This window comes from Atheta coriaria, unplaced genomic scaffold (assembly GCF_025399875.1).
Source record: "Atheta coriaria isolate IRGN ID8LTWV9N9 unplaced genomic scaffold, Caltech_Dcor_3.1 hic_scaffold_11_pilon, whole genome shotgun sequence".
Taxonomy (NCBI): domain Eukaryota; kingdom Metazoa; phylum Arthropoda; class Insecta; order Coleoptera; family Staphylinidae; genus Dalotia; species Dalotia coriaria.
Genome location: NW_027045453.1, coordinates 60,728 through 534,516, shown reverse-complemented (window position 1 = coordinate 534,516; position 473,789 = coordinate 60,728). Strand labels below are relative to the sequence as shown.

Here is a 473,789-nt window from a genome sequence, read left to right as displayed (position 1 = left end):
GTCTATTTGAATCCTCCGGATATGCCGATATTGTTCCCAAAAGTAAACAAAAAATGCCGAAAACCTAAAACAAACATTCAAATAAATTCAATTTGCAATTTTTTTAGTAATGTCACCTTCATGTTTAATTTTTAATTAGTTTTCAAAAAATTCACCCACGCGAGAAAAATACGCGACTATAAAAGGTACAAACGCTAGTGTAAACACTCTTGTTATCAGTGTAATTTATTGTGTTTGATTGTTTTACTTGCGAGTGGAAAGTACGTAGGTATACGTAAATTGCTTAGTTGGCTTACATATTCATGACTTTCGCCGTTGGTCCGTGTTTTATTATTTCTAATGTAAACAAATACTGACGTAATTAAGTTTGATTTATTGAGGTTTGCAAAGAAATATAAAAATTAAAAACAATGGAATCATAAAATAAATACTTGATTTTTGTTCATCCATCATCATCATTTTATAAGATTTCAAATTTTGTTCCAAAAAACACCCAATATTTTGTGTACCAATAAAATATTTTTTTATACCTTAGTTTAAGAGACCATTTACAAAATGTTGCTATTTCTGCACTTTACGCCACCTTAAAATGCTTTTAAAACCTTAACATTTTTGCAAAAATTAATGCAAATGGACTAAAAAACGTACTGTATTTTGTCAACTATTTTACATTATTTGAATAATCATATTTCCAATTAAAAGTTGCTATACACCTTCTAAACCCTTTGAACGTACGCAAAAATGTTCTTCAAAAATTGACATTTTTCAAAATTAAATGAGGTACTCAAAAAAGTGAATTAATTCACAAGATACAGGGCTGTTTTAAAATTTTTGCAAAAATTACCATTTTTAAAGAGCATTTCAGGGCACCTTCGAGAGGTTTAGATTGTTGAAAGAGCATGTAACGTGTAGAACGTCTTTGAAATAAGAATATTTCGGTGAGATACTCAAAATACTCAAATATAGAATATGGCTGAAATGATACACATATGGTAAAGTGGTTCATGTGCCATAAAAGTGAAAAACTCAAAATGTTCACATGTTATTTACATTACCGGATACTGAACGTTTTCTACATCAAATCTTAAAATTTAAAAAAAATATTTATTTTTAATGGATATTACAGCGCCTTTTAAATTGTTTCGAGGGTTGAAAGTGTATGCGTAAAGTAAAGAACTTCCAAAGGGCAACAATGGCAGTAAGAAACTTGAAATAATTAATATAGAATAAGTATATGGTTATAGAAGATGGAAGGGATAACTAAGGATATTTACAATATAACGATGAGAACTGGAAAAGTAATAAAATAAGTAAATTTGAGTTCTGTGTTTATTTATAATTTTGAATTATACTTACTAGTACGTATCTAACGGTTATAATCAATGTTTAGCCACACAAAATCTACACTAGTATAACAACTAGAAATAAATATTTATAGTTTACTATGCTGAATAATTACCGTTAATAATTAAAATTAGTATTACATGGTACAAGTACATAAAATTGTCACTTAAACGTTGATTTAAGAGGTAATTGATTAATTATCTAACTGAATACTTATGTACAAACCGTCAGGATAAATGAGTACATGTGTTGAGCTGTGCACGAGAGATCAAACAATGTTGGTCGCAATAAACCGCTATATGGAAGCATATGGCAGTATTCTGAGTATTATCGCTTAAGTTTTGACTGTACCGCAGCTGCCGAGGCTGAAACTTGTATTTAAGAATCCTCGTCACTGTCATAACGTTCCACGGCTTCGTAGACAATGGAGAATCCTTTGAGGCAGTACGTATCGTCACTTTTGAATCGGATGAGGAGTGTCTCCTGCACTGATATAATATCAGCTGGTTTCTAAAATAAAGATTATTACAGAATATGACCGATTGTAGTTTGCTCTATGTAATACTTACATTATTTCCACAAAATCTCCCCGATGACATACCACTAGCATCTGGTCCATTAAACACTTCTAAATAATCATACCCACAATGTTCTTCATACTCCAAATCAAATTCGAGAAAATTAATATAAACATTATGGTTGGGAGGTGCCTCGATGGTCCAGTCACAGTCTGAGTATTCATCATAAGTAGCGCTTCCATATCTTGAGTGTGAGTAGACGTGATTCCTAGTAGTAGTGGCGCTCAAATGACCCCCACATACTGTTGAGTGTGTTGCAAGAAATCCGCCACGTTGAACACTCTGATCAGATTTAAACACCATATACATCTGGTTGCCTGTGGCAACAATAGGATGTGGTAGCTTTGATCCGCAGAATCTTCCTAAAGTATTTGCTTCAGGAGAATCCCCGTCGTAGAAAACAATGTGATCGTAGGAGCACTCCTGATGGGGTTCCATTTCAAACCTGAAGAACTGAATTTTAATACGGTGCCCGGGGGTAGTACTAAATTTCCAAACACAGTCTTTTCGAGAAGGATAAAAATCTGGATAGTTGGGAGAAGTTATATTTCCGTAATGATTGGTAACTTCATATTTGCATCCGCCTTCCTTGCAGTCTTTTTTATTTTCATGAAGAACAAACCCGTTGTGACAGCCGCATTGATAGGAGCCCAAAGTGTTGATGCAATCGTGTTGGCATCCGCCATTGTTAATTGCACATTCATCCATGTCAGCTGAGAAAACAGCAGCAAACCCTCTTTTTTGAACACTTGAATCACTATTAAAAGTTATTCGTAATGTATTACTCTCGGAAGTAATAAGTGGTGGTTTAGTAGGACCACAAAATGGTCCATGGTTTCTATTTTTGCTAAGAACATCCACTCGATCATAATCACATTGTTGTTGTTGCAATTCATTTCCTTCGAGATCAAAAGATGTGAAATTCAAAGTAATACGGTATTGGGGAGGTGCCACTATTTCCCAGGTGCATGATTTATTTGCTGGATATAGATCGGGAAATGAAGGAGAAGTGATAGTTCCGTTAACAATTTGGTAAACCCCTCCACAAGCATCTGTAATAACAAAATACATTAAATCTAGATTTATATCATGCCAATATAACAAACCTTCGCAGTTTTTCCCATCGGAATGTAACTCATATCCAATTCTGCATGCACACACATAAGACCCTAAAGTGTTTACACATTCTTGTGCGCACCCATGCTCAGTACCACTACATTCATCATATTCCTTGATAAACGTTGCTGAGAATCCAGCCTTTTGTACAGATCCGTCCGAAACAAACTTTACCAAAAGATGGTTGCTGGTAGACCTTATATCAGGTGGTATCTTGTTCCCACAAAACACACCGATAACAGGACTGTCCATTGTTAATCCATCACGCACTTCTACGTAGTCATAAACACAATTATCATGGTTTTCAATTTCAAAACTTTGAAATTTCATAGCAACTTGATAATTTTCAGGAACTGTCAACTTCCAGACGCATTCTTTGTTAGGTTGATAGTCTTCGGGGTAATTAGGAGATTCTAGGTGACCACCTGATTCCAAATCAAGTTCACCTCTACAAACAGCTAAAACGGAACAAGTTTTAATTGATTTTAAGTCAAGATTTGAAATTATTACCCTCGTAATGTGCAGCAAATCCACGTTGACTGGTGGGTTCCTTAGTTACATACGTGACCAACATTCTACTACCTGTAGAAATAATAGGCTCGTTTATTTTACCACTACCGCAGTATTTTCCGAGGATTGGCGATTTATGCCAATATCCATCACGTATTTCAATATAGTCCTCTGAGCAGTTAGCAGATTTTGGAATGTCAAGATCAGTAATATTCAGAACAATTCTTTCCCCGTGGGTGGCAGTAATTCGCCATTCACATTTCTCTTCGTGAAAACTAAGCATATTGTTAAAATTTGGAGAATTGAAGTGTGCGGCGTTTGCTTGGAATGTTTGACCGCACTCTACAAATTGTTTTATTATTATCATGTATTTTATAACAAATAAATACGTACTTGGACATTTATAGAGCAAATTAGTCTGATCGATATCGCCTTGTGAGAGCCGCAGGCGTTGACCGATTTCGGGCCGCTTCCGGCCTGGCACATCAATCGGCTGGATGGTGTCCAAATAAGTCCCCTTCGAGAACGTGTTCCGTGCGTAGTGCATAATCGAATCGTAATCGTATGTCAGCCCCAACGAGTTGACCTCATCCGAACTCAGTTTGTTGAAGTTGTAATCCTGGCCTGCAACGTGCCAAAGGTACATTATATGACATCAAACCGGACGTGTCTAAGTCAAAACCGCTCCGGATTAAGAATAAAAGTTGATTCTTACCATTCATTATGTGTGTGCGAATGATATTCACGTGCATGTCCCGGTCAGGTCGCGTGTGCTCGTGCCAGAAACCCACCACGTGCCCAAGCTCGTGAACGACAATACCGAATTTGTCACAGTTCTTCCCAATGCTGATGGCTTGTGGACCATTGCCTCGCTTACCTACAAACGAGCAACATCCGCACGGGCGTTCAGTAAACATAATAAAGTTGGGATGGTCATCAGGTGACCTCTCAACAAACTTCACGCAGGTGGAGTTTTCCCAGTGACGCATAGCCTGCTTAAAAAGGGCCTTGTGTGCACCACTAAAGTTAGCATCAATTTCATACGGGATCACACCGTAATCCCACACACGTTCTTTACGCGCAGTTGCAGCCCTTGTGGTACGTCTATGAGGTGCGTATTTTTTTGGTTTTAAGTCAAACATTGGTTCAAATTCATGAACGGGTCTAGGATCTTCACTTAACATAGGATCATCGGAAGTTTCAGAACTAGAAGAGGTTTGTGAACCACGTCGACGTTTCTTGTGCTTTCGACGACGCCTTCTCGAAATACCTCCATCATGGGAAGGAAATTCAGTTAGGGCTTTGGTGTTTTACCATCTTTGGCATTCTCAGTAGCATATTGAAACACTATTCGGCCATTACTGTTTTGATTAAGTTCTTGGGGAGTAGGTTTTTTAAGAATGTCTTTTTTGGTTTTTGTATCAGTATTGGAATTGACCAGTAAAGATGGGTCATTGTAACTTGGTAATATTGTGGGTATATTCTGTTGCTGCTGCTGCTGGTGGGCAATTTTGGTTTTGCGACGCACCAGGTCAGAAAGACCTTCCTCTTCAATTTGCAATCCATCAAGAACGTCTTGTTTGAAGGAATTAACTTGTTTTTGATAGTCTTGGGGTTTAGAAGTTGGTGTATCGGGAATTGCAATATCTCCCAAGAAACCACCTACAAATACAAGGATTTTTGTTAATAAATATCATCCATCAAAAAGTATAAATTATACTAAATGCAGAACTGTAAGATTCGAAGTGTTTGAAGAATCACTCGATACTCATCCGATTCCCCGCCGCTGCCGTTTGAAGTGGGCACTTTGTTAAGCCCCCTTTACTCTACACTCCCCATCAAATTGCAAGAGTAGAGCAACCGTTTCTCGCGCCGTCATCATCATTAGATTTTAATCAATAGACTCCTTTTGTTATTTCGCAACACAACGCTAATGAGGCCAAAAGCCCGCGAGAAAAATCATAGACCCCGTGCATCGTTGCTGTGCGCAATTCGTGACAACACAAAATTTCGATAATTTTGTAAAACATGACCGTCCTTGATCTGTGCACAGCCACCAGAGCCACCGCTAGTTAGGCCGCTGATAGTCGCTGCTGATAAGCGCGTTGAAACATTGAATCCGCGGCCATCCCTCGAGCGCGTCCCGGCTATCAGTGTTGTTATTGAATGCTGTTATCTCGGCGAGCGCGCAGACTTTATACAAGCTGCGCATACGCGCGGACGCATGCCCGATAAGTTTCGATAGGCGATAGCAAGCGTCAACTTGTCTACTAGAAGCGTCGCTGGTGCAATTTCTGTAGTTATCTGCCGGACGCTTTGTCCCATGGCGTGCGCTTCAACGTTTCATGAATGATCGGACCCAATTAATTCTCACTCGCCCGCCGCACGCAACTATTGCCGACGCCGCCGCGCTGTCGAGATGATGATAATGATGACGACGATGCGTGACATCTGGGCGCGCATTGTCTATCGCTTTGGCTTAATTTGATCCAGCTGCTACTAGATTTGTTTACTACAGCGCGCGCCTTCATACCAAATGACGTTCGAGTCAATAATTCTACGAAATCATTAACTCGCTGTAATTAAGAGATTGGCTAATTTATGTTATATACCACTATCGCGGTTATTAAATTCGCTTTCAGTTGCGTTTTTGTTTCGCAACAAGAATTGCTTGTATACAATATTCATAACTGCGACCTCGGCCCCGCTGTTTTTAGTAAAATATAATTCATTTTTATTTTCTCGTTCAAGACCTAGTCTGTATCGATTTTATCAATAATATTCGCAATTTTATTGAGAAATGAGAAATGCTAATAATACACTTTAACGCCATCTCGTATTCAGTTATTTAACTATAATTATTATTGAATATTTATACCAATTTAGATCGTTTATTTAACACCCTTTAAGAACAAAATTTTGTCAAATAGACATTATGCTATTTAGAGCAAAGACAAATCCAATAAATTATTGATAATCAAAATCGGTCGAGTCGTTCTTGAGTTATAAATGTTGTAACTAATTTGACATTGTTTTTTTTTTACATATAGATTTATTAATATTGGTAAAATACTAGTGCTTTTTTTTGTTCATCCTATAAAAATCATTTGATTACATTTCTATCAATTTGCCGCACAGCGTAGACTTGTTCAAGAAGCCAATAGGCAATGAATCAATCAATCACCGAAAGCAAAGTTAAGCTCCTCGACGTTTTATAGACATTAATCTGTCGCGCCCCGCCCCAGGGTGCTTGTCTTGTCAACCGGCCGCCGCCACTTTCTCACGGGGCGCTCGCAAATTCGTTTAAAATTAGATCCGATTTCGACGAAATGGAAACGTCAGACCACGTCAAGTGTGATCGACAAATTGAAAATTCCTCACTTGCGCACGAAAATTCGCCTTCAATTATACTCCGCTCTTTGCAATAACTCGTGCAATAAAAAAAATCTCATCAGACTTTACGAAATAAAACTTCTTGTAGTCTCGTAAGGCCACTCAAACGACGTCTTATTTATCTCGTTTCAGCGACCGAAATCGTATACTTATAAACAAGATTAATTCGTAAACTTTAAACGAATCGCTTTGTGCGACGATTCGATTCTCAGGCATTGTTCACCATCGTCTTCGGGAGCGTTACTGTAGTAACAAACTCGCTGGCACACTCGATAAGTCATCCGAGCATGGGCGCCTCGCGTCTTTGTGCGCCAACTCGGTGTGTTTAATTAAAGTCCTCTTTGTATCACCGCGCTCGTAGACGGAATATGCCACGATTTATCTAGCCGCTGCACCGGCTCCCGAGTGGGAGCCACGGAAACATTTTCGACTATTCACGCAAACTGCGGATGTTCAAACTTACAATGCAGGGACGGAATACAAACATTTGATAAATATCATTATAACTTGTTACTTTCAAGAAAGTTACAAATTTTATTGGGTCGCCTAAATTTATTCGAATATTACACATTTTATCGTAACATAAACAAGTGTGATAAACATGTTTTCCATTCAATATTCGGCAGATTAATAAATTATCAACTAAATATAAACATAGAGAGTAAAACCTAAATTTCTTTATATATTTTTATTTATATTTACCTGCTTTGCACGGATCCAGATCTAAATCATTACTGCTCTTCGGCGGAAAATTCATATGCAGCAGTTCATCAGCGGAAAACTTAAATTTCGGGATATCCTCCTCGTCGAAGCAGGCAACGCCTACAACCAGCAGCATGCTGGAGAGTAGCACGCGCCACCGCAGCGCGTTGAACATTTTTTGCGTTTTTGTGCACGTGGATGCGATCGCACATTACACGCGCATTTTCGATTCGCGCGCAGGACAAAGCATCACTAGTATTAGCGTGTTAGACGAGACTTATTGATGTATTGTTATTGTTATTGTCGATGTTTGTGTTAAGTTATAGTCACGCACATTGCACTACATCTCGTACCATTAAATAAAATTAAAATAGTTTCAAAAAGATCACTTGTAGTTAAACTTCTTAAACTGTATTTATTTTAATTTTGATTGATTATCATAGATTTGATTACATGTTTTATGATTTTTATTTTCGACTTTCGAACTTAATTGAAGCACTTTTGGATAATACGCGGACGTAAAGCTTTCGCCCTGCAGGCGCTCGTGGTGCTTTTGGCTTCGGCTCGTCATGGAGACACACTGAACGAGCGCTCGCAGGCGGCAAGCGATCCACTGGCTGCGCTGGATGTGCGCGTATCAGCGGGACAGCAGGATGCTGCAGCGGGCGCTTATCGTGTCCACTCTGTGCCACGATTTGAATATGCATGGATGTGCGGAGAACACACGCGACAGCCGGCGATGAGCGAGCTCGCGCATTCCGCCCGAAATGCTCGTTACGATTTTGTTTCGTCTATTTCGTACGCTGCGCGCCGTAGCGAGTGTAATGTTCGTAATGTTCATTGCGAGGGATCACCACCAGCAGCCCCCTGCACGATGGAAGGGGCATGTGAGGGCGAGAGGATATGAATTGGCTTGTTCGGTCAGTGTGGTCAAAAGCGGAAACGAATTTAAACGAACATTCAAACGATTCCATTTGCTGATGTAATTATCTTTTTCTGATACATAAAATATATCAAACTCTGGTTTATTCTCTGAAAGTGTTTAATTGGCATCTGATGGAATTGCAATTTAACATATTTTGTTGCATCTTAAATCAGAAAACTTTTTAAAAGTAGATTAAAATTTAAATTAAAATCTATATAGTTATAGTTAATGTAGAGTAAAGAAAAAATATAAATGTTTGTTTTGCAAATAATATATAATATGATTTTAATTGAAACACAAATATTTACAAAGTGATATTTCAGGTATTAAAATACAATATTTAACTTAGGATTCAATGTCACTTGTTTCACTATAATACCATTCAAGTGTTTGACATCTGATAAGATAAATAATCTATTAAATAACAATTTATTTATTATCCCAGACAATATTTCTTCACTGTTAGTATAGAATGTATAGATTATCTCGCGTTAATCATGATTTATTAGCAAAATTTGAGACTAATCTCAGTGTCGGTTGCATAAAAGGTTTAAAAATACAAAAAATAAAATCAGATATTTCATAGAAATTGAGACTAATGCGCAATTATTTTCTTTTTTTCACTAACATCTGGAAAAGTAGCGTTCGCATAAATCCATGTCAATTTTGTATTAAGCTTGCGCACCTATATGAAAAAGCTTGGCAAATTTTAGTCGGAAATGTCGGCTGTTTGCTTCGTGGCAATTCATTTGCGACCATTATAAGCCGGATGGCCGAAAAGCCAGCCGGGGGCGAAAACAACTGCGAGAACGGATTTATTCGCGGTGGTGCAGGTACGTCGTGTTTGGTTGCCGGGTGATAATTACAGCATGGTCGTTAAAGCGTAATAACGCTCATGGTCGATGCTGAATGCTAGATGAGAGGCTGCAGACAAACATGGCGAAACATGAAATACATTTGCAAATAGCGGCGTGAAAACAAGCGATAGTACGCTAAAGGGGTGGCGGGCAAGTGTGAGAGGGCTTAACCACGTGCTAGTCGCCACCGAAATTACGTTTTATGATTGCCAATTGGTTAAAATTAACTGGAATGCATAATAAACTTTTCAAGTGGGGAATATCAAATGTAATTATCTTGTTTTCATCATAATTGTTAAAATAATATGTCGTTGTTTTATTTTTAAATTAATCAATCATTTAAAGTCTTCTTTTTCGACGAATAATACACATACATATATAATTGTTCCGTGAAATGTTAAAAATTGAGAATTTCAAGTGTAATTATCTTGTTTTAATCATAATTGCTAAAATAATATATTGTTGTTTTATTTTTTAATTAATCAATCACTTATAGTCTTTTTTTCGACGAATAATACACATATAGAATTGTTCCGTGAAAAGTTAAAAATGGCCTTCATTTATTTGATTAAATGGCCATAAAATCTAACTTTGTTACACTATGATTCATTTAGTTAGTTCCGTCATTTATGGTCCTTATTAAACGAAAATGAGTAATTGTGTACTTATATCGCAACTTATGTTTTATTTGTTTTACGGCGCCACGTGTCATTTCTTCTAATTCCTCATTTTTTTCAGTTTAAAGTCTACTAAACATTTAGAATTTCCAAATATCCTGTAAATTCACTCGTATTGTCTTTAACTTTGTACCTCTACTATTTGTGAGTATGATGAATTGTAAAATGGAATCAATAAAGATGATATCATTTTGCTAAAACAATAAAACGAACTGAAAACAACTCCTTATCAATTTACCTGAGTGGGTATGATAAGAGTTGCATATATAAACCCGGCGAGAGCGCAAATTCTATGCCAATTGTAGAATTGTGTATTTGCATATTTTTTACTGTTGCACGTAATTACTATAAACAATCATGTCTTTTAACAACGAGTGCCTGCAAGCTCACAATGAGTACCGAGCTAAACATGGTGTGCCGCCCTTGAAGTACAATGCCCAATTATCAGTGGACGCTACCCGTTTTGCCCAGCAGTTACTCCGGGAAGGAGCACTTCGCAGCAGCAACGTCAGTGATCTTGGCGAAAATATATACTCTGTGCGGTCCACGGATCCGAATTATACGATCAGTGGAGAAGCAGCGGTAAATCACTGGTACAACAAAGAGTCAGAACATGACTACTCTTGTGAACCACCGGAGAACAACCCAACTGGTAACTTCACTCAAGTTGTCTGGAAAGACAGTCGGGAGTTGGCTATTGGTTTGGCACAAGAGGGTGGAAGAGTCATCGTTGTTACCAGGTACTCGCCACCAGGAAATGTAAGGGGGCAATTCTGTGCAAATGTTCTACCACCGATGTCAAGTGGTATTCGAAGACAGGTCTGTCCTCAAGGACCACCCCAACCAACTTGCGTAAGACCTTCTGCCGCGTCAACTCCTAGATCTAACGGCGCATCTTCCTCTGGAAACTTTAACCGTGACTGTTTGAACCAACATAATATGTACAGGGCTAAGCATGGAGTACCTGCTTTACAACTAGATGATCAACTTTGCAGGTACAGTCAAGAGTGGGCTGAGGAGTTAGCAAGGCGTGGTGTGATGCAACACCGGAGTCAGAATACCTACGGAGAAAACATCTTTTCTGCTTGGTCATCTGATCCTAACTATACGGTAGAAGGTGGTAAGGCTGTTGATTCATGGTACGATGAAATTCAGTTCTATACTTTTGGTCAAGAACCCAGGGATTTAAAAGCTGGTCACTTTACCCAAGTGGTTTGGAGGCTTAGTGAAAAGTTAGGAGTTGGCATTGCCAAAAAGAATGGTCATATTTATGTCGTGTGTAATTATTCTCCACCTGGTAATTACGTTGGGAACTACACTCCGAACGTGCCTGCACCATTGTAATTGTTAATATAACATTTTATTTGCATTTATTGTATTATCTTTTATAACGAATATACGTAGTATGTATTAATTATAAATGTTAAAAATTTTCAATAATGTATTTAAAAAAATGGTATACTTCTGTCAAAATGATAATAATAATTATATTTGAATATTAATAAATTCAAATATCAACTACGTTCAATAAAGTTTAATACAAGAATTTAATGCAAATAAGTGCATCTTACCGCCATCTCGATTAAAAATTGCACAACTATGGTTAGAGAATTAATCATTATTCATACTTTTATTTTACATTTTTTAAATGGTTGTTTGTTACTAATATTAAAGTTGTCCAAAAAAAAGTATCTCAAAATTATAATAAAAATTATATCGTTGTTAAGTTTAAATAAAAAAGCAATAACTTAGACAACCAATCTTACTTCAAAGTGTCAAAGTGGAAAACGGTTTCAAACTGTTGTGTTTTTGTGATTAACATTCCCAGTTGTTCCTCAAAGACTCTGTCTTATTTTTAATTGCAGCAACATAGTGACAGAGGAAAGATGGAATTAACACAAGATTTAATTGCTATTCAAAATATAATTGGTGAATGTGAGCGTCAAGTCGGAACATTGGCAGAAATTAAACACAAAGGAGGTGTGTATTTTATAACCTATAATTGAATGTTTTCGTTATTTTCTTAAATACAATTCATTAATAAGTTATTATTTTAAGGAAACGAATCAAAAATTGAATTGGTTGTCAACAAGATCAAGCAGTTCTTACTTTCCAAAAGCTACATAACAGATCCACCCAATCTTCACATGAGAAATAATGCTTCACTTGAAAAAATCATCTTGTTTTTGATTTTAAACACAAAACTAAATGATGATACCCTTGCAAATATTAAGGAATACAGCCATCTTATAAACATCATGCCAAAATGTTCCAAGTTTCTGTTAATTAACATAGCAATTGAAACAGAGTTGATAGATATTTATGGTAAAGTTGCTATAAAATTGCCTTTGCAAATTGTGTCTGAACTCTTTGAAGCTGCTAATGATACTTTCATAAATGGGCATGGTGGAAAGACACTCAAAAATGTTAATATTATTGTCAGTACCCTAATTGAGAAAGTGAATTCAACTGATATTCAAGATAATCATGTATGCTACTGCATTATTCATGTTATTAAACAATTCTTATTAACTTTTCATTTCTAGGTGTTTGATAATATCAGAAATATTAATAATATAATTGTTAAACTATTGATGTACCTTAGTGTGCATCCTTCAATCAGTTTAACAAATGCGACAGACACTGAAAGAGATTTACACATAGGATACACACTTCATAAATTATTTAAGATGTTGCTGCTTGTGAATGAAGTGCACATGGGATGTGGAAAAATTGTAGATGCCTTGGTTATGACAACTTCAATTGTGATGAAACAAGTTACAGTTAATGTCTTCTGTACTTGGGCAGAGGTAAGTCTTAAAATTTACAAAATATTTAAAGTGTTAACAATATATTTTAAAATGATACTTGGGCATAATTTTTAAAAATAATTGCAGATTGAAGAAGATGACTTGCCATTTCAGTATGCTATTGGCACAGAAGCTTACAGAGTAGTCGAGAAATATGCGAAAGTCAAACCTGCTGCCGAACTAATTTCGCTCCTAACTTGCATGGCGAAGAAACCGAAATCGTTATCAGAAATCATCTCAGGTGCATCTGTCACCTCAATAGTGAATCATATCAACGACGCCGATGAACATCAGCGTCGGTGGTTTGCTGCTCTTGTGCGTAAAAGCGATATCTTCGACATTCCCACAAGCCGCGAGTGTTTGCAGCGCTGGAGTGCGCTGTGTACTCTGGACGAGGTGCTCTCTATTTTAGAATTAGCCATGTCCAAGGACGAATCATGCAAACGCCTCGCTATCAAATGCGCTGCGCATTTGTCTGTGCCAAACTTATCGACTTTGATCGCGAGGTCGTTCTGGATCGATCAACCTTGGAAAACTTACATTGAACTGACCTCCGTTCAGCCCCAACTCACTCTTCTGCTGAATAAAATGCAAAATGGATGTAACGAGGAATTAATTCGAAATATTCAACTTTTACTGCTTGAAAATCCACAGGAAGTAATTGAGATTCTCTTTAGGGAGTGTATTAAAAACAGAAGTCTATGTTAAATGGCTAGAAGATGTTTTCAGGGCAATTAAAAATGTGATCAGTATGAATTTCATTCCATTAATGAAGTTGGAGCAGATTATTAAAACTTTGGATGAGTTGAAGGAGAATGAGCAGAGCAGTATCACACAATTAATGCATATGTTGATTAGGACAGAGTGTACTGAAGTGAATCATTTGTTTACATATGTTTTTAAGCCATTGATTTTGTCTGCTCAGGATAATAATGAAAATTTGGATGTTATTCTGCAAATACTAAAGGTTTGTAGTAAATTTTCGCTAAAAGTACGCCAAACTAAATCAAAAGAAATGATTTTAGTCACTTCCAGTTGAGTCCTTGAATGAGACACACAAAGAAGAGCTGGCAATTGAATTGATAAACAACTTGGAAAAACACCGTGTAAAGTATTCAGATTTTTGTGCACGGAAAATTGGCATTTGTACATCCAGTACTTCACTTTTAACTCAAATAAGTGGATCATTTGAAGGTGATTTGTTTAAAACGAATGGAAAGTGTTTAAATAAAACTGTTGTAATAATTTGTTTCAGATATGAATGAGGTTCACAAATCTGAACTTAACAAACTGAACAGTTACTACCTCACATTGACTGGGGCAAATTCATATCAAAGTCTTCTTAATTATGTATTTCCAAATTTTGTAATTGATTCGTATGGCCAGCAAATTAGCAAGCTACTTAAGGTAAGAACTTGATTTTTCTAAGTTTCATTTTGTGAAATTCTGATCGTGCCTAGATGTTGTCACGTTGTGTGACACAAGAATGGTTGCAAATTACAGAAGAGGTTGCGACGACCCTAGGAATGCAAAAAGCAGCTGAGTCCCTAACTGATGTTCTTATATTGATCTGCGAAGTTACCAACACGCAAGGTGCTGATAACAAACCTGTCTTCACCGCACTATCGTATTATTTATCGAATTATGGAATCTGTATACAGGTAAGACCTTTAATTAGATTAATCTGTTATCGTCTAATATCCGATCTTGTAGAAAATGCGCGAGAAAGATATCTCCCTACAATTCGAAGCGGAGACTGTAAAAAATATTTGCCGTTTGATTAAGATGCTTCCGCAGGATATAAAGTATCAAGAGGGTGTGAATTTGATTAATTTATTCTCCGAGAAAGCATTGCAGAGCTTATCCAAGGACAGGCAATTTGTCGCTGCTCTTGTTGCGCTCGGCAATGATAAGTTAAGTCAAATAATAGCCAACAAGATGTTGGAAATCAAAAAGCAGTGAAGCATTACCTTTTTATTTTTATATTTCTCATAAGAATATAAAAAATCAAAAACATTTTCTGTTGAATTGGTGCATTGTTGGCTTGTTTATAACCCTACAACAGCCCTAAGACTTTTTCCCGCATGCATCAACTCAAACGCCTCGTTGATCTTCTCCAACGGCATGTTATGCGTGATGAAATCGTCTAGTGGTAATTTCCCAGCCAAGAAGTCCTCGACAAGTTGCGGCACTCCATCGATACTCTTGTATCCGCCGAAAGCGGTTCCCTTCCACACTCTCCCAGTGACTAACTGGAAAGGCATGGTGGATATCTCATGACCAGCAGGAGCTACCCCAATGATAGTAGATACTCCCCAGCCCTTGTGGCAGGCCTCCAACGCAGCCCGCATTGTTTTCACATTGCCGACACACTCGAATGTGTAGTCTAAGCCACCGTCGGTCAATTCGACCAATACCTGTTGGATTGGTTTCTCATGGTCTGCGGGATTGACGAATTCCGTCACGCCGAACTTTTTGGCGACTTCGAATTTTGCGGGGTTCAGATCAACGCCGATGATTCGACTGGCACCAGCAGCTTTGCATCCCAAAGCCACTGCAAGACCGACCGCTCCAAGACCCCAAATCGCGCAAGTCGAACCTTTCTCAACTTTGGCTGTATTCAAAGCAGCACCATACCCAGTGGGCACACCACATCCCAGGAGGCACACCTTCTCAAAGGGGGCTTTATCATTGATCTTGCAAACGGAAATATCAGAAACCACTGTATATTGGGTGAAGGTGGAGCAGCCCATAAAGGAGTGAACTGGTTTGCCTTTGCATGTGAAACGAGTAGTACCATCAGGCATAACGCCTTTTCCTTGGGTAATGCGAATTTTCTGACACAGATTGGTTTTGGGAGATTTGCAGAACTTGCATTCTTTGCATTGGGGAACATATAGTGGGATTACCCTGTCACCTATTAAGTTATGATTCCTTATGTAAGAAATATATCAAATTGCTTTTCAGGGATCTACCTCTCATGTGCATGGATATATAACCTAGTACTAAACAGAATAATTACCTGGTTTAACGTTTGTTACACCTTCACCAATACTTTCAACAATACCAGCAGCTTCATGACCCAAAATAACTGGAAAGACGCCCTCAGAATCATGGCCCTCTTTAGTGTAAGCATCAGTATGACACACTGCAGTGTTGATGATCTTTATTCTGACTTCATGGGCCTTTGGTGGAGCAACTTCAACATCTTCAATTTTGAGTTCTTCCTTGGGGCCCCAGCATACAGCTGCTTTACATGAAATTGGCTGCAGAGATAATTTTCTATAGAGATAACAGAAATATGCATGGACATCAACTTACTTTCCCTTGTGTGTCAGACATTCTCTTTGATTAGCTACAACACAATCTTAGAGAAATTAAAGTCACGAATCTAGTGGGGACGTTCTAGATCTACGTAGGAATAAAAATGTAGTGGCAATATGTATTAAAAACGTTAGAGAGCAAAGTTCAAGTCGCCGGTCCATTAAATAATCTAACCTTGAATTCGTGTCAGATGGAAGAAGACAAATTATTCAAATAAGATATTTTGTTTATTTGGATTCATCTGCATGATTTAAAATTTGAATCTTTGACCATAAAATTGTCGTATGTTAACCATGTCAGACATTTTAATTTTTTAAGTACATATATAGCAAAACAGTAAGACAATTTCTAAATCACGCAGTTTTAATTCAGGTTTCCCTTATCAGTACAGTTTTTCTAGGTGCTTTACATGAATAAAACATTAACATTTTTGAAGAGAAAAACCTAGAATTTGAAAAGAATAAGGGATGAAAGTTTGTGTATGAATTAGTTGTTTAAAATGAACCAAGATGGCGCCATCATACACTTATTAGCCTTAAAATCTTAGAAATATCCTGAATCCGAATTTAATTTATTACTTTCTTTGGTGAATACGTAATCCATGTTATTTTTTATAAATATAAAAATATTTATTGATTAAAATTACAACGTGATTTTTTGGATTTACAGGTTTTTTTGTTGAGTTTAACATGTTTCGCCCAGAGGGCATCTTCATAAACTCTCGAATTTAATTTATATATATATGCAGCGTATTCAACACAATCACAAACTTATTACACCTCTAATCGCATTCATTAGTAAATTACAGCAGTGCAAAGCTTGGATAGATGTCCAATTACTTTATAAATCGTAAAACAAAGCCAAATTAGTCGTTATTCGTATGCATCATACATTATTATTTTATTTTACCATCTATTATTCTTATTATTGTACACCACTCTAGCACCCATGTTTCTGGTTCTTTTCATCATCTTCAATGTCCTCTTCTACCTTTTCATTCATTCCAGTACCGACTTCCCCATATTTTCTTTCCCAAAGCAATCGATGTTTCTGCTTCATATAACATTTAGTAACATTGTGATACCCACCAAGATCTCCATACTTTGTGAACCAATTTGTACTAGCCTCTTCGTATTCTTTTAAAAGATGGTCACATCTTTCCAAGTGCTGAGGTGTTTCATACATGACGCAGTTTTCAAAACGCTGCCTTAAAATTCTAATAATTTCCGAATCAACAAGGCGATCCCTCTTGTATTGATAATTAGCTTCCGAGAAACATACTAGATCATCTTCGTAGCATTCATCAATTGTAGGCACGCGTGGAAACTTCTGATGATACCATGCATATTCTTTCCGATCAGGTGTCACAAAAGTATCGTGAAGTATCTCCACCGGCTTGTTCAAGGTACAACTGACGACACAAAAAAATTTTTCGAAGTAGTTTTTCTTTCTTTCTTGAGGTTTTATTGGTGGTTCTGGTGTTTCATCAAATTCAGTCATTTTATTTGAATTATATTATTATTATATTTGTTTGATCGACGTTTGTATTTTATTTCGTGTTGCTATTGTTTCAAACGGTGTTGTAGTAGCAGCCATGAACCTAATAAAAGTTAAAAACCATTCCGACTTTTATCGTAAAGTGTGCTTAAAATACATATAATCCACATTAATGCTATAACTTTAACGTTGGACTTGCTGCTTCCCCACAATAAACACAAGTTTTCGTGCTTTTGATAGCGAATGTGACAATAATAAATTAGTAACGCGTATTGCATTGCGTAGTTCAACCCTCGAAGTGCCTTCTCGAAAGATTCGATGCGCTCTCGCAACTTTTGAGAGGGTCCTCGTTTTGTAACTGCAAGCAAACTACACAATATAAACTTCTGTATATACCACTTGGAAACTATTTGTGTATCGACAACCAAATAAATATCCAAATACTACGTGGCGGCATCACAATCTGTTTGGTGTCGCTCCTCCATTCAAACATTTCATTCATGCGAGTATCTGCTTTGTTCAATTTGTGTGACCCACTCGTGACCACCTTGAAGAGACGCCCATTCCTAAAAATTATTCAATATTAGAAAAAAATAGAAGCGGACTTCTTTTGGAGTCAGTTCGTAGTCTGGAGTTGGTAGTCTAGGGTGGTAGTCAGTTTTAGGCGTTTTAGACACTCATCGAATTGTGTAATCCATACTTCTCGCATGATTTGTATTCGAGTGCGGCGCGTGTAATTCGCTTAGATACTAATTTGACGATTCCACAACATTGCCTCACGAACGTAACAATACCGATTCACCGACAATGGGCCCTCGACTGTGCGGCGCCCTTGGTGGGCTTTGGTGTCTTGCGCATCATATTTTATTTTATTACCTTTTTACGCATTTCTCGTGCGTGCTTCGCGCACAATTTTCTGCTAATTATACGCGTGGATGACTCGAACGAGCATCGATACGTTGAGTGCCAGGTGCGCGTTTGGTTTCACGTTCTTTTCCCTTTTTTGCCCCAAAAGCACACAACGGTCAGTTTTAGCGGTTCCCTGTTTGCGCAGCGCACGAACCGAACAATGCCGCCATCGGTGAATGGATGCTCTTTTATTGGCTTGTTAAGCGATTTTACAGGGAGGATATACTCACTCGTTTTTGGAGGTGCAGTGAATTTTGGGCATATTAACGTGAACCATTTCGTACGTGCAACCAAAAGCGGGAGCTAATTTGCAAAGTGAAGAGAAGCAAATACTGTCTATTCAGCATCTGCAAATGAAAATGTAGGTACACAAAAAACATTCAGATCTAAGTAATTACTTAAAAATGTTTAGCAAATACATCAAAAGGGCCAAAACTATATCAATCAATATTTATCAATAATTATTATCAGAAATTCAATCCGCTCTGCACACCATGTAAACAAATATTGGGGTAGGTTATAATCCGCTTAGAAATAGGGTAATTTTCTCCGAAATTGCTCGCAAATCCAAATATATTCACGTAGATTTACGCTTGGATGTCATTTTTGATCAAAAATATGAAAAGCCTTCATTGCTGCAAGCGTTCGACATCACCGAAGTTGTGGGCATAATGCGCCGTTCATTGTTTGATTTTAATCCGATTTGAGTTTCCATCGCGTTGCATTGCGTCGGTTTTTACCTATTTCGGCATTTTCAGCCATGGTACTGAAAGGTTTTGTGTGTCAACACGCGCACGATGTCACATTAGATTAAGATTAATCGCTCAAATGGATATTGAATTAATAGGGTTCAATAATATTCCAGATTTTTGGAAAAATAAGCGCCCTTTTATGCTCTCATAATATGTGCGTAATTATCGGATTATTTTATTAAGCACTAGACAAAAGCAGGATTTATTAGAGTTATTTTATTTTGGTGTACTTAGAAATATATAATTTTAAATATTTCATTAAATTTTGCGAAAAATTACAAGTTTTAATTTATTCCCACGATTTATTGACGTATCAAAACGCAATAACTAACAATTTTCGATTAAACTCTTCAACACTTATCCATTCAAAAGACAATTTATACTTGACACGTGTTTGGAGTGTTGAAAATTCATGTGAAGCACTTAATTGCACCATTGCACATAAAACTGCACGCATTGGTTGCATCGGGCGTTAATAATAAAATAACGCGACGCGGTGGTGAACGCACAGTGACTTTTCGGAACGATGTGACGAATTGCAAGCACGAGGCGCAACATTACAGAGAATGATGAGCGTGCGCGGGCGGTGAACAGGAAATGAAGTCGCGTGCCGGCTTGTGGCGGTTTTCCAGTGCGCCGCACGCAGCTTACAATTAGGCGTTTATTAGGCGTTTGTTTAGCCACCCTCTGAAGATGAACCACATCAGGAAGTTACAAGCAAAAACTTGTATCAATAGATGTGTTAAATGGCTTTGAGTGCCTCGTGAGGGGGTGTTATGACAGTTTAAGCCGTTATTTAGTTATGCTTGATTTTATTCTCATAACTAGAAAATATTTGAATTGTTATTACATAAGAAACATAATTTTTAACATAAAATAGAATTTATATAGAACACCTTCAAATAAATTGCTGTAGGTTCATAACTCTCTAATTGAGAAATTGGAAAACGAATAGAACTGTAGCAAATCACACATTCCATATTCTGTACAAATTTATTCACGCTTCTATTCATAGAGATGACATTTGCACGAGAAAATTAGAAATTCACCTAAGCCGAGAATGGAAATCCAAGTATAATAATAATAAGTATTGCGCGCGAAACGTACTCGTGTTTATGCACAAATAATGTAATTTCAGTCAAAACAAATTTCGATCAATTTGATTTACAGCCGCTATTCGTCACGATGAGGCATCCAGCCAGCGATGCATTGAATCGCCCAGAAATACTTCACCCACTCACACTGCGAGGGTGCAGAACGCACGCCGGGAATTTCAATATGGTTAATTTCGACGATTGGATTGCGGCCCGTCGTGGCTGCGGAATTATCATGACAATAAAGTTTCGAGTGGACGAGTGTCATCTGCCGCTGCCGTCGCACTTGAAAACGACTCGGGTTGATGTAATTTGCGGCGGGCGAATGAAAGAAACTAGATAAAAGTGCAATTCATCGCGGTTATCGCTTTCATTGCATGTTTTTTCATTCACTTTCGTGCGTTTCGGGTAGTGTTTGGTTTGTTGTGGAAGAATGAAGGACCGGGTGACTGCAGCAATGACATAATGAAATGGATAACACGGTTCTAATTCGATACGCTCGCAATTTGTCAGAATTAAATGGAATTCACCAGCGTTGCGAATTGTACGAGGTAGCGTAATGTTATTAACCAAACCTTGGAATTGAATTTTATTTCGTTTTAAACAAATCGCTGCGAGTTATTTTGTTTTAAATTCGTGAAATCAATTCACACATTATAATATTTTACATTTTATTTTAACAAAAAAGTATTATATTTCCAATCGGAAATAGCACAAAATGGTATTTCTTGAATTATTAAATGAAATAATTCTATCACAGTAATTTTTCTAATCTATATTTTTATTATGTCACTGCAAGGGACAACTTGGTTCATAATATCTATTATTGTTTTTACAGGCCAGACAGCAAATACCCAAGGAACCATCCCAAAACAGTGAATTAGCCCGGGCACAAATTATTTTCTCTTTTTCGGGTTCTTCATTACAAAAAAAAAATGAAGTATTGGAGTAAATAAATATAAAAGAAATTAATAAACCTACCTTTGGTAAGTGCTGGTATAAATACAACAAGAATAAAAACAAGTAACGTACAACACAAGAACATGTTCTAGTATAACGTTTATTCCAAAGTCTCTAAAGTTAGGCTTAAATGTAGGTAAACCGTTCGACGCGAAAAGCGTGTTATTGATGTTTTGTTTTATCTTTTTATATATTTGGGGCGCTGTTCAATAGTTATTACATATAGATAGAAGTACTTACTAATAATTTTAAATATTGACGTCATAAACAATTTATTCAAATGAAAACATATTAATTATTAGCATAATAATCAAGATCAAACAGAAGAAAATAGATAGGTAAGTAGGTACATACGAGGAGCTGATGCAATATTTAACTTTTAATAATTTCTAAAAATCTCAAAAATGCACTAAATGTGAAATTGAATTGTTACAAATCGTCAAAAATATCCCATTTTGCTTATACTAAAAATATACTAAAATATTTATTAATACTTACTTAATATCTTACTTACTTAGATAGGTATGTATTTGGAATATTTTAGTCAAATTTAGTCAATTGTGAAAAAAATATAAAATGTGAAACATCTACGTGAATAATTTTCCATTCACTGGCTAATTCCCCAGTTACTTTTTTTATTTCCATTTGAACTAGGCAGTATTCACAAAACAAATATTTTTTCCAAATCAAAGTTTTTGATGCACATAAATACAATTTTAACAATTTGTGTCTTAATTTTAAATATTATTAATTTAATTAACTTGTTTTTGCCATATTTAATATCTTGTATTGTATTCATTTATAATATTCAAAGTGCCGCTTCAATTAGTTTGTTAACCACATTACAAAAGCTTCACATATTGTACCTCTTCAACTCCATCAACAGTCGGACTCAAAACTGAAAACTGAAAACTTCACTCCAATAATAGCATTAAAGGATGATGCCATTGTTGCCCCGATGCACCCGCCACAGAACGCCGACATCGAACAAAACACTAAACGTAACAAGAAGCGACATTGCAGACAATACGCCTCGCAGTTCACAATTAAATATTTTCATTTCGAATGCGTTGCGTTACGTTTTATTTCGCATCACCATAAAGTTGCCCCTCGCCAAGACTCCAAGCAGAACATGCCGACTTGGGGAAGGGTTATGCTACTATTTTTAGTCTGCAAACGCTTTTGAATTTGCCCGAGTGCGTTTAGATGAAAAAGTTGGATAACTTGCTTTGATACTATTTTCCGGTGCGAACAATATGTTCGTAATTGGGCACAACTCGCGTCTGATGTAACAATTGGTTATTATTGTGATTACCTATATGTACACCTACATATGAGGGGCTTGTATGACAAGGTCTGGCGTTGCACAAGCCAATTGTACTTTGATAAGAGATAATCTAGTTGGATCGGAAAAGTGGGATGTTTGTAAACTGACACATAACAAGCCAATTATAACGAGATTTTATATAAAATTTATTTTTCACCTGTACAATGAAAAATATTTTATAGAGTTTGTTACAACAATATGTTTTTAAAGAGGACTCAAATTTTACTGTTGTTAATCTTTTAAATTATGACCAAGAGACCAAGATTAAAACTGCTCGTCGTTTTTAAAATCCTTAAGCAAACACCACCCAATTAAGAGCAATAAATGCGACCCATCAGAAACCATTCAACCGTCTGGTATCGCATACAGTATCACACACTGTTTGCTCCTTGTTCATTCATCAATTCATTCATTGTACGCTCATTGTGCACGCAACTAAACCCACTACGAAAATAAGTATGAGGAGTAGCGAAACGATCGACAAATACGTTTGCTGCGCGTTAGTTTTTGGGGTAGTTTTGTTTGAGGAAGAGGCCAATGTTTGCCGAGCACTATATCATTCAGATCCACCAACCCCGCATCCCGAGGGTTGTCGGTTGCTCGGTGATCGAACAAAAAACCATACTTAGGCGACAAAAGATGAAAGAGAACCAACTTGGTGGGTACAATTAGGGTATAAAAGAAGGTGGAGTTTGGTAAGTGGAGGATACACCCCATAGGCATCCCTAAACTATCCCTACCATTTTAAAACCAGGGATATATAAAGGGTACCTACACTTTTTGCAAGTCAGTCATACCAGATACTTTAAACTGTTAACATAGAAATCATACAAGAGTGAAAATTGTGTTGTGTTAAACAATGAACATGTCGCGTTCGTTCTTCGTCGATTCATTGATCAACAATCCGCCTAAGGAATACATCATGCCATCACCTCTGGGTGATCCACGACCAATGTTGCCATATCCCCCGAGTTACATCAGTTCTTATTTGTTTTCCTTGAGTTTGGCTCAACAACAAGCTCAAGCGCATCAATTTGGAGGAATGTTGAAACAACCCATCCGACCAGTGCCTTCACTACCCAACTTACCAATGATGCCTTCACAATCAGCACCTCAACATACAAGAAACTTAAACTCGTTGAAACGCCCAGCTTCGTCACCTATGTTTGATGATAATCATCATATGACTATGATCAACACCAAGAATCCTAGACTAAGTTTTGATAGTCAAATTGGATTGCATAGTCCGTCTAGCAGTCCACAGAATAGTCCACGAGGTCATGCAATGCCATCACCTCCGCTGACTAGTAGGGAATCTACTCCAACACCACCATCACCTCCGCCTTCTAAAACATCATCAACGGCTGATGATAAAGATTCTTCTAAAAGAATCCGCACTGCGTTTACCTCTAAACAACTCCTGGAGTTGGAAAGAGAGTTTTCTGCGAATATGTACTTGTCTCGTCTCCGACGGATCGAAATCGCTACGTGTTTGCGACTTTCGGAAAAGCAAGTGAAGATTTGGTTCCAGAACCGTCGCGTCAAGTACAAGAAAGAGGATCTCCCGGCTGCAAATGGAAGCAGTGGTCAGTCACCGAATAAGTGCTGTTGTTTGAGGACGTGTTCCTCGTCCAGGAAGCCGAAAAATAGTACTTCGTCTTCTTGTGATGGAGACGAAGATCATATTGATGTCACCAATCTGGATGATCATGAACACAACGAAAATAATGTTTTTTAAAACATTAATAGCTACTTAGAAAAACAAAATATGTATATTTATGTAGGTATAAATATCTTTAAATTTGTAAATTTTGCGTGATGAAATTGAAAATATTGTATGTATATATTTTGATACCAAAGCTTAATAATTATTAAATAAATATTTGATTATAAAAATACATTATTATTTTTTATTACATTTTTTTGAATACAAGAAAAAATTGTGCTTTAACCGTTTTCGCAGATTTCCATAAAACTTTGCAAACGATTTTACTACCCGTTTTACTTGAATTCAATTTTTGGTCAAGGTTGTACTTTTTCCACTATGTGACTTTCCGAGTGATTTATCCTTGTGTGTTTTTCACATGTGAACGAGAAGAACGCACCCAATTTTCATCCCATTCCTTTTCTTCATCGTGTCGTGCCCGAAGGGCGCCACTTCATAAAATTCGAATAAAATAAAACTTTTCACGTTACTTCCCAAGTTACTTAACCAACTCAGGGGACGCGAGCGATGCGAGGGAAAAGTGCCAACACTCGCAACCAAAATGCGAATAAATATCCAGAGCTAGAGAAAAAATATCTAGAACGCGATAAGCGTTGATAAAATAAGTAAAATTGAATAAAACAATTTATATTCTTGTCTTTTTTGGCACCAAATTTTATATTGTAGGTATCAATTGGTTAATATCTAAGTATCTAGGTATCTATCTAAGTAGGTACAAACGTGGTAAAAAACATTTATATCCGGGAAAAAGAAGCAAAAATTTTGTGTTAGATTTTGCTACTTATTTTTCAAAAAAAAAATATTATAATTTATAGATCCTTTATTTTATTGAATTAATTTTGAGTACCTGAATATAATACAAATACTACATATTGAATAGTTCTTCATGTGGTTTTTCATGTCACATCCTGTCATCGTGTCAATCATCTTCAATTTTTGATGGGTGGTTAAGTGCTGCTACAATTTGAACAACTGTTTAGTGGTTATCGACTCATCTTAGATATTTTACCCCAATGCATATTGAATATTTACTCTGAACAAACCCAACAATCAATAAAAATAGCTCATTTGAACATGTGAGTGTTTTTAATTTACCTAACAGTTGCTTTACATAGCAATTAAATTATTCTAAAAATAACTTATATCGTAGAAAAACTTGTTTGATACTTTTTTGAGAAATCGTTTGGTAGTTTTATAGGCTGAATAAAGAATAAACGACGCCGAAATGTCTGCCACAAGCACTCTTCACACAGACACAAAGTCTAGCCAGATTCCACGATTCCCAAAAAGCATTTAAAAGCTATTTGTACGACTCGAACTTAATTGTGCTGGCAGAGAATGAATGAAGCTCCGAATCACCGAATGAATGCGAACGCATTTTCCGTGTTCGGTGCGAGCTTTGACATGCACGAACACAATGAGAATTTATTGTCATGCAATGCACTTGTATTCCACCTTCATTCACCCGAGGGTTGTAGGTGCTTGTAGGTGTAACCAAATGAGATCTAAAAGGTGTCATTCATTCATCTCGCCGCGTACAAAGCGGCACAGGTAGACGAGAAGATGCGTCGATTGTGGCGCGAAGTCGTAGTAATATATCCCCTACGCTTAAATCGTCCGAGCTTTTCGATTCGGTTTGGTTTCATTCATCTTCACGGATTTCTTAAATACTTTTTAGGCTTCTTTGTGCGCGCTTCTCATTCATATGTTCACATTCAACAATCACGACGTTGACTTGACCAGAGTCAACGTATTGAAATCGGTGTTTCATTCACGATTTGTACTTCATTCACACTTGCTGTAAAATTAAAGAAAAAAACGTGCAAACGAGCGATTTGTTAAAATGTTAAAAGGTCGAACAATGTTGTAGCGATGAATTCACTGCGTGAGTTTCGAACGAACCGAGCGGATAATAATGGGGCAAGTCAAGTATTTCCAATTATTAGTATTATTAGGAAGTACAACTGAGTATGGTTGGTACGAGTACTTTCTTTCCGTAAGTCTGGTACTCTACCGACTTCAAAGAATGCAAGAAACTGGAGTATTGTGTAGACAAGTGCAGGCAAGAAAATTTATGCTTTAAATTGTGATTTAAAGTGTGTTTGCTTCTGGAAATGTGAAATTTTTGATTTTTGTTTGGAATGAATGAATATAGATTTTCCCTAGCTTGTTAAAGGCATGTAATTAAACGAACTTTATTTTTCGATTTTAACTTGTCAATTCATTAAATGCACTTATAATTAATGTTTGCACTTAAAAATACAGAACTGAACTTAAAAATAAATATTTGCACTTTGAAAAATGAATTCCACTTGAATGAAATGCTTTCCACTATGAAATTAATACTTTGCACTTATAAAACTTGCAGTATTAAGTACGTGCCGTACTCTGAGCCGGCCCCTTCTATCACCCCCCCCACCGCCCCTCAAATAATACCAAACAAGGTAGCCTACCTAACCACCACCCCCGACCACCCCAACCCCCCCACAAATAATACCAAACAAGGTAGCCTACCTAACCACCACCCCCCAACCCCCGACCGCCCCAAAAATAATACCAAACAAGGTAGCTTACCTTACCACCACCCCCAACTCCCCGACCACCCCTCACCACTACCCCCGACCGCCCCACAAATAATACCAAACAAGGTAGCCTACCTAACCACCACCCCCAACCCCCGACCGCCCCACAAATAATACCTAACAAGGTACCCTACCTAACCACCACAAATTATAAAGTTTCAATTTAAAAGTTGATTCAAAGCAAATTTAAGCTTAAACCTGAAAATATAAGTGCATTGTATTAAAATATAAGTTATACAATCTATAGTGCATAATATGAATTTCTTAGTGCGAAGTATGAAAACTTAAGTGCGGCTGTTCAAGTGGATTGTATTTTAACTAAAGTGCATTTAATATATCCCCTTGTTAAATATAGAAATGCGTAGGTGAATAGTATGCAAATATATCAATAGTTTGGCTGGAGTAATCCTGATCGTAGAAATTTCCCACCAAACTTTGGAGTACTCATTTGTTGTTGTTGACTAGAATAAGTTCTTAATATAGGAGAAATGTAGGTAAGCTACTTATACAAGGCATTAGAAAGGTGAATTTATAATACCTAGGAATATTATTATCAAACACTAATTTAATTAGTAAAGTTATGGATTAGAGTCTATTAGCTATTTTCCTACATACCTACAGCCTACATTGCGATGGATAAAAATGTTAAAAATGTGCGCTTTTCTATATAATATACACTTTAATGACAAAAAAATTATAGTTTGCTTAATTTTTATAGAAAATTTTTGCATTAAAGAATTTTCAAGTGCGTCGGCGTTTCGCACACAGTAAAAACCTTTCTACTATTGAGATTACACAATAAAAACTGCACAATTATTCTACTAACAACACGAGACCAAAGATGAAAATAGATAATATCAAATGTACAGAAAGTAAAGAAAGCCATCTGAGCTGAATTGCATTTGACAAATGGCTTCTGAAGAGTTGAAGAGCAACCAACAGGGCAATTTTATTACTTAACTTTTGGTTCCCATGTTTGTCGGCAAACAGGTTAAAGAATGGCAAAGGGTTCCGACGAATACATCTCATGTCAAAGAAAAATACCGACAATTCACATATTTACTATTTTTCATTTTATAAAATAACATTTATACATACCAGTATAATACACAGTTTAATTATATATTATGTAATCTAACACGTTGCAATGCATACAACGTGTTATGATTATGTGTCGTTCATTACTGAGTCCTTAATAACACAACATGAAGTGTTCGCCTCGTGAAACATTATTGCTAGCTATGTTTACGTAGACCTTAATATGAAAGGTTGTAAGGGCCGAAATGGTGAAAGCAAGCATTGTGAGTTTGTTTACCAATTTGCGTTCAAGTCTGCGGAAGCATGTTTTCACACAAAAATTAAATGTTTAATGTTAATATGTGTTTTCTACCCTGTTGAAAATCGAACACATTTTGTGTTTGCCAAAATGTTAAATAATTTACAATTTTTTTTCGTAAAGTTAAAATATTTTCTGAGAGAAATTGCGATACCTACACGCAACTGACAAAATAGTTATCGATGAAAAGGGGAAACTTCATGCTGACCTAGTTTCCCGTCGTGTGCGCCAAAGGTCGTTGTCTTAATATATCTCATCTAATCGAATTATTATTGCACGACGCGACATGCCACGGAAAGTCGAGCACATGCAATAAATTAGATTGCGTGGTAGAATGAATCTAAAACTAATCTAAACATTAAATAAAAGGGAAAGGTTAATATAAAATTAACTAATAACATTATATTATACTTAACAAATTTTACGCATTTACGTAAAGTGCACATTTGGTTGCTTTTTTTATTAGATCTGCTTATTGGTCGTTTTTATATCCATCACATTACAGCTCTCATTTCTTGCTCATTTATGTGTCTCGAGAAGAAATTACTTCCTACTTCATGAGGCATATCGTGCGGTCGGCTGGGTTTACACACTTAAAAGCTTGCGGAAATCGATGGAGATTTCCCGAGAGAACGCGCGAGCCGACCAGCGCACAGTTTAATTGTCGGCAATTTCTGCGGTCTATTAGTGTAATTAGCTTGAACTTTAAACTTCTTGTTGAAATAAGAAAAAAAGTTTGAAACAACATATTTACATATTAATTACAAGGAAAGAATATACAAGATGTTACTTATTATAATTTTTAATTGGGTTTAGAATAATATCTTTTAGGTCCCCACTTTAAAATTATTAATTAGGATAAGTTAATTAAGTTTAATACCACATTACTAATTTAAAAAACGTAAGAAATTTTTCTAAAACGCTAAAAATTTTAATTTTTGTCGGTTTTCATTAAAAAAATGAATATAAATTCTTAGTAAAACACTTAATTGTTTCTCCAAAGGCTTCAATATCATCACTTCCTTTGCACTTTTATATTTATAACCTTTTTGTCTGGTTAAAATCAATTTCAAGTTGAGTTTGTTGCGCACTGATGAGTTTTCCAGTGGGTATCGTTCGCAAAGACGCAATTAAATGTCACATGCATGCGCCGAGTCGATTTCAACTTGATTACCGCCCTTATTGACTCTCTTTGCCGCTTTGATTCACTTTGTTTCCACGCACAAAGCTCGAAATAATATCAGAGTCGCCTGCCAACATAAATACACAACGGCATTAAGGTATAAGCGCAAATTTCAAAACCAAAATACAATATATAAACGAAGTATTACATTGTATGCATCGAAGCATGAAACAACGACTGCATCGATTTTTAATGTCATTGTGTTGGCTTTGTGTCACCTTTAAGGGTTGTTGCCCACTTGATCATTAACCATGGTTCATATACATATTCATATGTTGAATAGCCAACGTATTCAAAGATGTTTACATATGAGTATTTGTGTAATAATTGATTTAACCAAATGACAAATTATTCTTGAGCTTTTGCCCCTTCGTGTACATCAAGGGAAAGTCCTGAGGGATGTTTTTGTCGTAATGCGTTGAGTGTTGAGTGTGCTGGTCGTGGTTTTATTTCAACCCGACGAACCGTTAAAGGGATCGCCTCGAAAGCTCGTTTCGGCGTTTTTAGGGCTTCAGTCCTTCGGATCGATGATTGACAGGTACTTAAGTGACATTTTGTGATGTGATTGTGAGAGAATTAGAGGCCGAGTGCTTTCACAACTATGAGAACACAATCATATAAACATTTCAAACATTTTATGCAATCTTTTTAGTTTTTTTGTGTGTAAATAATTAGATTTTTACATTGTTCAGCAGAAAGGTTACCAGGAAATTGGATTTCTCGTGTTTGCTTGGATGCAAATTAAAACATTAATAGCCTTTTAGCTTCGAATCCCAGCAAAAGCTAAAACATCAAAGTTGAAACAACTGGAATTTGCCTGCGGGGTTGAAAAGCCCGACTGAATTAGTATCAACTCTATACGAATAAACGAGCAAAATACGCCCGAGATAAATCATTTCGATGGACAATTAGCGATAACACAACGTGGAATTTACATATAGTCGACTATAAACACGTTTACATTGATGCAAATTCAAAAATAAAACATTGTACAATTATTTCGATGTAGTATAATCCTTGTCGACTCAATTGATTTAATTATATTAAATCATTATTGTTGTTAACAATGTAAAAAATATTTAAACAAAAAATGTATTTTATATTTATGTAGATATGAATAAATTGACACTTGTAAGGGGGTTTGCGGTAGTGACATGAAGCAGCTGCCTCTTTCGTGTCTCATTAAAATATAAAAACGCATGTTTTGGGGTGCCTCTTGAACCCAAGTTTCAAATTTATGACGACCACTTTTTGAGTGTCTTTTTTCAAGGATCCCCGAACCGGAGGGCTTGCCTTCGCCACCAATTAGTCGCGTCACCTATTCACCAACTAAACGCTACACAATCGCATGAATGGCGCAATAAAAATATTACTTTCTGAGGTGTGAGCTGTGAATTAAAAGAAAATAGACACTCATGAGTGGATTCGAGTTGAGTTGATCAAACACCCTTTGTTCAATTGTACAATTGTACAATTACATGTGTTGTGTTACAATGTAGGTTCTTGTGACATTTGCATGTGACACTGCTTTAATTACACCTCGAGGGTATTTAACACCTCATAATTCACTCCAAGCGGAGATAAATTTTGACAGAAAGGAATAATTTTCACATAAATTTTATACATGCAACATACTTGCATCATTTACGCACATTAATAGTTTTTTAATCACAATAATAATACTTCATGAGTATCACTCATTAAAATCATTTGATCATGATAATCATAAAAAATTAAGGGATAAACTTTTTTGAAGGAGATTGAACTCAAAAGATCTAAATCATGCTTTGTATTTAATGTCAGCAATTAAACACGTTTAATGACAATGAGAACGACGATGACGATAAATGTTACACAGGATGATGATGGTGTTTGTGTTAGCACAACTCCTGTTATTGCCCCTCTGGGGGTGTGCGGACGCGACGCACCCTTTGCATTCAGACTTTGACTGACTGTAAATTCGAAATGTTAAACGCTACGCGGACACGCAACGTACGCGCTTTCATTGAAACCCTCGGGAATTACTATTTCAACATCTAGACAGGATCGATTCGGGCGTTCAAAGCCTATGCGGCAAGTGATCAAATGTTATTCAGAGTGTGTTTATATCGGACCAGACGGACTGCGTTCATGTCATCAGATTGTGATATTGATAAGGATTTAAACGTTATTGAATTACAAGGTTTAAACGGACTCAACTGAATGGCATCATAAATGTCACATCATGGATCATAAAGTTTGAATCATATCTAGATGAAACAGATGACTTTATAAACAGTCATAATTAAATATTGAGCATTATTATTTAAATTATTTTTACCTATTTAATCAAAAGACAAGTTTGTTAAATATTGAATATAAATTATTCGTTGTAATCATTTTTATTCGCGAAAAATAGCATTTTTTTTATTGCGCGTAGAGAACTTTGAAACTACAAAACGATTGAATATCCCTTTACAGGCAACAGAACAGTAATTCCAGGTATTGGATTCAGATTCAGCTAGTATCATTTTGCAAAGTTCGGTAAATTCCTATTTTGCAGGCAATACTTTTTTGTCATCAATCATGATTCCAATGATTCCAAGAATATAAATAAAATAATGACAAACAAATAAAACTAATAATTAAATGCTGTATTTTATTTGATTTTTGTTTTGACTACATTTTTATTTAAATTACATAATTTACTGTAATAAAATAAAACGGAATATTTTTATTAATAACGGCTGCACATTGAAAAAATATTATAGTTCCAGCCAAACTCAATTCAAATACAATATTTTATTCCAGGTACGGATATTGAATTTAAAGTACCCGATTTTTTTTTATTAACATGGGTTTGCAGTTTGAACCTTTTATTTTATTAAATTTTGACTCTATAAAATAAATTTTTTACCTTCAAGTTAGCCACATTTATTTCTTGATTTGCCTGAAATATTTCTGCGGAAAAATTATTTATTGTTTCAATTATCGTCTAGTTTTTGACTTGAGATTCTGGCCACGTATCAAAAGGTCTTCTATCAAACGGTATATTACGACACATAGCCATTGAAATATTTTCAATTTAGGGAAGAAAAATAGGCAAGTAGTAAAAAATACAGTTATATAAAAAAATAAAATAAATATGCAAAACTCGTGACATAAAATAAGTGCACTGTGCATTTTTGAAAGTTATGTAATTTAAAATTACATAAAATTACTAATTTTATTATTGAATTCAGTACAAAAGGGATGGTGTGATATTCAGTGTTTATTGCAAAAAGTTTACTTGTCAGAGAACTGTCCAAATTTCAAGATAGAACAAATAACATTCCGAAACTACGAAAACAAGCAGAAAGCACAATGACAATAGGAGTTTTTGGCACGAAAAACTATGCTAACAGTGCTAGTAATAAAGAAAACCAGTTGGTCTCATAAACTTGGAAACATTCCATCGCATAGTTTAAAAATTCCGCGACACTTTTGGCACGGTTCCAAAACAGAAAAGTGCATATAAATGCAAAATAAAAAATTATACTTCACTAGTTTTTATTCATTGTAATCAAAATAATTCATAACGGTTTTTACCAACAACAGCAATTTATTATGGTTTGTTAGTATACATCACATCAAACATAATATCATTAAAATATTCAGTATTATGTTGTGCATGCTGTAGAAAAATATTTATAGGCGTTTCCTGAAATTACGTTCAATCATTTCCATCTCAAGAGGTCGATTATGCAGCACCTCGATGTTTTTTTCGATGAACACGAGTTCTTTATGAATAAAACCATTTGGTTAATATTAGCCTGAATACAGAATCGTGCCGAGCTTGCGCAAACAAATGTTGACAAATCACCTAAATCACCAGAACACCACTACTGGTCATCTGCTGGCAACGATAATATGCTTTCGGAATCATCGAGCATGAAATTGCTGCTCGAAGTGCCGAAACACCTTGAGTATCACCTTTAACACCTTTGCAATAACAATTTTAAGGTAATAATTTTTTTTCCAACACGTGTTATCATTGTGACGCATTCAACTGTGCTAAGAATCAGTATAAAAACTTTCGAAATTTTCCCAAATTTGATTTTTTAAAGGTGTTTTAAATCGTTGAATGTGTTGGAATGTTGTTTAAGAAAGTTTAAGCAGCTAATGAAGCGTCAAATTTCTTTGGTGTTTGATCGGGCGGACTAAACGCTTGCCTAAATGTCAATGCCTAAAGTCAGAAGTCTTCGATTTGAATTTGCACAAAAGTCGCCCAAACGCGCCAATGAATGATCACTCAAAGTCCTCTATTGTAGTTTTGTGTGTTGAGTGTTACTCGAGTGGAAAACATGTAAAGTCCATTGAAGAGCAGCACAAACAGCGTCTGTTGTGGAGGTGTGTTAGGTATTTATCGCCGAATGGTGACAATAACGAGCGCTCGAAATTCATTCATGGCGGACTTCATTGAGGATACGAAACAGTGAGATTCCAAGTTACCGAAATTTGTACGATCTATAGTAATCTTTGAGGAGATGGTGATAAATCGTTTCGTTTGTGTACGAACTGATACCGACTTTAAGCATGCTAAGAGGGGTCACTTAGAGGCTACAAAGTTGTTTATTGTCATGAGATTCTGCTATTTTATACAATTTTAATTATTTTTATGATATCGATTTGAATTTCTTTGATTTCACAAACAAATTATATATTTATTGCGATAAACATCTGTCTATATTTTTTATATTATATTGGCTATTTTCACAATAATTTACGGCGAAATCAAAGCTCTCGTTAATGCATGCATAAAATTTGCACACATTAAATTCACACATTTTCACATTGCACCTTTTTCAGATTTGCCTCGTTAGCAAATTTCCATTTGCTCTGCGAATGCAAATCACATCTGGCCCGTTCATGATTATTAATGATCCTTAATTGATCTGTCACTTTTTTATTAATACTTTTTTTTTATATTTTCTTACAAAACGTGATGTAAAAACATGTTAAAAACACAACTTTTGCACACTAGTGCATAATATTATAAATATAAACACTAAAATGTAATAGAACGCTAACCCTTGATAAACTAACATATGCTTACCCAACGTGGAATAAAACTAGGGTGGAGGTTTTTTCTTTCTCATCTGCTCTTTCACGAAACTAGTTTTAGCTCTGTCTTGTACAACGTTGCGAATAGACTGGCTATGTGCTACCCTTGACGACGCACGAATGCAGGTCTAATAGATTAATCCACCCCAATATTGCCGATATTACACCACTTTATTACATCATTAATTACATAAATTATCTCCCTCGAGAGGAAAGGGCGAGCGGCCGTCACGTCACGTCAACAATCACGGAGGGTGGCTGCATTCGCATTCGTTTTTTTCTTCTATTTATTTAAGCTTAAAATGGGGAAACATTGAAATTGAATGTTTTCAGATGGGGAATAAATCTTTGCGGCGCGTTTTGAATACTTGAGATTTCTGCGTTACATTCGTAGCTTTTACTTCGAATTACATGAAAAAAATAGTTAGAATAAAGGAGAAGATTGATGAATGGCTTTTTTTGAAATGAGCAAGATGGAAAAACCGCAAAAACGCGGAAACAAAGGAAAAACTAAGATGGTTTGGGAGTTATGGAGGGGGAACAAGTGATTTTTGGCTTGGTTTGAACGATCCAGTTAAGATTCGACTTCCGACCCACAAGATCAGGGTGAAACCGCTGATATTAAATGTTCGATTAAAAGATTCTGCTTTTATTTGCTACATCTACGACTTGGACTATATTTTTAAGTAATATAATACTACTTTTGCAAAGTGACATCAAATTTTTCAAATTTTTTCATTTCAAATTTTTGTAGTGAAAATAATTATATTAGTTTCTTTTAATTTATTTGATGATGTCGTTACATATAATTTATTACATTATTTATTACATATTTTCTAATACCCACAGCGTAGCTCCACACATCAAGTCAAGATTTGATTAAAATTCAAGAAGCGTCGAACGGTTGCACGTACAACAAGCGTTGGGAGCTCATCGTGACTTATACTTTGCTTCGACCGGCCGAAAGATCCCGTTCAATAAAAGATGCCGAATCAGTTAAGATTCTAGACTTCTCGATTGCACGCAGCGATAAAACGATTCTCAAAATTCCAATCGAACGCAACTATCCAATTCATCTTTTTTTCTTCTGAAGCGGCCACATTGACATTGCAATCGACATCCACTTCAACGTCAACCCTTTTGACATCCTGCCTTGTCGGAAAAATGAGTGATGCAAAGATGTAGATTTTGTCTGCACAATGTGCCGAATTTAAATTCATTGTATAGCGACAATAATAACGATAAATCGATCAGTTGATTCTTATCAGGATGACATGACCAAAATTTTGAATTAAAGGTTTCAACGTATTTGATTATAAGCGTAATAAATCATCACGGAACTAGTAATGATGAGATAATGCCGAATTGCATTTGAATATTGAATAAATGCATAAATCCTACTGATAAACCACACAAATTATTAATTTATCCATTCATGAATCATGTCCTATCTCACTATTGCACTAATTGATTATTGGTAGTGATTGAACAATAGAGTATGATTGAAAATATTTTTGATTTTTGATAAGTTTATTAGTAAACTGCTTATTTTAAAAATTATGAAAAATTCAAATGATTTATGAATCATAAATTAAGTGCATATACTTAAAGTGTAAAAATCTTTAATACTTATTATTATTTTACATCCATATTTTACATTCTGCAGCACGCTAGTGGTTTTTATGAAGCTTTGTTCTGGCACGTGTTTGCATCGTCAATTAGCGCCTTCTTTCAACGCGAGATTCTTGGCACAATTAAAAGTTTTTAATGTGCCGCCGTCATTGACTGGCCGCTTGTTAATTCAACGCTCGTTAGTGCAGATCATTACGAAAGTAATGAAACTTACGTTTGGATTATGTCACTTTACTTTCGTTAATATTGTATTCCTTTTTAACAACATGACAGGAACTAAAACAATAAATTATATAAGATATTAATTAATACATTAATTGAAACATTTCTGCTGAATTGTAATTCAAAATTTGGGAATGAATATAAAGTGAAGAGTCATCCGTGTTCAATTAAACAGCAATCGTTAAAATTAACGCTTTTAGCGACCATCGAGAGTAGTAAGTGGAAAATAGTCATATCATGATACTCCACATGACCTCGCACTTTTAACCCTCCAAGTGATCATCATTTACATTACGCTTTCATTCGGAAAATTCGAAATTTACATTTTAACAGAACCATGAATGCTTTAAAATTACACCACTAAAACACGTTATAATTCATTTATTTCATGAATAAATTTAATTCTGCTTTAACAATTAATGAAAATCAAAGTCTGAATGTATGAGGCAATCTGTTGCCAGCGGTGTAATAATGTAATTGTGTAATTACCCAATTTAACCCCCCTACGCGTATGTTATGACAGTCCTATTGTGATGACCTTCTGCTTATGTCAGTAACCATCACCGGCGTTCGGCCAACAAGTCTTTGTTTGTTTTCCGTCCAGCAGGAAGCGCACGTGCTTCTTGTTAGCTGGTCGCGTGTCTCTCCGGGATCCGCTCTCGTTCACAAGTTGAGAATTAGTCGGGTTGTGCTCGTCCTAGTTTGAGTGGGACGCCACTTGCATACGTGTGGTGTTTCCCACACACGGAGTATACACGCGTGTCCGTACTTTTCATCCTCATTCACATTACTCATACTCAATGGTAGTAAGTACTGATCTTTGGTTAGAAGCTTAAAAAGCCGGAAGCAATTTTATCCTAATGCATCATCGTTTAGAGATGGGAACTATTTGGATTTTTATTTCTTTGCAAAAAGATGAGAATATTGATTTGGCACCTTGTGTTTTATATTTCACTTTTTGCTCTACAGCATTGCAGTATTGATTTTTCTAGGTCAAAGTAAAAATATTCGTTTACTACATTTTTGAAATACACTGTCCACAATATTAAAATTTGTTGTCCGAAATTCTAGGCAACTAAATTGATACCTATATTGATTTCTCCACTAATGTACCCATAATATTCGGAATAGTTTGTAATAGCATATTGATTTAAATTGTGTGGTATACTGTAATTCGGTATGGTTCGGTCCAATTCGGTTTGCGTTAAACAGTGATGGTGGCGGCTGCGGAATGGAATTACTGCGGTAATGAACTTTGCTGGCAGTCCTGCCAACGCCACGGGAGGATGTGTTCTAATGTTGCATTGATTACTGGCTCCAACTTCGTTAATCTAACAGACCGACACCACAATATGTGATTATTACGCTAAAATGTGTCAAAATGTGTGTCAAGCATTTCACACTTCGGCAAATTCAATATTATTATTGCATGCTGCCCGTTTCCGATATCAAAGGATTTATGTAATATACGTAAATAAATTGTATCATTTTTAATCCTTACTTTCACTAATTAATTAAAGTGGGTTAATTAAAATGTCTTGACTGATTTGAATGGATTCTTTTTTGCGATGTCTTCAAGCGCTTTTAATTAAAATTAGTGAATTGTGTGATTTTCACTTGCACCAAATTGAGGCGTGAGTGGAGTGGACGAGGCGCGACAGATGCGGCGTGTCAGGTTTTTATTAATTCACATTTGCCTCGTTTCGATCGTTCCGCACCGAAACGAAACGAAATTTGCTGCCAGCGTTAACCAGGCAGCATCCTGAATTCTAACGGCGACACATCCAGACATTAACAAGCATTCCAACTTGCGGCGCATAACGTGCAATACGAATGCAAGCATTTTGAGGAGGACGAATTTCTGACACGGCGTTGCATGCCCTTCAACATAGCTTTCATGCCATTTATATTAACACATCGGAGCGCTTTTTATTCGGCATTTATTTCTTTTGATACGATACTAAAACGCGTCTAGTTTAATAAGCTGTAATGGGGTAGTGAGGGTGGACTTTAATATTGTCACCCTTGGCGGGCACCATGCGGAACTAATTCAGGGCTTGGGTGTACAAAAGCACCGCATCTATGTACACAGCAGCATAAAAAATCACGTGTCGCATCATGTCATCAGTTAAAGTTTTACACATGCATATATACCAAGTGTTTTAACAAGTTTTTTCTTCTTAAGATTCTTATTATTAAGTTAGTACTGAAGTGTATTGAAGTTGAAAACTCGTTGATTGTCATTCCAACAAACAATAGAAGGCAAGAAAGTATGTCTGCTGCTGGAATTTTGCAATATACTTCAAACAATCGGCGTTGGAAGCAATTATCGGGCGGATGTCCGGCTCAATCAATATTTCAATAAAAGATAGAAAATGGAAGCATTCCAGTGATCTATTTATATATATTCTATGATTTGGAAAAATATGTATCTGAATTATTTTTTATGTTTTACAGAAAATATAGAAATTTAAATTCTCATTTAATTAATTACCTACTTATATCTATAGATTTATGAAAAATTAGTACTGGTATAGTTGGGTCTAGTTTAATTTCTTTTTACATTCTGTATATTGTACTTTGGCAGGCCTAATCCAATTGGAATTTTTAATCATACAGGACACAAGCTAAAAGTGCATGCGTTTACACTGCTTCAAATGAAATGCGAAGCAAAAAAGACGAATTCGTCGCGGAGTATTAGTGCAATGGCAGTATATTCACTCTCGACCCTTTTTCAAACATACAATCGCAATGAAATGACTAATTCTGAATTAATTCTGAAAAAATTATATTAGCATTACCGTCAAATCCAACTATTCTATGTTTCGTGACGCTGGTCATGAATTCTTTATTTTTTTATAACTCTGAAAAGATTAGTTTTATTTTTTGTTTATTTCTCTCACGCATGTGTGTTTTACGTGTTTTTCTATCTGTTGTGTAATTACTATTATTAATTCTTTGTTGTATTTCTACTTAATACCGCATTCAATGCGGATTCATTCAAAATGCTTGGTGCCGAGGGTCTCTTTGCGTTCTTTATCCAATGGTTTTTCTGTTTTCTCTCTTTGAATAACAGCTTGAGGTGGTAGTAGTCGGTGTACTTGCGTCCCTCGTTTTTAACTGTGGTAGTGTCATCATGTCGTTGCGTTGTTTCGTCGTTTGTTTTGCGGCGTTTTTGCGGCCGCCAGATCAAACAACCTCTCAGAATCCTAGCCGGGAGAGGACACGATGTGGTGAATGAGTATAATGCTTGTAATGCGTGTAATGCTGACGCTTGTGCGAAATCTGTGTCAGGAATTAAAGAAAACCTCGTGCGACAACCTTCAACCGGCGATGGAGGACATGAAAGGGGATAAGCTACTAATCTTGTTTTATGCTGTAGGTTCAAATATTTATCGTTGGCATTCTCGTCTTTTTTAAACAACAAATTTATGCAATTAAATATAAAACTATCTTAAAATAAGTATAGTTATGTAAGCAAGATATAATATTTTTGTTTATAGTTAGTTTTGAGGTATGATATTATCAGTTTATAGGCACAAGTGAAAATGATTGTTGACGGGGGGTAAATACCACAATTTGGAGCAGTCGCAGCTTGCGGTGGCAGTATGGTCCTGGATTAAACAGAAAGCCAGATGAAAGCAGATGGTTTTGACACAACATAGGTTTGACTGCGTTGGGTTGCATATTTTCGAATGTAATGGCAAAATTTTCATTCATAAATTTAATAATATGAAAAAAATAAGATTTTAGTGAGAATGTGAATGACTGCTAGGAGTGTTAGATGCATTTTGCAACCAAATTACTCTACGTGTAGATTAAACACAACCTAGCGAATAATTTACCGATAATTCAGATAAGAAATACGGAAATATGAATGACTAACTTATAACCGATATTTATCCAGTTATAAATGAAATATTTCACGGTTTATATCATGTTATCGTTTAGCTTTATATATGTGTTGCATATTACTCAGCAAAACAATATGTAAATATATAGGGGATATATTATATGCACTTTAGTTTAAATACAACCCACTTGAACGGCAGCACTTTAGTTTTCATAGTTTGCACTAAGAAATTCATACTATGCACTATAGATTGTATAACTTATATTTTAATACACTGAACTTATATATTCAGGTTTAAGCTTAAAGCTTTGAATCAACTTTTTAAATTGAAACTTTATAAATGGTTAGGTAGGCTACCTTGTTTGGTATTATTTGTGGGGCGGTCGGGGGTAGTGGTGAGGGGGTGGTCGGGGAGGTGGGTGGTGGTTAGGTAGGCTGCCTTGTTTGGTATTATTTGTGGGGCGGTGGGGGTGGGGGTGATAGAAGGGGCCGGTTAAGAGTACGGCACGTACTTAATACTACCCTGCAAGTTTTATAAGTGCAAAGTATGAATTTCATAGTGGAAAGCATTTTATTCAAGTGGAATTCATTTTTCAAAGTGCAAATATTTATTTTTAAGTTCTGTTCTGTATTTTTAAGTGCAAACATTAATTATAAGTGCATTTAATGTATTTACAAGTTGAAAATCGAAAAAATAAAGTTCGTTAAATTACATGCCAAATATAAAAATATGCATAGTTATTCAAGGAATTTAAATAAATAATGTGAAAATTAGGGAATAAAGCCGCCAAAAATTGTTTGAAAAATGTAGTTCTTTATGATGTTTCTAACGGTTGTCACTTTTGCATTGCTGGTTGGTTTATTACTAGCCTAGTGATGATATTATTGAACCCAATGCGGCAATTGATGGTATTATTACACCAATTGAACATAATCCAGATGAAGAACAATCTGGTAGGTATACACTTTAAATAATAATAATTTAATTTAATAAATTTCTATTGCCAGAAGAATTATTGCAGGACCAGCCGCAAAACGCGGCCAATTTCCATCACAGGCATTTATTTCAATCCTGGCTTGGGTAAAAGCCAGCAACACCTCTAGCTCTCAAGTTTGTGGTGGATCTATAATCAGTCCAACATTTTTAACTGCAGCGCATTGCCTTTACAAGTAACTGAAGTCATGCGGAATGCAAAAGAAATTAACCAAACAACGCGTTTAGCTATACTGTGTTTACAAGGGGTGTTAGTGGCAGGAATGAATGCCAGGTATGTTATATTTTTCACTGAAAAGCAGAAAATTAATTAGTTTGTTTGTATTAAAAAATTAGGGTGACATTGGTGGTCCAATGGTCCAATATGGCGACAATGGGGTGGCTACTCTAGTCGGCATTGTTAGTTTCGTGAATTCTCTTGGTTGCTAAGCGGGCCGTCCTGCTAGTAAAAAAAAAGGAATTTTTGATAATAGTTTTTTTTTCTATTTCTACTTTTAAAGCGCCTGTGTTTCCAAGGTTTTTAGACACAAAAAGTGGTAATTTAAACACGGACGGTCAAGGCCGTGACTAAAACACTTTAGTCATGAGCTTTAATCTCGGAATGGAATTTTTGTCTGTGCATTTGTCTGCTGTGCCCAAGACCGCATGCAATGCCATGCGCCTGCCAAAACATATCAATAATAAAATTATATTGTAATACATTGCAGATTTAATATGGAAATAAATGGAATATCATGTTATTACATAATTTATCATTATTCTATCATGAAAGAAAAATATTGTTGTAGTACAAATCTTATACTTTTTGATTCGGCATTGTTTGAAGCGCGTTAATAAATAAAGGATCTTGAAATAATATTTAATACATGCTAATAAAACAGCAATTAAAAACACACATTATTAAATAAATTTCAGCTCGAACGAGCAACTCAAGGACCTCGTTATCGCTCTTAACAAACGTGCGTACACTGTTTGATAACCGATTGTGCAAACAATTATTAAACGTTCTGTTTGACTTCAAACAAAATTCAACCCTAATAACGACTTATCCTCTCGTTCGTTTCTTCATCAGACTTTCTTCCCCACTCCGAGCTATTTCGTTTTATTAGCACTAAACGTACATCAACTTTTTGCTACCACAATTGGATTTGAACGTTACACTCTAAACTTCTTCTTCTTCTTCTTCTTCTTCTGTCTTCTTAATAGGCATGTCTGCCTGTTCTCTTAAGTCTCTCTCTCTAAACTATTGCGTTGAAATAAACTTGGGATCAAATTGTCGTAATAGTGTAGCGCTCGTATCTCGCCGGGCCGTAAATCTGTTTCGATTAAAAGTTGCGAGCGTCGCTTTAGTTTAATTTCGTGCTTGACGTAAGCGCCGAGCATTTGCATGCGTAGTGCTTCGCAGGAAAATAATAATTATTGTTCGTGGGCTTACGCTTGTCGCGAATGAAAAGGACTTTCAATGCCATTTGAATCCGTAGGACGACTAGGGTAATTACTATTCGGGCAGAAAAGCTATGGGCTAGGTATGAGGAAGGTTTCGCTAACAATGTTAAATGTAACATTTCGTATTTGAATTAATTCGAGAACATTCAATTACTTCGAGTTTAAAGTGATATCAAATGTATCAAAATTGAATAACATTTAAATGAATATAGTTGTATATAGTTTCCGCTTCTTTGTTAGAAAGTAGATTATGTTATACACATTTATGTAAATTTGTTGTAAGCAAATTTAAATGTAAATATAACCAGAAAGGTCATTTTCTCAGTGCGAGGTAATTATCAAAGCTAATATTAGTACTCAGTTGAAAGAAGAAGTCAAAAGTTGTCGTTGGATTTGCTTCAGACGATGCAGAAACGTTTATGGCACACAGTAATCAGAGAATGTCATTCCCGAAATACAAACTACACAAAATCATCAAAAATTTGCTAATTACCAAAGATAACAGTGAATAAATATATTTTAATTTTTTGCTGCTTATAGCAAAATTCAATATTTTAAATGATTGAAAGTATTTATTACGCTTTTTTCTATAATGTCTTACTTATCTATACTTAAGCATAACAGTAATTGTCGTCGATTGAGAATAACTGTATACGTTCCCATTACTTTTTACACCCAACGCATAAAAAATAACGATTCTTCATTTTAATTACACATTTAAATTCGATCAACACCGAGAGCCGTGTCGCGCCGCCGTAAGATAAAACAACGTCCATGAAAATGAGATACGAACGAACGCTTGAGATTGTTTGCGCACATCGCCTCGGTTTCGTATTACCATTTCGTGACGAGAGCGATTTTGCGCCAGAACATCGAAGTGAACACAGCAATCGCTATCGACGTGAGCATCACATGCAGAAGACCGTGAAAATCCGCACGTTTTTATGTTTCCCATTTGCTGCCAACTGCCATGATTGTTTTTGTCCTGTGTCTCGGGTTTCAATCCGTCCAATCCAATCGACGATTAATTAATCAAACAAAGCAATGAAAACAAACAAGTAAAAAAACACACCGCCCAGGCAATATTTAAATCAATCTAATTTTAAATATGTCACTGTTTAACGTAAGCAAATTATACTTTTTAGTTTAGCTACGTGGTATAAAATACAAGTTTGTTTTAATTAATTTGTCCAGTCGAGTTTGGCGCGTGTAACACTGAAAATTGTGTCGGAATTGTTAATATACGAGATGAATGTATAAATACTGCATTGTATTAGATTGCTGGCTGTCGCACAATTAATTATGAAAATATAATTTCGACAAACGTACACGAACTGTGCAAAGTTTGAATACGTTTTCATTAGTCAAAATTCAGACAAATTAAGGTCACTCTACTTTAAATTATTGTGTGGTGTAGATATTTATTATATTTATGTTAAATATCTCCAGATGTATCACACAGTTCATGATACAAGATATCCACGTACCTCTATTCAACCTGGTCTAGTTGCATGGATGCTGCAATCAATGTACGAGAAAACCACGTAGGCAGCGTCAGAAGGGATGAGCACACGAGTAAAGCACCCTTTTGCCATTGGCACATCGTTGCCACCATGTTTGCTCTGCGTGGTAAATGGAAAACGTTGGCGATGTTTGCATCCATCGCGCTCGCCGTTTCACTGTTTGCTGTGCAGATCGCATCTTCATTCTTCATATCTAGTCGGGTAATAATCACACAATTGGAGTACCCACAACAAATCCGGTTACAATATCTACAATCAAACTTTGTCAAACACAATTAAATACAATAAATACAATGATGAATGATATACGGTACGATAAAATACAATAAACTTGTAGAAATTGCTAAAAAGTGCAATGAAGCGGAATGGATTGCAAGGTTATATTGTATTCAACAAAGAAAATCAAGATTGAATTCATTCAGTTGCAATAACATTCAAAACATTTGTTTTAATCAAAAATAACTGAAAAAGATTTTATTTACTTATACCAAAATTTTTTGTCTGGGATGATGGAAACATTTTATACCTGATTATCTCCTCCTGAATAACAGCATAAAAATTATAGCCGGAAGTCAAATATGAATTCATTTTGTCGGGATGGAAATCAAGTGCAAACGCGATGTAAACGTTTTGTTAAGTTACATCGGACAAGACAATAATTTTTATTATGTTTGCACACCGACTTAACCATACCCGCCGGGTTTGATAAAATAATAATCACATCCTTTGTACTCAGGCTAAATGCATAACTGGTAATAACTTCATACTATATAATAAAATATGGTACGATAGTGCTGCACGCTGTTCTATATGAAAAGCAAATAGAGGCAATATTAGTTACAAGTTACATAATCGACCCCTCAAGGGCAATTCGGGGCAAGTTGCAATCTATTGTGCTGCAGACTTCCTGATGCTGAAATATTTGTTTGAATTATGTATTAACGTTAACAATATTTCGGTTGCATTGGGAGGTTTCGCATTTTAAGCTTTGATTAATAATAAGTGTGCATAACTGAGTAAACATAATTTCTATGACTACCAAAAATTGATATTTCAGTGTATTTCGATTATACCTGCATATTACTGTTGCAAGCCGTGCAAATGTAGGTATGTTTGAAATGTAGTTAACCCGTTTTTGATGGATGCACACAGCCTGTAGCGTTGAAACGTACGCACGACGCGAGGAAAACAAATTAACTGCACGTGAACATTGAACATGTCAGGATGATGAGTTTTGCGCCGTGTTGCCGAATGTGAGCTAATTAGATTTAATTTAACATGAAAATATTTTGTGAAATGATGCATTTCATAAACCAATAAAAATGTGCTGATGATTATTTTATCATTGCCCGATTTCGAAAAATCAAATTAATATTCTTTCGTTCTATTCTTATACCAAACCTAATCCGACAGAATTCGTATTTTGCCCGCTGGCCTTTCGGTCATGTTGCATCAGCAACATCCACGAATATCATCCTATAGGATGATATAGGTAATAATCAATTTTGAGCTCATAGAGTTTGTAGAGTTTCCCTGATTCATGACAACGTGAGCAACTGAAATGACTAAAACGAAGAGAAAACCATTCCCACATGACCCACGTAAACTTTGAAGGCCTCAGTGGATCAGATAGCAATATCACCTTTGACATACACCTAATGCAGAGATAAACTAATTATTCTTGGTAAAACACCAATGGCACGCCAGAATTGATCATGGATTAGGAAAAAATGAATAAGAAAACTTTTTATATTTATTTTTAAGGATAATAGATTCAGCAACAAGTGCTATTGAGGATACATGTTGAAAACACATAATTTAATTAAAACGGATGTTTATCGTCTCTCAATCTTCATGTTTTTTGTTGCTTCAAACTCGCTGACGTTATTATTAGTAGCAAGAAAAATGTGCGATTAAAAAATTAATGGAAACCTGTCCCGGCATTCCCTATCCTCCATCTCTATTTTTCCTCCGTCTCTATATCTTCCTTTTTTCATGTAGTTTTTGAAGAAAAAACCGTATGCGAGTAATTTCTCTCTAGCGTTTTTCCTGGAACAACTTTCGCTTGACGATCTAATCTTGGTTGTAAGCGGCTCAAGCGGGGCTTCTTTTTCTCATATTAAGCTGCGAAAAGGTGGCGAAGTCAAGAGCTTTATAAATTACAGGCGGTTTTCATTAGTGCTCGCCCGCTCGCCCTAAATTCCCGTGGTGGATACCGAAATTTACATTGACGAGAGAATTTTATTAATCAGCTCTCATGAAATATACATTACAGCTTTTCTATAGGAAAATATGAATATTAAGTTACTTTTTAAAAAGTTACCTAATTAGAAAACTAAATTTAATCAGTAAACAATACGGATTGTTGAATATTCGGTGCATTAATAGATCATGAGCTATTCAGTTGTTTTGCTCTTCATGCAAAGCCAGTAATTATATCAATTGACCCACGCTGTCATAACAATTAGTGAATACGCGTCAGAAGCCTAAACAAACAAATAGCATCAGTCAATCAAATACCAAATATCGAAATTTCGACTGCCTGCCTGGGATAATTGAGTCAACGTAATTAAGCCTCATGGAAATATCTGAGTAGTAAAATTGAATTGCCTAGTTAGTTTGGTTCACACTTTCATAAAACCCGATTCATTTATGGCTAGAATTTCAATTCAACTAGCTTTATGTTTGTTCAGTCATTTCTATAAGTTTGTTATTTGTCTCCTTCTCGTTTCATATTTATCTTGTTCGGGAATTTCATTAGAATAGCTGTTGTTGTCACGGCGGGTGTTGTAAGGACGAATAGAATGCACCAATTTGATGCTACTTAAGTACTTTTCTTCGACACTCACTTACTCGGCATCGTTGGAAACAGTGCGAGCCAATTTAAGCTTCGGCAACGAGGCGAAACAATGAACGAAGAGAAACCGCGAGATTCGGTCATTAAACATCCTGAAAAGTTCGCAAACGTTGCGAAAGTTGCTCCATTACGGATTTATTTTATTGTTGCAATTTAACAACGAGTGGCAAACAGCACTTTGAGGATCTACGCAGTGGCACTCTTGAAAATTATATATGGTAAAACGGAAACATATCATACCACAATACCACAAATTGAAACTGATAAAATCGAACAAATTTTATTTTATATTAATATTTTTTATTTGGTTTACTTCGCATAGTTCACATAGAATTACAACGTCACATGAACATAACATACACACACGTTTGGCAGACACCAAATATTTATTCACGTGATGGTTGATAAATATTTCGAGCCTGCATTTTATAAAAATAAATCGCAAACATAAATTATTCATCATAAGTAATCACAACAGTAAAAACACGTCTCTATATACGATTTTTTTAGAGTAATACTAAAAGTGTTCTTAGATAAATATTTTTAGTAATAAAGAATGATATAGTCCTTTATGATTAACAACCCAATTCATTATACATATAATAAATAGTTTGTATGTAAAATTGATGAGACATGTTTCACTCAAATATTATCACAGCGTCAAGAGAGAAAAGATTTAGAAATAGTAAAATTAATTTTATCTAGTTACTTTAGTTGAAGAACATATTAAAATAATTAACAGATATTACAATAATTCATTTAGTTTACTTTTTACTTTTCTTTCCGTAAACTTTTTTGATTTTCATTTATATTTTGCTTACATATTTTATTACATATTTTTATAGATATATTTTATACTTATTTGACTAACTTTTACTCATATTTTGACTTGGTTTGTCAAAAATAAGCATTATTATTTTATGCAAACCTTGTTGGTTGAATCATTTACATATTACAAATATATTGTACATTTCCTTGTATAGTTTTATAGAATTCTACTAAAATTTACATTGTTTAACTTTTAAGAAGTGATAAAGTTACAAAAGAAAAAGTAAATTCAAAATTAATAAATTTTTATGTTTATAGTTGTTTTTCTAAAGAAATTAAAGTTAAATTATATATGATTTATGCAAATCACATTTTTCACTATTATAAATAGATTACTTTATGATTTCAAACAAACAAATAAATGGTGCCCATAAACCAGCTATCCAGCAGCTAATAGTAGTTAAAAGCAAAAAATATTATTTTATTTTGAATCTATATATTCAATATATCATTTAGTAGTTATTCAACTCCAATCGCTATCAATTAGCATGATCTATGAATAAAGTTAGAAGAAGCACATTTGTATACAATGCAATCCAAAAAAACAACGTATATCTACCTCGTATAACTTAATAAATATATTTAATTTATACTTATGATATGTTGTTAGTAAATTTTTCTATATCTGAATTCGTTGCATTAATAAAAACTGCAAAATTGATTTTTTTGCTATTATAAAAATAACAATGAATGAATGCTTTAGGTGGTGTTAAGATATCCGAAAAGAAAATCTTTGAGCGTCTAACATGCAAGTTTACTCGGTCAAAACGAATAACTTTTTTGAGGAAACCGTGCCGACAATGGCAAGGACTTTGTCCTGAAACCACGTCGGATCGATATATTCGTGGCTATGAAAGTTTTCTCGTTAAAATTTGTTTTGTCCCGGCATGGCTGGCGGACTGCTTTACTTTTTCCTTTTGATAAAATACCTACAGAAAAAATCTGATTCGGCAAAATCATAAATCTGTTTAAATTCAACTCAATATAATAGTTATATAGCGATATGAATACCAACATATCATTTTAAATATAGATTTTCAATTCTCGTTAGTATTATATTAGTTTATTTATAAGTTATGACACTCGATAGAATACCTTGTTACAAATGGTTCATTTGCATATAAAAATTTCCAGTTTTCATATAATTTTTATACATACTCCATTTCAAATTTGTATAATAAATTCTTTTGCATAAATTTCACTCTTCTGCGTTTATTTATCAATTTATATAGTTTAGCGATATATTATATGCTCAGTGAGTGTGTAAGTTAATAGATATACTTGTATGGATGTGTTGCGTCACTTTGCGGAGCATGATAGCAAATATTTTACGAGTAAATTCACACACGTTTAAACAATTACCATATCGATTAGACGTTCATTTTTAGTACTTTAGTTTTGTTTGTTTGTTTTAAAGCTGGACCGCGCGCGCCGTTCGATAAATATACATTCCTTCACAATGGCATTTGACTTCACTCTAGAGCTACCGAACGCTAGATGGCGTTACACGCAAAACAAAATTGAATCACACACTATCTGTTGTTCAATAATTCCGGTGAGTCAAATGCACGGTGAAGTGTTATCGAGCGACATTTGTTACCTAATAAATTAAATAACGACGTTAAAACCACGTTGATACCGAAAATCTTACACGAATTGACATAAAATACGATTTGATAATTATGTCTCTATACAAGTCTTAAAATAAGTAATGAAAACGTAAAAATCCTCTCGAAAAAACTGCGAAAGTTTAGTGCGCGTCAAATCGCATTAAAATTAATTAAATTCCCACGTTCCTATGTCTTTTTGGTTTTCCCTTCTTTTGTTTGCCTAGTTTTCCACTCGGCGGTCCAATTCTGTCGTTTTATTTCTGAATCTGCGCTTGCTTCCCCGCATATTAATTACTCGCAGTCCTTCTCGCTCTACCGAATTAAATATGTTTAAGTTGGGGACTCTGGTTTGCTCAATGCAAAATGCGATATTTGTCTTTTCATTTTAACTACCGCCGCAGTGGACCGAAAGAATATTTGAATAGTTAAACAAATTGCGCGCCGCTAGGATAAATTATAAGTTGGGAATTGAGTTCTGCGATTATTAATGGAACTTTTATGCAAATTGCATTTAATTCGCGGTTGTTTGCAAGTCAAGTGTTGGCAATCATTAGAGATGAAAAGAATGCAAATCACAAACCGACAGAAACTTTAATTTACCACATCGAAATTAATCCTAAATAGTTGTTCAGCAGCTGAAGACAATAATTTAGCTTACGTTTTATGTTACTGTCTTTTAAGCTCTGGTTATATGCAAGTAACACGTATACAATAAACAACACACAATAAATATACAAATTTAACGCGTTTTAATGTCAATTACAGCATTTTTGTATTAGTTCTACATTATTGTATCCTTCACACTTTGGTTATTTATTTGGTTCATAGAAACCATTTAAAAGTTTAAGCGTTATGTGTTAAAATCTTCAAGACTATAGCTTTAATTCATTTAGCGGAATTTGAAGTTTGCTTTTTCAGCCACTGTAATTGACAAATTTTTCGACATCTGAAGAAACAAGTTGGAATTAAAGCAAAGTTTCAAGCAAGTATGCAATTAGGTATGTACAGTACATTTACATTGACGCAGTGCAATCAATAATGCATTTTAAAGTATTTAAAAGTTTTTGCTTGATCGCGTTGTTAGTATTTAATGCTGGTCTCAATATAAAACGTCAAATTGGAAGTACCTCGTCAGACTTTTCAAATCTAGCCAGAAGCTAGTTGTAGCGCATTTGTCTCCTCACCTGGTTCAATGATATCCTCTCGGCATATCCCACAACTCGAAGTTCTCCGGTAGACTGCTATCGCTAGCACCTTGGGTTTTCTCATAGCGCATTCGCTATTTGTATGAGCCGGCAGGTCCGAGCCATGGGCAGCCAAACGCTTGACATCCGGCGAGGATAATTACCAGCAAAACAACCACGCCGGCAATCGCGTAAATTATGAACAGATGCACAATAGCGAAGACGTAGAGAGTACGATGGCACCAACGATTTGGTTCGAAGAGTGTGGGAGCGTAGTCGGGCCACTTGATGCGAAGAATCCAGTAGTTACCCAGAGCGAACCATACGAGAAGGAAGATGGTTAGCGCAAGGGATAGGATACGGGATCCTATGTTGGAGCTGTTTGTGGCTCCCGCTGCGGCTAGCCGACGAGTGTACAGTTGGTCCCAGAGAATCCACGCCATCTTTAAACATCCCACCGTACCACCTACCAACATGTAGATGGGGATGTATTGTTCGCGGGGACAATCACGCAGGAATTGTGCTCCTGAAAATCAAAAATTTGAAATATTTAGTATAATAATTTATAAAGTAAACGTATTTATTTATTTATTTTGCTCAGAACTCATCTGGAATAATCAATTTTCAGTCTAGAAACAGATAAGATCATTATTTAATTAAATTTCCTTTAATTGAACATATCTTCAATTATTTCAAATCAATTTTTGATTGACATTCGTTTTCAGATATGAAATTACAACAAAGATTGACGCTTGGTAATAAAAAAAATAAATAACTAGATTTGATTAATTTTGATTTTAATACATATTATTATGCGAATATGATAATATCCGCTATAATCTACTAGTTGAAAATCAAGAATGCTGAATGTGAATAAAAATGCCAAAAGTGTTTTGTATTCATGCGCGCCCTCGCGAAATATTGCATATTCAACGGCCGTTGTCGCGCCCGTGCATCAAGCTTCGGACGCGTGAATGCATAAAACATAAAACAGCAAACAGAAAATGTAAAACAGAAAGCTGAAAACGGAAAACGGAAAGAAGCAAAACCCATCCACGTAGATGGTGCTCGTGTTCCAACGCTTCCCTCAAGAGGAATTGTCCAATTTTATATTGTGGCGCATGCAAATGCAATCTTTTAATCCGTCAAATCAAAAAACAGCGAAAACAATGTTCCGTTCTGAAAATAATAACCATAATCAAAACACAAACAAACCGCACCACATAAAACATGTCAAAATAAAACGGAAATATTTATTTCGTGTTTTATTTTATATCTTTGCTATCATTTTGATTATTATTGCTTTTCAAGTTGAAAGTTTGTACATGATAATTCAGTTCGTCGATCATTACCACTGTAAACTATCACGGTTATTTTTATATATCCTTTTGGCAGCATTGGAATGCTTTTAAACATATTTTCTGCCAGTGAAAAATTGGATCCTTTATAAAATCCCTTAAAATTTATAATAAAACATTAATTTAAAATTTTAAAATAAAAATAAAACAAATACTTTTCTAAAAGGACAAGCAACTGGATATATTTTTAATCTCTGTGCTATTCCGGTATATATTTCATTAATGAATCGTTTTATAGGAGTACAACCATTTGATTCTTTTCCGGTGTAAAAAGAAACGTAGTTTTTTCCATCCGTGGAAGCAGCAAATATGTAGGTAATCTAAAGTGTGATGTTATAAATTATGATCGCACATTGGAAAAGACCTACTGGTTTTGCAGGATAATCCGTAACTGTACTGTTTATCACAATTTCGGTGAAAAGATTGTCTTGCACTGTACCATAAAATGTGCAGGGCGTTCTTTTGCATCACAATCACCAAAATCTTTGAATTGAATATTGGAATTTGCATTTCTTATTATATAAAAATAATAAAATTATCTAAAAGTTAAAAGTTATTTTATCATTGTATATTTAATCATGTGTGTATAAATACCATAAATGTGGTGAGTTTTAAAAATTTCTCCATGGTGTAAACAATAGTGGAACAACAATAAAGGCCGAATGAAATAATATGTATGGGCATAGTCATAATTTTTTAACTGTGTTTAATTTGCTGAATTGTTTTTAAACATTAGTCCAATCTAAAGCATTAATCAAGATTTAGAAAAATGACAATTTAATGATATTTTAATGTATACCTATATGAATTTGAAAAAAACCTTGTTGTTGTATATTTTTATCATCATATTTTGTTTTGTGTTTTGCGCAATAAGTTTGCTTGCATTTATACGAGTGTAAAATCTAGATTTATGTTCAAATCAGAAATGCGCATGGAAGCCGTGAGGTGCAAATTACGCTGACTTGGAGGAATCTCTTATTTCTCATTAGTCGTCCTCTCGGTATGAATGCAGTTCGTTGCAATTTGGCATGACAGCACTCGACAATGTCGACAATGAGCACTACGGTCCAACGCTTCGAGAACTTGCATCCGGAACAGCAAACATCCTGAATATTAATGTGATGAAATACCTTCAATTGCCAAAAAACAGTCAACAGAAAACGTAGCAGGAAATCAAAATGTAAATTTTTGATACTCAACAATGCTACGTTTTTGGCAAAACACGTTTTAATTTGTTTGAACTTGAACTTTCACCCTCAACCAGACGACCGAGTTGCCGCCGCACAAAAAAAACATAATGCCAAAGCGAATGGAATTTCATATCTAAACGCGTCACTTTTCAAATGAAAACCGCACAAAAACCGCACGTGTCGATGCCGACGATTATTAAAACCGCAGCCTGCGAGGCTATTTCAGTTCTGGTTGCTTTCAAGCTTTTGATGAATATTGAGAGAAACATTCCAAAATTCAATTTGTCAGCAACTTTTACCCCCAACAGACCCTAAAATAATAATCCCTTTATAATTTTCTAAAAATTAATAATAAAATTAATTCTATTGTCCAGAAAATAATTTGTTATTAAAACTATGCTTGTAATTTATGCATTTGTAGATAAATTACGTATAATAATTCATTTTTGGAAGAAAAATCAACAATTTTAATCTAAATTAATAAGAAATTTAACTCCAATCTAGTCATGTTTCATAATCATTATATCCCCAGTGTAATTTATTTAACCAAGGCGAAAACTGCGTGTTATGGGGTACTAATGAATCTCGCACACAAAAATAAATCTCGTAAAGTGAGAATTTCTCCGCGAATGCTACCGGAATGAATGATTGTTTAATGGTTTGATATTTTAAGTCGAGCGTTTTATCGCATGGTTAAACCCACTGCACGATTTCCTAACTACGTGGATGTAGATAAAGGAAAACGCAGGCGACGGCGACGTTATCGGACCCCGGCGCGATAAACGAGCACGCCATTCGGCAACTACTCGCTTTAGTTCCACCAACCAACCAACGAACCAATGTAAAACAGCTTTTTGAATCAAAGGTAAAAGTAAGGCGTACTGCGTATTTATAGTACTCACCCATGATAAGCATTAGCAATGGCAGAGTTGATAAGAAGACCAGTACCACGGTAACCACAACTGAAACCACAACACATCACGTAACCATGAGTTTTGGATTTTGTGCTACTCTAGTGATTTTAATACCTGTTTTGTTGAAAATCTGCAGTGCTTTGAAGATGAAGTCGCATGTATCGTTGGCTTCCAAATTGGCGTCTTTGAGCTGATACGCCACTGATCCGTAGGTTGTTAGGGTGAGTCCGATTCCAAGACCAGCTTCGCCGTCACCATAATTCTTTTCCGAAAACAAACGTTTTTGTTCATCACCAGACACCTGCACAGACCCAGAGAAAGAAAGCGGGCACGCGGAAAAATACTAATCAGTCCTGGTCATCTGATCATCGTGTGAGTGGCATGATCAATGTTCGGTCATAGATGAACATGCATCGAACGTCAGACTGATTTCTTTCACGCACAATAAGAAGAACAAGAAAGCACAAGAAAACATTTATCAGCACATTTAACACCAACAACAACACGAGATTAAATTTAATGATTAAACACGTGTAAATTGATAATCAATAACTTATAAAGTTAGTTCTAATGTAGTAGTTGTGTACTAGTACACGTAGGTGTTTGATGCGGTGGGAAGATCAATAATGCGAATTAAATTCAAAGCCGACACGAGCATTTTGACGTGCCGGAACGAAGGGGAATGTTTTTGTACGTAACGGGCATGTCAAGTGTGGGAAGCTCTCATGGAAATTGTTTGATTCGATGCGGTGTTGTTCGGGCTAAGTGTGTTCCGTTGTTTGCACGGCAAGACGCCGCTTGCAGCGAACGCAAATTGCGCGAAATCCGGTGCGTTTGCAAGCGATTTATGTGTGTATAAGCGCGCAGCGAAGCAACTAAGGATAAATTTATTTTCAGGGAAGCGCACAATTGATTTTTCGATGCGCAGTTTAGGAACAGGCTCCAAGGGAAGTAGATAGTTAGATTTTCTTGGAAACTCAATCTGTGAACTACGGCGCTAACAAACTATAAATATATTTATATAATACCTAGTATAATATCTAAATATACATCAATTACAACAGAAAGGTTTTGCAAGAATGTAGAGTAAAGTGAAGTGCTTTTATAGGCATTTTATAAAAGACGCAAGGAAAAGATAATTACCTGACTAACCGAGCTGCTCGCTCTCCGTGAACCGCTTTCGTTGCATGTGGTTTGGCTCTGGTTGTACCCTTGATTGAGGTTCCCTCGAGAGGACCTGTAAGGAGAAGCGCTGCGTCCTTTTTGTCCTAAATTGAAAAACGTATGCATAATTAATAGTATTATTTCATTTTAGAGGTAATCTTGTTATAACTTACCATAATCAGTACTATATCTCCTTGGATATTTAGAGGGTGGGTCTTGAAAGGTCAAGGTCAAACTCCCCCTTGGACTCCTGTCATTTCTATCGAGCATATCGTTGGATCTGTCAAATTTATTGTTTTTGTTCAGGCTGCTCAATGGTTCTCTATGATTTCGGCCGTCGCCTGCAATACTGCCTCTTGGACTGCGATCGATGTACTCGTTGGCAATGGACCCTCTTGGGCTTGTTCTGTCTGTTCTATCCCGATCAACAGCTATACTCCCACGTGGACTTCTATTTCCATCTGGTACTATACTATGCCGGGGACTCCTGTTCATGTTTACAATTTCATCGGGACTACCAGATCCCCAATTCATCTGGTCTTCGTTTAACCTGGAGTTTCTTGCCTCTCTTGTGCCATCTGGCAGTAGACTGTTTCTTGGACTCCGGTTAAAATCCAAATTCAATCTTGACCCATTTCCATCTGGCACTAGACTATGCCTCGGACTTCGACTCATTGACGTTTGATCTGGAACTAGACTATGTCTTGGACTTTTTGACACCTCAGGCACAAGACTGTTCCTAGGACTGCGATTGTAGTGTCCATCGGGAACTAGACTATTTCTGGGGCTGCGAGAATAGTCACCCGGCACTAGGGAATGTCTAGGACTTCGTGAACTATCTGGGACCAAGCTGTTTCGTGGAGAGTGGCTGCGCGCAATAGGCACGTCAATGTCTTCGGTTGAGGAATTGCTGCGAGATTCTAGGGATATATCGGGAATGATAGAATGCCGCGGGCTTCGACTCATCATTTCTGGAGCAAGCATGTGACGCTGGATGCGTTCGCTGTCTACTGGGGAAACGGCGATACTTGCTCTGCGCCCTGGGCTCACTGCTGGAGAGGTCGGAACACGGGTCGAGCGAACCGGCTGTGGAGACGATCCGCCACTGCGCGAAGCGCGTCTTCGACGGGAAGGACTTCTAGCTATCATTGTGAATGTGCAAACTGCAGACGATTTTTATATTCGTTGGTTCATCTGAAAAGAAAAAGAAAATTACTGTCATTGTATAAGTTACTGTCAAGCAATTTATGGTATACTAAAATCTAATTCTTATATAAAATATAATGTTTCCTTGTGTGAGCATAAGGCACATTCTAACAAATTCTATCCATATGGTTGAACATTTCTTCCACTTTACGCGCACAAATCGCCAAATTGCAGAGCAAATCGAAAGCGATTACATGTTAAAGTAGCGGGAGAGCCAGCATGTAAGATGCTGAAAAAGTTTTCGCGAAGAGAGAGCGTCATGGAAATTCGCCAAGGCTTACAGAAGCAGTCGGAAGCACTTTATAAGTAGTTGTGATTCCAGAATACCAGTCTGAGAGAAGTCGTGCGAAATAAGCTTCGATTCTGCGATTTTCCCGTTTGCGCTCGTGCGCGTTTTATACTTTTATGCAACCAAAGAAAGAAAAACGGTGTACAAATGAAATGTATATTTAAAGAGTAAGTGCCCGTCATTCGCAATTGAAAATTTCTATAGTTTCCATTGAATTTCCCTATAAATAAATAATTCGAACTTTTTGAACATGTATGAATTCCAAGTTAAATGTTCGATTATATTTCGTTTTTAAAAGTTGAATAAAACATATTTATTTGTAGAATACGCTTCATTACATTATATAATATAATACTAGGGTTTCATTATATTGGAACTCGTGACACAGCTTTAGTTGGATTTTAAGAGTGTTCATGAAAGCTTACCCAACCTAATTTATTCAAGCGTGACACGCAATAAAACTTCAATCTCGTTTTCAATCCCTCTCGGTCGGCTGCAGACGTGCTTTGAATATCAGCAGCATGGTTTATGCTTACCGTGCCGTGTGTGTAAATATCTGACCGGAAACGTCAAAAACAACACGGCCACGACGCAATCTTTGCGAGACCGCAAGCGCCGTCTATGGTGTGCACTTCACAAGTGCGTCGTGTTTCAGCGTGTCGAAGCTTTAATTAAACGTCGACTCACAACCTGCAAGTGCACCGCAACTCTTAAACCCTGCTTCAGACTCCTAAGAGAGGAGAATGCGAAGTAGTGGTGCACTCACCAACAAACGGTCTGTAAAGGACAACATGAAAATGGAAAATTCCAGTAGGTGATGTTCGACCGCATTTAGATGCGATGCGTGCGTAAGCAACTTGAAGCTAAACACAAATAGGATAACGTTATTGGTGCGTGGTCCATGTCAAACAAAACCGCTCAATTAAGCGAGCAGGGGGCAATTAAGTCTGCCAACACCGACACCAATACATTATTTACCGATGAAAACTTAGTTGGCTAGAGATCCTCTCGTGACTTAGGTGGGGCTATCGACCGGTGCTCCGCCACCGCCTGCGATCGAGTTACGCATTACTATTATGCGTGGTTATTAAAGGCTTTCCCAAGAAGCTCTCTATTGAAACCTCAGCAAGGGAATACATTTAATCAACTATTAATAACCCACCGTCAGTTTGGTGAGTGACACCCGATGATCCCAACTACTCCCATGTGGCTGATAGCTATATGGGTTTATCTATGTATCATAATGTTAATAACAAAATATTTGTTTATTTTAGTTAAGATACAGGTTTAAATTATTGGATTCATTGATGCATTTATAGTTAATTAACAAGTTTGTCACTGAGTAGATTTTGGGCTTTTGTTGCTTGTTGGACAGCTCGGAAGCTTTGTTCGCCTTTAAGTTAAAGGGTGAAGATTAACGTCGAATGCTCATCGAACGTTGCTTGCAGAACCTGCAATCGCGACAAACTCGACACCCCATTAGCAGACTGGGAAGGATGAGTGGTTCATGGGGCGCAAGTTTGGGAGCCTCTTAAGCGCCTCGAGCACGCTAGGTCTTATCGACAGGACGCACAAAGGCCGGAGAGATTTTGCGCCTCGCAGATTTCGAAAGCAAAAGGACAGTGACGACGGAAAGCACGAAGTTAAGCTTCAAGCTACTATAGATGCACGTAATTTTTGACTTTAAAAGCGGATAATTATTCAGGTGATACTGAATTTAATTTTTTTTATTCATTTTAAAAAAAGTTTATGTTGGGATTTTTGTTATTTATTTTTTCTTTCTAGATTTCAAAAAGTACTATGCAATGAAAAATAAAAACACTTCCTCTCTTCCTGCTACGACTGTTCACACAAACACATTTACTTTACTGCGAAATAAAAAAAAAAACAGCAAGAATACGCCCAAGAACACTAAAAGAAAAGAAAATGGAATAATAATTTTATGAAAAGCCTGGCGCTGCTACTTAACCTTGCACGTAGAGTTTGGTGACTTCCAAGCTTTGCAAACTCATCGCCAAAAGAGTTCTTTAAGTTTTAACCCTTTTCATAAATTTTTATTAGCAGTATGCTTTTATAAACCCGCCGACGGGCACGACCAAGACTATTTCTTTTCATTTCCGGCTCACCACACGAAAAGCGTGCCACAACGCAAAAAGAACCGCAAAAAACCAAGTATTTTATTTTCCGGATAATTGCAATGGCACATAGTTAAGGAATAAAATCTGAAAACTGTTTTCAGAATGTTTTCCTTTCGCAGGAAACCGAGTAAATTGGAGGATTGGAGTTTAATAACTTGATGCATACTTTTCTATTCGCAACGTGAATAATAACGGAGTGTAACTTCCTTCCGTTATAAAATTACTTTCGAGTTGAGTGATAAATAAACCCTAATAATTTTTGTTTCGTTTTTGGCTTTTTATTAGTTTGTTGTTGTTTGAGGAGAAGTCGGTCACGCAAGCACAGCACGAAACTGTTCAGACTTTTTGCTTCTAACTGAATCTATTGATTGCAAGATACATTTTTTCAGTATGTTGAATATCGTAGGCGGGAATCTTGTGTTTTCCTTTGTTCTGAGAAAGTTTTCTCTCGACGTGACTTTTCATGTGGACATCATAAACAAGATGTTCTTATTTTTCTCTTATCTTAGCAAGCAACGACGTAGTAAGAAGCATTATATATTTTTGAGAGGCATCTGTCTGATAACAAGGAATCTTTTGCATATTTTGTGTATTTATTCTCTTTTAAAAAAGTATAAATTCTTGTCGTTGTTGAATCTACAAAACGGTCAGCTGCGTTAGCAAAAATAAATTTAAAGCTTAATTTGTTACTATTTTTAAATGTTTGTTTTTATTTTCTGACATTTTCTGTATTTTCAGCTTTCATGTTTTATTTATGTTAAGTTATTGACAGTTGCATGTTTTGAATGCAAGCAAATCCACTGTAATAGTAAAATAAGAAGATCGAACTGTAAAATCCTAGTACGCAGAAAATAATCTAAAAATAAAAGGATAAAAAACTCTTCAATTTGCATTAACTTTCAACCTTTTCCGATGCTCACATAAATATCTAATACGCTTAAAAGTATTTACTTTGTCAAGGTAAATAAAAATTAGTCCTAGTTGGATTTGCTTTTCCTCGGCAAACAGCACTCAATCGACAAGTTTTGCTACCTTTGCCATCTTCGCTATCCGCTCACCTCATCAGCATTTATCCGCGTCTAGAATTTAATAACTTTGCAACGTGCAGCAGCAGCTTAATATAAATCATTTTATGCAAATGAATGCTTAGTCTTGTTGATCATTAAGGTTCGGTTTACTTTGCTGTGGGTGGGAACCTCACGTTCGGAGAGGCGAGACATTCGCTGCGCAAACATGTCGCGTTTTAACACTATCTAGAAGATCATAATGAACATAAATAACTTGCGAAACAAAACATTGAGATGGCGGTGTATCTGGGGATAAAAGCACTATAAGCCTAAGCAAACTAAATTAAACAATGCTAAAGATAATTGATTGTTGCTCTTCGTGGGAAACAGATTTGATCTTTGGAAATGATAGGAAAAAATAAGAATAGAAAAAAAAACAAGAAAAAAAGGAAATTTTTAAAGTTAAACTTTAAGTATTTTAACTTAATATATATGAAAAAAAAAGGGTTTAAAAAAATAAAATGTTTAAATTCATAATTCTCTACAAAAATTCCTTCACAATAATTTTTGTTTCATATTCTTTGTATATCTGTATTGTATAATAGAAATGGTTGAATGTACTTATCAATTTTTGCCAATCGATTCGGCAATTACAAAGATAATTACGATTTCCATTGTTTATGAATATTACATTCACATAGTGACACCATACTTCGACGCCATCTACATGGAAATACTTTACCCATGGTTCTGAAAGCTTTCCAATAACACCAATAAATCCATCATTTAGCTGCACAAAGAGTACGCTACGAATACAAAACCGAATAAATTATTCAAACCATCCGCCTGAAAACTTTTCCTCGGTATCAAACTGACGTCGAAATTGCATTTCAGAACATCGTTAAAGCATTTTTGAAGATCAAATTACGAGCGCATGATCAAAACTAATAAAGTTTGTATTCGCGTATGGAAAATACTTGTAATAAAAATGGTTTGAAATATTTATCATCGACATGAAGATGACACAATGATTGATCGCGAACTTGGCTGCTTGCATACACGCTACAGAGAGCACACATTCGTGTTTATCGACAGCCCGTCGAAGACTGTAAGGAAGCGGGGCAAACAAGAAGCAAACAGCACAAATAAGAGCAAAGCTACTGCGATGTTGTAAAAATGAGAGGGTTGGATAGCAGTAATCAATCTTTAGGTTTTGTCTGCATTTTTACGGAGCATTTCCGAGGGGGCAACAAAGCTATTATTACAACACTGATCGTGTTACAGGTGACTATTTATAGTTTCAGATATTAAGGTTTATAAGGAGATAAATTGGGATATTACTCCAATAACGCCAGACAAAATATTTCATCAAAAATGTCTTATGAAATAAATCCTAGTTCAAGTGTTCGAAAAATCAATTAATTGATTTTGTAAAGTTTTCAAACTTGGATTTCAGCAGTTAGAAACGTTTCCAATCCTATCGTACAAACGAGAAAATTAATTTTACACTTCATTAATTTCCTTATCTTTTTCCGTCCACTGTAAAATAGAATTCATTTCGTTTTCATTTTCCTCAACATTTCCACGAAAGATCCACGAAATATTTTCTTACTTAACATTCCAATGTTAAATTTTACCTTTCTACCTGCTAAATATTAATTAAGCCGTCGACGTTTTCGCCGTTTATCATATTTCTACTTCATTTCGTCTGTTTGTGCACTTAATTTCTTCAAATGAGACTCGAGTATGACTGAAATTGCGCAGATGGCTCGAGAAGCAAATATCTTGGTCCTTCTACTGGCCCTTTAACGATTCGAACTGTAATATCTCTAAGTAGAATTTGATGTGCGCTTCAATGTAAACGACTACATTACGAGAGTTGGTCCAGAGCAAGCAGCTGGAATAAGCAGCAGCTTTGGCGAAAACGTAAACATAGTTTGGTTGTTGTTCGCGTATGCAAATAATTGACAAATTTGCGCAGACGTTGTGAACTTTCATAGAGGAAAATGCTGTCGCATATTATTTGAAGGTGTACACTCGACGTTTTTGTAATAGTTTACGCACGCATCGAATTGTTACGTAAACTTGCTGTCGGATGAGACAGCAGGCGGCGGCGTGTCGCTCCGTTTGGCAATTTGCAAAGGTGTCTTGGCAAACTTTCTGCTATCTGTGAAGAAAGTTGCCCATGCGGAAAACTCAACGTGTCAATCTCGAATTGGTTGAATGGTGTCAAGTCACGTGCAAATTTTCATATTACGAAACTGTTTATATAATCGGAAATATAATATCTCACCAATTAATCTCTGCCTATTTTTAACAACTGAAAATTGCATGAAATTGGCATATTTTTGAAGATATCTACTTTAAACTATAAAAATGTAACGCTCTGTATAATCCACGTTCAAGTTCTCAATGTTCTAACGTGAACTCTTGCACAAAACTCTTTACAAAATAGTTCTGAGCGTCGAGTACACAAGCTTCTACCCCAACTTCGCTGAGGTGAAATCGCATACAAAAGATAAACATGCTGCACGTCAGGTTGGCCAACATATCCTCGCGCTTTCCGGCGCAGGACGTCTTCCGCTCGGGTCTGGTTTCTTTACTACTTACCTGAGGTGCGTGCGCCTCGCACACATATACATTATTTATGCTTGGGACTATTTGTATCGGTTGTCCCGTAAGGAACACGCGAAAGGAAACGAAGTATCGATTGGTTCACTGGGCACCTCCACCATTGGAGCAAGCAAGCAACTAAAAACTTAGCAATAAGATAACGAGGACCAGAAGTAAAGTTGAAAAGTAATAAATTAAAGTGTAAATTGAAAAAGAAATTTCCGTAATCAAATATAAATAATTAAGTTCCAGTGTTGGTACTATTATTTAACGTTATGATTAATTCTTCATCCGTGACTTTCATGGTCGATTACTTTTAGTTTGACGTTAATTTTAGACACGTTGGTAAACAAGATCTAAACTTATTAATCTTATTGCGCAACGCCCGCAAATATATCGCAAAATACGGGCAATTCGAGGTTTCTGCTTGTGCACATTAAAGAAAACGCGATTACAATTTTCCATTTTGAACTCGCATTACTCCGCATCCGCACACTCGAGTGACAGCCCGCGTTATTTCCTTTCACACATATTTCACGTTTCCGGTGCACGCCGAACGCAAACGGAACATGTCGCAACCGAAATTGTTTTCTGTATCTCTTCGTCGCGTCGCGTTCATTTTCACGTTTGCACGCGCTTGTGTTCTCTTTTACATTAGCAGCGTGGGACCACACCGGCAGTCGTTTGCTATGTACGTATTTATTTGCTGATGCGAACTGATGGTTATGAGAAACAGTCGTAATTCGCTTCGGTTGGTTATGTGAGCGATTCGACGCTTAGTGAGATGGATGCTTTACCCATAAATTTTATTTTAAGCTCGGGTACTGTTTACATTAAAGCAAATTCTGTTAATTGGATTAATTACTTACATCATTAAAATTGTGTATTTACCACAGAGCGAAATGAAGGTAAGTTAGTGTTTTTGTTGTTTTCTTGACGGTTTTAATGAATTAGCTTGAATCAAATTAATGTGTACAGTTCTAGATTCCAAGTACACTTGTTTTGCATTATGATAATCAAGGACATGTGTATTCCATTAAAATTCAACGTCACGCTCCGCTGAAGATGTCGTCTGCTTCGAGGATACTATAATTTACCACAACTCAACTTGACTCAACTTATCTCAACACTTAAAGCATCCTTTTCTTTTCACAGACGTATTTTGCATTTCACATTCCGACTAATTATTCTTTGCATTATTTTATCGCTTAACAGTTGCACAGTTGTGAACTGGGCCGCTCATTAATTATCCTAGTCTTTCCTTAATCTTCTTATTAAAACACTTTAACATGTGAAGAAATATGTTAATTTGGAAGAGACTTCTACCTAAGAACATGCGAGTTGTCTAACATTTGTACGTTTCTGGAGTACGTAGTTCTAGAATATGTGAACAATTTGGTGCTATACATTAGTTTATACGTGTTGTACACGTAAACTTGCTTGCAACTTGCGAACGTGGAATGCATTCGCAATTTGTCTGCATCATCGATTTTTCAAGTTGCTCAAGACTTTGCGTTTAATTAAAACTTAATGTACTTTGGTTAAATTAGTGGTTGATGTAAGTAACAATAAATTCTATTACACTTTTAAAACAAAGAATCCTGATAATAGAATTAGAAGATTTAAGTCCTGATAAATTGAAATTTGAATAAATGTTAAATAATACAAATGGGTGAACATAAAAGTTACGCAAATACAATTCAATTAAATTAAACTATAACTGAGATAAGAAATAAGCGATTTTTTATTAGCGAATAAAATAAAACTGAAAAATTGTTGTTAATTTCAACATTTTGCGATTATTGTTATGCTATTATGTGTAATGCAGGTTTTATGGCCGAGCACTTAAAGTACTTTTCAGCGCACTTTATGCCCAGGACTTTAAACAAGTTTATGGATATTTATAGTGCTCACAGGAACACTGGCGTTTTGACTGTAGCCGTTGGTCGTACGTAAAACGTTTTCTGTTTGGGTGTTGTTGGTGTTTTTTATTGTTATTATTCGCTTTTGTTTGTTTTCTTTTATGGCCACTACAACGCTTGCATAAAATTCGACTTTTTGACCATTTGAAACAAAAAGTTGAGTGTTACTGAAAATAGAAAACTTAATACACTTTTTTAAACTAATAATTCAATTTGCAACAAATATTGATTAATATCTTCTTTTTAAATTATTTAATAATTCCTCTAAACTTTAGTTTCCGGAAACCTTCATACCATATAAATTTATTTGTTTGGCGTAGGCGTTGCACTTTTACCTATTTATGGACCTACGTTCAACCAACGCGCAATTACCTTCAAAAAACGCTAAATGTCAAGGCCGTCCACACCTCCACCAGAAAACAGCTCAATTACTCGTATATCCAACGTAAACTTGGACTCGGCTAACAAACATACGCGTTGCATCTACATAAAAAAGAATTGATTTTTCTCAGGCGCGACGATGCAGAAAAATGTAACGTAAACTTGGACATGTTTGCCGCTACTAAAGTTGTCTCATTTATCAGACGCGAACCGTGTCGTGAAGCAGCATGACATTAGCATTATTACACCTTCCACCCTCTAACGGTCGCGTTTTTTCTGTCATCATCCTCCAGGGCCCGAGAGTTTTATTAATAAAATTTTGTGTGAAACGTAACACGGCTTGAATAAAAAAACGCAAACATGCAAAAAATCTTTTTGCGTTATTGGTGTTGTTGGGCGAAGAAATTTAATATGCGACTTCATAAATTCGTGTACCTAGCGCACGCGAGTGCGAACAAATTGCTTACAAATTCCCATTCATATTTCTTCTTTTTGTGTATTTTTTGTGGGTTTGGTTGATTTTTTCTGTTGTCATGAGCAAACGTTAAAAAGCTCCTGCATCCGCTTTTTCTATTGTTTTTTATTTCGTAAAAAAAAACGTCAAAAAACCTAGTTTGCAAACGAATAACGAACAAGAAAAGAAAAAAGTGCAACAACGAGCGTGACACACAATGGAGCGAAAAGAATTTTTGTACTCTACGGAATCAATAATTAATTAGTCCCGCTGTGCCAAGTTTCCAGCAAACTGATCCTGACAGGACTAATGAAATATTTCACAAATTTAACCAAAACTCATTAATTTTTCAAAGTTTTAAAGAATTCATATTAAAAACTTAGGGTCATTTAACCATACTTAGAATTGTTTAAAAAAATTTCAACAAAAAATTAGTTCTATGAAGTTCTTCAAATCAAAAAAATCTTTTAATAGCCGTTTTCAATTAAATTTATTAAGTGTGTTATAAAGTGGGTGAAAAATTTTATAATTTGGATATTTAGTAAATGGAATATTTCTAATTTTTATTTTTTATTATATTTTTCACTTTCCTTGCTTTCTTCCAGTTAACACTCCGCTCGAAGTGTTACATAATGAGGTCAGGTAGTTCGAGCTAACGTGCGATATCCATCGAAAATAACGAGTTATTGATTACCATACCACATCGTGTTTATATGCGTTCTTTACCCAAAGCATACACGAATCGGACCACCTAGCGTCGTCGTTGAATGAGAAAATCACGTAACAGAGTTATCGCAAGTTACCTCAAGTTACCGTCAGCAATCTTTACATTACTTTGGCAGGAAATAACCTTATGCTTGTATAGTATGTTTTGTTGCTCTAGCAAAAATAAAAAGTTTCTGAGTTTATTTTGTTTTGGAAATACACACAGGTAAACAGTTATGTGGAGGTGCCGGGCATTTAAAGCTTAGGATAAAACAGAAAATATGGACATTTAAACATTAATGTTAAAATGGTGACAAAAGGAAACGACTTGCATTTCTGAAAGCAACAACGTCAAAACTGATCAAAAAATGTCCTTGACAATATGCTCATAAATTCAACGCAATCCGGGTCCAACAACCTAATCATCTGTGTGCCTTCGTATATTGTTCGTCATTTATTTGTATTTTTATGCGGGGAGATAAACGCCGGAAGCGCACAGCGGCAATCAAATCATTTTATGGCATCAAGCGGCCGTAAAACAAGGATTACGCTTTCCGGCCGCTTTAATCCGTTATTATTACGTTATAATATTATTGCGCGTTGTTGTGGTCTCTGATTTTTAGTGCTTTTCCTAATGTGATTTGAAGTCAAACTAGAAATTGTATTTTATTATTGTCATCAAATAAATATATTTTTTCCAATTAATTGAGAAAAGTCAACAATATACAGTTTTGACGTTATTTTCAATTCCTAACTGAAATTAATTTGTTCTTGACAAATGTAATTAATAGTAAACAATTCGTTTTTGACGTACAGTGTAAACTGATAATGTGAAGGATGGAATACACCGCACATATTCAATAAATCCAGGTAATAAATTAATCAAATGAATCGGTAGCGCAGAAGAGCGCTCCCAATCGTCGTTTTGCTCCAACAACTCATTATATTAATGGACTTGCCTGCCGTGTGCAGATATCAACAGTTTGGGATGCGGGCATCGAATTATAACAATAAATACCTTCATTTATGCATGATGTTTATTAATTTCAACGTACCAAAAAACTTTATAGTTGAATTTAAAATAGATGTAGGTATATTTATAAACAACAATTTTTAAAAATTTATTATTTTTAGCATGAAAACTTATTCTGAATAATTATTATTTTCTATTTTGTGAATTAATTCTACGTTTTGTGATATCCTATAATTTTCACTCCGGCTGAGTGCGACAAATTGGAATAAATGGGTTTTCCCTGTTGATTTTCACCATTAATCAAGTCAAATCCTTCTTGGTGCAACGAGAAAATATATCTTGAAATAAATGACACATTATATAAATCTTTTTAAAATATACTTATTACATTCAAAACATTTCTCATTTTTTATTTTACTTGTGATTAATATAGTGAAATGTATAATCATTTATTTAAATAATAAACTATTTAAAGATAAATTGTGCAAATTTGCAGTAACGCAATGAAAGCATTAACCATTTACCAAGTAAAAAAGAAGCAAAAACACTAGATACTATCTCTGCATGCAATAGATGTTACTGAATGGTGGTAGATCCCGGATGTTCATAAATGATAAAAAGAAGATAGAACAAGAAGCACCAACCAAATGCATACTGTAAACGTGAGCGGGTAGAATTTGCGCGTAACGGCGGCTGCATCCATAAAAGATAAAAAACGCAAGCCCAGGAAACCCCAATCGCCCGACTGCCACGAGCAACTAAAGTGGCCAGCGCATCCAACAAAGTGTATTTTTCTTGGAGTTAAGTTGAGTTTGGTCGAGAAAAACAGCGAGAGGAGTTTTTTTGTGACTAGCGTTGAATGCTGTGCGGTTTTATGGTCGCATCATTATTTAAAACACTTGGTTGGATAATGATGGCGGCAAGAGGCACGTCATTAATCACATAGTTTATGTAGGTTTGTACAGAGACATTTTAGACGCGCGAAACCAAAACTAAATTGGATTTGCAAACAACAGAAAATTGAAAATTTCAAAACTTTTTAAGCTGAAAATAAATGATTTCTAAAATTTGATTTATTTTTTGATAGTCGGGTTTTTTTCAACTGATTTATCATTTTTTATATTTTACAAAAAATACAATTTTGTTTATCTTCAAACATTTTTTTGTACGTTTTCTATCGATTTGTTGTATTTGGTTGGCAAATACTTGGGCCAAAGGTCGGACAACGTATATATCTCTATAATCGAACAATTTGTCCGTCCGTCGGAATTACCCCAAGCACGAAAGCGCGCCGAACGACCGCAACCACCGCGCCGCCGGCATTCGCCTAAATCGCCAGTCGCCTCCACCCGGAATGGTAACAGAAGCCAAAAACTATCCATCTATTCATTCCATAGAAGTCGCTGGATCGAGCGCCAAACTCAAGACGAAAGACACTCCGGATAAGGGATTGAAATTGTTGGCACGCTATTAGTTCATGGGCGGGTTGGCTCGCCAAACTCAAATAGACAAAATTTATTTTATCTTTTAACATAACCAAGTGATATGTCTAGGTTGGGCGTACTATAAATCATAGTAATATACTTTTATACGTACATTTATTATTGACTTACGTAACAAAAGAATGAAAATCCTGTGTTTTACAATAAAAATTTAATACGAACACAATAGGAAATATTAAAACAAAAGGCTTTTTATTTTATTTTGATGGCATTAAAAATTTGTGGTATAAATGTGCAAATATTTTATGATTAAAAGTGGCTTATCCCAAAACATAATGCTAATAAAAATATATTTTTTGAAGTATTATACCCACATCTGTAAAACTCCATGCCCTTTGGCGCATATAAAAGTACAATGAAACGGGAGACGCAAAAAAAGTGTGAAACGTCTAATCCGTCGCCATTCGTGGCGTTTTGTCTGAGTCGCATCGCTTCGGGCGGAGAGGCTTGAATTTGCGGGCAAGCGCTTCAGCAGAGAGCAAATGTAATAAAAACATGATAAGAAATGATGAAATATGAAAACAACGGTGGCTGTAAAATCGTAAAACCGAAATAAAATGACAGGATTTCGAAATAAAAATCAATCTTTTTGGCTCAAAAAATGAGAGAATAAATCCACTTACAAAACGGAAATTGACATAATATTAAAATATTTAATAATATGGGGCTCCAATAAAATTTTTCAATATTTTACTCTTTTTTTTCAAGCGGTTAAAATAAAAATTGCATGCTCATAACTAATCTTCTTTACGAACGTAACTTAAAAACCTTCCGGATATAAATTTCCAACCCCAACTAAGATTGCGATAGCACCTCGGATAGAAAAGCTGAGATCTATTGAAACACTCCCTGGAGACCGATAAAGCCAGATTTTCACGCTCTAGCTTCAACATCGACAACGCCAAGCGCATCTTCCATAATTCTTTGTTCGCAAATTTCTTCCCATTCCCCTTTTGCATTTCTAAACAAACATCTCTTTATTTTTCCGGTGATTTTTGGCCTCAAATGTATTTTTATTAAACGGGCCGCTAACAACGCGGAGGAGGTAAATTCAATGTTATAACGATGTTTTTTTATCTTCAACGATCTTTCGGGCGCTGTATTTTCCGTGCTACGTGACAAATTCGAAACGAGTTCACGTGTGGATGAGCACAACGACGACATAATTTCCGGGCATCTCATACATATTTAGTAAAGCACATTGAGAATGTATTAAGAACTAGATACGAAAAAGAAAATTTCGTTGGATATGTGCGATCGGGTCGACGAAAACAAAGATGACTTTATTTTTAGCCTACACAACAGAAAATTTGCATCGCTGGCTGTTAATTAAGTAAGAAACTTTTAATTTCATTGTAGCAGTAGAAAAATATTAATTTAAAGTTTTGACACCTTTTTAATTAATGTAATAACAAATAAATGACTAACAAGACGCGGTATAAAAGTAGAACATTTTGATTATAGAAATAACGCAATAAATAAATTTAAGTGTTATTGATTCTCTATATTCAGTACTGCATTAGTATGAATATTTAAGAAGGAAAAATACGTTCAAATCGATATTCACCTGCGAGTACAGAGTGAAAGTTGTCCCATGTTAGTTCATACACTTTGCAAACTCCGCACGATTACACGCACAATTTGTTTAAACTCGGAACACACATTTCACATGAAGACATCTTCTAACTTAGACTAAAGTTTTATTAAGACAGTTTTCAAATGGGGTTTTGATTCCTCTCTGTTATACACATTTACTTAGGTAACTAAACTTCTTGATACAAACTAAACTTGATTATTGAATTTACCACTATTTGAATACATAGTTTCTACGATTGAAATTGTATCGAGGTTTTTGTTTGTATGTCGTAAATTATTAAACTAATCTATTTACAAAGTTCGTTTGTAAATGATTGCGTCCATATGGTCGCGCACGGTTAATATGCTCACAATAATGTGATCGCTTTCACGGCCGAGTTGACGTCCGTCGCAGGCGTCGTTTGTTGCCGTCGCCGCCGCCGGTGTTAGCGAGCGCGTGCCGTCCGTCGAGTGGCGTGGCGTCGAGCGCGTGCGATTGCATCGAGGCGACGTGCGGGACTGGCATGAGACTAACCCTGCCGCCGGCGGCGTCCTTGCCGCCACCAGCCAACAATTCCACCGCCGCCGGCGCCCGACGTTGTCACCTGACGCTCGCTATTCGCCGTTTGTCGCTGCCATCAGACAGACAGCGGGACGCCTTGCACTTTAACATAATTTATTTTCATAAAAAATAAGCACACATGATGAAATATTTAACAAGTAAACACAAATACACAATAGGTACATCTTTTAAATGTATTTTTTATTAAATTACATTTACTTTACTCACATCATATTCGAGTATATGTGTCAGTGTAGTCAGATAATATTAACGTATATACCAGTTTAATTATTACGTTCTGTATTAGAACCGATGGAGAAATTAATAATTTAGTGCATAACGATTTTCTGGTATCCTAGCTAACTAAAAACTACTTTAATTAAAGTTGCAACTCTAAAATTCTTTTCAAAGTTTTGTATTAGATGCAGTTTTTCTTGTTCATGTGTATCTTTTTTAGTTTCTAGTTTCTGAGTTAATTCTTAAGTGTTGCCATTAGTCTTATTAAGTAAAAGGTTGTGCAAATAATGTAATTAAATAGCCCTCTTCACAATGATGTTATTAATTCTTAATTACCGTAACTGGCATTTAATGAATTGTGAGGAGCCTCCAACAAACTGTTATTATTATTATTATTATTATTAATTAGGTATATTTTTATTAATATCATTGTTGATGGTCACTATCAAAATAATTTTATTAATGGCATAATCACCATAAAAATAAAAAGTTAATTGCTCTATGCCAAAAGGCATGTATTGCTTGAGTATTTTTTTTTTTGTTAAGTGACGGAGTCGAGATTGCAGAATTTCGTTGCAAAATTCCTAAACTAGAATTTATTTGCAAAATGTTCAACATTTCTTTGCACCTGAATATCACATGCTGTATTAAATTCGCCTTATGCACATTGTCGTAGTCAAGGAAATCGAAATAAAGTTATTCACATAGTTTATAATCTCATTCACAGCAAATTCTAACTGCGCCACCTATGGTCAATTGATCGAAACTAGAGTTTAAGTTACAATAGCCGCGTATCGACAACGCGTCGATGTATACTTTTAATCGCAAATAACTTTTACAGGAATGTTTTTATGGAAAAAACCAAAGAGATCTTTTTTGTAGAGGGTAAAATTTTGCATTAGAATATGTCTTTGTCGAAGCTGTAGGTTCATTTACTTTGGAGATAAAAAATTAAATGTAAAACGTCAGGAAATCCCATGTTATTTAAATGGAAAAAGTATCATGATTCCGGCACGGTTTAAATTGAGAATTAAGAGCTAATTTACGTTTGATCATTTATTTTAGAGCAAAAACTAAAACTTCAGAGGGCGGCAACAAAAAAAAAATCAATGTGGGAAATAACGGACACCCTAGTATACAGTTTTATACGCTTTTGGATATTTCAAGCAAAGTATTCATGAAAAATTCCAGTAAAACTTTACAAAAAGTTAAGTAAACACTTACTGTACGCTATACCCTCACAATATCGTTGTAAAAACGATATATTACTAAATATTTTTTACAATAACTTTCTATTTTACATTGTTCATAGCTCTATACTTGAGGGGTTAAAACGGTACATATGCTATAATAAATAGTTTTCTATAAAAACATACGCAAACATTCAGAGTAAAGGGTGTTAACGTCATCCCCTATATTACTTTTACCAGAGGGCTACAGATGGCGGTATTCAGTGTTTATAGAATTCTTCTGCGTTTCCACAAACAGAATCAATAATATGTAGGTATGCTTCACAATGTTTCCTAGCCCTTATTTTGAAGAAAAAGTTCAACTAGTATTCACTAGGCATATTTCTCTTAGTAATGTTGAATAGGAATTTTAGACACATAATATTCATGAAATGCTAATGTTATCTAAGCAATAATAGTTTTAAAAATTTAAATCTATTCTTAATATTTATTTTTTCTAAATATTCTAATAAATGAGTAGTATATTTTACGAATATATTTTGTTAAGAAAACAAAATATTATTACGATTCAATGTAAGTTAATTATTTAATTTGTAACGAAATACTTTTATTGCATTTACAATTTACATGTATATATTAGCTTTTCAAAGCATTACACGTACACTTTAAGCACAGCCTCAATTTACCTGGGGAAAAACGGTAGCCCATTTTGTTCCAAATTTGCCTGCCTAATGTGTCTCTCGAACACTCGACCGCTTAGTGTTTTTGCGGCAGCGCTTAATGCAAAACAACATTCATCATCTATTTGTCAGACGCGGAGCTTATTGTGAAATACGACGAGGGTTTCCTAGCACCTGATTCGCGCACATATCTCATAACTTTGAGTGCGAGCGAGTTTATCTCTTTCGTCCCGAACCCTGGAGGACATTAGGACCCAGTGCATTTTTCTCCATAGCATCCCGTGCAAGTTGTGGACGCACGCGAGCTAAATCTAGAAAAATCCTTAAATCTGTTACCGGACACACGCGAATACCACGAGAACATAAAAACATAGAAATATAACACAAGGCGCAGGCCACACAGGACGATTTATGCTCCAAAGAGGTCTTTATCCTTTTGTGTTTTTCTTTCCGGGATGGATCACCAAAGGATCAAGTGTGGCTCACTTGAGGAGATAAAGAAACAAGTGTTTTGCAAAAATTCTGTTAGAGATTTATGCAGCATAACAAAAAAGACATTTATATTCTTGTTAATATATGCATAACCGCACTTTTAATAAATATATTTAATTACTTTCTGTCACGAGTTGTTACTTTTGCGAAACGCGCTTTAATATTGTTTATTGTTTTGTTCATGAAACGTAATCACCTTTTACTACAAAATATTAATTTTCGACCTGAGCCACGTTGAATAATTTGATAAATGCACAAATTCGATTCCAAAAATGCGCACGGCCGCTCGTTGATTGAATATTGCAGCGTGCCAACCGATTAATTATTTCCGCTAAATTCGCAGCACAGTACGCGGAATTATTAACTCCAGCTTTACGTGTAGTTAATTTACGAACGCACCCGCGTCATTCTGTCATGGTTGCAACCAAATATTGAGCTTGCATCCGCTGCTAATTAGGTGCTTTTAAAAAAAAAGATAAAATTAAAATCACCTTCGGTAATATCATTTCCGTCAATTGTTCTGAATTGATTAATAAGCTAAATTAAAAAGTTATTTCCAAAGAAGAAATTATATTATACTTCTACATTTTAAAGAAGTAAAAAAAGTTCTTCAATTACAATATTGAATAATCATAATTGGATCTTCAGCCATGTCCATCAGTGAAAATGCCACACATACGAGTAGTTGAAAATCACGATTGTGACAAATTGCAAACGGCAAACTAAATTATGAAAACTTAATTTTAAATTTGAAATTCAAAATGCTCGCATGCATTTTCAGCGCAACCCTTTCGTCCTACGCTTATTTACCGCCCGCGCATAGCGTGCTAGCTCTCTTCGGCGCATTGGTGTCCCCTCGTCGTCGCATCAATTTAAATACTCTAGCAGGCACGCGCGTTTGTCGTTTGATTTGCTTGATACGTTGATACCCTTGGCAATTAATGCTGCCTGGATGTGGACGGGGATGCTAGCGTACGTGTAATAAAGCGCAGCGCGCCAATCGGAACAGCGTCGCGCTCGTTCCGCGCTCTAAATTAAACAACGCCTAATTTTGGCGCGTCTCTTTCCATCCGGAGGGCGCTAAATTAAGTTTTAAATTTTTAAAAATCCAATTTTAATGTTTTGATTATTATCGTTCACTAAAAAACGAAAGTGCGCGTTGGAAATATGCGTTGATGTGTTTTTACAAAATAAATTTGCTTTATGTGGAACGCAAAAGTTGTAGCACAAAAATAAATTCTAAAATTAAATAATAAACGTTGACAGGTTTATTTTTAAACTAATTTTTACAACAGTTTTTTTTATTTGTATAATACAGTTTATAATTATTTCTAAAAATAACTACTGTGTATGTTTGATTCACATTTACATAATTTAATATTAAGCTTGATTTATCATCCATAAGTAACACATTTTGTTAACGTTTAATATTAAACACCACAGAACTGAGCTAAAACTTTGCCACGCACCATGCATTAAACACAATTAATAATAAACTAAATCGAATAAGCGAGAGTTCGCCCTCGGTGGAGTGCGCGAGACGGAAATGCTTTCAGCGATGCTTTCAGCCATTCGTTTTTTCATCGCGACGCTGAGAACAAAATTAAATCTGGCGCAGCAAGAATTTTCACCGGCCGGCAAACGGGCATCAAGAGCATGATGAACTAATTTATTAATTCACTTCTAAAGCATTTTTACCTGCGCATATACAGAGTAAAAATTGAAATATGCATTATACGTAACATAATAAACATCATCTATAGCATATAAAAATATTCATAAATAAAACTAACATATTACATAAAAATTATTCTTCTTTTATTTACTTTGTATTTTAAACAAAAATTTAAAACACTTTGTAGGTTAATTCGTTTTCAATTCGAAGAAAATTAAAACGTTATTGATTAATTAAAATTTAAGTGCGTTCGAAGAACCATTTCAACTGTTGGGTGATTGGATGTTAGAGTGGTGTTGAATATTGTAAGGTAACCCGACAGCAAATTGTTGTGCACCAACCTTTTATAAAACGTAGTTGCGTAGTTTATATGCATTGTGCGAAAATATTAATGGAAATATTTTCTATGCAATTTTATGAATAACTCCTGGAAAATATTACGAAATGATGTGTTATATTGCAAAACATGATAAAACAGGTGCAGAATAATTAACAGATGATCTGATTTCACATACCACACCATTCAATATGTGTTTTAATTTGTATTTGTTTCTGTGCAATAATAAATAAATTATTCTTAAATGTTTATAACATCTAAAAATAATACGATTCGTAACTCAATTACTCAAATATTAATTCAGATTGGTGGCGTTTTTAATTAATTGAATTATTCCTGGCGCTTTTACAAGCGGTGCAATATTTTACTTTGATGCAGAAAGTCGTGGCAAAGTAATGTGATTACGTGTTGCCTGAAAAAAGTTGGTTTCATAGTTATTAATATAATATTTTTTAATTAAATTACCTCTGACCTACTAGTTTTATATAACCTCAATTTAAATCTACGCTATTTGGTTTGTCGTATGAAAAGTTGGTATTGGAAAGTTGAACCTCAAGCTCAAGACGTTATCTTGGTTGAAACCTGCTAGCATCAAAGTGAAAATTGGAAATCCGATTATGTGTCATTGTTCGGCAATGTTGCCTGCTCAAAGCAATTATGTCGTGAATCAATTTCTAGAATATACGTACCAATATGAATGCACTTTAGGTAAAGTGTGGGATATTGCACTCATGTAGCTTCGACAAAACAGTTACAAGGACTCATGCGGGCTGCGAAAGATTAATCCATGCTTGGCCGTAATTTATTGATGAATCAGATAATCACTGAAGAGGTGAACCAATGAAGCAAATGAAAATAATTATCCCTTAGTTTCCTTCGAAGGTGTGTAAATTGCGCCGGGTTGACTGTGCCAACTTGGCAATTTTCATCCTTGTTTCTCATTGAAGACCGGAGGGTTCTGGAGCTGATATTTCTTTACTTTGTGGCGTAAAATAGACACGCTTCGTTTGCTCAATCCGGCTTGGAGGAATCGAGGGATAACAGATTGCTAGATCGGCACTTCGATCTTTACTGCTAGTCTTGTAAGGAGTTTAAAATTTTCTTCTTTCAAGGACGTTGTATTACAATCATTAATTACCTTGTTCTGGGAAGCTACAAAGTATAGCAAATGAAATATAAATTCTTTTGTATTTTTGTTACTGCGTATTTTCGTCTAGAGTCAATTCTATTCTGTGTTCTAGTGTAAATTAATTAGTGAAATATTCTCAAATCGTATGTCATAATCAAAAGTATAAAAGTAATTTATTTGCATTTTTTATCTCAAGTTTACACTAATCGGCACTAATAAATTTTTTCTAGATTTTTTTTAAATTTAAAAATTTATTGTACAATAATTGAAACTAAAATAAATTAAATTAAAATTAAATTTAAAAAAATTAAATTAGATGCACAATGTTTGTGTTATTTATATTTGAATCTATGTGTATTATAAAGTTGATTTTAAGTTTTGGTGGTGAATAAATTGATTTCTAAGCTACATATTTTGGCGGTAGTGGTAATATTTCCTTTTATTATATTTAATACATTTCCTAAAAACATTTTTAAAGTTATTTTTTTTATTGTAGTGTGAAATTGTTGACGTTGGTAGCCAGAAACGCAAACTCACAGAATGTTCAATTAGCATGATTAATTCGACGTAAGCCGGTTGACACACAATGCGACCCTTACATCTCCGACCGCGTCACAAAATAACCCCTTACAATATGTTTTGTCATTCTAAATTTTTCCATTGTTCTTGTTTTCCTTTGTTGAACTCTAGCAGTTTTTACCGCAAAATTTACATTTGCACGTGCTTTCGGTGTTTATCCTCACAATTCTCTATTTAGTGCGCTTTGTGAGCTTTTCTCGCCGATCTACCGCTTCGTTCACTGACATATATCAATTAGCAAAAGGGGGAAATGCCACCCGCCGCCTCTGCGGCTGGATAGATGCTGTTCGCCATTCTCTCGCGCACGGAAGCGGCATAGGTGAGCGGCGGCGGTGCCGGTGGTTCGGATCGATATCGTCTCACATTGTTTGTATAGCCGTCATGCGGTGGGCCCGGTATTGTGTTATTAGAATATAGTGGATCGGTTGGATGGTGGATTGTTTGGTGCCTGCGGGGTGCGCGGTGGCAAGGCATTCGGGGGAGATATCTCCGACTAGCCAGACTAGCGATGGCGCCGGGGATGGCGCGCTCATCGTCACCACATAGGTAAAATAGGTGAGTTTCATATTTATACAGGTTGATAAAGATAACAACATTAATTTCAATTTACTCAACATAATATTCTTATCTATAAGTACACTCAAACCCAAGTGTAACAAAAATATTTACGTTTTATTGAAATTAACCGTTAAAGTGTGATCGTCTATCGATTTGCATATAATGAAAGTGTAGATTAGTTTGACCAACAACCCTTAATATCGCATAAACCTTGCGTTAATCGAAAACCCTCGGCGTGAATCACTTTCCAAAACTTTAGATATATAGATTAAGAATTGCGTAATGGTGTTCAAAGTCCCCAAAACCCAGGAGACTGCGTCTCAAGTTTCAAAGGCCACCGGAAGTTGATTGGATTGTTTATTAATTAAATTTGTTGCTTAGAACAATGATTGATAAACTAAGTGTGGGCTTGGAATGGAAGTGCTTCACATCGACATGAAAAACTGTCAGCGTCGCGCAGGTAGCGATAGCGATTATTATTTGATTAATCGATAATTAATTTGCAGTGATTTATTATCTCTGGAAACTGAACGGCACGCAGTAGATCGGTGGAATGCGCAACATTTTATGATAAATCAAATTTTACTCATTAATCACACCAAAAACCCTTCCAAGCTGGTTTTAATCAAGTGATGGACATCAAGATTTTATACTTATAAGATATTATAATAATAAATCAACTGGTTTTTATTTTTTAGCACTGGGAATGTGTATTTGCTTTGTTTTATTGATTTGAGACGCATGAGATGACGTTAATTGTGCATTCATCAACTGAATATGTATCACATTTCACTTTCTTCAGCTACAAAGATAAACCTCTTGCACGTGCCCCGCGCTGCCACCCGCCTCGTGAAATTCAAAAGCGGTCGACGCTCAGACGTCAAAACGCGTTTCGTCCGCCTGGCGGCGCTCGCATTGTCATCACCGCCATTCGGAAATATCCGCGCCTATCTCGTCCGCTTCACCGACATTTCGACACAATGCCTTCTCCGCCGGTTGCCGCCGCCACTATCGCCGCAAGTGGAACGCGCGCGCGAGTAGTGGCAAAATAAAACGCCGCGGAAGGCGCGCGTCGCTGATAATTTCTGACGCGGCGACTTCATACACTCAGCGGCAGCAGTTGCCGTCGTCGCCGAAAGGCAGAAATGGTATAATGAAGATGTCCCGCCACGACTGTCATCATCGTATGCGGCACAAACAAATGCATACTTGTATGTGAGTAGATGTATTCATGCGAAGCAGAAAGAAATCAAGCGGAATCACTGAAAGTTAGAAAATCAGCGTTGTTGCCAAAGAAATGGGGAGATGAAAGTTGAGGAGTTTCTTTTTTGTTTGCTTGAAATCTGGGTTGCAAAGATAGGGCATGTCTCGCTTGTTGGACAAACATTGACAGAAGGCAGGAGTTCGATCGTTCACTCATCTTGACTTTCTATTATCATAAAAATAACAAATCAACTCCAAATATGATTCAATCAAAGCACTCAAAGAAACTCTAGCGTTTTTAAACAGGTAATTTAAGTTTGGCTCAAGGCAACATTGAAACTCTTTATCGATTTAAACTTAAACTAATCAAGTCGGGCAGCGAAAATCCAATATTTGCCATTGACGTTTTAACTAAATTGTTAACAACTCAGCAACTCTGTAAAACTTACTTCATTTCACAAATTTCTGAAAATTCCATAATTACAAAAACTTTCCCTCTTGCCGTTCCTACTTTGCGTTTATCCGCGCTTTATTTTTGAATTGCATTTTTAATGTTTTCAGCGATGATGATGACGTGCTCGCTTTTTGCGAACTTCCGAGTTGCTCGTGCGCGCAGTTTATTTATGCCACATCGATAAAATGTTATTCGACGCAGGTAGTCGTGCACTCGACGCGCTCCCGATGTTCGAACAACTCTTTGGTCTTTTCGCTCAAAGCGGCAGCAACCGGGGATGAACATCAGAGCGACGCGTCGTGTGTGCCCGCCGAAGCGTTCACACGATAGAGTACGCTTGTTTAGCCACCCCAAAACGCTCGCGCATGTACACACATATTCCAACCCTCCCACATCCCACATACGCGCACGCATAAATGTAGCACATATGCTTACACTTTTGTCACTTTGGTTTCGGTTCCTTTTTTTCGGGTGCTTCCGAGAGCGACCACTCTATTTATATAATATGGTTATGCCCTTAAATAGCTCAAGATTTTGAGAAAAATAGAGTTGTCACTATTTTGGATTAAATTTATAAATGGCTTTCAATTATGTTTTAGAACAGAATTTTAAATGTTTATAATTTTAGGCATTGTAAAATTTATCTTAAACTGTATGGTTGATTAAACAAACAACACTATTGAGGATTAGAAGCACTCCACCGGCATAAGGCATTTAATGAGAATAGCTGGAATATTGGAGATCGGATTGTTTCCCAGATGCGCTACCACCTCAACCATTACACATACATCGAATGCAGGTAAGTCCTGTTCTATCCTGCAGCTGAGCATGGACCTTGCCACACCGGACACCAACTACTGGCCCACGATGCATTTACCAGGCAACTCCATCCGGAATCTCTGTTTGTTTCCGGATCATGTGTATACGAGCTTTCAGTTTTACCTGTGTACACGTAACCTGTTCATGTGCGGGATGGTTCGGTCCAATGCAGTGCTAACTTGTTTAATCAGTATTGATTAGACATCAGCCGACTATGTCAATACCTGCTGGCTAACACTGGGCAATGCATGCACTGCCAAATAAAATTCGGGCAACGACTTTTCGATATTATAGATGATATCCATGATTATTATTCAAAATATTTGTAATAATTGATTTGTTTAGCTTGAGATGAAGGTAAACAAGATTGAATATGTGAGTTTGCGGTGTGGGTATGGCGTCGTTGATAAAATCGAGGATTTTGCAGCAGTTAGTTTGGTTTGGCAGTGGAGCGGAATTGGTTCGGCTGGTTCGGTAGAGTTTTGGGTCGATGGAAGTTGCTGTCCGTTACAGACGCTCTGCCCACTCGCTTGATTGGCAGGTATAAAATTAAACGGTACAAATTATGAATACGGGATGACAATGCGAGGACAAAAAATTTAAATTACAACCTGAACATCAATCTCATTAAATTTTTTTTTTTAATAAAATGAGAAGTCTTAATTTTCTCATGTTCTATTTTAATATAGCATATATTATATTATTTGTAATTTGATATTTTTTGAAATACCTATTTTATATTTGATTGCATTTTGGAATGGGTTTGAGTTGGTTGTTTGCATGATTGCATCACAAAATTAATTTGACGCGTTGACAGGCAAGTATTATCTAGATGTGAATTTTTCAAAGTCTATAAAAATAGCAGAGAAGGCCGGCCGACAGAGCCGCAATTCGGTTGAAATAATGGAGGCGTAATGCATTCACAGGACCGCGCGTAAAATTGTATAGAAAACAATTGTGAACAAAACATTTTGTTCCAGCGAGCGGGTTTGCGATGTAGGTATGAACATTATGATGATAATCACAATGAGATGGCATTCATACGTCCAAAAATTAAACTGCATATTCACCGGAATGCAAATGCAACCACTATCACGATTTCACAAACATGTCATGTATTAAAATACTAAACATGGCAAAAAGTTGAACAAAAAGTAAGGAAGCAAGTGGGCCCGCCTCCACAATTTTCATGTTTCCGGATTTGCCTGCTACTGAAGATGCTTTAATTCTTGCTGACGTTTTGTCTGACAGATTTTAAAATGTTGCACGTAGGACTCACGTCTCGTCGCACTCTGCGCACCTTTCTTTCGAGTGGAGATGAAAGTTGCGAGGAGGTATGTTGTTCGTACTTATTTCGAAAGGCGTCCCGCTGCCGCCAATGGTTAGCAAACGTCGACTGGCGAGCGGAGGGTGCCCAAAAAGCTTTTAAATTTCAGAATTTTCGCAGACAGCTTGACAAGGTTGGGTCGGGCATAACTGCTCGTCTGGATTACGTCTACTGTCGCATGGCAGCGCAGCGACGGTGCCGAGCTGCATCGACGTCGCAAGCGCATAATTATAATAATCACAGACGTGACGTGCAACACGCCAAATTTGATAAGAAAATCTGCTCGTCGAGATAATATGCCCAGAGTGCTCCTGATTTAGTACCTACCACTACTCGGAAAAAGACTTATGAAGGAAATTGCTGTGGAATTCTACTTTGTATCAAAATGCTAAAGGTTTATTCAGTTTTATCTATTTGCTTGGTGGTCAGTTAGGGATTTATAACTGTTAACAAAAGTATTATTTCATTTATCTTTTAAAGACTTGTTAGTAAAATATTCATGTTCTATGCTATTATTTTTATTATTAGAGTGGAAATTTAATTAAATATAAAATAAGAGGTATATAAATTTTAAAAAAATTAAAATTTTCTATTTATTAGATTTTAAAATTCGTCATAAATGTTTATTTTCCTAGACAGTCAAACATAAAATATTATTAAAAAAAACAAGATTTTTGGGCTAAATTATATTTTATGTGAAGATATAATAAAACAGTCATAATAATAAATCAAGCTTTTTGCCAATTAGTTGGACAAATCGCAATAAAACTCTTTCATTCCAAATGTTGCTTTTTATTTCGACGCGTTCGCTTTCGTTTCTCGCGGAGCGCCCCCGTTTTCGGTGCCTTTTTCGTTCGTTTATTTTATGATTGCACGAGCAGTAAAACGTTTTACGACTCCTTGCGTCCTACAAACGTCCTGCGCTTATCAAATGCGCGCCCGGACCGAATCAACTGATTGCTAATTCCGTCATGCCGTCATGCCTTCGACGCTTTATACTTTTTATTATACTTTCCCATGCACTCTCGCTGGCGGCTTCAGAGGCAAAGCAGGTGTAAATGTAATGTGGTCACAAAGTCGTACCGATAAGGACGGTGATAAATTTAGAGGTGCTTAAAGGCGACGACAAGGTGTTGATCGGACCTTTCTTAGTCCAAATGTCCTAAAGTCGAAAACACCGAAAAGACAAGAGAACAAAAAAAGATATGAAATGAAATATCAGATTTCATATCAAGAAACTAATAATGGTCTGGTTAGATTTATCGTAGATTTATGTCGGAAATTAATTTATTTTGTTGATTTCTGCGATATTTTCTTAGTAGAAATAATAAAATAGGAATTTATCTCACAAGATATTTTTGTGAGCAGAAATAAAAAAATGTTTTTATTCTATTTTGTGTTAACATGTGTAAAAACACTGCTTGAGTTAGTCTGGAATATGTTTTACTTCTCTACACTTTGTTTCACTTCTAAAGTCGGGAATTCAAAGGAAATATTGACTCGCCACCCATTTTAATTTTCAATATTTGAATATTTACCCAACGAACGTGCAAACGTAGAAATACGCTCGCACAAATAGCACCAACACGGCCACACGCTGAAATTTTAAGATTAAACGCCTGCGCAATATGTGCGCCTGCCGAGAATATTATGTTGAACAAACAACGGCGCAATCTAATACGCCGCGACGCCGCTTCGGAGGTATAATAATCTAATTGAAAAGTGCTCGCGCTATCTTGCAACTAATGTTCCATTACGAGCGAGCCTCGCGCAAACTTTGTGCCCGTTGTTGTCTGCCTAGCCGACATGATGCACCACAAGTTGTCCTCGAGTGAGGGAGTCGCAAAGCGCTAAAGCAGAGCTGTGCAAAGGTTGCGCGTGGGCTGTTTTCCCTAAACGCCCTAAACAAATGCACGCGTTAGAATTACAACAGACTAGACGTGGTGAAATGTTAGTTTTAACCTAATTTTATGGCTTCAGCCGCAAATTGCATCAATTACAGGAATTGCATTTGCACTAATATGGCCTGATTAAGTTTGCTAAATGCGTTCGAGAACAGAAGAGCGCAAATACATTACACAGCATATTGCATCACAATATGGTTATCAACTATCTGAATAACTTTTTTGGTATCAAAGTCAAGCACCAACCTTACCTATAATATAGTAAAACAAGTCGTCAACAACTGTGCTTTCAGATAAAATTTTACCAAATTTAATGGAGTGCTTTTAGCATAATACTATTATTATATAAGCTAACTTTGATGGATTATGAAGCAAATAAATTTATAATGATGAAATGAAGTTTGTAACATACATTAACTTCTCTTTTTTAGCGACCATGCAGTTTTAGAGTGCCTACTTTTAAAATTTTCCCTGATTTATTCGCACATACCATTTTTTAAAATATAATATTACATATTGGTATATTCGAAATTAAAATAATTGAATAAAGTAATGAAATAAATATGAGGGAAAGTTGCTAATCCCACGCATGTCAATATACACTATATGCCAATTATGCGTAATTTTAGTATGATATTGTTTTAATTGGCATCCTCGACACGTGATACTTGCGAAGTAATGGCAAAATTAATAAATTAATATTGACATGACTTTAATACACAATGCGAAACTATACGCATATTCCTACAAAATAATTTATAATCAAAGTGGTGTTATTCAAAAAATTTATTTTATGTTTTATAAATCTATAAATTAAAATATTTGTTTGTTATTTATTAAAAAAATAAAAAGTATATGTTGCGTAATTTATTTGGTGGTTTAAACAAAGTGTATAGTATTTACATAAATTAGTAATGCAATAATCGTAAGATAAATTGAAGCAAACACGCGCATTCATTTCTCAAACATAGAAATTAATTAAATTAAGTTTACTGTAATTGTTCTTTACCATCTTGTATAAATACTGTTTTGCCTTGTATAGTACAATTAGTTCCAATTTCAGTTTTCAAAAAATTACATACAAAAAAAAATGAAATACGCTAACATTTTAGACATTAGTTTTTTCTCATTGGGCATCAATCGACAACGTCCTCATGACAACCCAAAAATCGCAAATGCTATCTGCATTTTCTGGCTTATAGCCGCGGTTTTTTATTGCACGCTATCAACAATGTTGTTGTTTCATCTAAATGGTGATGTTGATCTACTTGCGAAAACTATGGAAGGCATGACAACATTCTTGCAGGTTAAATTATAAACCAAAACAAAATGAACAAAATAATTATTTTTACATTTACAGATGTTTATTAAATCAACACCACTATTATTACATCGCAAACGTTTTTTGAAACTCTACGAGCAACACAAAACATTTTGGAATCCCGATTTATTTCCTGAAACATTACAGAAGAAACTGGAGGTGACATATAAAACATCCTACTACGTTTCTCACATATTTCGCGCATCCGTGTACTTCACGATGTCTCTGTTTTACATACAACCAATTTTCAAAGAAGGTGAATTGTTGATTACATGCTACGTACCTGACTATACACACGCATACGCCGTGATCCTCGCATTTCAATATGTCTACGCGTTTGCTTTTGCTTCGTTTGTCTGCGGTTTTGACATCTTATACGTTGCGTATGCTGCACATCTTGTGGTTCAGCTACAGATAATCAACTATGTTTTGGAACATCTTGACATTAACGATCCAAAATACCTATCAAAGTTTAGAAAGTGTATGGAGCATCATAAATTTATACTTAGGTATTATCATCTTTTAATTTTCATATAATTTACGTTTTGATTAAATTATATTTCAGTTTCACAGCTGAGATGCTGAGTATTCTAAGTATTCCACTTTTGGGTCAGTACATCTTGTCAATATATTTGAGCTGTATGGAATTGTATCTTTTTGCTGACAGTCTTGGAAGCCCTGAGCGATTTATTCTAAGTGTTTTCTACGTATTGTGCCTATATGTACAATTTGCATTGTATTGCTTTCCAGCTACCGAATATACCGCAGAGGTTTTTTTTAACAGATCTTGTTATTAGGGTATAAAACACTAATTTATAAAACACTGATCATTTTAGGCCGAACGGTTAGCGACGGCTATTTACAGTAGTTCTTGGTACAACGGACCTGTGTCACTTCAGAAAAATGTTGGATTTGTCATTCAGCGTGCCCAAAAAGAATTCAAGTTTATGGCAGCTGGACTAGCTGAAATTAATTGCGAAGCTTTTGTTGTCGTGAGTAGTATTTCTGTTTCACAAGTTTTATTTAACAATAATTATATTTATAGGTGTTTAAAACATCACTTTCGTTTTACACTCTAATGCGACAAATGAAAGAAAACGTTGATGGATGAAGGTGCAATTATTCATGAGTAGTAAATTAGATTCTTGAGCAAAAATTCAATAGCATATTTTATTTTTTTTTAAATTTCAGTTTTTGGTGAGAATTTTAGAGCACTTAGGAATTACAATTGAACAACAACAAAAACATGATAAAAAGTCTCTTAAACTACAACATAACCGTTACAAGCATATTTAAATATTTTAAATATTATAAAAATTATCAGATTTTACTGAGCCTTTTACGGCATTCTCTAGGGCCAAAATTTGCCAAAAAAAGAAAATGCACTTAAAAAGTAATCTAGTGTTATTTGTATCAATATATGAAATAAATTCGAAATATTTATTTATATTTAATATAGTGCCTAAAATTATTATTATGTTTTAAAAATTAAATTTTCAACTATGTGAACTTTATTCATGATTTGGACGTCAATTTTATTTGTACAAACAAAGGAAAACAAAGCACAATATTTAAATTTTATTACCAATCGCGAGGTTTCAATATTATTTGAATGTTTTGTTCAATACAACTACACATTTTTATTAATTTGCTTTCGGCCAACCAAAAATCAAAATCACGAGTTTACATGTTTAGTTATTATTAGCAAATAGTCTAGGTTATAAAATAATAAATGTTAGGGTGTAATTTTGGTTATGTCAACTTTGTAATATTAATTTTGTTATTGTTATTCCAGTTTAATATACCGAGAATAACTTTATAAATGTCCAATAAACCCATATTTGATTATACCTACTCTTACTGGTATGGTGCTTATCGCGCCATCGAGCATACCGTGATCGTGTTGGGGTAAATAATAGTGTTAAAGACACTGACGTTGTCGGCATGCTAATGAAGCGTCTCCGTCGGCGGCGCGTACCGTCCCAGAGTTATCCTGCGAACGAATCGTTAAACTCCTATTTAACGACTGACTCACCGACACACTCGAGAATACTTTGCCATTTTGGTATACATTACACGTGTACGCATTAAATACACCTTTATAGGACGAACCCGTAGCGCAAATCTGCGTCCTGCTGGAAGAAAGGATGCTTAATTGATACACACGTCTGTTTAATACGCTCGCGTGTGTGTGCTGTATGTGTGTGTGTGCTAAACCATCTGGAAACACGCGAAAGAAAGATGTGTTGGAAGGGCTGCGATGATAAAAGCTGCCCGGGTAGTTAGCGCAAAGCGGTAGTTAAATCAGCAGCGACAAAACAAGGACAACGACGGTTTTAACTACGCCTCGAAGAGATTTCGGGGCGCAACGGTTTGTTTAATTAAAATTAAGGCAATGTCAATTAAATATGTTTTCAGGCAACGATGATCGAATACAGAACGCAGCATATAACTCAACGCAGAATACATAACAATGCAAACAAGGATTACTACTTAATCAGGTACATGTAACTAAAAATCTATTATTGTAGTTTTATTTTTATTTTTTGTAATTTAATTGAATCACAAAATATTTTAATATACCTAAATAAATGATATTTTTTTAATCAACAGAGAATTGTTTCTGATATTTGTTTTTTTTTATACTAAATATTTTTCATTTCTTAAAAGTACTTTCATTGTACTACTCCAGTAAAGATATAACAGATCCTCGTCGCTTGACAGTTCGGCCCACTTGAGTTTGTATCAAAGCACTTCTAAATATTTAATATATTTTTATTGAAAATTTAAACAATTTACTTTCGTTGCTTGACACGCTTACGCTACTCACATTCGTTTGGTTATCGCGTTGTTTTGCCTCGTACATTATTACATCAAATTCATACTGCAACTTACGTCAGCTCGTGTGTTTTGAAGAAAAATGTAGCAACGCACATATCTTATAAATCGCGGCGAAAAACTCGTGCGCGAGCTTGTAAAAAGTTAATATTTTAACAAAAATGTCTCATTATTGGATAATGTCGCTTTGAAAGAGGTTCAGCGTGACGTGCTTTCAAATTGATCCGACATCTATCTCCATTTTCTTTTAATGTAAAGTTATGGATTTTGACATATTTTCTTTCACATTATTTTTATCATGCAACTTTAATACTTATATTTAACAAAGTATAAGTAAATTTGGTAATATTTAAGCGAAAAGAAAAATACTTGTTGAAATAATGGTTTATAAAGAGAAAAGTCTATAAAAACTTAGAAAAGGTCTGACAAATGGTTTTCCCTGATCTCAATCACATTGACCGTAGTTTAAATATTGATCTGTTTAACCCGCGTTTCATTCTAGAAGATTTTTTCAATCAAGAAAGTGCTGTCTGATGTAGTATTTACTAAATTGCTATTTACGCAATTATCTCTATAATCTATATGTTCATCGTCGGCGGACACGTCACTCTACAATCAAAGCGACAAACAAAAGAATAAAAATATTTTGATTTGATTGAATGTTACGTAAGTCCAATAGAGCCGACAATATTGGAGTAGGTACCTAACTGTCAAAGTGCAAAGTAAACAGTTGCGTTATCACCGCCAGCGATAAAAACGCCAGTTAATTAAAGCAGAAGTGTGTATTTATAGTCGGCTGATGTTGATTTTAGTTTAGTTCACTTTTTGGCAGGTATTTGCGTTTGTGATCTTTAATACTTATATATTTTTCAAATATATCAACATGTCGATCGTCGCTGGTAAATACGAATTCACCAAACAAGAAAACGGCAAGGATTTCTATGCCGGTGTTGGAGGTAAATATACAAGTAATAATTATATTCATTCAGATTAAATTTAATTTTTGTGGTTTTGGTGTAGTTTCGGCTGAATTTGCTGAGAAATCAGAGACCACCCCATGCACTCTTGAGGTGATTGTTGCGGGTTCCAAGGTTACCTTGAACACCCACTACACCGGTAAGGTGAACACTGTCGAATGCCAGATGGGACAAGAGTTCAAGGACAAAATGCCAAATGGCTTGGAACTTGATGTGAGTTATTCAAAATATAATTTTAGAGTATCTATTGCATGCTGAAATAATTGGTGTTTTCAGAGCACTCCTTCAATTGATGGTAATAAACTTATTATCAAGTCCAACAAGGATGGTAACTACATTGGTGAACGCGTTTATGAATTCACCGGTAGCGAAGTTATTGTTGTATGTATAATTAATTTATGTTTATTCCATAGTTTACTCATTAATATTTATATATTTCAGAGTATCTCTTCCGTAATGACTCCTGCTGTATGCAAACGTTTTTACAAGAAGTGAAAATAATGGTCTAGTGTTTAATTTTTTATATCACTGGCATAAAATGATTTTAAGTAAATAAATAATAATAAGTAAAGTTTACTTTTGACTTGCGTTTATATATTGATTGTGTGCATTAAATAATAATATAAAAAAGTGAAAACATAAATTACCAGATTTAAGTATAATACTTAAACATACCTCAAATCTGGAAGTGTTAGAAAACACTTACTGAAGTTTCTTGAGTCTTCTAAACTTTCTTCTGTTGTTATGCGTTTTTGGAGCTTCTGATAGCATATAGTTTACTTAAAACTTTGTATCCACAACGCATACAAAACTTTATTATCTTGTTTTAAATATAAAATTGATTAATTAAATAAATATTACTTGTTTTAATAGGTATTACACTCAGAAAGTATTTGGATATTGGTAAATCCAGAAATATTCTTGTATTCCTCAGTGAGTAAAATTTTTAACAATTTTTTAAATTTTTGAATATAATTGCGTATCACGGTCACCTTAAAACTTAACAAGGTTACCTTCATCATAAAATAATTCATGTCATGTGACTCAATAAAAGTACAGACGAACTTTTAAGAACGTGTTATCTAATATCAATGCCCTGCACTTTAGTCAGGTACAGTTTGAGTAAATATACTAATATCTTCAATTTAATCAGTTTATTTTGCATATTTATTTATTATCTGAAATAAATCTACTAAATCCATTACTTATCTTGCATTAACATTGCAATTTAGTTGCATTAATTACAATTAAACATAAACACATTAAAAATTAAGTTGGTTAGCAGATATTTGATATTAAATCAGACGTTTATAATAACGAACTGCTTTGAGCGGTGTAAAATGAGGAACCAGAATTGTCTACAATAAATAATATTTAAAAGTTATTCATTATAATCAATTATTTTTTAAATATACTTACAACTGTCAAACCCTCTTTACTAAACTCCAAATCACGTCCACCATAATCTTCTCCATTGAATGTAGATTTAATTCTCAAAATATTCCCATCCAAAGTTGCTACACTCTACAAAAACAAAAAACTCACAATAAATAATTATAAAAAACACGTAATAACATAATAATTATAGACCTAGTATTCTCAATAGATTTCTAAATTCCTTTAGGGAATTATCTTGATGGAAAATTTTACTTATATAGTAGCGCGAAAACTTTGCAACCTAACAAATTTAACAAACTTTGCACGAACTTCTAAATCTATTATTAATATCATTTCTCTATGGATATGCTCATAACCATATAGCAGAATATAGAAAATACGTATTTAAAGCAATTACCTGAAAAACATTTCCTGTAGGTACTTCATCCAAGAATGGTACACCTAACTTGAAAACAGTTTGAATTGTTTTATTGGGCAAAGTGTGAGTCAGTTCGTAAACCCCGGACTTTCCATGTTGAACTATATCAATTTGAGCTTGTAGATTAGCTATTGATTTAGCTTCTGGGACTAAATAAACATAACCAAATAAATAACTAAATAAAGAAATATATAAATAATAAAATATTGAGTGTAAATAACGTACCAGTTGTTTTAAAAAACGCGTCACAATTTTCACTCTTGTAATATTCATATCGACCAGCAATGTCAAACATTTTATTTAAAACAAAACAAAATGGAAGTAAAAATTACTGCAATTTTATTAAGTGGTTGCAGGTTGGCATAATAAAATTTAAAAAATACATGTATTTATATACAGTCACAATGATTATACATTTGTTATCAGCACAAATCAAGTGTGCAGACGGGCGACGTGCAAGTACAAAAATAAATCCGTTGTTACCTCACCTGTTATCACTGATAACGCTACTTACCTACAATAAAAATATTCGTAAAAAGTGATGCACTTTGTTTAATAAATAAAAATTTAAAATTTGTGGCTACAATTTACAAAAGTTTAAAAAACGTTGTTTTGTATTTCACAAACTATAACCCGGAAAATGTCATCAGTAAGCTGAAAACTGTTGCCGTGCATATAATTGCACTGTTGCGTTGCATGGTAGCAAAGTGAAAAAGAACAATTGAGATAGGGATGCAATGATAACCCCGGCGACTAGGTCCTAAATCATGCAATAATGATGCGTACACGGTTTTGCTTTCAGTTGGGGCGAACTGGCCGTTCGTAGACCGAGAGAGTCAAGTTTTGACAACGCAAAAAGACCAACTCATACAGTACATGACCATAATAGCCACAATAAACTATAAATATGCTCATAATCATTCATCAATTCTAATTTTATGATATAAATATTGATATGTAATTTGGTTTGAACAATGACCAGAATACTTAGTTGTTTCGGATATATATAGCATGCGATTTGTTCTGGCAATGTTGGTAAATTGTTGAGTAATGACCGGCAATTAACAGCATACAACATGTGCCACGAATCGTCTGAGTCTTCAACATTTCTTGCTCCTTCTCGGACTGTTTTCTTTTCTCCGTAGCACAAATGTAATTATTTCACTGAATTCTTGCTTTTGCAGGGTTGGATTCAAAAAATACAATTTTTTATACCCAATTCAAGTTTGCTTCGGTATACTGCAATGGAGTTTAAATGGATTACCCATTTGAATTTGACTACTCTCGAATTGCTTATAAAAGAGGTAATTCACATCCTCCGGTTAGAGTTGCCTCTGCGCCGAAAGGAGCGGTCCGGCGAAGCGAAGCGTGATGCAGAGTCCTTCGTCCTTCGCCGGCCGCACGCGATGCTCCCGCTTGGCTGCCGCCGTCTGTTCGATTAGAAGCCGGCCGTGCCTGCGCCCATCATCATCATGGTTCACCGGTGCGGCGCGCGAGCGAAAAGGAGATACACAGCTCACTTGTCAAAGCCCACCCCCATCGACCGCCTCGCAACCATCCTGCGCACCAGAGTAGTACTTCTCGCTCGTGTCGACGATGTGGCCAAACATGCGGAAAACGCGTCGCCCAGCATTAAAACCCACATTTTATCATCACTAACCTGATATAACCGCATCAGTGAAATTTTTGAGTTTTACCTTTTTCCTACTAGTTTACAAAATCAATTTCGTAAATAATTTATCGCTTTAAATTTCTTAGCATCGATTCTTGGTGGTTCTTCGCAATCGTGAGACACATAATAGCGTATAATGGCATTGTTTTACTTGGAACGTTCGTGTGCAAGCGAGCTCTTTTGTTTGAAACTTGTGGGGCGTCTTGAGGGAGGCAAGAGACGTCTTCTGCGTCGTCCTTTGAGACGTGAGCATGTTCGTGCGTTCGCTAACAACTTTGCAAAGTTGTGCGCGCACGCGACCTCCACACTAGTGTTATTAAGTATATTAAGTTCTCCCGAATTTGTTCCTTAATATAATTTGGATTTATGGTGGAAACTCGTTAGCGTGAGTGGACATTCCTCGTGTTTTTGTTTTTCTAATTATTGATTTATCGAGTTTCTCCGCAGAGATAAAAAATTTAATCTAAAAAGGTTAAAATGAAATTATGTTATCGACGATTTGTATATTTTGTTTTATATGAAACATATGCAAACGGGTTAAAATGCTTAGTTGGGTTTTAAGGGGTGAGTTTTGCAAGAGATTAGCAAGGCGTAAGCGATCGGCGTCCGCTCGAACAATCAAAGTTCCAGCACTCGTTCGAGGTTATTCGGTTATAATTATCGAGCCGGATCAGTGAACAATAAAGATTCACCCCTACGAGCAACACCCTCGACAATCCCCGACGATGTCGTTTGCATAACAGTCACTTTCACAGTTTACACTGTCGTTCCCCATCATGAGCATCAAACAAACTAGAGTTATTTATAGTTTCGGTTATGGATTTTAGATTCTATTAATAATTTACAGAAAAATTATAAATTTGCTTAAGTATATCTACTATTTGAATATGGATATTGTTGGATTTAGTTATTATTTAAAAATTGGAGTATTAGTGCAAATTTTATGAGATTGTATTTTGCGGAAACTATAATATTGTTACAACTAATAACCAATGCGGCCTGCCAGGCGACTGCTGATAATTGAATAACAATAATGTTTGCGTTTGTATTAGTTGAAACAACAACCGAGTAATTGAAGCGACGCCGGTGCATTGCAAATTATGTTTTGGTTTGCGTTTATCAATTAAAAATGGAAAACTTATGTTTTATTAAACATTAATTTTAGTTATAAAATTAAAAACTAATTATTAATGATTCAAATCATTAAAAAAAAGTTTTTTCTGAACTATAAAAACACCGCTGGTTAAAATTGTATACGACAGGCATTGGAGGAAGGTAGGACATACAGGGTGTTTGTCATAGGAAGCTTTGCCAATTGTAGAAAATGTCGTCATGTAGAAAATGATGTCGTTACGGATCTTTTTAAATCCAATACAATAATAATTATTTCCAAATCTCTCATTTTGTTCGAAAGATACAGAGTGTTTTCTGCCACAAATTTTACAGATTTGTTACTTTTCAAATCTTCTCTTTTGCAATTGCTTGTTCCGGAGTAAAACCCCAAGGTGTGAAACCCGCATTTATGGATTTATATACAAATTGTAAACATCACTTTAGTAGATGTTTGCTACCGGATGACGAACTTTGGTAACACATGCTGTAGTGAATGTATTGCATTTGGTTGCATACTGTAGTACCTTGCTCGGTGCACACAAATAAATGTTTGCCTTCTAACTCCCAAATTCACTACCGTGGAAATGGTAATGTTGCAACATGATTTCTATACGTGCATTATATAGTACACACAATAGCGGCATATTATTGATAATTATACGAGTACACCACAAGCAGTTTGCGTGTTCTCCATGTCGCAATTTTGGTCGGCTCCATAATTAATTAACAAATTTATTTTTTGTTGTGTTTTTTGAAGCAAAAAATATAGAAAATATAGAAAAATATAAAATGTTTAATACATTTTTTGATTTTTTTTATTAGACTTGTTTTAAAGAAAAACATATTTTTAATATACTAAGTTATTATATAACATTTTCTATTTTATTATTAAGGTTTTATTATATAGTTCATGGTAGTTATAAAATAGAAGTGAATATGTTTCCTTTAGAGGTTTTTTTGATGTACCTTGATGTTCTACTTGTTTTTGCATCCCCCCACCGACACATATTGCGTGAGTGTATGCACGCGTTATGAAAATAGCGAGCGAGCGTGCGCGCAGCATCCGAGCGGCGGCGTGGCGGTTGGCGGCGTCGCGACGCCGCGTCAGTCCACACTGGGCATAGCGTTCAAACGGTTCGTCGTCCGGCACCGCGCGCACGCTCGCACACACACACCTTTTAATATTCTCACCCATCCTCACTTAATTGCCCAGTCTTGTCTCTGTATAACAAACAACCAAACAAAAAATTATACCAGATAAATATTCCAACTGTAAACACTCACCGCAGTACATCAACAACAACAAACCGCGCACGCTGCGAAAGTTTGTCAAACTTTCAACTTTAGCTCAACTTTAACCAGTTATCACTTATTTATTCAATTACAACAAATTAAACCCAATTAAAACATCACGTGTGCTTGAATCTGATTCGCGTTCGATTTGGGAAGTGATTTAAAGTGAAATAAAAAAGTACCCGAGTGATTCGGACTTTATTCCACGAGAAAGTCAGCATATCTAAATCGTCGTCAAGCGCAGACTTCAGCGAGACGAAAAACCCGGCGGTCCTCTGATTGCATGGTAAGTGCAAGCATAAATTCGCGCTTATTAAAAATACCGTCATATCACTGTCTGACAAAGAACATAGGGGTAAAACACGACCTGGCGCCGCGTAGAAAGTGAAATATGGAGACAAAACGCCGGGAAGCGAGTGAAAATAGAGCGCAATAATGAGGCACACATTCAACGCGAGCAGCGGGCCGCACACATTCGCAATCGTGCATTCAAGACAAACCTGCGAATCTTTTCTGCTATCGCGCTGCTGGCGTGTTTGCCACATGGAGTTCTCGCGGATATTTTCCGCGTGCGCCACTCGCGACGCGCACAAAGGCAAGAGGACTTTTTGCGTCGTTTTTCCCTCGTTTCCCGGCTGCCGTCGCGTCTATTATGCCTGCGAGCACTGGAGTTTTTCTCGCGGCGCGTTACGGGTAAAAAAGGCCGCCGTCGGTAAAGCTGGAGTTTGAATCATAGCTGGAGTTGAATTCAAAGTTGCTTTGGAAACTCACAGAGTGTGAGTTTATTAGGATAAGTATGAATAGGGGTAGAAATTTTCTACGGGAAATATTTTTCAATATATTTTGTCAATTATTTTCGAAAAAAAGTAATTTGAGCAAAAAATGCAATGTCTATTAACAATGTGAAAAACTAGTTTGATTATTTATTGTTTTACGCTTCGGCGAATCGCACAGCGTCCCACGCAAATGAAAGTCATTAGTTATAACAAGCTAGTTACAGGTTTTTCACCGAATATTCCCTTCTATTTTGTATAGCGAGAATTTTGGGTTCTCTTTTATTTTTATTTTTGATGAGTTTGAATCTAAAATTTGAAAACTAAAAATGCAATGCGTTTTAATTTAAAATTTTCCATATAAATTCTTATTATTATATCATTTTATCAAGAAAGTAAGAAAGAAAAAAGATAAAATCTTTGTGGAAACGAAAACGGCGTTTTGGAGTAAACAAATGAATATTGGCGAAATGATTTGTTTGCCAACATAGTAAACAAACAATTTATTTTCATTTGTTTGGAATGCGGAGATGTGTGTACAAATTGCGAAGACAATGAATGCACCGCATTCACCGCCCCGTTTTCGTTTGCTTTCCATATATCTCCGCACATGTTTTATATCTGTGCACACAGCCGACGCTTTTCCGCAATCGGTGGAGGTCGAATGGCAATTGTTCGGATTTAATTAAATCCGAGTGATTCTGGTTCGATTGCACTGCGAGTTTTGATTTAAAATGGTGTTCGCATTTGATCAAAAATCAACTTTTCACCCAGCGCAACGCACAAAGGAAATGCTTTGTGTAAGTTTTCAACAACAAAAAATTGGTTGCGTGGTTGCGATGAAAAAGCAAGTTGTGATTAAATTTCACCAATGTATTTTTTTGCTTCTAAATTTTCTTCATCACATTTTAATGCAAAATGAAAACGCTCGTCATTTATCAACGCTTTTTGTGACGTTCTTTCATTTTCCATTTTCCGCTTTGCGTTTATAAATTTAAATAAAATCCAGTACGCTACGTGTTTGCTTATTGCATCATATTTAATAACATTAGATTACATAGAGAAAAAAGGAACACACCGGGTGTATTTATTTTATTTCGTTTTCTATGATTGTGTTTACTGCTTGTCGCTTCTTTAATTTCCTGCGAAAAATTGACTCAATGTAAATGTGAGTTGGGTGTGCGCAAGCTTTTTTCGGTTCCTGTTTTTTATGTGGTGACGTTGCTTCGTAAAGGTACCCCTTAAATGTACAAGCTTTTGGGTGGATTTCTTCCGTTCGGCGGCGGCAGAGGCGGCGTGAAAGTCGTTTTTTATGAGTACAGGTGCCACCAACAGATTTGCGGTCGACGTGTCGAAATAGGAAAAATAAGAGGAAAAGCACAAAACGTAGCGCGGCAAAAAGAACGAAATTAAATTTTTAGGATTTGCAAAAAATACATGCACGTGGCAGGAGGCGCCAAACGGTAAACAAAGCGTTAAAGCAAAAAAAGCCTGCCAGTAACAAATATTTGACATTTTTTTGATGAAACTAACGTGGGCGGAAAACAATTCGAAGCAAATAAATATTGGATTGTATTTTTAAATGAATTAGCATACATTTGTTGCGGGGAGGTTTTTTAGAGATACAAAGTTCACACATACCCACGCTCACGTATACCAAACGCACGCAGCCATAATCAATTTGTTGTTGAATGCTGTGCCGAATTAGTGCGGTTTGCGTCCATTTGCGATAATTGAATTCAGCCGCCGCCGAACGCAGGATTCTTTCGCCCTTGCAAGCCAAAGCGCTTAAAAGGAAACTTTTCATACATAACGCGCAGTAACGACCAGGCGGCGCACTTTGAGAAGGGTATAAATTTTGGAGCCAAACATCAAAACAAACCAAATAAATAAAACCTGTTTCAATAAAATTAAAGCAAAATATAGTATATTCCACATTTCTAAACACAATTTTAAATCTCAATTAAAAGAAAAATTATTTTCATTTTATAAAAATAATCGATAAAATAACCGAAAATAACCAAGAAGTCGTGAATCTCAATGCGGTGCTCTCGAATGTCAGCACCGGTGGAAAGTTAATAGGATCGACCTTGTTAACTACCCTAGTAATGCAAATGCGACGGTGATACTCCCTTCGTTATCTTTTGAATTTTCAGCGCGCGGCGTCTTTTCCGACGGCGCGTGGCAAAGCAGCGGAAAATTGTGGCACTCATACCAAAATTAGAAACTTAAGAAAACTTTGCGTATTCGTTGCTTGGACCCAGCTTTAGAACATAAGTTTTCTGCTAAAGATGAAGGAGTGTGCATGGAGGACCAGTTTCCACGAAAATCTTGTTTCGTTGAGGGTTGATTTTAAGTAGCTCTTGGAAGAGCTTCGTTAAAATACATTATTCTACAAAATGATAATTGATTGGTTACGAAATTTAAAATCCAGTGAATATTTCCATTTTTTGGCATTATTAAAATAATATACATAATGTATATTAAAATAGGTATCAACTATTTCGTTATTAAGAAAACTCAATTTATAAAATTCATTTTTTAGTTTGTTTTAAAAATGTTGTTTAATTCAAACTGTAAATTGTGTGGTAAGCAAATACAAACAAAAACAAATAAAACTGTCACAGTTTGTTGTTTTATTATATTGTCCTTTCATCGAGATTAAGCTTTGGTCTTTATTGTGTCGAATATTGTAGGCAAAGCTCTTGATCGACTACTTATTAGCCGACTTGTAAGTGGCATCCACTTCATTTTACGATTTCGTTCGCTTTCTTTATTTCTATTTTATTGAATTGCTTCGAAGTACCTAGTAAGAAAAACGCGGCGCGCGATGCAGGAAAGCGGCGTTTAAATCGATTCAAATAAGTCCAAATAAAACCCGTAGACGGAAATAAAACAGTGGAAGGATTACGGCATAAAAAACGTAGAAAACCAGCGCGGGAAGACGGGAATAATAGGCGTAAACGGGGCGAACGGGCATCAGCGTCAACGTTGAGGGGAAAATAAGCAGGGATTTAATGTTTTTCGCAGCATTGAATTTTTGACTTTTGGGACGTAAAAGAAAAGGAAAAACGCATAAACGCACAATAGAAATAAAAAAAATAAACAGGGAAAAAACATAAACATAAACATAGAACGTAAAAAATTCCCTATGAACAAAGGAATCCGATGGAAAACTGAAAATAGGAGGGTATCAAGGGAACATAAATCAGATTTCTACCAATGTTTTAAAATCATATCATAGTGCCCGTCATAATGAATAAAAATCCAGTAAATAAAAAACGACTATAACTCAGTATTTTATTATTATATTCCACAAGAAAAAAATCAGCATTATAAAATTTTGTTTCAAACCTTTTTCACTATTATCCTAATGTATCAACTTGTCTTCTCCTGCGAGATGTAACATCTGCTAGTCGTTTCCTTTCGATCGAACGCATTTTTCAATCTTGCGTCTGTCTGCTCACAAGAACAAGCCCCCCACGTCTCTCGTCTCGCTAACGCCTCAGGAAAACAACCACAATAAACCTGTGCGTTCGAACCGAGAGTTGAAACCACCGCCGCCGACTTCCTCGCTCGATGAAGCATGAAAATAATATTCAACTCTTCCTTCCTGCCTTTTACCACCACCATCACCGCATCCACCCGCTGCTCGACTCGCTACAAGTGTTACGCTTTTATTGAATCGCAAACATGTGGAAACATGCGCGTGCATTTCCCAAACACGACCGAATACGGCGCGCAAACATCAACCGAAATTACCGTAATCACCAGACCAGCCAATGTGTAATCGACAGTCAGTGATTTTAATAATTACATGTTCACTCGGCCAGTAATTGCCTCTTTATGTATCTAATTAATTAGTGCCGGCCAGATACTGTCAGATGAATCAGTGCGGTGTGCAAATTAGTGTAGGATGTTGAAAATGTTGCGATTTATTTCTCGAAAGCACATTGCGCGACATCTCGACTTCCCCGAATGTGGAAATGTCGATTTCGGGTAATTACCAGTCGGGAAGGCAACCGTCGGAATTAAATTTATGCAAAGGATGCAGAATTTACTTAATAGTTAGTGTTTTGGGACGATACGTTGTTCGGTTGACCATAATCCAGGAGCAAAACTGGTCAAACAGTCGTTATCCTTAAATAGAATCATGTCAGAGATGGGTTATTGATTTGAGCTCAAGTTGCTTTAAACTTAAATTAACTAGTTTAGAATCTACAAGTTCAATTTAATTCCCAGTATGGGATGTGCTCATGAAACATTAGAAGATTATTTTATTTCGTTATAAGTTAAACTTAATTTGTGGCTAATTAGAGCGTGATACTTGTTTGTTTTCTTTCTTTAATAATTTAGCAATTTCTGTTTAATTTACTGCCAGAAAAAAAAAAGCCAATTAACATTTCGGGTATTTTTTATTTTAAGTCTAAGAAGAAGATATTGCAATGAAAAAAAGATTTGCCTGCGTTAAGGACGAATAAAAGAATAGCATAATTGCCACAAGTATTGTATTTTTCACCAGAAACTCTCAGTGCAATTAGGGTCAGAATGGAATAAAAAAAGAAATTGTACGCAGATGTAAAGTAAGCTTATGGAGTTGCATGAATAACAACTGTATTATAAGGGAATAAAAAGCTTAACGAGAATAAAAACAGGGTGAATTGTAGAGAACCCAAATAGATTACAATTAAGTACATACAAAACGTTTCACGTGATTGTAATCTAAAAAAATCAATATTTAACTACATTAGTTTTATGTCAGGCATTTATTTAGTTGACTTACTTAGCACTCTAGTGCTTTAACTCAAGTTGTGTCAACACAAAGAGACTCATAATAGCTCGTGTGGCAGTCCCATGACGTTAGATATTATATCCCTACTCAAATGTCAACCACCAGATGTCCCTGTGCAAACATAGAAAGCTATTCCAGAAAAAACGAAGAATTAACCATCACTGTTTCCAACAATCGCTTGTGCAGTAATGGAAAGTACAGCAAAGTGCACTACGCGTTAATGTGTCTCAGTGACTATTATTAAATTACTATAATTAGGTCGACTCGTGACTCGCAAAACTTCCAAGCGGTTCCAAACGTTGAGATAGTGGATGGATTTCTAATTAATCCATTGGCACTCTCACAGACAAAAAACACCATAAATTTAATTACACCAAGGCGTGTTTGTTACAGAATTAAATTGTGTTATTTGAGTCATCTTAGCAATTTGTATTTGAGGTATTTTCAATTAGGTTTTTTCGAGGGTATTACATTGAGTGTAGCGTGTTGAGAATGCAGTTTATGGCGTGAAATCGTCCACCGTATTGGATCGTCGCGAACAATTCTATTTTCGTTCGGTGAAACTGGCATATCTCGCATGCATATTTGCATATTTGCATCCGGCGCAGCATCCCACTCGAGCTATGTCTATTTAAAGGACGTAATCGCGTCTTCGCAAGAAAGAACTCGCGGTATGTCGCTCCGGCGACGTACATAATCATTTAATCTCCATGCTGACAAAGCAAGTCGACTGTTTTTATTGTTTAATTGTTCTACATTTCACTGGTAATTATCCGTGAAATGTCGATTTATGCTTTGAAACTTTTGATGTAATTTTAAAGGTTTTTTTTTTAGTTTTATGTTTTGTAACATCCATTGTGATATAATTTTATTATGATTGAATAGCATTACAAAAAGTTTAGCCGCCACTAGTAAATGTATGAATAAAAGCGATAAAAAAAGTATTAAAAATGAATTTCACATAAAAATATAAAAATAAAACGTTAATGTGAGTAATAAAACTTATGGACCACACCTGATTCTTTATACTTTCAGTTTTTTTTTCTTCATTTGTCTCAGTTTGTGAGTTTGATCGTAAAAATAAATGCCAATTCGACACTAATTCTATGATTTGATTTTTATATTCATTTTTGATTTTCTGAATAAAATTCAAATATTATTATCATAATTTTATTTTATTTTATTTTTAAATATATATTCCGATTTATTTAATAATTTAAAAGCTTTACAATATATTTCTTTGTTCGAATTTAATTTGACTTAGTAAGCGTAGGTTAATACGTTTATATTTTTGGTTGGCAAATTTTCAGATTTTGTTCTGTGAGTACGCGCTGCTTAGGCAAATACGAACCCACAAAGCGGTTTTCTCATATTTTACGAATTGATAAAAGCATGAAAAAGTCTTTGTTTTGGACAAATGAATGCGAATTCGAAAGCAGTGCAGGTACTTTCATTCAGTACGATGTAAAAATTAAATAAAAAGCGAGCAGAGTAATCTGAATGAACAGAAATAAAATGCGTACCAAATAAATATATTTTGCATTTTTATTTTTAAAATTCTTATAAATATTTATACACAAAAATCACATTTTTACAAAATTTTATTTCGTAATCTTTACATTGTTTAGTTTGAAATATTCTTGCATCGGTTTCATTTTTGCTGATATTTTATTGGTTCACATTTTTTATTTTATCGACTTTTTCACTTTTTGTTCACTTGCTCGTAGTTTATAGTTTTCACACTGAAAGTGTGCGAACCGCCTGAGGGATAACCAGAAAATAAAAATAAAATAAACAAGCCAGAAACAAAGAACAAGAAAAGGCAAACCATTAAAACTTTTTAAAGGTTTATTAAACTTATAAATACTATGCTCACATTATACTAGACTAGGAAATATTTTAGCTATTAGCAAAAATTAAAATTAAAGACTCTGAAGTATTTAAAACTTAGTTAATTTAATTTGTACCTTCAGTGATTTAGGAATGTGTGTATCCTGCAGCTGTTGCAGCATCTCACGCCGGTGTAATGCATCGGAAAATTCGAATTCGCATACATCATCCAGACGCTTTGGTCTCCCCGAATCGTGTCATAGATTTACTTTTGGCATCGTTTGTGACACTACAAAGTCGACAAACATCGAGATAAGCTACAAATAATAGTTTCTTCGTCATTTATTTGGCCGAGATTCAATTTGTATAGATTTTTATGTCTGGAACTTGCTAGTAATATATAAACATATTAAATTAATGCAAATACGAGATTTCCATTCAATTTTTGTAATAATATTAATGGATTTCTCGAGCATAAATAATGTAATGGCTTAATCAATAGATTAATGTGTTTTCACACAATTTCCTCGCAACAATCCATCTAATTCTTTCTTTGTTGGCATTTTGTGTGTGTTTATTGTTTTACTCGCGCTTCATGTTTGCTCCCTTTTGGTTTTATTTAGTCTTTTGTGCTCCGTTTTGTGTTCCTTCACAACATGAGTTCTTCATGCAATCACATATATTATTCCAGCTTCGCGTTAAGAAATTGTTTCCTTACTGCTTTCTCACCGCGCTGCGCTGTTTTGTTCAGTATTCTGAGCGGATTCTCATGTTCGCGCATTGTGGTTTTCGACGTCTTCCCTTCCGCACAAGCTCTAAACATTGTGTTTTTGTGTGACGTAGTTTTTACCTCTGTAAGTCCTTCCCGGAAGAGAAGGTTGTCGAGGGCAGGATATATTACTATCTGCTTGCGCCGAAGAGAACAACATCAATTCGACGTTTTCGATTTCCAGCAAGGCGAAGAGATCACTTTTTCTTTTGCCTTTTTTGCAGAACGTAAAAAACGTTTTGCAGTTGTAAGTTGTACTACGTTTATTTGAAGGAGTACACTATTTATTTCACTTCATTTTTGAATGGGAGCAATATTTAATTGCTTATAAATTATTATATAAAATATTGAAACAATTGAATCTTAACATAAGTCGAGAGGGAAACATTTTTGATTTTTTAATTTAATATTTTCAATTTTGATATATTGTTATATAGTTAATATGAGAAATACCTAAAGAACAATATAAATAAATCACATATTATCAGTTAATCTGCTTTGAGCATTCCAAAGATACTCGCATGATACATTTAAACTATTTCGATAATTTAAAGCCACAAATATTCCAGTAACTCAAGTATATTATTGAATTCCAAACAAAACTTTCTCATAAAATTCAAAACACATAACAATTATTTCTAATAGCCAACCATTTTATAGGAATAAAAATAAAATGTGTTTTTTACAACCTAATAAACCCAATTTTACTTTTCCATTCTAAATATTCATTGAGTAACTATATAAATTTAATACTTTAAGACTTTTTGCTTAATTTTCTTAAAAAAATTAATCTTTGGTAAATTGCATCCAGGCGTGGCAAGCACGTGGTGGCTCGGTTTCGCCGGATATCTGAATTGAGGCGTACGTTTCACGTAAAACCCTAATTGTTATTCTGGCGGCGGCGGCGACGGCGGGAACGGAGACGGCGTTGGCGCTTGGGAATCGCATCGATTCCAGCATGCCTCTCGACGTGATGCACAAACCAACAAACCAGACATTAACTGACTCTAAACATACAGTAGCCACATTCCTGAAAACACAAATAAAAATATAAGGGTTGTAAAGTTATGTGGGGTAGAATAAGTATGTTTTATATGGCAATATAAAAATTTTAAGTTTTCCGCGTTATTTAACTCTGGAAAAACACGATATTAATTTTTTGTTACAATAATATAACAACAGTGCACTCAAAAATTCAAAAAAATATGTAATTTGTTTATTTGTATCAATTAGAAACCTAAATATAATTTATGTATCGTGAAAATTGTAATTTGCTATTTTCTTATTCACCTCATGACTACTTAACTACTTGTGCCCAAGGTTACACACATATAACACGCGCGACATTATCGAGTGACATCACCATCGTCGACGCCATTATTTTCCACGGCGACAGACTCAACGTTCTAATAGTTTTTTTCTTCCCTGGCGGTTTCTAGCTTCCTGCTGTTCTGTCATCCGGTGTGTTTACTTCCGACGGTTGGCGTCACCAAGCCGAGATTTATTGCCACCCATTCTTGAAAATTATAGAAAAATTAATAAAACATTAAAAATACCGCAAAATGAAACGCATCACGAGCGAAAGAAACCAGTTTTAATTTGAATTGTTTGGTTTGTTTCTGAACTTGCAAAGGACTAGCTCCTTCTGAGGCGCGTCGCTAGAGATTTGCGACAAACATGCAAACTTAACCGAACGCGCAAACAAAAGATGAAATCTCGCTCGTTTTGAAATTGAAACTGAAATGAGAAATTGAAACTCGCAATCTATTCAACGCGCCTGCAGACGCAATCTCCTCTGTCGACTGGAGACGGCAGAAGCCGGGAGGAGATGTCAGTAGAAGGGGGCGGCAAAGTTGTTAGTGCATGCGGCTGCAGTTACGATCAGCATAACATTTCAAAACACAAATAAGAAAATTTAATATTTGCTTTTATGAGATTTTATTAAACATTCAAACAATCGAACTGTTTATAGACGCGCCTGTAATTTTAAAGGACCCACAGCTAGGATCTAAACTTCTGGATGTCATTTTAAATTGCGCAAGACGTTCACTCCTTTTGTTTCTAACACCGAGTTTCCCTCTAGCACCCTAGAGTTGCACCATTGTTGCCGCCTTGCGCCGCCTGTCGCCCTGAAGTGTAAACTGTCTGCATCCTCTTTTCGAGGATAATTGTAACTGTCATAATATTAATAACGTAAGTTTGCGAGGTCTGCGACGGGTTTTGGTCGTTCTTGTTAAAACCAGGAACGAGGACGTTGTTTTATCGCACGCTGGCAATCCAGCTCGTTATCCTCACAGAAGTCCTCGAGGAGAAAACAATAGTAGCTTTAATGACAACACTGAATACATCAGGATAAACACAGCTACGAGGTTATGCGCGAAAACTTGCAGCTGAAGCTCGTTCATCAAAGAGTAGTTTAATTAACATTAAAATTACAGTTGAAAAGGATTCGAGCAACTCAAAATTTAAGCATTTACAGACTTAAGAATATTTGTGCAGTTATGAAAGCAATGTTATTTGGTACGTACGACGAAAATTAGATTGAAACTTTTGTTGCATTCTGGTTTAACTAAAAAGAATAAACAAGCGTAATTTAATAACGTCGCACCTAAATGGAAACTTCCTTAAAATTATGCAAGCTTGAGTGACGTTCACATTTTTTATACTTCGGTTTTGTTTATTCTTATTTCCGGCTTTTTCTTTATAGAGTATTCAATTCCTGTTTGGTGCTTATAAAATCTTCGAAGAGACTTAGTTGAAAGTAATTAGTTCAAACTTGAAACTTTCGCAAAGAAAAACAAAACTTTTCGTAATTAAAAAATCACAACAGGGCATTCTCAACAAAGCATGAAGAAAAGAAAAACAAAAAACGCACGACAGACGTCGGTTACGGGAACAAACAGGAGTAACAAAGTTTGATGAATAATGACAACTTTTGCACCCTGGAGGCGCATAAAAATATTAATTAACTCAACGACATTCTAATCTTGATGACAATAAACGGCGTTTCAAGAAAAGAATATGACCTATACAAAGAAAACAAAGACTTATAGCTTTAGTAAAATAACAAAAGAACAAAGCAGAATTGAATTACACGGACCGCAATATAATAAATTAGAATTATAATTTTTATTCTTTTTAATGCAAAGGTTTTTAACACGGTATATATATATATATATATATATATATATATATATATATATATATATATATATATAATTCATTTTGTGAAGTTAAATAAAGTTAAATGACATTTTTGATTTTAAAAGTAAGCGCCACACTTTCAAAAGTTTGTCATTTGCGACTGGAAGTCGTAGATTGGCTGCTGGATAAAGTTACGGAAAGTTTAATAACTTCATTAAGAAGAAAAACATTGGATGTTATTATGCAATAGCAAGTATCACCGGTCTTCACGAGATAATTAATTAAAACCACCATAAAAAATTTAATCGGTGTGAAATTAAAAAGAAGTTCACTGTTTAATTATTATTATTTTTTATTGTAGTAATTATTATATCTGTTGTAAACAAAAAATAAAAAATAATTTTATAGCACCATCGATAAAAATATTGCCCGTGGGTATTGCTTTTCGCCTATTTTTGCTGAAGTTTCAGAGGCCCAAACGAAATTTGGCACATCCTCACTTGTTCACGAGCGGATATTACAATCTGATAAATATCTCGAGGGCGTGCGTGCGTACATTTCGCTGCTTTCATCAACGAACAACAGACGAAAACAACATTTCCACGAGAAATATAATTTTCCGCAATTTACTTGATTTTTATTCGATTCGTTGATGTTTAAATTTACAGTTCAATTGTATTTTTAATTGATTGCATAATTTCCCACATTTTATGCAATACAAAACACAAAAATGCTTTTAAAAATGTAAATATATTTTTTTATTATTTTTATAATGAAAGAAACAAATTTAATATCAAATATTTGTGTTGAATTTAATTTGAAATAAAAAGTTAGTTGTGTTGTGAAGTTTATTATGCATGTAAATATCCATTTATGACATTTCACGTCGCAAAAAACTCAATTCCGCGCGGTCGAAATTGAAATCGCAATAAAATCAAATGTCACTGCGTTTCATTGCGATTCATTTTCACCCCGATGTCGGCAAGAAATCAATAGCAGGGGCAGTTTGTTACACGCACACCGTGCAAACTTTGATAGACAGTTAAATATGAAAATTGCATTCAGCGCCCGGGGAGTACAATACGCCGCTCTCCCTAGCCTGTCAATAGTTGCGATACATCCGACAGTGACCATGTCCCAACAATGATCCTGCGTGCGGAACAACTCAATCGTCGTGGTATCATGCTCGCCAACTGATGTGTGCTTGAAGCTGTACCCACATTACGGTATTTGATGCGAAGTTGGATATCATGTACACGGTATAAATGGCCTCAAAATGTCTGTCGAAAGGTATTTACTTCAAAATGCCATTCGACATGAATATTTTTTTTTGCTAGACTTTTAGGAAAATAATTTGAATCGGTTTTCGAAAATACTTAAAACGTCGATCTTAAACTTCAGAAAGTAATATTAAGTTATTGATCATAAAACTTTAAATCCATGATTCCTGCCTTTGGATTATTACGCGAATATCCATATTCTTCAGATTTGTATCCAGCATATTCTCTATGACCCAATCCATCATTTTTCTTCCTCGAAACCCTCTTCAAAAAACATCAGTAATTCCAATTCTACAGAGAGGTCATATTCATCTTAGTCTTCTTCGCTGCTTGCATCTTTTGCTTTGCAAACAATTTTTTCCATACTTTGGCAACTTTGTCAGTGTCTAAATTTCGTATCTGTTTCCGATATGATTTCCTCATCGCTTTCCTTCCGGCCGCCTAACTCGCTTTATTTCGACATTACGCAGTTAGGAACGTCGAGATTCGCCTCTAACCAAGTTAAATTGAATTTAAAACTTTCCCATTCATTCATCCGCACAGCGAACCATCTATCTAAACATTCATTGCGCTGGCGTGCATGGAAAGTAAGAAAAATCGCCCGAATCGAAGCTTTGGGAAACACCGCTTTCAGGATGTGCGTTCATACATCATCGGCTAAGCCTGCTTGATGCCTGAGTCTATAAGCGAGAAAATATGACAAGCCCAAAACGGATAAACAAGTTTTTTATAAATTCACTGAAAATTTATCTAAAATATTCGTGTTTCTGAAATTGATACAGCCACAAATACAAGAAAATGCAATTTTATTTCATTTTTGCTTTTCATGTTGCACATTTTTGTTTCGGCATCTGTCTTCCCAAAGTCCTTGGAGTTTTCTGCGTTTTTTGAATCCTTCAAGCCTCCTGAGTTCTGTACAAAACCCTACATACAATTGTACTCCCACACCCAAGTGAAAAACCACCCAAAAATAAAGTCCTAAAAAACAACAACAACAAAGAAATCAACTAAGGAACTAAGAAAGACAGACCCTAACAGAGAACCGAAAAGGAGTTTTTCATGTCACAGTGTGATTATAACTGACGTCCCAAGACACGTTCTGGAAGAGAGAATGGAAAACACGAAAATGTTGATTGATGAAGGCGAGGTTTACATTTTATGTTGTGCAAAATTGTGTGTATTCATTTTGTTTAAGTTATGTCCAAAAATAAACTTAATAGGTTGTTGAATACATGGGGCAAAGTTTACAAGAAGACTTGCCAGTTGTATAGTCGTGCTTCTGCGAAACTGTCAACAAAAAAGACGATTTGGAGTGGTACTAATGTCCGGACTCCGAACTCTCGAGTGGGGATTGAACGTTAATGCGCACAAAAACGAACACAAGTTGCTAAAAACTTGAAATGCAATTTAAGCACTACACATGAAAAAATTACATTTATTTACTGTTACATTCGAAACAAAACAATATTATTTGATTTAAATTTAAAGTATGCAATGATTTTATTGCAAAACAATCAAATAAAAATTTTAAAAATCTCTAATTATTTTATATTTGTGTTTCAGGTGAGTGTCCACTTAAATTCAAGTTTACCATCGGATTTACCTATCCAAAACAGGTAATTTGCTACTTATAGTTGCTCACTTCTATTCGCTGCCAACTTTGGTGTGCGAGCTTTCACGAATATTGCGATTATGTGGAATCGAAGCAAACGATGGGAACGCGGCAGCAATGGTACCTAAGCGTGCAACGTGAAACTTATTTCTAAAAGAGCTAAGTTTGAACAACTCGGAGCGAAATCGGAGTGCCGCGCTTCGACTTTTGTGTACTTGCCTATTGTGCGCGCGAACCAACCATTTACTAATACATTTCAAGAGAGTGGAAAATACCTTACATGCACCAACTTTCCCAATCGAAATGTAGCAAGTACTAAAAATATTGATTCAACTTAGTAATAATTTCTTTAAAATCATTCAATGAATTGGAAAATCTGCAAACAAATTATTCAATATGAAAAAAAAATTAAAAATTTATTTATGATAAAAGTGTACTCAAGTATTCCACGTAATGTAGACTTGGCTTTTCATAATTTTCTGTGTTTTCAATGCTCTCAGCGCTTTCACCATACTTTCCAAACTCAGCTAAATGGAAAGCCAGTCCTTTGAAAAGCTTACATTACATTTGATTTTATAATGCTAGGTAGAAAATCTGCACGTACGTCAGTGCACATTAAAAATCCACGGATAAATTTTCCACATTCGTTTGATAACCAACATTAAACCCACATAGAAACACGTATTCTATGAGTCAGAAATAAACAATACTCGCCCATGTTTCATATTTGCTTTGATATTTGTTATCACAATGTTATAGTGGATAATCCCTCTTTAACGCGACATGACATTTTCGGCTTCACAATATATATCATGCGTCGTTACGAAGGTGTAATCCAATGATGGTTTCGATTGACTGGCCTACGTCCACGCACGTTGTCAAGCGCATTTATTTTCATCCTGAATGCGCGTGTCGTCGAATTGAATCAATTAGCAGACACCAACGCACCAGCGCAACCTGCAACTAGATATCATGTAATTTTTAAGCTCAACTAATTAGGTTTTCAATGTCCGCAATGAAACTTAATTTAATTTTTATGTCCGCCGCACGATTAATTGAACGTGTTTACCACGTGCCACTTTAGACAGTCGCTGGAGAATGAGCTGATTGGAATGGTAGTTTCTGCCTAATCGAATCTAAGCACGCGCTCACAGTTTGCATGCACATATCGTGCGACACATTCTCCACCATCGAGGTTTCGCATTTCACGTTCGATTTGCCAGCGCGTGCAAGCCTTCAGCTGAATGGATTCCTGATTTTGACAATGATTTGATTAACCACTCTCAGATTTGCAGATCCTTCAGTTTTCACTGAAATCACAGCTGCAATTTTAGAACTTTGGAGAGTATCAGTGCAATTTGATTAGATCTATTTATTGGAAGATGTCATTAGTAATCAATGGATTACTTCCTCATCAATTGCTATCTATTGCTATGTTTTAATAGGAAATGAAGACAATGTTTCAAATTAGGAAAATATTACCTTAAAATAAGCTGCAATCAGACTTTAATGATTATTTTATTGTAAACTTAAGAAAATGGTTCTCTCTACGTCTAATTAGGTACTTATAGTAGTAGATATAAGTACTACTACTACTAATTCCCCTTCAAATTTAATAATTCAAATAGGTTACATTATAATTCTCCTCCTTTCACGAATACCTAAGATGCTTTCTATTTAATTGTATTGCTTCGTCAATTAGACCCAGTTAAATTCATGCAATTAAATTGCTTATTCTTCAAATAATATTAGCCATCAATAATGATCAAAATACAATAATTATAAACATATCCTAGAGCCTTCAATATATTAATTTAGAGTTAATCTCGAAAATTCAATTTAAGATTGATTTTGACAAAGCTAAAATGCTAAGCGAAACCCATCAACTTCTAACCAAGGCATGGTTTATGTAAGGTTTCTAAAGATTATATGCGTTGTATGCGTTCCAAAGACATTCAAGTGTTCTTGATTCACAGATCCGCTTCTATTCGCAGTGCAATGTGAGGTTAGATTTTACCGCTTCCCTCTTTCGGTCGGTGTGTGCTGTGTGGAGAGCGACGGAAGGATACTGTTTGTTTGGGATCGTTGGTCCTTTCCCCTTCGGTGTTATTAACACATGTAGGACTTGCATCATGCTTAGCAAAGGCATTAGAACCTATTAGTAGAATTATCAGATCGTGAAATAATATTTCTAAAATGCATACTTTCTGAATATAGATTATACTGTAACATAAATGTTGTATTGCGTATTATTTTCTTCAAAACTACAATTTCTTCATGTTCTTTGTAAAACCTTTGTTTAGAAAATAAATGTTGTTTTACAATCTTTGAGAAGCTGTAAAATAAGCTCTTCTCTTGGTTCTAATACAGTTTATTATTCATACTTTGTGGGTTCTACGAGAATAAAAATATGCAACCATTTGTATTTGTTGTATGTTTGGTTAAATTATAAATTCCAAGCAAATATATTACATAAGGTCAATATTGAGCGCTGAATTAGTTCGCCCATGGATGAAACTTGACCAAACTTTGAGGCAAAAGTGGGAAACCAGGCAGCCTGAGCGTGATGAAGAGTGCGGGGGCAAACAATCAGCGGCAGAATTTGTTTGAGTTTGTCTTGGAACGGTGGGCAACTTTTGTATAATTAATGCGAATTAAAGCGAATTAAAGCAAATTAATGCAAAGTTCCAGCACATATCTACGGCGCGGCGACGTAAAGTCCTGAAGTGTGATCCTGAACATGAGATCGGATATAAATTACAGATTTTGCATCTACCTATAGCGATAATGTTTAAATTAGAGACATAAAATATAAATTACTGTGTTACTATCTTTATATCTCTATATAAAACAAAGTCGTGTTAATTACAGCATTTATAACTCTTAAGCGATAGAACAAATTTTGATGATTTATGATTTGTTGGATTTGTCTTCGCCCAGAATAACAGTATAATTATTAAAATATAAAAATTTATGATTAAAAGAGTGTTAAATAAAATATGATGATAAAATAAGAATGAAAATTGAGTCCCAATCATAATTATAGATAAATAATTGAATCCGAGATGGCGCTAGGGTGCATTAATAGCATTTCTCATTTCTTTAAAATAAAATTACGGATCATATTGATGGTATCGACACATACTAAGTCTTAATTAAAAAAGTTACAAATAATTAATTACATTTTATACTAAAAACGATTGGATTGGAATTAAGGTGGATATTTAAAGTATTTCAAAAAATAATTTTTTTATTTCATTTTTAAAAATGTTTTAAAATTACCTGGCAAGTAAGTACTTAAACTAAGTTGACGTTTATCCCACACACAACATAAACCTACGCCTCAGCGGATCTATAAGAAGGTGAAAGTTTGCAATTTTCAGTCGTCTTCTCAGCGTTTCGCTTGTCTTAATACCGCCTTCAACGTCTAGAAAGCCGCTTAGCAAACTCCACTGGCAGTCGTGGTGGCATAGCGCCTTGGCGCCATTCGGCGGTTACTTTCAAACATCAGTTCACTTATATACAAACTTTTAAACAAATCCGGCGCGCTACCTGCCTTGCCCCGCGAGCGAGCGTAAACAGCAAGGAGAACAATGCCATCTGAACATATTGCTTTGCCGCCTCCGGTCTTTCGGTTTTGCTGGAATCCGAGATCACGTCGGGCGTGTTGCGGATGCGTAGACTGGAAGGCAAAAGGTGGGAAAACGTCAAACTTTGCGTTATTGATGTGGGGCAGATGTATTGCCACTTTGCAGAACCGCTCGCAGGTATACCCGCGGCCTTCCAGAAGTAACGTTCTTTCAAGATTTCAGTGCTCAAGAACCTCAAACTTAATCGTTACACCTGCCAGTTGCAAGAACCAGATCAAACAAATTCACGCAGTTTTAACACCCGAACGAAATAAAGCTTTAAAATAACTGTAATCAAAATACTTAAATTGAGTCAAACACAAATATTTATTACGTTTGGTGTTATATTATAAAATGCAAGAGATAGAGATTTATTTGCTCGACTTTTGAGTTGGTACAGATTTGAAAGTTTCTAAGAACATGTGGAATCTTGTGTATGCGTCCCCCTAACATGTGGCAGCATTCAACTTCCCGGCGTCTCGCTTCCCCGCCCCACGGCTGCCTCTCGCCGCCGCCCAGCGCGTTGTTGTGCACGACGCGAGCGCGGGGTGCATTCATGCGGAAGTCGCTCGCAGTCGAGAGTATCATCGGACTCGCATAAATCAATAATCTGCCGACTGGCGGCTGGCTGCTGGCGGTTGACGTGTGTTGCACCCTCACTTCAAAAGCGCAAGCGAGACAGCATACATATTTCATCGTAATCACGAGGGTGGTTACTAAACGCACTCTGCTAAAATTGCTCAAATGTTATAGTTTTGAAAAAAAAAGGCTTCCATACAAGAATTTCATAATAATTGGATTTTATTTTTACCGTTGTTTTCTTCGTAATCCTCGAGTTTAATTTGAAATAATCCGAAATGAAATTAACGAAATGCGTTGCCGGGATTTTCTCACTCTATTAAATGCTTAATCAACAGAATCACAAAGTTAAATTGATTTTAATTAGATCTACGAGGCGCGGACCGAGCGGGACAACGCTGCTGCCGCCACCTAACTCACTTTTCCATTTCCACGCGCTTTTCGCCCACACCCATTCTGATTCGGATTCGAAAACTGATTTGTTGTGAAAGACTCGTACCGCAAATCATTGCTCATATTGATATTTTGACAGTTTGCTATTTTATTTTTCTGCCAAGGGCAAACAAACTTTAATTGGAAAATATCACAACGTTGCATTCATTATAATATAATATAATATTATATTATATTATTAATACTAGAATATAATATTATTATTTATTATTGTAAATTTTGTTTTTTGGCAATATTTGCCATACAAATTACAATAAATTGCAGAAAAATATTTGTACCGTCGATTTGATGAAAATTATTGAGTGCAAACGAGTGAAAAACAAAGTCTGTGATGGTTGAGCACAGAGGTCGCGTCCTGAATAAATATCATGCAAATATAATGCGTCCCGGCACGGCGGTCCTTAGTCGTGCCGACTCTTGACAAACCAGGAAATGTGCGACCGATGAAGCACACGCTAAGGACGAGGAACAGAAAAAAGAAAAAAACACACGCCCGCCGCCGCCAAAAAGAGGAAAATTGCAAAGGAATTTTAATGAAGGCACTTTTAACGTTTTTCTTTTGATTTTCCGCTCGCCGCGAGCAACGCGCAAATAATTTACCTGCGCTCGACGGACCCACTGAATTCCGAACTATTTGCCAGTCGGTTGAAGAAATGCGAGCAGGAAATTGGCAGACGGGACAAATATGCTAGAAAACTTCTCGAAAAAAAAAACACGACGCTGGAAAATTGGTTATGTGTATAAAGAGCTCTCTATGGTTTCATAAAATGAAAAATTCCACAAATGTGAACGAAAGGTATTCATAATACATTTATAGCACTACCTGTAACAGATACCTAAGAATTTTAAAACATAAATTGGTTGAATTCTAGGAAGATCATTACAATTTCTTTCTAAAGTGTAATTTTGTCTCCACGGGTTGAAATTCCACTCGCTCTTCTCGTCTACTCTCCACATTTTCCACTTTCAGTCGCAGAGCGACTCAGGGGCGGCGAACATGGGGTGTTGCTATGACGCGCTATGCCAAAGGGCGACTTTCACCCGTTCACAATAAAACTCAATGGTAACTCGTCCTCTCAACCCCGCACGTCGGTAAAACCGATCGTAAAATATTTACGAACATTTTTGTCATTTGGGCCAATGAGAGATTGGATCCTTTATTATTATATAAAACCACGGCGTATGTTATTAATTATTCGAACCTGCCGTTTCAAATTCTGAATCAGTGTTGATCCCGGGTTATTTTAATTATTTAAAATATTTTGGATCAGGAATAACCTCAGTTATTTTGAGAATATTCAATTAAAATCTCTGATTGCAAAGAAATCTAATTAAATTCGAAAACGAAATAATTTCTTTTTGAAGCAAATTTTTGTTTCTCTCGCTTTTCAATTACGTAAATGCTTTCACAGCCCTCAGGTGCATTAAATAATAAAGACGTAATAAATAACACTGGAAAACAGCATGTCTGTTGCATGAGATTTTTTACATGAATCTGGATAGTTTTTCCACGCTGATTTCGAAAATATATGCTGTATTTATGTAGCAGCTCTAGTTTTGGAGTTATGAAGTGACAGGGTTTTTCATTGAAAATGCATATAGTTTAAGTTTAAAAAAATTATTAGATTAATTATTCTGAATGAAATTTCCTTTTTTTGGATTTTCTAGAGTGAGATGTATTATGAGTACTATTTTGAATGCTCCAAGAATAATCAGCCATCATATGTTCATTTCAGTATCCCTGATACCTCGCCTCCATAGTGCAAACATCCTGGTGGAAGCGCTCTCCTTGTTCTTCGCTTAGGTCACCGAGATTTTCAGGAAAATGGTCTAGATGGCTGTGAAGGTAGTGAAGCTTGATACTCATGTTGCATCCAAGCAGCTGGAAGTGTATCAGCAACTGTTCAACGTGCTGAATGTAGCCGTCAGACTTCCTATTGCCCAAAAAATTGCTCACTACCCAAACAAACTCTTTCCATGCACATTTCTCGACAGCTGACATATGGTTGACGAAATTTTTATCATCTATCAACTTCCTGATTTGTGGGCCATCGAAAATACCTCCTTTGATTTTCTCACTACTCAATTTTGGAAACACTTTTACAATGTATTTGAAACATTCGCCATCTTTGTTAAGAGCTGTATCTCACTAACTAGAGCTGCTACAAAAAATCTAAGGGTAGATTTGAAATCAGCGCACCCAAATTAATAAACAGCAGTAGAAAAACTTCATGCAACAAAAAAAAAGTTTTATTTTGTTGCCCTGTGTAATTGATAACAAGTGGATACATAATGCAGGAGCAGGGGCGGGTCAAAGTTTCATTTCGGAAGGAAAACACCGAGCTTGGTAATGTATCCGCAAAGTCATCCCGGACGGGGTGACAACCGACATCAACATGGCTACGTGTCGACTCGGGCGTGAAGACCTGCATTAACCATTGAGTCAAACCCTAGTCAATTCCAGCTGCAAGGAAAAGATCTTAAATTATTAACAAGCATCAAAAATATCCAAAAATAGTTCATTTGCAAAATCTAAAAATACCACTTGTAAAAACTTTTGTTTTATTTTATTAACAAGATACCAAAAGAGCAGCACTAAAAAAATGTTTAGAAAAAACATAACCTATGTTGAAGGAAAAATAAATCCTTCGAATGTAAATTTATGATTCATTGATTTTAGATCACTCGCTGATTACTCACACGTATTTCACGGATATTACTGATGCTTGGCGATGTTCATCACTGGCTGGGCGCAGTAAAAGCAAATTTATTTTAAGTGACGCGATTTACGATTGCCACGATCCACGATTGGAAACGCTCCTTGGCGTGCACGTACGCACATTGAGTTTTCTTTAATTATCTCGACGCTCCATCGCACGGGCGCGTCGCAAAATGCTTTAGTTTTAAAAGCACATCATAAATTAGTTTACGACGACTGCGTCGCGACGCGCCATCGACATCAGCCGCATCGCCCTTGGCGTGTCGAAACTGAAGCAAAAGTCACTCTGACGGTTTGAAGCCACTGAAGTGTCAGTGATGGCACATTAATTATTCGTTAATTAATTTTGTCCCTGCTACCTTTACACTGAAATAATAATAATAGTATTAAAAATAACGTTTTAAAATGTTAACATAATAATGATGGTAATTTTGTTGAATTTTCGCCGGTGTTCTGTTTCGACGGATGTTTAAAGGTAGTTTGTGGCTTAGCATCGCGCCCAGGGCGAGGAATTAACAGGGCTTGACCCTTGTCGTCCTGTTATCCAAGTTGTCATTGTCGTCCGCGTCATCCCGCAACGAGGTGGATCAAAACATTACAATGTATATTTATCTACATGTCAAATGAATAATTTAATTTTAATAGAAACATCATTTGTTATATTTTTTGATTACGTAAAGTTTACGCTATTTATTTATATGTTACATAAGATTCACAATACATTGCGTTTGATAGGTAGATAACTATATTCTCTCCCTGTTTATGACAACCCATTTCTGTTAGTGTATCGAATGCTGCGCTTTCTGGATTCATTGTTGTGTTGGCGTTTCGTGCTTTCAATTCGCGATTGTACTTCGAATTCAGTTATTACACGACTGCATTCTATTGAAATGTTGGCATACAAATAAACAACATATTAAGTAAAAAATAATATTATAAATAGAATACTGAAAATTTTATTAAACATGTATTATCGGGTTGATATCGGAATAATATTTTAATACGTTTTTCGTTAATTATTTGTTTGGGCATGAAAAACTATTCATTTTAAATGCTGCGCTGACAGCTTTGAATAATCACTCATCGTTTACTCTTTGCCGCACAGGTGAACAGTGAGCTGTTTCGTTTCCATCGGCAAATAAACAAATTACCCGCATGATAAATGGCCAAACATCAGCAACGCCGCATGACAAACACTACGCGCACTCTTTTGTTACGTCATTCTTGTATAATTAATCGCAGTTTAATCCCAACTACATGCCTTAATTTTTCATAAAATTATTTCATGGCACAAAACACGTAAGTGCAGTTTGATAAATTCGTGCAGTTTTATATTTTTCATGATTAAAACTTTAAAATTTATAAATGTTTTCCTCCATCAGCAAAACGTGCTGATGACAATGCATTCAACTAGCACAAAACGCTCATTATCGTCTTTTATTCGTGGTGTAATGCTGGTGATTTTATAATTTTAAATTTTGCCTATCGTAATAATTCTGTGGTTAATTCCTAAAGGACCAAACGAAACAAGATCATAAACATGCTTGTTGCTCCAATGCATTATTTAGGATCCAATAAAACCGAAATAAATCGAGCTGGCACTCAGGTACGTGCCCACATTACGGTGTGCTCCCTTTCCTTGACTTCCTTGGCTGGGAATACTGGTCCTGTCGCCTTGGTGCCTTATGACGCCGTAAATATGGCATTTAATTTAAGCGGGCGCACCGTTAACAACCGCCATGAATATTTCACACCGTCTTATTCTGCACGACCGCGCACGCACGCCGGAGAGATCCTTGCGGTCCCCGCCGCATAGTGCCACCTCTGGAGGTGCAAACAGGACGGGGACGAGGACGGGATGAGGGATGAATGAAGGGTTTGCGTTCAGAACTTGTAACACTATTATGTTTGAGCTTGGGGCGTTAAGCGTCGGATGTTATCCGAGGTGCGTGCATGCGTGAGGCCTGAAAACGTGATAAGGATAATGCGATATGAGGTGATATAATATTATATAATGAGGTGTTTCATTATGATACCGCACTAAATTTATTTCATTAAAATTATTTGTGCATGTTTCCTTAATTTCTCATCAAAATTCAAGAATAACAGAATTACATTATGCAAATGTACACGAGTAAATTAAATTTAATATAAAAGATTTAATTTAATGTATAACAATATTGTTTACGACAATATTAAGCTTATATTAAACTGAAACAACGAAATTATAGTTGTATCTCTTTGTTGACAAAATATAAAACGGTTTTTACTTAATTATAATGATTTACAATTCGAAAACATTAAAAAACATTCAATTAAAACACCGTAATTATTTTTTCATTATGCATTATCATCATAAATCCATTTTTATCTTCATTTTGCTCCCCTGTTTTTTTTCGTTGTTCATTTTTGTAAGCCAAGAAGGAAACAGGATATCTTCGAGATTGGCGTAGTATTTTTCGGCCATGTTCGATTGCACGTGGCCCTCCTGCGCCACCAACGCTTCCCAAGTAATTTATGTTCAAGGTGAATTTATAATGATCCTTTCTTATGATGAGTGGGGTGGGCGCACACGGAAGGAGGAGGCTCGGAAAATTGGAAAGCCTGCGCTGCTACTAAAAGGTACATGGCATTATTATTAGTAATATATCATTTCGGATAATGGCACGGAGGCAGGAAAAGATACGAGCGTGCGCCGCGTGCCTCCAAGTTGCATCCTGCTTGGAAGGAAGGAAAGTAGCGCGGAGGCGGCGTGGGAAGGTGCGCGCCTAGCGGCGGCACAATTAGTACGGAGGCACATGAGTAGGAATACAATTTCAGCATTTGTGATGAATGGCTGACGATAATTAACCGCGGTACAGAGACAATGACTAAAGCAGAATGCTAGTTTATGCGCGAAATATAAAATTTTCATAGAAAATCTTGAGTAATTTATATTCTACGAAACAAAGGTGAAGTTTATTAATGAGCTTATAATTTAATTAATATGCGGTAATACTGAGTATTCTAGATAACAAAGAAAAAATTCAAATATTTAACTTTTTTATATTTGATTTTATACTTCTGAGTTCATAGGCTAAATCTAAGGGTAAAATTTAACAATAAACAGAAGTTTAAATTTTTTTTTACTTTCTTATCTCCCCCAATTTCGTTTCAAAAACGATTTGGCTGTAAGCATGAAGCGTCTGGATAGAGAAATTAGATTAAGTCCGAAATTGACTTCAAATAGCCCTGAATTAGCATAAAATCGTTTAAAAACGGATTATGACTCTTTAATACAACCCACCTTTCCTTTAACAAACTTTTTATTCACCCCCAAGTTTTAAAACACTAAAATGTTTGATTTTTAAAATTATCCAGAAACGAAGAATTAAACTAAACCAGTTTTGTATATATTTTCCAAGAAATTTTTACGGTTATTATGTCTTTTTGTATATCGAGTTCCTTCTCTGAAGTAAGAAATGAATAACCAGAGGTAATCGAGCATTAAAGTGTCAACGCGATACCGCCGCGTTTTGAAAAGTGGCCAAAGTTTAAAAATGATGCAAATTGAAACGCCGAAAGCGAGTTAAGGAAATCGACTTCGAAAAAAGTCGAATACGTCGACAAGCACGCGTTTTTCGCTGGTGGAAAAGTTACAGTTTCGTAAACGAGTTTGTGGAAACTTCCCGGTGGTTTTTAAAACCATCTGCAAACCGCTGAAGACGTGACAACATAAAATATTTAAACACACATCACGTTAAATTTATGAAAGGTCAACAAATAATTCAAAATTTTAAATATTTAAATCTAGTTACAGAGAATTTTCTTCAGTTCACATTATTTAAAATATCAAAGACAATTTTAATTAAATTTTATTAATAAATGATAAAAATACAAAGAATAATTAAATAAAATTATAATTTTATTGCGGTTCCACAAGGTCATGACGCACCTATTGTTGCGCATCGTATAAATATTCCATTAACACATATTAACAACAAATACTTTGATTCGCGATAACAAAACACATATTATAATGTTTATTAAAACTTTATAGCGTATAGTAATCGGTAATGAACTTTATTTATATTTATTTACTCGCATAGGAATAATAGAAAGGATTAACGCATTAAAACGCATGTATTGTTGCTAATGTTAATGTAAATTTTTTTAAAACCTATAATACCTATTCAAGCTATTAATGTTATTCTATCTTTAGAATTGTGATTGTCTATTGATTTAACACTTTGATAAGATAATTTATCACATAAATTATAGCAATAAAAAAAGATATTCTCCTACCGACAAATCAATTTAATTAATTTTTATTGTCTGCTAATGAAGCTGAGATGAGATTGATTGTCGTGAAGTAAAAATTCTCATAAATGAAAAAAAAAATCGAAAGGTGAAACGTCGTGTCACGACATATACATAAAGACGACGTGTTTATTCATTCGTAATTAACTTATTCCATGTTCTTCATCACGATTATCAGATAGCGAGATTGTTGCGTAACAATGAAAATATCAAAGGAAATTATTATGCAAAGGCAAATTCGTTGGAATAAGTTTTGAACGATTCTGTTGTGAATTTACTTAACGTTACTTATTAAGTTCAAGGTTATTTACTTTTAACTTATAACAAGTTTGTGATAGTTTAAGAAGTTAAAATTAGCATAAATGCTCAAATTACATTTAACATCAACACTCGTCAATGCAGACTTAAATAAATTAAATAGTTTCAATACCTTCCTTAAAAAGACACAAAAAACTTGAAGTTTCAAATGCAACTTGATACTTTTTACAAGTTATTTTAATAAATTATGCTTTTAAATACTTGGTGAATTGTCTGCGAGTAGGTAAGTAAAAAAGAAGTTGTTTAAATGTTAATAATACTAATTATAAAGGCACGCCGAAGACGTGCGCACGTAAGAAACCTACTGACATTTTACTTTCTCGTCGTCGCATCGCAAGACGATAAAATTTTATTTTTTATTTTCATATTTACTTGCATCTCGGCGATGCTGGCAGCAATTTACATCATAAACAGTACTTAGACGATTGGAACTGAGAGCGCATAATGTGTTCAAACGTATAACGGGATGCTGCGCGTGTGTTGGAATAACATACGTTCTTAATCGATACTTCAACGGTCTTCTGAGAACCTTTGATGTGACGAATTGAGAGAAATGCATGTCCTGGAGAAATTATATGGCATCACACAATAATATAATTATTTTTGAGAAGTAAATAAAGTGTTTAGCACAATTTTCATCCAAATATTTACTTTCAGAAAAACATCCAATTCAACCGTATTAATGTTTTTCGAGCTGATAAAATCGATGAATTCAGTTTTCGCAGCCATTCATGTGCTGAACTACTTGTAAACCCACATCGTAGGTGAAGACCGTAAAGTGTCATCCCATCCAATCCATTCGGACGGACATGAGGAGGACACGCGGACGCGACAGCACAATGCTTCTCAATCGCTTCAAACATTTATAGTCCGTCGCGGTTCGCCCAGCGCGAAGCATTAAAGTGTGCGCCTGAGTGCGGCCCAACACGCGCGCGTTTCACGAATCTAATATCGGAATAAAACTAGTCGAGTATAAAAGAATCCATACAATTCATCGGAATACACGCAGGTTTCAACAAGCACGCATTGATATTGCTAATCTCTATCGATTTAGGTACGTAATATCCAAAAACGCGAACGCAAGTGAAACGAAATATCATCGGGTCATCGCAAGTCAGGCGAAAATTTAGCCGAGCGCGATAATTGAGAGAGAAATTTCTGCAAACACTTGTGCGAACTTTAAATAATTGAATATTTCCATCCGGGCAAATGAAAGAAAAATATTTTTGAAATTATTGTGTATTCATTAGAAAAAATTGAATAATTTATGGAAAATTTTAATTTCATTCCTTACAAAACAGGTAAATATTAATTCCATTAAATATTTTAACTTTAAAGGCAATTATTTGCAAAATACAAGTGTGAAAAGATATGTTTTATATTATTCCGAATAGTTACATTAACATAACCTAAAAAAACAAATAAAATTCAACGAAATTTTTCATTAAAACAGTAAAATAATACGTTATATGCAAATAAATAAATTATTCTTGGAAATAAAATTAACCTATTCACACCAAAACTGCGAGAAAAACTTCCACTTTAAAAAATAATAAAACGAAAGAATGTCCAAGCGCCAAGAATTCATTTCCAAAGTGGAAAGTTCAAATTTCCTAGCGTAAGCGATACTCCGGAACGTCTTGGCACGAGCTCGCGACGATAAAATTGATAATAAATTTAAAGATGTAATAATAGTCGGTTAGTAGCCAAACGGCAGGGTTCGCCAAGCGTGCGGCATGCGGTGCGCTATTCCCGGAAGACCGCTTTTCCGCCCTCGCCTCTTTCCGACACTCGTCTTGGGTCGCGTACTTTTTCGTTGCCGAGGGCGAGCGTTGTTCTTTTCGCAGGTCGGTGCGAGCATGACTTAATAATAACCGATGTCTTTATGCGCGCCGCACTCATTTCCACCACACATTTTCAATTTTATCTCTTCTTATATTTAACACGAATGGTATATGCTGTTGAAATTTTTTCTTCAAATTGCATTCGAAATTAATCATTTTAATATTTTATTTGGCTAATTTTATCCAACTTCAAAGAGTCTCTGCTTTATGAAACATGATCATTGACAAGATACATTTTCATCAACTAGTTGGACTTGTGTTATTAGTTTGTATTAGTTTCCATGATGTTAGCGCGTCGTATGTAAGCCGATCGCATTACCTAATTGGTCCCAGAAACTCCTCTATCTCTCTAAACTGGCCCACATGTAGTGGTGAAAGTCCTGACTGTGTAGTACATTTCAAGGATCAGGCAACTCGCACAAAGCCTAATACCTAACGCAATATAAACCGTAAGTCTCAAGAGGATCAAGTAAGTTCAAACAATCTTTGTTTTATAAGAAAAATGTGAAACTGAATAAAAAGGATAACACTCATAAAATAACCTCCGAGATTTGTTTCATAGTTGAGTGTTTTATGTGCAGTTTAAACGGTTATTTATTTAATTAAAAATTAAATTATAGCTTATCGTTTATTATCCCATTTGAAATAAAAAAAAATAACGACTGTTAGCTTGTTTTGAATCGTACTCCTTGTGCAAACAAACCAGTCGTAAAGCTGAATCATAATTAAAATGCAAGAAATTTTCATTAAAAGTGTCACTAAAGCAGTGAATCCAGCGGATTGGCGTACGGATGAAATTTCGTCCTGCTGGCGACGTGAGTGCAGCGCATGCTTTTGCGGGGGTGGTAAACACACGAGCGTGTTTTACGACCTGGTGTCGCGAGCGAGCTTGGCGCGCTCTTACAGTGCGATAATAAAAGTGATAAAAGAGAAATAAACGCTGCAACGCGACGGAATTTATTGCAAATTTTCACTCCGCGTTTCTCCAGCGCATCGTTTTTAGCTCCGGCGTGCCAAAAGGCCAACGAATAAGGGCGATGCATGAGGATAAAAGTTGAAAGTTGAAAGCTACAAGCTGAATGCTAAGAAGTGGAATGCATAGTCATCTACTTCAATACTAAAAAATAGTAATGCTGTAATTAAAAATGTTAATTACGTGCAAATAATATATGAAATGACACCGTAGCTCGTAATAAAACAGTGAATATAAAACGTCGCACTCACATTCCGCAGTATAATCATATCAAATGGAAAAGATGCTTCTAATTCCCTCTGCTCTTGCTTTACCTAATAATTTTAACTGAGTGCTAGGCTGGTGATAACAGAGGTGATAACAAAGGTAATCTCAACTTCAGCTCAGTGTGCTAGCCAAGTATCCAAACCGACAGTTAGTAATTAGCAATTTCCCTAATTAAACACTTTGCTGTTGTCACACGGCTGCGTTATGGGGTACGTTTACAACATCATGCGTTCTCGTTGACTTAATGCACCAATTAACTATTTACGCACACATTAAATCAAATTAAACAGAATATTTGATTGTCTTTAAAAACGTTTTCTATGTTTATTAATAGTATATTATGTATCAAGTAGTTAAATGGGAGTTTTTCCTACAGAATTTATTGATATATTAACATTTTTTAAAGTTTTTGTTGAAATTTTGTGATTATTTGAAAACAAATTTTTCTTCCTTGTCCAAATTATCGTGATGTATAGGTGCCTTGAGTAAATGTGGAGTGGATCGATGTTAATTACATCAGTGTCAATACATTTGACGGCTCGATGTCCGGAAATTATATTACTCTAGGAGTGTCCTCTCCACTTCGATGCCGGCGTTCACTTTACGCTCGATTTTCCTTCACTTTGCCCGCTTCTTGCTCGGCGCTCTTGGCTGATATCTATTTAGCCAACTTTGTCAACTCAAGAAATTCTTTCACGCAGTTTGCCATTACTTTTTTCTATGCGCAGCATCAAAGACTTTAAGCAAGCAAATAAATTACAAAAAAAGGAAAAGAAAAACGTTTCTAAAAGTATTGACTACTGTTACAATGAAATCTATTATCAAATATAATCATGTTGATTAAATTTCAACAAACTGCGTTTCTCATAAAACTAATCGGTTTTTTCTTTGTTTCAGGTAAGCATTTTGATGATAGCGTGTGATGAAATGAACGGATTCAATGAACCAATGAATTCGAGGGATGAAAACGATGCGCGTCGAGCGCGGAGGAAATTGAAATGTCAGTCAGAGATTAAGTAAGTGTGAGCGAGCGTTTTATGGTGCGTGAAAATTCGAGCCGGCGAACATGATGAACATGATCGCAGAGAGCCGGACCGATAGCGCGCGGGCTGTCCCGAGAACCCATGAAACAGATAATGCAAGTGTCATTCACAAAGTGACCAATGAAAACATGTACGCATGCGGGGGCGAACAAAAAACGCACAAAAACAATGCGCGGCCAGCCTAAAGAAACAATTGTCCACATTTGCCAAATGGGAACAAAGAAAATAAATGGCTTTGAATGACTTGTGAAAGAGTCTTTGTTTTAAAAGCTAATAAGTTAATTCCGAACATTTAATACTCTATTATATATCCGACTAGCTTTTATCCGCGACTCAGACTTTGTTGTTTTTTGTAAAAATGTAATTAATTTTTACTTTCTTGTTCAAGACTATAGTTTGTATCGGTTCCATCAATAACATTCGCAATTTTATTTGAAAGAAATAACAATTTCAAATAATGCCCTTTAACGCCATCTCGTTTTCAAATCGTGAACTATAACAATGCTTGCATTTGTACCTATATCAATTTTCAACTCAAATTTATCACTCTTTACATTATAATTTTTGATATTTTAATAGTTATTCTGCCATTCGACGTAGAAACAAATCCAACAAATTATAGATGATCAAGCTATGTCCAGCTGTACTTGAGTTATAAATGCAGTAACTAACGCGACTTTGTTTTATAATATAAACATAAAGACAACAAACAAAATAACAATCCAAAATAAGCGTTTATTATTAATTCAAATATTTATTATGTCGTAGATTGTGTTTATTGTGAAAAACTGACAACCATGAGTATTTATATTCATATATTCACGTTTTTTTACATTATGTGAAATTTCGATGTTCCAGCAAAAATATTTATTTTATTTTATTCAAATTTTTAACCCCGCACCCATATAAACATAAAAAATACAATGTAAATGTATAATTTGACAATGATAAAACATACTGTTGTACATTTCGATTATTTTCACATGCAAACTCTGCTCATATCTTCGTATGTAATCGAAAGCGTGTTTTATGTTCGCCGCGGGCCTAATTCAATAATAACCTTAGGCAAATAGAAACGAAAGGAAAGAAGAAATCATTGAAACTAGGTAACATGTAACTTATAAGGTTTGAAGTTCACTGAGGTTCGAGCACATTAATACGTTCTTCTTTATTCTTGAGTAATAATAAAATAAAATACACACTGTGACTACAAATTATTGTTTTGTATTTGAAAGTTTCTTTGTTAAGAGTTAAAGTATTAAAAACATATAAAGGAAAATTAATTTAACTTAAATATTAAAAAATATAGGAACAAATAAAAACGATTACATTTTATCTACCGTATAAAGTACTCGTAATGTTATAAAGTTAGATTATTTATGAACCTGTACGCTTCTAAATGAAGAGATTAAATCACTTTAACACATTTATGGTCAGTTATAAAAATATTGGTTAGTCATTCCAATAAATTCTTGCGGGCATCTAGCAAAAAAAAAAAACTCCTAGCTGTAAAATTTCTTTTTTTTTGTATCTACAAACACAAATTTTATATTTGTCTGCAAAACAAAAAGCGAACACAATTTTGAGCAAACAAGAAGAACGGCGTAACGATTGTACGCCATTGAAGTAGGTCATTTTCACGATAACAATAACACCTGCTCGCTGCGCAGGCAAATAAATAAACAGTGCGTTTCCAGTGAATTATTGAAAACTCTATTAGGCTTTTGTGCGTTCGCGAAAATTCATTCCGCTCTTGCTTTCGTGGCTCCCGCCGGCGATTATGAATTCTGCGTGTTTCAAATTGAATAGCAAACAAGCAAAAACGGCGCAGGTTCAAAATTTCAATTTTAAACGAAATCCCATTTGAGTATGTGATTTTAGTATTGTTACCAAAACAATTCGTCCGTTTGCAATATTCAAATAGTAAATTTTCGCAAAAAACTAATCAATTAGTAAAATTTAGCTCGAAATTTTCGGCAGTAAAAAGTTTGGCTTTGAAAATTGTTTAAATTTCATTTGAAACGTGTCAAAATTAATACACTTTCAAAGTTACCGGCAGCGCATTAAACATTCATCCGACGTGTACTCGTCACGACGCGCCACCCCCGGTTAGGCGTTCTCATTACGAATTATCCTGCGGGCGTTCCGCTCCTGCTTAGTGCCAGTTTTACGTTATAAATAATAAACGCGGAACTCTCCCAAACTTGACAAATGATTGACGCCTCGTTTCTCTTCCTCGACATCCCTCTCTTTGTTTCAACAAGAATCACAATAGAAAAAAACCAGATAGAATTTCAACTCGATATTTATAACGATAGAGTCGTAGTTGGGTTTAGTTTCATGTAGTGTTTCACATCGCTCATAAACTTGTGCGGTAGCACGCGTACGTGAGTCCTGCACATCGCCATTAAATCAGTCTAATGGACGTTAGATTCAATTATAAAATTCAGCGCCAGCTGCTGCCCGAGTCTCCGCCACGCTGCCGACGCCAGCCTCCCTAGTTAATTGCTAATTAACCTCGTAATAGTTTTCGCATTTCGCCGTTTCGGAGATTTCTCCGTCTTGATTATCCTACATGTGCATGTTGTAATGGTCATGCCAACCGAACATTTCCATTCAAACGACTACTGGCATAAAATAATGATGATCGTAATTTACATTGTAATCCTAGTTTTAGAACGAAATATTAATATTACTAAATTTGGTCCGAATGTTTTCAAATAATTCATTTTATATTTTAGAGGTTTTCACATTCTTGCACTTAGTAATTCATTCGGGAGATTATGAATTTTATTCATAGGTAAATCCTCTTTTTCCGCGCGCTTTAAAATTCAATTTCGTTCATTTACACGTGGATTTATCGCCTCGCCGCCGGAATATTAAAGCCTTCGTCTCTGCTTTTATCCACACTCCTTCTTGATAGATGCACGCGCATACAATCTCGTTGTTGCACATTGAGACTCGTGCAGGTTCTCCAGAATAAAACGCCACAAATGAAAACCGCCGAAACGTGCAGTTTATTTTTTGTGAATATACTCGTAGTGATGTAATTCGTAGGTGTTGAGCTCAAATCCTTCCGATCGACGTCTGGCTTAGGCGTGCCGGAACAGATGGCAGGAATTGCGAATAGGATTATGGGTGCAAATTTTTTGTCATGTGATTTTAAGTGTGGAGAAATGTGCATGCTTAACAATCATTTCAATCTATTCAATTTTTGATAGAGCAAATAATTAGAACATATTGTTATTTAATTTCCATGAATTTGTACATTTTCCCGCCAAAATTACTGAACAAATTTTGATTAAACTTTAAAATATTATAGCTTGTTCATCAAAATGAAAGTAGACTATTTTTTACTCTCATTTTTGCTCTAAAATCTAAAATTTATCAAAATTAAATCCGTGGTTTCGTTAAAACAAAAACAGATAAATTTACTTTCACATTTTTAATTTGACTATGAATAGAATAGATGGATATCAACAAATATGCATAATTAATGGGTTTTTAAAAGTTATTTTATTAGATTTAGTGTAATACTCAAAATAATTGATGCTTTTAGTCCGCTGCCTGTAACTCTGCAATTTCATAGACATATTAATCATTTCATCTACATATTCCCAACTGCAATAATCCATAGATTAATCACGAATAATCGAAATGCAAAGCGCGTTCCGCGCATTTTAATGAATTGTTAATCGTTCATAATGCGCACTGCGTGGGTAATCATCTTTCAATTTGGCTAATCACATAGTCACCTCAAAAAGCTAATCTAAAATGTAACTAAGTTTAATCAAATATATTTATTTATTGACAATTTTGATGATCAGTATCTGCAATACTTGCATGAATTATACATTTCATTTATAAACATCAACTATATCAATACCATTAATACTTTCGCAATTATTTTTATTTGTTTAACCTGATATTGCATTGACAGCAAAAACCATATGCAAATTAACTTTTTTGCTTTAAATTAAAATTAATTTCCATTTGCGCAACTTTTCGGTATTTAGGCTTCGATAGTTTTGCTGTTGGCGGGCGCCCAAACGAATTACATAATTAAATGTGCTCGTCATTGAATGTATGCTCCAATAATAAATTGATAGTTCCATAAATTTAATTTTTAATATACATTAATATGATGCTTGTTTCGATGATATTTGATCATGGATTGGACAAAACCCATTTAATTTGCCTTTTTCAATTAAGCGTTTTAATAAATTGGTTTAAAATAAATTTGGCGAATAATTTTTGACAATTTTCATAATATTCAAAGCATAATAATAATAAATAATCTAATTGTTGGGAAATAAAAACTTTTATAATGAGTTAAGGCTAAAAAATGTACATAAATAACATTTTTTAAAGAATCTAAAACAATATTCCATGTGACATGTTATTTTCCATTCACAAAGCATGAAAAAAGTGGATTTTTTGGTGGCAGAAATAAACAGTTTGTGATGTATCTAATTTAGAAACACACAAAATGTTTACATCACAATAATAAGTAATTTTGTATGTGTGAGTGTATATAAAATTTCAATAACAAAGTAGAAAACAACAAAATTCTGAAATAAAATTCAAAGTGAATAACCGAAACAAATAAAGACGATAGCAGTATAGCATTGCGCCATATAAACATTTCTCTTTCTCTTTACCTGTGCTCGCATTTATATACTGAAAATACAAAGTGCAGCTGAAATACAAGAATATTTCTCATGCTCTCGTTGCCGTGCTGCGTTACATTACGTATGAATATTTTATTACAATCGATGCCGCCCGCCTCTCTGCCATTTTCCAGTCGGGCGCCGAAAAAGCGTTCCGGAACAACACAACCAAACAGTTTGCTCGACAAACAACAATATTTCTTCATACATGCCTGATATCCTTATTTGCGTCGCGCAGGGCGCTATGTCAGAACGAATCAAAATAAACATTTCCAAATGTCGCTATGCCCTATAACACAGTAACGAACATTTTGATATGTGCGCACATTTCGAGGTGACGCCCTCATCCATCTTGAAATGTCCTTTTCGCAGGGAAATTGCGTGGAAAGTTGAAATAGCACAAAGTTTACTATGTAAATTGTCTTGGAACGGCGTCGAAAAAAAGTTTCGCAAATAATTTAAATTTAAAAGGATCTTTTAGTGAGGAATGTGAAGATTTAACAGATAAAGTGATGCTGTGTAGGTAACTCATGTGAAAGTCATGAATTAACGCGAGTTACGCATGCGAACGTCGCGTAATTTCCACCTGAATGCTTCAGACGTTGAGATTGGTAGTCAATCTTCCCTTTTCGCGTGGAACGAACAGGGACAATTGGGGAAAGTGAAACCTGGGCGAGGACCCAGAAAGTTATCTAATATGCAGATTGCGTCAACAGTCAACAATGCCGAAGATCAGGCGGATGCGAGACCTTCAAGGTTGTTTAAGGAAGGTGTCTCAGGAAGCAATTGGGATGGAGATTTAGCGTTAAATTGTTAAGTTACTCCTTTTACCAAAGCAAAAAATAGAAAATTTATTTGAAATTATATGAATACGTGTAGGTGCCATTTATATAACTTTAACTAAAAATACATAATCCGTCTTTAGTAGTCATACCAGGAAAATAGAATTTTCTTAAGAAAATTGTAAGTTTAACAACGTTGTGGCGTTCTCATAAAGCCAAACGGCACCCCACTAAATTCCGCGCCTCGTAAATTAAAAAATTCCCTTCCGTTTGCACGGCGTTTCACATTTTTTCCTCGTTATTCTTCCTTATTGTGTCGGTTGCGGGCTTGAAAAATGAAAATCTTAAACGGTTCGGAGGCCGCGTCCACCCAGCTTCTTGGAGCAATTATGCCCTAAACGGTTTACTTAAACCTCGCTAAATACGAAAAGCACAACGTTGGAAAAAATACGAAATCTTCTCCGAAATAAGAAAGCAACGCACGCCGGAAAAATCCGCAAGGTGTGGTAGGTATCAAGCGTGGAAACAAACGAAGATTAAATTAGCACCTGGCCTTAGTGCTAATGTCCTTCGCTTTCGTTCCAACTTGCAACGTGAACAATTTTTATAAATTCTTACAAAAAGCACGTAAAAATATAAAATAAAAATAAAATTGCATTGATTTTCTTATTGCCGTAATCAAGATAATTACGAATTAACTTTTAATTAATCAAATTTGTAAAAGAAATCAAAAATTAATTCTGCTACACTTTTCTTTCAAAGGCTACTGAATAAAACAGACGAGAGAAAGCAGAAACTCATTTTTTCAATTAATTAATTTTTAATCATCTGCCTCTAAAGCAGGGCGATAAACGAAAAACAGCGTTGCTCTGCTTCGGGGATGTTCCATTGCGAGCAGACTGAACAAAAGGGAGGAATCCTTGCGCATCGCACGCGATGCTTTTGCTCGAATATCAAGTATAAAATATGAATTACTTGATGCCGCTTCGAGTTTCGTGTTTCGTGTATCACGTTTGCTGTTTTCGCATTTTGTGATAATGTTACTCCTCTTTTGCTTGTCTCGTACGTTCCGCAATTTAATTAAATTAAATTACCGTAACGAGTAACGATTTTATTAGATTCTTATGTTTTCCAACGGTAGCTTTACTCTTTGTATTTAAGATCAATTAAATAAATTGTGTATATAGAAGGTATCTTGTTGCTTTTTTGGTATACTTTTGGCATTGGTGTAATCGTTGTGAAGTTCGCAATCTCTGCGCCTCTTCCCTGTCCGTTTGACTTGTCCTTTCGATCTGAGCAAGATATTCTTCCTCTTTCGGCTATGTTTGTATAGGACGGGAGGCATTGAGCCGGCTTTCAAAGAGAAGATCGCCATCGCGCCGTCGAAAATTGAATCCAAATAACAATTTTTGGCATCCGCGTGCGCGTGGCGGAACGACAAAAGACTGAATCTGTCGTTCGGGCTCTCTTCGCGAGGCTTACCGTTTACGTTGTCCGATTTGCTGTCGCATTAGAGGCTAAAACATCTCTAGCAAAACCAGGAAAAATCGAACGAAAAGAAAATGTATTGACATGGTTCTTAAACGTACAGAATGTCAAAAATACTTTTTATACAAAAAAGAAACAATATTAAACAAATAAGAGGAATATCTTTACAAAATTTAGAATTTTTTGTAATTATAACTTAAGGTGTAAATATTTAATTAAAAATAATTTAAACTTGTAACAATGAAAACTTTTAATTGTGAACACATGGTATCGTGTTTAGTTACACGGCAGATGATTTCGCCATCGACAGTAGAAACGTAGAATTCACTAGAGATGGGTGAACTGGTGAAATGGCTGAAATGGAAGCGTTTATATCAGGATTGTAGGCTTTTCCCCAGTGGGGTGCAAGATCGCCGAGAGATTGAGACGAATACTCGAGCGCTCAAATAAGAATGAAAATGCGAACAAGGGAATAACAGATCTTCGAGAAGCTTCTCGAGTCGCACCAAGAGAGTAGATGAAAAAAACGTCTTGCTAGTCGAATAATGTTGTTCGAAGTCCTACGCCACTTTGATTCCTATTTTCTTATTCCCATTGAGGCGTCGCAAAATGAATACGAAGTAATTGAAACGAGAGTATAGGGAAGATGTCAATGAAAATAATGTTGATAGTGTCACACAATTTCAAAGCATTATTTCTCATTAATTGTTAAATCTCGCACAGATTAAAACAGTGCTTTTGGTTACTAAATGGTAAATAAATGTCGTTATCCACTGCTTTATTTTCAATTTTCGTACAGCGCGTGTGTAGGCACTGCCTGTGTTCATTTTTTTGACCCCGCAGGAGTAGAAAAAGAAGGAAATCACGTTACGTGCATGTGCGCCGCATTGAAAAACGATCAGCACGCGCTGTTTTTTCAGCATTTTTGCGTTTTTCAGCGAGCGAAGTGGTTCCAGTTGGTCGCCGCGGTGAAAAATGTGAAGCACTTATGTCCCGCCTGCAAACGCGGCCGCAGGACATTCTGGACCAGCAGGAGGTACACGCCTGTGTCAGCAGACACAGCAAAACGATAAAACAACCGCAAAGAAAAAAATTAATATAAATGGACTTTGGCTATTTTAAATTGAAACGTTTCACTCAAAATCTAAATCAAACATTGCTTGAATTATATTGAATGATATTTAGCAAATATATTGCATTATTGTGCGTAGATTAAACTACGGTAACATATAGTAGATGCAAAACCGAGTAATGGACGAGCGAGCAGCGCCCCCGATTTAATTTTCAATTTAATTGCATAACGCCCCCGCTCGACAACGGGCTGGCTGGCATACGCTTCCAATGCTTCGGTCACGCATAGGTAGCATCGCCTAACAACCACTCATCGTTGATATCGATATTTCAATAGGTGTAGTTTCTATTAAATACTATATTTATCCGAGGGGTGCTCGTGCGAAGCGGTCCGTGCGCTGCACAGAGTGACAATGAAGCATTGTGGGACGGGGAGAAGGGACGCGTTTTCAATCAATTCCATCGTCGGCACGATTTACATCCATCGTAAATGTCCTTTCAAAAATTAAATTGAATCCTCTCTGGTTGCTGCTGTCCAGTGAGAGGTTATGGCAGCGTATGTCTCCTGCTACTCACCAGAGAGTATTTGAGGTTTACAAGTTATTTTGGCTATATATAAACCATGTTGGATTAGTTACAGCACTTATAACTCAAGAACAACATGACAAATTTTCATGATCTATTATTTGTTGGATATGACACAGCCTTGAATAGCAGAATAATAATTGAAATATTGAAAGTTGTTGTTTAAAGGGTGTTAAATAAAGAATGCAAGATATTCAATCATAGTTGTAGTTACATCATTGATTCCGAGATGGCGCCAAATGGCATTATTAACATTTCTTATTTCTTTTAAACAAAATAGTGAATCATATTCATAAAATCGACACATTCTAGATTGAAAAATTATTCCTCGAAATTGTTTTATAATGGTATTACAACAGTAACCACCAACTTTCCTTACATGTTTCTGAATATACATTTAATATTTGCTTTCAATTTGACATGAATAACATTTAATTGCCATTGTTAGCCACACAGTTATAAACAAATTAGTGTGTTGTTGATTTTCCAAGGCACCAGTTGTAGCTGATGTTGTTAGACTCATGTAATGTAATGACTTTGTAAACATTTCACATGCGCACGAATGCTCTTTCTGCAACGTAGTGTTCGTAAACCGGACGCAATTCGATTTCCGACGCTTTTCCGGCTTTTCGCACGAGCTCTTACATCCGATAGCACATCATTAAACGCATTCGCGAACAAGATAAACAATGTTTGCGCACGGTCAAATCCGAAATGTTTAACACGGCGCTCAGCAGTTTGATGCGCGGTACGGGTGAACGGGTGGCTAATCGGATTCTTGAAATTGAAGTCAAATTGTCACCCAATCGATGAGTTTTTGCCCGCTTTTTGTTTGGTATTTGTTTGCTTGTTTAACGTTCGGTGCTCACTCCAGTGGCACGCGACACTTCGCCGTGCAGCCAAGTGAGTATAATTAGATTTACCAATTATCCTCGCGCCCGGCGTGCTCCAAGCGCACGTTGAGTCCTGGAAAATGTGCTGGAAACTTGTGAACGTATGCGGGGATAAATGCTATCGACGGTTCACACCAACGGGATTATAATATAATGCACCTATTGTTTTTCATTCATATAAACTTAAATACTACTCATAAACAAACAATTGCTGGTTTATTTAAATAGCTTTATTGTGGGGTGAAGTAATTGCGCATTGGTGTTTTTAAGGTGACCTTAAAACAATAGGTATTCAGTTTAAATAAGTAAAACTGTTTTGGATTAACTAGTATTTTATGATAAACTATTATTTAATTGATAACAAGATATCATGTTTGCTGTTTGTTTGATATTAGATTATTAAATAACAAATAAAATTTGAAAACGTTGATAAAAGTTGTGCGGGCAGGTGTATGTTGGGTTGCCTCCGCAATGGGGCAAAAATAGTGCGCCTCGCGCAACTCGCGCGCACGTAATGGCCGCCGGTGAAGCGCGCGACGCTTGGTCGATGCTCTGAGAACGCGAGCAGGCCACGACATTGTCAAATGCGGCAAGCACGTGCACACATTCGGCATTGCTAAGGTAGCGTCCGTTTGCTATTTTGTTTTATTTTTACACCTGGACCACCCCCCACGTAAGTAAAGCGTGCATCGCTATTTATTAACGTCTGAAATGTGTGAAAAGCGGTTGCAATCGTTACAGTCGCGGTTGGCGGTGAAGGCGATAGTACAACGCTTTGTTGAAAATGTGCAAAGCAGCAATCACAATCACGTCGCTGCGCTCCAAGCACGTTGACCTATGAATTAAGTACTATGCACGCTCGCAAACTGTTTCTATAGAGTTTGTTGCTATTGCAAGCTTCACATGTTTTGCTAACATTTACTGAATCATAGTGATTCATTTGTTTTGTTGCATGAGATTGCTTTTTAGAGCATTCATTCATTCCCTTGTCTTGTGTGTTGCAGATCTGAACCCAACTGCTTCAAATCCACAGTAACCAAAATACAACCAGACCACTTCATCTCTTTCATCAGTTCAACTAATCAGTAAACATGGATATGGAAAGCAAGATGAGCGATGATCCTAATGTCACACTCACAATCCGGCTTATTATGCAGGGAAAGGTGAGTCTTACTTGCTATGCTGCAGGTCAGAATGTAACTGATAGTTATATATATCCCATGAGGAGCTACACCTATTTATGCTCACTAGATTTTATTTGGGAATTGAAATTGTCACAGTAGGAACTAATTAGTCAACACTTTAAAGTGTTTTCCTGTGAATCTAAAATCTACATGAAATATTTTTAGACATTTAATATGCTCAACATTCAATAGTGATTATTGTGATTTCATTTGAATGGATTAGTTGTCAGGTTCCCTTATATTCAGTTTGTCTGACTGCTAGATAAAAAGAAATATGCATATTGATTTTTTTACTTTCTTATGCTGGCAAGAAGACTTAGATTGCAGTTGTATGCACTGAATCCTTAGCAATGTTCAGTGGTATTACATGCCAACAGTTATAATTAGTCTTAGTTTCTCTATCTCCTTTTCTTCCGTGAGTTGTTTGAGCAAAGGATGCAGCAGGTCAGGTCAATCATCTATTTATATCAATTAATCAAGGCTTTGAGACACAAAGCTAATTACATTTTATTGAGTTTGTTAATTTTGAAATGGTAATTTTCCTTTTCATTCTGCATATGATTGCTTCACTGATAAGAGTGTGTTGACTTACGGTATTTTTAAATTTCAGGAAGTGGGAAGTATTATTGGTAAAAAAGGTGAAATTGTCAAACGATTCCGAGAAGAAGTAAGTTTCATTTATTTTCATAAATTGCAATATCTCGTTACTAATAAAACGTTTTAGTCTGGAGCGAAAATCAACATATCTGATGGTTCATGTCCTGAGCGCATTGTCACAGTCACCGGCTCCACAAATGCAATTTTCAAAGCATTCACACTCATCTGCAAAAAGTTTGAAGAGGTAAGTCGAGTTTTAAATTATTAAATTATCTTATGTACTAATACTTGTTTGTTATGGAACAGTGGTGCTCCCAATTTCAAGACCTGAATTCCGGCACTGGAAGCGTTAGCAGCGGCGGTGGTGTACCGCGACCACCAATCACCCTGCGTCTAATTGTCCCCGCAAGTCAGTGTGGTTCGTTAATCGGCAAGGGCGGCTCCAAGATTAAGGAGATCCGTGAGGTCACTGGTGTCTCTATTCAGGTAGCGTCCGATATGCTGCCCAACTCTACCGAGCGCGCTGTCACCATTTCCGGCACCGGTGAGGCTATCACTCAGTGCATCTATCACATTTGCAACGTGATGCTTGAGGTAAGTGTTTATTGTTGTACATGTATAGATTATAAATATTGATGATATGCTCTTTGTAGTCGCCACCAAAAGGTGCCACGATCCCCTATCGCCCGAAGCCGCAAGTCGGCGGGCCAGTGATCCTTGCCGGCGGTCAGGCGTACACCATCCAGGGCAACTACGCCGTGCCGGCGCACACAGACGTAAGTAGCGCGTTTCCGCCCTTGCCCCTCGGCCATCCGCTCGCCGGCGCCGTAGCGCCATTGATGCCGCTCGAGCCGCTCAAGAACGGACACTTGCAGGCCGCCCTAGGGCCCGCGCATCTTATGCCAGATGTAAGTTGATCGTATTGGTGACCCCTCTCGCCCTCTCTTATTCTCAATCTCTCATCTCAAAACCATTCTCAACCACCCCCCATAAACAAAAACGCAGCTCAACCAAGACCCAGGTTCTACCAATCAAACCAAGCTCTAGTCGAGGGTAGTTGTCATGTAACAAATAGCGCACCAACTTCCAACAAACCAAAGCTGAATTAAATCGTATTGTTTAGAAATTAAACGATTCCAACATTGTGATTACCCTAAGTAAACAGTTTGTAGTACGTCATGTGCATGTGACCCTTTTGGTTTTATCTTTTTAGATTATTGGCAAATTGGCAAGCCTAAAATGAACACTGTAAATTTTAATTGAAACTAACTCTCTTCACTGCTAGAATACAATGTTAATTTTCATTTGCTTGTACTTTGACATTGACTCAAACAAGGTGCATGATTCTTTAAAGCCAGACTTTGAACAACCATCTTGATACAACTTGTTTAACTTAAGCTGCATTTTAATTCGAGGGCACCAATTACGACAACCGCTGATAAGCCGAGGGGTTAAAGGAATATTTATATTTACATACATATTCAAGTTTTTATTTTTGATTATTTTAAAGTGGATGAATGTTCTATTATTATTGTTGCGATTTGATATCAATCAAGATTCAAATCAGACATTTGCGAATTTGTTTCAAACTTTATTTGAATGTGTTCCACTATGTGTGTTGTGATCTCAATGTTTAACGTTTAGTTATGCTCTAGTTTGGACAACATCACAAGGATGTGTCTGTATAATTTGCTAATTTGTTGCAGATGAGTGGTATTGGTAAAAATCCACTCGCAGGTTTGGCCGCTTTGGGCCTAGGTGGTCTGGCACCCACAAACACCGGAGGTTTGAACCCAGCCGGTAATAAAATCTCCGCTTAGGCATACCAGGATTCTCGCTAAACTTGTAATTTATTGGTTTTAGCATTGGCAGCGCTTGCAGGATCACAGTTACGGACATCAAACTCACGCAATCAACAGAACTCCAACCAGCAGACACACGAGATGACCGTTCCTAACGAATTGATCGGTTGTGTCATCGGCAAGGGTGGTACTAAGATCGCTGAAATACGACAAATTTCCGGCGCGATGATTCGCATCTCAAACTGCGATGACCGGGAGAGTGGTGTAACCGAACGCACGATTACCATTTCTGGAAATCCTGACAGTGTGGCACTGGCACAGTACTTGATCAACATGAGGTAAGTGAGATATAGAAACCTAGAAAATCGTACGAAATCCTAAAAAGCCGGCATCAAACCAATCGCGGTCGAAATGGAAGTGTTTCTGTGGCCGCTTCGTGATAAATACTGTGATATTAATTATAACTGTTTCGTTTAGTTTTGAACGAATTTAAGTTTTAAGTCACGCGTCTATTTGCTTTAATCTTTTCGTTAAGTTTTAATATTTTTGATGATGAATCACGACGATGGGTGTAGATATATTTTGTAGGGGATACTGGTGAGGGTGTGAATATAAATATGACATGAACAGTGCAAATATAGAAAGTGACATCATTTGATGTGTTCTTGACATAATTTTGTGTCCCATCCGAAACTGGATGCTTGTTCAAACACCTTCTCGCATCATCGGCTTCCTAATTTTGCTCAACATCAAACAAATCAATAACACATCATTTGTGCCCTCAAAATCAAATCACGATCCAATTAATACTAAATTTCATTCAATCCAAGTTTGTTTGTATTAATTTTGACTTCCTCTACTGCACCGACCGATTTTTTTCGCTTTATTTTAACCGAGCGAGAGGAGAGAGAAAAAAGACAATCAACGATTGCGTATATTACATTTGTTCCTTTTATGTGTTGTTCCTTCCTCCACAGTGTTGAGCTGCAGAAAGCTAACCTTGAGGCCCAAAACTCCCCGAATACTGGCGCATCCAGCCAAGCATCCGCCTCCCCCCTGGCCAGTGCAATTCCTCTCGCCCAGCTGCTGGCGAAGCCGGGCGCCCTCAACGCGCTGACCAGCCTGAGCGCGCTCGGCGGACTCACCGAGCTGCTCGGCGCGCAGACTGGTGGCTCGCCGCCAGTGCAAACCACCGGAGTGCATCGCAGCCACAAGAGCGGCTACGCGCCGCGGCTGAGCTCGTCAGGGGGAGCCTCGGAGAATTCCAAATTGAAGAGCGAGCGCAATAAGTTCAGTCCGTATTAGTAGCGAGAGTATCGAGGATTTGCTCCGGACGACGCTAAATGCCCGACGACAGCAAAGCCGCCGCCGCCGAAAACCAAAAAAATACGCTAGCGGAGCGCGCGCTTAGAATTTACGTTTTATTTTTACAGTTTTCACTTACATTATACACCTGGACACAAGCACGACAACATATTGTCAGAACAATTTAGGTACATAACGAGCATTATGCGGAGACAAAACGGAAGGTTTAAGTTGTTTTAGAAAGCTGAGAATGATTACAGTGGAGGGGGCGAGTGGATCATTGATAAGCGTCGTCGCCCAATTTAGAGATATTTTTATATAATTTTTGCTTTTTTCTATGAAAAATTACCAAAAATACGAGGAGACAAACAACCAAATTTACAAACCGTGGGACGAATAAGTAGACTGTAAGTGGCAGGGAGAGAATCGTTTAAAACAGGAGTAGCTCTTCACAAGCGAAATTTATTACAATAAGTACGATAAATATATTCTATAGACATTTGTTTAGTACCAAAAAGTTATGATATGCTGTGTAATATGGTAAACGTTAAGGTAAAGCTTTTGCTAAGTGATTGACAAGACACGGCTTAACGAAGACGTGAATATAAACAACAGATACGATTGGAATATGCGCTGCAGGGTAGTTTATTTTTTGATTACGTGTAACTGTTAGAGAAGATAAACATGATAAAAAGTAAATATGTTAAGTTATAACGTTAAACATTAGGTACGACAGTAATGCGCAAGATTTTGCCATAATATTTTATAATATTTGTAATTTCACTGCACTTAGTCGAGTTTGTTCAATCAATTTTGTAGTCTCAGCATCCTAGCACTAGTTTTCGACTTTTAACATATCAATAACACTCTTGAACGATTCGTTCATGACAAAAGATTTGATAACGTTTTCATTAGTTTCTTAAGCGAGTGCTTATTTAGCTTTCCTTCGTTTTAATTGTAAAATCAGTCGCTGGTGATGATGAGTAGTGTCGTTTACAACGAACACTCAATCACCGATATGCCTTTTTTGTTTGAAATATTTAATTACAAAAAAAACCTGTTTTAGTTTGTGCTCAATTTTTTATTATTTTATCTTTGGATTATTAATATTTGTCAATGTATAATGAATATAAATATTAATGAAATTTATGAAATACATTACAATAATCTGTGTAAAGGCACTTTGTTTTTCTGTACGTTCACACACAACACTACACACACTATTTGGTTTAATTTAGGTGGCATAGTAAAGCGGGCTTCCGTGCGTACGTTCCATGTGATTTTTCCCAAATCTGACGCTTTTTACTCTTAAGCCTTCGACCAAATTACAAAACACTGTCCAAAAATTATCAACCAAGACCAACATCACCATCACATCAACCAAATCAAAAAATATATTTAAACCATCAACGGAAACGCAAAATCCCGGTAAGACAAAACCAATTCCATAATAATCCCCCCAAAAATGAAAATTTTAAGCTCTGGATCAACCATGAAAAACGCAATGTTTTTGGTGGTTTTCAGAAGTTACCTATTTTGCAGTCTCTATCCCGTTCAAGATTGAAGTTTGGAAGCAGAACATACAATGCATGCTTTTGTTTATTTGTCAACTTGTCTCGATGCTAATTTTGAATGTCTGCTTTAGGATATCGATGGAGACGGCCGGTCTGCCCATGCCTGGTTACCACTACATCGCGCCGAATCATATCGTGAAGGCGCCGATACATTAACTGATGTGTCAACGGGATGTTGCCGTCGGGGAGCCGCGCGTGTTCCTGCCGCCGATGTCGCCGCCGCCACCGCCGCCCCAGTACTATCTGCAACCACATCCGATACATCCGCACGCGCCGCACCACAACGAGCCTCCAGAGCTCGTCTGGTACCGTCATCCCCACATCTACTAATCATCACCACCGCTATATACCCTCTGGATATCTATTACGCTGGACGAAAGTTCACGCAATCATTTTCTTTTGAGACGATTGCCGAATCTTAGCAATGCCGAATTTTGAAAGAAACGCAAGTCTAGTCAATCTAAAATTATTGACAATATTTGTTGAAGCGAGCTCAATAGCTCGAAACGAAGCAAACAAGCGCTGAAACATACAAAATAAATACGCAAAATGGGAACAAGCCAAAGATATTTGTTAAGTATCTTTATTATTCATTAATTTACTGAGATGATTCTCGAAACGTGTAAGCATTGAAACAAAGTTTCATACTGCGAAAATGAAAACGATCATAATCGGCATCATGAAATGTTGCCCAGTGTGCGAATATCGGCTCACTGCAAGTACATTTTAAAATAAAACGTGTGTGATTACATTAGTACTTAATAAGAATTATTTATTTGTAAGTATTGTTAGGCTACGATTATAATATGAACTGTGCATCTGGCTGAAAGAGGCTGCAAGGAGGTTTTGAACAGAGGGAGCCGAATTTGATCGATTCTAGTCAACGTTAGGGCTTAGCCCGTCACTGAAAATTACAAATTAAAGCTGTTTAAGCAGCGGAGAGGAGAGAAATTTAAGAATTATGAATACATGTCACGTTTGACGAAGATTAAATGTTGTTAATGGATATTATTTACTACACTATGAAAAATGGACCAAAATTACTAACAATTAACAAAATGGCACAACGCTGGCTTGCGTTGTTTGGCGACAAGACGATTGAAATCTTTAGGAATTTATCATTGTTTTAATCATGACATTGATGAAAGTGGAAGTGGGAATGAATTATTTGTTGTTTCAAGTTTGATTTGCCATCCGCGTAAGCGACAGTTGGCATTTTTTGTGCAATTTTAGGCTGTGCATAATGTATATACATAAATATTTGATTTTTTTTAATCGAGCAAACAAAGCAAGAAAAGTTGCCAAAGTAACATTGAAATAAGTAATTTTTGATGAATTTACGAAGTTTAATTTAGTGATTAGTTGTATTCCAGCAAGAAATTTCTTCCAAAAATCAAGTAACTTTTGTGCCAAACTTTTCATTCTTCCTGCGTTTCGCATTTTCGCCCATTCTTCCACTCCACGAGTGCAAAACACATTTCAATTCTTAGCCAGTTTGCAATGTATGAATAAATATGAAACGTGTGGGCATTTCGTGCTTTCCTTGCCGTCTGCAGGGCGAGCGTGTTAACAATAAAAAAGACATTAATTTGTAATCAAAGTACAAACTATGACGACGTTAGCGTTAATTTTATGTATCGATGTAACACTTATTCTACGTGTAGACGTTATCGTTCTTAGGCAATAATAATGCACTTTCTGCACTGGTATTACTATGTATGGAAGTGTTTGGTCATTCTCAAAGACAATTAATTGAAGGCAATAATTACAGTTGCAAGAGATGTCTGATAATCGTGAATGTTGCGAGTTAGGATAGCACGAAATCGCCACCTGATAGCTCAACTTGGTTCGTACCAAAAAGGGCAATATTTTGATATTCAGACAATTAGCGGAACGATGTTAATTAGCGACAGCATGGCTAAATAAGCACGTACAGGTAGTTCCTGCTTAGTGGTCGTTAAACGGGAACGGACCTTGTACTCACTTTAACCGTAGACGTCGTATTCGATTGTACTATAATTATAATAATAGTTAGTTATCTTGTTATCATATCATAGCGGGGCGAATAAGGGACAGACGGATGAATTCAGATTTTGCAACCCGAATCTTCAACATTTGACTATAAATGGGGACAATCTATTGTTATCCCTTTGTGTTATAAATATCATTAATTACTTAAAAATCGGAAATAATCGTCAGTGTTTTAATCATTATCACAATTGTATAGACACTAGGATGTCACGCTTAGTGATACAAATTTGATGATTACTGAACAAAGAAGAAAAAAACGCTGAAAATTACAAAAAAAAAAATGATGATTTTGTGCCAAAGTTGATAATTTTTAACGTTAACGTTCAAACTGGTAGCGAATAGGAAGCATTTGCTTTTATGTGTAGTTTTCGCCACAATGGAGAGAAGTAAAATTAAATGTTGCGTACTTTTAAGCAAGAGCGAAAATCAGCAATCAATCGGACGAACTTGAGCAATGAACACTGTTCTCGAATGCAACGTTTTCTGGAGGCGAAGATTGTAATGTAAGCGATAATGTATTTGATAATTCAATACTACATATGAATATGAATAATAATTAGAGATACGTTTGTTGTAATAAAACAAAACAAAAGAGAAACAAAAAAAATATAAGAAACAAATACGATATTATATATAAAAATGAAAATATATTTTCAATTTTTGTATTAAATTTCGTCGTCGAATGAAAGGCGATTAATAACAAAACATAAGATATCTATGAAACAAACGTCTAAGAGATGCTGTGACTGAATTACCAATTCAACCACTCACCAACCACCACATTTAATAACCGCATATTCAAATACTTCTGAAAGTTACACCTTTACAAAGTATTATTCTATCGAAGCAAACAAAGAGTATCAATATATTGATATATCAAGTCTTTATATATCTTATATGTAAATGTTGAAGAGAAAACTGATGCAATGCAAAGATAACAAAGCGGATGCGAGAGAACAAATTATATACAAATTCCACATGATAAAAACCCTGATCAACCAGAAAACTATTAATGTTAATGTATTTTAATCGTGTCGAAGATGAACGACGCGACAGAGCAGATTCTATTCAATCACAATCACTGAGAACAAGCTGCAGGAAGCAGAACAAGTTGTGGTATGAGAAATGTATCAATTCATAGCCTTTATCTAAACAGGGTCTTATTATTATAAGTGAAACAAAAGTAACAAACTGATAACGAAACCGAGTAAGAAATGTTTAAAATGGCAAAGAATAACTTGAAATGCAATGTGAAACAAACACAGTGAGTAAATTCTAACGTTTTTAGCATTATTAGCTTTAAATTTGTATTAAACATTTGTTGTTCATGACTTTATTGAGGAATTAGCTTATATTGTAAAAGTTCAGGGTATTTTTTCACTTGATTACAATTCTTAAATTAATGATTGTGAAACTTTTTAAGTACGTACATACATACATACATACATATATAGGTAGCTCCAGTTTTACCTGAATTTTTTCATTCGTTTTAATGAAGTAAAGTGATCGCAAAAATATTGTAACAATAACGTTTATTAATTAATGTTCACGCAAATATTACAAATTATGCAAGTTAGCTGCTTTTATGCTTGGAATTAACGCTACGACTCTCTTCGATGCGAATTATTTAGCAGTAGATCAAACGAGAGAGGAAAAGCTTTAACTTTGAACCGGACCATTGTCTGTGTCTGGTATTCGTGCGAACATTTAAGCGATTTATGCCAAGCGCTTTGTCTAGGCGATTCGCTTAGCGGATTCGCACGCTGTAGCGCCAAAAGTAAAGACTTGCAAAACGGTCATATCGTGTTACATATCGATGGAGTCGTACAACCAAAAATCAATTCCAGCAGGCACCTTTTCTGTAGTCGACCACGTCGAACACACGTTTTCGAATTAAACTGTTACACACCGTACGCCACACTCACGTTAGGACTATTTTCGATTCGATGTCAATGGAAATTGTTAACGCGTAAGTTTATCCAATTGGTTTGTCGATTGAGATCTTCGAGGACTTCGTTGATGTTCAACTGATTATTGCTCAAAAATATCCGACGATTTCAAACAAATTTGGGCGTTGAATCTAAATGTCCACATATCTGGTGTCACCTTTTGTCGACCCACAATCACCTGTTGATTTAGTTGGTCTTTCTAGATGCTAAAGAAGGAGAACTCAAGCATAATGAGGCAATAAGATAACTTATTCAAGAGTAGTTCGCGAAAGTCATCTTTGAAGCGCAGTTTTCCATTGCACTCGTGTCTAATATCTAAAATAACTCACACATCTTTCTTGATAACACGTTTTAATCAGAATCTCATTCAAAATGCAGTTATAATTGATGCTGTAATAAACATTTAAATACATATTGACAAAAATGAAACAAACGCAAATCGATATGATGTTTAGTAAATTATACATAATATAAAATATATGATATACATATTTAGATACATAAGATGTTTTGTTTGTTCTTTTGGTTATAAATAAATAAAGTGTGAATATTAATCGGTGACTTTTGCTTAATGTATATAAATCTTCTATCTCTTGTCGCACAGAAGAAATGTGGCTTTTCCTTAATGGCAATTGGAACCAATTTAAAGTTTGTATTTATTATCACCGATATTTCATAATAAATCGCTCGTAAAGTGGCTGCTTTGACAACTTTTGTCCCTTTTCGCAGTAGCAGTCATCTTTTCATCTTGAGTTTACCACATTCCTGCACTTTTGCTTGCACTTTCTTGAAATTCTTCCCACATTTTTCCATAAAAATAATCACACCGTGATGCATATTATTGCAAAACTTCGTACCGCGTAACAAATCAAAGTTTTATTAGTTTATTCGGCATTCAACTGCATCGCAAAGAAAAATGTTCCAACTTCAAGATGAGCAGTCGGTGCGAAGAAGACAAATTACGGCTATTAAAAATCGCCCAACTTTTCAATTAGGCCATTAATTACGGCGAGTTTTACTCGGTGTAACCGTTCGTTAATCCACGCCTTTGAAAACCACTCGCGAGTATCAAACCGTAATTTTTTTGGTGGTTGAAATTTTGAAGAAAAGCGCGTTTAAGAAGTTGGAAAAGTGCACCCCCAGAGCGCGGGATCACGAAGGCGACAAAAGGCGCATTGTTGTGGGCGGAAAAGGCATGCTGACGGTGACTGATGATGGCGGCGAGCGGCGGCAACTTGTTCTTCAATGGAATTATACGCGCATACGTTAGCCGTCCGCCTCGACGAGCATAGAAAACATAGAAAAGTTGAGATATTCGGCAGATGGATGGATTGCTGCCGCTGTGCGAATAGATGGATAGCGGCAAGATGAGATGGATCTTCGATGGGGTTGTGAAGTTGTAAATGAGCTTGCTTCTAAAAAGAGAATTCGGCAATGCATAAAAAAGAAATTTTAAAATTAAAAGATTGTATTCCTGATTTTATTGCCTTTCAGATGTTTAACATCAATTTTTAGATTTCTATAATTTGCGTATGTGGTGTGTAATAAAATATAGGATTAATAACCCAGCGAAAAATGACTCGGCGCGCATTTTCCATACTCGAATCTGTTGATGAAACAGATTAAAGACAATAAAATTTCATTTGTAATAACAGAAATTCCGCAAAGCATGTTCCATGATTTTTATCTGGACTATAAATCGGAGCAAACGGATGCGCTTTGCCACGCGCTGATCCTGGTTTTCTCCTATCCGCACCACACCTCCGCTTGCCATCCATAAAGTTCTTACGACTTCGGACGGTTTACAGTTGTGTGGTCCTCTCTTCCAGGACCCCGCGTAATAGAAATATAGTAATAGATGTGAGTGGCCGCATATACCGCACCATGAGGGTAGAAGTGAGCAATTTGTGTTGCCTGTCGACTTCTGCCGAAGTAGTTTTCATTTCTTACATATGATAAAATGCACTTAAAACGCAAGCAATATTTCCAACTTTCTGCTGTTACCAAAGTTTAGAGGCGACCGCTTTACCTATTTGTTTTACAATCGTTAACAAGTTTCATTGCGTCCGTAGCTGGTCAATAAAATTTCTTCTGAATTTTTCATTCACATCTTGTAAGTAAAAAAAATCTGTAAAATTGTTCAATTGAAAGTTAAAATAAACTAATAACACTATAGAATAGAAAAGCTTTTATTAATGCTCTTTTAAAATTATTTTTCACTAAGTTGCACCAAATATTCCCAGCAGAAGGCTTTAAGTGAAATGTGTTCTTCCAGGGCTACTTAATATTCAATTACCTTGGTCGTTAATGGAGATAAATAAATACCGAATACATTATTATGCTCAGTATCCAATTCTTAATTAAATAATATTTTAAAAATTTCAAATAGAACATGTGCTTAAAACATTTTCCGACACGACTTTTTCGGAAACTAATAGTTAAAGAAGAACTTTCATTTTGTTCATGCCGTGATAAGTATCTCTAAAAGGGCAATTTTTTTTAAATTTTTGAGATCAATTAAAAACCACTCGAAATCAGTCAAGGAGTTACAATTGACTATTTTTTCAGTCCAAAATTATTTTTTACGCTAGGAGAAAATGAAAAACGAGAATCGATATAGTACTTTTCAATAGCTTCGGAAAGTAGGTGGTAAAATAAAAACGGATCAAGTAAAACCACATCTAGGATTTTCACTAAACTTTCTAAACTGATTTAAAACAATGCCTGGCATTCAGTAAACCAAATTTGATGGCAATATCTTAATTTGATTTCAAGATATTGACCCTTTTCATTTATTACATAATTGTTAAAAACTGAAATTTTTAAAGTGCTATATAATGTATAATTCTACCCTAAATACGAACCTGAAAACCATTTTCTTCTATTTTTAATCGTTTGTAAGAAAAGTGCTAAAAAACTGTATTGTAGGTTTTCTCAATCAATTCATGGACAATAAATTAAAATTTGAAATTTGTACTTTTTCTTGTAGAAGAAGGGAGATACTGTAATTGTCAATCTTTCACCTTAGTAATTTTTTGCTTTAACTTCACATATATGAGCCCAATTGACAATTTAAATCAGCTTAACCAATAGTTCTCATCTGGCTACATACGAGTATTGTTATTACACTTTTCAAACCCGCAATAACAGGCGCCCACACCTAAAAGAATTATCGTAATAAGCCATATAAAAACTAACTCCAATATCAAATAATTCTTGAACAATTTTAATGAATTCTTGGTATTGTGCAGTTGGCATTGTCACCTGAACTTTCTAAAGCAACTTTTTTTTTGAACTCGTAGACAGTGGGTAAAAAAAGTAATTTTTAATTTGCACGTTGAAAAGTTTGCATTTCAAGACACGAAGAGGAAAAGTTTTTCTCATCATTCGCGTGCTTATGAAATGTGTGCGGTTGAATATTAAAGTTTGACTTGGACTCTTCATGATACCTGAGAATCTAATATTTCTATTTGACAAGAGCAGAAAAAATAAATGTAGTTGTTAATTAAGTCACAGAAATAATAATTAGATGGCATTCGTCAAATTCCTGAAAAAAAAATTGCATGGGATGTTGAAGGATAAAGAAAACCCGAAATATAGATAGGCCAGCGGCTATTTGTTTATTTTACTCAAAAATCACATTTCATCGCTTGTGTTGCATATATATTTATACATTATACATAATATCGTACATTAATTTATATGTACACATAAGGATCGTAAATAAATAATGCAACGCTGTTAACAACAATACGCAAGAGCTGAAAAAACCATGCGAGAAGAAGCACACGTCCATTTTATTTATACAGGTAAACATACATTTTCCAAGATTCGCATTTCCCCTTCACTTTCGTTATTTTCGATTTTTTAAAGTATTAGAAAGAAATTTATGGCAATGCATTCAAAAATATTCGCCCACAACAACTTCCAATTTCAACGTATATTCCTGAGTAATTATATTCATGGACGATTTTCATTGACTTAAAATCGAAATAAAATTGAAACCATTTAAAATTCGCATTAACAACGTAACCGAGTACATTTTCGGTTTGGTTTCCCATTGGATTACATCATTATATCATAACAATTGACATGTAGCGGGTTTTCACATCATTTTCTAGTAACATGATAACAATCATTATTAGCGATAAAGTGGTACGATTTCCAAAACAAAATTTCAAACTAAGGAATACACTATGTCACACAAAGGATAAAAGAAATAAAAAAACGAAACTAAATAGACAATGGTTCATTATTTCAATCATTAACAAAAATCATCAATTACATAATTACAATATTAATTAATAGAGCTATACATTCTATACATATCGTTAATGTGCATTACGTCGTTTTACCCGTCGTTTTTTTAATCGACCAGGTAACAAAAATGAAAACCAATCGATCAGCTCTGCACAAAGAAGTCGCTAGCTTAATTACTTAATCATACGCGTAATTACAATCGCCATCGATTGTCGACAACATTATTAAAAATATAAAAACAACATAAATAAAAATCGGGAAGAGACGTTTCGCCGCCCCCGTGCACGCAGAGGTAATCGCAATCAATTGCCAATTGGCTTAATTAATAATTCAACATGTTTATTTCTTTACAGGTGTACATTCATCCTAAAATTTTCCAGCATCATATATAATATATAATTTACATTTAAAGTTATAGTGTACAGTTAATTTCTTGCGCATGTGTGTTTTGTGTGTGAGTGTGTGGGTATGTACTGAGTTGCATGTGCGTATGTTGCAGTTTTGACTTACAAAGAAACATGTAAACAATTCAGAAGTCAAAGGTCGTAAATCACATGCGGTTTTAGGTACGTATCCATTGTTTGCTCAGCTACATCGTCGTAATAATGTTTATAATGTTCTATTATTTTTACAAATACAACTAGGCGGTCCACATACCAAATGACGCTGGTTGCGCCATCTGTCGTGCAATAGACGTGAAATAACTTGATGACCAGTACCGTAATGACAAGAATGTTTGTTTTCTTCAACATAATCATATAAAATGAAATAAACGAAAATTTGTATCAACTAAAAAACGAAATTAATAAAAAAACAAAAACATTCTTAGGCAAAATGAAGTTATGACGAATTAAGAACTAAATTCTACGTGTTTTCATACAAGTAAAAACTTAAACTAATTTAAATCTTAATATGGTACAACAATTTTTACAAGTTACTTATGCAAAGAAAAATTAAGTGAATTTATAAATATGTTTTAAATTATGTATGCAACTATAGAAAAATGAACTTATCGCTTTCGCAGCACGTTTATTAACTAAATTATAATTGAAAATTAACAAAATATGGTCGAAGCACCCGAAATTCATGACTAAAACCCTCTCCTTACCATGTTTCGCATTACGCATAAATATTACTTCTATCTCTTCTATGTCTATTTACAATAAATTTTCAATAAATCTTTGCAAGTTTAAACTTACTTTCATTCTTGTCGGTTCATAATTGTTTTGTTTCAGGTCAAACTAAATTTTAAATTGACTTCCTATTCGGTAAATTTGAGTAACTTTAATAAATTGACACGTTTTGAGCTTTTGTTTTCATTAATGGTTCCAAAATCGTGAATTGAGAAATTTATTAAATAAATGGCACCGTATCTCCTGCTGAACGTAAATTTACAATTATTTATAGTTTATGTACAGTCGTCGACTTCACAACAATAGAATTGTTTCATTATCTACTCTTAAAAAATTTAAAATTAATTTCAATATACGTTACACGTAATCTCATCGTCATCGTTCAAACTTAAGAATGCAAAACCACATAGAAAAAAAAAATCCAAATTTCTTTTAGGATACATTTTCGCAGACTTTGCAACCGTTTGAACGCAAATTCATTCATAAACATCGATTTGAAAACATCACAGCACATACAAAGCAATATGTGAATATTGTGTTCAACTTCTGTTTTCTGATTTAGTTTTTCCTTCCAATCGAAACGTATTGGTAATAAAAGCCGGATGGCAAACATCCGTAAAATTGACACTCTATAGGTTAATTAGTTTACGTGGGACGTAGCAGTATAATTGTAGATAGTTTTAATATATCTGTACAAACAATTAATTAATGAGCGTAGTTTTTTTAGTTTGTAGTTATAGTATCTTCTCTTTTACATATTTTACTTCAACTTTTTAAACACGAGATCATTGTTTTAATCTATCTTTACTATATTGTTATAGTGTGCAATGTTTTTCATGTTTGCGCATACGCATGCTGGATTCTGGTATTCCGTGTGCAGTGAGACTGGCACGCATTTTTAAACATATCAAAACTTTGTAATTTGCTTAAATTTCACAAAAGTCCGCACATTTTTCCTGCAGGATTCACTGACTGATCATGACGACAATTAGAAGAACACGCTGTGTATGTGTGTAAATAAATACCCGATAGACGTGTTGCTATTTCAAAATGGCCATTTGTTGAGGAACCAATCTGGAACAAGAAAGAAATTTAATAGAATTATATCATACAAAAACAATATCAAAGTTTGAAATAAAATAAAAGTCTCGTACTAAAATACCGTAACAAAAGGTTCCTATTTTCTAAAAGCAATGAAGCGGCATTCAAAAATTTGTCTTAAACAACCTTGCAAAGTCAAAACTAATCTACTAAAATCCGAATCACAAGAAAGCGAAGCATTTCTTATCCCCTTTTCATGTTATTACATGGGCGGGTGACATAACTACTTAGGTAACTTTTCGGGGGTGGCAACAAGGGGGCGGTAGAAAACTATCCGACCTCACCGTTAGCCGAGAGTTTTACGATGTCGGACTCTAAATGCCTGCTTAAAACTTGGCGATGCCTCGCGCGGTGATCGAAGGACGCGCCACCCTTCGACGCCGCCATCGCCTCCGCCGCCGCCGTCGGTGATGCTCATATATAAAACTTTTTCATATTCGCGGATTCGCATAAAAGCTTTCCTGCTAGACTAAGCATATTATCTTAATCGATTGGCGTCCTGCAGGACGACCGGTATATGACACAGAAAGACACACACTGAGGGCAGCGACGGTGGTAGCGCGCAGTTACGTACGCATACGTAACGAAACTATTTTCCCTCAGCGAGTGGAAGACGGCAAAAAACGGCAGCAGGGAAAAAAGCGACCGTTTGCGTTAACGTCGTCGTTTGCAGCCCCCGAACGTCTTCGCGTCCCGACGTGATCGTGTATCGTCGTTTTGACATCAGAAAAGAGCAATGCGGGAGAAAGCTATTTGTGGCCTACATAAATATTGGACACCGGAGTCGGTTACATTTTTAATCTCGGTAGTAGTTCGTCGAGGCAGTGCGCCCACCCCCGGCGCCTGCCGTTCCCACTTCTTCTGGCTAACATGTGTGACGACATGCACGACTTACGTATTTCTGCAATTTTTTGCCTCGTATCTGTATTTGTCTTGCCGAAACTCGAAGAAACCTTCCGCAAATTTTCATACGAATGTTCTGGCAAGGAAACAGGTAACTGAAAGTTATAATATCGCCTTGTTCCACCAACATTATGAACCCGTTTTTATTGCATGTCCTGCGACTTGTATACCTTAACCAATTTGAGGGAATTTCAAAAATATGAACATTATTTCGTATTTTTAAGAAAAAATTAAAAGTTTATAATTAACACAGGAAATATTTCGGCAATATCGTAGGATATGACCAGTTTTTTCTCTGTCCAGAAGGTATATAAAAGTGTACTTTTCGGAGGGATAGAAAAGAGGAAAGCGACGCTAACGGCGGTCTGGCCGATTGCCCGAAGAGCTTTCACTTACGCTGCGTTTTCCCCCTCACCCCCCTCGCGCCCTCCTCGCCCTTTGCACGGCGCCACCGAGCCGGTTGGCGCCACACCGACACGACGCCCCCCGCGCGCCCGCCGCCACCGCTCCGCTCGGCAGCAAGCAGCCAGGAGCCGTCGGAAGGCAGGATGCGCGCCGCGCTAACAGTAACCGCCCGTGCTTTTTACAGCTAGACGTCGAGACTGACTGACTGTTACTTTACTCGGCGGCGGTGGCAGCGGCGGCCACCCCGGACCGGACCATTATTGCCTACAGTTATCTTAAGAAGCCACAATAAAACTGTCGTTTAAAAAGTAAGGCTCGTCATTAATACGAATCGAGCGAGTGTATCAATTTACGAGCGCGCCGCACTGCCTCCGCCCTATCTTCCAACATGCAGAATTAGGTAGATGAGTGGCCGCTGATAAAACCAGAGCGAGCCAAGGAAGCAATTCAGGACAGATCGAAGAAATAAAGGCAATCAAGTCTTGAACGTCTTGTAACATGACTTGCAGGCAAAGGAAACTTTTAATCTACTTTCACATCAGAAATCGGGTTTCCTTTCAAATTTCTCAACACAACTTTGACCAAAGGTTTAATAGGCCAACGTTTTCTCAAAAGGATCAATTATTAATTTGACTGAGTACTACGCTACACCCGCACGTGTTTTTCAAAACAACTCATTAATGGCTAATTTTCACTCTCGTTTGCGTTTACGTTTTCACTTTTCAGTTTAGTCAAAACATCCGATCGGTCCTCATTATACTTCCAACTTTTCGTGTTTGGGGATTTTCAGTACAAGGTGAAAGTTCGTCGTCCCTTAGTCCTTAGACCTTTAACAAGCCATCCCCAAGAGGCACAAAAGCATGTGAAAACGCGAAAAGTTATAATTACATTTATATAAAAGTAGGTATAGTTATTCGATGAATGTAATAAGTTGAATTAAAATTTTTGATTTGAACATTTCACCATATTAGGTTACAGTAAAAATTCATTTGAAATGTAAGTCCTAAAACACTTAGCATTGAATGAAATTATGAGTGATGACCATGTCGACCAGCGTCGAGCTGGTCGGGGGTGCGATGTTGGCTCGTCATGCCCCCGATATATCTCAATCAACGGTGTACGCCCGCACACAGCACGCACGTCTCTATATATCAATTTATCTGTCTTTCCTGTCTTTCCGCGTTTCCGATCCCGATCTGGCCGGCGTTACTCCATTCCCGCGCGCCGCCTCCTCGCACCACCTCGCATAGGTTTTTACAGCCCTCCGACATTAATCTCTGTGAGTGCTCGGCAACGACCTTCGCGCTTTATAAACTTTTCCGAATATTTCCTACCCCGCGAGTTCGATAACGTGCATTATGTAAATTATATTACACACGCCCGCCCCAACTTGCCGCCCCCGAGATATGAAGACGTCGCGATATGAAGTCGAGATAGCCGCGAACGAGTTGCGACTGCCGCGCCACTATATTCAAATTTCGGCAACGAGACTATCTTTGTCACCCCGACGCCGACCGCCGCCAACCTACGCTTCCCCCCCCATCCACGATATATTCAAATTTCTCGTGGACCGCCTGCTCTTGCACTGCTTTAAACCGCCCGGATCGAACAAAAAGCAGTAAAAAAACGCAATAGTTTGCGAAAGTACGCCGGCAGAATAAATCTCCCCTCTGCGCGCATTAATATTTTCATGTTGAACGAATACGAGTTTAGATTTTTATTCGAGTGCGCGCAATAAATTGAAAACGAGCGGAGATTTCCACCACTCCGTCCGTCACATCTCATCATATTTCATTTCTTCGTACGCTCGCTGAGCGTACCTCCTCAATGCGAATGAAAACTTATCGAAGGTCGATAAAATTCGTCTCCACATCCGGCAATCGCATCGCATTTGTATTATGTCTTCATTTGTCTCAAGAGCCAATCTTTCCCGAATTACACATAAGTCATAACTTTCTAAGCGTATTTGCAATATGTGCGCGCCGAAATACAGCAGCAAGTTTTCAGTTCGTGAGCTTTTCAAGCCAGAACGTTGAACTCTTTTTTGGTCGGGTTGGTTTTAAATCTTGTTAACTTTTTTCTGTTTTGCGCATCGGGGTGGAACGCAATAAAGTGGCAGCGCCCAAATCCGTCTAATGCCTGGCGCGTAATTAATGAACGGCCAATAAAGAGTTTGACAATAAAGAGCGCTCTGGAAAAGTGCAAGTAATGAATTGTGCAGCGGAAAAAACTGCACTAGCGAGTTAGGAGCGCAAAGGGACATCAACCAGCAAGCTTCAAACGGCTCTAGAGGAACAAATCCAGGCAATAAATTGCCGATTTAACGATTTAAATGTTGTCAAAATCGCCAGCTTGCAAACTTCAATTTTGAAAGTATTGACACAAAAAGTAAAATAAATAATTATATGAGAAAAAAAAAACGCTGCGAAAAAGTACTGTAAATTAATATAAGCGGAATACAAATCTGAAACAATAATTCTTGCATATACTAAAAGGAAACACATAACGAGACGTGATGTAAGATTGCGTATCGAATAACTAACAACTTCCCCGGCATTTGCCCTCTTGATTTTCTTTTCCGTTCATTCTACTCGTACTTTTTAATACACCTCGAGGCGGATGAAAATCGAAGAAATGAAATGATTTTAACACCTTGCTTGCGCTTGAGAGCGAATAAAGCCGTCAGGAGTGAATCACAACTTGGTAGTCGAAATTCCTTTCATTCCACAGCGCGCCTCGCCGCACGTTTTCACCCCATCGAATTTCCCGACACGGAGTGGAGCGCACGTTGCCCCAGAGTTGTACACGATACAACGTTCGCCGAACGTGTACAACTGTCGGGGTTGCTCAGAAGCAACAAGTTTCAGTTTCGGAGGGTCGACGCGCAGGGTTGAGGGTTGTCTCGAGCGCGCCCGCCGTCCGACCGCAATCCGCACGAAAACCGACGCTGTGTTAAACATTGTTTACCCGCAGGAGTAAAACTGAGCTTAATTTTTTGGCAAACGCGAAAAAGAAAGTGAAAACTCAATGTACGAAATTCAATTTGGTGATGATTTGCATCTACTTGTATCTGCGAATCAAAAATTGTAATTTTTTCCTTTGAATGATAAGAAATTATGTAAATTCGTTATGAAATAATGTTATTTACTACTTCAGATTGAATTTAAAATCATTATTTCGTTTTATTTTAGTATCTACAGATGAGATAACATTTTTACACAAGATATTGATTTTTTTGCAAGAAAAACATTTTAAAAATACTCCATTATCTTCGTCCTCTGCGTTGGTAAATCCCTGTGAAGCAGCAAAGATGCACACATTATTTCTCATCCGCGCGCATAAAAACTTTTAATATAAATGATGCAGCAGCTCTCGTTGGGGAAGCGGAAGGGCTGTAACAATACAGCACTGCTCCTTGCATCCTTTCTGAGAAGGCTGCTTATTTTTCCGTCCGGCGTTTCTGCCCAGTCATTATCGGCAAAGCCATAAGTATCGGAAGCATATGAAATGTGCTTTCCGCTCCCCCAACCCCACGGCTGTTGAAAGATGCTTTGCGTTTTGTAAAATCTTAATCGATCGAACACTCCTTCATCTCGGGATGAGGGTGCATTGAGGCCGAAAACGTAACGCTAACGCCATCAGACGCAACCGCGTGGGCGGCGTTCATTCATTTTGCGGTCGGCTCATGTTTAATTTATAATCGTTTGACATCGCTTTTGAGTGATTATGCGCCGCGGCAGACGCAAGCCAAATGTGCGCCATTTTCCGGTGTAACCGAGTGTAAAAATGAAAATTAACAACCTGTTTACACTTGCCAGTGTAAGAATATAATTAATTCATGCCTTTACTATTAATTAATTTGTCTCAGGCTTCTTGTCAGTGTTGGAAGTTGTAGAAAATGGTTAGAGTGAAGAAAATCTTAAGTGTAAAGCGTTTTCCGTCTGTCCGATTAAGGAGAAAAAAAAGAAAACGCGCCCGAAGTTAAAAATGTACCGTCTTAAGTGCTGCCCAACGTACACTCATTTATTTAATTCCTCTGCCATATAAAAACTGAGAATAGTTAGTTTGATTTCCCGATCTCCAAATGCTATAAGCACAGAAATTTTTAAAAGCATTTCGTTTACCGCATTCGAAAGATAATTTAATATTCCTTTTATAAATGTACGTTTTATCAGAATCGAATTATTAGTTTCTGACTTATGATAATTTATCCCAACGCAAAAACTTTGCTGCCGCTGTTGAAAATCGAGCAAAACAAATTCGAGTCCAACTTAACGCAAGTTTTTACGAAGCGTAAAGGTGCATCCCCCCATCCACTCTTGATTTAATATGTGGCAAATTAATTCAAAAGTTTCGCCCGCTTTAATTCCGACTCTTACTTTCGTTTTCCTTTCTTCTGCGCAGCTAATAACGTTGCGCTGATGTGACAGTTGACTCGCGAACTTTTTATAACGCCGCATGTCCGTTCCGCCGCCACCCCGTCGACGACTTCTTAATGTAATCAAATTTGCCGCGGGACTACCGAGTGCGTTCAGTTTTATCTCGGCGGCGAGCGCGCGCAAATTGAATATAAAATTTAAAGAGCTGACAATTTCGGGCCGGCGCCGCGATGACGAGTTGATAAGTTGACAAGCGTCGAGGGAGGGCGCGACCCAAGACGCCGCCGCCGACGAGCGTCGAGGCGACGCATAATTGAGCCGTAAAATTGCCAGTCACAACTACTACCACCCCCGCGGGAATTATTAAATTTTGACGCGGACGATTTACGATGCATGCCCAACGAAAGAAGCACATCAAAATTAGACAAACTTAAGGGTGACACGCTACAAGTTAACTGGGTCCTACCTTAGATCCTCCAGTGGTCCTAATGTTAGTGCACCCAGGAGGGTGTCGTCACCGTGGTGGAGTACGCCGGTGGTGCCCCCGCAGGCGGAGCGTTGTTCACCTCCTGTTGCAGCGGCATGTTTTGATGGTTGGCGTTGCTGAAGTTGAAGTCGAGCGTACCCTCCATGCGCAACTCGTGCTTGATGACCTCGTCAACGTTGCATTCGAAGCCGCCAGGCAGGGACTCAATATTGATGTTCAGATCGTCCAGTAGTTGCTGGTTGTTGAGCGCGCCCATCAGTTGGCCCATCATTGTTGATGGCATACCGCTGACCGGCTGCGGTGTAAGTGGTGGACTGCTTGAAGGTGGTCGTGGCATTGCCGTCCTACCCATCATGTATTGACCTCCAAGAGGGTCCGGAGATGGTTCCGACTGAGGGTACGATGGGGACATACCAGTCGGAGACATTTGCTAACCAAAACAAAAACATAAATCAATATCTGCCGGATTAGGAGGTCCCAAATTAACTTACCTCAACTTTACATTGGTTTGTCAAGCCACATGCGCAGTTCTGGATGCGATGGACGGGGCACTGCGGAGTTATCCCATAAGGTGTGTTCTGGTGTATGCTATTCATGTCCGCGTGACTGTACGAATCGTACGGAGCCGAATACGGCGGCGGAGGTTGTTGTGGTGTCTGGCCGTTCATGAATCTATAAGAAACATCAACCATAAAAACCTAAACTCGATCAAGTCACGTATAAACCCATAAAAGCAATCCAAATCCCAGGTTAGTGAACAGCCAACATCCAAAGACACCTCATGATATATATTAATATGAAAAATGAACAAGTAACATGAGCATGAAAAACGGTCAAGGCTGGTTGTCTGGCAGGTTGTGATGTAAACGGATCAAGACAAAAACAGATCAGGTCAATGGGTGCGACAGCCGGATCAAAGTGTCCAGAGTATGTGCTCACCCCATGTAGCCGGTCTCCGCCGGATGCAATTTCATGCCCTGCTCGAAGTTGCCGGCAAGCTGGTCGGGAGAATAGTTCCCACCACTGAGCTCAGAGCTGTAGCTGGAATTCTGAAATTGCGATGCGCTCCAATCGGGTTCCATACCCAAAGCTGGGATCGGCGATAAACGTCCTACCGACGATGCGGTCGACGATGCGCGCGGTCTAAAGTCCGGACTCAGTTGGAATCCAACACTAATAAAAACGTTGTATAAAAATATTTCAAATCAATTCTAGTTCTACTTTGAATCAGGAATTTCACCAGTAAACCTACCTGTGAATAGGTGAATCAGGGAAGAGATCCAATCCTTCGGATACCGAGGAACTGGGACTCGGAGTGGCATCTGCCATTCCATTTCTAAGAGCCTCCACCTTCTTCTTGACTCTCCCGCGTCTCTTCTCGAATTTACCAGCCTCCATAGAAGCGGCTCGCCGCCGCACGGATTTGCCTGGTTTCGCGTCTGGATTGATCATCCACCAGGAGGATTTGCCAGTGCCCTCGTTCTGCACGCGCATGAAACGATTGTGCAGGCTGAGATTATGCCTGATGGAATTCTGCAACCAAAGGAAAAAGATTCACTCAGCGTTCGATACGAAAATTATGCAAAGTATCAGACATTTGGAGCGGGTCCCGCGCGAGCCCAGGAAGCGTTTATGGCCCACCTGCGACCATTAGGTTGGTCGCGCGGTGATTTATGCGCCCGCTGCTAACGAGAGCGGGTGCCTATTTTAGTGGCGCCTTTGCCAGACCAACCCCAGACTAGACTACACAAGACTCTCGACTCTCAGCCCAGGAAAGGTAGGAGGTGGATCTAGCAAAGAGGTGATATATGAGCAGGAGATGTGGCGCCTTCGCCGGCGGCGCCTGCGGATCGAATCTTTTTCCCTTGCCCTCGAGTGCCGAAGTGGGAGATTCAAATCGCGCGAGGCCAAAGCTATAAAAAACCGTAACGACCGAGACATCGACGCGTCTCGGCCGCGAGTTCGCAACTATGTCACGCCTAAATGTCCTTTGAAATTCATGGCAACTTAAAACGTCCGCGAGAATAAAGGAAACACTAAGAAAAAACGAGTTTTTCGGCTGAGTTTTAACGACGTTTAAGAGTTTTCCGGTCATTTGGTCCCATCTACCCACCCCTAAGCAGTTGACCACGCAGTAGATTTTTATCATTCTCAGTCGCCCATAGTCCTTTTGTGCTGCATATATCTATACACAGATACAAACTCCCACAAGTATGACGGAATGTTACAATTCTGAAGTTAGAATAGAATGGGTTTTGGCTTTGCCGAAGAAATCGTTGCGGAGGCGTCGCGACGCCAGGTAGACTACACCCGTCGCCACCAACACACTGCAACCTCCCGGCGCCGTGCGTTTCACATACGATTATGCATACGACTTCCTTGCATCCGCCCGTTCGCCTCGCACCGATGCAAAGAGGGGCAAAAGGAAGAAAACTAAAATTTCAATCTTGGTCCAAGATGCGAATTAACTTTCAACTTCGAAGCGAAATCAAACCGAAACTTGCATTTTTATGAGCTCCCCCACCTTCGGATCGTAATTCACCGGAACTCCTTTAGTGACACCGCGGTGGTCTAGGAGTGCAAAACTTTGCAGGAATCGGAAATATGAATTTCAGCGAAAAATTTCAATCGCACGCAATAAAACGAGGTGATAATAACAATTCAACGGAAATTCCATAGGGTCCTTGCGGACTCTAAAATACCGGTTGCCTTGAGTCCTGAGAAAATCATTCAGAAGAAGAAGCCAATACGACTTGCCGAGTTTTATATTGTCGTGCGCAACGATGCAATAAATAGAAATCTCCCTGAGATGTGAGCGGTTTGATGTAGCAATCAAAAATTTATATTAGTTTAGGAACTTACTGACTTCCGACTGAATATTACGACATGCTGGATGTTAGCATATTTAGTACTGATAACTCTTTATCAACCTAGTGGCAGAAATCTCGTCGGCCCTATTAAAATTTTATTTTAACTACAAACTCGCATCAAATAACATCTGAATAGGACCAACGGGCACTATTGATAGTAATTCGATTGTAACGCAAAACATGCACCCAAAAAAATTCCAACAAAAAACGGCGAGGAGTGTAAATATTAGTGCTGTGAGCACAATAAAAATCGCATTAAACCGAGGGGCATAAAAACTATTCAAACCAAAAAAACAACAAAAAATTGCACAAAAAAATTGTGCCCCTAAGGGTGGCGCACAAAATTTAATTTGCTTCAAAAATTGAAACAAATACGATCGTATTCCTCATCAAAACCAGTCTAATGCCTTTGTTTTCGTAATAAATTTTCACAGAATTCTACGTTTACCTTTATAAATAGAATTTCATGTAATTTTGAGTAAATTTAGTTAAATGCAGAACTAGGCTTATTCATTAAAACTAATTGGGAACAAAAAACACAGGAATTAAAATTGGTCGGAATTCAATGATATTCGTAGAAGCTTACTTCTAACAAAGTACTGGTTAGCAAAACGTTACGTTTCATAGAAATTTAGCAATTATATTAAATCCGAATTGTACGAAAATTACGGCAGCTTGTGAACTTGACGAAGTACTTAAACAGTTAACTTACTCGTTCACTTGCTGAGATCGCTCATTTTCAAGACTGATGTAATCGGTCTCGAGTGTACCCCACAGCGAGGACGACACGGGAAGACGCTAATAAAAGTCCTCGATCTCGTCCTCCAGCGCCCTCGCGCTGAACTGCGCTGACATAAATACGTTATTAGGCTTTTTATGACGGCAGCATCGCGTTGCGTAGGTAAATGCGCTGCATGTGTCGCGCGGCACGAAACACTAAATACTAAATAGTTGATGAAATCGACTATTTTATAAAGTCGTCCTGGCGGCAAACGAAATGACTTCAAAGTAATCGTCGGGGCGAATTATTCACGCAACCGTTTGATGTTCGACGGCACATTTCACAAAAAACAGATGAAATAAATCGAGGAGGCGCGGATTGCGAGAATCCTCATGATATTTAATTTCGTACTTAGCAATTATTTCATTTCCCTACTTGTGAATTTATTTCATACAACGGAAATTCAATTTTCAGTAATTTTGACATAAAAAATACCTGATAAACTGATGTAATATTCGCTAAAAATGAATGCAGAATGTAATACCGAATGGCTTTTGACACTACAATGTAATCGTTATCGTGATCCGGGGAAATCAAAAACTCCTCACAAATCCAACGAACGCACATAGGAGTGGTCACGAAAGATCCGTGGCTCAAAGCACGGGAACAGGTAATCGCTCACCTGTAATCTACATAAATATTCTCATTCGGCTGCGAGCGTCGCGAGCGCTTTATCTATAATTCAAGATGTTTGCATCGACTCGACGCGGCTTACTCAATGATCCGATCACGACGGCTTGAGCTGGGCGAAAAAGCGACCAACAAGGCGTTGTTAATTTTTAATTTATTCAGAGGGGCGGAATGATGGCGCGTGCCGTACAGCCAAACTAGGTAATCATAAATGATAAAACTAACTCTTTTCAAATCTTATTTGTGATTCATACTATTTATTAAATTACGAATTTATCAATATGCGAGAAATTTTTATTGAGTGCTAGTTAGGCACTTTGCGCATCATGTATTTTCCACATTTTGGTTCAAATTCGCGGCGTTCACGTTAGTTGGCTCGCCGGTCGACAATTCCCCGCTCGTAATGCACTTCGAAGGGCGGCAGCAATTCCATAATGACAATACGGCTTTCAGATAATAGGATTAATCCATTAGATTGATAATAGGGGTTGTTTAGCGACGCCGACGCAGCCGACGAGCACGAGCAGCGCACCATTTGAATGTGGGCTCGGTTCTTTTCACGTCGACAGGAGGCAACACACGAGGAAACACAATAGAGAGTCCTTCACAGGCAGGATCAACCAACTGAAGATATCCTTCTAGATTTGTTTTTTATTTTTAATCAAATCAATGCTTACGTTTTATATTCGTATCAAAGCGTAGGTCGACAATTTTCGAATAAAAATGCATACATTCCGGGTGCAACGATCGTTTAGTTCTTTTTTTATTAGTTACAATTAAATCGTGCGACGGGTACCTAAGTTTTGAGCGCAAATGCGCGTCACTTACACTTTACTATTTAACCCTGCCCAATTGAACTCAATTGTACGCTGCAGCGAGTGCAATGTATGACGCGCTCTGCGAGTGCATAAGTTTATTATATATGCGCCCGATTATATATTCAGTTATTACGCATGCATTACGCATTTACTACGCAGTTGGAATTCTCGCATCTCGTTGCCAGCGATCAAATTAAACGAGTTAGCGATGTGGAAACGACGTGAAATGTTTTGAAACGCGTTTGTTTTAAACGATGATTGAGGCTAAATTATTTGGGATACGTTCACACTCTTTACGATATATCCAAAATTTATGAATAAACTTAGTATTTTTACCAATATCATATACTAAAACAATTTATGATATATTGGTATGAAATATGTGCGTTTTATATGTATAAAAAAGGTTCTCCTAACCCTAAAAGTCACACGTACCTCAAGATGTAGTATCTATATTTGTTTTGACTTTTACGACTTTTTTGTAATATCCTTATTATTCACTTACTATACAAGAATGAATGTACCTGGGTATTACCTGTTCCTTCGGGAATTTCCTTGAATGATATAAAAATATAAAATGTCAATAAAAAATATAGGTAGAAATAGCGTTATAAGTATTTTGAACAGTAATTGAAGATTGATAAACGTAGATATGATAAAAATAACCTCGAAATAATATCCAAATAGCTCCAAATTTTACATATTATCACTAAAAACTCAATCAAATTATGTTTTTAAAGGATAATCAGAATTAGTTGCTACCTGTCAATATTTTCCAGTAGCATATAAGCTCTTTTGCGGCCCGTATCAATTGCAAACAGCTTCAAATCTCGTTTCATCCGGGAGTGCTCAGCAAGGACAATAATTTATAATTTCAACGAGGACGTTAGCGACTCGCGACATCCACGCCCGGCCTGCTTCCGCCATAAATCATGCGGTCGCGACGAAAAAAATCCCCACTCGCATAAATGTATAATATTCGGTTAAATGGTGCGTTATCGAATGCCCCCGCCGCGAGAAGCAACGCGAAAAAGTCGCTAACGTCCTCCGGAGTAGTTTTCCTCGCAGATTTTTCCCATTTTTTCACCCTCCTCGTTGGATAATAATGTGTATTCTTTATTCGACGCAATAAATTTAAGATATAGCATTATAAACTTGCAATTATGATCGAAAAAGACATTCGGATGAGTATCTCTCTAGAAACGGACTGTAACTCACCTTGGTTGTCCTAATTTTCCTCAAAATTCAAACAAAACTATAGTATAGAAAAATGCAAAATAGTTTTATTTGGTCTGGAAACTTCTGATGAGTTTGCCTTGTTGATTTTAAATTAAAATTGAATATTTAATTTTCCATATTGGAATGCAAAGTAGAGAGTATAAAAAATGCACTTCAATAATTACATTGAACCATAATATTCTGAAATACATTTTGTTAGTGTTAATAAGGTTTTGTAACATTTGGAATATATTTTCCGCTCTTAGTGTGAGTATTAAAATTTCAATGTTGCAATTTAATTTTAATTAATTATTTGCAAATTTCCATGTCAGGTTGCAAGCAGTGGTAAATTTTAATCATGCGCCTGATAAGTGGCTGAAATTATGTAATATAGATTAATGAATAATTCGGTTTTTGACGTTTCTTGGTTCGAGGAGTCGTCGACTTCTTGAGCGCCCGGTGATTAATTTCCACACGCGCGCGCGGGATTAAGAGAGATCAAGCCGCCGCAGCAGCACGACGGGTGCTGGCGGTCGGGGGCAGGCGCCCGCCCCGACTCGCAGGCGCCGCCGCCGCCACCGTCGCCGACGCTCGCACCTACGCCCCCGCCTGCCTGCCGCCACGCCGTCGCACCTTTTTGGCATGTGTGCGGCCGCCGCGAATCCTGCGGGCGCCAAACCGCCCCCAACCGCCTCCCAGCGCCTCCACCTCCGTCGGCGCGCGCTTTGTAACTATCAATCGTGTCGGAAATTTATCGCCGCTTTTTCCTCCCTTCTTCACCCCACATACCTACATCTTGAACATGCGTGATTCACATCGAGGTTACCTCATGGCTACATTTTTTTGGGACAAATCCAAAATTTTCATGTTACGAAAAAGCTTTGCGTACCAATTATAGATAAAACCGGTAATATAATATATTTATGTGCTAGAATTCCAAGAAAATAGTAGACTACGCATTTTCTGCCAGTCTGATATTACCTACTATGTTACGCGAATGCTAGACTATCGAGCGTCTCCTCTGAAATGAATGAATTCCCTTCATCCCCTGGTAGTGTGCTTCAAGTGGGGAGAATGCAAGAAATGCAAGAAACTGAAAGCGAAGTGAATTAATTCTATCCAGCGCACAACCACCCTCATAGTAGTTTTCCCTGCGTCATGTCTGCCATGTTTCAATTTCATCCCTTACAGATTAAAATTCCGGCACAATTTTGTGGATTTGCGTTGTGGAAATTTAGAAATGAGTGAATATGTTGCTTCTTGAAGGCCCGATTAGTGCCATTAGGGATTAATTGCGAGACGCAAGTCGGTCGTAAAAATAATGAACGATAAAAAGCCCGAGCAGATAGCGATCATTTATATCGCTTTAATCTCTCGTCACGACGTCGGGCGCGTCGTTTCGCAGCGTCACGACGCCCGCCGCTTCCGACAAGCGTCATTAGTGCCTTGTAAAAACCACCGAACACAACTAGCAAATCTATCAAAACCCAAAACTGCGACATATGAACACACAGCTTAGCAATACACTCGACATAATAATAAAGCCGCAACTTATTAGACCTGGTAATATTAATTATTTTTAAATTTAAACTTTATCGCCGAGTTGTAAAAATTGTTATCGAATAGGTACTTCACATCGATTTTTTTACTAGTGTCTTTGTAGGACAAGTGTATTGTATGAGTGATGAGGTCGTATCGTATCGGTCGGCACTTGACAGTTGCCACCAGAGAACAGGCCGCACCCCCGCGCATTCACCACATCCGCAGCGATGTCCACTGCGCTCACCACCACATTAACCGAAACATTAATGTAACGACGATCAATTACGAACTGCTGCGCATACCGCACCGCCACTACCGATTATTACATTTATTACAGAAATGACAACTAATAGATCAGAGTGAATGATTACCTTCAATGCGCATTATTAAATAAAATTTTACATAAAATTATAGGCAAGGCAGGCTTATTTTATAACTGATAATATAAAAACCCATTGTTAATTAAAAAAAAACTTAGAATAACGAATTGGGTTAAGAAATTTCAGTGTTAAATTATATTTCCAGGGATCTGATATGATTAAAGGTTTACTTACAAATTGTGAATCAATAAAAAAAATTAAAACATCCAATACGTCTAATTTCATATGGCATTGATAAATGCAATAAAGAGATAACTTTTTATCGTTTGAAATATTAAATATTAAAATAATTTTTTCAAGTTATGATGCTAAATATGTCATTAACAGACTGCCAACGAATAAACTAAAATACCCTGTTGGAAGATACAATGCCAGCGGGTTAATTGAATTATGTTCAAACGAGCGTAAAATTACATTTTTTGTCCTTCACCAGAAGTTCAAAGGACAGGCAAAGTATGTACCTGTCTTATACGGCTCCTCATTATCATAAATGTCTATCGCATGGCTTTTAAGAAATCCACTTGTAATATCAGTGGACTAGCTCATAACGTTGGTAAGTCTTTGCATGGAGTGTCCTTGCTATCCTTAAAGATATGGGCTTTGCCGGACTAAGCAGGACATCACTTCGAACGTTTTTGGTAATTCGTAGATATTCGTAGATACACTTGGCTGTTCCTAGATATTCCGGAATGTTTATTGGCCAATCGGGGCGATTGCAATATCGATAGCCATGGCGATCGCAAGTGGCGTGCATGTGTGTTGAAGTGCTCGGCGGCAATAAGACAAAGCGACGACTGTGAGTCGATTTACGGAGACCTCCCGAATGGTCCTGCAAAAGTCCGTAACGATCGGCCATACGCATAAACCATATCGGAATCGGTCGCGATATGGAGAAAAGTTTCGCCTAATGTCGAAGGGCGATCTAATCGCGAGTGCCGCTTTTATTTTATTTCTGTTATTCGAAAGAGTATGCGATAAATGACTGACCAACGCAGGACCAAGCAAAAAGAGCCAATCATCACAAAAATCACAAATTTAATTACAAACATATTCTAGAAAAGATTAAAATTTTATTGAGAATGTCGGCGCTAAAGTCTAATTAACTTGTAAAATTTACTTATGAAAATATTAAATTCCAATTAGAACATTCATTGCTAATCGTCGCAATCAACGTTATTACTTAATGAAAAGCAAAGGAAAAGGAAACTTTTCCCTCGTAACATTGTATAATGGAAGGCAGCGAGAGTAATAGGAGCATTATTCTTCGCTGAACGTTTCTTCGACTCACGACTCAGTAACAAACTTGTTTCGTTTCGCAGCTCGTCTTCGCGGCACTAATAAAATCAAAAGTTTCCCATTTACATAAATCCTTCGTGCGCTCTCGCTTGCGCGTTGTAATTTCTAATTCTCACCCTTTGGCGTGTATTCTTTTGCCCTGTCGCGGCAAGGCTTCGACGAGGCGAAAGTTTATTTGCTTTCGGGGGAGTCTTCCGTGCAACTTAACACGCGTAACGCGTGTTCCGAGTTTTATTAATCTCATAATTGTTTTAATCGTTTTATGTGTTTGCAATTTTGAAATGACTTCTAGAAGTTGGCCTTTGGAACTTTTGAACAAGCGCGTAACAAACTGTATTTAATTGCTAGTGGAATAGTCGTGTTGGAGTAAAACTAAAACTAAAAACGGAAATTTAATTTTTAAGATGTAAGTTTTGACGGTTTGACTAAGAAATTCTCAATTAATTCGTCGCAACTTTCTCTTATGGCGCCTGTTTTGGTATAATATATTCAAAGAAAGTTCCGCTTAAGAGTACGAACGACTTAAGCAATCAATACATTTGAATTTATTTTCCAATCAAAAATCACATTCTAATTGCATCATACCGAGATATGTATGAACTTCATAATTGTTGAAATTTATCGTATACATTATATTTTATCCAAAAATTCTAAATATAAATTATTGTAAATAATTTCGATATATATTGTTAAAATTCAAAACTCAGAGCTTCACGATATAATTATTATTAAACGTTATGAAACATTTATGATCGCTTGCGATTTAAAAGAGTAAAATTAAATATGATTATTGAAATGTGTGCATTAAAGTTTGAAACACAAGTAATTATGTCAATTAAAATGCTTGCAATAAAAGCGGAATGCAAATCGCGCGCTAGTGGTGTAATTAAAAGTGCGTAATCGTCATAATTATCGCAGTTTATGTGCTCATCACTGACCGAATCGCAACGACGTACACGCGCACGTTCAGGAGGGCATAATTGCACAAAAATCGACTGCATGCGCGCTGCGAATTAATGAGGCTACAATTAATTAATAGAAAAACATAAAAATATTAATTAAAAGATATGTATCATTTTTTTTTCAATTTCTAGAACTGTCTGTATGGCGTCGATGGAAGTATTGAATCGACTTCACTTTATTAAGTGGCTCGTCAATGGGCATTAGTTATCTACGCGTATATGCCGTTAAGTGTATTGACTGATAAAGATATAGGAAGATATGGAAGTGGCCTGCTTCGGGCTGTACGATAATTAGAATTATTCGACAGACGTCCCGGCTGATAATGATAACCGAGTGCAAAGTAACGTTAATAATATATAAGCCAAATGGTGAATATTAATGCACGAACACTGTTCATCGGCTACCGCATCAAATATGTATGAAAATCATTACGTAATTGTCTGAATACAGCCGTCTACAAAACTTTGTCATTTTTTTAGAAACATGCAACCTGGCAAATAGGACAAAGTGATATTAATTAAAATATTTATATTATTTTTTAATAAACAATTAATTATTAAAGAATAATTTCGTAAAATATTTTTTTTGTTGATTTAGTAACCAAAATATTATTCAAAACCGCGAATATTTCGAATGTAAATTGAATATTTAAATAAGATTAATGTAATTTAATAAACTTATTAGAAATATTAATTTAATGTTAACAATTAAGTGAAATCGCTTCATGATTTTAGATAGAAAGTTAGACGGAACTAACTTATATACAAACATATTGATTTCAACAATATTCAAAATATAACATTATTGCTTGTTACCAACATTCCTTCCCTTCCTTAAGTTTTTTTTTCTTTTGAAAAGTTGCAATATGTATATAGGTATATTCACAATATGAAAGTTTAAAATAAATTGCTATGCTTTTATATCTTCACTAACAAAGTTGGAATAAATCTTCCTCAATCATTATCTTCTCAAGTAGGTTTACAACAAGAAGAACATGTATATTTTCTTCTATACATATGTTTGACATGTTTATCCTCTCAGAAATATAAATTTTCACGCTTTGTCGAAGGAGCGCAGGAGCGCAAAGGTGAAAACTTTTAGGTCGACACGACGGAATGATCCATTAAGGAGCGCCGAAACTATCCAAAAGCCGGTAAGATATTGCCGGGAGGTGGCCACCCGCCTGGCGCCGCGCTAACGGTGCCGCCGTCGCCACCGCCACGAACGCAGGACCTGGCGGGATCGGCAAGAGCCCCCTTACTGCATGTGGAGGCGCCGGGCTTTTATTGGCGCCTCCCAAAAAACACTTACAAAATTTGATCCAATGAACACACTCGCATCGGAAAAAAAAGTTTTATAAAACGTATTCATTATAAAAATGTAATAAAAAAATAAGTAGGTAGAAGAATTTCCAAGAATAGGTTTTTATTAGTATTAATACGAGCGCATAATAAGTAAGTTGTATAATTTTGTAATTTAATTGAAATTACAGTACTCGTGTCGCGTATTCTGTTCAGTTCTTGCGGCCGGAGAAAATGAAAAGAAAAAAATTACGATACGTGTCCAGAATACGTAACCAACCCAGCGCAGCTCATTTCTATGCTGCGTCATATCGCATATTATTGCATACTGTTGCTGCATATTGCATTACGCGCCGCCGGTGACAAACCGCAATTCGTACTAAATTCTGATTGCGCAGGAGCGCAGGTGAACCACTGAACTTGTTCCGAGTGTACCGACACAAACCACGAAACATGCACTGCGATAACCAAAAAAGTCAACAAACTATTTCATACACAATCTTTGCAAGAATTACGCAAATCAAATAGAAAAATAACTATTTTTTAAATCGTAATTATTCGCAAAGCAAAGATAAGATTTATTCAGGCACGAGAGATATGGAACATTGTGGAGATGATAATTCAAGCGTCACATTTGCACGTGACGGGAACGCCGTTGAAGACATTCGCGAGGCTGGATGATGAGTTGATGTGGTCGAACGCGTCTTACGCAATCGTCAACCCCCGCTGCCGGTATGCTAATATCGGCGCGATTTTCAGATGAGTAATCCGCAGTTTAGCGGGCTGACAAGTCAAAGAGCTTCGTGTACTTTGTGAGCGCATCTTTATCACGTGTAGTTGGCGCGTGGATAATTTACGATCACCGCAGAATAATCAGGATAATTCATTCATGTGTTAAACAGTTACGACGTCTACTTTTGATTCAATTTTAATACTTTTAATCGCACATCCCTAGAAAATAAAACGTTTGTATGATTAGTTAATTTTGTTCGGTAAATAGTTCAAATTATTACTTAATTTTGTTTGAATAAAAAAAATAAAAATTTAAGTTTTTAACCTGAATATTAGATTCCATGTATTCTTTCAGGATATAAAAATGCTATTGAGTTTCCTGGCGAACCACGACTATGATTGCTTGATTTAATTACGATTTTATTCCTGCTAACATTGCTAAACAATTGTGTGTCACGACAGCAGCCTCAGCTCTGATCAAACGCTCAACGTTTTTGTGTAATTGCGTTTTTTGTGTCGTTTATTGCCGAGTTTCGTACGATCGGCACGTCGCGGCAGGTGGTTCAAGGCCGGTCGGTTCGTGCGTGACCTACGTCAAGGAGAAGGACCTAGCGTTTTCGTCGTGTTCATCATTTTCATCCTGGCTCACGTCCCACGTCATATTAAAGCAACATGATTGTTTAAACACGTTTCAAAACAAAGCAATTTTATTCAATCTGATTTGAATATTTCGCCGCTGAATATATTTCAACTCCACCTTTATAAGAGATGAGAGATATTGAAAGGCAAATGTTAGGTTTTTAGAAGAATAAAATTATTTAAAATTACATTTTTGAAACGCGTTTTTTTTTTGTTAACGTCAAGAATAGTAATGCTTCACGAGGATGGATCCTTGTGGATCTGGAGGATCCTCACGGATCCTTATGGCTTTTCTCCTCGTTTCTTCTCGTGGCAGATTGTACGCTCGTCCTGTCCGTCATTAATCACCGGGCGGCCAGCCATCGCCCCCGATTGTGCGAAGATCGATTAGGCGGACGCTGCCGCCACCCGAGTTATTAATTATTTTCCGAGCGCTGCCTTCCACTCGGCTCGCCCGAAAATCAGCCTCTTAAGACGAGCGGGCGGACGGAAAGAGTAAGTAAGCATCCTGCGATGCTTCGTGGAAAAAAATGAAAAGAACTATTATTTCCCGTTTGCCCGCCGCCCCCGCACCTCTCAGACTGCACGAGAAAGACTTTACGCTTGTTACTTGCGCTGGGGAGGGCAAAAAGGACGAGGTGTAAATTACAATACGATGGTGATGATGAGAGGAAAGAATGATGGAAATCAATTTTCGCTGTGCATTCTTTTCCGCTTCGCTTTTCGTGGGGAAAAGATGAAAAGCATACAATATCCACGCTTCGTGCTACACAATCACCGCTTTTCCCCAGGAACCAGCGCAGAGGGCGCATTATTGTTATTACATTGCAAATTTCCGCGAGCTTTTGTGAATTTATGAATTACTTGCTGGTGGAGAATAAAATTGCAAAAAATGTAAGTAGCTGGAGAGGAATCAATCCGAACCAAAGACGCCGTGACACGCCGATTAATTAATGATTTTTAAGAGAAGCAATATAAAAATTGTCGCGGAAGACTTATGAGGAAAAAAAAGATTGATGTTCAAAATATGATTATGAAGCAACGTTCAAAATTTAATTTAAGTCAACGTGTGGGATTTATTCGCAAACTGCGTCGTGGATTTTTTTTAGCTTTAACCCGACCCAAACGTAATAACATTTGGGAATGGTCAAGGTTAAACGACTGTTAAATTTACAGACATTTCGCTACTAACACACTTGAGTCCAGCCAGACCGAAATCAACTTGAATTCGCCATATCGCTGTCAAGTCCACATTAGTCGACATTAACGCGCATCAACTCCAAACAACTAGAGTTAAGTCGCACTGCGCAGGATAGGTCCGGGTCGAGATCGAAATTGCGCGCGCGCGCTCGCATCATGGTTATTAACACCGACGGCCGAAAGCAAAAGCAACGCGAGGGCGGCTCCCAAAAAAAAATCCGACCAGCATTCGTCACTCGATAGCCTTGACACTGGCGTGCAATACAATATGATAATTAGTCGACTCTCGACTGGCGCATTCCAAAATGCAACATTTTCTTAGCTTAAATCATCATTGCTTAAAGTTGCACGATCGTATCGCAATAGATAAGTTTAATTCAGCGTAATTTCTGCTTATAATTGATTGTATCGCCCAGTGAGTAGTACTATAATGAAATATTTTTATCGTCGCCAATTAAGGAGACCCCGATTTCGTCAGTCATCAGACGGGATGTCTGTTCAGCTCGCCGGCGAGACGCAAACGAGACTTTTATTGCGTTTCGCCACTCGTTTGCTTTCCTGTCCGCTATCCGATTACCAAACTCGCTTTTCTGCATTTTCATGCTCCACATTCAAATGTTTCATATCATTCCTATCTAAGTAGCTACGTGCAACATCTAATCCATCTAATTCTGTTTACTAAATCTGTTGAATATTAATTCTAAATGCCCAAAAGAGGAACCAACACTTACCTACCTCTACTTAAAAGTTGGCTTATAAATAAAAATAAAAAAATAAAACTCGCCAAAACCGCCTCGCATCGAAACGCAAGATTAGATAAGTTAGTGCGCATTTACGGATTGGGACAGGTTTATACGATGGATCGCTTTTTTCGTTTTACGGCCACGACGGGTCCACCTTTTCGGGGCCTCGCAGCGAAATTCGGCAGGCGGCGGGCGTGCGGCACAGCCGTTTCGCGAATTGCGCGCGACGAGGAGCGCGCCGTCACGAGCGGTCACTTTCATTCAAGGTCGAAATTGTTTGGTTTATTTTTACCCTCTGCGACTAGACTGGCGCGCCGACGCCCGACCTACGACAACCGAAAATCTCGTGCTCCAGCCGGCAGTATTTGAGGCGCAATAAAAGGTGACTTAAGTATCAACAGTGCGGTGATAAACAGAGCTAATGATAAAATTCATTTGATTTTCTGCGTGCATTTCGCCCATTTGAAAATTAACTATTTATTATTATCTCTCATTATTAGTCAGATAAAAAAAAATGCAATTAAGAGCGGATATCACCATCGCAGTGACATGATATGACGAAAACAGAGAATTGTTCGACGTCTAGCCGTCGAAAACGTGGAGAGTATGTGGTTTGAATGGCATTGCACATCTGTTAACATGTCTACCTGTTGGGAGGAGTCTACAGTCTAGCCGAAATGGGCGCGATTTGTTTACCATCCAACATACGCCAACTCACCTGAAACAATGAATATTAATAATTAATAATATAATGAAAATTGTTACATATTACACTATTAATCATGTATTTTACATTTTAAGTTCCACAAAAAAAAACAATTCTAATTTTAAATTGTATATTAATAGACTGGAAAAATCAATGAAGAAAAATGTGGAAAATTAGTTGAATTTGTATAGGAACGGTTTAAAACTACGTAGGCAAATAAACAATTTCGTGACAAGCAAATTTACACAACTCGACGCCATTACCAGCGTTCGAGCCCTTGAGCCTCGCATTATCAACATTATCACCGGTATCGCCCGGATAGATCAGTTGACTCTCCGCAGGGAACATGCATGTTCGCCGGACGGCGCCTCGTGTTGATAATTAACAGCGCACAATCGAGTTTGAGTTTCGAGGTAAATCATGCACACAATGCCGTAGCACGCCACGTGCCAGCGGATTATCCATGTCGTTGTTAATTATTTATAATAATCACTGAATTGTGTGATATGAATAATATTACTCTACTTTTCAATACATTTTATAACCTAGTATTTGTCAATCATTTGGCATCAAAGAGAATGTTAAAAATAAATGCGTGTTAATTTTGACACTTTGCTAACAAGCAAAATTTTGACACAGTCGCAACAAATGTTGAGTTACTTGGCTCGGCTATCAAAAATAACAAATTTACACTCCTTACGCGCTTGTCTCATCAGATATATATTGATCATGAATAAATGATGCGATACATTGAAATCGCGCGATATTTATAAACAAATACAAACAGACGAAGAGGCCAAATTGAAACACTACCGATGCACATCATCTTTCGTATTTAAATACGCGTAAAGGAAGAGTAAACTAAACAAAGCAGACGTAGACGTCGCCGGAAGGCGTCAAGCAACGAATTTACATAAGAAAACTCAAAATATAAAGAGAGAAGCTGGAAACAAATTCAGCACATTCTGCAAATTCAACAAGCCCACGGAAATTGGCAAACGAGCCACTGGGAAAACCCCGCTTGCAAAAGAACCAAACAAACGCCTTGCTCGTTTCTACTCGGATATATAAATAACATTATTTATTAATTTGTTTTATAATTACGTTCAATTTTGCAGCGCGTAGTATTTAGCAACGCGCATAAAGAAACATATTTACAAAATCCTGCGAACTGCACATGCGCAGCATTAGTACAAACTTATACCTATTTAATTTCTCGCATGCGTAGTTTAACGGTAGTCGTGACATTTATTAAATTAACAACAATTTCTTCATTTTTATGAAACATTCCAGGCAGACATGTGTATATTCGTACTTGAAATACCTTCATAAGGCCTCACTAAGGTCACAATTGCAGAATATGTTAATAAAATATGAAATAAAATATCATAATGCGTATATGCAGGTATCTAATTGTTTACAAACTGCAAAACTTGTAATTGTACATTGTTCCACGCAAAATTTAGTCAGCTCAGGGAAATTTCAGGACTTGTCAGTTCCGCGATGAGTTAATTCGTACTAATCGCAAAACTAATTAAACTATCACGCAGTGATATCACATTCTGAAATGCTGTGTCAAGTACGCTGAAAACAATGAAAGCTAAACATACGAATATCAACCAATGTTACCAATTTATACGAAAATTGTTTTAAGGGTATAAAAATACTTGATAACTCAGCAAATTTCATAATAAATCAATTAAAATTAATATTTTATTAGATAATTATAATTATATATTATTAATACGTATTCATAAATGTGACTCCAATTTCCGCTACCGGAGTGTCTCATTCCTTTGATTTTGTCGATTATAAATTAGACTTCCACTTTTTTGAGAACACATTAACTCATGATCGATTTATATAGGTATACGGCTTTATTGTATACCTGCGAAAGAAACTCCCGATGTTTGGCTCTTGAGGCCGGCAGTTACGTCAGCAATGCGAGCGCAATAAATCAAAATCGGAGTGTAATAAATTTATAGAATTATGTTGCATGCGTAGTGAATATGTAACACATGTCTGCGTTGCGATTGCGACGTTTATGGACATGTGTTTTCATAGTTTTTCTAATTTTTCTATAGTTCTCAGGGTTTTTGTAGTGTGTTCACGTTTTCCAACCAGCGTGGACACATTTTCGTCATTGTTTATCCTCCGAGTATTATAAATAAATTCATTTTATGACCCAAAATTTAAAAAAACTTATCGAATAAGACGTGATTTCTCATGATAAAAGCTAATTTTTTTTGCAAAATTATTTCTATACTTTATTGTATATGCAACAACATTATATTTTTAATTATGAAAAACCTATTATTAAGCCACTTAGTTAGGAAGTTGCGATAATGAAAAATAAAATTTTGTTAAAATTATCCACATTCCAAACATAATTCATACCAACTAGAACACCAAAGAACTTTTTTTTTCAATACGATGACGTGTATATTGCAAAATATCCGTTAAAATATAAGATAGACTGTCGTCTAATATTTGGATATTTCGCAGGCACGTGTGAATAATCTGCCAACTTGCGTGACATCAAATAATTAATAGAACGCATTTCGCGCACACCCGTAGCACCTATTTTCATATTAGCGTAATACGTTTTGATTAACACCCTACTGATTGATTGATTCGTGTTTGCAACACATTGTATATACGACACATCCCCCGAAGGTATTTTAATTGGACTACAATATGACTATAATTAAATCATGAACTAATATAAATTAAAACCAACCGAAATAATGGCTTTAATTCACGTTTAAATAAGTGTAGACATTACAAATCCATACCTGCACATTGAACTTCTTCAATACACATGATAACACATTAATTACCGACGTGCAGGTATTTATTACGAATTTATTAATGAACGAGCGTTGTTTCACAGTTCGTCGAGCCAATAATTCAAATCGACTTAACTAAGTGAACAATTTATATTGCGACGAGTTGCGAGCTGCGTTCGTGCGTCGATACGCCAAATTTAAATGTCAGCGTAATTTTATTAACAATCCGCACACGAAACTAGAATAATTCATGTGCGTTGTCGATGATGGATGCACATAGGTTCTGATTATTCACCAGCGACGCTTTGTTTCAATCCGTCGTTCGCCGTTCACATTCGATAGCATTAATAGGAATTCATTAAGATTTACACCTGGAAATTTATCATGCGGCGCGTGAAAAGTTGATCTCCGGATTTTGTTCGTCACTCAGTGGAAATTTACGACTGAATACGTCTCGTAATTTAATCTGGTCCGAAATTTTGTCGAAAACTCGAAATTCATTTCGTTGTAGCGTTTCCATAGAACACAGTAATAAAAATGATTGTCAATCACAAATCAGTTTACAGTCGACAAAATTGAACTCGTAGAAAATTTCTGACTTTCATGTCGAAATTTCCGGTTAAAACTAATTGGCACATCGCATAAAATGCCGCTTTTCAAAAGCTGCTTTGGCGGCTTCTTCGAAATGATTGGTACCTTTAGCACGGACAAAAAGACAGCCGAAATGTATTACTGGGGCACAAAGTCACATACGCAACAATATCTGCCAACAACCGAAGACGAACTTGAGACCAACATTCAGAATGATTCCCTCCAGAAAACCTCATCAAATATGCTATAGCAACTACATATGCGTGCTGCCCTTATTTAAATTAATTTGGTAATTTTGTGAATAAATATATACTTATTCAAATGATGATATAAATCTCTTAAATGCGCATGCGTGCTAGCGCAGACATAATGTTCACCTTCGATTAGAATTAGTGTTCTGCAAGTGGGCGCTTAATTGCCCGAAAAAATTACGGCCTTTCCTTCTCATTATAGACGATTATGTGCGAGCCTAGCGCGGCATTGCTTCATAATTAAATGAATATAATGCGTGCACAAAGTGAATTTTAAGATGAATAAAAAAACGCTTAAAATGCTTGGAGCGTGAAAAAAGTATAAGTAATGTGACGAGTCGATGTGAAACGACGGGGCCATGACCAGAAAATTTAAATTAAATTCAAGATTATGCGGTTCTTGCTAAATTTTGATAATTTTGGAATTTTTCAGCGTGCAGTCACATTCAACAGGTTCCCCTCTAGCTCACGAGCACGTAGCACATCAAACAACCACACTCGTAATTGACTATAACTATGTTCGAGGCGGTTCGAGAGTAAGAGGGCGGCTGCCGGTGGCGGCGCGTGTACGAAGGACCTGAAGGAGAGAACTCGAGAAGCGAGAACATGGAAAGCTCACTTTAAGCCGGACGGATCGCGTGCTAACGGTCCGTAGCGAGACGGCGCACGTGCGATGTGATACAGTTAGTTGTCGAGGGAAGTTCGTGAAGGTGTTATACTACCTGGTTTACGACACTATTCTTACAGGGTATTAAAAAGTTCCCTTTAGATCAAAGTATAACATTTTTATAAAAAAGAAAAATTTAAAAAAGGTAACTTCTTTACTTTTATATATTTTTAATCATCTTTGAACTTGGATATCTAGTAATAAATTAACAAAATATGATGACAACAGGTATTAATTAAAATATTCTAGTGGTGTTTGGGGACGCAGGTGCGCAAGGACGCACGCCGTCTGCGGCATGCACATTCCACGCAAGAATCGAATGATAGAGAGCGATAAATAATCCGCGAAGCGGAATCGCGCCGGCAATCGATTGCGCCACAGCGCGCCGCCGATGCCACCGCCAATGCCGCCGCTAAACGTTCGCAAAAAGCGCAGCAGTGCCGCGCGCAACAAGTCGGTCGCGAGCGCACTTGTGCAATTGCAATGCCGCCGCAATCGGTATTCGCATAAACTCGCATGAATTTCATTATCATATTAAAATGCGCGTGCAGGCGAGGTGGAACATAGCAAGCATTGTTGCGGCTAACAATTTCATTTAAATTTAATACATTTTAAACTGCAACGTAATAATAACGTAGGTAATAATAATATATTTGCTTATTTAGTATTATATAAATATCTTTAATACTTGACATGATACATGACGTAATAATACCTGTACGAGTCCAAAATGCAAGCGAAAGATAAATCTTGTTCATCCTTCAATGCGGCCGATTAAAATTCAACATCTTCGCATTTTCGCGGCGATTCCGTGCTGATCTCTTAAGCGTATTACGCGATTACGTCGGAGTCTTTGTTCCGCCTGTCGCGTCGCGCCTTCGATGCCGATCTCCCTCGCCGCACCATAATTGGAACATGCCTTGATTAATATAATTACGCGCCTTCGCTCCGAGCTCACCCGCGAACTAATAATGTCGTCAACCGGATTACGCACTCGCGCAGACGACGGCAGACATCCATCCATACAAAATGTGAAGTAATTTGTAATAACAGTCATCAGATTCTGGCACCGATGGAAAAATTAGGCAACAAGCAAGGCAACGCATATACGAGACGAACGTGCGTCCTTAGAGTGGGCCAAAGGTCACGCAACCACACATACACGCTCACTTTACCAACTAACTATTCAAGCGCGTTTTCGACGAGATCAAGGCGACTTGAATCAACCATCCAAAACAAATTCGAATTCATACGCGTATGTACTTCGTTTAAATAAGGCGACAAGAGACGTGGACACGTTGAGTATACTCTATTTTGTAATTTTGATATTACCACGCACTTTTACTTAAACATTGCTCGCGATATTAACCATCAAACGCAATAGTATTGTTGTGTAGAGATCAATGCGTGCGATAAGTCGTTGATCAAACCAAATCAAGGCTTCATGCTGGCTTTGCTATTAACTATCAAAAACTATTAGTGATGAAAAGAATGAAAGGCAAAAGTGTGTGTGGCGTTTAAACGAGGATTGAGCAATCGAATAACTCAGTGCTAATTAAACGATAGATTATCATCGATTACAGGTGTATGAATTTGAATCGTAAATTAAATTTTTAATAGCTATAAATGATAAATATATCTCGCTAGGTAGCGCTATTTATTTTTATATAACTGAATTTATCATTCTCGGTGATGTGGTATTAATATGCATCCAACTCCGACTCAGCCCAGATGCCGCATAATGTCCATTTGAAACTAATTTCAATGCATCGAATTTCTATCACTGTGTCGCTAGACTGCGCTTAGCATTATGAATTAATTCTGACGAAACGCATGAAGCAGACCAATGCAAAACCGACTGAAGCCGCAGATGCGTCGCATAGCTAAACAACTAAATAACCGAAACGCATTGATAGGATTTACAATTAGCAAGTTGGAACGCATTGTCAGCGTCGGTGCGTTCGGCTGAAACGCATCCCCGAAAGCGAAGGGTTGCCAGCCGCTAACTCGATGCCTCCTTTGTGCTGCTTTCTGCATAATTCCCAAGCGCATGCATTTCTGATTTTTCGTGCAGCGTTTGCACGTTTTTGGGTAGTTTTCTGAATTTTTACGGAGCGCATTTGAATGGCGAGTGAGAATAATGTGAATTATGTGAATAATGGATTAGGACATGTGCTGGCCGCATGCCTGACCTGGGGTTGCAGCAGCAAAGAGGTAAAGTTGGGCGAGCGTGGGAGTCGAGTGCGAAACACCGCAAAAGGGCGCAAAAGAGCGCAAAGGGTTCGGCTTTTGTTGGCCATTGTCCGGGCGCACAACCACGCCCGCGGAGTAGATTACGCACGATATGCCGCTGTATGAGTGTGAAGTAAAAAGGAATGCTCGTCATAATCGCAGATGCGTGTCGGATATGCCTGATGGACTTGGACCTACGATGCGAGTGCGCTTACAGCGTACTTTTCTCACTAAGCTAAGTGCCCAGATTTTAAAAGGAATCACATTTGCATTGTACTTTCCACGTATTTTCCATGTTTTACCTGAAATAAAGCGCAAGAGAATTAAACGCAGAGGCGAAATTTAATAATGAATTAAATCGATGCAGATAATTATTGATATTTATGAATAGACAAATCTGTTAATATTCAAAATTAAATTAATTTTCTAGGAATTGTTAAAAAATGCGGAAATAATTCGTCACACTCGTACCGCTTTTTTTTCTGATTTCCAGGAAGTAGAAAAATGTAACTATACAACAATTTCATATATTATTCAATCGATTCAAAGTCAGTCCGGTGGTAGTCAAGTTCAATGAGAACAAAATCATACTCGTTGATGGTTTAATACTTGTCGTAACACACTCCTAATTGTAGTTTCTCATTTACCACACGTGCGCACATCATCGCTGAATGGCAAATTGCACACAATGCGAAATCTCCGATTCCGCGCTCTCTCACAGCAGACAGCTATGTAGGGGAGACTGGGTACGGTTGTGACAATTTGTGTTTGATTACCAATAGTTTTGTTAATTTACCAGTTAGATCGTAGAAAAGTAACTTTTATGGTAATTTGTACATTTATCTATACAAGAATACTAAAATGTTGGCCCTAAATACGACGTATAACTAATAAGATAAATTTAAAAATAAAAGTCAAATTGTCACAACCGGCCACACACCAAGGACGGTTGTGACAGTGGTTGGGTGCGGTTGTGACATGCAAAAACATACACTAAAATGGCCATTCTCTTGGCAAAAATCTAGTGCATTAATATGAATGTGAGAGGAATGATTATCCAGCAATAGAAAAACTTGATGTGTTAGAGAAGCATTCGAGAATTTCTTAAAATGTTCGAGAAATGTTCAGAATGAGACATCCTGCATCCAACCTGAAGGATTTACAGTTCCAATTGATCCCACCGGTCCATCTCTAACAAAATGATCATGATACCGTACTCACGGGAATACAAAAAAGCAAAAAAACTGCAAAAAAGCATCTAGAAGCAAAAAAGAACAACTATAGTAATGTCACAACCGTACCCACAAAATTTGTCACAACCGTACCCGAACCTCTTTTCGAAAACAAAATTCGCCATGACTTTGTCGAATAATCTACGTAAAAGCAAATGCTTATAAATAACTACCAATGTTCAATTTAAAAGAAACAAAAAACAGAAGTAATCTATCTGTATACAAACAACAATAATTATTAAGTGAAGCCGTACAAAAATATTTACTTTTGACTGTCAAAAAGCAATGTGGGCTCCTAGTTACGTTAACGTCGCGCAATGACTGATGCAATACTAGGGAAAGGGTTCAAATTTGCACCCCGCTTCTTTATCCTCTTGCACCCTCCCCCGTATGACGTATAGTTTCGTTATTATGACGACTGTCACTACCGTACCCTGGCACAACCGTACCCAGTCTCCCCTATACATATTATATACATACACACACAGACAAATATGGTGTGAGTTTGTACCAAGCGACGATGTAGAATAATGTAATCGCAATAGTCACATGCCGACCAACACGCGAGCGCGCCGTCCGCCTCAAGGTTGGCTGGCTTCCTAGCTTCCTATAATCACGCCGAAGCGATTATGATCATAATTAAAAGCGAGTACCAGCACACATAACTCCCAATACATCACCGTATTCACGCGCGTTCACACGGTAGCCAGTCGGAGTGATTATCAACCGATAGGAACACTCATGGTTCGTCATAACGCGCACAGGAAAATCATGTCAGCCACGTAATATGTAAATCAATTTTAATATTTTCCTGTCCAAGTTGAATCAAAATCGACTTGTCGGCCGGATGTGATTCGAATAAGTTGCGGCCGGTTTGCAAAAAGTGTTCGTAATCACGAAATTATGTAATAAATTGTATTAAAAAATTATGCCAAAGTGTGGCGTTGAAAAATTATGCAAAATTAAAAATACATTTCGTTCACGTAATTACGCCGCAGATAATGACAAGCCGTGTGTATTATAATGTGTGGCGTGTCTCGTTCGCTATCAATGAGTTTATTATTAATAATAAATGAAAGAATTCGAATTATTGCCGGCGTGTGCAAAGTGAAATTGGCATAATTGACACTGCAAAGTCATTTATCATCGCAGCGACATTACTATCTATCTATAAATTACAATTTATAATTTCGCAATCATCAATAGCTACTAATAATCATCATAAAAACTCAAAACTTCAACAAAATCACTCACCTAAATTAATTTATATTATAATAGAATATACCGCGCATTGTCGACATTTTTTGTTAGATCACCTATTTATAAGGAATTCTATTTATATTGATAGACATAAATCAAATACCAACGCGTCAGGCGATAACAAAAAAATGAAAAGCCTTAGAATGTATTAAAACATGAACGCAGAGCGTTTACAACGAATTATTGCTAACAAATGTCGAGTATGTCGCCGTCAAGAGTTAAGTAAGCGTAACTCGACTTATTACCTTTAATCACAATCCATCATGAATTTTATTAGCGGTGTTAGATCGAATAATAAATTATCGGACAGAAATTTATGACGATTTTTTCTACGCTTCGATATTACTTATATAAACTGCATTCAAATAAAGTGGAGTGATATTAAGTGGAGTTAAGTCATTTGCAATCCGATAAGATAATAAACATTAAGTTTTACGGCTCTTGTGATTGAATTACAATCAGCAATTAATTTTGCGCCATTTGATTTCTGTCACAAAGGAATTTTAGAAGTAACATTGCAACGTTTTTAGCTTAAGTCAACTACGATACCCGAATTTTGGAATAATTAAAGGTTGTAAATGTAGATGTAGATGTCAGCCGAAGAAGACGTCCTTGTCGATCTTTTTAAAACTTTGTTTCACGCCTTCATTTTAAACAAGTAGTTTGTTTAGTTAAAATTGTGGTTGGACTCTTGAAATCTTGAATAATGTCCACATTGTTATTTTCCGTCATTATATTTAGCACATAGTGCACATTTTCCGTTTTTGAATGTTGATTGTGTATGAAATAATTGAGTCGAGCCGTAGTTTCGATATCATTTAAATATTCTCCATCGCAAGCAATAACAAAAATTTTAGAATTCCAAATATTTCAAACTATGAGTTATATTCCACCCATCATAAATATGGTATTTAAACTCTAACTCTAGTCATTAATTGGGGTTTATTGTAAAACTTTTGTTTGTGAATTAGTAGAACTATAGTTTTGCACTATGTTAATGCATTCTCAAAGACAGAAATGGTACCTAATAGTAGTCGTGTAGAAGGAGCAATAAACTTTCATTAAGCTGATTTACTACTAATCATAAATTACTCACCGAAAACGAAGAAAAAACAAAAAAATAAATTATAAAGTACAAATAATGCAGAGAAATATTTTTAAACGTTCAAAACAGATCCTACGTAACGGAATACTAAAATACTGCAAATACAAGCAGAAATTTCTCGAATAAAAATCCGTATAAATTCACAAATGGATTATCGAGCATTTCACAAATTCTAAATAATTAACCACACCAATGCACAAAGGGCTATACTAAATTTAACAGTTATAGTTTCAACCATCGATTATTAAAATTTGCTGTGCTCGAAAATCTTTTTTGTTTTGAGGTTTTAAAGTAATTGAATTGGTCTTACCAACTGATTGAATTGTGAAAAATCAAAACCGCAACTGTTTCCGAACTATTGATAATCATAAGTAATCGAATCAATAAAAATGACAATAAATTTAAATTGGAGCATTGATTTCATTTCGTCTCTCCCGAATAAAACGATACAAGTATAATGTAGGTCACACACAGAACCAATAAAACACAAATAAAATCGTAAGTGTGTCGCCAATGAACACGAGCAACAAGCCAGGCATTGTACTTAACCGAATTCGTCACTGCAATATTCCCCGCTTGATAATTGTCGGCCCACCGCCGCACGGAGAGTTGATAACGAGGCAAATCGAATGCTGTAACAAATCTGATTGGGACCGCTGCATGTGAGCAAGCGTGCGTCGCGAATGCAAAAATAGGCGAACAAGAGAAGCACGCCGTGCACTCGAATTTAGGTCAGCGTTGCGCACATAGTCCTTCGATTTGGGTTATAATCGACTCGCGCGAATTTAAACCACGCACTTTTCTTTATTGTTCATAACGGCCGCATCATAACATCACGAAACACAAAGAAATAAAAGCAAAAAATTGAACTTGCGTCGAAATTAAAAGGCCTCCTTTTATGCTGCTCGACCGCGCAAAATCAAATGCGCAATTTCAAGCAGCGTATTCAGTACGAGAACATATTCTCCGAGCATTGCACAATATTACTAACTTCTTAGAATGATGACACAACAGGTGAAACAACGATTCAAGCGGAAATTCACCTTCCTTCGTGAATGCAGAACAAAAAAAAAACAGGATCAAAGGACGATCATTACAAAACAACCCCCGAGAGACACCGAAAATCTGAACAATGAAAAACACGTGCTATACTTCGAGGTATTAATAACACCTCTCAGCTTTCGACGTTGGAAAATTGGAAGATTAGAAAATGGAAGTATTGAAAATTTGCAAAATTGCTTTCCTCCTTTTTATCATCGCGGGAGGTTCAAAGTTTGAATGGAAACAGTCTACAGCACGGGCATCCATGTCAAGAGTAACTTAATTACCCTCCAACGAAGCTGGCCTTTTTGGGGGGTGAAACTCAGACGCCAGGCGGAGATTTGTGCACACATGCAGAGTGCGTGTGTCGGTGATGTTTCATTCTGTGAACTCTCCCCAAAGGGCCAACGTAGTACGCGCACAGTAGAGCAACAAGTGTCACGGTTGTAAGCGAGGGCAGAGACAGGACAAAATTTTATCCTTGGGACACCGCACAATATATGTCCAGTATAAAGGGTTTTTGATACTACTTTAAAATCGGGCTAATACATTTATCATATCAATTGACTGCACAAAAAAAGTAAATATCAAAATCTTTTTTTCTCTTGAAGGTTATTTTAATATCAAAATATTTTAAGATAATATTCAGAAAAAAATGAGTTCATGTGAAGCTTTGCAGGACAAAATCGTAGCGTATGGTTGCCATGCAACCGGACGACGCGCCGGGCGGCATCTCCAAGGATACCTGGCGCCAGCGCCCGCCGACGTCGGAAGCAATTTGCCAGATGCGGGGCCTTCGCATACGCACAATGACGACGCTGCTCCTGCCGCCGCCAATGCTGCGCGCCCCTCGACAGTACACCAACGCCGCCACATCGAAGTGAAAATGCGAAATTAATACATTAGCTCAAAAACGCCCGCCGAGCACTCAGGCCGAAAGACTAAACACGAAGATGATATTAAATCACGAACGCAACGATTAATTAAGCACCACTTGGTTTCAGCTTCGAATCAAAATAAATTACGAAGAAATTAGAAAAGGTTTTTTTCCGTAAGCCTGGTTAATTTCAACTTTTAAATAAAGTCAATTTAAGCACATTAAAAATGGTTTTCGTATACGTACTTTGTAAGCACTTTGTAAGTACTTAATAGATCTTGATACGTTTGAAGTTCCACTGGGAAAGAAACATGAAAAAAGGATTATAAAAAATATTCTCAAAGCCGTGTAAACAGGTGAAAAATCCGCCTCAAACATAAAAGAAACTCAAAAAGATAAAGTTAGAATAAAATAATGACAGAAAAAAATACCGATCCAAAACTGGCGCAACTACAAAAATATCAACATTACAAGATGTAAATCGCACTCGCATGAAGAGCACAAGTCACCGCCAGCGAGTAAAATTGTGCAGCAGAAGGAAGAGGAAAGAGAAACTCGGTAAAAGATTGGCGTAACATATCGTCGCGACATTCGAATCTGTGTGTCTTCGCATGAGTTTTCCGTGTTTTCCACGCACACATATTGCCCCAGCTTCAGATCGCGAAGACGACTCGGAATGAAAAGATTTGTAAGACAGGTAGAAAGTGGGAGAGCGCGAGCGGCGAATGCTTATCGCATCGGACGGAGATTTCCGGCCCGGACGCCGGCGCCAGCCCGACGTAATGGATCGTCCCGGAGCAACCCCCAGAAGCACATAATCCGATTTCACCATCTCCGCGCACACGCGAAAAAGAAACACCGAGGGAGCGCGCATCGAGTTCGTTGCTTTTTGAGAAAACTTTTAGAATCACACGACGCAAAAAAGTTTAATGCGTTCTTAAAACACCCTCAAACAACGAACAAAGGCGAAATGTATGTATTTCAAAATGATGAATAAATAACACGAGGGGGAGCTATTTATATATAGGTTCCAAGTAGTACCTACTAAATAGAATCTGGTTTGGGACGGCAATCGGTGGAAATCCGATCGCGTTAATTAACTACTGAACGTGCCTGGGATTAACAGCAGCAGTTCATTTTCGGATTGTTAATTAGCGCGCAGTGCGGAGAGCCATGAAGGACGCGGGACGAGCCCGTAGCGTTGGGGGCGAGGACGCGCTTAAGCCCCGCAAATGCGAGCACATTGTAACGCCATTAGTATTACATTATCGCAATCGGCGCACTCTGGAATTCGACAAAGTCGACAAGGCGTTGTGTAATCCTCCGACGAGTCGTTCTAATCCAGCGAATCGCCCTGATCGGATTACCAGTGCATCTTGTTAAAGACAATTAACTTTCAAATTCGGACACGATGATAATTTAACAGAAATTTCAACCGGAGAGATTAGTTTTAGACGTAGAAATTGGATAATATTACCTCAATAATTTTGATTTTAAAAAAATGCTCAATTATTAATGAATACGTAATAGCTCCTAACTGTTAATAACATAAATGAATATGCATAAATTATAATTATTTGACTGTAGTCTTCGCGCTGCGGTCGACAGGCTACGTCTCCGACCTTGCCGGCCTAGCAGACCGAATCGGCGGCACGGCTGAGCGCACGACCTCACTTTACCACCTTACTCAGTCACCTTTCTGAATCCGAATTCCGAATGAGAGTCAGAGTGCTCGTTCAAGTCTCGCTCATTTTCACTCGCGGCGCTACCTAAAAACCTCATAAATTTCGTAACATTTCGACTCGGACCGAGCAAAATCGATGTTTTAATGTCAGAACATATAAAAATACAACAAAATACCCAAAAAGTAAGTTTCTTTAAGTTGAATTGAGACCGAGCCAAAACCTACTGCTAATAATATTATTATCATCATCGACTGTACAATGAATTATGCCACATTTTAGTGGTGCAGTTGGAACAGGACGTACGAATAGACAAGCAGTCGATATTTGTGTGATAGCACTTTCCGATTGCTTTTTTCGCTTTGCGGCGCGGACAAAACTGGATTCCTATGACTTATCGCAGTTGGTAGAAAAAAAAACGAAGCGTTTAGAAAGTGTTCCTCTGATGGCCACGGCAAACGACGACTTCTTCCGTTCGCGCAAGTTTGGAAACAAACTTTTATTTCTTCATTTTCATTATTTGGCTTTGCACTCCGGGTTATACGCGAGGAATGATGAATCGCTCCATGAGAGAGCCTAGTAGTACTAAAACTTGACTTAATAATACTTATTTAATTAAGTGAGTTGCGAGTTGTTTTCTGCAGGGTGGCCAGCAAAAATACCCCCGGCTTTTTTTCAAGTTTACGTAAAAAATATGACTTGCAAAACATTTGGTCACCCTGTTGAACACTAAAAAAGTAGCACAAGAGCTGAGCCGGAAAGAAATGAACTCCAGAATTCTTTTGTGATGCATTTCTGTGTCAATAAACAGAGCCGCTCGAAGGGGAAGTCTAATGCGCAAATTTAATATTTTCCAGTTTCAAATTGCAATGAACAAATTATTTACATCGTAATATACAGAAAAATGCTCCAAATATAGATATGTACATATTCATTATAGTTTAATAACTTGGTTGTAATGTCACAAATTATAACTTCTATCAAAAATATAGTAAAGTTATAGTTTGTAACATTTGATAACGTTTATTTCTGCAACACAATAAAATATCATCGCAATGGAGTCTTACGACGTGTGTGTGACATGCAATCCAAGATTTAAGTCGACACATCACAAATTGAAAACGATTCCGCAGCGTACTCGGGGCTTTTCGTGAGGGCGCTTGAATTTCAAGGAAAGATGATGCTTTCATGCTTCGGAACAATCTCTACGTGTACATGAAGAAAATTGAAAAAAAGATCAATGTGTCAACGACCTCCGTAAATAATTTCTAATAATAATAATCTACATAAATAAAAATTAAGCATAATTAGATATTAATTTAATTGAATAAATTATCATGTCAGTTTTGAAGCATGTGGAATTAAAAAGTTCTAAATTCAATCAAGTTTGACATGCAGCGCGGAATTTAGTAGATGAGGATGACATTTCTCATCGGCTCGCATCGAAGCCGAATTAGCACTAATGCCATTTGATGCGTGCGCGTCCCAAACTACGAATTATTATTTCAGTTTCGAGTCGCGTACTTCAACTACAGATTTTACGCACGATCGACTGTGGATGCATTCGTTGGTTCGTTCGGGCGCGAGCACGAATGAATGGCACGCATTTTGTCAGCTTCGACCGAAGTTAGATAATGATCTGCGCGCGTCCGATTTCCATCAATGCCGCCGCCGCCGTCCGGCGGGGATGGCGGGAGCGGCCAGGACGCACTTTGTGGTCGCGTCGCGTCGCGCTGACAGCGCCGATAACGGACTGTTGCCACACATGCAAAGTATGTGAAGAGTAGAGGGAATCCACGCTGCGCTGACCATCGCTGATGATTCAGGGGGCGGGCGGGTGGTCAGCACGTCCGAGTCCGGGAAAAGCGCCTCTCGACGAAAGGACTAATTAAACGCGCGCGTTAACCACCCTCTCCCGATCGACTAGTCGCGCGGAGCGAAGACCTAATTGACAGTTTGATTACATCCCTCGTTTCAAAAGCCACTGAGCATCATCTATCAATATTGGTGGACCGCATGCTGATTTTTATTCGCATCCAAAATACTCGTATACCAACAGAAAACGTTAATTCAAAAACAGAAAACTTTTTCGGCAACTTATGTAAATCACAATATGCGGTATTTAAAGCAAATACCAAATAGAAATCCATTTGTCTCGTGCCTGATTTTTCACAGTTAGAATACAAGGGCCGTTCTAATTGCACTTAATTTTATTTGTTCAACAAAGCTCGAAGCGACGGTCGCCGGTGGAGTTGGACACAGTAAATATTTAAACGGCTTGATTTACGACGTATTAATCAATTGGTAGTGTCTGCAACCTGCTTAGCTATGCTCGAGCAATCGACATAAGTAGTTCTGCGGGGACGAGCCACTTTATTTCGTGTTAGACAACACTAAACCGCCCTAAAAAGATTTAAGGGTGAAATTTACTCGCGTGTTTACCGTTGTTGACAAAGTGCCCCGAGAGGATTAATAATAAATGCGCATTGTGTATTCACCGCAGACGAAAACCAGCACGTAAGAAATTACACGAATTAATCGTACTTAGGACATTTCTAACCAGAAGAAATCGTTTACGTGTCGGATTATTGTGAATTGTAAACTTTGAATGTTGCTAAAGCAGTTGGAAAGCAATAAAAGTCAATGTTAGGCAATGCCACACATAAAAGTGCAGTCAATGTCCGCGACTTGCGGGCCGGTTGTTTGGCGCAGATAGACAGGCGCGCAATTTTTTAATATTTGTTATTGACATTATTCGTTATTGTATAGTCTGCGTCTGGGCGCGCGGGCGAACGACACCGAAACACCGCAGACAAGCAGCGAGGGTTTCGCAATGCACCGTCTACGATTTTTTCAGTCAAAGTTTTTTCAACTTTTTCTATGAGGCAACTGTCCGAACGACACAACAACTTAATCCACAATTTGCATCTCAGAACACAAGATTTTTGACGGGTCACGTAGCTTATTAAGACATATTTAATATATTTATCGCCTACATATTAAATTGAAACCAGTTTATGAAATGTTCAACACTACCCTAACCAATGTTAAGTTAAAAATATAATACCTATAGCTATACAATGATGAAAACAAAAACATAGTGCCAAGATAATACACGCAGTTATTAATATATGTTGTTGTTTAATACGTATTATTAATTCTGTAATATAACTGATAGATAAAAGAAGTACGAGTGGTGCTCACACAGACCACTTTTTTATTGTTGTTATTTTGTTGCTAGCAATCACTGTACGCGCCGAAAAACGAGAGCGTAGACGAGTCGAGGTCGCGCGCACGTTTTCGCACGAGCCGTGAAATTCGCGCGTATTGCACTAGGTCAGTATCGCAAAATAAACAAACAAAAACAAACCAGCACGCAGTAATAACAACGCTCCGTGTGCCAAAACTATCTCATATTACCAGTAAGTACAATTTGACATACACACATCACAAAGTTCAAAATCTAAGTCATGGACTCAACACGTGGCATTTGATTCAGAGTATTTTCTCCAAGCTACTTAAACCCAGACACAAAATGTTAGAGAAACGCTGCGGCATGTCTAGAACAGTTAATTTCCGATCTGATTATGCAAATGATAACATGTTCGTTCGTCGGCACATGCCTAACCATACGCTGGCTGTGAGTCTTGAGCTCGTTAAATTGCATTTTTTACACTTGTCATCTTGATGAGCGCGCAAAGGTACAGGTTGGACGAGTTTGGTGCGTTTTGCTCGTTGGCGTAATTAGATGCGCATCGGCAATTAGGCAAGTGCACTTAAGATATCATTATTATCGCGCAGAAATCTGGGAGATTATTGGAATATTTCACGTTTTATGTTTGACATAAAACTTTCAGTCTTTAATGTCAAAGGAAATTACGGATAAATTGACTGATAATCAATTAATAATAATTTGACGTTTTTAAATGCAAAAAAAAACAACACGTTTTGTTAATTTTCATTCTTAGAATCTGATCGCAAAATGTACCTAACGATCATGATAGATAATCCTGCGGGTGGCTCAGTAGGTCTGTAGGCCATGTCGCGTGTGCCGCGGGTTGGTCGCAGGCAAATATTATTTGTTTACGTCTCGCAGGATGAGAGCAGGCTGGGCGGTTTCGTAAACAATCTCCAGTGCGGCGGAGACACGTTCACGCAAACAGCGCGCCGCGATAACGACGCAAAACATTGCGGAACGTGGAAAAGACGACCGGCGGCGGCGCTAAAAATACCATGCGGTTCGCCGCCACACTAGCCTGTCGTCCGTGGCGATGTGTAGGTGGTGAGATAATATGCAAGCGCGGTAAAAATACATTCACATGATGACCATAAATTTAGCAAGTGTATTGTCATCAACAAAACTCCAATTAAGAATCAAAAAATAGATTTTTTATTTACTTTCATAAAAAATTAGATCAAATTTATTAATTTGAACATATAAATTGAATAACAACCCGCAAAATTAAATATTTCTTGAATTAATTTTAGAGGAAGTTTGCAATGCGTAATTTTAAACATCTTCCTCCGATTTGGCACGCGTCGTGAACTGCTATTGATACGTCCAGAATCCAGCATCCAGCAGCAAAAGCAGTGCACTTAGTTGAGTTAAGTGTTTACACACCTAGGCCGGAATTTATTAATAGCAGAATGAAAATAAACGCCGACATCAGAAATGTCTGGAATTTCGAAACTCCAAAGATCACATAATTAAAGAACTTTAGCTACAGCAACATCCAACAGTTTAAACTTATACCATCAAGGCATTATAGAAATATCGTAAAATAACAGTGGTGTAACATAAATGTCAACTAAAAATATTGATTAAACGTTAATTTCGAATTTCTACGCGATTCGTCTTTCGTTTCATTCGTCATGGAAACACCGTGCGCCCCTTTACAAATGCTCGCAAGTTCTAACGAGTCTTTTACCGGAAAATAACGGCCACTGTCACATCGGTTTGTTGACGACCAGTGAATCACGTCTAGAAACATAAGACTCGCGTGCGAAAAGTAATGTTTTGATGGTTTTGCACGCGTTCGCGCTCGTCGCGTTCAGCGGCGGCGACGAGGGGTGGCGTTGTCAGGTCCACCCACCTGTTGCCCGGGGCCTTATAAATGACCTTCTGTTTTCCCACGACGTAGAACGCCCAAGCACTCACACGCCTGCACCCTCGACACGCTTTCCTCGTGTCCGACAGTAAGCGAACACGCGTGAGACCCACGTCCTCCGCACTTACCGTTTTGTCCTAAGATTATGATTGTGGTGGTTCATTATTGTTACTTGGTACATACCTGAAACACAACAAAAGAAAAAAATAATTAATATTGTCGAACCATTTTTGGGCCGCGAATTAATATATTTGGCAGGCGCGTGAGCTGCGAGCAAGGCCGGGAAAGACCGGGTGGGTTTCCATTAATTTAATGAGAAAATGGCCCGCAGGGCGTCGCGCTGAAAAGTGGAAATCACACCGTGTTATATTTTTTGGCGTAGATATATCATTTAAAACCAGTGCCCGCTCAAAAACGTAATTAAAATCAAAGCTCAAATTACATGCATTGTTTTATACCTGAATTTATACTTCAGTCATAGAATGTATCTTGCAACATTTCTAGTTATTCGAATCTGGTCATAATTTCCGATCACATGTTAAAGCGCTAAATAAAATCGCAAGTTCGTGTGATTCATGTTCGTAAGAATGTTTTTGACACCAGTCCAAAATGCGTTTCATTCTACGATTTTACAACGACGTAATAAGCATGATAAAACTGCGCGTGATTCTCGGAAATCCGTACCATTTATCCATTCACCCAGTTGAGATTCAGTAAGTATATACGCAAAATTTCTCATAACCAGTTCGTCCTTGAATGTTTAATTCGTTACCCACAGCAACAATATAAACAAAAATATGCTGTTATCAAGTGCTGCTGACAAACTTCATATTTTAATATCGTAAATCCGCCCTGAAATGCACTATTTCTCGCCGCTGTCGCAGTAAAATGTATTTTCTCCAAGGTTTCGTTTCTTTTTCCGAAGCCCGACGCGGCCGGAACGTGCGCAACGTCAGTTTTGCGAGTAAACATTGCACACTGTTATTGTCACATCGCTGATTTTTCCTATTTTCGCGCTGCCAGCCTCACGATCGGGCGGATTTTATTCATCAATTCATTCATTCCTGGCTCGTACGCTACGCGTCGATTTTTCTACGGCCGCGTGCGCCAACGATAGGCATAATGCATTAATAACCGATCAAATTATGCATGGCGTCGGATTTTAATTTATTCACGAACGCGCGCGTTTTTCCGCGTACGTTTCATTACGCGCCGAGATAAATATGCGCCGCGTATGTGAACCGCGAGTGATGAAAGAGCGCTGCGATGCTAGCGGTGGCGCGCCGCGGTTTCGAATTTATTTGAATAAATAATTAAGCAAAATGGTGGATACCACGTGAAACTGGTTTCGCGCTCGACCATCGTCAGCAAGCGTTTTTTCGATGGAATTTATCACCGTTCCATACATCTACTTGAGTATGTCAAAAATGACTTAGTTTTATTTTAATATTTTAAATCAAATTCTTTATGAGACTAAATTTAGTCTCACTTTTGTAACACTTTATTGTATACTAGACTTTATCCACAGAATGATAAAAGCATCAATAATCTGCAAATGATGGACATTATTTTGCTGTACTGAACAAAATGATTGGTAACTTATAATAATCATAAAATCGAAATGCAATCAATTGATTTGAATATGCTCGCATGAAACAAAACTTTGTTTTATGCATAAAGTAGTTTTAAACTAATCTAGAGTGCCTAGTCAGCTACCATAAAGTAATTTTCAATAAGTGCCACTTCTTAATCTTCATTTGTCTTCTTTTTAGCGCTGTGTCCCTTATACACCCCCAAAGTATAATTTAATAACAATTCCCGTGATCGATTGTGCTTAAACGCCACATTGTTGTTGCGTTTTTTTGTGCGCGAGCATAAAATGCACTCGGGTCGCGTTTGATTGACGGCGAAAGACACGTTTGTGACTCGCCTGTTTGAATTAATAAATAGCGAAATGTCGTGTCGGACGGACACCGATAAGTCCTTGGCAGCGCGCTTTTCACACTTTCCACACATTTTCCGCGTTGCAACACGCGGCGCGTGCAAGTGTTTACAGCGTTTAGAACGTTGTGCGTTTACGGTAATTGTGCATACGTTAATAGTAAATGAATGTAGGCATTACAATGTGCATTGTCCAGCAGCGTAGTAAAATATGAAAACCTAATTGACGCTACAATAAAAATGCATTTCGACCAGATTCGTGTCGTGTTCGAAAAAAAGGTACAACCAACACTACGCGATGGGAAATCGTATAATGCTGAAGCAAGGCAAAAAATAGCGACGCAGAAAAGTTTCCGTTTGTGAAGATGGAAGCGAGGTGGTCATGACAACCCCCGTGTTATAGGGCTACTCAGAATTTCACAGCGCACACATAACGTGGGAATAATATACATATCTAACTTTATCATAACTAGAAAAGATAAAAATACGTATCTGCTATTCCGATAAATGTGTGCGGTTATGAAATCTAAGCGATTAACTAAAACCAGGTTTGAAGACCTTAGAATTAGCGTGAGATTGCAATTGTTTTGCCATTGTCCGACCGGAAGTTCGGTTTCACGTTCGGCCGCAAATTTGATGTCCGTCCACCTTATCTCTCAGAGAGACATACATTTGATAAAGATAAGTTCCGACTGGCGAAACCGCAACTAATGTTTACGCCAAACCACCACCACTATTTCGGGCAGTGTCGAAAAACATGCGCTGAAAAATCTCATGACTGTTCCATGATTCGGCAGCAAGTGGCTGATGAAATCTTGAAATTTCTTAATAATAATTTTTCCACTCGTGCCCCGATTTCGTTCGAATTTCGATAGCGTTATTTATGCCCGTTTCTCCTTCGATAAGCTATCGAAGCCGTTGGGTAGCTCCGACCGCCACGGGGTTATCGAGGATCTCCGAGTGTCAATTGTGTAATTCGATGCGTCGTGTTTGCGTCTCTCGCGGCGCGGCATAAACAAACACTACACACGCGACTCGCGATGCAGTCGAAATAAGTTGTAAGGACCGAAATGTCTAACGAGAGCTTCCTAGGTTACTGACTTTATATAAAAAATATTTGATAAACGCTCCTCTCACAACTGCATATTTTCCGGACAAAGTAAAGTCCCTGGAGTTTATTACAAGCTGAAATTTTTCGCATTCCACTCTGTCATCATTTTACACGTTTTTATAAAGCGGGATTATTAGAAAATTGTTTTCATATTAATAAAAATAAAAATGTCCACATGTGAGATCTCATTCATCAAGGGCGAGGAGGAAAAAATTAATAAATTCCAGGTGTTGTTTTTAGCGTGGGATCAAAATTGAAAAAAATCCCAAGAATGTCGTGTAACTTTATTGAAGAAATTTATGGACACACATTTTGCATACAAATTTCAAAATTCTTCAATTTCGTGCGCTATTTGTGTGAAAATGCTGACGCGGCAGCTGCAGAGTTGCATCCACAAAAACAAATCACCAAAGTAAACATTTGTAAAAAGTTGTCATCGCATAGCCGGGTTGTATCGATGTGAATTAGTTAATTGAATGAAAATATGTATTTTAATTTCGGCCACGAAAAAAAGTGCCGATGAACATGCGCGCAGCAGGCAGTATGAGAGCACCGCTCAAGTTCGGTTCTCTGCAGGCCGGCAGGCTTTTTATCCTTGACATAATTCCGGGAGCGCCATATGTGTACGCATGAATGCACACGACGCACGTCGCACGCACCGAATTTTATTTTCAATGTTTCAATTCCAATGCAGTCGCAACAAAACGCGCGCCGCATGCAATCACTAAACTAATAATATTTTCAATAACTTAAATAATTAACTACGGCACTAATATAGAAATGTCATGTTGTATGTTAGCATATTTTATTTTATGAAATGCATTTCGCTCCAATTGTGAAAATGATCAATTTGTTTCTGTTTGCGCAGAAAGCACGTGGACGTGATGTTTTTAAGGTCACGCGGCCGCATCGAGAAAAAAATCGTGTTTCAATTCGAACATCTTCTTCATCAACTTGGTCACAGTTTAAAGAGTAGAGACGCATCGATGGACTTCTTTTTCTTACATTCTCAGATTTGGATTCTCAGATACCGCTACGACAAAGATTCGATCCGCCGATCCGCATTGACCATTGACATAATTCTCGGCCGACGCGAGAGAGAAATACCACTTCTTCGGCGCGGAGAAACGCAGGCGGTGAAACGACCTTGCAACGTATCTCGCGCGCAACTAATGACGTCACGCTTGAGGTGAATTCCATCCAGTAACAACAACATTGAACTCAAAAACGTTTTAGGGTTATACAATCGTTAGAAATATTTTAAACGTAATTTTATATTAATTAAACCGTTTTGCCATGTTCCTGGTCTTAAGAAACGAAAATCTACAAGGAATACAGAATCTAAATTTGATTAGAATACTTGTGATAATAAACAAACGGACGCGTAGCTTACTAAGGCGTAGCAAGGACGACTCGCGTAAATCCTAACAATCCGGGTTTATTTTCACATCCGATATCGATGCAGTTCTATTTCTCAAATGCTCAAGGATTTTCGCACAAAAATTCCATGACTCTCCATCAAAGCCGCAATAAATAGCCAACATTTTACGAGCGGCCAATTAATATAACTCGCCAGTTTATGTGGAAATTAATATTATGATTAGCTTGCTAGTTGAAATTCCAATTTCATTCAGACATAAATCCCAGCATGTAAATTGAAATATCATTCATGTTTGCATGTCCGACGCAGCTTGACGTGCCACTTGCATGCGCACTCTACACCTGAGAACGCATAACCTAAGTTGAGTCTGATTTATGTTTGACGAAAGTGCGCGTGCGCATTAGACTTAGCTTAGCGCGGCGCGCAATTTGAGCGGAAAGGTTAAACACGACGTCCCTGAATGCCGCGCCGAAGAAAAATCAGCACGTGGAGCGCGAATATTCGATTCGCAGGAATTTAACTCGCTGCCAGAGACTTTTATGTCTAACTGCAATGTTATTATACGATAAATTTGTATGCGAATGGTGTAATTGTCGTAAACGTTCTCTCGCTATTAATAACTGTAATTATTGTAAAACGATAGAGAAAAAAAGAAGTAAAGATGAATTTTAAAATATTGATTTAATTAAAATCGATAAAAATTTAAAGAAAACCCAGCAAAATACGGATGTTCTCACTGTGAACTTTATTTATCATGTAAAAGTGTCAACTTACATATGCTTAAATTAATTGATAAATAATCAGTACTATTAAGATTACATATTCGATGTGATGTTTAAATTTTAAGCTAAATTCCCAATCGAAAATCCTTCACGCGACGTGGCCAAACCAAACACCGCGTGCTAAAATATACACAGAGATGACCTTGCGCGAAAACGTTACCGTGCGCGCGCACTTATATCTAAGTCTAAATATTACTTCCTCATCCTTGAAAGTTCGACGGCGTGAATTCGAAGGAGAAACCGAATAAAATTCAAAAATTGAATATGCACATATTTAAAGCAGAAGAAAACCAGAAAATATGATAACAGTTTTCAATATTTATGGATATTTTGTTGAATTGCGATGCGGCAAGCTTTGTTTACAAACAAACATGACTACGAAAGTCCACTGACCAAAAAACCACAATCATCTCAGGCTAAATCTGGATATTTCGCATACAAGGTGTTCGTGGTTGTGGCGCTCTATTAATCAACCACAAACAAGACTCGACCTGACTTAAGTCAAATCAAGTTTATCTGATTGGCACGTATGAGCTCGGTACACATGGCACATCCACGCGAATTCATTTATTAAAGCTTTGTACGATTCGCTAATGTCGGCGAGTTGAAATTACGGGCGAGCCCGCATGCGTGCGGTGTGCTGAGCTATGTGGTAGACGACATTGAAGTTACTTAATAATAGATAGTGCGCGCCGCGTGCGAATACGCTCGAGTACGTTTATAAACCGGTTGCGTAATGTGCGCAAACTTATTTCCTACTTCTTGCCCGCCGCGCACGCGGCGTTTATTTACTAATATCGCGTATGCGGCGAAATTTCCGCGAGTCGCAAGTCTACCATTTTAAAAACAACGATGTGCAAATATCACCAACCATCATTTAAATATCAAATTACTATCAAATTTAACTTTATTAATATTTGTGAATATTTTAACAAAAATATAAACAAAAATAAAATGCCATTACCTTCCCCAATAATTCATCTTTACTTTATCTTGATAATAAATTATTAATAATAACTGATGAACTAAATTATATGATAGATTGTTAGCAATAACGAAATTATGCTATAGCTTGCACTCTGCAGGCGTGTATCTTTCTCACAATTACCTCACTCATAAATTATCGCGCCCGCTTAGTGTGCCGACACAAATGCATACACACATGCGCAGTATTAGCGTGCGATATGATATAATCATAATCATAATGCGCGCCGTTGAGGGCGTTATCAATGTGTACACTAGTGCATTTTAATTTGTCCGCACGTGTGCAAAAAAACACAACGTACGTGTGTGGCGTTCGCGCGCGTGCGCGCATTGCTTACTGCGGCGGATTTCGAGCGGTGTAAGTAAGAATAAATTGCGTCGTTGAAAGGCGCAAGTGAAATGGAGGCGTCGCGACCGAAAACCATCGACTCGATTCAATTTATTAAACATTATCGACACACTCGAAACTAAGTGTACTAACTGTGCTAACCGTGACTGTTTTAAGATTGAACGGCGTAGTCATAGACGCGCGCGCGGCAACGCGGCGCTATGCAAATATTTCGAAGGCCTCTCCGGCGCGCTGCGTAAATATACACCGCCTGATAATAATAAACGCAGTGAGTTAGCTGTGGCACATTTTGAATTTGCGCGCTTTTCACGCGCGTGGACACGATGAATGAACCGAGGTGCAACGCGTGCATTATTTCAGGAGCACGTTTCGGTGACAAGTTGGGGCCACACATTGCTAATGCTCATTAGGTACGTGCAATGCGCTAAGTAAAGGAAATTTCAAGGTGGGTAATTTTCCGAGTGATTTTTAAACTTGTAAAAGTTAAAACATCATATTTTAAAATAAATAATAGAACAAAAAGTTTCTTGAGGTAGTAAATAATGTTTACCCTCTTATTTTCATTACTTTCAGTGCAATCATCGTCCAAAGTGTGTCCATATTGTATTTCACAGCAGCCGGATTAGTATTCCACGTTTGGGCAAGAACTATGCGCGATTTGCGTTTCTATCACGCTCGTCGAGCATCGAATATTTCGAATAATTCATGGCTAGATTACGTAAAGCGTATGTGCACGCGCGTACGCGCCGCCACCGCTCTCGGCGCGCGTTTTATTCACTCGTTCGGTTCGTCGGTTCGCCGAGTGCATTAATATCACAACGCGGCACACACGCACACATCGCCAACGATATTATAAGACCTTGAAGCGCCTCGTGGTTTTATATTATAATTTTTTTATTTCGTGTGCTGCGATTTTTTAGAGCGCGCCCGCCGCGCAATTAACACGCGATCCCGACGACTGCGAGTGTCACTTTGCGGCCTGCCAAAAACTTCAACAGTGACAATTTAGTTATCAAAAACGTTTTGATATCTCTTTGACTCGGGTAAGTCAATGATCGAAGCATAAAGGTGCAAAAAATCACGCGCGGAAGAACCTTGAAGCGTGGAGCGGGCTCGACGTAGACTTAAGTCGAAATTACGAAACTCGTGCGTACACACTTTGCCCGGCTCAGTAAACTTTGGCAAGGCAACAAAATTGCCGATAATTACATGCACTCACGCAATTAACATTAATTTATGCTGGACACAATCATACGAAGCAGATACGCACTTTGTACAGGAGCATAAAATTCTTTCATATTTTCAAATGAATAGTGTAAATGTTAAGTATAAGTATACTTAGGTAAGTTGTGTGTTAAAAATCGCTTCGTTTTGTAGCTTATTATTTCGAAGGAATCGTGAATCGGCGGCGGGCGGCGGCGTTGTCTAAGTGTGGTGGCGTTAAAAGTGAAACGCGTCACCGTGCCCTCAATCCGGCCCGCGGCCCGCCTAATTATAAACGCGGCGCTCGCGATGCATTCCGCATTCACGCCGGCCGTGTGGCAATCGGTAATTTTGCGGCGCAGTTGCAACGCGAGCATTAAATTCTCGCCTTAGGAATGGTCCAAAATGCATCTGAACTTAAATTTTTCAGAAATAGCACTAAATTACACCATACTCGTAAGTAGTTTAATTAGTAAGTATCTACGCTTAAATAAATAGCTCTACACACCTAACCTGAAACCAAAACTTAATCGCAGACAATACTAACTTTAACTTTAAAGTCCTTTAAAGCCAGATTCTGATGAGATTCGCCAGATATATATCAATAATATTATGAAAATTTAATAAATATTAATCATCTAAACATTCCTCAAAAAATACACGATTACTACACGCGACAATAAACCACCGACACTTTTAAAAATTGCGATCAATCAAAAAAGATTGTGTTATTGCGATATGATACTCAAATCGTAAATTGATAATAATTAATACGCAATACTATTTATTATTAATATCACTCACATGAAAATCATGACCTGATGCATTCGCATTCATTTTGCAACGTCCTTTACCTTGAGAACAACGTTAAAACGAAAAAATGTGCCATGCTAACAATAGAACTGATCAAAATCAATTGGAAAATACCGGTTCGATATAGCAATTCGCTATAATTTTATTGTGCACTTACTATCGATAAGCCAGCCATGAGCATCGTTGAGATAGCGCGATTTTCATAATCCGCCGGAAATTTTACTTTAACACACTTTTTTATTTCATTTTATTATGGCACCTCGCATACGCGCGCTGTCAATGAGTGCTAATGTTCTCAAACCAAAACGAACGTAATCTAATCGCAACCTACACGGGTCGTACCTGCTCTTATACATACTTATCATGTGAGGGCGTGTGTTATCATCATAATATTTTAGTATTTATATCTGTAAGTTGTGTAAAGGCTAGACTTTTCATAAAATCTTAAATTCAGTTATCAATTGTAGCATATTGAATTGAAAACTCATATTAATTAATGCGTATATAAGTTTATATGCTCGTAATGAATGAAAAATGTTTGAATTTCAATAAAGCGCTATCGGCTTCGATTAATAGCGATTACGAGCGATGCCGGAGAGGGATATTATAAATGAAGGTCGTATCGATATTGCGTTTTAATTTGCCATACTGACACTAGGCGTACGTGCACACCACATCATCTGTGCAACAATAAATATAAGTAATTTTTAAAGCAGATGATAACAATGATAAAATTCCACAATCATAGGTTCAAAGATAACTATGTTCTAAAAATTAAAACCAACTAATAAACTGTTGTTTACCTTTATAAACAATCAATTATTAAAATAATTCATTTAATATTTCTAAGTGTGATTAAAAAATATTGAATATAGATGAACTAATTTAAGCGCTTATTTATTGACACACTATTCCCATCCATTCGGTATATTCCTACGTGTGAATGTTTATCAAAAACACGCACGGAATATTTCTCGATACGGTCGCGTCGCACTCATTGATAACACTGTTTACCAATTGCGTCATCGAGAAGGTTGCGCCGCGCTGTTTACTGATCAAATTCGACGCGCGCGCTGCATTCGGATGCGGTGCGTGCAAGACGATTTTCGGAAATTTTGAATAATTGCTAATCAAGCATTTCAATTTCCTCACGGCGCAAAGGTGGTGACTAAACGCAATGACAGTGTGTGCAGCGTCAGTGCGTCGTCTTGCGATTACATGTATTACAGGCGCGCACCGAGCACGTAACGAGCCTCGCGCCTTGTTAATTAATTGACGTTGAACTCGACGGCAGCGAACAATGGCGCGATGTCTTCGAAAGTGCGCGACGGTCAAGTTTCAAGGGTAAATGGTGTTGCATAAGATGCACTCAAGATTTGTTGAACACTTTTTATTTACTCAAATCGCTAAAACAAGAATAGACTATAGATCCTAAATTAGTTGAATCAAAAGCAGAAGAAAATAGTTCTCATTTATTAAGTGAATATAAATGGAGCGATTACAGGTGGAGGTAATAGTATGTAATTAGAACTGTCTCTTTAGTTCAGAATATAAAAAGAATCGAAACAATAACATATGGTAAAAGAGTCTAAAATAGTCTTACAGTCACCAATAATAAGTATAAATACTAATTCTATAAAAATGGGAAATCCTGCAAGATAATTGACTAAACATGTAAAATCTATCAATTTGTGGTTCTCAGGTGGTATAACATATAGTTTATTTGTAATTTCTGCAAATTTAATACTTCTTACTATAATAAAACACAACATTTTTATGTGTTTCTCAAACATTGTCACTATTCTTGCTAATATTGAAGCAAAAACTATATTTTGTTCATCAATAACTTTAAATTTTAACTAATTACTCCGCTCTAAACAACAGGGAAGTACAAAAGAGGATATGCATGTCAAAAAACATATTTTACATTGATAACACGTGTAAAATATGCAGTCTGGAACAAACACATATCAAAGGAATGATTTACACAAAAATAATTTAATAGTCTTGTTATGCACCAAATGTGCATATAACAATAGTCTAGCAAAATGTTTGTTTATACAACAAAATATTGACATTTTTTACCTTATATATAACCTTTTTTCATTTCTATTTGAAGTATTTTAAATAGATTGATTTTGAAAGCTCATAAATCAATACAGATATTTTAAAAGTATTAAACTTTTATTAAGTATTTACCTAATTGATAAAACGTGTTGTTTACACTTCCAACTCAAAAATCATAAAACTTTGCACACTTTTTTAAATAATTGAGTCTGATTAAATGTTACGTTTCCCGATTGGCTTAAATCATAATTATGTTCCACGTGCACTTAATTTGTATGCTTGTAGCTACTTAGTAACAATGGTATCAAGTCGGTCAGGAATCGTACTTAGATGCGTGCGCAACCATGACCTATGAATGCGACGCGCCAAAATGTTCAAGTGCGACCATAGTCAGACCCGAGTGTGACTCATTGCCTATATGCAATTGCGCAATCAAACCGAATGAAAAAATAATAATTTTGATCGAAAAAAATCCTGATTCTCCCTGCGAAATAATATGTGCAAAACACTTTTAATTTTTATATTGCGTCGTATACCGTGAGTGCGCAAAGGCTGACGCAGTTGCTGTAGAAAGTAATAAACAAGTCGGTCAGTAATTGCAACATTTTAATACGGTTTTCATTCAGTGTCGTCGAGTTCACGCACAATAACAACTAGCGTACATGAAAAAAAAACATAATAAATTCCATGTTACTGAATGAAACACGTGTTTCAATTTTTGCAAAGCGAAAAACTTGATGGAATGTTCTTGTCATTATAAAATCCACTAGAACTTGTTTTTTTACGCGGTAACAATGCGTTTTGAATTTTAATGACAACAAGCAAATCGTTAAGGGTGTGTATTTTTCTTGTTTTAATTGTGTACCACAAACAAATCGAAATATTTTCGCCGAATTTTTGTAGTTTGATAAGCGCGCAAGTGACAAAAACGCTACTACACTAATACAATTGTGGCGTAGTAGCTGCGGTATTTCCAACTCCCAAAACAGCACGTTTGTTTATTTACATCTCGGTGTCGTTTTCGCACCTCCTCCTCGGCCGAATCTAGCCACTAGGAAGTCCAATTTTATCTCGCTCATCTATATATGCGCACCGTGATATCCAACGGCGTAATACCGCAGCACAAATGAATTTAACCAAAATTTTAACTAGTACGTACCTTCCATCCAGCTGAGCTGTTACTATCACCCTTATCCTTGAAGTAAGGAACATTCTGCACCATCCACTCATAGATCTGCGAGAGGGTGAGCCGCTTGTCTGGCGAGGAAGTGATCGCCTGTGTGATGAGGTCCGCATAGCTCAGATTGCCCCATGCGTTCCGACGACTCGAGTTCTTCTTAGCGGCGGCAGCGGCGGCCGCCGACGTGGGCGCGCCGCACGGGCCCGCAATCGGCAACCCGCCGGCGCACTTGTTGCCCGCCTCGCCGTCCGGCTCCACGTAATTCTCGGGTCGCGGCTGTGGCCACGTGTTCGAACGCGCGCGCGCTTGCGGCTCGAAACCGCCGTCCAATTCCGCGAGCGGTTCCATGATCGACATGTTCATCTTCTGCACCGACCACTCTTCGTATCCGCTATCCATGGATACCACGCTTGAGTCACTGTTCGCACACAGCACGCGCAAATTAGCACCAAATATCACCGGGGGCGGCGGCGTGTACGAATTCACATCCAATAATAAGTTTCACTTTTGCGCAAAGTTTCAATTCAAAAAGTTGTTGCAGTTCAAAAAGTCATCGTATCCGTCTCGCGTTGCACACATGCGGTTCCTGGCAGTCGGCAGAGTCCACTCGCTCTGCTGTCGTCGACGTCAGTTCGGTTCGACGGTGATAAGACGGCAAAGTTCAGACGATAGCGCGGACGCGCGACTTGCGGCTGTGATCGCTGATGTTTTCGATGCTCGGCGAGCGCATATCACGCTCATCACTAAGTATACATACACTTGATGCGCGCACTAAATATCGTCAGCTATAGAAAAAGTGTCCAAATCCTTTTTGTTCAGAGCACACAGCGCGAATTTTAACTTCGTTGACAGCGCTAGAGAAACACGTCGAAATGAGTTTGATAACACGCGTTCGACTTCTGCGACGTTTGCGACGTGCGCTCGCGTTACGTGAGTAGCTCGCTGCGAGTTCTCGCTGTGCGGACGGCAGCGCGCTGACTATTGCGAGGCAGCGCGCGGCGAGTGCGTTGGAGGACGCGCGCGAGAGTGGTGGCCCCCTGCGCGCCCCCGCCCGCACCGCACGGATCCTATCCGCGCGTATTACTTATCGCGGCCGAGTCTCGGTGCGATGTTGCTACTTGGCGCCACGCATTCACTGGTGGCTTCGTAATTGTAGCACGCATCGCACGCACGTGACAGCGCCGGCCATGCGAGGCGCGTTAATTACTACCACCTATTAATTCTATCAAGTCGTCCGAAAAATGGACGCGAGCGAACGAACCAACATATAATCCTAATGCAGCACAAGTTAATTTGAATATTATCACAGAATCATAGTAAGTATAGTGTCACCTTGAAATATATTCAAATATTTAATTCCCAAAGTAACATTTAGGATTAAATATTGTAATAATTATAAATACTTGAGTCTAAAACTAGTTTTTAAATAGTCATTTTTGAAAAAAATTAAAATTGCAACTCTTTGAAAGTTTTGGTCATTGTGTTGAGTTTACAAATGTGTTCGGCCCATTTCATCTTGGTAAGACGTTTTGCATGTAACATTGTGTCGCCGTAGAGCCCCGCCTGCTTGAGTCCGCCACCCGCTGCGCGTACTTCCACCCCGGCTACCTGCCAGCATCCGCGCTACACATAAATACTGCCAAAAAGTAGGTAACAAACGCGGTAGTTTCGCCATAAAAGAGGTAAAAAGATGCAAAAGTTAATCTAACGCTCCGCACATATTCCCATCTTTGCGACGCCACGTCGGCGGCAGCAGCGGCGGCTATTTAGATAAAATACTTGAAACAAGCGCGCGAAGAAGCGCGCGCGTTGCGAATTCCGGTAATGGGTTCGCCCGCAATACGTCTTCATTTATGTCCGAAATTGAAATAAAGTTATAGAGCAAGTTCGGGATAGTCGACCTGCTAGGGGTGCGAATGGGAGGCGGCGGATGCTAGCGCTGGCGTTTTCGAACTTTCTTTATGTACTCGCCACCGCCGCCGCCAGAAAGATGCCATAACTGCCGACGACGGTGCGTCGCTCTGCCTCGGTGTCGTTACAGGAACGGAAAACGACTTAGGGTGGGTCTTATTGGATTATCGCGATCTGTCGAAATTGAACGGTTATCTAATCCAACTACAATCAATTCATAAACTCAATCAAATATTTTAGAAATATTTTTGCCACTTTTGTACGTATTTTCTAGATTCACGCTTTTTTAATGCAATATCCTAACTCATTTCAACCCTAATCAAAAATACATTGGTGTATTATTCTATTCTATGCTAGTGTGGTGCGTGGCCTTCGAAGACAAGGGCCTTTTCTCTTTCCTTTAGCCGTGGTGCAAGATTTATCGTCCGAAAATTAACCGCGCAGATCTCGCGTGCTTCGCGGGGGCGGCATGAAAAACCAGGCGGTCAGTAAGTCAGCAAGCACCTAATTGCATATGATATATCGTCCGGTCCACTCCGCCGGCGACTACAACTCCAATCCGAAGATATCCCCGAAAGAAGTGAGGGCGAAGAAAGTAAGTGGCTTTTAGTCCATCGCTCGACAATGAAACGTGTCGGAGATTTATGAGGAGAATCCCTGTTATTGTTTTATTTATCGTCGGCCTAGGAATGTGGACTTTCCGTCGTTATGTGTCGCGTGATTTATTTGCGAAACTGCTGATTATTCTGTGAACTATGATTAGTGCGACTGAAAAAAATTGAACAGACAAAAATAAATTTTAGATATTTTGTAATACTTCGATGTAACAAGAAACATCGCAATACTTACAGGAGTTGGAGGGGCAGCAAAAAAAAGAACGCTTGCGTAACGATGGCGCGTCGACGATAAACTGCCGAACAAATCGCTTAATTCATTAGCACAAAAACCTAATCCATAAAATAAATCCACTTAAGCATAACTCACACTAACATACGCGAGAAAACGCGGGGGCGGCGAGCGTGTTGTGCGCCGTGCGCCGGACCGGCCGACGTGGCGCTGATTTATCGCCGCCGGTATTCAATTTACGGGCCAATTTGTGTCGAGTAGATTTAGCGATCGGATCCGCGCGCCGCATCTCCGAAAGAGTTCGCAGTTCGCGCGCGTTTCGGGGGTGGCGGCGCTAATAGCTTTCACGACCGTGCTAAGGGGGTTAACACATCGTGTGAAGCCGAGCACTTGAAGCCGACCAATCTTGCCGATTGCCTCGGACGACACGGCGGGTCGTTCTTTGCCGCCGCCAGCCGCCGCCAACACGGCCAGTAACGTTTACGCTACACTTTTAATTCGATTTAGTGTTTTGCAGCGCAACGACTCTGTTGAGCGGCTGGTAATGAACGGCTTCCAACGGTGGAAACGGAAAAAGAACCTATAAGTGAACCATCGGAAGCGGCAATTAATTCAAGCTGTTAATAGGTGTTAGGCTGTAAAAAAAGAATTCCAGTCAAAATACAAATGAATGTGTTGACAACGTATTCTATTTTTGTTTTTAAAAAATTTTATTGAAGAGTTTTAATAAAAAATGAAAACGTGTTAATGATTTTTTCTTAATCAACATGCGGAAACTTATTTTCCATGCCATCGTCGAATAAAATATTAACCACCAATACATTATCCTGTTTTTCATTATCATTAGTATCCTCATTTTCACTTTGCTCGAACCACCGAAAACTTTCCAGAACATAAAAACACATTCAATTCTATTACCTTTATTATTTCTTTTCAAGTTACTTTCCCTAATTCACATTGCTTCCCTGCTTTCATACTTCGCTAGTTTAGTTTGCCTTTTAAGCAACAGTATCATTAACACTGACTAACTTTTAGGGCGTCCATTCAACATCAAATCAATCCCGGCAGAATTATGACTACTTTTAGTCGCGTTCCTTAACTTGCTTTAGTTTCAGGATAGTTTGAAAGCAGTAAATTACGAATTCATATCAAATGCAACGCATAACTGGCATACAATGTGCTACAATTATATTTTATTGATATGATACTATGACTTCTTGATTTTACTACAATGATATAATCAATAAAAACAACTATAAACTCCAAAGCGTGTGGAGAAGTGTAATAAAAAATTCGACGCATTAAATTATTAAGTATACGGCAATTATACCAGTAGAACTCGCAAAAATTCAGGATATAATCACGCAATATACTACTTTTGAGAAGTTTACGGAGGTAGGTAATTTTATAGTGTTTATCGCGAGGCGAAATTTTGAAATGAAATCGGTAACATACAATATCATTTTATAAAGTTTGTGTCATTGTTGCACATGCTATTAAAATTTCAATAATAAATCTTAAAACAAAATTTTATTGTGATTCATTAATATTCATATAAGTAAACCGAATCAAAGTAACGACCCAAAGGAATCATTTTATCGTCGATAGAAAGGATAAACCTTACGGGTTTCACTGAAACTTTTACTAGTCTGCGGCATGTTTCGCCACACTGTTGCATGATCAAGCAGATGAATATTCATCATTTTAGTAGGATTTGATCTTGCAGCGCCATCTAACAAAACAGGACAAACATTCAACTTACCGACACAGTTTTCTCTTATTGAGAAATATATCAATGTTAAATTTCGATTCTTGGTTTTAATTTGGTTTAGATCAACGACGTAATAATGTAATTAAACTAACACCAACAAAGATAACAAAGAACAAAACCTGAATAAAGAACAACTTGTCAGTAAACCACGTTTTCCTGTCTCGAATTCGAAAGCATTTCATCTTAGCCAGATATAAAAATGCCACCCCAAACTGAGACAAATCCGAAATCAGAAAACCTAAATCTCGCAATACCTGAAAGTTTTTTGTAACAGCAAATTAGATTTAAGTTGTAGATAAAATACTTACCCTGTGCAAACTTCCTTTAGCCAAAATAACGTTCACGAAAAAATTATCTACCCCGGAAACACATATGTGTACTACGCTAATTGCCATTATCAATAGTAATTTAAATGGTCGTAATTGCTTATTCCTATTTATAAGATTCAGCACAATTGAAGTGGAAATAATCTCTGTGATAGTGAAGTAAAGCTGATGGTCCCATTGTTCGTAAAAGTGATCGTTGATGTAATTTATATACACCCACAAGGAATAATAGTGTGGGTATAAAGATGTAAAAAATAAAAGGAGCATAGAAAATCGGACACGGCCCGTCACGATCATTTCCGTGATGTACTTCATGCATTCATACAAGACGATAACACCGGTGAGCAGAAGAAGCCATATTTTCATCATATCAAAGGTGGAATTGAAATAAAACGTTTTGTATTTGCTGATACTGTTTTCGTACGGACCTAATAAATACAAAACAAATTATTACAATGCGAATAAGCATATTTATGCTTTATATTACCTTTAAAAACGGTATCCCAGCATTCGCAAGTACAACTAGCCTTATCCACTGGAAAGTGGTATTTTCCCCATAATTTCCACATAAGGAATATGTGAACCACTGGTATGGCAAACGCCACTAGGTAAGCGACTAATGAGGTGAATATTTGTAATCTCATTTTGTCTTTTTAATTAATCTATCACAGGAATTAACTTAAACCATACTAGAAACTAAACGATTTGCTTCGAAACTGTTGCTAGACGCTCTGGCGAACACCTAGGAAATGCAACTTTTGCTAGTATTAATAGAAAATAGTAATTTTAGATGGCTAGGAGTTTTAAATACATCCAAGCCCAGTAATGCTAATGTGGTTTTCATGTAGGCAACCCAAATTACTTGCGTATGAACATCATATTTAATATAATAGCTTTACAATTAAACTACAAACTTATGTTTAAGTTCTCAACATAAATTGGCCTAGAGTTAATTGAATAGACTCAGGCTCCTTTGCACTGGAACCTTTAATAACCTTCACAGGTGGTAATTTTCGCAGTTTACGTCCATGTCTCCCACCCTTTCGTTGCCATAAACCCGATCGGGGCCTATTTCCCAATTCCCTATTTTTCTGTGCAGACCCAATAGGTGTGGAACCATGCTCTACATTTCCAATCCTACCCACAGTGCACATGCACTCTTGTGGCAAGGAAAATTCCTTTTTACTAGGCATTTTGATGACCACGTGATTATTTGGCGCTTTCCTCAAAATGGTGGCAAATGTTCCAGCTGCATGCACCAAGAATCCACCTAAACCTACATATTTCTCAATATTGTGTATTTTGGTACCAAGAGGAAGAGCTCCCAAGGGGTATGCATCACCTTCATTTGGCCTTACTAAAATATAAAAATATAGAATAAAGAGACAAATAAAACAGACATATTGTTAACAATGATATAAAAAATTTACCTGGAATTCTAGGTATGTGCATGGATGTTTTGATAATATCACCAGCTTTCATGTTTTCAGTTGCTAAAATATATTTGAGTTGATCTCCAACTGCAACTAAGGCAACATTTGCAGTAATGATTGCCATCCTTGATGATTTTATCACTCTCTCATCCTGTGGTGGACCTTCTTTTGGACCTTCTCTTCCATTGAATCCAATGATATTTGTGTTTAATGCCACCACCAATTCCTTTCACTGCTAATCGGCCTGTCACTGGATCTCTACCAGCCAAATTGGTAGTGTCCAAGGGCTTAACTGTATAATCTTCAGGAAAGTGAATGATTCGACGATATGCAATACCTGTACCAATTTCTGGTTTCACTACATACTTGTAGTTTCTGTATGAATTTGTAAAAACTGGTGTAACTGATGAGCTTCTAATGCATAAGCGTGATAACGCTGTTGATAAAGATGCCATTCTTATTACTTAAGGTGTAAGAATTAAAGAATTAAATCACTCGCGTAAAACATTACTTTCAGGTTATGTCAGCTGCGTTTGTGAACGCGCGCACGGCACGATGTAGGTATACCAAGTGTATATTTAGGAACGATGTTTTAATTTAGAGATTTAGTGCGGAACTGGTTTTATTCTGTAGATATATTGTACAACTTGTTATTGTCAATTTAATGTGTGTTATTATTCGATTCTGCAAAGCTATATTGGAGTTAATGTTGAATAATGTTACATATGAAAGCTTGTTCATTCTGCCCTTCATCGCAATGGCAATATAATGTAACTTTGCAAATGCTATAATTTGATTGTAACATTTAATGTAAGGGCTACACTGACTTCTAAAAGAATTAAATTGAAAGTTATCATTTTGTTAAGTATTTGACGTACTAAATATTAAAGATAATGCCTGTGATGAATACGATTATTAAACAGTTTTAAATTATAAGTAATTACATTTTAAGTGTGTGACACAATTAAACCTTAAATACAAGACCTGCCACAAGTTTTGAACTAATTGATGAAATCTTAATAAGCGTTGCGTGCAATTATCCATGAAATTGTAGACTTGCTAGTTTATTTCAAGTCAATTGAATAATTCGAATATAAAATTTGACCAAGTACTTGTGGTAATTAAATTAAAAATCTTAGTGTGGCGGTCTTCCTTGGATACATTACATTTTCAGCAAAGCCGTCATTTTATTATACAAATACACCATAAGGTGGACAATGCAAATAGTAAAATTCGTGGATTTTGATGCTGGCGCCAAATCTTCAATAGGTCTCGCAAAAAGTTAAACCTAGGACAGTGTTAAAAACCAATTGGGTATTCCAAAAATAAAATATTACATTACATAAATTTGGCAGAACCCCGAGAACACCCCGAGATCCTGAAGATGTTTGTTCTTATGGCTTGTGAAATCTTCTGTAGAATCCTCTGTTAAGTAACCATTTCTTCAGACACCGTAATCCAAATAAAAACCACGATTAATGCAATGTTGTAAAGTTTAATTGTGGAATTTTCGGAAAATACTTAATTTAGAAGGTGGATTTTCATCGCTAGATGGAAAACGATAGGAAATTTGAAAGAACTATTGAAATCGCAAAATCGGTTCCCGAGATAAAGCCGAATTTTCATAGAAATTATGAAAAAAATCATAAAATTAACAGTAATCAAATTGTATTATATATATCACTTTACTTAGGGTAAGTGAAACATGGAATTTAGTAATAAAGTTAATACACATATTCACACATACTAAAACGTGTAGTGTGCAACAACCCGCGTACAGTGCAAGATCTGAACGCCATAACTTGTAACATTGATATTGATAAACGCGTAGAGACAAAAACGACAACAATTCTATTGTGTGTACCTAGTAATTTCACAATATTGAAATCTCCTCAAATGCGTACATACAAAAGACTATAAAATCCGATTACGAGACCCTTATATGGAAATAATGAATTATGAAAAATAAATTAGTAGTATTAATTCAATGCTAAACTTACCAGTGGAACGATGACGAACTGCAACTGATGTTTCATGCAGTTTTCAGCAAACACATGGCATACATTGTAATGACTGAACAAATTCAATTTTTCAAAAAACTTACATTATCCTTAAAAATACATGAGGTACAAATTCAAATAATTAAACAAAGTAGTGTAGATATTTCGATGTATATTTTTTTGTACACTGACTTACAAACATTGTGTATGTGTATTACATATTAATTTCTTGTTCAACATTGAAAATGATCACACATTTATTAATATTAATATTATTTTTTGTTATTTTTAATATATCATAATATAATATAATCAATAAACAATAACGTCCCGCTATGAGATAAGTGAGAACACCATCATCATACTGACCGTTTACAAATCCAAAGTAAAACGAACGTAATCTTTGCCTTCTAACTTTACTCTTCTTGCTTGCTTTTTTGATCTTTTACATTGAGTTAAAATTATGTACATAGGACATTGTATAATGACCCATACAGATATTATCCTTCAAGGTTTTTCGTATTCTTTCTTATCATTGCTCTCATTCCGCGAACCTATCAATATAATGTAATCGTTAATTATTATAAAAACACACACAAAAATGTTACCATTATCACAATATCGTTTCCTGAACAGCACCAATGTTCATTTCATTATCAGTTTCAGTGTTAAGTTATAGTAATTTATTAGTTCTGCTGAGCAAGTTAATGCTGATTACCCATTCCAATTAATCATGTTCCGAACTATTCAAAAGGGTAATGTAAAATGAGTAAAGTCAAACTTATTGTCACTAGCGGAAAAATTGAATTTAATTATGGTTTTCGTTCACAACAGTGAGTAAGAAGTCGGACACCTAATACGATTACTATTACAGTACAGAGTAGATTAACATTTTTTTTCTTTGGGAAAAGTTTCGTCAAAACCGCTAGAGTGTATATTTGAAAAACACAAATCTAGTGCGTCCAACATTTCGCTTGAAAACTACTTTCTTAAATCGTTACACATTCACATTAATATCAAAAATTATCAAAATATCATTAATATCACAATTGCATTGAAAATCTGAAGTATTTACAAAGAAAACAAAGAAAATTTCAATCAAACGCTTAATAATATTACAACAGACCGTAACAAATCATAAAATTATTATAAACATGTGTACAATTCAAAACAAATATAAAATAAATAACACAGATGAACAGATAATAATTATACCTCAAATGTTAGAGCTTATAACAATATTTGTTGGTAGAAATAGAATAATACATATTCTTGTCAATCTAATTTAAAATAAACAGAATAATTACTTTCTGTTTTGTCTTTGTGTCAACATAAGAAGCTCACACATTTAGGGCACAACAAAAGTTTGAAATTGTTAATTGTGTCATGTCATCATCAATATTAAACTACAACGGTATTTAGATCCAGAAACAAATCGAAAAAGTGCTTACATTTATAGTTCTTAGATATTATATTAATAATAAGAGACACCGAAGAACGACACTTAGACATTTTGTTCGCATAAAATATTATAGGTTGAATTTTGTTCGAGAATTTCAACAGACAAAAAGCACCCTCATGTGCTTCGAAGGTGTAAATAATCTGTGTAAGTTTGATTAAGTCTATGCCCCTCCTATCTCATTAATTTACAGACGATACAATCATATTATTTCTTTGAAAATGTTTAAACCACAATTAATTGACAACATTGACCAAACTGCCAAGTTAAATAGACATTAAGTGAAATACTTTTAAAGTTTTACACAAATTTTACACCGTCAAATCAATCAGAAAACGCAAAATTTACAAGATTATTGAGAAATGATTATTATGCCTTAATAATTCGTTTCAGTCCCACAGTTTCCAACTACAAACATGTAAATTGCATAACATTTCATTAACCATTATTTCATTATTTGCACAATTTTTACTACTCGCATAACTTCTCTGTAACAGCACAACAATATCACCACGCATTGCATTTCGCGTTATTTTCACCGCAATCGTTTGCCATCTTCCTCATCTGCTTACATAACTACGTGTAGAGTTATTCAAAATCGAATCAATGTTTATTAATAATCGAATTACATACAATTAACTCTGGGCAAAAATATATATTCTCTCCATTTGACTCCGCTTTACATTCAATAGTTTTCATTATTATTTTCTCGGTAATAAATATATTATTATCATAGTAATTTCCCTTACAGCATAAATTTCATTGCGCCTATACGTGTACGATTTCGTTTGTTTTTTCGTGTCGTTTTAAGTGTCTACAACACGTTTCGTTCGAACACCTTTTCGCAATGTTAATGTTAAATCTGGTTTAGCATGTATATCAATTTGTTAAATAGTAGGAACATGAATCCATAAATATATCTGTTTAAAATATGTACACGTTTAATAATCATAGATTTTAAAATGGATCGAATGTTGTCTCGGGGCCTTCGCATGGATGGATGATCCCATAATATTTCTCATTATAGATATATCGTAATGCATATCGAATAGTTTACGGAGAGAACAATTTGAACAACAATACACCTATGTCGTCTTTACTTGTTTATACATTAATAATTGGACAATTTCTCGTGTGTTTTAAAATTTGTTTTGAGTTTAGTTGAACGTTCTGGAAGGAATTAATGTTATCCGCAGGGAATTTTCATTTTGTTGGACTCGCTTGTCGATCGTTTATTTGTGTTAATGTTCATGAATGTGTGTATCACTAAAAAGGCACGTCATATGAAGAAGAATTACAATTATATAAAAACTATCCGTTCGTTTTATGACTCATCGTCTAGATGTCACCCATTTTGTATTCGGTTCTCACTTTAACATTCCTTAATACTAGCTTGTTTAAACGAAGAAAAATATAAACTGTGTGATATTATGCTTATCTCTTATCTCTACTACAAACTGGCAATCAATCGAAGGTTAAATCAATATAAAAACCCAGCACACTCGAAGAAGAAGTTCCTACTGTAAAATCAGTCTTTGTATGCCCCGTTTCAAATATATTTGAGAAAATATCACACGTCGTTAATCTAAATTCGCTCCTGGCCATCACAATGCGCGTCACTGACCTAATCTAACAATATGTAAATCAGTCTCACTCACAACCGCACCGTTTTCGTTTGCTTTAACTAAAATCAGTCCGTGAAAAGCAATCTTATCTCGCGCTATCGTATAATATCACACAGTAGAATTAAAAGTCGCTCCCTACAAACACTGTGAGCGAGTGGTACTAATTTAATAAAAAAATATGCAAAACTATAATATTGTTAGTCGGTAATCTCAAACGCCTAATCCTAAACACTTATATAATGAATTACCAAATTGCTCTTTTCGAAATGTGTGAATATTTCTGAATTGACTCCCATTTTATTCGAGGGTCGAGCGATTGCATCCGAAACATGAATTGTTTTGTATTGTTTTCAGTGTTTTTTTTTGCTTGCATAAATTAAACTATGTAATAACTAAAAAGATTGATAACAATAGTTTGATTTTAGGTTTAAAACTTGTTCTATGGCAAATATTGAGGTACATATGATTGTTGGAGCCTTGAGGCTAGCTTTAGTGTTAAAATTAAGAAGATTCATCCTCTTGATTTAGTCAAAACTCAATGATCTTCAACATTTCTTTGTTTTTCTTTTGACTAAATCAAGACGACAATATCCCTTAAGTTTTGTATAATATATAAATTTGTTCTTGCGTTACTGTAATTATTACTATTTCAACGGTTGTATAATATGCTGTATTTGTATAAATCAACAATAACAAATCCTGCTGTTAAACTATTGTTAGTTGGTTAGTCTGGTAGAAGTCTGGTTAGTATTCTGTACATAAAAATTCTGTATAAAAAATAATTCAATCCTATGTTTAATGTTAATATTTCTATTGCGCCCGATTAAAATTAATTCCTGTCGCGGCAGCAACGCAGTTCGATGTCGCTTAGCATTGATCAGTTTATTGCAGGTGTAATTGAGGTGTAATTCAAAGCGCCATAAACTTAGATTCATGACAGTTGAGTTTGTTTGTGTTGAGGTAAAAGTACGTTTGGCACGGCATTGAATCATAATAAATATTGTTTGATTTGAGTTAAACGTTAATCATTAATAATTTAATTAATTATTTGTTCGATGGTTCGGAATATCGACGGCGTAATTATTCGGACGCTCATTTTCTTCCTGTGTTCGTTTTTTTTGTTATCAATCGCTCAAGAAGGCATCGAGTATGCTTACACTTACACTTAGAAAATATATTCGATATTTAATAAGCTGACAATTTCGACGTATTTTTTGTCGACGACTCGTTGTAAGTACGTATCACATGCCTCGTTTCATTTCAATTGTCTTCATGTTTTACGGTTGCTCGTGAAATGACTAGCAGGAATATTAATTGTCACTGGTTTTTACATCTCTGAATTAATATTGTTTACAGCGAAAACATTTACGTCTGATGGATGTAATTATAATAAGTTAGTGGGCTTGCATGCCTGGATGCGTATTGTTTTCTCTTGTGTATTCGTTTTAATTTCGTCAATTTGTTCGTTTTGTTAAAATTGTATTGCTTGGTAACTCACTATGCAATATCAGTTTCACATTAGTAAAATATCAAAACTAAATACGTAATAATATGTATCTACTTCGTAATGTATAAGTATACTCGTCTTATATCGATAAAAAATTTCTGGCACATTTATGGTACCAAAAATATTAATAAAATTAATCGTACGTGTATAACAGAAGTCGTTAAAAAAAGTCTTGACTGAGATTCAAATATGTGAAACAGATATTTATAATATTTTCTGTTTGATTACATTTCTTGTTCGTTTTTGTTTTGTTTACTGTTTCTTGTTACATTGTTTACTTGTGTTTTATTAATCACAGCCGAAATTAGTTTTAATTGCGTTAAATTTCCCAATTTTGCCAACCCCAATTAGTTTTTGTTAGTTATTAATTCGAAAAAGGACGGAAACAAGTAGAATATTTATACTCAACATACAAACCGTCCCCAAAACGTGTTTATAAATTTTCGGCGGATTTGCGTTCTGGAAAAATCCTTGATGAATTAATCAAATGGCATCAAATGAATGGTAGTCGTTTCGGGGCCCTTTATTCACTTAAAGGGCCCTATATCAGCGAGGCGTGTTGATGTGCGTCGTCAGATGCTTGGACAGATAATCAGCCCTGGCAAAGCATTTGCCACACATGTCGCAATGATAGGGACGCTCGCCAGTGTGAATGCGCAGGTGGCGAGTAAGGTCGGACTTGCCTCCGAAAGCTCTCCCACAGAAGAGACACACAAAGGGACGTTCGCCGGTGTGTTTACGCACATGGAGTTTGAGATTCTCCTTGGAGCGTACGCACTTACCGCAGAAAGGGCAAGCGAAACGACGCTCTCGTTGACGTTCGGCCGCATCGGCGCGGAGGAAGCTCAAAATGGACGCTTCTTGAGCAGAGCGGAAGGCTTCCGAAGAGCTGGCGGGCAGAGTTGAAAGAGAGAACGAGTCGATGGTATCATCCTGTTCAGCTTCCCCTTCTGCATCAGCTTCATTCTCAGCTGGTTCAGAAGGTTCGGCAATTTCATCAGACATGGTCTCCTGCTTGATGACCACCTCTACATCTACGTCCACTTCATGGGCGGTATCTTGATCTTCGACGGGAAGAGTTTCGTTGGACGATGACACCTGGTCACTGCTGTTTTCTACCATGGGCGGCATGATATCTCGTATAATCGTTGAATCCAACACATTGGTTCTCTCCCTGTGGGTATTCTCCCTCTCCCTTTCTAAAGCACCCATAGCTTCAGAACTTTTTCCATGAAGACGTTCCAAAGCGTGATTCAAACGATGCTTCTTGAATGACTTCAAGTACCGGAATTGCATGCCGCAGACATCGCAAGAAAACAATTTATCTGCAGGGAGCCTAGCACGATGATTTTGTTCGCGGTGCTTAACGTAAGCTGAGCGGTACCGATAGCTTTGTCCACACTGTTCGCAGACGAAGGGTTTGTCAATCGAGGTCAGGGAGCCAATGTGTTGGAGGGCGGTGTGCTGCTCGAGAAGCCAGATTGACGGAAAAGCCGCCATGCAAGCGGTGCAGCGAAACATCTCTTCGCCGATCAGTGCAGGATGCATTAGGCCTACTTCAAGCAGGGAGGTAGCCAAAGAAGCGTATGGCAGACCAAATGGGGTTGAGGAGCGCGAAGAATGAGCCGAAGCCGGACGATCCAAACATGGAGAACTGAAACACCTTTCAACTTCGACTACCGACATCTGAAACATGAAATTTAAAAATTAGTTCAATCGGTGCCACATTTCCTACGAAAATAAGTTAAGGTCATTCGTAAAATATAATTAGTATAATTTTTCATCAGGTTTTATTTGTCAAAATCTTATTTTTATACAACTATGATATGCATTTTGTTTAAAAACAATAAGCATAATGTTTTGCAGTTTCTCGTCGTTACAAATTCAGGGTTTCAGTAATCCATGGCAAACAATAAATACAACAAATATTCATAGAATCTCGTCTACTTCTCCGCACACATCCTCAATTCTCTATAAACATGTAACACTTCCTCCAGACAAAACTTAATCATTTGAACATAAATTTACAACACCGTGCCAGTGAATCATTGATTATAAATTATTATTTTCTTTTCAATTACAGCTTCAACTAATGATACAAGCGACGAACTCGAAAGGGATCTCCATTATACATGCGTGTATTCAATAATTGTATTCTCATTCGTGAGAGCAGAACCATAACGAAAATTAGTTTCTTGCAACAATTGAATATGAAAAGTTCTCGTGCAATAAACGTTAATATTGTTAATAGAGGGTAACTATGCATCTGATCTCCAACATCTTCACTAACAGCAGGAATCCTAATCGAGCGTCCTCTCCGTAATCCTGCACTGAAAGCTACTACAAGATTGCCTACGTTTTCGCTCAACTAAGTAAGATCATAATCGTTTTTTTATAATCATTGCAGACTTAAACTTAATCTGTTTAATCAGCTTTTTATGTTTAATGTCCTTATGTTCAGAGTCGGTACTTATCATTTAGCTTTATTGGTTTATTAATACATTTATATTGCTATCGTTTGCTTGTTTGTTGCTTGATTTGTGTCAATCATCGTGTGGTAAGATATCGTCGTTATATTACCGGTTTAATTCAATAATTAACAGGAACTGTAGATGAATAAATATATCGCTTGCTTGAAAGAAGGACTTGACATCTACAACCAAACTATCAGTTAAATTAATGAGAATCTTTATTGTTATGTAACCTCTAGAAAACATAAATTCGTATAAACAAAACAAACGTATACTTTGTATGCAGGTAATAAAAGTGTTGTCGCGTATCATTAAACAAATTCATAGTATCAATTAAACATAACCTCGATCGAGTGCTAGAACTTCACCTTTGAATTACTTTAACTTAGTTGATGATGCGTCGTAAAATACTACAGGAACATGGGAGTTTAAACTTAATCGTTAACGATACTAGTTCATCAAGTCGTCCTTTCACAAAACATCAGCCGGCTTAAATCGCAACGAATGTTTAGTCAAAATCGGTAGTTGGCACTCAATCATATCGTAATTAATAGATCATTAATCGATCGTTAGATCATTACAGACGTAATTAATTGCTACACGTACGTGCTGCGCCTGTAAATCATACATTTCCGCGTTCCCGCTTTATTCGCTATTGTAACATGGAAAACATAAAAATTACCGGTTTCTCGGTCGCTCTGCGTCTCGGCGTGTGTTTGCTAATTGCATTATGCATCATGCGTTACCAGTTCTATAGGTCAGATCAAATCAAAGAACGCAACCGTTTTGAGTGATTAAACCATTGAGGCGATTGAAATACGTCGTGTGCACGTTACTTAATGGCGTTTTCATAAAAAAAGGATGCAGGTAAATGTCGTCGGCATATCAAAGGCGATTAATTCATGCAAGTATACGTGTGTGTATACAAAACGGTAATCGTAACATTCGACATTTGTTTCTATATTCTTATTTGTATATAAGTATTGTATCAATTATTGCATTATTGTTACCCGGTTCGGTTTCTGTGGAATTATGTGTGAGTGCATTTGCAGGTAGAAAAACTTTATATCGGCGGCGCTACTAGAATATATTCGTCAGTATACTATTATCACGTTGAGTCTGCTTAACAATACTGTATCTATCGAGTCGGTGTGAGCAAATCGGTTTGGTATTATTGTATTACTTACATGTAAGGAGTTACTGTTTTAATCATCAGGGGGTTTTCATAAGCAACGTGCGCACGACATAAATCCGAACACCTCAAAGTGACTTTATAAACATTTTATCCATCAATTGATCTTGCAAAACAAAACGTATTATTGTATTTAAAAATTCTGGATTTCTATTGAATATATGTATTGATATTGGAAGTGAGTGGCCCTGAGCTACCATGTCCGTTTACTACTAATCAACACTGATAACAAAAAATACAACAATTTCCTTTGATACTAAACACAAATTCATTCGCAAAAAGTACTATTATGTGCAATATTAAATCATGCTTTGTTTCATTTTTTTAAATTTTGTCGTGGTTATTTATATTTCGAATCAATTTTGTTCATTTGCAAGAGAACACGAGTCATCATCGGTCCTTTGGCACAAAATAAATTTTTCCTAACGCAATTTTGAGCAAACAATAGATTATATTTTTCCAATTGGTAATTTGAAACACGTTCGTGTTCATCACAGACTTATACAGACTTCATCTGCATCTTTTATTTATGTCTAATTGAGAAAATCTACAATGCCAATTTTAAATTGTTCACAGTTTTTGTATCGCCTAATGTAAATTTTAGTTAACAAATATCAAATAGCCAATTGGTTTAATAATTCGAATTCGAAAGGCAGCTTTTTCAGTCAAATAGTTCTTAAAATCCATAGTATCATTATACATCTCTATGAGATATAATATTTTCTGCTCCTTAAAGTGTTTTAAAAATATGTACAATTGCGCAAACATTATTCGCTCCGCTAAACATCCTTCATTTTCTCCATTCTCACTAACACTGCCTTTGCACATTTTGGAATTTTACACGCGAATTAAATTTTAGAGTAACTCGCAATTACTTGATACGACTGCGTCGCAATTATTTTAAAATTTCACAATAAATTTGACAGGTTCAGCACCTTTTCATCGTTTTTGTAGTCTGTGAGAGATAGAACTTTATCGCCAATTATTTTCGCTAGTGTGATGACTCGTAATGTTTAGTGTTTTAACACTAATCTTAATATTTCTCAGATGACAATCGTCCATACATGTGTTTTGGTAGTCTTGTAAAACAGACTTGTTCCTCAAATTATAAAAGTCTTATCGAGAGGCACTCCGGTTGCTGCATTTAATATTCAGTAAGTAATATTTTCTCATATTTTACTTACAGGTAGAGCTATGTGATTCCAATTCTTAGTATTTTTACAAACGAAAAAGCAACTTATTACTTTCGCAAACTAATTGATGCATTGATCTATGTGAACCTTTAAAATTTACGATTTCTATTTCATATCATCGAGTGTTCTTCGACTTTACAATATGTACACAATTATTTTTCATCGTTTCGTTCTGCATTTGTTGTGTGATTGACAATATTTTGTTTTTCGATTATTTTTTTACACCTCGTTTGAAAATTGTCAATTGCCATTTGTTATTGGGCGCGCATTTATTTACTTCACTCATCATCTTCTCATATGTATTAATAGTTGTATATAATATATAATATAATAATATATTCTCTCTATAAAAATATTATAAATATACTCTCTCACGTATATATTAAGTATAGGAAACAAAAAGTATAGTTATCGAATATATAATATATAATTCTTACACGACTACCAAGTGGTGGTGGTGGTGATGGTGGATTTAGTGTGTGTGTGTCTTGTATTTCCGAATAACATTCGTTTATCTCAACAGATGAACATTTACGTTTTAAATTTATTCTTGACCGGCGGATGTGTAAACGTGTTTATTACAAGTCTATGGTGCTGATAATAGATATCATCATTATTATATATTAATATATATCACTAGCGTTTAATTAGTAAATAATTATTCATCTTAATATGTAGTAATATGTATATGTTTGTTATCAGTATCGGTTCGAGAATGACGCGCGTGTGATTTCAAAGATTTACTAGAAGATTTGCTTTGCTCTGCAGTGATTTCATCGTGATATATGCATTATGTAATATTCTAGATACGCTTGCTTTTTTGTGTGGTAGGTATAAACTTTTATAAGAACTTTATAATCTCTCGCCTCGCAGTTCGCTTCATTTCTTTATTATTAATTATTGCTATAATTTGCTTTGTCGTGGGATTTATATTAGTATGCAGACGATAAAAAAACAAACAAGTCGTACTTAAAAATTCTCTCTAATCATAGACAATTAAACATAAAAACTTAAGAAAAACATAAACAGAAACAAGAACAAAAGAACAAGAAACAAGATATATATCAACTCGACGGATTCGCATCAAATGATTACATGTGTGTCAACCTGCTGTGAATAATACTGCCCGACATGTTGTTTGACGCGCGTTAAATTAAGAACTGAAATCTACCCTCCAATTGGAATGCATAGATGCGCTCGAATCTAAAGATATTGTAAACATATATTAAACTACCGGCGTGTGTAATCAGCTATCATCAGGTGGGTTGAATTAGTACTCATAGTCATAGTCAAAGAGTGCACGTATTTAGAGTCGCGTCGTCTGCTAAACAAATCGAATCGAATCAAATCAATCAGCCTCGCAAAGACTTCTCAAGCATCGAAAATCGACTGAAAACTTCTTCTCTCACTTCATTCGCACCATCGTTTGCCATCGCAATTTTCTGCCTAAATAAAACACTTACTTAACATCTCTGTCTCTCTGTTAACATCTTACGGCATTATCAATTATTACTATAGTTCATTAATGTTTATAATATTCAATAAGTTAATTAAGGTTCTATCACAGCTCTTACAAATGTTTCTCTTAAATATTTGTGTTTGCTTCATCAATTTAACTCTTCTGCACTGAATTCTATAACGTTTTTTTTTTCTTACTTGTTGTTTACTTGTTTATACATGTTTATTCTGCGTGTTGGGGTGAGTGGGTGTGTGTTTTGCCTACTGGTTACATATTCATACATACGCAGCGTGTGTGATTGTGTTGAGATTATTTTCAAACTCGGGCTAATCGAGTCTTGAGTGTTGCACGTTTATTAATTCATAGCTGCCGCAAAGAGGGTAATACACATAAGTGTAGTGTAACGATCAAAACCGCTCAGAAGCCAAATTATGTATAAAGAACTAATTAATTATTTAAAAACAGAAAGCGGAATAATGATTTAATACGAAGTCGATTATGTATTTGAATGCTGATTATTATTTTGCGGAAGAAGAGATGAAAATAAAAATGTCGCAATTTTAAAACAATGATTAAGAATTCAAATTTAACGCCGGGTTGTTTTGATATCTATACTACACTTATGTTTGTGATTGCTAACGCGATTTATGTCTAATTATTTATTTGTGAGCAGAAAAATCATCAAAACGCATCTTCCATCAATCAACTATAATTTACTACTCAATTTTTTACCACTTCAAGATCAATTTTCATGATTTTTCTTCATATGATTTCATTCATTACTCTTCCCTATCATGAACACTATAAAAATGTATTTATTGTTTGTTGTGGAATAAAATTAACCGGTGTGTATGCTTTCTCAGTTTTCCGTATGTATAATTAGCTAATATTTTACACAAAGCCCTCAAAACTACGTTTCAAAGCGTCATTATAATTCAATTTATGTCAACGTGTTTGTCCCGCCGGCGCAGCGCTAGGCGCGTGCTCCCATCCATTGTATTGATAACGAAAACGAAGCTCCGTAATCATCATTGTTTTATATATAATATATAATAACATTATATGTATATTATCATCACGATCATCAGTCTAAGGAACTATAAATGTGTTGTATAATTAAATATCTTCTCGCCGGGCGCGTCGACCGCGCGTCCGCACAATCGCAAATATTTACAAATAGCATTTCAGTATGAAGTAATAATCGTTTATTATTACTAAATCAATTAGTGATCATGTCAGCAACGATTCGTCGCACCAGCAGGTTTAAAAGTCTGATTCAGAGTTTGCGGGATTCACTGCCTGAGCCACCAGAAGAGGTCCGCAGGGCGGAGGTGGGCGCTGTGCTAGTGCGGACTCTCCTCTTCGGTGTCTAGCGGGCTGGGGGAGAGGAACTTGCGCACATACTTCGGGTAGTGCGTCTTCTCGTGCGCCTTGAGGATGGTGGAACGCGAGAACGTCTTGCCACAGAGTGTACACCGAAAGGGCCGTTCACCAGTATGCACCCGGCAATGGTCCTTCATGTGATGGCGCAGCTTGAAAGCCTTGCCGCAGAACTCGCACTTGAACGGCCGGTCGCCAGTGTGCACCGGCAGATGAGTAATGAGCGACGACACGTCCGGAAACGATTTGCCGCAGAATTTACACAGCACCACACCAGGTCCATCGGCGCTTAACTCTAGGTCCATGGGTGTAGGATGGCCTCCGTCACCAAGCCCCAGCCCATCGGGTGGGTCATGATGAAGGCCGATGGTAGGACGCGGCACACCGCCGCTGAAGTCTAACAGGGACGATTCAGCCATCAGCGCACAATGTGGCAACTGGTGTTGTTGCTCCCGGTATTTGAGGCTCTCCAGCGAGTGGGAGAGGATGTGCCGGGTGAGCTTGCTCTGATGCTGGAACGTCGTGCCGCAGTACATGCACGAATACACACGCGGCGAGCCGGCTGCCTCCCTGCCATCCAGATCCTGCAACCAAACAACAGCGACATCAACTTCTTGTGCATTTTGTTTTTGCCTTTATTTCTGACTAATTGCTTTCTTTTTTTTTTTGCAAAATTTGCGACTTTCGTGGCTTCGCGCTACTACCCTGTAACACTACAAGAAGTTGACGCTCATTTGTTTGGCTGGAGAAAAAGGATGTCTGCAGTAGTGCTGCGCCCTAGTGACTTTTACAACGTTTCTTTTTTGCACGTAACGAGACAAACACGTTCCGCGGTAATTTTGAGTAAAGTAAGATCGAAAAATAAACATCCTAAGCCAAAATATGATTGTCAACTTCTTGACAGCGCGCACATCTTTAACATCACCGCTGACGCCAATATCAATCTACGTTTCCACTCAGATCGATTGCCCATTCCAAATCAACCAGCAATGTTTACAGAAAAATAATAAATTGCAGCCTACAGGAAATCATATAAAAATATAGAAGCAAGTTGATTGCTAGAATCGTGATTAAACGTGTTTGATGTGTTTGTTGTTTGCAGCGTTGGTAACAAATGGTTTAATTAGCAATAAATTGTGCGCGTGATATGTATCCAGACGGGTGTTTCAACGAAAATGGAAATGGAACAATTAGAATACTTCCAATTGAAGAGTTCTTGGGTAGCACTTGATTTAATTGTTACACTTTACGTGGCATTCATTCTCTCCACATAAATAAAACTAAACTACATTAAATTATGTGTTGCGTATGTGTCTACTACTTTTCTTAGTTTCAAATCAAATTTGTTTACGGTTGATATCAAAAGTGTTACTTACAGGATCGTGCGAATGCCTGGGATAATCCGATGAGCTTTCGCCTGTGCTTTTATCATCTGCAAGCCCGCCGCCTCCACCACCTGAACCACCGCCGCCCCAGTCCACTTCCTTTTTCAGCGACTGAAACAAATTGAAAAAATACTAATTATCGCATGACTTGTTTCCTTAGCTTGGCCTATTAAAGAACATAATTTACAAATTAAATATTTTTACAGTAATTATAGAAAAAAAGAATCATAAATTGTCTTAAAATTAGTTTTAAAGTCGGGAGTACAAATTTCCCATCGGAATAATGGCAATGAAATCACGAAATTGTCAATCACGTGTTGATTTGTTCATTAATGGCTTTATTTCCGTAGTAAAAAATGATCGGTAGGTTGAAAAAGCCGAAAATTCTGACAAAAACCCGTCGAATCGGAATTTATTAATGCAGTTATGCGAAACGCGTAGCCTCGGCACGCGCCGCGTGGGAATGTGCGAAAATTTGCCGGTATTTTTAGCGCTCGATGAATTCAACACGTGTCGGATTGCGCGCCCGCACGCAGTTTTCAATTCGGCGCGATTAATAAACCAAATATACGCGTTTTTCCATTTCGAAATCCAGCCGAACAAAAAGTCAAGCGCGCAAAAAAATTGACGACCAAACACACCAATTATTACTTTCAATTCAATTTCCCCCGTTTTAGTTTGCGCGCCAACCGGAATTGCAATAATGGACGACGTGAGACGCTCAAAGAGAAAAGTAATGTCATCATCATCATGATCAAAATGACTCCGAACTACAAACTACAAACGGCGAAGAATCGTGAAATGTAAAAGGCAATGGCGGCGCAGGAAACGTCGCATGAAATCTCCGTCGCAATTTTCTGCTCTGCTTCGGCGCGCGATTATCGTTCACGCACAAATCGAGACGAGAAATGATAGTGCATTCTCTGGCTGCAGCGAGTAGCAGCGGCGGCGAGCGCATTTCAATCGCTCGCATGGAATGAGGAGTGAGGAATACAAAAGCGCGCAGAGTATAGAATCAGGCAGAACCGAGTGGTCACGTCGAAAATTGAATTTGCAGCCTGCATCTGTTCGCGACTCAGAATAGATGTGAATGTCGAATGCACGGGCGGCGGAACAATTTGCTAATGTCTTAATGACTGCTTCGACATTGACCGTCAGTATACAACTCAATGTATCGCTTTCAAACACATGCGGATACAATGCATCCTTTGAATTGGTAATCTAAGTATAAATGACAGATTAAATACTTACGAGAGGCACTTTTTGTACGGGAGGCATGTTGGAGGGTCCAGGCAGCGGCTCGCTGAGAATGGGCGAAGGAAGCCGATTGCACCCTGTGCTCAACATGGTGGAGCATGCAACGGCGGTGCCGTTGTTGTGCAGCGTCATGTCACTGGGCCGACACTGCTCCTCCAAAGTGAGCGGTGTGCCCGATGAGCTGCGGGTACGTTCGGGTGGCGGGCTACCTCCAGCACCTCCACCTCTATCTGGTGGCGTGTGGCATAGCTTGGGCGGTGTGGGCACGTGTTCTCGAAGCTCTCGCTCCCGATTCCGATCACGCTCACGCTCTCGTTCCCGCTCCCGTTCAGCCCTTCTTTCAGCCCTGTCTCTATCTCGATCCCTATCACGATCTCTGTCTTTATCACGGTGGGATTCGCGGTGAGATTCACGATCACGCTCTCGATCCCTATCTCTATCCCGATCACGATCTCTCTCCCTGTGTTCCCGCTCACATCTTGCTTCCCGTTCTCTGTCCCTGGTCGTTATGTCCTCTGCTGGTGCCGCACTCGCCGATGTCGACGGTGAGGTTGTAGTGCTGCTGGTGGTAGTGGCAGTCGCCGGCAGCGGACTGCACGCCGACGGTTTGCTCACCAACTCGGTGGGCTCGGTTTGTTCCGGCTCTTGCTCCGGATCATCTCGTGGCTCCTGCTTGGCGCCGTTGCCGCCTCCCAGGTTGGTCATCTCCGCCAGTCCCTTCACTTTGAGACTTTCGGCCGTCTTCAGCAGTGCCGACAACTGGCAGTACTCGACGTTCACCTCGCCTTTGTACATGAACTCCACAAGGGTGCGCAGTTCGGCGAAACGCACGTCCTTCAGGATGACAATCGGGTGGCGGCTGGGATGATCGACGAACAGCGTCTGGAAGTACGAGGAGCACGCCGACAACACCACCTTGTGGGCGCGTATCGAATGGCCCTCCGAGCAGGCCAGCGTCACGTCCACCAGACTCTCGTCGCGCAGCAGCTGACTGAACACGCCCAGCAGGTTACTCTGATGATTGTTCCACCTGAGGCAATAGTGCTCACTTCCCATGTCTAAGACAGACCACACTGCAAAACAAATCAATAATTACACGATTAGAATATTTAATTTTAATTGGTTCATCAATTTAGATATAAATCATCTCAAAGCGCCTTTGCGCACAAATAAATAATTTTAATCTTTTATGTGACATTGATAAATAATTTATTTGAAATTCTGATGGTAAATTTTCATGTTTCATAATCATCTGAATGACATTCCTGTGTCAATTAGTTCCTCACATCCTTTCTATCCAACTGTGAACGCAGTGTGTCGCTAATAAATAACATTCGGAAATCCTTGAAATTGAAAAACGCACGCGTTGTCGCAATAAATCGCGTGCGGCTGCAGGGCCCTCGAGTGTGTCTCACACTGCGCGCTGAGTGCTGAATGTGCGTCGTCGGTTCGTCAATCCAGTTATAAATAAAAACATTGCGAAATCGCGCGTCGCGCAAATTTATGGTCAAGGCAATCGATTACGCGATATTCGCGATACGCGCGTCTCTCGCGAACGCGTCGCCGCACTTTTCTAAGCTGACCTACATTAGAAAATTTGCGCGCCTCGGCCCGGCCCCAAAAAAATCCATCTACACCATACCAGTAAACGAAATAGTCACCTTACGCAACTTACACAATCGAATGCAAATCTAAAACAACGACCATCGTACAATTTGCGAATATAAATCGACGCATTAAAAACTTTTTTGCATCACCATTTAATGCCCAGGCTGAACGAATATAAAGAAAAGTTTTGTTTTGGAATATTCGGCGTCTAATATGATTAGTTATTACAGTAATGTGAGTTATTAGTAGTTTTGTGTTTTATTCCGTTCGTGGAAATGTGTTCGAAAAATGCGTGAGCGGCTTGCGTTTTGTTTTCCGCACGCAGGCCTGGTGGAAAATAAAGCGGCATCGACACGAACCGCGCGTGAGAGAGGACGAAAACGCAACTACGCAATTGAGACGCACGCGAAAAAATCGTCAGCGCGTTTTTCGCAGCGCGCGCGCGTCACGTCCACATAATTGTGAACATTTGTCCCTTGTAAAAATAACTTTGGCAAAGAAGCTAAACAAACCAAAAACAAATGCCATCAATTTTGCGTACATTTTTCGGGCATGATGACTAATTAGAACGAAGTAAGTGTATGCGGAAACAAATTGTAAGTTTAAAAAGAGTTGTAGGCACCTTTCTGACATTGATTATGCAATGTGGCGTTGTTGGTAACGCACTGGACGACTGGCCGGCGGCAGCGTGGTGGCGGTCGGCGGCGGCGACGCCGGCGGCGTGAACGACGTGACGGGCGCGTGTCGTCGAAAGCAGCGGCGCACCGTGCCGAAAACACTCATGCGTGGGAAGTGCGTGCGAATTTGTGTCCTGTGTCCGTTTGTTTTCAAAATAACTCTTCAACGCGCGATAAATGATCACTTCTTCACCACCTCCTCCTCATGATAAGGTCGAGTGTTGTTTTATTGCTTGGTTTTCTTCTTTATTGTGGTGACGATATAATGAGATGTTACCACGCGCGGTCGGTGATGGCTCGAGTACGGAATCATCTTGGTTCGCGCGCGCGGTTGCAGGAAAATAATCTGGCCGCCGCCGCCTGCCGCCGCCTGCACAAAGGCGGAAAATCTTTGCACTGCACTTTGCTTGCACTCGAATAGTAAATCACCGCGAAACGCACTTCTTTGTTCATCAGCCGGCAAAGTTTTCGATTTTTGACATCGATTTAGAGTGATTTTCGGGGAGCAGCACTTTTTTGTGTTCGCGTCTGCAGCGAGTCGGTTTTATTAATTATCGCGTTTTTTGTTGTCGTCTTGTGTTTCCTCGAGGGAGAGAGGACGACACCTCCGTCGGTGGTGGCGCTCGGAAAACTCACGGCTGACCCGGCCTGCAGTGACGTCGCCGGCCAACTGTCTGAGCGCGCCGTCCGCCGCCAACTCGGGCCGGCTCGCGGCCGACCGCGCGCCCCCGCACCCCCACCCTACGTCAGGCGCACCGCGACGCGATCGCGGAACTCTCACGCGCGCGCCAACGCACCGCGGTCTTTTATTCGCGTGCATTCGCAACTCGACCTGCAGCGTGCAGTAACGCATCTTGCATGCAACGCCGGCAAACTTATAATAACACAAAACATAAGAAAACAACACTCTAAACTACAATAGAATCTTCCACAGAAAGTTTATCAAATCATAAGATTAATCGGAAATTTCATGTCACAATCTAATTATTTTCTTAGGCAAGAATAAAAATTGGTGGAGGCGCCATTATAATTTTTTATACAAATTACAAATTATGTAAAAAATGATAACTTTCAATAATAATTACTAAACATAAAAACATGATATAAGTATTTCCAAACAAGGAAACACAATTTTTTTTCCTATTTGTTAGTTTTTGGGCTTTTAAAGAGCTCATGTGTAAAGATACGAGTATGAATGCAAACGGAAAACAGGTTTGCTGACCTGGGACAATCGAAAATGCACAAACCCTTTTTCTACCTCAAGTTTTAACCCACAGCCCAAAGTTCCCTAACAAAAGACATCTTAAACTAACTTAATTTTAACATTTATCCTACACAATTCACACCAGAAACTTGAATAACAAAAAAATCCCAATTTAAAGTAATTTATAAATGTTTATTTTGCTTTAATCATCAAAAAACAGTTTTGTTTGTGTCTGGCGAATCTTGAGATAGGTTAGTCATGCGCCCACAAAAAACCTCACTCCTGCAACGTGCAACGCGCGGGTGTCCTTTGTTTTTCACCTTTTTCAACACGGTTTTTTGCGTCGGGAGTGCGAGCCGACACGGAGCCGACCATCGTCGCGCACGCAACGATGCGTGAAGAGCGCGCAGCGAACGCACGAAGGAGTCAAAGGACGTTACACTTAGACAAGACGAAAGAAGCGCCAACAACCAACAAATTTAACTACGTCTAGCGCAATTGCAACAACACGACACACTTAAATTAAACTTGCATCGCATCTAAATAACGCACTCGAATGTTTCTTTGCAGTCCGATAAGAACCGCTAAATTACTCGCATACCTCAATTATATTTCGCCGACTGTTCAAAGTCAAAGTCAGCTCGTGATTTACAATGATGAATCATTTAATCATTTAACAAACGAACATACGTAACAACGCGTGTGCGTGCGCGCGTGTATGTGAGTGCACACGCGTTGCGATCGTTTATTTTTATTTATATTTGTTGCTAGGAACGCATCGTGCGCGGAGATGCGATTATCGGCGCGCTACGCAATCCGCCGCCCGTCCCCCGCACCGCCACCTTCTCTAAGTGCGCTCACGCAGATTCGCAACTCCAATTTGCAATTCGCAACCGACCGCGAGTCAGTTCGAGTGAACCCAAGAGGGGCCCGTTGCGCTGCGCGGCGTGCAATTTTTTTTTGCAAGCGTCGACGCGTCGCGCTTGCGATTTTGCCGCACAATTTTCGGCGAGATGCGTTCCGAGGTCACGACCCTCGCGCGCAAACACCCAAACATCGCACAGACACATTCCCCCCATTTAATCCATCTAACTAAAACTCTTTTTATACCATTCTCAGTCTTAATTATTCTGTCGAAACTCTAGTTCACTAATGAATCAGACTGCTTCGCGTTTTTATCACCACACACTTATCAAATTACTTTTTGACCGGAAATTTTTGTTTTTTCCGTGCGCGATTTTATGTGACTTCTGCGACCAGACGAAAGTGTATTTTATTAGGGTAGTCACCCCTCGTTTTGGGGGTCGTTGCGACGCTGCACGCTTTTTTTGTTGTTGTGGTGGATTGCCCATCGACACGTCTGCGTTTCAGCTAAAACGCGCCGGCGGAAACAATTGCGCTTCGGGTTTATTCATCCGAACACGCGTCTTTCTTTCGTGCTGCTCCTCGTAGCGGTCGTGGCGACGTAAAGACCAGTTTGCATTGTTTTTATGCTCAGCTGTTCCGCGGCCCCATAACAATATTCTTTATGAAGTAACAAAGCTGAGCGAACGACGGCGAGCGCACGATCGTAAGCGATGCAATAATATTTACGGGACGAGCGAGCGTCAGGACATGTGTTCCTGCATCCTTGAATCGTTAACAGGATAACTGAATTAAAAAACATTTCCACTTGTTTAATTTTTATCAACTTGTTAAGTAATTAATAAATTATCTACTTTTAATATTTTATTTAGAACGATTTTATTTTGATTGAAAAAGATTTAAAAGAAGTCAATTTCTAGTATTACAAATTGTTGTCAGTTAATGATAGTATGTAGTGCACTTGTTGCCTTGGTTGGCGTTGTTTATAAATACAAACTCCGGTTAAAAATATCACCAACCTATCGTAAATGTCAATTAATTGATAAGAATAGATAAGTAGCGAAAAAGTAGCCGCACCAAAAATGTTACGTCAGCGATAACCGGCTTGGGATGTTCTCGCAAATTACAATTGCAAAGTTTCGTGAAAATTTATCACGGCGCATTATTATTCCAAACATTCGGTATCGGTGCACACAGCGCTGTTGGGAAGTGAGTGTAATCGCGCGACACAACAATATTTTGATTAGAATGTGGCATATTGTCAGTCGCGGGGTCGCAAATGTGCAAACGCGCTGGTTTCATACGCCAATTAATACTTGCGAAAAGTTTAAAACGTCTGACACATTTGACCCACTTTTCACTGCAATAATAATGTATAATGAGGGTCAAATTCGGACACGAGATAATGGAACATTTACGATGAATACTGCAAATCTAAAACGTAAAAATGTCAAAAAAACAAAAAAATCATAATATTATCTTGTATTTTTGTTCAGAATATAGATAAAACGTCTTTATAGTTTTGTAATATTAACGTTGTTATTACTATCCATATGTCGATATTGGTAAATATCTACTTACATATTCATTGAATGGAACCTTTTATATATATTATTTTTTACTGAAAATTGTTTCATTCATTTCTTTCGTATTTTTTTAAAAACCTATTATCACGGCGCAAAAAAATCGAAATTTTGCTTTTTTGGGCGAAAATTGCTAAGATTTGCATAATATAATCTAAATAAAATTTGCATTCAAAAATCCAATGAACTTCTTCTTGTAACATGATGCAAAATTATGACTTTTGAAGATTTATGTCGCGAGCTGTAACTTTCGAGTAGCATCGCAATTCGCAATGTCAATTCAGATTTCGAGTAGCGACGGTTTTGAAGTGCTATTAGCGCTTGGAGCGCGGCCCGTCCAAATTTTATCTAAACGACCTTCGACTGCTTTTTCGCACACGCATACACAAGCGCGGCGCGAGCGGCGAGGATAAGAATTCGCGATTTGCATGACCAAACCGAACGATACACCAAGTTTGCAATTTTTTTCCACCGCAGAGTCGGATCTGCGTCGAAACCAGCTGCAATTTATCGTTTATTACACGCCGAATCAAAACGCTCCAAGTAGGTACTTTCCTATAGGTAAAACATGCAGTAATATTTTTTACGCAATTCGTGACTTGTTTGATTGTTTCTCGCGTTCTTGCGGTTCGAAGAATATCGATAAAAATTTAATTATTTGACATGCAATTATTGGAGGTAAAACTTACTTTTTACCGGATTATCTTAAAGTTCAAACGGTAATGGAACAGCTAATTTGCTATTATTAGACGTTAGTTAATCGGGAAAGTTAAATCTACCACTTTTTGCATAAATGCAACATCGTAACAAACATAATCAAGTTCATCAAAATTATAATCTCTTATAAAATTAATATTAATAATAATTTTCTTGTTGTGTCTGCTCAAAGTTTACTCTTTATGAGTGTTTATCTAAGTTTTACTTGCAAATATGTTTTCTAGTGCGCTAACTCCTTATCTAACGATTGCACCTTAATCAGATTTTGTACAGTGTATCACAATAAGGTAATAGGTACATGTGCATGATTTTTTGCATAATTTTGCGTGATCACTCGATGAGTTACATCGCATCCAACACCACGCCACCAATTAGCCTGTCCGAACACAGGATTCGTGACTGGATGTTCTCTTCATCAGCGCGGCGCGCACATGAAAAACACATTAAACAATTATCATATCTGCATTCGGTGGATTCAGACGATGCAAAAAAAAAATCGGCAAGGACTGCGGTTTTTACAGCGCGCTGCTCGTAATTGAATGGCAAACATGATTTCATTGCGCGTTCGCGCGCGGTGTTGCGGGACGGCGCGACGTTTTCATGTGCACGCAACAAGCTAATTCGGGCGCGCTAAGCCACCGCTCGGCGTGTGTGCATCGCATTGTTATAATAAACCCATTGCCGCCTCGCTAATGGCGGCCGAAAGCGGTCCGACGGAGACAGAGCGCGCCCGCGCCCGCCAATATATAGAATTAACCTTGACCGACTGGAAATAAAAATGCCAGCGGCTAGAATATCTATTAGAATGAAACCCAAGCGAGCGAGAACCCGCAGCGCAGACCGCGGGAGCAGCAATAGAAATCGAATTTTTTATGCTTCATTTAATCACATGCTAGCGAAAATAAAAGTAAAAGCTGTATGATCATTAAATAATTATTCCTGTCTAAAGCGGTTGCAAATATACCTGGATGCAATCAACAAATAAAAATATGTTTCAAAACAATTTATTCTAAGCTAGAGATCTGAAAATTTAAGAACCAAAAGAATCTAATATAAGTCAATATCAAAACATTGATAAAACATAGTTTCGCGTGGATAAATTTTCGATTATTTCCTTCCTAAACTTTGGTCCACTTATTTAAAAGTACTGAATGTTTGAGTTAAGCTCTCGTTTTCACTTTTCCGTGCAAATGTTGAAACAATTATTTGTTTTAAACTTGCCAACTTCCGATCGCAGAACGTTACGTAATTGTAAGTGGGTTTCGCAAACTGGGTTACGAAACATGTGAGGGAGGATGGTCCACGGCGTGTGCGGCGGCGGCGGCGTTGTCGCGGCATCTCGGGCGCGCGCTAATATTATGCACTTTATGATAACAATAAGAGGATGTTTCGCTCTCTTCCATGAATTGTGGCCGCGGCTGCGGCAGTGGCAACAAACAGAAGGGGAGAATAAGCGAACGAAAAGCGGTTTGCGGTATGACTCCTGTATTTTCCATGCTCGACGCTGTGAAAGCAAACTTGCGAAAAGTTTCCGAGATGTATATATAAGTTGAGCGCTGGAGAAGGTAACGCAAAATTCGGTTTGTGTGTCACAATTTCCCTGAGCTGATTTATTTCGTCCTTTTTATTAGTAATAGGTGGGTGGAAAAAGGTTGGAAAAAGTTGGACAGCAAACAAAATTATAAATGCAAAGTCATCACGAAAAATATTGAGGTACACACGCGCGTTGTAAGTTGTAAATACTGCAAGACGACGTATCAATTGCGATGCATTATTCAGGAGGAAGCGAGCGAGTGCACGCGCGACGGGGGCGGCTAGGAAGGAAGGGGTGGCGGTGGCGCAACGTGCATGCGACGAGCGCACGAGACGTTCCTTTCGTTCGGCACGTCGACGAAAACCGTCGGAGAAGCGGCGCAGCGGTTTGGGGGGAGGCGGCTGACGGCGGTTGCATCCACTGCCCTACGTTGCCGCGCACCCCGCGCCGCATGATACCCAAACGTACATACGCCGCACGGCAAACGCAACGGCCCCTCTCCGCCCGCCCGCGACGGCATCGACGACCGACTTGAGCCGGCGGCAACGGTGGCGGCGGCGGTGGCAGGCTCGCGGGTGTGAGCGCATTCCGCACGAAACGGGCAGGCACGTTAGCCCCTCGTTTTATGCGAGACACGAGCGCGTGACGCAGCCGACGCGCGGCACGGGGCGGCGGGCGAGCGGGCGACGACTACGACGTTAGCATTAACGCTCCGGCGTGTGGGTGGACGTGGACTAGGCTAGACTAGTATTGATCTAGGCTACCTTCACCCACTAATTCGGCGTGTGCGGCGCGGGGCCAGACGGCCGGCCATCTTCACGTCTTGACTTTATATTGCGCGGCTGCCGTTGCCGCCGCCGCCCCGCACGCCACCCGCGGCTGCAACACACACACGCCCCGTATTGATGCGCACACACAGCGTGTGCGAACGCCAGCTAGCGCGCTAGACAACGACCCCCTGCCCCACCGACGGCCCGCCGCCCCCTCCTCGGAAAGCCGTCGCGGGCTCGCGCCGACACGATCCGCACCAACACACACGCGCCTAGGACGGAAATTCACACGCACGTGCAACGCAACGTCAAATTCAATGAGTTAGTCCACCGTTTTCCTTCCTCCTCCTTTCGCCTGCTCCTTCCGCCCCCTAAAGGCTGGGGATAAGGTTTCGGAGGTTGAGGTAGGATTCAGACATGCGTCCCACCAGTGCGGACCCTCATTACCGCCGATGCGCGCGGCAGCGGGGAAGAAACGACCGAGGACCGAGAACCTAAACGCGAGCCCCAGAGGCGGCACAAAATCGACCTGCCCCAATATCTCTCTACACCGAACAAAGCAACGCTGGAACTTATCCCACATTCCTGGCCAGACCCCATAGTTGCCTCAAGGACCGCAAACTGCATAATTTCATCAGCCGGAAGACGGCGACGCCAGCCGACTCACACCGACGCCGCCCCACTCTCACTTCCACTGCGGATGCGAAGCGTCTCAAAGCGTCTTGGAAGCTAATTAGCGGCATTTATTATTGAACCCTTGTCTCCTCCTTTCATGTCGTCCTGTCTTACGCTGTCCTTCATCCCGTTTTTATTTCCTGAAGAGAACAAGCGGAAAAAATAAGAAAAACCTTAACGCTTGATAAAAATTGATTGCCTCTGCGAGGAGGAGGATGCATGCTGTGTGGGTGGGATAAGGACTCCCGTCGTGTGCTGACCCACAGGACTTCGGCGGCAGCGTTCGCATCAGATCCTGCTGCTTCTTCGCGTGTGAGAAGACTGCATTTCGGTTAACAGCCGCCATAAAATCCACACAGGATAAGACCACGTCCTAGCAGCCCAAGCATGCACCTGACAAGGGAATCAATTCACGTCCGCCTTGCACATCGCCTGCACTATCCTCATCTATCCTTCCAAACTGTTTTTCTGCATTTAAATCAACCCATCAACATTCACAATAAATACATAAAATAAAATTATAAAAAAATCCCACATCCTTATTATTTTCATCAATTCTCAACCCATTATCCCATTTCAACAGAGTACGTCTCTGCACACGGACTTATATAGGATTGTTCTAATGTTGGATTTATTCATTACAGTCATTACGCGTGTTAATTAATTTATGACAGGATAATTATCCTGGCGAAAGCGATGCGCGATGTGGGAGGACGAAAGCTGTGCAGAAAAGGAAAATGCGGCGGCGGGGCCAATTAACTTGGCTTCCCACATAACGACAAACAACAGTAGGGTCCTCGTTTTATCATTTATATTTTAATTGTCAGGATAATCAAACAAGGACTAATTACTTCATTCGCAACATTAAACTTATCCAACTAAAAAATATTTTATAATGTATTTATGTGCATAAATACAGAAAATTGCATTTTCAGTTGTATCATAAAAGATTGTTTTCGTGCATTGCACAATAATTATCAACCATACGTAAATGTAAATAGATAATAAACTAAACGATCAAGCGAACGGAACGCACACTGGAATACCGGTTTTTGGCGATAACAAATTCGATTCTTGTTCGTAACTTATGTTACCATAGCAACAATTTTCAAAAAAACGTTTCAAAATTAATTCTTTAGAAATTTACTGACTCAAATATAATTTGAAGTGGAAATTAATTAAAATTTGTTGGTTTTTTTTTTCACTTACCGATTCGGTAGATAAAAATAGTGAAATAAAATCCAAGTTGATGATTGTTCTTGTATTTGCTTGTTACACCTCATGAAAATCCATTGTTCCTCACACTGCGTCAAGTTTGCAAAAGTTTTCTCACTTCTCCTTAACTGAATTTAATCGTTTGAAATTTTTCATTTCATAGCGATAGAAATTGCACTTGGATGTTAGTATTGCAAAACGTTGATTGATTGCTTTCCCGTGATGATGATGAAGATGATGTGCGCGAAATTTGATCAGTTGGCGAAAATTGCCAGCAACTTTCACTCTCGATCGCGGCGGCAATTGTCAACCCGTCATCAGCTCGTCGAACAGTTCATCGCGTGCGTTTTTCGCATGCGGCGGGTCGGCGTGCGGACGTGGTTTGCAGTTGGTCGCGGCGCGTTTGAAACCCGACTAGAGAAGCGTCGCCGTCGCTGTCCGCTGCATAAAATTCGCACATGCACACACAACTCCGGCTCGACGGCTCGCCGGCTTCGCACACACGTCGCACGCGCGTGTGTTTCTGTGCGGCTTTGCTTAGTTTTTCGCACACGCACACGCAAACGGTCTCCGAGCGAGGTTTTTTTGTTTTGGAGGTCAAGTTGGCAAAAATTTTGGTGCACGACCTTTTTTACGTGCACGCGCGCCGCGCCACAGGCCGATGTGGTGTGCGTGCGAAATATTTGCACATTCGCTAAATTAATCGCACGGCGTGCGAGCGAGTGAGAGTGATATTGCGGTATATACGCTGTGCGTCGATTAACCAGGCAAGGCGTTTGTCGTTTGATAATTCGCACAAATATTTCTATTCGTGTGTGTGTATACGCTTTTTGCGTAACCGAAAGTGTGTCAGGATCACCGTGCAATAACATGCGTATAATGTAAATTCGCGAATTGCGAATTTCACTGCGGAATCAAGTTTTATTTGCGTACAAATACAAACATTGGCTTGATCTCATTTTATTACCGATATTTTTAAACAAACTACAATTTCATTCTATACATACGTTTTATCATTATTTGATAAACAATGCGTTAAAACATTCCGCCGTTTAGCAGGTTTTCACAAACACATCGAAATAAAACCGTTTGTATTGTGAACGTGAGTGCGAGAAAGAATAAATAATATAATTATAATGCTTTTGTTGAAAGTGCCTGAAAAACTTTAAAATAGTTAATTTAAAATATTCATTGCAGATTTAAGAATCTATTTGTTTTCGTGATAAAATAATGTAGGTAATAAATAAGTATTTAACGCCGATTGCCAAGTTGCATAAACAATCTATAAACACTGCAGACATTATAAACATTAATGAACGTCTAATCGAAATGCAATCCGCGTCCGCTCGAACGTCTCGATCGAGCGAATAACGCCGCGAGCGCGAATGCTGTTTCAAGTTCAAGGATTTCGCGATGCAAATGTCATAAAAAGTCGGTGAGTCGACGTCAAGTTAAAAATTAAATCATACTCGATAATATGTGATCGCTATAAGCGCGATGATTTCGGTGGTGTCACAAACAACAAATCCCAAAAACAATGTCAGAATTCATCAAAATTAAACATGTTTCGTGTTGATATGTCCATGTTATGACTTAATAATGTTGTAATTAATATGCCCAAGCATTGAATTCAAAACGTTTCTTTTATTTTATAATATTTGTGTAAAAGTTTGAGTGACAAAAACATTTCTATGTGGCATTAAATGTGGAACTTTTAAAATTTAGTAATTGCAGCTACGTGCTATATTCTTTATTTGTGAATCCCATGGTAAATACGATTGCGCGCTGAAAATAGTTGGGCGACGCGAATTGTGCGACGTCGTGTCATTCATTAGTGACTAGCGAAACCGCACGAAAACACACGCATTCCCTGTTTTTCCGCTCGTTTCCTCGTTCTAATCACTGTCGTGCTTATTGCAGAAAAAATTAAAACCGTTCACGCTGCGCATAACACTCCGCTTCGATATGCGTTAAATTGGAAAATAAAATTCCTTCGATGCATTTTAATTTTATAGCTTGCATATTGATAGTGCCTAAATTTTATCACGTATTCTTATTGTATTGCATTATGGACTGGACTGGTACGTACATGATCATGTCTTTAACAAAATGCATTAATAAAATGATGATTGCGATTGTTATCACATGCGTACTGCGCGAATGCGTTTCGTGTTCCTGTTGTGTGCCATGAGTTAATGATTCAATGTCACGGCCTCGTCATTGGCAATAAGCCATCTGAGCAAAACGGTCGTGTGATAAATGCGGGCAGTGTGGTGTAAGAGAGAGTTGAATGCGACAAAACGCACTCAGCGCGAATCGCTATCAACGCAATGCGCAGTACACATTGACTATGACTTAATCTCAAACAAACAGCTTACAACATACCATGTCATGCACATAGCAGCATAATGCCAGTCAATTGTGTTTTCGATTTGAGGTCTAGAAGCCCTAATATTAGCTTAATATTGGGCATAAGGAAGAGGTATTAAGCAAGATTATTAAAGAATTCCTACAATCCTATCTAAAATTATATGCAATCAAACTAAGGCTCTTATTTCAATGAAATATAATCTCTTATACATTTCTTAAACATCCTGTAAACTATGCCTACACTTCACTCTAAGTACAAAAATCATAACCTATAATATTCATAGGAATAGGTTAGAATAGGTTAGAATATGTTAGAATAGGTTAGAATATGTTTGCTTTTTTAAAAATTCTTGCAAACTTATCAAAAAACGTGTTTATTCAAACTAGGTCTTTTATTTCAAAAGAATATCACTTCCTAAACATTCCTTAAACTTCCTATAAATTAATCATAACCTTTACTCTAAGTACTTAAAGGATTTTACAGCATAACCAACAATTTTCATATTAAAAAATGTGTTAATGAAACTGAAGATCTTATTTCAAAGAAATATAATCCCTTAAATATCCTAGACAATAAAATCAATTGAGATACAAAATAACATAACCTATAATTGATATAAGCATTCATAAGAAAAGTTAGGTTAGAATAAGATGTTCCTTTTTAATTGCACGCGTTCCTTGACAAACAATAAAATGCATGTTGAAACTGATTCGTTCTGATTTTCAACTGTTCATGCGTCAATGTGGTGTTCACTGTCGATTGCAGCGATTTCTGCGATCGTTGAAACTGATTCCGATAAAATTTATTGCCTTTTATGCAGCCATCGCACGAGCGAAGTATCCGCGAGTATTTTCGCAACATTGATTCATCCTTTATCGACAACTTTTTTGTAAGATATCGCAATTTTTCCGAGCTTCAAGAGTGAGTTGTAGTAAACACTGTTGGAAGCACGTAAAACTTTTCTTTTCGCAATTATTCATACGAATTCACAACATGGTACCTACTACATTTAAAAATAATCTTATTTCAAGTGTCAGTTTAAAACTTGCTGTTATTCAGAAATCGCTAAAAATGAAATAGTTATGAAGACCTAGCGATCACCTAGCACACATCAGAGGAATACGCTCCATGGTTAAACTCCCACTCGAGCTTTTGGACCCCGAACCGCTTTCCACACTAAGCTTAGCTCAAAACCTTCGGCGTGTAAGTTCGTGCCATAAGAGGGTAAGAGGCAGAGAAGCTGCAGGAAGATATATAAAAGCGGAAATTGGAAATTTTCGTATAAATCCATCGGGCGACGGATTAGGTGTCGCAGTCAGTTTGCGCATAGCTGATGGAAGTTACAACCAGCCACCAGAAACGCAGAGCTATCCTTTGGAGGAGTGTGTCACAGACACACGCGTCCAGGCGCATTAACTTGTCATATATGGGAGGGCATGTGGGGGGTGGTAATGGAAAGAAAGAAGGTGGAATACGGAAGAGGCGTTGTTAAAACGGTTTTACTACCGGCGTTGCTCTTGTATGAACAAGTAGAAACCATGAATAGGAGTCGAACTGGTGAAGTGGTGATTGTAGGGTTTTACTGTTTTGGATGGACCTACCACTACCATCATTTGTGTTAACGCTTGAAGAACCATTTTCTACTTTACATCGTGTGAAATTGTCGGCATTCTTAGAACAATGGTGCACTGTGCATTCTTCGAAGGTCGGCACTATTATTTGAAGTGTTTAGTTCTTGATTTTGAAAGAACTCTTGTTAAACTGGCAGCAATGAAGAAAATGTTTTAAAAAATTTAAATAATATATTAATTTATTGCTAAATGAAAAGAAGGTGAATTTCAATCAAAGACATGATTATTAGCGGATGTGCACCCTGGCTCTGGAGTGTTTCACATTGGTGAATTCACCCCCAGTAGGGCTGGCTGTGTGTCCGTGCGACCGGGTGCGATTACGCAACACACACGCGAGGAGAGGGAGCGCACGGCCGGCGCGCACGCACAGGCGTACGAGGACGTCCAATAAGGGCAGCGCGTCGGCCGCCCTTCGCAAGGGGCGCTCCACCCCGTCGGACGCCGCAGGCAGCCGAAGCGGGAAAACCGCAAGGGCCGTAATCGCGCGATGGCGCCAAATAGCGCGCACACCGAGCGCACCCTCCCTCGGCCTGCCGCCCCCCGTCGCCCCGCGCCGCCGCCGGCCGGAGAAGACGGCGCGGCACGCATACGAATGCAGCACGTAGCCGCGTTAAAGTGCATCGGCGCACGGACGGACCGGGGATCTTCTTTGTTCCCGAAAGCAACGCGAACATCCCCAATGGCAGCGTCGGGAAGACGGCGAGCGTGCCGCATCGAAATGTGCGCATTAAACGTCATTATTTCTGAGTTCTACGCGAACGTGTTATCAGCACGCCAAGCGCGCGGATAATGACGAAGGATGTAATTAATGCAACTGATAATTGAATAATATTTTTTAAATGTACCTATACCCCTTTGGTTTTAAACGAATAACATTCTCTGCAAATTACAGAAACTTTTATGTTTTTGTTTGTTTGTTTGTTATATGTCAGATGTAATATGCTTCATAACGAATGTTTTCTATTTTAACACCGCGCATGTCTCATTCACATGAAAATGAAACCCCAGAAGGGTGTCGGTGATGGCAAGGATAAAATTATAAAACAATTGTTACTGACGCATTTACGCCTCGCTCCGAAGCCGGGCAAGTGACGGAAAAACGCTGGAGCAAAATAGGTGAAAATGTGCAATGTGCGCATCATAAATGTTAACACCATTAACGCCGGCCTGCTCGTCTCATCCCTCATCTGTGCCGACCACCCCTTATAACATTTCTATGGCTTTTGCTTTCGTTGGTACACATGCATTATCAAAAAGTTTACAGCGTGCTTCATACCTACTCACAGCGTAAATTAATAGCTCCATGTGTGCGCACCTATACAAGATGGTGGAATATATTTACCACCACAGCAAGTGGCTTAAACAAGCAACTTTTAGTTTTACTTGATAATGAGTATAATGCGGCGTAATACCGGCCGCGAATTATGCAATTATCTATTCGATCTCGTGCGCATTTCGCTTTTTAAAGAGTGCAAATGTCAATTATCCGAAAATTTTGTTCTGATTGCAGAGATAACGTGGTGAAGAAGGCAGAAGAACGGAGGCGAAACGCATGCGCATCAAGATAACACGTCGTAATTTCCTTTTCCTTTGCGTGAACCAAGCAAGAAATAATCGCGGGTTTTAAAGAACGTTTGAAACCAAATTTATTATGAGTGAAGACCTGCTATGAAGAAAAAAAATAATGAACTGCGTGTACATTAAGTAAAAGTTTACTGAATGACGTATTGAAAACTTGTTATTATCTCATTACATCGAATAATTACATTTTTAAAGTACTCACACACGTCTTTATGAATTTTTATACTTGGGTTTTCAATATTTACTTACTTAGCATGTGAGGAAATTTACTGAAACAAATGTATTGCCAATGGAATAAATTTCGGCGTGCATTTTATTTCGGCTGTTATTTCCTGTATTCCAGTAGGTAGAATTCTATGATCCCATGCGTCGGCACATGTCTGCGAATTGCGGATTTTTTGCAACAACCTTGAGACGAACGGATGGCGGGCCCCAAACGGGCGGACGAACGGACGGCCGCGGCCGAAATGCGTGCATAATGAGTAGTTGTTATGCGCCAGTGACCAAACACACGAGCCGGCAAAAAACGCACGAGACGCATCAACATATCAAGCCCGCGTTCGTGGCCCGCCAGACACCACCGGGCCCGGGCATGTGCGCACGCCAAACCGCCACCCAAAAAAGAAACAATTAAAAAAAGCACCCAGCCAACGGATTGAAGTTCAAAACTTGAGTTTTGCTGTTTAGGGAGGCAGAACAATTCGAAAAAAGGGGCAAACATGTTCAGGAAGTAAACGTTGCGATAATTCAGCCGTTAGAAACCCAAAGAAGAAAAAAGAACTTCTTTGGCAAAGAAATTTTTAACTTTAAATTAAAAAAAAAACATGATTTCTAATAACAGAGTGTCGACAATAAAAATCAAACACATCGAAATGTGTGAGCGAGATTTGTCAAGGTTGCACCTCCGCACGCTCAGTCGAGTTGTGCGCGTACACTCAGAATGATCAACGCGCCACTCGCAATTAGAAACGAATTAATCGATTTGCGAGTTGAAAAATGCGCGCCGCAAACCCGTTTTAAATGTCTCAGATCGAATAGGTGTAGATCGTTTCCGGCTGATCTCCTTAATCGTAAGCGCATTCGCGGACGCCGACTATTGTTCATTTATCATCGAGATAATCGTGTAATAAATTCAATAAATACTGTTACTTGTACAGAACACCAACAATCATTTAATCGAAATGGGCTATATTGGTGTAATAATTATTGAAAAGTGATTCAGTGATTCAGTCTGAAATGAATTCCTGTACCTAATTTCTAAGATGATTATTGTGGTAGATAAAAATTAAATTTAGGCAGGTGGTCGAATTCGGCGAAAAACGTTGTTTTCCAGTCGCTTTGACCGACTTTTAAAATTTTGCTTCGATTCGTTTATTTTCAGGCGTTCAAAGTGCGTTTCCTAGAATCGTAATTTCGTTGGTAAAAAACGCACCCGGTCCCCCAGGTTTCAGTCAGTAAGTCCAGACACTTGGGCTATTAAATTCAAACATCCTGCGCTTCTAATCCATCCAAACAAACCGAATGCCAATGCAAAACGTGTTTCTTGTTTCGAATTCGCTGTGTTTGGTGTTTGTTTCGCAAACATGCGGCGTGCGACGTCTGGCCAAAAGCTACACAGCTACCAGACATGACGGAACACTTCCTTGAGTTTTATTTATTTCTGTTTGGTTGGGCCTCTTGTTTTGTGTGGCGTTTTGTTTCGGCCAGACGACACGTAAAGTGGGCTATATTTTGCGTGCGATTTTTTTTGGGGGACCGTTAATTTTCGGGTGGGTTAATTTGAGTCGGAAAGGGGTAACGTGCTCACGAGTCGGCATCGGTTGCCATCCGACGGATTACGTTTTGATCGGTGAGCGACTGAATAATTATTAAATAAATTATAATCATACGAGTTTAAAAGTGCTCAATAAATTATACTCTATTTTATTTTCTAAATCTATATTATTTCAAAGCAAAGTTTGCAAAGTGACTTAAGTAATTTGCGCATGCAATTCGACTTGCACAGTTTCGCACGTCAGGGTGAATTGCCATTTCACGCTTGAGAGATGCCATGCGGATGCCGATGCCATGCCACTTTTCTAGTGCGCAAGTGTGACGCGCACGAACTGCAGCAACCTAACCAAACATCAACTCCAACTAGACCCGATATGCAACGTGCGTGCTCTTCGACGAGATTTGCACGATCTATCTTAAAATCAAAGTCGTATCAAACCTGATCAAGCAGATCAAGTTGATTATCATTATTATCAACAATTCAGCGTTCACACCAACACGAAATCAGCCTATATGCTACGTTTTTATTATTTCAACAGCGTATATATTTAATTTTAGTGGATTTCTTTGCATTTTTATCATTTTTCTATCTTTAGCGATGACATACGAGAATCAAAAACCCATAACGATCGTCAATAAAAACGGTTTAACGACGTGCGGCTCTCGAGTAACTCAACGCGTATTATGCAATCGCGTTCATCCAGACTTTTCCTCTTAGTTTTACGTTTTCATTTAATTTTCAGCGAATCGCACTAACGATCTGATCAACTATCAAAATCATATCAGTCGGACGAGTTATTAAACTGTTTTCTTTACACAAACCATAATGAAAAATATATATTTTCCTTCTTGATTACGCTCGTCTGGTTTGAGTGAACTTTAAATAATTTTTTATATGGATAATCATCAAAGAATGCTGAAATCTAGCGGCATGAAGCACGAAACATCAAATTGCATCCGCGACGCTGCACGCAAACGTGTTGATTTATTGCTAATTAAGTAATGTACGCAATTAACTCAATTTCGCAATATGTAAAGACATTTAAAAGAGTATTCATTAGAATAATACAATCTGTAATTATAAAAGAGGAGTTTAATTTTTAATATTACCCTGTGTGGATTTGCCTGCGTTTTTTAAATAACTTTTTTAAATCATTGCAATTGCATACGTGTGGTGCGTTTCCTTTTCGACTTGAGAACCGCAAGTCGTTGGTACTTAATTATTACTTAATAGCACTCGTGAAGTGTTCTCGTTAGCGGTTATTAATTAGCGTGGCAATAAATCACGACGGTCAGGGCGGGTAGGTGGATGGATGTTTTTCGCACTTTTGCACTTTTTAGGAAGCGCATCTTTTACACTCAACTTCTTTCGGGCGCGGAGGCGGCGCGAGAATGCGAACGTGCTTCGTGTTTGAGCTAGTGGTGCGTAACGTCATTTAGCACTGTCAATAGAATTACCAGTCTTGGATGGAGCGCATACTAAAGAGATGCCCATTTGCTATTCACGCGGACTCACCAAAACTAGAAAAACAAGTATATCGTTTTCTCACAACATGAAGAAAAGATGGATAAATATGTTATAAAAAATAATTTTGCTTCCCGTTAAGCTCTTCTTTTGATAATGGGTTAATTACCATTCTTTTGCCTTGGTAATCCACTATTTCTATTCGAATGAGCTAATCGTTTTGAGTTTGTAATTTTTAAATAATAAAAAAGATTTAATTGTTCTACAATAGGTCAGAAAGATATGACATAATTTTATAATTACTCTTTATAGTTGATTTCCCAAAAACCCATGACTGTAGGTAACTTCTTAAAATCGTTTCCGATTAGGTGCGAGACGTATTTTCATCGCCTTTTTGCAACTTAATTTCGCGGTACACTTGATTATGTGTTCCCGGGGTTCTCTAGGCAAAAGTTTGCTCAACGCGCGATGCAAAGCAAAGACTCGCCGAAGGAGCGAAACACTTTGTTCGGCGCTCGGTACCGTTGCGAGCGGCCGAGCAACACGAAAAAATCCGGATTGCATTTCACGGTCGAGCGCCGACGATCGACACTAATTACCGGTGTGCCGGAGCCAGAGCAAACGCAGCGCGCCGTTTCGCACAGAGGGGAGAAAAAATGCGAAACGCACGTCCTCTGGGCATCCCGCGTAGAGATCACCGCATGTTGTACTACAAACTAACAACAATTTAAACCGAAGCACAATATTCCAATTGTTAAAATTAATTTCGAAAAAAACAGCAATATTTAATGTTCGTATGTTTAGTTTGAGGTTTAGTTTTAGAATGTTATGTTATTTGTTTGCTTCTGGGAAAATCCAAGATCGATGTGAACCTGCCTGAAAGTAAACCGTAGTTTATAGATAAGTGATGCGTTGCGTTTCGTGCGTTTGCGTTTCTGACGCGAAAAGCGCCGCGACTCCGTCACGCTCTGCACGCTCTCAGCAATCATCGATTTTGCGCATACCTTCCGACTCGCCAAACGAGCGATAAAGTGATCTTCAATTTCGATCACTTTGCGCTCTCGTCAAGCCCAACAAACGCAAACAGAAAATCAAATTCAACGTTAACATGACTTTTTTCGCATGGCTCAGGTGCAGTCCTCCCACATGAATTGCAAAGTTTATAATATAAGTACCTAAAATAATTATTTCTGTTTTATCGGCAAAATCCGTAGGTGCGAATTTTTCCACTGCGACTTATATAGTCATAGCCGTAATGAAAGCGTCGAAAAAACTACCAGCAATCAAACAAAATCTCGAAGATCATGAAACTTTCTCAAGGATCGGCGCATTTCGGCGGATTGGTCGGCGTTTTCACACGTTTCCAGGGAGCGGAAGACGAAAACGCCAAAGATGAGTGTGCGGCACGAACGCATTGGGCAATAAAATAAATTCATTTCGTCAAGTCGCAGCCCATCAAGTATGGAAAAGGAGCGCGAGTCGAGTCGCACATAAAATGTCTTCGCCGGCGAAGACCTCAAGTCATGAGCAAAAGCGCCGCCGTCGCGTCGCACGACGATGCAGATGTCAACTTCCTACTTCCAATTCTTACGGATTATACCAAGTGATAGTAATAAATAACTAAATAATTAATTACGTTTAAAATTTTCATTCATTTTTTAATGAATAAAGTTTTATCTTATACCTATAATTTCATAAATATTAAGCTAAAATAATTTACGTAAATTGTGATTTTTCTGTCGTTATGATTAATATTTTTGCGTACACCCTGTTTAATTGGATTTTAAACTAAACACGCAGGCATAATATGCACGTAATAATAATGGGGCGAACGCGTTCGACTCGTTTGGCATTTTATCGAGTTAACGAACCGCGCAGAGAGCGCTTTTCTATTACACGGCTAATTATCGGACATAAATCCGGCGATTTCCATGCGCTTTCCATTTTTCAGCAACGACGCACACAAATCGCCCGACACTTTAAAGACAATTTGTTTGTAATCCGTAATATGTTGATTGCGCGCCCAGAGTAAAAAAATCATAGAATTACCTGCGAAGAAGTTCCACACGACGTTGCGATTTATGCCAGCCTTCCATTCATGAATTTCCGAGCTAATTCAAGTTGAAAGCACCTGAAAAAATAATTTCCAAGTTAGTTTCCGCCAGTAGTACTGCTGCTACTAGTAGTATTGAGTATTGATTATTGACTAAAATTAAAAACGCTTCTTTTGTTTGTTTCCGTTTGTTTTCGTAGAGTTTGCGCGAGGTCGGTTGTGTTGCAGTGTGTTAAAAATTGAATAGTCTCATGCGTGCGAGACTATCGCGGCGTTTCCAGCCGCCCGAATTCCGAATTCGGAACTCGAATGAAAAATGAAAAGCTCGCGCGCAATTTTTTGCGAGCGCCCGTGCTCGGAGAGAGAGCTTTTCCATCGTGCACGGCGAGTGTGTTTTGTTTTCTATCGTCGCGAGCGAACGGCTAGAGGAATGGACGCAGCCGAATGTTGTTTACCGCTCCGCAGCGGGGCTGGCAATTTTTTTCTTTTCGTTTTTTTTTTTTAGGTTTTGTCCAGTGCGTTCCGTGTGTCCGCGTTTGTCCGTTTGGCTGCAGTCGAGCGTGGCCGCGCGCTGCCGACGCTCGTAAATCAATAGTCTGTTACTCTAAATAGAATCGCGAAAATCGCTCGCGAAAATCCGACAGGGGACAAAAAGTTGCAAAAATTTGATGCGGATGCAAAGGGGAGAGTGAATGAATATAAACATGCAACAAGCAACTTTTTGAGTTGGTTATTTTTACATAAATGCAGTTAGAGCGTGGAGTAGCATTTAAAATTCTTAAAATGAATCAATATTTACTGATAAAGGGAAGTGAATGTCTAAAATTGTATTTATTGTATAACACAACCATTCAACTGTATATTTGCCAAAAAGTAGAAAAGTTATAAACTTTTTTTTAATGGTAAACCGCTGAATTTTTTATATATGGCATGCATCAGCAGCACTAATTATGACATTGCCAAAAATCACATTTTACGCATGGCTAAATTTAATTCGCAAACGTTTGTTTCAATGTCACTCGGTTCGACGCTCAGCACAACCTCGACTCGACACAATAAACAAACGCATCCTGCAAGTTCGCACTCGGCATTCACTAGTTTATTAATACAATCAATATAATAATTCAACAACATTTCATGCAAAAATGTGCCTTCTAAACACGGCGCGTTTCAATTGTATAAGCGCGATATTTTTGCGTTAAATATGCGTCGGCTTTTTAAAATTTATTTCTGTGCAAAAATAAATTGCGAAATGTTAATTTCAAGGTCCTCGGCGTGTCTTTTGTCGATGGAAGGATACTTTATAGTCTACGACTAGACCAAAAAAGGTTTCGCACAAAAAGCGGACCTTGAATCAATCCGTTTGCAAAATAAAATTCAAACGCGTTGCGAAGTTCGAAGCGAGGCCTTGATTTGTATGTACGAAAATCTAACAGACGCGAATATTTGCGAATCGGACGCACCACGTTGAGAGCGCTGTGTGTGCTGCGGATTGCGCAAGTCGAGTAGGCTTGCCGGCATTTGCTCGTGCCGTGACCTTTGCCGAAATTTCGCACAAAGAATAACCGTGCGTTTGTGCGAATTTCGCGAACGCACAGTTTTGCATGGCAGGCGCGTTCAAGGTGTCCAACGAGCGCGTCCATGACCACGAGTGCGCGACGCACGTTTCGCAAGTTTTACAATACACACTTGAGCATTTCGCACAATGCCCACCGATTGAAACTTTATGGCGGTTTATAGTTACAGTAATGCGCCGTAACCGGCGTTTTATTAGTCGCTTGGTTTTTGTTTTATTGCCCGGAGAATATCGAGGGAAAATTGTGACGTCGTCGGCGATAATAGCGAATTTGTTGCTATCAAAAATACATTTTAACACCATATATTCAAGCTTCTTTCAGTTAAAACAACACTATAATCTATTTAAAAAATAATTCTTAAGTATTGTTTAATTTATCACCGTGAAAATTGCCATCAAGTGTGTACGAGTGCATGAATATGTTTGAAAATCATAAGGAAAGTAATAAAATTAAATGTGCACACTTTTGCATTAGTATCAAGTAACGGCGATGGCAATGGCGATCCTCGCGGTCGTAACGAGCGGTGCTCCGCAACATCGCCATAATGTTGCCAAGTTATTATAAACCGACTAATTACGAACACATTCAACAATTGAAATAAATCATTCTAATCTCTGTGATCACGCTGAGCAACCAATAAAAACATTTTACACGCAAAAAATCAAATGTCAAGAGTGTCAACTTAGTAAATGCACCAAGGAAACAACTTAACTAAATCATTATTAGCTTTATTGTATAATAAATTATAATTTTTCCTGTTGTACCGATTTTAATTTCGATTGTTATAATCATTGCGATTGTGCAGCGTGGCGCTTTCGCGTATGTGCGTTACATGGTGTGTTGCAATAAATTTTTATTTTTGTGTGCGAGTACGCGCATGATTTCCAAGGTCGGTCGGTGTTATGCTGGCTGTTGTGCACAATTTTTAAATGTTATTAACTATAAACAATTTACACACGATATGAGTACCAACATAAGCAAAATTTTTTTTCCAAAATTTCGTATGAAACATTCTGAGAATTGGTTGCAAATATAAAAAAAAGTGATTGAATCAAATTGTTTAAATTTAATTTCTATTTATACTTCGAAAGAACTAATAAAATTAAAGTTTCGTGCTTTGTTTGCTTTTTTCTAGTTCTGTTCTAGCCCATCGGGCAGATGTGACCTTAGTCTATTATCCATTGACGTTTCTTTATTCTCGTTTTCATTTTTTTTTGTGTTCACTCGCGAAATTAATATGTGCTGCTCGCATGCCCAGATTACGTAAGCGCGACGTGCCAATTTCGGCGATTCTTTTTTGTGCCGCAGCCGATTTACACACTCAACGTGTTCGACACATTCAGCACGGCCGGCACGACAAAAACTAATAAACTTTATCGCCGCCGAGGTTCCAGGCGCATTTTAAGCGCTGTAAAATTAAATTATTTTACTTGTTAACTAATTAGATAACTACCTATATACGTACGCAAAAAGTATGTGCATTGGCAATGCAATGCCATCAAGAATTAGATTAATAATTTTTATTCGATATTTTATTTGATTTCGTTACTAATTAAAGCAATAAATCAAAAAAATACTAATTGGGTCAGCAAGAAAAAAGTTAAAAATCCAAGTGTAAGAAGGTCAAGTACCAAATCAACTATATTTACTTGTTTAGAATCGCTTATCAATCGAGTTTAACGTACGAAAAAATATTCAGTGTTTGATAAATCTCGTTCCAGACGAATATTATTGATTTGTTGTTCTCAATCTACGATAGCCCCAAAACTTTTGACACAACTATTATATTATAATTACACCGTGCATGGCAAAGCGTTAGTAGCGTGCGCGAAAAATAATTACGACGCGAATGCATCGTCAGATCATGGATGGCATTAATGCACGGAACAACACAAACATTAATTTTTCATCTCGTGTTCGACGCGCACGTCTAGTTAAATTGCAATTACTTCGAGATTTTTACGACGTACCGCACAAAACATTAGAGTGTGGGTAACGTACGTCGTTATCTCCTTCAAAATGCTAAAACGCACTGGAATTCCCCGGCTGATATCATAGTCACAGTCACTGTCAAGGGCAAAATTAATTTACAAATTATCATAGAAAATGCACGCGTGCTGCGTGCAAAATGCTCACTCTAATTAATTTTATTATGACTCGACTAGGATGTTTTCGAAAATTGAAAATAGCACTCATGTTATTCTCGCCAAACATGTGGGAAAACAACAACCGCTCAAACATGATGTTTTTCAGTCCTACAAGCGAGTATTACTTCACACAAATAAATTAAATCGCATCGGCCGTGTGCACAGCGCAATTGCATTGACATTGAACTTGAACTTTTATCATTCGCCGCGCGGCGGCTTTTTATTTTGGGCGCGGGCGCGTATGCAATGCAACGCGACGAGTCGAGCCGTCGGCCAAAAAATGCTAGTCGCAATGAGGTAGAGGTAGATAACAGTCGAGTGTAACGAGTGCGAGTATTTGTTTAGTAAAAACAAAGCAAAGCGTAATTAAATTTATTTATATTGTTGACAGGAAGAGAGATGTACAAAGATATACCACAGAGTATTAATAGCTCGTCACTTGAGGGCGCCACTAAGAGACCTACACTAGATTATCACCAAAACATGATCGCAACAATAAAATTTTGATTGTTATTGCTCGATTAAACGTTTTATGTGATTGTATATCAGTTAATTGCAGTGGAGCTATTGATTAATTTAAATGTTTCATTTCGCAGCAATTTATCACCTCATGAATATGCAAATATGTTGTAGTATTAGCCGATTAAGTGGGCAATCAAATGGTTATAATAACCATGCCAACAGTATGCATTTTAATTAGGTTTTTTTTTTATAAAACTTTCAAATAAATTAATCTGTCATCATTTTTACATCGAAAATAATACATATTAATTTCTACTTAAAATAATAATTTTTGCAGCTTTAATTTATTGATTCTACTCAAGCATTATTTTGCTTATTAATTAAAATCTCGTTATTGTTTCTAAGTGATGTCGACATGCGCAGTGCAAACTTGAACAGTACGTGCGGTGCGATTGCGTAACTTCCACTCGCACATAATTCCAGTAATCGCACACACATCACACGACGTGCATAATAACTCACTTATACTGGGTAGGTAAGTACTGGCAATATCACAATTACGATGCATACATACGAGTAAAGTGATGCGTTCACAATACGTTTGCATGGCATTAATAATGTCGAACAGAATTAACTCTGCAATAAGTCTTCAAAGCTTTTACTTTACAAATGTTATTGTCGTTTGTATTCAGCGACGTGATGAAGTAATAACGTTATAGAGCCGCGAAGCAATCAGTTTTTTTTTTAATCAAGTGATTGATGAATTACTTCGATAGGAGTATATATATTAATTGTTTACCTTATGTGCTTTATACATCCTGAAAAAGTATTATGGAGTCTTTACAAACCGAGTTTTAATTGAGATGTTACAATAGGTTGTTTGATAAAGAAGTTAAGAAATAAAGTTCATGGGAAGCAAATAAAACTTGCAATTTGATACTTGCGTACTTGTGAATGTTGTCTTAACATAAATTAATACCAATAACACGCAACTTGTGGAATTATGCAAAGTTCACTAAGTCGATCTATAATTGACCTTAGCAATAACAATGATTATGAAATGAAAGAAATGTTATATTGTGGGGATTGAAAAAAAAACATGGAAAAAACGATTGTAAATTAACAACAAAATATTTTACGTTATTGTCGTGTCGAGCGAACGAAACAATGCGTGAGCAAGCGTCGGGAAAGGCGAAAAACATGTCAGACAAGAAAAACAAACGATAATGAATATTTTTGCGAGAAATATAAAATTTTAAATGTGCTTGAATTTTATTAGTGTATAATTATAGAATTATATAGTAATACACGAAAAACTTTTTTTTAATCCATTATAAAAGTTTTGTATATTTTATTACACATATTTGTACCTTATACAAGATTTTAATATGTCTGCGATAGTAAATCAAGACTTTTTGCGAATGATTTCGATTTGGTTTCGTGTTGATTGTGACATTTATCCGTTGATATTTTGGGTGCGCTTTTTATCGCGAGAACTTCGAACGTTTGCACTGGATCGGCGTTGAAGCTGTACGAAAATAAAGCCAATAAAATGCGCCCGACCGATAGCCGGGGCGATAGGAGGCGGCGGAACGTAGGCGTGCGGCGTGCGGCAATATTCGAGGCGGTTTAGCGGCACGAACTCCCGAATGCGTGATGTATTCGCATGCATTGTGTGCACTCGTTTTCGGTGCGTGTTTTCGACTTTTCGATAAAACCACATTAACGCTTTTTGTTTTGTGTTCCTGTTTTTCTAACCAAATATACCATGCGAATAACCAAAGTCGAGGTTTTAACTGAACAACCGTGAAGGTAAATGTTTGCAAATTACAATTAAACATGCAAATGGCAAGAACTATTTTCTAACTTAAAATTACCAATATGACATAGTTTTATATAATTTAATAATAATTATGTGACGTAAGGGGGTTAAAAAACAAGTAATTTAATTTCCACTTTAAACATACTTCAATTTAAGGCTTTTCTTTACTGTTTTAATACCGAATGTTTTGTTTTTCATAAAGAAGAAAATTAATAAGTTTGTCAAACCTAATATTTAGTAATAATATCAGTGATATAGATATAAAGCGTTTTAAATTAAGTAATTCCCCTCGTTTCATCTTCTTAATAAATAATTTTCCAACAGTTTAGCGCAAAACTTATTACAACTTCTGCTGTTCTACGCTGGTTTTGTGTTGCTACAGTTGGCAAGCAATAGTTTGTCAATTATTAACACCGCTATAAATTTTTCTCGACGTTTTTCTCTGCTTTCCAACTAAACTGGTCTATACTGCAACCCGCGCCATTTCCGTGTATGCAAATGTAAAGTGCACTTATCGACGCCGCGTCGGTCGAGTTTGTCTCCCGCGACCGATTGTCGATCGTCCACTACAGCTAATCATAGTCGGGCTTGTCGATTGTCTTTCTCATAATCGCGTCCACCATTCACTATTCGACATACTAGGTTGCAATCGACGGAGGCCATTTAGCCATGCCGCGAATGGTACATTTTCTCATGTTCTATTATTTACATAAACAAAATTTGCACGTGCAATAAGTAAGGTACTTGTCTATACAATCATACATAGATTTCAAATAACCGTTATGACGCAAATTTTTTACGCAGTTTTCAACTTTTTATTATAGTTCTGTGTATTCTTTGCGCACGTGAACAAATAAATGCGTGGACGCATTCTTAAATAATGTATGTGAACGCAATAAATGCAGTCATTATACAATCATGCAAATATTGCAGGGAATAGCAAAAAATTGAAATAGAATTATTTGCGTACTGATGTTGCGTATTGATATTTTCAGTGGTTTTGGCCGTTAATAAACGGTTAGTAATAGAAAAATAGGTAGCTATATTTTATTATCACGAATTTGATCACCATTGCAACGCAACGTGACGCAGTGCACGTGCTCGTGCGAGGAAACCAACTTTTCCGAAACACGCGCGCCTCAGCATGTAAAAAAATAAAATAAAACTGCGACACATTCCTATTGATCAGTAAATTCGAATATTGCGTGGTCAGACGTGCACGCAATGCGTGCCAACACACATTTTGACTATTCAAAAACTACACAATACTAAAACAATTTAAAATATTTGCAATTAATCAGAAAAGCAAAAAAAAATCAAAAAATCATAGAACTTATACAAAAAAAAAGCTAATGTGTACTTAATTTTCATTGCAGTAAAAAATATTTGTGTCAAATGGGTCAAAAAAGAAAAAAAAAATTAAAAAAGTACACAATTTGCTGAAAAACTTATTGCCTTTATTAATAAACTACAAACTTGTGTAAAAATGTACCTACACGCGTGTTTAGCTAAAAAAAGCTCGTATATTTATACAATGTGTACTTAATTTTAATTGCACCCATTGGCAGGACCGTGCCTTGATAAACAACGTTCATTATGCATCGCGAATTCACTCTTGCTTGCCCTAAGTGAAAAAGTGATAAGTCCGGTGTACCACACGTAGCACACAGCGAAAGAACCGGCTAGCATGCGCTCGAGAAGTAATTATTAATTTCAGTTAATTTTATAATACGTTATTAAATGCATTTATTACGTATTATTAACGAGCAGCGTGCGCCGACGACTCGTGGGGTCTTTAATTAAAAACACACTAAATTTGTGCGCTCGCACCTTATTGGCGCTTGCAAACCTGTCTCGGCAGTTTTTCACGTTCTACGTTTACGAGCATCTTAATCCTTCTAGCGTTTCATCCTTACATCATCCCAATTCCAATATCTCTCGCCTAGTAACCATGCACGTTAATTAATATTATTTGCTCTTTGTAAATATACGCAGTTTATTGTAGGTATACTGATGCAGTTTACAAACTCGCATGTTTTTTCTTCTCTTGCACGTTTTGCGTCCTATTGTTCGCAGCTTAGGAATAAATTCTTGTTCGTTGGGCGTTGCTACGAAACGCGAGCACGACTAGCGCCGCAAAAATGTTATACGCAAATTTCCAGGAAGATGTTACAGTACAACAATATTATGGTTATAATTGCATTACGCCACCGTGCAGAACTGAACGCGCCGAGGCGACGAGCCAGCGGAGAAGTATCGCGATTAGCAAAAATGCACACGACGAGTGCTTGCACTTTTTAGTTTCTTTACATCGCAGGATTTAAATTCTATTCATCATACAGCCTGGATCGTAAAGTATGAAACCGACGTGTGCATTTAATATTTAACATGTGCTTTTAATTATTTTGAAACAATCAGTTTCAAAGCAGTTATTTATATCTGTAGATAATTCATTTTTTCTAAGAGCTTTAGCGACGTAAACATGTATTGTAATTTTATAACTTTACGTGAATACAATACGAGCTTTTTTTACTTAGGATGTGTTTTTATATAGATGTAGGATGATGTATATGAATTTTACTCTAAAGTCGGATGACGGATATCTTTCATATGATTGTTTTTCTGAGACCGATGCAACATGCGCGTTGATAAAGTTTAAAACACGTGAATTATAATGGCAGTAGAGTACCTAGAGTACTCGTAGTAACACTGATATCGAATTACTTTGTAGGTTGAGATTCTTGTAAATAGACCACACGTTTATTAATTCTAGGAGATCGCATTTTTCCGACGATTTGAAGGTGATATTGACTTGGTTATAAACGACAAACAAACATAACTTCTACTACTACGGTTTTCAATGTTATGGTTAATAAATATTCGTAGTATGGGGCAATATTGTAATAGTAAAGTTAAAAAATGCTTTCGTAGGTAATATTTTGATTATTAGTTTGTATACACTGAAATGTTTTCGTTAAATATGAATGAAAAGTGAAAATATGAAAGCTATGTGGTAAGACATAACCGCGAATAAAGCCGGGACAAAACAATGGAATATGAATACGCATTTCGACCATAATTACCGAGTGCGCTGTGAACTAATTACTTACGAATTAAATATGAAGTTTATCAGTTTGTGGCTTTTACTGCATTTTTTATTGCTTGTATCAAATTGTTTATTGGAAAATATATTGGGCTTGTTGGTGCCATATATTTTTCCCAGCAAATTTCACCGTGATAAAAACCGGAGGATAATTGAAAACGCACGTTATTTGTTGTTTCGATTTTGGGCCAGCACGTGCGCAATATTAAATTTCCAGCGGAAAAAAGCACTGTGGGGATCATTACCCAACGCTTATTCTAATTCTATTCTATCTATCTATTCTAATTTTCTTCATCTATATTGCATGCACTCTATAACTTTCTTCATCTATATTGCATGCCATAATTCTTCGTATAAAATTCCCAAAATTCCTAATTACTTTTATTACCCTTGAAAAACCTAATCCCCGAGTCGGACGGTTTGGCACGCTGTATCTAGCGTGCGGTCAGTAGCAGATGGTCCGGCTCGGATTCCCAAAATCCGATGGTCAACTTTCCCTCTCTTCAATGTCACAGACTTTCTTCTACCAATCAAATCTATCGCTTTCTTCCTACTTCCAAATTTCTTGTCACCACCCATCAACCTGAAGGGTTGCTGGTGGGTGACAAGGGTTTAGGAAGGACAGTTCTTGACGTTACTTCAAACACTACAGTTCTTAACTATTCTTCTCTACAATACTTCTTAACTATACTTCTTCAAGACTTCTTAATAAACATTGTTCGTGATAATAAACATCGTGTCTTTTAACACACATCAATTATAACATTTGCACTCACTCACCGATCCCACAAATTGGTGACCCCGACGTGATTTTCGAACATTAAACAAACAAAACTGACGTGAAATTCGCGAACATTAAACACACATTAGTTTTTTTGTGGGTATCTGGTGAGTCAATTTCTGAGTGCAACACAACAATGTCTACGACGAACGCAACATCAACCGCTACCAAGGACTCAATCTTCGATGCCTCTTCAGCTACAACTTCCACCGCAGAAGGCATCATCCAATACTTCTGCACCTACGATGCATCAACCGCACGTTCCGAGTTATCACCAAGGACATTCAACATCGCCGCACCATGTGCCGCCTCATCCTGGTATGCCTAGTATGCAGTTTTCTTCCACTGCCCGGTATGTGTCCACATGGTGATCCACCACCGCACATGCCGCCGCATCTTAAACTCCCGTCACATACTTCTCCTCCGCATTCTATACCACTTCATTCCCACCCACAAGGGTGGCTCTAATTCTAATAGCCCACTGCCTTCTCAACCATACTCTGGAGTACCCTCATCACATCCAGGTATTGCATCGCATCACATCACCAGGTCCTTCGACCGTATAACATCCTTCATGCCGTTTAAGTGTCAGAACATGCCACAAGTGGTATGTCTACACAGGCACAACAGAAGAAAAACAGCCAGGGTTAAGAAGAAAACAAACACCATAGCCGTGGCACGTTTGCCAAGAATGTACACTAGAGACGTTTTCCAGAACTGTACTCTAAAAAGCATGGTGCTCACAACTTCGACCAACCCGACATAGATCCCAGTTCAACCAGAGATCCAGCAGCAGCAACTACAACCAATCCCGGAGAATCCGCAAGTCTCTGTCAGCAACTCTCTCAAAACGACAAGACTTAGGAGGCAGGTACGACTCACCGACTGTTTCCACGCTGGGTTCGCAGGATTTCATCTCAGTGCAACGCGCACATCAGCTCTGCTGCATGCTCTACCAACAACTCTCGAACGACGAGAGCTGGGAGACAGGTACGACTCACCGACTGTTTCCGGACTGGGTTCCCAAGATTTCATCTCAGTGCGACGCGCTCATTACTGTTGCAACCCCTCTCGAACGACGAGATCTGGGAGACAGGCACGACTCACCGACTGTTTCCAGGCTGGGATCTCATCTCAGTGCGACGCGCACACCACTGCTGCAACCTTCGCCAACAACTCTCGAACGACGAGAGCTGGGAAGCAGGCACGACTCACCGACTGTTTCCAGGCGTGGTTCTCAAGATTTCATCTCAATGCGACGCGCATCACCTCTGCTGCATGCAATACCAACTCCGAAGAGCTTCTTCCGGCCTTTCCGGTAACTTTATCACTGGTAGGGGTACTGTGGGATCTTTACCCAAAGCTTATTTCTGTATTTCAAAACTTTATAACTTTCTTCATCTTTATTGTATACCGTAATTCTTCATCCAAAATTCCCAAATTTCCTAATATCTTTTATTACCTTGAAAAACCTAATCCCCGAGTCGGACGGTTTGGCACGACTCGGATTCCCAGAATCCAATGGTCAGCTTTCCCTCTCTTCAATGTCATACACTTTCTTCTACCAATCCAATCTATTACTTTCTTCCTACTTCCAAATTTCTTGTCACCACCCATCAACCTGAAGGGTTGCTGGTGGGTGACAAGGGTTTAGGAAGGACAGTTCTTCACATTACTTCAAACACTACAGTTCTTAACTATTCTTCTCTACAATACTTCTTAACTATACTTCTTCAAGACTTCTTAATAAACATTGTTCGTGATAATAAACATCGTGTCCCTTACTCACTCATCAATTATAACATTTGCACCCACTCACCGATCCCACAAATACCGATCCCACAGCACTATTCAAACGCACTTTTTTTAAATGCACTCGGAAAGAACATAAAATGTTACACCAATTTGAAGCTGAATCGATAGTGAAAAATACAAAATACACAATAGTAAAGCAATATGTTAACAGATTCATTCAATCATTTTATATCTGTGCAATTATTAAAATGCAACGTTTACTTTCATACATTTTTCCTCAAAAATGCGAAAAAATGATTTTTTTTTTTTAATATAAAAACGATTTTATTCAATGGTTTCTACCTGTAGTTCTAAGCTTAATCTCCTACTGATAACATTACTTTTGTATTTTGCACTAATATAAATCAATTTTTTTTTATTTAGACAAAAAAATAAAAACCTTTGATGGTTGTTTGTAGGTACAATATGAACTTTAAACTTGAGTGACTTCAAGTCTCAAGTTACTTTTACACGAGTATACTTCAGTCCTTCGTTTCTGCAGCTTATTTTCGTTTGTCGCCGGCGATAGTCACACTAGCTGGTCATTGCGCTTGCATAAAGAGTAAAATAATACGGCAATAGACAAACGCGCGTCGCTCTTTGTGCGCGCGGGCGCGTTAATAAACGCAAACGCAAACGCAGCGTCCTGAAGAGTATAGTGTGTGTGTGTGTCGTGCGGCTCTGCAAACGCTTGTTACTCAGCCACACGTAATGAGATAATTATCGGGAATGGCGCAATTGAATTAAAACTTAATTAAGATAATTCTAATTTATACGCCGCGCGCCCGTGCAAATTATATCACTTTTCAACTTTACTGCATGCCTCCGCGCTCGCGAATCGCTTTTATTAGATGACGTAGAAGGCAATACCCATCGCAATTGCGATCGTTGATTGTGGCCAGACCTGCTCGGTTCTCATGTTACAGATACCTATGATGTACCTGTCAGTCTCTACCTAGCAGAGAATGAAAGAAAACGCAGTGGCACATTAAAATAACTCCAGAGAATGAAGAAATCTAGTTGGGAAATCACTTGATGTGGCAGGACATGACGCGGTATAACTCTAACAAGCATTATTCTTTTATTATTAACTAACAAACAAATTAAGCTCATTATTATTAAGTCACTGTTGCGTACAATCAAACAACTGAATTATTAATTTATAAATTTTTTTTAATTTTTTTATTTACTCAAGCGCTTATCTATAAACTTTATAAATAACCGTTGCATAATAGTTGATACGCGTCGTTATGCTATGTTATCTCAAGATGATTTTAAATTTGTTTGAATTTTTGATGTTCACGTGAAAATTATTTGCCATGCATTTCAACAAGACCATCCTGTCAGATTGTATGGGCTGGTAGAGCAAGGTAAAAGGTAGACATGCCCCAATGTTGTTCTCATTGCGCCTGGTCACGAATTTCGTTCCTTTCGTTCGTTCGTTTCGTTGTTCGTTCTGCACGGGCGGAGTATTTCAGCTACTGTCAAGTCTCTTCACTCTTTTATACCGAATCAAACAAAATTTTTGGTATTTCAATTCAAAACACTAATTATATTGTATTTGAAAACGAATTCGTTAATAAAGTTTACTTTTTAATTTTATTCTATTAAAAATATCAGTTTTGATGAATTTAATTATGAATTGATAGTAGAAAATGAATTTTTTTAGCCTGTATATATCCGATTACAGTGTCTGCATGCGAAAAACCGGAAGAAAACCGCTAAAACCGCTAAAAAGGAAGCGAAAATGTGACGTGTCCTATGGGGGACTTCCAGGCCAAACATCACACGAAACATTTTTCACATCGGGCGCTCAGCGGCGAGGGCGGCGTGAATTATGGCGGACGGCGGGTTCCGCGCACGAATTTCGAACGCGAAAAATTTCCTCAGCCGCCGCCGTCGTCCCGAAGACGTATGTCTGCCGGGGTGGGCGTAAATTCCGCAAAATGCGCACGAATTATGACCCACCGTATCGAGCACTCGGTTTAATAAATAAACAATGAGTTATCTCAATTATACGCGAGTTTCTTCAGTTATTTATTTCATCTTGATTTCGTACATTCAACGTTTCGCTATTTCAGTGTTCCAAAAATACTTCAAGTATGAAATTCTCTGATGTAATTATTGTGCACATCACAGACATCTGGGTAATATTTTATGATAAAAGAAAAACAATTCGAATTTAATTTGATTTCGAAAAGTCAATTTGTGTTCCACGTGTGCTGATGGGCTGTTCAGTCGTTGTTGATGCTTACGTTTACCAGACGGTAGTTGTCCCATGTCTCTTCTGTCATTCGCATTGCGGGAAAAATGCATTTATGCATTTCGTGCATGCGTTTCGATCCCGTGCACTCGCTTCCTGTTGTTCGGCGGGCTGAGAGCTCACAGTCTCGATTCGTTTCACGATCGTGCTCTCGACTCTTCTTCGCTCTTTTCGCGAGCGCGCTCGTGTGCGGGTGCATTTCGTGCACCGTCACGTGATGCGCACTGCTCGCGCAACGGGATTGTCACACTCCGAGACATCTTGACGCGCAATTAAACATTACGAGTGGTAATTACTAATTACAACGGAGGCATTACGCTCGCGACGCGGGCGCACACCTGCGAGTATAAACGCGCATAAGTGCGCGACGAATCGCTGCATGCGGCTGTGCGTTTGCAAGACGCAAACGAAAAAAGAAAACATAATATGATATCACCAATGCACAACCATCAGGAATATTTTCTAGAGTCTGTTTTTACTAAATATCTACGCTATATTTCATATTACATTGACCTGCCATTTAATTTGGTCAAATACGTGGTTTTTGCGTGTATTACATTTTTTTTTGTAGAATGGTGGAAGTGTTAAAGCATATAATTCGATTTCTACGCTAGAAGGTGTCACTGAATAAAGCGCAGCTTAGCCTACATATTTTTATTACCCTTTGTTCGTCCCTGGGTCGAACACGAATTGCAAACGCGTTTCATGCGCTACCATGCGTGCGATATAAGTTTCAAAATACAAAATGTTACATAAATATTAAAAAAAAAAATCAATTACGAGACTATTTTTCTAAATATTCGATTTTTTAAATTCTGTTTAAATTGGTGGAACATATTGGTGCGTTCTTTTCGGTTGTTTTTCGGCGGATTCGTTGACCTGTTGTTGGTCGATCGCGGCGCGCCACTCCAGACGAACACGCAGACTGCGTGCGAGACGGTTTCCACGTCGGCTGCGTGCCGCACGCACTCGTCTACGCATTGACCGTGGTTCTGTCTGTCTGGCTGTCTGTCCCTGCGTCGCAGACTGAAGATAGGCCAAGGCTGAACGCGTTGCGCACCGTTCGTCTCGCGCACGCATCGACCAAACGACGGACCGACGACCTCCGAAATTTCGCCGCGGCACGTATTACGCAAAGTGCGTGCGCCGAACACAGTTCAGACCTTGAACTAAGATGCGAGTAGTGTTAAATTTTAGGCATTATTATATCTACTACTACTAAACCGCTAAATGTGCGTTAAGAACTAACCTAGCGTAATTTTTTAAAGAAATATTGAATTATTTAGAATCAATGTAATGTTTCTTAATGTTGTTTTAGGTTTGGTTGTTTGTTCGGTTGAATTTCTCGATTTCCGTTCATGTCGCACTTTTCTACGCGCCAGAGTGCGTCTGACGTCACGAGGACAACGACCAGACTATGGTATCGATTCCGAAATGCTTGAGGGTGGCGTAAAGGGCGGCAGGACGCCCGGTTGAGGCGTGCGGGGGCAGCATGGGGCGACGCGTGTGCATGCCGCGTGTGTGCGTGCGTCGGCTGCGACGGCGGCGGCGAGTTCGTGCGCCTCTTTCGTTTCCCGTCACCACTCGTCCTGTAGGAAGCGCGCAAACCGAGTTAAGTTCAGGCACGCAACGCAGTCATAGAAAAATACCAAGATAAAATAAACAAAAAATAAATAAAACTATAACTGAAACGTTTTGTCTTCCAAATAAGTACGAATGCATTTTACCGTTCCGATGCAGATTCCTAATTAGAAGGTTTAATGTGCAGCGCAAGCGCACTATTAGAATTAAACATCCGTAATTACACGTGCAGTAAATTACAATTTTTCGTGAGATGCGTTTCGACTAGATAAGGAGCCTCTGAGCGACACAGGTGTGCATACAGGACGGCTTCGTAAGAGGATTGAGCATCCGAGTGTCTCGTTTTCTTCGGTCTCTGGGTGGCCTGGTCGCCGCGCCGCGTTTAATTGCGCATCAAAATCCAGCGTGACCGATGGCTAGCAGTCGAAGATGCTTGACTGCTGCTCGCTTGGGCTTCATTCAGACCCATTCCATTCGCATCGAATGCGTATGTGAGAATGACATCAAAGGACAAAGCATCCGGTCAGTGACTACCAAAAGACCATTCAGTGGAAAGCTTGTATCACCAACTTCTCAGATGATAAAATTAATGTCGTTTTAATGCAAAAACATCGTCAACATAAATAATAAATCATCTTTTTTCTACCTACAGATTTTCGAAAACTAACTTTTATTCTCCGACATCTTGTTTTATTTAAGCTGCGAATGTAACGGTTCCCTTGTCGATAAGTTGGAATTCTAGGGTGACATGTGTGTTTGATAAATGTGTCCCGTTTGTCCCTAGCTTCTCCAATTTTTCAGTATCGATCTGTTATCATCGCCATCGTGAAATACGTAATCGTAACTCATTGGCAACGTCTTCCAATGACGTCTAATTGTTGCTACTACCACGGAAAAGCGTAAAGAGGAAAGAAATTATTACGATATAATTAGAGGGCACGGTGTTTCGTTATCGCGCCTCGATGCGACTCTCGGCGAGTTCCGAAAGTCATTAAATTCGCAATTAATCGACTCGCTTGCGCCCGAACATGCCGCAGAGGCGGAAAGTCGATTCTCAGATGCATCTACTGCCTTCAAAAGCTGAAGTTTATGAGTGTTACAGGAAATACGCCAATGGTAAAACAAATCAATTTTACAACATGATAGGTATTACCTACCAATATATTGATACTTGCATAAATAAGTCGCTTTAATTCAACTATTGTTGAATTTTAATATTTTAAGTTCTGGTTTGCAAGACGACTGAGAGATGCAGGTGGTTTTAACGATAGTTTTGCTAGCGGCTGGCGGCTGCTTTCCTGAAACGGTCAAAATTACTTTGGACCTAACAACCCTTTGTGCCAGAAGGCGACGCGGCATAGCTGGGCGAGTCGAACGATGTCGATAGGTTAAAGTTGACGACGCTTTAGCCGCACCAGCGCACCCACCTCCGCTCGAATTTCCAGGCACGCAGTAAAGCACACTTTGAACTACGACCCAACCCGGCCAGAACTAATGAATCCTACTGGATATTACGAAAACTCATCCAGTAACATCAATTTAAATTATTAGCTAAGTATTTCATCATCAAAAAAGTGTCCTCCTCAGGTGTGTTATGCATTTCTTGATTTTATGCGCGGTTTGAGAGTGTGCTGCGTGCGTGTGTGTTCGTGTGCTCATTAATGAAACACGATAACTTCGAGACATCGAGCGTCATCCCGGCAAGATGGCGGACCGGTGGGTCTATCCTTTTCGGAGCCTTTGGGGATCGATACCATCTATCATTCATCCTTATTACCTTACTGTCACTTAACCGAGCTGGCTGCGACGCACGGACGCGCTGGATGATCGAGAAACACGGCACCGTGATGCATTTATTATAAGCGGGACTCATCCATAGATAAAGTACCTACCTGGGAACGTGTTAGATAACAGCCAACAAGAAAGCATAATAAAACAAAAAGGAAAACATACAGGAAAAAGTTAAAATTGGAAGATCTGAATACATTGTTAAAATTAATGAAGCCTGAAACTTTGTAAATTTTTGTAATTTGACCAAAGACGAAAATTACTATTGTTGCCTAACTGCGAACGGAGACTGCAGACTGCCGGGCTTCTCTGCCGTGTTCGATTATGATGTTCGCCGGGCGCCGGATTATTATTAGCAATTATTTATGGAGGCGCAATCAATGCGGCCGTAAAGTATGTGCGAAAACGCTCGCGGGCTAGTTTGCCGCAACACGCCGACGAAGACATGCGAGCCGCACAAGTGAAGAGTTAAGGTTCATAAGTTCTCATCATCGCGATGCACATCACTGCCTTGTCGAACTGATTACAAATATTTTATTTTACCTTCTACGTGCATCCAGGTTGATTTTGCCGTGGGGTTAAGTCGTAATTTTTAACAATAAATTTACGAGTTTCAGCTTTTCAGATTTTCAAGAAGCGAGCATTTCCTGGTTTAAACACCTGAGACATCTTAATTTTAAAACAATTTTACTGTCTCTATTATGCACCAAATATTGTAGATTATCTCGTAAACTTTGTTTGTTTTTACAGAAATTAAATAACATTGTTAAACATCAATTTAGTTTTTTTATTGGTGTGTTTGGCGAGTTATCAAAGATCAGTGCATGTCAGACTCTTCTGCGTCGTTCGATCATTAATATTTATTAACGTGCATCGCGTTATCGATCATAGCCTCGTATGCAGAGTTCCGGCGACACTAAGTACCCGCCCGATGGCATTTTTAGGCGGTTAGGCGGCGGTTTCTTCTATTGCCCGCCGCGGTCGGACTGTTTGTTCGCGATGGCGGAGCGCGCGCGCCGAAGTGATTTATAGCGACGCGGAGAGATTAATGGACACCAGGAAATACGCACACGAGACTTGTATCACTCCAGAATGCCAGCAAGAACAACAACTGCGCGGGCTACAAGACGCGCAACAAGGCACCACAACACCAATAAGAAAACAGATCAACTACATTCAATTTCGATAAAAACAAATCCAACATAATGCAGAATCTTAAGTTGGGACATTTTTCTTGCAAGCAATTTAGAATTTAAAGCATTTTGTTTGTTCTGGATGATAAGCTCCACGTATGACAACGTAGCGGTTTTCCAGGCTACATTTTATTTTACTTTTCAAGTTAGCCTTTTGTGCAATTGCCAGGCAGGACGATTTAATCGTCTCGTCTGATCGCACTCGAAGTAGCGTCCCGTCAGCGCGCGCCGAGCGCAATCGACACTCGAATGGAAGCGCGGGACGTTAATGAATCGCTTTCATTAGATGCACACGTACGCACCGCGTCGACATTGTCGAAGGCACGTCGTCGTCGTCGGCGGCGGCAGCGGCAGAGGCAGAGGCAATAATGCCGAAAGCCAATAAACGCGTCGTCACCGCGCGACGACATCATCGCCAATGCACTCGCATTACTCAAGCCCGACTTCCAGTGTTCCAGTCAGAGTAGCAACGCGCCCCGCCATGCAATTCCTTCATGTGCTGGCACGCAAAGCGTTTAAAATTTCTAGTGCGACTCTGTCGCGAGTCATCCGCGTGCCATTGTGCAGTAAGTTTTATCGCTTGACGATTAAATCGCGAGATATTTATGCGCTGACTTGTCGATGCGCCGCGAAGAGAGGCAGGCCATCAGGAAGCGATTTAATTAATTTCCCATTGTGCAAATCGGCTGGCCGAGGCGGCCATCAAGTTTTTGCGTTTGTTGCCGATCGAGTTGGCGGACAACATGCGTTTGACGCTTTAATCGACAATGTTTAGATTTGCGACCGACGACTGCGAGCTAGATTTAAGTCGGTTTGGATTGTGAATGGACAAGTTTTTATTGCCTATCTTGTTTGAATGTCAACATGTCAGTAGATTTCTCATTAAGTAATTAATTTCAGTTAATTCCTGTAAACTAGTTTATTAATTATTTATGAACGTTCGTTAATATCTCTTGCTAACGATATTAAAATATCAATAAACTTGTTGATACAGCGCCATCTGTTTAAATAATGTCTTGAGACTGTATTCAGCAGTGTACAGGCGTTTTTTTTATTTGTCTGTTTTAATTTTCGTGCAGCACGCGTTGGTGGTAAAGATAATGAAACGGACTAATGAAGAATTATTATGATTGCGCAGCATGTGCATCAATCTCACGTGCGCGTACCTTCGGCGGGCGTAAGAAAGGGAAAACGATCGGAGTCGGCCCAGCCCAGGCGCACTTCGGCACCGGAAGATTGATGTCGGAATTGTTGTTCGCGCGCGCCCGACTGGAATCAACACCATTCGGCAAACGCTATAATTACCTCGCAAACAAATTACCGGCCGGCTCGCTAACCCAGCAACACTGCCGACAATTCCAACCAGCTTCGACCGCGCGCGCCAACGTTTTGCGCTCGTTCTATTTAACCCAAGTACACGAACGAAACAGGACCAAAAAGACCCGACGGGCACTAATGTTACAACACACAACGTGCAAACACAAAAAAATTGCAAATGCAGGTTGCAGAGAAGAAGAAAGAGTTTAACTTTCTTGTACGATGAGGATGAGATGGTTTTAGTAGTTTTATGAACCTGAGGTGCCTATGTGACGCGTTTTGCGCAGCTTTGTCACACGCCGGCGAAGAAACGCGTCACGATCATCTTGCTACGCATTCGATACGTGGCCGGAACGCACGTTGGCAAGAAACGGACGCGAGATGCACCGTGAAGCGAATGCATCTCGCTGTTATGCGGCGCGGATTAAAACGAATGCCCTCCGTGATGCCGTGATTTGCGAACGCATTGTCGACCACGTCCAACATGATGACCCCAGAATCACCACCGCTCGTGATATACATCCAGTCTTCAGAATCACCTGCAAGTCGACTCAAAGTTTGCTTCAAGTTGGGATTTTCGTGAAACGTTTTGATTTGGCGCGAACGGTGTGTATGTTATGATGAGCGAGTTTCGCACCGAAGCTGCATGGTGCGGCGCTTTACGATAATAGCAATTTAATGGAAAGTTAACGCAAAACGTCCGTCAATGATTGCATCCGCGGTGCATCCGCGAGATGAAAAAGACGCGAGCGCGCGTGATATCTGGTCGGACGCGGCGAAACTGTCGCTTCGTTATGGGAAGCGCGCAAAATTGCGTATCCAGAATGTCAACCGTGCCGAATTGACAATACAGAAATATGCTTGCAAACGCGCATTTACTCGCTGCGCGCACATTCAACGCGTCAGATCATTGAAATGTTTACTCAGTGAATTTCTCTCACATTCTTCATCTGATTCAGGTGACTTGGTGATTCAACTTAAATAATGCACAGGAAACTCTTTAAACTCTTAAGTGACGCATTTCGCATTTTACGACAAGAAAATTGATGTCTGTAGGTAGACAAGGCGAAAAAGGGTGAAAAGTAACGGAAATCGATAGAAATTGGTTTTCAATACAAAAATATCAACGACCAAATATTTAATATTTAATTTAAATATTTGATGTGGATTGGCGCCTTTTCTAGATTTCGGAACTTTTCGATTTTTTAAGACCCTTAAGAAAAATAAAATAAAATAAAATAATAAAATTAAAATAACAATCAAAAACAACTTTTCTTTCAAATTGGCAAAAGTTGGTGAAGAAACGACGTTGTATGGTAGGTAGTTATAAAGAAATTTAAGATATCTTCTTAATAATATCTTTCAGAAGATCTTCTTCACTATATATCACTTCTACACTTTTTGCGCACTCTAAAAAGCCAATAAAATTCCGGAAAATACCTGACAAATCCAAATATTTCTGTTAGTTTTAATTCCATTTATATAATAATTATTATTATTTTGGGTGATGCTGTTGTGCCAGAAAATTTCCCGCACAATACTATAGAATATACAATTGTCTCCAATCCTCATTCGGTGAGTGGAAGGATAACGATGACGACGATTCGGGCATTGGCGAGTTTACTGCTGCACTGGGTCGCAATTCCCGGACGATTTCAATTCTCTTACGGCGTCATAAATTCAAATAAGGATTTATGCCCTTTAACATTTTCGCAGAGCAGGCATTGCACATGCATGCACTGTTTGGGATATAACGCCGCCCCGCCCGCCATGGCCATCATCGACATAAAATATAAATGGAATTTATGTTGAGTAAAATCAAAAATCGCGGCCTGCATATGTTTTGTAAACGTAATAAATCTTAGCAACAATGAACTACCAAATTAAATCGGATAATATACAGTCACAAGTTATAAAATTGATATTGTTTTCATTGTTTATATGTGTATAGTTGTTGTGCATATAGAGAGGTTTTCAGAGATCATTTCATTTCCTTGCGTTGATATTATCAAAGCAATTTTATGCATAATTTAGCAATTGGTGCGTTATCGACGACCGCAGACTCTATTTCCACTCTCGACTTTTCGGATTCACGCGCAGTGCACGCCGTAAATATGATAAAAACATAAATTTCTTCAGCCGCCAGCACGCCAACCTAAAATCTGCACAAAGTTAAACATGCCATGCACATTTCCCACCCGGCAAACCCGCCACTCGAAACATTTGTTGTGTCTTGCCTCGATTCCTGTGCATCTCCGCTGTTTTGTACAATTTCCAGGACTTGTAGAATTTCCAGTGTGTGTCGGCTTGCGCTTGCTTATGTTCATGTATGCGTTTTTGCGTTTTTCGCCGACGTCGTTGGTGAAAATGTGCGTCGTTGAGCAAACGGCGAACGAGCGCGACACTCTTTTACGATTCTTGCGGCGTGCGACGCGCGACTGCGAGACGTCGTTGCAACATTTCATCCAACCGCAGATTTGTCTAAGTCGCGATTCGTATGCATGGCACACGCGATGCGCTCGCGACAACGACGATTCGACGCTTTGTGGGAGGTGGGAATTCCGGAATGGGGAAAATGCAGGATAACGTCAAACTCGAGACCAAATTTTTTTATTATGGAAATTTTCAAAATCTCAAAATACACCGAATAACAACACAACAACAAAAAAAACTTTTTCGTTGTTATTCTTTGACATTCGACTTGTTTTTAACTGAAATATAAAACCAGAAAATACGCAAACCTTAAAATTGTTATCGTCCTGCTGGCAAACGTAAACACGAATAACAAATGCGAGTTTTTCTCTTAGCGCGCGAGCGAGCAATTCAATGTCGGCAATAAAAATCGGCATAAATCTTTCACGTGCATGCGACTCCGATGCAGTCGCATCCACGCCGCCGGCCCCATACACGTACACACACACACCACCTCCACACGCGTATGATCATGTAAGGACATAAGTATTATAAATAAAGTTACTTTCTTTGCGCGGCGCACGGGCACGCTTGGAAATGAACTGAATAAAACCGTGGGCGAGTGGGTGAAAAGGATGGTGAAGCCGCCTTCGAGCCGCCACCACTACCGACGCGTGTTGCAGAACCGACGCACGCACGCAGTCTCGCGTCTCGTGTCGCTTTTCGAAAGGAACAAAGGACGCGCCATCGGTGCATTTAATGATTAAATTGAAGAGCGCCCCGACGGTGGGTGGGGGCGGGGGAGATGGAGCAGGATGAAAACGCATCACGCGATGCACTACTGCAGAAAACCGAATTTTGGTAAGGAGTGAACAAAAGTATCAAACAACTTCCACAAATACCGAAGGGATCAAAATTAAATCAGTAATAACAAATATTTTGTTGTTAAAATATTTTAGATTTAGTATGATCCTGTATAAAGCAAGTTTTGCCGCAATATAGCCAAACGCAAGGATGGTGAAGCGAGAGATGCAGGGGGTGAGGATGATAAAATTGAGCAGCGTACATGTGCGCGTTATCCTTGCACAATTTCGTGCGGAGGATGAATTGATGCGTTTTTGTCCTCGCGTGCACTTCGACGGCAATGAAGCGTCGCCCGTCGAGCCAAGACGTCCCAAACGCGTTTGCAAGACGCATCATCGATCAATGTCCTGTTTTTTACCCTTCAGCCTATACACCAGACTTCAAGGATCTTTGTGTGCAAACAACAAGACCATAACGCGCTAATACAGGCTTTAGAAATAATTTAAAAGACATTTAAAAAAATATTTTGGTAAAATTTTGGAATTTTTTGAATATTTCTTTTAAGAAGAAAAACAGAGGATAAATTAATGTTAGTTTTGTTAAGCTTGCATAAAACGCATTTTATTCTGCGTTCCTTGGCGGCGGCGTCAACGAATCGATAGTGTTTTGTCTGCCCTGCTTCCGATGTACTTTTGGCGTTGCGTGTGTGCGGACAGGATGAACAGGACGAAACGAACGAAGGTTTTCGCACACGTCTGCGCCCCCACTCTGTGCGCCTCTTCCTTTCTCTTTCTACTGCACATTCCCTTCCGTCTGGAGCGTCCCTTACCATCCTCAACTTGCATCCTCGCAGACTCTCAACCACGACGCATTTCTACTGCGTTTCTCCCCCCCTCAGATTTCAATCCCTCGGACGCATCCGATCGAACTGTATCCCTACCCCAAAAGTTGACAAGAAAAGCATAGTGCGTCAGATAAAGATGGACAGTCGTGTCTTGGAAGACTCCAGCATCCCTTCCACTGTCGGTAATCGGCGTTGGAGTAGGACGGGACTAGGAGGAAACTAGTAACTGGGAAGTTACAGGACGAGGTAAGCGACGGCGTGCTCCTGCTCCAGTATCGGGGATGTCGGTCGGTTGCGCTATATGTGGGTCGCCCGCTGACCCAATTCCAACGCCAGACGCTTTATGACCCGCTTTAGGAATCCCATTAAACCAGCCTGCACGAAAACACCATCATCAACCTCATCTTTAGGAAAAGTATGCATGCTACCTCAGTGCGCTATGACTAGGTTTTTAGGAAGCTTTCCCTTTGGATTTGATATTTGGATGTCTGATACGCAGTGCAGCTTTACGATCCTTTGAGTCTGCCTGGCGAAGCACCTTTGGGATTTTGGCACTGGTGTCGTGTCGCAGCGGGAAACGTGCGATGCGGAGGTGGCAAGAATGCACCGTTGAAATGCGTTCTCCAAATGTGCGCTTTTTGCCGCCGCGTACGTGACTATTATAAGCGATGTCGTGAAGTCGTAATGGCGGTAAGGGTCGTAAACCGTCGCATCGCCATCGTGGCGAATGGCTCAGAAATCTAAATTTATTTTTATGTTTGAGAAAACTAGAAAACCGTCAAATAGAAAAAAAAGCGCATACGTTAGCGTTATTATACGTTTTTAGAAACTATAAGATTTTTTTGCAAGTTTTATTGTGGTCATTTCTTTCTTTTTTATACGGTTTTAATTTGATATTTGGTCCGCAAAACATGACCGATTTCAGCGTTGACTTATTTAAAGCTTCAATCAAACTTGACAAAACGTCAAGCACGTCAAGTTTCTCACTCGAAATCGTAAAAGCAAATTTCGGTCACAAACTCGTTGCAGCGAGTCACCTCCTGACCTCCCATTCTCGATGGACCAGCTGAACTAGCCACCACATTTGGCATTCCGCGAGCTAATGCCCGAACCGTAAAATAGCCACCATCAGGTTTATAATTTATCGAAATTCGGGCGATGTGACGATGACGCCTCGCATGCATAATGTCTGTGCGCGAGCTCGACCTGCAGTTGGTCAGTAACGACAAAACGACAGAATGCCCTAGCGATGAAGCGATAGACCGAACGATGGAAAATTAGTACGACCAGGGAGGTCGCATGCGAGTTGCATGTGAAAACTTTATGCGGTACGAAAACGCCATACACGTCAAACATTCAAGAGTCGAAGAGTCGCCGGTGTCGTAAAACCGAGCAGCGAATATATGTGTGTTATCGATTCGATTCAACGATACGAATTTCATTTGTCGGTGCTTACAATTTCAATTGGACTTTTACCATGAAAGGAAAAAATTACAATACAAACAATACTAATAATTTAATAGTTAGCATGCAAATTTTACCTTAGTATCTCATGCATCTAGCCCAGTTACCTGAAACAAACAAAAAAAGATTCTTTAGTTAAAATATTAACAAAAAAACATGTGCAATTAAATTGAATCCCGGCGCCTTCACCATCACTTTTTACGTGCGCATCTTGGGATGCCCATTTCTTCTTTTTCGCGGTTATTTTGCGGACCTCACGTAACACGTTCAACTCGGGCGCAGTTTATGACCGTGCGCGGCAGCAAAATGTGAAATGCGCTTGGCACGTTTTTTCGCGGCACGCATTCGCCGTTCGCCGCCACGCTCCGGAGGACATTAACGTCGGTGGTGGTTCGCGACACACGGCGGCACAATGCATCCTCGCTTGCACGTGCACAGTACACACGACTACCAGATATGATGCCACTGCGTGACTCGGCCACAGACAAGATGAGACGACCTAAGACAAGAAGTGCAAGACAAGACACACTCGTGTGTATCAAACTGGCCAAGCGTTCCAGAGTTGGCATACAAAACCTGCTTAAATTCTACGCGAATCTACAACTCAAACGCAGATCCTGGTTCATAAATACATAAATAGATCAATATAGAATACTCAGGATATAAACAAGTTGGTCCTTTGAAGGACTTGAAATAATTTGAATATTTTCAACAAGATCAATGAATAATACGCGGTTTTTGCAAACAAAACTTTTGACATGTTGTGTACAGTTCTACAAGAGTCGTATCCTTGAATTATACATGCGCTGAAGATGATAAACTTTAACTACCAGCGCGTTTTATTGATGGCCGTATAAAACCTAGTTATGTGTCCATAAAGGCATAAAATTATGTACCTTAATTGGTTTGAACGTTTCTTCAGGTTTTGCAGCACGTTAAAATCATTGGCAATGGAGTGCCAACGAGTTAATTCGATTATCCCTAATAGAACAAGTAATACGGATTTAAAAATCATATTACAATTGCAAATATAGCATGGATTGCACTAGTTTTGCTTGAATAGCAACAAATTGTGCGTTGTATTTGCCGTGTGAGTTTTCCTTAAGATGCTAGAAGGTTGATGTAAAGCGGAGTAGCCAAGTTCGTGACGGAGCAAAACAAATTTCGCCTCGTTGATTAAAAAACGTGCACGGGTCGTGTGCGGGTTGGTCTTCGCCGTGCGCGATATATAAGGGCGATAAATCTCGCGCGCGGCCGATACGTTTTTACTGACACCGCGCGAGCACTTTGGCCAGCACGATATTTTCACGAGCGCACCGAGAGTTTGAGCGTCTCGCGCAACGGCGCACAATAATAGCCTGAAGGCGCAAGGCGCTCGGGTCCAATGATTTGCAATCATATTTAACATTTCCAGCGACGCACTCTCCGCCAGAAGAAGCGTTATCAGCAGAATGCACTAGAAACTATCGCGTAAAGTAGAGCAAGATTTGTGAGGTGCGTGAATCTAACACATAAATACCATAAAAGCAATCTGAAAGAATGAAACGAAGGTACAATATACAAGTAAAACCGTTTGTTCAAAAATCGTAAATATAAGAATTGTGCATGGATTTTTCATGTTCCCGAGTTGTGTGGATTTTCAATCACGACCAACACGAGTTCTGCGTGCCGTTTTCGTGTATAATACCATAACCCCATCGACCTATCTCAAGCGCGCAGCAAAGCAAAAGCAGTGCAACTTGCAAGAATGGAAACCCCGAGGAGAGCAAAACTGTCCAGCCGCGAAACGCAACAACAACCGCCGGCACACATTGCATCGGATGCATATTCTCACATATTTCAATTTTATTAATATTAGTTGCAACTTACATCCTTACTACATATATTGGCAAAGTACGAATAAAGACTACCAACATTCAAATTTCTGACTAGGGCTTCACACGAGACGAGTGGACGAGACTATCAACATCGTCTCGCTTTTCCGAGACGAGACCGAGACGATACGAGAAAAGTCTCGGTATCGCGTGAAATTTCTGACATTTGTTTTTATGCTGTAAAATTGCCAAAATTATATTACTATGAATTTTTGCTTGTCCAAATAAGGCGCGTAAAATAATAGCATCATAATTTCTTTCCAGCTACACGAGCACAATTTTTTCTCGCTAACATTGCACGAGTTTCCTGATTATTGTTCGGTTCCCGGGTGTTTAGTACCTTACTTATCTGATGATGCCAGCCGCAAGGCAACGCGAGCGCAACACTGTAGTCCAAACTTCTACCACATCTTCAGTTGCCTTTGTTGCTTACTTTTCTTAACTTTTTTTTACCTTTTTGTTTGTTTTGTGTGTCTTGTTTACCTGATTCGTTAGTTTCACCGCAGAAAAATCGGGTGGCTAATCCGATGCATTACTTCGATGGGAAAACAATGCGATGCGTCCCAATAGCGCACCGAGGCACCGCGCAGTGCACTTGGGCTATCGCAATCATAGCGCAACGAGCGTAATTAAGTTAAGATTGCGCATCGCTCCGACGCTATTCTCGCCGCAAGAACAAGCAGAAATTAGAAAACAGTAAGGCAACCGAGCTTCATGCGAAGCGTAAGCGTGCGCAGTACGAGTTCCATAAGCAGCGCACTATCTTCGATTTCTGTTTGCTCGAGAAGAAGCGCGAGTCGTGTTTGGAAACTGTGCTCTCGTTTATTACCGCCGCAATCCGAAGATGCGTGTCTGATAGCGCGGCGTGTACACGTGTAACTACACGCCGTACGCCAGCCATTTTCATGCGCACTTAGAATTCCAGTCTTTTATCCAAACTCCCCGAGTTTCAGAGACCCCCAGACGAAATGCCGCGGCGTATGCAGCGTCTCCGCTACATTTGCCAATGCAAGATCGCATGCGGAACGACGATATCGCTCAGAGTCTCTGAGACGCGCTCCATCCCGCAGGAATAACATCCAGGCATCAAACCACCAAAGGCACTACAGCAGCCATTACCTCCCAGTCTTCCTAGTGATCCTAGTCTTCTCACTCTTTCCTGTGTATTTCTGCTAAAACTCCAAGATGCAGACATCGTACGTTCTGAGCGTTTGCTGCGACCGAAATTGCATAAGTGGTCGTTTTCCTGGGGTTCCGAGGGATTTTAGGGGGTTGCTTGTGGCTGCTTGTCCAAAGCTAAGCCTTGGGTGGTCTCGTGTTTTTCTAGGTTTGGGGAATCGGGGGATATTTCGCGCCATTGATTTTAACTGCTGATAGCTTTCGAAGCTTCGAAGCGTCTTCCAGACTCACAGGCCCCCAGTCTTCAAACGTTCCCGTTCTATCTCCACGGCAGAGTGCAACTTTCGGTCGATGCACACGCGTTCACGTTCTTATTTGGTGTATTAGTCGCCTCCTTCTGCATACGTACGATTTCTTTATCTCAGCTAGACGCGAAACTACTTCTTTCTATTTTTCTTCCCCAGATACATTCTATCTGGATAGGACAATATTATATTGGAGGAATATTTTTCTAAGGATATTTCAGCCGGATTAACACCATGCTTTCGTTTTAAATATAAAGTATATTTATTTCCCCTCGATGAACTTTTCTTGCGACCGCAAATAAATGCATACAGAAAAAATAGAAAAAAAGACTTTTTTCGTTCAGCGTAAGAAAGGCGAGTAGTTGGGAATATCTTCCCGTAGTTTATGAAGAAATTAAACGCTTTAGCGTGCCCATAATTTCGACGTTGGATGCGGTAAAGAGATTAGGTTCGAGTTAATTTGCGTGGGGCATGTGAAACGAGCCTCTCTCTTCTCTCGCGTTCAGCGCTTTGTAAACACGCGCAAACTCGCTCGAAACTCGGTTTCAAACCGGCACACAATGCGCTACGCATATGCAGAAAATAAAACATTTTGCGATCATATTCTGCAAAATAAATTTTATCTAAAAAAAAAAACCTTGCAACTTCTTTGTATTTTTGCGTACTTTCAATGTAAAATGACTAACAATATCAAAATAATAGTTGGAGATAAGATGAACTAACTGTGCGCCTCCACAAAATAAAATACCTTATAGCGTTTCACGAAAACAGTAAATATTCACGGAAAGCCGATTTGCCTAAGTGCCGATGGGTGAAATATCACCAGCTTCCTGGACGCTATTGCAAAATGTGCAGCTCCAGCGTGTCCCAAACGAGGCCATACAACGACGAGTAGACTAAAGTCCTCGTTGCCGTTGGAACCGAAGTCACCACGCCACCAAGAACAGAAATGTTCAGCAAGAGTGTTAGTCACGTTACGAGCAACTCTCCCAGTATGAGCTCCAGTGCGAATATATACAATTACTACTAGAAGCCTGAATCTAGTATCTGAAGTCTAGTGGTAGTCACAGGAATAGTGCAAGGATGTTCGTAGTCCCGTGTCGCTAGTTCGTACTAGCCGCTAGACTGCAGATGCCGTAACTCTAAACTATCTAGCTCTTCTCGTCCGTAACCGCCTCAGCAACACACATCCACACGAAGGATATTCTGGCCTGTGTGGGGTTAGCGCGCTAAGAAGCGAAAGCACAAGCGGTGCGAAGAGATGGTGATTGGGCCCAGGCTCAAAGCTAGCTGGATGGCGGGATTACCGGGCGGCTGCATGCACCGCGATGGAATTAGGCTATGATGCACTCCTCTCGAGCCGTAAGGTTGAAGCCCTCTGTGTTCAACCCGCAACTTGAACGCTCAACTTTAGATCCACTGGCCGGGGCTTGTTCAGAAGGGTTAAGATCGTCATAGCGATTGGACTCGAGCTATGCCCGTCAGGCTCAAATTAAGTTGACGATAGTCTATCTAGTCTATCTGCAAGCATGGCAGCGTGTGTGAGAGTGTCAGGATGGACCTTCTAGATGGACCGTAACTCCTGTGGACGAGTCAAGGAGGCAGAAGAGAGGAGTGCAATTTATCTCCTCAATTTGCGAGCGTGGAGGAGAGGTCGACATCGACCCGGACTTGGGTAATGTCCTGCTACTCTTGCAGCAAAAGCATAGAACGTAGTCTACGCAGGGATGAAGGAAAATTACCCGAATTGGGTTAAGTAGATAATCCTCTGCTCCTGCTCACCCATGCGATATCAGTGAACAAACACTTTTTTTGCCGGAAATTTAAAACTTCTTGGGTGGATTTAATTAAAGCACAAGTGAGTTATTCCCAAATTCCTGGAATATTGGATAATATATGCGCGCCAGTTACATCGGCGGCGGTCGCGCAAACAAACACGAAGGTGGGTGATCGAAGGATGTGCGATGCGCCGAGTCCTCGTGTTTTCGGGATAGTTAGACAGTTGGAGCGATGATACGAGTTTAGTTACGAGTTACGATGCCGCACCGCACCGCATTCGGGAATAGCGTCGCGCCGGATCGCCTTGCTACCCCACCCCCAGCACCCACCTCCGGCGGGCCCGAAATGCGCGTGCAAACGCGCGCGCGGACGTAAATCGCGTTCGAAATCTCGCACAGCAATGCGGCAAATATGCGGGCAGCGCAGAGATGCGCCGCGGCGAGATGCACGCAAACATTGCGAGCAAACAATTTCCGCATCGACAGCGACGGATTAGACGAGATGCGGCACATGCTCGGAAAAAACTTCATTGCCGGATACGATACGGTCCTGGTTACGCTATATCTTGGATTCGGGTGCCGCAGAATTGTCGAAACTGTTAATTACGACCTCGTCGGATGGCCTCTTATTTCAGTGTAGCATCCGGACCAAACGATACTAACGCTCTCCAATGAACCGACATTTGAATGAATCCTTCATCGGTACGCTTCGAGCAGAGGATATTATTGACGAGTTATAATTGGCGTAGCTATTCTCACAAACACACATTTAGAGGGATTGCCGCCATTGGTGCATACGCAACAATAAATACATATAGAAAATATCAACTATTCTTTGTATACAATAATTTACCTATATTTTGTATGCAATGCACAAACATTTTTTCCGCATACCCAATTAATTAATAAAAAATATTTGTGAGTTTTTTTCATGTTGTTGGCATATTTATTTAATTCGCATTGCTTGGCTGTTTGTGCACGCGCTCGCATTGCGGATTTCCCAATTGCATAATAACGATTAAGCGTGTTTTTTTTTCTACCAGTCGCCAACGCGTCGTAATATTGTCGAATGTGTTGGCTTCATGCGCTTTTGTGTGATAGTTGGTTGGCAATGCCGAAACGCACCGAATGCATTTCTTTTATTCGCACCTTGCGCGATCCTCACTCGAAGCGTTGCATATTAATTACGAACGTGTTTATTTTTATGCTTTTTATTGCGTTCAACGCAACTAGGAAAATTGTTTTTCTTCGTTAAGAGATCAGATCAATAAATAATTAAAATACTAGTTTAATGCGCACTGGCGTCACTCCGGTAATAAACGTACTTCAAACAACCAACAACTATCCAAGACTAGGATTAGGTAAGCGACAAGAAAAGAAAAATATACAACGTGTTTTGTGCAAATAAAAATAAAATTAATTTTTAATTAAGAAAAACAGTTTAAAATACCTGCTTTTAATTTATTTTTATGTTCCTGATATTACTGTTACCTTTGAAGCAGAATACAAAAGGTCAGAAGGAATGTTAAAGTGGCGTCCACGATTTTTATTTCTGATTCCATTCACACCTCTCACAGCACTCTCGCGGTGCGCGGCGTGCGGTTCAAGTTTAATTAATTAATAAATGCAATTTAATACCAACATACGCGTGCACACGTCGCCGTGTGCGCGTTTTGTGTGCATCGGCCATGAATTATTCATTGCCGTTGAACTTGAACTTGAATCGCTCGCAGGAGCGCGTTATCTAATGTTATTTAATTTATCGAGACGGGCTGCGCATAGGTAATAAAATTAAAACACGAGATGAGACGCGAAACACTCATGGAAATAAAATCGAGTGGATGCAGAAAGTTTTACGAGTTGATGGCGAATGAAATAAGGCGAAATAAAATGGAATTTATCGCCGATATGAAATGTCGACGAGTCATTAATTAACAATGTTGATATGCGTTCATTTTTATACAGGAATATGTTGGGTTTTAAATAATTATCGGCAAGAAAAATTGTGGGTATTCATTATTTCGTCCAGTTTGAGTTCGTGTTCCGCTCCTGAAAGCGTTGCGCATTTGCATTCGCCAAATTTGCATATTAACATTTAGCATTCACCATTTAACATTTGCATTTAACGCTAATGCCTTCCATTCTCAGTACTCTTTGGCGCTCGTTACACGCGTCTGAAATATTTGCCTTCCTTTGAAGTCGAAGATGGCTAGCTGTTCTTTTGTCCGACCGGGACGTCCATCGGACGTGTCGGGACGCATCGAAACATAACTTTTTGTTGTTAATTAAGAGCCGGTGCGATGCGTGAGCGAGTGCATTACGGTCTGATTGAGTTGTGCGCGCATGTCGCCATTGTGCTTAAGTCGGTTCCTCCTGTCGGCAGCCGGCGTAAATCTGGTCCTGGGCGGTGACCGACGCGCCGAGGCGAGCTGACTTAAGTCTGCGAGGATAAATTTCGTCGGCTGTTGATATTGATAGCGTTGTGCGGTGTTGTTTACGCGACGCGTAAATCAACTCGGGAGGCGCAGTTCGAAGAGGCGCGGTAATCGGCGCAGGATCGCCGCCAAAGTGCGGCTCAGGACACCCGCTGTTCGAGACTGGCTTCCTGCTGGTACACCGGCTTTTTTTGCATGATATTATGAGGTCTTCATTTCAACTCTGAGTCAGTTAAACATTTTAAACAAAAATTTCGAAATTGCGAAATGCAAATTATTGTTTTTTAAAGAAAACAAACGCGTTACATTAAGGATATTCTAAAATCACAAATATCCTTAATTAGGCCCAAAGATAAATCAATGCTACCATCCAATAGGTATTTTTCTTTTCCTGTACATTTATGACATAGTAAAACCGCAATTGTAACCACAAATTGTTACACGTGCCAAACGAGGATCTCTTAACAATTGCATTTAATAAACAAGGCATATTGCCAACAAACTTCCTAATAATCCGTTCATATCATCTTTAAAACAAAATAAATAAATTCTGCTCGATTTTATATTCGATATATCATCAAAACCAATGAATTCTCAATATTTTTAAATTGGCATTGCTCCCCAATTACTGTTAACAAATGGTTTAGTAATAAATAAATAGCGATAAGGATATTGATTTAAATGTTAATTACCTTGCACTGTGTGAAAATAAAAGAGTTCTTCCGCCTCGCGTGAAACACAAAATTGAACGTTTTTTGCTTCACTCTTGTGCCAACCATTTTTGTTTTGTTTTGTTTCTTTTATTCGGCAACATGTGATGCATTCCCAAGCATGTTTCATTCTTCTCGCCCTAGGGAGGCCGAAAACCCATAATAACGGCACCTCAACGTCGTTCACGTCGAGCAGTTTCGTGCAGCCGGCGCCGTAAATAGCGGAAGCGCTACGACGAAATTCGCCAAAAACCGAAGAACAACAGCGTGCGTTAATTTCTCATCGGCTGCTTGCTATACGATCGCAATCGCTTCGTATCGGACCGAGACATCGACCACTTGCCAAAAAGATAAAATAAATGCAACAAACTTAACTGAAATACTCTTCACTCCTGTGCGCGCTTCCTTAAATTGTTTCCGTCTTAACTTCCTGCTTTTTTCATAAATTCATCATTTTAAATAGAAGGTAAGTGACTTTTAGTGGCAAAAAGCTCATTTTTATCGAAAATACTAAATACCTTACTGTTTACTATCAGAAAAACTGCTCACGTATTTCCGGCTTAATTTTTTTTATTCGAAGCCCATGAAACGCAAAATTTACATTAAATTTGTTATCGGATTGAATCTCACTGTTTGCCACTTGTTCGCCCAAGAAGCCTGCGAGAATGCGAGTTAACTACACGTAATAAAATCATCTAACCATGAAACGTATTTCAAGTTTTACAACTCTAAGCTTTTATAATCAGTTATTAATTGATTAAAGTTTATGGTATGCACGTGGAAATTATTGTCAAATTTTTAACCAAACAATTGCGCAACAATGGCATTTGCATTTGGTCGTTACATAGTTACGACGTGGTAATGGGTGATAAATTAAATATGCAATCTGATATGGGTGCGAATACAAAAGAGTGGCGAATGTAGTAACTACAAATCCTTTGCGCATAAAAACACGGATCAACGCAAGAGATTTCAATTTCATTCATTTTTTACATTAGTTAATCCTTTTTTTATTTTTTATTTTTTCAAAACAAAACAAAATAATCGTAGTTTTAATATTTGTTGTAAAAAAATTTACATCCACAAGTAAAATTTACGTAGAAAATTTTCTAATCAACTCAGGAACAAATTATATGCATTTCACAGTGTCTGAGCAATTGGTTAAATTAAACAAATTAAACATGTCGATTTCGTCGGCGCTGCAGCGGAACAAAGAAATTTCGGACATTTCCATGTTGCATTTCCTGCCATTTGCCTGCAGACTCGCGCGATGCGCCAAGCATCTTCATCTGCCGTTCACAGTCCAAACAGGACACACAACAAGGCAATGTGCTCGCACGTTTCGCACAGTCCTGTCGTGCCGGGCGGCATTCGTCGAAAATGTTTATGAAACGCTGGTCGAGGCGGAGCTGCGATGCGAAATACAATTTAGATAGGAATTGTGTTATGGGCGAGCGGGAGCCCCTCTCGGAATGCGAGCAATTCCAACGAACGCGGCGTTTATTGGAGAGTTGCGAGCTGGCGCGATTCCTTATCCGCGATGCCGGCGAAAACGTGATGAGATCATTTAAATCCGGACGAAAAGTAGCGCGACGAGGAGCAGGACGAATGAGCGGATGTGTCGATGTCACGACGCCGCACGAAATATTCCCGCGACAATGCAAGCGCAATCCTCGAGACAAAAATAAAATAAAAACCGATAAAACAATGCATTCTTTCAGCGCGTACACATCGACGTATTTTTTCGTGCACGTACTTGTATATTGCTTTCGGGCAACACTTTGTATAGGTTTATTTTCGCCAAATTTCCTAGTCGAGTGGTTTCCTCGTCTGTGTGCTTCATTGCAGCATTGGAACGTTTCTATTTTTGCATTTTGTTATTTGCCAGGCGAGTCATCATCAAGTTGGCGCGATTACCGCCATCTTCGTCCTGCGTCCTGCGCGCCATCCTCGTCCGCTTCCAGCCGCCGAAGGCTTTAATTAAATTAATAAACATACCAGCGCCTTAACAAGAGCTGCTTTTGGAGTTGGCGAAAATGGCGCACATCACAGGCGGATGTTGCAGAATGAAGGATGTATCCTTTAAGGAACAGCATATCCAAAGAAATTTGTAATTTTTTTTGCAAAATTTTCAAAAAAATTTAATTGTTTTAATTCTTTATTTTCTAATTAATTGTTTTGACGTTTGTATGCACAAACATAAACTACAGATTCCATCCGTATCGAAACACACCAGGTAATAAATATCACCATTACATTCTATATCATTTAGCGAGTCCATATTATTTAAAAGCAAACGATTCAAGCGCGTAATGCATGTACTCGTAGTTTGTGCGCTAGTACTCTTTTTGAGAAGCTGGCGGGACAAGCAGGACGCGCAGGACGGACGTAATACGAACGCTGCGCGCGAGGTACATGCATAATAAATAAAATTGATTTACCGACCGACTGGTGCTCGCATCATCGCAATAGTATAATATGTATTATGTGCGAATGTAAATAACGTCCGACGTTTCTACAACAGGAACTATTCGGTTCACGTTGGCATTGTCCGAACGCCTCTCGGAGAATTATGTAATTTTAATTGCCGCCCAAGAATTCTCCAACGTCTCCGATGCAATGTTAAACGACAAACGATACATGTGCAAGAATCTTAGTTAATTAATAAGCACATAATTACCGAATGTACGTCATAAATCAATTGCCGAGCGGGAAATTCTCAACATTGCCAGGTTACAAAACTAAAATACGTAGAATAATTGTGAATCATTATTTTTCATAAAATAATCTACATAGTGTTTTTATACGGTTGCGTGGAATTGAACTGCATCGTGTTTTTTGAGAATTAATTTCGCACCTGATTTTATTTTCCAGCAGCGCAGAGTTAAACACTTCTCATTTCCAGCAACGCAATCGCTCGGCGTGCATGTAGCGGACGCATTACAACTTTGTTACTTGACGCTCTTTTTCGACATCACGCCGCGCGCGGGCATCGCATTCCGCGCATGAAATATGCTTCGCGCATAAAATCGATGAGGTCCTTAATGCGCCGGCGGAATTGATTAAGATGAAGAAAAACATGCCGAACGACGTGCTGCGCACGACATTCGTTTCAATGCGCGCGTCCCGAATGATTCGACCACTGCGAAATCGCATCAAGCTATGCAAAATGATGCTGCTTGCCTGTATATTCCCTAGGTGTTCCTCGATAATCTGCCTCAACACGCAACACAGGAGAAGAAAACATTTTATATTGAATTTCAATCGAATACAACGCATTTATCTTTTATTCTATAAACTTCTCTGCTGAACCAGTTACATTTTTTAAATTTTATTTGTTTTAATCTAATTTGAATATCAAGTGGAGGTCAGCGCAGGCGGCAAGTTGAATCGATGATACCACCGGTGGTTGACGCGTGGCGCCGCGGCAAAATGATTTTCCATGTACGAATGACAATTAAATCGGCGCGCCGATTGACAGCCAGCGCGTACATTAACCGAATTTCGGTGTTGCGCTTGTGTTGTTGCCGCGGCAGCTCGTTATCATAACGCTGTAGGTTGTAAATTCGCGTGGGCGGCCGAAATTCGCAGATGAAACAAGCGCACGTCATACATTTGTTTATTATTTTTGGCGTTGTGCACATCGACGCAGGTGAGCTGACAAAACGTGAACATTTCAAAATTCAACGTTGAAATGAACTAATTCGCGACGCGATCATACCAAATGCCATATTACACTTTTATTAACTTATCATGATGATATCTACAAAGTTGTGAAAAAAAGTCAACGTTGAATACAAATTAATGAAGTGTCGACGCAGTAATCCAATCGTTCAATTATTAAATCAACTTTGTATCACGTATCAATAACATCATCGATTTGGTATTCCGATGATGGCAGCTTGTAGATTGGAGAATTAGCGTGGTCATCATAATAACCATCAACGGATTATTCAATACATTCACTTTTATGTCCTCGTAAAATGCTAATTATGAAATTATAATTAAAATTAAATTCTATTACTGAAGTTCTTTGGTTTACTTGCGTGGAAGTTGTGTACAGTTATAAATTCGACATTGTATCAGAGCAAACGATCACCTAGGGCATTCACAATTTTCTCCTCTGCTTTCCAGCTACGCAAAACGCACAAAATCGAGAGCATGAACACAATATCTCTCCGAAGGCATCGCCGAGTCGATGCATCGGTTTCGTCCGTCCGTTAATTCTTCGGTTTGCTCGTTGCTTCGTTCCGCATTGCGTCCTGTAAAACGTGCGAGTCACGACGGAATGACAGCTGCGCTTTGATGCCGCACGACAAAGTGCATCGCATGGCACCAACCAGCGAGCACGAAGAAACGCAAATTAGAAATGAGCCACTCACTATCACAAGAACCACTAGGTTCTTCGCGCGCAGACGATGCGTGTTGAAGCGTAGATTTTACACTTTGTATATTTTTGTGGTTTGCCTGCGCCTTTGGATAGTGTCTTTAAGACGCCGAGCGCAGAAATGCAAAGGTGAGATGGAGAGCGAGCTTAATACGTTCTTAATGAACTGACCCGGCTACCCAATAAACCAACACACTACGATGATCATGCATTAAGATTCGTTAAGTGTTCATTGATTGTCGGCACCCGAGAAAACCAACTTCAAGAATAATTCGCTTAAGAAAAGGACGAAAAAGCAGAATGATGTTACAATGCGGAAGAGTATTCAAGGATATATTACAAATATATAGCAAAAAGTATTATACATTAAAATAAATATTTGAAAATAATTAAAACAAACGTTTTTGTTAAATTTAAACAAACTTTAGTGCACGTGCCAAATAATATAATCATTTCCGACATTTATATCTTCAATTTAAGCATTAATTACCCCAATATTAATAGTTTATAGTACAACTCATTGATACCTACACAAAATGGCTTAAACTTACAAATGTAAACTTTAATACCCACTATAAATGTAGCCATATATGTAGAGAATATGTTCACTACTAAATTATCGCGCACAAAAATAAAGTTATAAATAAAGTCGGTAGCGTAAGAATGGTCGAATCCATTAACACGTCCGTCCACATATTCAACAAGACTGCATAAATTCCGACTTCTGGTCGCGCGCTTAATCCGCTCTTTTATTGGCAACACCTTGGCGGCGATGTGCCTGAATGCAACTCGCCCTCGCGGGTATTGCATATTTCATCTACGCTCTCAATAAATACTTGAGCAGCCGCAGTGTCGAGCCCTTGTGTCGATGGCGGCTGGGACGCACTTTGCATGCGCCCGCATGCCGTATCCGCGATGGTTCAATGGGGAAGCGAGCGCAATAAGGTGTAACGCAATGTCTACACGTGTAAATCGCGCGCACCTTGCTATTTATTGTGCGCCCATAATTGAATATGGTCGCTGTGCGTCGCGCCTCTTTTCAGCCAAAGTACAAGAAACACCGACTGCATTGGTTTCAATGTAAACGGATATAAATATTATTGTACTTTGAATAAAATAGAAAATATATGAAAAAGCCAATAAAAATAGTCAATTTAAGCAGATTTTATAATAAATAAATAATACTATCCAATTATCGATATTTGCTGATAAGTAGCTTAATGAAAGTTTTTAAGCTTTGTCAATGTTTGAAAGAATAAGTTTCTTAAAATTTAAAAAAGTTTAAACAGTTTATATTGTAATGAGATAATTTTTTTTTCTTTTGCCTGATCTTATTCTTTTTTCGTTAAAATTTTTAGGTGTTATTAATTCCTAATGAAATGCAAACTGGTCGCCTTTACATTTCAAAGGTTTTACCCATTTGTTTTTCTAAACTTTCAGTTGTTTTATTTGCTGCTGTGCTCCGTGCCGGAGGTTGTTGTTTGGTCTTGATATGATTAAAGCATGTAGTCCGCGTTTCTGCGTCGTCTTTGCGCGTGCTGGCTGTGGCAGTGCGGGCGTTTTATAGTTGCATTAAAATAATTAAATGCTGAATAAAAATACCGTGAGACTTGTGCATTTGTGCTTTTTACAAGAGTCTACTATGGCTTTTTATCCTTATTCTTCAATGTAGGCACTTTTACTTCTATTTTTGTTATTTTTTAAATAACAGAATGATGCTTAGGACTTATCTAAATAAAGTTTAATTCGGATTAAAAATGAACACCTAGTGATATGAATCCATTCATCCATTCAAAAATTGACATCTGATCAAATTTTGGATAAATTTCGTATATTGTAATAGTAAAAATATATTACATAATTGTTTTTCTGAGCTTATGCGAATGTTACGTGCGATATTCACATTTTCCGCGTATCAGCGTATTTATTATAACATCAGTAAGAGTAATTACTCCCTGGTAACAATGAGCAACGCAGGAAATGTTCGAATAGTTGTTGGAAACGGTCGAAAAATCGACAACGACAACGAACGTGCACTTACGTGTGTTCACGCGCGGTCGCGTTAATTGCTGCATTACACGTGTCCTTAACAAGGACTAACTCATTTAAATCGACTTAACCAACCAAAGCAAACCAAAACGTAAACCATACCGAACTGCGTTTTCCAAATCAAAATGTTCAAATTACAATACAACCAAAAATTACTCTAATGATAATTAAAAATTTAAAAATTAAGCATTATTGCCATTTATGACGTTCTGGTGTGTTTCAGAGAGTTGCACATCATAAAGTCGTGGTAATATGCTGACTTGAATCGCCTTGAATTTATTTTATTTTCAAAAAAACATAAAAGTGCTGCAGTGAAACACGCACAACAAGCATTATCATTAAACGCTATCGGTATCGGCACTTTTTAAACAAATGTGCATCGTGCCGCGCATGTAACGTTCAACGCTAATGCCAATGCCGACACTAACGTCCGCATTTTTCAAGTTTCGAGTTATTATTAGATTATTATTGCGTTTACTTTATGTTACATAAAAATCGAATACAATTGCATGCCCGAGATAATTTAGGACCATTCAAGATAATACTAAAATTTAAAAAATAGTAATAGTTGCGTTTTAAATTATAATAATTACAATGGAAAATGAAAAACTTTCTTTTGCATAATAGACTACCAAATTGTTTGAATATTTTCTTTTTATTAATTTCAAGCTGCAAGTGCAGAAAGATGATTCCGCCTTGTGTTGGCTTGTTAAATAAAGTGCTAATTACTTATCTCTCGAGGAAATCACGAACGGTTTATGATTATTTATGGTCGCCGGACCGTGCAGTGCAAATTGAACGCGCCGAACGAGCGTTTATACACCGTTTTCCATCTGCGCGCTTAAAATCTAAAAATATGCATATGCATGTAAGCAATTAATTAAGCGAGCAAATCATAGTGCATTATAAGAATTATGCGGCACACACTCAAACGCATAATCGTCGCTCTATAATCATAAGTGCGTGTGCGGGCACAGGTACACGAGAGCTGTACACTTACTCAAATTTGCATGCGGCTACAAGTAAACAAGTAAACGCAGTTGGCAGTTACATTCGTTCGTTCATGACTCGCCCGCGATAAGAATAACCTGCGAGTTGTTACGCATAAAACGACGAAAACGATGGAAACGATGTGCGTGCTATTGTGACTCCTGATTGCGGGCATTTTGCACGTACATGCTCGCAAATGTGCTACGCGCGCATAAATTTTCATAATTTTACGTTCGCCACAATCATGTACTTCGAATTCGTTCATTATTCATATTGGTTCAATTGCAGGCCATAAAAATTACACTGTAACAATGTCCAGAGTCATCAGCCATAAAATCTTTAAGGATTACACTTAAAATGAACTTTATAAAGATTTATCTTATTCACTTCAGTGTTTTGTTTATTGTATTCATGATTTTACACGTCTTATTCCATTTTGTTTGTAAATGCGTGCATCATAAATAACTGCCGTGAACACGACGATGACTGATTGCTCAGCAGGGTAACTAAGTGCATCTTGCGCAATACACATGCGCAGCAACTCATTGCTACCGCTCACTTAAAAACGAAACTTAACAAGTAACCGGGCAATATTTACCGGAATGAGTAAGAGTTAAAAAAGATTTATGTATGGGGTACAAGTACACGACGTGTACTGCCTTCCTGTGTGCATGAATGTAAGTACTTGATGTAGATTTTTACGTTTACACGTTTTACACACCTTCGACAAACGAATTTGCATAATTACCATTTTTGATTGTAATTTTCTTTACGAAATGAACAAAGCAAGTTTATATTTCAATGAAATTAAGACCACATTTCGTATTGATATGATTTTTTGCTCTCATGTTGGCTAAGTTATGACACTGCGTGCAGCGTTAATGCAAAATATAAACCATCACGCGACAGGAACGATTAGCAAAAATATTGCAATGTCGTAAACATTTATGTGTTCATTAAAAATTAAACGAGGTGCAAGAAAACGTCAGAAAATAAATCTGTAAAAATAATTTTAGTATATAACTTCAACTAATTGTTTTCGTAATAAAAATTTAAATAAATTAATATTTACCATATAATTATTATGTTCTATGTTTTATCAACCCTCTGTATTTGCTCAAGTCTATTTCTTATAAATCGAATGTAGAAATGCGATAAACAAGCACGCATGCAGATGCAATATTCATATCACGGCGCATTACGTAGAAGAAGAAATTAATCTTCAATAAATTATGGCTTCGATTAATTTCTGCGTGCGTTCCGCGCCGACCAGCAACGTAATAACATAAATGCCTCCTACTATCACGACCGCTATCACTGCCACTACCAGCCACCCATACTAGCGAATGTGTATCGCGTTTCTCTACTCGTCGCATGTGTGCGAATCGTGCGCAAAATGAACAAGAAGTCGCGGAGCGCACGAACCGATTTAGATAAATCACCCCCGGGGACGCGCAACAGCCGCGCGAGAGCAGCGCGTGTGTACAAATCAAAAGTGCGTTAATTGCGCGCCGGCGCGACGATAAATTTCGCCCCGGATCGCCGCCGCCATTTGTTGCGCTCGCAGGCGAACGATGCAACAGCACGCAGAAAATAATAACGCCTTTGTTGCACCGCACACATTACACATGTTGCATGTCTTTAGACCGCATTGTGTGTGCAGAAGTCGCGGAGGAGGCGCAAACGGCGCTGGTTTTGACAAATGTTTGTTTTGATATGATTTATTGGCACAAATTGAATCTATATTTCATTATATGTACTACCATGGCGATATTATCTGAAGTCTACTTAAGTACTACTTAATGCACACAGGAGACACAAACCAAAGTTGTGAATTAAAATTTAACTTTATAATACTTTACAATTTTCCTACGCCTTGAATTGTATCAGGTTGTATCTTGCTGAGTAAACCTCGCTGGTTCTGTTGGGTGTGCGCACGCGAAAATGCTAATGAGAATTATTCTGAAAGGCGGTTTGACGATGTGTTTACAGCCGTGTCGTTCGATTTAATGTCAGCGCCAATCGGCGGCGCTATCAATTTAATGCCGCGTCCGTTTTATGGGCTACCAGAGCGACTGAGATTACGATTGTTGTTATGGTTGCACTTCAAAGGCCAGCGAAAAGAAGTACGAATTGGAAACATTAAAAGCTACTGCATTATACCTGACAAAAACAAATACGTATAATAAATTCTATTGTAATTGGAAGTCCAGAAACCGGCTTACTAATTATATCGTAATTGAAGAAAATGTAGAGACTCAGATAAGTAGGTATATCTGGGTAGAATGAGGTTGTCGTAGGGGTGGTGCATATTGCTACAATTAGCTATGTAATTAGAACGCTTCGAACGCGCCACAATTAGCTTCGGCGTAATTTAACATGAAAATTGTCAGTGAGCATCAATTATGCATTCGATACCCGGAATACCACTTACGAATTTCTTGTAAATTGTAAACATATTGATCAATTGCACTCAAATTTAGTTTTTTCATAATAAAATGTATTATTTTTTGATATTTAGGTATCAACCCAAAAAAATTGTTAAATTATTACAATTCTAGTTGAAATTATCACTAAAAACACATTTACAAATGTATAAAAATACGTGGCGTACCGAAAAGGAGGTCATCCACATCCCACGTCCATATTCCGACGAAGGATATTACGGGCCAGGCGCGTAGTCCTTAATTACGAGCACGCAAAACAATGCACCCGTCGGGGGTACATGCGCACCCACCCCCACCCTCCAACACAATCACAAACCAACCAACTGGACAACACTAAAATGTTTGTACTCACGTCCTAATTACTACCTATACCTGTTTAATTTATACAAGTTATAAATAAATCAAAATCTTTCTTACAAAAAAGATTATCCTCTAACAATATTTAAAAGCATCTGTTTTAAACAGATTTACCGCCAGTGAATAAACATGTTGAACTTTAACATAAAGCAAAACTAAACGTAAAATATGAAGCAAACTTAATATAAAGTGCAGTTGAAAAAAAATCTGTTTGAAACACTCTTCAAGTTCGTTCTAAAAGTAAAATTTTATTGAAGCTTTTGCGCAAGAGTCTAACTCTTGAAATAATTCATGTTTAGTGCATGAAACGTTGCGAACTCTCTGGTTGCATCATAAAGTGTTTACGAGATGGCCGAAGGAAGGTCTTGGACAAGGATAATCGATTGCCCTAACCGGAGATGCTACTTGAGTATTCCAGCTGCAACACTATAAAATTGATGCTGCTCTGAATCTACTTTAAAAATTTTAGAAGGAAGTGAACTGTTTTTCTCCGCGACTAAGTAAATTCGACTTTTACCCGACTCGTACTTAACTTATTATGTTCTTGACGCCATACTACATTATTTCTTATTTGTTTAACATCGAAAATAATCTCGGATAGTTTTTCAGCGATAACTCAGTTTTAAATGCTCTATCTACGTACTCAGCGTTTTCCTGCTAACATAATCACATGAAAACGAAGGAAAAAAAAACAGTCAACCTTATTACGTGGATGTTGCTTACGCTACTCCACTTGCGTTACTTGGGTTACATACTTTCCTGCTCACGCGTCGTGTGTATCGATGCACGATACGTTGTTAGTTAGCATCATACGTCGGCAATGTACGAGTATACCTACGAGTATGTTTGTTGCTGCATGCAAGTTGCGAGCATCCTCGGCATTATTATTCCCTCGGCTAATGCAAACACAATGTAGCATGCGCACGCTCGCACGCACGGAAAATGGATTATCGAAGCGTATGCATTATAAGAATTATGAAGACCACCTGAATATAAAAGGTAATTATCTGCGTATTGTGATCGTAAATCAACCGCACGCACCGGCGCATACTCGTACTCTGGCTGCGGTGCGCATGCATCGATAAGTACGTCCGGCTGGGATGCTAAAAAACAATGTTACGTCTTGTAATATTTTGCAGGAGGAATATTTGCTTTGTGCATAAACCAGCGTGTAATGATGAAGAAACTTCGGGAATACATTGTGAACCATGGGAGAAATATTTTTGATAGTTTGGCACTGAACTAACTTTCTGAGTCTTAAATTTCATGTTATATTGTGGGTAATTTATATCGAGTTAGTTACAGCATTTATAACTCAAGAACGGTTTGACAGATTTTAATGATGTATGATTTATTGGATTTTTCTCCGTTCCAAATAGCAGAATAACTATTAAAATGACAAAAATTCTGACCTATAAGATATTAAATCTATAATATAAAAATGAATCTTAAAATCTGTTGGTAAGCGCCTAACTCAACAACGCCTAGACCAATTTGGCCAATTCTTCTATTAAAATGTTCGTTAAAGTCCAAGGATAGTTTTTACTGCGAGAAAAATTTAAATAATTGCCCGGAAACCCCTAAAGACAACCATTTTCTATAAGATAAAAGTTGGTATTGAGATTCAATCAGGGGCGTAGTTACCGCCGTATTTGCCGTATCAATTATATATATACCCCCAAAGTGTATAAGGAAAAATCTTTACCTCCATATAAGGGCCTCCAAAAAAAAATTTTATACGGGGCCCCGACAAGGCACGCTACGCCGCTGGATTCAATCATAGTTATAGTTTAATAATTGAATTCGAGATGATACACAACTTCATATACTAGGTCTTAAACCAGAAAATAAAAATTAATTACGCTTTTATTAAAAACTACGAAGATGAAGTCGCGTGCAAAAGCTAGTTTTTTTTTATATACTAATTAAGTAACATAACGCCAAAACAATATTCCCACCAAATATCTACCCACGTATGAGTCTACTAGTAATTGTTTTGTTGTTGGGGTTAAAAGCAGCCGTGCCAATGAGATTTTTTTTTGCTGCCAGCTGCACGCCGCGTGCGAAAATTTGCGGTGCGTTGTGAGTATCCGCCACCACTACCACCGCCGCCGCCGCTGCATCAGTGCAGCACTTGCAACGCGCCATGAATTATGCTCTCTTTATTGGCTCGATTAGCGGCAATTTGCACATTAAATTAGTTTAAAATTAGTTAGCCGAGTTTCCAACGCCGCCGCACGGCCAGCCACCACCAACCCCTGCATCCGCTCTCTCCGCGCCGCCGACATCGACGACTAAAATTACCAACTCCGCCGGTGCAATCAGCCCCAACTTGCCTCCAACCCGTTCCCATTGTTCCGGAATATTATTTTTTGCCCTCCGGTGATTTGTGCGTTTCTTGCCGTTATTATAATCCGATTCGATGGTTCGCATCTGATGAAAATCCTCCCGGAGATGCGGCGTGCCGCAAAAAGCTAAATTTTTATCCCACCAGGGCAGGCTACTGGATGGAGTAGAGAGTTGTGAACGAACGGATATTTAAATGCCAGCGTTCTTTTGTCGCCTGTTTTCGATTCAGGGCGGAGTGCAATTTTCTCTTTTTCGCTAGAGTCGCATTCCGCCTCAGTGGATATTAATAACTTTAATTCGGTGCCGGCGCAGCGCATTGAAAACGAATAAAATAACTCCGGCAACACCGGGCTTCATGCGGATAATTAAAACGTAATTAATAATCGTACTAGTTGACAAATTAATAACACTAAAACGTCGTTTTCATTCCACGACTTTATACTTTCGCAGTCGGCGATCATTCGTCTGCGCACTTTTTCTGGTGTAAGAAAATTTGCCATGTGATAATAATAAGTTATTCTTCCTTTCTTGGCGTTCTTTGTGCGTCTCAGCATTGTGTGGATTTGCATCGCTTTAATTTCGCGCCGCGTCCGCAGAAGCCGCCGAACGAAAAGCCGACCAGTCGGATGATGTCTTCGTGCTTTTAATTACATAGATTAAGGTTCGAATCTAGTTGGCAGCGGCATGAAATGTGGCAAACAGCGGCGAACCAAACGAAAATAAAATTCTTATCGGGGAGTTATATCCGTGCGCAAGTACATCCTCCAAGTAATCTTTCTAAATCTAAAACTAGATCAAGAAGACAAATTGGAAACAAAATTATAGCTCAAAGTTTACAACTTCAAAAAATTTTAAAATTAATTTTTGCAGTTTTGTGAGATTTTTGTACTTATTTATTTTACGAAACTGAAAAAAATATTAACTTAAATTTATTATTAAACGACTATTTGTAGTTAATTTATCGCAATTTATCCCAACAAATGATTCAGGATAAGATTCGTTTTTCCGCGAGTTTAAACTCGACCGTGCCAGTTTTACCAAGAATTCTTTGCATCCTATCGATAATAATATGAGCATGTTGTGCGTTGTGCGCAGCAATTTCGCATCGCATTCGTGCCCATGTGCTCTACTGGCACACCACGCCGGTGAAGATGCTGCGATGCTGTTTTGCATTTTGCACGCATCGAGCAACTTGGCCGCGGCCGTGCTGATCGTATCAACGCCGCGCCGCGTTTCCGAGAAGCGCACATTATAAGGCATTATATTTCGTCGTCTCGGACGTGCCTCGCACGCAATTGCGCCGAACAAAAATTACACCTACGATAAAAACACCCAGCGCGCATAGAAAAAAAAACATTCCACGCAAGCAAAACTAACGCCCACCCAAATCATATTAGTGCGTATTAATACAACTTCTGTGCTAAACGTATTGAACATCCATGTTTATCGATTAAAGTTCAATTTAATTTTCGCAGACGAAAAATGGGAGAAATAAACTAAACAATGTGAGGTGCGATTGTGAGCGTGGATACGGATGCGAATGCACGCGCAGTCGTCGACAAAAAAAACGCGCCGAGGAAAAAGGTTGGAAAAAAAAGTCGGAAAAGAAGAGAAATGTATGCAGATGCAATGCGTATCTCGCCGCCCACACGCCTTCCAGTGCTTTTGGGCGCGTCGGGGAGTCTGAGGCAGCAAATACAGCTGGAATACGCGCGCTATCAATGACGCAAGCAACGCAAACAACGCAAGGCAGCGCACAACAAAAAGAGGATGCGTTCTTTCGCGTTCATGAAACGAACGCAGGAATAATTTCAATTATCTTTGCCAATTTTTACTCCATCCTTTTTTTCATTTTCTCACACGCGCAAAAAATTTGATCAATACTTTGATGATTCACAAGTTGGAATATTATAAAATTGAAAATTTCCTTTACCTCGATATTTTTCGTCTGTTTTATTATTATCCTGACTTTATTATTTTATTTCCCATTTTACTGGTTGTGTTTTTTCAATATCTCTTTTTATGTCTAGTTGTTTACTCCATCCAAGACGCCGTTCTCCTGCGTCGCTGCGTTCGTATATCATGCGGGTGCGAGGAGTTTAGGATCGGCGCGGGTGTGAGTTGCAGTCCTGAAAATTGGAACGAGCCGGCGTCGGCTGCACCTCGAAATCCACCCGCATGATGCCCGTGATTCACTGATACGCTGATATACGCGTCGCCCGCCTCGCGCTTGCCGAGAATATCGGAAAAACCTATAAAACTCCGCCGCGTTTCTTTATGTTACGAGCCACAGTGCGCACACTGCACGCTTTTTCTATTATGAAATAAAGACAGCGCCCGGCGAGACACGAATATTATTAGTTATGGACTATAAACGTATAAACAAGGAAGCGTGCAAGCACAACAAGAAGAAAGCGAAATGGAAAAGAGGACGAAACAGAGGACGAGTGCGACACACCAAAACAGGATAAAGACATAAAGTGTGAAAATTATGTTACGGCGAGTTGGATTCAAGGCTTTCCTGTTTGTCTACCTGACAATATTTGGTGAAAAACAATCAGAAAAATATTGTGTGTAAATTTGTTCCTTGGCGTAGGTTAAAATTTTCGTGAGCGCGCACGTCTTCCCTTCTTCCCTTCCCCGCGGGTAATACGTGCGTGTGTCGGCGGCGTCGGCGGCGGTGGCGGCAGCGTCGGGTCGATGCGGGTGCAGTGGGGCAGAGAGTGAGGCAGGTTCGGGCGCTCTCCGGTCGATAGGCCCGTCTGGAAGGGTGTGAGTGTGCCGAGCCGCTTTCCTCTAGCCTCTTTCTTCTTCCTTCTTCCCGTTTCCGTCTTCGTCCGCGCGCCGCCAGCCGCCGCCAGCCGCCCACCGTCGCTCCGTGGGTTTTCCGTCTCGCCTAAAATTTCCTCGCCGACCCGTCACCCACACTCGGCGACGTTCGTGCCGCACCAGAGCCGTCACCCGCCGCCGCACCACACCAACACCCCCTTCTACGACCGGCTTCGATGCATTTCGTCTTGCCTCCTGCCGCCGCCCGTTCACGTTTGGGTTTCCGCGTCGTGGGACGGAATGCGTCGTCGTCCTTGTTCGGCACGCACGCAGACAACGCCACCGTCAACGCTACAAGAGGCGGCGGGTGCATTGTGCGCGATTTTTACCACCAACGCACCGAAAAACTCAATCTTCGGTTATTTTCTACACCAGCCCGCAATGCAGCAGCCCTTAATTTTTTTAATTCACATATAAATACAAGAATTTATTTTTTAATCTTTAATTTCTAATTGTTGGAATTGATTTTGCAGCAACATACTCTTGTCGCTTCAATTAATATCAGGAGCTCGCAGTAATCTTAGTCCACTTCTAGAATCCCACGGACGTCGTCCGGGCAGAGCGATATTTTAAGCATAATGCCCTCGGATTTGTTCGCCAAAGCCCTTAAAACACAATCCCTTCTAAACGGCAACCCGAGCCTGGACTGCGCGTGGTTCTTCGGCTACAAAACGGTTAATTAAGTTTGGAACATTAGACGGACCTGAAAGCCCAATCTCCATTAACCCCGCGCGCCGCCGTCACCATCGCCGCCTCCAGCCCGCATAAAACACATTTCGGTACGACATCAATTAATGATCAAAGTTGGCTTGATAACAGACGAGCGGACAAACCCGACCCCGGCTGAACCTTTCAGAAACTGCATCGGGTGCAAGCATGTCTCAACTAGGCTTATTGAAGATCCTTTTTCAGGATTACTCAGTCACAGAATCACAAATGTTGATTTTTTTCATCCACTTTATTTAATTAGCTACCAAAATGGTAAAATATAATTTTCAGGAGGAATGTAAGATAATTTTGGAGTACCAGCGGGTTACATCGATAATTACGCCGTGCGAGCCTGTTGGTGTCTGCACGAAACCGCTTCTTGAGATGCTCGCCCTTTGTCTGCCATCCTCGTGCGGCTCCCGCAGCGCATTATCCCGCTCTTGCCGGCGTTATCCTTGGCCTAGCACGTTCCATGCTCGCGCATTCATCCTTTCATCCTCTCCCTCGACTCATCTATTCATCCTCCCAACGGGGAGAATGCGCTGGTATTCTCCACCAAAGACGGAAAACGCGCGCGCGCTTGCGATTTACTATATTCTTCGGTCATTGTCTGCCGCCCCTCACGCCACTGGTTGTAAACAATGGGGCGTGTAATTAGATGAATGAATGTATTAACTAAATACGTTTAATCAACACTATTGCGGTCTCCCGGTGCATCCGCGCAATTTACTCGTTTTCTAATTTTTGTTCTCCTCTCATCGTCGTAGCGCGTCGGTTTATTTTTATGTCGGATGCGCGATGGTGAACGACAGAAACTTAAAACTAATTACTGTTCAAAGGCGTGCGCTTCTTCTATTAGTCTTTCGCCGTCTTCTCAAACAATGCTTTTTTTGCGTGGTGCGCGCACACACGCGGGGTTGCACCGGCGTGAGATATAAAGCGGCACGTGCATTAGTTCGTCTGGTAAATTACATCATCCCCCGCGAGAGAACCGACGCCGCTCGTCTTCGGCGTAACTCTCTCGACGACTAGCATATACCGAGTATTACCGAAATAAATTCTACCTGCTTCATTTAATTATATGATGATTTTTTACTTATTTTACATCAATTTAAATAAAAACTTGTTGTATTATGTTTATAAAATTGTTTGGAATGGTTTTTCTATAACATCCGGTAGGAATACTCATCTGTGAAGCGGTCCCATACCCAGACCCAATCCAACGCCTTATCGCGGACGGTCTTACTTTACTGTTGATGACTTCTTATGCATTCTAATTGCGTATTATCCTTCGGAAGGCAAAAGCGGTGCACACCCTCGCCTAGCCTGCCTGAACAGTGACTATGCTAGCTTTGGATAGTAAGTTGTTGCTCCATCGACTCCGCAACAAGAAAAAATAATATCCGATTACTTTTCTCTTTACTTTTTCAATAAATACGCAATTTTTTATTAACATTTTTAATACTTCTTGATAAACTATTTGAGAATTTACCGAGGGCCTCCTTGATGTGGTAGTCCTATGGGGCGGTTAGATGCATGAGGGGGCGGCAGGGTAGTGGCGTGCGTCTTACCTCCGAGGTCATCGCAGGTCACCGACGGGCCGTGCGCGCCGAGCCTGCCAGACGCACACACGCCTTGCCCCCGTCCGCCGCCGCCGCGACCGCCGCCAGGATAACGTCGGGATTAGGACGTGACTAGCGGGTGTGCGAGCGCGCCAGTTGTCAACCCTTGTGCGCGCCTCGTTTCGGGTAACGAATGATCCCTTTCCGCACTCCTCATGTCCCGCGCTGCACTAACCTATCCAACTATCTTTAGTCCTTACTCCTTCGTCGGCCAAAGGTTCCATTTCGTGCGTGGTGGAAAAATATCCGTTTCGTTATTTACTCTTCGTGCGTTTTTCTTGCATTTCACATGCCGTTTGAAAATGCCAACTCAACTTCCAGTCGGTAAACACGAGGTTGTTTGTTTTAAAAAGGACGAGAAAAGGACAAACCAGACTGTGGGACGTGGACGAGAATTAAATGCTTGTTTACAGATGTTTTAACCGATGTTCTGACCGATGTTTAATTGTCGTAATCTTTGTTTCTTCTCGATAACGTCACAGAAAGTAGCTAGTAAATTTTTATCAGTTGTCCTTTTTTTTCTTTCAGTGGGATATTTATAACTTTATGATGTTTACTACGATCTAAACTAGGCCATCGCGTACTCCAACAAAACTTTACTCTTCAAACTTTCCAACTTAATTTTTACTTTCTTTTTACTGAAGGTGGCAATGAAATGAAAGAAATATATATGTGAATGAAAGTATGAAGTGATTTACACGTCATTGCTTCATTAATCGGCCGACAAGAAGCGTTAACAAGTCGCAACTAACTAATGCTTGCAGTAAAAGTTACACTTAAATAAGTGGTTTATTATAACTCTTCACGGAGCTGTTCCATTGCTTATATTGTTTAAGTTCAGCTGGTTTTATGCGTCGAGTCGAAGCGTGGTGTTAGCAGTCGTAACAACGGGCGGTTTACGACCGTTGAAAATTGTCGAATTTCGCTCATCGATGTGTACGAAATGCAAACAAACAGAATTTATGAAAATTACAACTTGAACTGCAACTGCAACAATGAAACCGTTGGATTTTAACACTGATTTTCTATCATTTTATCATTTTAATGATTTGCCATTGTAAGAAAACGCTAATGACCATAAATCACAAGACTGGTAATGATGTGTCTTCGATTCGCTGGCCCACGCTTTATCATCATTGATTTAGAAACGCACCGAGTGTTCTCGATACGAAAACTAATTATTTACATTCACGTTCTTCTTTCCGGCGGTAACCTAAAATACGCGAAAATGATTTGCACTCATTACGGGACTAATAAACAATTGCAGTTGTAATTGTAATCGCAATAGTAAATTCGCAACCAACTCGCACGCAATGCACGAGTAGAATAATATCGAATAATAGCAGAAAGAATATGTTTCGTGTTTGTTGGCGGAGGTTCGTGCTCCAACTCTAATTCGAATTCGAACTGGCGGCGCGCAAAAACACGCTGCGGTGTGTTCATTGCGCAAAGAAAGAAAGACGCTGAGATGAAGCGGAAAGAGAACTGGAGAGAGAAATTGCAATGATCGCAATGGCTGCAGTTTGCACTGCGCGGCAAGTGCGCAAGCAATTCCATAAATCACCGACTGCAATTAATTAACCTTAGGTTATAATGTATAATCGCCCGGGGTAATAATTAATTAATTTCGCATGGCTTTTCGATCGTTGTAAGCAATAAGTTACATTTTCTGCAGTTGTTCAATTTACGACCAGGAAGCACAATATTTTAAAGAAATAATACAAAAAATAAACATTTTTCATAAGTTACAAGACCAAAATCTGTTGACATGTACAGGTTCAATATGTACCGCCCAACAGAATTGAATAAGGAGGATATGAATGAAGGAAATGGAAGTAAAAGTGGGAAGAACAGGAAGCAAAACGTAAACATCTTCAAAATTATTTCCGCCCGAGTCTCTACTTCCAACATCCCTGACCTACCGCTACATTTTCCCAGTGCGTGCAAAATTTACCACCTGTCAGCCAGACCAACGTGTAATTACTTTTCCTATCCTTAATAATTCCTCCAGAAATGTGCAAATAATATTTTTAATTAAATTTTTAATTTTAAAATATCCAAAAACTATTTCCAAAATATTTATTTTGTTGGATAATATTAATTTAAGTTAGAAAACAAAATTTCCTTGAAAACAGAACTTAATTACGTTCATGTTTACATATTGTATGTTATCCCAGCAATATTGTGGTGCAATGTTCACCGCCCGCGTTGCTACCTTGCAAACATCTGTAATTCGCTCCAACATTTCAAATTCCCAAATTGTCCTACCTTAATTTCGTTTCCGCTGCATTGCGACTCGACGTTCACTCCTTCCGGGACTCATCAACGATTACTGCAAAACAAAATAAACCTTCAAAACCGTGCACTTTTGATCATCAACTGTTTATTGTGGAGTATAGAAGGAAATTGACCACAATAAACGATAGTAGGTGTAACAGGACATTCATCACCCAATGGCAAAAAATGAAAATAATAACGATCACGGCACATAAAGCAAAGTTACTGTAAGATAGACTGCAGTCGGCGGAATTTATGAGAGAAGGCAGGATGGACAACACAGTCACTCTTCAGAGGTCCAAGCCGAGAAGCCTGATGACTGATAGCAAGCGAAGGAGTCGTACATTGCACGCCCCCGCCTCATTAGACGAAGCCCAGACGATGTGAAGAAGAACGTGCGTCACATTCATTACCACCTTCAGACTTTCAGTCGTTTCAAACATTCGCAGAATATCCAGTCCTACTACTTTTTGTAAATGCACTCTAATGTAATCTAACCTGTGACAATCCAACAGTAGTTAATCTCCAACGCTGTAAATCTTTATATTTACACACTGTTTACACGCGTATTTCCGTTTATAACACAACGCGAGCACTAACGTGCTACACAAGCACAAACAAATGAATGATTGCCTTGCACGACTTGTGCGATGCTCTTCGCTGTGATAACAATAAGGAGCGCGTCGTCCAAAAACAACAACCGCCGCATATTTGTACGGCGCGGTTGTTTGGCTGCACAAATGCGAGACCGCAAATACGCGCGCTTGCGAATATGTGAACGACGTCAAAATATAATTTCTGCACCACGACGACGGTGCGGATAGGTGTGCGAAGGTGCATTGTGCGGGGCGTCCGCCCATTAAGGGCCGCACGGCAACAAGATGGGAAGCGATGCGCCAAAGATAACAGTAAACACGCGTGCAAACCTGGAGAGGAAGCTGCACATCATGGCGCGTATTAATTGTAATGCGAGTCATTTTTCAACGTCGCACGCCGTGCGAACAAATGGGTGAACATTTACGAACAAAGCAAAATGTTTTAACAACAAGCAGAAACACAAAATTTTTTCAACCACAACATCAAGTAGCTTAAAGATAAAACATAACCTATATTTACATCTATTTTCTTTTATAATTCTTAAAATTGATAAATTAAATGACTCGAAATTTCTATTTTAAAATTTGATGGATTTTACGGTTGCATTTTGTTTATTTAAACAATCCTCTTGTCCCCGTTTGAGATTTTGTCCAACCGGTACCCACATTCATATGCATATCGCTCTGCATACTCTACGCTAGTCGGTAATACGACTTTCCGTTCTCCTAGGATGGCCTAGCTGCCCTGTTTTATCTGCATGCCATGAAAATATTCCGCGATGCGTGCGCCTGTATAAAATACGAGATCGCAACGGTGCACGATTTGCCTCCGCGCCTCCTCCTCGCGGATTTCATCTCATGTGCAAGCGAGCGGGCATGACGCAAGGTGGATAAAAAATCATCGGCGTTGTTCTCCTCCGCTCCGATGTTCCTCTGTTCTCTTGTTCTCGCATGCCTTCGGAGTGGCTAAGTAACGAGTGAGTAAGTGGAAGCGTTCGCATAATGCGATGCGGCCGGTGGTAGCCGCGGCGTGCGCATTCTTCGGCAGCGGCGAGCGGCGGCGCGCTCTCGGATCGTGGCCCACCCGCCGTGCGTCCGCTCGCCCTCGATACGATCGGAAAAAATCTCAACACCATGCAACTTTGCAACCCAACGGACATACGCAACTCTAGACGCAAGCATATATAATCATACAAACTCAATTCGTGTGTGAATTAAAAACATATGTACCTATATTGATTTAATTTCAAAACCGCCCCCGAGTAAATTATCAGTTAATTAAAAACAAATTTTAAAATTATTATCAATAAAATGAATGAATACTGACATCGTAAATTCGCACAATTTCTTGTTTTGATCTTGTTGCTGTTTTCCTGATTTCTGTTCCGAGTTCGTGTTGGCGCGTAATGCGCACTAAGGGTCGTAAACCCTCGAAATAACCATAAACAGTGTGTTATGTTGTTTGGCCCGCTTCTTCCCTGCAACAGCGATGTATTTTCGCACGTAGTTTCCCACATATGTGAGCTCGTTTCGGCCTGAAAATTTACTTCGCACCGAGCCGCTTCGACTCACTTTCCAGATGCCAGTTTCTAAGTCTCCAACTCCAACCAAAGTGCGAAAGTTGGAAACTTACCACACTCATATATGAAAATATGACAGCGCGTTTTCATGTTAGGCATCACCAAACATCAAAAAGGATAAAATAATAAACTGAACAGACGAAATTAATACAATTATGTGAAAATTTTGATACAGGATGTTTATTTATTATGCACTTAAAGTGTTTATAGCTTGAAGATGTAGATCTTCACGAAAAACACGATCAAATAAAAGATACTCAGCACGAATCTGTTTGCAAGCGCGCGCGCAAACGTTTGCGAATATGTTTGATTCGAGAAATCAGTGCGCAGCGCCGGGGTGATCCTTATCAGTTTTATGCATTCTGTGAGAAGCAGGAGTCATGGAAGTCACGGGACACCCAGCGAGCGATCATATTAAATACCGCGTCGTCTTCGCCGGCGTGCGTGCGGACGCGGCCGAGAACAATATGCAAACAATGCGCAAATAAACGATACCAGTAGTTGCCCTTGGCGATAGCGTCCACTCGCGAAGATGCGACACGCAGACAATGGGACAGCGCACGATGACAAACGGAAGCCACCGCGGGGACCCACGACCCACGACCACGATGAAAGTTCGATCTTTATGGTTTTCAGTTTTTAATATTTTCTCAAACATTTTTCCCGTTTTTTTTTCTTCTCGTTCATGTGCACAACAAACGCACGATGCACTTTTTGTTCGCGGATTGTTTTGGTTGAATTGTTGTTGTTTCTTGTAGGAGGAGCCCGTTGGAAGGCGAAGGCGAAGCCGAAGGAATGAGGAACATAATTCTCGGAATAATGTTGATGTTGTTGCTCGATCCAGATAACGATCGCTCGTGGCGTCTCCGCGCCGCAATCTATTTTCTATATTTTCCTGCGAAGCGATGCGCCTGCTGCCGGCTGCTGGTTTGCGGCGGCGGGAGGAAAACGCTAAACGGATTCCGCAATATCGCCAAGGCGTGCTGCGCGCCCGCTCGCATTGCCGCACGAACGATTTAATCTCGGATGGATAACGGCTTATTAATATCGCACCAGCGCCGGCAACCATCTTCCAGCGTCATACCACGAAGAACGCGAAGCTGGTAAACACCAAAAACGAGCAGGACGCGGTGGTGCAAGAGAAATGTTTATTCTGGGGAGACATTTGGGCCAGGAAATCCCAAGACAAGGCAGTTTAATGTTTGGCATATTTCAGCCTGCTTTTTGCTCTTTTTCTGGTCATTTTACTACGAGCTGAGGTGTTTATTATACTCATATTTCAGAGCGTACATGAGAGGGAAAATTTAATGTTGAGTTTTTAAAAATTACACTTTAAAAATATCAACATTCGTTACATTTTGTTCCGGGTTCAAATTTTGAATTTTATTTTTTCTTGGGTTAATAACCTCTTGAAAACTGCCCTAAGGTAATTTTTGCGTCCACTGACCTCTTGTCGGACTACGACAACATTGCTGCAGACACCCCTGGCAGCGACTCGTGCCTAATGCTAAATATAAATGAGCCTAATGAGCGCGCATCGGCAGATCAATCGAGTCACAAAAGAATACAATGATTCCGCTCCGCCGGCGCGCCGTTCGCGCCCTTCCGCGCATTATCCTCTCTCGATGCAGCTACCTGCAGAAGGGGTTAATGCAATCTGCATATCTCTACCAGCATCGTCCGCCTTGCCGGGCGCCGGGCGGTTTTTTCACCGCGCGTCATCGATGATGCGCCGATGAGGATATGGTGTGGGTGCGCTCCGACACTTGCCGACGGTGCAAATTGTGTCCGTATCCACTATCGCTATCGCCGGTCCATTCGACTTTGTGTTTATTTTTTGTCACAGGCGTCGAGCATGATCGCCCCAGAACCGATGCAAATACAGTGTGTACACGAAACAATTCGTAACTACAAAAACATCCAAAATATACGGATTCACATGGAAATTATTTTTAAAAACAATAATTACATAATAAATCATAATAACTAATGTGTATTATTGTATACTCAAGAAAAAATAGCATAAATATTGTTTTTCCGTAAAATATTTTCATTCCGAATGTACCTGGGATGCACTGGGATGCGATAAACGCAATCGAAGTCCTGCAGCGCAGCGTACGGCGCAAAAAAAGCGCTGAAAATACAAAAGGGACAAACGTAAAGGTACCCCACATCCCAGCAACCGTGCATCCTGCATCCTGATGGCCAATCCTGCGGAACAAGGAACAAGGAACGTTTAATGCCGCCGCCGCTACCGGGATTCCTCTGAAGTTAATAATAATTGACTGGCTGATGAGAAGCGATGCAGCCAATTCATCAAGCGTGGAGAAAAAAATCAACATGAGGAGGATATTAGTCAATGAAATATTCGCCGTGCAGGGGGCGTGCAAAGTCAGGCAAAAGTAACCGAAGCGCTGCTGTGCTTGTTCGGCCGTTAACTGATTTCATGATTTCAATCATCCGGCCTAAAACCGTAAAACTTGAATCAACGAAATAAAAATAAAAACGAACATAAAACTTGCACGCAAAGAAAATATTCACGTTGCGAGTTTACTTTAATGTTTAATATCTCAATATCTTTATCGTGATTAAAGTCGATTACATCTGAAGTCTATTAGTCGCCGACGGTAAATTAAATTGTTAACTTTCTTAAGCACATCCTTTCGATGTAATAACCACTCGATGCTCGTTCGCACAACATTCAATTACACTTTCCTATGCTTCTTTATGCCTACCAATGAGCATAAACGCAGTATCGTGCACATGTGTATATTAACAGCCAAGGATATGTATGTATAACGTGTGCCCGAGTGCATTTATCGCCGATAGAGCTCGTAATAATTGTTCGGCGGCACAGCGGTGTGTAAAATAATTATTTGCCGCGCGTAAAGGTGATCGTTAGCGATTTGTTTTTATATTTAATAAACGCAATCTGCCCGTACTTACACTAACATATGTAGTCTATTATATGCTCGACGCATGAATTATGCATCTGCGCCCTGCTTATACGCAAGTTTGTTGTGTAGTTTATTCATGATTTGTTATGTTTTAATTACGACAACGAGGAAGCCGAGCGAATTCACTTCAGGTGATAGATATGCCACTGATTGATACGTAGATTTGCATGCGGGGCAATTATGAGGTGATGGTAATTAGCAAATGGCATTTAAATGCAAATTTATAAATAGAAAAATATGCAACTTATATCATCCCTTTCATTATATTTTTCTAACCGGATCTGCGTGACGGGAACGAATTTTATTTTCCGTAAGTAAATATAATACTTTGCGAAATGTTTTGAACAAGTCGCCATTGTATGGTTTACTAGCACACATTAAATATTCGACGTTAAACTGTAAAACACGCTCGTTTTACATACATTCGAATAGTTTCGAATAACTTTGAATCGCAATGCGGCGCAATCCATTGCACCGCGATCCAATACATTCCCAATTGAAGCCGATTTATCCAAGCGCGCATGTCGCCGCGACTACACGAAGGAGTAAGTAATGTTATCTTATTATATTCAGATGAAGTTATTCCGATTCGATGCTTTTCAAAACATTCGCTTAGAGAGCATTGTCACATATCATTAAAAACTGCCAACGGTAAACGCAATCGCAAACATTACACACCGTTGTGTAATTGATGGTTATTATAATGCAGGTGAAGTAGCATCAATTGTATATAAAAAATGGTATTCATTTTATTATTCAATCACGATTAAGTCGTTTAGAAACACGTTTTGTGCGGCTGCAAGTTTTATTACACGCCGAAGATGCTTCTTCCCCTCTTCAAAGACGTTAATTAAATACCACGCGTATGAGACACGTACGTCGAGTAGTGAGACTGCGTGCCGTGCGCGAATATCGCGGTTATTCCTACCCATTCAGCACCTATCCTGCTGTTCAACGTTGGCGGTTGGCGCGCTCTTTTTTCTCCTCTCTCAGCGCTTCAAAAGCAAGAAGAACAAAGAAGAAAATGCATAGTAGGAAAATCTAAACATAAGAAAGCCCACTTCTTCACTAAAGATGTGCCCTAAGAATTTCCCCCTCTATTGGAACACTTTTCTAAATCTACTTTATCATGTCAATAGCTACCGAGTAAAATAATCACCTCGTAAATAAATATTTCATACCAAAAAGGCAACAACATGAATTACAAGCCCGCAATCTACAATACATATTTTGTCCGAAGACACTTGATAAATAAACGCGCAATAAAACGCCAAACGAATTTATTCAACAATAATAATAGCTTGTAACATTGAAGCAGTCCAGTTCGGGTCAAAAGATGCGAGAACAAAAGGTAAAACCGAGGCGCGTTCATGATGCCCACACAATTCGCGTCGTTTTCTATTATGCGCGAAGACAACAGCTCACATATATCGATGCAAAGTGCATGCGATTCGGAACGAGAAGAAACGCGCGAGTCTAATCTTGCATCTAATCGAAACTTCCAGCAATCGTCATGTTCGTTGCATGTATTTATCGTTATACCGAATTCGGCATCGCTACAATTCAATCGGACACGCAATCATAATATACAGAGTGTTTAAACTGTTTTTGGACTCAAAATTGTACAAAGCATTTTCAGATGTGTAAAGATTTCTTAAAGCAACCCAGGGCCTGTTTGCTTGTGTGTACGTGAAGAGCAACATAAACATTAGCATCTGAAATTTATTCATGAGCGTCATAACAATCGCGAAATCAATTTTCACAATGTAATAAAAGCGGGAATTATATCGCGCCGTACAATGGGATCTACGTCCGTAAACGCAGATAACAAATAGATGTGTAGATCGAATTGTGGATGGTGCAACAGACGTGAAACCCGCAGAACTGCCGAGAAGACGTAGAAGGATGAATACTCGTGCAGCGTGGCACCGAGTGTTGAATCGTATATGTGCTTAAACATGCCAAGAACAACGCAATTGAGTGGAGAAATAGTAACAGCAGCGAGAGCTGAAAGGAGAATGGAAACATGTTGCCGGAGCGCTGAAGAACCGACGCAGGCGAGCAATAGATGCGTAATAAACGGCTATAAGCAATCCACTTAGCATATATGACTACAATACAAGATAATTTAATAATACATTAAATATTAGTCCATAATATTCGGGAATGATTATAATTTTACGAAAAAAAGCCAGTTCATTAATATTCAAATAAAAAATTGACATATTTTTGTTCCAATGTGAATTTAATTTATAGATATCCTTTAACGCGTTGCAAATTAAATGTATTGTTAATTAACTCACTTGAAACCCACGTTAATACCTAGTGGATAATCTAAATCACATTTTAATTGCGTAAAATACACAATCAAGGTTAAAAACATCATTTATCACTCAATCACACACCTCCTATGAATACAGCTCGTTCTAACAAATCAATCAATGCAACTCTGATTTGTAAGTTTATGGTTGAATTTCTCACTACGTCTTGTATGAGTACGAGTAGCTATACCTATCCTGCTGCCAACAAAAGGAAAATGAATTATATTCACGTATTGAATTGTGTGGCACGCGAACGCAATCACTCTCCTCGAGTTACTCAGTGGTAACAATGACTGCCTGGACACATGGACATGTCGATGGCGATGTCAACCATGGTCAGCTCGGAAGCAGCATCGAAGGCAATACGCCACGCGGCGCGATGGAAATTGTAAATTGCGAATCGTAAAGTCAATAGCTCATGTTTATTGACTACAAATTGTGCTTTTATTGTGCTCAGACTGCGCGTACCCAGCACACACATAACCCAACATACCCAGAGATTCTATTAGCGCATGATCGAGCGAGTGCGAGCGCGCTTCTCAATATCATACATCAATAAGCAGTTGACCTTTTGTTGTCATGATGTCAATCTGTTGGATGTAAATCACTTCTGATGTGGGGCATAAAGATTAGTATTACTTTACAACTGAACAAATCTTTCACTTTGAGTTTAAGATAAAAACTCAGCGGTGAGTAATAATTTAGTTTCAGCAACTTTTTTAGTTGTTTTTTTTTTATTTTTTTTAAATTGTTCGATAGATTTTTCATTTGCTTCCAAAACATTTCAGTACCGCCCCAATAACTTTATTTTTATTATTTATAACGTGGAAATATTTCTATGTAAATTTCTCTCGCTATTACTTTGTTTCAGAATAATTTATACAAGTAACATCTTATTAACAACCAAATGCGTTTGTAATATTAATGCGAGGCAAACCTCACAAACGAGTAACACATTTTTTCCACCCGTTCGAGTATTATTACGTTGAGCGCTCGGTTTTTATGTGGTGCACGCTTGTTTCGTTGCTTATGCATGCATATTATTATTATGATCAAGATTGCTAATGACGCTTTTTAGCTAATTCGTTCCTTCGACGGCGACTTCCTTCGCACCGCCGCCGCGCGTGAACTTCGTTTGCATTTTTCGCCATCGGTGCGATAAATTCGGAACTGGTGCACACATATACCATGCATTATACAAGAAGCAATTACTTTTTATATATTTTTATGTTTTCCGTTAAATTTTCACATAGAAAACATGATAAATCGAAACTGGTTGATTTTTACACAAAAAGACAGCATGCAACGATATATTAAGCGCCAGTTTCATCTGGTTGCCAGTCTTCTCCTCTTCGACCTCTTCTATTCTAGTCAATGCTGCTTTATTCTGCGCGATTGTGCGGCGTGGGCGACGCGAGTCTTCACTTGCAAGTTTTTAGGTAAGTGCTAGCGCACCACAGACTTGTCTTCCACATCGTCGTGGTGTGTTCCGAGAGACCTATATGAGACGTGCTACATATCAGCAACCGTGCGAATAATAGCCGGACGCCGCGGTAGAAATGATGTGACGGCACGCTCGGAGTAACCTACGACGAAGGCACGACCTGCGAGAGGAGGTACCAGGTGAGCCACCGGAGTACCAACTCGGCGTGCTCGTGGCGTGTAATTGAAAGTGCGGCACAGGGGATACGCGCGATTTGCATGCGGAAACGCAAGAGACGAAGGAGCCGAGATGGATGTGATCGAGCGTCCTGTAGGCGCGCATTTTTTCGCTTATCGTGCAGAGCTAGAAAATAATACAGCAACAGGCCAGCTCTTCGGCGCAGTGAAGTTGCGTAGGTGGTGTGGGTGATTGTGTCTATTTTATAATAGTTTAAACGTCACGGTGAAAATTATTTCTAATTCAGTTCGGAAAAATTATAAGTGCATTCAATGGCATGAATTTGATAAGTCACAAAGTTTAGAAGTATTTTTGCTTCGGAGAAATGTCTCGATTTCGATTTGATCCCAAAATGTTATGCGCTTCAACTGTCTAAGTCGTGTTGCCTGCGTGTTCCCAATTTTTTCCACTTTGCCAACCATTTCTGCGTTTCTTCGCGTTCGAGTGTACTTTCCGTGCGATATAAGTACACGCGTCGCACTTCGAATGTTGGATGTTGGATGTCGGGTTCGTAGGTGAAGAGTACAGAACCAAGAACTAGGCGAGTCGGTCGTGAATTACATTTTGCGTTCTCTCGACGCGGCTAAGCCGCGCTAAGAGGATGTGTGCGCATTGCGAGTCTGAATTGTTTTACACCCCCACAGAAAACTCGACATTTCTGTTTTTGCGCACACGAAAAAATGACTCGAAGAATCATTCAGCAGAAGAACCAACCGTATTAAATTTAAGTCTACTACTTTAAGTTTAAATACATAATAAAATTTGGATTTTTTTTTGTGTATTTTTATGACAGTTGAAGAAATGAAAGTGAAGTTTAAAATGACCCAATTCCACACGGGAAAATGAAACGTCCATAATTAATAATTTTTCGGTCATAAACGTGTGCCTGCACTAATTTTTCGCACTTCCATTCCGCGCAGCTAATTTCGCCCGACTGGCAGCGGTGGAAAAATGCAGCGACATGCAGCTGAAAACGAAATTGCGTTTTCTCCTCTCATGACGATGTTATGACATTGCCGCAGCGGCCGATGCCGATGGTATAATATGACGGATTGCACTCACTTATGTGGGTGTTCCTGCGCACACATGCGGCTCACGCGAGCCATCCGGTCATTTATATTAAACCCACATAAATCACGCTCGACTAAATCCGCGCTAAACGCCGCGTCGCGCCGCGCACGCACGCACTTTAATTAAAACAATATTACACTCGGCCTTTTGTTCACTCGGCTGCGCTGTGATCCTTTCTGGATTGTGCACACTGCCAATTTAACGATGTAATGCTCGACGAAAGCATCGAAAATGAAGAAGAAGGCACGAAGATAAAAAGAATCAGCGTTCCGGAGCTTCTAGTGTCAAATTGGTTTAATTACTGTAATTAAGTACGCTTTGTACAGATAATATGCGCGAATACTGTGGTTGCTACGGTGCATCCTGTGTGAATGTTTATTGCAAACCTTAAAATCTAAAACAAAAAGTTTTCTAATATTATTCCAAAATCTCAGAGATTAAACTATAAAATTTGTTGTAAAATTTCATATTTCATATGCGTTGCCAATATACATCATCGAATGATGTGTGCGCGAAACCCACGTGAAGAAAAACAATTTGCATATCAAAGCCGATGCGGAATATATCTAAATCTAGGTGCACCGGTGTATTTGCACGCCGCGTGCGTTATGCGCCAACTCGATAGAATGATAATAGAAAACGAAACGGCACAAGGGCACATGTTACACACGGCGAACACGCTGCTAATCTCTTGTGCCATTTATTGTCGATCAAAGATGGCGAGCGCGCAACCAATGCGCGTCCAGTTTGCATAATAAACCTATTAATATCGAGGAACTTGATTTCAAACATTTTTCAAGCATCACTATATTGCATCGCAAAGGTGATCAATAGAGAATGGCACTTTTTTCCAACGTATTTGCTATTTATACAAACATTTTATTGAGAATCAATCGATTAAAGTCTCGTTCCTTCGCGGAGTTGAGCAATTTTCTCATTAACATTAGCGGCAACTTGTTCGCTCGCTGTGGGATTAAACAATAAACGTTATTTATATTAATCGCCTTGCATCAACTTCAAATATATCAAATTTTATACAAGGCCTTCCAAATTCTTACAATTCGCTATTTATTTAAGATTTCTTTTGCAAATCAATTAAAAACTTCAAAAAATAATTTAAAAGTAAACATACTTACATTTTATCATTAAAATCTTCATTTTTATGAAGATAAAAATATTTAATGTTTTTATTTGTAACCTCCTGTAATTCTATTGATGTTATTCAATAGATATCAAAAGACATGGTTATTAGAGAGATACAATGCAAGATATTCCGCCGCAATGTTTGACGCACGAGCGCGAGTGTGCAAATACTAAAGAATATTATATGAATTATGAATATTAATAAGGTGGGCACAGTGCGACACTGCAAACCTGCGTTATTTATCGCTTTCAGCCGGTGTTTCGCTGTTATGCAGCGCATAATCGAATCGATACGCGAATCGATTGTTCTGACTTTACGCTTACATCACGATGGATGTGACGACCGTGCAGGGACATTGTCGCTGTCAGGATTAAATCCAGAACAAGTCAAACAAGTTCTTACCATATCAATTATATTGTGGAAGTTATGACATGGCGTTATGACCTAATTTATATCTTTAAAAATAGCTTGCCTTTGAAGTTGTTTGTTGATTTTTACCAGGAGAGACTTTTAATTTGAGTATTTGCCATCACGAGGGATTTATTCGCAATTGTTTGCGACGGTTTGTTGTTTGGTGTTTTTCTCGGATTGAATAATGGGCCGACGGAGGCCTGTGTGGGCCATTAGCATAGGGCGTGCGGCCGCGACCTACCCCACGGCCCACGTGTGAGCGATCGACAACGCCGATACGTATCCGCCTGCCCACACCTACACCCGCATCGGCACAATGGACCGCATGAAGATGGCATGAGGCGGCCACCGCGGGACGCGCGAAACGCGCACGCCACGCACGAGGAGATGCGAGCGAAGATGCGCGTCCTGAATCGCTCGCGGTGCACCGGCCGACACGACAATGCGCCACGCGAAGAAAGAGGAATTCTTCAAGCGTGCGCGCAAAAAATACACAAAACACACCTTGGATTCATTGCTAACATTGCCACTATCGCCAGTAAACCACCAACGTGTCAAGATTTTCTTCTTGTATCTACTAAAACTACAAAACAAACAATAAAAAAAACTTGTTTGTTTATACGACTACAGTGACACGTTGTGTTGAGAATTAATTAGTAATCAGTAATCACATACCTTAATTAGTTAATTGGTTGTAGACTTATTACCATCCTGGTGCGTTTTCGGTGGAAAATAGCGGCTTTGGTGGAAAATCGGCTTCAGTTCGCAGACGAGTTCGGTGCACGTTTGATTATCACTGCACGCCGCGATGCAAAACGAATAAACAAAGTTAAAGATTGGTGGAGCCATCCAGCGGCGGAAAATAGACTGCAAGTTTCATGTCCTCAGTTTACTGCAATAGATTCTCCACACACCACCGGATATCCTGAATATTCCAAAGGAAAACTTGATATTATCCTTATTTTGATATTGCTAGCGTCATCTATATGGGAAACAGAAAGGAAAACATTTAATATTATCTTTAATTCAATATTGCTAACGACACCTATATGAGAAATACGTAACTAAACATAATCAGCAGATAGCAGCAGGTATAGCATAACTATATGTTGAATACGTTTTAGATCCAGTCTTATTAGCTAAAAACTGCGGTATTTATTGAAAATATAATTCAAAATTATTTAGTGCTGCTCATTTTTTGGCAATTTCAAACTTTTAATACTAATTTTATTCATTGCACAAAAAAGATTTTCAAATATTTTAATAATGTGCATGTAAAAAACTCTGGACGGATGTACTATTAATAAAACTTATATTAAAAATTAAATAAATTAAAATTTCTTCAGGATGTTCATCATTTGTTGCAAGTCAATAAAGTCTCAAATAAATCATCCATGGTCCATGGTTCATCCAAATCCTTGATATCATCCTCTGGATATAACTGAGTTGTCAAGAAGGACAAATTAATATTCCCAATATTAGCAATCTTCTTCTGCAAGTTGCTAACCTCTGAGCCCAGTTCCTTATAAGTTGCTTTATTTACAGAAATGCTAAAAAGCAACAATTACTAATCCTTAGAACAAAATTGCTTTAATTTTACCTAGGCTTCTTTGATGTGTCATGAAGAGACAACATTTCTTCTTGCATATCATCAATATCTGGAATGATGGGAATATCATCATCAGAGTCATCTCTTCGACTCACTTGCCCTTCAAATCTCTCCTGTTCAATTAAATTTATTGACGACTTCCTGGCAGATTTAGAACCCTCATCAGCCCAACGACCTGTTTTATGTGCCTTAAGAAGAGTAGGACCTGGACTACCAGGGTCACTGTCTAATGATAAGTCTTGAGTTTCTGGACGGTCTGGACTTTGTGTCATGCCGGCACGACGTCCTTGCTTTGCAGCAGACTGGATAATTTCAAATTCAGAGTCAGACATGAACAATGTGTAAGATTGAAATAATACCTTTTTCTGAGCTAGCGTATCAATATCATCGTCCCAGTTCATAATTTATAGAATTAATAATGCAATAATCGGCAATGACTTCTCTATTCGTTTGTTTGTTTGTAGTGAACACAACGAATTTAAAATCGATTTCCCAACCTAAAAGCACATCTGTTTTCAAAATATAACCCTGCTTTCTTCATCCCTAAAAACGTAATTATAATACATATTATTATACATTATTTACTGCTTCTGTGAGTAGTTCTTTTTGATTTTCTTCGCTTTCGATTCTATTCATAGAAATAAAGCAATACTAATGGGCAATTGGCAGTTGGAAGTCTTTAAAATGACGCTCTACATGAGTTTTCCGTAGCAATGTTCCACTATTTCAATCAACCCGAATATTATGAAGATTATGTGACTAAATTGAAGCAGACTGTCTTCCCGCCCGTAAACAAACAGCGTGATGATGAACTAAAGGATGCCATCAAAAAGATTCAACAGAGTCAAGACCTTCGTATTCTCCAAGCAATGGAGCAAGGTTCCAAACAGTAAATTGTAAATCAGTCACACATTATTTAATAGATGCAATAAATTTACCACTTATTGTTATTTCTTGTATTTAATAAATGCTTTTTGTAGATTAAATGACAATGCTTAGGACTAGTTAAAGAGTAAAATGTTAATTGAGTGATGGACAAATAATTAAAGTTTATTATAAAGTTATTGCTGTACTGGTAAGTTTCTGGTGAATACTTACTGTGATGTACTCAATGTCAAATTGACAAGTTTCATTTTCATAAATTTCATTAATTCTTCTAAATAATAGTGTTTATGTTTCATTTAAATTAACATTTGTTCAACATTTGTGTTGAAATTGCATGATTCACTTGATTGATTTTGTTCATTCAAGTCAGTCAAGTGCAACCAGAAAGAACAAACAAATTTGGTCTCAAGAACATTTAAACCTGGGCAAAATTACTTCATTTACAAAGTCTTCACTCATTAGAGCTGTTTAAATCTATAATGGACAGCAAAAGTCTCAACCAACTTTACATAATTTCATTTTTGGTAAGTTTTATCAGAAAAGTGATTTTCTTTAGATTACATGTTTGATTTATTTGCAGGATTCATTTTGCACTGGATTGACACTTCCAGTTCTAAATAATTACATTGTGGTAGGTTTAAAAGGTTCACACTTCCTTCTGGGCTTATTGAGCATGGTTCAAGTCTTAAGTCAAATTATAATAAGCCCGTTATTGGTAAGTTTAATGACATAAACATTAAAATTATGTATGGAATGTGCATTTTCTTTGTTTTCAGAGCCCAGTGACAATGTTTGTTGGGGCACGTAATTTACTACTGTTCAGCCATGTGATGACATTTTTCAACTATTTAATTGTTATCATTGCTAATGACTATCGCTTGTTTTGCTGTTCCGGATGCCTTTCTGTAAGTATTTGGAGATTTTACTTCATTCCTAAGAAGTACAGAGCAACAGGTCAAGTATTAAATTATAATTTCAGTTTTCTTCAACCAAACTCAGTATTCCACTGACGTGTTAATCGCAAAAACTCAGCAGACCACAGGAGATCATTATGTACGACAATTGAAAAATGTGGCTTTTATACTGGGCCCTTTCTGTGGCGGATTGCTGTATCACGATACCAGTATTCTATGTGTCGCTTCTATGATCAATATTTTAACAACTTTAAGTCTTGGTAAGACGGTTTTTAACATTTTTACAAGACTTAATCTAAAGTATTTCTTTCACATAGTATTGGCTTATAAATTACCTCAAGACAATATTACAACAAACATTCAATTGCCCTCACCGCCAATGTCAAAACTATGGCAAAGCAGTTGGCGCGAGTGCTGGAAGAGTAAATCCCTGCTCTCAATGGTGAAAATACTCACAACAATTGGACTTTCATGCTTTTTTATCAAATTTACTCTGGTAATGACCGCAAATCTCAATGCATCAGCGAGTTTGATTGGATTTACAATAGCAATGCACAATTTAATCTTTCACTCCGCTAAATTCGCATGCCAACTTCTAAATAACTCTGTTCTGAGTATTCAGAAGCATATCCGACAATTATTATTAACTTGTCTTCTGGTTATGACGATCGCGATGTACATTTTGTGCCGGTCACATGACTATGGCGAATATTTATTGGCATTCGTGGGGCTAGCAATGTCAAGAGAGATGTTTGAACGCCTCTGGGGAATAGAGGCAGATTCGATGACGAAAAACTCTATGGAATGTTTACAGAAACTTATCACTTGTGTTCTTCCCGTGGTGCTGGGCGCTTATTGTGATCTTTATTCACATCGAGCCGTTCAGACGTTGGCTGTGGTTCCTTTAATATTCGCTACACTTTTGGGATTTAAACAATTGGCATGGCAACCGGAAAATTCAAAATGAAAGTAGTAGAACAACAAATTATGAAATCATTCAATCTTGCTATAAGTGCAAATAATAAAAGCATAATTAGTCATTCTTAAAGCAAGAAGACAAAATATATACCCTCATGTACATTAAATTTATATTTAGTGGAACTTTGTTTCACGAAACATGCTAATCCGTCTTGTCCCCATCACCATGATATTTGGCTTCAAGTTTATCAATTGCATACAAATGATAAGCAACACCTGTCCCGAGCAGTGAGAATAACGCCGCGTATAGCATTACACCACCTGTCGACGATTTATCTGCGAGAATTCCGGCCGTCATCGGCGCCAGGAAGCGTCCTAACGACATCATACTATCCGATGCACCAGTTAAACTTCCGCGTTCGTGGTCCTTACACTTTGCGACAACCAACTCCATTGTTACAATCCTAAGCACCGCATTGCACACCCCGAATGGGACGAGCAACAGTGCAAAGACGAAGATATTGCGAACGCTTAAAAACCCGATGAAACAAATCGTCAGCAAGAGAAACATGTGATATGTCCGGAGGGTGGCGGTTTCATTCACTCCGTAAAAAAGTATTGTGAAACGTGACATGCAGAAGCCACAGATTACACCGACTAGCGAAACGAGCGATATCACATAGCCGACTTCAAGTTTACCAGCGTCGAACATTTCACTTAAGTAAAATGGTTGTGTTGAGAAGAACATTGTCGTCACAAAAATATAAAAGAATTTTAGAAGAAATGCACCCCAGTGGTTTGTCCAGTTCACAGCCCTTAGGTCCTGGACGACTATTTTCAGTTCATTTCTCGCAGTGCGATTTTGACGGGAACACGTCGGTTTGAGATTCGGTAAGCAATAAGCTAAAACTAATTTTAAACAATTTGCAGTCAAGTTCTGTTAACATAATTGAACTTACTTGTATTTACTACAAAGAGAAAAGCGGTTAATGAGCAAATATATTGCAATGCATTATCAAACTCGCTCAGATGACCGCTTACCATTGGACCAAAAACAAATCCAATCGAAGCGAAAGATGTACACCGACCATAAACGGCCATATTCAATTGTTTGTCGTTTCCGGTTAGGTCTGTGATGATTGCTTTATTCAGGGTTTGCGTATGTTTAAAAATACCTTTAAATAAGCAAAATTAACCATACTGATAGTTGATATGCTATGAAATGATAGTTTCAGCAAACTTTTTAAACTGTACCTAATAAAAGTCTGAGGATAAGAAGACTTATAAGAGTCGTGCAAAATCCCATCAGGAAATAGAGAACGGTGCTTATCATCAATGTGACGAATAATATAGATTTACGACCTCTGATATCACTCCAACTTCCCTTGAGAGATCATAGAAATGAGTAAATTTGATATTCAAGATTTTTAAGCAATCCCTTACAATGATAGGTCCAGAAATAACTTGTAGAGCAGCATATGCTGAGCCAAAAATTCCTACTTGTGTGTCTGTACATCCTAAGGACTTCACATAGGGCCCCAAGAATGGGAATATAACGCCCACCGCAAATAAATCCTGCAAAAGAAAAGAAATTAGGCAATAACTTTTAAATTTCGAAATTGGTGCGCAGCGCGTGACCTTCGACGTCAAAATGGCTGCGATATTTACTTACTATGAATGACATTGCATAAATCATCCTTAATGCACTGTTATTAATCTGCACACGCCGTGTGCCTTCCATTTCGGACATTATTCAGAAGATTTACTTGATTTACTCATGAATTTGCTTTAAAACACTAGCATTGTCTTCTTCACCATAACCTTGCATCGTTTTTTATTGTCGTTATCACTGGCACCTAAACAATTTAGAATTGGAACACGTTTTAATTACCTACAAGTTAATGATTATGAGCTGGACTTATATTGAATTTTCAACGTACACTTCACGAACGATGTGTTTAAATTGAAGTCTGACAGTTAATTTCCAGCAAACATTTGTTTTGACACAGTTTGTTTATTAAATCTACTAGACTTGAAAATGAGTCAGTATAAAATCTTCATTTTGCAATATTTATCAAAAAAGTATTACCAATAGTATTAAAACATGTAGCAAATTAAACTTTAAACTTAGTTTGTTCTGCTTTAACTAGCAGTTGATCAGTCTTGAGATTGCAAAGTTCAATATCCAGAAAAGCAAAGGACTTGCCAGCTTTAATCAACTCATCATCATGTACCTATAATAATTAGATTTATATTCAGTATATCAATGATGCACAGCTCATTTAAATATTAGTACTCACAGTATATTAAGATTAACAGAAACACTTATATTTGGCCAATCTTTGTGTGTTAACAGCCCACTATGAGAAATTGAATCAATAATCTAGCTGAAAACCCTCCGTGTAATGCTCCTAGTGGATTGACATCATCTTTTGTTACTTTAACAGTGGCAACACAACTACCTTGATCAGCTTGCAATATATTAACCTTGAAACAAATTATTACTACTGTGTTATTAAAAAAGCAATCATCTTAGTTTTGCAAGTTTGTACTTACATTTCGTAAGACTTTATCAAATCCATTTCTAACCGGAGCTGATTTCAAGTATTGATTCAACCATTGTGCTTTAGGCATTTTGGATCAGTAGCTGGAATACTTAAGTAGTTGACTTTAAGGCATTAAGTGGTGCTGTGCAGTAAGCACAGGCTGTATTAACTCTATTCTTCTGATATTAGTTAACTGTTGGTTGGATTTTAATTATAACAAGTCCAAAGTTTACCATTTTATCTATTACTTGTTCATACTAATTCATTTAAACATGAAGCCACAAAAATGGTAATTAGTATTTGTGTTTTATAAATAATATCCGCATAAGCTATTGTATTTATTTTAAAAATGCGTTTTTATAAATATTTACATTCTTATGAAATAAATTTAAGAGGAAGAACTTCGTAATTTCACATGCTCGCCCTTCACCAGTAATTCTTTTTCTGCATTTCGTATCTCCACGTCTACAAACGCCATATTTTTCCCAACTTTTAGAACCTTAGACTCTATAGTGATCTCCTCACCATATTGTGCGTTTCGCAGATACCTGTACACAAAACAACAGCAAATATTTTCAGCAGCACTGCAGCTTTAATTTGCACTTACGATAAATTCAGCCTAATAGTTGGACTAGGTTCTCGCCATTTACTATGTGATAATAAACCAGTACTAGATATATTATCGATCAAAGTTGCGGCCAATCCACCGTGCATGCCACCCATGGGATTTAGATCATCTTCTTGCAGGGTCAACTTTGCAAAGCAGTTGCCACTATTCACTTTTATTACTTTCACCTTGAAAAGAAATGAAGGCTTTCATTTATCTTCTTTCTGGCGATTCTTCGTAGATGTAAATTGTTTAACGTTACTCACGTGGCTAACAGTTCGGCAAAAACCACTGACCCCACTCATTCTCCTGATTGTTTGATATAAAACTTGCATTTTTGGCATGGTGATTACACGTGGCAAAAACATTCATGCGAATGATACTAGCAAGTATACTAATGACTTCCCACCTATTCCATACCTTTGCCAATACATTAAACCATTTACTACGAAATATTTTGCGATAAGTTTTTATTTTCCGAGTAGTTAACATACCTTTCTATATGTTTATCTTTAACATATGGAAACTACTTTTTGCGAACATTATAATTTGAATTTTGAGTGATTTTTGGTTGCTGATAAAAGTTACGAATTATAGAAGGCCCACAATACATATTTAAATCTATAGGTTTATTTGCATTAATAATTTCAAATCTTTTTCAATGAGTTCTTGACATTCAGCAAACTAAAAATGAATGAATGAACAATGTATTTTTCAAAAAAAGTTGATAAGTACATTATTGGAACACAAACAAACTTAACTTTTATTAATACTTAAAGCTGGCAACAATTGTACTAGCAATTTCAAAACTTGCACTATGTTAAGCACCCATTTTAAATTTTGTATGTTCAGCCTTCACTAGCAGTTGATCAGCTGCATTACGCAGTTCAACATCCAAATAAGCCATAGTTTTTCCAGCTCTTAAGACATTCGAAATAATCGTAATTTCTTCACCAACTTTTGCACCTTTCAGATAACTGAAAACTCATCATTAAGACAACTATAGACATGAAAATTGTATGTCTTACGTAAGATTTATGTTAACAGATACACTTGGTGTGGCCCATGGTTCATGAGTCATCAAACCAAAACTAGAGATTGAATCGACTAAAGTTGCAGAGAAACCACCATGCAGACCACCCATGGGATTCAGATTATCCTCTTGTATTTTGACCGTCGCAACGCAATTTCCTTTATCTCCTTTTAAGAATTTAACCTAAGGTTATGTAATATATTAGACAAATTTCAAGATTTAAGGAAATTCTAGTCTTCAACATGTACGTACTTGATTAATATTCAGATTTACTCACATTTTTTACTACTTTATCGAATCCTTTCAAGGTTTTTATAAATTGGTTCAGTAGATCTGCTTTTGGCATGATGAAATTTGTGGAATATAAAATTAAGTCTGCTTGGTTGGAAACTTTGACTAATTATGAATTAGGTGTACCTAGACTCAGATTATAAATTCACGACTGATTTTATGACATAAACTGTTTTGTGGACTTCGTACTTTTGAGAAATGTTAGCAATGAAGTGATTGTATGTGTAGATATTAAATAATGACTAGACATAAAATGTTGAACTATTTGCTCATAAATATTGCATTAAATCATTTAATTATCAGTAAAGTCGCTTCCAGAATTCTAGATTAGTAATTACAATTACTGCTTGTTCAATATGATTTTTCCGATAATAGAAACCTTGTGTGCAAAGCTTGAGCCAGCAGATCTCCAGTTTGTTTGTTTTTAACCTCCACCCTAAGATATGCCAAGTTTTTACCAGCTCTCATTGTTTTAGCATCAATTAAAATTTCATCACCAAGGTTTGCAGCTTTCATGTAGCTGCATACATTTAATTAATTAATTGTTAATCTTTAATTGCTTACAGTAAGAACTTACGTCATGTGCATATCAAGAGATACACTAGGTGTAATTTCGTCCTGATCACAATACAGTGCATAAGTTGAAGTAGCATCAACCAAAGTTGCCGTAAATCCACCATGTAATGAACCAAGAACGTTGGTTGCATTTTGTTCCACTTTGTACTCAGCTAAACATGTCCCATTGCCAGCAGATATGATTTTAATCTACAATATGTTTGTTTTTAATAATATTAAGCTTTTATATATCTATCAATCATACATTTTTAAGTATTGACTCAAAACCAGAACAATTTTTGAGGTAGTTGCGAATAGCGGATACTGCTTTCGTTGTAGCAGCCATTTTGATCTTGTTATCCTTTAAGCTTGTTGTAATTTAAACAGCTTATTTATCCCGGTCTGATCATACTCAGTTGACGACGCACTTTAATAAGCAGTGTAGGAATGATTGTGAATAAAATGCCCCTATGAATATTTATAATGAGCTGAAAATATTTGTGGAAATTATAGGTAATGAGCAAACACAAAATTTTCAACTATTCACTGATAAATGTAGCATAATACGTTTCTAATCAGCAAAGTCAGTTAAGCAATGTAACAATTATAATCAATGTTTATTGAACATATGAATATAAAGTAAGTTGGCTACACTTGTAGCATATATAAAAGCATAATTAATAAAACAAATGTGTTACTTTTTCCCAGATAAAATAAACTTTGTATGCAATCCTTGGACTAGCAGATCTCCAGTCTCTTTATTTTTAATCTCTACCTTAAGATATGCCAGGTTTTTACCAGCTTTCATTGTTTTTGCATCAATCACAATTTCTTCACCAAGTTTTGCTGCTTTCATGTAACTGCACAGAGTTAATCAATCAAATGGAAATTCATTGTTACTATTTAGAGCTATTGAAGCAAAACACTTACGTCATGTGCATATCCACAGATACACTTGGGGTAATTTTGTCCTCATCACTGTGTAGGGCATAGCCTGAGACAGCATCAACCAAAGTTGCAGTGAAGCCTCCATGTAATGCACCTACAATATTGGTGGCACTTTGCTCCACTTTGTATTCAGCAACACATGCCCCATTGCCAGCAGATATGATTTTAATCTGTAATTTCCACACTTTAATATGATCAGTCTTTATATTGCTATGAAAATATTACATTTTTGAGTATTGATTCAAAGCCAGGGCAATTCTTGATGTAGTTGACAATATTAGGTACTCTTGACGCTGCCCCAGACATTTTTATCTAGTTATCTTCTATCCTTTTTACAATGTTTACTGTGGAATGCTCGAATCAAGACTGCTTAAAGCAATTATAGCACTTTTTACTTGCGGATTTATTTATACGCTTTTGAGCGCTTATGAGGTTATACCGGCCTGGACTTTAATCAGTTAGTAATGCAATTTAGCAGATAGTCGAAAAACCAGTTATAAAAAAGAAATTAGACTTTATTTAACAACTCAAAACTCCCAATAGTCATTGTCCACTAAATGAATTCAAAAATCAATGTTTCCTCTTTGTAATGTCAGTAATATTCATTACTTCTATCAGACATAGTATGCATTCATTAATATTGAATATTAGTAATATTTTGACAACTGTTAATTAACAATTATAACATTTTATATGCTCATAAACAAGTTATGTCACTGAGCTTTTAATTCAAAAAAAAAAACCTTTTCCACTGAATTATTTTTTGCAAGTCTGTGATATCTCCGACATTTAACCTTGGACTCTCGTAAATATTTGAACAATATTCAAGGAACGCCCACAAAATGCATATGAAATTATTCAGGAAGGTAATATCATTACTAGCTCTTAAAAATTTAATAATAACACATTCCTCCAACATTGCAGTTGTTGTTCCAACTTCCGCATGTTAGCCACTTCAATAGAACTTACATTCTTAACCAAAATTTAAAGCAAAAGTGCACAATGAAGTACCTCAGACAAGATGAAGCCATTAATGTAGACTTGGAACTCTTCAATGAGTACAAATTCAGTGTAGATCAATTAATGGAACTGGCTGGTTTGAGTTGTGCTACAGCAATTGCCAAATCATACTCAATTGAATCTCTAAATGACAAGAAAATCATGGTTTGTTGTGGACCAGGAAATAATGGAGGTGATGGGCTTGTTGCAGCAAGACATTTGAAACTGTTTGGTTATCCTACTGCTGTTTATTATCCAAAGAAGACAGACAAGGAACTGTATAATAATCTAGTGACTCAATGTTGCAATATGGGTATTGATGTCTTGCCAGATACACCTATTGATAGAGAATATGGTTTATTTGTGGATGCCTTGTTTGGATTCAGTTTTAAACCACCAGTTAGGCCACAATTTCATGCTGTAATGCAAGTTTTGAAGAATACCAAAGTTCCTATTGCAAGGTGATATAGTATTATTCCTTTAATTATATTAACTAATTTTTATTGGTATATTTTAGCATTGATATTCCTAGTGGCTGGGATGTAGAAAGTGGTGAACCTTCTGAAGGAGGAATAAAACCTGAACTTTTGATTTCCCTGACTGCACCCAAAGCATGTGCCAAGTATTTTAAAGGAAAATATCATTATTTAGGGGGAAGGTTTGTACCACCTGCTTTAGCACGCAAGTACGGATTAAATTTGCCAGAATATCCTGGTACAGACTGTGTTTTACTGTTGGACGACGAAGGATAATAAAGCAGGTTTGCATGTTGGGTTGCCTATGTTGAAACATGTTTTCAACCATTTTAGAGTAAAGATTGATTCAAAATAAACAATTTACACATGGTTTTTAAATCACATTATATTTTACCTTCATTTAATTACATTGTTTGTTTTCTTTGTTACTTGATATACAAAATATATACAATTTTTTTTCGTATTAGAACTAATTAGCTAAGCGCCAGATTTTGTACAAAGTGTACTGTATCAAATTCGCCACCGGGAGTAATATAATCGTCACTATTAAGGACACTATCACAAAAATCACAAATAATTCACCAATAAATATAAACGTTTTGCAGACTTTTTCTCCTATGTTCTTGCACTCGTCAATCTCCAGTATTTTGTCCAGAATAAAACGAACAAGATTGAGTAATCCTTCGAGGAGAGGCAAAAGACCCATAATCATTGTAATGATGCACAGGCAGGAATTATAAGAGTGATTGAAGAGTGCTGACATTAAGTCAACGAATGTAAAGCGCCTGAAATGTTAAGTTTATATCTCGTTTTCTTTAAATTGACGTTTCGACTTACTGGTGTCTGGAAATACCACGTTTTTCTTGAATATCAGCAATGGGATCACGAATGGTATTGATACCCATTATACACCAATCGTGCATACTTTTAGGTGTATGGGTTTTGGAAGTTTTCTTAGAAAAGGAAGTTGAATCTCCAATGCGTTCGGTTTCTTGTTCAAATTTCTTTAAGCTGTAATTTTTACAGAGAATCATGTTTGGCACGTTGTCTTGTGTAAAGTTAATCATTTTTACCTAATTTTCGGAATGCGGCGAGGAGAATCCACATTTTCTGGCATTGCCATTTTTCATTCTATGCTTCTACTAATTATTATATTAAATAGTTTTAACTTTTAGATTCAAATGAAAATAATTGTATATGTTTAATATATTGTCACCAAATGAAGGCTGTTCACGCGAAAATTTAAATATATTGTTTGACGTGAAATTGGCAGCCTTTAGGTGATATGGTATTGCTTGATCAAAATTTTGTTATGTTATTTCGGATATTTCCATAGAATTGATATGAACTACTAATATAAATTACGACATTTGAGGACAGCATAAGTATTCTTTGCGCACAACCTAAAAGAGAGGAGATCCTAATGAATTGCGACTGAACTGGACGATTCAGGCACGACTCAGCGCGGCCCGCATTTCGCGCTTGTCTTTTATACCTGTGCCAGACCCGCAAAAAGTAGTGGGGGTACAGTGCGCCAGCAGGACTTAGGTAGGGGGTTGCCCTCGATTTTAACAGCTACAGCTACCTGGTACCAGGACCAGAGATAGAGAAGGAGGCAGTTTGAGTTCCTTGGTTCGCAATCCGAACGAGTAGGCGTCATTGATGGAGGGTTGTGGCTTGTCCTCTCTCGCCCTCTTACCCTCTTTGATCCAGCTTACTTGAATAGCTAAATTTTTGTATTCGCCACGCATATAAAATACACTCGTAAAGCAAAGACTTCCGCCTGCAGGATGGAAAAATAAGCGTGAAAAGCAACATTTCCCTCATAAAAGGCAACTTTAATTAACCGCGTACGCCGTGTACGCATCGCTTCCCCCTTTATGTCTTTGCACATGTTGCCCTCCGGCCTGCTACCCTTGATAACACATTCTCACATATAATAAAACATCAAATCAAATAACATATCAACCCTTAGTGTTTATAATCTAATAAAAACGTTGGAAGTTTTACTGTAGCAATAAAACTTTGCAGATAAATATTGCACATAAAGCAGTACTATCAGAGAGGGCAGTACACGCTTATCAAAAATTGATAAAATCTTTGTTTGTACAATTGCATTGTTCTACAAAATACGAAATCGTAAAATCATTCAATGTTAGGTGTTGCATAGAAGCATTGTTTTTATCTTTAGTTCTGTGAGAAAATGATAATGTTTTAATACCTAGTTTAACACCAAACGTAAAACCGGTAAAGCGGAAAACGTAAGCATTGCATTTTACGTTTAGATGTTTAGGCGTTTAGACTAATCGCGGTCATAATGTTAACGTTACGTTAACTCGTTGAGAACACTTCTGCCAAGAATAACACTAACCGTCGACGGCGAAAGGTGGAATTTATGGACGAACCAATTAACTTGTTTATTAGTTAATTTCTCAGCTAGCAATTGGGGTTAGATTACATTAATGGTGGGTGAGCAGGAATCATTTGCATGGAAAATTTCAACTTTATGATTGCCTTTCAAAAACAAGTATAGTGGAAAGTTGGAACCCTTACAAAATTAAACATAAACAATTTTATTAATTAAACCTAAACACATGTTGTATTTTACTAACATTTTTAGCAAATGTCAATACAATCTGTGGTCGTCAGTTGGTTCCGACTTGAAAACAAAATCTGTCAATAAAATAGCACCGGCTGGGATTTTTTCTATTTCTTTCATTTCCTTTGTCGGGTTTTCTTGACATCAGGTCTCAAACGGGCGCGTTATTAACCGTCAACGTAACGTGTTACAACAAGACAGTGTGTTGCCTTCCATAAACTACAGAAATCGCCTAACTTGGTTAAATTAAGAAAATTCTGAGTAAAAACAAAACGAAAAAGAGAAAGATATAAAGTAAATATGGTAAATATTGAAACACAAAATGAAAATTAGTGTAACGGTGCAACAAACTGAAATAAAACTGAGTTTTCTTTTACTTTTTTCTACTGAAACTTTTTCCAATATTAGTTTTACTCGTACTTTTGCCGGGTGTTTAAACTCTTCTTCCTGTGTTTGTTGCCGGAAAGTTTGTTGCGGCTGATTGAAAGAGTTACTGCAGCTGTAATGGTTGCCTTTTGTGACGTGTTTCCACTAATTGGCAGCATTGCTGCTACTCCAAGCGGAAGATAAGATAAGATAAGAATGATTTAAAAAAACCAGCTGGCACTCTGAATTAGCGAAATCAACTGAATGCACAATATGAAACAAACAAACCAAACAAAACTAACGAAATCAACTGGAAATGTTACATTAATTGTTAGGAATGCAATGATTACCTTGTCAAAATTGCATTTTTTTGTATTTTGCGTATTGATTATTAAATTTTTGTTTTTATGCAATTTGAATTTTAATTGTTATCAATTTATAAATATTTACTTGTTATATTTACATACAATTGATTATTTGAATTCTTCAATGCGAATTCTTCATATATAATGCAATATTTTGCCTGAAAAGCAGCGTCTCGTTATTTTCTGCATTTTCGTGCACATTCGCAAACGAATTGGAGTAAATATCGAACAAACGACAGACGATAAACGATGATATATCGTCCAAGACTTATGGACGCGCGCACAAAGTTTAACAACATGGAAATAGGGGCCATCGACAAAGGACGCGATACGCTGTAATAAATTGAACGCGAATATATCGAAAAATACTTCAAAAACTACACAAAACTAATATTGCCTTCTAGAACGAGAATTTACAAAACTGCGTTATTTTCGAACAAACTGCATTCTAGTAAAGAATAAATACATATCATTGGTTTAATTTATCAGAGTTAGATTTATTTATAATGCAAAACGATAATGTGGTGGCGGTGTGGAAGAATTAGGACATATTGCAGTGTCCTAGCACCATTTGATGCGGAACGAAGGTTGCGATTGTTGCGATAATAATGGCGTCCGTCGCATTATCCGCGACGGCCGGCTGATACCCTCTTCAAGTGTTGACACTCTGTTGACAATGGGCATTAGTGGTGCTTGCAGATTGGACCCTGCTGTTGATTTGAATGCGCTGCTGGGTCGACGATGGGGTCGCTCGGCGTGATGGAGATAATAATGCATTCAACGTCTCTACCTCAAACAGATTGATCGATAAAATATTACTGAATCTTCCTGAATTATTTAAGAAGCGTTAGATCATCAATTCACCCATCAATTCAATGGTTCTGTAATATTTATGATTTTTCTTATAATATTTCTCATATTGAAACAGTAGGTATATAGGTATTTATCTCTAATCTGAATATAATCCTATTCTTCAAGCTATTAAACAAAGCATGCATTTAACTTACAAGTTATTTATGTAATTAGGAAATAATTAAACTGAATCTTTTATAATCCGATTTCACGATGTGAAAATGCCGTTTATGATGATAACTTATTAGTTTTGGCATTGAAAAGCACTGAAAACACGGCATAATTGGACTTCCCTTAATTTCCGCCGCCGTAAATACACCCGTTAATGGCTCGACGTTAAAGCTGACAACTCGGACGCGTAGTTCGACAGGTAATACCGGAAATGGGAAACGCTTCCATCGATTTGAATACATTCGAATACGTTCTCTATCCTGCACAATAACAATTCATGGTAACGCATTTAAACAGCAAAACAACAAGCACTAAACCACACAAACAAACATTGGGACGTTATTACACACAAACCAACATTACTAACATTGAAATATTCACGTAGGTGGGTAGTAACAAATATGTATTCAAATAGTAATATATTTTGGCAAACATGCGTGGGTGATTAAACTTACATTAAACTAGTTTTGTGTTTAAATACAACATAATGTTTATATATTTAGAGATATTATTCACAATATTTAACTTTAAGTTGAAGTCGTTCACTTTTAAGTAACTAGAGGACGCTAAGGGTATGAACGTTTTTATAAATATAAGAAACTATCATTTGGTCGCCACTTCATCTCTGTTGTTTTTAGTAAAAATGAAATTAATTTTTACATTTTTCATTTTACATTCTTCAATTAAATTCGCAATTTTATTTTAAAGAAATGAGAATTGCTAATAATGTACTGAAAAGTAATCGAGGATTCAATTATTTAACTATAACTATGAAAGAATTACTATACCTATTTTCACCTCTAATTCAATACATTTTCAGTAATAATTTGTGTTATTTTGATACTTATTTTACTATTCGGAATGAAGATGAATTTAACAAATCATAAATCAACAAAATCTGTCCAGCCGTTCTTAAGTTATAAATGTTGAAACTAACACAACTATGTTCCATATACCTAGAATGTCTGTTTTCTATTCTCGGTAAAACTATTGTAAAACAATAAAGTAAAACAATATATACATAAACATTATGAAAATATTTGAAATTTTATTTCAATTAACTTTTATTAAAAATAGTTTTAATCATACAATGTAAGTCTAAAAGCATGTTAATATACTCATCCCCGTCACGTTATGAAAATTCTAATAACCCAGAATTATTATTCAAAGCAGTGACTCGAGGATTGAATGAGTAACACGCCGTGAATTAAGCGTTGACAATTTGAGTACACGCGTCATAACTGGACATCCTTCGTGTATTTAACAACCCGTCGGTTATTTGCGTGCCAGACGAAGGGTGAAAAGTTCCCGAGCCCAAAACGTTGAAATTCACTCGGACGTCGCGTTGCGACACGCGATCCGTATGATCCGCAGCGCTGAATTCGAACGCAGAGGAAATTAGAGTGCAGCAACATGGAGGAAGTAATGGAAATTACGAATAAAGCATACGATAAACACAATTATATTATAGTACATGTTGAAAAGTACTTGTTAGTGTCAACATTTTAACACTTTTAGGTGCTATTTCCAGACGCAAATGTGATACGCCATTTTATTATGAAATTTATAAAATAACATAACCTCTACTTTGATCTATGCTGCTAATTTTTTATTTACAAACATTAAATTTAGAATAATAATGATAATCCAGTCGTTTTTTAACAAGTATCTATTGAAAATTTATGTGATAACATCTGAAAACATATTTGGAGTGGAAAACGTTCATCATATTTTGCATATACTCATACGTATTTCAATTGCCCGTCACTTGCTGAAAGTGCACTGGCAGGTACTCGTGGATTTGCATTTGAAAATGCATACATGTTGCGAATATATTTGGACACATATTTGCAGTTCATATTTGAATAATTGAATAAATATATCTGGGAAAGCGGGAATGACGAAAGCAATATATACCAGGGAGCGCTTTATATTATACTCGCTAGATAAATTCGTGTCATGATGTTATATTACTTCAACAGCTTCGACTTTACAACAATATTCATGAGATCTATCACATGGGACCTAATCTACATTATGAAAATATTCACTAATATTACACCTAAAGTAGGGTTAGGTATAAGTATAACCTAACTTAACCTAAAAAATATTTAAAATTTAATCTGGCTTTTTTATTGAAATCTTTAATTAACTGTCAACTTGACCGCATTAACATTATTTAACTGCCCCGAAGTTTGTTTTTGGCTTTCTTATCGAGGTTTCGCCGCTGCAATCGACACCAGCCGATCGGGGTGTAACTTACGCAACGTCGACGGCGTAACGACGCTTTTCGGCGATCGGTTTTCCAGTTAATAGAGAAACCTGCCGAACGGTCATGTACCGATCGACATAAATCTTTATCGCCCGACGGTGTTATGGCCTCCGGCCCAACCGAATCAGCGCCGCCGACATGGCCGACATTGTGTGAACCATGAAGAGCGTAAAATTTACTGCGTATGAAGAAAAACCGAAGAAAACGAGCTTTCAACCATCAGAATTCAAAAGCAGCGCTGAAGTTATAAACGAAACTGATATTAATAATTCAAATGCAGTAAAATCTTTCGAAACTGGTGAAATTTTAAAATGGAATTCATTTCTTATGTTTGATTACATTAATTTGTACTGCTGGTTGCATTACACTATATTATATAATGTTTGTTTTCTACGTAGCTTTGTGTTGTGATATGTATTCATGTATTAAATGCCAAACATTCTACATTTCAACACATTCCGCATTCGCCAAGAAAACGACACTACCCGCCAAACATTTCCTAACGTTCTAAACACCTATGCCTTGCCACCCTTTCTGTGCGGCTAGCTACAAACAAGACAAACCGAGCGACTGTATCCAACTAGTGTAAAGGCGGTTGGAAACGTCGCATTTGCGTAACCGAGTCGTTCAACACATGCCGAGTACCGGCATTGCAGCATTGTGAATTTCATCCCTTACAGAGACCTAGCGTAGACATGTCGATTGTTAATTATCTTTTGGTAAACAGAGGAATGTACGACACTAAACAACAAATAGCAACCATACCAGCCCATCAATTTTACCATACAGTGTGTTTTGTGATTTTCTGTTTTACCTTGTATATAAAACGCGTATTTAGGTGTTGGTGTTGGTGTTTGTGTGCACGCAGTCGTGTAACAACATTAGGGGGCGCATTTCAACGTCGCGGATGTTATGGCGGACTTTAACGTGGGCTTTAGTGTTGCTCTGGCGCGTGGATATTCGTAGTCGTGCAATTTTAGAGATAATAAGAGGGTTTGAGGGTGTGTACAGGGTGAGCGTGCCAGTGCAGGCAAATTGCCTACCTTTCAAAGCGTATTCTTAGGCTACTTGCTAACTTGCAACAAAAGTTGCCTATATTCAACAATATAACCTAACTTTAGTCTTTTTTTATTGTGAATTTAAATAAGCAATTTAATTGCAATCGATATATCATTCAAAATCGGCCATTTCCGAACAAAATCACATTGCTTTAATTGACCCATCGAGTATATTATCGATGGACGATTAAAAGTGGTGCGCAGAAGAACTCGTCGCAGGCGGCGGCTGTTATTTGTTGCGTTTAGCGCGGCGTGACGAAACAAACGACCACTTTACGACGCCGACGCGATGCCGACTCAAATAAAGCGGAAATAATCGCCCGATTTAAATTCAAACGACACAATTAACCGCCCCGTCCGCCCCATGAAAACGCAATTAATCCGCCGCGCCGCTCAAAACGTTTCTTTCTCTCTCATTCTTTCCACTTTCGCTCGCTCATCTCACGGACTCGTTTGATTTCGCCGAGAGCGAGGAGAGCAAGAAGTACTTGCCCATCGATAGTCCTAAACGATCCCTTTGAAACGTCGCGTTCGTCCGTTGATAAACGACGGCGGTCTTCATCAATATCGCCGGCGTCGATTGTGCGACGTGCCGCAATCCGGTATTCTCGACTTTGTCGAGTTGCGATTTGTCTTTGACTCGAGTTAATTTGCCGCAAAAACCAAGCCACCAAACGCAGAACGATTGGAAAGAATCAAGCTAATTGCCAATCAGATACAATCAAGGCAAATATTTCCCCCAAAAAATATATTATTTATTTATTCTTTTATAAAAATTCAAGCAATAACAGCATTAATATATTATGTTTATTGTTTATTTAAAAACGAAAAAATCAAAAAGCAAAAACCTCAAATGGAAAAGATAAAAGTGAATGGTCCTCAAGAGAGATTTTTGGATTACCACAATCGCCGCAAATACGCATCACAAACCAGCATCCGATTGGCGGATGTCGAGGAAAACTTTACCAAAGAGAGTTTTACCGAGAACGAAAGCAAAAGCGGCGAGGAGAGCGATGGGAAACATTAGGGCTGACAGGTTAACGAGCTTTAAAGCCTGTGTCCTTCGGTTGGGTAGAAATTAGAAAAAGGTTCACATTGATCAACCAAGAAATTAGTAATTTTGGATAAAACAATTTCATTTTTTTTTCTTTTCTAAAATATAATTTAATTTTTTCCACATTTTGCACGGTTATTAACGTTATTTGCATATTCATCCCTTTTTGGTTTTACAGTCATTCTCACACTTTCCAACCTTTTCGGTATTCCGTCCCTTTTAACACCCTTCTCGTCCTTTTGCTTTCATCTAAAGCCAGAGTTAAAGCCAGCGTGTTGGTGCAACCTACGAGATAAATTTACATTCTCCGCTTTTCATCCGGCCTCTCTCACCCTTTAACTTATTTTCATCGCGAGCGTTTTGTTCCGCTTTTCATTACCGCGCCTAATACATTTCTGATCTAATAACGATAACGGTAACGCTGTCTAATTAACAACATGATTAGCCTACGTTGGTTTCGTCCATTTTGGGGGTTGTAAACTGCAACGTGTGAGAATATGGTCACCTTTTGTCATTGTTTTTGTTTCAGCCTGCTTCATTTCATTTGAGGTGGTTTCAATGGGTTTTGCTTGGTTTTACTGAGAAATGTTGCTAGGGTTGGAAGTTGCAAATGCGCTTAACAAACGTAATCCGAAACCAAATGCTCGGATAAGCCAAGTTACGGATGGATGTTATGAGTACTTGTTAAATTGTGGCCAATTATATCGAGATTAATTCAATGTTTCAGAAACATCCCTTTGCTACATAACCAACTTATGAAAATGTGTTTGGATTGTTATTTCGCAACCCAAATCACATGAACGTAAATATTAAGATCTAAACTATAATAAATATGTGTTTGAAAAATTATTTAAGTAAACAAAGGAAGGTAATCAATCATTAAGTTTAAATCATGAAAAATTGTTAGAAAAGAATACAGGTTAAAAAGCAAGGCGATTAAAAGTAAATTATCCACAATTTTCCATTTCCTCAGCGGTGACTTGCGTGACTGATCATGATTTGTAATTTGCGAACCAATTTCGTGCTGGAAATTATGCTCTTATTCTGAAAAAGGGAAAAGTTTTCAAGTTGCCAACAAATCACAACAATATAGGCAGTATTTAAGGTTATGATTCTGTTATAAAGTTTGTGTTGAACGTAATGTGGGTTGCCTACACTTAATTTCTCTTGAATTGCAGTAAGAAATCATTTATCATTATATTTTATCACGTTTCGCATTTCTGCATTTCCACCCCTAACATTATGTGCAATTCCAACTGCAACAAAATTATTGTAGATGGGTATAGAGTTGGTGTAATAAGCACGATTCTTTTAACTGGGAGGCAAGGAAAGCCGTAAGAAAGCGTTTTTACGAGCGCGGTGAGACGTAGCCGACGTGCGCCTTCGGGATGCAATCGGGTAAATTAAATGCAAATGCGGCAAAGATTCACGGCCTCGTATTTTCCTATCCGCCCGCTATCGCGTCGGCCCAGCGCGCGAATACGAAGAACGCGGAAACTTTGACTATAAAATGCAAGCGTGCCTGCCTTTCACCTTCACAATCTCTATTGCAGAAAGCTGCAAAGATGCAACGAATTCAAAACTCAAATAAAAATGGATTTCTATAAAAAAATGTTTTGAAAGTATTAATTCATTATAAACTCTTCGATCTTACGCGGCGTCAAGTTCTTGAGGGTTAATTCAAGTCCTGAACCAAGTCGTGAATCATGTCGTGGACAGTGAGGTCGAGTGCTTTTGATCGGGGGACGAAAAAAAATAAGCCTGCGCTTGGCTTTTCGAAATAAGTCGCTATTCAAGGGGAGACGAATTAAGATTAACGATGATGTATCAACTCAAGATGATTTTTTTCTGTTTTTGTTTCAGTTTATGATGTTTCCATATTTTTCTATATAAAAATATCTCATTTTGATACGAAATAATAGGTGTACATATTGAAAATTGTCATGTTTACTTTTTCTATGCTGAATATTCACCGGTTTACGTTCAATTTGCAAATTCGCACGAATTTGCACGCAACAAGCCCGGGCATGCATTCCCAGGTTCAGCATTATCCTCACTTTCGCCGCCCCCTCGTGGCGCACGTCCACGCATAAGAAACTGCGCGAATCCGTTTCCAATTCCGGCATATACCACGTTCCGCCGCACCGAATACTCGCTCCTTGTCGTGCGTTTCCACATTTTCGCAAATCCACATTTCCACATTCTACATCTCCACATTTTCATTCCCAATTCTGTGAATTCGTTTTCCTATTCCTGCGTATGCTGTTGTAGTTTGAGTTTAGGTTCTTGAATTCGACGCGTTTCTTTTCGGCGGCGTGGAGGCTTTGAGCTTTCGAGCCTTCTTATCCGGCGATCCAACGAGTCCTCCAGCTGCTGTAGGCGTCGCGCGGCGCGACGCTAGGTGCTTTCGGAAATGGAACGGATTGCGAATGAATATTTTACGCGAATGAATATTTTAAACGCGCTCGCAACCCGCGCGAGCCTATCGTAAATCCGCGCGTGTGCTTCAGACATTTCCACCGGCATCGGCTCATCCCTTATTGTCAACTTGTTCCATGGTATTTTAGCTAGTGTTGAATCCCGGCATTTGGGTATTCGATAGCTAGTTGATGCGTTTTATAGAGCTAAATTGGAATTTATACCTATATTTCCAGAAAATTCGATACATTACATATCAACAAAAATATTTTTTTGAAAAATATGTATGTTTGTTTCCTTTTCACGCCTAAACCACTGAACTAATTTTCATAAAATTTGGTATAGTGATAGTTTAAACATTGGAGAAGCATATAGAATACTTTTAGTTTGTGAAACAAAATATTTTAAGACGTAAAATTGACGTCAAAAGTATATATCTGCAATTATTCATAATTATGGTTATGTGACTCATGAAAAATATATAATCTCTCATAGTAATTCTTATCATTTCATATAATTTTATATCAAAATTTTGCAGTTTTGTGATTCGACTTACGAAACCAAAATATGACCTTTTAACAACCCTTTGCGCTCCTGTTTGCGTGTGTGTGGCTCTAACTGTCTGGCTGCAAATAAATGCACTCAGCACAACGCCGAGTTGCATTGTTTCTCCCTCTCGTTTTGGCAGCGCAGATATCCTCGGAATGGGTCGGGACAAAATATCGCAATAAAACTTAACAACAATAACAATAACAACCTGGTCACGTCCGCGGGCAGTTTCGTGCCGATGCGACCCTACAGTCGCATTGCATTTCACATCTCGCTGCGTTTTATCAGCAACTCGACGACCTTTCGACCCTCAACGGGCTTCACAGACAAAAATAAAAATAAATATCAATTATTGTATAATAACACGAAATGAAATACTATGCATAGAAATAACTATCGAAAATCTATATTGTGTACAATTCCTTGACTATCAATAACGAGTCTTCAAATTTCGGTTTATTTTTGTGTTTTTGATTTTCTATTTGAGTTTTCCTGGAATATTGTAAATCATGCTTCGAGAAATGCAGAATTAAGTTACAAGAATAGAATATGTAGTTCGTATCATCAATGGGTATCGTGAATTTCAAAATCGACAATTATAATAGAAGACGACTCGCGAAAAGCGAATGAGAACGCAACAGGAATACGCCGCGCAAAAGGGTGCATTGAATTGATGTCGATGCGAGCGAGTAGTTATTACAAGACGCATCATGGCATGAGCACAATGGTCTCAAACTCCAACTCGGATCCAATTCAGATTCAATTTTGACGAGTTGATAATACCATAATAATACCAATATCAGTGTTGTCGGCAACAATACAATATGCTTGGGTGCAAAGGAATCGAGAACCAAAGTTACTAACTAGGTTGTCATGTGCGCTTTGATCTCAAGGGTTACACACTTCAATTATTTCTGATAAAGAATAGAAATTTTCTGTAAAAGTTTATAGATATCAAAATTGACAAAAAGTTAATTCGCATTCAAAAGTTGAATTAGTTGTGAATCTGGCCGCATTGAATTGCCGCTGAGACTTGCATCGGGAGTGGAAATTACTGATAAGAAGCCGACATCAGTTTGAAAGTGCGAGTACGATTCGCAAATGAAAGACTAATGAACGCAGGCGACGACGCCGCCCCTCGACAACAAAACTCCCGCGACAACGTCTTCGAAACGTGCAATCGCAACGAGAACGCCGTTAATAATTGCAAGTGCTGAGTTTGTGTCGAGTTTGGAAACGCGAGCGATTGCAGATAAAATTGTGCTGTGAATAAAACACGCACACAATTGAATGTGTTGCATTGCCATTAATGACATTAAAACCAAGCAAAACGTATAACACAGCACGGGATAATTTTCATTCCCATTTTGATTCACAATCTTATGATTTATTTTCTCGTTTCTATAGGTTCTATTGTGCTGAAGGCTGATATAATAAATGGTTTTCATACAAACTGGAAGAAAACGATTCATTTTCTTAATAAAAATTCTTAATATTTATTTAATATCATTTAATATTCCTTAGAGCAATAATATTAAGTATTGCGGTAGGAATATTTGAGCTGGAAAGCGTATAAATAACGAAGTGAGGACAATATGAGAAAAGTTTGTCATTTATGTTGACTGAAAGTGCAAAAATAAAACAAAAATAAAAAATAATAAATTTTGAAACGGACAACATTGCAACTTTTACTAATTTACTTTAGTTTTGTTGGTATTTTAGTCAAAAATCTTGTTTAGTAACAGAATATGACATCATAAAAAGATTTTTCAAAGTTAAAATTACATATCGTAAACATTACGCAAACTTTTCTAGTTTTCTCAGTTTTCACTCGTCTGGCATATTTTTTTCTTCTTTGCCAAGTCGTATTACGCGACACCTTTTAACTCAAACGTAAGTAGGTACTGGTGTTTTATGTCAAACAAATAAAAATACGTTCAAAATATATAAAAAGTAAAATAATGTTTTGAAACATACAAAAATAACAAAATATAATGTTTTAGGCATGGCAGTTTTATATAAGACAATAAAAGAAAGAAATCTGTGACATTGTTAAATTATGCGGTTTAAAATGTAAATTTCAACAATTTTTAAACGAGATTTATGATATTTTTTATATTCTTTTCCTTTGTTATATAAAGTAATTTATTTAATATGATTTTTAATTAAATACATTCACATTTACTATTATGTGGTTTTGTAAAGCCTTGAAAAAAAAAACTTAACAAATTACTGTAGCATTCTGACATCGCGAGGGTCGAGAAAAATACTTTGATGTTGAAATTCAGACGTTACGTGTTATGCGCGTTCTTTAATTCGTCCCCCATTTACATTAAATATTCTCGTTTGTCGCCTTGATGCCCGACACCTCCACCAGCGCCACGAGCATTTCTCACACCAGCCAGACACTTTTTTATTCCGTTTCAGTAACAGTTGGAGTTTTCTTTTTCACCACAAGAAACGCACTCGGTGTCACACTCACTTCGGTCGATCTCTCCAACGCAAATGAATATTCATTATATACATTGTAGGAAAATTCAAACTCCAACCCTCCTCGCAATCATTGTATGTGTGTGTAAATGTTTGCATTTGGGGTGTGGTTGCATTATGCAAAAAATGCAAATAGTGAGTGAGTGTGGTGGAATTAATTGAAATGAATATTTTTATGCGTATTCCGAGTTGTGACACATGCAAATTTATGCAAACGAATTTTGCGACAACATAAAAATGAATTTTAACAAATAAGTATAGAAATTTCATATCAAAAACTTAATAAAACATTATATTATTAAAACTATAATTTAATTAAAATTTAAGTACTTAGTTGAAAGTATGCTAATGCAAGTGGAATATTTTAAAATGCGCAAAGTTTGTAACGATAGGATTGGGTGCGTTAAAAACTTCCGAGGGTTATTTCTTCATTTCGACGCGCGGGCACAATTCTCACCGGAGTTCTTTCGCTTCCCTCGCCAGTAGAGTAAGTTTGGCCATGAAGAATGCAGACAATGAACGCCGACGTAGAAAAGAACGCGCGTGCGATTACGTCTTGAACGCCGGCGGCGGCAGTGGCGGCGGTAGAGACGCGCTGCGCATTCAAATGATACCCAAACTACCCCCAACTACTATTAACGCTGATTAGTATCTCGCTGTATCATGGCATGTCGCGCCTTCGCGGCATTTAAATGCGAAATGAAGCGTTCGCTGAATTCAAATGGAAACAAAATTTCCAAAATAATTTCGGCAAATAAAACTAATAAAAAAAGTTATAATTGAAAACCGAATATTTTGTACAATATTAATTGACCAATTTGTTTCTATCAAACGTATTCAATAATTTAAATATAAAATTCATACTTTAGTATTAAACTAAAAATTGTTATTGAAATAAAAGTTTTATTAAAAGTGAAAAAAAGCAATTCAATTATATTTACATTTAAGCTAGAAAATGAATTCATAAATAAACCAGTAATTTCCAAGAAATAAATTACCATTAAACTTAGATAATTAGATTATTACATTGATATTTACAAAACAATAAATGCAATTTTATTGTTAGTAATTTTCTCTGAAATGGTAAATACAAAAGTGAATTGAGTAATAAAGAAATAAATGTATAAAGGCACATGAAACCAAGTTTATTTCATGTAATTTAAAATTGAGTAACCGTGCACTGTGCCGCTATCACAAAGCATTTCCAAAAGGGTTGGTGTAAAATTTCAAACGCCGACCAGCCTGCCAGCGTGCGTCTGCTTTTTCGCTCACTCGGCGCGCCCGTGAAATATCTCTTTAATTAAAACTGTGGACGACCCGCTGCTAGGTTGAACACGGCACAGAACCACATCGACCTAAAACTAGCGAGCAAACTGTTTCACAATCGACCGACAACCGTTCCCAGTCGATTTATGACGTTTACACTAATTAAAAATGTCTACAACAAGCGCGTACATTGATCGTATTAAAACATTCATTGCGATATTTATTGCTGCGCTATTGCTGGATATGTTTAATATATTGAAATGAGTTGAAGCTCGCGTGAGTTGTGCGCATTTTTTACGACGTAATTAAATCGAGCCTGAAATAATACGGTAATCACAAAGTGTTCATCCTCAATGGCGCGCTATCCTTGGCATGAAAAGTGCGCGTGCACTTAGTGGAAATTGTCGGGAATAATGGACAAGCGTAGACCTTTTCCTCGCATCGTTTGTGTGCTCGGACAAACGAATGAATGAACTGAGCGCCATTCATCGTATGGTCAAAAGCGCGCGCGTCGACGGACAAAGAACAATGGGCGAAACGAAATCAACTCTTTACTGTTGAACTTCAACTTCAACTGCATGAAGAATAAAAAAAGAATGGGTAATTAAATGAGATATATTTCAGTTGAAACATTTAATAGCTGTATTTTATTTAATCTTATTTTATTATTTTATGCGGTATAAATGTGAATCTGTGATGATTTGTTGTTTAACGTCCATTTCTGTTAGTTGAATATCCGACAGGACAAAATGTTAACGCTGATGTAAACCCAGGATATTATACATCCTGTTAATGTTCATGATAAATCAGTCACAGTGTGTGTTGGTGTGGAATGTGTACCGGAGGTTATAACCTATACACTATTCCATTATACACTATATTATGGAAGCCATTTTGTTTTCAAGCGTATCAGAAAATTACAAAAAAGTATTTGCATTTTTTAATTCTTAAAATTTGCTAAATAATATTTTGTTGTTAGTTAATTACTATTTTGAAAGGAATATTGTATAGAGTTTTATCATAACCTCAAAATTGGGTTATGTTTTAACTAAATTTTGTTTAAAAAAAATACTCAAAAGTTGTATCCTATTCATTATTCTCCCAACTAGAGGAAAAAGCGTTCGGTGGATAGAAAGTATCTAAAAGTCAAAGTCGCAGGGTTGGTATAAGGTTTTAATTAAATTCGTGCGCATTAAAAAGCTCATTAACCGCCGATTCGCTTTGGCTTTATCGCGTCGGCTTACCGGTTTGAAATTCTACAAATATTTTCCGCTTTTCCATGGCATCACGTCCATGAAATTTCGCTCCAAAACAAAAAATAGCAAATAGCAAAATATATTTTCGTTATCTGGTTACAAATTAATAGTACCTTGCGTAAGAGTTTAAGAATTCATTTCCGTTGAGCCAGAGTAACTTCCTGTTAATTACCAACAGAAAATATAATAAAATTTAATGGAATAAACATAATTAAAAATACGTTTATATTTTTTGTCTATTGTGTGGAAAGATAAAACATTTGCGTAAAATACCGAAGAGGAAATTGCCCTTCTGCAATGGGTTTGGCATTTTTGACATTAGTATGGTTTATAGATGCTTGCAAAATACCTGTTTGCCATTTTTTATCTACGAATTCAACCAATCCAACATGTTTACGCTGCGGAAAAGTAAAATATGTGCTGAATTTGATTTATCAGAACAGACAATTTCTTTTATTTCTACTTTGCACTATATTTTACTGGATTTTTAAAATAAAAAAAATTTCTTCTAATATTGGATCACATTGCTAAAGTTACAACGCAAAGTTTCTATTATAAACACATATTTTTGTCCTGTTATTTCACTGCCCGACTAGTTTTCCTAGTTGCTTTATTTATGTATGTGTGCTTTGTGAGTTTGCGCGTTTGTTGTTTTTGGCTGTTTTCTCATTTCGGTTTGCAATCGCTTTTATTGGTTGCTTTACAAAATTTGCGCATTTCCCACCGATGGGAGTTACGGCTGTGGCGCTGTGGAAATGTCGTATATTCCTGTTATTCCCGCAATTCCTCACGCGTTCGCACGTTTCGCAGTGCGAGATCACTTCTCATCCGTGCGTTTGCAAACGAAACGGAGCGCGCATTGTATGAAAAAACATTCTACGTTTTCTACCTTTTCAGTCGATGCTATGAGCTATAAATCTTTGTCGGTTGTCAATGTGTTTTTCCGGTTTATTGCGATTCAGGATTTGGGTGAAAAACAAATAAAATGCGCATAGAACTGTGTTTAATAATAAATAAAAAATAAAAAACAAATAAAACTAAAGTAGAACGTTGTAATATTTGGCGCGCTTACTGAACAGTTATTATGCACATGCGCGCTATACAAACCCGTGTTTCTAACCTCTGAAACCTGTTAAAATTTTACAATCCACAATTGTTTTTTGCTCCATCAAGACGTTTAGCACAGTTGAATTCCTGATTATTATAAGGTAGGTGCAAGTTAAAATCACTACCAACTGCAAAACAAAGAAAATTCTTCTTTCAAACCAACTTGGTCATTTTTACAAACAAAAACTCTGAACTTATTCAATGAAATAGTTTGTGTTCTACATTTTTATTCTACTTTTGATGCATGAGTTGCAAAGAATAACTAATAAACTTGTTGTATTGAAAAACTTTGCGTCCTGAAAAAATCGAGTTAAGTAGATATATTTGAAATTTATTTTCAAACTTGCGAGCAGCAAACCCCACAAAACGGACGCAGCGTTGAGGCGCGTGATGTTGGTGGATGTTTGCAATTCTCTCCTGCGCCACGCAGCGCAACACGGAATTGCAGAAATAATTCAAATTAAGGTGAAGGCAAGTTTTAATTAAATATTGTTTCGCGTCAAAAGTCTCAACGCCAAACGCACCACACGCCTACCTGAAGCGTGTGCTCCTGCTCGTATTTTACGCAGCACGTCGACGCGAAAACAAAACGTAAAAGAAGGATTAAACTGCGAGTTGTACGAATGCTATGTACAAAATAAAATACAGCAATGCAAAAGTAAAGATGATATAAAATAGAGAAAGTCAAGGTGCAAAATAACTCTAGCAGGAAATAAAATTAATTGCAATTAATAGAATTATAATAAAATATAAGGTTATATTTATTTAAATTTTACGTGACAGAATTACAATTTAATTTGAGATATACATGTTTTGCCTTGGGAGCATCGCCAGTAACTTCTCAATAACTAAAATTGTAAATCTATTATGTTAAATTTAAATAAATATTATATTAACAATGAAAAATAAAATTAAAATAATTTACGACACTTTTGTGCATTGCTGTTTGTTTTTGTTTTATAAAATAAAGCTGATTATGCACATGGTTTAATTTACGGCGAATTGTTATCGCGTACGCATTTTTACATTTATTTTACAATCCTCTGATGAAATGATTGCGGCAAAATCAGAGCGACTCTCGAGGGTAATGAAACGACTGAAAATGTGCGATGAACACAAAACGGCAATAAACACTTTTTGCCAACAATTTCCTGCGTTTTATTCCGCCACGTTTTCTCAGTGCAAATGTACACACATAAAATCAACGGGGTTTTAAACATGTTTGAACTCTTTTTTTCAATGTTTAGATGTATTTTTAGCCGTCGTTATGTGCTGCACACTGATAGTCATAAAAACCCGAGTTTAATCATAAACTCTCGTTTAAAACGCGAACTAAAATCAAGTGAAAGCAGAATTTCTGATAAAATTGGCCAAATTTGCGTGCGATGCTGTGAATGCAGTAAATTCGTCGCTTTAAAATTAAAGTTTGAAATTATAGCCGCTGCCTCCGCCGCCGTTGAAATTTGATCGTTACGCGCATCCGGCGTGCGGCCAGAGGTGTTTACATCATTACGTTTAATGCTATCGGAGTACCGTGGTGGCGGCTCGTAGCTTATTGCGCGATTGCATCACTAATTACGCGGCGGAGAAATAAATAAATGTTTCGCAAATTAGTGCCAGCGCAATGTGCCGGCGCGAAAAGCGCGGAAAACTGCTGGAACAAACAAAATAACTGTTTGTTTGTTTGTTGTTGTTGTTGTTACAGCCGGCTAACGAATCAACGAATCCGTAGGAACACGCGTTGAATGTAAATCCAAATATTTGAATTGGAAACTTTGTTTTCCACTAGCGACTCGTACACGTGTCGTGTGCAAATATTTATTTTTCGCATAAAATAAGTCACAAGTTTAATTGTGGATGTTAATTTAACTTTACAGCCAATAAAAGTTATGTTGGTGTATGTGTGTTGTTTTTTGCAAAAGCACTTTAAATTACAAAATTTCCGGAAACGTCGCAATGAATTTTTGAGCGCTATCAAATTTTACGTTGACGATTTATCGCTCGAACGTGTCTCGGCAATGATAACTAACAATTTTACAAGTTGTGCATTTCAAACTTAGTTTCGAACAGCGGGATGAAAATTCGAATCGTTTTATAGAGCCGCTTCTGCCATACCTAACAGAACCACCCGTTACACCCACAATCAGACATCGTGTACGGGCAGTGTTCGCACGTGTTTTTTATCACTCGTCGAACGCGTGACGTTCGCGTCGTTAAACGAATAACTAAACGTTAGAATTCATTCATTCACGTTCACTATTGTTAGCGAACTATGTAGGTAACATGTTCTCATATACCATGTGTTCGATTATCATAAAAATTGTAAAAGTTTTATTTTCAACACTGTAGAACTCTAAATAGGTTAAAAATGCGTTTGCACGCTCATGATGAAAAGTATCACTTTGTATGTAGATTATCCACTTATAGGTAGTAACAAATTTGCGATGAGTATGAAGCATAACGATATGCAAAGCGTGGGGGGTAGCGGCGGCGGTGGCGGCGCATCGGAGAATGGAAAACCGCACTCTCGTTTGCATAATCCGTTTTTTACTCGTTCAAAGCCATCGGTAACACGCTCGAAAATTTTATTTTGGCACACCGTCTCATTCTCCAGCGTACCTGAAGTACAAAAAGTGATAAAAATTCAATTTTCACACTGAGTAACTCATTTTTAATAAAGTTAACGATAGATATCCTCTTTTATGGTAATTATTTTATATTATATAACCTAAAAAATGATTATAATTAGATAGTTATCAAGATAAACTTATTATTTTTACGAGAACACACTGTATTCCAAAAGTGGATTTTGGCGAGATGCGCGAAAATGCGAAGGAAATTCGTTTTTCTAATATTCACATCTATTACGCGGGCGCACACGCACGATGCCCGCAGCGTGCGGATCAACGTGGAAATTTGTTTACGTAATTTCTAATTTCCGCATTCATTTATTCATTTTTTTCGGCGCCTATCTCGCCATCCGAACTTCCGTTTTCAGTATTTTCGCGTTTATATTCATTTATTCTCGTTGACAAAGTTTATTTGTTTTGGGTTTCTTTAAAACAAGCGAAAAGTTTATAAATAAAACTTTCGGATAAAATCACTATGTTAAGCACTGAAAGTAAACTGAAGCACTGAAGTAAAAAGTAAAGTGTAATCATGTGCGTTGAGAAATTGAAAAAATCTTAATCGGTTCTTGGTTTAAGGATACATACTTATCCTTTAGTACGAAAACGTGCCTAAACAATACTCACCTCAACATTAAGGACATTTACTCTAATGGCGGATAAAAACACCCTAAAATACTAAAAAAACAAAAATTTACTTAGGGAAAGAACGCGCAATAAAGTTAATAGAGGTTGCTAATGTTCAATGATTTCAAGATAAAAACATGACCTAAAAACAAGGAAACATATCAGACAAATATTTTATCATTTCCCAAAAATGCTCCACTTCATTTTATATACTTCATTGTCTTTTTTTCTATTTTCGTTTGACTGCAACTTTCGTCCCAAGAAACTTTTTTCCTCTTCATCGTCTGCTTCGTTTCCTCCGGGTCGGTTTTTGCGGAATGGACTTTCGCGCGCGCACGACAATTGAAACATCTTCAACAGATTAACTAAACGAGCGGGCATTTATCACGGCGCGTTGGTTTTATGGCGATTTCTTGGATTAAACCGCGGGGAAAAGCGTTCGCTCGCACTTTGTTCCCTACGCGATGATTTCCCTTCGCGTCCAAGCATTAGGATGTTGCAAGATGCAAGGACGCGGGATTTAACCGCGAAGCAAATTCTCCTCAACTTAAATCCACATTCTGCGCACATTTCACGTTGCATTTCTGCATATTTACATTTTTTGTGCTGAGTTTAATTTAAAAATTCAAATTAATGTCGAGCGACTTTTAAAGAAGCTTTTAGTAAGCGTTAAAGCGAGAAAATTATTTGTTTTTATTTTATTTCTTAATTAAAATTCAAAACAATAGAGATTTGTCAGTTTAGTTTCAGTTTTTTATTTTGTTTCTGCATGTTCTAATAGTCATGTCTAAAAGTTGAAAAATGAAGTTATTATCATGATGATAATGCGGAACACTTTAGGAATTTTTAATATAAAACCCGAGTGAATAGAATTGTGCTTGCTTTGCGCTTAGGGGCTATAAAAAATCCTTCTCTGAATGAATCGCAACGGATTAAAACCACAATAAGAGAATAGCGCTGTGTAATATATAAAATCTGCGCGAAATTAAATATAAATCACGAAGAGAAAAATTTCATTATTAAATAATTTCATTTTAATGGAGTTATTAGGATTGTTAGTTTATGTACGTTTTATATTTATATATATATATATATATATAACATATATATATATATATATATATATATATATATATATTGTTTGGTATTATTGCTTTTATATGGGTTTTATTCGTCCATTCTGCAATTGGTTATCAATTATGAAGGATCTTCAGAGAACGCGATCATGAAAAGTACAATCGTAAAAGTCGCGACTTGTTTGTCACCCAGTTTCGTTTTATTTCAATTCGACTTTTATCTTCGCTGTATTTTTTACGCCTTGCGCGGCGCTGATAAAGACGTCAATAAAGTACGCAAATTAAATTACGACGCAAAACTTTGCGATCTTTTGACTTGCGCGAACGACGTCGGCGGACTCCCAAGAGACGAGATCAGGCAAACATCGCCAGCGTAAAAAGAATGCGAAACAAATCATAAAAACGTAATAAAAACACGAATAAAACAAAACAAACGGCGCGGAAGATACGAACGAGTCAAACACATCCCGGCAAACACGCAAGAATTGCCGGGATTGCAAAGAGCAGACTAAGATAATTGTAATCTTTATTTCCGCGAGTTGCTTACGCTTTCTTGTGGATGTTGTTGTTATTTTTATGATTTTTTTAAAACGTTGCGGGTTTCCGGTCGTTTACAACGCAAAATATTATGTCATTGCTGGGGATGAAAGAAGATGTGAGGAAATGTCGGAGATAACGTTCGAATGGATGACGTCTTGATTTTTACAAGCTGTGGATGGAAACAAAAGCAAACGACTAAGCGTGACAATCGAGACAATCATAAACCAGCGAATGATACAAATTGCCCTTTGAGTTAAGCCGCAAAAATCCCGGGGATGATGGTAAGTGACAAGGATATAAAGTAGCGGAAGACATGTCGAAAACATCTGCCAAGGCGTCATATTATCACAAAATAATTGACACATTACAAGAGTCCTTCTTTAATCCTAAGAAAATAGCAAAAATTATGGTTAAAAATTTAAAACTGATTGTTTTCGTTGGCGTCTGCACAAATTTTTATGTCTGAGCGTTTCGAGCAAAGTTTAAAATAGAATTTCAGTTTTGAAGAAGGACAATGCCGCAGGTAACGACGTCTGATGAGAGTTTGAAAAGGTTCGCCTTCTGCGTTGGCGTGAAGTTTCTTTCGTGGCACCCCGGCAAGTTTTTAAGTCTTTTATACGAGCTAGATTTCGAGCACGTCGATGGCGCAGGAAAGGCACATAACTAAGAACTGAAAACTAAGAACTGAGAATCGCGCGGGCGCGCAAACTGAAAACTTCTTTGCCTTCTTTACGGCCGCCGAAGGTAGCATGCCATTATGGAAAATTAATCTTTAAAAGAACCCGCAACCGGGGTTCTGCTTTTAAGCGGGCGAAGATTCCCAGCTTACAGAGACTAGAAAAGAAACGAAGATTGCGACGTGTTCGTCTGGGCCAACGAAACTTTCGGAATTGTTTAATAAAAAAAGTTGCACGCGAAAAGATTTGGGTTTTTTTTAACATCAAGCAAAACTAATTGAAATTTGAATGCACCATGACAATAGTGCTGATCAAAAAGTTTAAGTTTAGGAATTTTATTGTTAGTTTTTCAAAAGTTGAAGATTTAAAATCAAGTTTTACTTAGTTCAATGTTTAATCCTTGCAATAACATTTGAATTTATGCACTGCTGGTTAACACACCGATGCCAGAAATGAAAATGGACTTGCCGAGGATGGCGTTTGCAAGGGTGGTATGCCATTAGCACCCCTTTACGCGCGACCCGCACGCGCCGAGTCTTATTCGCACCCTTTTCATAAAACCGGAGCGTCACCGTAATTCCGGGCACAAACGCGTCAACCGCGTCAACCCTTCCAAAGCAAACATACCCTTGGCCCTAAAGCAATGACATAGGGGAAGGTAGCATAATTTGGACCAGCGCCTAAGTTGGACCACCACGATATCCGCGGACTGTTGATGTTTTTGCAAAAATAGACAGGCCCCTTGTTTTACTCGTATTTATAAACAATTGATGCAACTATTTGGGTTAAAACTTGCCGCGTGCTTTCGTCGTGACAACAACTTTTTGTATCCTTGATTATCAAATCTATTATAACGACGTAAGTGCATAAGCTGTCAAGCTGTTTAAACGTTAGATTTCACGATTATAATTATATCATCAGAAAGCTTATTTATTTATCTATAATTTATAGTATTAATTTGGAGAGGTTATGTTATATTAAGATTGTCGTTGATCATTAAATAAAAATTCTTCAAGTTGCCCAAGTTGGACCGGAGACAGGCACCGGGTTTTTACAGGGAAAACGTATATCATTTTTTTGATCTCTTAGAAAAGCTTGTGGACGAGCACAAATCTTCGAAATGATGCAGTGTATGAAATGCCGCACTTTGGTTTATACAAAATGTGCTTGTGTTTCTGCTAAAACTAAAATTTACTATTGTGTCAATTGCCGTTAAAAAAGCATAGTCCAATTTAGGAAACCGCGCGGTCCAATTTAGGAAACCGGTTTCTTAATTTGGACCAAAAACACAATTTTTTTAAATTGAAATTTGAGGGGTATAAATATAATTTTTACTTAAATCAAAAATATCATTTTGTTGGTAAGCCTTGTGAGTTACTTTTCCGCTACTTAATTTTTATTGACAGTTTATATGTGGCTCTATAAATCGAAAAATATAAAAATGGTCCAAATATGGCTACTTTCCCCTACTTAGTGACTGCGCCGCAAGTTGACACATAAACACGAAATATTAACTTTTATTACGTAAAAATCTGTTTTGTTGCGCTTTTATAAAAATATTTAATATTAGAAAAATGTTTTAAACGTCAGCCATGTTTTCTCTAACAAAAGAAAATTAAAAGTAAGGACAAAAGACGAAAAGAGGACAAAACGTCAACGTCGTAAAATAATTACAGCATTGCTGTTTCCGGCCGTATAACAGAAAAATTATGAGGAAAAAATTGTTTTCTACGTTTTTCAGTCTTTGTCCTGTTCATGCCCTTGTTTCGTCCCAACGTCGCCGACTGAAATTAAGACTAGCTAGCTAAAACTAGGAGTTAAGGCAACAAGCTGCTCGTGCCCGTAGCTCGAATATGCGACGCGTCGTAAAAGTGTCATTTATCAATTAGGCAAATTTTTACGCCCCTTTGTGCCTGGCCGGAAGACATGTCCACCCTCCGCTGCGCGCGGAGGTGCACGCGGCCGAAGATTAATTGCGCGTCGTTTGCGAAACATTTTTGCCGACACGAAAATGCTGCCAACTGCATTGCAGACTGCAGGAGTAAAAAAAGTGCTGCAAACACCTGCAATACAAATCATTTGTTACTCGGACTTGTGTTGACGATAACCTAAAAAGTGTAAATTATATATAGAAAAATATTGCGTGGTTTAATCAAATTATTAAAATGTATTCTAGTGAGATAAAAGTTAAATGGCGGACAAAGTGGGGTACATGTATTATGCATGAGGGCTGAAGATGAAAAAAATGAGAGATGGGGCGGAAAAGTAGTAAAAACAAAGTTTTGCTAAAGCAAATTTTTGCAAATTTTTGCAAGTCTTGCAACTTTTTTGCTTATGAAAGCTATTATAGTGTCTGGTGTAAGGGTCGTCATTGCATATGACAGGTGTCTCTTGCAGATGTTTGAAATATTTCTTAAAATTTGATATTAATTAGTAAATAATTGAAGAAATAAAAAAAAACGTTGTGTTATTTAAGGGTGCAGTGGCGAGACGTTATCTTCCACTTGCATCTTCTGCTTGCTGGCAGGACAACCAAGACTGACAGGACCTCGGAACGTTTACTTTACACTCTACTCTTTGCACTTTAGAAAATCCAGACACTTGGGGTGTCTGAAGCGACGCGGGAGACTTATTATGGTCGCGTTACATCGTTTCCGTAATTAATGAGTTCCTGCTGACGCTGATAAAGATGCCATCGTTGGCAGGACGTCGCCGCACCAGCGTTGCAAACGTTTTACTTTTCACAACCCACAACCACCCTCAAACCCATCCCTGACCGACAACCAACCAACTATCAGAGTAAAATAGAACTCTCGGGTTAAAAAAGAAACAAAAATTTATTTTTTTGTACTTCCATGTTTAAGAAGCCACTTATTCCACGATTTTAAGACACTAAAAGTAGCACTTTAATCACGGACAGTCAAGGTCGTGACAAAAGTATTTTAGTCACGGAGTGGAGCTTGCGTCTGGTCTTTTGCCTACGATGCAGTACAAGGCCATATCAAACCTACTCTCATCATGCTTTGCTGCTGCTCTTGTCGGTGCGGCGCGTCTGTTCGTAAGTGATTTCGACTGGGTGCACAAACCTCCATGTATTTATAACCTTACTTTTCCCAGTAGTGTACGAACAAAGTTCGAAGTTTTAAAATACAAAAACTTCAACGTTGAAATAGAGTAAAGGTAGAAAAAATAATCAAAAATATCACTTCACTAAACGTTGTTAACATGGTTAAAGTGGCGTTTGGCGCACTTGTTACTTAATATACTATTTCATCTTAACTTTAACTTTACTTAGCTTATAGTCACCCTCTCGTACTACCATTGTATTTCAATACTATTTCATATTTTAATAAAACTTTAAGAGCCATGTGAAATTTATACGTACCTAACTCTAAATGTATGAATATTTATACGATTAGATAAATTAATGAACGCTAAGTATTACATATGGTATGCGATGGGTAAGCGGCTTTCGAGTGGCCCGAAGAACAATTTGTACCCACCTCCAACTAGTTAGGGCGTGCGCGGGTGTGAGTTTTACCGATTCGCCCGAATTCGGTGCGGCTGGGTGCGATTAGATATTTATTACGTTAAATCCGGCGCCCATTAATAATGACCGATTAAGACGAGCCGTGTGCGCCAGCTTGCCGCCTCCACTGGCTTCCATTAGCAGCCATATCCACCCTCGAAATCCACCCCGGCCAATATTCTCAACTTCAGCCTGCTACTCCAAACAATATTCCCACTTTTCAAACTATCTGTGTCGAGTTACCTTTAAATTTACATAGCTTTAACGTAAATTACCGGTATAAAAGTGTAAAAAGTTTGGAATAGACTCTAATGATATGCACTGAGGAATATGGTTTACAAACAAATGATTATTTAGCAAAGCCTAGCACTTAGAAGTAATCATAATCTGAGATGCATACAGGAATCTGTAATGTCTAGGGATTAAAACGTCTATTGCAAAGCGTAGTTTCGAGTAGGTTTCCAGTTTGAGCAGGTAGATTATTCATGCTGCATTAGTATGATTAATTGCAATTATAACTCATCATTACAGGGTGCAATCATTAGTGGTATTGAGAATTTTGCGTTACAATTGACCCCAATCGTATGTTTATCATTTTTGACACACTTTCTAAAATATTGATTTTCTTTCTATGCGGGATCAATCAATTTAAATTGCGCTCATTTTATTCACACAACCAGATTTAAATTTAGCTTATTTTATAACAACACCGCACTGCAATTGCATTCTACTCGTACTGCACGAATGAAATGATTCTGACCCAAGTTCACGATTCACAATTTATTCAAAGGCTGTGCAGTTGAATGGTGCGCGCATGCGCACTTGCCTCGGGTGCTTTGAGTGGTTTCATGATGCCTCAAGTCTTGTACAAAGTACTGCGATGCTGCGCCATGGCGAGTTCCTCTTCCTCGCCGCGCCGCGTGCGCATTGTGCACTGCGCTTCGCTGAGCAAGTTCTCCGCAGCTCACGCTCTTACTCAAGAGTCGTGTCTCGGGTCTCGGTAGTTGCCGTGCCACTACTTTAACTTCATTCCATTCCACAATCGCGTTCGGTCGTTCGGTCAGCGCAACGCCTCGTGGTATTACCACGCGTTGATATAATATTTTTAGTTTTTCAAGCAGCCACACACAACGCCTGGATTAAATAAAACATCGGAATTGTGTGGCAGTTTTTAGTTTTTAGTTCGGACTTGATATAAAGACGGTTTTTAATTCAAGTGTTCTTCGTTTATAGTGGTAGGGGTGACCTTTTGTTTGTGTTGAACGAAATAAATTGATAAGCAGTGTTTGTTTATATTGTGTTGTGTGTTGTGTTTATTTTCTCGCATGCGAATTGTGATTTTTGTGATTTTATCAACCTTAATGTTGTTAAACAGGTAAAATGCAAGAACTGTGAGGACTCAAGGGCATTGCCGTAAGCCCTTCACGTTGAGGAAGTAAGGGTGAACAACTGGCGAGTGAAACAAAGTGCGCGAATAGCAAAACAAGGCGTAAACGGATAACCAGATTAACTGATTAACAGCAAACGCACCTTCTAAAAGGAAAGGAAGAACAAAACTCCCGGACACACATAGGTAAGTAGTAAATAATTTGATTTTCAAGCTTAACACAAATTTTACAAGACTACTACTACTTTATGTCACACATTTTCATTCAGGTAATATTCTGCACCCCAAAAAATTAATATTTTCTTCAAAATCTTCTCTTGGGTACCTTGGGTACAGTAAAGTTACTTGGTATGCACGACTGTTTGCTGTATGTAATTCTTGTCTTGTATGTACAATGTATAAGTTATGTATGGATGTACACACATACTCGACCAGCATTGGTAGTAGGTATTTGTACTTACCTCGCATGCTAAGTCAAGTCAGCTCTCACAGTGGGAAGTGGGAGAAGTTACGTGTCTAGATGCCGTCGATTGAAAAGCGAAATGAAACACACGATTCTCGGCCGGTAGGAATTGGTGCGAGGAGGATGGGAGGCGAAATGCCGGTTGACCTTTTCTCGGTTCAATCTGTTCAATATCTCGTGAGTCAAGACTCGAACGCGCACGGAACGCAAACGACCGACGGAATTTGCAATTTCGGCGCGGCGATCTTAAATCTGAATCTAGATTTTGCAAACTGGATTCAGAATAAAATATAATATAGAAAAAGTGACCCAAAACTATGCAGAAGTAATATTTGTTCTAGTTAATTTATTTTATTTCATAATGTTGGCATTATTACGGGTTATTGTTTTGCTTAATCAGGTTTTTGCATTTTATAAATTTATTCCAAACATTGCAATGTTTTTGCGTTTATTTTATTTCATAAAAATATTGCAATCATCCGAGTGTTGACATCGACTTGGCTCAGTTTCTATTCATCGTTGCACATCTCGCACGTTTAATATCATCTTACAAATAATGAAGTTGAAGTTTTTGTTCTTAAAAAAATATGATCTTTTAAATATAATGCGATTGTGAAATTAAAAAATATATTCTAAGCATTCATTCAGAATAAAACGATTATTATTATTTATAATATTAATCAAACTTTTTTATTCATTTCATTTTATTTTTTAAATTTATTGTCGTTTCTTATTGTTCTTGAACTTGTATGATTTGTATGCATACATTTTATATTTTCTCTTTTTCGAATCATCTTCACATTTGTATACAATTTATGCGCGTTTACGAATCGACATCGAGAGCATTCTTTTATGCCATTTTTATTCGCGCGAATTTTCTTATCTTTGAGCGCGCGCGTTCGAGCGCAATTGCTATATTGAGGAATTGCGCCTTTTGTGCTCTCATTGTTTGCCATTTGCACTGTTTATTCACTCGAGTCCTCGGCGTCGTCATCATCATCACTGGCGTCGCTTTATCCACGCCTCGTTTTTCATCTATTTTGCACGTTGTTTTATTGCGCTACATTTTACCACCATCAACGTACTTTTTATATTGCATTTGTTTTGATGTTTACGAAATTCTACCATCGACGTTTTTCGACTAGGAATATTTATTTACTTTTAAACAAATGAAATAACTTTTGCAGCGAGTGACTGTGAATGATATTAATCTATGATAGAATTAAAACGCTATGCGGAAATGGTTAAAGTTTAGTAATTAAAATTGCCCGAGCATAGAAAGTATTGGAAAATGCAAATGTCACTCAGGAACACATGCAAATTGATATAATCCACAATTGCATGTTAAAAGCTGCAGGAACTCTTGTTTCTCGCTTTAAACTAGGTTTAAACAAAACAACTGTACGCAATTCAATGTATCAGCAAGGGAAAAACATCACGAATCGAACGCAAAGCTGCTAAATGCAAATTGTAATATGCGAAAACATAAAACTCAACGAATAGCATAGCGGTTAATGCGTGTGAATGTTTGCGGGCAAGAGTGATTAATAAAATTATATAACGTATCATACGCTGATTACATTACACATTAATGTAAATACATTATAACCTGCAAAGTGACTGAATAAGTATGATTAGTTGTCCATCTTTGGACGGATGTTAGTTTTCCTTTTACGTTATAGATAGTAATAAAAAAAAAACTCTGTTAGTTCTGAACTGGCGAATATTTTCTACAATTTTATGATGTGTGTATTTTTGTGACGTCGGATGGAAATGTCACTAACATTTCTGTTTAATTTTATGGAAATTATTGAGGTTTTGTTGGAAATAAATTCCAGCATACGAGAAGAATGTGTGTTTTATGGCCATAAATATGATTAATTAGTTCACATTATTTTTGGGTAAAGCACTACGCGATTTTAATTAAAATTTACAAATATGCATTTTGTGTAACAATGATGCAAAGTTAATTTCCAAAATTATTGCTTTTGCAATGTATTATTATGAAAAATATAAAATATTCAGATTAAAATTACCTGTAATAATTTTACAATCTACATTTTGCATTATTGATAACTTTGGGGTTAGTCCAATATATTCCACAAAGTTTCTTTAAATATACAGTGTGTTTAATGCTTTATGTTTACCAGTAAAATATAAACATAAAATGAGGAAAATCTTGCTGGATTTCGAATAAGATACTTAATTATTTAACGCTTTTCTTTGTATTCTCAACAGAATGAACGGAAATACTCACTTTTGTTTTTTACACGGTGTGCTGAACGCGTTATTTCTGATACTTGTTGCTCGCATGCTCCGGTTCTTCTCCAGAGTGATAATGTTACGCACTTTTGCCGGAACAAAGTAGAAAAGCAATATTGTAGCTTGACCGCTTGGCCAAGCACTCTTGCTTTTTGATCGTGAATCGTGTTCATTACATTTTCCTGTAGAGGCTGTAGCAGTAGAACCGGCTAAATTCTACAACATTTAATATGTAATAACATTTCCGCCTGAATCTTGTTTCATGCGACTGTGATGACGGTTTAAGGCGTGGAAAAGTGATTTTTAATTGTTCCATAAAGTATAATTATTTGTTTGTCGTTGCGGTGTTACTCAACGACACGGATCAAGACTTACGTGTTTTAAGAGGCATTAAAGACTTGAAAGTCAAGGTTCATCATAAAATTCACGAAGCATATTTTATAGTTTCCTAAATTGTATCATTTTACGGTTTGGTGAACTATGTGTTGTTTTATCTCCGTATAAAATAAAGCAACAAACCATAGAAAAATTTTAAATGCATATTTTAATATTTCTCGTTAATTTATGCAAATTATAATCCCGATATTATGATATTCTGATACAAACGTTGCTTTACTCCCTCGATTAGTTTGATTACTTTAATCACTACAAATCCATGTCAATGAATTAACTAATGAATACTTTATACATAGTTTCTTCTCGGCGAATGCCTAGAAGTCCAGTTGAATTACTTAGATTCCTCGAACTTAGGTCGATCGCCGTTCAAGTACGAATTCCTTGCATACCACTCGCCTGATTACAAATCATTTCACTACGTGCGTTAGCAAAGTGCAGGTTGCATGTCGTCTCCTACTGAGTTACACTCCCATGACCACGTTGAAACTGGCTTAAGTCATATCGTTAGATCATTGCATTGCATGTGCATGCTGTGCGCATGTGACGTGTGAACGTCGGTGTGAACAATCGGCGTTCATAAACTTTTCACATTAGAACGTGCATGAATTTATGTGAGTTTGTCTCTTGATGGGTGTGTTTCATACCTGAGCATACATAACTTAAATAGAAAAAAATCATCAATAACCCACTACAACCACAACAAGAGTAGCAACAAGAAATACCTTTCATTATTTTATTGTTATATGCAGAATATTGTTAACTATGTAGGTATTACGTTCTATTTTGTGGTTAGGTTTTACAAAATTAATGTTGCGAAATATTGTATGGAGTTTTGTTTCGTTCTATTATTTATATTGAAGTTGAACAAGGCAAAATTTTTGTGTTTTTTGTTACTTACAAGAAACGAAAGGTGTTGGAAGGTTATTTTCAGACAAGCTAATGTCAATAAGAAAGTAGATGTTAAACAATTCGTTTAAACACGTTTAATCTTTCACTTTAACTAACCAGTCACTACAAATTTGTTTGATTTAATTGATCTTGAATGACTTGGTTTTTATTGGATAATACCTTAATACTGCCTAATACAATTTGCTTCTACAACTTACAACTTTCAGTATTGCTATAAATGTAGTTTTTTCTTATAAAATGCACTTTTACGTATTCATTATTAATTTTCTCTCAGACAGGTTATTTCAAATGATGCAATATGATTCCACGATATGATGATTTCTCATCTTAAATGCTAGAAGATGCGGACGAAAAATTCCAATATATTGACTAACAAAAACTCCGGTTTACGTCGAGGTGAGGCTCGCCTCAACCACGAGAAAGCTGTTTCTTGCTGCGCGGATTCCTCTTAAAATAGAAAATGAACAAGGAAGTTACGGCATTGCTACCGCATGGCTCATACAAGAGATTACGATATTGAAAAACGCATTCACGTACACACAATTGTCCATAACTCACCGCCATTCATTCGCGCAGAAATGGCTGCAAATCGCAAATTGACAACTTCAACAACACAAAAATACAGAAAAGAAAATTGAATTCATTCATATATAGAAAAATTAATTGAATAATACTCATTTAATTTCTTGCGGATGTAAGCAAAGGTTTTTATTTTTACTTAATAATTGATTTGCTGTTAGATGATACAAGACACTAGTTTTACTGATGAAGTAGAAGAATAGGTAATTGGTGAGAAATGTGTGCGTTGTCTGTTCGTGTTGCTTCTCATGTGTGATGAGTTTGAGCCCGTGAGCGATGACGAAACTTGGTCAGGATGTTAATTGATCCATGGACAGTTATATTGAACTAAACTTGAAGTAGATACGCGTACATCGCACTAAACTTATGTTCAAATAGACGTTAAAATTCCTCTACGAATAGTTTCTGCTCTTTTAATTTTTTTATTCCAGTAAATAATTAATATTCTCATTATAAAGTTAATTTCAATTGTTTTGTTTGGTTTGCGCGCCCGGTCACGTCATTTATAATTCCCAGGTGGGTTTTAGAGATGAATTAGTGAATTAGCCGCTATAATTGCGGTAATAATTGAATAAATCTGTTTGTGAATTAATCAAGAGGCCAAGAGGTGAAACGAGGCAATGAACGAGCATAATAACGTCGACCGCATTGGCTATTGTTCTCGCTGGCAGAACTCGAACAGTGAAATTCATTTCGCAAAAAGATCTTGTTGAAGTTATTCATCTGCTCAAGTGCGCTAACTGTATATTCGCAAATGTGTACATGGTGTGAATAAGTGCTAATTAATTTATACCTCTGAAAATAATTATACCATAAAACAAAAAATTCAATCTGGGGTTATGATGAGTTCATTTTTGCTCTGTTTGAGTTAAAATATGTTTATTAAGATAAATATAAAAATATATAGGTGTAGGTTATATAAATTAAGCAGTTATTGTTTGAAAGGGAACTTCTGCGTTATCACTATCATCCACATGAGTGAAAAATGACCGCCCCCAAATATCTTGATCAGCTCCGAATATTGCCGCATCAGCTAGAGTCTCTGGTAACTGATAACCTTTGGTTTCGGGCAGGAACACTGTACTTACTGCTCCCACAATCGCACAGACTGTAAATATTAAAAATGGAAGTGTTGCGTCCACGGTAGCACCCTGTATAAATATAAAATAAAAATAAATATCGCTTAAATTGAAATTTAGGAGTTTCAGTACCAATGCAATGATGTATGGTGCTAGAGTTCCTAAAGTACATCCAAGAACCGCTCCGGATGACAATCCAATTTGTCGTATGCAGGTTGGATAGATTTCTAAGGCTTGCAGATGTACGGAGTAGTACGCCATCATCACAGCGAACTTTACGAATATACAAAGACCTCTTACAAACGCAGCATTTGTTGGATCTGTAAATAAAATTTAGTTTAAAACTTAATTGATTACATTTAATAAAAAAGATTCTTACCATTGATTATAAAAACTATAGTAACACAGCCCAGGAATGTTAAAGTAAAACTTATAATACTTGTATAGCGTCTTCCAAAACGATCGCTGATATATTTTGCGATTACAAACGCAGGCAGTTCCGCTAGTGATTGGTACAAATAATTTAAAAATGGATTGCCTGCTAAGTTGGCGACATTGATCGCCAGCGAGATGTAAATTTGTAATATGATGGACCAGATGCACGAGATTAAAAAGCAGTTTTTTGCTAAGCGAAGGCTGGAAATCAGTCCCAGGATAGAGTGATGTTTTTCATTACTATTAAGTTCGTAGAATTTGATTAATCTGGCTTCGGCATCGGGAGGCATTGAGGTTTTGTTGCTTTTTGCGATTTTTCTTAATTCCCTAAGGCATCGGTTTATTTTTCCTTTTGATGCCAACCAACGTGGAGACTCAATAATCCACCTTTAAATTTAAATAATTTTTTTATTACTTTAATTAAAAAAATAAATTTTGAGATACTTACGGCCATGAAAATAAATATATTGCACAAGGTAATGTTGTTGCAAGTAAGAATGTGACCCAATCACGTAACCACCACATCAAAAGTGGCATTATGGACATACCAATATTCCATCCGCAGAATAACAGCATTCCAATTAATCCACGATTTTTGGGATCAGAAATTTCCATTGCTATTACCAAAGGTCCTTGCATCACAGTTTCTCCAGTGAGGGATCCAATAAAATTAAAAACGAAAAACGCATACATCGAAGTTGAGGTGAATGTACATATCACTCGACCAGAAACAACTGCGATTAAAGCAAGGAAGAAAATTGGTCTTCTTCCCCAAATATCAGCCATTTGAGCAAATATCAAAGTTCCTACAACTTCACCAACAAATCCTATGGCTATAGCATTACTAGGTACCATTTGATCATCGCAAACCCAGTTATTTTTAATGGGAGCTGTCATATCATACCAGGTATGATCATAGTCCCATCCATTATCACATTTCACTGTATTTTCTTTTAAATCTAGAGATATTAAGGTACTGCTCCAATTTTGAGTTGGTAATGCATATCTGCTGCATTTGGCGTAAGTTAAGAGTCCTTGCGAGTTGACTTCTCTGTAATATTCAGTTTTTAAATGAAGATTTAAATAAATTTATATTTATTTAGTCTTACCTGGGAATTGTTAGATTTTTCCATTCATCCATCGTGTAATTTGTATGTTCTCGGCCTGGTACATGACACCAATGATCAGGACTTACAAGACTGATGATCATGTTCATGTAGGGCATCGCTGCCAAAACGGGTAAAATCATATTGAACAAGAAAGTAAATCGTTTTTGATATGCACCAGAACCTCCTATTCTTTCTATTATTACATCTATAGCAGACGCAGCTTCTGGTGGATCCTTAGCCATTTTTAAAAAAAATTTCTTAACAGAGCGATTAATAATAAAAAAGTTTAGTCTTGTCGTTGTGAAGACACACACGGTAATGACTTACTTCATAATCACGTTGTTTACATCGGTTCGGTCACATGCTCGAAATTCTATCGGTGTTTTAATTAAGGTTTAAAATTGTTTATTATAATTACACAGGGTAACACATGAATACGTGTTTAGTTACAACAGTTTAAATAATTTAAATAAACTTGATAAGTTTTTAACTTGAACGAGTTAAATAATTCTAAATTTGCAAAGTTTTCGGCGCTATTTTTATTCTTAGATAATTTTTGAATTTATTTGCAAATATAAAATTTTGCAAAACTATCAAATACACGAAGGAAGTAGAAATAAATTGTTTCACAGTGTTATTGTTACAAACTAAGTAGGTACATAGTAAATTCCATGTTTAAGAATGCATAGAAAGAATTTGTTTTTCACGATTTAACGAAGTGCATTCAACAACAAATTTGAATAACATCGCAATTATGTACTGCAAAGTTTTAAAATATTTTAATAACAATTACTGGTTTTAAAGGAAATTGGTAATGCTTGGAGACAGATAAAAATGTAACTTTAATGTCATGGTACATAAACATCCATTGCTCTGCGAATAATTTTATTTCCACACAGTATTCCCCCGACTACATTCTGGTGCTTGCTGGCTTGTTTGGATCGTTGGCGTTTTAATGAATGTATATAGGTAGACGAAGTTCCTGCAGTACGCTGGCAGTGCCTGTAGTCAAACCGCAAAGTGACACATTATAAACTTGCTGAATTTATGCACACAAGTACGCCGATAAAAAACAGCAACCGCGGTTGTGCTAGGCGTAAAATCGCCAAAGCGAACAGATGGCAAACGTACCGAAAGTTTAAACAGCAACTGATAGGCGTACGGCTAACAAAAACGATGAAATTGTATAATTACATAACGCGCAATGCTGCAATCGTAATGTGTCGGGTGTAGCTAAATGTGAAAACATGGTAAATATGATAAAAGTTTAAACTTTTGACATGAATAGTTTGTAACTGTCTGCTATTGTCTGTCTAAATATAGAGAGTATAAATTTCCGAATGTAATAAAACCCAATTGAAGCACAACTAAAATTAATCATCAACGAAAACAAGTTTATTTTATGTTGTAATTGATGGAAAAAACTGCAATTTGTCTGCGAATGGAAAGGTCGAAAGTTCAATTAGAAGTAATCAAGTAATCATAAGAAATGAAATTGGTATGTAGTTTTATTCGCAACGCATATTGAGGTAATCTTTTGAAGAAAAAATTGCAACATCGCAAAATTGTAGCAAAAAGTTTAAAATCTAGAATTTGGGACAATTAGAACATCCGCATGAAGACTGATTCACACACTCAGATAGTTTTCTTAGGCGTACACCACGATGAAGAGTTTGTTTAAGTTTGAGGTTGAGGCTTAGAAGAGGAAGTTCCGAGCGTTCGGAGTGTCTCGCGTTCGCTCAGACGTAAACGTAACGGTTAATCAGTGAGAATACTGAACTTGTGCGACTGAGGTCAGAATCTCTTGTATGCTAATAAGCACTAATGAGTATTTGCACTAGTTTATAAATGCCACGAAAATATAAACTTCTTAAATATGTTAAATATGACTTACGAAAATTGTCTCACAATTCTGTTGTGTTGTGACTGAAAGAAGACTGTTATCATTAGTGCGAATGTGAAAATATATTTATAGCATTGCGTAATAGATTGGATTCCGAAGATTGGAGAATGTACACGTTAACTAGATTTTTAAAAATCAAATTGCGTTTTGTTTACGCGTATAAATGTGAAATATTCTTCAGTTAAGTCATAACAACTTTGATCTAATGAAGTCAATTTGTTATGACCTATATTACGAACAAGTTTTGAAGTGCGCCTTCAAAATATTAAATTAAACGAATAAAGTGGGATTAAATCGATTGCATTGCATTGCATGCTTTGATGTAATATACTCGTATAAGACATATTGTGTTTGAAAGACGTAGTAATGTCAATACAAAATCTTGAAATAACCTGTGTTAAGTTAATAGGCATTCAAAGCGCCTTTCTTCGTGTGCTGATGCGTAAATCAATTCAAAATTGACCTTTGTGTGTGTGTTTCTATTGTCGGCTCGTTGAGTTTAGCATTAAATTGATTCTATTCGCGGGGTTTGCGAGCCGACGCGCAAAAATAACAACACTTATATCGTTAATGGGCGCATTCAACATTAGGCACGTTACAAACAAACACCATTCAATGCACGCGCGAGTGCGATACAATTGAATCGCGATGAAAGAATGTGAGAGGTGCGAAAGCGAAATGGAACAAACGTTGAAATAATCGAAACGCCAACGCGTTACGCCTAAAACCAAAAGCAGCTATGTTAAAAGCACGAAAACACTAAAAATAAGAAATGAACTCAATAGAAACCAACGAAAAAATACATTTCGTGCACATTTACACGGAATTATACTGTATAATGTGTTTTTTTTTTTGTTGAAAACAAATATTCAACACATTTGCGTAATTGACATGTTAAAAAATTATCATTTTTAAACTGCAAATTTCACTCTGTTGATGACAAATTCATTTTCACATAAATCTGCGAGAATTACGGCTTTTTGTAAGCTTTGTTTTCATGATACCAGGTATTAAATAACCGACATTTATTTGATGTAAAATTAATAATTGTTTTAATATAAAGTGAGATGTTATCCACCGAAATTTAATTAAATTTAATTTGAGGTTACATAGCAATTAAACCGAAATAAATTAAGTTTGCAAACAATGTGTCTTTGTTAAACGCAAAGCAAACGAAAATGATTACGAACGGGAGAAGAAAACGTTTTAATTGGCCGGATTCGCACGCACCCATTAGCATAATCACAATTACGGGACCCGGCGGTACAATGCACGGGTTTTGATGAAATTTTCACACATCCGATGTCAAAAATTAAGATGTACAGACAAATACCGTTAGAACATTTAAGTAGATCCAACCACGTTATTAAAAAATAATTAAAAATATAATTATCAATATATTTTTACTAGAAATATTTTAGTTAGTTGTTTGCCACAAAATGCAACCATAAAGTGAAAATATTTCACTAATGCACAACTATTTTACAAACTAGTACTAGTAAATATTGTACAAGCTACATTTACCCTGAAATATAAATCATTTTGTTATTAAACGTGTAGCGTAGTAGCTGTTTTTGAAGCAACCGCAATTATTTTTTCTAGTTTATTGAAAAAAACAGCAATAATTCACTCGATAATGATTTCGTGTGGTTGAAAGCGACAACGCAATTATACAACACAAAGCCCCAACGTTGGCAACAAAGTTCGCGCGTAATTTCACACCACATTTATTATTGCGTTACACACTTCGCGTTCACAAATGCAATACTCCTAGATTTGTTGGTGTTGGAATTTTGCAAGTCACGTCAAGACGAAGAATACAATACAGAAAAAGACACCAATTATATTTTCTATCCATGAACACGTCCAGAGATTATTCTATAATTCATATACTTTGGCAACAATTACGTGATTCTTACTTAAATAAAACCGTGATGAGATTAGTTGTACTTTTACTTTTGTAAAAAATAAAAAAAAAATCCAAAATTTAATTTTATGCGATTAATTTTAACCATCCATCAGAGTGGATAATGCACGACATGATACTGATACCTGTTTTGATATTTAGGTTTTCCCGAATGATGGACAGGACCTTTTAGTCTCGCTTAATGTTCTAATAGTTGTTAATCTCGGCGTGCAAGTTGAATGTTGTCATAAGAGTATCGCTTTACGGCCGGGTCGTGTCCTAAAAGCGTCCCTCGCATTCACTCGCAGACCAAACAAGCCCAGGCTAGCCGGGTACTAAGCAAGGTCTCGGTCTGGGTCTCGGTTGCTATTGCAAACAAACCGTCTAGGGTAGAATTTTGTATGAGGTGCTTGGTCTTGTCTAAAATACGGCCCGGATATATATGAACACACACACTTATGTTTGCTCACGATATACTACCGCGTATGGCAGTATTGTGGACCTGAACACATCCTTGCTTGATACGTAAATATATGAAAAAGAAGGACGAGTAGGGCTAGCGTGGACTTGAACTCGACTGTAGGTTGAGCAGCGTGAGATGGATGTTTAGTAATCTAAGGATAATCCCACCTTTGGGAGCAGTAAATTGACAGATCCTGATAGGGCACGGATGAAGACGAGGAAAGGCCAGCGTTGTGGAAAACATTTAACATTTGTGTTTATAAAGTATGATGATGTACACTTACAGAGTGAGCTTGATATTGAGGTTAATTATATTTGTATTACAAAACTCTGCAAATAGATGGCGTTAGTGTATAAAAAAAGATCGAAACAGTTAATACATTGTAATATTTAATGAAATATTATTATTTTAAGTTGGATGTTGGTAAAATCCTTGTAAACAAGTTGTAAACTCATCATTTAAGACTTGAACAACAAATCGTAGCCACGAACACGTCCTCTTTAACACTTCAACACCCCTGGTACATCTCCTTTTGATATTTCACGAGTACGCATTTACATTTTAATTCTGCCGCTAAGTTTTACTTTCAGCCTTAAGAGAAGTTCAACTTTAGTTCTGGTTCAACTTTATTTTCGTCTTCATCTGCTTGTACATCCACATGTACGAGTGAAGTTAAACCTAAACTTCAACTTTAACTTAAACTTGAAAAGCAGTGCGGTTTTCGTCTCGTAACCGCGGAAATAACAACGTTAACTGTGTATACTAGAGACTAGGAACAAGCACGACTAAAGTACGACTATGAGTTTATTTCGCCTGCTCTCTCACGCAGTTTTGAGCAGAAATAACGACTTCATGAGTTCAGTTCATGTTGATGTTGATGTTAACGTTATTATTGTGTGGCTTTCGCTGTGTTGTACGACGACATTAGTAAAAACAAAGAGGTAAAACGTGGAGATTTCAGACGCTGCTCCCGATTTTGATCTCGGAATTTTTTGAATCCAGAAATAATGGTTTGTTTTTAATTGAAAGGAATTTTAACAGCGTCTGACCTTGTTTACGCTAAATGCACGTGTTTACCGTAAACATATTTGTGCACTAATTCTAAAATTATTTGTTAACGTTGTTTTCTGTTCTATTGAACCGATAATATGCCATTCCAACCCATTGAAGCGAATTCTATTTATAAATTCTATACTATTATCAAAACAAGTTGTTTTTGTCGGTTTTATTTTAATTTTTTTTCTGTGTAATTTTATATTTCTTCGAAGACAAACGAGTATTAATTACACTTTGTTCTCCACGGTTAAGTGCTCATATTTTGCTAATTCTTCATCGTCGACGTGGACGTTACGCTGCGGAATGATTAACAGAAGCCACTTTAAAACAAAAAAGTGGAAACGCGCAAGTGGAAACGGTCTCGAATGTCTCGCCTAATTCAATTAATTGTGCCCCGCCGAGAAAAATGATGAAAAATTAATTTGCGTACAATTTGCTTTCCTTGCTTTTCGTGCTTCTTGTGTTCCATATTTTTTGCTTTTTGAAGGGCGTCTTATATATTCGTTTATATTCGTGAAGAAAGCTATACCTCATATACTATTACAAAAAAGGAGAGAGTGAGGAAAAATATGCCAAAATTGAAAAAGTGTGAGCGAGGCAGGTATCGGCATGAAGGGAACCAGAGTATTTATAAAGGTACTTGGGTGGCACGGGGCGATTGAGGGTGAAAAAATGCCCTTGGTGCCTTCGCGCATAATGGGATACGATTTGTTTGGTTTTGGCCGAGGAAGGGAACATATTATATACAGATTGTTCAAATGCAAAATATGGAAAATACCAGCATTCATATAATTTATTTGATTTATTTGACAGGTATAGAATTTGTTTAGAATAAAAATTTATTTTGGGGCTAAATATTTGATCTTCCATGTTTTAATATTCATATATATTTACGAGTATATACAGTCTGTTCACGCTCATTTTTATCTTCATAATTTTTAAAATAAAGAAAAACTTTTGATTGCTCAGTATATAATTTCCTGCAAGTATAAGTCGAGTTGTGGCACGCAGCAATTCTTGTTATTAGATGGTAGAGGCGAGGCTGGAAAACTCCCGGAAGAAACGAGCACCGAGAGGCTCGCGCGACGCGCCTCCGACACGATTCTTCCATTTAGAAAATCAACAAAACGAATCTTCGCCGTGCGCCGCCACGTATTGCGAAGCAGCCGCCTTTGCGACCGCGAACCACAATGACGAATTCATGAGATAAAACGCGGCGCCTCCACCATTCGCGGAATAAATAAAATTTCAGCCGGGGATTACGTCGTAGATTGCTGACAATTTAAATTTGAAAGCCAATGTCAATGCGAAAACGTAGGGAATATTATGTTCTGGAATTGCTTTCACTTTAATTCCAATTTTGCTGGTGAATATAAAAAAAGCAAATGATACTTTTTACAACTTGTGTTGGAGCAATTTTATATTTATGTACTTTTAATATGAAATTCAAATTCATCAAATGCGTTAATTAAAAGTTCATTAAAATTATTAGACCAACAGAAATTATCATACGGCTTGTTTTTGAAAGTTTTGATTTTTGTACTGCGCGTTGATTACTTTCGATTTTATGCGATAATTGCTAAAACAATCAAAATGCAAAATGTACAAATTTGAAATTTGATGTGCTTTGCTCCAGTTGAGCAGAAAGCAAAAATACGTACATAATAAACTAAAAACCGAAATATATAATAGCTGTACCAATTCAGTAATTAGCTGTACGCGTTTTGCTGTAGAGTACTTATGAGCAAATTTACTTTTTGGTTTCGTTTTTAATGACAATGTGTAGAATCTTTCAACTGCGACATCGCCGCTTCTACTTCAAACGCAAATGCATAATTAAACAAGTTGCTCGACGAGTAGAAAAGCGCGCTTCAAACGAATGTTAATTAATAGTTCATAAAGCGAGAATTAATTACTCAATCGTTAATTACAGCACTTTGAATATTTAATATTCGTTTTTTAATTTGTGGCATCATGCAAAGGTTTAAAAATTAAAAAAAACTTCAATTTTATTATGTAAATAAAATATTACTAGCGACATCTATCTTCTACCAATATTAATGATGATTCATAACTTACTAGATTGCACATTTTCGCAAATTTTTATTTTTGGAACAACTTATATAACCGTAATACTTGTGAACAGGACGATATTAGTTTTGTAAGATAAAGTACCAAAGTGCCTCGCGCACACAATCCGAAAAGTGTCTTCTTCTTTCTTCCTTCCACAGCGGGCTCCTTGAACTGCGGTGTTTCAAGGATTCTTCCCTTGAACCAACTATTCTCATATCTTTTCATCTCCTTAAAGTGTACCTCCTTTCCTCGTTGGTATACTATCGGCCGCACACTATCTTTTATCAAGTTTTATCACTTTGTGCACGTTTGCTGTCGTTAACATATTCTAGTTATAATTTTTCGTGGTTATCCTTGTTGAACTTCTTCTTCTGCCAGAAAATCTTGCTGTACTTGCAGGACTAAAAGGCGCTATATTCCCGTGTTGAGTTGAGTCTGTAAGTAAAGAATAGCTAGAAGTAGGTGAAAGAAAGTAAAGAATTCTTGCGGGGAATTTTGTTCCATGCGAGCGCTTGACGCTCAAGATTCTTGAGGGTAGCCGTGCACACGGCAGGAAGTGCACACACGGTGAGTTACAACCGCGATGTCCTTATTTCAAGCGAGTAAAGGCAGCGGAAAGCAATTTAATAATTTGTTCGCAGGCGTTATTTTACAGCGACGCTTTTATATTGTTGACTAATAATTTTTTTAAGTTTTCAATCTTAACTCCAAATATCTTTATTGATATTTATAAAATACAATCGATAATAATCTTAATAATAGATATATAGGTTAGTGTGTATAAAAATAAAATACTTTTTTTGTAACTATAAAGTCTAATTTTAAACCTTGTGTGCAACCTGGAACGAATTACTCCTTCGTAAGTTTGCCTGATATTTTTTCGGGTCCAGGAGGTGTTCCAGTTCGACGACGTTATTGCTCTTTTGGGAGACATCCTGTATGAGCGAGAGCGCTTCGTCGAGGATAGGTTTTTCTTCTTCTTGGGCGCGTTGCAGCTCCTTTAGGAGCATCTCGTACTTGGCGAGTCGTTGCACCGGCCGTAGGAGCCCCGTGTGCAGGCCCAATTTGTCATCGAGTGCAATTTCGCGTTCCTGAAAAATTATCAAACTTCATAAATCATCATATTTCACACATATTTTAAAATATAAAACAAAAAACACAAAGTTATCACTCTAAGTTAATAAGTAATTAAATATAACGCCAATGCGCTTGCGCTGTGTACTATTTTTGATTGCATTTTGGTCGTAATCATTGAATTAAACAAATATAAAAATTGAAGTACTTGAATTAATAAATTTCGTAGAAATTACATACAAGAATCTTATCTCGGGAGTTCTGATAAGCCGTTTCCGCAGACTGTTGATTACGACAGTATGTTGTGTATTTTTGGAATAATGATCTCTAAAAATTACACAAAAGCATAGTAAAATAAATTATGATAAATTCCATATTGATAAACATACGTTTTTAATAAATTGTTTTGCGATATCTTGACAATCACCAGTGTATTGATGAGATTTCAAATCTTGAAGAAATACCACACTGTCCATAAACAATTCATCAAAATTTTTGAACAAGTTTCTTGTTTTGAACACGCCGATGTTATCAAGCGACCACTGCTTGTAATTAGTACACACATACTCTAATTTAGAGATGTAATCTTCTTCGGTCGTAATTAATTCATTAATAATATATCCACACCTTGAAAATTAAACATTATTATTATTTAGTAATTTAGGAAGAGTTAGTACTTACTTATTGGTTATTTTTGGTGGTTTGGGAACTGCTTCGTTATGATTATCATTTGGTGCTCCCAAATTAGTGTACAAATCGTTGTTTTGGATTACTTCTACGTCTTCTTTTGTTGGCATGACTTTTTGTGCACTTGAATTTATTCCCATATTAGGTTTTGGTGTTCTGGGTGGTGGACTTGGTGGAATTCTTTTTCTTTGAGAGAAATTGTCACATCTTGTGGCTATATTCAAAAGTGCTTGAACACTTTCGTTAAACAGCGCTTCGATTTCGTCAAGACTTAAACGTGCACTATTTTGGTCAGCTGTCATTTCCGTCATATTTACTTGCTCATTACAAGTTGCTCGCTAAGCTAATACTAGATTAAATAGGCTTTAATGTAAAGTCTGAGTGTGTCATTACGTCGAATCAGTCATATCGCATAAAATTGATAATAAAGTTGTTCGGAAATTGAATCATAAATTTCTAGGTATTCACAGTCTCGCTAACCTCACTTTTAATATTATTTTTCAAAGCTTTGTAAGTTTTCGAAGTTGTCAAGTTCATTTCACTTTAAATAAACTACATTATTCAATTAAGCCTTTAAACTTTTCCGCGTTGTCGTAATCTTGAGCTGTACTCCCAACTTTGTAATAGAATGCTATTTTCTGGTTGTTGTATTGTTGGCATCTTAGATTTGTGAGATTGTTAGCTGCTTGGTTGATCATTTTAATTAAACCCAGCAAGCTTCTATTCATTCTAGTCGCCTAAGAGCTTTCACTTTCGAGAAAACCTCATCTAGTGTTTGTCTAAGTCATCCTTCTACGTAACCTTGAAGTTCCTCGCAGCTTTCGTGCTTTTTACGTTCTTCGTGGCTATAATGAATGAGTGCTATCAGGCTATCGGAATGAGTGCGAGCCGAAGCGGAAGTCACGGGCAATGCAAAGAAGAAGCAATTAAACTTTTTAAGGTGCGTTAGACGAGCAAATGTTTAACTTGGGGATGACGATAACGACATACCACCACGCCAGCGGCAAAGTTCACCAAGTTTTATCGATGCGAGCGTTTAACCGCACCGGCGAAATAATTATACGCGTCGTTATCGAGTCAATTAATTCTTGTAATTAATCGATAATTACTAATTAAAATTCTATGGTATAAGGAGGTAGATTAATTCAGAATATACAGAATATAAAGAATGATGTTTTAAGTTATTTTTAGAGTTCGCAAGTGAATATTTGCATTTTATGAAAAGCGAAAAAGTTGCAACGTAAATTTTAAGACTTTAGAAAGATGTTTGACTTTAGTTTAAGTGTGTTGGCGGCGGGGTCGGGCGGACTGCATCGTTTTGCACACACGTGTGGCGGTCGAGCAGTGCAATTCGTTGCTTTCGTGCCAGTTCGTGCGGCGAGCATCGCGTCATTTTCTGCACCGCCGCCGAAAATGACGAATGCGCCGCACGTCGCCTTCAACATCCGGTTTCCTACTGCTCTATTCGCCCCTTTCGTCCGTTGGAATATGCACTAAAGTCCGTACACTTCTTCAAAACTATTATTTGCTCACATGCTACTCTAAAAGATTAAAAAATAAATAAAATCATAACAAAAATTTCCATATAAATATTTTCCAATGTTTGCATATTTATTTGTATAGTGATAAACTGATTATTTTGTTTAATGTTTATGTTTATTTAACGATTAAAGAATATGTTTTGAAATTGCCTGTATGTTTCGAGTTGTACACGCGCGGTGCACCGGTGACGCGGATGATGGAAATACATATTGTTAGGGACGTAGACCGGAGGCCGTGGGGGCGGCATATGCATCCGTCGAGCGCATTTATAGACGTCATTGTGCTGGCAGTTTCCGTGCGCGCGTTCGTGCTCACCGTCGACTTGTATGACCGTTTCATGACGAGAGGCGTCGGCGGCGGAGGCGGCGTGCGGCTCGACTCGGTGGATTTCGTGGATATTTGCGGGCAAAACGGCCGCCAATAAATCTACGGAAAGCTCCATTACGCTCTCCCTCAAGCTTTCTAACAATACCAACATTTTTTTTCGTTTTTGGCTTTACCTATACATACCTGTTAAAAATAAAAGAATACAAATAAAGTCATTTTTGTGTTCAAATGTAATGTTATCAAAAGCTATAAAATAAGAAGCATTATGAAAAAAAATGAAACGTCAGATTCAATATTTGTTTGTTTTTCGCGTCGAACCGAAAAAAGAAGAAAAAAAGCATTTGCCTAAAAATAAAGAGCACTCTTCTAGGCGCGAGTATTTTCCAACGATGTATCATGAATGGGCGTTCCGGCTTGCCGCCGCCGCCACCACCGCCACCATCGTAGCACTGAGTGGCCGGCCAGTGCGCGATCATTAATCATCTTGAATAATGATCCACTCCTTCGGTTACGTGTATAAAACTAATAAAAATGACGAATTGTCCGAGCATAGTAATAGCGAACGGTGGCGGCGACGAAGGCGGCGAACGAAAATGTTTTCACTGCGATATAATAGAATAAATCGTAATTGATGCTTTGGATAACACGCGCGAACAACTTCACTGGATTACGTACTTTAGCCAACATTCATAACGTGTTCATTTAGTTTTTAATAATTGATTATATTTATATAAAAATTGGAAAAAAGTGAGTGACATTATTTGATATCTCGTGAAATTTGTTCGCAACTTGTAGTTTGTAGTTAATTGTGTACTTGTAGTTAATCTTGAACATGGAATACGATCTTCATTATAAATTCGCCTTTGTTCCCAAGATAATAAAGTTGTTCAATCTGCTTTCAAGCTACTTCGAGGAATTGCGATCGATTTAATTACGCGTATGTAGCAATACCCAAATTTCTGCGGACCAACTTTGATCGTTATCTTTAAGATCAATCGCAATGTTCATAATTAGCAATAAACTTATTAACTTAAATTGGTTACTATCATATTAAAAGTGTGTTTGATAATTTTGTCATGTTTTTTCGGAGTTTTCCTTTTTGTTCATGTTGTACTAAATTTAAATTTAAAAAAATCTTCTGATTAAATTACTAATATTAAATTCTCTTTGTGTTTTATAAAAAAGAAGACTTGAGAGAATTGATACTCGTAATAACGCAATATGACAATATTAGCTCTTAAAACAAAAAAATGTCTTGCCTTACGTTAAAAGAAGATTCATATAAAGTGGAAACTTTTTCAGTCAAAAAAATGTGCCGCACGTGATCATTGTACGAAATTTCCTTATGTTGAGTTTTATTATTCTCTTTAATATTTTTGGAAAGTATATATTTCTTATTCTTTTTTAAGCTTATGTATATCTAGATGTATGAAATTATTATTGCCTACAAATCAATTCATGCATCAAAGTGATGCGATTGTTTACCTGCTTGATTAACTAAATTTCACCTCTGGCTAATATCGATTGGGTTATATTATTAATCTACATGTTTCTAAATTGCCCGCGACGCTGCCCTCGATTAACATTTACAACTTGGCATTTCGCTACGTGCTGGTGAACGTGGTCGGTATCAATTTACGGTTTTCTAATTTATTACCACCATTGGCAGCCGGAGGCGAATCTGTATTCTCGGTTTGGCATCGGCGAAGATCAACGCGACACAATGCGCCTCGTGCAGTTTATCGGCCGGACCTGCGACCGCTGCCGCCGCCGCCATTTCGCCAATTGGCGCATTTGCGTATTCAATTAGTCGCGCTGCGCGCCCGGCGCCTCCGCCATCGCGGCTAACTTGTGGTTGGACGTGTTTTGAAATGGCAATTCTCGTTGCAAACAGCAATTATCTACTATCCTTCATATTGAATTACCGTAGTATTTTATTGTATTCCATTTAAATTATTATTACATTTCTTGTTGAAGGTACTTTGTCCCTCTTGGAGATTATTCAATAACTTAATTATTTATTTCACTGAGATTCTCTTCAATATTTATGAGTTTTCTCTTGTAGGCGTAATGCAATTAAAAAATTGTTTCCGCAATTTCTTGCAAATAAATTTTACTTCATCCAATTGCTTCCGTCGTCTTCGCTTCGCTCCTGCAATCTCCTCATAAAACTCACACAATACCAGCGATGAATTCTTCCGCGTTTGTCGTGTTCATCCGCAAGCGGGCAGGCTGCAAACTTAAATATTTGCAGAACAGAACCGCAGGACGCAGCGAAAACAAAAAGAACAAGAGGGATGAGGTAATCGTACTTCCCGCATCGGAATAATGGAATAAGTTTTACTTGTTTGCCGGGCGTCGGAACAACAATTGTTTAACTTTTGATTGGCAATGCGGACGCGGTGCCCGCTCCTCAATACTAAGCAGAAATATCGAAGAGTAATGAAATTTTTGTTTGTTTCAGGTAAATCCGCTATAATATTGCTGGATTATATTTGGATTTAAAGGATTTACAAACGGATTGAATCATAATTTAAAGGATTATTAAGGTATATACTGCTTTGACAATTTTATTCCGCGTTTTTTTTTTGTATAAGATTCAATTTATTTTTTATATTGTTTTTATTGCGCTTTTCTTGGATTTTTGTTGTTGTTGTGCGCTGTTGTTTTTTTATTGTTGGCACAACCCTTGTCGTTCAATTTTGATCCGACGCGGCGATATCGCCCTGCGTAATGACTGTCGCAATGACCATAACATGCGAACAAAACAAGGGGGCGATGCAATGGCGCGCTGAGTCGTGAAGAACATAAGGACGCACGTTCGTCGTTCGGATGATGTTCGATGACGACCCGACGTGGAAAATCCGCTAGAAAGCTAAACAGAAGGGCGCGGCATAAAGTCACGAGCAGGACGAAATGAAATCTCCTCGAGGTCTTGTATTACTAGACCTGAACATAAGTATGAGCAATCTGCTGACAATGATTGTTTATGAAAAAACAAAAAAGAAGAAATACTAGGGAAGAAATAAGAAACGACAAAAAATAAAATATTAAGAGTGGAAGCTGGGCTTTTGTGGAAGTCTTTGAAAATTTTAGGAAAACGCGCAGTTGGAGACGGGTTACATTGAGTCAAAGCGTACAGATTCGAAGAGTGCAGTTGTTCGTTCAGCACTTTTCCAGATAAATCGAGTCCGGTCGTCCTTTATCGTGTCCAGTCTGGGCCGAAAGTAAAAAGCATTCAAGGATACGACTAGGTACTCACCTTGCATCCTTTGAAACAAAAGTTTTGTATTAAAGAATATTCTATAATCACTTTTATTAAATCAGAAATGATTTTCTTCTCTATTTTAAAATGTTAATGATTTCTAAGTGAAAAACTAGTAAAAGTGTTCTATATTTGTTGATTTCTTTAACATTCAGTATAAAACCTGCTTGGACAGGTATATTTCCTTCGAGAATCGGTGCCCAAAATCTCTGTGTCCGTCTCAATTCTAAAACAAACGAGAAAAACGTACACAAAAGCAAAATGAAAAGAAAAAGCGGAAAAACGTTATCTTCGCTCGTCTTCAAAGCACAGTATTGTTTGTTCTTGTGCTTCGCGCAAAACTTCACAAACACAGACTTGCCGCAATGGTGTGACCAGTGGCCGACGCCTTCAAGCTATCAACTTTAGGACGCGTGCTCCTTTCGAGATTTTTGTCTAGCAAGCGAAAAATCTTTTATTAGAGATAAAGCATACGCGCACCTCATGCCGAACGAGCAAAGTAAACATTATGTGACAAGGTATAAATTGTAGCTTTTTAGTTTTTGTTTGTATCTGCAAGCTACATATTTTATGTTTTATTCATTTGGAAAATGTGCTTCGTTGTCAATAATTTTGTTTATTTTTCTCTTTGATGTTTATATCAATTTACTCTAATCGTAGAACATATGTTTCGTGTACATTCACATTGAAGTATTAATAATAATAATTATATATCCGAAGGTTTATTTCCGTAAAAGACGAGTTTAATTATGAACAAAGGGAAATTTTCTTTCATACAGCTTTTGATTATTGAAATACATCCACTTTGATTGATAGTCTCAGTTTCGCTAGATTTAAATTATTTATTAAGTACATTAAATTATATTTTTGGTCACAGATAATGCTACGAACGTGTGAAAAATTAGATAATTAAATTGTTTAATTATAAACAGTTATATTAAATATGTTGGTCGCAAATAATTTAATGCATCAGCTAGTGCAATATGTTGCATCCATGTTGCTTGTTTGTCAATGTTGCAAGGACCGCGTTTGCGGGCGCGGTTGCATAGCTGCATGCACGCACGTGCTAACGATTTGATTAAATTAACGTTGCCATTACATCACTGTTAATAAAATGTTACGCGTGAAATTGTTGCTGATGCCGCGCGGAGGGAGTATGCGACCGAGCAAACTCGTGAGAATAATTAATTTAGCTTCATACTCAACAAACGTATATTTTTAGGTTAGAATATTACATAGTATGAGTTGAAAACAATCCATTATATTTTGCTGCATTTTGACGTGATAACGTCTTTAAAATCGTTTTAGTCGGGTGACATGTTCAGAAACTGTGTCACGAGGCCTCTCGAGGCCGATCGCAGGTATACCCCTCTCGTTATAACGAGAGAGAGACGGACCGATCTCCTTCTCATCTCGAGTGCTGCCAGTCATTCCGTGAAACTTGACAGAGGAGAAAATATTTAGTGTTGCTAAAAAATTAATATTGTATGTATGTGTTTGTTTATTCGAATTTTGTGGAATACCCTGCGGTCATGCGGTTTGATAGTTTGTTACAAATAGCATAATTAGTAATTTAATCCAATTAAATTCGGATAATCACTGTTTGCGGGTAGAATTCCTCTATTGGCAATTTTGCTTGCTTTGGCCATGGCCCACCGAATGGAACGTCGGATTTTCCGACGCATCGTGAGATGATTAATTAAAAGCATGCGCGTGGTTGCTATTCACGAAATTGTTTCAATTTGGCCGAAAAACCAATTAATACTAGATGATGCAATTTGCAGTTTAATCCATTTTTTACGTACATCTGTGAATCTATTTGTCGGAATTCACGCGAAGCGGGCTTAAAAATAATTCAAGTCGTGTGTTTTTATAATTTTAAATACAAAATAAAATATATTTATTCACAAAACACAGCCGAGTGGAAATAAATTTTTAAAAGTTTCATATTACCTATTTAACAACATACTATGCAAAAATGAAAAATAATTTTGTTTTGGTTAAATTTTCAACTGAATTTATATTTATTTTAAAATTTTATAGTTGTTACGTTACTTTGGAAGTTTATAAAATCGAAGCTTTATCTTCGGCCACGTAAAATACATCAGCGTAATAGGAAAATGGGCAAACTCGTAAACGAAGCACATACTCGTATATGCGTCCAAAGGCGTCCAAACGCACGAGAGTGTGAAGCGTGACGCCGCTGTCCACGTGGGCACGACGTCCTTCCAACAAGCTCTCCACTACTACTACCGACTTCTCTCGGTTTATTTCAACGCGGTTTACAGCCGCGTAGTAGCTATATTCGTGTAGTCGTATATCTCATACGCTTCGCAGCGCGTACGCTTCTTAATGCACAACCAACCACTATCCTTGCGTACATTTTAAAGCTTTACTACTAGTAGTATCACAGGTAACGCTAGCACATAGGACATTACAAGTTTTAGTTTCTCTCGGAGGTTTTGCTACTTTTAGGGATAGTTTTCGGCCATCATGTGTCTCTGGTGTGAAGGAAGGCGGACAGTAGCACTTAAAAGTTTGAGACTTTTAGAGCAGATGCGCGGTGAGATACAATTAAAATTAAAAGTATTGACCTGCTTTTTAAATAAATTTCAATTTCGCAAATTAAATATAAAGTTGGGAGTTTTTGCTTTGTGTCAACTTTTCCTACGAATTTTCGTCCAGTTTAATTTGATTGAATGTGCAGTATCAAAACTCTCCGAGCTCTACCATGCACGCAGAACTACTCGCAGAAATTCACAAACATTTCGAAACTTTATACATTCTTGTTGCGTTTCCATTCGAAACACAATCCACGTTTAATTACGATGAAATCGATAGAATAAACAAGCTTTAACTATATCGGATTATATTAGTGGACATAATATTAAATTCTATTAACGAATTGACTTTGAGCGATGACGTATTTACTAAATATATTAATACTACACATTATTTCAATACAGTCGCCCGGCGCCTCCACTAGATATTTTAATTTCATTATAGTTTCTTTTGTTTGAATTTCAAACACACAATTTGGACAATTACGCTGATATAAATCAAATTATAATTTATTCAATTAAAATAGAGTGCATAATGATCAATTTGGATAATAAATTTACTCACATCGATGACATATTTACAAAATAACGAAATAAACCACTCAAAAACAGCGCAATATAAATTTGTTTGGTGGACAGACAATTATGTGAAGTGAGTTGTGGTCAATAGAATAAACTGAATTCTGTGAATGTCAATTTATTAAAACAAATTTGTTTATTAGTATTTTATTGTATTTGTGAGTATAATTGAATTATTACATTTGGATTGTAATTATTTTATCTACAAATGAAAAAAGTATTATTTTACGTTTAATTTGATAATGCTATTAGAATAATCCTTACAAAGTTTCCTTTTGCTTAGAAATTGTGCGCATCACTTTGCTACTTTCTTGCTTTGGCATTTTCGCCAGGATTTCTGTTTTTGTGTTCTTACAATTAGTGCTCGTTCATTAATTCCGCCCCGTCCTGCAGTATATTTATATTTGTTGTGGCCCGCTATCTACTTATATTTATTCGTGCCTTTTGTGTCTCACATTGTTGCTTGCGCTCGGCTTCCGTTCGCTGATTACGGCAATTCATATTCGAAGTGCGGCGGCGATCATGAATAGGTTTATTGTTTCCACTTGTCAGACTCAAGCTTTGCGTTTCTTTTGAGTATTCATTGAGTTTGAATTCGTTCGCTTTCTGCTAATTGCAATTAATTATGCATTATGTAAGATTGTGAGCATTCTTTGCTACTTAACAAAGCAATTGGTCATATTTACAAACTGATATATAAAAAAAATGTTTGAGTAACAATAATTAACTTCATGAAATAATAGTTAGTTTTAAATGAATGAACTCTACTCTACGGATTTTTCCCTCTCTTGTGCGGATGCTTGGCTTTAGTGAAAACCGAAAGCGTCGCCCGTAATTAATTGAAACAGTGCATTAGTGACCGTTGTAGCCCGGCGCTTCCACCACCGCTGAAAATGCCACTCGCCAACCGAGCGAGATGTCGCGCAATCTTTCGACTCAAGCATCTACATCATCCCTTCTAGTTTTCTGCTCTTTCTTTTATTGGATTTTTTTCTTTCTTTGATTAGGGTTTTTCTACTTTGCCACGAAGGCTTTAATTTGTACAGGTTTTTGCTTTATTTTATGTCTTCTACTTTTTTTTATCAATGAGCGTACCAAATATAAATTCCACGCGTGGCGAAGTGGTAGGGGGTTGAAAAGGAAGGCAATCCCAATTTGGCGATGTTCATTTGCTCCCGTTGCGAGGCGTAACGACGGCCGGCACGAGCATTTCACTTTCTGCGCTGCTATTTTTCCTTGTTTGGGTCTTCTTCTGGTGTGGTTTCCCCATTTCGGAATAGAAAAAGGACGAAAAACGCCACCTAGATGTGTCCCGTTTCTAAATGTACTTTACCCTCCGAGCATTTCGAGGGTGCACACTGTTCGATGTCAGCAATAAAATACCTATTCAAATACTGCGTGTTTTCGAAATGAATAAAAACACAAAAACACATAGAATATTAATGCAATACACAGTGTTTTAAAACATTATCTTCTTATTTATTACAATAATTTCATATATTTTTAGTTTATTTTTGTTTGGTTTATAAATGATTGCCGTTTGTATTATTTTCGATTTGTTTGCATCCGGTGGTGTAGATTTTATCTTTCTGTTGTCCAGATTTCGCAACCGAATGTAAGTTGTGACCGTTGTTGGTCACATCGGTTGGGTCCTCTCGGACCGCTGGCAGTATGCCCGGATGCGTCCCACCTTCGAGCTTCGGTCGTACCTTTTCCAGCGTGTCGCATTTTCCGCTCGTCCTTTTTTGGCTTTGCTGGCTCTTTCTTTATTTCTGCTCTTTGTGTCGTGCCATCTATATTACCTCAGTGTCGTGTCGGCGTGGGCGGCTTTTCGGCTGCCCTTTTACTGCTTTAATTTTTGATGTCGTTGTCCACGCATATATTGCTCCCTATTGCCAGAAGGTTACAGTTATCTACTCTACTATAATATTAAAAGCTTCATTTTTTCAGATGGATTTTTGCTGGTATTAAAATTTTGAAAGGTCACTGAATATTATCCTCTAAAATCATTAGTTTGTATAAAAAATTGTTCAAATAACATTTATTTATATTTATTTTGTTTACGTTTTATTTCGTTGATGTACTCTAAGTTGAGTAGATTGCAGACGGTTGTCGGTGAATTTTGTATAGCGTTCAGTGTCGTTTTCATTGTCCACGTTCATCGCTCTTCATTTTCCCTTAGTTTCCCTTGGTATTTTCCGGAATTTTCAACGAAGGGGGATTTTTGATATGGTCGATGTAAACAACAATTAATGATATTGGAAAAGTGGCGCACACCCTTGTATAATATTTAACTTTTAGCTTAATGTGTTTGTTTTTTTGTTTCGCTCTGCATTCAGCATTTAACACTTAACTTTTCATATTATTTATTATTTGTCAATACATTTACTCATATATTTTTTTGATACGATTTTTTGCTTCTTTTTTGTTATTGTTATATAATAGTTACTCAACCTCTATCGCCAACACAAATCCGTGTCGTTTTGATTCAATCATCCTCTGATTCAATCACTCCTAAAAGTCCCGCTCGTCATTTTCGGGAGTCTAAGCCCACTGAAAATCTAAATTGATAAAACGGCTAGATCTGTACTTGTACTGCAAACGGAGAGCACAAAGAAAACGCAAGGAGGATAAAGATAAACTTTTATTCATATAATGCGATCGAATCACTGGCGATGCCAGACGAGACTATTGAGTCAATTCCCGTTTTCCTGCGGGAGCGAGAATCCTCGCTTCGTGCCAGCGCAATTTCGGTTATTGCCAGATAAAGGCTTTTGATTTATTGCGTTTGTTGCTATTTATGTGCGCGCCCACATTTGATTCAATCATCTTTTTTGTTTTGCTTTATAACGCGCCTGCGAAACAAAAAGAGATTTGCTCAGTTTTGAGTTTGAATATTTCATTTTGTGAAGTGCAAATCCGGCCTGTTTTTTTGTTAATTTTCTGAATTTCTATTTGACGCGGGAAAATTTGCATTTCTGAGCGTAAATTTCTTGAATGCAGAGATTTGCTCTGCATTGTTAAACATATGAATGACGCTCTGCATAATTACATGGTAAACATAAGAAATGGAACGTTTTTTTAACTATTGAAAACTAATTTTATGTTTGAACATTTTGTAGTTTTCACTCTTTTCACACTATTTTCATCAGTTAGCTTTAACAAAACTAAACAAGCATGTATTCATTATGCATGCGCTCGTAATTAATGTTTCCATAAACATGGACAAGCCCTTTGTTGTTGCTTTCAAACTTTCGGTAGTTTCGAACGTACGTATTAAAAGTTGGCGATGTAGCGTTGCATCGCTCACATTTTATTTGCAGTTACAAATTTCCACTGGAATAAAATATCCGCTCTTCAATGATGCGTCGCATTTAGAATACTTTCTTGTTGCTATTGCCATAAGGATCATTATATTCCTATTAATTTTTTGTCCCTCTTGTCAAGTTTGGATTAAGTTTGACTTTTTGCGTGTGGTTTTAATTAAGTCGAACGTCGTGAAAGTTTGAGTTTTGGCGGTGGCTGCCTTAAATGAACGCGAAACTTTTAACGAACAATGTATTATTAATTAACATCTTATTAATTCACGTTGCGCAATTAATGATTGATGCTTTTGCCAGCCACAAAACAACGGTGATGTATTCAGCAACTCATTTTAGACTGCCGAATGAAAATTATCAAATTTTAATTACAACTCTTATATTTGTGAACTCTTCTTTTTCTATTTGCGCATTATAGTAGTAGCGTACACTTCTGGTTTTCAGCTTGATGTGTCATTTATCAAAATGGAGCATAAAACGTGTGCATTGCACGTGAGATTTGCATCCGAAAAGAGTCGAATTCAAACTCGGGCGAGTTGCTCGCTTTGCCCGACGCAAACAAACGCGCTAGCTGGAAAAAAAGCTCGGCAACGCGTTCGTTTGCTTTGTTTAACAAGCCATAGCACGTACATTAATCTTTTAATGCGCTTACGCGTACAAGCTGCGCGCACCTGGAATTTCTGCGAATCAGTGCATGTTCTGTAATTCCGTGTAACCCACTCGAGATACACTAGTAAGCACTAGTGACGACGAATAATTCCACAATTTGCAAAAATAAAATGTTTTGTATTCAATAATTTCAGAGACTATTATGGTAACTTTTTAAATTCAACATAAACATTGATATTCGCAGATCTTGATTAACTTGACTGTGACATGTGATTGCAGGTCGCAAATTTAGCCAGCCGTTGGTGAATAATCAGCGTGCGATCGAATTAATCAACTCGCGGTTATTGTTTTGACGAAACGGAGAACACTGCTGTGATATTGTGTGTCGGCGATGGTGACGGTGACAGCCGCATCGATAATGAATTAATAATTGTTTATTATAAATTACTATGCAAAATTTTCATAAATTAAAATACAACCTTTACAGTATACTTAAAACTAATCTACAAAATTGTGTTTGATTTTTCGTGTGTTATCCATAAAATAATCACTTTATTAATTAATATTGATGCTATACTAAACACCCTCGCGATTACGCACTATAGCTGGTTTTAGGATGAGATTGGTATGGCTTGCATTGTCCACCCTCGTGATGTGTGTGCACTATTGCAATTTCTGTAAGCGGTCCCGGATGTGTCCGATCCTCTCGCAGTTGTTTGTCGCGCGCACCGGCGCCATTGCGCCATCGTCGTTAATCATCATTAATAATGGAACCATAAATATATCGCGTCCTCCGATCGCCCCGAATTTATACGCGCTGAAGCTGTCAGTGTATCCAGCCGCTGGCTGCAATACCAGATGTTTTCAAAATTCAATTCTCGAAGAGTATTATGGTTTAACCGAACCACATACCAGCTTTTGGAGAATTTTGTGCTTTTGATGTAACAGCATGTATAGTTTTTGTATAATATGGTAATGCACGGGGTGCAGAATCACAAATAAATAACGCACCAAGCGGTAGGGCGATTAATTAACTGCACTCTTTTGTTTGATCGATGATGCGATTGGCGTTTAATGCGTTGGTGACGAATATCAATTACCAATTGTACTTTTCGGTATTTGTCAATATTGTTTCATATCTATTTGACTGGCTCATTCAATTATTCATTTTCAACAACATATTTATCAAGAGTTTTGGCATATAATTGACTTTTCATTGTTAAATAATGGTTTTATTTAAAAAGGGACAAAATATTTTAATTCAATTTGTTATTTATTGTTGCTATTTGCATTTTCAATTTTTTTCCAATTTGAAAAAATATTTCATTTGCTTCATTTGTTCTAAATTTATGTCAAAACAAAAGTCCTGATTGGCCTCCACGTTTAGAGGATGAAAGTCAATAAGTAAAATCCCCTATTTGGGCGTTTGCCTTCATTAGACGTGTCGCAAATTCGATTCAATTCGTCACGCACCAAGCCGTGAGGTTTCAGGTTTGCTTCGATTCGAACATTCCGAGTGGTCGAGAACCGTTGATTCCGCTAACGAAATGTGCAAACAGCCGAAACACGACACCCCGAACGAGGAATGCTCCTGATTAGATTGTCACGCTCTGAATTCATAATAATCCAATGATTTTTTCATACACAAATTTAATTCCATATTTAAATTATGTAATTTAATCGCCAAAAATGTATGCTTTGCGAAACAGCGAAGTGGTAACACGTCATGATGATGAATTAATTCAGATGTACTTGTTTGGCCACGAAAGCCGCAAAACGTCAGCGTTAATCTCACACTCAGTGAATCCTGAATTCGGAATTCTGACTTTCAGCATGGCGCACGAGTGCATTTTGGATGCACACTGACTGTCCAACGACAAGCTCTTCATTCCGGAGATGAGTTGATCGTCCTTCTTGTGACGCCGTGCTCACAGGAGCGTAAACAGATACAAATTGGGGGGATGCACACACATCATTCCACCGAACCGACCACCGGTGTGCCATATCTTTCATCCTGCTGACGTTTACATTTTCATATCTTCATACTGCACAATTTCGCATATCTTCTCTTCTTATGGACGTTCCGAGCGTTCTGGCGTGAGATATGATTAGCCGACTAATATTCATTTGCAGCCAGAATATTGTTTCATATTCTGTTGTGGCTTTTTCTACGGTTGTATGTTACGTTGTCGACTTCTTGAATTTATGTTTGGGGCGGAAATGAAGCAAAAAAATATAAAAACATTTCGAGACCATTACGCGTCGCTCATGTTGCCGTCTGGCATTTTTGCGTTTTACGCGCACCTCATTTGAGCTTTTTAGCATATTTTTTCCAGTCGGCGAAAGCTCTCTTCTTTCATTTTTGAGCTTTCGCTTCCACCCTAGTTGTCCCTGTCTGCGCGTGGCACGTCTATCCCTTTGCATGGGCGACAGTCAGGTTAACTTGGTATTACTTTGGGTTTCATTTTTTTCTCGTGCGCTAATGTTAACTCTTAACGCATTGTTGCGTTTGTTAACGCTTGGATATTAAGGATATAGAGCTAACGCGCTTTTGTGGCCAGGGTACGAAAATGCCGACTCAGCCTACGACTGAAAAGGCATCATAATCATAATACAAGTCATCATAACGTCACCAAAACTTTCAGTCAAACTTCTTCTTTATACTTTCTTAGCACATCTTATATACCACAATTATTTTTCTTTGAAAGTAGGTCTTTAGTGCTTTTTTTTAAGGAAGGAAATTAAAAGTAAAACAATCAGCGCGAGGCTTTATTGAAAGATCGCGTGCTGGTTGAGATCCGGCCGAAATTTGTGTTCCGTGCCGCGTGCGAAGGGTAATAGCTCAGGGGCGGTGCTGCGTCCATTTGTTGCGATTGGGGCTACTACTTTACTTTGGCTTTACTTCTCTGCCGCACATGACATGCGAGTTTATAATCATGTGCTTACCACGTAGCTGTATATTTACAAATCGTTTTTACATTGCCCGCAGTGCTTTCAACCCCTGAAAAATCATGATATATTACAAAAGATACGCTTACATGTAGAAAAAGTTTAATATATGTAAATATTTGGAATAAATTAATTTGGGTAAAACCAAGTTACAATTTATTCGGTTAGTTTAACTAAGTACTACATATGAATTGATTAGACGATAATTATTTACATGAAATCGTAATATATTAATGTTATTTTTTGGCGTGTACAAAATTCAGTATTACTGCTAGTATATTACATGTGTACTATTGTTACATCAAAGTAATATTCCGATTCCTGTTTATACTTTGAGTATGAGTTTGGTTATTGGGTATTGCAATTAAATCCAATTCCATTGAGTGAAAATTTGAAGCGTATTGGGTGAACTTTATGAAATTACCGCGCGCGCATAGCAGATGCATTAAAATGTGCATTCACAACTTTACAATGGCGCCACGCGTCAAGGGGTTGAAACCGTTACGCGATTGAATTGAATGCGTTACACTCGCGACTACGAGCTTTGCCGTCCTGTGTGAACAAACAAACAGAATTTTGGCAACTATTTCAATCCTCGTGCGAATTTTGCCAGTTACTGATGAAACGACCCGAAAAAACTATCCGATCACATCGAATAAATTAGTTTAATTTAATTTTACACTGGCATTCACTTTATTTTTGTGATGTAAAACATTTTAAATTTAATTTATATATTGATTTGTAATGGATTTGATATATATACGCAAGTATTAATTCGGATTAAAAGTAATATTTGCATTATTAAAATTTCGGCTCAATTCATCGATTCCAGTAATAATGCATTGCGCCGAATAATAATATGCAAGTTATTTTCTCGTTTTCGTCGTAGCCCATATTTGCGACGTCGCGGTGCATTCGCGTTTGTTTCCGGGCGGCGGCGGCGTGCACGAACCGCGCGACCGCCACCAACGTGCACACGCGCGCGCCGCCGTCGTCGTTATCCTTTCGACGTTTTGGCCGCGCACCGACGTTCAGTCGTTCGCCACCTTTCGCGCCGCCACCAACACACGTCACGTGCCCTTTTTGCAACTCGCTCGCAACTCTCGCACGAAGCGCAACATTAAACCGTTTTAAAATTGAATGCATATCTCTAATCTTCGGTGTTAAGTGTGATTACAAATCGTATTTTTAAGCAAAGTGTTAGAATATATTCTGTGTAATATACTTAAATGTTGAAATTGAATTGTTGAAGATAATTAACTATGAAATAATTGTTAAGCGATTTAACATTTCATCAAATTAGCATAGCGAAGAAGATTGCGAAAGGATAATCGTGCACTTGTTAACAAATTTCGTGTGCGTAAAGATGTGAAACTTTGCCTGAACATTTCCAGCGAGATTAAAACGATTTTCCACTGCGGACACCAACGCAGTGCACAAAAATAAACACAACACTAATTATTATGGATTAAAACGGGACAAAGCTCGGATTAACACGCGAAAATCCCGTATTTTCCTTTACGAAGTAAGCAAATTAACATAATTTTACTGTCATTACTTTAATTATAATAATAAAAATAATATTTTTGTTCGTTATTATTTATAAAGTGTATAATCTTGTATTTATTATGAGCATATGATTATCATGTGGAAATGGAGTTGTTGAAAAAACAAATAGCAATTTAAAAAGCAAACATTTGCTGGACTGTTTGCGAACAAGGATAATGCATTGTTTCGATGTTGCGCATGTTGATATTGTTGCGATGTCGGAAAGGATATTGCAATGTGTGGATGTAAAACAATTGGGAAAACCGACGGGATCAGGGCTAGCGCGTCCGTCCTCAACAAACATCACACAAGAACAACAATTTCACAAATACTCGTTGTGCGAAATCATCAATACTTAACACATTTACACCCTCGGTAAAGTGGAGTAAAGTATTGCATGAAAAGTGGTTGAGAGGACCGCGGAAAATTACGCGCTGAATATCGAAACGCTTGAATTCTCTGCGGACGCCGGATACGACCACAATAGGAAAACAATGCGTTTTGTTTTGCGTTGACAATTGCTGAATAAATGTCGAATGTATCAATGCAATATTTACTTTAAAAACCGCGTTGTTGCGTGAACACACTTTTACGCATTTTGTCATTTATGTTTGATCGCATTCGATTCTGTCCGATTGCATGCCAAATATCGAATCAGTATTGCCACAAACTGTAGCATCGAGATGAAAACGCATAAATTATTTTTTTTCGCCACGATGACGGACGACGAATTGTGTGCGCTCTCCGATTGGAATAATTTTTTGTGTCCAGCAGACTAACGGCGAAAAAACTTGTGCAAAATGCAAAATTTCGACGAATTTTCACATGCCTTGTTTTCGAAATGGAAATATTGTGTTCGGTTTGCGATATTCTAATATGTAAATTTACTTGTTTCAAAATTGTACTACAATTCGTGACGTGATTGTCAAAACGCGAAAATATATTGTGGATGCGCCGGGAGTGCAATTTCAATCATTAATAATTTACATTATTTTGTGCGAAACAGAAACGTTGGCTTTTATATGAATTAAAATGGCAATATAAATTTTAATTTATTCTTTTTGTGAAGGGTTGATATTCAATCTGGACAAGATTCACGATTGAACTTATTGGATTTTGATTAGTTTGTCGTGCGGCGTAGTGCATGCATAAAAGCTGTGATATTTATTTTTCAATATTTGCATTTTATGAATTAATTTAACATATTTACATTTTTTGTTTCAGAATAGTGAAAGTGACATTTTCGTCGAGATGACTTACAAGTTTGTGTAGTGAAAATTCAGACACTTCATCATCGGTGCCAACATACGTAAGTTTATTTTATTATTGATAGAACTCGTCAATAGACACATTGTTTTTAATTTGATTTATTCATAAAATTTATCTGCGTTTTCTGCATTTTTAACTGAAAATTAACGAACGACGAGGAAGTAGAAAATTCAAGGCGTCGAATTTCCAACCGCAAGATATATTCCCGTCGAGTACGTTTTCGCCGACGTTTCGCCGCAGGGCGAAATTAATCCCACTTTACTTTTATTTGTCGGCGCAATATAATTCTACAGGATGAACACCTCGCACCAAGCGAAACGATACATTCTCATCTCAGAATTTCTTACAGCAAGTTCAAAAAAAAAAGAGAAAAAACTTTTATGTCGAGAGAAACACTCTGTGTGTTAAATATTATGCCACGACTGTGATTGCTCTCCGTTCCAAGGGTCGTGAGGTTTTTAGTTTTCAAGCACATCGCTTCAGGTGGACTATAAATTCTGCTTAAACTTTCGGATTGAATTTCGCACACGACATTTCTACAAGTTGTTTATTTCAATGAAAATATTTAATACGATCGCGACATAGTGGAGGCGCCGGGTTATTTAATTAATTGTGATTCGTCATGCGTAAAATTCTATTTTGTTGGCTTCAAGATCCCTTTCTTTTGAATTAATTAGAGATCTTCGAGTGGGTGTAAAGCACCGCACTCACCCATTCGCTCTCACATTGTCATCTTGGGATTCCCTTAATTCGACGCCGTTTGAACTCTGCCCTTCATCTTCCGCCACTCGGCTTGTCTCGGCGCGCTTTCCGTTCTTTGCGCGGGCGAATCGTTAATTAAATTAAGACGGATTGCGCTGCGTTCGTCGAGGCGTTGAATTATAGATTCGCTTGCTGCCGATCCGACCCTATGCGCTAACCTTTATCGCATCATCCTAGGCTAGCCTAGAAGGATTTTAAGCTTTTGGATTCATGTTCAAGTCGAACTTTTCGCTGTCGATGTAAATCTGCGGACGGCGCAAATGAAGTCGGCGTACAGCCTGCGGGCATTGACGCAGAGCAGATAACTTCGCATAATCAGGTTAAGAATGAGGACGAGCGCGTCCTGTATGAATATAAAGGATAATGAAAAGGCCAAGAGGTCGGGCGGTCGGATGGTGCTCGCGCACAAGACCGCAAGATTTGACAAATGTCTTCTCGATCCCCGAGATTAATTTAATTTCGTGTTAAAGCGCGTCAGAACTGAGCTCCAACGCCCGAAAGCCGCCTGTCGGGATGTCACAACGACCCTTATTATTTCATCACAGTATTTTATACATCACAGAATTTTGGAAATTTTAACGTCAACATAAATATTTCACATTTTGTGTGTGTGTGGTATAGTGTGGAGGCGCCGGGCACAAGGCAAGTTGTGTGGTCGTGCACTCGACAACTATAATTAATCTTTGATGTAGAGTGTTCCCTCAAGAAAATTGTATATAAAAGGATCCAGTTAAATCATGCAATGAAGGAGTTGTATTATTTATTAAATATAATGCTCTGTGTATCGATTAAAACCGCCTGCTGTTTGAAAATCGAATAGTGGCTTGGAACGTTCCTTTCTTTTTTGCTTCAAAAGCATTTTGCTATAAATAATGCATTCTAATATCTGCGAGTGGCAGCTTTAGAGCCTTTTACATGGGAAAACATTTACGTAATATCAAAGCACTGTTAATGCTGCGATATTAATGTATATTGAAATAGAGTTATGGTTTCAATCACACAATACAATTGAATAAATATCAGTTTTGTAACTAGTACAATTTTATTCGCTTACTTTTATTGTTTCAATTAATATTGCAATCATATTTGCTAATAACTGGATAAAAAATAAATTTTATTTTATTATAGAATTTTGTAATTTTGGTTTGTTTAGGATTTTCCCTGGATTAACTGGCAGGATATTGCCTAACAATAAGCATACATTATACACAATTTTAAAGCTAGAGTGAACAGGTTTATCTCGAATTGTTCACACTTTACGTGCACTTTGCACCTACCTTCCAACCGAACTTGTTGTGCAACTTGCATGAGCTCGAGTCCATGACCACACTAAACATCGCACAGCGCTCTGCATATTTTAGTCGCTGCCACTGGACCGCTTCAAATCCGACCGGTTATATGTGCGCTTTTGTTTGAAGCAACTTAAACTCCAACTGGAGCTGAAAGTTGAAATTAACACCATGCAACAACTTTGCGGAAATTATGCAAACTTTGAAAGTCATTTTGTTGAAATATATTTCAGTTTGAATAAGAAATTTTCTATTCTAGCGGAAGTCAATTTATGCTTGCATGGTGAAAAATATTCTCTGACAAAATGTATGAGTTTCTCTATGCTTGCAACGGAACGGAATATTACAGAATTGCTGATAACATGATATTTTTGCTATTAATCTAATGAACTTCCATTGAACCCAACGCAAGTCTATTCAGTAATTCAGATGCGCGCCAAGTTTTCTTCGTTCATGCCGCGAAGAAAACGGAGATCCGCTGCTGCTGCCACCATGAAAAGATGCGCGGCGTTGCTTTGATTCATTGCGTCTTTAATCATGTTTACGATAACGGATAAAGGCGGCGATAAACGGAACGGCTTGCAGCGCAACCACCGCGCCGCGACGCAAATATTTCATTTATATTTTGTAGCCTTTTATCTGGCACATCCTTCTTTCGTCTTTTATTTTTCTTTGGTTACTGTATGCGCTATATATGTGCTATATATCGATTGGGTCTCTAATTCATTAATTTATTAGTTCATCAGTTGCCAACTCGTTAGACAATGACTGGCTGTTCTCTACGTGCGAAAACATACAGAATATCAAAAAGCAGGGGTTTAACATCTCGTTTTGGCAAATCGGACTTTTTGCCGTTTTGGCGCAGATGCGCTGAGTGAGAAAGTGAGCGAATTCAGTCCGAAAGCCTGCGCTTTTTCTGCCGCCTTGCCGCCGGCACAAAACCATAAAACAATAAATTAAACGAACCCGAATGAAAATGTTCATTTGCTAAATGGATTATTTTCATTACGGACGATTTATTAACTTATTATAAAGTTTTCTCGTACGGAAGCGTTCTCGACAATAACACAAATGAGAATTTAGCGTTCGAGAGAAAAGTTACAGCTGTCTGCAGGTCGGGAAAGGTTTTACGATAATTTGTTCCATAAACTTTTTAAACAACTTAAATAAAATTGTATCCAATTGTGACACCTTGTTATTTATGACTTCATTTGATGTTTTATGCTTGTTAAATTAATTTGAATTATTTTCCGTGTTTTTAATTTTTATTGTTGCATTATATAAAGTATTATACTTTGTAAAGTTGCACATGCTCCATTTTTATGAACAAAGAATGTTTATTGTGACAGTTTCGGCAAACTAATAACAGCCCCTGTGGAAAGTACAAGCAAACTTGTCGAACTTTCAGCGTTTTCCGCGGGTTTCGCGGGAGTTAGCGCCGAGTTTGAAAAAGTGTTCAATTGCACGAAATTCTGCAACGCGCTCGCAAAGCGATCGCTGAAAGTTTCAGTGCACTTGGAAATATCATAATTTCTTTGTTTTCCTTTTTTCTTAAACACACAAACTTGCTTAAACAACAAATAAAACTCATACTCCTATTTATCTATTAATTTACGCACTGTGTTTTTATATTTCATTTGATAAAATGAAAATTTTCTGCTCATGTTTCGTAAAATTGAAATTGTGAAAATGTTTTGAGATAACCGGGAAACTAAACCCGAAGTATTCCTTTGATGTTCGCAAAATAAGGGGAGTTAATAAGAAATGTCTTCTAAACTTTGTCATCGCTTACAAAGCAGATGTCGATGAGAAAATAAGTTACTCGAGAGTTTTATAAGCGTCAAATTGATTTATTTGAAAATTGACATCATATTTCAAGAATATACACTTTGTTAATTAAGTGCAAATATTTAGTACTTGTTTACAAGTTGAATTTTTTGTTTTGCTTTGAAACTGAAGATGCAATTCTGGAGAACGCGGCGTTATTTATTTATTTATCAAAGTTAGCCAAGTATGGGCAAGGAAACTTGTCGTCGTGTTAACTTCAGCCCTTAACTTTGCTCTTTACCACTTACTTCACTCACTTTGTTTGCGACGCCTTGCGCTGCCGGTATTTCAATTTCGATAATCCTATGTACTCTACCTCTAGCGTCGTGTCGAAGAACAGAAATTTTTATTTTTGTTTGAACGTGTGTACCAGGCGCACCACGCCTTGTGCAAACAAGTTTCTAGTAGAAGCATCTTTACACTATCACCCTCACTCAGTACCATTCTATTTTATTGCTTTTTTTATTTTTGAAAAGTGTTTGTTAGTTTATTTGCTGCTTATCGTCATATGCGAGTCGCGATCGGGCGCACGGGCGTTAAATCTAATTTTCCGCTCGTGTTCGCTCGAGCGCCGGGCGGAAAAATTGGCGACGTGGCTTGGACGTAGTCCTGCAAGGCTTCCTTGCACGCCTGCACAAAGTTTCGTTTACTCTACAGTCTGCGTCTTATTGCATTACTTTTCTTGCTGGGGTATGAAATGTAATGAACATGAAAAAGAATCAAAAACAAACACTACTTACAATCAACAAGGAAAATAACATTTATGAAAGGTTTCTAAAAGACGCCTAGCGAAACATACCAGAAGTATGTTTATTTTAGAAAACTTTAAAGTTTAACCTAGCATAAAATCAAGTCAAAGATATTTTTGTTTAATTCAACTTAATTTCTTACTGTTTTCCTTTGCGACTTGGCTTGTTGCTCATGTTCATCTGCGGGTGGCAGAAGAGTATTTTGTTATTGGCAGTTTGCGCCGTTTGCTTCGCGAGCGTTAGTTAGACGGCAGGTTAACGAGCCTCGGCGGAAATGACATTACCACACCGCCGCCCAACCCTTTCGGCGTCGGCGGCTTCCAGCTGCCGCGTTTCCACGCAACCATGCCGCTCGCTTTTCCGGTTAGCATGTCGGGCGCACTTCTTGTTTCGGCCCTGTTAAGATTAAAGCGCGCCTTGCACAATACCCGCGCCACACTTGAAGCTGTTGGCTTATGTGCATCCTACCAGCTGTATCTTTGTACCTCTACGATTCCTACCGAATCTATTCGTTCATGTAACATTTGGAATACTTACTTACTACTAACATAATTCCCAACTGATTCAAAGTCAAACAGTGGTATTACTATTAAACTTAAAATACTTGTGGAGACATTGTATTGGATTATGCTGTATATATATTTTTGGGGAACAATTGGTGTATGTTTGAAGGTGGGAACTAAGTGCCGACCAATATTCAACCGCCGCAATAATTTAAATGCCACGGCTATCCATCTCACTAATTCACTCGAGTGGCAATTGGGATCGGCCAAGTCCTGACGCTTTCTTCGCCGGCGCGCATTCCAATGACCCAATTTTCCTTCTAATTCGACTGCCGCTGTAAATTCACTGGAGCGCCTACCTTTATTTGCTTCCTGGACAGGGAGCAAATTGCTCTTTGTTTAGCCCGGCCTTTTTTCTTTTTTAATATCCTTTGAATCGCCAAAATAAGTTTTGACCTGGGTTGTAGCTTAAAATGCATTTTCCGGTTTTGTATTATTGCTGCAGTGCGCGTTGTTTGCCTTGATTATCGCGCAAACTGGATAGCATATGAAAGTGCAATAAAAGCTGCAGTAAACATACAGAGTAAAGATACAGAGTAGGATGGAGGTTGATGACGGCGATGATGAGAAACACGAAAATTCTGCGCAGCGTTGTTTGTGTAGCATCAGGGATTCACAAATGGGAGGCGGTAACACAGGGGTGGCGAGTTGGCAGTAATTATAATGACACCGACGCCCAACGCCAGCTCATTTGCAAGAAGTTTGTTACCGCAGTCGCAAATATATAAAAATACAACGACCAACAACAACAAAAGCGATAAAATAAATTCATATTATAGTTGAAATTAGTTTATCATAGAAAGCACATTATGTTTGAGAAAACATCCGTTGTTTGCATCAAAGAGAAAACTAAAACTGTAAGGAAGCGGTTGTAACGCGAGTGGGTAGTCGTTGTTGGTTGCGGCCGGAATGAAATGCTACGCCTCGGAGGAACGCGTTAAGACGCAGAGGAAGATGTTCGGAAGGATGAAGTACGCCCGACGCCCTGCCACCAACGCAAGCAGTGTTCGCCGGAAGTGTTTACTAGCTGCGTGCAGTGTTTACTGTTTACAACTTACTAACTTGTACACAAATTAGAAATTAGTTCCTCGGCCGCGTTAAGTTAATTTGCCATCGTCTTCAAGACACCATTTACGCATATTCTACCCTGTACAAATCCAACAACATAACTTATTTCGAATTATTCCAATACCGGAAATTGTTTGTGATTAAAACGACAACCGGTTGATGAAACGTTTTTGTGTAAAGAGTGTTTGAATTTTAGGTTTAGGAGAAAAGTTTTAGTGCCATTTGCGGTTGTAGAATTTTAGACTTTTGCAGCGAAGAAAAGTTGTTTCGCACAGCCGGAAATTGGCGGAAATTTTCGGCCGCCAGGCGCAGATGTTGGCTCCCGAAGGCGTTAATAGACTTTGTTTTGTCGCATTGTTGCGCTGCCGAAAGTAATGTGCCGAGTAATGCCGTCAATTAACATTCTTGCGGTTCATTCGCAACTTTATTTTCAAGCGTCGTCGCCACTTTTGCCACGCTTGAATTAAAACGAAACTTGTAACACGAACCGTACTAGGAAACTATAGCACTGAAAACTCCAACTAAACTGAAACATAAAATTGGATTGGGAATACATTTGAGCTAATTTTAGTTTTTAATTGCTTTTCACAATTTTATCTGAAGTTTATTGAAATATAGTCATGAAAAAAACAAAAATGATTTATTTTTTTAATGATTTTCCAGAAGTAAAACAGTGTAAATTACAAATTATAACATTCCTCTAGTTTTTATCTAGTTCACATGGTTTGCAGTACATCAAAAGGTGTCTTTTTTGAGTGAACGAAACTGTGAAATTCTAGGTATCAACGTCAGCGAAAATATTACGCCGTGCTGGACTTTTCACGTCTCTGTGTAGCGTCGTGTGAAAAGAGTGTTCGCGCAAGAGACACCTGTCACCGTTTTGGAAATGCATTCGTTGCGGATTTATGCGCTCGGTACGGGCGGAGGCGGCTTTTACACCGCAAACAGCTGCCTCGCTGAGCACTTTTTGCCGCTGACCGAGTGAAACAACTCGGCAAAGCTGGCCGAATCGTGAAAATCGACGAAAGTTTTTGTCACGTCGCAGTGGTACACTCAGCTCACTGCATTTAGTTAAATAATTAATTGCGGCTTGAAATAAACGTGCGAATAAATTGTTAACGCGCACCTTAACATGTACTTTGAAACTCGTCATTTATTTATAATTTTCTCGGGCGAATTTGTTCGCTTGACATATTTTATTGGCTTAACGTTGGCGTAACGCCAATAAATACAAAGCACATGCGGGCGGGAATCTAAAAATGTAAAAGAAACATGAGAATGTGGAGGAAATCTTTAGGGATTCGAAAGTTTTGCGATCGTCTTCGAGGCGTGCGACGTTCACGTCGCTTCGTGATTGAATGCTGCGCCGGCATTGTACAGCGAGATAGAAACAAAACGAAATCAATCGAATAAAAATGCGGAACATTCGAATTTTAAGATACGAACAAACAATCGGTTTTTAAATTGATTCCTGACAAGGTCTGACATAGGTGTTTGGGTGTCAACGATTGTTTGAAAGTTTTATTTCATATGTGATTTGGGCTTTGTTCGGAAACATTCGGTATTGAAAGTTAAGTTTACTCGTGAGAAAACTATTCAGGACGTATTGCAAATGACCGTCTTTGGAGACCAAACCGGAGATCGAACTTGTAATCCAAAATCTAAGAAGAAATCTGCCTCGAGGTGGATTTCGTTTAGGTTTACTTCATTTTTTTCACATTTTCTTTGATTTTTGAAACTCCAATTTACTTCAGTATACTCCAGTATACTCCAAGTTATAAGGAAATCATCATTTTTATTTGATAAGAAACACAATTTATGTTGTAATTTAATTAAATTCGTCGGGAATTGAAATTATCGACAAAATGCACGCGAATGTTAAACACAATAGCATGAGCATACTTGAAAGCTTTAATCATGAGCCTTCCAAGGCACGAATTCCACTTGGAGCATCTACTTAACCTGAAATTAAAACCGTCTTAATTAATATCCTCGCGTCCCGCCTAGAATTAAATACGCTCTCGTGCACACAACATCGAAACAAAACGAATTCAGGTATAAAGAATAAGAAGCTTTTCATGTAGACTACAGCAGAAATTCTATTGTATTAAATACAGTTTGTATTAAAGCTTGAAAGAATAATTCAAGTGTTTCTATGAGCATATTTCATCGAATATTCATATTTTTCCGATGGAATTTTAGAAGTAGAATGAATTTTTAGTGCGAATGAAATTGGATTAAATTCCATTCCAGAAATGATTCTAATTTGAAGGAATTTTATTGTTTCCTGATCTATTTGTTAGTGAAATTGTTGAGCGAAGTGGAATTTCCTGTAATTAAAACACCTTTTCGTTATTATTATCTACTCGTCTTGGAAATCTTAGGAATTTAGGAAATATGCATTTTTAGACTTTTAGTTTTTTATATTTTTTTAGTAATTTGTTCGTTTTTGGTCGCGTTTGCCTCTACATTTAGTTTCGCTGAACTTTTCATCGTTAGTTTTTATTGCGTCATTTATTTTTCGTTTTGCATACATTTTCGCAAATTCCAATAGAGTTTTTATCCACTTCCATTATCGTTAGAACTAAATTTTCGTTTTTCCAGAAAATATGCGAAATCAATGAAAACTTCATAACCATTATCACTAAATTTAGCACTAGATTATTATAGAATAAATTATTTGATTATTAAAAATATTTTTTGACCATTAGTTAAAAGAAATGTTTTCAAATAAATGTTTTATCTCATTGAAGATCAAGTGATACTGAAATAATGTGTATACGTTCTTAGAAGACCATTTATTTCAATTTCACGCCCGATAATTTCCAATAATCGACAATTAATAACGTAATTTGTCCTTTTTGCCCCTCGACCAAGCCGGAAACGCTCCGCACCCTTGTTCAGGAGTGTGCGGTACAGTAATATGTGAGAATTTGTGGAGGATGTGGGTGGATGCGAGCGCGCCGCGAGAGAGTATGATACTTCATGGCGAAATGCGCTAGGAAGCAATTATATCCGACATATTTTCGGGAGTGCGATTTCACGGGTCGCAATTCGCGCCGAGTCGAACCGGATGGCAAACAATCGGCTGACTGAGCAACCAATAACTGAACTAGTTTCAGCAACGCAACTAAAACCAAAGCGAAATTAGAAATTGCCACAACCAAAGCAGAAATGTAATGATATAATATGAGTGGATTTCATTAACATTCAAACATATTGCAAAGGGATTTATTGCAATGTTTACTTTGTTACATTGCTATTTCAACATTTATTACGATTTTATTCAAAAATAATACTTTTATTGTGTTTGTTTAAGCTTTGTTCAAAATTGAGCCCATTGAATGTGGAAACGCGGATGTCAAAATTATTATCGGTTTTGTTTGATTAATCTGGAATTTGCAATATTGCCTGGCTTTTGGTAATCAATTGAACAGTCAAATTAAAACAGTGTATAAACCAAACAATAAAACACAAATATTCGCTAGTAATTTTATATCTTTTTACCCCAATTTTTATCGGAATTTATCATGAGTTAAGTGAAATAAACCTTAGGCAAAGGAACAAATAATTGGGGAGCACACATATTTTATTTGTTTGTGGGTCATAAAACGTTCTATTTTGTGGGTAAAAAAAAGTAGTGAATGTCTAAAACGGCGTGTGCTCTCGGGCCATCGGGACGAAAACGCAAATTCCCTTCTATCCCCGAGCAGCGAGAGAAAAACGACGCGAGAACAAAAGTAAAAGTCATCCGTGACTTAAAGGCTTGTCGTTTCGCTTTCGAGCTTTGCCTTCGTTTGTGTTTTTTGTTTTAGTTTGCGCGTTATGCGAGGCAAATATTTATAATACAAACCCGTTCTTAGCTTGCTGTGAGTGAAAAGGAGTATATTTATCTGGAACATTTGCAAACGAATTTGTTGCTATTGCCATCTCCAACGTCACACGCATGCCTATTTACATCACAAAAAAGCAACCATTCAAAACACATTCGGGTATTCAAACTAAACCAAACATAAACGTACAAGTGTTCTACAGGATGTAACAAAACTAATCCTATATAAGTTGTAAAATGCAAAATTCTGCTTTAAAATTTTAATTTAAACAAAATCACTTCGATTTTTCCCAAATTGAAACATCGAATTACACCGTAATCTATTTTAATACTCTGTAAGCATGTTGTGTTTGTTGCGATGTGAGTTTTTAACCGACGCACAAGAAGCAGAATGAACGACACACGACGGAATCCAGCGCTGCTCGCGTCGCCGAAACGCGGACGAAATGGAATAACAAATGAGGAGATACGATGGCGGCGCCGGGCCGCGCGAATGTAAAACGCAAGAAAAATACGATTCCCTTGTACCACCTCACGCGAGTATGCGAAAATATAAGGACGGCTTGTTGGGAGCGTTGTTGTGCCGCCCCGGCGCTCCGGCTCGCGCCTTATGTGCGTTTTTTTTTTATTTTACGTTGGCGTGCTGTAGGAGTTTCCCCTCGGGCGCCGCCAGCTATTTTGCATGCCGCACTAGATGCTTGGCTAGGATGTGGCATCCACTTGGTCGGTATAATAACATCGCGCACTTTGTATCGTCGGGCTGTGCGTTCACATCACGTTCTAAAATCATCTTTGCTTGGAATTTCTACGCTGGGCGATCATCTAGACTTTACAATACACCAAGCAAGAAATGTGTATTATCATTACTTGATCTGAACTGTTTCTATAGATTGTCATTAATTTAAATTGACAAGAAGTATTATTTGTTTTTGAATATAAAGTGTTGCTTTATGCTCTGATAACTTTATCTATTCTTTTGTGAATCTTTGAATGTTGAAAGCACTTTGTAATACCTACGTAAAATTAATTCACATTCTTAGCATATTCTAAGGCTATGTTTTACTTGTGATATACCTGGAATGAATTTATTATGAAAGCAATTTTATACAGACTCCCCTCTTAGTCTTTTTCGGTTTTTGGGCTTCTCTCCGCTGGATATGCTATCGATAACGTTCGAATATATGCAAAAAAGAACCCGAAAAAACACCATCGAGTATGAAAAGAACACGTCGCGTCGGGCTTCCCTATTTTACCGCCCGTTGAATTGCACCATGCAGGCACGCAGGAATTCAGAAAAAAACACCGCCATCCAAACGAGCGAAGCCGCAAAATGGCGAAATAAAGAAGAAGAAAAAAACGCGAAAAATGCCACAAACCGCAAGTTCTGCGGCTGCTGCGCTCCGCTAAAGGTATATACATATGAATATCTTTTATGCGATAGGGGGATATCAGTAAGCAGTAATATACGCACGCATATCCATTGCGAGCATATCGAACTGAGCTCATTTGTGTATCTGGATAAAATCCATGAGCATTTTTCTTTGCGTTTTTTTTCTCGCTTGAGTTTTATGTGTGTGTGTTTTTTTTTTCGTTTTTGACGACGATACGTGCGAATGCGTGGATGGCGTGGTATTTTCCAATATTCCACACATTTTTACGGCTTTCCATCGATGGTTGGAACGCTTTACGCGCGTAGCTTTCCTTTGATGCTTGCTTTTGTTGCACATTGCGGGGAAGTTCTAACAAATGGCACGCACGTGCACAAATTTCGTTCTGTGGCCAAAAATATGGTAAAAATTTCGAATATTATTTATATACTTGAACATTTACTGCCGAAATATTGTTTATCAAGCTAAAATTCCAGGCAATACCTACACATTTTTACTTTGTATCAGTTTTGATTAGTATAATATATAATGTAGATTGATTCTCTGTGAACCATTATTTCGCTTGTGAACATTACTTTTGAACTTTTGCTCACTTCTTCATGTTTATTTTCCGCGAAAACAAATGTAACTCAATGATGCTAATTTAAATCATCGCCCCCATGCAATATTCATCGGGTGCGTTCAGTATGCCGAACGACGATAGCGACAAATGGTAAACAAACGTTTTTTTAATATTTCCAAAAAGCGCCCGTTTGGAAATCCGCTCGTTCGCCATTTATCACCGCCGATTCCACGTCGATGCCGCCGCGCGCGCTGTTATTTTCGCTGCTCGTGCGGGTCAAATCGTTTCTGCGTGCCGCAAAAAAAATCGCACGGGAGAATAATTTCATCGATTGCGTGAGGCCGCGTTTTTCATTATTCCGAGGGGCGGCACCGCAAGCGGAGGGTGCGAAGCCGAAGAGCAGATAGATCACGGACGTTTGAACGTTCAAATGCTGTTTATCACGGCTTGTGTTGACATCAAAACGGCGAAATGTAAAATATGCGAATATTCATTGTGGAAATTACGCCGGATATTATGAACATGCGAGAGACAACCATTCGAATTTGTTTGCTTGTGTTTTTTGGGTGTGATTTAACCTGCCAGTGATTTTACTTTATTGATTTTTCAACATTGCATTTGGTTATCTGTGAAATCTCGAAAAGCTGCAGAAAGATTTATCTGGTATAGCCGTTTGACATTGGCGCATCAGTCGTGTAAATCTTTCTTTTCCCGTGGTGTCGATGCCATTTTTGCTAGTTGTTTCATTTTCTGCGCTTTGGGGGCGCTGAGCTTTCAACGCTAGTCGAAGACGAAAGGATTTACGAGTTTTACGCCGTGTGAGCAAAGTTTTGCAGTGACACGATCGGAAACCAATTTAAAGATTCCAAATCTTTCTAATAGTAAACTTTAACTAAACTTTATCAAAAAATGAAAATTTGGACACTTTTTTTAAATTAATTCATTTTGCATTTAGTCTTTAATGCCTCTAATTATTTTTTATTTTTCTGGTGCTTCATTTCGGGTGTTTTCCGTAGAATTTCGAATTGGAACTTTCGTTAGGATTGCGAAGATTAAGAACGTCGAAGCGAGCGTCTCACGTACGCCAGTCAGCGCTCGAATCGAGCGTATAATGAGAGCAGTTTTGCTGTGGAGGCGGCAGCCGGGGGGCTGAAATGCGCGCCTGGAGAGAACCGGAGAATAGGTCTGATTAAGACGGCGGAATTTATCGAACTCGTCGCTCAATCGTCGTAACCAGCTCGCTTGTCTTCTGGAAGCTGGTGGGATTCCACCTTTCATAGTTTCTACCGTTTTCCACAACGCCTTCTAAGTCTTTCTACCGTTTTCCACCGGAGTTCCATTACTTTCTCTACATTTGCCGACATTCTCAAATTGTTCCACCAGTATATTTCCATGAAAGTGATTTTTAAGTAAGTTATTTATATTTTATCAAATTTGTTTTTATTCAGTAGCATCAGAAGCAAAAAATTAAAATGAAGGAAATTAGACTCCGACTGCAGTTTGCATCTGCTGTTGCAGAAAGTAGCAACTAAAAATTCGAAAGCCGAGATGAGCCACTTAAGAAAAGTGCACAAACGGAAATGAATCCATAAAGAATTCTCTTTTAAATATAGATTTATGAAACTATAAAGAAAATATATTTTACAAAAATATCTAAATTTGATTAATTTATTATTTATTGATTTATACGAAGTTATAATACTGCTACGCCTCATTTATTTTATGGGCTAGACATTAAGGAAGCATCTTTTTGGTAAACGAAAGTTTTTAGTTTGTTTGGTAGACCGCGGAAGGTTATTTTACATTTTTCGGCGATTTTATAGCTTACTAATATCGGTTTTCCTCAAACCGCTGGCCGCACACTTTGAGGACTCTTCGAAGCCCACTAAATCACGTCCTAAACTTTTCTTCTTTTCGCCGTCCGCGTTCTTTTTTTTATTGTGGCTCTATTTACTGGGATTTTCTATATTCAGCTTCTCGTTCTGGTTATGGTTCTGTGTAGCGGGCTCGAAAGCGAAATGCGGAGTCAATTCAACATGTTTTTCATCTTTGCGCCCGCATTGGATTTTACTTTTCTTACTTCTATTCGGATTCTCATTCTTATTCCGTATTCTTTTTGTTGTGCGACTTGCGCCGCTCTTTTATGGTATTTTATTTATGCCCATGCATTGTAATGCCCCGGCCTGTATTTTATTCGACGTTTTATATTTTTACGATTTGGAAATGTTAGGAACAGCGAAGGTAGAGAACGTCCTAGATTTTCTTTCCAGAATGGACGAAACTTAAAGCGTCAACTTTGCGCGAAGCGTTTCCAAAAATAGGAATTTATGTTGGTTTAGTTTCGCGTCTCCTTCACTTCACTTCGAATAAAAATGGGCAAAAGTTTGTTATAAATAAACGACAACTAATATAAAAGTCGAATTTAGCGAGCGGAAAACTTTTCGAAATATGTGAAATATTTACTGCTTCTTTTCACATGCGTAAATTTTCCTGCAGTGAATGTTAATGTGATTAATATTTATATAAAATATTTATTTTTCAGGTTTTCCTTGTCATCATACATCAAAGCAGAGATAATGGGGACAGCACTGAAAGCCTTCGTTTTTTCCTCATCATAAAAGGTAAGTTTTCTTTTTATATGCCTGTGTTTATCTTTGCAACAACAACAAAGCGACATGTAAAACTTTCTCAGTTAAAATCAAAAGAAGTCGCATCACGAGTGAATGTAACAAAAAAAAATTAAAAGTTAAGATCTGGGAAATAAAAGCAAACCAGGACAAAATCACTTGAGCAAACATCATTATCAACGAAAGAAAAAGTTTCCGCTTTTTTGTTTTGTTGATTATACGCGCCGCGCCTCAAAGGATTAACGAAAAAAAAATGAGTACAGTGGAAAGTTTGGGCGCGTTAAAGGGCTCGTTTCCACCACCGGGGGGAGAAACGAAATGAAGATTAAGATAAAGATGATTAGGAAACATGTTCCGCATTCGGCGCACGGGGTGTATAGATAAAAATGATAAGCGTCGCGTTTGGTGTTGCTTTCTACGCTGGCAGCGAATTCGGTTTCGCTGGCATGGCGAGTTTATGATGGAACGATGGGGTAATGGCGATAAAAGTTAATTAAAATTGTTTTTCTCTCATTTATTCTTAGATTATGCCTTATTTATATTTTTACTCTTGAGTAAATTTTAATATTCTTTAGTTTTGATAAAAGAAATTCTTATGTTTAGTGTGATACACCTGCTTTAATTAAATTATTTCACTCTTTGTTTCCTACGTTTTGTGCTATCACCCTTTGTATTTGTTCGTTAGTTCTCTTTGTATTTTTCGTTTAATTCTTTTATATTTTCCTTAATCTTGCGTAAGTTTCCAGCAAGTTTCAGCACCTTTTGCGTGCAGAGTTTTCATTACTTTGCCAAATGTTTATCTTATCCATTTCTTTTCGGCTGCAAAGTTGTTCTTGCTCCAGCTGGCATTTTCTACGTGTGTGTATGTGCTGGCGAGTGAGTCGGGGCCTTTTTTTAATTAGCGGACTTTCGGACGCGAGAATTTCGCCTTTGTTGCCGGCAGTGTTCCACAATTACATTGTGTGCCGCGATTCCATATTGCACCGACTGCCGACTTCGGCCATCCCTCGGCGGAATTGTTGCGTCTTGTGGAAGCTGAATGCAGCGCCAAGCTCCCGTACACCCGAGTAGTTTCATCTGGAAAGTTGAACCCGAGGGAAAACCCTTATAGGTTGAATTTCGGTCGATGGTTATATAGACCAGAGTCGATTTTTATACAGCTGGTTTAATAACCATGAAAGTGCTAAAAGTATATTTTTAAGTCGCTAAAAACATTTCTCGAAACGCGGAAGAATTGCTTTCTATCGAACTTTTCACGTATTTTTACAGGATTTTAAAATTCTGTGAGAAATTTCAGTATGTTATATTATGATACGAGTAGTTATTTTGTGCACGTATCATCATTGCTCTCTTAAGACTAAAATGCGAATCCCTATCTATTCCTGCTTGGCAAGACACGCAAAGCACGCCGTTGAAGGCCCGCCGGGCTTTCGCAGTCCTGGAATTTCCCGCTTTGCATTTTTCGTGCCTCTTTTCTCCTCCAGCCATCCCACAGTCCCACGCAACATTATTACGGGAAAATCTGTGTAGCATTACATAATAATCATGTTAGATTTGAAAATGGGTCAATGGGGAGCTGGGAAATTGAGTAGGAAAACCCAAATCCATTGAAAAAGATAACCAAAAATTCCAAGAACGCAAAGTAACTTCCAAAGTTATTCCAGATAATTGTTATCTTTTCTTTGAAAAATCTGCTGAATTTTGCATGAACCAATAATTACCTTTATCATAATATAATTTGCCATTGCTCAGCGCCTCCACATAATACTTTATATGTACATATTTAAAATAAAATCGCATGTTGTGTGTAGGCGTTAATTAATAATTAAATTCGACAAAGTTTGCACGTCTTCAACATCTCTATCGCCTGTTTACAACTTGTGATGCGGGCGAATGCTCGCTATTATTTGCGTTTACCGTGCTAAACTTGCGCGCGAGTAGTGCTTGCAAGTTGCTATATTTACTAGAGTTTCCCGGTTTCCTTGCACATTTCGTTGTTTATTACTTAATGCATCGCAACTAGGTTTCGCTAAGCACATCTGGGTCTCGCGGCGCGACCGCAAGCATTTCCGGCGGAGGCAAGTAGTAGCGGCGGCGGTGGCGGCAGCGCTATCGGGCGTTCGCAGCCATACGATGATCTGCCTAATGAAACGCGTCTTAAATTAACTAAACAGATAAACGTGGGACGTGAACGTCGAACCGCACTCTTGCGCGTGTTTAATTGATGCTCGGCTCTACCGATATCATAACTATGAATTTTCTACCGAGTGTTGTTTAATTTTTTAATTTTTTTATGTATTTGCACAAAAATTTACAGGTTTCAAATTATTTAGCTACAAAATAAACGGGGCAGTAGAAACCGGAAAACCAGATATTATGAAAATGTGTGTCGAAATATGTACGGTTATTACGGGGTGGTTTGGGTCTGCAAAGGGTAAACCATTGACTCGCTGACCGGGTTTTTTTGAGAGGAGGATATAACAAACTCGCGATAGCGTCAATCGATTTTTTTATACATCGTCTAATGCCATGAATATGCATTTACTTTTTTTGTATACATCTATCTATTAATTGTTATTATTTTAAAATTAATTTTACCTCAAAATTTATAGCACAAATCAAAAAAATTAAATAAGAAAACTGTTATTTAAATTAATTGGATTTGGATTGCTTAAACACTTTGTATATGTTTATGTAATATAGTTAAGGGTGGGATTTATATACAATTGTGTATATTATAGAATTTCACGTGAATTTTCCGCATCGGCGTGCTTCGCTCTCCGGCTTTCGGACTTTGCGTGTGTTGTGTTATAAATCGAGCAATTTTATGCGCCTGGACGGACGTGTGTGCGCAGCTTATCTAAACGCGAAATCTATTTACTATTTTATGGGCAAAAAGTATGCGTCGGGGCACATTATAATAGCCATAGGTAAAATATATCGTACAAAAAGGTTCCAAACAAAACTGCACATGGTTTTTAACTTACTATGCAATTTTATTTTTATTATAGAAAAAAGTAGATAACTATAAAGCTTTTACGTAATATACAGGATGACTGGTTCTAGCATATTCAATTATTGGAACACAATAAGATTAATGACATAAATCTGCTTTTTCATGCATTATGGATGAATATCAGTGTCAAATTTATTCTGGTGTGATATGTCAATAATTGCTATTATTGAATATTGCACAATTATTAATTAAATTTTGCATTCGCGAAACCTTTCGACTGTTTTTGGATATTTTAACATTGATAAGATTGACGTGACGTGAGTGACAATGAGAAAGTTGGAAGCACAGCATGAAAGTACATGAATTTTCACTTACTCGGTGCATTTGCGAACTTTTCACTTGAAACCATTAACAACTTATAAAGCAATTTTCAATGCTTTACACTTTAAAAAGCTGTTCACATTCCGCCGGGGCTGAGATTCTAATGAAGCATTTTTTATTGTGAATTAAGCAATGAACAAATTTTACGCCATGCATGCTTTTTCCAATTTTTAAAACATGTTTTATCATTAAAATTTGCGTTTTAACTATCTCGTAAAAACTAGCGCATGAAATTGCGCACAGAATATTGGATAATAAATGGGCGAGATATTTTTTCACTTTTATTAGATTTAATCATCATTTTCATTATTTCGTCTGCGTAGTCTATGACGGTGGCGGGCATTAAATTTTCATTTTTATTGCCTCTTCGCGTTTATGTACATGCATATATTACAATTTTTATTTTTTATTTTCTCGGCGATGTGCATAACGACATTTTTATTTAATGGGTGTTTGGTTTTTATCAAATGAAAATTGGATTATATGATCAAATTCTCTTAAAAACACAAATTCCGGAAGAATTTCCAAATCTAATGAACTGCCGATCTGTTGGTTAAGATATTATTGACACTAAAACGCCTCGTTCGACATGATTTATGCAACGACATGTCGCGAATAGTAAAGCAAAATATTTTATGCTTGGTCATAAAGTGGTGCGCATGCATTTGCGTATCAGTTGCGAAACTTATGTGATCAGAACTCTAAACGAATTGCGCACTAGGGTTGCAAAGGGTGACAGGGCAACAACCGACCGTCAGTTGTAGGAGGCGGGCAAAAGCTAGCTAGGAAATGAGCTGCGCAAAGACCAAAGGACCAAAAGCTCGCGGGGAAGTGGATCACGAGCGTTGCACGGCTGAGTGGCGAGTGGAGTGCGGCCGGATGCAGGCTGGCAGCGGCCAAATTTGCATCGCAATTGGTTTTTGATGTCGTTAGAGACCTGCATTACATCCATCCAGGCACAAAGCTGCAATGTGCAAATGCGAAATGCCGAAAAAGTCAACCGTAAAAAAAATCTAATTATTTAATTCCATCAGACACGAATTATATGTGTCTGAAAATTTGTTTCATTTTTTTTTTACGTTTTGAACTTTGTATTCTGTTCGCTGTCGTCTCACGTCGTGTTTTTCCGATTTCCAGCGACCACAACAAACATTCTTTATGGTTGATATTTGCAGTCGTGTCGTGCCGGCTTGTCACGTGGATGCGCCTTGGATGCGAAACTGCTGAGGGAAATTCCTCGACGCACCCCGGGTTTTGTTGCTTTTCTTGCGCTGGTGCCGCTTGCACGTCGACGCCGACGACGTTGAGCTGTATTTATGTACATAACACGTGTGTGACAACAATATTCTTCCATCTTAGTGCCTTCTCGTTTACTTGCAGTTTCCTTCTCCTCGTTTATCTAACTTTTTTTTTCGTCTTGAGCTTTGGACGTGTTTGGTTTTAGCTTGTGCTTCGTTTTCATTTCGCTATCGTGACGGCGTCGCTGCCGTCGTGTTATGATACATGATGCGGCCACGAAAAACAAGCAAGTACAAAAAGGAACGTATTGCCGGAAGACGAATGGCACGACGAACGAAGTCAACGATGCGCGTTATTGTGACGAGATTAGGCGTGCATGTGCGGACATTTTGTTTCCGCGCGATTTCTCGGCGAGTTTCTTCTTTTTCAAGGGTGGATGCGCGTTGGGCGATTATAAGGAATAGCGGTTGCGTGCAAGCCGGTGAGCCGGGCGTAAACTGAAATTTATTGTCAGAATGTGCGGAGGGACACAAAAACACTAAATATGATCTGTTGGAAGAAAGCGCCACTATAAAAACTGTTACATATGGTGTGGTGACTTCTTTTAACATGTAATACAAATATTTGCGGTGAAAAATAAGGAAATAGCTTGTTTTTGCTGTTTTTTTTTTAAGATTAAATATTTAGTTGATTTTTCTACGAAATTTTGTTCTTAAATTCACTTTAAAGAGAAAGCGGAAGAAAAACATGGTCCTCATGACAGTTTCCCCCCCCCCCCCCTCAATGTTTATTTTGTAATGTTTGACTTTATGGCGGGTATATTAAATTTTATTTTTACCCCACACTCGAAATGTTTTTTCGCTGTGTTTGTTTAAAAGTGAATAAATTATAATTACATAAAACCTGTATAATTCCAAGTGCGTCGGAAGCATTAACCGACAATAATTTACCCGAATTGCGCATATTTTACCCGCGGAACACATGCCATTCCCGCGCTCGAGCATTTTTCCGCCGTTTTCCAACATTTTTACAGTTTTATATTGCGTTTTATACACAATAAACGTTCATTACATTCATCATAAAGCTCCAGAAGGGAAAGCTTTTACTCGCTCCCGTACACCAGCGACGTTCCGCTGTATTTCACTCCCTCGTTTACGTTCCTTACACGCATGTCACTCCGGGAATTTTTAATGTCACGCAAAATCACGAGTCAAGCAAGAAAGTTGGCTTTTAAAATGTGTATTCTGCATGTAAGTAGACACACGGCGCCTCCCCTACTGTGCGAGATGGGAAATATTTCACAAAAGGTTAATGGACAACAGATGCGTTCGACGTTATTGTATCGTGCCGGTGGCAAAAAATAGAAAAATACGGGATAAAGAAAAGACGTTGTATCACGGTGATCGTGAATAAAATGAAAAATGTCGCGCTGACGTTGGCTGGAGAGAAAGCAGCGAATAAAAATTTTGCCCGCCACGTGGTTCCGTGTATGAAAACGCAAGCTGCGCCTGTTTAGAAACGGAAGCGTAGAAACATGGTTGGTGGAGGTGCCCGGCGCCGGTGCTATTGAACGATTGACGATTGCAGATATACCATATTGAGAATAAAAGCTCTATATCCTCTGGAACCGTGATGCGTCGCGAAAGAAAAGGCAGTGGGTGGGGGAGAAGAAGTGGAGTGTAAGTTCGGATAACACCGCACAAAGCGGCTGCATTTCGTTCATACTTTTCACAGCTCTGTGTTTTTTTTTTTGTGTTTATATTCACAGTCAGCTCCAAACGACAAATTCACTAAAATATACCACAAAAATATGCTTATAAGTATCTAGTTCCGGACATACTGTATATTTGGTACGTGCACTTTGTTAGATAGTGTCGTACGGTTGCACGCTGCAAAGACGTATCGACGTGGCAGACGTGCCAGAAAGTTGTCCGCCTCGGAGCACAAAAGTAAAATTGATACCTTTTCCGTTTTGTCGGCAGCGCCTTGGACGGCGGGCCATTCAAGACGTTCCGGCAAAACTTTTCCATCTGTTACCGCTCTGCATTCAACGGCACCAATAATATTAGAGCATGCGACGCTTCCTGCAACATTTCGAAAGTTGAAAAATTGCGTTTGAATCGTTGAATCATATCGGGAATTGCGGGCGGCACCTCCACCAACGGACTGCAAACAAATTATTTGTCACATGACATGAAGCTATTTTATATATTTTTATAGAAATGACAATTGTATAATACTTTCATTTACAAAATTGATACTCATCGATTATGATATTGCAATATTTTTTTTACTTTGATGATTTTATTTTATTTTAGTCAAATGAATATTTTTGACTTCAGCTTTTACAAATGCAATAAAAACAGTCATTTATCACAATATTATTGACATTATTGGTCATCTGCGAATATTACCAGGTACGTGGGCTTTAAAACAATATTCCTATCTACGATGGAAATAATTGTGGAAGTTTAGTTTAGCACTGAAATAATAGTTTGATGTTTATTGATATTTATCTCTAGTTTCCCGAAATAGCTGCTGGTTGAAGCAGCTACTTTGAAATGCTAGTATAATGCAATAATATTTTTTAAACAACAGCAACAAATTACCAGGATAATTTTTCTTATTCTTTTACTTATTTTATTTGTAGCCTGATTTTTCCTTTAGTTACTATCAGATTTTAGTCCATTTTGATCGTTTGATGGAAACATCATCAATGAAACCTCCACATATCACCCTTCATCCCACATTATTTACACTCATTATCAATCAATCATTAATACGGTGCATACAACCCTCTCTTTTGGTAAACAGATTTAAATTTATGATCCGGTAGCTGAATGTAATAACAATTATGGAACCGAGTTGTGTAATGCGGTTTCCCCAATGAAACTTGCGCGCCATTCGTTTATCCGATTCGTGGACTGCATTGAATCGCGCCGCATAGAAATGTGCTGCATTTGCTTCGAATGCGATAGATTCGATTGAATCTCGTTTTGGGTCGCGCATCGACGCACCGCTGCACGCTTTTTGCGCGTTGTATTATAATGCAGTCGGGTAGAGTGTGCGGGCGACGTGCATGGGCGTGCAAACGAAGCGTACGATGCGAAAATATCATATTTGCTATAATAATGGAGAGCCGATGTGTTGTGCGTTGGGACGCTCGAGTGGCCTCGAGTGGGCCTCGACTCGTTTCACTCGTTTCATCCCGAAAGGGATTTCAGGCTTTTAGCTAATGAAAGCCCAACGGGCGTCTAACGATTCAATTTTGCACGTTGTTGCACTTTAACTAAATTTCGTATTTTTTACAAATTCAGTTTCAATTAATTTTGCAGAACTAAATTGACTTTTTCAGCTTTATACATGGAAAATTTATTTATTTTTTATTTAATTTGTTATTTATTTTAATACATCAACTTGCAACTAAAAGGTTTTAAGCAAATTTTATCAAATAAAAAAGGTAGCTGGCTCAAATCGTAATTATCCTATGATTCCCCTATGTGTACTACATTTTCATCGACTGTATTAAATTGGCTCCATACTCGTACTTGTTTTCTTCCGCCGTTTGGCTTTGAACAAAAGTTAATGAAACCAACGAGCGCACACAAATAAAAGCAAGGGGCGGGTGGGCATGGTGGGGCGGTAGATACCACTGATGAAAATAAACTGCGCGCAGCGCAAGCTTCATTATTTCGTCCTTGGCTTGTAACGCAATTTCCTCTTTGACTTTGTGCTATTATACCTTTTCGCTCGTTGCTTTATTGCCGCGCGTCGACAACTCCGCGGGCATCTTTTCCATCACCGCCGACATTCTTATGTTGTACGCATTCACAATTTGCGCATTGTTTCATAATAACACATTGTTTATTTTCCTCATGTATATTGCTTTCTTTTTGTTTATTAATTTGTATTTTATTACAAGTTTCTTTCCGTTGAAGTCGAAACTTCTGACATTTATCAAACGAATTGTTTGACAACATGGCTTTAGGGTGGTTGTTAATGGATATAGAGAATTCATGCCGAGGCCATCAACAGCTTGGCTCGCATTCAACCTGTTAACACCATTACCATAAATACCCATAGTAGTTACCCATAGTTACGGATATAATTAATGTACCGAATGTCCGCAAACACAACCTACTTTTCTCGTGGATTATACAAAGTGTTACGGTTTATTGACATATGATTTTTAATTTGAATTTTAATTACGTATTCTGGTGTATGTACGCATTGAAATGCGTGCGTGCGTACGTGTGGTCCAATGACATTCAAATTCACGAGCATCACGATTGGCAAATACAAATTCGCTTGGTGTAGTGCACGAGAGCAGCATACCTTTCACTCAGGTACTAACCCTGGAGATTCCCTCAGAGGGGGCTATAAGGTGTCATCAACATTGCTTAGTCAAATCATTGTTTACAAAATATACAGTGTGTTTTAAAATTAAACAAATACAACAAATAATCACATTAAAAATTTAAAAATAAACTATATGTTAAAGAATTAATATTTTTATCTAGTTTTTAAAATATTAAGTTTGTGGGCATAATTAAACATACTGTATGTGATTCTATAGACTTACTTGTAACTTGTGATAGTTGTACGTTTGCGTTTGATGGCTGTCGCTTCCTGAGTGAGAGTCGGTTAGCATGCAAAACCACCCCTGGCCCGTTCCGGTGGCGGCTCCGGAATATCATAGATACGTTCGACGCATACGTAATTAGTGATTATGGTAATGGCAGTGCGCGTCGAGCGCGAATTCAAAGGTGGCGAGAGGTGGCGCATTGACGAAGGCGTCCACGCGGACATTACGTGTGACATTACACGAAATAACCGAAACCGAGCGGAATGAAAGCACTCATTTTAGAACAATATTTCTCGGATACCTGCACAACAACAACAAACAACAACGGCGCATAAACGCGCATTAATATTCATTCGGATTGCGTGGGTGTTATCAAAGTGCGGTTGGAATTGATTTTGCCTCAAATCGCTGAGTTATTTATAAACCTAATTGTATGTTATGAACATACATAATTTATTTTATTTACCTGCTGGTTAAAATTTAAAATTTATATTATATTTATAAATAAATTACTTCATTATTGGTGCGTTTTAAAAAGAGTCGTGAATAAGTACCTGGATTATTTTAAAATTTTCTTTTACGTGGTTAACAGTATTTTTTAGTCCAATGACTCAAAGATAAAAGTAAGGGCTAGACTTTAGGAAGAAGATGAAAGAGCTGAACTCTCGATGTAATTTAGCTTTAGCATTTTTTACCTTCGAGCGTCGTTCGCGACGAACGTGCGAATATGTGTGGGCTCTGTTCAATCATCCTCTGTGAAACGATTTTCTCTCGGCACAAAGGTGCCAAAGGAAGCAAGAAAAATGCGCCGGATGAAGCTATGAAGCTTTTTTACGTCTAGATAAAGTCTCCAGACCACGAGCTGGAAATCGAAGTAAAAGAAATTACCCTATAACAGTATACGAGGTGTTATAATACTCATCAGACATCGCAATCAAAGATGATTATCTTTAAATATTATTTTAATAATTGATGAAAGAAATTTATGTATTTTTTGATTTGTTATTTTAATATTTGATGAGTTTAGGTGAGTTTGTGCTGCAGTGAGTCGGTTTATTGAGACGAAACGAGGCTAAGTCGGCCACAGATATCGGTCGTTTGGTCCATATTCGCGTCTCGTGAGCTCCAATTTAGAAATGCGCGAAGCGTCGGACAAGAAAGTGGAGAAACGTTTCCTCCATCCGACGAGATCCAACGACATCCTGCAATTGCGTCGCGGACCGCGTGGAGAGTGCCCCTTTGGATGTCGATAATGAAGCGTCGACTGACGACTGCCGCTCACGAAAGCTGCGACGCTTCGCGAGATTCTGTAGCGCACTTTATTCGCCTTTATGTGTCACGCTTCGAGCTTCGGCTGCAATTTTCTACGGTTTTTATTGGATTTCTACGGGCGAGACTTGCGCTCAGCTTACATTTATTGTATCGGGAACATATTTTTCTTTTTGCGCAAAGCAAATTTGCCAATTTACTTGGCGAACAAAAAACGTTGACTTTTAACCTGACGACACGAATTAAAAAAACGTATATTTTGGAGTTATTATAAAACAGATTCATTAATTACGAGTTAATTTGTTCATATTTATTGGTTTCCCAATGTGATCTCGGTTAATTACGGGAGTAATTTGAAGGCTAAAGAAAGGATGTGTTTCCTGCCAGCCAGCCGAATAACTCGATCGTTGGGGTTAATTAAAATTTATGCCGCATTCGTGCTCGCGCGCTTGCCGCCACGTTTGCAAAGCTTTATTGTCTTTAGAGTGCTTCAGCGTTCCGGTCACATCGCGCACGTTGCACAGAAAACCTATCAAAACCAGAAGCAGCGTTTTGGACGAATACGTTTTACACAAAAAGTATTTCCAACTATTCAACTCGAAATTTGGTTAAGAAATTATTCAATCGCCAGCCAATTAAAATCTTGACAATACCGTCATACCTATAATATACTATAAAAGAAAACGGCTGTTGATTTTTATAACCTAAAACTTAATTTTATGTATTTACTACTATGTATTTACTAATACTACTGTATGTACTAAATTATATTTTTCTTAATACGACCATAAATTTAATCGCATTAAGTATTGTGTTTCACGTAGCTAACATTTTAATGACGCATTGTTAAAATACAATTTCTCGGCTGTGGATTTATCCGACTTTGCAGATTTTTACAATCTTGACGGTTTTAACGACGTGCTCTTCATTACTTCTTTCATCCGTTCTGATAATACTGCCGATTTATGCTTCGTTTTATTGTATTTTATTTATGTGCCCCTAAGATTTATTTCATCCACTTGATTACCAGTTTGTGCGACTTGTGCATTCGTCGAGGGTGCAATTTTCCAAATGACCGTACCGCTGCTGCTGCAAAAAAACACACAATTCTGAAGCTTGGCAATGAGATTTTAAAAATTAAGCGCACGAGAAACGCAGATTAAACCGACGCGGCGATCGTTACGAGGCGAACGTAAATTATCGATGGAAATTAAAGCTCCCAAGCCAGGCGAAGAGCTCCGGAAAAAATCCGCTCGGGAATGGCAATCTTAACGCGCAGATTTAATCGTAAACGAGGGATACATAAACTAACGCGTTCGGTCCGCAACAGAAACGAGTCCAAAGCAAAGAAACCGCCCTGTGCAGAAGGTGATTTAGCGAAAGTTCGACGGAGCGGAGAATAACTTATGTTATTTTGCGGTTGGGATGTAAACACATCTACAGAGTCATGCCATTTATAGGATTTATTAAAGTGTAAAGTATTTGGTATGATCTTTAGTTTAAAAATAAAATAGAAAGTTTAAAAAAAAACATTTAAATTTTTCTTATTTTTTACTGAATATTTTTTGTTTATGGAAACACTCGGTAGTAAACCACCTAAGTACACACAGTGAATAATGCGACGTGCTTGCTTCACCTCCTATTCTCTCCATTCGCCATGCTCGCCACCTTTGAAACGCACTCTATGTCGTTTTCTTGCTCTTGTTGTTTCTCCTGCCGCCGCCTGCTGCAAAACCTAAAACACGCCAAACGTCTTGAAACAACGCAGCTCGGACAACCAGTAGTGGTATATTCTTGCAGTCAGGACTGACATTGTCTTGACAATAAAGCTGCCGACTACTTGTGAATGCTACAAACGCTCTGCGCCGTTCACTTGTAAGCCTCGCGAAACGTCTACTTTGTCTTTGCTGGTCTCTTTGCAGGCAGGGGACAAACTGCCAACTGGCGTGCGAATTAGCGAATCGCCTCGCAGGATTTAAATTGAGCCGTCTCGTTTGTATCCAACGCTCTTGCCCGGCGCCTCCACGCGATTTAGATTCACTGTTAAGCTCTTGTCGTGTCTTCTCCCTTAAAACATGTTTCGAGTAAGAGCTGATTAAGAAAATGTAAATGTAAATATATTGCAGTTAAGGGACAAATAAGGTTGGAATTAATATCTGATGATGGAGCAGAATTAATTAAATTTGTTGCTGGAAAATATGATGGATTGTAAAGATGTCAAAATTGTACTTTTCTATCAAATCGTACTAATCGAACCGCAGCTGTGCAGAATGCACGCGATTTTCCACTCGTGCAAGATTTTATCCAGGCAGGCGATATCGCGATTTTCTTGCAAAGTGGGCGATTACCTTGCGCCCGGTTTTTCCACTTGTGCACGTGCACACATCTCGTTTTCGAACGCAGGCATTTGAGTATGAAATTTTCTTTCACTTGTCTACGGAAAACCATCATTTCCTATTGCCCGCAATCCCACTGAAATATCAATCACACATCGTACGATTAGACAATACCTGCATGTGTTCCTGACTCAGGTTTCTTTTATTTTATTCCTACCATTTCCACGAAATCTTGAAATCGTCGATTTCTTTCATGATTTCCAGGTTTAGCTGAGGGGTTTTCTCACGTTTTCCTTACGGTTATTGATGTTCTTTGATTTCTTTCGCATTAAACTTGATTCATCAAAATATGAAAATAAAAGCGGAAAAATGAAAAAGAAGACTAATGGCGATATTGTTGGCAGCGCATCCAGCGCGATTCCGTTTCCAATATTTCCGTGTTTCCTCATTTCTGTGCTTCTCCAATTTTGCCGGCGCGCGTGATTCATTGCATTGCAAGCGTTTGAGTTTCCGGTCAGGATGAATCAAAACGAAACGTAGCTTGCGTTTCTTATCAGGAAATTTAATTTATGTGTATAGAAATATAGAAAATGAGGAAACCGGGGAAGCAATCGGAGAGTTGGAGAAAAATTAATAAATTGAAACAAATTACGTTGTATGTTTCATTGGAACATCATTAAGATAATATTTGTTCATTAGTACCTATATATAATATAAATTAAGTATATTATTTTGTTAATTTTATCTCTGATGGTCGGTTAGATAAACTGAATTCTGAGCAAAGGAAAAGCGCAAAAGGCTCTCGTGTCAGGTCTGAGCATTCAGTTCTTCGCTCAGTTAGACGCTTCACTCATTTCGTAATCAACTAATCTGCTGCTATCGGCATGCTCGTGTGGCAGGAATCTCGCCGACTCGATTTCCTCATCGCCGGTTGTGCAGATTACGTTCGGGAGCGTTTTGGCAGCGTGGTTTCAAATCGCGCCATCGCGCCAAATGCTCCGACGCTCCTCCGGATGTTCTGAATGCTGCGGGATCGCGTGACGAATCCGGCAAGGAGGTGAACACCCGAAACGGCTGGAATTGTATTCCGAGAGCCGCGTGAGTCGGAACTATTACGTTACGAGCGATTAGAGTATTAGCGTTGATGGCACCGCGCCGGAAGTGAGTCGATTCACACGCCGCACGCCACGCACATCCCTCGAATCACGAATCCTGCAAAATGTCCCAGCCAGCCAAGAGGAGGCTGTTCGCTATTGTGGGCTTCCGTCTATGAATACAAATGCGGAAAGCGGCATGGCGGAAAGTGCAATGAACGTCGGGTAAATAAAGCAACAAAACGACGGGCGAACGGGAGAGGACGCTCTGGGAAAGACAAATAACGAGCGCACAAAGGCGCAAACACTGACGGCGTAACAACAGCTGGTCGTAGGCGCCCATCGGGCGGCGCTACATCAGTGACACTTCGATCTGTTTCCGCTGTCAATATGCTTCTAATGAAATGTGAAACCGATCAACCACAGACGGGCATAATCCCGATAACAAACGAACTTTTGTTTATTTAACCCTCTTTAATTAAGAAAATTAATAAATATATAATTGTAATATTTAAAGAAACATTGTTTTAAAATTATTTATTCATATTCCTTATTTCTATTATTTTTAATTGTTGCAGTATGCAGTGGAAATTTACCACCGACGTTCTCATTGGACATGGACAACCTAGCGTTGTCAGAAAACACGCCAGTGGGGTCGATCGTTTACAGCCTGGAAGGTACAGATCCTGAGGAAGGCCCCTTATATTATGGCCTTGAAGGCAGTGATTTGTTTCGAGTCGATCGACTTAATGGTAACGTGACGCTTGTCAAGCCATTGGACAGAGAGGTAATTTATTGATAAAGTTTAAGTTTCACGAGAAAAAATCAATACCTACTTTGATATTACAAAAGACCAGTGAAAACTCAAGCATGTCAATTTTTCGTTCGTACTTTACGTAGGTGAACGATACGCTCAACTTCAATGTCACCATCGAAGACGAAGTGAAAGATGCGCCTCGCGGCGGAAACAATATCGTTCGAGTGCCAATCACCGTGATCGTCTTAGACGAAAACGACAATGCTCCTCTGTTTCTCAACGTGAGTGCCTCGCAGAAAAGAAGGTCTGAAAAGTTGAAATTTTGCTATGAAATGACATATTTTGGTGTGTTTAGGTGCCATATGAGATATCAGTGAAAGAAGACGCCGAATTGGGTTCGACGGTGTTCGCGCACGTGGAACTTGCGGATCCGGATTCGAGCGGGCAGACGATCGAAGTGGAGTGCATCAATCTGCCCGGATACGAACACGCCTGCGATCTCTTTCAGCTGCAGCAGCTCGACGCGTCCACGAACAGTTATAAAGGTGTATTCACGCTCACCGGCAAATTAAATTACACCGTACGCGACGAGTACGAGATGTTACTTAAGGCGACTGTAAGTATTTCTTCCACTCACACCCTCGGAGGCAACCCAGGGCTTCATTCCACTATCTCTTGCCACCTAACACCTTTCATCCTGGTTCATCGTGCAAGCGTGCAGTCTATTCCAATCTATTACGCCGGGAGTATTTGGGATGTCTTCAAGGAGTCTAATTTCGTCCAAATTGCATTCATTTATATTCGCAGGCTCAGAGCAAATTAAATCCAAAATTAAAAATAAGATTTAATTAATTTTCTCGTGGCACGTAAAAATGTTTTTATTGCAGGATGGAGAGCTGACGAATTCTACAAAGGTAGTGGTTTGGGTTGAAGACGTGCAGGATACGCCGCCGAAATTTGAAGGGGATTTGGAAGCCGAGGTCTATGAAGATGCTGAGATAAATTCGTTGATCATGACTGTGCACGCTGAGGATGGTGATCGTCAACATCCCCGACCAATTGTCTACGAACTAGTCAATAGTAAATATGTGATTGGAGTGTTTGTAAACTAATACTTATTGTTTGTTGTTATCTTTTTTACTAGACCCCATGAACTATTTTTTGTTGGATGCGCATACTGGGGAGCTGCGCACGGCGAAACCTCTTGATCGAGAAGTTCTGGAAAATGGCACCCTCACGCTCATAATTAAGGTACGGTCCTATGAAATCTTACCCTACAGAGTTTGAAGAGAAACTTTGAGAGCGGCCCGTCGTTGAACGCGAGTAAAATCAAGCTCGAACGCTTACGCTTAGAAAACAAGTTTCCGTGGAAATATAACCACGCAGAGCGCTTAAATCTTTATGAAAGTAATCAAAGTTCGAGTTATTAAACGCGATAGGTAATAGGGTTGGCGTAAATTCTTGTTCGGCGCTTCTCTCCGCATCGATGGCTACAAGCGTTGGCGAATTATTTGAAGAATTATGAATGCATTATAAGTGCCCGCCGCGCAAAGTAAACGCACGAACGTGGCCACCGCAGGAAGGAAGGAGCCGAAGGAGGCCAAATTAGAAGACGAAAAGGAGCGCTTACGCCGAAAACCGAAAAAGAAAAGTTATCGGTTGTGCCGCAGCCACCGCGAGCGTTTTACCGGCGGAATTAACGCGGGCGGAAAATCCATCGCTTGATTAAATTCTCAATTTCAATGATTTACTGTCGGGGAAAAGCTCTCAATGAACTTCAAACGATCTGAAATAATTCGCTGGAAAAGTTTCAGAACCTAAATAATATTTACTCAGTGCATCCGCAATAAACTTAAATGCAAGAACTGCTTACATACTCGATAACAATTAATTTTTTGCGTGTGTTTGTTTCTACAGGCTAGGGAATTAATCGATGGACAGAAAGGCAACGACCCACTGACGACGAGCACCGCCCGGGCGACGATAACGATAAAAGACGTTAACGATGAGCCACCCACGTTCAATAAGCGCGACTACCACGTTGAGATACCGGAAAACATCGCCGAGGGATCGCCTTTGCCAAATCTGGATATGAGCGTCCGCGATCCAGATGTTGTAAGTCATAAGTTATAAGTTATATCCTCGTTTGCTAGCAATTTTCTTTGCTGTGTTTGGTAACACTTGCTGCCGATTACGACTTCTAATGCGCTTGCCTTTTTTTTTAATAATAACTGAAAACGAGCATAGCGTTCTTATTAAATGGTTCATAGCTTGTCAGCTAATAAAATATCATACATAAACTAAATTTAGTTTCTTTCTGCTTGAAAAGGATCGAAACGCTGAATTTTCTCTTTCGTTGATTGACATCTCAAATGCGTTTGCAATTGAACCGGAAACAGCGACCGGATCAACTCCGGTAACAATTCGCGTTGTGAATAGTTCTTTGGATTATGAAAACCTAAACCAACGAAAATTCTTGATACTTGTGGTAGCGAAAGAGCTTCACACTGAAGAACAATTGTCCTCAACTGCTACTTTGACCATCACGGTCACAGACGCTAACGATAACGCGCCATCGTTTGATCTGGACAGTTACGCAGCAACTGTATCTGAAGTTGCAACCCCTGGAACCTTAGTTACTACAATTGTGGCTAAGGATAGAGATAGTGGTAGATTTGGGGAGAATGGCATTGTTTACTCGTTGGTTGGAAATGGTGCTGAAAAATTCACGGTGAACAACCGCACAGGCACTATTACAATCGCACCCTGTGCGCAACCAGGCGAGGGTGACTGCCTTGACTACGAGACCAAATCTGAGTATTTACTCTCGTTCCGCGCCGCGGATGATGATGGCATGGGACAAACATCAATCGTTCCACTGCGAATCACCCTCACCGACAACAACGACAACGCGCCCATGTTCAGCCAATCGATCTACAAGGTGTTTGTCGACGAGGGCGCGACGCGTTTCGATCCCGAGCTGGTGATTGCGGCTAGCGATAAGGACAAAACTTCGCATATAACTTACGCGCTCATTGCCGGCGATCCCGAGAAGCTTTTCTACATGGACCCCAACACTGGCAAGATCCGCATTGCCAAGCACGGTGGCTTGGACCTTAGTAATGATACTAACACAAACAGTATTTTACTCACAATCGAGGTAAGTCCCAGTCAACTCATTATTCAGAAACTTAATTACGGGCAAACATTTTTTTGCATTAGGCAAGTGATGGCAAGTTCACCGCTAGCGCCCAAGTTGAAATCAACATTCGGGACATAAACAACAACGCTCCAGTCTTCACAAAAGACGACTACGTGATCGCCATTAAAGAAGACGCTATTGTAGGAAGTGAAGTTTTGGTCTTGAACGCCACGGATGCTGACACTGGCATCAATGCCGAGCTAGTCTATAGATTATCCAAGGGTCATTTTGATGATTTTGCCATTAACTCTGAGACTGGCGCCGTGACAATCGCCAACAAACTGGACTATGACAGGCGCAACACGTACACGATTGAAGTGGTCGCAGATGACAAAGGCACTCCTACATTGTCCGGCACCACCACTTTGACTGTCAATGTTATCAATACAAACGATAAAATGCCATACTTTGTTCCGACCACGCAAAAAGCAGAAGTATTGGAAGATGCTCCGGTTGGCACACATGTTCACACATTAATTGCCCTAGATCCGGATGTTAACAATTCAGAGGCTTTGAATTTTGCGGCGACTGAACCTATAACAGCTCTGGACAAACATGGTCATCAAGTGCTGCATAGTGACGACTATAAAGCTTTCTTTTCGGTGGATAGGAACACCGGACGCGTTACAGTGGTGAATCCTTTAATCAGAGACATTGCTGCTGTGGTCAGAATTACCGTTCTGGTGACGGACATTACTGCATCAACCATGCAACAAGGCGAAGGCATGTTGATTATTACGATAACAGATGTAAATGATTCTCCTCCGATGTTCACGCCACCTTGGACATTGGATTTTCCATTCTACACTTTGGAATTGAAGGAGGAACAACCCGTGGGGACTATCGTTGCAACGTACAGTGCATTTGATGAAGATTCGGAGATTGCCGGCTATAGTATTATCCCCCCAAGTGAATACTTTGCCGTGAACAACGGCACGGGGATCGTTCAGATCAAAAAGAAAATCGATTATGAGGAGACCGAAAAATTAAACTTTACCATCGTCGCGTTCGATTCCGGCTTTCCGCAACTGAACGTCACCGCGACTGTGCTCGTGAGCGTGATCAACGTGAACGATAACGACCCGATCTTTTCCGCGTCCAGCTATAACGTCAGCGTTCAGGAGAATCTCGCCAAGGACGCGCACGTGCTCACAGTCAAGGCTAGCGATGCCGACAGCGGAGTCTTCGGCGACGTCACGTACGCCCTCATCGGCCACCATAGCCAACATTTCCGCATCGATCCACGGACGGGCGACATACGCGTGGAAAACCCCGAATTTCTCGACCGCGAGGCCATTCACGAGACGACGATACAAGTGGTTGCCTCGGACAATGCGCCTGGCACGCTCAAGCGTTCCGCCAGCGTACCGATTCACATCGAGATCCTCGACGTTAACGACAACCCGCCGAAATTCAATCAGAGCACGTATAACATTAGCGTCGTAGAAAACGTTAGACTCAACCCACCCGTACCATTGTTGACCATCAATGCCACAGATGGGGACGTGGGTGCCAATGGCGTCGTAAGATATAGGATTATCGCAGGAAACAACAAAGGTAAGCACCTCTGCTATATAATTTTCCCACTCTTCATTGTATTCTAATTGCGCGCTAAGACGTCTAGCTATGTCGACAACGTTTTGGTTTTGTTAACTGTCTTGTTGAAGGGTGCAATTGTTTTAATGATAAATTAACCGTTGTTCTGTGCTCCTGCAATAGATGTATTTCTGTTGGGCGAGGAAACCGGCATCCTGTACGCACATAAATCGTTAATCGACGGCCCTCGCAATTATCAATTAATTATCGAGGCGAGAGACGGTGAAGGCGGCGGGGCGCTGACTGATCGAGCGAGTGTGAACATCGAAGTGCAGAACGTCAACGAATTCCGCCCGTCGTTTATTATGCCTGCGTTAGCAAACGCTACCGTCGAAGTTACCGAGGTAATGTTGAATTTACTTAAATTTACTTAATTGCATTACTAATCTTTGTTTCTTTGATACAATGGTACAGACTGATGCAGTTCCCGATTTTTTGGTGATGACTGTGAAAGCGACGGATAAAGATTTTGGTGAAAACGGGCGAATCACATATCATCTGAAGATCGATGACATGATCACACAAGAAACTCCCGAATTCTCCATCGATGCGAATACTGGCGAGCTGAAAACTCGCAAATTATTAGACCGAGAGCAACGCGCCCAATATGATGTGAGTATCGATTACCAACCGTGTTGGCCACTTGCTCAATTTCCATTCCACCGCTCGTGTTTTATTTACTCGAATTTTCAGTTAATCTTGGCTGCTCGCGACCACGGCATGCCCAAGTGGTATGAGACCCTCTGCTACTTAACAATCTTGCTGGTGGACATGGACGATAACCGTCCTGAGTTCCCCGACTCCAAGACGACTAATCCGTACACGTTCTATATCAGCGAGAACGACGCGCCTGGTGTCCGCATCGGACAAGTACGAGCTTTGGATCGAGACGAGGGCAAACACGCCCGCGTCTACTACTACCTCCTGTCTGGTAGCGAGCAGGGTGCTTTTACTCTGGACAAGTCTGACGGCTCGCTGTACACGAATCGTTCCTTCGATCGCGAGCAGCGCGCCGAGTACGACCTGTACATTCTTGCTAACAACGATCCGGACTTTTATCTCACCAACGAGGACCGCGACAATCTTACCGAGGAGCAGGTCACGCACGACGGTAGCATCGCCAAAGTGAAGGTGTACATTCGCGACGTAAATGACAACGCGCCCACGTTTGAGCGAGACGTCTACTACACGGCGGTGAACGCGATGACCAAAGTCAACAATTTTATCCTAAACGCAACCGCCTCGGACCCGGATTACGGAGCGAACGGTAGCATATCCTACTATATCAAGGCGTCCAATCTATACAAGTACGGGTCGGACAAGAGCTCCGGTTCGATCATCCCTTCGCCCTTCAACATCACGCAGCAGGGGCAGATCAACACTGCTTCGTATCTTGCCGAGAACAATCAGCATCGGTTTATCGTCGACGTGGTAGCTAGGAAAACGCCTTTCCCGAACGCGAGACAGTCACGAAGGTGCACGTATGGATTTTTGAGCCAAATCAATTAAATCGGATTATTCTGTCGAGACCGGTAGACGAGGTCCTACGGGAAAAGGATGAGATCGTCGCAGAGTTGAGCAATGCAACTGAAAGTCGTGTGATTGTAGACGAGATTCGATATCATACAGATGATATGGGTAAAAAGAACGAAGAATGGTAAGCCTTTTGTAATATTTTACTCAATCGAATATTATGTAATTCTCTGTTCTTTACTTTTCAGGAGTGATATGTATATCCTCGTGGTAGATCCCAGAACGCATTCTATCATTCCCGTTCCTGAAGTACTGAAAACAATCGATTCAAAGTATGATTTCTTGAAGGATTACTACGCTGGGTTTGCCATTGAAAACGTTGTACCAGCATTTGCTACTGAAAAGGACGACGCGTTTGATCCGGCATTAGCGGCACTCATAGCTTTGCTCATTGTGTTGATTGTTGGAATTATTACGTTTACGGTGGTGTGTTGTTGTTTGCGTCATTGGACTATTGCGCCTAATCTAAAGAAAAAGGACGCTCTTATTAAGAAGGCAATAATTGACGATCTCAACACAACCGAGAATCCATTGTGGATTGAACAGTAAGTCGATTATAATATCATAATAATTTTAAAATTATTAATTTAATTATTTTCAGGAAATTAAAAATATATGAAGAACAAGAGTTGACGATGCAGGTTTTCAATGAACCAGAGAATATGAATAATCGGAGAAGTAGTGATGAATTTATGCCAGTAAGTCTATTCAAGGTAGTAAATTGATCATGTTGCTTAATCTCTTGCTTGTTCAGGATGACAATACATACGCGACGATTCAACATCCAAACCGCCGTGGCTCTGTGCATATGGCGACCTTATCAATGGCGGATGAATTCGCCGATTATGCAACGTTATCTGGAGTGGCACAACATTCCAATAGCAGTACACTGCGTGGATCGCCAAATGTAAGCTTATGAAACTAGTGGATGTTTCATTTAATTTACACGATGTTTTCTTATTGTATTGCAGTATTATGAGGCAGCTATGGGCTTTCAAGGCTCAACATTCCAAGTCCCAGAACCGGCTAGCAGCTCATCCGAAGATTTCAACTCATTTAATCGCAGCCGATTCAAGCAGAACAACACCAGCGGTGGTCTCGACAAGACGGAGTTTGTCGCAGAACTGATATGAATGCCCTGATTAATCTAGTAGACTCGAACCTATTGGTAAGATAAACAAATGACAATTATTATACATATGATATGACAACAAGATGATAATACGAGCAACGTGATGACAACAGTTGCAAATTAATTTCAGCAAATTAACTTTTAAAAACGAACAAATTCAGTGACAAAGTGTGTGATAAGACAATACAACGTTTTAGGGGACAGCACGCCGCACCAAAATCAATGACGGTGCTGTTCTGCTTGCAAAAGAAAATATTGTAAAATAATAAGATTACTAATATGAATGAATAGTTAAGTCGATGAATATGAAGTGTATGTAGCATTCTTTGCATTGCATTTTTGTTTTAATTGAACCATTTGGAAAGGGTGGAATTCTGAGGTACTTATGACATTAAAGTGCAACGTAAATAATGCAAAATAAAATAAAATGTTTAGGGTAAAATTGTATACAAATTTTACTTTAAATTTTGTAATTTATTGTTGAAACAAAAATAACATTTAGATAAAAAACGATTGATGCCTGCTTAATTTAAGTTTTAAGTTCACTTTTATTACACATAAGACTCAAACCAAATTTTTTTTATGGTAAACTGTATTATAACTAGAGTCCGACTAGTGCCCCTGCAACTGCGGGTCGGATGTCAATCTGTCTTGCTTAGTTCGGCTTAGTCGGTTAAGCGCTGTTGCGAGTGCTCACGTGTTTTGTTTATTCATGTTCATTAATCAAACGTAGTGACCCTTTCTCGCGATTCTTGATATTTTGTAGCATTACTTAAATCGATTGACGATCAGCGGCATTTAGTAGTAACAGCCCACTGCAGCGCACAACGAATGATTTGAGTGATTCTTTGCGGAGCGCGCGTGGCGTCCGTCGAATAGGTATGTTCCGGTTAAATGAAGTTAAATTTATGTGTTTGACGTGAATACATTTAGAATCTCTGCGTGGAATAGTAAAGAAGTGCGTATAATCAATTCTACATTCAATTTGCGGAAACGTGTGTGTGCGCCTTAGTCCTTTATTGATAGAAGAACAAAGGAGTAAGTAGCATCAAATAAAACTTTACTTTTATTTAATTTTTTAAATCTTACACCATGTTATTGCTTTATAATAATTGAAAATGATTCAGTCAATAAAGTGTTAAGAAATAACTCCGCATGTGGTCTCTAATTCAAAATCTCTTATTTATTTCTCTAATTATACAATCTCTATACTCGTATGTCTCATGATCTCGACTTCTCCCCTTTTACACGGTCGTTTCTCTGCCGCGTCCTCTCGTCGACTCCCCTCTCGTCTGTCGTCTCTCGCACACCTTGAGTATCCTTCCCCCTTCACCCGCAGCGCTTGCGCGCAGTTCAGCCGAGTACGCCACAAGGCCATACTTAACAAAAGGCTAATTTAATTTTACATTATTGCTTACGTGAGTCCCTAGTGTTCACTTAGTCGTTTTCAGGATTAGTATTTTAAGCCATGTTGAACTCTAAGAGGACACCATAATATAGTATAGTATAGCACAGTGCATTATATGTATGCTGTAGTTTTATTGTACTGTAAGATATGAAAGTATAAATAAAAGATAAAAAGATACGAATAAGATTTGATAAGTGAGCCGTGTGGCTCTCAGGTGTGAAGCACATGCTGCCATACCGTAGGTCGATGGTTCGATCTTCAGATAAAGAAGGCATTTTTCTCAAATATAAAAATAAATGGTGCAATCTGGGTTGCATATGTCAGTTCAATTCAGTAAGGTGCAAGGCAAATAAATAAGATGAGAAGATGCAATACAATATAGAAACAAGCAGAACAGGTGAAAAGAGATGAAGAGTATAAGAGAGAGAGAGAGAGAGAGAGCAGTTAGACGAGAGGACAGAATAGAGGAAAGCCACCCCGAAAGAATACGGGAGTGGCTCGGATTTTTAAATTTTTTGGCAGCGTGTCGTTCTATAGTGTACTGCTATCGATGCTCCCGGCCCATCCTACAGCTACGATCCCTCTACGCTTCATCCCCAGGATTCTCAGGCATATCAACAATTTTTATGGTGGGGGATATTCCTTATGAGGACTTGTAAAAATATTTCTAAGTTTTAAGTCGTCTCAACACAGGCGACACTTCCAAATATTTTTACACACAAATCATAGGAGGCACAGTCACTTTTAACATTTCTTTATTGAAACACTAGCTGACCCGGCAAACTTTGTTCCGCCTCGCTTTGCTCTTGTGATTGAGAAGCACGAAGTCGAGTCATACTAACACGGCGCTTTTCACGTGCAATTTTTTGTTCTTCTTCAGTCCTTTCACTAACACGGCGCTTTTCACGTGCAATTTTTTGTTCTTCTTCAGTCCTTTCATTCGCAATCCTTCGAATCCTAGTTGCATTACGGTTTTGTCGGATAAGATTTGATCGTTTTGATCGCTGCATGTTGAGTGGGGAAGCTACGAAGCATCGCACAAAGAAGAGACGGAGAAAACTCATTTAGTATCTTCCAAAGAAGTTTTCACTTCAAAAAGTATTAAAAAAAGTATCCTACACTTACTAAGTCTTATTCAAACAAACACATCAACCGGGCAACTTCAACCAACACGTACAAACCCACGCACGTCTATGCTTAGGGGGAAGCTACGAATTGCACAAAGGGGAGACGGAGATAATAGAAAACATTATATTTGTGTGCTCTTTTTCTTCCGTAGGCTAAACCATATAAGCGAATATGTCGGTTTCCTTTTAATGTCGTTTAGTGTTCTCTAAAGGAGTTTTCACTTCAAAAAGTATCCTAGTAACCTTCTCCAAAGAAAAACATCAACCGGTCAACTTCAACCCACACGTACACACATACACACGTCTATGCTACGAAGCATCGCACAAAGAGGAGACGGGGATAATAGAAAACTTTGTATTTGCGTTCTCTTATTCTCCCGCAAGATAATCCATATACGCAAATATGTTTGTCTATTTTTAGTGTCGTTTAGTACCTTTTTTAGAAAAGTTTTCATTTCAAAAAGTATCCCATTACCTTCTCCTGGCCCTAAGCTACCTTAGCCGTTCTTTAGTTATAATCAAGGTAACCAACACGACTTTCTTTTATATATATATAGATGTATACAATGAAAACTTGTAAAATGTAATACTAATAGTATTTTGAATCTAGTTATAAGAGCAGTATAGCCCTGCACATGCAGACAATTACCAAGGGTAAAAGTTAACAAAGAAAAACTATTATACAAGTTGTTCCAAAAGCAATATAATAACATTTAAAGAGAAAATGCAAAATTCAAGTAGGGAAATACATATCTAAAACCACAGTAAAATCAAAGAAAATTAATGAACAGGGTGATTTAAAGAGAAAACGACAACATTTTAAAGAAAAATCCTAAGTTTCAGTGGGATAACATATGTATATCTTTCCCCTTTTGACAAATTCACCAAGGGAAATTATAATACAGGGTGATACAAAAGAAAACTTCAATCTTTTAAAAGAAAATCCTAAGTTTCAGTCCAATACAGGGTGTTACAAAAAGAAAACTGTAAGTATTAAAAGTAAAACGCCTAAACACTAATAAATTTGGTCTATTAAATGTTAAGAAAATTATATCTCCTGGGTGATACACAAAGAAAAATTAAGATTTAAGTAGGAAAACGGATAGAAACAATTAACAAGGCGATATTAACAAGATAATAAAGGAAGAAACCCACCAGGAAATTTAAAAATCAAAATGTTTAAACCGGAAATCAGAGAATAGTGAAAAGAAGAAAACCTAAAAATAGGACATTTCCAAAATTGTATTTTCTTTGGTTATGAAGGAAAAGTGATGGGTTGGATATTACAAAAATAAAGCACAAAGCAGAATTTTATTTTAAATCATGTAAAACAACCGGCGACCAGCCCGGAAAGCCGCCAGAGGATCAAGGGCGCAGCCGACGGCACGCGTCTATCTTAATCTTTTAATTTGTAGATTAAACAAAAACAAAACAAGGTATCAAATACGTAATGCAAATCAACGGTTTTGAAACAGAAACAAAAATTATTTGTAGGCTTAAAGACCACGCAGTTGAAGTAAAACAAGTAAAGGCAATAATAGATTTGATTTTCAAATGGCTTAAGAAATGCGAGAACATACCTTGATGCAAAATTAATTTTTGCGCTTTTGGCCTAACCAATAAATTATAAGGACCTAATTATGCACATTGAAGAAATGATAAAATACGCGTATCATACAAAAAGAGAATCCGACGGTCGACGGAACATCACTCACGTTTTACCTCTGGGTATAATCAATTCGCATTTAATGAACGCCGCACATCACTCGCGCACAATGGAAGGGTTAGCAGATCAACCGACGACAAATATGAGACTAACGTGATAGGCAAGCCAACCGCGTGGCGAACCGCGTGGCGACCGCACAAAAATTGCACGAGATAAGAAAACTTGTTTGTTTGTAAACACTGATACATTCAGTGTGGTAATGCAGAACATGAAAAGAATTGTCCTCGTACAATGCATGGAACTTTTAATTTCGATTAAATTAGGACACCAGTAACAAAATTATAGATTTATTGGCGTGTAATCACCTATTTTTTAATTGCAAATATGCCCTAAACGTTCATTGTTAGGATAATAAATACTTAAACAGTTCTTTTAATTTAACATCGATTATTTTCTTAACTTTTTTCCTAAGATTAACCGTTCAGGCCCTATTTGCAAATTTTAGTGAAAACTGCATTCGAAAAAAAGAGAAATCTTTTGTCTTTTTATGTCGAAATATTTTATTTCAACAATTTCAGATCCTGTAACAATTAGAATTTTTGAATTCTGTTTTTGGTTCTGAAACATTTGAAACATGTAACACAATTGTAGATTAAAGCCATTTTGGCATTTAAAAATCATTTTTTAAAATTAAAATTGCAAATAGGGTCTAAACCGTCAGTGATAGAAAAATAATTACTTAAATAAACAATTAAGAATTAAATTATCTTTCAAAATCCAAAAACAGAATTTATAAATGCCAATGCCAGAGACAAAATTATTTGGGTGGTTAAAGACCACGCGGTTGAAGTAAAACAAGTTAAGTCAATAATGAATTTGATTTTCATATGGCTGAAGAAATGTGAGAACATACCTTGATGCAAAATAAATTTTTGCGCGTTTGACATATCCAAAGAAAATACGAAATAAATACTCGTATGAAATGCGCGTACGATACAAAAAGGGTATCAGACGGCCGACGGAACATCACTCACGCTTTACCTCTGCGTGTGTACAATCCGCGCTTAACGAATGCCGCACATCACTCGCGCACAATCGAAGGAGCATTTAGAAACAGTACGTAATAACGCGACAAAAATTAAGGAACTCAAAATATTGTAAAGAAAATGTGCGTCCAGATCACTTGACGACTAAAATAAGACTAACGTGATACGCAAGCCAACCGCGTGACAACCGTACTAAAATTGGAAGCGATAAGAAAACATGTTTGTTTGTAAAACTAACATTTTCATTACATGCGGTAGTGCAGAACATGAGAAGAATTGAACTCGTACCATGCATGAAACTATTCATTTTATTAAATTCTTAATCGGATTCTGAAGGATAATTTTATTCTACATCGTTTATTTCAGTAACTAACATTAACCGTTTAGACCCTATTTACTATATTTGAGAAAAATTCATTCGTTTTTCGTAAACCTTTTGTTATTGACATAATCGCCAAAAATTCGGCCCTGTTTTTCGACCGAGAAATATTTAAACACAATAGTTCAACCCTGTTCATTGACCAAAAAATGTTAAGTAAAAAGTTCGATCCTGTTTTCGACCGAAAAAATTTTAACAAAAAATTAGACAGAAAAAATTTTAAGTAAAAGTTCGACCGTCCTTCGACCAAAAAAAATTTAACAAAATAACTCGACCCGAAATTTTTAAGTAAAACAGGTCGACCATGCTTTTCGACCGAAAAAATTTTAAGCAAAATATTCGACAGAAAAAAATTAAACAAAATAATTCGACAGAAAAATTTTAACAAAAAATTCGACCGAAAAAATTTTAATAAAAAATCGACTAAGAAAATTTTAACAAAAAATTCAACCGAAAAATTTTAACAAAAATTCGACCGAAAAAATTTTATGAAAAAAGTTCGATCCTGTTTTTCAACCGAAAAAATTTTAACAAAAAATACGACCGAAAAATTTTAAGAAAAAAGTTCGACTCTGTTCTTCGACCGAAAAATATTTATTACTCGTAAAACAAGTTTGACCCTGTTTTCGACCAAAAATGAAATTTATTTGACAAAAATAGCGATATTCGAATAGTATTTTAAAACACTTTCATAAGGTTTATAAGGTTAAAGAGGTATGCATAGTATAAAGGGTTTCTCGGACTTTAACATGACGTTAAGAAACTTCAAGAAAATCAATTAGTTCACGTGATACAAGGTGTTTTCCATACCATGTTTTTAAATTTTCCTAAAATTGCTCATTTTTGAAGAGTATTTTAGGGCACTTCCAAAAGGCCTGGAAGGTATAAAGAGAATGCATCGTGTAGACAAACTCCTGACTCTCTTCTGGCGAAGAGAAACTAGCAGATAGTCATTTTTACGAGATACAGGGTGTTTTCTACACTATGTTTTCAAATTCCGAAAGAGCTGGAAGGTTGAAATGGTATGCATCGTGTAGACCTGTAGACAAACTCTCTGACTCTATTCTGGCGTGCAGAAACTCCAAAAAGTCAATTATTTTCGGAGATATAGAGTGTTGTCCACTTCATCTTTTAAAACTTTTCCTAAAAATGCTGATTTTTGAAGGACATTTTAAGGAACTTCCGGAAGGGATGGAAGGTTGAAATGATATTTATCGTGTCGATGAATGCTCTAACTCTATTTTGGTGTGGAGAAACTTTAAGAAAGTCAATTAGTTCACTAGATACAAAATTTCCTAAAATTGCTTATTTTTAAACGGCATTTTAGGGCACTTCCGAAAGAGTTGGAAGGTTGGAGGAATACATCGTATAGAAAAACTCTCTTGGTCTATTCTGGCGTAGAGAAACTCAAAGAAAGTCCATTCATTCACTAGATACACAGTGTTTTCCACACCATGTTTTCAAATTTTCCTAAAATTGTTCATTTTGTAGGACAAAAAAAAAGGGTAGGTAGGAGGGTATGCATCTTGTAGAGCTCTCCGGCTCTAACATGACGATAAAAACGGTAAAAAGTGAAACAATTTACGAGATACTGGGCGTTTTCCACACCATATTTTTATAACGCTTCTTGAAACGGCTACTATTTAATTGATATTAAAAATAATGATATACCTATACTATACAACTATCGAAATAAAACAAATGTATCTGCAGACACGCGAGTGAATAACGCGAATCAGCCACCGTATCAGCTGACAATCGGCCCGAAACTGCTAGCAGTCTGCTAAACTATCCTCTCTCCAGCTCCCCACGGCCAATATGGTGAAGGTCGTGCAGATATAGACCGGATAATACGTAGTTCCGTAATCTAGTCTTCAATGCAATATAAAGTATAAACAAATATACTTAGTAGTATTCACGACGAATACTACTCTATATACAATACATAATGTTAAATATATGGTAAAGTAAAGGAATATATATTAAGTTATGGAAATAAATTACGTAAAACCAATCAGAGTAATACAAGTTTTATCATCGATTCACGCACAAATCATTATCTACGTATATATATATATATATAAAAAAGGTCGTGTTAGTTACACTATTTATCATCAAATATTTGAATTATATTTTACCAATAAGTGCTATTGAGGGTATACTTAACTATTTATAACTTAGTGCAATCAATGCACTTAACATCTCAAATCGAGACCTTGGATGGAAAATCTAATTATTTATTAAAGTGGCAGTTTTCTTCGAGTTCTCGCTTTTACTACAAACGATGATTATTTCGAAAAAATTAAATACCTACATCCTGGTATAGAAGTAAAATCGCCACAGTTCTTGAATTTGAAGTACCTATGTATTAGAAGTGATCCGACGGTCAACGATAAATCACCAACACACAGGACACTTTATTTTCCGTTTAATGAATATTTCGTACTCTAGCATTAGGAAAGCGTACACACTTTTGATCACAAACTCACTTTCACGGCTAATTAAATCAATGCAATTTAATATTAAAATCGCAAGAAATTACCTACATGTTCTCGAGATACGCGCAGCTCAACCAGCAACCGCGTGCAGAATACTAACGATAGAAAACAAAGCAACCTATAAACCAACAGGTTGAACCGCTTGTTGTGGCTGAAGCGTGCGGACTTATCGCAACACCGAATCGACCCGAAAAAACTTCTTTATACACATACGCTGATAAGTACTTAGTGCAGAATACGCCAAAATATAAGAGTAAATTGCATAATGAAATAGATATTTTGTCTTGATATTAAGGCTGTTTAATCTAGGAGAATATACACACAACACGTGTATAAAATGTATTTAGAAAGTTGCTATGAATTTAATTTACAGTGCAAGTGTGTAGGTATCAAAAAATGTAATGGAGAGATTGCGGTATCTGTGTTATCTGGTCCCGGTGTATAGGTAAATGAGGCTGCTGAAGTGAATGCGTTGGCGGGTCTCGTCTCCTTCGTATAAATGGCCTCTCGTCTGCTCGTTCAAAATATATGTACCTTGTAAGCGAAATAAACATTGTAGATTACTGGTTATATGCTTTGTATATGGAATAGTGGCGGTATCTGTTAATTATCTCATTCATCACAAGTAGTTGGTTTAACACCAGGTGCGGTTCAGCACGATGGGCTGAACGTACCAAGAATATTATCGGCTTAACCCGGGGGCGGTTCAGAACGAGGGTCTGAACGAAAACCTTACCGGACAGTTAAGCCGAAGGAGATAAAGGAGACCACGGGCAGTTCAGCACTAGGGGCTGAACGTACCAAGAATGTTATCGGCTTAACCCGGGGGCGGTTCAGTACGAGCGTCTGAACGAAAACCTTACCGGACAGTTAAGCCGAAGACCCAAAATAACACTGTGTACCCAGTACGGAGTTTTTGAACCCCAGGGGGCAGCTCAGCACGAGGGGCTGAACTACCCGAAAAGAAAGAGAAATGTACACAGCGTTAATGAGCGTAGCCTTGGTCGATTGAGGTTAGGTATGAGTCGCATGATGGCTGTTAGTATCAAGTGGAGTTCGTAATGTAATGTGTTTACTCATACCTTGTAGCAGTAGTTTTGGGTGAACTGAAATACTGTACCGATGTAGTTCGTCGTACCTTGTAGCAGTAATTTTGGGTAAAATGGAATACTGTACCGATGTAGTGTTCGTGTGATGCTGGCACAAAACGGAATGAGATGAGTTCGTGAAAAATTTTAGTTGGTACCCCAATCGTTCATCCTCGCGAGGGGAGTCCGTAGTGTTGGCTGGCACACCAGTAGTTCGTCCTGGCGAGGGGAGTCCGTAGTGTTGGCTGGCACCCCAGTAGTTCGTCCTGGCGAGGGGAGTCCGTGGTGTTGGCTGGCACCCTAGTAGTTTGTCGTGGCGAGGGGAGCTCGTGGCTCCACCCGTAACGGTGACTTTGTGAGTCATTTGGTGGCCTGATCGTGTCAAAAATTGGCGGAGGGTGATTCTTCTAGGATTTCATGCTTATAGTATTTGTTTGCTAAAGGGCTTATATGTATTTAAGAGAGAAATGATTATTTTTTAATGTTAAAGTTTTAACAACACGCATATAATATTAAACATTTATTAACGAAAATAATTGCTTCAGATTCTAATCATTATTATTTAATAATTTCGTTCATTTCTTTGCCGTTTTGATCAATCATTTCGCAACTTTCTTCAACTGAATTAACTGAACCTTTCTGGGTCCAGTGTTTAATCGCCCATAAAGTGGCCACAATGAGTCCAATAAAAACAAAGTTCGAAATGAGCATAGTAATACGATTTCCCACCAAAACGTATAGATACGACAGAACAACCGGACTTAAAATCCTTGCCAAGCCCGAAAATGATGTCATAAAACCCATCCAGGTACCCTTAATTGAGCAAAAATAAAAAGAAGCATTAATTATTTCTAACCACCCTCAAAACGCATATAAAAACAAACCTGCTGTTTTGTTCCAAGAACTTGAGAAAATTTTGTGTAGATAATTGTGATGGCCCACGAGTATCCAAAATTATCCAAAACATTACTCAGTATAAACTGGAGCTGAGACATTTGCTTCTCATCCATGCACCATTCTTGGGACCATTGAGGACAGCCTTGCTCTGTTTGATTTACGGCTGTGACAACAGTACTACTCACAGATGGGTACATCAAAACCGTCCCACAATCATTATAAGAAACCCAAGATACATAACATCCATTTCTCCAAACTTTTACAGCACATATCCAAGACTGCGATGGCGACTAAAGACACAATTGCCCCGCCTGTCATAATATACGAGTTAAATTGTAGGGCATCTGGGCGATTCATCGCAAAGCCATCCATAACAATCGGTGTGCCCAACACTTTCAAATATAGGTAATTACAAATTAACCAGAATTGTAAAAATATAAAAATCCACGCAATAAGTTTGTAGTTTTGATTTAGATTCGTACTACTACTCGTAGATGTTTCCATGTGACGCACATCTTTATGTTGAAATATTGCAGGCAAGAAAATGATAATGTTGATGACAATTGTTATCAACGCCAGCCAACCAATTGAAGTGTACATGTCAATCCTTACATATCCTCCAAATATAGTGAACCCATTTTCTTTAAGTGGTACCATCAAGGATTGCAATAATGGGCCGCAAGCAAATGCCACAGTTTGAAGACCTGTCAGGATGGACACAGCCTTTCGACGTTCAGATCTCAACGTGGATTCCGCAATATATCCACGAGCTAATCCAATATTAACTAGAAATATCTATTATTAATACAATGAATTGTTGAATTTACATGCATTCAAATTACTATCATGCATTCCAGTCATAAACCGAGCAAATAGAAACCAATTTCTTCTACTATCCAGATGAATCAAAGGTAAGCTGACATAAATGATATAATGGACAGCACCGCAGATTAAAGTAAAAAGAAATGGCGTGCGACATGATTTCAGTGAGTTTGACCATTTTCCAAATAACGGGCAGAATAATGTAGTTCCAATAGCACCAATCGCAGCTAAATAACCCAGAAATTGTTTATCTGCAGAAGAATCTAACTAAAAACACTCCTTCAATAATACTAAAAATAAAAAATGTTCTAACAAATACTTACATGGTTTAAATATGGCCATAAACTGACAAGCATCACGCTGTAATATAAGGAACTGCTTGTTATCGTAAAATATATAACATAATGTGAAATTTTCCGAGCGCGATATTCTTGTGGTGATTCAATATGCGATTTTTCGGCTTCATTGGATAATGGTAATAGTTTCGATTCGTTCATGTTGCCTGCACTGCAGCTTGTAGCTTGAACAATAAAAACGGTTAGATAATGAACTAACAACTTAGATTTCAAATTATATTATGCGTATCACTTTTGTAAATTAACACAACAAAAGATAAGTTTACACAAATGTGAATTATGATTATTAGTTTAGCTCCAGACAAAAGTAAACATGCACATTAACAGATTCTACCTAATGGGTGTCTCATTCATACCATCGTGATCGATAATTTGTTTATCTTTTGATACAAAATAGATTTCTTTGAGATAAATCAACCAATTAAAAGTTTATTTATAAATAGTGAGTAGCGAGTTTTACAGACGAATTATATAGGTCATGTAACCTAAATTACTTTAGATCACTTGCATTGCGCGAAACTAATCTTGTTAACTTAGTTTTCCACAATTAAGAAATTGTAAAATCATATAACTTCGTAATTATAACTGGCTGACCTTGAAATAAATATTCATGCGTGATATAACATACTCACGTCCCTACACTCACTGTTTGAAAGTTGATTCAAAGCGTTTTTATTTGAATTGAACGTAAATGTCCATACTCACTCCTTAATTCAAAGCAATAAGCGCATCTACGTATGTTTAATATATTAACACTGAATAAATAGTATTAAATGATTAAGATTACAACAGTTTTCACTACTTTCAACTGCTCGAAACGACGCCGGCTGGCAGACTGACAATGACTTAGTAAACCAACAATTAAACAACAATATAAAAATATATTTAAAAACAAGTCGATAGTTATAAAACCAATGACAAAAACGATTACACTTCGCCACACAACGAGAACAGTTAAAATGTTTAAATTTTTTCGCACTGAAACAAAAAAAAATGTTATCAGTTTATTGAACTAGTTATCTAATTCCAGTTTTAAATGCTTTTTTTAAAAGTATTTATTTTTTGTTAATCACAGTCAATATTTATTTATTTCATATATACAATTCACAATATAAACAAAACATAGTAATTCCATAGTCATCACGCATTGCTCACAATTTCGATGGTGTTTGTTTGCGTTCTGGCTTGTTTGTTCAACAAATTATTATCACTGGCGGGTTCACCGCCGGCCGTCTCATCGTCAACTGTAGACTCCTTACCCGGTTTATCTTCTTGGAGCTGTTCCTTTGCGTCATCGATATCATTATTCTTATTAATAAATAGGTGATGGGATGTTTTCATTACAAATATTGAGATAAGCGCAAACATCGTATTTGTTACTATTGTAACAGTTCGTGGACCGTATTGTTCATACAAAAACGTAATGAAAACCGGAGATGTAATCCTTGCCAGACTACCAAATGCCGTTAGGAAACCCATCCATGTTCCCTAGAAATATTTTTTAGTTATTTTAACATAAATAATAAATAAATAATTTTATTAAATTAAACATACTTGTTTTTTGGAGCCTAACACCTGTGAGAATATAGTCATAGTCAAAGTAATGGCGATTGCATATCCAACATTCTCTAAAGCATTCCCTAAAATAAATTGAAAGAAAAATATCTTTCCTTCGCCAGCACACCATTGTTGACTCAAAGGACATCCAACATATTCGGTGTTACTGAGTTCAGTCTCGTTCAAACTCACATCGTTATAAGTAACAACTGTTTCATTAGTAAACGGATAGAAACAGAATCTTCCTATTATCATAAGTAGTAAAGAAAATATCAACAACGTCATTTCACTAAAGAATTTGCTGACTGGATTAATCAGCAAGATGGAAACAAAAGAAATCGCAGCTCCTACAATGACGACAATTGAATTTAATGCCATTGCTCGTGCTCTAGTCATAGCGTATTCATCCATCACCAATGGAGTTCCCAAGACTTTCAAAAACATAAAATTGAAAGTCAATGAGAAATTCAGCAGAATAAAGAGCATTGCTAATATTTTATAGTTCTTTGATCGATAGACGTCTTTCTCAGGTGAAATTTCTTCACGCTTATTCATTGGATGTTCTTGAAACACTGATGGCATAAACAAGAGCATGTTGATGACAGATATTATCAATCCAATCCAACCTACAGCGGTGTACATGTCTAGTTTCAAAGTGTTTGGGATTAACCATACTCCAGTTTCTCCAAAGGGATGGTCATGGATTGGATTGCTGGTCCAAGAGCAAATGATACTGTTGCACATGATGAAAGAATGGTTACCACTTTCCGGCGTTCTTTTACTAAAGTTGTTGAAGAGACGTGCGAGCGACACAAAGCAAAATTTGCTGTTAACAAAAAAGTATTATAATAAAACAAAAGTATTAACATAAATAGTCACGTAAGTCTTACAGGAACCAACGCCCGCTAAAAATCTAGACGCTAACATCCAGTACTTCTTATGTGGAAAAATCTCTAATGTTGCATAGATTAAATGAGATAATAGCAGGACCACTAGACTAACAATAAATGGCACTCTGCTAGAGTTAAGTTTGTTGCTCCACCAACCAATCAATGGCGAGAATATTGTTTGTCCAAGAGCACTTGCACCTACTAGATATCCCAAGAAGCTTTTACCGGCTGATGGATCAATCTACAAATATATACATTACAAAATAGGTAACATTTTAGGTTATGTTCGTACTTTGACTAAATATGGCCAAATCCCAATTAATATCGTACTATACGAAATGACAACGTTGAATTGTGTGAAGAAAACAATAAAATGTGATCGCGCACGCTCTTCATATTCCTCTTCAGTTTCATACTCGCTCTTTTTTCCATATTTACAACAAAGCCCCATTTTTGCACTTTAAATATGACAATTTATGCCAATTATATTTTGATACTATGATTGTAACTACATAATGCTGTTTGTTCGTTTTATTTCTGAATGTGCACTAGTATACTACTATTATTAAGCGCGGAACCCGTTGAATTTGCCAGAACTAGACTTTCCAAGATATTTTCGTCATTCGATTACACTTGTACACGACCTAAGAGACGCTGAAAATTTCCACTGTGTTCACTCACAAGCGGCGTGTCGCCCTCGAAAACAATTTCTTGCTTAATCACTCATTTCGTTACGTGTAAGATGGCTTACTTGGGCAATGATAAGACGTTTTTTAACACTCGCATGTTTACAATTGAATTAACCAAAACTACACCTCACATAAAGGCTTTACATTGTGTCTAATACATTAAAATTAAAGTCACGTAACTTAAGTCAACGAAGGTTTAACAACTATTTTTACTTGCATCATGACACTACATCACAGACAATAATGATATTATAATAAAGTTTCGCTTTCATCCGCACGAATGCGAACAATTTCCATTGTCGTTATCGCACAACGCGTCTTTGTAGTTTACTCTGGATGATACGAGCGCGGTCCGATAATTGTAATAACGATGACAATGCACACGCGCTGTTAAACCGCTTTAAACTTTGGCTTTCAATGCTCTAAACGCTTTGAACGTCTCCGACATGAATCGTATTGCACATGATTTAACATTTTCCGAGCGCGGTGGGCCGAATATATAGCAAATTTCGTGTCGTCGTATCTTTTTATGCCGGTTGTTTATTTTGGGAACGCCACCGGCCGAATTTCGAGGAGTTCGTTAATCAAATCGCAAACACGATTTCATTGTGTTCAAAAAACATTTCATACATATTCAATTTACACGAATTATAAACTTAAATTTTTATTTTTTTTATTTTACCAGTTCCTGTATAAAAAATACAAAGTTCATTGCATTGTTGATTTTTACATGTAAAGTCACCGACACATGTCGAATATTCATGCCTTTCACTTGAGCTCTTCAAATAAACAATTTATGACTTAAAATATACAATCTATTTATTTTTAAACAAATATATCTATATTTGATGAAATCACTCTGTTTTATGATTCTATTTATGCGTGTTTAATTTGGAATTTGAATTCAAAGTTTTATTTGTAAAAATAAAAAGTGATGTAACTTGCCTGAATTATTTATGAAATTAATAATCTTTATCGTTGTTGGTTTTACATGTCTCATTAAGTCATGATATGAATATAAGTACATTTTTGGCACGATTCCTAACAATAACATTACGTATGGTAGAATTATACCGATTTGTCTTTGTCATACTAGCGTCAATAATATAATATTTTATAAATTTGTTTAGTTTGCAATCTCATTGACATTCGGTAATGAAACCGTAACAAAATTATTCAACTCAGTCGCTTCTTCAACATCCTCTTTAACCTTTTCTTTTACTTCCAGTTTATCGGTAAAAAACACCAACCAAATCATAGAAACAATCATCATTACTGCTGTAAATCCAAAAGTCCAATAAGTACCGAACTCGGTGTAGATGTAAGTAACAAATACAGGTCCCATGACACGGGAGAGACATCCTGCGCCTGTGAGTAATCCCATCCACACACCTTGCGGACGAGGTCCAAGAATCTTCGAGAAGATTGTTTGAATCAACGTCACACCAATCGGATATCCAAAACAAGTAAAAATATAGCCGGCTATGAACTGTGTGAGTGTCATTGCATTGGTATATTCACACCACTTTTGACTTGATGGACACCCCAATAATTCAATAGTCTCAAGAGTATTATTACAGGAAATTTCATCTTTCAAAATTCCAAGAGGAACTGTAGTCACATTCAAATAATCTAATGTGGTGTCTACATATGTCTCATTAACAATTGGCAAAAATGTTGTATTATCACATTGATTTAGAACTCTTAAAGAATCATCATAGATCACAGGTGGAGCATCCCCCATTGGAATATGCACGAGGCGTCCCACTACCATGAAGAAGAACCCGCACCAGATCATAACTTTATGTTCTGGGAACTTCCGAGTAAGTGGCGATATCATCATGAAGCAAATAATAGAAATAATCCCGCCAATAAACATCATAATACCCATATATTTTAAAGACTCGCTTTTCGTCCACGCAAATTGATCCATCGTCAAGGAGGTTCCAAGAGTTTCCAGTAACATAAAATTGAATACGAGAACAAAGAAAGCGATGATTAGAGTCCACGCTGACAAATAATCCGGAGCATCATATGTGTCTTTCTCAGTGCTGACACCCTGTTTCAACATAGCTTCTTTCGTTGCAATGCGACGTTCCTTAAAGAATCTGGGCATAAAGAGGCAAAAATTGAAGATGGACATCACAACGTTGATCCAACCGCAGGCAGTGTACATGTCTAGCTTAATAAAGTTCTTAATCAGCCAGAAACCATGGTTACCAAGAGGTACAACACTAGTTTGGATCGCCGGGCCTATAACAAAGCCCAATACTTGAGCTAAGGAGATCATAGAGACTGCTTTGGTTCGTTCTGTAAATCTTGTTGCAGCAGAGACGTAAGATCGACATGGTGCTATACAAGCTGTAAATTAAATCAATCAATAATTTAATCAAGAAATACATTGGTCTGAACCATACCTGAACTGACCCCAACCAATAATCTGGTAAACAACATCCAATATTTTCGATGATCTGCAACTACTTCTAGAGACGAATACATAGCGCTGGCAATAGTAAAAACCGCCAGGGACGACATGACAGGCAGTCTTATGGAACCCAGTTTGTTGCTCCACCAGCCAAACAAGGGTGAAAGCAACATTTGGGCAAACGGATTCGCTGCTACCACGTAACCCATAAACTCTTTTCCCGCGGTAGGATCAAGCTAGAATAAATAAACCTCATAGTTCCGTGTAAAATAAATAGTTTAAATTATAACTCACTCTATCTAAATATGGCCAGACACCGGTCAGAATAATACCGAAACCGAGCGATATAAGAAACATGGTGAAATAAATAATATAAATGGAAAACCATCGTTCTTTGTACTCGGCTTCGGTTTCCAAGCCATCGTCAATCCATCCCGATGGCGGAGTGTTGTTCTTTGAACTGTCTTTTGGAGTTTGTTTGGAATCATACCATTTCTTCGCTTTCTTCCAGAGATCCATTGTGTTCCACTGAAAAAAAACGTTTTTTTACACTTTCAACCTTTAAACCTAAAGATGTCGTGTGGAATGTAATGTGTCCATGTGTAAACACTGTAATAACTCACTTTGTTATAAATATTTTTAATGTTTATTAAACACGCATATTTAAACGTCTATTTATGGATAACGTTCCACACATACTGACCGTAAATTTACTATATAAAAAGTGAGAAGAGGGATAACAAAGGGAATAAAGGTTGTAAACCGATATGAAGGGCATCCCTATTTTATTTTGGTAGAGAAAGGTGCAACCAACTTTAAAGTACGGTTCAAATTAGGGGAACAATTTCTACCTGAAGGCCATTGTATGTCTGGGCTCATAAAATGCACTAGAATCGTTGTATATTCGATTTTTACGAGTAAATGACCAATAAAACTTTTAAAAAAGCTGAATTTAGTTTTTTTATATTATTATTTCTGTTTGTCACCATGAATAGTTTTTATGATAGGTTATATCAAAATTACAATAAAAATTACAATCGAAATAACTTATAGATTGTAGCATAACAAGTACAGAGATTATGGCAATATATTGTTTGCAAAATGATTAACTAACATAGACTGATAAATATAATTGGAGTTCTGTTTGCGCGCAAACAACTGAAGTACTTATATTAAAGTGAGGCATACTATTAATCAGTAAAATTACATGTTTGCGAACTAGAGAGAAAGATTTCAAGGCGACCACATATCTAATAACGTACACAACAATTTCTAATATGATTTAAAGCGTTGCTTACCCGTGGATGACTACCACAAGACAAGTTAAACAATGTTAAACAAGGTCAATTTTATTCGAAGTATAAATCATCAATATTATTGTAAAAACGGATCTTTATACAAAAACAATTTACTTTCACAATGAAAACGGTTACGCATAATTTCGATTATGAATAATATTAAAGATTTAAGCATGGTAAACACGATGGGCGCAAATAATAATTTAACTAATTTGTATGCATACCGCACAATAAACAACCGGACGCAGTTTATTATCTCGGAAGTATATATTAATGTGTATCGTCATTAGTTACATTTCAACAAGTACAACTCTTATATTAAAACCAACAGAGGACTCTCCAAAACTTGACTTTTAACAAACAAATTTTTAAAAAATATACATAGTTAGAAAGCATGTTGTATGCATAAATTACCATCCAAATGTGTGGAATGCGAAGATAAAACACGAATGCATAATATATGTGCTGAATTTTGTTTTAGATATCGGAAACACTACATGTAAACTGTGCAAATTGTCATAGTAATTATTGTGTTGTACAAAATACCGTATGACGATCTCATATGCCACTTACCTTTGTCTATTTATATCACGTTCAGTATTGATGTCCCCACCTGTGAGAAATTGATTGAATTACACCTCAAAATATTCTTTTATTGAACGTTAATTGCGTGCAGTGTCTGTTATAACTTGAATTAATTCTGATGTGTTAATCATCCCACATTGCACTTCGGTTATCACGCATTTTATCTGACTCAGAATTAACTTTAGTTTACTCATTTATCACAAATACATTGTATTATTGTTCACAACACGCACTGTCGAGGACGCTAAGCAGCACACCGACACGTTCCGCACCATAACTATAAATAAATTAAAAACATTTTGATAATTTTATTTTTATTGTTGACGGGTCGTTTGTTTTCGATGATGGTGTGGTAAGCGCACAACTGCATCAACTCCACACGACACGAAAGTGGAGTCAAGTGAGTCAAGTCAAGTCCATGTGACTTAAGTTTGGATGTGGTGTATGTGGAACGCACGACTTTCTTTGTGACCGGCCTAGACCCCGCGACTCGTCGGTTACACACTCAAACTGATACCGGTCGAGCGAGCGACGGCACTAAGCGAGTGAAACTTATAATTATTGATGGGATGATACAACTCTCATTGAGACGGTTTTTGTTTGATAAGTGCCAAACCACTCGGTGTTCTCGTGCTCGACTGAGTTGAGCCAAGCGAGTTATTTCAAACTGGCTCAAGCACCTAGCTCCTACATATGCAAAACAAAACATAAACATAGCCATGTGTACTGAGCGAATGTGTATAAGTAACCATTACTTAAGTCAAATAAAATAAGTTGCAGGTATCTAACGTAGGCAACCAATAGTACTACAGTCACATACAACAGTCAATATTTCACTTTGTATTTTACACCAAAACTTGCAATATTAATGAGAAAAGAATGTTTGAATTTCATTTCGAATGTTACAGTTTCTTCAAAAGCTACTCTATAATTTAATTACATAATTACAATGTTGTATAATAGCATAATTTCATGGATAAATTCAAAAATATTCAGTACAAGCGCGCCGCACCGAACTAATTCTTCCCTATTATCATAATAAATAGTCAACAATTAATGAACACTGATCAGTTCACATCACAAATGCTCAATACTTCAACGACGCATCACATTGCAAACATTTCTCAACCGGTTTCGTCAAAATGTAAAATTTAAGCGATACAAACACGAAAGTTATAATACATGAACATTATTCAACTAAGCAGATCCATGATATCGTCTTTACTCAACGCGTTGCTTTTATTTGTGTTATTCGGAGGCGATTGAATCAAGGGCTGATTGGACATCATTTGATTCATTGGCGTTCGACCGCCCATCGCAGGCGCATTTACTGAATTTGGTAACAGATTATCAAGAGCACTCCAGTTTTTACTCTGTCCATTCATAGGAGTAGGACTTGCCCATTGCATACTTTGTGAATTAGACATGTTTTGGGCTGGAGACTGCCACATGGGTGATGGTGCTTTATTCCAGTTGCTTCCATTTGTGTTCTGCATGGAATTTATGCCCATCACAGGTTGCATTTTTAACGATTGCGGTGACTGCATGTTCATTGCTGATGGGAATGTCATTGATGTGGGAATTGCAGGCTTTGATATTAAATCATTACCAATCATACTGAGAGAACTTAACGAATTTAGCGAATTCATTGAATTCAATGGCGTTTTTGACTGTGGCGGGCTTGAAATCTGTGGAATGATATTCTTGGGCAATTCTTGAGTTAAATCTTTAGGTTGCACAACTCTGGAAACATTCGATACTGGCGCTGGATCCAACGGTGACTGATTCTGCAACACTTTCATCGTTTCCTGTTGCTGCGACAATTTTTGTTTGTCTTGAAGTGATAAAGAAGGTGAGGTAGTTGAAGATGACATAAAGTTATCTAAACCAAGACCATTAAATGCGGAATGAAGTTGCACGCCATTGGTACTCGTAGGTGATGCCACCTCGGGCATGGTAGCCTCCAAAGTTTTTCGCTCTTGCTGGACGGAATTTAACTGTTCTAATTTCGTACGATGTTCAGTCTCAACTAAACTAAACATTTGCTTCACCAATGCCACCAAAGCATTAAACTGTGATAAATTCAATCCATTTTCTATGCATAAAGGCATCAAAAATGGTAGAACACGCGTCGCCATTACTTCTTTACTAATACCCAGCTTTTTATGATTTAACGCAAGTTTATAAATACCTAAGATGCCCATCAAAACAGCCGGCTCTCTCGATGGTATCTGTGTTAAAAACGGCAACACCTCATCCAGTACCAGCCACTTGTCAAGGTGTTCCAGCAGACGGCCAATGCATAATAAACAATTTACACGTACGGAGAGATTTGCCGTAGAAAGACATAACTTTTTGATACGTGGCAACAAATGATTCTTAACATTGGCATGATCTATAAGACCGGCAAATGTAGGTAGAATCGACAAACACAGTTCATGAATCTGAGGTGTGTCTGCATCCAAACCACGGTACAACATTGGTAAAACATGCTGTTGTACATCTTCAGCCGGTGTCAGCTTCAACATCAACTCCATTCGTTGCAAGAAAATTAACAGAATTTGCACGGGATCTGTTAGTTTCATCACGGGTTTTAAAAACGGTAGAATATACTTGACGAATTCTTTTTGACTGCAGTGTTGTGCAATGTCAAGAATGTTCGGTAGCACGAAGGGTACCATCGCAGGTTGAGTCAAGTCACGTACCAAACAAGGAAATACTCGTTGAAGACGCACTCTTTGGGGTAGTTTGGCTAAAGATTCAGGAGTCCTTTGTAAAACTGTGATTTTTGTAAATTATCCCATTGCAAGAGCGAATCCAAGTAGTTGAGAGTTTTTACACCAACATCTTCAAAGTATGGAATCTAGAAAATAAATAAACATAATGTTGCTTCTTTGTACTGTCAAAAATAATTTTATAACAAAATCGTACCTTAATAAATTGATGTGCATCCGGCCTCAACTCTGGAGTAACATGCAACATTAACTTAACATATTCTTTGAGAGCTTCCGGCACAGGTGACAATTTCGATGCCGGTAAATTTTTAAGCTGGCCAACTCTTCCTCGAAACTGTTGTATATCCCTTACAGGCATAACACTCACATGACTAGGTGAATAAAGTGCAAAAGCAACCATTCCCAACGAAAACAAGTCGCTCGCCGCTGATTGAGTCTGACTCACGATACATTCCGGCGCTAGATAATCTAAAGTCGGCTGTGCAACATTTGGCAACGATGGTACGAACTCATCTAATGGATAATGTGGCGGAGCATTCGCCGCACTTGTGTTATGCACGCAAAAATCAAAACCGAAGATTTTCCACGCGCCCTGGTGGTTTATAATGATTGTTTCAGGGCAGATATTTTTATGGAGAAGTTTCATGTCATTGTGCAGAAAGGCGAGGCCTTCGCCCACTTGCAACAGGCCGTATTTAATCTCAATGTCATAGAATTTGTAATCAGCCATATTGTGAGACTGGGGCATGTTGTATGTTTCACCAAGAACATTTGCCAAGCTGGCAAATACCGGCTCGGTAGCAAACGCTAAACTTTCCCTGCTTTCCTCCAGTGGATGTTGAACAGTAAGCACTTGTGGATGTCTAATTTTAGTTAGTTGAGTTACTCCTCGCCTCAATACTTCCAGGATTATATCACGGTCAGTTTTACTGTATTTGTCCAGCTGGCGTTTTTCAAATACAAAGATTGACGCTTCTTGTTTGGTGGATTTCTTTGTTCCTCTGTAGATTTTCCACAGCAATCCTTGTAATTAAAACAACATATTATTGTAGAAAATGTTATAATATAATATATAAGAAAACTTAACTAATTTTTACCATGTAATTTACACAAGATAAAGTTTACAACTTTGCTAAGGTATTTATTAATCATTTAATGCAACTACGTAAGTAGAGTAATAAAAACCTAAATGTACCTGATCCTCCAGATGCAATGTGTTCATTTGCATCGAATTCGCGAGTCACTGGATTTCCTGGCAGCACCCCTGACAATTGTGATGCTGCGCTGCTCACAGAACTGCTCACTTGCGACACAAATTTATTAAAAACCTCCATTATGTGCAACTATTTGTTAATTAGAAATAAACTAAACAAGTGAAAATTGTTTGTATTCAGTGCAGGAGAAATGACTTAAATGACTCATCCAGATGTCAACCTCAACACCTGTGACATTTCGATTCACTTTGAAGGTATGCAACCATATTTACAATTTAAACTTATTACAAGTAATATTTAGTTTTAGATAGAAGTTAAAATATCTTAAATTATATTCTCTATTTTGTAATTATTATTCATCTATTTTTATTTTTACTACAGCCAAGACTAGAGTTCTTGCATAATAAAATTAAAAATCAAGCAATCACCAGTAAAAGTTATAACCTCTGATTTTGTTCTCTGGCCAACACTCTGGATTGCACTCTTTGAGCAGATAATTTCTCATATTTTTGTTTTATATAAGTATTGTAAAGCTTTTAAACATGTCGTCAAATTCTAATCCTGTAAGTACTCGCAATAAGCTTTTAATAATACATTTTAAATCAAAATTATATATTTTTGCAGCGAACAACTGTTAAAGAATATTCCATCATTGTGCCCAAAAATGTAAATAAAAAATATCATGTAATGAGATTTAATTCTACCCTTGGGGTAGAGTTTGATAAATGGAGTCAGGTGAAAATGGAGAGAGAAAATAACATGAGAGAGTTCAAAGGAACCCATGAAGAAGAACATCCAAAGTATGAATTCTAAAATCCATCATTTAAAAGAGAAATTTAATATTTACTGTGTATTTGTAGGTTTGGTGCAGGTTCTGAGTTTGGTAGAGAAGCAAAGGAGGAAGCTCGACGTAAAAAATTAGGAATAATACCCAAAAAGTACAAACCTGACAATCAGCCATGGATTCTAAAATCATCTGGCAGTACTGTGAAGAAATTCAAAGGCATTAGAGAGGGTGGTGTTTCTGAGAATGCTGCTTATTATGTATTTACACATGCTGCTAATAATGTGATACAAGCATTTCCACTTAATGAATGGTACAAATTTCAACCCATTCAAAGATACAAAGCTTTGTCAGCTGAAGAAGCTGAACAGGAGTTTAGCAAGAGGAATCAACACTTGAACTTCTTCTCTCTTATGTTGCGTAAACGGCTGAAGGGTGAAGATGACACAGTTTTAGATGGAGAAGGTGAGGATGGTAAAGGAAAAGGTAAAAAGACAAGTAAATCTAAGGAATTGAAAATATCTGAAATGGATGAATGGATGGAAACATCAGATGATGACTCAGATGATGAAGAAGATGGTGAGAAACAAGATGATGAGGATAAAGCAGACAAGAAAAAGAAGAAGGGAAAGAAATTGGATGTCAAGAAGAAGAAAAAGAAGCGTGATACAGATGGTGAAGCATTTGAAGACTCTGATGATGGCGATGGTGAAGGACGAGAATTAGATTATATCACTGATAGTTCTGATAGTGAACCAGAAACCTCTAAGCTCGAAGGTGTAGCAGATGAGAAAGGTCTTAAGAAGTTGTTGAACTCAGACGAAGAGGAGGACAGCGACAGTGATAAGTCCGAAAAGGATGAGAACGATGAAGACAAAGAGAAGTCTGATGAGAAAGAAGACAAACCCAAGGAGTCTTCTAAGAGTAAGAGTAAAAAAAGCAAGAAGGATTCGAAGAAAGATGATAAGAAAGATAAAAAGGATGACAACAGCGATTTTAGTTCAGACAGTTCAACAGACGAAGAAGTAACGAAGAAAAAAGCGGCACAGAAGTCGAAAAAGAACAAAGGTGAGAAACCTGCTGAAGAAAAACCAAAACCTGAGAAGGAGGTTGATAGTCCGAATAGTTCTCGATCAGGTAGTCCCACGCTTGAGAGTAATAAAAGGAAAATGGATGGTGCAGTTGCAGGTGGATCGGGACTACCACAAAAGAAATCTAAGATGGAGCCTGTTGTTAATTATATTCCTGGAGCAAGGTATGTTTTAATTTAATTAAATTATACAAAATACTAAAATTATGTTTATTTTAGTGAATCTGGTATAACTGAAGATGCAGTACGTAAGTATTTGATGCGGAAGCCAATGACTACTACAGAGTTGCTTCAAAAGTTCAAATCGAAGAAGACTGGACTTTCCAGCGAGCAGTTGGTAAATATTATGACGCAAATATTGAAGAAGATCAATCCTGTCAAGCAGATGCTCAAAGGGAAGATGTATTTGTCCATTAAGTCATAGGGAAAGCTAGATTTAGCTGAATTATGGAACATGAATGCCTTATTTTATTGTTCTACTTTACTTATTACTTTTATTCATTTGTGTTAAGAATTTTGTTTTAATGATTGGGATCGAATAAAAAATTACAAAAACCAATTATTAACGCAGTTTATGTTAGCCGTAAGCTCTTAATCCGCTGAGCACTATCCAAATAAGCCTGACGACAGGAACCTAGAGGACTGCGATTGGAGTGCTGATCGACTCAGGCACGACTGAGCGCGGTGCGCACTGCGTGCTCGCCTTTGTACCTGCGGCCAACAGTGAAAAATGTTGGAGTAAACGCGTCAGCAGGAGTTAAGTGTGTGATGCGCGCAAGGGTACAAGTCGTGGACGCCTGTAGGGAACTGGTTCAGCTGTGAGAGGAAGATACTTATTTCTCCTAAGTAATTCATACATATTTAAAGGATATAATTAATTATTTCCATTTTATAATGCTTTGTGTTAGTTATTTTGTTGTTTGGACATGTTTCGTCTAATCATTTCGCATTTTTTACTGCCACAGTACTGAGTACTTACGTTAACTCAATAAAAATCATTATTTAAAGAATAATGGAGCGAACTTGCAATGAACTTATCTACCATATCGTCTTTGGACCGGAAACTATATTTGAATATAATTGGATTGGAGTCTTCCTTGTAAATTAATCTTGTTATTCGATTTCTTCATTAATCTTATCATCTTAGCATTTCCTTGCATCTTGCTTATTGTCTAGCCAATGCACCCTGGGATAATATTTGCCAGGATCTAATTAGTGTTACGACGGGCAAGCATAACATCACCGCACCTAATTAGCGATAATTAATGCGTTCTGCATTACCTCTGTGCCACCTTCGCAGGCGCTGGCATTGTTCCTTCGCGAGCGCGCGCTGTTTGATGCATCTGACACGATGCAGCTCGCATTTCGCATTTCGTTTAACGGCAGCAAATAATTTTATATCATATTATCAACTTTTATTTCTCATATTATCTAATTATGTTAGTTTTAGTAACGAGCAATCATAATCTAAAATATATATTCCCTAGAATAAGTAAAGAAGTTATTAAATATTAATTAAAAGTTTAAGTAAACATTTAAGTTGCTATTGGCAATGTTACTTAAACAACAAATAAAATTTATAAGATAAAATTCAATGTTTTTGAAAAACATTTTTTGATTAATTTAATATAAAAACGCAATAAATAATTAAAATTGTTTTGTTTATATTGAATTCATGCGGTAAAAATAATCAGGTTTGGTTAGCACTCTATATGAAAACAAAATCTGTCACACGATGCACTTTATTGCAATTACTTTTAATGCACTGAATTTAATATTGCGGATGCGCTGGGCTAATAAGAAATTACTCAGCTGGCTGCCTGCAATAAACAAGTTCCTGTTTGAGGCTAGGATATCTGGGCTACCTGATAAAATTAACGGCAAATTTATTGACAATATAATAGTGTTAGTGACAGACAAGCTATTCTCAAAGAATTATTTATAGAAATCTTGTATTTTTTGCAAAATTCAAAGATAAAAAAAATTAATCTGACATTTTTGCCACAAACATTGTTTTACATCTGGTAAAGCAGTATTTCACTAGTTATAAAATGAAATATAAATGTTAATAAACTAATGATACAAGTTGATAGCGCAACAAGTGGAGACAAACGATTTAAAACCTTCTGGCCGCCCATACTAATTTACAAACCTGTTGAAGAGATTATCCATCACTGCACGACTGACTAGACTCAGCGCAAATAATCCATTTGCAATCGGTTGATTGACATGAAGCGCATCGCGTCCGCCATCCCTGTAAGCTGGTATGGCGGCAGCGGTGGCGGCGGCGGCATAGCAGTTCAACGGCAGTCGGCTGGCGGCCGCGTCTCGTAAAGCATGGCCCGAGCATCGCCGCGATCGCGTTCGTAGTAAATGGTAGTGCGCGTAGTTCCGCTCGCAGTTTTAGCTTCATAATAATTATCTTTAATATTTCGGACATTTTAAGGTGTAGTTGCTTAACTAGTGTTTTGGTTACGTGCTCTCTCATCGACCAATTTTGGAAGCGCCGAAGGAAGTTTCGTAGTTTTTTGTAGTTTGAGCAACACGTGCGTGAGTCCGTCTGCCGCCGACGGACTTCTTCGTTCGCGAGTGCCAGCAATGCCTACGCGAGATTATGATTTCAACAATTTTTAAAGCGCAACTAATTAACGTACAAAGTAAGTCAAAGGAATAAATTTTGCATCTAAAAAATTCACTATTTAACAATGTCCGCACAAACAAAATTATAATTTTTTAAGAAATAAATTACAAAATTTTGACTAAAACTATGTTTATTCATTTAAGAATATTAAAAAAATTTATTTTTCGACAAAATTTTATTGCACGTAATTCTTAAATTCTATAAATTTATAAAACATGCAAAAATGAAAACTATGCACTCAAATTAAAACCTAAATATTTTTGAAACATTGCATTTACGCAAAATGCTAGGCATAACCCGTCGCTCGTTGAACAAAACTCATTAAAAGTTTGTTTCAAATGCGAAGCATCGAAAAAAGAATCGCTGAGTTCAAAATGAGCGCGCAAGAAAAAACATCATTATGTGATGTGAAATAATTTACTTAATTAAAAATGTGTTTCTTTTAACTTTTTGTGTTGTGATTTTTCATTTTGCGAGTGTCGTGTCAAGACAGCCAATTCTAACTTGGTTTAAGATTTCCTAATTTAATTTTTAGTTAATTAGAAAAATAAATAAAAATATAGTAAAACACGTTTTTGTCTATAACATCAAGTGTGAATATCTAGGTATTATGAAATGTAGGTATTGTGTAATTTAATTTGATTGAACAGATGCGGGAATTTAATAAAACAATATTATCACGTGACTCATATTATTATTGATTTGATTGACGAGCAAAATTCCAAATTGAGTTTGCTTTATTATCACAGGTTATTTGTTATCTGCAAAATTAATTTAAATTGTATTTTACATTACGTTATTCGATTTGATGGAACTTTTCTATTTTAACTTTAAAACAACGCAATTTATTACAATCCATTTTTTGTCACTTATTTTTATTATCAATAATAATTCTAGGATCAAATCAATAATATATTCCATGATTTGATAATAATTTTCTATTAAATTTAACAATTGAAATTATATGCGCAAATAAATTGATTAAATTAATTAAAATTCAATTTCGAAAGCATGTAGATCAGTATTTAATGTAATGAACGTTTTACAGAACATATGGATACTGACAATGCTTGTGAGAATTTGCTCATATTTTCAAATTTTACGCATAGAGCACAAAGCACTAATTTGGTTTTGAGAGATATTTATAGTCTATAAATACGCGAGGATGAATTGTATTATTATAAATTACCAATATAATACTAAGCTCAAAATAATAAGCGATTCTATTAAATGAAATCAAAAGCCAAGCAACTTTACAAAATTCAATAAATTTATTTTTAGGATAATTTTAGGAATGTTGAATAATCATTATATATTATTATATATTTGCGTTGCACGTTTAAAACTATATTAATTTAATTTTTTTTCTCTTTGTAAGTTAACCTATAATTTCATTTATGGTAAAATTTCAATACCAGTATAGTTTCGGTCGAAAATTTTATTCATGCTCGATTGATTTGTTGTATTTTTATTTTACTTGCATCAAATAAAAAGTTCGTTCGCTTTGGAGATTTGCACTGCAGCATCCACAAGCAAATCCGGCAAAATCCTCTTCCGCTCACATCCAATATGATTCGATTCAACTGGGTGCATAAAACTAGGAAGCGCGTGCTTTGAGCCAATAATCTTTCAATAAATAATTTATTTTTGCATGTTTTTTTTTAACGAAAACATAAAACGTAATGTAATTGAACTCAGACAGTGTTGATATACCATTGAAACAATAAAATGTTTACGTAAATGCTACAAATATTTGCTTAACTATGCATTTTTGTTTGTTTTGGCTAACCTATCTTCTAAATTAAAATACGCGTTTATCAACAAACATATTTTATTTATTTAAAAAAAATAGTGTTAATGAACGAATATGTAAAGTTTGAATGAAAACGTAATGACGACACGAATGGAAGCACTACAATGACATTCAAACGAATTAAAATTGTATCAGAATTTGATTCTGACCCAAATTTCTTTTATTAAATTAGTTAATGCAATAATAAATTATTTGTTTTGAATGTCGATACGTGACTTAATCAAATTTCCATCTACGCCGCTCTAATGAAATATTAAATGCTTGTTTATTGCTCCTTGTGACTCCTTCTAACTTTGCAATTTGTGCAAAACATGCTCGTCAAACCTTTGTCAAAACCGTCAGCGCCTTCAGCACTTAGCGCGTCCGCCATTAATTCTCGCGCTCGCATGTTCGAAGGTTCGGAAAACCAAGTTGGCAAAACTTTGCGTTAATAAAGTTATTGCATGTTTGTTATGAAGCTTGACTGTGAGCTATTTGAATAACTTAGAAACAGCGGAGCGTTGCTTTCTGATGCAACATTTTGATCAGTTCGATTGACAAACCATATTGTCATATTTCAACTTACCGTTGAGTATAGCAAACTTGTGGCTTTTGAAATTTATGATAAACAATGCGTTATTACAACTTTCGCGGTACTCTAAATTCATATTGAAATGCAAATCATTATAACAATTTATATCTATACTATAGAAATAAGTCGCAAAATCTGTTGGTAAGTGCATAACTCAACAACGCCAAAACCAATTTGGCCAATTCTTTTTTTTAAATGTTTCTTAAAATCCAAGGATAGTTTTTATAGCGAAAAAAATTTGAATAATTGCCGGGAAAGCCCAAAAGGCAGCCCTTTTCTATAATATAAAAGTTGACATTGAAATTCAATCATAGTTATAGTTAAATAGTTGAATCCGAGATGGCGCGCTGAAGTGTATTATTCGCAATTATTTATATAATTAATTTCTTTAAAATAAAATTGCGAAGCTCATTGATAGAATTGACACATATTATGTCTAGAACAAGGAAGTAAAAACGAATTACATTTTTATTTAACACTACCGGGACGAAGTCGCGGGCAAAAGCCAGTTCAATATAAAACAATATTGTGTTAGTTACAGCATTTATAACTCAAGAACAGTGCAGCAGATTTTGATAATCTATGATTGGTTAGATTTGTCTCCGCCCTGAATAGCAGAATAACTACTAAAATAGCAAAAATTATGTTTTAAAGAGTGTTAAATAAGAGATGAAATTTGGTATAGAGATACAATTATAGATATACTTAAATAATTTAACTATAATTAACGAGATGGCGCTAAAGGGCATTATTACAAGTTCTCATTTATTTAAAATAAATTTGCATATCTTATTGATGGAATCGACACATGAGTGCTAAATTTCAATATAACTCACTACAAAATTAACATAACCTAAAATTTACATTTGTACTTATTTTCTAATAGAGTTATTGTAGTAAACGTTATATTTTTTCTGTTATTTTTAATGTAATTTTTATATTCTGATTCTCTGCACTAATCAGAACATAAATCCTGACTTCTAATTAAATTACACACGAACAAGTGTTCAAATTGCGTCAATCTACATAACATTATGCACACAAACCGTCCATGTGCCTTCTGACTCCTGCAGGTCCTGCACGCTTTCAACAGGTACGAACTGTGCGACTCACGTTTTGCGCTGGATTAAGACGCTGCGAGTTAATTAAAATCGTGCCTGCCGCACGGACGGCATTCCTGCGCGAAGAATGCGGGACAATATTTGATTTAAAGCACACTGCTTACATTTTAACAATGAAATTTCGCCAAACAAAAATATCCAAACAAACTGAATTTAAATTAAATTAAATGTAAATATATCTGGCACTATGCAAGACTTGCAAAGTCATGACTTCAACTTTTTAACTATAATAATCATTAATACTTTTTATTGTTTTTTTTTTAAAATTATTCTTATGTATTAGTTTTTGACGAAATGTATCCTATTTTTTTCTCTAATATCTTATCTACCTCTATACAAAAATATAGTAAAATTTATTGAGTGGTTATTGAGTATAAAGTGAGCCCACAGACAAAATATAAAAGATTTTTAATAATACACATTTATCTTATAATTATTTTATTACTTCTAGTTGAAAATAAGGAAGTTAATTATGTCCCCTCAATAATAATAAAGTTTTCTTGGTTATTATGTCAAGTTGCAGCAATTTGAGTAGCAATTATGTAAATATTGCAAAGGTTGTGACTTGATTACGCCTGATTGCAGTTAATTAGACCTAATTGCACTCGCGCGCGAGTTTGAGACACAACAAGTCCAATTGAGAAAGAAAATTCTTGGAAAACTTGCGTGAAAATTTCACTAAGAGAGTTGTTTATGAATCAAAAATGGAATTATTGTAATCTACTTATTTATTCTTCTACTTTTGCAAGAAAACAGTTAACATGCTTTTATTGTTTAAACATAAGTCTAATTTTACATAAATTTAATTGAAATTTTCAGTAAGTATGATTTAAGTAGGTATTAATGAAGCAAATTTAAATAACGCGGATTCCTATCAATTCAATGAAGTGTTGAAACTCCAGTTTGAATGCGTAAGGCGAAAATCCACGAAAGTGAAACGCAGAAGTTGGAGTTGCACGAGACAGCGCAGAAGAAAGTGAAAAGATGTACGCAGATTGAAAGCGGTCCTTACATAAAGAAATCCGGTGCCCGCCGGCGTCCCTCGTAATTACCTATAACGTCAAAGGGAGATGCGGACATTCGTCGACTTGGATTCGCGCACGAATCCGAAATTATGCGAATTCCGGCGGCTTGTAACTTGGTTACCCAACTAGGACACTTTTGCGAATGGGGTGAGAGGCGCAAAGATGCTTTGATCCTGTCTGCTTAGCCAGCACAACCTGAAATACAAATAGAAACACACAAATAAAATAAGTGTAAATGAGATAATTATAAAATTTTACGAAGATATTAAATTAACTGATAGAAAAATACATTTTAACCATAATTTTTTCAAATTTTTTCGATCTATGCTGTCATTTTTATGTAAATTATTATTCTGTTAACGGTATTTACTGTGACACTAAATCATAATACCATGAACGCTTGACTAGTCGCACTACACACGTAATTATCCAACAATATGTTATCATTGATGTGAGCCTCACATTTGTTTAATCCCCTCGGTCGCATTATCACATAGCGCGTAGAATACACGCCCGCTCATAATTTTTGCCACCGCATCGTCCGCATCGGGACGTCGTATATTTAATCGGTAATCGGTGGGTTGCGTGCTTAGCAACTCGGACAGTCGGCCAAATCGACCTTTTCTTGTCTCATTTTACATATGCCCATGCGCCCATAGGTGTACTTTTGAGTTAGCCGAATGTTTGGCGTGTAATCGCGTGTGCGGCGTGAAAACTACAAACACACGCACGTAAGTACATGTTTAAACCTAAACCCATCTTGTATCATGTGCATATCAAATGTGTTTTTATGATAATGCCAAATTCGCCAGACGGCGCTTGTTTTATGTCTATTGCTAGTAGATTTGCGATAATTTACTTAAAACAGGGTATAATAGTTTATATTTGAGGTTATGTTATGAAAAATGATAAAACATATAAATTAAAGTCATAAACATGCACCATAACCTAAACAATGATTTTTATTGTTGAAAGAAACAGAAATATAGCTTTTACATCAGGTTGAGGTGAAAATACACACACATTCATCATTTTTATGTTTGAAATGTAAATAAACAGAAAATTTAATAAATTATCGTTTAACACGCAAGCACTTTATAACTACACCTTTTATTGCTAAACATTTATCAAAATTAATTACAATTGCTAGTATATTACAAGCAACACCAATTTAAAATTAGAAATTAATACTAATATTTTTCCTGCTTGGTCTGTTGTCAAGTTTGATCACGTTCATATTTCGTGACAATTTTCTACCGTCTCCGCTTTGCATCGTTGTGACAACATTATCAGGCACTCCAGCGCGTGTGTGCACCTCGTCCGTGACCAATTTCTTTGTGTTCCGGTGTGTTTCAAGTCGTATGCGCGCTCAGCGTGGATATGTGCCTGCTTGCCCGGCGCTTCCACCAACAGGTGTCACATCAATAATGCGTCCGAAGGAAGGAACTCGTCATTTCCTCGTACACATCATACTTTTATTTCACGTGACAAAATAAAACCTATAAAACGTGCACGGTGGTATGTAGTGCACAGCAAGTTGTACAATTAAATAAATAATCGATATAAAAGTTTACAAAATTTTTAAAATTTACATATTCATGTATACGGATAATAAGAATGATAAGAATAATAGTTAAAAGTATTGTAAATGTATTATTATTAAATTTGCATCATGCGTATGATGCATTTCTGCATTTAGACGTTTCATAATCCCTCTGTGTCTGTTGAGAAGATAATTATAAATCAGTTTCAGTCGGGACAAAATGGAAAATTACGGCTATTTAGCTCTAAAAGGATTAAACTTAGACATTGAGGCAGACATTTAAACAGTTAAGCTGATTATACCTTCGTATTATTGCAACTACAAATTATTTATGTATTATTATGTACATTTAGTCATTTCAAAAATTATTTAATCAACAATTATTCCACGAAAACAAATAACATTATCCTGGGTTTCTTTATAAATGTAATAATAAAAGTAAAACCGAAAAATGATTTACGAGTATAGATCTTGCAGTGTAAACTAGGATTAATGTATTTAAAAAGCGGATTTTACGTTTTCCGTTTCAATCCGCTGCTTTTGCTTCAATTCCATCAAATAACTTTTGAATATCTGATCGATTTTATTCCTTCTTGCATCAAACTGCAAAATGTATATTTTTTACAAATACATCTGAAATAAAATGAAATATATATTTACTATATCCTTTATATTTGTTTTTTTTTAAGATATTTAATGATATTTTATTGGTATATTTCTTGTAATTTCTATTTCCGCATTTTTATGGTTACTCTAGCATAATATAAATTTGCAAACACTCGTTTACGAGCCTTTTGCATTATTTCCGCATTTTTGTTTGCCGGTATATCTTATTATAGGTTTGCGTTTCCTTTTCCTGCTAACCTGTTACGCCGCCACCATTACGGAGACGCACATAAACGTGACGTAATAAAACCTACTTTACGCGTGTGAGACGCGAATTTTATTCCGAGTTATCAATATCCGCTGCATTATCGTAAAAATATGATCGGCAAACATACGTAATAAAACGCTCGAGCGTGTGTGCGTGTGCGTGCATTTGCATCCTGTTCGCACATGCCAGATGTGATTTATTGTATTTTCCTGTATGAATAATGCGCATTTGGATAATCTCTCTACAAACAAACATCTTTAAAATATCATTGAACCCTAGAAATGATGCAATAATGTATTTGTGTTTATTTCCTTTCACTTGCATTTTGAGTTGCATACATTTATAGTAATGTTGGTTATTTAAGTGACACCAGCGCCATCTGTTGTAAGTTTTACTAACTTTTAAATCTAAACTTAAAAATAAGGTTAAAACTTTATCGGCACGCAGGAGAATGCAATAAAAGCATTTTCCGTAACTTGGGAAAACCCAGCCGGTTTATTTGATGCGAACTTCAAACGGTTGCGCCCGATTGAAGGATTGGATGTTTCCCAACCTTATGTACACACGCACGCACACACATGCTCACATATAATCACAAACTTATAAACTCTCGTCAAATGCAAAGGTTTGCATTCGGTATAGTATTGTAAATGTATTCGTATTAGGCGCGGATACAAAGTGTGCGGAAGTCGAGGAAGCTCGGAAGGACAAGGCAAATAACCCCATTGCTATTAGGGGTTTGTTTGTGCTGCTTTCATCAAATGTGTGCGTACGTGTGAAGTTTATTAAAATATAACAAACCGACGCAAATATTACGTCAAATAAATACAATGTTAACGAATTAATAATACGAGTGCCTAAAAACTTTTAAAATTTTTAGTTTTTTTAGTTTTAAGTCGCAGATTTAAATAAAAAAAGCTTTTATGTACCTGCTCTTTATCATTGCACTCCCGGCGCTGAACGTGAGCTTTTTCAATGCGTCTATAAGCTTTATAGCCATTACTTGCTTTACGAGGCGCATAATTCCTCCTTCGTATTTCGTTCATTTGTTGCGCCTTATACAAAATATCACAATAGTTTGCCGTCGATAAAAAATGCAGAATATATTTTTACACTGCTGAATCTTTTAACGACTGCGTCTGCCTTTAATGAATAAATACATTTTTAGCTGAATTACAGTGTTCTGAAAACGATAATGTGATTAGAGTAAAACATGGTATTAAAATAAATGTAGAATCAATACTAATCAACTAATAGATACTCAGCCGAAACCGCGCATAGTGTTTCCAACACCTAAAACACTCCTAAGAAACAAATTCTACTTTAATTTATTTATGTGTGTGTGTATACGTGTGCACTCACCTGTTATTTCTTTGTTCGTTTGACGTGAAAGCGTCTGAACGCGCCATGTTTGTGTTTTATTCGAGCGACTATTAGAAGTTGAAAACTGGGCATGGCTGGGTCTACAAGTGGTTGTTGTATGGTAGTGAACTCTTACTTGTGACCTATTTTATGCAGGCTTTTAATTTGCGTGAGCTGCGCTTTTTATCATTTGCGCTGGCTTTGATCGGATCACGAACAGGTGTGTAATTTAGTATCTCCGGTGTTGTAAATGTGTTTTAAATGTACTGCATCTTGATTGCGAAAATGAAAATTATGCACCGGGGCTAAATACTTTGAGGTAACCAAGTTCATGCTGGTATATTAAACTAACTTTAGTCTGTGATGATTAAAATCAAATATCCAACGGAAAGTACGAAATATGAAAGCATACCTATATATAAACCAAAGTTGTATTAGTTAGAGCATTTATAATTCACGAACAACTGGACAGATTTTGATAATCTATTATTTTTTTGAATTTGTCTGCGCCCCGAATAGCAGAATTACTATTAAGAAATTAAAAAATGATTTAAAAGGTGTTAAATAAGGGAAGGTGTTGGTAAAAATGTTTTCATCTTGTTATAGCTAAATAATTGAATTTTTGCCATTCCTATTTCTTTAAAATAAAATTTCGAATCTTATTGATGGAATCGACACATGGGTACAAATTTGTTACTTAAAATCCATTTTCTGCCAAGTAATCTCCATGAAAGCGAAAGCTAGTAAATATATATATACATATATGAAACTAGCTTTTGCCCGCGACTTCGTCCCGGTAGAGTTTAATAAAAATAAAATTTGCTTTTACTCTTTTGTTCTTGACATAGTATGTGTCAATTCTATCAAAAAGGTTCTCAATTTTGTTTTAAAGACATTAATTATATAAACAATTTAACTATAACTATGATTGAATCTCAATGCCAACTTTTATCCTATAAAAGGGCTGTTTTAAGGTTTCCCCGGCAATTAATCGAAATTTTCTCGCCTTAAAACCATTCTTGGACTTTACCGAACATTTTAAAAATAATCGGCCAAATTGGTTTATGCGTTATTGAGTTATGCGCTTACCATCATATTTTGCAATTAATTTTTATATTATAGATAAAATTATATTCAATTTTCCTAGTTGTTTGGTTATGTAAACAAATTTTTATGTTAATTGAACCCCAAAAATGATTTATTAATTTTTAAGTACATCATTACGATTCACCATTGAATCAGTCAGTAAACCCTGTTATATAACAATAAAATCCTTAATATAAGAACTTGTAAACGAGGGTTATTTCCACTCTACATTACGACCTAAAAGAAACTATGTTGTATTATCATGGTTGTAGTAAAATATTACCGCCATAATGCGTTCTTTCTTCAATAAGTTCATGTACTTACAACTTTTCTAATATTATTCTATTCTAAGTAAAACCCTACAAAATGATAATTTAATAAGATAAATTTATTTATTTAAATGTTAAAAAACATAATTATATAAACAATATTTAATATTAATATAATATAAATAATAATACTACTTTAAGTGTGATTTTTATATGATTTAGTTTTATTACTTGATTGAACTTTGAAGATCACTCGGTATAAACTAGCGTTAGCAAACTCATAAGCACCGACATTAAAATGATGTTAGACCATAAATAATGCATAAACCTATTAATAAAACGCCCGGCCCGGCTAGCGTTTCACCTAAGGTGTTATTTTTTCGTTAGTTGAACATTATGTTCATGTTTTGCAATGTAGTCACTTTTTTCTCTCCATCATTCTGTAGTATCAAACTTTCGTAGTAAATTTATTTCAGAAATTGGACATAATATTTTTCAAAATTTAATGCCAAACAGAAAATATTGAATAATTGCAAAATTGAACACTTTCAATAAATTGGAACTGATGAAAAATGCATGCAATAAAGAACTTGTCTGAATGAAAGCAAACAGAGCGTAATTTAATTAATTATCAAGCTAATGGGATCTATTGAAATACATTTCAATAAAGCTGGCGTTCGGTTTATTCAATTGTTCCCTTTCTTTTCCGGTCGCGTTTCTCTCCTGTCAATTCGCTTCAATTGAAATATAAATTTAAGGAATTCATAGTAAAATACCACATTATATATTCACCAATGAAATATCTGCTTTAATATTAATTGTATATTGTTAATGAATCATTAAGTGCGTAAAATTCACGTTGTACGCACTGTAGGTGAAGGTTTTTACACAGGTATAGCAAATCGATAGCGATAACAAACAATGTGGAGGACTCGCAAGGCGCAAAACTATGCAAACGCCATTAGATTATTGCTCGTGCATCGTTGACGAGGACGTCAAAGGCGGCTTGCTGTGCTCGTTATCGACGAATGCTAGGCACATTGTCAACGTGTGCGGTGCTGATAAAGTTTAAACGTAAACGCAGTCATGTTGGAGTCATGGATGTGCAATGGTAGGCAACTGGTCATGACTGTAATTATATTCGGATGATAGACTGTAATGCTCATTCATGCTGTTGATTTAGCAAAATGGTGCATATTGTATTAATTACTCAAATATTTGCACGTGTAAAGTCGTTTGTAACATTAAATTAAGCTCTAAATTGTATATAGTCAAGTGTAACGCTTACTTTAACACCGCAAGATGGCGGCTTAATCCAGTTATATATTTCTAGTGCACGCCACTGGTTCTTATGCGTTGCCATGGCGTTGTCATGGAAACAAAAGCAAAATGCAACTATAGATGCTATATTTTCTTGGACTGACAAAGAGTTAATCCAGTGGCGTGCAGATTAAGAAAAATATTTTTTGTCTTTTAGTGCAACCTGAGTTTTCATTAATTTTTTAATGTTCTACTAAAAGGTGTGAACACATATTGCGTTGCTTTCATCAGACGTTGATTGATTGACACATTCATAATTGTTTGTCGCTGTACAGTATACAAAGTCATTCTCAATAATAAAAATAAACAAAACTAGCCACGCGGGCAAAGCCATCACAAAAATCGATAATTTTTTCTTTGCTTTGTGTAATATCTTTGATTTTTTTTACGTTTGCACCAGCGATAACAAAAGCAGAAATATTCCCTGGTAAGCAAACAGATAAAAAAGAAACGAAGCCAAAAAATATCAGAAACGAGTAGAGTAAATATTTGTTGCTTCTGTTTTCAATATGCGGATAAACATTTCTAAAGAATATTTACTACAAAAGATATAAAAATGGAAAAATCTTAGAATTATAATTTTTCCTATTGAGTAATATACAAAATAAAATTTGATTGATTCATCAATCAATCTCTCGTGGGTTTGGTTATGAATTGCTTAGAATTACTAATCAATTCCATGCAGATGTGTGTGATGCTGTTTTATTCTCATTTTCTTTTCGAAATTCAGAATTCTATGCTTACGGATTCACATTCCGGCAGGTAATCAACGATTGATATGCATAGAACGCTCGAAAACAAAAAAATTAATCCCACATCGGATTTAAAAATTTATTACGGACTAAAAACGATTTTTTTAAATTTTTTCTTCTTTTGGGAAATATAATTAAAATTCTTACATCTGCAGTTGACAGCGCTCTACATCGTGAAGAACCTCCGCAAATGCGGGTATTATTTGTTTAGTTGCCACGGTTGTAATCGCGTACAATCGTAAAGTAACACTTTGCTTTGGAGCTGCAGGCACGTTCAACATATTTGGCATATTCTACAAGGAAACGTGTATCGGTGCTGGCTTTGGCGGAGGCGCCGGGCAGGCTGGTGGCGGCGCTGCGTTCTAATCGTCATTCCACTTGCGGGCTGCCGTTGCGGTTGCTTTCACGCACGTGGATTACCAACCGCACAAATCTAATATGCAAATGCAATCACATTTTCATTGTTTGTTAAATCTCATCACACGGGAGATAGTGCGATGTACTTAGAGGGAGATAATACGAAAGCAAAATAATAATAAAACACATTAAATAGTAAAATATTAAATTTTAATCATTATTTCAAAACTAGCTACTAATCTCAGTAGTTTTTATTAAAAAATAGCTTTCGCCCGCGACTTCGTCCGGTAGTGTTTAATAAAAATGGAATTCGTTTTTACTCTCTTGTTCTAGACCCTAGTATGTGTCAATTTTATCAATAAGATTTGCAATTTTATTTTAAAGAAATTAATTTGATACAGATATGTTAATAATGCACTTCAGCGCGCCGTCTCGGATTCAACTATTTAATTATAAATATGATTGAATCTCAATGCCAACTTTTATCCTATAGAAATGGGCTGTTTTTAGGGTTTTCCCAGCAATTATTTGAATTTTTATTACCGTAAAAGCCATGCTAGGCCTTCAACAAACATTTTAAAAAAAGAATTGGTCAAATTGGTCTAGGCATTGTTCAGGTAGGGGCTTACTAACAGATTTTGCAATTCATTTTTTTTTTATTATAGATTATCAAAAGCAAAATTTTATTGTTTATAAATAAAATATAACAAAAGCTATATTAACATCAATTCTACGAGGTGTAAAAGTAATATAAATTCCAATTAAACTCAACGCCAATACTTTCAACACGACGCAATATTATCTACTATGGGATAAATTTAATAAGGTGTCTAGGGGCAGGTGAAAACCGATCCCAACATACGCAATATCTGCGTGTGAATCATACGATTTGTCGGAAATCATATCATAAAATACGTTCGACGAATTTTGCTATTTTTAGAATGAAAGATGATAACAGGAAAGCAAAATGTTATAAAACCCAATTAGTAATTTTATAATACTATAATAAAATTTACATGAATACTTCAAATATAAATATAAATGATAAATATAATATAAATGAAATTTTATTTAAAATTCGAATATTAACACCATCAAAACAACATAATATTTATTTTCAAGCATTTCCAGGAATGTGTTTGATTAATACTTCAATAGTAGACGATGAAATGTTTAAACAATCAAATAGGAAATTATGCGCAATTTAATCAATACCAAATTAGACAGATGAGATTGAAATACTTTCGATTTGAATACACTACACAAATATGTAGCGTATGCGTGAAAATAAGTGTGTGGATATTGATTAGCGTTTAATTAACTCGTCGAACATTGACGATCGTTTCAGCTGAAAGTTTAGCACCGCATTATTGGGCGTTAAACTCGAGCGAGTAAATATGTGGAATGCGTGTTTGCTGTTGATTATTGCTTATCGCAAGTTTCCATTCGCAAGCGCAACCACGCCACGCAGTTCATTCGACATTGCATTGAGCCGCAGAAGATTGAACGTTGAACCCATAAGTTGAACGCTGAACGGTGAACATCGAACGCATTTCATGATAGTTATCGCGGCGAGTGTTTGACACTCTGTGACAATGCAGACGTAACGATGCGATACTCGATTATCTGTGATTAATTATTGGGTTTAAATGTAGATAGTATATATATATATATATACAGAATAAACATGTTTTATAATTAAAAATCAACATATTTGTATTTTTTAGGATAGAAAAATTAGGTTTGAGGTTATGTCAGCTATTGACTGAGGGAATAGAGTATATTTGGAGTTATTTCACTATCAAATTGGTTAGAATACAGATATAACTTTAAAAACTTGTTTTATCGCATAAAACGTGTTAAACTACTTGTTTAACATAATTTAAACTTTATATATTAACATTTTAAAAAGATATAAGAATAGAATGACTGACATTTCCATTTAGTTTTTATTTTAAGTGTAATATTTCTGATTATCTGTGATTAATTATAGGATTTTAATATAAATCGTAAACATTCAGGAAATGAACAAGTTTTATAGTAAAATAATTCACATATTTGAAGGTTAAGTTAGTTGTTGACAGGTTGAATAGAGTATATTTGAGGTTAATTCATTGTTAAAACTGTTGATTTACAGAAATAATCTAAAAAAAAAACAATTCTTTTGCATTAAAAAGTGTTATACTACTTGTTTAACATAATTTAAACTTTATATATTAACATTTTACAATGATATAAGAATGGCTGACATTTCTATTTAGTAATGCCTTGCACCGACAGTAGTTCCATTTCTTTGTGTCTCCGCTCGACGCGAAATCTTTCGATTTCCTCTTTGATTTGTACAAGCAAAAGGTGGCCCAGCCGGTCTATTCATTTGGCACTGATTTGGTGTTTGTCCCCGGACGAAAAATGGCGCAGCCGAGCACAATACGCAATATTTAGAAAAGTCGAGTGGCGGAACGGAGCGGCGATACGAGATGAAAGAACTACCACGCGTCAGACGCATCGATCGCAAACCTCTGGAAGCAACAGGCTGCAAACACTTACTTCGTCGCCTTAAAAACAGCGCAAAGCGTAAACTGACGGGTGCAAACAGGCAAGCATGTTGTTGTAAAGCCGAAAAATATATTTAAGTAAAGTTAACAAAAATGTGAATTATTTTAAAATTTTTTGAGTTTTTGAAGGCAAAACGTTAAAACTTTTATAAAATCCGTAAAATCCTTAAGACACGCAATTTTCTCGGGTCGAGCTTCAACGGCTGATCGCCGTCATTCATTCGGACAGCCCCGACTCAGCCTCTTCAGTTTTTCGAGGCGTTTCGTGTGTTTGCTTTAGCATTGTTCTGCCAGAGCGACGGCGGCGGCTTAGGCTAAAGCGGAGTAAACAAAAATGCGGCCGTGTCGAGATCAAAGACGCGCGTTGCTCAGCACGCACACTCGTCACCGGCTGTCGACCGAAACGTTTGCATTGTTTACCATCGTGCTGCACTCAAATCAACCGCCTCCGAAAGCTTCATCCCCTACCTTCCTCTCAACCCGCTGTTTTTCTTTGGATATCTTTTTAATTTCTTACTTCAACAAGCATTTATATTAGTATTACGTGATTGCAGACGATGATAAAAAAACAACAAACGGTTGTAAACTGGAGTTAAAGGTCGGCGACCGTGAAATGTTTACGAGGGTTGAAAGGAACAGCCAGCTCGTGGCACTAATTAGCGTCGCCAGGATTCGAGATAATTAGGACGTGCCGTTTTACGTCTGATCGACTCTTCTAACTAGTTAGCTGTACAATTAACGCTTTACGCCAGCACCTGACGAATCGACTTCCGGTGCGCGTGGACGCGTCCGAGTCGAAATTCAAAATGGGATCAGTTGCAGATTATCAAATATTGATGCGGCGGTGTGGAAAATTTGCGAAACAAATCACTTCGAACATTAATAGATTATAACCTTAAAAGTACATTGACAAGAACTATTTTAACCTTAAAATTTAATCACCATGTTTCAATTTTATGTAATTAGTATTAAATTTGCTATTTTTGAATAATAATCATTTTTATTGTAATTAATGACATGTTTAGATAAATTGCAGTGGTTTGTAATCAATTTTTTTATTATCTGGCAACAAAAATCTATAATATAAAAATGAATCGCAAAATCTGTTGGTAAGCGCATAACACAACAACGCCTTAACCAATTTGGCCTATTCTTTTTACCATGTTCGTTAAAGTTCAAGGATGGTTTTACGGTGAGAAAAATTCGAATAATTGCCGGAAAAACCCTAACGATAGCCCTTTTCTATAGGATAAAAGTTGGCATTGAGATTCAATCATAGTTATAATTAAATAGTTGAATCCGAGATGGCGTTCTGAAGAGCATTATTAGCAATTCTTTATATAATTAATTTCTTTAAAATAAAATCGCAAATTTATTGATCGAATTGACATGTGCTATGTCTAGAAGAGGGAAACAACGAATTACATTTTTATTAAACACAACCGGGACGAAGTCGCGGGCAAAAGCTAGTAGTTTATATTTGCCTGATTGCACGGTTAATCAAATGTCATAAAGCGTAAAATGCACTCCTGACAAAGTACTCCTGAGTAATCTTGCTTTCATACAACTCAAAGTAGAATCTAGGTTGTTTCCAAGCAAACAAAGAAGAAAAATCTTTGATTGATTGATTGTAAGTGCGGTGGAGAGTTGTTCTCAACACCGTTACCACAACCACCATTTTCTACGCACGCCATTTTCTTCTAATACTTAGACAATTAATATCCAAGAAATAAAATGTAATATTTTCAGATTTGTACTAATAAAATTAAAATAATGTGAAAAAGATTAAATTTTTACTAAATTAAAGAATTTTAATTAAAATTCTTCAGCGTGAATATTGATAGTTGGAATATTTCACGTGTTGCGGTAATTTCCAGCGATTAATACGTGTGGTTTTGACGCTTAGTCAACCCACATCACAAATAATGATGACATGATAACGAATATCTTGTCGCCGGCAGGTAAACCAGGTGTAGGAATACACATTGCTGAACTATATAGATACTATATTTAAATATTATCAGAAATAATATTTGTCGTGTTAAATAAATACAAAAGTGAAACTACTAGCGCTCTCTAGCGGCGTATGTGAATATTACAATATGATAATAATTAAAAATTTAATGAAAATTTTCTGCGTACAAAATAATTAGTTTAACAATTATTCGTGACGTTATAAAATCAAAGAGAATTTTTGTTTTGAAAATGCAAATTGCATTTGGAAAGCTTTTAGAGTGCAACATTAGAGTAATAAATTTCATTGGAATGCTCAATAAAGCAGGAAAAAATGACATCGTTTTGCAAACATCGAATACATTGCGAGCAGGCAAATTGAAAGATTGATTCTGCGTTGAAACATCTTAAAATGCATGAAACTCCAAGCGTCGCGGCGGAAAAAAAAGAGTGCAGAGGAAAAAAACGAGCGCGCCGTGCCTTTTACATTGATTATTAGATTATCCAAGTTTGATATTCTACGACATGAAAATCCATACCGGCTTTTCATACTTTCCCACACAATTATTCACATCATAAATATTTCAAAACTTTTTGCATATAATCATCCGTGCAAAAAAACTGATTTATTTATTTTTGAATTTTAATAAAATTTGTTGTTGGATATTATGTAATGTGATGAAATTTGATTTAATGTAATGTAAACAGTTTGATTTAATTACGCTCGGTTTGAGTAAATAGGTGATCAGATTACTATCGCGGATGTTAATTAAACTGTTGTGTAAAATGTGCGGAATTGGGTAATCCACGATGGAGACGAGAGTGGGGCTGTCGTCAACTTTGATGGCGAAAACGGCGCGGCGTGATTGTGCGTCGGACGACGGCTGCAGAGTAATCGTTTTCCGGTCGCACGGTGTGCGCGCGTATGAGGGGGAACGCCGCCTCCACTGCCGCCGTCGGCGATGTCAATTTGCAGCGGTGCGGCTGGCGCGGCCTGGTGCCGAACTCCCAGGAGCGCTCCGGGGCACCGAATCCCTCGCGGTCTCATCGATCTCTCGCCCGGTCCGCCGCCGGCTCGTCTATATTTATAGCCGCACGCACACAGTCACCGCGCAACTGTTGCGCCGCCGGCGGCGACAGCGGTGCAACACCTGTGCGGACCTAAACTTTTTTCTCTACTTATAAGTTTTGTATTAGAAAAGATGCTATATTGTTATATGTTGAATACCCATAAAATTTGTATTATTTTAAATGAATTTATAATAAATTTTTATTTAAAACTGCGACGTAGGTATTATGCAAAATCAGGTCGCAGTTTTTATAAAAGTTGTGAAATTCTTAAAAATTCGTTTTTTATTAATAAGAAATCAATTTTACGAACCACAATTGAGAAAAATTGCATTTTATATACAAATAAACGTAAAACATGTCGATTTACTAAATTCACTACCACGTTGATAAGCTTTCAGTAAAGTTATGAAGTTTATGAAGTTTAGTGTGAAACTTTAGTAATTAGTTTGTAATTTTCACACAAATTGTGAATCTAAGAAGTAAAAATCAACACATTATGTGTTTAAATAAAATATGTATTGAAATAAACTTCTTTTATTACATAACTTGTGTAAAATGACACTTGAGTTAGTAAGAATATTTCATAACGTCAAACCGTAACGCTTTTGTGTTAATATGCGATGAATATTCAGAGATGTAATTCGAATTTTTGCGCTCGCATTTCCACGCTTTCCACGTTTGGCCTCGCAGTCGTTGACGACGCTAAAAAATTATTTAGCATTGTATATTTACCGTTCAGCGAATTTTAAAGCAGGCACGTTCGCTGCGGTCGCTCAAAGCTGCGCATCGTATCGCTTTCCAACGCATCGCATTCGTGATTTCTGTAATTCCATTCGACGTGCTGCAATCTGCGTCGGTTTACAATTTTTACTGGTTGCACTTAACTGAGCTTTTTTTCCACGAGTACTCGACGTTGTTGCGAAGAATAAAAGTTGCGCTCGACACGTTTAATGATTTATTCATGATGCTTCACGACCGACAACTAGCCAGACGCATGTTTAACGCGAGTATTTTATTATTATTCTTTATTATAAGCATAAAGTATGAAGATAAAAAATAATTAAAAAGTTTTAAGATATTTCCGCGTCATTTCAATTAAAATTTATTATGTTATATTGTATTATGATTGATTTTGTTTTTGGTTTTGTACTGAAGTGCATTAACTCAGCGGCAGCACTTGTTGAACGATGTGCTTCATCCCCTTTGCTGCTTCCAAACCGCCAGAACCTGTTGCTTTCTTGTCCCGCCACCCACGCGTATCCAACGCTATTCGCCGAAATAATAAAACCATTGAATGAAATCCACTTGCAATGGCCACAGCGCGAAATTAACATCTAACAAGAGCAAAACATCATCGACAATATAGTTAGCTGCCTGTGTGACACAAACAATTGTTCAACCTGCGAGTTTTTGATGCGTTCGACGTCTGCCGTTGTTATCGTTTGTGTTGTCAATGTTATTGAATGTGGCGAGCTTGTAAGCGGCAGGATTACAGTCTTTACCTACTCGCGCAACCTGGATGCAGAATTCAAGCTGTCAACAACCGCAAACTTCATTATGTGTAGCAACTGGCGGGCGTAACCAATGTAGCCAATGTATTTGTGATTAACGCGAATTGAATGCGATTACAATTCCTCGTATACAATAGCAGGTATTAACATTATAATAGATTATTTCAATTAAATTTACATCAAAATAACCTCAAACTTAATTATTTAGGTTAGAATTTTATGAACATGATGTAAACGTGTTTTTAGGTTAAAACAATGCAATTTCCTGTTTTTTGTGTAAATTACAGTTAAACATTAATGTGATTGATTTAATTTGTCGTAATTTAAACAGGATTAACTCAACTACTGCACTTATAACAACCAACTTAAAATCAGGCCAATTTACACCAACCTAACCTCAAAATTAACGATTTAGTACAGAATTACATAACTAGATGGCGCTGCATGATGTAAACATGTCTTTCTGTTAAAACAGTTTTATTTTTTGATTTGTATGTAAATTACCTGTTGTAATTAATGTGTAAAAATGTGATTGATTGAGTTTGTCGCAATTTAAACAGGATTTACTCAACTAACGCCAGCTACAACAACAAACTCGAAATTGCGTTGCAGCACCGCAAATTGGCAAAACTGAGTTACTTGTTTAATTGGTTTAACGCGCTGAACTGACGCTGTTCCGTGAAATTTTCTAATGGACGCCGCCGTCACATCCAACATCACAACCATTCAAACTCAATTAATTAAATGCATGATTGATTACGCCACTGCATTATTCATCATTCAATATATAAATATAATCGAATCGAAGCTCGTGTAAAATTTTTATTTGTTGTACATTAACAAATTAATAAATGCATAATCTGATAATGCTGAGATTAAATTTGCTATCCAATTAAAACTTGCAGCATGACAGTAGTGAGGGTTGCGGGTTGAGGGTTGGAGTGGCCTGCGCAAACAATAGCAGAAAAGTTATACGTGTATCAAGCGAGCTTGGACCCGCAAACGGACAGGCTTTCCAAAAGCTTCTCAAATCCTATCCGGAGATTCATCCTGCCTAAGCGTATTACACTTTAAATTTAATTTTAAAAGAAAATTATGCTTTAAATGTTTCATATTTGAATATAAAGTGGTTAACAAATTGAAAATGTGTAAGTTTAAGCAAATAAACTTAAATGAAATCTATTTTTCAAAGTTGGGTGATGTGATGGTGGAGGCGCCGGAAATTGACTGCTTGTTGCTTGCGTCGGTAGTGTACGTCCCGGCGCCTTCACTCGCGTACGACAGGCATTGCGAAAGCACCGAAAACAAGGCAACTTTTGCAGGCACTGAGGTACCGCGCCACGGTAATATGGATTAACTGCCACTTTGTAACTACTTTAACGGCGTAGCGCGTCTTTGGCGTCGAGACGTCTGCGTCTTGATGTACGCTCACGAGCACGCCTGCATCTTGCAAACCAAATGAAAAGTATAAAAGTAGACAGGAATAAAATACTAAGTGTTTTACATTAAACTTATAATTTTTTTATAACTAAAAGTTTAAATCTGGTGAGGTTCGTGGAAATATTACGAACTAAACTGGTTTTGATGTTGTGCTTTTGACACATTTGATAATTGAATTTTTAAAACACTCGTAGAAGGCCAGTGAGGGTTATGAGTACATTGCCGAGGGTGAAAAAGTGTAAAAACAGCGCAAACTGCGGGGGTTGTGCACGCACCTCGTAAATGGATTTCAGACGAGTGGAAACTATAGTAAAATTCGATTACGTCAAATCGTTCAAAACCGCCACGAAGTTAAAATCGCAGTTTTCAGTACGTCGCACAACTTTTCGACGCGACAACAACATCCATCATATTTTTGGCTAAAACTACAGCCAGAATGTTTTAATTTATAATCTCTATATACAAAACAAAGTTGTGTTAGTTACAGCATTTATAACTCAAGAATAACTGGACAGATTTTAATGATTTATGATTTGTTAGATAGGTCTCAACATGGAATAGCAGAATAACTATTTAAATGTCAGAAATTGTGAGTAAAAGGATGTTAAATAAGGAATATAAGTTGTTACAGAGATCCAATTATAGTTATTGATAAATAATTGAATCCTAGATGGCGCTAAAGTGTATTATTAATATTTCCCATTTTATTAAAATAAAAATGCGAATCTTTTTAATAAAAGTA

The 473,789-nt window shown here is 37.5% G+C and overlaps 30 protein-coding genes and 4 long non-coding RNA genes across 54 annotated transcripts; 12 read left to right on the top strand and 22 right to left on the bottom strand.

Annotated features, from left to right (window-relative positions):
* Positions 1 to 1,311: 1,311 nt before the first annotated feature.
* Positions 1,312 to 4,732, bottom strand: LOC135801635 (protein tolkin-like). The gene is made up of 6 exons (XM_065315093.1): positions 4,264 to 4,732; positions 3,942 to 4,172; positions 3,549 to 3,890; positions 3,029 to 3,496; positions 1,914 to 2,974; positions 1,312 to 1,854 (listed from the first exon to the last, which is right to left on the bottom strand). Exons 1-6 carry the CDS (start codon positions 4,730 to 4,732, stop codon positions 1,723 to 1,725), a joined length of 2,703 nt encoding a protein of 900 aa, XP_065171165.1. The 3' UTR covers positions 1,312 to 1,722.
* Positions 4,733 to 4,842: 110 nt separating this feature from the next.
* On the bottom strand, positions 4,843 to 8,151 carry LOC135801636 (protein tolkin-like). The gene is made up of 2 exons (XM_065315094.1): positions 7,644 to 8,151; positions 4,843 to 5,210 (listed from the first exon to the last, which is right to left on the bottom strand). Exons 1-2 carry the CDS (start codon positions 7,816 to 7,818, stop codon positions 4,843 to 4,845), a joined length of 543 nt encoding a protein of 180 aa, XP_065171166.1. The 5' UTR covers positions 7,819 to 8,151.
* A 2,258-nt stretch (positions 8,152 to 10,409) lies between these two features.
* Positions 10,410 to 11,648, top strand: LOC135801628 (uncharacterized). The gene has a single exon (XM_065315087.1). The coding sequence runs from the start codon at positions 10,460 to 10,462 to the stop codon at positions 11,444 to 11,446; it is 987 nt and encodes a 328-aa protein (XP_065171159.1). The 5' UTR covers positions 10,410 to 10,459; the 3' UTR covers positions 11,447 to 11,648.
* Positions 11,649 to 11,760: 112 nt separating this feature from the next.
* LOC135801626 (uncharacterized) lies at positions 11,761 to 14,928 on the top strand. Its single transcript, XM_065315085.1, is given in 9 exon segments — positions 11,761 to 12,082; positions 12,161 to 12,591; positions 12,649 to 12,912; positions 13,000 to 13,599; positions 13,601 to 13,879; positions 13,938 to 14,106; positions 14,168 to 14,319; positions 14,373 to 14,573; positions 14,626 to 14,928. Coding segments are annotated over 9 exon segments (2,439 nt in total). The 5' UTR covers positions 11,761 to 11,988; the 3' UTR covers positions 14,875 to 14,928.
* Positions 14,872 to 16,389, bottom strand: LOC135801627 (alcohol dehydrogenase class-3-like). Its single transcript, XM_065315086.1, has 3 exons — positions 16,234 to 16,389; positions 15,935 to 16,178; positions 14,872 to 15,829 (listed from the first exon to the last, which is right to left on the bottom strand). The coding sequence occupies exons 1-3, from the start codon at positions 16,252 to 16,254 to the stop codon at positions 14,961 to 14,963; spliced, it is 1,134 nt and encodes a 377-aa protein (XP_065171158.1). The 5' UTR covers positions 16,255 to 16,389; the 3' UTR covers positions 14,872 to 14,960.
* A 786-nt stretch (positions 16,390 to 17,175) lies between these two features.
* Positions 17,176 to 17,736, bottom strand: LOC135801657 (NADH dehydrogenase [ubiquinone] 1 beta subcomplex subunit 10-like). The gene has a single exon (XM_065315148.1). The coding sequence runs from the start codon at positions 17,734 to 17,736 to the stop codon at positions 17,176 to 17,178; it is 561 nt and encodes a 186-aa protein (XP_065171220.1).
* Positions 17,737 to 23,593: 5,857 nt separating this feature from the next.
* On the top strand, positions 23,594 to 24,513 carry LOC135801656 (GS homeobox 1-like). The gene has a single exon (XM_065315147.1). The coding sequence runs from the start codon at positions 23,635 to 23,637 to the stop codon at positions 24,511 to 24,513; it is 879 nt and encodes a 292-aa protein (XP_065171219.1). The 5' UTR covers positions 23,594 to 23,634.
* A 26,139-nt stretch (positions 24,514 to 50,652) lies between these two features.
* Positions 50,653 to 70,331, bottom strand: LOC135801647 (uncharacterized). 2 transcript variants are annotated; one of them, XM_065315106.1, is made up of 6 exons: positions 70,217 to 70,331; positions 55,633 to 56,653; positions 55,439 to 55,563; positions 54,410 to 54,596; positions 54,284 to 54,343; positions 50,653 to 51,359 (listed from the first exon to the last, which is right to left on the bottom strand). In XM_065315106.1, exons 2-6 carry the CDS (start codon positions 56,606 to 56,608, stop codon positions 50,929 to 50,931), a joined length of 1,779 nt encoding a protein of 592 aa, XP_065171178.1. In that variant the 5' UTR covers positions 56,609 to 56,653; positions 70,217 to 70,331; the 3' UTR covers positions 50,653 to 50,928. The 2 variants fall into 2 exon arrangements, with proteins under 2 accessions (XP_065171178.1, XP_065171179.1); XM_065315107.1 differs by having other exon boundaries at positions 54,410 to 54,557.
* LOC135801621 (uncharacterized) lies at positions 52,109 to 52,606 on the bottom strand. Its single transcript, XR_010550408.1, has 3 exons — positions 52,560 to 52,606; positions 52,347 to 52,511; positions 52,109 to 52,288 (listed from the first exon to the last, which is right to left on the bottom strand). It is a non-coding gene; the product is annotated as an uncharacterized lncRNA (long non-coding RNA).
* Positions 70,332 to 84,171: 13,840 nt separating the features above from the next.
* On the top strand, positions 84,172 to 86,145 carry LOC135801639 (putative odorant receptor 85d). Its single transcript, XM_065315097.1, has 7 exons — positions 84,172 to 84,676; positions 84,731 to 84,850; positions 85,106 to 85,200; positions 85,257 to 85,461; positions 85,528 to 85,683; positions 85,737 to 85,823; positions 85,883 to 86,145. Exons 1-6 carry the CDS (start codon positions 84,461 to 84,463, stop codon positions 85,800 to 85,802), a joined length of 858 nt encoding a protein of 285 aa, XP_065171169.1. The 5' UTR covers positions 84,172 to 84,460; the 3' UTR covers positions 85,803 to 85,823; positions 85,883 to 86,145.
* A 2,160-nt stretch (positions 86,146 to 88,305) lies between these two features.
* On the top strand, positions 88,306 to 89,082 carry LOC135801637 (sodium/calcium exchanger regulatory protein 1-like). The gene is made up of 4 exons (XM_065315095.1): positions 88,306 to 88,485; positions 88,550 to 88,719; positions 88,783 to 88,887; positions 88,948 to 89,082. Exons 1-4 carry the CDS (start codon positions 88,413 to 88,415, stop codon positions 88,999 to 89,001), a joined length of 402 nt encoding a protein of 133 aa, XP_065171167.1. The 5' UTR covers positions 88,306 to 88,412; the 3' UTR covers positions 89,002 to 89,082.
* Positions 89,083 to 89,776: 694 nt separating this feature from the next.
* LOC135801648 (uncharacterized) lies at positions 89,777 to 90,698 on the bottom strand. Its single transcript, XM_065315108.1, has 4 exons — positions 90,548 to 90,698; positions 90,302 to 90,471; positions 89,926 to 90,030; positions 89,777 to 89,864 (listed from the first exon to the last, which is right to left on the bottom strand). Exons 1-4 carry the CDS (start codon positions 90,615 to 90,617, stop codon positions 89,802 to 89,804), a joined length of 408 nt encoding a protein of 135 aa, XP_065171180.1. The 5' UTR covers positions 90,618 to 90,698; the 3' UTR covers positions 89,777 to 89,801.
* A 3,527-nt stretch (positions 90,699 to 94,225) lies between these two features.
* LOC135801622 (poly(rC)-binding protein 3-like) lies at positions 94,226 to 145,209 on the top strand. Of its 6 annotated transcripts, none has more exons than XM_065315075.1 (9): positions 94,226 to 94,686; positions 135,218 to 135,376; positions 136,008 to 136,064; positions 136,122 to 136,238; positions 136,301 to 136,588; positions 136,648 to 136,902; positions 137,701 to 137,794; positions 137,858 to 138,134; positions 138,774 to 140,278. In XM_065315075.1, the coding sequence occupies exons 2-9, from the start codon at positions 135,305 to 135,307 to the stop codon at positions 139,099 to 139,101; spliced, it is 1,488 nt and encodes a 495-aa protein (XP_065171147.1). In that variant the 5' UTR covers positions 94,226 to 94,686; positions 135,218 to 135,304; the 3' UTR covers positions 139,102 to 140,278. The 6 variants fall into 6 exon arrangements, with proteins under 6 accessions (XP_065171147.1, XP_065171151.1, XP_065171150.1 ...); XM_065315079.1 differs by lacking the exons at positions 94,226 to 94,686; positions 138,774 to 140,278 and adding exons at positions 134,728 to 134,886; positions 140,747 to 145,209; XM_065315078.1 differs by lacking the exon at positions 94,226 to 94,686 and adding an exon at positions 134,728 to 134,886 and having other exon boundaries at positions 136,648 to 136,770.
* Positions 145,210 to 149,237: 4,028 nt separating this feature from the next.
* Positions 149,238 to 204,757, bottom strand: LOC135801623 (forkhead box protein O-like). The gene is made up of 6 exons (XM_065315080.1): positions 203,768 to 204,757; positions 158,576 to 158,856; positions 158,263 to 158,496; positions 157,815 to 157,995; positions 157,303 to 157,753; positions 149,238 to 151,122 (listed from the first exon to the last, which is right to left on the bottom strand). The coding sequence occupies exons 1-5, from the start codon at positions 204,185 to 204,187 to the stop codon at positions 157,328 to 157,330; spliced, it is 1,542 nt and encodes a 513-aa protein (XP_065171152.1). The 5' UTR covers positions 204,188 to 204,757; the 3' UTR covers positions 149,238 to 151,122; positions 157,303 to 157,327.
* A 2,692-nt stretch (positions 204,758 to 207,449) lies between these two features.
* LOC135801642 (uncharacterized) lies at positions 207,450 to 209,409 on the bottom strand. The gene is made up of 3 exons (XM_065315099.1): positions 209,130 to 209,409; positions 208,625 to 209,070; positions 207,450 to 208,570 (listed from the first exon to the last, which is right to left on the bottom strand). Exons 1-3 carry the CDS (start codon positions 209,284 to 209,286, stop codon positions 208,379 to 208,381), a joined length of 795 nt encoding a protein of 264 aa, XP_065171171.1. The 5' UTR covers positions 209,287 to 209,409; the 3' UTR covers positions 207,450 to 208,378.
* A 95-nt stretch (positions 209,410 to 209,504) lies between these two features.
* On the bottom strand, positions 209,505 to 210,653 carry LOC135801640 (large ribosomal subunit protein uL2m-like). Its single transcript, XM_065315098.1, is given in 3 exon segments — positions 209,505 to 209,999; positions 210,073 to 210,257; positions 210,259 to 210,653. Coding segments are annotated over 3 exon segments (894 nt in total). The 5' UTR covers positions 210,531 to 210,653; the 3' UTR covers positions 209,505 to 209,562.
* Positions 210,654 to 216,980: 6,327 nt separating this feature from the next.
* Positions 216,981 to 314,861, bottom strand: mamo (maternal gene required for meiosis). 7 transcript variants are annotated; one of them, XM_065315068.1, is made up of 6 exons: positions 314,728 to 314,861; positions 302,304 to 302,367; positions 248,721 to 248,802; positions 226,998 to 228,076; positions 225,738 to 225,878; positions 216,981 to 218,352 (listed from the first exon to the last, which is right to left on the bottom strand). In XM_065315068.1, the coding sequence occupies exons 4-6, from the start codon at positions 228,057 to 228,059 to the stop codon at positions 217,213 to 217,215; spliced, it is 2,343 nt and encodes a 780-aa protein (XP_065171140.1). In that variant the 5' UTR covers positions 228,060 to 228,076; positions 248,721 to 248,802; positions 302,304 to 302,367; positions 314,728 to 314,861; the 3' UTR covers positions 216,981 to 217,212. The 7 variants fall into 7 exon arrangements, with proteins under 7 accessions (XP_065171140.1, XP_065171141.1, XP_065171139.1 ...); XM_065315069.1 differs by lacking the exon at positions 302,304 to 302,367 and having other exon boundaries at positions 314,728 to 314,842; XM_065315067.1 differs by lacking the exons at positions 248,721 to 248,802; positions 302,304 to 302,367; positions 314,728 to 314,861 and adding an exon at positions 237,845 to 238,283.
* Positions 314,862 to 315,246: 385 nt separating this feature from the next.
* On the bottom strand, positions 315,247 to 316,158 carry LOC135801661 (intraflagellar transport protein 43 homolog). The gene is made up of 3 exons (XM_065315154.1): positions 316,021 to 316,158; positions 315,653 to 315,963; positions 315,247 to 315,602 (listed from the first exon to the last, which is right to left on the bottom strand). The coding sequence occupies exons 1-3, from the start codon at positions 316,060 to 316,062 to the stop codon at positions 315,407 to 315,409; spliced, it is 549 nt and encodes a 182-aa protein (XP_065171226.1). The 5' UTR covers positions 316,063 to 316,158; the 3' UTR covers positions 315,247 to 315,406.
* LOC135801665 (uncharacterized) lies at positions 315,860 to 317,349 on the top strand. Of its 3 annotated transcripts, XR_010550419.1 has the most exons (5): positions 316,126 to 316,212; positions 316,300 to 316,557; positions 316,642 to 316,736; positions 317,182 to 317,261; positions 317,323 to 317,349. It is a non-coding gene; the product is annotated as an uncharacterized lncRNA (long non-coding RNA). The 3 variants fall into 3 exon arrangements; XR_010550417.1 differs by lacking the exons at positions 317,182 to 317,261; positions 317,323 to 317,349 and adding an exon at positions 315,860 to 316,002 and having other exon boundaries at positions 316,642 to 316,725; XR_010550418.1 differs by lacking the exons at positions 317,182 to 317,261; positions 317,323 to 317,349 and adding an exon at positions 316,913 to 316,956.
* Positions 317,350 to 317,459: 110 nt separating this feature from the next.
* Positions 317,460 to 318,545, top strand: LOC135801666 (uncharacterized). Its single transcript, XR_010550420.1, has 2 exons — positions 317,460 to 317,720; positions 317,778 to 318,545. It is a non-coding gene; the product is annotated as an uncharacterized lncRNA (long non-coding RNA).
* LOC135801658 (major facilitator superfamily domain-containing protein 9-like) lies at positions 318,529 to 321,317 on the bottom strand. Of its 4 annotated transcripts, none has more exons than XM_065315149.1 (8): positions 320,935 to 321,317; positions 320,679 to 320,865; positions 320,319 to 320,612; positions 320,051 to 320,269; positions 319,822 to 319,953; positions 319,633 to 319,762; positions 319,338 to 319,553; positions 318,529 to 319,287 (listed from the first exon to the last, which is right to left on the bottom strand). In XM_065315149.1, exons 4-8 carry the CDS (start codon positions 320,126 to 320,128, stop codon positions 318,581 to 318,583), a joined length of 1,263 nt encoding a protein of 420 aa, XP_065171221.1. In that variant the 5' UTR covers positions 320,129 to 320,269; positions 320,319 to 320,612; positions 320,679 to 320,865; positions 320,935 to 321,317; the 3' UTR covers positions 318,529 to 318,580. The 4 variants fall into 4 exon arrangements, with proteins under 4 accessions (XP_065171221.1, XP_065171222.1, XP_065171223.1 ...); XM_065315150.1 differs by having other exon boundaries at positions 320,051 to 320,234; XM_065315151.1 differs by having other exon boundaries at positions 320,051 to 320,409; positions 320,468 to 320,612.
* LOC135801638 (acyl-coenzyme A thioesterase 13-like) lies at positions 321,313 to 321,836 on the bottom strand. The gene is made up of 3 exons (XM_065315096.1): positions 321,798 to 321,836; positions 321,532 to 321,719; positions 321,313 to 321,472 (listed from the first exon to the last, which is right to left on the bottom strand). Exons 1-3 carry the CDS (start codon positions 321,834 to 321,836, stop codon positions 321,313 to 321,315), a joined length of 387 nt encoding a protein of 128 aa, XP_065171168.1.
* A 305-nt stretch (positions 321,837 to 322,141) lies between these two features.
* On the bottom strand, positions 322,142 to 323,109 carry LOC135801663 (acyl-coenzyme A thioesterase 13-like). The gene is made up of 3 exons (XM_065315156.1): positions 322,842 to 323,109; positions 322,560 to 322,747; positions 322,142 to 322,508 (listed from the first exon to the last, which is right to left on the bottom strand). Exons 1-3 carry the CDS (start codon positions 322,908 to 322,910, stop codon positions 322,352 to 322,354), a joined length of 414 nt encoding a protein of 137 aa, XP_065171228.1. The 5' UTR covers positions 322,911 to 323,109; the 3' UTR covers positions 322,142 to 322,351.
* Positions 323,110 to 323,133: 24 nt separating this feature from the next.
* Positions 323,134 to 323,817, bottom strand: LOC135801664 (acyl-coenzyme A thioesterase 13-like). The gene is made up of 3 exons (XM_065315158.1): positions 323,676 to 323,817; positions 323,433 to 323,620; positions 323,134 to 323,375 (listed from the first exon to the last, which is right to left on the bottom strand). The coding sequence occupies exons 1-3, from the start codon at positions 323,754 to 323,756 to the stop codon at positions 323,207 to 323,209; spliced, it is 438 nt and encodes a 145-aa protein (XP_065171230.1). The 5' UTR covers positions 323,757 to 323,817; the 3' UTR covers positions 323,134 to 323,206.
* Positions 323,818 to 324,008: 191 nt separating this feature from the next.
* On the bottom strand, positions 324,009 to 325,003 carry LOC135801662 (acyl-coenzyme A thioesterase 13-like). The gene is made up of 3 exons (XM_065315155.1): positions 324,584 to 325,003; positions 324,341 to 324,528; positions 324,009 to 324,270 (listed from the first exon to the last, which is right to left on the bottom strand). The coding sequence occupies exons 1-3, from the start codon at positions 324,662 to 324,664 to the stop codon at positions 324,105 to 324,107; spliced, it is 435 nt and encodes a 144-aa protein (XP_065171227.1). The 5' UTR covers positions 324,665 to 325,003; the 3' UTR covers positions 324,009 to 324,104.
* An 87-nt stretch (positions 325,004 to 325,090) lies between these two features.
* Positions 325,091 to 326,203, top strand: LOC135801659 (NAD(P)H-hydrate epimerase-like). Its single transcript, XM_065315153.1, has 3 exons — positions 325,091 to 325,224; positions 325,283 to 325,818; positions 325,875 to 326,203. Exons 1-3 carry the CDS (start codon positions 325,201 to 325,203, stop codon positions 326,107 to 326,109), a joined length of 795 nt encoding a protein of 264 aa, XP_065171225.1. The 5' UTR covers positions 325,091 to 325,200; the 3' UTR covers positions 326,110 to 326,203.
* A 27,450-nt stretch (positions 326,204 to 353,653) lies between these two features.
* On the top strand, positions 353,654 to 403,120 carry LOC135801634 (uncharacterized). 3 transcript variants are annotated; one of them, XR_010550410.1, is made up of 4 exons: positions 353,654 to 354,305; positions 374,847 to 374,931; positions 388,438 to 388,522; positions 403,065 to 403,120. It is a non-coding gene; the product is annotated as an uncharacterized lncRNA (long non-coding RNA). The 3 variants fall into 3 exon arrangements; XR_010550411.1 differs by lacking the exon at positions 374,847 to 374,931; XR_010550409.1 differs by lacking the exons at positions 353,654 to 354,305; positions 374,847 to 374,931 and adding an exon at positions 386,566 to 387,190.
* Positions 359,591 to 361,996, bottom strand: LOC135801646 (organic cation transporter 1-like). The gene is made up of 5 exons (XM_065315105.1): positions 361,352 to 361,996; positions 360,691 to 361,293; positions 360,187 to 360,629; positions 359,940 to 360,127; positions 359,591 to 359,879 (listed from the first exon to the last, which is right to left on the bottom strand). Exons 1-5 carry the CDS (start codon positions 361,591 to 361,593, stop codon positions 359,652 to 359,654), a joined length of 1,704 nt encoding a protein of 567 aa, XP_065171177.1. The 5' UTR covers positions 361,594 to 361,996; the 3' UTR covers positions 359,591 to 359,651.
* LOC135801629 (guanine nucleotide exchange factor DBS-like) lies at positions 369,454 to 370,888 on the bottom strand. The gene is made up of 4 exons (XM_065315088.1): positions 370,508 to 370,888; positions 370,216 to 370,453; positions 370,067 to 370,153; positions 369,454 to 369,843 (listed from the first exon to the last, which is right to left on the bottom strand). The coding sequence occupies exons 1-4, from the start codon at positions 370,822 to 370,824 to the stop codon at positions 369,574 to 369,576; spliced, it is 912 nt and encodes a 303-aa protein (XP_065171160.1). The 5' UTR covers positions 370,825 to 370,888; the 3' UTR covers positions 369,454 to 369,573.
* Positions 403,121 to 403,133: 13 nt separating the features above from the next.
* On the top strand, positions 403,134 to 425,742 carry LOC135801633 (cadherin-87A-like). Its single transcript, XM_065315091.1, is given in 17 exon segments — positions 403,134 to 403,143; positions 417,588 to 417,796; positions 417,910 to 418,047; positions 418,122 to 418,382; positions 418,654 to 418,846; positions 418,911 to 419,017; positions 419,684 to 419,881; positions 420,096 to 420,926; positions 420,989 to 422,525; positions 422,688 to 422,908; positions 422,979 to 423,176; positions 423,258 to 423,999; positions 424,002 to 424,221; positions 424,286 to 424,642; positions 424,699 to 424,795; positions 424,852 to 425,004; positions 425,069 to 425,742. Coding segments are annotated over 16 exon segments (5,586 nt in total). The 5' UTR covers positions 403,134 to 403,143; positions 417,588 to 417,625; the 3' UTR covers positions 425,231 to 425,742.
* A 9,206-nt stretch (positions 425,743 to 434,948) lies between these two features.
* On the bottom strand, positions 434,949 to 439,777 carry LOC135801625 (major facilitator superfamily domain-containing protein 8-like). Its single transcript, XM_065315084.1, is given in 9 exon segments — positions 434,949 to 435,254; positions 435,326 to 436,123; positions 436,181 to 436,427; positions 436,484 to 436,680; positions 437,222 to 438,004; positions 438,071 to 438,762; positions 438,765 to 438,899; positions 438,964 to 439,204; positions 439,256 to 439,777. Coding segments are annotated over 5 exon segments (1,575 nt in total). The 5' UTR covers positions 439,415 to 439,777; the 3' UTR covers positions 434,949 to 435,254; positions 435,326 to 436,123; positions 436,181 to 436,427; positions 436,484 to 436,680; positions 437,222 to 437,656.
* Positions 439,778 to 440,453: 676 nt separating this feature from the next.
* On the bottom strand, positions 440,454 to 444,624 carry LOC135801624 (major facilitator superfamily domain-containing protein 8-like). 2 transcript variants are annotated; one of them, XM_065315083.1, is made up of 4 exons: positions 443,949 to 444,624; positions 442,372 to 442,605; positions 442,070 to 442,313; positions 440,454 to 442,013 (listed from the first exon to the last, which is right to left on the bottom strand). In XM_065315083.1, the coding sequence occupies exons 2-4, from the start codon at positions 442,594 to 442,596 to the stop codon at positions 440,779 to 440,781; spliced, it is 1,704 nt and encodes a 567-aa protein (XP_065171155.1). In that variant the 5' UTR covers positions 442,597 to 442,605; positions 443,949 to 444,624; the 3' UTR covers positions 440,454 to 440,778. The 2 variants fall into 2 exon arrangements, with proteins under 2 accessions (XP_065171155.1, XP_065171154.1); XM_065315082.1 differs by lacking the exon at positions 443,949 to 444,624 and adding an exon at positions 443,790 to 443,901.
* A 224-nt stretch (positions 444,625 to 444,848) lies between these two features.
* On the bottom strand, positions 444,849 to 448,029 carry LOC135801631 (SCY1-like protein 2). Its single transcript, XM_065315089.1, is given in 4 exon segments — positions 444,849 to 446,727; positions 446,730 to 446,823; positions 446,892 to 447,718; positions 447,891 to 448,029. Coding segments are annotated over 4 exon segments (2,634 nt in total). The 3' UTR covers positions 444,849 to 445,153.
* Positions 448,030 to 448,034: 5 nt separating this feature from the next.
* LOC135801632 (general transcription factor IIF subunit 1-like) lies at positions 448,035 to 450,342 on the top strand. Its single transcript, XM_065315090.1, has 5 exons — positions 448,035 to 448,163; positions 448,291 to 448,472; positions 448,534 to 448,709; positions 448,770 to 449,948; positions 450,003 to 450,342. Exons 2-5 carry the CDS (start codon positions 448,452 to 448,454, stop codon positions 450,205 to 450,207), a joined length of 1,581 nt encoding a protein of 526 aa, XP_065171162.1. The 5' UTR covers positions 448,035 to 448,163; positions 448,291 to 448,451; the 3' UTR covers positions 450,208 to 450,342.
* Positions 450,343 to 473,789: the final 23,447 nt, after the last annotated feature.

What these genes read in the sequence shown, in the direction of transcription:
- LOC135801635 (XM_065315093.1), bottom strand. Translation starts at nt 4,732, where the DNA reads ATGTTAAGTGAAGATCCTAGACCCGTTCATGAATTTGAACCAATGTTT. An exon ending in TTTGCTCTATAAATGTCCAA is followed by an intron (nt 3,891 to 3,941) that starts GTACGTATTTAT and finishes AACAATTTGTAG; the next exon opens with AGTGCGGTCAAACATTCCAA. An exon ending in CGATGGGAAAAACTGCGAAG is followed by an intron (nt 2,975 to 3,028) that starts GTTTGTTATATT and finishes TTGTTATTACAG; the next exon opens with ATGCTTGTGGAGGGGTTTAC.
- LOC135801636 (XM_065315094.1), bottom strand. Translation starts at nt 7,818, where the DNA reads ATGTTCAACGCGCTGCGGTGGCGCGTGCTACTCTCCAGCATGCTGCTG. An exon ending in TCTGGATCCGTGCAAAGCAG is followed by an intron (nt 5,211 to 7,643) that starts GTAAATATAAAT and finishes TTGTATTTGTAG; the next exon opens with GTGGTTTCTTGGGAGATATT.
- LOC135801628 (XM_065315087.1), top strand. Translation starts at nt 10,460, where the DNA reads ATGTCTTTTAACAACGAGTGCCTGCAAGCTCACAATGAGTACCGAGCT.
- LOC135801627 (XM_065315086.1), bottom strand. Translation starts at nt 16,254, where the DNA reads ATGTCTGACACACAAGGGAAA. An exon ending in TGTCTGACACACAAGGGAAA is followed by an intron (nt 16,179 to 16,233) that starts GTAAGTTGATGT and finishes TTATCTCTGCAG; the next exon opens with CCAATTTCATGTAAAGCAGC. An exon ending in TGTAACAAACGTTAAACCAG is followed by an intron (nt 15,830 to 15,934) that starts GTAATTATTCTG and finishes ATAACTTAATAG; the next exon opens with GTGACAGGGTAATCCCACTA.
- LOC135801657 (XM_065315148.1), bottom strand. Translation starts at nt 17,736, where the DNA reads ATGACTGAATTTGATGAAACACCAGAACCACCAATAAAACCTCAAGAA.
- LOC135801656 (XM_065315147.1), top strand. Translation starts at nt 23,635, where the DNA reads ATGAACATGTCGCGTTCGTTCTTCGTCGATTCATTGATCAACAATCCG.
- LOC135801647 (XM_065315106.1), bottom strand. Translation starts at nt 56,608, where the DNA reads ATGATAGCTAGAAGTCCTTCCCGTCGAAGACGCGCTTCGCGCAGTGGC. An exon ending in GAGATATAGTACTGATTATG is followed by an intron (nt 55,564 to 55,632) that starts GTAAGTTATAAC and finishes TTTTCAATTTAG; the next exon opens with GACAAAAAGGACGCAGCGCT. An exon ending in GCAGATTTTCAACAAAACAG is followed by an intron (nt 54,344 to 54,409) that starts GTATTAAAATCA and finishes TTGTGGTTTCAG; the next exon opens with TTGTGGTTACCGTGGTACTG.
- LOC135801639 (XM_065315097.1), top strand. Translation starts at nt 84,461, where the DNA reads ATGAAATACGCTAACATTTTAGACATTAGTTTTTTCTCATTGGGCATC. An exon ending in GCATGACAACATTCTTGCAG is followed by an intron (nt 84,677 to 84,730) that starts GTTAAATTATAA and finishes TTACATTTACAG; the next exon opens with ATGTTTATTAAATCAACACC. An exon ending in ATTGCGAAGCTTTTGTTGTC is followed by an intron (nt 85,684 to 85,736) that starts GTGAGTAGTATT and finishes TTATATTTATAG; the next exon opens with GTGTTTAAAACATCACTTTC.
- LOC135801637 (XM_065315095.1), top strand. Translation starts at nt 88,413, where the DNA reads ATGTCGATCGTCGCTGGTAAATACGAATTCACCAAACAAGAAAACGGC. An exon ending in TTTCTATGCCGGTGTTGGAG is followed by an intron (nt 88,486 to 88,549) that starts GTAAATATACAA and finishes GTTTTGGTGTAG; the next exon opens with TTTCGGCTGAATTTGCTGAG. An exon ending in CCGGTAGCGAAGTTATTGTT is followed by an intron (nt 88,888 to 88,947) that starts GTATGTATAATT and finishes TATATATTTCAG; the next exon opens with AGTATCTCTTCCGTAATGAC.
- LOC135801648 (XM_065315108.1), bottom strand. Translation starts at nt 90,617, where the DNA reads ATGTTTGACATTGCTGGTCGATATGAATATTACAAGAGTGAAAATTGT. An exon ending in CGCGTTTTTTAAAACAACTG is followed by an intron (nt 90,472 to 90,547) that starts GTACGTTATTTA and finishes ATGTTTATTTAG; the next exon opens with TCCCAGAAGCTAAATCAATA. An exon ending in CTACAGGAAATGTTTTTCAG is followed by an intron (nt 90,031 to 90,301) that starts GTAATTGCTTTA and finishes TTGTTTTTGTAG; the next exon opens with AGTGTAGCAACTTTGGATGG.
- LOC135801622 (XM_065315075.1), top strand. Translation starts at nt 135,305, where the DNA reads ATGGATATGGAAAGCAAGATGAGCGATGATCCTAATGTCACACTCACA. An exon ending in TTTGCAACGTGATGCTTGAG is followed by an intron (nt 136,589 to 136,647) that starts GTAAGTGTTTAT and finishes TGCTCTTTGTAG; the next exon opens with TCGCCACCAAAAGGTGCCAC. An exon ending in CGGAGGTTTGAACCCAGCCG is followed by an intron (nt 137,795 to 137,857) that starts GTAATAAAATCT and finishes TATTGGTTTTAG; the next exon opens with CATTGGCAGCGCTTGCAGGA.
- LOC135801623 (XM_065315080.1), bottom strand. Translation starts at nt 204,187, where the DNA reads ATGGATAGCGGATACGAAGAGTGGTCGGTGCAGAAGATGAACATGTCG. An exon ending in GCGGAGACCGGCTACATGGG is followed by an intron (nt 157,996 to 158,262) that starts GTGAGCACATAC and finishes TGTTTCTTATAG; the next exon opens with ATTCATGAACGGCCAGACAC. An exon ending in CAAACCAATGTAAAGTTGAG is followed by an intron (nt 157,754 to 157,814) that starts GTAAGTTAATTT and finishes TGTTTTGGTTAG; the next exon opens with CAAATGTCTCCGACTGGTAT.
- LOC135801642 (XM_065315099.1), bottom strand. Translation starts at nt 209,286, where the DNA reads ATGAGATTACAAATATTCACCTCATTAGTCGCTTACCTAGTGGCGTTT. An exon ending in CTGGGATACCGTTTTTAAAG is followed by an intron (nt 209,071 to 209,129) that starts GTAATATAAAGC and finishes TGTATTTATTAG; the next exon opens with GTCCGTACGAAAACAGTATC. An exon ending in CTAAAGGAAGTTTGCACAGG is followed by an intron (nt 208,571 to 208,624) that starts GTAAGTATTTTA and finishes AAAAACTTTCAG; the next exon opens with GTATTGCGAGATTTAGGTTT.
- mamo (XM_065315068.1), bottom strand. Translation starts at nt 228,059, where the DNA reads ATGGGAAGTGAGCACTATTGCCTCAGGTGGAACAATCATCAGAGTAAC. An exon ending in CCGTACAAAAAGTGCCTCTC is followed by an intron (nt 225,879 to 226,997) that starts GTAAGTATTTAA and finishes TGCGATAATTAG; the next exon opens with TATTTTTTCAATTTGTTTCA. An exon ending in CCAGGCATTCGCACGATCCT is followed by an intron (nt 218,353 to 225,737) that starts GTAAGTAACACT and finishes TTCATGTTTCAG; the next exon opens with ATGTCGGTAGTCGAAGTTGA.
- LOC135801661 (XM_065315154.1), bottom strand. Translation starts at nt 316,062, where the DNA reads ATGAACTGGGACGATGATATTGATACGCTAGCTCAGAAAAAG. An exon ending in ATACGCTAGCTCAGAAAAAG is followed by an intron (nt 315,964 to 316,020) that starts GTATTATTTCAA and finishes GAAATTATCCAG; the next exon opens with TCTGCTGCAAAGCAAGGACG. An exon ending in GACACATCAAAGAAGCCTAG is followed by an intron (nt 315,603 to 315,652) that starts GTAAAATTAAAG and finishes GTTGCTTTTTAG; the next exon opens with CATTTCTGTAAATAAAGCAA.
- LOC135801658 (XM_065315149.1), bottom strand. Translation starts at nt 320,128, where the DNA reads ATGTCCGAAATGGAAGGCACACGGCGTGTGCAGATTAATAACAGTGCA. An exon ending in TTATTTCTGGACCTATCATT is followed by an intron (nt 319,763 to 319,821) that starts GTAAGGGATTGC and finishes TGATCTCTCAAG; the next exon opens with GGAAGTTGGAGTGATATCAG. An exon ending in TCTCTTTGTAGTAAATACAA is followed by an intron (nt 319,288 to 319,337) that starts GTAAGTTCAATT and finishes GTTTAAAATTAG; the next exon opens with TTTTAGCTTATTGCTTACCG.
- LOC135801638 (XM_065315096.1), bottom strand. Translation starts at nt 321,836, where the DNA reads ATGAGTGGGGTCAGTGGTTTTTGCCGAACTGTTAGCCAC. An exon ending in TTTGCCGAACTGTTAGCCAC is followed by an intron (nt 321,720 to 321,797) that starts GTGAGTAACGTT and finishes TTTCTTTTCAAG; the next exon opens with GTGAAAGTAATAAAAGTGAA. An exon ending in ACTATTAGGCTGAATTTATC is followed by an intron (nt 321,473 to 321,531) that starts GTAAGTGCAAAT and finishes TTTTGTGTACAG; the next exon opens with GTATCTGCGAAACGCACAAT.
- LOC135801663 (XM_065315156.1), bottom strand. Translation starts at nt 322,910, where the DNA reads ATGCCAAAAGCAGATCTACTGAACCAATTTATAAAAACCTTGAAAGGA. An exon ending in TCGATAAAGTAGTAAAAAAT is followed by an intron (nt 322,748 to 322,841) that starts GTGAGTAAATCT and finishes ACATAACCTTAG; the next exon opens with GTTAAATTCTTAAAAGGAGA. An exon ending in TCTGTTAACATAAATCTTAC is followed by an intron (nt 322,509 to 322,559) that starts GTAAGACATACA and finishes ATGAGTTTTCAG; the next exon opens with TTATCTGAAAGGTGCAAAAG.
- LOC135801664 (XM_065315158.1), bottom strand. Translation starts at nt 323,756, where the DNA reads ATGGCTGCTACAACGAAAGCAGTATCCGCTATTCGCAACTACCTCAAA. An exon ending in TTGAGTCAATACTTAAAAAT is followed by an intron (nt 323,621 to 323,675) that starts GTATGATTGATA and finishes AACATATTGTAG; the next exon opens with ATTAAAATCATATCTGCTGG. An exon ending in TCTCTTGATATGCACATGAC is followed by an intron (nt 323,376 to 323,432) that starts GTAAGTTCTTAC and finishes AAATGTATGCAG; the next exon opens with CTACATGAAAGCTGCAAACC.
- LOC135801662 (XM_065315155.1), bottom strand. Translation starts at nt 324,664, where the DNA reads ATGTCTGGGGCAGCGTCAAGAGTACCTAATATTGTCAACTACATCAAG. An exon ending in TTGAATCAATACTCAAAAAT is followed by an intron (nt 324,529 to 324,583) that starts GTAATATTTTCA and finishes TGGAAATTACAG; the next exon opens with ATTAAAATCATATCTGCTGG. An exon ending in TCTGTGGATATGCACATGAC is followed by an intron (nt 324,271 to 324,340) that starts GTAAGTGTTTTG and finishes AACTCTGTGCAG; the next exon opens with TTACATGAAAGCAGCAAAAC.
- LOC135801659 (XM_065315153.1), top strand. Translation starts at nt 325,201, where the DNA reads ATGCATATGAAATTATTCAGGAAG. An exon ending in ATATGAAATTATTCAGGAAG is followed by an intron (nt 325,225 to 325,282) that starts GTAATATCATTA and finishes CCAACATTGCAG; the next exon opens with TTGTTGTTCCAACTTCCGCA. An exon ending in ACCAAAGTTCCTATTGCAAG is followed by an intron (nt 325,819 to 325,874) that starts GTGATATAGTAT and finishes GGTATATTTTAG; the next exon opens with CATTGATATTCCTAGTGGCT.
- LOC135801646 (XM_065315105.1), bottom strand. Translation starts at nt 361,593, where the DNA reads ATGGCTAAGGATCCACCAGAAGCTGCGTCTGCTATAGATGTAATAATA. An exon ending in ATATATTTATTTTCATGGCC is followed by an intron (nt 360,630 to 360,690) that starts GTAAGTATCTCA and finishes TTAAATTTAAAG; the next exon opens with GTGGATTATTGAGTCTCCAC. An exon ending in TATAGTTTTTATAATCAATG is followed by an intron (nt 360,128 to 360,186) that starts GTAAGAATCTTT and finishes TTTTATTTACAG; the next exon opens with ATCCAACAAATGCTGCGTTT.
- LOC135801629 (XM_065315088.1), bottom strand. Translation starts at nt 370,824, where the DNA reads ATGACGGAAATGACAGCTGACCAAAATAGTGCACGTTTAAGTCTTGAC. An exon ending in CAAAACAATTTATTAAAAAC is followed by an intron (nt 370,154 to 370,215) that starts GTATGTTTATCA and finishes TGTAATTTTTAG; the next exon opens with AGATCATTATTCCAAAAATA. An exon ending in ACTCCCGAGATAAGATTCTT is followed by an intron (nt 369,844 to 370,066) that starts GTATGTAATTTC and finishes ATAATTTTTCAG; the next exon opens with GAACGCGAAATTGCACTCGA.
- LOC135801624 (XM_065315082.1), bottom strand. An exon ending in TCTGGCCATATTTAGATAGA is followed by an intron (nt 442,314 to 442,371) that starts GTGAGTTATAAT and finishes TATTTATTCTAG; the next exon opens with CTTGATCCTACCGCGGGAAA. An exon ending in ATTGGTTGGGGTCAGTTCAG is followed by an intron (nt 442,014 to 442,069) that starts GTATGGTTCAGA and finishes TTTAATTTACAG; the next exon opens with CTTGTATAGCACCATGTCGA.
- LOC135801632 (XM_065315090.1), top strand. Translation starts at nt 448,452, where the DNA reads ATGTCGTCAAATTCTAATCCT. An exon ending in TGTCGTCAAATTCTAATCCT is followed by an intron (nt 448,473 to 448,533) that starts GTAAGTACTCGC and finishes ATATTTTTGCAG; the next exon opens with CGAACAACTGTTAAAGAATA. An exon ending in AATTATATTCCTGGAGCAAG is followed by an intron (nt 449,949 to 450,002) that starts GTATGTTTTAAT and finishes TGTTTATTTTAG; the next exon opens with TGAATCTGGTATAACTGAAG.